The sequence below is a fragment of the Grus americana genome, chromosome 19 (genome assembly GCF_028858705.1).
Source record: "Grus americana isolate bGruAme1 chromosome 19, bGruAme1.mat, whole genome shotgun sequence".
NCBI lineage: Eukaryota > Metazoa > Chordata > Aves > Gruiformes > Gruidae > Grus > Grus americana.
The window spans coordinates 4,622,066-5,101,765 of record NC_072870.1 but is presented as its reverse complement, the minus strand read 5'-3'; the positions used below and the strand labels follow the sequence as shown (position 1 = coordinate 5,101,765).

At 50.4% G+C, this 479,700-nt stretch overlaps 17 protein-coding genes across 56 annotated transcripts; 5 read left to right on the top strand and 12 right to left on the bottom strand.

The window, feature by feature from the left end:
* Positions 1 to 4,487: 4,487 nt before the first annotated feature.
* Positions 4,488 to 42,066, bottom strand: FAM222B (family with sequence similarity 222 member B). Of its 4 annotated transcripts, XM_054847484.1 has the most exons (3): positions 41,928 to 42,053; positions 15,120 to 15,247; positions 4,488 to 9,545 (listed from the first exon to the last, which is right to left on the bottom strand). In XM_054847484.1, the coding sequence occupies exons 2-3, from the start codon at positions 15,199 to 15,201 to the stop codon at positions 7,960 to 7,962; spliced, it is 1,668 nt and encodes a 555-aa protein (XP_054703459.1). In that variant the 5' UTR covers positions 15,202 to 15,247; positions 41,928 to 42,053; the 3' UTR covers positions 4,488 to 7,959. The 4 variants fall into 4 exon arrangements, with proteins under 4 accessions (XP_054703459.1, XP_054703460.1, XP_054703461.1 ...); XM_054847485.1 differs by lacking the exon at positions 15,120 to 15,247 and having other exon boundaries at positions 41,928 to 42,066; XM_054847486.1 differs by lacking the exons at positions 15,120 to 15,247; positions 41,928 to 42,053 and adding an exon at positions 11,379 to 15,113.
* Positions 42,067 to 42,820: 754 nt separating this feature from the next.
* Positions 42,821 to 49,341, bottom strand: ERAL1 (Era like 12S mitochondrial rRNA chaperone 1). The gene is made up of 11 exons (XM_054847877.1): positions 49,147 to 49,341; positions 48,748 to 48,900; positions 48,518 to 48,645; positions 48,355 to 48,432; positions 48,141 to 48,187; positions 47,715 to 47,776; positions 47,146 to 47,258; positions 46,271 to 46,660; positions 45,598 to 45,747; positions 45,239 to 45,319; positions 42,821 to 44,900 (listed from the first exon to the last, which is right to left on the bottom strand). Exons 1-11 carry the CDS (start codon positions 49,232 to 49,234, stop codon positions 44,778 to 44,780), a joined length of 1,413 nt encoding a protein of 470 aa, XP_054703852.1. The 5' UTR covers positions 49,235 to 49,341; the 3' UTR covers positions 42,821 to 44,777.
* A 5,199-nt stretch (positions 49,342 to 54,540) lies between these two features.
* FLOT2 (flotillin 2) lies at positions 54,541 to 77,367 on the bottom strand. 5 transcript variants are annotated; one of them, XM_054847336.1, is made up of 12 exons: positions 77,255 to 77,332; positions 68,453 to 68,534; positions 65,557 to 65,625; positions 63,590 to 63,680; positions 59,033 to 59,156; positions 58,492 to 58,610; positions 57,933 to 58,046; positions 57,723 to 57,842; positions 57,080 to 57,294; positions 56,694 to 56,877; positions 56,380 to 56,529; positions 54,541 to 56,230 (listed from the first exon to the last, which is right to left on the bottom strand). In XM_054847336.1, the coding sequence occupies exons 1-12, from the start codon at positions 77,301 to 77,303 to the stop codon at positions 56,192 to 56,194; spliced, it is 1,356 nt and encodes a 451-aa protein (XP_054703311.1). In that variant the 5' UTR covers positions 77,304 to 77,332; the 3' UTR covers positions 54,541 to 56,191. The 5 variants fall into 5 exon arrangements, with proteins under 5 accessions (XP_054703311.1, XP_054703308.1, XP_054703307.1 ...); XM_054847333.1 differs by lacking the exon at positions 63,590 to 63,680 and having other exon boundaries at positions 65,535 to 65,625; positions 77,255 to 77,367; XM_054847332.1 differs by lacking the exon at positions 65,557 to 65,625 and having other exon boundaries at positions 77,255 to 77,367.
* Positions 77,368 to 78,115: 748 nt separating this feature from the next.
* DHRS13 (dehydrogenase/reductase 13) lies at positions 78,116 to 80,573 on the bottom strand. Its single transcript, XM_054847338.1, has 5 exons — positions 80,394 to 80,573; positions 80,178 to 80,296; positions 79,497 to 79,620; positions 79,106 to 79,417; positions 78,116 to 78,435 (listed from the first exon to the last, which is right to left on the bottom strand). The coding sequence occupies exons 1-5, from the start codon at positions 80,518 to 80,520 to the stop codon at positions 78,131 to 78,133; spliced, it is 987 nt and encodes a 328-aa protein (XP_054703313.1). The 5' UTR covers positions 80,521 to 80,573; the 3' UTR covers positions 78,116 to 78,130.
* Positions 80,574 to 81,207: 634 nt separating this feature from the next.
* PHF12 (PHD finger protein 12) lies at positions 81,208 to 114,000 on the bottom strand. Of its 4 annotated transcripts, XM_054847286.1 has the most exons (15): positions 113,519 to 113,996; positions 113,034 to 113,215; positions 98,481 to 98,553; positions 96,525 to 96,912; positions 95,833 to 95,953; positions 94,757 to 94,889; positions 93,894 to 94,058; positions 93,085 to 93,246; positions 91,182 to 91,998; positions 89,105 to 89,227; positions 87,612 to 87,755; positions 85,512 to 85,610; positions 84,853 to 84,935; positions 83,022 to 83,160; positions 81,208 to 82,368 (listed from the first exon to the last, which is right to left on the bottom strand). In XM_054847286.1, the coding sequence occupies exons 1-15, from the start codon at positions 113,582 to 113,584 to the stop codon at positions 82,034 to 82,036; spliced, it is 3,030 nt and encodes a 1,009-aa protein (XP_054703261.1). In that variant the 5' UTR covers positions 113,585 to 113,996; the 3' UTR covers positions 81,208 to 82,033. The 4 variants fall into 4 exon arrangements, with proteins under 4 accessions (XP_054703261.1, XP_054703262.1, XP_054703263.1 ...); XM_054847287.1 differs by lacking the exons at positions 113,034 to 113,215; positions 113,519 to 113,996 and adding an exon at positions 104,294 to 104,481; XM_054847288.1 differs by lacking the exons at positions 113,034 to 113,215; positions 113,519 to 113,996 and adding an exon at positions 104,289 to 104,457.
* Positions 114,001 to 114,699: 699 nt separating this feature from the next.
* Positions 114,700 to 129,850, bottom strand: SEZ6 (seizure related 6 homolog). Of its 2 annotated transcripts, none has more exons than XM_054847985.1 (17): positions 129,630 to 129,850; positions 121,017 to 121,592; positions 120,811 to 120,944; positions 119,702 to 119,894; positions 119,187 to 119,372; positions 118,940 to 119,108; positions 118,292 to 118,458; positions 118,015 to 118,209; positions 117,607 to 117,745; positions 117,333 to 117,529; positions 117,062 to 117,256; positions 116,788 to 116,979; positions 116,511 to 116,708; positions 116,388 to 116,426; positions 116,155 to 116,275; positions 115,974 to 116,076; positions 114,700 to 115,577 (listed from the first exon to the last, which is right to left on the bottom strand). In XM_054847985.1, the coding sequence occupies exons 1-17, from the start codon at positions 129,697 to 129,699 to the stop codon at positions 115,545 to 115,547; spliced, it is 2,907 nt and encodes a 968-aa protein (XP_054703960.1). In that variant the 5' UTR covers positions 129,700 to 129,850; the 3' UTR covers positions 114,700 to 115,544. The 2 variants fall into 2 exon arrangements, with proteins under 2 accessions (XP_054703960.1, XP_054703961.1); XM_054847986.1 differs by having other exon boundaries at positions 114,700 to 115,561.
* Positions 129,851 to 133,639: 3,789 nt separating this feature from the next.
* On the top strand, positions 133,640 to 136,779 carry PIPOX (pipecolic acid and sarcosine oxidase). 2 transcript variants are annotated; one of them, XM_054848019.1, is made up of 8 exons: positions 133,640 to 133,780; positions 134,198 to 134,346; positions 134,798 to 134,999; positions 135,078 to 135,260; positions 135,323 to 135,475; positions 135,542 to 135,700; positions 135,847 to 135,922; positions 136,013 to 136,779. In XM_054848019.1, exons 1-8 carry the CDS (start codon positions 133,655 to 133,657, stop codon positions 136,141 to 136,143), a joined length of 1,179 nt encoding a protein of 392 aa, XP_054703994.1. In that variant the 5' UTR covers positions 133,640 to 133,654; the 3' UTR covers positions 136,144 to 136,779. The 2 variants fall into 2 exon arrangements, with proteins under 2 accessions (XP_054703994.1, XP_054703993.1); XM_054848018.1 differs by having other exon boundaries at positions 135,847 to 136,779.
* A 555-nt stretch (positions 136,780 to 137,334) lies between these two features.
* Positions 137,335 to 170,263, bottom strand: MYO18A (myosin XVIIIA). 12 transcript variants are annotated; one of them, XM_054848004.1, is made up of 49 exons: positions 169,239 to 169,377; positions 164,361 to 164,426; positions 163,512 to 163,570; positions 162,189 to 162,854; positions 161,918 to 161,980; positions 161,578 to 161,655; positions 161,035 to 161,175; positions 160,446 to 160,502; positions 159,795 to 159,882; positions 159,544 to 159,653; positions 159,292 to 159,468; positions 158,960 to 159,170; positions 158,539 to 158,681; positions 157,878 to 157,978; positions 157,723 to 157,786; positions 157,460 to 157,604; positions 155,964 to 155,975; positions 155,250 to 155,426; positions 155,081 to 155,171; positions 154,799 to 154,991; positions 154,485 to 154,571; positions 153,658 to 153,799; positions 153,410 to 153,569; positions 153,138 to 153,324; positions 152,819 to 153,056; positions 151,807 to 151,916; positions 151,644 to 151,709; positions 151,234 to 151,362; positions 150,618 to 150,761; positions 149,616 to 149,705; positions 149,402 to 149,521; positions 149,214 to 149,325; positions 148,936 to 149,063; positions 148,613 to 148,767; positions 147,323 to 147,446; positions 147,044 to 147,244; positions 146,638 to 146,748; positions 146,210 to 146,314; positions 145,965 to 146,111; positions 145,761 to 145,874; positions 145,466 to 145,582; positions 145,280 to 145,363; positions 144,898 to 145,035; positions 144,016 to 144,201; positions 143,788 to 143,927; positions 143,096 to 143,140; positions 141,405 to 141,527; positions 139,252 to 140,421; positions 137,883 to 138,020 (listed from the first exon to the last, which is right to left on the bottom strand). In XM_054848004.1, exons 2-48 carry the CDS (start codon positions 164,395 to 164,397, stop codon positions 139,260 to 139,262), a joined length of 7,278 nt encoding a protein of 2,425 aa, XP_054703979.1. In that variant the 5' UTR covers positions 164,398 to 164,426; positions 169,239 to 169,377; the 3' UTR covers positions 137,883 to 138,020; positions 139,252 to 139,259. The 12 variants fall into 12 exon arrangements, with proteins under 12 accessions (XP_054703987.1, XP_054703979.1, XP_054703977.1 ...); XM_054848002.1 differs by lacking the exon at positions 169,239 to 169,377 and adding an exon at positions 165,329 to 165,554; XM_054848007.1 differs by lacking the exon at positions 169,239 to 169,377 and adding an exon at positions 165,329 to 165,554 and having other exon boundaries at positions 161,140 to 161,175.
* NUFIP2 (nuclear FMR1 interacting protein 2) lies at positions 170,227 to 228,988 on the bottom strand. 4 transcript variants are annotated; one of them, XM_054848016.1, is made up of 5 exons: positions 208,078 to 208,391; positions 203,311 to 205,020; positions 195,297 to 195,329; positions 194,681 to 194,735; positions 170,227 to 170,331 (listed from the first exon to the last, which is right to left on the bottom strand). In XM_054848016.1, exons 1-4 carry the CDS (start codon positions 208,259 to 208,261, stop codon positions 194,683 to 194,685), a joined length of 1,980 nt encoding a protein of 659 aa, XP_054703991.1. In that variant the 5' UTR covers positions 208,262 to 208,391; the 3' UTR covers positions 170,227 to 170,331; positions 194,681 to 194,682. The 4 variants fall into 4 exon arrangements, with proteins under 4 accessions (XP_054703991.1, XP_054703992.1, XP_054703990.1 ...); XM_054848017.1 differs by lacking the exons at positions 170,227 to 170,331; positions 208,078 to 208,391 and adding exons at positions 228,449 to 228,540; positions 228,854 to 228,988 and having other exon boundaries at positions 187,251 to 194,735; XM_054848015.1 differs by lacking the exon at positions 170,227 to 170,331 and adding an exon at positions 187,251 to 194,390.
* Positions 179,634 to 184,873, top strand: CRYBA1 (crystallin beta A1). Its single transcript, XM_054848020.1, has 7 exons — positions 179,634 to 179,649; positions 181,046 to 181,110; positions 181,702 to 181,821; positions 182,069 to 182,187; positions 183,769 to 183,910; positions 184,398 to 184,540; positions 184,679 to 184,873. Exons 2-7 carry the CDS (start codon positions 181,066 to 181,068, stop codon positions 184,824 to 184,826), a joined length of 717 nt encoding a protein of 238 aa, XP_054703995.1. The 5' UTR covers positions 179,634 to 179,649; positions 181,046 to 181,065; the 3' UTR covers positions 184,827 to 184,873.
* Positions 228,989 to 229,580: 592 nt separating the features above from the next.
* TAOK1 (TAO kinase 1) lies at positions 229,581 to 298,455 on the top strand. The gene is made up of 20 exons (XM_054847165.1): positions 229,581 to 230,061; positions 261,989 to 262,215; positions 266,324 to 266,395; positions 269,302 to 269,403; positions 270,720 to 270,765; positions 271,652 to 271,748; positions 272,522 to 272,635; positions 273,402 to 273,493; positions 276,015 to 276,108; positions 277,515 to 277,596; positions 279,559 to 279,726; positions 280,587 to 280,790; positions 282,016 to 282,150; positions 282,734 to 282,970; positions 283,735 to 283,863; positions 285,454 to 285,657; positions 286,126 to 286,365; positions 290,054 to 290,266; positions 291,376 to 291,558; positions 295,397 to 298,455. The coding sequence occupies exons 2-20, from the start codon at positions 262,084 to 262,086 to the stop codon at positions 295,856 to 295,858; spliced, it is 3,006 nt and encodes a 1,001-aa protein (XP_054703140.1). The 5' UTR covers positions 229,581 to 230,061; positions 261,989 to 262,083; the 3' UTR covers positions 295,859 to 298,455.
* Positions 298,456 to 301,021: 2,566 nt separating this feature from the next.
* Positions 301,022 to 307,199, bottom strand: ABHD15 (abhydrolase domain containing 15). Its single transcript, XM_054847166.1, has 2 exons — positions 306,349 to 307,199; positions 301,022 to 305,241 (listed from the first exon to the last, which is right to left on the bottom strand). The coding sequence occupies exons 1-2, from the start codon at positions 307,170 to 307,172 to the stop codon at positions 304,764 to 304,766; spliced, it is 1,302 nt and encodes a 433-aa protein (XP_054703141.1). The 5' UTR covers positions 307,173 to 307,199; the 3' UTR covers positions 301,022 to 304,763.
* A 245-nt stretch (positions 307,200 to 307,444) lies between these two features.
* Positions 307,445 to 316,517, bottom strand: GIT1 (GIT ArfGAP 1). 4 transcript variants are annotated; one of them, XM_054847940.1, is made up of 22 exons: positions 316,257 to 316,517; positions 312,920 to 313,053; positions 312,727 to 312,839; positions 312,544 to 312,649; positions 312,373 to 312,459; positions 312,130 to 312,260; positions 311,953 to 312,047; positions 311,828 to 311,870; positions 311,592 to 311,618; positions 311,248 to 311,296; positions 311,093 to 311,165; positions 310,363 to 310,460; positions 310,168 to 310,279; positions 309,961 to 310,088; positions 309,731 to 309,883; positions 309,425 to 309,652; positions 309,262 to 309,315; positions 308,896 to 308,982; positions 308,722 to 308,795; positions 308,459 to 308,641; positions 308,255 to 308,318; positions 307,445 to 308,152 (listed from the first exon to the last, which is right to left on the bottom strand). In XM_054847940.1, the coding sequence occupies exons 1-22, from the start codon at positions 316,306 to 316,308 to the stop codon at positions 307,940 to 307,942; spliced, it is 2,304 nt and encodes a 767-aa protein (XP_054703915.1). In that variant the 5' UTR covers positions 316,309 to 316,517; the 3' UTR covers positions 307,445 to 307,939. The 4 variants fall into 4 exon arrangements, with proteins under 4 accessions (XP_054703915.1, XP_054703917.1, XP_054703916.1 ...); XM_054847942.1 differs by lacking the exon at positions 309,262 to 309,315; XM_054847941.1 differs by lacking the exon at positions 311,592 to 311,618.
* A 1,775-nt stretch (positions 316,518 to 318,292) lies between these two features.
* ANKRD13B (ankyrin repeat domain 13B) lies at positions 318,293 to 325,428 on the top strand. 2 transcript variants are annotated; one of them, XM_054847920.1, is made up of 15 exons: positions 318,293 to 318,446; positions 321,913 to 322,048; positions 322,272 to 322,396; positions 322,481 to 322,526; positions 322,794 to 322,937; positions 323,066 to 323,255; positions 323,377 to 323,443; positions 323,535 to 323,616; positions 323,685 to 323,749; positions 323,827 to 323,957; positions 324,079 to 324,236; positions 324,326 to 324,478; positions 324,580 to 324,740; positions 324,933 to 325,009; positions 325,099 to 325,428. In XM_054847920.1, exons 1-15 carry the CDS (start codon positions 318,336 to 318,338, stop codon positions 325,310 to 325,312), a joined length of 1,860 nt encoding a protein of 619 aa, XP_054703895.1. In that variant the 5' UTR covers positions 318,293 to 318,335; the 3' UTR covers positions 325,313 to 325,428. The 2 variants fall into 2 exon arrangements, with proteins under 2 accessions (XP_054703895.1, XP_054703896.1); XM_054847921.1 differs by having other exon boundaries at positions 324,933 to 325,013; positions 325,099 to 325,329.
* A 1,378-nt stretch (positions 325,429 to 326,806) lies between these two features.
* Positions 326,807 to 332,939, bottom strand: CORO6 (coronin 6). Of its 4 annotated transcripts, XM_054847919.1 has the most exons (12): positions 332,657 to 332,939; positions 330,493 to 330,692; positions 329,757 to 329,879; positions 329,175 to 329,304; positions 328,924 to 329,105; positions 328,676 to 328,795; positions 328,329 to 328,448; positions 327,824 to 327,928; positions 327,590 to 327,735; positions 327,451 to 327,508; positions 327,131 to 327,361; positions 326,807 to 327,019 (listed from the first exon to the last, which is right to left on the bottom strand). In XM_054847919.1, exons 2-12 carry the CDS (start codon positions 330,688 to 330,690, stop codon positions 326,897 to 326,899), a joined length of 1,536 nt encoding a protein of 511 aa, XP_054703894.1. In that variant the 5' UTR covers positions 330,691 to 330,692; positions 332,657 to 332,939; the 3' UTR covers positions 326,807 to 326,896. The 4 variants fall into 4 exon arrangements, with proteins under 4 accessions (XP_054703894.1, XP_054703891.1, XP_054703893.1 ...); XM_054847916.1 differs by lacking the exon at positions 328,329 to 328,448 and having other exon boundaries at positions 332,657 to 332,938; XM_054847918.1 differs by lacking the exon at positions 328,676 to 328,795 and having other exon boundaries at positions 326,807 to 327,016; positions 332,657 to 332,938.
* Positions 332,940 to 334,670: 1,731 nt separating this feature from the next.
* Positions 334,671 to 437,701, bottom strand: SSH2 (slingshot protein phosphatase 2). Of its 2 annotated transcripts, XM_054847268.1 has the most exons (15): positions 437,456 to 437,701; positions 403,789 to 403,832; positions 371,267 to 371,370; positions 366,376 to 366,440; positions 361,470 to 361,591; positions 358,964 to 359,032; positions 358,120 to 358,185; positions 356,745 to 356,939; positions 354,837 to 354,930; positions 354,594 to 354,722; positions 351,705 to 351,751; positions 350,092 to 350,238; positions 347,523 to 347,723; positions 342,386 to 343,229; positions 334,671 to 341,081 (listed from the first exon to the last, which is right to left on the bottom strand). In XM_054847268.1, the coding sequence occupies exons 1-15, from the start codon at positions 437,516 to 437,518 to the stop codon at positions 339,093 to 339,095; spliced, it is 4,179 nt and encodes a 1,392-aa protein (XP_054703243.1). In that variant the 5' UTR covers positions 437,519 to 437,701; the 3' UTR covers positions 334,671 to 339,092. The 2 variants fall into 2 exon arrangements, with proteins under 2 accessions (XP_054703243.1, XP_054703242.1); XM_054847267.1 differs by lacking the exons at positions 403,789 to 403,832; positions 437,456 to 437,701 and adding an exon at positions 391,342 to 391,514.
* Positions 437,402 to 479,322, top strand: EFCAB5 (EF-hand calcium binding domain 5). Of its 6 annotated transcripts, XM_054847263.1 has the most exons (24): positions 437,402 to 437,474; positions 442,741 to 442,826; positions 442,927 to 443,095; positions 446,094 to 446,164; positions 446,597 to 446,669; positions 451,006 to 451,162; positions 451,854 to 451,917; positions 453,724 to 453,794; positions 457,420 to 457,575; positions 462,352 to 462,451; positions 463,199 to 464,083; positions 465,248 to 465,316; positions 465,440 to 465,532; positions 465,976 to 466,190; positions 467,422 to 467,578; positions 470,851 to 471,140; positions 472,001 to 472,173; positions 472,917 to 473,145; positions 473,861 to 474,013; positions 475,606 to 475,706; positions 476,404 to 476,657; positions 477,216 to 477,445; positions 477,648 to 477,744; positions 479,006 to 479,322. In XM_054847263.1, the coding sequence occupies exons 4-24, from the start codon at positions 446,104 to 446,106 to the stop codon at positions 479,155 to 479,157; spliced, it is 3,780 nt and encodes a 1,259-aa protein (XP_054703238.1). In that variant the 5' UTR covers positions 437,402 to 437,474; positions 442,741 to 442,826; positions 442,927 to 443,095; positions 446,094 to 446,103; the 3' UTR covers positions 479,158 to 479,322. The 6 variants fall into 6 exon arrangements, with proteins under 6 accessions (XP_054703238.1, XP_054703240.1, XP_054703236.1 ...); XM_054847265.1 differs by lacking the exon at positions 446,597 to 446,669; XM_054847261.1 differs by having other exon boundaries at positions 446,094 to 446,669.
* The last annotated feature ends 378 nt before the right edge of the window (positions 479,323 to 479,700 follow it).

The following is a 479,700-nucleotide window of genomic DNA, read 5'->3' as shown; positions in this document are numbered from 1 at the left end:
GAGACGGTTAATTCGGTAATCGCCAGCAGCGGGGATGTGCTGGGGGGGGGTGGAGGTGGCACCAGCCCTGGGGTGCTGTTCTCCTGCAGCCCCCCTGCCCTGCCGGCCCCTCGTTAGTGCTGGGGCAATTAAAGCCCCAGGGGGAGGCAGAGATTCAGGGCAGATGAGGGTGGGTGGGCAGGCAATGGCTGGGGGCAGGAGAGGCATTTTGGGGGGGGGGCTGGCTGGATCAGACCCCAGGTGTGTGTCCCCCCCAGATAACCCTGGCAGCGATGGGGGGGGGGGGGGTCGCCATCTCTGCAGACTAATCCCACAATTGCATTAGTGCTGCCTTGGCTTAACACAATTAGCCCCTAATTAGCTGCACCCCGTGGCCCCCGGCCAGGCTGGGGAGGGGATAGTGCTGCCGGGTGTCCCCATACCCTGTGCCCCCTGCTCTGGGAACGTCCCCCTGGGCAGGGTCCAGCCCAACTGGGGGGTGGCCTGGTGCTGGCGGGGGGGCGGCATGGCACACGCCTTGGGCCGGGGGTGGCACCATGGGGCCCTGCAGCACCAGCTGGCCCTGGGGAATGGGGTGAGCCTCCTGCCCATACTGGTGCCCAGTGCTAGCCTGTACTGGTGTCCATACTGGTGCCCAGCCCACCCCATACTGGTGCCCAGTGCCACCCTTATACTGGTGCCCAGTGCCAGCCCCTATTGATGCCCAGTTCTTGCCTATACTGGTGCCCAATATTATCCCATACTGCTGCCCAGTGTCAGCCCATACTGGTGCTTGATGCTGAGCCTATGCTGGGGCAAAACGCAAGGCCATACTGGTGCCCAGCACCAGCCCAAACTGGTGGCCAATGACAGCCAATTCTGTTGCCCAGTATCAGCCTGTTCTGGTGTCCAACGCCGGCCTGTATGGTGCCCAGTGCAAGCCCATACTGGTACCCAATGCCGTTCCTACGCTGGCGCCAAACGCAAACCCATACTGGTGCCCAGTGCCAGCCTGTACTGGTGCCCAGTGCCAGCCCTATACCGCTGCCCAGCGTCAGCCCACGCCGGTGCTGGACACCGGCCCCCAACTGCCGGTCCGTCCCGCTGCCCGGTGCAGCCCCCCCCCGCCCCCCCGCTGCCCGGATCCCGCCGGTCCCGGCGCTGCGCTCGGCTCGGGGGCGCCGCCGCGCGGTGTCTGCGGGGCCGCTGCGGGCCGGGCCGGGGCTGCCCAGGGGCGGAACCGCTGCCCACGCACGGAGCGGGCTCCTGCCCAGCCCCGCGGCTCTGCCCCACGGTTTGCCCCCTTTCTGACTTTTTTTTTTTTTTCCTTCCCTCCTCCCGCAGCGGCCGAACCCCCCGTCCCTGCCCGGTTAAGACCGATGTGGGCCGGGCTGATGAGGGTAAAAGCATCGGCCAGCACCTGCACTGCGTACAGTTTCTTTATAGCTATTTTATGGTTTTATATGCTATGTCTTTTATTTATATTTTAGCTACGTGTGTGCAGGACCTGTCCTGTTCCTATAGCCAGGCCATACAGCCGGCAGCTGGCAGCATCTTGTTGCACAGCGGTTACTCCAAAAAAAAAAAAAAAAAAAAAAAAAAAAGTCCATAGATTATTTATGAACAAAAAGCTTCAGCTAGTGTGGGGAAGCGATGCTGGTGAAAGCCTGCACAGCAGCTCCTGCTCGCTGAGCGCCCAGCATCGGGAAGCCATTCCAGGATGGGAAACAAACCCAGGGGTTCCCGTGACCCTGCGGTGCCTCGTCCCCAGCCCAGGGACCTACTTACAACCCTCTGCTTTCCCTGCTTGTGTGTTTTGGGGTTGGTTTTTTTGGTTTTTGTTTTTTGTTTTTTTTTTCTTTTTCTTTCCCTTCTCCAATTGTAACTGACATTTGCCGTCAGGTGCCGCTCTCCAGTAGTTCCCAGCACTGGCACTCCAGCACGGACGCACCCTGTGCCGCTCAGCACCGCACGCCAGCTCCATTTACCCCGGCACTTTGCAACCGGAGCCAGAGCGCACACGTCTGGGTGCAGTGCCGGGCTGGAAATGTCAGCCGGAGATTCAAGCACCTCTTAACCTTCACGTGTTTGCATAAAATGGGGGAGCAAATCCCCTGCAAGACCTGGGCTGCAAGGAGGAGATGCTCTTAATATTCATGGAGGGGAGGGAGAAAAAAATCGATTTGCTACTAAATTTAGCCACAAATATTAAGTTTAAAAATAAACTTCCTGGAAACTTGTAGGTTTGAAAATTTATTCTAAAGGCCCAGAACCTGCCAGCTTGCTCCTGGCTCTATCAGACCAGCGCGGCTTGGACACTGGCCGAGTAGTTCACAAGATGCTCAAGCTATAGGGGAAAGTGTTATTAAAGGCTCTATAAATCCAGGGAGCCCCCAGCCCAGACGGGACTTAAGACCCCAACCCCAGCAGAGATGCCCTTATCTAACCACACTCCATGACAAAACCTTTGGGATGCAGACAGGGAGAATTTTTGGCAAAACCACGTCGTCTACCCCTCCTGCGGTAAAGCCCTGACTTGTGCCGATTATCGTCGGGGGGGTGTTTTTGGGTTTTTTTTTTTTTTTTTTTAGCCAAGACGGCTAAACCAGGCGTTAATATTTCATCAGGAGAAAAAACACCAGACAAATTTGCTTTGCACATCCTTTATTAAAAACCTGGCCAGGCTCCCCTCCCTCCCCAGGACCAGGTGGTGCGGAGAGGGTTTTACAGTGGGACCATTTAAATCTTTCACCACTTCCATTTTAGTGCATCTCTTGGGCTAGCAGCCATCCCTGCTGAATTAATGGTTTGTACCCAATTGCCTTGAAATTAAACAACTAATTAGATCAAATACTCCAGTAATTTTATTGCAATTCGGCCTTGTTGAGCATTGGAAGAGCAGCGTGAAGGCAGCCGTGGCTAGAGGATGTCCGACATGAGCTCCCCAAGGAGGTGATCTCAACGCACCCCTTTCCTTTGGCTCCTCCACCCCACAGACCCCCCCCCCCCCGATCGAGCAGGATTTTTATTCAGCTCCGATTTTTTTGCAGCATCTGCAGCAGTTGCTCCTCTCCAACAACGTGCTGCTGGTTTTTCAGCAGAGAACATCTTGTTGCATTGCCTACCTTGGGTCAAACTCAACATTCCCAATCCTCCTACCATCTACCAGGTATGGCGAGCTCAGCGTAAGGGGGAAACCCCCCCCCAAACATGACAAGTAAATCTTTGGGAGAAAACCCTGTTTGGCCCTAAAGGAGAAGTTTTAAAAGGTTTGAGCTGGCTCTGCCAGAAGCCTTCGGCTTAGTTAGTTGTGGCTGCAGGTAACTCGGCAGCGGAGGCAGCAGCTGCTCACACCAAAGTCCCCACTGGCCAGTTATCACACCAGATCTTCGTTCCGGTAAACGGGTCTGACTAGCTGGAAAGAGGATGTAAAAGTCTCCTGGAGAAACTCTGCAGAAGGGATTCCCCCCGTTGGGGGGGGGGACGGATAAAGAAACCAGATACCGAAGGAGCTCCAGCGATGCCATCGCAGGGCGGATGGACGGAGCAGCCGCTCTCGGCACGGCGTTTCTGGATGCTGGAGCCGGGACGCAGCAGTGCCCGTGGGCAACGACAGCTCTTCCCGGCTAAGCTTAGCTGGGCTTAGCTGCCCAGTTTAGCCCAAATTCCCAGAAAAGCACGTGGGAACTAAATATGTTTCTTAGTATCTGGGGAACACTGGAAACAGCATGAAAGGTATTAGTTTCCCATCGGAGGGATTTGGGCGCTCAGATGTTTGCAGCGAGCGCAGAGATGCTCTCTCCTTGTGGCGTCTCTTCTGAGAGGAAAGCGCGCCGTCTGTCACCCGAATTAGGGGTATGGGCACCGGAAAGAAACCCCCTTGCGGCCCCTGTCTTCCAAAAGGGGTCTATAAATGTTACAAATCTTTAAAATTTTATATTTAGTATTATGCTAATAAGCAAAACTCTGCATTTATTATGCACGCTCTTAGGTCGGCACTTTGAAGGCCAGTAGCTCCTAGGCCCAGCTTTTGGGGCAGCCCCACGCCTCTCCACGTTTCCCTCCCGGGCAGGGAAAGCAAACCTTGGGACAGCCCCCACCCTCGCCGATGTTGTCAAAAATCCCTGGACAGGACTTAAACCACCCCCTTGGCTCCTCCTCCTTTTTAAAATAATTATTTCAGCATCTTTCTGGCTCTTGGATTTTGTATCTCTTCTGTTTTCTCAGAGCTTCTTGGTGCTCTGGTTGGAGAAGGGCAGCCAGGCTGTGCCCGACACAGTCGTACCCCAGAACCCCCTGGAGACACTTCCCCAAATTCCCTTTGGGACGAGCACCCACCCCGTGCCGCCGACCACGGCCACACAAGCCTCACGCACTCGCACGGCATCAAACCAGCAGAAGGGGCAGAGGGACCAGGTCTCTCTTTTTTTTTATTTTTCCTGCAGACAAAAAAAAAATAATTAAAAAAAAAAATTCTCGTTCATACCCGTAGCACATAAGCAGCAGCGTTTATAATCAGTCTGTGGTTTAATGAAATACAGCAGCAATTCCCAGTTCTCTCCACAGTGAGCCCCAGCAAACATTTCTGTTTGGTTTCTACAGGAGCAGCCGAGTCCCACGGAGACATCTCTCATATCATAAGCTTAAAGAAAATTCACAAGCATCTTTATAAAATGTTAACTTTGGGCTGTAACAAACTGGGCTTGCGATTTAACAGCTTCAAAGCTTCTGCTGGAAAGACAAGACAGGTCAGAGATGGAAGCTTCCTCGTGGAAGGGTTTACACCACTTCCATGTTTGTCCCTCCTGGGATCTATCCAATGTCCACCTCTGGCCAGCAAGGGATGTGCCAGAAACCGTTAGAATAACGATATTCTGCTGAAGGGGAGATTTCAGTGCTGACAAGGCAGCGTAAATTGCTCAGGAAAACATCTGAAAACACCCTGCTCTTTCCTCAAGGAGCAGAACCCTCATCGCAAGAGCCCGGGATCCCTCGGGAACAGAAACACCAGCTTCCAGGAGAGCACACCTCCTACGGCCTCTGGCTCCTGCCCCATCCGCCCCTTCGTCACCTTGGGAAGCGACAGGGCCACGTCCGGATCCCCACGCCGGGCGCCTACGCAGCGTATTTGGTGTTTGCTCTCAAAAGCTGTACCTGGGGATGAGGCAGGTCAGTGTTTGCATTTCTCTTTATGGGTGTAGTGGGGAAGGAGAAGGAAGGAGAGCCCATCAGCAACAGGCTGCTGCAGAAGTGAAAAGGGTTGGTTTAAAGAAAAATCTCACTCCTAGAACAACAGGAAATATTTCAGTATATTTTAATAGTAAAATGATTCCTATTTTTCAAGCAATGTCCCACCTGGATGAGTCTCAGGAGTATTTTTGCGCCTCGGAGGTGGTGGCTCTACCTGCGACTGCCCGTGCAGAACAATCCCCAACAACTCGCTGTCGCTAACGCAAACACCTCCCCGGCACTGAAACCACTTCCACGACCACCGCACTGCGGGACTCTACTCAAGTCTCTCTCTCTCGGGAGAAGAGCAGGAGGAAGAGAATCAGCTTTTAATAACAGTCTGGGTCGAGATTTGTAGCAGGCTACTGAACAGAGGAGATGCCAATATTTTATTTAGTAAAAAGGTATGTATTCAGGTAGCAGAACACCTTACAGTAACTAACTCGGCAGGAAAGGTTAAAGTCATAGCACAGCCCTAGATCGATTTGGGGGAGCGGGACGGGGAAGACGATGGGGAGACTGTAAGGGAAGCAGCTTCAGACTCAAACCTTGGCTTCCAATAGAACGGATTCAGAAAAATATTGCATGAAAAGCCTCAGGGTTTTAGTTCTTTCATAGATGTATATTTACCAGTTTTCACAAAGACTGCAGGAATACGATTATAAACAATAAATTAGGACTTCATGTTGCTATCATTTGGCATAACACAATCAGGCAATTTTTCCTTTTTAAATATAAGGCAACACAAGCCAACACATAATTTAATCCGTCTTTAGTCAAATTGCTTAACTTTGCTAAAGAGTTACCACTAAAGAATGGTTTATAGTACACTTAAAAGAATTTAAATAATGACATAAGTGTACTAACTTACGCAAGGAGTCAGAAAACGTACTCTGCTAAGCTTTGAAACCTAAATATTTGTTACAGCCCAGGACTACACGTCTAAATTAAAAAAATACAAATAGGTGTTTTCTAATTTTTCCATTTACGAAAAACTTTAAGAATCTCTAGCCAACTATGACGTCACTTCAAAACTTGTTATTTTTTTTCTTTTTTAAATTTTGTATGATGTCTTAAGATTTTTAAACCATGCTCGTTAAGGAAAGTTCAAGGAGCAAATACTTAAGGCTTTGTTTTTTCAAAGGGCTGTGAGGGAGGCCAGTGGATGGCAGAGGCCAGTGGGTTCACCCATACACAATGCTACTCAAACCCACACTACCAGGCGACATTCATACAGAAATATTACACTTAAAAGTTACAGTGTAGAGCAATATTTTTAGCCAGTGTACATATAAAGAATCAATGCATTTATTTTTTTTATTATTAATTTTTTTTTTTTAATTTCCAAACTTGACTGTGATCATTATGTTCAAGTATTAGTCTCGTTAACAGAGATGACAGATTTTTTACTTACAACAAATTCGGCTGTTAGAAAGGAAAGGTATGTTTCGGTACACTGAGGAGAACAAGATGCTGAGGTTACCCAATTGTTAGTGTCCTATGGCCACTGACTCGACTAGCTGCTGGAAGTGACGTGGGAAAGGAACAGAAGGAGTTAGGCACTGAGACCCTGGGAAAAAGGGATGTTATAAATAGCTTTGCTAATTCCCAGGGAGGAGAATTGTTCCATTAAATCTGCCGTGGAGTTTTGATGGAGAGGAATACGGGACCATTGGTCCCACAGTGGCTCGTGAGCGGAGCTTCGCTTCAGATCAACCGCCTCCCGTCGGTACTGTTGCCGGAACGGGACCGTGCCGTGCCACGCCGCCCCGCGCGCCCGCTCATTGCACCGGAGACGAGATTGAGTTACGTCTCCTCGCCCTGAAATTAATTCTAGCTACCCGAGAAACGGCTGAACCCTTTTTGGAGTTGTCAGTGGGTCTGGATTCCCTTCACATCAGGACGGCCAGACTCCTAGCAGCGAGGGGTTCAGACAAAGTTAGCTCTTATGCTGGCGAAAGGGGAGCGGGGAAGGGAAATATGATGCAGAAAAAAGGCAGTTACCTACGGTAGTTATGCTGCCTACATCCCAAAACTGCCATTCCCCCTCCTCCATACCCTGTCCGCCAAAAAAAAAAAAAAAAAAAAAAAAAAAATCAATCAGCCAGAGACTTTTGGCTTTGGACAAAGTCTAAACGACAAACGCGGGCGTCTCGGCAAGAGACAGCTGAAAAGCTTCTTCCTATATTAATGCCTAAATACATACCCCTAGCTAGCTCTTTTCAAATGTAGGCTTCTTTTTCAATTAAATAGGCCTCTAGACAGTGCAAATGGTCAATGTTTAATGCATTAATGAAATGGGCTTTCGAGTTGAAAATAAGCCCTGCTTCCTGACAAATTCTGTTGCTGTTAATCTTCAGAGGAAATTGAGATGGAAATTTAAGCAGCTACGCTACCTCGCTCTTGACGGAGCTGGCGAACAGATGCAACTGCGAAACCCTGCAGCAACTCAACATCAGTCCAGCAAGTAACTACTAAGCAGAAGGCAAAAGCTGCAAGAAGGGGATTCTGCGGTGAGGAAACAGCTGTGGCGTGAAGTAGTGTAATGAAATTCTTTGAAACAAAAGGCATGTTAAATATTTGATGCATAAAGGAGATAGATAACATGTAAGCAAAGCTTTTAAATATATGGTATGTCTTCTTCCAATGGTTACTATAATGATCACACAAGTTTGCAAGTTAAAAATGCCTTGCTTATTAATTAAAATTAAGACTAAACCTATAATTTTTGTCTGTGAAAGTGACTGCAGCCTATCTATACCCTGGGTGTTGAATATGAAGATTTCGACTATCGGTTGGTTCAGGTGCTCGGTTCATGGGAGGCCGATGGACTTTCCCCAGCACGGCCATGCTCTGATCTCTGAAGCAGGACTGCTGGAAGTCCCCGCTTAGGTAATCCATGGTCTGCATCACATTATTCTGGCTGGATGGGCCAGCTCCAGCTCTGTAATGAGTTCCTCCTGCACAATCTAGCGGTGCTCCTGCTGGCTGTCCCCCGTGGAAAGGCATGGCGAGGTCCTGGGACCCAGAGCTGTCACTGTTGGGCGTGGGCAGAATGTTATTCCAGATGGGCTGGAAATAGTGCCCATTGGTATATGGCAAGGGTCCCTGCAACCCATTCACAGGTGGAGAAGGCGTAGGCTTCTCAATGGGGGGCTTCAAGCTGAACGACTGGCCCATGCACAGTTCTTGAGGGTAGTTTGAAGTTTTGCCAGGAAAACTCTGCCCTGCGATCTCTCTCTGAGGGTGCTTCCCTGCGAGTCCAGCAGGCCCAGCAGCATCCCCACACATTTGCTGCAGATGCGCAAGCTGGTGCTGGTTCCACGCAACCGATTTGATTTCGTTCTGGTATGCGGGCGGCACCCTGTTAATATTCACCATGGGCACATTAACAGAGGCAGGAGGAATAGCAGCAGCAGCATGATCTACAGGGTTTACTACACAGGAAGGCATGGGTGTAGGGACATTGTGAGTAGATACCCTGGTACTTGCATTGATAAGCAGGTTGCGACTTATAGGGCTGGGGTTTGCAATCTGTCCCTCACAGACTGAGGTAGTGCTAATGCCAGCTCTGGCCTGGCAGAACTGGTTAATCTGGTGCACAATGCTGCTCAGGTCCGGTGGCTGGTTCTGCTGCAGGGTGGCAGCCATAGAGAGGGGAATGGTTGAGGTAGACACGGTCACATTCGGCGGCGCATCTGCATCCGGCATCTTTCTGCTTCCATGTAAACCCGGCTGCAGCAAAGGATTCGGGGGGTGCTGCAGAGTCTGGTGTGCCATGGTCTGAGGATGCTGCAAGCCCTGCGGCTGCTGCATATTCTGAGGGTGCGGCAGCGTCTGCGGCTGCGGTATCCCCTGAGGGTGCGGTAAGCTTTGTGGCTGTGGTATACCCTGAGGGTGCTGCAAAGTCTGTGGCTGCGGTATACTCTGGGGGTGCGGCAAAGTCTGTGCATGCTGGAGAGCCTGCTGGCGAGCAAGCGCCTGGGGGTGGGTTAAAGTGCTAGGTGCAACGTATGGTGTGGAAGGGGGATTCATCATTGCTTCCGGCAGCAGGCGCGTGCGTGTCCCGTCAAAGTCTTTGATAATTCCTTTTGCTGGAGATTTGACTATCGCCAGGAGGCCTGTTTTCGTGGTGGCCTGAGACGGGTAGGGACTGTACCTCTGGCCCGAAGTATCAAGTCCGTTCACAGTACGGCGTATGTGTTTCCTCTGGGGAACCTTGACACTGTTTGGAAAGATTTTTATAGTCAGTGGATTGTTGGCGACCTTCTTAGCATAAGCATCCAATTCTGCTGGGGTAGGATACTGTGCAGATCTCATTTTCTGTGTAGTGTCCCCTGCGGAGAAAGGAAATTCGTCAATACCGATTCTGGTAAGCAAGGGATCAACCCTAGGGCGAGAGAGTTGCACGACAAGGGTAGAAAATCTCCAAGGAATCAAGAGGCAAGAACTTCATCTTTCCAGACCAACGGATTGTGTACCAGGTACCTCATTCCCTTTATTACTTGGTGACCAACACAACCCCCAGTTCAGCTTAGGGCAAGGCCTGCCCAGGGGAGCAAAACAAAACCATGTTTACGGTTGGACAGAAACAGATAACATGCTATAAACATCAGACTGTCTCCAACTGAAATATTTCTTACAGCTTGCGGTGGTGGGCTAGTGTCTATTCTCTTAATTTAAGGCTGCCTCCCCATGGCTCTTCAAGCCATTCTCAGTATCTTTACCATGTAATTCAGAAATCAGAAAGTTATGAATTAAACATTAAACCTGTGTAATGCTGAGGTGGGAACCATATGAAGCACTTCAGCTCAAGCCTCCATTTACATCTGAGTTCTTTTCTAGATGCTGACATCTGAAAGCACTTTGAGTGTCTTTTTGTCCATTAGGAAGCCCTTGTCAGTCCAAGTTCAGCAAATGGAAGGAGGCTACACGTGCGTTGTTTTACGGCTTGCAATTATTTCTTCAGCTGAATTTTCAGTGTGGCACCTTGCTAAGGACAGCATCCTTGTATCACACAGCAAAATGACGTGATTACCCCACAAGATTAAAAACATGCTACTCCCCAGACACAGACAAAAGACTTCTGGAGACAGGGGTGTGGTCTCACTCCAATTTACCAGATACCTACCTTGCCCACAAGCTCGAAGTGCTTCTGGAAAGAACTTCAGAAATCTAGGGAAATGCTTGTGTCTCTCTCACTATGATCATATTCCAAGCAGAAAGTTGGGCCGTCCCCCTACCACAGCTCTGCTGCTTAACTCCTATGGGACTACTGCTTTAGAAGTGATTTTATAATCTTCAAATAATGGCTTGCAGCTTTGACAATCTGATTTTGCTTTTGCTTGATTCCCCCCCCGCCCTTGCAAACAGTTTACTGGAAAAAAAAATACCCATCCTTTTTTGCTAAAATTTTCAGTGTCCCCATGCCATCTGCTGCTTTGCTGAAAGAATGGGAAACACAGCAGCCAGCTCCTCCAGAGCCCAAGAGCTCCCCAGCCCCACATCTGGCCCTCTGACCCAAGGAAATCTAATGCTCCAGTAAAGAGCTCGATGCTCTGAGGCAAACAGCCCTTCCTCTCGAAAACCCCTCTGATTCTTTTAAGCAAATTGCCTCCAAAAGGCTCCTGACTACAGCTCAAGTCTGAGTACCAGCCATCTCTCTTTGCATCCTGCAGCTTCCAGTCTTCACAGATGAGGGAGAGCAGTACTGCTCTAAGAGCATTCACTTTTAGAAAGTAAGGGCCAGAATATGGAAAATAGGATGGATACCAAGAGAAAAACGATAATTACAGAAATATTAAAAATATCTTTTGTGAAATGAGAAGCTTTGCAAGTGGGTTGTCCTGTGTTTTTAGCACAGCACGTACCCTTACTCTCTGTGCTGTCCAAACACATACCACCCTTTTTCTTAATCAAAGGAAATGCTCATTTGGTATTAACCTGAACATCCTCTCTGTTCACATCCTGCTGCAGGCAGGTGGTTTCTGACTGTCCTTTTGAGGGAGCTGCTATGCTCCTAATGGAGAGGAGAGCCTCCGAATGGACTCTGCCAGTACTACTGTGCCCCAACAGCCAAGGCCTTCAGCAGCTTCCCAACCTTTATTTTTAGCATCGCCCATGCTCGTGAAGTCCTGTTTCTTCCCCAGGAGATAATCCTTGCAACTCACCGTGAATCAGAGAAGAACCATCAACAACGGACAAAGGAATCCACTCCTGTCTGTCTTACGGTTACTGCCATTGTCACATAAAGGTTTTATTTTCAGATGAAAAATTAAGTAGATACTTTAAGACACCTTTACCATCAAAACTTCCCAGCCTGGTTTACATTTCTGTAGGCATATCAGCAAATTAGGTGGTAAATATAAGCACTGAGCAGATACACTAAATATTCTTTTACACAAGCATTTTTTTTTCTGTTACATGGGAACTGTGATGGAAGCTTTTAGAAAGCAGCTAAAATATCAGTGTCTGAACAGGCTGCAGCTATCAGTTACAGCACATCTGTAATCCCGAATCTGTAAGAACTCTTTCCTCTGACAAGAGAAAACAACCCCTTAGTCAAACTTAAATGATGCACCATCATCAAGTTTGGCATCCTACCAAATGGCAAACCATCTTTTAAATCCCTCAGACAGGATCTTCTGAAACCAACCACCATTTCAAACAGAGCCCGTTTTGCATACAGCTAAGATTATGTTCCTTTTACTATGGACTAACTCCGCCATTCTCCTTAGGCCTGACCAAGGTGATTTATTTCCAAGTTTCCCAACATGCTGCTTAAAATGTGCTCTACTAGTAGTTCCATAGGCAAAATTTGATGACTAGAACAATTAAGGCAGAAAAAAATTAGGAGAAAGGCATTATGGGGTGAGCAAGAGTCTGAATATCCTGTAGAAATATCCTACAAACCAGTAAAGAACAATTAGGTCTGGCTACTAAGTGAATGGAAAAATAGCTAGGATAGACCAAAAGAAACTGCTGGTATTAGAATATACTCATAATTCATCTGCAAGTGCAAGAATTCTGAATTGGGCCATAAAATGACGAGGAAGACGGCAGATGAACAAACTACATTAAGAAAACAATGAGATGAGCTTCACAAAGTTACCTAATGGTAAATGCAAGGCAGAATACTTTTGTTGAAAAGTAATTATTTCATGTTTACTATAAGGTAAAGCTGTTCCTATGAGCAATTACCCCAATAAATTGGTGAGCTGCAAGTTCACATTCCCACTAATCCCGTGGCAACCAATTCATCTGGTCACATTCCTGTGTGCGTCTCACCGCTGGAGCTATTTTTACCATGAAATGAGATATATTTCTCTGCCTCACCTCAGCACTAATGTAACATACTTTAAGTGTATCTCACATTAAGGCTTTAAAACCCACCGCTTTTAAAACTGCCTACGGTTAAATTTTCATTAACGTTAAACAAAATACAAACTGGCCTTCAGGATTCCTACCCTAATGAGAGCATCCGTGTTGGGACAAGCGAAAAACAGCTGTGCCCATCTTCTGCATAAAAATCTCAACTGCAGCAGTATCTCTGCAGGCTTTACAGAAAGAGCCCTTGCCCCTAGAAAGGACTCAATTTTAGCTGACGACCCCACATTCAGTCTCAACTTGCCCTCTCTTGTTCGCCCCCAAAAGCTCTCCAAGAAGTATCTTTCACCGTGACTTTGCGCCTCTGTCATGAAAAATCACCCTTTTTCTCCCAGGCCCTGCCGCTATGTCCAACAGCGGCTGTGGATACTGCCCAAACAGCCTCGCCTCAAGTATCCTGGATTGACTGGTCAGGTTTATACTGGAGTCGCTGGGAGGAAGGAGAGAATATCAATACTGAGTCAGTGAGAAATCCCCTGAGTGGATAAGGATGAATTGCAGGGTTAGCCTGTGATGAAGGTTGGAATTCAAAGAAAAATACTGAAATTGGAAGTCCTGTAGTGATCAATTTCTAAGGGAAAAAATATGTGCATATTAATCTATAAAACTCCTACTGCACAGACCATCTTTAAGAAAAAAGCCTCTTATTTGAAAGTGAATAAGAAAATAAAAGATAATTAAGCTAATGTGGATTTTTAAGCATTAATAAAAAGTCTGATCCAGAAAACTACACTTAAAAAATTAATACAAACATCATAAATCTGAATAAAGGCTATCACGTGGAGTTCTGTGCCTTTTATAAAAGCAATAGCACTATTATTAAAGCCCGCTTCCAACCCCCCATCAAAAGTCACAAGTCACCGTTCATTAAAAATGCTCATTAACTCAGCTTTCCTTTGGCCAGGGGCTAGACTACTTGTGCATATACAGTATGGAGAGAAATGCACCAATTATTCTTACACACATCTGCAGCGGGGGTGAGCAAGGTCTGTACGAGCAGTTTCGTTTTCCATATAAATCAGAACAAACTGGAACAGCTGAGCATTACCACTGCCAGCCAGTGCCTGCCAGCTACTTTATGTCCTAAATTCTTTTAAATGCAGTACCCAAAGCTCTTCGCTAAGCAGGATACAGCAACGCTTTCAGCATGGGGATAAGCAGTTCTCAGAAACAGCATCAGGTACCATCAGGTTAAGAAACTGCCCACACGTTGCCTCGTAAATATGTAATTAGCAAATACCTGATTTATGCACAGCTACCCTCACATGAACCTCAACAATTTGCTTTCAGGACTAAGCTTTACGATCCACCAAAGAAACTTCACATAATGCAAGGACCTAGTCATGTTCTCACCGCAGCAGCCTACCTTTTAAACAAGCATGTTTTGCCCAGTTTCACGCCATCTAATAAAGTCCTTTTGTGAGTAAAGAGTTCTACTATTGCTGAAAGCGATGTTACAATTACGAAGCCTGTGGAGTCAGTGTAAATGCTCTGCAAGTGCTGTGGGGGAGCACACATGTGTACGTGAACAGTGTCATTCCCCTCTGGCAGGACGTAAAGCATGTCATCCTTAATTGCAAAATTATCTTACCTATTTTCAGTAGCATCACAAGTCTTAACATAATAATTTTAGCTATAACTGGAGTGTAAATTACTTGGTTTTAAAGAGCAACGAGTCCATCAGCAAATTGAGAGTACAGAGATCTCCCAATGCACATTTCAAATACAAGAGAGAGGTCACAGCCCTAAGAACCAAGTACACAGATCTTATGTAGAAACCCTGGTATTCCTGAAATTTCAGCTGAACAATCAATGTGTGCCTTCAGTGATAAAGAGGAGAGACAGAGTAAGATTTTTAAAAAAATCTCCAGCCAGTAAAACTTACATTCCCAAACTTAAGTTCTTCTTAAAAATACTAGTACGACTATCAAAAAAATGACTGAAGTTATCAAAAAAGAATTATCGGAGCACTCTGCAGACATATTTTCAGAGGCACCAAAGAGACATCAGAAAGAAGATGGAAACTCTAAACTTCAGTAATTTGGGCTAGATCACTAATATTTGCAGTATATGCCCCAGGTATGTAGAACAACAGAGCTGCTGACCTCAAAAGGTTTGCATTAGCCTGATCCACCTTTTGTCGGTGTCTATGAGTAATTAAACGAATGGAAGTGAAAAAGAGTCAGGAAAAAGTTGTGTTAAGAAGCAAGTCAGCTGGCACACTTTTAGCACATAATGTTTTCAGCAGAGAGGCATGAATCTCACAGAAACCTCACTTGCATTTCATCTTGCTGTGGTTAAAATTAACCTTTATAAAGCCAGGAAAGGGGGGAGAGCTTGCTGCGCACACGTGAACCTCCACAGCTATTTCTCAGAGCCATTATTGATGGATGCCTTGAAGGCATAACAAAAGAAAGACTCTAACATTAAATAGTTTTTCCACTGTATCCTGAATGTTTATGTCACAGCTGTACCAGAGCCAGATTTAACAGTTAACCACATCCTGCAGACAAAACGTCACTCACATTTCTGAAGTCCAGTGTTCATCTGCGTGTAAGAAAGAAGCTGAAAGGAGAGGTCACCTGGTCCTGGCAGACAGGCCAGCATGGCAGACAGGCACTAACACAACATGGGGCATTCACTCCTCTGCACACTGCAACAACAGAGAGACAATTCAAAGTTATAATACAAGGAGGAACAGAGAAAAGAAAGCGGCAAAGAGCCATCCCTGGGTGAAGGCCTGACCAAGCACAGATGCGCAACCACTGCTCCGGCCCTCACTGCATCTTGTAACGGCAACGGAAATACTTCAAGAAGTGGGTCATCTGCAGGGTTAAAACTAAAACAGCTGTCTTGCTCTCCTCTGCTGCTTGACACACAGAGGATAGCCCGTAACTCTGTCCTCAAATTTCAAAGGTGGTTGTTATGAATGGTAAAAAAACCCCACCATCAGTCATTTTACTATATATTGAAATGTGCTGGCTATCTACCAGGTATAGCCAAAGCAAGTCCTCTGGAGAAATCCTGTCAACTGCTCTTTTACATTTAATAAAAAGGCACGGCATGCATAAATTGAAGGCAAAGTATGCAGCACTCTGCCTTGTGGCAAGATTAAGCTGCATGCTACAGCTTGTAATTTCTGTGGTCCATTAGGCTGAAAGATGAATGGCTACAACTTCCTTCATTTCACAGGAGACTCGCTAACCTGCACGGCTCTGCGTTAGACAAACGGCAAGACGTGCCTTCTGCACAAAGGAGCTGCAGAGGTGCCACCATCCTCTACTGTGGAGGTTCAGCATTTAGGACATCAAACCTCGAAATGAATCCAGCACTAAAGCTCTTTAGATATAAACACTGCACAGCTACCCTCAAATCCCATCATTGGCATACAAAGGGGGGGTTCCCAGCAACAACGCTAACTCAGGCTCAAAGTCTCCCAGTGTTACTAGAATTCTGGAGAGAAATTTAAGTTGGAACCAGGTCTCTAGGGGCCCACTGGTCCAAGTCCCTGCTCAAATCCCCCCCTGCCACAGCTACTGGTCCAAGCTACAGCCAGCCACCAGCCCTTCAGAAAGCTCTGGGAAACGGGGTGGCTGAGCCAAGCTGGAGAAATCAGTTGACTTCTCCTCCTTGCCCACATCTCCACAAGCATCAGTGCCACTATACAGGGAGCGCTTTTGCCAAAACACCTAAGGAGCAGCTAGAAAGGACTCGGGGTGTTATATGGCCCCCAAAACTTGAAGAGCTGAAGGCTTCAAAATCTATTAATTTCAGTCATTGCTTCAAAACCTCAGTTAAAACAACTGGGGAGGCATTCAAAGATCAAGACAGGTGAAGCAGAAAGCTCGAGACCAGCATGAGAAGCCATGGCTGCAGAAACCCCACAGAGGCCACTTCTGAAAGAGTCGCACTGTTGAGGACTGCACAAATGATGTGAAGCCTTTGGATGACACCCGACGTGGCAACATCAACACCGCGTCCTGGATAGCACCACCACCTTCATGCTCCAGAAAGCTCCAAAAGCCAATTTCTCTGCAGGGACGTTTTAAAGACTTTAATTTGAAACCTAACCTCAGACCACCGTTGCAAGTCAGACCGCCCAAGGAATACCCGCAGCCATACAGCGAACAGCGTGGACTTAAAGCTTTCCTGTAGCACAGCAATTACTCACTGTGTAGAATTCATTAGCTCCGTGTTTATATGCATTTCCTCGGTTCAACACACAAAGGCTGATTAAACCAACAGCCAAGAAATCTCATGCAAATACTAATTTATGAAAACTTCTGCATCTTCACTGTGCAAGTGCTCTCAAAAGCTGAGCGAGACCGTTAGGTCTAACAATTAAAAATAGCTTTGGGCACTGAATGTCAGCTTGACAACTCCATACTACTGCCCATTCACCCTACCCACTCAGGGTAACAGCAACACAGTGTCGTGAGAAGCAAACTCGCGACCTCACCAAGCTGCAGGGCTGACAGTGCAACAAGTTTATGTCATTCTCCATTTCATTCCTAGGAGATAGTAACAATCTGCACTACCAGAAGTCCAAGATATGTAGTTGTAAAATCTTGTAAAATAAATCTAAACCCGGATTTTCTTCTCACCCTCTGTAGGAGGTGGAGTTCTTGGAGTCTCTCAGAAGGTATTCAGAAATTATGATGGAAGACCTGTCACATCCACAACTTAAAAGGAATTGCTTTAGGAACTGAAAAGTTGCTTGACCTTTATAGATGAGATTAATTCATGACTGTAAGTATGCAATGTTCAGTGAAACTTTGAGAACAGCCTGTGGGCAGCAGTTTCTTGCCCTAATTCATGCCCAGCAAGACCAGAAAGAGAAAACAAGAATCCAGCTCCTTTTAATCAGAAGACAAAACCACTGTGAGTTGCCAGAGCTTTACCTGAGTAAGCAACCGAAACACTCACAGTCAGCAAGAAAAAACAGTAATTGTGTTTTGCTTTTTTCCTCATTTCATCAACTTCAGAAGACTGGCAAAAACAAGACCTCAGTGAAAAGCAGACAAACAAAATTAAAGAGCCTTCACCATAGTCAGAAAACCATCAGATCCCACCAGTCCCATATTCACCTAAGCATTTACCTTTCACTCCAGTAATACCTGACACCAGCCCAGGATTACCTCCCATCCCTGCACGGCCAAAGGAGCTCAGTGTCTATAACATTACTTCACTGATGGCAAGTTTGTGTGCAGCCCTGAAAGAGAGAAAAGCGCTCTGCAGCGCAGCACTGCACTCAACGTGCTCTTTGACTGAACGAGCAGCATTTCTGACAGCGAGATATGCGGAGGGTTTGCTCACCTGCTCTGTCATTAATGCTCATTATAGCCTGAAAACTGCGACTCTTCCTGAAGTGCCATGGAGAGGCTCAGCCCCACGCACACAGTAATAAACAGGATAATGGCACATTAGGAGAGAGAACAAGTGATTAAGAGTGGTCACAGCATTCAACTCAGAATAGCCAGGCTTCTGCGATAAGATAGCAGTATTTACTTGAAGGTCAAAACATGTATTTACAGAAGCTTTAGCTCCAATATAGAGAGTAATGTTTTAGAGAGGGCTATAAAAGCAAGTTGTTCCCGCAGGCAAATAATCATTTTAGGTGATGCCAAAGGTTCATAAAAGACTGGGGTGGCAATAATAATTTTAAAGGAAATATTGGACTTACAAAAATCATTCTAAGTAGAAGCATAAAATCATTCTTTTAGCTTGATTTGCAATAACCAAATTGATGCCATCTAGGTCACTGCTGAGCATTAAAAAAAGAAATTCAGACTTATATAGAAGTGCTGACCATAACTCCATCACTGAATTCCATATTATAATTAAAATCCTGCTCCAATTTTTGTTCTCTGTGAAATTAATACAGTTTTTCAAAATCGAGATCTCAGTATTTGAAAACAAATGCATTTGAAATATCTTTACAAACAAGCTCACTCATTTTTTTTGTTAGAAATTAATTAACATTTATTCCCTTTGAGAGACTCAGCACCTGACTACTACTTTCTGACCCAACTCTTCTTCAGCACGAGCTAGCGCAGACAACTCCAACATAGCACCCAGCTAAAATGAACTAAAATCCCCCACAAGGATTGTATTTGGGATTGAGGTGAGCATTAATGGCTGCCTCAAACTGCTGTTACGCATGGTCTCAGGTCAGCAGTGCAGGGTCCTGACACAAAGGCAGCTGGGCCCATCATCCCCTCCTGCGCTCGGCTTTATTGCTTCTAATTAGTCCGGAGCGGGAGATAAGCTGAACTTGGCACATCAAGACTTCTCACTAGCAGACTTGGCTTCATGGTGGCAACTTGTGTGGGCACCAGCACCTGCAAAGCTCCCCCCAGGGCTACTGCCCCAGCCCCTCCGAGGATGGGCGGTGTGTTACTGGGGGAACTGGAACGGACACAGTGAATCAGGAACAGAGGGGTTTTTTGCACTATGCCAGACTCATTAACACTGTCATCTAAACTGGTCAGCTGCAAACCAGAGAGCAAGGTGACCCAGCAATGGAGGGCAGCTGTAAAACTACTACCTTTAAAGTTTTTAAATTGTATTTTAAACTGATTCCGTATACTGCCAAACACAGCACAACAAGCTCTGTCTTGAAAATATTTATAAAAAGATAAAGTATATTTCTAGAAGAAAGCAATCATTAGATTGGAATAAATAAATAAATACCCATCTTTGAAGTGATTTTAATCTAATCTGGCTGCAGGATATAATCTTAATGGCACATGTACTGCAGGACGCTCTATGAAATAGCAGGTTTAGACACATGAACAGATTTATTAATAATTAAATCAAAGTATGTTAAGCTTAAGAGGGATTTGCAGTGCTTGGGATTTGGGGGTAAATGGTCACATCCCCACAATGACTATTACATTTGGCCTTACCTGCACATCAGGGTGGTTTTTGGTCCAGGCAGCACAGTCCCCTGCACTGATTTTCAGAGTAAGTCCTGTCACCGCCAAGGCTCACTGGGTAGGACGGAAGAACTCACCTCCACCCACTGCCCAGGGACACCCTCCCTGCAGAGCTAAGAATCAGTTCCAGTAACTTACCCTGATATTGCTTTTCTGGACCAAAGAGAGCTGTTATTTCCTGCCTGACATTGAAAGTTTAGTGTCACCCCTGCCAGAACCAGTGCTCCTCAGGCCAGTGGGTACTTTTACAAGCTAGAGCAAAACCTAGGTGTAAAGCAACTCGGCACTACTAGGAAATTTCTAATACTCTAACACAGCTTTATCATTATATAAACAGACCACATATGCAGAGTTATTGCCAAGTTCTTAAATACACCAGTCTCTGAAGCTCCCAAGAGGCCTTACAGGGTAAGCACACAAAAGAAACACTCCCCACAAACCATCCCCAGCCAGTGAAATATGGGAAACTGAGCTGGTTTAGACGAAAGCAAGCTGGTGAAGTCTAAAGTTAGGTTCCTGAAAGTAAACACGCATGTTTGAAATTCCACGATTAACTGTGGGCTTGTTCACAAAGCTTGGGGCTGGGAGGAAGCAGGAGCATCTACCCACACACAAAAGAAAAGCCCCAAACTATTCCAAGTTTCCAGCACCCTGGGGTCCTGTAAGCCGTGCGAGGGTTGTTAAGAGCTTGTGGCTGGGCTGATACGCTTCGCTTCTCCTCGTTATTCACAAGGTAGCCCCGTGAAATTCCATAAACGCTGGCGGGATTTACGGCAACCCCCAAGCGCACGCGGCACATTCCAAGTTCAGCCTATATAAATGCTGCAAACAAAACCAAAAAACTAACTCTGGGTTGTAAAGTTTCTCTGGTACTAATGTCTGTAAGAGCTTGCCAGGAAATGTAATTGAATCTGGGCCAATTTTCATGCTCCAAGGGAAACTCAGTGTCTCATTTACCCCCCGGCAGGCTGCTCAAGACCAAATGAGACTCATTCCTTTTCCCTCTCCCAAAGTAACCTAAAATCTAGGGGTTTCAAAAATTTGTTCGTATCAACTGCTAACACTGACCCCCCCCCTCAACCTCTGTGTTCAATACGATTCCTTCCAGTCAGCCGTGCCTTGCTTGACAGTGTCTAGGCTGATCCTGCAGGCTTCCTGCCTTTCTCCAGCCCTAACCCCCCCTTTATTCTTGGGCACTTACCAGAATGGCCCTTTCCCAGGACTGCTGAAAAGCCAGAGATAAATCTTACCATTTCCTGGAACAAAATTACCAAACTAGCACTGTATTCACCACCGGCTGGTATCACATCCTCTTAATGTTTTATAAATGGAAAACTGCAAAATAATGCGCAGAGAGGCAGTCTTTTGAAATGGCAATAAATCACAATAGCATCAAGTATACTTGGGGGTAAATAAATAGGAAGACTGAACAATAGGAAGTCGCCTTTTGTAACAAGCGCAGTGCACCGTCAGCATCTGCCAGCACAGGACCTTTTGGCTTTCTGCATTCAGGTGGACCTTTTGTAGAGCCTTGCAACAGTTTCAATCAAAATCAATTTTTGCTTCTTGCCGTTTAATTAACTATGATTTTGCTTGTAAACCATTTCACCTTTTAGGCTGACCTCCATTTATAATGTTACTCAGGCAACAAAATTAAATAGTTTGGAGGGGAAGGCAGAGAGAATTTAAATGTATGTGTGGTGCTTCGGGAGAGGGGAGGCACCTGCTGCAGCTCTGCTCCTCTCCCCGAGCTGGGGTGGCAATGTGCAACAAGGAAGAAAATGAAGCAGCTTTGGGGTAACAGCACTTAAATGGAATATTGTTCATATCACACTCCTCATGCCCAAGGGCTACCACTAAAGGCTTCCAGGTTAGCAATTTTGAACAGGATGTAGCGCAGTAAAAAAAGCCAAGGCGGCAGCTCTCGGCTTCAGGCGAGCAGGTACTGCCGCGTGTGACATCAGCTCCATCAAATTCACTCTTCGGATAAAACAGAGCAAGCTCAAGGTTATGATCTTAGAGTTTAAAAAGCCTTTTTTTAGGTCGGCCCCAAGAGATTATTTTAAAACACAGTACTACGCATCTGCTGAAGAGTAGAACAGTTGGCTTTAATTGTAAAATGGATTTTTACATAGCTTCTGACCTTTCATCTAATTGAGGCCTAAAGAAGAAAAAAAGAGGAAAAACTATACGTCACTTCAGTTATTAAAATCCATCAAGCTCAGACTTTAGCCTTGGGATAACCACAGCCAAAAAATTGACTTGCAAGTAATTATCACTGCTATCTGCAATAAAAGTTAATTGGACATAATTGAACTAAAGCCCTAATCTGAATGAAGCTGTTGCTGGCAAGAAGCCTGCTCCTGCCTGCACTTTGCAAATGAAACTGCTAGCAGTAAAATGGACAAACACGAGGCTGCTCTTACAGTCTGCCCACTGCAAATCACAGGGCAATTCTGCAAAGAGCTCGTTAGCTGGGCCAAGATAAAGCCATTAAGAGGGCCCGTCCTCAGCAAACACACCCTTCGACAACACCCAAACACCACCAAGGTGTAGAGTTTGAAAAACAAGTTTCAGTTTTACTGACCTCTTAATTACACCGACTGAAACGTAAAGTTCGTGTCACAAGACGCTGGTTTCATCAGCCCCCGAACACTGTAAATACCGGTACAAATAATGTACTTTTTGAGCACATAAAGATACCAACTCAAAAGGTTTTCAGTGCTGATAATTTACCACCTTCATGCAGTTCAATAGCCTTTCCTGATGTAGGACCAGCTTCTTTCATCTCTGCAGCGGAGCAGACAATTAGCTGCTTTTTGTGCTCAGCCCATGCAGGTGGCTGGGGGAAGGGAGCGTTAAACTAAATTCCTGCTGATTCGTCCATTTATATTTTGCATTTTTGTTAACTAACAGACCAGAAAGCGGTCGTCATCCCCCATACTACTTTAGAACTTCCTTCCAATTTTAATTATTAACACTCTACCCTTCACCAAAGCATATCAAAGCACTTAACAAACATTACTGAAGCCACATAACCACTCTGAAATGGGCAAAAATTGCACACAACTCTTTTCACAGAGGCTTAAGATTTTTTGACCACATTTATGTTAGAAGACTGGTGTCCTGATAATGGGTTAGCCTGTGACAGAAGAGATCGAGGGAAGTATCTGGCTCACCACAGGTTCCTGACGTCATTTTGGATGAAGCATTTAATCACCCAATGCCGTGGTCGCTCCTTGTTAAAAGGACAGCAGTGGGTGACAGTTTTCTACCACTGAAGATGGCCATGAAGATAAATGAAACTGCAGAGCATTCAATACCACCTTGACTTCTCACATCAGGCTTACAAGGTCATGATCCAGGCAGTCTCATGGGGAGAACTGGAAGCAGACCACCCTTCCCTCTCCTCAGCACCATTTGCTCACCACCGCTCCTCTGCATTTTCATGGCTCAGAACAGAACTTCTTAGCTCAAGAAAGCTGCAACAGAGAACCAGTGACATCAATTCCCTTTCATGACCCAAATCAGTGGCTTATTTTACTTTGCTAAAAGCCCTCACCTCTTTTTAAGCCTATTTTTAGATTTAACTCCGTATTCTGCAACGTGGCAGGAGCTGACAGACAACACAGGCATAAGTAGGTCTTGCCAGGTGTTGCAGGCCGCTTCTAAGGCGAAGGAAAGATGTAGAAAAGACAAGTCAGGACGATTGTAAGGCCTGGCCAAAGCTTCAAAGGAGCATTTCTGGCTGTGCTTGAAACACATATGCTAGTGGTCAGTTATGAGACAGATGAGATACTACTTTTACCATGGGAACATATGGAAGAAATAGGAAAATCGACCTGCCTGAAGTCAAAAGCGATTTGAATAACTTTGTATCTGCCGCCTCTGAATTTTCACTACACTAAAGCACTCTGACCTTTAATTCATTTTCTTTCTCCTTTTATATGGTAACTTCCAACTCCAAGTTTTTAATGTGGTACTGGTGGGAAACAGAGACGAAGAATCAGTCTGGAATGTATCTTTGTTACGTTTCACAGTGCATGGTCATTTAGGAGAGGGAGCAAAGGATGCTACAGTTGAACTACAGCAGTCGAGCAGAGGCCAGGTAAATACAGCGTTATCATCAAAATCATAACTCGCACAGGATATTAGGCTTACATTTGTATTTTCAAAATGCAAAACAGACTCCCTACCCATCACTGTAACATTCACAGATGACACTATTTTCTTCAACAAGATACTGAGGCACAAACATTCCTTCCTCCAAAACATCCATTATCCTTAGGGCAAACTAAACCCACCTTCTTCCTACATGCTCGAGCAGCTTCTATAATATCACAGCAGCTACTATTAAAAAAGGAACAGACTTACAGATACAAGTGTGCATGTTTTCATGTGAACATGACAGTATTAAGGTTAGCTGAGATGACTTCCATCCAAAGCAAAACCAGAACAGCCCAGCAACTACCAAACTACAGGATGCTGCTAACACGTACCCCAACGGAGGCATCACGCATTCCCACCAACAGACATTCTCCATCCTCGTATGCAACTTCCTTCTGCATTCAAGTGATAAGAAACCAAAACGCACATCGACCCCTTTCCCATAGCGGAGAGTCTGCAGTTATAACCTCAACATCATCAGCAAGAACATGTACTGCATCAGTGTTATGTGCAGCTTTCCTACGTGCTCAAGGTCTGGGAGAAGCATGAGGTTGTAATTCTGAGCTTTACCAGAAAGGACAAGCAAAAGCTGTGAGCTTCCTCATGCCACTCTCGGCCAGAATTTCTCCCTCTCAACTTCCTTGCCTTCCTAGATGTGAAAAGGAAGCTTTTCTTAAGTACAGCAAACAGCTGCTTAGGTGAAGGGGAAAAGAAACATTAAATAGTTCCCTCTCCAGTGGCTGCTTCGCACAGATCACCATTATCATTATCTTCTCTCATTCCACACTTACTCTACAAAAGCCTAGAATTAAAGTCTTAATCATGACTTACAGAAATCCTTGTGGCTGCACACGACAGAAGGATGACAGTTTTTCCTTCTGAAATATCGTTAGAAGTTATAGATTATGACAGTTCCTTGAGTAGGAAAGTAGCTATCTTTCCCTGTTTATTACAAGCTGATTATTTCAAAAAAACATTTTTTCAGAGCTAACTTTGAACAAATTTTACCTCTATGCAACACACAAACAACAAACCAGGCATTTGTTAGATATTGAAAAATATGCTTTGAGTCCTGTTTTAAAAATAGATTCACTTGAAAATGAGAAATATTTGCAAATAAGATGAGGCAGAATGAATTAGACTTCATACAAAACAAAAAACTGAACTTGCATATTAAGGAAAAAAAAAAAAAAAAGTGACTCACTTGTGGCCCAGGTGTGCCGGTGGTGTGTGAACACAAGCAGGCAGGCTCACGGGAGGGGAGGAAGATGGATTCCAGTTTGCATTGGTTATGCACGTGTACCAGTTTGACCTGTACAATTACACTGTTTGGTTTAGTATTTAGCTCTTTGGATACTGAATTAAGGTCTCGCCTATGGCGAAATTTTAACAGCCTATTTACAAAGCAAGTGAGGAACTATACAGCAGATTTTTATTTAAGATACAAAATTGGAGATCTCTAACTGTGCACTGTGTCAGAGCTTCCTGCCGGACCACAAACACATCAGCTCTTAGATACACACTTTACCATTTGTAAGGACAAGGCAAGACCTTCTTCTGTAGCTGGAGATATTGTGCAGCCTACCGTAAAGATGAAAAGTATTCCAAGAACCTCAAACAGAAGATGCAACACAAGCACCAAACACTCAGCAGCAGCAAACATAAGCCATCAGGTGAATACCAAAGAGCTGGACCAGACACTGGGATGGCGTTTTCCCATCAACCTTCAGAATGAGGTGCTGGTGCCCCGCTGGCTTGTCCTGACACAGACCTAGTGTCCTTATCAATCTTCCAAGAAACTCAAAGGTCATTTCATAACAACCCAACAGAAGAAAGGACAAGAAATACATCAATTGTGAGATACTGTAAAAAGTCTTTGCTATTCTCAGTGCTTTCCTGAGAAGCATGAAAAGGGGCGAGTTGCACAGCTGGCAGTTCAAAACAGCAACATGAGTGTGCAGGATGTTTTCAAAACCTCTGCACATCACAAGCACCAGAAATTTTTGTCTGCAGACCTGATAAAATATTTCAGCGCAATCTCACCTGACTCCAACAGCCGCCAACACATCACCTTCATCCAAAGTTTACATTCACAAAAGATTTATTTTTTCATGGTAAGTTTTACTGACTACAGGTGAGCAGGAGATTTTTGCTTGCTTTTGTGCATCATTCTTCCTCTGCACTTGCCTTTTTCTTTTAAAAAAACCCAACGCATGCACATGGCAATAAGTAAATTGTACGGACAGGACACAGAGTCAGTTATAACTGTACTACAGTCAGTGAGACATCCCTTTGCATGGTAAACACAACCTGGCTGCGTGGGCAAGAAGAGAACAAATACTGCTACTGCAGCCCGTACGGCTGTACCTCAATGGCAAACACAGCACAAACCCGCCTGTGTGAACACTGAGCTCCTGACAACCTGGGCTGTAACTGTCACAGGCAGCCCTGACCTCCACGGTGCATCTCGTGCTAAAAGGCAGCACAGCCCCTCTGAACACTGTGTGAGAGTCTGGTCAAGTGTATACTAGAGATGGTTACTCAGGCAATCCCCAGAGTATCACTTTATTTTAATTTCCAGACAATTTGTCTTTCTAACCACGGAATTGCTACAGTCAACAAATTCAAAAGGTAAATTTTTCTACCTTCAATTAACTGCATTAGTACTGTTTATAACTATGTGATTGATAAATGCTCTACAGAAGCTGTAATTAATGTATTTTTTTCCTTGGAACACATACTGAACCCCGTGGCGCTCAGACACTTAATGAAAAGCAATTTATCAACTTGCTTTGAATAGCTGAATCTGACTCCTTAATGCAGAGAGAAACACACTTTGCTTTAAGCACTACTACGCTGAAAAAGTAATGTGTGCTGCAACATTACGGATGCCATCAGACAGAGTTTGGATTTTGATCGGGATGACAGCGACCAGAGTGCTCATCTCGCTGAGAAACTGGGTATGATTTAGTAGGGCTTAGCTGGGATCCTCTCCCTCGGGATGCTGCTGATTTGCAGATGTGCTTTTCCAGGATGGAGGTCAGGAGTGCCTTTTCAGGACACCGGACAAAGTTCCAAATTCTGCTGCGCCTGCGCGGCTGGTAGCCTCCTCATCACTCCTCATGCCGAGCGGCACTGGCACGCTCGCCAGGAAGCAGCAGCTCAGCGTATTTCAGCCTGGACATGTGTTCAGCTGCTCACAAAGCGGACAAAAATAAAGTGCTTACAGAGTGTTTGAATGCTAATTTCTCAAATTGAGCGCTGCTTTGTATAGTTGACATATGCAAAAAAAAAAAAAAAAAGGCATTTAGAAGGAAAGGCTTGACATCACAGACAATTTTATGTTGGTATTAACCACTGGGGGGATTAACCAACCTTCAAAGCCTAAAATCTAAACTCACATTTCTGGCAGTATAGGTTACAAATACCCAATATAGAAACTGGCCTGTACTCCATGTGGCAGACTGAACGTAAGGATTACATATTTCCATTGCACATGTTAAGTCTGTTTCCCATTCCTGTAGTGTCTTGGTCTCTTCCATTTGTCTTTTGATGCAGATAAAAGCCAATGCAGATTGCAACTGCTGATACAGAGAAAGGCGCAAGACACGGTGCGCCTTTGGACTAAGGAAAAAAAAGGACTCAGGTCCAGACTGCTAGAGCATGTCAAGAGATTGTCTTTGAAACTACAAAACTAGAAATGAAAGCGCTGCATTTTTATTTGATTTGATCAAAGCGACTGGAGGGGAGGGGGAGAAATCACATCCTACAGATGAAGGCTAAAATTTAACTACTTCACACATAATGCAGGACCAGCTGATCCCATATAGACATAAATAAAGAGAGAAAACAAAGAGGTAAAGTCACTCTTGCTCTGAATATGCTGCTTCCACAGATCGCTGCTTCAGGCTCTGCCAAAGAGCAACAGGAACCCATTTCAAAGCCAGAAAGACAGAGGAAGTGTGTACCCAGCACTGTTGCCACTGGCATACATTTTCAGTCTCCAGTGAAGAGTAGAGGAGTGAGCTCCTGTCAAATCAGAGAAAACATACTCCAAATGTAATGGCTATTTGAATAAATAACCGATTACTCCCTGTGTGACACTGTTCCAACGATCTGACTGCGGGATACCGGCAAACCATGGCAATCTTCCGGAGGAGGACGGCTTTGTACTGCAAGCTGCAAAGGGACAAGACTGTCATTCTCTTCGAATGGAGCATCCGCTCTGATACGTGCTCAGCACCAGGAGAACAAGGCTTTGCAGAAGTACAAATTGCACTACAGGTAGCAGCCTTGCAGATCCCAAATAGCAGCACAGAAAAAAACAGATACCTATCGCTGCCATGCTCCCTAAGAGAAAGGATTTTAAATATCTACTGGATAGGCTGTGTGCTCATGGAAATTTCTAACTGCAGAAGGTGAACGATTTAGATTGCCTCTGGGCTAAAATGATCTAGGTCTTTGCCTTTCACTAAAAATTAAGCAGAAGTCATTTTAACGAGTGAGGCAGACAACAATCTTGCACAGGAGATCAAAAAGTTCTCCAGATGTTTATTTTAAATGAAATTCAGAAGCCAGTATAAGCCAGATTTTAAACACTGAATAATCCTTACCATAATTTGCATGAGAAAAACAGGAAAAAAGGTTCCATCCTCCCGCTCTGAAAGTCTCCAGGAATGTGCACAGTTAGATTTTGTTCCTAGACTCTTCAGATGAGAATGTGAAATATGAACAGCCCCACGCTGCAATCTGATGGCTGTTAAGCATGTTTCTCCCCTGCGCTATATGCTTCGATAGAGGTTCAACACACACATACGGGGGCACCCCATGTGAAGGAAGCCTTTGACCTTTCTCACCAAGACTATTCAAAATTATGGATCAAAAAGTGTCTAAAAATGTCAGCCCTAAATCTTAAACTACTCCTCATCTTGCTACTTCACTGAATGACTCCTGATTGTGCAAAGGCAGAATATTCAGGGGTAAATCTAAGTAGCTTGGGTGCTATGCTGACAATATCTCTGGAGAGAGGAAGAGAAGAGAGGACAGATTTCCAATAGCTCAGATGCTTCTCTGTAAGGAAAGCTGCTACACAGCAAGAGAGATAAATAGAGAAGGAAAGGAACACGCCTGAGAACTTTTACCAAGGTCACATCAGGATGCTGAACACTACCCATCTGCAGGGGAAGATTTAGATGCCTATCCTACTACATATATCCATTCGCTTGCTGGCAGCAACAGTCCTCATTAAACCAAACAGTTCTAACCATGAAAGAAGGACATTAGGAAGACGACATTAGCTAACAAATACAAAAGGAAAACCAACAGAGCCAGTCCTGGATGGGTGCCCTTTGCAGGAAAACACAGTCCTGCGGTGTACGCAGAGCCCCGACACAACTCAGGAACAGGCAACACAGGCTATCCCAGCCAAAGGGATGGACAACTCTGCTCTAACCAATGCTAACGGCTTCTAGCTTGCAGCAGAGAGGAGATTCTGTACCCACTTGGGCAAGAGCAGAACCAGGACCCCATCAGAAACGTGAGGTTTTATGACTTCGCTGCTATGCAGGGTCACCTACACGTTGCAGTTCCTCATTGCTTTGAAATCAGGGCTGTGGACACGTGGCAGACCACTGCAGACAGCCACGAAGAAAAAGCCCTGCCCGCAAAATATTTTATCAGTTACTGCTGTGCCCTTAACAAGAGTGTTTCTTGCCCGTTTCAGCGATCTGAAAGACACGCTGGGCAAAATTTCAAGCTATGACAAAGTGATCTTATCACTTCTGTGCTGTTCTCGCTACACAAGCCCCTGATTCAGCAGCATGTAATAAAATCTTCATTTGCATGAAAAGCACTCTCTGATCACAAAGTCTTCTTTCTGCTCGACAGTCCTCTTCACATCTACACCATAAAGACGCAAGCACCACCATCATTTTGCTGGTGACTAAGGTGGAATATTTTACTGAGGCTTTACTTTGAGAGTCTCTCCATGTTTTAATACAATCTTTTCCTAAAATTGTAACAGTATTTTTGCGTAACACAAAAGCTGCACACGTACAAACTATGCAAGCACTGCAAAGTTCACATAGTACGTTTTCACCTGCACTGTTAATAACTGTGCCACGTGAAGGACATTTCGTATCAGCACACGGTGACCATAAACAGTTCTAACACGTCTTTAGCATTCAACAAGCCCAGTCTTTTCCAGTTTGCATTTACAATGTTCAGTGTCATGACATACAGCAATCACGGAGGGTATATTTCAAAAGACAGGAAGGTGTAGCCATGCAAAGAACAATGCTCTGCCTACAAGAAGATTCATTGCTGCCATGGGGTACCAATAAAAACAAGTATCTTGTTATCTTTCTTTACAAAGAGACTGTTAAAGCTTAACTATGTTAGGAAACTTTTTCCTTTGGACTAAATCATGAGCCTAATGTATGTGGGCAACACACACCCCAGCATGTGCAATTAATTGGCTCTCTCCTGATGGTGTGGGAGAAAGTCCACCCTTTCAGAGGCAGGCTGAACCAGCACATGCCCTCTCCTGATTAGAGATCTCTCACCAAGGCCAGCCCCAGCTCCCTGCCCTGTGCCAGGTAACACCACCTCCCATTTTCACCTGTTTGCCAATCATGTCCCACGTATACACCCCAACATCACTGAGCAAACTCAGACAAAACAGAAATACCTTTCATCACCTCAGCCGTGCAGTCCCCATTTAGAAACATTTTCTTTCACGTTAATCCAGTGCCAAAACATTATGATGTACGGTGTGCTGATCCAGAAACAGTGCTAATGATGCTGCTGCCTCCTGTCTATCACCAAACATCTAATCCAGCGCATGGAGATGCAATGATGGCCTTGCGACAACAGGCACTTCAAATTGGGCAGCTCAGCAACACATGTACGCTGAATTTTTGAACAAGCTATTCTAAGCTGCTTTGCTAGCAATTTCTGGCCTGTACAGTTTGAAAGCACACGGTTCTGGCCCTCACAAAGAGCAGACCTGTAAATGACATCTTGAGGATTAAGCTGATTGAGATGCAATTTGCCTAGCAACCATTCATTAAGCAGAGTTCAGAAACAGGCCAGCAATCTATTCCACCTCCTTATCTGAGCAGTAAACAGATAACAGTCTCTACTGTGTCCTCTATTCTCCGGTTCAGACACATTGTAAACAGATTTTTCAGAAGTTTAAACTCCTACAGTAAATCTCAGAGAACAATCCTGCTCTCCGAACACGAGGAATTCAGTTTCACCAAGTGCCTTACAAGCATAAAACAGCTCCAGAGCAAAGGTAATGCAAATCAAATTGTGAATGCATTTGCAGTTCCTGTGCCTCCAATATTTTCTCACGTCAAGCACTAAGAGCCCATCCCAGTCATTAAAAAATAATTAAAAAAAAAATCCAAATGCTTGTGTGATTGAGCATTGCTATTCTGATCACTGAAAAAAAACTCAATAAAAATCTTATTCCCTTCCTTCATCTTCTGGAAGGAATCGATTGGCACTTCCAAAGTCTTTGATAGAGGTTCCCCCCTTCAGAGAAGAAAACTAAAGTCATGTCCTCCCTCCCATTAAGCATTTTTTCCTCATAAAATAAGCAAGACAATGTAAACGTCATCAGTGAAAATCAAACCAGCTATTTCATCTTGAAGAATTTAGCTGAAAAGATTAAGCGAAATCACGATTTTGCATAATTGTTTCCCTGCAAGAAACATCTGATAATATCCCATTCTGCTCCAAAATTAAACAACAAAGATTAGCACGGACGTATTTAATACTATATACCTGAATGGTTTTCCTTTGGTGTACAGTTCTTCTGGGAAATCACTGTGTCATACAGCATGCTATTGCAATTAAATATGCAAGAAAGAAGAATTAAACTGACTATGAATAATTAATACCCTAAAATACTACTTCATAAGGAAAGTCTGGCTGAATATTCCCCCGGATGAGATATACCCAAATACAAGGCACATCAGAACTGGTAGCTTTACTTTTATGATGGAGTCTAAAACACCAAGTAACTGCGGCTGCTACTCATTCAAGAGAAGGTGCCAGCCACTCATGCCTCCTTTCTCCTGCTCACTGCTCCTCGAGCTCCAGAAAAGCTTCAAGAAATGGAATAGTCACTGCACTGCTCATCTACATCTCGGAGGTAAGAGGCTTCCCAAACACTTCCCATTAAAAAGTATAAAGCAATTATCTGACTTCCCAGTAGAGAGAATAAAGCAAATATGATGCAACAATTATTTACATGATAAGATCAGGCTAAGGTTGTGAGAAAAAACAATTTAAAAGGTTTGCAAGAGCTAAAGAATGCGGCTTACTTTCCTAGAATCTATCTTAACGAGAAAGATACCATCAACTCAGAAAGCAGACCTTCCTGTTTCAAGTTTACTGTTTTGGAGGCTACAGAACATCAACTGTAGCAAAGCCATAGTTGGGTGGCTGGGTACAAACTCTCCGTCCCCAGCACAACTCTCCTTTGTAAGTTCCTAGTGAAAAAGACAATTAAAAATAGGCTTTTTTTTCACCAACAGATACCCTAAATCACTTAAACTAATATTTACTGAAGTCCTCACAAAATTGGCATTCAACTCTTGGCATTTTGCACTAGACACTGGTCAGGTCAGCTCTCTGCTAATCGACAGACAATACACTTGTTGCACACATTTAGCTGGAAATCCCCAGTTCCCCTCAGTTTCTCCAAGCAGCACGGCATACAAACAACACCTCGCCGCAGAGCACTACTTTTAGAGATATACATTTGAAATCCAACCAACATTTGTGATCACTGAAGCAGAACAGGGCACTACTACTGTATTTGCTGAAGGTGACAGCCCTACAGTTACAAAGACATGTCTCCCAGCAAAAAGCCCCACGCTGCTCCGGCTGCCAGCTCCGCCACGAGGGTCTCACTCCTGCAGGCTCCAACACTTTTCTCCAAAGCAAACACAAATCGGGTGTCTTTCTGTGCAGAGGCAAAGTCACGTTAGAAGTATGCTAGCTTAATATTAATTTTCTATTAAAAATTAATAGGATTAAATGAAGAGCCAGCAGGCACCAAGACAGTTACTTCGCTGACGTACTCGTTGCCCGGAGGAGCGGGATGCGAAGGACGAGCTGCAACGTTTCTGCAGGATGGTGGCAGCAGGGTCCACGTCCTGGCCAGGACGGGTACAGGGGGGCTGTTCCCCACATCCCCAGCGGGGCCTCGTGCTACACGAGTGCCGTGCCACTCCACTGGTGAGCGGCTTGTCCCTCCAGCCAGAAACTGATGGGGAAAGGGGAGTCCAGAGATCATCCTGGTGAAAACCCCAGCGTCTTCTTGCTTGAGATCCAGTCTTCTGGGCACTGGCTCTAATCCTCGCCCATTTGCACGCGTGCCCCTTTCTCACTGCCAAAATTAATCCCCTTGGCCAATAGAGCATCCTGCAAATACCTAGAGTTTACATAAGCCAAGTTTAACCTTCAGTCCCTATTAATGTTAACAGAATAGAAAAAATTAACCACGGTGCAACAAAAAAGTCTGTATCTGCATTTCTAATTATACAACAAAACACATCACGTGGCAATATTTCCAAGCACCTTGCTGGGAATAAAACAGCCAACGGACTACAGCTTCCATTTTGAGCAGTGGATGCAAGAGCAACCAGCATTGAGGTTGTCAGCATTATGGGATGAGGAGGTGAGAATTAAGGAAAATAAAGTGATGTACATTATCAATGATAACAAAAATGTTAATAATTAGAAAAACAGGCACCTTAAAAATTTAAAATTTCATGATCTCTCCTACTTTTTAATGGTGTAGCCTACTTTTTCCAACCTAATTTGCATGATCAAAATAGACCTCCTGCCAGGAAGCATTAAAATGGCAGCCCCCCATCGAGACAAAACTCCCTTCACCATACAAGACTGAAGGACTAATGACTATTCCTAAAAACATTTAAAATCCATTAAGGTTGTTTAGTAAACATTTATTTAGAATTAGTGGAACTATCAGAATTTTCTTTATCATGCTCTACTAAAGCATTTTATAAAAGCCTTTGACGGAGAAGTAGGTATCCCCCCAAACACCTGTACCATCTCCAATCCTCTCCTAAAAGCTGAGCACCCTCACGCTCCTGCTCTGCACTGCTCTGAACGTTTTACATCCAAAACCCCAAAATACGTTCTCCAATATCAAGCAGATAATTCCCAACAGCTCTTTGGGGTACCAGGCTGGGGAGCTGGAAGCACCCCCCCAAAAATGCATGGCGCAGCTGGACCACAGTACACCAATCCTGCTGACCTCTACACGTGGGAATTAATTCTATCTGCTGAAAAAAAAAAACCAAAAAACCAGGCTAGTATGATAGTAGTATAAATCTCAATATTACTGATGTACTGAAGATTTGGATTCTGGTACAAATACACGGTGCCTTATACAAATTTGTCTGAGCTGTGTGTTATCCTTTCAGTGCCATCTGCGCAAACCCAGAGTTTTATCTAAGCGTTGGAAACTAAAATAAATCATTTTCTCCATATCTGTGATCTTGTTGGAGACAGACGCCACAAACCTGAGAACTGGCTAGTGCAGGCTTGTCTGGTTAGAAATAAAATTACATCCGCATCAATATGATTTATTTTTATTAAAAAATAAGGCAAACCAGACCCTTAATATCAAAATGGTGCCAGCAAGCACCCTCCCAGCACACAGAAGACAATGTACAGTGTTAAATTGCCAAAATAAAACTGGGATTGGCATTGTCATTTCCCCTAATAAGAAACACCACAATCAAGAGATAGATTTTAATTGCCACATGTAATGAAAAGTACCTGCTCATTCTCCACTTGCTGTATTTATTGCTAACCCAGTTCAGGACTGTAAGGCTTGGAAGGGTATTTTCTACTATCATTAGCATTTCAGCATGTCCATGCCCCACCAGATCATTACGATTGAACTTGGCTCCCCAACACCATGCAACAAATGACCCGTCTCTGTCCTGCACAAATCACTCGGGGCTCTTGGGCAGCATTTCTCAAAGCATCTTGGCCTGAGCATCCCCCGTGAGCAGAGGACCTTGCAGTAATTAGCACATTCTGATACTGGAAATTCAACTGATATAAATGCTGATCCCTCAAGACAGCACAGCCCACAACTTGAGGATGGCCCCGGAAGACCTCCTCATTTCTAGCTTTGAAAGTCACCAAAGACTAGTAAATAAATTACATTCTCCAAAAGTGTTGCAAGAGAAATTCATTTCTCCTCTTTGAAGACATTCTCCAACCAACAGCCGTGGCTAAAGGTTCATACAGGATCACTGAAAACACCAAAACTGTTTTATTTTCTTATACAGAGTAACTTCTTATGTCTGAACTCACTGCTGTGAGATTGCAATAGATTTCATTTGGCAAGTCAAGCCAATCTAAAGCACAGATTATAAAAAAATAAACACTAAACATTTTTAGATCTAACTTTCCTCCACAGACTGCGTTTTATGCACTTTCATTGGAAATGTTACATCAGAATAAAATGGGATTTAATTGGCTCTTAAATAACTGAACAGCCACTTTAATTTTATTTCAATAGCAATAATTCATAAATCAAGCAGCTGAAATTCTAGCACAGAATGACAAGTAAATAGAGCAGAACACTCTGAAGGAGAGTATGAACGCCACACGGTGAAAGGTGATTTTTCTTAAACTTCGTGCGTCGCCATTTTATGGACATCGCAAAGCTACTGCCACATAAATACTTAGAGCTAAAATCTGTCAGCCCTGGGATGCTACACAGTTTATCAGCAATAACTGCTTAACAAAGACCAACGCGTGAGATGATCCTTGCCCAACTGGAACTGCTAGGAGAATGGCTGGGATTTTAACCGTGGATGCAATTTCCCTCATGCACGCTAGATGGAAGTATGCAAAATCTTAATTCTTTCCTGCCTTGAATTAAATTTAAGTGGTTGAAATGTTATGTCATACTGTAACGTTTGGAGAAGCCTTTTTTTTGGTTCTTCATCGGTAACTTTAACTCATTGATAATCTGTAATTAAGAAGATGCCCTGAAATATTAAACTAAGCTGTGTTGGAAATAAATAGTAAATATGAGAGAATATACCTCAGAAATATTAAATATATTATTCAGGCTGATTTCTAAAGTACATGCATTCTATTTATAGAAAATAGAATAATAATCAGTAGTGAGATCCTTCAGAGAAATTGAAATTACATTTTTTAAACATTTGGGCTATTTTAACAAAATTACAATTCTGAAAATACCACCTTGTCAATGAATAGAAACAGCAAATAGAAAGGGTATAGAAGGTTTCATAAACGCTGTTACAGTTTTGACTGGAACCCCCCCCTCCCCAAATTTCTAGAAAATACTGGGAGAGGTATAGGGAGAAAAAGCCACCTGAAGTCTCGGAGAATGAGCTAAACACAGATCAGAGCAGCAAACCTGAATGGGATTAAATTACACACAAATCTTCTGGAAACAATCTTAAAAGTGCCTTGTTCCAAAACAAGCCATTTCTAAATTTAAACACTGAACAGTTCACAGACAGGAAAACTAAAAATCAGGCAATGGTGTCACCAGGAAAAAGGGGCTGGAAGAGCTGTTTTTCCTTGCCTGCTCTGGCCTTTTCACATATTGATTTTCCTCCATGCTCATTCACAAACGCTCAGCATAGTTGTGAACAATTTAAAGTCAAAGGATGCATGAATTGCCAGCTCTAGGAACACATTACCCATTCTAGGCAAAAGCTGAGGAGTTTTCTGCAGCTGAAGAAAAAAATAAAACAACTCAGAATCAGAGCAGACTGATGAGCTGGAAGAGAAGGGCAAGCAAATACCTAACTTTTCCTGTCCACGATGAAGCCAAAGCACGCAGCTTTCCTCTAGCTTAGAGGACCAAAAACTAATAAAACAGTGACAGAATAGAAGGATGAATGAAGATCAACACTGGATAGAAGAATAATAAAGTTGGCATGAAGGGCTCCCCTTCCAGATGTTAAAAATGTATGCTTTTTCCATTCCAAATTTAAAAAAAAAAAAAATTAGCAGAGGAGGAAGTTTACTTTGGAGAGTGGGAGCATCTGTGTTGGGTGTTTTTTTTTTTTTTAAAAAAGGCTCATATAATGCTATTTCCATCCAACAGAATTTAAACTATATATATATACATACACACGGTATTGGCTCAAGACAGTAATCCTATGACATTTTTCAAAGTGTTCTGCGTGCAGAAACTGCCTACAGAGAGGAACAAAATGAGTGGCAAGGCAACAGCCACAGGAAAGGGCAGGACTGCAATACGCAAGTCCTCTAAAACGCACACTCGAAGTTTAACAACATGAAGGCAAGAGGAGGGATACCAGGATACAGCAAAGGATATGCTGGGGTCAGGAAAAAAAAAGAGTCCACAGCACTGAACACTGAATTGTGCAATATTTTACCAAGTGAAAACACACACCTTTTTTTTTTTTTTTTCCTCTTCCACCGCCCTGTGCTCTTCCTATAGCAGCAAATATTTTTTCTTTGCCAGGAATCCCACACCCACCATGCAGGAAGAAGTCACCTGGGAAGGCTGCACATGGCTACCACCTTAGCTGCAAAGCACAGGGCAGGGAGATTGCCCAAGCAGAAGTGAAATTACAGAAAACAAGTGGATGCTAGATCCACTCCAAATAGCAAAGCATGTCGTATCACCTATTTCCAGTTGCTCTCACGTGGCTCCCAAATTAGAAACAATCAGAATCCTGCTGGAAACAATATACAGCACCTTAATTGGGTTGGCTGCACTACAGACGTCAGCAACGTATCACTCGGTAGATCGGTTTTTGACTGGGTTTTTTTTTTTAAATACCAAAAATAACTTCACTTTCATGGTTCACCTTTTCTGCATCACATTACTACGGACATCGTAAGAAACTAAAAAGCCTTCTCACTCATTGCACACCAAAGATGCTACAGAGCCCGCTCCCGTTGGAGGCAGGATCCGTCAACTAATTCAACAGAATTTTACTTAAAGGTCTGTCAGATGCGTTGCAATTACAGAAAATCTGTTTTCTAACACATTTCCCTATAGTATACCCATCAATGCATCTATTTAAAAGCCTGGAGCAGTTCAGTTATCTCTAAATACATCAATAACCCAGACATTCAGCTCAATTACTCCACGCATTCCAAGCAACCGTCCAGCAGACTCAACAACGCTGCACAGGGCTTGAAAACTTATATTAAAAATCTCTCCCAGTTTTCATTCCAGAACAGCCCAAGTAATACACCCCCACTATTCCGTACTACAGCCAGACTGGAGCCAAACTACGTTCTTGTGAAATTATTCCAATAACCAAATATCACCATTTTCTTCACAAACTCTGGAAACTTGGACTAATCTTCAAACACAGTATAAACAAGTTAAGCAATGGGAATACATAAACTATGTTTAATTCCTGAGCACAATGGGAGAATAATTATAGCAACGACATACCAAATACAAAATGAGCGGGGAGGCATGAAGGGACACCCAGACAGAAATAAGGAAGGAGGGTCTATAGGGCCTATAAAGCCAGATCAGCCATGGACCACAGTCGTCATGGGGTTTTTTCAGTGCCCATTTAAGTCAAATTACTAAAAACACGGAAAGCAGCAGCTGAGGAACATGCCAGTCTCTGTCAACTCCAGGTGTAAGCAAGACTGAGGCCAAGCTATGCCTATTTGGGATAGTCAGCTTTTGAGGAATACAACCCAATGGAAAAATATCTTTGGGCAAAGTTAAAAACAACTTTTCTGGATGCCAGTCAGCAAAATGCCTTTTCAGAAGCTCTGTTCCTCAGCAGCTGAATCAGTATTTGGAAAGCAGGTTTTTTTTTAGAAAGAAAAAAGATGAATACTGTGACAAACTCATTTTAGCATTCATATTCAAACTAACGATCTGCAATTAAAAGAAAAATTGCTCAAAGATCGTTACAGTTAAGATTTTAATACGAGTCACAAAATACAATGAGAAAATAGGAATATGGCATACCACTCAAGGATTACAAATTTAAATTATTCACTTAACTTCCCAGTTTGAAAACGTTTAAAATGTTGAAAATTGAAAGCAGTGGGGTGATACACTCCATTACAGATGCAGAAAACCGTGTAACCTTTACTCATCTTCAGGAGCATTTTACCCCATGAACAGTCTTAGAGGAGTCAGCAGGCCCCGCTTACAGTCTTACAACGTGACGTAGTGACCTGTTACTCAACTGTTGAGTGTAGTAGTTCAGTGAACTACACGTTCTTAAAGCAATTATTTAAAAGTTCTGATGATCTGTTAAATAAATCACACAAGTCAGGACGTGGCTATGTTCTCAGTGGTGTATTTAGTAATTCCATAAATCCCAGAATCCTAGAAGTTACCAAGCTTTAGAGAAAGACAGAGTGGACATTACTTCATCTCCCATCTTCATAAATCAGTAACTCCCCCTGCTATTACCTCGCTAAGTGAGCCAGCAATATATAGGATGCAGAATGTTTCAGCGATGAAGGCTCCGGGGTGGGGGCAGTCAGGGCAAAAATGAAGAAGAATAAAGATGAGTGGACAAACCAAGGTGAAAAAGAGAAGTATTGCATGGGGGAGGAAAACCTATAAAAGTTTCTATCCCACGTCCAGGCATTTCAGCAAATGCAGGTGAGGATACAAGCTAAGGCTCCCATACGCAGTACAGCAATCTGTGTTTCTGGGAAATACAGATAGTTCAGTCCTTGACAAAATCCTTACTTCGCCTCTTGATCTGGTAACAGTTCCCAGAAGCAAACGTGGATATAAAAGCTTATCTATCAGAGGACAACTTGAAACAAATACAAATTAAGACTTAAATGAAGGCAAATATCCAAGTTACAGAGAACATAAGGGTTCCTTAATTTTACATTTGGAGAAAAAAAACAATACTTTGTGGACATTCTCCAACATATTTTTTAATGTTATTAACAGAAATAGCACCCCAGGCTGTGCTCAAGCAGAAAAAGTGTGAATCTGTTTGCAATGTGAAGTGAAAGGGTGATCAAAAATACCATCTTATTAAATGGTATTTATTTGGTGCTATGTGCATTATTTATTCCACTGAGAAATTCACAAAATGACAGAGGGGTAACCAAAAGTAAGGTCACTATTTAATGTCAGTATCAAAGGTGATCCTCAACAGAATTTAAGCACCTGCCTTCTCTTTTATCTCAGCACAAAATGAGTTTTTCCTTTTTTTCCTCCTTTCTTTACACTTCAAAAGCCATGTAACACAACAAAATATACACCAAGCATGAAGGAACAGAGAGCATGCCAGCATCTTTCAGCAATCATCTTTCCCTTGTCATCCATTATGTCAGATTTATCTATTTTTGCTTAATTCTTGTTCCAGCGTTACACATCCTTCCTCTCTCTAGACTATCAGGCTGGTTGGGCTTGAACTCAATATGGCTTCTTAAAATAGTTGAGAAATATTGAAAACATTTGAAGCGATGCTTGTAAATTACAGCCTATTCATCAACCCGTCTTGTAGCTTCAGCTCAACCTGAGACTACCCAAGAGAAGGGTCAACCTCTGATTTCTTCACCTCAGAAATTCTACCCTACTGCACAGTGTAAATATAATTTAAAAAGTAAATAGCCTTTCTTTTACAGCATTTTTCCTCAAAAGCTGTAGATCCTGTATTTATTGCAAATCTTACCCTGTTTATTCTGATGCTTACTTGCTTTTGATCCAAACCTTCCTCTACTAAAAATTACCAATCAGTTAATTCACCGCTGTTCACAAGTTTCTGTTGTTGCTGTTTGGTTCCCCCCCCCCCTAGTTTTTGGATCCTCTGGACTGGCCTTCCAGGACACCAGATCCACCTGTGTGCTCTCCCTGCATCCTTCAGACACCAGGCTGCTGGCTGTGAGAGCCTGCTCTCTCCACCTCTCATACCTGTAAAATGCTTCAACAGTGTCTTTCCCCACTGCTTCATGTATTTACTTAAATGAACAGACTCTAACAAGTTCAATTTCTTTAGGTGAAAAAAGACCTGATCAGAAATACACACTCTGAAAGGAAAAAGCACCTATCATCACTATGTTCCCTTACTGCCTACGTAGCACCGATCGCAGAATTTTCTCAGGCGGCTGCTGAATCAGACGAAGTTTCTACAGCGCACACACAAAATCATGAAGCCTGACACGTCCAGTAGGATTTATTCAATCACAAAGTCATCACCGTTGCTCCAGCACAAATGACATCACTCGGGAACCCAACCTCATCTACTGAGAATGCGCTCTCCAGGACAACAAAGAACTGGGTTTGCACAATAAAAAGGTAAAAGTGTTGTTGTAAGAAGTTTCCCAAATAAACTTACGTTTTCTTGTGACGTCAGTAGTGATTAAAAAAAAGAAATAATTAGGACTACGATAAGAAGTGAGTGAAATGAATTATTACTGAACTAACTAACTAATCTGCAATTTATCCTAAAACTTGTACCGAGCAATTAGAGGCAATACCAAGGGGAGGATAAAACACGTCCGTATGCCCTCGCAGGTGCTGCTCTGGGAAGATCATACGCTGCGTAACCAAGAGCATTTAAGTACTTTGCTTGCACAAGTGGACTGAAAACAGCTAAGTCAAGCTCTGCAGTTTTCTTCATGCTTGCGTTAAGATGCTTGAAAAATGGTTGGTAGGAAATAAAAACGACGAATAATTTATTAACGATACCTCTTGCAAAAATACACTTTTCTTGGGGAAAGAATTACACAAAGGATTTGCACACATTGCAACCGCAATCCCCGCTTTTTTCCTGAAGGTACTTCTCTGTCGCGACGGCTGACGTATTATCGCCATTCCCGCTGTGCATTTGATACCAAGGGAAAGGTATTTCGAGCTCCAGGTGCCGGGGTTGCAGAGGGGCCTAGGCGGGCTGCCTGCTCCCCCCCGGCTCCTCACAAGGACGAGCCGGGGAGCTCCGGACTGAGGGGAGGAGGTCCCCGGGGAGGCGGGTGGGCCGGGGCCGCTCCCGGGAGGCGGCCCCGCAGCGCTGTCGCGACGGAGGGGTGGGAAGGGGGGGGGGGTCGCGACAGCGGGGCTACCTCACGCCGCCTCAGAGGATGGGGGGAGGGGACACCCGGGAAGGACAATGAGGCGGGGGGGTTGGGTGGCGGGGGGTGGGCCGCGCCGGTCCCGCCGCCCTGTGAGGCGACGGGCCGCTCAGCTCTCCCGCCCGTACTTACTCTCGGTGCCCCTGCCCGGGCCTCATGGCGCCGCCGCCGCTGTGCCCGTGCCGGCCCCGCCGCTCGCCGCCGCCGCTGCCGCCGCCCGCTCTCGCCGTGGTGGCTGCGCCAGCCGCTCCCGCGCACGCGCGCTGCCCGCCAACGGCCCCACCGCCCCGCCCCCGCGCATGCGCGGATGGCTCCTGAGGGAAGGGGGAGGGGCGGGCAGCGCCGCGCCACGCCGCCCCCTGGCGGCGCCTGGTAACACGTACAGCGCCGAGCACCGGGACCGGGGGGGGGGGGCTCGGCCACGGCCCCGCGGGGGAACCGGGGGGTCCCCTGATGCCTGGACCAAGGAGGCCTCGATGACCACCCCCCCGCCTTCCTGACGTCACTTAAAACACCTCCCCACAGCAGGAAAGCGGCAGTTTCCCACCGATGCGATTGGCTTGCCTGGGGCTAATTAACCTAATTATCAAACCTCATTAAAGAGCTGCAGGTCAGGAAGTCGAGAGACTTCACCCCTTCCCACACCTGGAGCATTTCCATCGCTCCCAGGACTGGCCATGGCTCTGGACACTTAGCTCCATCCCTCCTCCTGCCTGGGACGAGCCTCCGCAGGGGCAGAGTACGACCCGGACCTCCGTGTGCAGGAAGGGAATGGTCTCCCCCTTGCACCCCCGTCCAACAGGAACACCTCAACCCCTCTGAGCACGCTTACCCAGCTCTTTTCCCCGCAAGGTGTAACCTTCAGAAGCCACAGCTCGGGAAACGGGATCTAAGCTTGGCTGGGAAGAAAGGAGGAAAGACATGAAAGCGTCCTGGTTTTAGTCGGAATAAAACGGATGGAGGGTGGCGGCGGCTGCAAGGTCTGGCCGATGGGGAGGAAGAAAGGAGATGAGAACAATCGCTTCTGCTGGGACCTCGTTTTATTGCAAGGAAAATACAAAAAGTCAGATAGAAGCATTTGAGGGACTGCAGCGTGCCCTGCTCGGGGCAGACAAGGCAGGCCAGCGCGTACCTCTCCAGCGGCTCTTAACCCGGCTTCCAGACAATCTCACGTTCCTGATGGTAGAACCCTTTGGCAGCTCAGACGCAGGCTTTTGCCAGTGCTGGTAAAACATCTCCTTGATGTTGCACCGGAGAGGGAGGGTGGACAGAGGATTTGCTCCACAAGTTTGGGTTCCAGGCAGGCACAGAGTCCCCAGCAGACCTTACCAGATCTCATTCAACTGCCGGGGCAGCAGCCCGCGGCCGCCTCGCTCAGAGATGTTAATTTATAACAGCCCACGGGGATTTACCTGGATTTCTGGCAGGAACCTACCCAGTGCTCTAAACACCTGAGCACAGTGATGTACAGAGACAAAAAACTCAAGTGCCCAAACACCAGGACCGGCAGGGAGGGCAGGGGCCCGGGCACGCACACGTGGTGCCAGCATCCACCGCACTCCATGCCCAGGGCACGCGGTGCCCCAGCCCTGGCACGGCCTTGCTCCTCCAGCCTCCAAGCCTTGCTTGCACCCCGACCTGTGCCAGTTGCTCTCCATCCCCGACACCCCACTAAACCTGAGCTGCAGAACCTGCTGCTGTTCCCACGTTGGGCATTTCTTTAGCTGCGACAGCCTCTCTATTTGTATCTGCAACCCTGGTGTAAAGAGTAATGACTTTGAAGTAACTTTGATGCAATTAACTATTCAAATTCCTAAGAAAGGGAGTCCACTCTGGTTTTGCATGACAAACAAGCCATTCCAAAGAAGTAAGCATCCGTGAGATGCTGTTAGTGGCATCTTCAGACCAAACCACTCAACATTCGTTCACTCATTAGCCAAACACCCAGAGGGGTGGACAGACAGGACCCCACAGGGCACCAGAAACAAGATGTATAGGAGGCAGGAAGATGCCTATTCCCTGCTCCGTTTCCCTTTCTCATTAACAGGCTCCAGCAAACGCTTGCAAACCCAGCGAGCTGTTCCCTGACCTCCCTGCTCCTCTCACCGGCAGTCTGGGAAGCAGCTCATACACACACCGACAACGGATCACGGTTCCGTTTCTCGCTTCTCCAGGAATACACTCTTAGAAGAGTCTGTGACCAGACCCATCCCTCCGGAACGAGTACCACACACCAGGAGCAGTGAACTGCTTAGGAAGTTGGAGGAAAGGATGACAGGGGAAAGAGAAGGAACAAGCATTTGTACAAACTACCAAACAGAAGAGGTCAAACTGAAAGCAGCAGCTGACAGTCAGCTAAGATGGTGCACGCAAGCCTGTGGGAAGGGCTCCCACCCAGGATTTGGAAGCCACTGGCCTTTATGATCTACAGAGACTCCTACACAGTCACACACTCACACCTACGAACTTCAACGGCACAGAGAGCAAAGCCAACATGAGACCACCGTGTGGGCAGGGGCAGCCTCTTCCTCCTGCATGACCACCGCTGGAGTCATTCGGCCTTCAGAAGAGGTGATAAATGTGTGCTGACAGCCCTTCACTGCCACCCTTTGTCTGCTAAAAGACAGGAGATGCTCCTGAACTTCCAGGCACAAACACCTGACAGCAAGGACGTGGGACACAGCCCAAAAGAAGTGGATGACAGCTCTGTAAATGGAGGACTAGAACTGCATGTGCAGTTGGTTCTCTGATGTCCGTCCCCATCTTCCACGAGATAAGGTGCCATAAAAAGTCTGAAGATTTTATTTCAGTTTGGGCCATTCCCCCAAAGAATAATATATTCTACTTCAGCCCGCTACATTGGTTCCATCATCCTCTGTTTCTGGATTGAACAAAGGTGCCAAGATACCCGCAGGGGAAAACAGGACCAGTTTCTCCTCCTGACCAGAGAGCTCAAGTGCTGTTAAAACATACACAAAGAGCTCAACTCTTCATCTCCACCTTGAGCTTCAAGCGGACTTCACACAGGAAAGCGTTCATCAGGTCCTGGCCAGCCTCCTGAGCAATCCTGCTGATAACATTACCTCCTCTTCCAATCAACATCATCTGTATTAAAACCCAGAGAGAAGATCATCATACTCACCCTTACATCACTTAACTGCGGGGAGGAATCACCCAAGAAAAGAACAGTGCAGCCAGAAGCACTGAACAGTGCAACAGAAGCAATTAGAGGGGATATAGCAGGTAGAGAAATCCCAAGATCAAACCTTGGACATCCTTGGAAAGGTGTAAGGTGTTACTGAACAGCCTGAGACGGCGCTGGGCACCTGGCTCTTCCCAACAGAGATCCCACAGCCAAGGGAGACGGGATCGCAGCAAGGATGCACATGCACCGGACCCAGGGAACCTCCTTTCATGCTCCCCATCTCTCTTCTGTCACTCACCATATGAGACTTCCTTGGGACCAAGAGGTTCTGCACGATGAGGAGCTCCCCGCTCGGTCCTTCCTCCCACATCTCCGTCACCTGCAACAGCAAACGCACGCTCAGCAATTCTGCAAAGCGCCTCAGGAACCGCAACCGCCACTCCCTCAGAGACGCCAGCTCAGCTCCTGGACATGAGCGTACAAGGGTGGCCCCCCTTCAAACACACAAAGGGTCTCACAACACCCCACGTGCAAATTCTAAGCCACCCCACAGGGCCCATAAGGGGTTTCAAATTCAAACAAAGGGATTCTCATCACGTAGTCCGGTATTTCCAATAAAATAGCTCGAAGGCAAGTCTGTCTGCGCATGCTTCCCACCTGAATCACACCATAGGGTACTTCCAGTGGCAGGTACTCCAATATCTTCTCCCTGATGATATTATCACAGATCTCTTGAGGTGACTGGCTGGTCAAGACGCCACTGTGAAACTCCCAAGGGCCTGGCTTGGCTTGCATCAGGAGGTACCGCTGTCAGCACAAAACACATGTCACACCCATCGGCTGTCACGTACCGCTCACATGGTGCCACCAACCCCTGTGCTCACCTTGCAGTGAGTCGCTATGAGGACACTGCTGCCACTCAGGCATCAGGGCAGGAGTTTAGTATCTTTGGTAGGGAAAGGAGAAAGGGGAAGCTTCTGAAATTCAAACCCTGCCAAAGGGTCACACTTCCTTAGAGCCATTTGTATGAGGTACAAAAGCCACAGTATCCCACATAGCTAAAGATTGGATGGCTTCATCATTATGAACAAGCTGCTGTTCATAATTTGGGAGAGCCCCAAATAAGAGTTCTATGCAGAAAACTCTGGAGGTACAGTACAGACATACTCCATGTTGACAAACAACACTTCTCCCCCGCCCTGTCCCAGGCCAAGACCAGCAGCTCTGCTATCTCCTCACAGGAGATGAAGCTCCATATGAAGTACCGGGGTCCCACAAGTCTAAGAGCACACCAATCTCAAAGTGTAACAGAAGTTCAGCCTGCAGTTACCTTGAGCGTATCCACCTCCTCCCCACGGAGAGCTGCCAGCATGAAGATCTCCTGGAAGTACGGCCAGCCTTTCATATTTTTTAGATCTCCGGGTCCATAGTGCTTTGGCCCTTGTGCTGCTTCTGTGACAAGGCTGGACTCAGAAGCCCTTGTATCACTGCTGTTGTCCAAGCGAGAGCCTTCTGGGGCTTGAGCTGTTTCCTGCAGACAGTGAGACTCAGGGGCCCTACTCTCAGGTGGAGAAGCCTGAATGATTTGAAGAGACTTTGCTGAAGAACTGGAATTATGTTTAAATGCAGATTTCACTTCCAGCTTCTTTCCGTTTACAATTCCCTCTGTTAGCTCAGTCACTAGTTCCAGCAGGATGAACTTCTTCTTTACCAGATCCACCTAACATGAGAGAGAGGTGTCAACAATTTGTCCTAAATGAGGTTCGCAGGAGCCAGAAGAAACCCCCCAGGGGAGGCAGCTGCTGCAGGACAAGGCTTCTGCAACAGAACCGGATGGTTTTCTGACCAGAGGCCAAATCAGAGTGTGTCAGCAGTTCCAGCACAGTTTGTCCAAACGCTGTCAACTTGACAGCAACACCGTCTCTGTCAGCTCTGCCAGGATTCTCCCTGGCCAACCCCACTGCAGTGCCAGCTCTTGTTCCCAGGCTGATTTAAACCCCAGCATATAGCTTCAGGGATGTGTGAGCACATAACATGTATACATACATATACACTTAAATATTCTGGAGTAGAGGGGGAAACCGGCATCTTTTAACACATGCAGACTCATTGACCTGAAAATACATCGCTGCTGATGCCAGGTACCGTCTGAAGACACTGGCATAACGTGCTGTAGAAGGCAGAAAGAACAAGCTCCTCATTTACCTTGTTCAGAACCAGGACACTGGGGATCTGGGGGAACTGAGAAAGACACTTCAACACCTCCTCGCTCAGACAATTTCGTGTCCAGTGATCCGACACGTCCACCAAAACCAGAACTGCCAGAAAAGAGGGAGGGAAACATGATGGATCTGCATTTTCCAAAGCGTTTGTTTCCAGCTTCTCTACGGCTTATGACTGAATTGCTTCCCTCCTGCTACTTTGCTCTCCTCTACAGGGGAGCACGCAGATGGAATCAAAAAGGAGCATTTTAATTGATAAAACAATAAAATGCAGTTCATACCTGTCATCCTAATGACATCGAACATACTAAAACTCAATATGCAAGCCTAATTATTAACCCAAGCTGTCTCCCCTCAGCACCAGGCAATCCTTATCCCCTCCCCAGCTCAATATTTCAAGTCTTTTCACTGCCCTTTCCTCCTCCCTCCTAGTTCACACTCCCAGGGCTGCCTTTGCTGCCCAGTGAACATCCAGATACCAGAGGGTAGGTAGGGTTAAATTCTGTGGCAGACAAAGGGTTTGGCTTGATCCAAGGGGAGTCGAGCACCCACCTAAATCCGCACGTTTCATGCTGTCCCATGGGTCTGTCAGCATGGCTTCATCTAATTTATGTCTGAAAGACAAAGGCAAATGAGTAAGCCAGGCACACTTGATCACGATCGTCTTCCTTCCCCTCAAAGGGGGAGAAAACCAGCGTTTTCATCATCCCAGCTGACACAAAGCTGCCTTACGGGCTGTGACACCCCTTTTTACATGCACATATGCAGAATCATCACAACAGGGCTCAAGGGATGCCACAGGCTCTGTGTGCTACTGAAACTGCAACAATAAAAAAACCTCAGAGACTAAAATAAGGCTAAAAATATACATTCCTGTCACTCCTAATTTACAACCTTTGCACAGTGGAAATCACTCTCTGGTTTTATCAAACCTCGATGGATAGGACCCCCCCACTCTCTCCACAACAGCGGTGATACCTTTTGGCTTTAAACGGACTAGTGAGGCCTGGTGTGTCCAGAATGATCTGGAAAAAGGAAAGACAGATCTTGTAAGTTGGCCTGCAGTTAGTGGCCAAGCTAAAACATGTATTTGTGCAATCAGAAGTGACCCCATGGGATACAAGTGAGAAAATCCCACACTTTCTGGCTAACGCTCCCTGCTGCCCGGGCAGCAGTGGGTCTGGAAGCTTACCAGTTGCGTGTCCTCACATGTGACGACACCCTGGGCTTTGCATCGGGTTGTGTGCACTTTCTTAGAGACGGGGAAAACCTGTAAGAAATGAAACACGTTACAGTCAGAACACATCAAAAAAGCAACTTAGCAGCCTGAACTTGTTGCTCCACGCCAGCTTTACCTTTCTGCCCAAAAGCTGATTCGACAGCGTAGACTTTCCAGCATTCGGTGCTCCAATGATGGCAATTCTTAAAACTTTGGGGTTCTGGGGTTGGTCAGGCTGATCGCATAACAGACGGTCTTGCTCCTCTGCCAGGGGAAAGAAGGAGCTGGAACGTTGCTAAACCCCCACAGCGGGTCAGGACCGGCCGTCCCAGCGCTGGGACCGGGATGGCAGCCGCTACCATTCACCTTTGCTGGTGGCAACGGGGGGCGGGTGCTGGCCCAGGGCGCCGGCCGGCTTCTCGGCGGGGATGCCCAGGATGCTGCCCAGCGCGGAGCTGCTCCCGCTGCAGCGGGCGGGGAGCGGAACGGCCCGCGGGGCGCAGCTCTCCAGGAGACGGGCTGGAAGGACAGCAGAAGCAAACGCTGCGCATACCGAAAATCGGCATGTACCGAAAACACCCCAAAATCGCGCTGTCCCCTTCCTCCCCACCCTGCAGCGCCCGGGCACCGCTCCCCCCCTCACCCACAGGCTCCGGGCCGGCCCCGCTCGGCTCGGCTCGGCCCGCCCCGGCCTCACGCCTGCCGCCCCGCCGCCTCACGGCCCCGACCGCCCCCGGAGCAAGGCCTCGGCCCCAGCCGCCCCACCTGGGCCCAGCAGGAGCGGTCCCGCCGCGGCGACCCTCGCGACCCGGCTCACGGCCCGAGCCGCCGCCACAGCGACGGGCGCCGCCATGTTGGCACGGCGCGGGGCACGCTGGGAGCGAGAGCGGCGCCCGCCCTCATTGGCTCTAAGCGGGGGAGCACAGAGAGGGGGCGGGCGAGACCAGCGCGCCGTTCCCCGCCGCAAGGGGCTGTGGGGAGGAAGCGGGCGGTGCGGGCGGGAGTGGGCGGTGCAGGGGCGGGGAGTGGGCGGGGCGATAGGCGGGGCGCGAGAGCGCCCCCTGCCGGCCGCGCGGCACAGAGCCTGACACACGCGTAGCCCGGTGCCACCAGTGCCCCCAGTGCTCCCAGTGCTCCCAGTGCCCCCAGTGCTCCCAGTGCCCCCGGTGCCACCAGTGCACCCAGTGCCCACAGAGTTCCCAGTGCCCCTAGTTCTCCCAGTGCCCTCAGTGCTCCCAGTGGCCCCAGTATCCCAGTGCCCCCACCACACAGCCAAGTGCTCCCAGTGCCCCCAGTGCTCCCAGTGCTCCCAGTGCCCCCAGTGCCCCCAGTGCTCCCAGTGTTCCCAGTGCCCCCAGTGCTCCCAGTGCCCCCACTGTTCCCAGTGCCCGCAGTGCTCCCAGTGCACCCAGTGCCACCAGTACAGCCCAGTGCTCCCAGTGCTCCTAGTGCTCCCAGTGCCTCCAGTGCCCCCACCACACAGCCCAGTGCTCCCAGTGCCCCCAGTGCTCCCAGTGCTCCCAGTGCCCCCAGTGCCCCCAGTGCTCCCAGTGTTCCCAGTGCCCCCAGTGCTCCCAGTGCCCCCACTGTTCCCAGTGCCCGCAGTGCTCCCAGTGCACCCAGTGCCACCAGTACAGCCCAGTGCTCCCAGTGCTCCTAGTGCTCCCAGTGCCTCCAGTGCCCCCACCACACAGCCCAGTGCTCCCAGTGCCCCCAGTGCTCCCAGTGCTCCCAGTGCCCCCAGTGCCCCCAGTGCTCCCAGTGTTCCCAGTGCCCCCAGTGCTCCCAGTGCCCCCACTGTTCCCAGTGCCCGCAGTGCTCCCAGTGCACCCAGTGCCACCAGTACAGCCCAGTGCTCCCAGTGCTCCTAGTGCTCCCAGTGCCTCCAGTGCCCCCACCACACAGCCCAGTGCTCCCAGTGCCCCCAGTGCTCCCAGTGTTCCCAGTGCCCCCAGTGCTCCCAGTGCCCCCACTGTTCCCAGTGCCCGCAGTGCTCCCAGTGCACCCAGTGCCACCAGTACAGCCCAGTGCTCCCAGTGCTCCTAGTGCTCCCAGTGCTCCCAGTGCCCCCACCACACAGCCCAGTGCTCCCAGTGCCCCCAGTGCTCCCAGTGCCCCCAGTGCTCCCAGTGCCCCCAGTGCCCCCACCACACAGCCCAGTGCCCCCAGTGCTCCCAGTGCTCCCAGTGCCTCCAGTGCCCCCACTGCTCCCACCACACAGCCCAGTGCTCCCAGTGCCCTCAGTGTTCCCAGTGGCCCCAGTGCTCCCAGTGCCCCCAGTGCCCCCACCACACAGCCCAGTGCTCCCTGTGCCCACAGTGCCCGTAGTGCCCCCACCATGCAGCCCAGTGCTCCCAGTGCCCCCTAGAACAGTCCCCACCCATCCCAGTGCACCCCAGGCTGCCCAGTGGCCCCCACCACACACCCCATGCATTCGAGTACTCCTCTGTGTTCCCCAGTGAGCCCCAGTGCTCCCAGTTCCCCTCTTCATTGCAACCCTGTGCATCCCAGTGCTCCCCCTGCACACCAGTGCATCCCAGTGCACCCCCTGCAATACACCCCAACGGTCCCCAAGTCTCCCCAGTCCCCCCCACAACACACCGCAGTGCCTCCCAGTTTTCCCCAGTGCCCCCCGCAGTACACCCCAATGCACTCCAGCGCTCCCCCAGCACCCCATGCGCCGTCCACACCCCTGTGCCCCCCTGCACGGCACCCCTGCGCCCCCCCTGTGCACAAATGCACCCCAAGGTTCCCTGTCCTGCCCTGCATCCCAGTGCACCCCCTGAGCCCCCCCAGCACCCCAGTACACCCAGTGAGCCAGCCCCGCCGCTGGGCCTGGACACGATGGACAAGGAGAGCCGGAGCCGTGGTGCCACAACCCCCTGTATTGCCCCGTGCCCGGGCTCCCGGGCTCCATCGCTCCACGTCTGTTCCGTGCTGTGCCGTGCCGAGCCGTGCCGTGCCGAGCCGTGCCGTGCTGTGCCGTGTGCCCGACCGTCAGCAGAACCATTACCATTACTAAACTCAGTAATGGTAACGGTTTCCCCGCCGGCCGCGGGTCCCTGGCTGCACCCGGAGCTGCCCGCACCTCGGGGTGCCCCCGTCCCCCCACCCCGTACGTCTCCCAAGCCTGTCCCCCCGGTCCCACGTCCCACGTCCCAGCCCCGCGGGCCCCATCCCTCCGTGCCCCACGTTGTCGCGGTCCCACGTCGCAGCCCGGCTCTGGGCCCGTCGGTGGGTGCAGCCCGGGGGAGTACATCATCTATACTGTAGTGTCTGATAGCGAACTTACAGTATACGATGATATCCTGCCCCGGGGCGGCCGGAGAGCAGCGCCTGCACGGGAGGGGAGCACCGTTAGTTAGCACGGCACCGGGGCCACCGCCTCCCCGCCCCGGCATCCACCCCACCCCATCCCTGTCCCCCCGATCCTGCTGCCTCAGAGCAGGATGGAGGCTTCCAGTGCCCCCCCCACCCCGGTGTCCCCCCTACCCCCTCTTTATTTCCCCCAGTCCCAGTACCCCGAAGGAGGACAGAGGCTCCCAATAGCCCCCCGACACCAGCATCCTCCCTACCCCATCCCTGTCCCCCCAGTTCTGCTGCCCCAGAGCAGGATGAGGGCTCCTAACAGCCTCCCCACCCCAGCACCCCTCTAATCCCCCCAATCCCACCACCCCAGAACAGGACAGAGGGTCCCCATAGCTCCCCCTGGCCCCGACATCCCCCCTACCCTCTCCTTGTCCCCCCCAGTCCCACCACCCCAGAGCAGGACAGCAGCTCCCTGAGAGGTGGCACCTACCGATGGGGGTGGCACTAGGATTTTGTGGGGTGCTGGGTCTGCACCCGCCTTATAAAACCTGCTCTGCCTCATCTGCATATCTCACATCTGCACTGCACAGCTGGACAGGGCCCCTTAACCCCTTCATGCCTGGGGGGGGGTACACAGCCCCAGGCACCTCCCCCCAGCCTGGCGTAGCCCATGGGGGGCTTGGGGATGGGGAGGTTACGGGGGGTGGCTCCCCGCGAGCCCCCCATCCTCTTGCTCTGGCCCCTGTGGTCACTGGACAGGGGCTTTGGATGTGTCAGGGTGGCAGCCCCACGGGGACAGGGCCCAGGGCGGGGGGGGACACACGTGTGGATGCAGGGGTCCCAGATGAGGCACGTATGTGTGGGTGTAGGGAGCCTGTGTCCCCCTGGGGTGGGTGGTCTCCAAAGCACTGTGTCCCCTGGCCATATATGCTCCCCCAAGGGACATGTCCCCCAGCAGTGTGGCACCCCCCAAAAAAACATGTGTCCCCCAGCCTGCAAGGACTTGTCCCCTGGGACCACATGTCCCCTGCCTGTGTGTGCCCCTCTAGGGGCGTGTGTCCCCTGGAGGGCTGTATCTCCCAGCTGTGTGTCCCCAAAGGACATGCCCCCCCCCAGCCATGTGTGTCCCCAAGAGGGCTGTGTCACCTCATTGCACATGACCCTGCTCATACACGTCCCCTGGCCATGTGCGTCCCCACATGGCCGCAGCCCCTGGCCATGTGTGTCACCTGCGTGTGCATCACCCTGGTCATACGTGTCCCCCTGCCGCATGCGTCCCCAGCCCTGTCTGTCCCCACAGGGCCACATCCTGCGGCGAGCCGTGCCATCGCGCCTGGTTGTTTGCGCTGCGACACGCCGGCGTTCCTGGAAGCCGCCTGCAGAGAAGTGATAATCCCTGCCGGGACGGGCTGTGTGGGGGCCCCGATAAGCAGCAGTGCTCGACTATCGGGGACCCTGCCCCGGCACGCGAGGTGTCCCCACACCCGCTGTCACCTCTGGGTGATGGGAACAGGGGCAGCATCACCCACGGGCCCCCCAGCCTGGCCAGACCCTGGCAGGAGATGGCACAGGGTCAGGCCCGAGCACCAGCCTGTCCCTGGGGCGAGGGGATGTCAGGACTCGGGGGCTGCAAGGGACCGTCCCCTCCTGTCTTTGGCCCCCGCTGTGACCCAGAGGTGTCCTGGGGGGTCTGTAGCGCTCCCCAAACTGTGGCACAGGAACCCCAGCACCTAGAGCAGGGACACAGGCAAAGCGTCCCCTCGCCAGCCCCAGGTGAGCCCCACGGGACTGTCCCCACCCGGGTCAGCCCCTGTGCCTGCTCAGCACCCACAGCGCGAGGGGCACCCTGCTGCACCCATGGGGCCGAGGGGGCCTGAGCAGCCCCCAGACCAGCACCATGGAGCGGGTGCAGGGACCCCTGGGTGCCGCATCCCTCCCGCCAGCTGTGCTGCTGCAGGGCAGCATGTCTGGCTGCAGATAAGGAGCCGCTGGGGGCTGCCATGCTGTCCCCACCCGGCCTATCTGCAGGGCCACCCTGCTGCAGGGCGTGTGGGACGGGGCTCTTTGTCCTGCCCAGCCCGGGGGGGGGACGACATGGAGGGGCCCGAGGGCATGAGGGAACCGCCTTTGCCCTGGGGAGGGCAGCGCAGCAAAGCCCCCCATGTGAACCCCGTTGTTGGCTGTCGCTGCCCCCGCTCGCAGGCTGACCCCGAGGACAGGTACCCCCAGAGCCGCCCTGCTGTCCCCCAGTGCGGGGAAGGGTGTGCGGGGCTGGGACGGGGATTCCAGGCCCACGGGGTGCCATGGGAGCTGCCTGGCCCCCCCGGGGTGCGGGGGGCTCTGGCAGCAGGGCAAGGGCAGAGGGCTGCTCAGGGCCGGCAGCAGAGCAGGGGGACACGGTGACATGGCGGTACCACGAGCTGCTGGGACAGATAAAGCCTTCAGCCCACATCAGCTCTGCTCCAAACCCTGGGGTGCCACTGATTGGGGTGCCCCCGCAGCGATCAGCTCCTGGGTTAACAAGGGTGATGCAGCTGGAGCTCACCAGCCACCCTCAGCAGCTCCTCGCTCCATACGTGGGTGGGAGCGGGACGGGGCTTTACCCTGGCGAGGGCTGGCCGGAAACTGTCCTGGGGCTGGGACAAGGAGCCCACAGGGACACCGTGACCACGGGGAGGCCACAGGCTCCCAGGAGCTTTGCAGGAACTCACTTCCACGCACCCTTTGTTCCCCCATCCCAGCGGGAACACCTGACCGTCCTGGGGCAGCAGCTCTGGGGTCGAGCACTGGCTCTGGTGCTGCCTGGGGGGGGGGGCGATGGGCACGGGAGGGACAAGACAGAGCCAGGCAGGTGGTGACAAGGCTTTATTATCGTACAGCAGTGACGGTCGCAGGGACGCAGGCATGCACACGCACATGCAGATAGGGCGCCTCGCCCGGCACGCCTGCCAGCAAGCGCCAGATCTGTGCCGACGGCCCCGTGGCACAAGCACAAGCAGGGGCTGATAACACCGGTCCTCCGCACCCCGGCAGCAGGGAGGGGGACGGGGTGCTGCCGGTCCTGCAGCACCCATCCACCCCGCAGCACCCATCCACCCCACAGCGGGTCACCCCCAGCAAAGGGACTGGCCAGTACGGGGACACTGCGGGGAGGGCGGAGGGGATTGGGGTCCCTGCCCCCACCCTACTGCAATCGAGCTGTGGGTGAAGGAGCCAGCGCAGGGACCCTCAGCACCCTGGTGCACAGGTCACCACCCCACCTCACAGCAGCGCCAGGCTGACTTCACACGTGGGTTTGGGTGCTGCAGCCACACTGAGCACAGGCGACGAGACAGGCCGGGAAGGGGCGCAGGGCAGCGCAGGGCCCCGGTGGCACTGTGGGGAGGGTGGGACACACACAGGGGACAACTTCTTTCACATTGTCACTCAGGGCAGCAAAGCCACTGGCCGCAAGAGGCACGGGGGGGTGAGGCAGGGGCTTCTGCACTGCCTCCGGGGCATCCCCCAGCCAGCACGGCTGCTTGCCAGCCTCATGGCCACGGCATGGGGGCACCGGTCCCCGGCCAGCTGTACAGCCCACGGTGCCGGAGGAGCCCATCTGCACCGCAGCGCCCTGGCCCGTCCCCCGCGTTCCTCTGACCCGTGGCTTTGTCAGGGGGGAGATGTACCACGGCCCTGGGGACAGCAGCTGCGGCCGGTTCTCCTCCCTCTCAGAGCATGGGGGGTTTGGCACAAGGCTATTTTTTGGCATTCCTGGTGGAGGGACCTCACCAAGCCTGAGCTGGGCTCCCTCCGCTAATACTCCATCAGCCCCCGGAGCTCTCCCCCCTCCCGATCCTGGGAGGAAACTTCCCCAAGGGAAGGCACCACAGGAGGGAGCGGGCACCAACTGCAGCACCCACTGGCAGTGCCCGATTGTCACCCTCCCAGTGGGGTGACTGCGACCTCCGGGAAGCCCAGCCTAGGTAGGACTGCTAGCACTGGGGGGGGGCTCTGCAGGCAAGACACTCACGACGGGGAAAACCAGCCACAAAAACAGTTTGTGGGCAGAGGCAGGGGTCGGGCAGTGCCCAGGGGGGTCGCTGCAGGAGGGCAGGGAGCCCAGGGGAGGTGGGTCGTGGCTGTTCTCTTCCTACAGCTCCACACTCCGCGTTCCACCGAGCCTCTGCTCCGAGCTCTGGGCGGCCGCCCGAGGACAGAGAACAGCGAGGCACCGGGATCGCAACACCAGACAAGCTGCCAGATACAACTGGGGATCGGATCCAAACCCCGGCCTGATATAATATACAGCGAGTTACAAAATAAATCCCCTCCCACCCTTTGTAATAAAAAGAGCAGCTGATTGGACATGCATCTTTCTGGCCCTACAAAATAAGGCACCAGAGCTTAAAAATGAAACTCCAATTGTCTTTGATATAAAAGGAATTCCCATGTGTTGAAGGCAGTTGATGTCTGAGTGCATAACAGGGAGTGATCTTCACTAGCTTTGGGTTGGCCAGCCTCATGCCTGGGCCCCGGTGGCTTTCTGGATCAGGGGAATCTGCAGGAGGGGAAGAGAGAAGCTGTTAGGGCTGGAGGAGGGGAGGGCAGGGAGCTGCCTGGGGAAGGAGAGGCTCTCTAGGAGTCTGGAAGTTTTCAGGCAAGTCCTCGTGCCCTAAGAGCCACAGGAGCTGCTGGTGTCTGGCTCACCTTTGTGAGATCCACGCCAGTGATGGCACGCACGGAGGCAGGGATCTCGGCCAGCAGACGGTTCACCTCGGACGTTGTGCTGCTGCTCTCTCCGCTGAGAATAACGATCTCGTCCACTTTGGAGAGGGGAGCAGCCACTTTGGCAGCAATCTGGGGAGGCAGGGAAGGAGGCCGGGATGAGCAGAGTGCCAAGGAGCTGCTCACCAGCCTGCTGGCACAGCTTGTGGGGCCTCTCTGTGCCCCCAAGAGACCTGGCCCAGCCTGGGAACTCCCCACCACTTGCACAGAGTGGGGAAAAGCTGCTCCCTCCTCACCTCAGGCAGCGCATCCAGCACTAGAGCCAGCTGGGCAGCTTCTCCATACTGCTGGAGCGCTTCAGCCTTCAGCTTCATCCTCTCAGCCTCCGCCATCCCGATGGCCTCAATCACAAAGGCCTCTGCTTCCCCGAGCTTGCGGATCTTTTCTGCCTCCGCCTGAGCGATGAGGACTTGCTTCACCCTGGAAAGGGAAACGCAGCCCTCCAGCAACCCAGATCCCCACAGCGTACCCAGCGCTGCTTCCTTCCCTCTGTCAGCCACCTGCCTGTCCTGCAGAGAGCCCACAAGCTGGGGTCTCTGTGCAGCACCTCCACCTCGTTCCCGCCTCACTCCAGCCCAGCTCAGGGCTGGTCCCTCTCTGACCGGCTCATGGGCTCACTCACTTCTCGCCCTCGGCGATCTGCTGTATACGGTAGGCTTCAGCCTCAGCCGGCCGCTTCACGGTGGCTATCAGCTCCTTCTCCATCCGGATGATCTCCTTCTCTTCGACATCGATCTGCTTCTTGCGCTGTACCACCTCAATTTCAATTTCCTCCTGACGGATCTTCTGCTGCTCCCGGGCGCTCTGGAGCTCGTAGGCCAGCTGGGCCTCCGCAGTCTGCACACGGGAGAGATAAGATGGGTCTTGGTCATGATCTCCTGTGTGCAGACATAAGAACCCTTGGCAGCCCCTGAAACCAGACACGGCTCCTGCTCTGGACCAAACCTCCACCCAGAGGTGACGTCCCCATGCTCAGAGCTGCACTTGCTGTTCTCCCCTGTGCGCTCTTCCCACAGTACTCGAGCCCAATCAGCTCTGGGTTCAGCTTAGATGACCCTCCCCATCCTTCCACCTCCTCCTAGTCCCACCTAACTGTTGCAAACACGAATCTGCTGCAAGGAGCTCACACTGTGACGTAGAAACCTGGGTTGTCCATCTCCAGCTCTCCTAACACACGCAGGAGAAGGAAGCTGGCAAGTCTCAGAGCTACCAATACCATGAGGAACCAGCCAGGGAACAGCGGTGGGCTGTGGGATACCTCTCACCTTAATGTTGACCTCCTCACTGAAGGCAGCTTTCTGCAATTCAAAAGCTCGTCTGGAATCTGCTATTTTGGTATCTGCCATGAACTTGACATCCAGCATTTCTTTCTTGCACTCTGCCTCCTGCAGAGAGGAAACAGAGCCGAGCTCCAGGGTGTGCAGCTGGAGCAAAACAGGCTGCTCTGGGGAAGCTCAGCACGTCTCCGGACTCACCCGAATGCCAGCATCTCGCTCGGCTTCTGCCACGCCGATGTCTGCATCCCTTCGAACAGCTGCAGTCTGAGTTTTTCCCAGAGAGCTCAGGTAATCCACTTTATCGTAGACATCCTGGAGAGGGGAAGATAAGTCACAACCACTTCAAACGAGCGACTCCATCTTGCTCCCTCCCCGTTGAAGCTCAGAGCAACCACTTGTGCAGTTAGGCCAGGGTCAGAACGAGCCACATCAGCCTGCTGCCAAACAGAAACAGGCGTGACAGGGAGAGGAGGACTCTCCCGACATCTTCCCTCCAACTCCCTGGAGGCTCAGTTATCAGCGAGCTCTCTCCACGAGCCATGTTTACAGAGGCAGCTAACCAGGCGCTCTTCACCCAGCTGCCTGGATACAGGACATCCTGCGGCGGCTGTCGTGGAAACTCCCGGAGGGCTGGGGCAGGCTGTCAGCCAGAGCCTTTCAGCCAGCTGCAGCAGAGGAGCCAGCGCCAGGCTCTGCTGTGCTGCTCCTATAGCGCTGCTGGGTGCCCTGTAGCACAGCACCCTGCGTCTGGGCATACCTTGATGGTGAAGCTCAGGATCTCGATACCCATGCGACCCACGTCAGGAGCTGCCACCTCCCGCACCAGCTTGGCAAACTGATCCCTGTCCTGGTAGATCTGCTCCACTGTCAGGGTACCTGCGGAGGGAAGGAAGGTGAAGCACTTTATTTGGAACAGGTAACTCACAAGGGTGTGGGTCTAAGCTCGGCAACATGCTCGTTGCCCCTAATCTCTTCAGGTCTGGGCACAAGGGCGTAATCCTCTGCCCAGACCCCACAGTGCAGACCGACATCTCAGTCTCACAAGCACAACTGCATCACACACCTGTAACCCACGGGGACTCAGACATCTCTTGCTGCAGGCACTGAAAACTCACTTATCACAACACCCAGCAGCACAGCAGGAGCTGCTGTAGGGGAGGAACAATCTAAGATGCCACTTCTGCACTCAGCAGGAGAAGCACCCATTGTGGCTGCTGCGGTGCAGCAGTACTGCTGGGACCAGCAGAGAAGGGAGAAAGCTACTCAAGGTGCCTTCAAGAGCATGAGACCCTCCGCACCTAGGATGGAGCGCAGATGCCCCTCCAGCGTCTGAAGGACCACGTTCTTCACATCCTGCACGTTCTTGCCCAAGAACTGCTCGCAGGCCACAGCCAGGAGCTCCTTCTCGGTCATTATCTTCACCTAGAGACAGGAGACAAAACCAAAGGGACTGAAGGTGCCTGTCCAAAGAGGGACAGGCACCCAACAGCAGCAGCAGCAGCAGAAGCAGCAGAACCACCACCAGGCTGCCAGGCCCCCGTGCTACCAATGCTCCAAGGGACCTTGCTGAGCTGTCACCACGCTGAGCCGGGCCACCAGACCAGCCAGCGAGCCCCTGCTCACTGCCGCTGGGGAGAGACCTGCTGCGGGCACATGCAGCAGCGTCAGCGCCGGGGCAGACCCCTCTCCAAACCCTGACTGCAGCTCAGCATGGAGGGGTGCTCCCTGCAGCCATCTATCCCGCAGCAGCACCCACCGGGTGATGTGGGGACAGAGCCTGGCCCTACAAGTCCCACCTGATGAAAACTCTACCAAAGAGCCCTGAGCTACCAGTTCGGCCACTGCACCAATACCAGACCTAGTAGGAGAGGGCTTTCTATTACTACCCCTGGCCAAAAGCCATGCTGTTACCTTTCTCTTCCTCCTCCTTCACTAGAATTAATTTTTCTGACACGGGAAAGGCAGAGAACAAGGAAGAGTCTGACATGCCCAAGGAGCAGCTTGGGAACAGGGGCTCCATTCGGCGTTCCCTGCAAGGAGAGATGAGACGAGATGGCCATAGCACTCTGGTTTGTCCTGCTCGTGGCTGGGAGCTCCCAGCCACCCTTTGCGGTGACCCCGATGTGCTGTGGCCAGGACCTGCTTGTCTCACTCCATACAGTCAGTCTGGTAACGATCCCCAGAGGTGGGACACAGTTGCCCCAGCCCTGCTTTCACCTCCCACAGTCAGAGTCAGATGGAAAAGCATCCCCAGGTCCAGACAGACAAGTTTTAAGATGGTCCTGCTGCTCATGGGGCTGCTTTTTAAAGGCAAAGTGAGTTAAAAATCCCTACAGAGTATGTTAGGCAGTGGAGATGTGTCCTCATGGAGCTCTACAAGACCCAGCTATGAGCAGCTACAGCCCACTAAGGTGACAGTTCCTGGTGGCCAGGTCCAGTCTGAGGGCTCAGGCAAAGCCTGGACACAGGGATGTGTCTGTGTCTGGCCGCACCAGAGAAGGAAGTGGGGCCATACCAGTCACACAGCTCTGCTGGGACCTCTGGGCGCTGAGCGGGTCCCACAGCACCCTCTCATGGAGACATCTGGGCTGGGCAGTGCCTCCTGTCCCACCAGATGCTGGTGGCACCCTGTGTCCTGCCCCAAAGGTCCTGGCTGGACCTGCTGCTACCTGCAATACCAGCGTGGTCCTGGGTCAGAGACCTCAGAAGCTTCAGGCACTGCACAGCGGCCCTACAAGGGTCCCCACTGCATTCTTGATGGGTTCACAGCCTACAGACCTCATCCTGACACCTACAAGACCGTTTTTCAGGGTCGAACTGCTGGCAAAAGCAACACAACTATTTCTTGAGAAAGCCTGATCTGATATTCTGCAAGTCCAAAATGATCCTAGAGCCGAACAGCAGCACCCAGCCCTGGCACTGCCAGAGCGGGACAACTAGGACCAGCCACCACCTTCTAAGGGGACCGAAGGCAGACTGTGTTACACGCAGTGAGCTGACCAAGACTCAGCTGCCACAACCCTACTGCTAGTAACACAAAAAACACCAACCTGGGCTAAGCCTATTTCCTACCTTTGCTTCTCAGGCTGGGTCTCCCAGTCAAAATGCCAAACTGAATTTTGGGCAAGTGTGGCAATCATTTTCTGCTTTCTTTGGGCTCCTTACGGGCCCAGGGCCAGGCCACCATGGCTTCTTGTTCCTGCACCCCAGGCGAGCAGCGTGCACTTCTACACAAGGCGGGAGTTGGGAACGCGGGCCCTGCACAAGGTTCATCTTGAAGCAAACTTCGCCTGCTGCTCAGATAGGAGGTTTTTGCAAATACCAAACCCAATTAGACTCAGCAGCAACGTTTATGGGGTGCATCTGCCAGCAATTCCACCTCTCTAAACAATCCCCATCCTTCTGGAGCTACGGAGAGGACAGTCAGAGCACGGAGCGGGACGGTCGTTAAGAGTCCCTGCGGTACTTAACAGGAGCAAGGAACGATTCAGCCTCTGTGAATAAAGCCAGCCAGCAGCCTGCCCGTGCCAGTAAAACTCAAACAGCCTGAACGAGCCTGGCTATGTGCTGAATATGGATGTCAACAAAGCAAAGGTTGCACAAAACAAAATAGAGTAGAGCAATTTGCGCTCAGCTTGTTTCCAGTATTTCAGACAGGGCACTGCAACACTCGGTGCTTCTTCAAATGTCATTCACATCAGAGGGAGAGTTTAGCTGGCAGGAAATCAGAGAGCCTCTATAAAACAATCCCATCGGGAGGATCGATACTGCTGCACCCAGCTCCAGCCAGCTGCAATCACAGCAAGGGGTGAGCAGAGACAATCCAATTAGCTAGAGGCTCAGAAAAATGGTACGGAAGGATACAAAGCCCAGCGTGGCCTAAGGCAGCAGCATCCCAGCACACCCCAAGCACCCAGCCAACACAGGAAGAAGCTACTGGCAAGTACTCATTACATCTCTCTTCAAAAAAAGAAGAGCATCCTTATGCACATTAAGCACTTCTATTATTACGGCAAACATTTTAAAAGCTGCTTCTCTAGTAATAATTTGTTTGCTTTTTTCCTTTTTTGCACAAGCCCTTTAAAGAAAAACGTTTGCCTCAAAAGTACTTCTGCAAAATTAAGGTAACCTCTGCCATGCACGTCCCCAACTGCCTTGAGCCTGCTTTCTGCTTGGTAATTCCTTGCATCTGACAACCTTAAACCTTTAAAATAAATGGACAGTGGATAAAAATGAACAGTGAGAAGAGAGAATAGCACGAATGAGATGAATTGGGAGCTGCATTTTAAAATCAGGGTGCCTGGTGATCCAGCCTTCTGCTAGCACGTGCCACCCAGCCTAGACCTTTTTGCAGGCAATGGAAGGATGTCCCAAAACTAGGCCAAAAAGGGAACGCTGGCTTCACAGAAATACCTTTTCCAAACACAGAAGGAAAAACCTACGGGTTTATGAAATGTGTGCGAGGGGAGACATGGGTCCATGCATTTTGCCAACCACGCAAAGCCCACTGTGGTTGTGTGATACATTAGCAGCTAAATAGATATAAAGAACTGAAAAACTGAAAACAAGATGCTGGTTCACACCAATTAGAGCCAGGATGAGCCCAAGAAGCTGGCTCCTCTGCTGGTGCTCTTGCACGTAGCCACGTTCCCCAACAGCGACAAGGCAACGTATTATCTGCTGTTGAGTCACGGTTGTGCCCAGCCCTTCTGCCATGTGTGACAATCCAGAAACAGCTCCTGGCTGAATTCATATCCTCAGTTACACACAGACACAGCACGCAGCTCTTCTGCAACGTCAGTTCAGAGCAAACCAACGAACCCAGGGAGGAATCCGCTGCTCTGGAAAGCACTGGGTGAAATCCGTCAAGCGTTTGGTCTTAAAAAGGCTGCAGCAGCCACAGTGCTCTTCCCTGGGGGGGGAGTCTTTTAACGCACGTGGGATTTTGGTCACATCACTGCATCACTCAGCAGCTCCCCTCCCCACTGCAGGGAATGTGGCAGTCGCCTCTCCTGTAACAATAGATCTGGATATGCCTTGGGACACATGGTGACCACAGCCTTGTGTGCACTGGAACAACTATCTTGGTTTTATACACCCAGAACGAGCTGTCAGGAGCAATTTTCAATCAAAGCATGCAGCTGCCTATTCGGGAGGTCAAATTCTGTCGAAAGCTAACAACATTTTCCTCCCAGCATCCTCCCCAAGGCAGGACCTGGTCACAAGGACAACCTCTCTATCAGGGCAGCAGACCTCGGAGTCTAAGAAATGCAGGTGTTTCAGTGCGCTATCACAAGCGGCAAGAGCTGGGTTTCACGTATGAAAAAGGCTTGAGAAAAATCAAAATTCGATTAAACCCAGAAATTTTACACACAAATTTTAGTGCCTGGAGGGACTAAATTCTTTCTTTAAGCTTTAACTCACTGTGAAGAATTACAAGATCCACGTGCTAATAACAATAGTAATAACACAAAGTAACATAACGCTTGATATCATCTCAGGAGCAAATGGTTCAGTCCTGCAGGGTCACACACAGCTCCAAGGGCACCGCAGTACAGCAGCGTTTCACAAACAGACCACGTCACCCCCACACACACCTCATTTGCCACGTGGACAAATGAGACACCAGAAAAAGAGACATGATTCTGGGGAGAGGAGGAAAGGTCACAACCCCCTTCACAACATGGGACATGCTGTAGTGTGTTTGAACCAACAAGGACAGTGTGGTTTTGTACAAGAATTTGTTTCAGAGGAGTTGGCTTCTGTTCCTGGACAACAGTAACCTCTTAAGGGGGGAAAACCAGACGTAAGTTAGAGACATGCATTCCTGAAATGATGTTTTGGAGTTACTGTACCTGTGCCACACCTGTGACAGTTAAAGCTACCCCCTCCGCCGTCTCTACGTCCTCACACCTGGGCTGTAACGTCATTATCTCTAGGGAAATCCTGCCAAAAAACGTAAAATATTTGCACGTTTCCAGGTAACACACACTCAGCTCTTCCCGTTGCATCTCCTGCCCCGGGCTACCTGCCGCACTCATCACAGGTAATGTAAGACAGGCGCAGAATGCAGCCAAGGGACTACATCTGTCACTGGAGACAGACAAGTCACTTTGGCCAAGAACTAGGTTTTTCAGATAACGCTTAAGGGCAATTTATCAGCAGAGAAAGGCTGGGAGCCAGACTGGAAATGATACCGTGACCCTTTCCCTTCTGCCAGGCTAGCGAGGTGGCCAGAAGCTAGCGGCTTTGGGACCCAAAGGGCCCTCCATCAGAGGCTCACTGTGCCATGCTGCCCAAGGCTGGGGCAGTGCGTGCTCTTGCTGGCTGGTGTCACTGGTTTAAAAGCACAGCATGGACCCGGGATGCTCCCACCCGCCCTGCACTGCCATCCCCGCAGGAGTCCTGGTGCTTGGCAGAACCTGGTGCTGACGCTGCAAGAAGCAGCCCTGCCTTTGCCCTCACTGGGTGAGCACTAACACAGATCTAGCTCCTGATCTGCTTCACCTCTCCTATTTTTCCTGTGTCCCGTGACCCAAAAGCAGATAGAAATGAGTCTCCAGCTCTTTAGGGCCATGCCTGTATAGTATCAGCCAAGGAACAGATCCTGCAGCTCCAGAGCTGTCTCAGACACCCAAGGCAGGCTCGAGGTACCTCAGCCAGACCCGGCAATCTGCAGGTCATCATTTGGTAAAACAAGAGACATGCTTGGCCGTGGCAGGTTCTGCTTCAGGAAGCAAAGCCTGGCTCTCATGTCAGCCATAAGAAGCTGGGAAGGCGTTGCGAGTCAGGACAGGGAGCCACAGGGCAGAGAGCTCGTGTCGGTGAACATTAGGTCAAACATCTGAACCACGAAGGGGCTGCGCTGGGCTGCTGCATGCACGCCGAGTCGCTCCAGGATTGGCTGGAAGTGCTGAAATGTATCTCTGCAAGTTCATGCCTGCCTTGGCCACTGTCCTAATTAAACTGGCATGCAAACCGGGAGCTGATAAACCAGATCCCACTGTCCAGGAAGCACACAGGCATTTTTTGCCATATGCGTTCACAGCTTTAATCAGCTGGTGCAGGATTTTAGCCTTCTGAAGGCCTAACCTAATCTTTGAATTTAATTTCAATACCATGCTGCTTCTTAGCTGGCAAGTCACAGGGATGTCTGGTAATTACTGTTACACTGGTTCGGAACTGCTCAAGCGCAAACATCACTCCTGTATGCTGCAACTCATCCGAGGTCTCTGTGCTGTACTTTCAAACGTGACAACATCCAAAATGGGCACTGTCTCCATGTGGAGGAAGAAGGGCTGAGTGGAAACCCATATCCAAAACTGCAGAGCCAGGTACAGTTGCAGTTTCCCCACACACGTACAGGTTTCCCTTTGAAACAGCACAAAACCTGCCTTCCCACCTCCCCAAATCCTGCACAGAACCCAATCTGGCCTGGCTGCGGCTCCACGCAAAAGCAGATGCCCTTCTGCTCTCCACCAAGCACGCAATGGAAACAGTGCTGTCGAGGAAAGGGTTACAGCTGGAGCAAATGTCTGCAGCGTTATCAGAAGGAGCCAGTACAGCAACGCTGAATTTGGAATTTGCCAAGTATGCATCTGTCTGCATTACCTATAAACTGTGGAGTGCGCCCCAGGGCAAGTGCCAGAGAAGGGGAAGGAGAGGAGGGTATTGAGATTTCAACTGTCCCATTAGAAAACCATTAGTTTTTATGTTATCCTGCTGCTGCTGCTGCTGCTGCTGCTCAAAACAGAGGGACAAACAGTTAGACACAATGTTAGGAAGCTGGTGGATTATTACCTGTGCAACCCCTGTTACGTACAGTGGGACCCCCTCCGACGTCTCAATATTCTCACAGCGACAGAGGATGGTCATAACCTCCAAAGACAGTCTGAGCAGCGAGGAATAAGGGTAGGACAGCAAATATACAAAGCGGTTATCAGAGAGTAAGACACTCATTGCAAAGGACAGACGAGACTTTCAGGTTTTGGCTTTTCCCTGTTCAGTTTGCCTTTCTCCCACCACTTGCTTCCAGGGCTCGGGAAGGCTGGGACTGAGCAGCTTCCCTCGTCACAGCAGGGAGCATCCACCTGCTCCTTTTAACGAGGCTAAACAGAGCGGAGGCTCGTCTCCACCCTGCGTCCCCTAACTCACCGCAGATGAAACTGAACCGTGTATCCCACCTGGACTGCCATCCTGGATTCAGGTGGAATTCTCTGTTGGAGAAATCTTCCCACACAGAAAATTCATTTTTTTGTTGTAATTTAGATGCTTCTATGCCAACATTTAAGAGGGGTCAGAAAAAATGAAAATGCCAGGGACCTGGCTACCCACCCCTGGCTCAGGCATTGATGAGAGAAGGTGCTTCCAAGTGCTGTCCTGAGAAGCTGAATAATACCATTTGGTTCCCCCAGAGGCACATAAGACTGAGCTGCCTCTCCCTCTGCTTTTATTTCTGACCCTTAAACAGGGACAGGATTTTTTTTTTTTCTTCTTTTTTTCCCAGTCCTCAAGGTTGCAGCAGGATAAGAGCCCAGCACTCTGCCAGCTCTAACTGTTCCTTTTGTTCCCAGGTTAGTGCTACCTGGCGGGATGCCGCCGACAGCGACACAATCGCTGCTGTCTCTCTTGCTTTCAGCACTGGCAGTTCCAGAAAAGATGTCCTAATTTCAGAGGAGGAAATCTGCCTCACTCTTCATGTTAATGCAGCAGGCTCCATCTGTGGCACGGCTTATGGTATTTGGGAAAGGCTCTGTTCTCAAAAGGAGAATTAAGCCCCATATCCCATGGCATGAACTGGGGGTATAGACTTTAAAGAAAAAGATCTGTTTGGGTGATGGCATTGCTGTCAAGAGCTCTGTTTGCTAAATAATGCACAGACCTCTATCATATGACAGCTCGTTCCTGGCAAGCAGTTCTTGGCCCTGGACTCGGCCTTTGCTTAACTTACTAAGTCACCCTCTCGAATACATCTGTTATCTCCTGCACATGGCACATCAAGGTCCTGCGCTCTTCTCTCTCACACAACAAGAGGAGGAGCAGAAACCATTTGTTCAAATCAACAGTTCTCCCAGTGAGATGCCTCACAGAAATTTGGGAATGAAGCTTGTCTGGATCAAACACAGTTCTTAAACACTGAACCCACAAGCTGGATCTTTCCTTCTCCTCCCATCTCATACGAGCATCACTGGAGAGCCCAGGCTAAAGCAGCAGCTGTTAGCTGAGACCTCTTCATGCAGCTGGAGCACTATGGTAGGCTCTCGTAGCAATCCCGAGTACCAGCCACCTGGGAGACGACCCGAGAGCTGTTGTGAGGCAGTTGCCAGCAGCAGCCGGGACCCCTTCGAACAAGGCAAGCTGCCTGAGCCCCAGGTGAACAGCAGCTACGGCAGCACATGATCTGCAGAGCGGGGGCTGCAACATGCTCACTTCATCTGCTGGTGGCAACACATGAACAGGGAAAAGAGGTGGCAAGATCAGGCAGTAAGGGTTAACTACAACCTCTGGCTGGTACTTAGCACAAAACGCCAAAAGTCACGTCTTGATCCTTTTCCTCTGTTATTTTTTTACACAGATGGAGGAAACCTGCTTTGGTGAGCGCAAGGCAGGTGTTAGGAGAGAGTAACATTCCCACAGATCCTGAAGACGAAGAGCTATATTAGCAGGACAGCAGCACTATCACAGCATGTTAGTTCAGCGACCAGCAGAGTAAGGAACAGCAAGCAAAATCCATGATTAAGAAAAGGGAGAGAAATAAAATCCCATGGTTTTAAATAGGAACACAGTCTGCTCCCAAGGTGACAGCAGTCAGCACGTCTTTAGAAAAAGAGACTTGATGAGCAAGAGGTGGCACTGGCCCATTGCATGCCACAAACGTCTTTGTTACTGGATGAGGGTTTGGGCCACACTGGGCAAAAATCAGCTCCTCTTGTGAACTCATGGATGAGCCAGCCTGGCACCCCACTGCCCAGCACCTCTGCGAGAGCCTCATAGCTGCTGCTGCGGAGCACTGCGAAGGCAGCAGAGGAGAACAGGGCTCTTGCCTTGCCCTGCACAGTAAGAAACACTGATGTGCCAGGCTACGGCCCTCTCAGCTTGGTGGGGTTTAGGTAACTAAAAAAACAACCAAAAATGGAAAAAAAAAACCCCAAAACCCCAAACAATCTGACTGCCTCAGGTTTGAGAAATGCAGAGAGAGGCCATTGTAAAAGTGCTTCAGCTGAAAGCGTGGGATTTCTTTTCTGTCTTTTCAATGTGATACACAGGTGTCCCCATGCAACTAGTCAGCACAGAACTCCCCTACTCTGTGTCTACCCCAGGACCTAGAAGTCATCTGGGTTTTATTTTGCTGCCAGGTAAGCCTCAAATGACAGGGTTATCTCCTGCAGGGCCCCGAGCAACCTCAGCCCCCACCACTGAAAGCAGAGGACAGCCAGCAGCTGTGCAGTTGTGAGCGACCCTCCATTTCTCATGCCTCAAGGCATGACACAGGGCACGTGTTGCTCCTTCCATCTACTTACAGCGCTGCGTGCAAGGCAGCCTTCCTTCGAAGGACCAGGAGCTGGCCACAGCCAAAGGTAGCGGGCTGGGCTGATGCTCATCCATGATTTCACATGCAGTGCCGAGTCCCGTCTTCCTAAAGATACTGCTGACAGCCCCACTGGGATGGCTTTGCCTAACTCCTGCTCCAAAACCACAAATAACAGGGGTCTCCTTACCTTTGGGTGTCAGTAATGCACCACCAAGCCCAGGCCCAGCCTCCGTACACATACTGCTTTACGTCAGAGCCGCAACAGCCACCTGCAGCACAGCAGAAAGTAGAGAGATGTAGGGATTACACACACACACACGTTTTTCTCAGCCAAGGGAAAAAACTGCACCCAGACGGAGTCACGAGCAGAACAACTTCATAACAAGCTTGCCCAGCCTCTGGGTGCTGAGCAAAGGGCATCCTGGGGGGTCATCGCTTCCCAGCCCCTCGGAGCAGAGGAAGCACCTTGGCTCAGCTGCATTACAGCAACCAGGGCTACCAAGCCAAGTTCTGCAACATGATCCAAAAGAATGCAAACATGCTTGAAGTGTCTGATAAATAACAAACACAGAAAACTCTTTCCAAGATCCACAGCAGCCCTGAAACACCCTTCAGTCAGCCATAATGCAGCCGCCCGCTGGGGAACCCAACATTCTCCTTACCTCCATGGGCTTCACGTGGCAATTTTCCAAAGGCAACCTTTTTTTTTAATTTTCTTATAAAATCAGAAAATAGTATTTGTAGTAATTCAGTATGATGAACAGTAACACACAGAAAGTGACTGTATTTCAAACCAGGATTTTATTTAATTTTGTTAAGCACTTTTAGCAACCAGAATTGTTGTAAGTACACACTTCAGTATCTTTAACTGTGATGCACCAGCTGTGTCATGGAAAGCTATGTAAGAAATCCATCTCCTTTCCCACACCCATACTGCAAGCCACCCTTAAACCCACCAAAAACCTAGCTGGTCAGCGTTGGAGGAGGGGAGAACCCTTGAGCTCCCCAAAAACATCTCCTAGTTCTGGCTCATGCAAGTACTATGGCTCCTGAGGCTTTGAAGGTCCATCTCAGAGCTGGCTGCACCCAGAGTTCGGGCAGCCTCTAGAACTCCTCTGACACATTTAAGATTTGACCCCAGCGAAGCCAGAAGACGCTGTCTGGATTTTCACATCTTTGACTGAAGGAATAATGTTCCTGCTGCCCTCCAAGGGAGCACCCTGCCAGTGACCAGCTCGAGGTTTCATGCCTGGCAAGGGAGGAGCTCTGCAGCTCCCCAGCTCGGACCAGGGCTGCGAGCTGCCGTCTCTCAGGAGGATCAAGCCAGCAGTCCCTCCCTAGCCTGCTATCCGTTGTCACCCTTATTGCGGCAGCGCCCGAGGGCCTCGGCAAGGCAAGCGCTGTACCAACAGTTTCAGTCCTGCAGGCAAGACAGAGCCAGAGCAGAGGAAGAGCAAGCACGCAGGGAAAAGAGCGTGGCTGCTACGCTGGGGGAGCTTCGCATTGTGGGAGGGAAAAGGGACAACTATGAAGCCGGCAGAAAGCAGCCACAGAAGACAGCCCTTTCGAGAGAGATAACGACTAAGTGTGTTGCGATAGGTTAAAATGAAGAAGCAAAGGCAGCACGCGTCCAGGCCGGTGTGCCAACAGGGCCCTCTGGGCCACAGGAGGGGACTCCCTCCTCCCCATCCTCCTCCTTCGCCGATCCTCAAGTGTTTGGCTGTCTTCTGCTGTCAGTGAAAGATACCACTTGCTCCACCGGCTTCCATGCAATGGTTGATAAACCAGCAGATTGTCCCCATCTGCAACTCTTCACTCTCCAATTTCAGTAGGAAGTAAACACAAATGGGAGATGGATTTAGACACTTTTTCAGGTCTCTTGTGCTCCACAGCTTAGAGGAATATTCTCCCGTCACCTCCGAGACAGCCTCTGGACAGCTTCTTCCTGTAGCTGGAAGACTCTTTCAGCCAGGCAAGGAGTTACAGAAGCTGATGATATAATATCTTGCAGCACATTAACTGCAAGGCCTTTTAACATTTCTTGGAGGACGTGAGCCCAGTTAGCTCAGCCTTTTAGCCAGGCCCTTGTTCTCCAAGAACAGGAAGGGAGGTGTTCCTGGCAGTCGGGAAAAGCAGCTCCACATGGAAAGGTATTTTATTTCACAGGGTCTATGCGGTCTTTAACTTCTCTACCAAACCTCTAGTATTCACTTCATAATAACATACTGAGAAAACTCTGCACCCTAAACCCACCATTATTGCAAGACTGTGCCTCTCCACACAGATGTTTCTTTTCTTCTGCAGGCAATGCAAGAAAATACTTTATTTAATATCACACCCATGCTTGCTTCCCAGCACCGTACAACATTGCTGCACAGCACAGTTTACTAAGCTAGATTATACGTCAAAAAGTGTTCAAAGCGTAAGAAAAAAACCAGGGAAAACTAATACATTAAACAGGAGCGGGATGCCAGCTGGTTGCTTTCATGCGAGCCGGACGTCTGAGCGCAGCAGAGCTCCGTCCTGGTAACGCAAGTCAGATGAGCTGAACGCTCATTTTCCATTGCAGTCCTGCAGCCTCTTTCCCAAGTCTCAGAGAGCAAGTGAAAAAGGAACCAACAAAGCGAAATCTTTGCAAGTCTAAAGAATAAACCCTCTTGCACAATGAGATTTGGCAGAGAAATTGCCTTTTCCAGCTATAATACGCCCACTGTTCTAGCAGCCCGAGTCTCACAGCCGTTTGGCCATCGCTTCCACAAACATCCACCGTGCCTCTTCCGGGGCAGTGTGCGGCGGCCAGGCGCACTACAAATGGAGGATTCATCGCCGGGAAGCTGCCATCCAGCTTGGCCTCTTCCCAAACGAAGGGGTCCCATGTTCAAGCAAGAATTCCCAGAGCCAGGAGAAAGCACTTTGTCTGGTTTTCAGTGTTTTTTGGGGATTTTTTTTTTTTCCATATGAAATTAGATTAATCGCTTGGGAGTTTGTAGATAAATGGAGCTCTCAGCAGATGCAGGAAGCTGCTGCTCTGATGGATGGCATGCAAGAAAGAACAGGAGCCCCAACAGTTACAGGGACACAGGGCTCAAAATATCAAAACTGGGACAATTTGAGGTTGTGAACAAGCTCTGTGTTGTTTGCTCTCCCAAGGTAATTTGAGGCAACAAGCCTGCATTCTGGCAGGAAGCAGCGAGCGGTCAGAAATCAGATTGCGGTAAACAGGCTGATATGATAACTCGATAACTATGTTCCTTCCCAGAGACTGTTGCAGGCTGAACACAATACCAGAGCAGACACCACTGCCTTCACCTGCACAGAGAGATGCCATCTTCACACCTCGGTTCAGGGCAATCTGGTGCTGGAGTCTCCTCCTCCAGGGGGATCCACCACCCAAGCTGGGAATAAACAGCTCGGTCCAGTCGGATAGAAGCTGGGTTTGTTAGAGAAACAGCCCTGTGCTGGGAAATGGCATGGGGTGCTAACAAGTGAGCGCAGAAAGACAAGGAAAAAATTGGTAATTGAAAATAGTTACTGACAAAAGAACACAATAGAGAGAGGAGAGGAGAGAAGGTGGCAAAGGCATACATAAAGAAAATCACGTAATAAAGCACGGTCTAGACTAAAATCAGTGTCTGGTTCTTAGGCCCTGTTGCGCATATAAATTAGACTTCGTCCACATGCAGAAATGGCAGAAGGTTAACAAAAATTAATTTAAAGTGATGCAGGGTTACGAGTTGAATCCATAAAATCCTTTGATGGTCACTACAGCAGATGAAAGCAGATGATGCTGGCTAGCTTGTTCTGGATGTAATCTATATCGAAATGACTTGTTTTAAGCTATGAGCATGAACGTTACAGAGTGAGTTTAAAAACACACGTTTAGTTTAACTCATCTTGTAAACAGAAAGCCAGAGAAGACAAACCACAATGAAGTTACACAACAAAACTACAGAGATACTACCCCAGAATTCCTCTTGGAAAGCAAAAGGAAAGCCCGGAGGCTACTCTGTCCACCTCTTCTTCCTGCTATGCTTTCTGAAGAGTAATTTGCAAATCTTGGAGATTTAACAGGCACCTGACAAGGGAAATTTTGAGCCCCACCACCTGCAAAAAGCTGAAGAACTACCTCCTGAGAAGGAAACACCACAGAGGAGCTGCATAAATTGCCTTTTGTGCAAGTGGTGAATAGCTGTATTGAGCAGCGGCAATCTCATGCTACAGACGCTGCACTCTGGACAGCAACCACCAAGCATCATGAGCAGCATGAAAACGACTGTGGGGAAAGATTTTTGGCTAGCCAAAATGAAGAACCTAACTCTGTGAGAGCACTCGGTGCCATTAGAAGTTTTCTGTGTGGCTTGCCTGGTGCGAGGGGTAGAACATCTCAGTCTCAACCCTGGAGAACAGTTCTGAACTCCAGCTCCAAAGGCACGAACGTGGACAAGGGCAAAACCTCACATGAAGCTGCCTGCTCTTTCCCACAAACTCGTATTGCTCTTGAGGCCAAAGAATGGGATCACAACTAGCCAGCTCATGTAGGTCTGCAGCTGGAAGTGGAGGGTTGACCCCGATGCCATCAGCCCCACCACGAGCGTTAGGTCTCAGCTGGCTCTTGCTGCTCATCATGGCTTTTCTGCAGGATGACCTGGACCATCTCCTCCCATGCCATTTTCAGGCAATCAACTGTTCCTGTTTAAGTGTAGCTCTCTGCATTTCTCCTTATTGAACTGCATCGTATTTCTTTCAGACCATTTGGTCAATCTGTCAAGTTCGTTTTGATTCTAATCTGGCTCTTCAAAGCTCTCGAATCCATTCCCAGCTCAGTACCGCCAGCAAATTCAATAAGCACATTCTCAATTCCATTATCCAAGCCAAAACAAGGAACTGACTTGATAAATCCTTTCAGCTGAACAGTGAGCCACTGTCAAGTTCCCTGGCAATGGTTTTCCAGGCAGTTTCATATTAATTTTATAGCATCTGAGAAACCAGTTCCTCCTTGCACTGTGGACTGTAGGCCTCTTGCAGAAAGGGCTTGCAGAGCCTCAAGAAGCCTTTATTTCAGGCTTTCAAAACTTAGAGAAGTACCATAAAAACAGCACAGTCACACAGGCTCAGAATTATAACCAGTTCCTCTTGCAGGAATGAGAAGGATGGAGTAACAGGATGTGAAAGCTTAGAGCAGCTCCAGAAAGGTTAACTACCTCTGGCTGCTGGGGTGCAGCAGGAAATGTTTACACAAAACTGGAATTAACTGCTAGTTCTTCTTTTCCTTTAACGGAGATCGAGGAGCCCCAAAGGGCACTGCACTGAAGTAAAGTTTGAGAAACTGGGTTGGACCGTATTTCTCAAGCTGACTTCTGAGAAATCATAAGAGTATAACAAGCCTTAGTAGAGGCAAGGTGTACAATATCTGCTGCTTCTCCTCATCCCCTGGAGCGCTAACTCACTTGAAAGGGAAGTCAGAGTAGCTGGGCACGGCTGATACTCAGCAAATAACTGTAATTGTTTTCTTGTAGGCATTTATGAGCAATGTATTTGTTTCAGTATTCTCCTAGGAAATAAAGCGAGGTTGACTGAGCTGCAACTCCCCCTTTTTTTTTTTTCTTCCTTTTCACACCCTAAACTTTTGCTGAAACAGCAGTTTGTTCTGACCCAGAAACATGGTGGGCTGCGCCAACCTTCCCCTGTCACGTCTCTCCAGGTGCTCACCTTGAAGCTGCTGGACCATTGCTGCGTGGTGCCACCCTGCAGCCCTCAGCAGCCAGGAGGAAAACACCCCAGCTGCAGAGATTCGGGCAACTTATGGTCACTGTAAGATGAATGTGGCTATTATAAATTGTATCTCCTTATTATAAGACTCTGCAGAAATATTATAGTGTTGTATTTCACATTAAGCAGATCGATCCTTAGCCACGAAAGCTGCATTCAACCAGACTGTAACCCAAAACTGGCATTGCACACCCGAGACAACCTATTTAGCTGGTGGGAACATTTGGATATCAGGATGAACAGGTACTTTGTGTATTTCCCTGAAAACTCGACTGGCTCCAGCTGCGCTTGGAGAGAACTCAGTGCTGGGCCAGGTGTCTGCCAAAGCCTTCTTGGAGCTTGCACCACACCTCCCCAGGAGGCTCCCAGCACCGCTACCCTCCAGCAAAGTTAGACCCACATTCCAGGGAGACCATCATCACCTCTGTAGAGCTTTGCGGAGCGTTCTTACAAAGCCTGGGCTCCACATTTCACAGGTGGATTGGCTAACAGTGCAATTTCTTAGAAGGAGATCGGTGTTGCTCAACAGGGGAAGGACGCGAGTGCCAGTGGGAATGCTGACCTGTGCCTGGGAAGCAGCTTCCCAAATAAGGCTACGAAGCTCCTGCACACACAGACTTTCCCAAGGCACAGCCGGCTGCTCCTTGAGCAGTGGAGGAACTCAAGTGTCTCAGAGGAAAGAGAAAAGAAAGAACACCACTCCTCAGAAAAAAACCCACATGCCAGGGGAAGCACGTGACTAAACTTCCTCCAAGGGACACGGGCTAAATTTACAATAAAGAAAACTTTCCTATCAGCTTCATGATTTGGAGGTGCCTTCCCACAAAGTGAAGTCTTTTAAATAATAATTGTATGACAATTCAAGACTGCAAGCCAAAAGCCTGCTTTTAATATTATTTGCTGTTGGTTTATTCTTCCCTTCTTCCTCTCTCCCCAAATCCACCCTAATATCACTCAAACAAATGCTAGCCCCCAAGGTCCTCTCTGCTTTTCCCTGGAGACACACGGCTCAAGTTCCTGGAACTACAACTGCTTGTACTTACACGCCTCCCACTAATGCCCTGGCATTCGCTCTGCACATAACTGTGGAGGAACTGCAGGGCTTTGGGGCTCTGCAGAGCTCCCACAACCTCTCAGGCTGCCCCCAAAGCTCACAGCCAGTGCTCTCAGGACACAGCAAGCGTTTACACACCACGATGGGCAGCAGCAGAGTAAAACCACATCTGGTGGCAGCACCGAACCCACTTCCGACTCGCAGAGCCTGGCATGATTTACGCTCCCTTCCCAGGACATGACTGTACATCGAGGAGTGTCCTCGGCTTGCTGCTCCCAGTTGTGGGAAAGCGTAATGCTTGGAACTGCAAGCAGATGCCACAAATTTCTGCTGGCTCATCCTGCAAGCTATGTTTTGTAAACTTCAGGGCTGACCAGAAGCAAATCAAGCTTTTAAGACTGAAGGGCATCCCAGCACACCTGGAGCATGGCTTCCCGAGTCCTCCCACCAGATGTGGCATTTCACCAAGCTGATTTTGATAGGGGTCTCTTTGGAGGGAAGCGCACCATCAGCTCCAGATCCCAGCTGGGAACTGCAGAGACGTGCAGAAGACCAGGAAAACTGTAAGAAATACTGCTGCTCCAGGCGGCTGGTGGGTGCGGTCTGTAACTCCTTAGAAGCAGCTGCCACAGAGGGCATATTTGTTTCCAGAACTGCAGCCTGCTTCTGGCATCTCCTCAGTAATTCCCGTAACAGGGCTGTTATCTAAGAGAGATGAACTGATAACAGACCAGCCACAGCAAGTGCCACAGCCCGCTGGAGGCTTTGGCTCCAAAAACATAACAGCGTAGCTCCACATGCATGGCAGAGCTGTGATTGTGGCATATGCTTGATGTTCACACGTGTTTTCTCCTGGGTGAGTTTAGGTTTGAGCATCACAGCACCTGCCACAAAACTAGTCCAGCATTGACGGAAAGGATGTAACATGATTGAGGACACATGAAGTGACCAACATCTGGATCTAACCTGGTTATTACCTCACATTTGGCCCCAGCCTGTCCCACAAGAGCGCAGTATCCAGCCCTTACAGCAAGCCGTTACATCACCTAATGGTAATTAAGTTCTGTCCGCACGCCGCCTGGCCTATGCCAAAGTGCACTCTGGAGCTTCGGCGGAGTATTGAAGCAGCTACAGGTTGAATCAGACACAAGGGACTTCACTGCTGGTTTATTTAACCCTAACCTAGCAACCAGCTCACCTGCTGATAACATTACACATATCTGATGGGAATCAACAGCGTCCAGTGTCAGCACCACCGGGAGGGCAGGTAACGTGCTAGTAACGAAGCAGCAGTAGGATACGATGGATGAGAAGGGCGCCCCAGGGATAGGCTGTGGTGCTCTGCCCCGAGCTGCCCTCTCCGCCCCAGCGGGATGCTCATAGCGGGCTCCCCTTCCCCGGCAAAGCCAACCTGTCCCCCAGGAACAGGGCGGCTTCTTGGTAATCCAAGCTGAGGGCTGTTGGCAGCAGCCCAGGGCCTGGCAGCCTTGCCAGTGGCACTGCCTGACATCATCCCCGAGCAGCAGCAGCATCACCGGGGTGTGCCGCTGGCACCACCACCTCACCCACCACACTCTGCGCTGCAGGGACCCCACCCCGGAGCCCCAGGGTCAACGCAGGAGGAAGCTCCCCACCACCCCAGGGCACCCACTCAGCAGGGACACCCCCGGCACCCCAGTGCCCACCCACAGCAGGACACCCCCCGAACAATGCCGCAAGGTCCCCTCACGACAGGGACCCCCCAGTGCCCGCTCAAAGAAGCATCTCCCCCCACAACATCCCAGTGCTCCTTCAGGGGATTGTCCCCCCAAATCACAGCGCACCCCGTAGCAGCCACCCAAACACCCCCGCCAGATCCCACACTCCCACTCCCAGGCAGGGCCTCCCATTCCCCACCATCTCCCAGCCCATCCCCCCCAAGCAGGGTCCCCCCACCGAGCCCCTCCGTGACAGGGACACCCCCTCAGAGCCCCACCCAGCCCCCCCCATCACAGGGTCCCCCCTCAGTGCCCCAAAGCCCCCTCTGAGGCCCGAGACCCCCACCCCCAACACCAGATCCCCCTCACAGCCAGGACCCCCAATTCCCACCGAGGCCCCTCCTAGCAGACCCCAGTACAGAGACACCCGCCCCCCCATTCCCACAGACCCCTCTTCCCCCCGCCCTACCTGACACCACCAGCGCCTCGTTGGGCCCCACCGTGTGGCAGTTGCCCATGGTGCCCGCGGCGCCGCCCGCCACACGCCCGCCGCTGCCCCGCCGCCCGCTCCCACAACCCCCTGCGCCGCCCCGCCCCCGCGCGCCGCGCGTCGCTGACGCGACCCGCGGGCGCAGCCATGTTGGGAAGGTCGGTGCTCCCCTCCCTCCCCCCCCCCGCGCCACTCCCTGGGGGCGGGGGCTGAGCGTCCCTCGCCGCCGCCATGTTGGGTGCCGCGTGTCTGCGCGCGCGGTAACATGGGGCACGCGCGTGCGCTGTGGAGGGCGTGCGTGGGCGTGCAAGGGGAGGTGGGCGTGCAAGGCAGAGTGTGTGCACTGTAGCGTCTGCACGGCGGGGGCTGCGCGCGCTCGGCGCGGGTGTGCAGGTGCAAGGTGGGCGTGTGCACTGCAGCGTGCGGGGCACATGCGCGTGCAAGGCAGGGTCTGTTGCACTGCAAAGTGTGCATGTCTTTGCAAGACAGGGTGGCAGCTTTGCTGCAAGTACAAGGCGGGGTGCGCTGCATTGCCGCCCGTGTGTGTGTGTGTGTGTGCGCGCAAGGGACGGTGCAGTGCACTGTAGAGCACGCACGCACGCCCGTTGCACGGGGGACGCCGCACGGTGCCGCGGCCCGCGGGGCCCAGCCGTGCAGGAGTGGGAAGCCAAGTCTGCCACGTAAACGCGACCGCCGCCTCCCCGAAATCCAGGGCTGCGGCCGTGCAATAGGCGCTGCCCCCGCTCAGAGCCATGCCGGGCTCTGCCTCCTCCGACGGCTCCGTCTCGCACCGACCGAGGGCAGCGCCGGCGCAGGAGCTGACGGGCGGCTTCCTCCCTCTCGCCACCGTCGCTTTTATTGTACGACAGCAGCGGGGGCTGGCGAGGGGCTCCCCCCGGCCCCAGCCAGCCCCACCAGCCTCTCGCTGGCCTCCCAGAGCGCCAGGGCCAGCCGGTCGTCGCGGGCCAGCGGCCACGGTTCCTGCAGGCGACAGTCGGCGAAGTAGCGGCCGCTGAAGCGCTCGAGGCCGTCGTGCGTGGCGCAGTGCAGGGAGGTCTGGGCGCCCTCGGCTGCGTCGCAGAAGAAGAGCCAGACCAGCGGCAGGAAGAGCGGCTTCAGCCAGAGCGGCGCGTGGCGGAACAGCTCCGTGTTGACGAACCCTGGGGCGAGGGGAAGCGGCCGTGTGGCACCGCGGCTCCCGGCGGGGACGGGCCCACGCAGGAGCCAGTTGCTCTGCTGCAAGAAATGGAAGTGGCCGCGCCAGGGCGGCCTCTGCACGGGCAGCTCTGCTGGTGGCCTTCCCCGCGGCGCTGCCTGTGCCCTGTCTGGCCTCGCAGTGTGGCCGGTGGCGCGTGGCGTAACGGTGCACGGTGCTCCGTGCAAAAAGTATGCTTTGTGCAAGGACGCGCTGCGCAAAGGGATGCTTCGTGCAAAGGGACGCGCCGCGCACGGGGTTGTTTCATGCAAAGGTTGCACCGTGCAAAGGGACGTTGGGCAAAGGCTGCACCACGCAAACGGGTGCTCTGTGCAAAGGGGCGCGCTGTGCAAAAAGTGCATTGTGCAAAGGTTGCACCGTGCAAACAAGGGATGCTCTGTGCAAAGGGAGACGCCGTGCAAATGACGCCCTGTGCACGGGGATGCTCCGTGCGCGGGAATTGTCTGTGCAAAGGCTGCACCATGCAACAGCAACCCTGCGCGCAGAGCTGCTCCGTGCAAAGCACACCCCGCACAAAGGGACGTCCCATGCAAAGAACACCCCGCGCCAATGCTGACGGTGAGCCCACCCCGTCCCACCGCCCCCAGCTCTGGGCCGCAGAACCAGGTCCCTACCTGGGTGCACGGCGTAGCACGTCACCTCGGTGCCCTGCAGGCGCGTGGCCAGCTCCCGGGCGTGCAGCACGTTGGCCAGCTTGCTGTCGCAGTAGTCCTGGAAGGTCGACAGCAGCCCGGGAGGTGGGCGGCCCAGCGTGTCGAGACGCAGGCGGCCGGCACAGTGGGCGCGGGAGGCGACGATGACCACGCGGCTGGGCGCGCAGCTCTGCAGCCGCTCCAGCAGCAGCTGGGTGAGCAGGAAATGGCCCAGGTGGTTCACCTGGAAGGGGAGGCTGTAGCCGTCCTCCGTCGTGCCCCCGGCGCTCACCCCTGCAAAGGAGGCAATGGCAGCCCGTGGTGGGTGCCCTGGGAGTGGAGGGGGGGGGACTGGGGGGGTCCCGGCGCTCACCCGCGTTGTTGATGAGGAGGTGCAGGTGGGGCTCCTGGCGCAGGAAGGCGCTGGCGAAGGCTCGCACCGAGCGCAGGCTGGCCAGGTCCAGCTGCATGAACAGCACCTCCGCGTTCCCTGTCTCCTGCGGGCGCAGCACAGCTCGGGGCAGGGCCGGCATGGGGGCACCCTGCCCGGGATGGGGGCACCCTGCCCCGGGGTGGGGGTGGATCCGGCCGGGGACAGGGGGGATGCTCTGGGGGCTGGATCCGGCCCAGGGTGAGGGGGGGCTGCAGAGCGCCCTGGGGCTGCACTGTGTAGGGGTGGGGTGGGGGTGCCCCGTGCCCGGGCTGGGGGGGCCTGTGCAGCCCCCCGTGGTGCAGGGTGGCCATGGCCAGGGGTGCCCTGGGGTGCTTGGGGATGTCCCACGGGGGAGTCCTGGGGGTACCCCTGGGGTGCCCGGGGCTGCACCATGGGGGGGTCTCCCGGAGGTGCTCAGGGGGGTCCCCCGGGGATGCCCGTGTGATGCCCAGGGCCGTCCCATGGGGGTGTCTTGGGGTATCCCCGGGGGTCCCCTGAGGGTGGTCACGTGGGTGCCCCGGGGGTACCCATGCGACGTCCAGGGATCTCCCACGGGTGTTCCTGGGGTCCCACGGGGATGTCCCGGGGTGTCCCCGGGGGTGCCGGTACCGCGGCGCTCACCGTGCGGATGCGGCGGGCGGCGGCCTCCCCCCGCGGGACGCTGCGGGCCGCCAGGACGACGCGGGCCCCGCACCGGGCCAGCTCCAGCGCCGTGGCCGCCCCGATGCCGCCGCTTCCCCCTGCGGAGCGGAGCAGAGCGCGCAGCGGTGAGCGCGGGGCCGGGCCGTTCCCGGGGGCCGTACCGGGGCCCGTACCGGGGCCGTGCCCGGCGCTCACCGGTGACGATGGCGGTGCGGCCGCGGAGCGTGGGGCGGGCGCGGGGCGGCGGGACGCGGCGGAGCCCGTGGCGGAGCAGCGTGTAGATGGCCAGGAGCAGCCCGGCGCCCAGCAGCGCCCACCCCATCCCGCCGCCGTTACCGGCGCCGCCGCCTCCGCCTCCTCCGTGTCCCGCCCCGCCCCGGCCCCCGCCTCCCCCGGGGCGGGAAGAAGGACGGGGCCGTGGGGCAGAGCCGCTCCTTTCGCAACCGAAGCGTGCGTGGGGTCATCGGCACGGAGCGCAGCGCCGGGGGGATGCGGCTCGCCAAGGCCTCGGTGTGCGGGCACCGTGGGTTCTCGGCCACGGGTGGGAGCAGAGGGAGGACGGACCGGGAGAGGACGAGGCGTGGGTCGGGGCGGCCTCCTGCCGCCCCGAGCACCGGGAGCTGCTGCGGAGGAGAGGGCGAGGGGTGCCCTAGACCCACAGCCCATCTCTCCTGCCCAGAGAGGCAGCAGATGCTCCATCCCTGGAAACAGTCAAGGGCAGATTGAACCTGAAAAATGCCCCCACTCATTGCAGGGGGCTCGGACTAGATGACCTCCAGCAGTCCCTCCCAACCCACACCAGCCCCCATCTTCTGTCCTTCCTCCCTCCCGGACCACCAGCATCCTCCCGCATCCCCACACAGGACCACCAGCATCCTCCCGCATCCCCACACAGGACAGCGGGCTGCCTCCATCCCCGCACAGCCCCTTCCCTTTTCTGCAAGGTCAGACACTCTGGGGAAAGCTCTGGGTTTTGGTGACAAGAGTTAAGACAGACAGTCAGAAAACAGAATGTGAAGTATTTTTTTTTATATACAGAATACAGGAAAGTTTCTGTAAAGTCTAAAACGTTACAATTACTATGTACAGTGGAACTAGCTGTTCTGCTGCGGGGAGGTGGCATATAAACAAAAGAGACAGACAGGTTACGACAAACGATCTGCTACAATAGACAATTTGAGGAACGTCATACCACATGTAGCACTGTACACAGCTTTAAAACATTGAAAAATGCCATCACTGATGTATTTACACAGAATCCAACACTTTTCCTTATTTGAAATAAAAATAGGATGGACACCAGGAAAAGAACTCATTTCTCACTGCCCATAATACACAGTAGCTACTTGTAGTGCAACCATAGCAGGGAGGGATGGGAAAAAAATAACTGTGGGAAGAAGAGCGCTTCTTTACATTAAATAAAACAATGATATTGTATAGATTTGCTGTATGAAAACTGTATTTCTCTTTTAATATAAAACTATTGTCACTGGCACAAAATAGAACAAGTTTCTGATTATTTTACAACTGCATGGGAACTATCTGTCAGGGAGAGTCCTCGAGTCAGACAGCGGTCACCCCTCGCTCTGACACGTCCTGCTCTCACTGCAGTTTTCCTTTTAAAATGAAATGTATAGTACAAATATATGTGCAAATGCCCCTAAAACTTGAGCAAAAAAGAAAAATTAAAAAAAGTTAAACGTTCTTCATTTCATGCAAACGGCGTGTGAACAGTCTCTGGGCCGACATAGAAAATCCCACTTCGGTTTGTACATTTTTGCATTGCAAGAGTCTGAGGGTGTTTTCCTTACTCCAAAGCTCTCTTCCTAAAATTCCTAGGGAACTGAGTTGGACCGCAGCACGGGCACCTGGTGGGGTTTCAGAGAAAGCTTCTCCTCCAAGTCCATGTCTTGTACTAAGGCAGCGTCCCCCTTGGGCTGTTTGGTCGCAAATTCGGTAATGCTGAAAACAAACTGCAGGCAGCCCAGCTTGATGTAACTGCCGTGGTGGAGCAGGGCTGTCCCCTCCCAGCCAGCCCCGCTGCCCCCTATTAAGCTGGAGCTGCTGGCTTTGCAGTTACAGGGTTTCCGATGCTGCCCTTGCGCCTGTGAATTCATCACAGCGGCTTCTTCATGTGGCTCCTCTTCCTGTTTTCTGCTTTTATGTCGTTCTGGAAAAGAAAAGAAACCACGTTAAGATTCGGGCAGGTCAGCAGCAGCTTATTTTCATCAACAGGGGCTTACCCCCCCACCCTCAGGGGTAAGATCCTCCAGCCATGAGGCATTTCAGTCGTCTGCAGTGAGCGGCTGGTAAAAGGGAACTGGGAATCTCCCCACGGCCCCAGAGAGGTAGAGGCATTCACATATCTATTTCGGCAGCCAAAAAAAAAAAAAAAAAAAAAAAAAAAAGAGGAAGCCGATCAGGTGGAGAGCAGGAGTAAGCCATGCGGGGATGGGATGGATGCCTGTAGCACAGCCCAGATCGCTTACTCACAGCCTGGGAGGGGAGGACTTGCAATGAGGAAACCCCTCAGTCCAGCTCCGATGTCAGGCAGGGACCCGGAGCTCGGTTAACTCCAGCACTGGAGGCAGGAGCGGGGTGAACAGCGGAGCAATCGGCGGGCTGAGGCGCTCCCCAGGCCCACAGAGGAATGTCTTGTGTAACCCAGGCTGAGGCCCCTGGAGAGACTCCCCTTTCTGCAAGAGGTGCACCAACCGCTGCAGAACAAGGGGCACCAAGGAGGAATCGATTCGCACCCGCTCCTGTCCCCCTCTAATAGCTCCCTGTGGTGTTACATGGGGCCAGCGCCGTCTCGACACTCACTTATCACGCTCTGCACTTTGGCAACAATACTGCTGGGAGGAGTGGGCGTCATCTTCTCCGAGAAGTCACACGAATACAGAACGTTGTCCACGGTCGTCCCATGCTCACTGTAGTTCAACAGCTCGTAATGTTTCGTATTCTGAAAAAAAAAAAGGGGGGGGGGGGAAGGGGAGGGAATTGCGACATGAAGTCAGAAAGGCTTGTGCCCATATACCCCTTCAGAGCACTGAAACCCCTCTCTCCCTGCTGCTGATGGTGAAATGAGAGCAGTTAAATATCCTCCAGCTTCACAGACCACCAACCTGAACCTCGTGCGTGGCTCACGCTCACAGAACAGCCGGCTTTCCAGCAAGAGCCGCTTCCCGGCAGGGAAGGAGAGCCAAAGCAGCTTTGAAGAGAAGTGGGTTTTACCTACTGCACTTAAACCAGATCTTTTGGAAACAGGGATTTGAGTTGGTTCTCACAAAGCGAGCGCACCATTTTAACAGGCGCACTAGACACAAACTTAGCCCAAGACCCGTGCCTAGCAGGAAAGAGCGAGCTCTGGAAAGCAGACACGAGATGGCAAAAGGGATGCCCTGTGTGCTGCAGCAGCCGCAGGACAGAGACAGTGGAATTTACAGGCCTTTTGCAGATGCTGAGACGCCAGGAGACGTTACTGTGACACACAGCGTGACACAAGCAGCCTCACGCTCAACTGAGCTTTGCAGAGGACGTTGACAGAGTGGAGGACATTTCAGGTTAGCTCACAGGAATCATCTGAGGGCTAAAGAGCTTGTCCCCCAGAGCTTTAATCAAGTCACAAAAACTCCCCATGCACAGGGGAACAAGTTTTCAAGTAACCTGCAGACTGCAGAGATCAAGGCCAAGCATGACCGGCCAGAAGCAGGAACAGCAGAGCTGAGGAGGGGGAATTCTCCTTCTAGAGTGACCACAGCCACAGGAGGCCTGCTGGAGCATGGAAGAAGTTCAATGCCTGCAGCCTGATTTAGGATTGACCACCACGAGGAGATGCTTCAACACAGATTTTGGGTCTGCATCCCATTACCGAGTGCATTCTGTAGCTTGTAGTGCACTGAGGAATGGCTAAAGCTGGCTGCGGATTAATCCTTGATCCTGCCCAGTAGCTGTTTGAGAAATGGTGATATAAAAGACTTTATCTTGCTTCAAAGAGTGTTTCCATGCTAAGAGACATCTCCAGCGGCGCTTTTATTGGCAGACCCGCCAGTCTATTTACTTCAAGAGCAAACTAATCTCTGGATCGTAGTTAAGGAGCAACTGTAGGCCTCTGTTTATGCTGAGAGCTTAACTGAAATTTTAGTTAAATAATTTACACAGAGTACTGCAGATGGCGTGAACACTTTGCACCGACCGCCATCACACCTGACAGCAAGAGACTCGGAGCAGTTCCGTTTTGTTCCAGTGGAGGTTCAATGTCAACATGTAAAGTTTAGCTTTCATTAACAACGCAGCTGGATCAGAAAGTATCGAACCATTTCTATGACTTCTTCTTTCCCTAGACACCAGCAGTGACAGTGCTTACTCGTGGTCAGTCTTTGTCCACAAGCACTTAGCTCAGAGAAATCACGCTGGCAGAGCTCTGTGCTTCAGAAAAGGGTTTGACAGAAAATGCTGACGCAGCCTTCGCTGGAGTGAAACCATTCACAGCCCTGGCTCTTACTTTGTAGTCCACAAAGGAGCACCACACAAAGACAACCTGCTGCCTGCATCTCCCAGCTCCCACTGCCACGCATGCCAAATAATAAAAATTAAAAAAACCCCAACAACCAAACCCCCCCCCCCCCCCAAAAACCACCACTCAGGCACTCACCTCATCATAGAATATGCAGGCATGTTTGCCAGACACATAGTTACAGTGACCGTAGCTTGTAAGGCACACATCCATATCAGCTCCTGTCAATGGGGAGGACAAAACAGGCTCAGTTCATTTCAGGAAAAAAAAAAAAAAAACAACACAAAACTGTCAGGCAGCAGAGAACAACAGACAGAATTAAACTTCAATTAGCAAAACAACAGGGGAGCAACTGCCTTTGTCCGAGCTCCCAGGACTGCATGAATAATGCTGCGATAAGCCACTGAACAAAGTTTCAGTGGGGGAAGGGAAGGCTAGCAGCTCCATGAAGGGTGAAGAGCATTTCACAGTTCCTGGGTCCATCCAGAGCACCAGAAGAATCTAAGCAGAAAGAAATGAAACCTGCAAGCAAACCTGAACTCTTCTCCCCATCAGTCAGGCATTAAATCTCCAGGACAGCCACTCTGCTCATTTTGATACCAGCCAGGTTACAAAGGTGCAACCCCACAAAGATTCAAGCGGATGGGGAATTTCCACGTTTCCTGGTAGCAAAGAATCCCAGTACAAGCGGCCAGAATGGGTCTGTTTTCTTCGACACCCACTTGGCAAACACTTCGGGAGGGTCAGGGAGAACCACCCTGATTCTGAAAGGTCAGGGCAGGAAAAAAGCAACTCACCTGTCCCAATGTAGAGGGTTCGATAGCACATATTGACTGCACCCCCTAAGCCCATCAGAGGATAGAACACCGCCCGGGCTTGCACTTCCTTTCTTTGCGCTGCAAGATAAGAAGAAATTACTTGAACAATGTTATCAGCTTTGAAGGCTGCTTGACCGCAGCGTCCCCCACACTAGACTCTCCAGAAAGCACAAATCCTGAGGAGGATGCAGTCAGCTTTGGTCTAAACTCCAATTCCCAACCCTCCAGGAATGTTTGTGCATTAAACATCTTTTTTTTGCCAGTCATCAGAGAAAATTGCTCTTTCCAGTAACCCACACAAGCCGTGCAACTGGGGGAACATTAATACCGAATGCGCACAATGGAGCCACACTGAGGAAAACACGAACCTCCTACCACTAGCTTCTTTCTTAATCTCCTCCACTTTGGGTAATCAAAGAGCTGAGTCTTGCTGTAAACGTGCCACTTAAAAAAAAATGGTGCTGGTGAACAGCACCAACTTAACAGCTGCGATTTTACTTCTGGTGAAGCTACAGGAAAAACACACCAGGGCTTGGCCAGGGCGGGACTAAGCCAGCTCCCAGGACAGAGTGATTTACCAAGCAGACTCCTTTACCCTCAGGTTGGTCCCTATGGAACGCTCGACAATGGCTGGAGCAGCTCGCTGGCAGCCAAGTTCAAATCACACATTCTCACATGGCCACATGAACCGGACAGAAAAATCATCTCCTGTGGAACAGATATCAAACTCTGGACCACACAGGCCTAGCCAGGATTTCAGCAGCTGTCTTTTGGGGACAAGCCCCTTATAAGCAGAGTTTAGGTCCCTCCCGATACTACATCTGCACGAGAGCTTTACACCAAGAGAGTGAAATCAAAGAACAGAACATGAGGATTACGAGAGACTGTCTGCAGAGTCACCTATGTCAAGAACATCGGCCACACTGAGTGGTATCACTGGACGTGCTGAAATGCACAGGTTCCCACCTCTGCCCAGCACAAGTCCTTTCAGCTCTCTGGCTCACTAAAGGTTTTGGATCTAATACTTCATCGACAATGCTAAACAGTCAGCTGAATGCATCATTCCTGCCCAAGAAGGGTGACGGGTTAAGACAGCATCGATCTGCCTTCTGAAAGGCAGACTGCTGAAGAATTTCCAGAACTTGTCTGTTACGAGCAGCACAGGAAAGCAGCTTGTATCACAGCCTGGTGCTGTGTCCTACAGCAGCGCTCAAAAGAAGATTGACAAGGCATTTAGAGAATGCTGTGATGCCACAGCAGCAAGCGAGCAGGCAAGCACAGAGTTTCAGAAGAAGGTTACTGACAGCTAGCAGACTTCCAAAGATCTTATCTCAGCTATTTACCCCCCAGGCCTAGCAGATGGGGAGCAGACAACTGCTCCCACAACAAGGCTGTCCAGTTAGTGCTTGAAAGCAGATTAAATTGACTGGCTGCACGCAGAGGAACACGAAGCCGTGTTCCCCCTGCAGCTTTAGGTGTTAGCATGCCGATACCAGTGACCATAAACAAAGCCAATGCTGAACTCAGGAATCTGGAGATTTCCAACAGAAGCACAAGTTGTTTTCCATTATTTGCATCAGTTGCATTTAGTGTTTCAGCTCGACAGTGACATTGTCCTGAACGGGCAACGACAACATCACAAGTGTATTCTGTGCCCCAGTTCCTCCCGTTCATGCGCTTGTCTCACAAGCAACTTCTCCAGAAAGAGAGAGCAGGAATTCACATATTTCTCTTGCCCATCTCAAAGGTGAGGGGGGAAAAACAAAAGTGGCTGAACCATCCCATCTCTTGTTAATTCTAAGATGAATAAAACACAACTTCACTAAAGATTTCCAGCAGAAAAATCAGAAGTTACTGAAGGTGTTTTCATTGCCATAATTTGAAAATAATTAAGTAGAGGGACCTGAAGGAGTTTTCTGGCCAGTGGATATCCAGAGCAGGGGGATGAGAGGAAAGAAACGTGAAAGGCAGCATCAGACAGATACCAGAAGAAGAGGGAGATCTCCTTCAACGAATAGGCAAGGGAGTGCCAAAAAGCTACGGCTCAACATAAACCGACTATTCTAGGGCTGCTCTTACCTTCAATGTGGTTTCCCACAGGAGATTGCTGATGGGAACTGACACTGCTCGCTAGAGACTGAGCTTTGGAAGGAAAGAGCTGATGTATTCTCTGCAAGGCCAGAAACTTGATCAGCTGCTCATCCAGCATATTTATCTCAATCTCTGTTAATAAACAAAAAGCAATTAGTAACTTATTCATGGAAAGGGTGCAATCTGAGCTGCAGTGGATTTAACTGTCCCACTTTCAAACTTTGTCATTGCTTCAACAGCAAAGACTTGACAAATTCTGCAGTATCAAGAATCTTACATATAGGTGATACATGATACTTCATATCATCTCTCGTAAGCAGCGTGTGAGGAGAGTACCAGCAATGGCCGGAGAGCTACAATTCGGGCAGCAAGCAGAAGTTTAGGGGAATAAGGACTGATAAGTTGAAAATCGGCTGTTTTGGCTCAGAATTGACAGGTGGACATCGCACCCCTTTGGGCGGCAGGTTGGGTCCTTCTCAGGAATCTCCATTACCTGGTTAGAAATTCTAACCTTACATTACAGAGGAAAGCTGTAACCACCTTTGAAGCTGCTACAGGCTCATTCTTGAGTCATGTGCTTTTGTAACAGGGTCAATTAAACCAAACAGGGCAATTCAGACAATATTATTAACAAGCTTTAAAGCAGATCTGTTACCGACAGCTTTGAAGTATTTACATTTGTAAAGCCCTACAGAGGTCTGCTTTCTGGCAGCGAGCAGGCTGGCTAACCTCTTCTTCCAAGAGCTTTCTCCACATCAACAACAGTTAAAACGGGAAGCAGAAGCAGCAGAGCTACAACAGCCTTTCCAGATAGCAGAGAGGCAGTCTGGGCAGGCTGAGCTGTCGGGGTCCACCCAAGAAAAGAGGGTCACACTGGCAACGCCAGAAAGGCCGTTCTTCAGATGTTGAAGAAGTCTCTGGCAACAGCCTTGCTATGCTACTGCTGATTGCTGTTCAGCAATCTCCTCCTCCTGAAGTCACTCCACTCAGGTTTGGCGTTTCTTGCCAAGTGCAACAAAAGGAAAATAAAAAATGGGCCAGTCTCAGAGAAGACTGACAGAAGCAGAAATAAATCAGAAAGTTAACCACACCACTCAGGTGACTGCTCAACTACAAGATCTGTTGTCGCCGGACTTTACGCCCATCGGGAACAGCTCTGGATTGCAGCTACCACCACAACACAGCAGGGCTGCAGGTTTCTGCATGTGAATTCCACCTGGAAAGCAGCCTGTGCAATAGCTTTGTGATCCTGATTGTTCCCCAGAAATGCTTCGGGCAGAAACACTTCATTGGCCTTGCTGCCTTGGCAACACTAGAGTAGGGAAGCATGTGACATATTTAAGGTAATGTATACCCAGCCCTGCCCTCACCTCACTGCAACCCTTCTTTACCTCTGCAACTTTTCCTCAAGCAGGGACTGAATACTCCGGGGAAGCAAACAGATAGGGCTAATAGAGACTGATAACGAACTAAATACTCACCGCCGTCCATAAACGCTTTCAGGGAACTGGTGAGGTCCAACATAGCTGCAGAGTTTGAAGTGAGTGATGAGGGTAGAGTTAAAGCGCTTCCTATGGATAAGGTGCTGGGACTGACCTTACCATCTACAGAGAAAGATGGTGCAGAGAAGATATGTCACTGTGACGTTCGTGAGACATGCACCCAGCCCTCAGGCTGCACTTCGCTTCCAAGCTGCTCGGAATGACTAATTTTGCTCATAGTCATGCTTTGGAAAAGGCCTGAACTAGAGGCCATTCGCTTTCTTCTGCTCACAGAAGGACTAGTCTGTGTGTGTGTGCCTCCAACACAGAGCCAACTGCCGGCCTCTGCCTCTCACCTCTGGCTGTTGGAGGAATCCCAGACCTATATGTTTAAGCTCCTACTCCCTGTTTGAAGCAGCAGCAATGACAGACCAAGTGATGTCCTACAGAGACTGGAAAGATGAGCACCAAGTCCCCAGGAGCTTGAAGAGCTTACTAAATCTACAGACATTTGCCAAGTAGCTTGTCTAGGTCTGAACATGCATAAAAAGTACAATCGCCCCATTTTTATTTCTGCACAATTATCAACTCTGGGGTGTACTTCACTGTCCAGTAAGAATGTGACAGTCATAAGCAGATTTTATTATTTCCAAAATAAAATCCTACTGCTCTGGCAGTGACCACACAGCTGAAAGAGGCAATGGCAAATACCAGGAAACAAAATCCCTTTAATGCGTTGTTGATACCAAATCTTCTGAGTTGTTTTGCTTAGAACTACCATAAGCCTGAAATTTATGGCAAAAAAAAAAAAAAAAAAAGAGGTCATCAATGATTTGTATTTTTGTAGTCAGCAACAAATTTGCACACCATGATTTAAGATTTGTTATAAATATATATGCATCGTGTTAGATGGAAAATCTAAATATTTACATCTTTCCCAAGAGACGCTGTACCAAAATGATGTTTTAATCTGCATTTTGTAGAACACAAGCTTTGCACCAAAAGCAATTATTTAACATCTTAAGTAACTGCAAAATTATGTAGGGTTTTCAGTGCTCTTCAAACCACAAGCAAGAAGTTTTCTATAGTATGGTCTCATTTCCTCTACCAAAACTTCTCCCGGTCTTGCATTTCTAAGCAGGGCACGGTCACACTAGCAGCCTCAGAGTAACCAAGTTTCTTCAGCAATAAGCAAGGAGGCGGAGTACTCTGGGGACTAAACACGAAGTGAAGTTCAGAAGTTACTCATTAAGGAATTTTAAAAACAATAATAAAAAGATATTGCCTCTGTTGCTTGCAATCACCAGATCTGAGCCACTCCACATAAACCTAGCCCCTGAGCAGCTAGGAACTGCAAGAGAAGCGACAGACGGCCCTGCCGCACGCTTTTCAGCGACTGCTTCAACCCCAACCTGCACCAAGGGCTTAATAGTTTGAGTGTTGAGCTGGTGCGGGGAAAGGGAAGAAGGAGAACGCTTTAAGTGAAAGGTTATTCTAACAAAAATTGAGTTATGGGCAGTAACTGACTTTCAGCTATCAACATCTTTGACTTGATGGTTTTATACTGAAGAATGGGTACATGCACTTCAACACTTCCCAGGTCCACACTTCTCCAAGGCCGTGCTAGGGACCACAACCATGCCCACAACAGTGAGTGTGTACAGAGACCACAGGATCAGAGATGCCAGACAGCTGCTCCTCTGAGAAGGACGACCTTGCAATCAAACTAGCACTTCAAACCAAATTGGTAGTTTTAAAACAGCCAGTTGTTGGAACAGAGAGACAGCAGCCAACTGATTTAAAACTACTGTTGCCTTCCAGAATTAAATTGATCTATTATCCCGCTTCTCAGGACAGCGTTCCCCTCTCAGGTATACGCAGTCAGCAAAAACACATCCTGCGGCTCCCACGAAGGGACCTAAGACAGAGGAGACTTGAGAAACTTCTCCCAGCTCTCCACAGAAAACCCAGTTCCCAATTAAATGAGGGCATACTGCTAGAACCTCGAGGTTCAGAATAACATTTAGTCCGAACACTTTCTGAGCCCCGGGGCCAAGATCAGCTGTCCGGCACGTACCTGAAGGTGGTGCTGGTGAACAGAATCTGTTTGTGGACCCAACAGCAGAGATCCCATCTCCTGCAGCCTGCGGAGGGGTGAGAGCTCTCGTGGCGGTCAGAGGGGAGCCCATAGATCGCAGGTCTGCCGTCAGTGGCGGTCCTATCTGTGTCTGCACATTCTTTCTTTGCAAAGTGCTGGTGGTCTCCAGGCTGGCACAGGAGCTCGATATGGACGTAGGCATACTTGTGACCGGCACAGAACCCCTTTGTGCACAAGAAATGGGTCCTGCTACGTTCTCCGTTTTGACAGTGGTGCCAACGGTGTGATTCAGAAGTCCACAAGTCGCTGGGGGCGTGAGGGGCCGAGGCCACGTTTGCCGATGAGACAAAATAGGTACTGTGTTACCAGATCCGATTAGCCTCTGGGAGTCAGTCAACTGTGCTGAAGATTCAGACGAAACGCCACAGAAATGAGGACCGTTTACTTTAATGTCAGAGGCTGTCGGCCCATTCGAAGTCCCGCAAGAAGACACCTTCTTGGATTTATCTATACAAGAGCTGCAGTTGACATCTTCCTGTGACAAAGTCTGCTGGGATTGCGAGGAGCTCAAGGAATTCTGGGTGGTAATCCCTGAGGTGCAGGATGACATGGAATAGAGGGGAGGCGTGGGTGCCTTGTCAGCTGCCTGGTAAGGGTTGGTGAGTGAGCCGTCTGCCACAATAACAGGCTTAATATCAGCCTTCTCTGTTTGTTCAGAGTCCCAAAGCGAAGTCATCTGCTTAGCAGATAAATGTTTCAATATGCTGCACTGGAGCGCAACAACACTACAGAGCCACTGGGAGGAAGAAAAAAGCGCAGGTTAGCTCCACAGGCAGACAGTGCTCCAAACCTCAACAGTTTCTCCAGCGTTCACCCAGCTCGTAGAAATTCAGCTGCCTCACTGTGCTGCTGACCGCTCTGATGCAGCCTGGAACTACAGCATTTGCTCTGATGCTCATCTAGAATCAGGAGAAAACTTTGTCCAGAGGTACAAAAGTGCAACCAAAATTAAGTAGTGTTTATCTCCGTGCTGGGGACTGTACACAGAGGAGCTGAGATGAAAGGAGGAAGAAGGCAGCAGACGCACTTCCTCACCCCCAAACTCTTCCCCCTCTTCACCTGTTAAGTGTTGCAACTCCTCAGCTAGTTACAAACACATCTGTCACTAACGTGGGCTTCTATCCAAACATAATCCTCCAACTTACTCTGCTGGAGGAAAGAAATGCTGATATGTCACGCTATAGGGAGCCACTTCCCAAAGCTGGGGTGGAGAGCACCCTTCCTCTTACACAAGGTAGAGGAAGACCAAAAGATTTATTCCAGGTTTTAAGCTCCGTGGTGAACATGCACCTGCCAGATCGAAGAACCCTGCCTGAACTAACAGGACTTGACTACGCCACGGATTGCAAAGCAACACGCCTCTGCGTTGTGGAATCTGGCAAGAAGTTTCATACAAGACTTAAACACTCATTTGACCTTGATTTAAAGTCCAATTCTATCAGCAATAAAAAGCAGCCCAGAAATGTGATGTTAACATACAAATAAATGTGTCAGAGAGCAGCCTTACATAATCAAAGTGGAAAGTATTTCCCTTCAGCCAGGAAATAAAAATGACATCTAGACAGAAAACCCTCAACTCCACTCTTAAGGCCAGAAGACTATTTCACCACTTCCCTGAAGTGTCAAATGAGGAGTTTTACATTTCACCTGGAAAGCCAAAATGAAGTTTTAATGGGCAAGGGTGTCGGAGACAAGACAAGCCTTTAGACGTGATTTTGAGACTGGTTTCCTAGACAACTGCTCTGATCACAACTGAAATGGAAGAGGATCTTTATACCAAAGCAACTACAGACACAGAGTCCAAGCATTTGACTTCATTTACCTCCTGTTGTTCTGTCTGGCTGGCTAAGTGCTCAGTGTTCAAAAGGTGCTTCTGCAAGGGTTCCTCAGGGATCCCGTTACAGATCAGCTCGCCATCTCTAATTGCTGCAGGCGCAAGTAACGGGGGTGGAAGCCGGTACTGGGACTTTATAGCATCAGGAACCTACATCGTAGAGAAAGAAGATCACACATGAGAACAATTACTCAAGAATGACTAGTTAAACAACGCGTCTAACCAGCACTACGCTTCGTGTTTGCTGCTTTCTGACCCAAAGGAACCCTGCAGACAATACATTACAAGTTTCAAGGACTGAGTACTTTAAATTGATGCAGCCACGCTGACATTAATAGGTTTTATTCCCTTAGGTCAGGCATGACTTCAGCACAATGTGATGGCTACAGCATAAAACAAGTCAGGCAAAAAAGGCCAAGTAGGAAGGGAAACCTGTATGGCATTTTTCAGGCATTCTGGCAGCAAATACTCTTTGGGGTTTAACACAGAACATGCAGCAGCCTCAATTCTGACTGTAGGGCAACCTTCAGGAGGTTTTGTGTTGTACTTTCTATGCTTGTGCTAGATTTAAAGGCTTATTTGTAATAGCTGAGCCTTACAGTTGGCGGAAAAAGAGCTTCTTAAGTCTTACACGGAAAGTAACTGCCAACTCCCAGACCTCTCACCAACACATTCATTCAGACCCCACCCTCTTCCTCCTGCCCCAAGCGGCTATCCCCACGGGGCGTGCTCGTTTCCCTTCCAAACTAGAATACATACATGGGGATTTTCACCCACATCTACTTGTTTACACATACCTTCAAACCTTTTCTCTTTACTGATTGAAGAACTCTGCGATTCGGAGGATGTTTCTTATGGATTCGGTTTAAGAAATCCACTTTGACAACATGCTGAGATATGGTGTCCTGGAACCGGTCAAATACTCGGCACCGATTACTCAAGGTCAAGTTCTTCTGGTTCAGCTGGGTGATCAGATAATGCCACAGGAGTTAGGGATCTGCGGGTCACTCTAATGTACCCTAAGACTTTCATAACGCCTCGTAGCACTGGCAGTACAGCATCAGCTCAGCTTTAGACTACTTGTTTCCTGCAGCGCTAACCACTTCTGTTAAAGGGCACATTGCTGGAGATGAATACAAAAGCATTTAGAGGCCTACTAAGCAGCATCAATGCTCTCAGAAGCAGTTTGTCTGGGCACAAGCCCTTTGTTTCAGCCCCCTGTTTCCTGAGTATTTAGGTCTCAAGTACACTGCTTTTCCACAAATGAAAACTCCCTCTTGGAATGAAAGTTTTTGGGTTAAGCATGCAAAGAATTACTTCCCCTATTTGGAGCACTGTGCTGCTTTGTATCACAGTTCTGGAAGCTCATCTAGATCTTAAGGAGTCCAGTCTGAAAACTAGACAAGCTGTCAGTGAGCCACAATCTGAGCTGTCAGCTTCAGTTACAGGAAGGAGTTTCCCCATCTTTATATTTTATTGCAGATAGCAGCATCATAATCCTTTGGAGAGTGCGTTGCTTGCAGCAGGAGCTTTACAAGCGTTACAGGGAGAAATAAGAGCTCAGAAGCTGTTTTACATTTCTTGTACTTTGTCCTTTAATGGACCTGCCAGGTTCCACTCCAGCATCCGGTTACCATACTGCAATCATAGTCCTGCTTACCACCACATGTTCTATGTGATTTGGGCACATCCATCTACCCAGAGGCATGGCAGTAAGCGGTGGCTCCAGACAATCCATGTGGAACAGGAGTGGGCAATAATCACACTGAATTAGAGGTGCCACTCTGCAACTCCTGCAAAGAGAGCACCATATCTTATTTCCCATACAGAATATAAACCAAACACGTGGGCAAGCTCGGCCGACCACTTTAGCTTATCTTTCCCCACCAATTCCCCCTACTTGCTTCTAAAATTAGGCTTCTGATTTGTAACTGATCTATATGGACCTTCTGCAAGACCCACTCAAGGCAAAAGGACTTGCCCATGCATATGAGGGGGTTTTGGTGCAAAAGAGGTCCTCTGGCAGGAAGAGATGCCGTTGACGTAAAGCTGTAAGCATGTGTCAGATTCACATAAGCAACTTGCAGTAGAGAAGTCTTCACTGCACAACGAAGTCATCAGCTGTTCTCCACAAAAGCCCACCTGAGTCTCCAGCTTACTTCCGGAAACTCACTCTGACTGGGTTCCTGAAATCAAGTTTTTCGTTTTCACTGACATTTTGAATTGGGATTTATCTGTGCTTTTTTTATGCAGTTATAAAAAACAGCAGTATTTTGTACTAGTTTACAGACATACTATTTCAGTAGAATACTCCTATTTGCCTTGGGCTTCTATCTCTCTCAGTAGATTTTATTTCCTAACTTCACCTCCTCTCGTACTTCCTTCATGAAACACAAACAAGTATCTCTGTTTTCTAAACCATCATCACTTTTCGAAATTTTTTTTAGTAGAAAAATACTGAAGACAAGATTGCTCACTCTCTTCAGGCTACATTTTAAAACCCTTTACAGCCACGCAGGGCTGCAGAAGTCACACCTACACTTGCCATGGTTAAACATTTGTTATTTAGCAAATGATTTAGATGATTGTTCCCCCATTTGTTTAGAGGATTGGATTGTAAGCAAGTAATGAAGGAGAATAGGAAAGGGAACAGGTCATCTGCTTTTTTTCAGCAAGAACTTTGCTCCTGCAAAGGGTGCAGCTACACCAAACAGCTTCCCTGGAAGAGTCAAGTACCTGTTGCATGTGAAGCAGACTTTCACCGGCAAGGGAACCAAACCGTTGTGGTCTAACTCGTGTTGTGCTTTCTTGACATTCTTTCCTGTGGTTTCTTCCTTTCTCCTCCTCTTACTAGTACCTGAAAGTAAATTTTAAAGGCTTTGGGTTACCCACATAGCAGAGATTTGCTTTCCGGCAGATACACATAATCATTTCAGGCAGAGGCAAACAGAAAAGGCAAAGAGAACTGCTTAAGGAATCCTTATCAACCACTAAATCAAGCCTTAAGTGATAGGGACTGTCTTTAACAGCAGACATATTTTATACTTAATCATTTCAGTGACATCCTATACATTAAATCACTATTCTGTTACTAGATTATCGTATCATAAACCAAAATCAAGTACTTTGACAACTGGAATTTTTTTCTTCAGATTCACAATCTAGACTAAGGTGACAACAGCAAGCATCTTTCACAAGGGCTGATGGAGGCGTAGGTGTGTAGCAGCAGTGTCCCCACAGCTCACATCTGAAAAGCCACCTGCTGTTGGACAGCCAGAGGAGGACCAGGGCTCCTTCTGTACCCTCCGCTTTCACCTGTGAGCATCACTGGAGCCACAACTACCGAGGAGGGAAAAGAGGGAAAGGGGCAAGATGGCAGCAGGACGCAACCGCGGACATCTTCATCAACTAGACAAGCCATCGCTCACCTGGAAGTGCTGTGGTGCAGGTCAGTTCGTTCGGCAACTGGAACTGCGTTGGGTTCCTTTCCATGGCAGCAGCAATAAGAAGCTCAAAGGGTCGCTTCAGCTGGGGCTGCCCACAGTCCATTTCTGCAATGGCAGAGTCATCATCCACGTCAATTATGTCCTCATCGACATCGTTCTGCTCTGAGTTGGGGGTCTCGGTGCTGGCATTGGATGTGGGAGTGCCAGGCCGGCTTGCTCTCCTTTCCAAGATCCTGGCATGCGCATTAGCCCTGATGCTGCTGCTAGACCTGTCCAACAGGTCTGCGTCACTGGTGGGGGAGGTGGTCCTTTTCCCAGATTTGTCCACCAATCCATTTACCTGCCCCAGCTCTTTCTTCTGTTCTCGCTTCTGCACGACATGAATAGGCAAGCTTATCATGGAGGCCACAAACAAAGCACATCAAACCTTGAGAAATATGCAATCGAAGACATACAGCGTCTGAAAAGGCTCAAGCCACTTGCTACAACTTCCCCCGTGAACTCATTAAAGCCTCGACCTAGCAAAACCAATTTGATTGCAACTAACATACAGATGACAAAACAGCTGAAGGGAACCAAGCATGGGGAAGAAAATCAGCACGTCTCTCTGCTTTCAGGTTAGCCATATTTGAGTCCAGACCAGAACGTTTCACACCACCTCGTCCTAAATACCTGACAAATCAGACAATTCTGTTTACTTTGCTAACCAACACTGAGAAACTCCTCAGTACACCATTCATCGCTGATGCAGCCTGTTAACCCTGGCAGTGCATCCAAACCCGTTATGAAAGGAGAAGGTCAGCTTGAGAATACAAGCACAATATACAAACAACGCTCTGCTATCTCTTGACAACAGGAATCTTGAACAAAGTGGGCAGGGAGAACTGCAGCAGAGGAAAACAATATATTGCCATCACCGTGAGATGCATTTTGCAACAGGAGGGGACTCTGCATGACCTATTACGGGCAACTGTGCACTGCTCCAGTGCCTGAGAGCATCACCAGTATGGATGAACCAATCTACTCGATCACTAAAATGGGCTGTAAAAGGAGCAAAGTGTTATCAGGCAATTTTTAATACAGAAAAGTTCAGGATTTTTTTTTTCCTTTCTCTCTTTATTATTATTTTTAAAATTTGCGACCTTCATTTTTACTGTTGGCAGATGGCTGAAACATAACAAGGCAATCACTTCGGGAACAAAAGGCTGAGTACACAGTTTTCTTCCAATCTGTTTTGGGTGTCACTTCAAGGGAACAGTTGCTAGATAGTTTGGTGCAGTTTCTAAACCCTCTGCTACGCAGTCTTACGTACTCACAGCAATAAGATGTTTACATTGTGCAAGACTGCTTCCTGGAGAAAGAGCATCAAGGAAGAAAAAAAAAAAAGCAAGCCACAATCTTGCCCAATCATCTCCTCCCCATCCTGTTCAACAGCCCAGGAAATCATAACTCACTGTGATTTCACCCTCTGCTGATGTGCAACTGCTGTGAAGTCACACTTCTAAAAAAGCACACATTAACCAGAATCGCAGCCCTGATGTCAAAGCTGCATTGACATGACTCCTGTTTCACCTGTAGACAGCTCACTGCCTCAAGCATGGGAGCTGTTCCCCATCCCCTTTGTGCCTCAGCTCTCCCTCCTTTCCAGAAGCGGGGAAAGGAAAGCAGTTTAAATGGCACAGCTTGACAAGAACATATCAGGCACCTCAGTTTTGGTTCCTAGCAGTGAGGTTAAAAATACCAAGAGGGTCTCATCAAGACCCCTTAGTTTTCTTTAAGCCTGTTCTTAACAAAGCCCTTTGCAACTGCGAGCACAAAGAGCAACTCTGGTGGTATATATGTACACATTAAGGGGAGAGGAAGGTATAAAACACAGGATTCACGTATCAAACGGACAGTCAGAAGGGCAGGGATCATGTCTGTTACAAGAGGCTTTACCTTGCGGCGTACAGTGCAGCGGTGACACATCCACTCCCCCGGAGGCAGCATTTCCTCACTGAGTGGAGGGTTGCTATAAGAGAAACACAAAGCAGCGCTTTACTGTTAGGTCTGGAACGTCTCTTCTCATGTACACACAGCCTGAGTCGGGCCAGCTCTGCAGGTTCCGCTCCAAGGCACTTCCTTCTTTTCGTTACGGCGATGCTCCCCGGTTTCGCTCCCCCATACATCCACTTAGCAAGGCAGCTCTAAGAAGCCAGTCTTCCGCGACACCCATCTCATCTCCATGATGCAGCACGCTCCACAGTTTCAGAAAACAGTCTTAGAATTGAATAGCAAAGATAAACGGAAAATTTGCTTGTGTGCAACTCCTATACTTCCCCTCTAACACCAACACCTCCTTAAATAACTTGATTACTCCATGTAAGACTACACAGATTCCCGTGCAGCAAGCACAATCCCATATCTAGGTATTTCCATCCCTTGGACTCGCGCTGCAAATTCAACTGAACAAGCTGCCATGAAGCCTGCCCACTGCTTCTCATGTACTCCATCCCTGGGCACGCTTACTTAATGGTGGAAACCACTTTCTATCTTAAGACAACCCAAATACTCTTAAAAGTGTCACCATATACAGCTTGCCTTGGCTATGAAGCGCAAGATACATCCTACTCACATGGATCTGCACTTACTATAAAAGCTGTATCACATCGAAATGACATTCTCATTTTGATGCTAGAAATAAACCAAAGCAAATTAGAAGGAGTAAGGAGGACTATTTTGAGAAACACTTTTCCTCAGTTAAAGGCAGAGCAGCATATGTTAGATGCTACACTTTCCTTACAGATCCTACTACTAGCTCAAGTACTTTCCAACACCTCTTTATCATTAAGATTTGTTATTTCAGCAAACTGCTGACTGTTGCAAGAAAATTGTACATGCTGTCAGAAAAACAGCCAGTTACCACGCAGCGTGGCTTTAAGATATACTTTTAAAAGTTCTGCCTACTGATGCTAGATGCAGCTGCATAGCAAGTCTGCTCTCTTGTGCTGAACACTGAACAGATGGATGTACTATCACAGGACCTGGAAGTTTCATTTCCCACTGACTGGGAAATGGGTTACAAGGGATCCAGCTGGGACTGACTGGGTTACAAGGCGATCAAGCAGTAGCGCAGCCACACTAGCAAGGAGCTTACAGAACTGGCCCAGGAAGCCACACGTGCGTGGGCAGCCAGTCTGTGGCTCATTTCAAGAGTCTCTATACTGTTTATTGCACCTACAGACAAATATCAAACCAAATGCAAGTTAAGCTTTAAGAAGTCTCCAGCACTGACAAGCCAGAGAGGATAAGATGCATATTTGTTGGCCAGTAAGAGCTGTGCTTTGCAGCAGAGGGAGAGGCTGTCTTCCTCGAGAATCTTGCTCCTAGCACAGGGAAATGGCACAGGATCCCAGCCCAGGCTCCCAAGCTTGAGCTGTAAAAACAAACACGCTTCCTTTGTTTAAACAGAGTCCCGGCGAGCCTTGCCCCGAGCACGCCAGCGTGCCGACAGAAAGCCTCCGCAGGTACCGCAGCCATCCAGGGTCACTCTCGGTCTTGCAACACTGCGCCTGGAAGACTGAAGGAAGAACACAGCAAGAACCAAACTGGTAATAACCTCAGCATTTCTGGTGTCAGGCTCCGGGGAATTCAGTAGAGCCAACACATCTGGCAGCCATTTTGAGGAGGAGTGCAGGGTTTCAGAGGCCTCCGTGTTCCAGGCACTCCAGAAATGCAGCGCTCTGCATATATGCACAATCATACCTGCAGCTTATGTTTCTCATTTCCTGGAGGTCTTGGATGAACAAGAGATCAGGCTCTAGATGAGAGCACCGAAGCCTCAACTACTGACTGCTTTACATGAAGCTTCAAACATTCGGCTGAAGCAGTAACTCCCCCCTGCCCCAAACCCATCTTTTGCCAACAGAAGGGGGGAAGTGGGGTGGAAGGAGGAGAGTAACAAACGAACCCCGTGTGCTTGCTGCAGTGTAAATCCATTCCGAGTCCTGAGGTGGATCCTGCAATAGCTCAGGTTTTACTCCTGCTAGAAACTGAGCTCTTAGATCTGCAGCTACAGCATGTAGGGATTCATCTGGCCCATTCCCCCTCCCAGCACCCCAGGGGAAAAAAACCCACAGACTTTGATTTGTTGGTAGTGAATTTTAGCCCTCTGAAGCTACCGACGAGCGTGTCTGAACTGCTGGAAACACGTCTGCCCCATTCCAAAGCACATGCGGTGTGCCAGGGATCCACGCGCTTCCAGATGCCTCCGGTTATTTGTTTTAACTGTTACCTCAATCTTACGCATTTTACAATGAAACAATTAATGCCACGGTGAATCTTGAGAGATGCCTAGAAGAGTTAGAACAGGTTTCTTAAGTGTCTAGGTTATTGTCCCATTTGTTATGTTTGAATTATCTGCTCAACAACCATGAGATCCTACATATACAGTACCCTTAAATGGCAGCTTAGAGAAGCATTTTAATGAGTGCTGCAGCCCAAAGGCCTGTGGAAGGAGAGGGAAAGATTAGTTTCAGACCAGCAGCAAGGTTTTAGCTCTCAGACTAGCCTCCTGAGTTTTTTTTGCTTGCTGTCAGGGCCTAACCGCTATAGCAAGTGTATTAAAAGACTGATTCTGCTTCTCCTGGTTAATGAACTGTTCATCAAGGCAGCTCGCTGCACTAACAAAGACTGATGAATGCTGTTCCTGCACTGCTGGCCCCTCCGCTAGCAGCGAGCATTTCCTGGGTCTTAGCAGAAAGCCAGGGAAGCGCTAAAGAATGCTATTTTAATTGACTGGTTATGACCACATTCTTCAACCTTTTACTGTAAGCATAAGAGAAACTGATTTTTAAATCTGAACAAGATACTTGATCTTCATAACCAAAGTAAGAATTAGCGCTTTGGCAGGAGCACCACAGCTGCTTTCTCCCTATCTTTCATAGGTTCATTAGCATGCAGATCTCCAGCCAGTAGTGTTTGCTGCCAGCAGGACCTGGAATTGCACAGCACCAACTTTATCTTCAGTTACAACACATCTCCTTTCGACTACAAAACCAATCAGTCGTACTGTCCTGTACAATTTTGCCGAATCTTCGTTTCAGAAAGTTTCCCCTTTTGTCATCACAGGCAAGAGTGGTGGCCAGCGCTATTTTACCTGGAAGGTTTTGGTGTGAGCCGAATCAAATCTGCTCAGCAGAACACAGGCATTTCTGAATTTAAGACAAAGGCAGCTTTGAAATAGTGAGTCTGACTTTCCAGGTTAGGACCTATACAAACATCTGGAAGACCAACTCATACAAAGCCTCTGAAAATGAAAGGAGATGTTTATCACTGCCTATTCAAAAGACACTACACTGATATGGAGTTATTTGCCATAATACTAGTCTCGTGGTTTCTTCTAGAAGAGTTAAGTAGCGCCTCCTGGAATTCATACCAGATTTGCGTTGTCAAGACTTGCTCTTGTAAACTTTTGGACTAGCTCCCATGGTCAGAACATTATGCAAAGCCTCCCTTAAATAAAACTTAAATGACTATGATGAAATAAAAAAAAATAATCTTCAAGAGTCATCCGTATATTAGGAGTCTTTATCAAGTAAACAATAGCATGAAGCCACTTAGCTTTTCAATTTCACACTCTGGAGCTCTCATACATCAGATGCCTGTTGTTAGTCTAAATCCCGTAATTACTCTTCACTTTGCTGACCTCAATAAATAAGTAAACAAACGCTCAGAGGAATGGCACCTTCTTCAATACAAACTGGGCTGCAGCTCTCAAAGGAACCAGTTAGAAGCAAACCTGAAGTTATTTACACACGGCATTCCTGAGGGCCATCTTGCGTCAACGGCACGCTGACACTACGGAGAGCACGCTCGGGACCCACCAGGCTACACCAGCTGTCAGGCTGGGGTAACGGAGGCAAGAAAACAACCCGGGGTCTGGCAAAGCTTTCTCGGATAACTTGTCTTTGACGTCAGCTGTTTTCAACAATTGGACTTAGATATTTTTTTCTGTGCAGGGGAAAATAGTAACCCCATGAAAAAATGTAGGCAAGAACATTTTTCCTTCTCAGAAATCTTCTAATTAACTTACCAAGACTCAATGACAGGCTTATAATGAAGGATGCTGGTTATGTTTGCCAGTTAAAGGGAGAAGGCTTTCGGCTCTTCTGTTGGACTCCTGTTTACCCCAATGATGGATAGAGCTACAGCTGTTCCACCAGCTTCATAAAGAACAAGGCTCCCTGGCTTCCTACAGCAGGGCCTCAAGGACGGCCATAACCAAAACAAACCAGGAGACCAACCGCACCGTCAGTGCGTCACAAGCGCCCCATTGAGAAACAGAGAAAGTTGCATCATTTTACACATTCTGTCCTTTGAAACAGTTTTACTGTGCCTGAGTTACACACTTCTGTTCACAGCTGCTTCAAAACTCTGCAGGAGGAGGACACCTGGAACCAGCACTGGGAGCCTCGACCTTATACGTAATAAAAACCACACGAAACAAGCTAACAGCTGCAGCCTGTTTTAAGTTCCTCCCCCCTGCAACTCTCTTACCTTCCTATTGCAACTCTTAGATCAAAGCGGAGTTTACTCTTTTTCTGAAGACAGAAGTCAGACTCCATTACCTGAAAGATGGTTATTAGGAATAATGTCATCTCTCTATTCCAGCACCGTCAGGATTATTCCTCAGCACAAACTACTCTGTGAAGGTCTACAAGTTCTTCAAACTCCATCTGCTCCTTAATATGGATAAAGCTGTGACACTCAGGAGCAAAAGAAACAATCTTCCCGATGAAACCAAAGACTTCTCAAGCACCAAAGCAGAGACCACCCAACTTCAGATAAGCCAAGCACAACCTGATCACATTAAAACTAACAGACTAACTTTTTGGCCTCGATTAGGCTCACGCATTTTATATGTTATACTCACTCAAAGCCAGTAGCGCAATTCACATCAACTACAGAGCATCAGCCACTGTAGTTTGTGGTGCAACTCCTCCTGAAGGAACTAGTAAAAAAAAAAGCTTGATAGCAGCCAGCGTAGCTTTGTTTACATCGAAGTGAAAGTCTTGGGCATACATATAAAAAGTTCTAAATTAGTAACATCCAGCAAGGAGATCTGGACATCACTGGACAAGTCAGTACGTGATTATTTTGGCTGCCACTATGCAAGGAAGGGAACCAAAATGACCGTTTCACAGGTCACCAATTATCCCATCATCTGGAACACTGCATCTGCTTAGCATGCATCTTTCTGGCAACACAGCCAGAGCTGGAAATAAGGGTTCAGCAACAGACGGAGAACAGAAGCAGGATTAAAGCACCATTCTATGGCGAGACAGCGAGACACAAGATGCACACAAGGAAAAATATAGGTACGCTAGCATAATCCGTCCACATGCCAGTACAAAAGCAGAGGAAGACTCAAACTCTTTTAAGAGTGTAAGAAGTAATATCTCCAGGTATGCTATATTCCAAAGTTTCATTCACTGTGTGCTTCTTTCTACCTTCTAAACCAGCCAGCACTGACCAGTGCAAGGGCAGAGCACGTGCTGACCAGCAGTGCAAATCTCCGGCAGCCACACTACGTGCTCCTAAGAACAAGGTACAATCTCACAAACCAAAGCAATAGCGCATGGTGAATTTTGTGAAATGTGAAGCCAATGAAGTTATTTACTTGTACCCTCCCTCAAACCACTCCTGCTAGCCTCATCCTGGGAAGAAAGAGCCAAGTACAACCTCATGGACACGCACGTTACCCACCTTACCTGGCTTCCCTTCCTACCGGCACCAGGCGTCCAGCCTCCTCCCCGTGCTTTCCTGCGCAGGCAATCCCAAGACTTACAGGGAATCGGAAAAGTTCCCTCCAACGTGACGAAGTAGAACATTTTTGCCTCAGACCTGACAAGCAGGAGACTCCAATAAACTGGATAAGCAGCATGTAAACATGTGATCACCTGATGTAATTAGTTACGTCTATTTATAGAAAGAACCTGGCCCACAGAGACCATCCCCTAGACAACCTATTAGTTATTACCCTCATTAACAGCTGACAAAAAAAATTAAAGGAAGTATTGGTTTTTAAGATATTAAATTTCCACATATATGTAGAAAGTAAGTATACATCTATATTAATAAATATGCATTAAAAAGTGTGTAATACCACCTGTACCGCACTGAGGGTTGAGTTTTGGGGGTTTTTTGGGAGGTTTTTTTGGGTTTTTTTAATTAGTCTGGTTGGTTATGAACTCTGATATTTGGGACATATCTGTGAGGGAATCGTCCAGCTTTGTATCTATAAGCAGGAATCAGGGAAGTCAATAGGAAGACTTGTTGACTTTGGAAAATTTGGGTCAGACCCAGAAATTCAGGCATTGTGCACATCCTGACTCCTGTTTCTTTCCCATGCATCGCTCATGCCTGTACCGCAGACAATAGTAACAATAGCCTGAATTCAATGTCCAGATTCATTATTAAATGTTCAGATCTTTGTAGCACCATCTTCTTAACAGATTAGAAGTCATCTTCTCAAAGCAGGATGACACATAGGGCAGCATCAGGGAAAAGAAAGAGGGTTGAGGAACAACACAGCTCTAGCGAGAATCACTTCATCCAATTCTGTCTTTAAAGAACAATACATGAAGAGCCATCTCTGGTGGGGGAAAAAAAATAATCAAAACAGAGGTCCGAGAGGTTTCTGAGAAGTGAACACATTCAGCCCTAGCCATACTGAATGTGTTCAAAGTAGATGGGGCTGAAAGGACAGAAGCAGTAAGGTGGAAAAAAGGAAAGTAGCACATCAGAGGAGGATGAAGGACAGACCCATAAAAGCAAAAGTACGAATTTGTTCTCGCACAGGCACAAGTGAAGTATAATCCTGATATCTACATGTGGACTAGGCTTTCCCAAGAACACTGGGGAGAAGAGGGAAGAGAGCAGCAGTAGAAATATCCACCAAAAAATCCCCTTAAAGCAGGGTATAAATTCTTTTCTGCCTTTTCCAGATCACCTTCATATCCTGCTCCTGTTGCTATTCTAGACAGAGATCACTGGGAAGTTCACATGATGCCTTGCCCAAAGTCAGAGGCTGTGCAGGCAGGTGTTTCACACCAATCACTAGCGCTTGCCAGAAATTCAGCATGAGGTTTTCAGCCTGCTAAATTGCATCCTCAGGCCACTGCTTTCTGCAGGGTTCAAAGTCGGTAATCTCCAGCTCCATCTAGTTTACTTCAAGTGACTCGTGCAGAGCAGACGTCAGCAGAAATAGGTTAGAGTTGGGTTCGGGTGCTAGATTTCCCCCAGCTGGCCAAGACGCTCTTTGCCTTTTGTACTCAAGATCTGATACACCAACTGGAAGAATATGCATAGATTTTATTCTTCTTCATTTCTGGCTACAGGGAGCATTTACTCCATACCCTAAAAAGGTGTGTAATTGCATTACAACTGATATTTGTCAACCCTTTTATTAAAGAGAACGTACAACACTATTTTTACTCAGCTTACAGAGTTACTGGATACTGCAGCATTCCTTCGAGGAAGTTGGGCAGACATCTAGCAAGCGGTGGAGTTGGAGGCAGCGTAAATTGACTACTCTAAGAAAAACACCAGCCAGCTCTAACAATCTGACCATGTCACAAAATCACAAGTTTAGCCAGTAACCTGACGTGGCAAGATGCTTTTTGCTTACACTCACTTCTTTCAAATCCAGTGCTTCATGCCCCTATAACAAAGCCATATTATACTAGCAGATACATTAGCATTTTCACAAGTCCAAGCTTACTTCCTGACTGGTTTAAAAAAAAAAAAATATGGGTACATCCTTGTCACATGCAATTTATATTGCAATAGGCAGCACTCCCTAAATATTCACTTTGTTAACACTTGCTTTCAGTAAAATACACCTCTTCTACTCTGGAAGTAACTGCTTGTTTTCTTCACAGCAGATTCCCGCTATTTGCTACTGAGTCAAGGATTAGTAAGGGTTTCAGAGCACACGAAAAAACTCAAGAACCTGACACGTACCAGTGAGTCAGTCTAGCAACAAAAGCAGCTTAACATCCGCTTGTGTGGGTCAATAAACAGAAGAACTGATGTTAGTGCCTTTACTATGCAGAAAAACTGTTTCAGTATTGGCGCTACAACTGAAATCTCAAAGTGACTCAGTCTGTCCTACACCAGGAGACAGCCAGGAGCCCTGCTCTCTGTTCAGGTGTTCTTCACACCACAACAGCACCTACAACCCAACTCATAAAGGTCAGTTTCAGGGGGCAAAAAAGTGCATATTTGGTCCCGACTCTTACTATAAATACAGAATTCTGTCACTGAGAACAGTATGGGGGCACTCCCCGTCCGAGATGTCCTTCACACCCACTGTAAGAGTAGAGCAGGATGTTAGACATGCTAATCATTACTGCTTCCCATTTACTACCCCCACCTAAAGCAACACTGAGAAATGGAGAGAGGGGAGAATTATGAGAGCATTATACAATTTTGTGTAATAACACAGTAGTCCTCCCATTCCCAACTACAAGATCTGCAGGCAGCTGTACAATCTTAACAGTGCTGCGCTAGTGTGTGATAAAAAGACACAAGGCAAGCTAAATGGAGGTGAATATATTTACAAGATAGTGCTAAAATCTCCATAACAAACAGTCATTAGCAGATTAGTGTATGAATCTAATCCAATTAAGAATTTCCTTTGCAAATGCCTGGAGGAGCTGGAATTCCTCTGGGAAGACCTTTCCATGTTTTGAAAGGTTCCCATGAGTCACGCCTGCAGGTCTGACATACCAGGAAAGACCAGCTCTGGAGGAGCGGCATGAACAAAGCTGCCATGTACTCCACCTCGAAGGAGCCACTGCATCCCACTAAACTTCTTCAGGAGTAACTCAAACACATACTCCACAGCAGCACCAAAAAAAAAAAAAAAAAAAAAAAAAAAAGACTTCTCAGTTCCACAAGTCCCAGTCAACATAAAACTGGCACTTTCCCAAGCAAAGGGACAAAACAGCAGAGAACTTTTCTTATTAACAGCCTCGTACCATGCCCTTTTAAATAGCTTCACATCACTACGGATGTTTGACGTAATACTAGTCCATGCAGCGGCCATATCTGAAGACAAAGAGTAAGTTAAGCGGTTAAACGTTGACTTTGACAGAATCCTAATGCCTTGCTCCTACCACTTTACACCGATGTGGAGAACAGCAGCAGCAATCCACGGCTTGACTGGAATGCCCAGCTATTGCCCACACTGCAAAATCTGCTCACGCTCTGTTTAACACGAGCAACATATATACACGCACAGGTGAGAATCGTGGTTAACCAGTCCCAAAATTAGATTAGTTCATCAAATTCTCACTGTGAATGGTTTTCTGGTGCCCTCAGCTTAAGTTTGTAGATTTAGGTTGACCTTATCTGCCTTTGCATCGAGAGATTTAGGACAAAATAAGGAGAGCGAAAGATCTCACTGGTACAACTCTGCTGAACAGAACTGCCAAGACCGATCATGTTACCACATCTGCAGACACATGCGCAGTGACCCTCCGCGCCGAGAAACCAAGCCAGTGCAATTGCTTCCTTCTGGTTTAGGATCTAGACTATGCTGGCCCCAACGCTACTAAAATATCAGAACCAAAGATACATAAAAAATAAGAGGTTTTTTTAAAAATTATATTGTTTTAACAAGCTATCAGTTAAGATAGATTCACTTAATGTTTGGAACAGAACACCTTACTATCTGATCTTCAAAATGCAATTACATGAACATTAAAGTAGGTTTTTGCTAGTCACAATGTAAAAAAAAAAACCCAGAAAGTCTCAAAATAAAAACTTCTGCAGTTAAACTACAAGCTTTTTTGAAGCTGTCAGAAGTGCCACTGTGTAAGAGTCACACCAACACATGTAATTCAATATACTGAAACCCTGCTCCTCTGTAGTTTGTCCTTAGGCCTGAAGTTAGCCTCTCCAGCACCTTTCTGGACATCCTGCTACTCCTTGCAGCAGCAGATGCTTCAGACCATTCAAAGTTTCACCTGAAACCCCCCAGGCAGCCCGAGATGCCCATTCAGGGAAGGATTAGCTAAGACAATAGACAGGCTAATGTCTCCCTCCCCTCACACAGAACGGATATTTAGGTAAAAAAACCCCAAAGCCAGACCAAATGACAAGATAAGGCAGGACATTTCAGGCCTGAATAAGGTGGGGAAAAGTTATTGATGTCCTACCAGTCAAACACAACTTTTTTCCATTCTTTGTGCAAAGCACTTAACCCAGGTGACTCATAGAAAATATGCAAAACTCAAGACTAGCTTCTGTCTACTTCTCTTTGCAGCTCTGTTACTCCAGTTCTTCGACAACAGCACTTTGGCGAAGACTGCCAAATCAGAGAGGAAACGGAGCCAAAAGCTCCAAATACAAACACGAAAGCATTGCACAAAGTTTGATGGAGCTAGCAGGCCCCGGTATGGATGCAGCGTACCTCTCCCAGCACAGCCGTGGGGTGACCCAGCAGCTAAGGGACACGTTTTTTGCTGGGTAGTGCCACAGCATTGATATTGTTGGTTTTCCGTAACGGGCAGCTGGTCAGGCTTTAAGGCAGTCGGGTCGCTTTGCCATGCTAGCAGTGCTTCGCAGCCAGCAGCGTGCGATTTCTAAGCGGGACTTGAACAGCAGCATTCAGCGAGGTTAGTGATTTTGGGTTCCTCCAAGCAGAAACTCGGGCAGTGAGACTTTAAAAAAAAGAAAAAAACCAAAACAAACACAACACTGTTCTGTGTTAGTTCTCCCTCCTGTTGTCACTCCCCTCCCCCAGCTTGTTAACTAAACTTTTCCTCTCCCAGGGATCTTTCTAATCCTCAAGCAAAGCTGTAATGAATTTGCAACATCAGTCGCTTCGCAAACTGTATTCAGCGGGAATCAAGTTTACCCCGAGCTCAAGAAAACACAGGGAATTCTAACAATCACATAGCCAGAAGGAGCATATAAAAGGGGAAGAATAGTAGAAGTACTGGAAAATTGGTTTTCAGTCACGTAAAGGAGGAGCGTACACCATTCCCAGGGGCCCAGGTTAAGGCAGAACATCAGAATGAAAACGCACGCTGCACCGTTACCCAAAGAAGCGGGTTATGAGCAAATGGCTTAACCAAAACCAGACTTAAGAGTTAAAAATCCTGTTCTGTTTTCAAGAAATATTAGGGACAGAAAAAACCCCTCTCCGTAAATTCAAACCTGAAGACAGTCACCTGACTATGATATTAATCCAAGTATGTTGAAACTAAGTATCTGGAAGGGATTTTACACTTTCCTGTATCCCTCCCACCAAGCCAGTTCATCTGCAGCCAGGCCGGTAATCCTTGGTCCATGGACTCTTACAGTACCTGGAGGAGTTTTACGCTGAACTAGCAATTCTGGAGCAGAGCTGTGAGAAGAGCTGACACCGACAGATGAATTGGGAAGCCACTTCCACCCACATTAACTCAGGAGAGCAGTCGTTCCCACAGCCTATCAACAAAACTTGTTATTTACCATCAGAGACGTGTAATACTCTCAAGACTCGGAAAGTTTTGGGGGTTTTGGCTGAGCGCCTTCTGGTTTCTGCAGAAGACAACAGATTTAGGTACTAAATTGAAGTTAAGGCAAACTGCTGAAGTTTGAGAACCACATGCTTACCCAACAAAGCCAACTTGCTCGCTACAGGTTTAAACAATACGATACAAAAGAGTTTTCTCTACATTGGAAGAAACAAAACTAGTTTATGGGCCACTGAGCCGGGTTAACTCCTGGGTTTGTCTCCAGCCTACTGCGTGACTTGGGCTGATCACACCCTTGTCATTCATTTTCTTTTATAATACAGCCTCTCCTCTGCAGCTTTAATCAACTGATTACAAATCCTGCACAAATTAAGATGTGCTCTTCTCTTTTTTTTTTTTAATTCCTATATTGATAATAAATGCAACCTGGTACTAAAGCTTACAATAAATATTTAAAGAACAGGTAAACTGGCAACACAATTCAGCTCATATGCCCCAGCAATGTATTTAAACTGCTATTCGAATGACTTAAAACAAGCACTGCATTACAGCTGCTGTTCTTTAAATAAAAAAAGGAGGCAGAAAGGAAGTTGAAAGTGCCTAAGTTTATACCCAGAACAGAAGTTTACTTTAAGCAAGGTGTAGGACATAAAGGGAAGAAAACACGAAAACAAAACCTGAGCATCCCTTCGAAACAACCTGGTTCACTTGACGGCCCTGGCTGAGCGATGGACAGAGGTCCACGAGCAGGGAGGCAGAACTGGGCCTAAGCCAGAGGCCTTTAGGCGAAGCCTATCCAGCAGCTCGCAGCTTGTCCCGTGCCACTCCAGACTGTGCCACCTCCCATGGCAGGGTCTGGGCTACCGTCAAAACGATCGTCTGAGAGATACCCCAGGGAAGGCAACAAATGAAGTCAGAAGGTGTAACCAGAAGTGGCTCTTCCATTTCTGTTCTGAAGGGTGACTAGTTAGCCAAAGACTACTTTTTTAATAATTAAACTGCAACTAACTCGAGTACAGCCAAAGCTTTAAAGATATCTAATTTACATGAATGTTTCCCACTCACTAACTACAAGAAACTTTACAAATCACGCCATGAAATTTATCCAGATTTAGCCATGCACAAAGTGGTCTCATTTATGGTTAGGTTTAACTAGGATTCACAGTCAACCAGGAAACTCTACAGCGTTAGTCCAGTTCTTCCATCGCAAAATGTGAAGTTTTAGCCATCGCTCCAGCCTCATTAAGAGAAGGCTCGGGATGCGTTCGGCAGAATCTGACAGCAAATGCTGGCTTAAGCAAAACCCTTAAAGCCCATCAAGAATACCAGACAAAAAGAAAAATAAATTAGTGCCCTCCTAGTAAGTATTAGAGGATCTGCGCTACCAGTAGCACTTCCTCAGGGTAGGAGGGATGATGTCATGGCTGCACGCTACAGCATTGTCGGGTTCGTCCAGCTACATGCTGCTAACGGGACACTCCCTACAGAACCGTGACCGCACAGTCAGTTTTCCTGGTATCAGCAATCAGTTTAATAAGCATTCAGAGACCTGCAATTACCATATAAACGCGGTATAACCACCAAGCAAAAGAAGAAGAAGAAGAAAAAAAAAAAACAACAACAAAAAAAAGGCAAACAGGGGACAGCTGTAACAGGGTGGCAAACAAAGCTCCAAAGCATGAAAGAGAGAAAGGAATGTGGTTAAAAAATCTCCCCTAAGGAAGAATACTCTGTACGCCCGAGCTCCAGCTGTTTGACTTGCCCAGCTCCCTCCTCCACTCCATTATCCACTCTGGCCGCGCTAATTTAACACAAACCGCCTGCCTGTGTCAACTGTTGAAGGGGAGGTTCCGGTAAGGCAGCTTCGGATGCATCTGGGTTCCCGGTGAAGAAAGGAAAAAAAAACTTCGGGGCAGAAAGTTCAGATGCCTTTGGTGGGCTGCTTTGTGCCAAGAGCTTAGGAAGCTGCGAGGGAAGGAAGCGAGAGTCCCTTCCCCGCTGCAGCCTCTACCGACTAGAGCTTTGCCACCGCCTCCACACACATCTCGACTCCCACACGGCACCCAGATTTGCATGCAGAAAGATCTGCCTTTATCAACAAAGCCACGCAACTCTCGGCAAGAGGGCCCGACTGCCCCCAGTTCACTGGGAGTCACTGCCACGGATGAGACAAGCAGGCCCGAAGAGTCAGGAGGGAGGAAAAAAGGAGGGAAAGGAATAAACCCGGCCAATTTTAAAGTCTGGCGGCCTGAATTTCCACGGGGAAGTTATTTTCACATTTGAGATACTGGGGGAGCACTGCGAGGGTTTGGAAGTCATATATGCAGCCAAAATGGCGCTGAGAATAAAAATATAATTTAAAGGAAGGTCGCCATATTGTAAACAGTGAGGCAGGGAGACACAGAGACAGCAACCTCCATTATTCCCAGCAGCTGCAGTAGCACGGAAGCGCTGGGAACGTCAGGCCTGGCGCGGAGACGCCACCGCCGCTTCCCCCCTTCCCCGGCCGGGACCCTCCGGGGGCCCCCCCCCGCCGAGCACAGCACCCTTAAAGAGGGGTGAGGAGGGGAAGTTATCCGCTTGGGGGGGGGGGTGTGGAAGGCCGGGTAAGGGCAGCACCAAAGCAGCCAGGCCCTGCAGCCAGCGGCCTCGCTACTCCTTCTAGGCCTCTCGGTCGCTGCTCAGCACAAAAAGAAAGGATGGTGGTGGACCCCCCAGCTTCCCCCCCTCCGTGAGAAAGCAACGAGGAGGCTTTTCACCTCGGCTGCCGTGGATTAGTCTGGGGGGGGGGGGGGGGAGGATGGACCCGAGTGGGGTTTGCACCTCCTTTTTGTTCCCTTGCCTGCTACGCCTGATCCCGTGTCCGTCCCCCCCTTCCCCGCGCAGGGCAGGGACCTAACGGGAAGCGGGAGCCGCTGGAGGGAAGGTGCTGCCTGGGCCGGGACAGCCAGATCCGGAGGAAGATAGCGCCGAGCCTTACCAGCACTGGAGGTGGAAAGCGGCGGGGCAGTGGTCGCAGCACAGCAGATCCCCTCCTTCCTTGCAGCTATCGCAGCTATCGTGGTTAGTGGCCCTGCCACTTCGCCTGGGCTCCTTCTCGGGCCTCCTGCTCTTCTTCTCCCCATCTTCGCTCTTGGGGGGAGCCAGCAGGGCTTGGATTTGCTGCACATGCACAGACGGACACAGAAAGGGCTCTGAGGGGCTGGGCCGGACCCTGACCCCAAGCGCCCTTCTCCCTGCTGCCCGCCGGGGTCGGGACACACGCACACACGCAGGGCCTCGGTCAGGCCCGCCCCGCCCGCCGGCCCCGTGTCCGGGAGGGCCTCTCCCGGGGATTGGGCGAGCCGCCTCCGTCCCTCCGTACTTCCTTGTATGGCCACGGGGCTCCGGGGGGGGGTCCCTCGCCATTTTGCAGCCCCGCGGCCTCCCCGGTCGGGCCTCCCCCCTCCGCGGCCCGGGCCTCACCTCCATGAGCCCCCCGGAGGTGTCCAGGTCGTAGACGATCGTCTTGGTCTCCATCTTCTCCCACATTCATCCAGCCCGGGAGCGGCCCCGAGAGCCCCCCCCGGCGAGAGGGAGCGAAGCGGGGAGTAGGGGACGGGGAGGGGGGGGGGGGGGCGGAGAGGGCGGCGGCCCCTCAGCGGCGACGGCGGCGGCTCCGCGTCGAGGGGGCGGCGGTGGGGGCGGGCGGCGGGGCCTAGCCCACGGGCCGCTGCGGCTTGCCCGTCGTCCTCCTCCTCCTCCAGCCGGGCCCGGGGGCGGCTACGGGGGGCCCCGCGCCCGCTGCCATGCCGCGCAAGGGGGGAGGGAGGGGGCGGCGCGGCCCCGCGCCCGCCGCCGCCGCACACGCACCGCGCACGCACCACACACAGGCGGCGCCGACGCTCAGGACCCCGCCGCCGCGCCGCCCGCGCACGCGCAGACCGCGCCCCGCCGCCGGCCCCACCCCCACCCCGCGCGCAGGCGCGGCCCCGCGCCGCCGCCCCTCCCCCTCCCCCCGCCGCCTCCCGCTCTCGGCCCTGGCGCGGCGGGGGGGGGGGGGAAGGGGGGGGAAGACGGGGACGGGGACGGCGAACGCGCCGCCATTGCGCAGGCGCGGCGCAGGGACCGCCCCTCCTGCGCGCCCGTCTCGCCCCGCCCCCTTCCCGCGCAGGCGCGCCGAGGCGAGGCGCAGGCGCGGGAGAGGCGGGGCGAAGGAGGGCGGCGCGCAGGCGCGTGGCCGCCGTCACGTTCCGGCGCGAAGTCGGGGGGGGGGAGAGCGGGCGGAGGGAGACGGGTTAGCGGGGCCGTCGGTGACGTCATGACGCAGGGCGGGGCGGCGGGGCCCGCCGGCCGGCAGGGGGCGCGCGACGAGCGGTGCGCCGGGGCGGAGGGGGCGGTATCCTGCGCGTGACGTCATCGCAACGGAGGCCACGCGCCTTAAAGGGGCACTGTCCCCCGCGGCGCGTGGCGGGAGGGGGCAGCGGGGGCGGGGTGCCATGGGGACGGTGTCTGGGGGCGCAGGTGGGGGGCGGCCCCCCCCCCCCCCCGTTTCGGCTGCCCGGCCCCGCTGAGGAAGACGCCACCGCTTCTTCTAAAACACCAGTTTTTATTAATGAAACAACCAAAAGATGGGGGGGTGGGGGGGATCCTCTCCAGACCGGGGCGGGGGGGGCACGGCTGCGGGGGGGCCCAGGCCGCCAGCCCGGGCGGGACGCGGCGGGGGGGGGGGGGGGGGCACAGCCACGCCCGCTGCCCCCCTGCCCGCCCCCTCCCGCCGGGCTGCCGGCCCGGGTCCGGCCCTGCTGGGTTGCTGGGGGGGCCGCGCCGGTGGCGGAGGGGCCGCGCCGGGGAGGGCGAAGCAAGCGGGGGGCCGCGGGGCCGGGGCGGGGGGGGAGAGGACGACGACACACGCAGCATGCTCGGGGCACGGGGGGGGGGGCGGGGGGTGACACGTCCCTGCGTGGCGGCGGTGGGAGACACGGGGGTGCAGGGGGGCCAGGCCCCGTGCTGGGGGTGGGCGAGCGGTGAGGGGGCACCCCCATGGCCACCCAGGCCCCTCGTCGTGTCCCGTCCCCCCCCCGGGGCTGTGCAGGGCGTCCCGCTGCCCCCTCCCCACTGCAGCCGCGGGGAGCCCCGTCCTTACCGCGGGGATCCCCGCTCCCCCTGCCCGGGTCCCTCCTCCATCGCAGGATCCGGGGGGGGGGGAGGGGGCTGCTGTGCCCCCGGGGGGGCAGGATGGGGCCCGGGGACCCCCACTGGCTCAGCACCCCATGAGCCCGGGGCGGGGGGGTCGGGTGACAGCGGGGCTCGGGCAGACCCCCCAGGGGTGCGGGTGGGTTGGGGGTGGCAGGGGGTGGCCAGCGCATGGGTCACTCTCATCGAGCGCTCAGCTTGAGTCTCCCCGGGAGAGGCGTGCCCGGGCCGTGCCGGGGGGCTGGCGGGCGCAGGGGAGCCCGGGAGGGGTGGCTGTGGTGCCCAGCTCCGCGCTGCCCGCGCCTAGATGGACACCTCATATTCCCTCGTCTCCTGCAAAGAAAACAGACTGCGAGGGGTTGGACACTCAGCAGTGCGACGGGGCGCCCGGGACAGGGACGGGGCGTCTCCCACCCCACAGGGGACCTGGGGTCACATCCCAGACCACAGACGGCCCTGGAGATGGATGTCCCATCCCATGCGTGGTCCCTCAATGGATGTCTCATCCCCTGCATGGTCCCTGGATGGATGTCCCATCCCATGCATGGTCGCCTGGATGGATGTCCCATCCCATGTGTGGTCACCTGGATGGATGTCCCATCGCATGCATGGTCCCTGGAATGCGTGACCCCATCCCACGCCTGTCCCACCCCACGCACAGCCCCAGCACACACGGCCCACGTCATGCAGGGTCCCCGGGGTGCCCAGCCCCGGCCGGGAGAGGGACTCGGGGGCCAGTACTTACTCCTGTCTCGTAGGTGGGGTTGTCAAAAGCCGACTCCACGGTGATGTGGTCATAGGGGTGGGAGCTGGAGAGGGGCAGCTGCAGGGCCGGCTTCCCCTGGAGCCTGTGGGGAGAGGGCGGCTGGGGCAGCAGGGAGGCCATGGGGATCCCATGGGGTGATGGGGGCCACCCGCCCACTCACTTGGAGAAATAGAGGTAAATGCCCCCGATGAGCAGGGCCACCACCAACACGGGCAGGAAGACAGCGATGGCGACGTTGGTGCCCTCCAGCGCTGTCCCCGAGGGCACGGCCTTGGCCACGGCTGCTCGGGAGAGTTGGGGGCTCACCGAGGGGGCGCCTCACATCAGCTGCGTCCCAGGGTGCCCGTCCACACCCTGGCACCCCAGGGTGCCCTGGCAAACCCTCTCCCTTACCGTCCAGGTTGCGGTTGCTGTAAAACTCATCGTAGGAGGCTGGAGGAGGGGGAAGAAAGAAGGCGGCATCAGCGGCGAGAAGCGGGGTGCCGAGCGGTGCTGGTGGGGGGGGAGTCCGCTCACCCGCCTTGCAGATGGGAGGCGAGCCGCTCCAGCGCGAAGGGTGCCCGGGCAGGCAGTGCAGGCTGCCCTCGCCCAGCAGCACCCGGCCGGCAGCGCAGGAGAAGCGTAAGGTGGCTCCAGCCGGGTACAGCCGTCGCTCGGGGCTCTGCCGCCCGCCCGCTGGCACGCCAGGGTTGTGGCAAGGCTCGTACGTCTCCGCTGCGGGGCAGGGGCACGGTGGCATCAGCACCCACCGCGAGTCGGGGGAATGTGCCTGGGGAGGGGGTACCCGACTCACGGATGCACTTGGGGAGACGGTCGCTCCACTTGGGTCCCCCCGCGGCGCGGTCGTGGCAGGTGAGGGTCCCAGCGCCCGCCAGGACGTAGCCCTTGTCGCAGACGTACTGCACGGTGGCTCCCACCGGGAATTTAGGGCTGGAGACCACCCTGCGGCTGTGCTCGGCGTCCCCGGGGTCCCGGCAGGAGGTCACTGCAGGTGGGAGGGACCGGCGGTGACGGCGGCTGCCGGGGACGCGCCGCGGGGCAGGGGGATGCTGGCAGGCACCGCTCACCCCGCTCGCAGGAGGGGAGGTCACCGCTCCACGTCAGGTCCCAGTGGCACATGAGGAGGTCGGTGCCGGCCAGCTGGAAGCCGGGGTAGCAATGGTATGTGACCACGGTGCCATGGAGCAGCTCTGGCTGCGAAGATGTCTTCCAGCCGTTGGCGATGTCCGGGAGCTCAGGGCAGGTGTCGTTACGGGGGACCTCTGCGGGGACAGCGGGGTGAGTGGGGTGACAGGGACGCCGGGGACACCGGGGACGCCATCCCACCGTGGGGCTCACCGGAGAAGTGGATGACGAAGCCTTGTCGGTAGGTGAACGCGCCAGCACCGGGGTCGGACTGGAACTGGACGGTGACATCAGCGGTGGAGGCGTAGAGCTTGAAGCGGCCACGGGCGCCCGTGTACTGGCCCAGGATGCGCGCCGTCAGGTCGTCCCCATCGTAGAAGGTCAGCACGTCCCCCGTGCCCAGCCGCAGCCTGGGGTGGTGGGGCCGTGAGGGCGGGGGGTGCGCGGATTCCCCTGTGCCCCCGTCCCCAGTTGCCCCCGCACTCACACGCGGACGTCCAACATGACGCGCTTGTCCTCCTCCACGTGCAGCCCCCAGATGCAGTCCTGGCCCTTGCCGTACGCCTCTGGCCAGTTGGGTGACAGCACCACGCCGGCTGCATCCGTCAGCTCCCCACTGCACACCGCTGCGGGTGCACACCGGGCTCGGCACCGCCACGGGGGCACCTGCTGCAGCACCCACCAGCACCCACCACCCAGTGTCCAGCACCCACTGCAGCCCCCCCAGCTCCAGCACCCACCATCCCCGTTGGCTCTGGCTCCAGCACACACCACGGCATGGTGGCTCCAGCATCCATAGTGGCCAGTCCCCATCTCCAGCACCCACGGCACCCCCAATCTGACACCCACTGAACCTCCATCTCCAACCCCCCCGGCCCCCCATCTCTGGACCCACCGCGGCATGCTGGCTCTGTCTCGTTCCACTGCGGGTCATTGGGGTCAACGCACTCGATGATGGTGGAGCCCTGCTCCAGCGTGTAGCCGGGGTCGCAGCTGAACTCCACCGTGGTGCCCACGGGGTACCGGGGGTCACTGGCCGTGAAGTTCCCGTACTTGACGAAGGGCTCGTAGCAATGCCCCTGCTCGAAGGCTGCGGGCACAGGGGCAAAGGTCTGCGGGGGCCAGGTGGGCGCGGGGATGCCCGGGTGCCCCCCTACACCCCAGCCCCGTACCCTCGTAGCGCAGCGCCATGCCCGCAGCAGCCCCACTGCTGTCGGTGGTGAGCTCTATGAAGAAGTGGTGCCCGGTGCTGAGCAGCCCCTCGATGGGCAGGTATTCCACCTCGTAGGAGTCGTACACCGGTGGTGCATCCACGTTGTTGCCGTTGCGGATGATGAGCCTGCCGAGGCAGGGCAGGGGCAGGGTGCTGCGCCGGCCATGGCCAACAGCACCCATCCTTGGGCATGGACAGTAGCACCCAGCCATGGCCAACAGCACCCATCCTTGAACATGATGAGTGGCACCCATCCTTGGGCATGGCCAATGGTATCTTCCTTGAACACGGCCAACAGCACCTACCCTTGACCGTGGCTGATGGCCAACAGTGCCCACACTCGGGCATGGCCAATGACACCCATCCTTAAACATGGCCAACAGCACCCATCCTTGGATACGGCCAACAACACCCATCCTTGAATATGACCAACGGCATCTATCTATGGGCCTGGCCACCAGCACCCATCCTGGGATCTGGCCAATGACACCCCTCCTTGAACGTGGCCAACAGCCCCATCCCCATCCTTGAACAAGGCCCTGTGCCCGGTGTGGGGCTGCCCCAGGGTGCCCCCACATCCGCAATCCCCCCCACCCCGGGGCCAAACCTGTCGTCATCCTCTGCCAGCGAGACCTTCTCGAAGTGGAGGTGCAGGCGGTGGCCGGCGGGCGCCTCCAGCAGCCAGTGGCACGTCAGGTTGTTGCTGTAGTTCCCGGGGAAGCCGGGCGAGATGATACGTCCCACTGTGGCGTTCCGGACCACCCCGCCGCACGCCGCTGCGGGCAAGGGACCATCAGCGGATGGCTGTGCCAGGCCGGCCGTGCCACATCCCCCCCGCCGGTGCCGGTGCTTACCGAGGCAGAGGGGCTCGCGGGCACTCCAGAAGGGACGGGTGGCATTGCGGCAGGCGAGCCGGCGGGCGCCCTGCAGCTGGTAGCCGGCGGCGCAGCGAAAGCGGGCTTCCCCGCCGGGGTGCAGGCTGCTGACCAAGACCTCCCCGAACGCCGGCCGCGCCGGGAAGGGGCAGCTCAGCAGGTAGGCTGGGGGCGGGCAGCAGTGTTATGGGACGACAAACCCCTCCCCGGGACCCCAGCCCACCCAGCACCCACCTCCCCATCCCCCTGGGAGCGCCTGGGTGCTGCAGGGCTGGGTGACACGGTGCCTATGGCTGCCGGTAATAATACTAAATGAGCCCGTAATTGCTCACGCCAATTAGCTCTCCATTAGAGTTCTTCACCTGGTCAGTGCCCGCTTAACCCGACGGCGGCACAGATTAACTCCGGCACGCTCTGAAGTAGCGCCGAGCTGGCGGGGGAACCCCCGGGGGGTACCGGGGGGGTCTGTGCCAGAGGTGGGGGGTGCCCCGTACCTTGGTAGCAGAAGCGGTAGGAGCCAGGACTGGGGGAGCGGGGGCTCTGGAAGCGGAGGGTGAGGAGGTTGGCGGGGCTGCGGATGACCTGGCCCCGCAGCAGGAAGGACTCGTTGGCCAGGAGGGTGGGCTCCGGGCCCCCCGCGCTCTCCACCGTCAGCGTCTCCCCCTCGGCCAGGCTGATGTTGTGTACCTGCGGGGGACGGCCAGGCGTCACCACTCCGCCATCGCCCCTGGCGCCCGGCTCGGAGCTGGTCCTCGGGCGGCGTGCCCGCGGTCGATAGCACTCTGGAGCTCGTCTGCGCGGGGCAGCGCCTTTCAAACACGGTTAGTGGCGCCATAAATCATCCCGCGGCAGAAAGCGTGGCAGGGCCCAGCCGGCGGCTCCGCCGGAGCCCCGCGGCACAGCCGGGCCCACGCCGACAGCCCCGCCAACAGCCAGGCGTGCGTTCCAGCGCTCTGGAGCAATTTGCTATTAATGATGTTAATTAAGCGGTGCTGTGCAGCGATGAGCATCAGCACTGGCGAGCGGCCGCTGTGTGAGGAGGAGGAGGAGGAGAAGAAGGAGGAGGAGGCAGCGGAGCTGCTGCCTCCTGCTCGCCGCCAGCTTTCGGCACGCCGTGGTGCTGCCCCGTGGTGGCTGAGGCGGCGGGCCGGGCGGGGGGGGACGCACGGCCGCGTGCCGCTGGCAGGAGCAGCACGAGGCCTTGGCACCGCAGGAGCTGCCGCCAGCCTCCGCTCCTGGCAGGTGGGTGCCGGGTTTTCCTGGTTCTGTACCGCAGCGTCGCACCCGCCGGCGTTGCTTACACCTTCTCCATCAGTGCTTCGTTAATTAAATCCCGCATCGCTGCTTCTGTGATGGGTGCCAGCCGCAGCAGCCAGTGGTGGGCACGGGGCATCCCACCGGCCCGTGCATTCGCATCCCTGCCCCGGAGCCCGAGGGCGGGCAATGCCCTGAGCCAGCTCCTGGCTCGGGGACGCGGGGACAGGGACAAGACTGTGTGTTTGCTGCACCCGCATGGCCGCGCAGCCGTGGCGTGGGAGAGGGGATGTGCCACGCTTGCCCGTGGGCGCTTGGCACCCCGTCCCACCCGCAGTCCCCGGCTCACCTTGAGCTCCACGCCATAGCCGGGGTAGACGGAGACGGTGTAAGTGCAGTCCAGGCTGCCATCATAGGGGGCACTGGCCGGCTCTGGGGACACCAGCCAGCCCTCGGGGCCCGCCAGAGTCCGGTTGCAGGGGGCTGGTGACAGAGGAGACCCTGGCTCAGCCCCGCTTCGTCCTGGCTCCCCCCGGCTCCCTCCCCGGCGCTCACCTGGTCCCTGCAGCGTGGTGACGGTGGTGGTGGTGATGGTGGAGGTGGTGGTGGTCCCCTCCTCATCCCTGGGGACCGCGGCAGCCCCGGCGTGGGGTCCCAAGGATGCGCCAGGGGTGGCGGGTGCCCGGCTGGGGGACGTGGGACTCGACTCCGTCACCGCAGCGGGGGACCACGAGGGGTCACCACCCGGCACGGCCCCCCAAGCCTCCCCCCACGGCCCCGGTCGCCCCGCCGGCGTGGTCAGCGGGTCGGTGGGGAAGGCGGCCCTGGGCAGGGCAGGGGTGCGCGGCGGGGGCTCGGGGGCCGGGGGGCCAGGGGCCGGCTGGAGGGCGCCGGCGGGCAGGAGGGGGCCGGGGCCGGCGGGCAGGAATGGCGCCTGGCCCAGGTAGTCCTTCTTCAGGAAGGCTTCGTGCAGCAGGTCCTCCAGCAGCGGGTGGTGGTTGAGGAGCTTCAGCGTGGGTGCCGTGCTCACGAAGCGAGCCTCTGCCTCCCGCTCCGCCGGCGTGGGCAGCGCTGTTGGCTCCCCCTCGGCCTCAGCGCTCTCCCCGGCTTTCCTCGCCAGCCCGTTGAAGCCTGTGGGAAGGAGAGAGCATGGGGTGCTAGGGACCTGGGGACGATGCTGCGTCGTGGACTGATGCTGCACCGGGGACCGACGCTTCAGTCTGGACTGTGCACCATGGACTGATGCTGCATCGTGGACTGATGTGGTGCTGGGGACTGATGCGGTGCTGGGACCGATGCTTCATTGCGGACCAGTGCTGTACCAGGGACTGATGCTTCCTCACGGACCAGTGCTGCACCATGGACCGATGTGGCACCTGGGACCAAGGCTGCACCAGGGACCAACCCTTGGCCGTGGGCTGATGCTGCACCGGGGATGGATGCAGCAACGGTGACTGATGCTGCGCTGGGGAGCGATGCTGGTGCAGTGCCCCAGACCTGTGCTGCACTGGGGACTGATGCTGCGCTGGGGACTGATGCTGCACCATGGGACAATGCTTCACCACAGGCCCGTGCCACCCTGAGAACTAACGCTTCCCCGCAGACGGATGCTGCCCTGCGGTCAGGACAGCAAACAAGTGACCAACCCCGTGCAGTGAGGCCCTGCCACACCTCGTCCAGGCAATTAAGCCCTAGCTAATTAACACGCAGCTGCAGCTCGTGCCTCGTTAAGGGGTGCCCACCCCTCCAATGACCCAGCCCTGGTGGGGACAGCCCTGGGGCTGGTGACCCTGGTCACAGCTTGTCCCTCTCCATGGGGGTGGCCATCCCGTGCCGAGGGTCCCCCAGCACCCCACATCCCTGCGGCGCGGACATGCGGGTGATTGCCACGGCTGCCGCGACCGGCTGCACCGGGGATGCCGCCAGAGCCTGAATGCTGGGACCCAGCTCCAGGCCACCAGTGCGACGAGGCTGCGAGAGCTCAGCTCCTCTCCATCCACCTGCCAGCCAGGCTGTCCCTGGGCAATGTCGATCTGCCGGGGACCCCCTCACCTCTCACGTTCCCCACCTCCCACCCGCAGCCACGGTCCGCCCCCCCCGCCACAGCCCCCTGGCCCTCCCGTGCATCAGTCCCTGAGCAAATCCCCAGCGGCGTGCCCAGCCCAGCCGTTTACAGCCTTTAGACAAAAAAAAAAAAAAAAAAAAAAATTAATCAGCCCTAATGAGCCCGCCAGCGTCTTTCCCTGCCAGAACCGCACGGTTCCCTCCCCCAAGGGGCACAGCTCCCCAGCCCCACCGTGCCACGGCAGGGGGGATGCCACGGCGGCACCCAACATCCCGCTGTGGCCTGGTGTGGGACGCGAGGCCGTGATAGCGTGTGGGCACGTCTCGCCGCCGTGCGCAGGCACTGATGACACGATACTGCCAATTACTGGGTAATTATACCGATCCGTAGCAGGGCAGGGCCCCGCGAAGATTAATTACTCTGCGACTGCCACTTTTAAGGGACTATTAACAGACATTAACTTGGGTGAGCAGCGTGGGGGGAGCCGCTGGGTGCTGCCGGGCATCCCCACCGCCCTGCCACCCCCCCACTGTCCCCACCGCCCCGGGATGGTGACGATGCCCTGGGCACGGCAGCACGACGGGGAGGCGAGCAGCCGACCGCACTGACTCCGAAAGGTTCACTTGCCCCCCGGCAAGGCCAGAATTATTTTTTAATAGGATCCATTTATTAGAACATAAAAGTTAATGAGTTTATATTGAAAGGCGCCAAAATCTCTTTTAGGTTTTAACAGCAGATTAGTGCTTGGGGCCGGGCCCTGCGCCGCTTGCAAGCCACCACGGCCACCCCGTGCAGCGAAGGCTGGGGCAGAGATGCTCACCCCGGCCCCTCGCCCCCCTCCCCAGTCTCGGCTGCCCGGGGTGCTGGGGAGCACGGTGTTCCCCATCGGGGCTGCCGGGAGAGGCCGGACCCCACGGCAAGGCTCCTGCAGCAGGTCCCATCCTGCGCTGGGCTGTGCCCGGGCACCAGACGCTGTCCTGGGCTCTGTGTGGTGCTCGGGGTACCACAGGATGCTCCCGGCGCTGGGGGGTGCTCGGGGCTGGGGGTGCTGTTGGCCCTTGGGGGGTGCAGGACGCTCGGGGCACCGTGGGAAGGCGGCGGGTGCCCAGATGTTGCCACCTCTGCCCGGATATGGCCACCCGTGCCCCTCGAGCACCACGGGATTAGAGCCTCCACCTCCACAGATGTCTCTAAGCAGCTTATCTCCAGTGACCGTGCCACAGCCGCGTCCCTCCCGCGTCCCCAACGTGACCAGGAGCTGGTGACACAGGACCCTGCTACCCCGCACCCACCCCTCCAGACCCTGGCACCCAGCAGGGACCCTCCCAGGGCTCAGGGTGGGCACAGACCCTTTGCAAAGGTGCCACCAAGTCCCCACCGGCTGGGTGCCCGCCGGGGTCCTTTGACATGCGTGGCACGTGCCCGTGGCCGCAGCCGGGGTCCTAATCCCTCACGTCGGCTTTGCCGGGCGGGAGTCTATTAACGGCGGCCGGGAGACTAATCCGGCTGCGGCAGGCGGCTGCCCCCCCCGGCGGGAATCAATGCAGCCCGCTGCTGCAAATAAATAAATAAGGCGGCAAGTGGCCATCCAGGGAGCGCCGATCAATGCCGCCCACCAAGAAAGCATCACGGCCCCGTGGTGCTCCGTGCCTCAGTTTCCCCATCCGGAGGAGGGGGCCGGCAGCCTGGCCGGGCAGGGGATGCAGGCAGCAGGGTCCCTGGCGCAGGGGGAGGGCAGGGGTTGGGGCTCGCAGGACTCCAGGTTTATTTTCCAATTTAAAATCCAATCTGGCTTTGCCCCCACGGCCAGGGCCGGCAGCCGTGATGAATGAGCTGTCAGGCAGCCGGCACCACGCTCCCCCACCCGCAGCCCCCACGGCCCCCAGCCCCCCCCAACCACCCCCGGCGGGCCCAGGAGGGGGGACGTGCCCGGTTGATGCCAGGTCCCCATCTCTGTCCCCTGACCCTGCAGCCCTGGGGATGGGACCCCCGGCGGGGAGGGGGGGGGCACCCTCCTGCCTGCACACAGGGGGGACGGGCCCGTGGGCAGGAGCAGGCAGGGAACGAAGGCGGGTGCAGGCGGTGGGTGGGCAGGTGTAGGCAGCGTGAGAGTACAGGCAGCGTCAGGAGGCAGGCAGGCAGGCACGGGTGGGTGGGTGGTGTGAGAGTGCAGGCAGGGATTGGTGGGTGCAGGCAGCGGGTGGGCAGAGAGGTGTAAGCACGAGCGGGTGGGCGCGCACAGACAGGGTGAGGGCGTGGGCAGGCGCGGGCAGGCGCAGGCAGGGACGAGTGGGCGCAGGCAGGGACGGGTGGGCGCAGGCAGGGACGGGTGGGCGCAGGCAGGGCCGCACAGCCAGCTCCCCACTGCACAGCCCTGCTCCACGTGCCGCCCAGCCAACGCCGCTGCCACGCAGCCGACCCACCGGCACCCGGAGCGGCCAGCTGGGCACCCCACTGGCACCCGTGCCCCGGGGCCCCCTCCACCCCGGCACCACCAGCAAGCCCAGATGCCCACGGCCGAGCCGGGGCTGCTGGAGCAGCTGCGGGGGGGGGACACCCAAGGGGCTGCCCCGGTACGTGGGGACACCACCGGGGAGCACGGCCACCAGCCCTGGCGGCTGCCAGAGGAGCCCAGCTTTAATATTCATGGCGGCGCTGGCGGGGAAGCGTTTGACCTTGTATGTTTTGCGATTCTCCTTGAATTGAACAGTCATTTACCCGCTGACACATGTCACATGTCGCCGCAACCGGTTCCCTGGAGCATCTCGGCAGCGGTGGCTGAGCGCCGACTGACATACCAGGCGCCGAGCCCCGAGCATCGCCGACGCTGGGTGGGCACGAGGGCAGAGCCCGGTGGGCACCGGGGTGCCCATCCCAGGGGCTTTCCTCCCTCCGCAACCCGTGGGTGCTGTGGGATGACGGCGATGCCCCCGTCCCCTCCTCGCCGCCCCCGGCCCGTGTAATCCCACTTCCCCCGCTCTCCCTGCGGAGCTAATGCGTTTGTACAGCAATTTCCCTGAGCGGCGGCAGTGATAAATTGCATGTCTGCTGCTATTTCGGACCCGAGCGCTGGAGCCGTGCGGTGCCGTGTCCCCACCTCCCCATGCCCGCAGCACCTGAATCAGCCCCCCCAGCCGTACATTAGGATCCCCTGCGACGGAGCCCCCACCGCCGGGCAGCACCCACCCAGTGCCACCCCAGGGTGCCCACGGCACGGGTGCCAGCCCCTCGTGGGGCTCTGTGCCAGCTCTGGGCTCCCCCAGGACCCAGTATGGCTCATCCCCCCCAGCTCACCCAGGGTGGCAGAGGGGGCGCCCAGCCTGCAGGGCACCCCTGGGTACTGGGGGTGCCTGCCGAGCACCGGGCAGGAGAGAGCGGAGCCACACTGCCCTCTTGGCATCCCTTCCCTCCGCCTGCTGCCGGCGAATATTAATTGAAATCTGGTTGCGGGAGGCGAGCGAGACCTTGTCGGGCTCCATGTTGGGCTGCTCAGCCGTGTCATCTTCCCCGCAGACACCATTCCCTCCCAGCGGGTGGGAAGCACGGAGCGTCGCCGCCTGCTCACACCAGAGCCGACATCCCAGCTGCCCCCAGCGCCCGCCTTGCCCCCCCGGGAATCCAACGTGAGCATCCCGTTGCCAGCAAACCCCGCACCCTGCCCTGTCACCGCTCTTCACGTAGGACGAACCATCCTTCCTTCTGGAAAGTCACCAAAGGCTGATGCTACGGCCATGCCCCCCCCTGCTGCCACCCCCCAGGGCAGCCGGGTACCCCCGGAGCCCGACCTGCCCGGGCATCGCCCCTCCGCATCACCCAGCGCCAGCTGATCTGGCATTTCAAGCACCTCTCTCCATTTTCGCAGGGTCACAGCGGCGCTCTCGTGGCTGATTAATATTTGATCCCTTCAGCACAGCTCATTACTGCATTTAAATTATATATGTAATAACCCCCGCTGGCATGGCAAACGCGCGGACTGGCTGCTGCCACCTCTCTCGCAGGCGGGGGATCGAGCGCATCCCCAACCCTGGCCAACGGGACTCTCCAATGCCTCGGAAGATGCAACAAGCGGTGCCGGGTCTCAGCACAGGGCAGGATGCAGGGAGCCAGGTGGATGGAGACATCCCCGGCTGCTTCTGACAGGTCTAGGCAGCCCCTTCACCCACCCAAGGATGCCCGTGGCGGGAGAGACGCCGGTCCCCTGGCTCACCCCGTCTCCCCGACAGCTGGAGGAAGGGATGCTGCCGGAGGAAGGGATGCTGCCGGAGGAAGGGATGCCGCCTGCGACTGGAGGGAATCCATTACCTCCCTGGTTATAGGCAGCTTTCAAAGGCAATCTTTCAATTGTGCGCATTTAAAGAATTGATTGGAGGCGAAATTATCCTCTCCCGCTGGAGCTGCCGGAGACACAACTTCATCTGCCTCCCCCGGGGTCTGCCTGCGCTCGCAGGGGGCCTGGCAGCCCCGGGTCAGCCCTGGTCCCCACCCTGGCACGGAGCTACACGCCGGGAGACACGGCCCTGGTGAGCCCCGTGCTGGTCTGGGGGTCCCACCAGCGGCACAGGGGGGTCCCCCCACCGCTCCGCACCAGACCTGGGGCTGCCCTTGCCATGCCCTTGCCCAGGCTCCTTCGCACCCCGTTGTCCCTGTGACGCCACTGATCCGGCTCTGCCCGACAACTGCACGAAGCCCGGGGCCGGCAGCCCTGCCCGGTGCAGCACCGCGTGCCAATTCTGTCCCCGCCGGTGCTGACCCGCAGCGGGGCCTGCGGCAACCAGGCTCCCGGGGGGACGGTGGGGGCGGCTGGCCCAGCCCGTGCCCTGCGTCCCCGCGAGACAGCCCTGCCCTCCCGCCCTCTGGCTTAAGAGCATTATCCAGATAATCCTGGCCTGGCGGCACGGCAGCGTGGCGGTGATGAACTCCTCCGAGGCACGCAGGGGACGAGCACGCATGCTGTTAATTACTGTAGCAGACGCCTGCTTCCTTCCCAGGCCCCCTCCTCACACCGAGACCCCGACCAGCACCCACGTACCCAGGGATGTCGTCTTCCCCAGATGCATCGTCTGCATGCACACGGTGCACCCAGCTGGTGCTGGATGGTGTGGCACAGCTCATGGGGCACAGCCAGGGTCCCCCACCACGACCCACGCCGCTTCCCCTTACCCCAGGCTGCCAGGACCCCAAATTCTGAGGAGCTCCCTTCAGTGTGGCAAAGATGACAGCCCCCCCCCCAAAAGAAAAAAGCCAGGCCTGCCATGACTTTGGAAACCTGGGGAGAGGAGGCATGGTGGATGGAGCCATACCCAGCACCGTTCCCCCCAGCTGCAGCAGCACCGTGGGGCCCAGGCCCCACTTTCTGCTGGGGCAGAGCCCTGTGGGCACCGGGGATGGAGCTGCCCCACGGCAGGGACAGGCCTGCAGGTCACTGCACAGGCTGACAGAGACACAGGATCAGGTCCTGCTTTGCCACCACCCAGGGGGCAGCACCAATCCCCCCAGCCTGGGTGAGGGGTCCAAGACCCCCATCACCATGTCCCCCAGGCCCATGGCACATCCCTACCACACACCAGCCCAATCCGATGCCAAGTCAAGGCCACGGTGACACCAAATGTGGTGGCGCTGCACAGAAATCAGGGTGCTGGGCTGGGAGCTCTGCCTGATGGGGAGCAGGTGGGGGGGTCCCCATGGGCACCTCCCAGCACTGGCAGCACATGGTGAGGCACAGGGCGGATGGGACCCCATGGCTCCCAACCCTGAGAAGAGCTCAGCACCTTCCAGGGCATCCCTACCTCTAACACTCTGGGAAATACACATGCAGAGTTTAATTAACTTTATTGATATTCAGAAATTAGGGGACTGACTAGAGGTAATTGCTCATTAGAAATCATTAAACTGACACGGTAAGCACCAGCCTCCCTCGGGGGAAGCCTGCCCTGCCCAGGGCCCCGCTCCCAGGACAGAGCCAGGGACACGGATCCCCTCCAGCCTCACTGCTCCCCGGCAGGGCAGGAGACGGGGGTGCCGTGGCCTTACCCCAATGCTGCTCTGCAGAGGGTCCCCCATACGCCCCCTCAAAGCAAGAGGGCTGTTGCAGCAGCCCCGGGCGGCAGAGCAAGACGGGAATAGCAGCGGGCACAGGGCCACGACGCCCTTCCCCGGCTGGGCTCGGCTGCCAGATGGGGAGTTTATGTAACTCCCTGCACGGCTGCTGCCTGCAGCTCGGCTGAGCTGTGCGGGCAGCCTGCGCCCCGCTGCCTGCATCCTGCCGGGGCAGCAGGGCCAGACTCCCGCCCGCTCCTCGCCCCACACACACTGCCCGCCATCGGCATGACTGCACTGGACCGGGGCACCCCAAGCCCTGGTGGGTCCCCAATCCTGATTTTTGGGGCAGCGGAGCCACAAGGCATCGAGGCTGCAGGGCTGCCCGTGCCCCATGGGTGGCAGAGCCAACGAGCCAAGCTGGGTGTTGGCTTCTCTCCTTGGGAAGAGCCAACACCCACCATCCCTGTGTCTCCCCTGCGCCCTCCCCAGAGCCGAAGGGGTCACCCCAAGTGAGGCAGGGGGGTGCGTGGAAGAGCCCCGGTCCCCAATGCCCTCAAGGCCCATGGCATGGGCCACACAGAGGGACTGGTTCATAGCCTGCTGCTGAGCGTAGCCACCCAAGAGGCGGCTCGAAGGGCTCGACAGCCGGGGAAGCGGGTCCCGCCGGGCGGTGCCGTGCCTGCCCAGCCCTCGGTGCAGCGGTACCCCCCACCCCCGCCGGTAATACCGGCAGAGGGGCTGTCACCGGAACCCGCCGGGGGCGGCGTTGCACCAGCCCGGCTGCAAACCGCTCTGCGCGCCCCCGGCGGCTCCCGTTCCCCGCGCCACCGGGGCGGGGGGGGGAAGGAGGGGGGGCGGCCGGATAACGGGGTGGGGATTCTCGCTTCACCGGGGGGAGCGTCCCCGCCGCACCGGGGGCGAGCTGCAAGTTGGCAAAGTTTGGCGGCGACGGAGCGGGGGCCACCGACACCGGGGGTGGTTGGTGTATATGGGAGGGGGGGGGGGGGAAGCAGGGTGACCGGGGGGGGGGGTGGTGGTGGTGTCGGCGCGGGGCCGGCTCTTACCGTGGGCCGGTGCGCGGAGCAGCGCGGCGAGGAGCGGCAGGAGCAGGGCGGGCGGCGGCGGCGAGCCCATGGCCGGCGGCGGTCAGCACCGCGGACAGCTCCGCGCTGCGGGCACGGCCGCGCCGCGCCGTAACGCTCCGAGTGCGGCGCCCGCCAATCCCGGGGCCGGGGGCCTCCTCCTCCCCCCCCCGCCGTAACGCTCCGAGTGCGGCGCCCGCCAATCCTGCAGGCTGGGAAGGGGGGCTCCTCCCTGCCATCCCCCCCCCTCGCCGTAACTCTCCGAGTGCGGCGCCTGCAAATGCCGGGAGCTGAAGGCTGGGGGGAATCTCTTCCCCCCCCCGTCACCCCACCCCAAATATCAGTGACCGCACGGGCTGGGGAAGCTACCAAGGGCCACAGGAAAGGTCCTCAGTGCCCACCCCATCATCTCCTGCCTCTCCCCCCATTGCCAGCCCCCCTTCCCCCCACTGCACCCTCCAGGACCCTCACCCCAGCCACACATGGGACCAGGGACCACCCCCCCCAGTTGCCCTTCCCCATCCCTAAATAGCCCCCGCTGGGGCTGGGCTCATCATCCCCCGAGCAGGGAAACCTGGGCCCAGGGCAGCCCCCGCAGCTGGGCACGCAGCAAAGGGGGGGCCCTTATTCCATATGGTGAGGGGCCAACTCCCGCTCCCCAGCCCCCTGGCTTGGGGTGCTGTTCCCCCCCGGGAGGAGGGGGGGCGGCGGGCAGCCAGCCCTGCAGCAGGCAGATGGCGTTGGCACCAGCACCGAGCGGCTCCACGCTGGCTGCCGGACGGCTCTCGCGTGTGTTAAAAATAAAAAAAAAAACCAAACCAAAAACCCAGCTCTTTGTTTAATAACCCCCTCCCCATCTCCGCGAAAGCCCAGATGGCTTCGCCTCTCCACACTGACGCTTTGCACGGCACGGATCCCCCGCAGCCCGGCCAGTCCCGGCTGCAAACACAGCCCACGCGACCATCGCCGGGTGGGTTTTTATTTTTAATTCCAGGCCCTGCTTTTCCGACGCGTGCCGCTTCCGCCACGGAGAATGGCAAACCACGCGCTGCATAGCTCGGCACAGGGGGGACAGAGCAACAGCCAGCCCCACGGCATGGGCCACGTGCCGCCAGCCCCACGGCTGCGGTGGGAACGGGGCAGGCGGCGACGCCATGGTCCTTCTCATCGCGGGGGGGCCGTGGTGCAGGTGGGGGGGCAGCCGGCGCGCCTGCAAAGCACTTTCAGCACTAAATCCGAAACTTTGATCCGCCGGTAGCTCCATCAATGTTTAATGCACCAAAGCCCTAGTAGGGCTTGGAAGATGAGCGTTTTGAGGCCAAACTGGAGTTTCTAATATTATGATATTCAAATAATTTTAATCCGCCCGACGCTTCCCCAGGCACGTACCTGGACTGCTAATGAGGGGCTGCCTTCGGTGGCTGTTGGTTTTGACACAAAGCAAACAAGCCCTTTGCAGATGCCTTCAAAGCATCGGGGATGGCGAGGGCCGGGGAGGTAAACGGGGGTGAGCGCAGCCGGAGCCGGCACGGCACGGCCGGGCGGGGGGGGACGCCATGCTCCCCGCAGCAACGTGGCCTCAGCACCCCGGGGAGCGATGTTGGTCCCTAATTCTTCTTTAAGTGCTGGTTTGCACTTGCTGGAGGATGGGGCTGGCACAGCCCGGCAGGCAGCACTGGCATGGATGATGTTGGGCTCCCGGGGAACTTCAGCCGCCGTCCCAGTGTGCAGTGGGTGCAGTGGGTGCAGTGGGTGCAGTGGGGTCGATGGGTGCAGAAGGTGCAATGCGTGCAGCAGATGCAATGGGTGCAGCGGGTGCAGCGGGTGCAGCAGGTACAGAGTTGAGCAGGCAGCAAGCCACTGCTGAGCCCTGCCTGCGCTTGGCCAAAGCTCCTCATTCCCCATTTCTCCAGCCCCACATAGATCTGAGCCGAAGTGGCTCCCGCAGCCTGCGCCGAGCTGTTCCCCAAACCCCCATCACCCCCCCCGCCCCGTGTCGGTGCCAGCCCTGAGCTTTCCCATCCGTCCACCCAGCCCGCCCAGGGAATATTTCATTTTTACCGTGCTCTCAGCACAGCTCTCCTGACCTGCGCCGGCTGCTTTAGGAAAACGGATTGCTTCCTGCCACGAGCATTGCCTCCAGTTAATTTAAACCCAGGTCAAGAGGATGACGGCGAGGATGCAGGAGGCACAGAGCTGGGGTGGGGCGGGGGGGGAAGGATCCCAAAAACTCACCCCAATGTTAAGATAAGCCCGTGCAGCTGCTTTTTGGAGTCTGGGGGTGCAGACCTCCCCGATGCCTGGTCTTGGTTGAGGTCATCCATGCGATGAAAGCAACGGCTTGAGGGGTCCCACCAAGCCCTGGGGACATCGATGGTGCTGGAGGGCACGGCCGTCCCCTCCAGCGCCATCAAGCATCCCCACACCCCACCAACAGCCTCCCCGGCTTCGTAGCAGCACGAGCGAGGCTTTTCCAGCCCGATCTATTAACACGCCGTTAACAGGAAGAGGAGTTCATTTTTGCCATTTAACGTTTCACGGATAATTAATTATTCTTCATCTTCCCAGCAAAAAAAAAGGAAGAGCAGGTAGAGGGGCTGTTCAAAGCAAAAAAAAAAAAAAGCAAGCTGAAACCCGAGGAAATTGGTGAATTATTTGTAACATCAAAGGCGAGGGAGGATGTGCTGATTTAATGGGGCACCGCACGATGCAGAGCCCTGGGCATCTCGGTGACGCTGAGACCGGCATGCACTCGTTGCATTAGTGGTCCTGAGCAGCAGTGTGGATGAGGGGCCCGGGGGGGGGGGGGGAGCCCGGCTTTTGCCTGTGCTCCCCATCCACCTCCTCTCACCTCCCCATCGCTGTTAGCTGCTGGTTCTGCCTTTGCATGGTGCTGGGGTGTCCCTGTGACCCGGCTGGGCACCGCGGTTGGGGGGAGCTGGAAATCCCCCCCAGCCTGGCGTGGGCATCCCGCACTCCCCGATGCTTCATCCATCACCAGAGGCAAGCGGCAAAATAAATAATGATACTTAACATTTCGTAATAACGACAATTAACCGGTAAATAATGCCTTTTACACCACCAAAGCCAGAGTAAATTAATTCCCCTAATTAGCTGTCAGGCAGCACGGGGCAGTGGCAGCAGCGGGCAAAGCTGGCAGCCCCTGCCTGCATTATCCATCCCCCTCGATGCTTCGCTGTGTCCCCAAATCCCAAGCCACACCCCAAAATTTTGCAGGCTTGCAAAATCCATCGCAGCTGGCAGGACGCGGGGCTCCGCGCCGCTTCCCGGCTGCTCTGGTGAGCCCTAAATCACGCCTATCTCCTGGTGAAAAAAATAACAACAACAACAAAAGATGGCAACAAAATAGTTTATGGCCATAATAAATTGTGCCAGAGGAAATAAAACCTGTTTTCCTTGAAGCAAGAGGGGGGTTTCCCATCGGCACACAAATGGGAGCGTTACGGAGCCCTGCGTCCCACCGCAGCCGGAGCCGGCAGTGACCGGCGGGGAAGGAAGGGGGATTTATTGGAAACAATTTTCCAGCACATTTCTCCCACCCTCTCGCTCTGATCTTGCTGGGGGGGGTGGGGGGTGTCTGCACGGTGCCCTGTGGTCCCCTGGGGCGTGGGGTCGGGGGGCTGGTCCCCGTGGTCCCTGTGCCGTGTGCCGAGCCGGGATAAAAACACCAATTGGCAGCGGTGGGGGGGGGCTGGGGAAGGAGGGGGGCAGACCCCCCCACGCTGCCAGCTGCACCATCGCCGCCGGACAAGCCTCGTCCCCACCAGGACCGGGTGCTGGCATTAGCGGGAAATGGGGACCTCCTGCTTGGCCACCCCGAGGGGTGGGAAGGACGCGGCCCCCCACGTGCCCCCGCTGTCCCCGCGGGAGATGGAGGGCGGCCAAGGCTCCGTCACCCGCTCAGCTTGGCCGGACTCTGCCCCGTCCCTCCCCTTGGCCCAGCTCCCAGCTGCCTGTGGGGGACGGGGACGGGGACGGGGACGGACATGGCTGCCCCCAGCCAGCCCCAGCCGGTGGCCTACAACGCCATCGTCATCGGGGCTGGCATCCAGGGCTCCTTCGCCGCATACCACCTGGCCCAGCGCCACAGGGACGTCCTCCTGCTGGAGCAGGTACTGGTGTCCCCAGCCCTGTCCCGCTGTGTCCCTGTCCCGCCGTGTCCCCAGCCCCAGCGCGATGGGGTGGGCGCCTGCAGACCCGGCTGCCCACTGCCACAGCACGGAGCAGAGCTGCCTCTGGTGCCCCGGTCCCCGGTGCCAGCTCCCCGGTGTCCCCAGCGCCAGGATCCCCCATCCCCAGTGCCAGGATCCCCCATCCCCAGGACTCCCCATCCCCAGGACCCCCCATCCCCAGGACCCCCCATCCCCAGCGCCAGGACCCCCGTGTCCTGCCATTTCCCAGCGCCGTGGCTGGCAGGACAGGCTCTGTCCCCAGGTGCCCGCTGCGGCACGGCGCCGGTACACGCGGGGCCGGCGGGGTTGGGGGGTGACGGTGGCCACGGTCACCCCCACGTCCCCCCTGCCCCGCAGTTCATCCTGCCCCACTCGCGGGGCAGCTCACACGGGCAGAGCCGCATCACCCGCAGCGCCTACACCCGGGCGCTCTACGCCCGCATGATGCCCGACAGCTTCCGCCTCTGGCAGCGGCTGGAGGCCGAGGCCGGCACCAGCCTCTACAGGTGACGGGGACAGGGACGCAGCCCCCGCCGGGCACCGTTCCCTCCCCGCGGGGCTGGGCTGGGGGCTGCGGTCGCTGCCCCGTCAGGGCGCAGTGCTGGGCAGGATGAGGCCACCCCAGCCCCACGCAGCGGGGAGGCAGCCGCTGGCTCTGGGTAATTTATGGGGCTCCGTAAAGAAAGCGCCATTAAGGAAATGAGCATCTAAACGATCCCCCGCTGCCGGGGTCAGGGCTGATGGCGCTTGCTGTATTTGGGGGGGCGAGCGTGACACCGGCATCCAGATCTTCTCCGTGCATCACCCCACGCGCCCTTGCCCAGGATCCCACCGAGGTGCAGCACATCCCGAGCATCACCGGTGCCGCCGCGCCTCAGTTTCCCCCAGGGGCAAAGCAAGGCGGGGGGTGCGCAGGAAGGGGGCGGGGGGAGAGCTGACGTGGCTGGTGGGGTGCAGGCGGACGGGGCTGGTGGTGCTGGGGCCGGCGGGAGACACGGAGCTGGAGGGCTGCCGGCGCAGCCTGGGTGCCGGCGAGATCCTCGACGCCACGGTGCTGGCCCGGCGCTTCCCCGGCCTCCGGCTCCACGCCGGCGAGGTGGCCGTGTGGGACAGCACCGGCGGGGTGCTCTTCGCCGACCGGGCGCTGCGGGCGGTGCAGGTGGGTGCTGCCAAGGGAACGGGATGGGGGTCCCCAGGTCCGTCCTCGCAGCCACCTCCCGTCACCATCCCCACCCAGGACGTCTTTCGCCGGCACGGGGGCACCCTGAGGGACGGGGAGAAGGTGCTGTGCATTGAACCTGGGGCCGTGCTCACCATCACCACCACCGCCGGGGTGTACCGAGCCCCCCGGCTCATCATCGCGGCCGGAGCCTGGACGGGTGCCCTCGTGGCACCCCTGGGTCTCCGCCTGCCGCTGCAGGTAAGGGTTGGTGGCACCGCGGGGCGGCCCGGCCGTGGCCAGGGCTAATGCGGTGACCCCAGCCTCTGCGCATCGACGTCTGCTACTGGAGGGAGAAGGAGCCGGGCAGCCCCGGCGCGGGCAGAGCCGGTCCCTGCTTCATGGCGCTGGGGCTGAGCCAAGCCCCCCACGGCGTCTACGGGCTGCCCGCCCTCGAGTACCCAGGACTGGTCAAGGTGAGCAGGGCACAGCGGTGGTGGGGGGATCCCCTGGGCAGCCCCCCCTGACCAGCTGCTCCCCAGGTGTGCTACCACCACGGCAGCCCCGCTGACCCTGAGGAGCGGGACCGGGTCCCCCCAGGCACCCCCCACCCCGCCGTCGCCCTCCTGAGCAGCTTCATCAGCAGCTACCTGCCCGGGCTGGAGCCCCAGCCGGCCGTGGTGGAGACCTGCCTCTACACGGTGAGACCCCCCAGGAGCGGGACCCAGGCGTCCGGGGTCCCAACCCCTTCCCCACCCCAAGGTGGACCTCTCCATCCCTTCCGCCCCCAACTGTGGGTCCAGGAGAGGACCCAGGACCCCGCACCCTCACACCGTGGCTCCCCCAGAACACCCCGGATGAAGACTTCATCCTGGACCGGCACCCCAAGTTCAGCAACATCATCATCGGGGCTGGCTTCTCGGGTAGGCGAGGGCACCCAGTCCCCACCGGCACCCCAGAGCTGGCCGTGGGGGTGGCTGTGTCCCCCCCCCCACTCCCCCTCCTCCCCACAGGCCACGGGTTCAAGCTGGCGCCAGTGGTGGGGAAGCTGCTGTGCGAGCTGAGCCTGGGCGAGGAGCCGTCCCACAGCACAGCGCCCTTCGCCATCACCCGCTTCCCCGGCGTGCTCCGGGCTGCACTGTAGGCGTGGGGCCCAGGCTGTGCCCGCACGGCATCGCGCTGGCCCGCGGCGGTGTCCCGGTGTCCTTACGCCCCGGTGTGCCGGCATCCCCGCAGCCCCGGATCCCCACGTGTCTCCATCTTCCTGCATCCTGGTGTCCCAATATGCTGCACCCCAGCACCCCTCCACCCCCACATCCCAGTTACCCTGCATCCCCACGTCCCCATCCTCCACCATCCCAGCACCCAGCATCCTGGCACCCCTCCACCCCCGCATCCCCCCATCCCAGCACCCTGGCATTCCCATACCCCTGCATCCCTGCTCCCTGCATCCCAGCACCCCTCCATCCCCGCACCCCTGCATCCCTGGAGCCCCACACCCTGCATCCTGACAACGCAGCCTCCCCACATCCCAGCTTCCCCACATCCCAGCCTCCTGGTACCCTGCCTCCCCCCATCCCTGTATCCCGGCATCCCCTGTGCCACGCAATGCCAAGCTGTTTCTACCAAGCACCCGCTCCCCGGAAACAAATTAAGGAGCTTTGTCAGCCTCATGAAGATGGAGCTGGAACAGCGCGGAGAGACACACTCGCTTAGGAGTCAAGTTAAATGTTTTAATGTTAAATGTGCCATTTTATTATCATTAGATCGCTCCCACTTAATGAAAGCGCATTAGCGCAGCGTGGCTTTATGGCAGCGAGCGCCGAGCTCGGCCCATTTGTTTCCAAGAGACGGTGGGGAAAGGGACCAAACGACCTGGTTTGCCGGGGTCCCGGGGGTGGGGGCGGTCCCGGGGGTAGGGGGGGGGTCCCCGGGGGCTGGGGGGGGTCAGGGGGCAGCACCGGCACAGGCCGGCGGGTGCCGGAGCAGAGGCCGAGCCGCGTGCCGCGCAGGCGGCTGGCGATGCGCATCATCATCTCCTCCGTGTTAAATAATTAATGCTGGCAGGCAGAGGGCTCCCATCCCCGCTGCTCATCTGCATATTTATGAAGATTGATAAATGATTCAGTGCCGGCACCCACGAGGGCCGTCTCCCCCCTCCCCTCCCCATCACCCATGGGTGCAGCGGGCTCGGGGAAGGTGCCAGGCTCGGCCTCCCTGTGCAGCCCTGGATCCTCGCCCGGGCTGGATCTGTCCTACCAGCCCCCGCCACCATGCGAACAGCCCCCCAAAACGGGGTGACCCCCCCGGCACGCGGAGCAGGCAGCAGGCGGCGTTACCAGCCAGAAATGACATTTATTTTCATACTGAAAGGGGGGTGGGGGGGGGACGCACAGCTGGGCTAGTGCAAAACAACCAGGCAGGGGTGGGGGGCCGGCGGGGGGGCGACGACAACCCGGGGGGTGCGCGGGACCCTGTCCCCACGTCCCCTTCCTGGCTGCGGGGCGGCTGCTCCCCAGGGCCCGGCCAGCGAGAGACGTCTTTGGCTCAACTAAAAGGGGCTTAAGAGGACGGGGGGGGGTGCCCGGGGGGGGGGGTGTGTGTTTAAGTTATAAAATAAGGAGCCAGCAGGCACCGAGGAATAAACCCAGGGTGCCGGAGCTGCCGGCTCTGCCGCCGAGGACAGACGGGGGGGGTGGGAGGGTGGGGGGCAGCATGGGGGCCGCAGCCGGTGAGCCGGCCGGGCTGCTCCCCCCACAGCCAGGGCTGGGGGGCGGCTGCACGTCCCCCCGCCTCCGGTGCAGAAGAAATACCGGCTGCCCGGGGCGGCCCCGCGAAGGAGCTGAGTGTTTCTGGGGTGATGGGAAAGGTCGGTGGGGGGGCTAGGCGGGGGTCTCGGCGGCCCGGCTCTCCACCTCGCTGGCGCTGGGGGAGCTGCGGGAGGAGCGGCGTGTGCTTTCCCCGGCATCCTGCTCCTCGTCCCATCTGTCGTAGGCGAAGGTGTGCCGGGAACTCGGGGGGCTGCGTGGGAAAGAGCGGGGTTAGCGGGGGGACGGGGGGGACACGGGGCTCCTTGCCCCAGCACGCCGCAGTGCCGCAGCAGGGCTCGGCTGCCGGGGACACCTCCGCTCTGGCTGCACCGGGAGCTGCGGCGAGCCGGGCATCGGGATGGGGCCTCGATCGCCACCTTTTTTATTATTTCTGAGATATTTAGGGCATGCTCCACCGCGAGTGACTCCTCACCGGGCTGAGCTGAGCCTGCCCACCCGCCGGTGCAGCCCCCGCGGGCACCCGGCACCACACGCTCAGAAAAGGGCATGTGGCCATGGATGCAAACGCTGGTGGTGCTCACGGGTGTCACCACTCGAGGGTCCCGGTCGCACTGGAGCCCACGGCTGGGTGCTGGGGGTGTTCGTCCCCCGCTCCCCCAACCCTGTGATGCTTTCCCTGGCCCCGGGACAGGCAACCCGGCAGGCAGTGGGCAGCCCAACTCTTTTCCCTCCTCCAGCCCTTCTCCTACTCCAGCCATCGGAAAGAACCTGCTCTGAAATCGCTGCCGGCGAGCCCCGGTGCACCCTCCTCTGCCATCAAACAGGGTGCGGAGCCCCAAAGCCCGGCAGGGAGAGGCTGTTCCCACCCCGACCCCTTGTCACAGGCTGCCTACGCGGCGCAGGGCAGCAGGGTGCACCCACCCTGACAAACACCTCCGAGCCCCGACCACCCACCCCGGCTCCCCGGCCGTGGGTGCTGCCTCCCCCCGCGCTCACACGCTGCAGTGGGTGCGTGTTAGTACTCGCCCCGCTCCTCCCCGCCGCCTTCGGGACCCATCGCCGTCCCCCGGGCAGCGAATCCCCAGAGGTGAGCGGGGATGCTGTGCCGCCCGGCAAACTTAAATTTCCTGAAGGAATAAATTCAGCCGCGTCCTGGCTGGTGGCCGGGGAGCCAGGAAGGGATTAGCGCTTCCCGGTGTCCTGTGTGCCGCAGCCGCTAATCCCGAATACGCTGCGTCCTGGCACCACCGGCAACTGCCGGTCCCCGCTGCGGCCATGCTGGGGATGCTCCCCGTACCCGGAGATGCCCCGGGGATGCCCTGCGGCACCCCGAAAGCAGAGCTGGCTGCGGGCACAGTGGGGTGCCCCATCCCGGGGTGCCCGGCGGAGGTGGGCTCTGTGCCCGGAGCTGGGCGAGGGTTAGGGCGAGCGGTTAGTGGCACACGGGGAGGTTCATGCTGCACGGCACACACCGCTCCCACCTCCTGCCTCAGTCGCTCTCGGGCCGGTACAGGTACTTCATCATCAGGCTGTCGACCTGCTTCTTCCGCTGCTTCTCCTCCTTCTTGCCCCGGCCAGGGCGGCCCGGCTCCTCGCCCCCAGCCGCCCACGGGCCCTTCTTGACGCTGGAGGTGCTGCGGTAGGAGCTGGTGGAGCCGGAGGAGGAATCAGAAGAGGAATCGGAGGAGGAACCCGATTCGGATGATGACTGTTGCTTCTTCTTCTTCTTCTTGGACTTCTTCTTGGCCTTCTTGGCGTGCTTCTTGGCACTCTTCTTTTTCCGCTCCTCCTCTTCCTCAGAGGAGCCCGAGCTGCTGTGGCGCCGGCCGGTGCGCCGGGAGAAATCGAGGGCGGATGCGGAGCGACGGAGGCTGCCGGGGGGACGGTCGGCGGCGCCCAGGGGGGCCGCGCTCCGCACGCTGCGGCTGTCATCCCCCGAGTCGGCCTCGGGGCTGGAGCAGCCCCTGGCCCGCGGCGGGCGGTAGCTCAGCACCTCCTGGATGGCGGCTTCCAGGTCTGGGTCGAGGTAGGAGCGGTGCCTCACGGGGCAGGCGTCTCCGGGACTCCCCTCCTCGGAGGCGGCGCTGCGGGGCCGGGGGGGCACGGAGAAGCTGCGCCCCAGGGGGGGCTGCCCGCGGGACCCCTCGTCCGCCTCCTCCAGGCGGCTGCGGGCCAGGGAGAGCCGCGATTCGGGGCGACCCTCAGGCCCCCCGCGCCGGCTCCGCAAGCTCCCAGGGCTGGAGAGGGCGAAGCTCAGCACCGAGCACCTCTCGTCCCCCTCGTCCCCGTCCTCCAGCCCGCGCCAGGAGGCAGAGGAGGCCCGGCTCACCGGGGCGGAGGCAACGGAGGCTTTCTCGCCGTCGGCGGCCGAGAGCGACCAACGCTTGCCCAGCCCTTGCCGAGCCCGGCCGCTGGCGTCGGCGAAAGCGCGGGCGATGACGGCCGCCCGGTCCTCAGGCTCGCCGCTCCGGGCTGCCTTGCGGGCAGCGCGCTCGGGGGAAGGCGGTCGCTCGCTGAGCGCGCTGAAGAGCGTCTGCTCGTCCCCACGGCCGCCTATAGAATCCTTGAGGCCCGGCCGCTTCCTATAGCTGAGGCAGCTCAACGCTGACACCGGCCGCTCCTCGCCCTCGGGACCGTCCGGCGGGGCTGACCTGCGCCGACGGCACCGCAGCCCCGCGCACGCACCGGGGAGACAAGAGAGAGACGGAGATGAGCGGGCGAGGCGGGGGCAGCGCAGCGGCGAGGCAGCCTCGGTAATTTGCGTCAGCGGGAAACAGCATCGCGGAAAAATGTCAAGTAAATGGGGGAATTGTTCTAGCCCGGCACTTTGATTCCCCTTTAAAGTGTTGCGTTCAATTTATTTCATTGTTGGCTACCTGGAGCCGCTGTGTTTGATTCCCGACTTCAGAAAAGGTGGAATTATCTCCAATAACAAAATGTTTTACATCTGCACCACTGAATAAATTAAACCAATTAAGAAAAACCGGCTCAGATCTTTCCCCCCCTGCTTGGCAGAGGAGGGGGGGAGCCCCCCGGGACTCCCAGAGCCCTGCTAGGAAATTGGGTTTGGATAAAAGCAATCTGCGCTCAGCAGGCAAGTGCCTTCCCCGGGGAGCGGGGCTGCGCACCCCAGCCCCACGCCGGCCCCGTGCCGTGGGGGCACCCGGGCATGTCCCCCCGCTCTGCCGGGGGCTGTGTGGGCAGCCGGTGTTTGCCGAGAGAAGGTGCGGGGAGGGACGCGGTGGAGCTGCAAACACAGGGAGGATGGAGGGGGGGATCCAGCCCCAGGGCGGGGGGATGATGCGCAGGGCCGGACCCCACCACCGCGACCCCCAGGGAGGCAGATGGGGGGTGCAGGTGCCCACGCACCTCCGGGGTGGGTTCTCATGCCGCAGCGGCTGGCTGCGGTGCTGCAGGTGGAAGACTAGAGAAGGGGACCAGGGGTCCCCCTCTGCACGGGGACACGTGTCCCCACTGGAGACCAAACCACTCACCAGCGTTAACCCTTCCCTGGCCAGCCACGCAAACACTGGGGCGGCAGCGCAGCACCCAGAGCGCCACGTCCCATGGGTGCCCACCCTGCCCCCCGGCCGTCCCCCGACACAGCCAGCCCAGCACCCAGCCCTGCACCCACCTGCCGCCCTTCAGGCTGCCGTCATCCGAGAGCGCTTTGGAGGAGCCTTTGTTCTTGGAGAGCCAGGACTTCACCCCGTCCACGCGCTCCTCCAGCTCTGAGTCCACATCCGAGTCACCGTCGCTGCCGGAGGAGCAGGTCGGGGCAGAAAAAAGCAAGAGGTGAGCATGGGGTGGTGAGATTTTGGGTGCTAGGGAGGCGAAATCGCACTGGCAGGCGCTGAACCCCCCCAGCACCCCGTGCCCGTGCACCGTGGCGTGGGCTAAACCTGGTTCTGCTCCATCCCCCGGGGCACAACCTGCGTGCACACGGCTCAACCTGCATGCGAGGGGCTCCCCAAAGCACAGCCGTGCCACGCACCCCCCGAACCTCCAAACCACCCCCTTACCCAGCCAAGGGGCTCCTGCACCCTCTGCCCAACATCCCCCCCCACCACTGCACGGCGCCGGGGCTGGAAAGATAAGATAAGACAGCGGGGCCGGCGTCGGGGCAGTGAGGGGCAGGAGGCAGGGCACGGCTCCAGAAACACGGGAGGTTTCCAGCTTTGGGGCTGGGAAGGAAATAAGTGGGTTCATTTTATAGGCCACCATCGAGTGCAAAATTACAGCGAGGAAGAGCGATGTTGATAGCCCTGGGTAAACAGGAGTTTAGCAGGCAGAACAGAAACGACTCCGGCAAGGCAGGCGCAGGAGCGCGGCGGGCAGATTTACAGCCCTGCCGTGCCGGAGAGCCCCTGATTTACATCCCGGCGTAAAAAAAGCCCTATCTGGCTTAAACCATCTAATTTATAACGTCTGTTCATAACCATATTGATTGCCTTTAGAAGAAGGTGCCGTATGCATTGCAAAATCCATTCCTCCACGTTAAAAGCATCCCCGCATAAATCTCCCTTAATACCTAACTGCTTACTGCTTTCATTAGGGTTATGGCAGTACCGGCGGGATCTATAAGGAAATCGAAGCGGCACGGCCCCCTCTCTCCCCACCCCGCCGCTGGCCGGCGAGACACAAGGGCTCCCACCGAGCCGCTGCCGGGGAAGGGATATATCATATGATCTTAAACGGCCGTTTTATCCGCCCGGCTTTGGGTTTATTCCCTGCCTGGGGACAGCAGCAGACGGCACAGGGGACAGGCTGGGATGGACCCTGAATATGAATCCTCCTCGTTAAATTCAAAGCAACGAGCCGCAGTCCATCACGCGCATATCCCTCCCCTGCAATACATCCAGGCAACGCTCGGCTTGGAAAAAAAAAAACAACAAAAAACCACAGAATAACAACAAAAAAAACCCCAACGAGCCCCGTAAACAAACTCTGGGGGCAGCTGAGGTTTTATAACCAGCAAAATTAAACTCCGTATCAAATGCAATTTATGTCTGGGCGAGCGTGCCGTTAGTTAAGTGGGACCCGGGTCACGCGGGAGCGACCACGGCAGCGGATATTAATTGCGCGTGGCGGCGGGACTCCATCACCGCTCCGCGCCGATACGCTCATCATTAGCCATGCCAGAGCATCACCCCCCGCCCCGGCTCCGGGGGCTCGTCCCCTGTCCCCCGGCGTGGGATGCGGTTACGTGCCGTGCTGTGGGTGCTGTTAGGGCATGCGGAGGTGGGCCAGCGGCATGCGGGGCCCCGGCCCGCGGGGGTGAGCTGGGGGTTAGGGGAGGGGGGGAAGGAAAGAGGAGCTCCTCACAGTTTACTCTTTCTTTTCTGATACTTTGCCACCATGTCCTGCAAACTGGGAGGGGTTGGGGAGGGTCGGGGAGGGGGGGAGAAACAAAACAGAAAGGAAATCAACTGAAAGGGAAAAAAAAAAAGAGCAAGTGGGTGGGGAACAAATGGGGACAAATTAAATGGTGGGGAAGGGTCAGGGGAGGGAGGCGTGGGTGCCCTGCACCCCTGGCGTGGGGCTGCACCCCAGGGGGATCCCAGCATCTCGGGCTGGATCCCAGCAGCCCGGGTCAGGCTGGATCCCAGCATCTCGGGCTGGATCCCAGCAGCCCAGACCTGTGCTGCCCTGGCTCTTGGGGCTGCCCGGGCTGTTTCCAGGCAGCCGGCACGGCCCTGGCTGCGTTCCAGGCACCTCCACAAGCAGGTGAAGCTGCACGGGGGCTGCGCGGGGAGGGAGGGGTGGATGCACAGATGCACGGACTGATGCACGCGTGCACGGGTGCACAATACGTGGACGGACGGATGCACGGGTGCACGGACAGATGCACATGTGCATGATGCATGGATGGATGGATGGATGGATGGATAGACGGACGGCATCCTGCCAGGGCCAGGCAGAGCCGAGGGGTCCCCGTGGCGTTTCAGAAGTGGCAAGGAAAAGCGGTGAGTCCCGGTGCCGTGCCGTGCGTGGGAGCCAGGCCCGGCCGCTCTCACCTGTTGATGAGGTCCTCGTTGCTGTCGCTCTCCATCTCATCCTCGATGGCTGCCTGCAGGTCCCCGATGCGCTTGAAGGCCAGCTTCAGGTCCGATTGCAGGCTCTGGTTGGCGGCTTCCAGGCTCTCGAGGTCCATCTCCTGCAGGGAGGGAGTGGGGCGAGCGGGGGGGGTTACCCTGGGGACACCCCCTCCCGGCCCCCCACCCAGCCCCTCACGGGTGCCTCACCAGCTCGTGCTTCTTGCGGCTGGCCTCTGCCTCCTTCTTGGCCAGCTCGCCCATCTCCTCCTTGACGTCGCGGAGCTGCCGCTGCAGCCGCTTGTTCTGCTCCTTCTCCCGGTTCTCGGCGGCCGCACGCTGATCCCGCTCCTCCGTCAGCTTCTCCATGTTCTCCTTCAGCCGTGTGGCCAGGCTCTGCGGAGTGACAGGCACGGGGTCACCTCTGATCCCCCCCATCGACCCCTCACCCTGCAGCAACACCCGCCAAGGGCTCAGGCGAGGATGGATCCCATCCCCATGGATTTACAGAAGGAAGTGGAGGAGGACACACCCCACACACACCCCCCCCCCAGGGACAGCGAAGGGGCAGAACAACCTCAGGGGCTTTGCTGAATTGGAAAAATAGATTTAACTGTGTGTGAAGTAATTACAGCGTGTAACGTAGGGAAAAAATAGCTCCCATTCTCCCCCAGCCGCTGAGCCAGCCACTGCATATTTATGGCCCCGGCAGAGAGAGCGGGGAAGGGAAATAACAGCTAGGAAAATATTAAGAGGAGAGCTAAGCTGCTCCGCTCCCCCGGCAGAGCTGCAAAGGCAGAATATAAAGCAGGCTGCGTTTAGCGGGGCCGGGAGAGTCTATAATTTCCCTAAGTCAATGCAGGGAAATAGCAGCACTTTGCCGGGCTGGGTGGTGGATTACTGTTATCGGCGCTCGCAGGGAGCTTTCCCTGCGGGGACGAGGACGGGCTGCTGGCAGGGGAGGGCTGCAGCATGGGGGGTCCCGGGGAGGGGACAGTGGGGACGTGCTCGGCGGATCCCCTGGGCAGCTTCGCATCACGGTCCCATGGGATCCCGGTCCCAGCCGGAGCAGGGGGAGAGCCCAGCACCTACCTCCAGGCGCTTGACTTGCGTCCGCTCGAACTCCAGCCTGGTTTCCAGCTCGCGGATCTTGGCCTCTTGCCGGCTCACCAGCGACTTGTCCACCATGGATTGCTCCAGGAACTCCAGCTGGCTCTGCAGGCCTTGCAGCTGCGGGGGGGGGCACAGCCTCAGCCTCCACCACAACCTCCCTGGGCCCCCGCCACGCCACCCTGGAGCGGAGCTGCCGGCCACGCTGCTCCCGTCCCAGTGCAGAGCTCCCCATGGGACTGCTCTGCACCCCCCAGGGTGTAGGGCCCCCCCATAGCACGGGCGATGGATCTCTGGGGACCCCCCATTCCCCCCCCGGCTTGACTCGGGGTGCATGCCCATGCCTGATGTTGGTGCTCCCCACCTTCTCCTGCAGCTCTTGCTTCTCCTTGCTGACCTCCTCCAGCTGCGCCTGGAGGTCGTTCATCTGCGCCAGGTCCCGGGACGCCTGCGGGACACACCGGGGCCGTCAGCGGGGACCCCACTGCGCCGGCTCCGAGAGGGGCGTTACGGGGGGACGGGGGTGCCACAGCCGCTGTTCCCCCCTCACCTGGGCCACAGCCGCCTTGTGCTTCTTCATCAGCTCGTTCATGTCCTCCTGGTCCTCCTCCAGCCGACTCTGCACCTCATTCTTCTCCCGCTGCAACCGGCTCAGCTGCTCCTCCAGCTGGGGGGAGCCACCTGCGTCTCCCGCTGCACCCCAGGAGAGGTGCACCCACCCCCCAAAATCACCCCAAATGGCGTGGGGTCACCCTGCCGGCATGCGCTGCCCTGGTGGGGGTCTCTCCCCCAGTATAGGTGGGGCACGGCCCCACCACGGTGCATCGCACCCCAAAAACGCTTACCGCTGCCTTGGCCTTGGCAAGGTCGTCGATCTGCAGGTGGAGGTCTTCGATCTCCACCTCCATCGACTTGCGGGCCTTGACGGCGGCCGCGCAGGTGAACTGTGACTCCTCCAGCTGCAAGGACATGGCTCAGCGCCCAGCCAGGGGACAGGGACACCCCGTGTCCCTCAAGGGCTCCAGTTTTAGGGGTGTCTGGATGCACACCTGGTTCTTGAGCTGGGCAATCTCCCTCTTGCTGGGCGCGTTGTTCTTCAGGTGGTCCAACATGATCTGCGCATCGGCCAGCAGCGCCTTCGTCCTCTTCAGGTCCCGGCGTAGGCGCTTTTCCGTCTCGAAGTCCCGCTGGTTGGCCTGTGGCAGGGGGGACCGTGCCAGGGCACCATGCTGGCAGGGCACCCACCCCGCCACGGCCACCTCGGGGTCCCCGAAGCGAGGCACATGCACCCCACCTGCTCGCTGACGGCAGATAACTTGCTCTCCAGCTCCCGTTTCTCTCTCAGCACCTTCTGCTTGTCCTCATACTCCTCCTCCAGCTGCACCTCCATCTGCTTCAGCTGGGGGACAGCCCCGGCAAGCCGGTCAGGGCGGGAGGAAGGGGCCGGGACCCGCTCCTCATCTGTCCCCACATACCGGGGATGCCAGGTGACCCCATCGGCCGGGTGCTTGCACAACCAGAGGCACAAAGCCCGGCGTGCGCTGGCCCGGGCGGCAGAGGGACCAGTCGGACCTGCCAGGCCAGTGGAGCCGGGCTGTGGCTGGCCGCGTGGGAGCCGGGTGCTGCGTGACGGTGCCCAGCTGGCAGCTCCTGGCACCCGGCCGGGGCACGGGGACACATCCTGGCCCCACCTTGGGCAGAGGGGACGCAGCCGAGCCTTACCTTCTTCTGGCACGACTGCCGAATCTCCTCCACCTCCTCGTCGCGGCTCTCCACCTCCTTGGCGTGGGTCTGCCGCAGCCGCTCCATCTCCATCTCCAGCCGCAGCTTGGCCTGCAAATGGCGGGGACGTGGTCAGAACGAAGGGGACATGGGGACACCCCCACGCCGCTCCCCGGGTTCCACTCACCTGGAAAACCCCCCAATCTGAGGCCGGCCGGGCCGCCCGCCCCACAGTGACCTGCCGGGCCATGGCACAGAGGGCCAGGAGCCGCGTCGGCAGCCGTGACGCCTGGCCAAACGCCGGGCTGAGGGCCACCGCCTCCTCGTTCTGGGCAAGCCCGGCCCAGGTAATAACAGCCCTGCATGAAACCACCCCGCCCAGAAACCTCGCCCCTCCCTGCCGTACCTGCTCCAGCATCTGGATGGTCCCAGCTTGCTCGTCCAGTTCCTCCTCCTGGTCTTTGACCTTCGCCTCCAGGTCCCTCAGCTGCTTCTTCACCTTGGCCAGGGAGGCCTCGTCCTTCGACTCCTGGGAGGAGATGTCCTGCAGCTCAGCCTCCAGCGCCTCTGCCTTCTGCGTCAGCCCCGTGATGTCCGAGTCCTTGTCCTGCCGAGAGAGGGGGTCACCATGAGCCTGGGGCACCCGCCGGCCGGGGGACTGGGCGGAGGACCGGGCACCGCTCACCTCCAGCAGCTGCTTGAGGCCGAAGACCTCGGCCACCAGCACGTCCTTCTCGCGGCTCAGCTTCTCCCGCTGCAGCCTCTCCCGCTGCGCCTCCTCGTGCGCTTGCGAGAGCTCGCTGTCGAACCTGTGCGGGGACAGCGGGCTGGGCGCTCGGCACCCCACGACGGGCACCGGGGATGGGTCCCCAGCCCCGTGCCACCGGCACCGCACCGAGCAGCCCCATCCTGCGGCAGCAGGCACCGGGATGCTCGTTTGAAACACGCTGTCGATGAGCCTTTAATTGCCGGCACAGTGGCGTGGAGCCACTTGGAGAAATTCCTCCCGATGCCCCCGCTCAGCAGCTAACGGAGAGCGCAGCGCCTGCAGCGCAGACCCCGGCAGCCCCAGCAGCTGCCCTGCGGGGCCGGCACGTGCCAGCGGGAACCGTGGCCGCTAACGGCGGGGGCTTGGCTACGCGAAGGCAGCTGGGGACACCGCACCCTCCAAGCAGGATGCGGAGGGGCTGCAGGACGTGGAGGGGCTGCAACGCACGCAGCAGAGATGGGCTCTTGCAGCAGCTCGGCTCGCCCAGCCGCAGCCTGGTGCCGCGGTCCCACGCGGGATGGCACCGCTCCCATCCCTGGAGGGGACACGAGCCCCCGGCGGGGGAACGCTCAGCGCAGCCTGGAGCCGGGCGGCACCGGGGCAGCCTCTCCCGATGCCCCTGGGATGGGACCAGCCAGGTTTGCTCTGAAATCGCTGCCTTTGGGGCTTGGAAAACAACCCTGTGTTTGAGTTTGTGACCTGCATTAAACACCTCGGCGGCTAATCCCCATTTTTCCTCGTGCTGGGTAATAAACAGCTGCATTAGCACAGACTCCAATCCGCGGAAATTGAAATTAATTAGATTGGATTCTCTCGCTGTATTTGTGTGTGTGATCATTACCATAATGAGATGAAAGCGTCCCTGCTGCTTAATAACGTTAGCAAACTTTGGGGCTGGGAGAGGGGACGGGATGAGAACAAGCGCTGAGCAGAGCCACGGGGCACAAGCAGCCTCCACAATGGGGCACGGCCCCACACGGGGGGATCACTCGGCTCCGGGCTCCCCAAAAGGGCATCGGGGTCCCCCCTACGATGAACACATCTGATCCGGGCAGCCCCATCCCGCCAAAGACGCCTTGGCCAAGCGGGAGCTGGTGAAGTGCCCAAATCCCTGCTAAAATGGTAACGCCGCTTTGCAAGAGACTCGCCGTGCGGCGAGGATGCCACCTCCCCCGCGTCCTCCCACCGCCAGCGCGCGGTCCCCACCTCCGCTGCTTCTTCTCCAGGTCGTGGTTGCGTCCTTGCTGGCCCTCGAGGTGCAGCTTGGTGTCCTGCAGCTCCGCAGCCAGGCGCTGGCACTTCTTCTTCAGCTGCTGCAGCGCCCGCTGGCTCTCCTCGCTGTCTGCCTGCAGGTCCGTCAGCTGCGGGCAGGAGCGGGCAGGGAGGTCAGGGCTCCGGGAAGCCACCACGTCCCCGCTGCCCTGGCCATATGCGCCCTCAGCTCCGAGCAGGCAGCGACTGCCCACTCCCTGCCCATCCCCACGCCCGGGGGGGGGACGGGGGGGTCCCCGGGGCTGAGCCCCACTCACCCTCCGCTCCAGCTGCCTCTTGCCCTGCTGCTCCACCTCCAGCTTGTCCTCCAGCTCCTGCTGCAGCCGTTTCTTGGTGAAGTCGATCTCCCGCACCGCCCGCTCGTATTTCAGCCGCCATTCGCCACCTGCACGGGGAAACGGGGTCACCGAGGGGCTGTGCGGGGTGGTACAGGGTCCCACGGGTGGGCGATGCCGCCGTGGAGAGGGGGGCACGGTGCCGTGATCGCTGGGCACCCAGGGTGTGCCGGCGGCGAGCACCGGAGGCAGGATGGTACCTGAATCATCATCGTCGAGCTCCCCGTTGAGCTCGGCTGCCCGGATGAGCCGAGCCTCCATCACCTCCATCTCCATCGACTCCATCTGCTTCTTCAGAGCATCGTACTTGGCCTGGGAGGGGACACGGCTGCGGTGAGCACCGGGGGGGGCCGGGAGATGCTGCGAGGTCGGGGAGAGGCGCAGGTACCTGCAGGTCCTTCATCTCCTTCTCGGCCCGCAGCCTCTCGGCCGTCTCAGCATCCAGCAGCTGGGAGGCCGACTCGCCGGTGTTTCGCTCGTCTGTCAGCTCCGATGTCAGCTCTGTGATCTGGGCAGGGGGGGAGAGGGACCGTGGGCCAGGGCAGGCGCCGGGGCAGGCCAGCACGGCACCGCACCCCTTCCCGGTGCCGGCAAGGACCTACCCTGCTCTCCAGGCGGTCGCTGTTGAGCCGGAGCTCGTTCCGCTCCTTCTCCACCTTCTCGAGTTTGCTCTTCAGCTGCTGGATCTCTTCCTGCAACAGAGCGGGCGGTGAGGGAGGGGGCAGGCACAAGGGGAAGAGGTTGGCAGGCAGGAGCCTGGCAGGGATCCGCACCCCCCCCAGCTCCCCCCCCCCGCGCTGGGTGGGCAGGGTGGGGGCTCCCCGGGGCGGGGGCCGCTCTCCCCTGCCAAGGGCTGCGCAGGGACTTTCCCCAACCCGCTCCGCCGCCATGCCGACTCCAAACCCATAAATGGTGTCGAAACACCAGGCAAAGCCAGAGAGGGGACCCCCCATCCCCCGGGAGAGGGGGTGGGGGTAAAACCCACCCGCCAGCGGCTCGCCAAAGGGTTTGGGTGCACCCAGCCCAGGTTGGGGAGGGAGAGGGCCCACCGGGATGCCCGGGGACCGCCGGCCAGCACCGGGGCAGCGTGCCCGGCTGCCAGCCTCAAGCACATCTTTCTCTCCCCTCCCCTGGTCCCAGCACAGGCTGGGTGGGGGGGGCAGGAGAGGGCCCAGGTGTCCCCACCCCAGACGCCCGTCCTCGGTGGGTCAGAGTGAAAGCTGAGCCAGGCAGCGGCTCCGTGCCGGGCGGGCTCGGCAGGGGCACGAGTGTCTGGTTGCCAGCGCAGCTCAGAGCCCCCGCATACGCCTCCCAGCACACGGTTTCGTTTCCACTCTCCACGCCTTGTAATTGGGCTCGTGCAACAGCCGGCTCTCGGGGCGCTAATGACACGCTGATTTGCAATTAGGGAGCAATTCGAGCCTGGCGCTGGCGGGGCGCAGGGCAGCCGTGGTCCTGCATCCCACCCTGCCACGGAGCTCCTGCATCCCACCCTGCCACGGAGCTGCTGCATCCCAGCCTGCCACGGAGCTCCTGCCCAGGACCAACACGCCCCCAAGGCCACCCTGCCCCATCCAGCGTCCCCCCAGCACGGAGATACCCACGTCTTTGCCGCGGATCTGGTCCTCAGTGAGCTGCACCTCGATGAGAGGCCGCACGGTGGTGAAGAGCTTCCACCAGGGCCAGCCCTTCACCCCCTTGTTCTTCTTGATGTTCTTCTGCACGCACCGGATGGCCAAATCCTGGATCTGTGCGGGGCACGGTACCAGCACACGGTACGGTGTCAGAACCGGGTGCCGCCGGCGGGGCAAAGCAGGGTGGGCGGGCGTTCAGCACCTCTGCCAGCACCCCGGCGCGTTCCCCTTCGTTAGCATTTGTGCTAATTGCGCCTGGCTTATCTGCTGTTTGATTCCCTCCAGCCCCTCCAAACGCTAATCTGGCAAGGCGCTGCCGAGGTGCCTATTTTACGCCCGCTTTAATAATAAAAGCAGGAGCCGATACGCCGCTTCATCCTGCTGCGGCAATGCTCAGCACCCTTCCCGCCGGTTCCCCTTGGCCCCCCCGGTTCTCCCTGGCCCCCCACGGCTCCCCACGGCTGGGCGGGCGCGGGGGGAGGCGGGAGGAGGAGGTGCTGGCCCAGGCGGCGGCAGAAAGGCTGCGCTGCCCATTTTAGGCGAAATTGTGCGGCAGAGCGGGGAGGGGAGAGCCGCTGGGACGAACCTTTCTCTTCTTGAACTGCTGCCGTGCCAGGAAGCCCCTGCACGCCGCCTGGAAGAGGGTGATGTTCCTGCTGGTCTGCGTGTCCCGCTGCTCCTCCAGCCTGGCCAGCGATCCGGCACGGAAAAATACCTGCGGGAGGGACGCGGGGTGAGATGCCGACGGGTCCCGGCATCCCTCCGGCCACGTCGTGCCACCCTCCCTCCGCGCTGGCCGGCAGGGACGTGGCTTTCCCCTCTGCAGCCGCTGGTCCTGTCCCGACGCGGGGGTTTTATTCCCCAGGCACGAGGAATGCCGTAGGAGGGAGCGAACAGTGCTGCCCTTGTGCTGCCCCGCCGCGTCGTGCCGAGCTGTGCCGCCCACCCCTGCCCCGTGCCGCTGCCGGCACCCGCGGCCAGCATCCGGCGTCATACCCGGCTCAGTCCCATGTGGTAACTGCTCTTCTCCAGGTCCAGCGACTCCAGGAGCTCCTCCACCGCCTGCGGGGGGGGGGGAAGCATCAGGGCTGGGCTGGCAGCACCCCGGGGTGCAGGGGACCCCCAGACTGCGGCGCTGGCCCCAGCACGGGGCACGTACCCGCTTCTCGTCCACCACGATGTAGTTGCGCCCGTGCTTCTTGGTCAGGTGTGGGGCCAGGACATCAAAGCGCCGCCTGAACTCCGCAAACACCATGTGGTCTGGGTAACCTGGGGGGAGCAAGGGAGAGTGGGGCTGCGGGGGCAGCCGGGACGCCCGGGGGATGGCGGGCACATCCCTGCGTGCCCCGACTCCCTGGGGCCCATCTTTTGGCAGAGCTGATGGGGTCACCCCACGTGGCAAAAGCTCCCTCCGGGGTCGGGCACGACCGGAGAGCCCTGATGCTGCCTGGAAGGTTTTCCTTGGCCGTGTCCTCCAGCAGTTTTGGCTGGGATCTGGGGAGAAAGCGGCCAGATCCCGCCTCGGGGGGAGCGCGGGGACACGTGTGTCGCCTGTGCAAGCAAACAGGCCCCGCTCCGGCTCCGCTCTGAGCCGCGGCCAACTTCTGCGTCAGGCTCGTAGCGCTGAGCCTCCGCATCTTAATTAACGACATGGTATTGACGGGGACGCTGACCCTGGCAGAGCCGGCTGGCCGCGGCCATCGATCCAGGAGGTGTGCGGGCGGCATCGATTTCTGATCGCGGCAGGAAGGGTCCAGCCTCCAGGCAATAAAACCTCGGCTGTGCGGCCAGCCGCGCGTATTGATAAATGCTTTGCTGAGCACGACCCGGAGTCCCTCGTCCCGTCGGGACAGGGGCTGGCTGCCAGCGGGAGAGCTGCCAGGAGCCGGCGGCACCAGCGGAGACAGCCAATTAAGGCCATGACTGTCCCCGGCGCAGATAACGGCCCCACGGAGGGGGGACGGGGACGGGACTGCCCAGGGGGAGGACAGCTGGCAGCCGGGGGGCTCAGGGCAAGGGCGTGTGCCGAAGGGGTTCCCTGGGGGACGCTTTGGCTCCCCAGGGAGCTGATGCAGCCAGGAACCCCGCGGCATCCATCCCCGCAGCGGGAAGCGCACCGCAGCCCCGGCATCCCCCCGCTGAGTGCCGGGGGTGCCGGTGGCACGGCTCACCTTGGCGGTACATGCGGAGGGCATCGAGCAGGCGGGAGCCACGGAGCTGGGCGCGCAGGAGGGGCACGTCCAGCTGCATGAGCCCAGCCTCACAGTGCTCCGCCGGCAGCTCCAGCTCGCTGCCGCTCACGCGCCGGCACGGCAGAGCCCGAGGGTCGCCGCCGCCTCCGGCCGCCTTGGGCAGGAAGCAGTGCACGAAATGGAGCTTGGACTTCTTGATGCTGTCGATGAGAGCGTCCTGCAGGCATGGGAGAGCTGGGTGAGCAGTGACACACAGCGGTGCCCCAGCCAGACCCCCCCTTGGTACCCCCTCACTCACCACTTGCAGCTTGATCTGGATGCAGAGGGACTTCTTCTTGACGGCGGCCACGCCGGTGGTGAAGGTCTTGCGCATGCTGGTGGCCCGGCGCAGGGCCAGCTGGGAGCCCCCCTCCAGCCCCGCCACCGAGCCCGACAGCACCAGCGCCGACCCGCCGCGGCCGGCAAACAGGCTGCTGATGACCTTCCTGTGGGGCACAGAGGGGACGTCACCCCCCAAAATCACCTCTCCCCCACGCTGTGCTCCTCCCCCAGCCCTGGGACCCCACTCACTTCTGTGACTCCTGCAGCAGGACGGAGGCGTTTTGGGAAGCCGGGTTGTGCTTGACGTGGTTGAGCCAGCCCGTGGCATCGTACTCCACCCAGTTGGTCCCCGAGCTGTGGCCCAGGAGGAAGTGTCGGGGCTTGTCGCTGGGGAGCAGCGGGTTGTGCCCTGCGGGGAGACACGGCACCGCTGGGCACGGCCCCGAGGACCGGTGCTTTGCCGACGCACGGCCCCGTAGTGCCGGACCCCCCCTGACCTTTCTTGCCCCCTTCCTGGGGGCCGTAGTAGGAGAAGAGCCGCTCCAGCAAGGTGTCCTCGTTGCCACCCGGCTGCAAGGCCTCCTCCTCCAGCAGCCACAGCAGCCCCCGCGCCTCGTCTGTGCGGGCCAGCGACCGGACCTGCGGGCGACACTGTGCTTGCGCCCAGCACGGGATGCCGGCGTACCCCGGGGCAGGGGTGGGGGGGGACAGGGGACCTGGGCCACCCTGGGAGCATGCAACCTCAGCCACTGGCAGCAGCAAGGCAAAGTGGCACCACAGGAGAGGGCCCCTGCTTAACAGAGACCCAGCAGGAAAAAAGTCAATACATAACGCTCCAGGTAGCGAGATGCTCGCTGGGGTGGAAAACGCCGTGCTCAGGCACCCCTGGGATGAAACCCAGTGCAGGGCTGGTGCTAGCAGCCCCCCTCGGTCTCTGCAGCCTCCTCCAGCAGGGACTGGAGCACCCCAGGGACTGGAGCACCTTGGGGACCTGTGCGCCCTGGGGACCAGAGCACCCTGGGGACCAGAGTACATGGACTGGTGCACCCTGGGGACAGGAGCACCCTAGGGATCACCCAAGGTCTCCATGCCCTCCCGCTCACAGCATGGGCAGCTCCGGGGGCAAGGGGGGACACCGTGCCAGGGGATGCACCAGGGACGTGGGCTGACACACGCTCGCAGCTGCGCTCTCATGGCCGAGCATTCGGGTCAGCCCCTCTTCTTCCCCTGACTACTGCCCAAAGGGCCAGGAAAGCCGCCCGGCGGCTGCCTCCCGCTACGAACCGCCGTGACGCAGCCGCGGTGAAGCGCGGTGGGTGCTCACCAGTGCCTGGTGCGAGGGCTGGTCTATCGCCGCTACAGAGTCAGAGGAGCCGGGCTCGGCGTCAGCCAGGGCAAGCTCTATGTTCTCCTGGCGAGGGGGCAGAGAGGTGCGGTTAGTGCCCACGCAGTGGGCGAGCAGCGACAGGGATCCGGCAGCGGGTCAGCACGTTGGTCTCAACGGGGTTTAGGCAGGGGACAGGGCTTTCCCAGCGTCCCACCGCCCCGCTGCGCCGGCACGGAGGAGATGCTCGCGCAGAGAGGGGAGGGGAGGGCAGGAGGGGAGGAGGCGATGGCAGCCCCGGGCGTCCCCGGTACCTCCTTGTAGCGCTCCAGCTCGCGGGCGAAGGTGCGCTGGTGGAAGAGGAGCTGCAGGCGCTCCTGGGCATAGTTATGGCAGAGCTCCTCGAAGGTGGCCCCCCGGCTCTGCCCTGCCAGCTCGGGGTTTTGCGCCCCAGGGGTGTCCACCACCGTCACCGAGCACACCGAGTGCTGGCTCGACTTCAGCGCCCTGCGGGGGACAGGGGGACGCAGCGGGCTGAGCGGGTGCTGCTGGCCCCCTCCCCCCCGATTCCCCCCCCCGGCCCCCCCAGCACGTACCTGTTGAGGAGGGAGATGAGGAGGGTGAAGAGCTCGGAGTACAAGCCGGCCGCCATGCCCTCCAGGCACTCCAGCGCCGTCAGCTTGGGACCTGGCCGAAGCAACCCTGAGCGTCCCCAGCCCGGCATCCCCCGGGGCCACCCGCTGTCCCCACCGTCCCTCACCCTACCTGTGCTGCCGTCGCCCAGGGGGGGCTCGTCGGGGCCCTGCCGGAAGGAGGTGGATCGCTGCAGGGTGCCCTTGGGCTGGTGCTTGAAGATGGAGGAGGAGAGCTCCTCCAGGCTGCAGCCCAGCAGGTAGGCGGCTTTCTGAGCCCACTCGTGCCGTGCAAACTGCTTCCTCCCGGCTGGAGGGTGGAGAAGGGGGCTCAGTGCCGGCCGGGGCATCCCCCCAAATGGGGGGCATTTCCAGCCAGACCTGGGACAGTCTCAGGGGCCCCCAGACTAGGCTGGGGATGCTGTGCACAGTGGGAGCATGTGGCCCGTGCAGAAGGACTGGGGAGCGTGTTTTGGGGTCTGATTAGAGGAGACGGGGGGTGAATGGCTTCACGCCTCTGTGGGGCTGAGCCCAGAGCCACGCCGTGGGGCGGGGAGCGGGGGTCACCCCTCGCCATCGCTGCCTGGGGACCCCGGGGACCTGCGGCCGTGCGGGGCTCTGAGCCGCCCCAGCACGGGGACACGTCCCTGCTCGGCCACAGGCACCGAGCAGCCCCGTCGTGACGTGGCAGGACAGACCGCGGCTGCTGGATACGAGCACACGGATGCTGGGAGAGGGCAGGGGAGGTGGGAGCAGGTTAATGGTGACACGCAGGGACACGACAGCGGGAAGGCAGTGGCACGTGGGAGGGGGAAGCCAGAGACACGCGCGGAGAACAAGACTTTACCTTCGTCGGCGTCTGCATTGCAAAAGGGCAGCATGCACCATGCAAACAGAGACAGGGGTTAGAAACAACGGCACGAGACAGCGCAGACACGCGGCATGGGGATGCCCTCCTGCCGAAACACGCCACGCGCACGCACCGCCACGCCACGCACGTGCCAAGCCTGGTCTCCCCCCAGGCATCGCTGCAGTGAGATGCTGCGACCCAGCACGGAGGCCCTTCCCCTGTGAGCCCCAGTTACACGTGGGCACTGCTGGGGATCAGCTCAGCTCTGCCCCGGAGCACGGGGAGCCGCTGCTGGATCCAGCCCAGTACAAGCGTCAAGGGGCCAAGAAAGTGGGGGCTGATACGGCTGAGCTGGCTCTGAGCATCCCCAGAGTCCACGAGATGCAGGGGAAGCTCCAGGAGCTGCACAGAGCTGGGGCTGGGATGCTTGCCCCGAGCAGGATGTGGGGGTGCTCCCCTCAAGCAGGATCTGGGGTTCTCCCCCAGCAGGCCCCCATGAAGACGCTCCCAAGCTGCCCAAGCATCCCACTGCGGTGGCTGCAGCGGGGCCCTGCTGCCCTCTAGTGCCCTGAAGCACCCCACGGGCCAGCACCGCACCCCGCTGCGCCCCCGAGACCCCTCCGCTCTCTCCCTCCCGTTCCCCAACTCATTTTTTTCCCCGGGGCTGCAAAATCCCTCAGTGCAGCCGCCAGCTCCAGGTGCCCATTTCGGGTGTGCCGTGCCCCGGTCCTCCTGCCAGCGTGCCGCACCGCAGGGGCTTCCAGCACCGGCGGGGGGGGGGGGAAGGCGAAAGCCCCAGGGGGAGAAGAGCAGCCCCACGAAGCCAAATTCACCACCCCCAGGGATGGAGAGCAAAGCCGGTGCCCGTCAGAGCAAGACCTGCAGCCCATTCCGGGTGCCAGGGCAGCCCTTCAACACACCACCAATGGTGCCAAGAGGACCAGGGGGGTAGCAGGCAAATTTGGGGCTGCCAGCACCCAGCCGGGGGTCAGGGTCGATCCCGGCACACCAGCAGCATCCTAAGCCCCCATTTCAGCCCCAAAACCAGCACCGCGCGGCACCACCCGGAACAGAGCCCCCCATGGCTCCGATTACCGGCTCCGTCTGCCAGCGGCTCTGCAGGGAGGATGGGGGGAGAGGCGTTACACTGGGGACAGGGGACACACGCACCCCCCGACTCCCTCAGCCCCAGCCAGGGCCCCGGTCCCCCAAGTTGGCAGGGACCAGCCCAGGGTCTGGGGGTGTTCGATTCCCAGCGGCCACTGGGACCACCCCGACCGAGGGGGCAGAGCCGGGTGCCGCAGAGTGCCCAGGGTGGCAGGGCACCGTCCCTTAGCTGACACAGCCCCGAACACCCTCCCAGGGCTCGGCCACACCGGAGGCGGGTGCATTTCCAAGGTGCCGAGGTGCCGGCGATCGCTCCAGGACCCCATGCAGCCATCGGCCCCCACCCTCGGCTCATTAACGCCTCCCAGCCCTGAGCAGCTCGTTACCTTTTGTGGCCCCAGCGGCCCCCAGATGATAAATGGCCCCCAGGACGAGCCAGAAGGCTTTCTGCTCATCACCGGAGATGCCCATCACCTTCATGGCAGCCTGGAGCTTGTTGAACTGCTGGGTCGCCTTCTGCTTTTCCTCCGGCTGCAGAGACCAACGGGAGCCATGGGTGTGGGGGCCCAGCTCTGCCTCCCCCTGCACCCGAACGGGCCAGGGAACCCCGTCCTCCCCACAGCCCCCCACCCAGCCCCATAGCAGCGACCTTGGAGAGGGGCGCGATGCCAAAGACGTTGTTCTCTGCCAGGTGGTTGAAGTGAAGCTCAGTCCTGCGGGGATAAACACCGAGATTGACCCCATGTAGGAGACCCCAGAGACCCCCCCCGGCTGAGGGCTGTGCCCTCACCCCCCCCAGCTCACCGCAGGGCGCTGTCGGAGCAGGCCAGCAGGTAGTAGAAGACGTTGAAGGTGGCCTCGTTGGCCGGGCGCTTGGCAACACGCAGCTTCTCCAGCAGCAGCGTCTGGTGGAGATGGGAGGGTTGGGAACCATCCCTGAGGGACTCGCTCCCACCGAGACACCGCAGCCCACCCTGGCCTCATCCTTGCTGCCTGCCCAGGGTCCCCACAGAGACGTGAGGGTCTCCTGCCACCGCAGGGCATCGTATGAATGCCAACAGCATCCAAGCGACCTCTGAGCATCTCCTCTTCTGGGGTGTCTGCTACTAGAGGAGCACGAAGCGGCTCTCGTGCATTTTAGGGCCTCTGCTGTTATCACACCAGGGTGGTGTCTGGAAGAAAGACACCCCAATATTGTGGCTAACTCAGCAAGGACGAGGAGTCGATCTGATGTGCGCACGTCTGGGTGTGAACAAAGACGAGAGCAGGATGCCTGGCTGCTAGGTGCTGCGGGCACGGCCGGGCCACTGGTGGGGGCCCGTGGCAGAGCTCGTGGGCTAGTGCGTGGCCAGACTGCCGGGAGAAAACACCTCGGCGGGGTTGGACCGGCTCCCGTGCCAAGGGGAGCCGCCCCGGTGAGGATGGGGCAGCTCCCATGCCGAGGGGGGCCGCCCCGGCCCCTCACCTGTACGGAGGCAGATGCCACCTGCCCAGCCTGGTCGAAGTCCAGAGAGATGATCTGGGAGAAGCGGGTGGCGTTGCCGTTCATGCCAGTGCTGCTATTGCCAAAAGCCTCCAGGATGGTGTAGAGCGCCTGCCACTTCTCCGCTGCGGGAACAGAAGCGGGGTGGTGGGGTGCAGGGGCTGTGTGGCGGGCAGCCGGAGCCGGCACCGCCAGCCGGGCAAGCGCTGCTGCTCCTGCGCCGTGCTCTGCGCCACGGCAACCCTCGAGAGCGCGGTAAAGGGACCGGCGTGAGAAAGTGAAAGCGCGCCGTGTGGCATGCGTCTGGCCGCTGCCGGGTGCGGGAGGCTGCGGAGGGCTGTGGCCGCAAAGCAAGGGGCGTGCGCGAGCGGCACGGGAACCCCGCACCCCGCCAGGGACTCACCGGAGAAGACCTTGCCAGTGCTGCCGGCGATGGTGGCGAGGTACTGGACAAGGTGCTGGCAGTTGGTGGTTTTGCCGCTGCCGCTGGCGCCCAGCAGCACGATCGCCTGGTCCTGGCGGCTCATCAGCATGCTGCGGTAGGCGGCCTGGGCCACCGCGTAGATGTGCGGGGACGTGTCCTCCCTGCGGCACCCTTTGAACATGTGCATGACCTGGGGGGAGCAGGGGGGCACACATCAGCACCCTGCCACCTGCACCGGCTCCCTCTGCACGGTGGCACGGCTCCCAGCCACCCGTCCCCTCCGGTTCCCCCCCCCCCGGCAGCAGCGTCACCTTCTCAGAGTACATGGAGGGGGAGCTCAGCGGGTTGACGATGACCATGGTGGGGCCAGCGTAGGTGTGCAGGAGGTTGCCGCCGTAGCGCTGCCGCAGCGTGTGCAGCACGCTGGACTCGTTGAGGTAGAGGAGGCTGGCCAGGTCCTCCACGCGGTCGCAGGACGGGGGGTTCGCCTGGCAGGGAGGTGGGGGGGTGCGTCAGGCGGGGAACGGGGGTCTGCTCTGCCGTCCCCCGCCCCGCGGCCCTACCTTCTCCACATCATCCTCCTCCACCTCCAGAACAGCTCCGTCGTGGTCCAGCTTCACCTTCACCTTGCCCTCGGGCAGGGGGCTGCCCTCCTCCGGCCGCAGCTGGCTGCCTGCGAGGGGCACGGGGCGCTCAGCGGGGCTGTGCCGGCAGCCCCCTGGGGACACTGCGGCTGGGCCGGGGGGGGCTCACTGTGCCACGGGAAGGACGGGGCTCCCCGTGTCCCGGCAGCGCCAGGCTGACCCCGACTCACCCAAGGAGAAGCCATCCCTGTGCACCAGCCACACCTTCTCGGTCTCGTACCAGGCCTCCTCGGCCGCGATCTGCTCCTCCGTCTTGGCCTGTGGGACAGCGGGATGTGGGGCGGCCATGGTCATCTGCCCCCGCCCTCACCTCACCCCCTCCACACGTCCCTGGGGCTGGAGGGAGCAGGGCTGCGTGGCTACGCAGCCACGTGTCAGACAGCCATGGCCACCCTCCGCAAGCCCCAAGCCCTCCTGGCACGTGTCCCCCACTGCCCCCGGGGACCCCGGTGCACTCGGGGCTGCAGAGACCACCAGGGCCCTGCCACGGCTCCAGGTTGACATGAAGTCGCAGTGGCCCACGAGTGCATTCACCGTGGCCACCTCGGGCAAGCCTGCAGGGGCCAAGCTCCCAAACCGCAGCCCCGAGAGCGGGCGCCCGTGCCAGCCACGTGCTGGGATGCAGGGACACCGGGCATGCTCTGGGGACATGGAGCATGCTGCAGGGACACGGGGCAGGGACACGCTGTAAGGACACGACACAGGACACGCTGCAGGGACGTAATGGGGGGACGCAGGACATGGCACGGTGACGGCAGAGTACCGCGGCATGGGAAATGCCGGGCTGCCACCCGGGAGCAGGGTGAGCCCCAAAGCCAAACCTGAGCTGCAGCAGGGACGGGGCCAAAGGGGGCTGCCGGGGCATCGTCCGCTGGACCCTGGTGAGGCCGAGAGACGGGGGGGTGAGGGCAAGAAGGATTTACCTCTGCCCTGCAGACAGCACAGAAAGCGGCAGGGGGAAGCGAGCGGGGGCAAAGCACCGCCGTGCCAAACCCTGCGGGCTCTCCCGGTGCCACAGCCACCGCTGCAGCCAGCGGAGCGGCAGGACCAGCGTGGTGCTGGGGCACACGGAGCCAGGAAGGATGTTGGCCATGAGGCCGTGCTGCCAAAGCCCTGGGACCGGGGACCACTGTGCCAACCTGCTGCAAGCTCTGCCAGCACCACGCGCCACGGCTGCTTCGGCACGAGCCGTGTGTCCTGCCTGTGCCGGGTATCTGCCCCTTTACACCCTGCTCCGCACCCCTGCCCGCCCCAGCTGTGCCACCTCCACCGAGAGCACCCTCCTGGGACGCCCAGCTCCCCGCACGGCCCCGCTGGGGAGGGACAACCAGCCCCGGCCGCCCCGGCACCCTCCGGCCCCGTGGGCGACGCGGCAGCCCACGGAGCAGGGCGGGATGGGGAAAGCCTTACGCTCCAGCATGAGGCGCGGGCGCAGACGCCAGCCCAGCGGCAGACAGAGGATGGCGGGGGGTCGCCGGCAGAGGCCGAGGGCTCCTGAGGACGGGGGTACAGTACCTGGCTGGGTGCCAAGGCGGAGGCAGCGAGGTCCAGCTAACGGTAGCGAGGAAGGAGGAGAGAAAGAAGAAGAGAGGGGGTGAGAGGCAGAGAGCAGCAGCAGCAGCAGCACCGTGACGTGCCACAGGGCCCCGGCGTGGCCACAACCCCCACGGCACCACCTGGGCATCATCCCAGCCACCAGCAGCCATGCCAGCATGGCACAGCAGCTCCCCACAGCCCGGCACGCTGGTCCGAGCAGTGATCCCCAAACCCACCGGCACCCCCAGTCATCCATCCCCTGCTGCCGGTGCCACCCGGAGAGGGACCACGGGGCTGGTGGCCAGGCACAGGGGTACAATCACCCCGTGCGGAGCACACGGCACGGCCGGGGCAGCCTCACGCTGCCCATGCCTCCCCGGGCAGGCGGCACGCAAGCGCCAACGCCCCTGGAATTACAGAAGCGGTGAAGATCCTCTCCAGCCGGCGCTGCGCTTCCTCTGACGGGCTCAGCCGGGACGCGGGGCTGGGGGCAGCCTGGAGGCAGAGCACCGTTAGCACCAGGCCGGCCGCCCCGCAGCCCCTGCCAGCCCCGCAGCCCCCACCGGCCCCACGCTCGCGGCACGCAGGCGCCAGAGGGGCTATCGCAGAGGCTTTCCCAGCCCTGCAGCCCGCCGGCGCTCAGGGTGGGCACCGGGGCGAAGGCTGGCCCAGCCCCGCGGGTGCCAAGGTCGGCACAGCCAGGGTACCGCTGGATACCCCGCAATGCCCGAGGACCCGGGTCCCTGCTCCCACACACCTGCTGGGGGGGTGCCGGGGCGGTTTTCGCAGGGATCGACCGCTTCTCACAGGGCTGCAGCTTCTTCTCCGCACGAGCCGGAGGGGGAGACAAGGGGCAGTGTGATTGGGCGGCCGCAGTGCACACAACTGCCCCGAAAAGTGACCCCCCACCCAGCACCACACACCCCAAACCCACTGCAAACCATGCGGGTGAGCTCACACCATGCCGTACCGGGCGGCACAGCCCTGCCGCTGTGTTAGAGCATCCCCCGCGGTGCACACACGGGTACCTTGTGCCTCTCCAGGGCGGTGGGTTTTGGAGCGGGCGCCTTTGCAGGCTCCGCTTTCCCTCCCGAAGGCTGCACTGGCGGCTCTGGCTTGGCTTCGGTGCCCGGGGACGGGGACGGCTTTGCGTCCCCCCCAGCTGGCTTGGGGGACTTCTCCTCCCGCCTGTCCCCCGGCCGGGTCCGTGGCCGGTGCTCTTTGGTTTTGCCCTTCGCCATGAGGGTTTTGAGCCCCGCTGAGATCTCATCCTTGGGCTCCAGCTTGGCGGGGGCTGCCGGCACGGCAGGGGGAGGCGGCACAGGGGGGGGAGCTGGGACGGCGGGGGGAGCCGGGACGGCGGGACGGCCCGCGTCCTCCTTCCTGGGGGGCGGCACTGGCTCCGGAGACTTGGCATCTCGCCCCGGCTCCTTGGCACTGCCCGCGTCCTCCCCCGGCAGGACTTTGCGGACCACCTTGCGCACCACCCGGACCACCCTGCGGCGGGACAGCCCCTGGCCCTCGTCCCCCTGTGCCTCAGCGGCCGGGCCCTCCAGCCCGTTCACAGCCGCCCCGTTCAGCACCAGCTCCGGGCTCTTCCCTCGCCCGGGGGGTGGCTCAGGGCTCTTCGGGGGCTCAGAATTCGGGGTTTCAGGATTCAGAGGTGCAGACACAGCATCGTTCGGGCTCTCTGACTGCAGCCACAATAACACCGGTATAAGCGGAGGTCCAGCAGTGCAGCGTCTACCACCGCAAGCACCCTCTGCTCGGGACACGGTGGTGCCCGGGGCTTCGTGCCCTGCCGCAGGAGCACGGCTCCCAGCCAGACGCTGGCACTGAGGGATGCGGCACCCAGTCCCCTTCCCCAGCCAGGGCAGGGAGCAACGGTGACCTTCCCCGGCCCTGCACCCAGGGACCCGTCGATGCTCAGGCTGCTGGTACAGGGGTAAAACTCAGTGCTCAGGGCACCGGCAGCCTCACTGCAATGCGCAGGGCAAGCTGCAAGATTTCTTCCGCTGACAGCTTTGGCAAGCAGCACGGGAGCCAGCACCGTAACCGCAGTCCTGCCGTCCCGCTGGGGTGTGCAGGCCAGGGACAAGCCCCGGGGAAGCGGAGGGGAAGAGATCGCCGCGTGCCGACAGCCGGGCATCCCTGCCGAAAACACCCGCCACTTTCCACATGCTGCCCTGGAGCGGCCATGGGCGCTCCTCAGGGACTGAGACGGGGCGGGGGGGAGGCTGAGCCCACGACCCTCCGTGATGTCCCCAAGCCCCGGCATGGGGTCTGTCCCCACCAAGGACGAGCCCCATCCCCGACACAGCTCCACCCTGCCCGTGCCCTGCGACACTTACAGCCCCATCCTCCTTCCCAGGTCTTTTCACAGCTAAGGATTTGTCCTCGTCCTTGACCTGAGGGTCAGACAAACAAGAGGAGCGCGTTTCAGCCCGCCGCAGGACCTCGCTGCCGGAAAAGCCGCAGGGACCGTCACTCCATGCCAGGGGGGCAGGAGGCTGCTGCATAACCCAGCCCCAATCTGCAGCCCGCTGCAGCCCCAGGGATGAGGACACGTGTCCTTCCAGGCTTCCCAGCGGCTGAAAAAGTGGGGGGAAGCGCAGAGATGCGCCCCGGTTGTGGCAAACCCCAAAGGTGGGAAGCGCTCTGTCCGCCCGGCCCGGGCTCCCTCCTCGCGTGCTGGTACAGAGCCCCGTCGCTGCTCCCCACGGGGGTTCTGCCTTTTTGCACGTCCCCCCGCCAGGCGCCACAGCACATTTCAAGTGTCACCAGCTAATCTCTGCGGCAGCCACACGTGGGACGTGCCAGCACCCTGCCGAGCAGGGCGACCCAGGGTCTCTGTGGGGGTGGGCAGCCAAACCCTCCCTTGCCGCGCGCGGGGCTGGCCGGTGGCACTGAGGTGACGCACACCGTGTTAGGGGCTGCGCCAGCCGCTCGCAAAGCGGTCGTTAGCGATGGCGTTAGTAATCGCATGCGTGGCCGCGTCGGTGACCGCAGCCGTGCTGTGGTGGGGCGCAGGGCAGCTCCCTGTTTGCTCAGCGCGGCCCCCGGCATGACAGCGCGGTGAGAGGCTGGGAGCACTGCTCTGAACGCGGCGCTGGCACTGGGCAAACTGGGGGAGCCGGTCGGCAGCGTGCGGCAGTGTGACCCGAACGTGGGGTGTGGGCAAACGCGCGAGAGACTTCCCTTCTGCTCCCAGAATGCAAACCGGGATGAAAACGCCATGGCGATGTCTCATGGAGCCGCAGCCCTGGCTGGGGAGAGAGGGAGAGGTGAGACGGGCCGGGGTCAGCACGTGGGACGCTGAACCACAGCACGACGTACGAGCACGTGCCCTTCCCCGCCGGCCCTGGGAGCCCAGGACCCTCAGAAATGGGGGTCTGAGCCCATCTGACCCTGCTCAGCGTACCAACAGGCAGCGCCTATAGACAGGCAGGTGGCCGGGCTGAGACCCGACAAAACTCATTGTGCAAAAAAAGCCCCGTTAGTCAGGCCGCAGGACCGTGCCCCAGTTTTCCCCCTGGCAGGCCAGCCCACTGCGGTAACCAAATGCCAGGGTGAGGGAAGGGATATTTTCTGCCCCGGGCGCCCTGCTGACCCTGACAGCCGGGGTTTATTCTGAGCCTGACCCCATGCCAATGGCTGGGCAGCCCCGGCAGGACCCACCGCCCCGGCTGGCGCAGCGCTCCGAAACCCTGGGGCCGTCAGGGAGAACTCCCCCTCCCAGGGCTGGGCATGGTGCAGAGGAGCACCCGGCCACCGAACCAACCCGCCCGTCAGGGGGGGCACGTCGTCCCGTCCCGGAGGGGTCCCCTGTCCCCCCCTCGTCACCATAGTGTGAAATGCTCGTGCCCAGAGCACGGGCTGGGCGTGGGGGTCCGGAAACAAACTTGTCCGTGGGCCAGAGCCCCCAAACCCTCCACCATGGTGCTCCCACCTCCACGCAGCCTGGCAGCACCCCAAAGGCCCCCGGAGAGCACCGGCCTCAGGGCAGAGGGTCGGAGTCCCTGGGGATCCACAAGAAACAGCCCCCGGCCACCAAAGCACCCCAGGGGTGGGTGCAGCCTCGCAGCCCCCGACCCCAATGCCAGGACTGGCCCTCATGTGCCCCCCTCGTGCTCCCCCGTGCCATGCTGGTCACGCTGGGAGTACCCACCTTACCGCAGGGTCGGGGCGAGCTGGGAGCAGGGTTTCTGCTGGGGCGAGCACGGCGCAGCGCGGTGGGAGAGGCGCGTGGGGCGGCAGCCGGCGGCGCGGGGACAGCTGGGCTGATAGGGCTACCCTAAAAATAGCCGAGGAATGCGAGGGCCCCGCCGGCGCGCGCAGCAGCCGGAGGAAGCGCCGGGGGGGGACACGCGGGCAGCGAGGCCTCGCCGCCACTACCGCTGCCGCTGCTGCCGGAGGAAGTGATGTGGGCTCGCCGCAGCCCGACGCCGCGGGGGGAACTGCTTGGCCTCCGTCCCACCACCCGCCCCAGGGGAAGTGGGGGAAGACGCCCCCGGGCCGAGCGCAGCTGCAGGGCTGGGGGGAGCCAGGGAGGGCCCTGTGCCACGAGGGATGGGGCTGCACGCTCCTGCACCCCAGGGTCCCGTGGCGGGGTGCCCGGTGTCTGAGCGGGGCGTCCAGCAGCATAGCGAGCGTCCGGCATCGTGCCGGGTGGTGCAGCCCCAACACCGCTTGCTCCTCCCTTTGCTTTCCCATGAACACAACAGCCCCCCAAAACACTCCCAGGGACAAACAGCCCCCCGCCTCGAAGCAAGGGCCAGCGCCACAGAAGCGTGCCGGCCCAGCAGCCCCCCGGCACAGCGTGGCAGCCCACGGTAAAGCCGCTTTCACGGCAAAGCTGTCTCTGGAGGTCCAAGGTCTCCCTGGAAACAGCAGGAGCGGGGCGGCGGGTGAGCGGCCGGGGGCCTCCCTGCGCGGGGCCTGCCGGGAGGAGGCCGGTGGCAGGGAGCCAGCAGCGTGGAGAGGCGGCAGCTGCTCGGGCACGTTGGGGACTCTAGCCGGCACCTGAGCAGGTCCCTGCCCGACCCCGGGGACGCAGATATGCCCTGAGCCAAAAACTACTCCTGGAGGAAGCTGGGGATCCCGGCCCGACCGGGAGGGCTGTGCCGATGGCGGGCTGGAAACCCCCGTGCCGGGGACGCCAGCACCAGGCCATGTCCCTCCCAGCACACATTAACGCCGGGTTTGGCAGCACCGCCCCGGGGCTGGCACCGCACGGCATCGGGCACGCGCCGGGGAGAGGCCACGGCAAACACCCTTGGCAGGGCTGGCATGAGACGGTGGAGGGTGCCCACGGTGTCCCCAAGTAGTGCTGGTGGCAGCCACTGCGTTATTACCAAAAAGTCACAGCCACGTCCCCTGACAGCAGGAACAAGAGGCTTTGGCGAGGGCACCAGCCCAGCCCCGGCACGCAGAGCCGCCGCAGCCCCCTCCACGGCAAGCCGAACCCACACAGACCAGGCGACGTGGTCCTGCCTTCCTGGGAGGTCCCGAGCATCCCCGAGGCTGGGCATGGAGCCACCCGCAACGGAGGAGCCCAGCTCCCACTGACCATCTCCACCGGGACCCCCAGCCCAGCCGCGCAGCCATGGCAGTGTTTCTGCTCAGCCAGCAGATTCCTCTCGTTCCTCCACCGGGAACTTCGGCAGAGATGCGCTGACCCTGCAGACGAGCCTGCCAGCCACAAGCACCCCCACCGGGGATGTCCCGGCAGCACCAATCCTACGGTGAGGGCAGAGGAAGAGCCAACCCAAGAGGTTCCCAAAAGGAGAAAGCGCCTCTGGCACTATGGGAGTCCCGCAGCCCCCGCTCCACATCCCCTGCCTCCCCACGGAGTCCCCGGTGGGATACGGAGCATGGCAAAGAGCCGGCACCCAGCCACGCCGCGGGGACAGTGACCTCCGGGGACCAGGACGCCCATGGCAAGTGGGTGAGCACGGCACACAGGGTCTGCCGGCGCGGCTGCCAAATGCCTGTGGTCCGGTCAAAGTGCTGGAGCAGTCGGAGGCGTTTTTGGAATATTTCTGCCCGGCCGGTGCACGCCTGGGCCCTGCCAGAGGAATTTCGCCGGTAAATAAATAAATACAAGCGTGGAGCCGAGCCAGCCCGGCCGCCCTGTGCCGGGAGCAAGGCTGGGACACAGGGGAGGCTTTCACCTGGTCCCCGATGCCCGGCCCTGCTGTGTCACCGGCCAGCGCCCCGCACACCCCGCAGCACCCAGAGCCCCCCCTGACACGACGGGTGCTGCCGCTGCCCAGCTGCGGCGTGGGTCCGTGGGGATGAGGGCGGCTCGGCACGGCCCCTGCTGAGGGGGTTAAATCCCCCACGGTACACAGGGAGCCTGGCACCATCCCACTCCAGCCGGGGAGGGGCTTCCAGAGCAACAGCCCAAAATATGTCTATAATTTCCTGTTTCAAAAAGGATCATTTTTATTTAAATTAGGACCAGAAACATTCCAGGGAGCTTAGCGGGGCCTGGGGGAGAGCCGGGCCTCCCTGTGCACCAGCACCTTGCGCAGCTCCAACGGGTGAAGGACCCTCAACTGTACCCTGCACCGCAGCCTCGGCTCCCCAGCACCGGCAAAGCCACGGCACGTCCCCCTGGTGCACCCCTGCACCACACAGAGAGAGGACAGCATCCTGTGCCGAGAGGTGCCCGTGCTGCGGTGGCACCCAAAGATGCCACAAACACGGTCACTGCCAATCTTCTGGCTGGTTTCCTCCGGTTGACGCCATCTAACCGCGCCAGGACCCGGCCCGAGGCCGTACGCTGCAGCCTGTCCCCCGCAGCCCCACGGGCACCGGCATCTCCTCTTCCCCCTTCTCAGCCGCAGCACCACGCTCTTGGCGGGCACAAGTGCCTTGCTGATCCCTGCACGCTGGCATCGAACGTGCACCTGCTCCCACGCTGGCACATTCCACGTGCCCCCCAGCCCCACGGTGTTATCCGGCCAGGGGCTATCCCGGCAGCACAGCCAGCATTGCCCGGTGATGCCTGACGGGCTCTGGGGAGGAGCTGCCAGAAAGCCAGCGCTCCAGCTCGGCGCAGACTCCACCCCGCAGCGCCGGCACCTGCTCAGGGAGCACATGGAGCCCCACGGACATGCCACGGCATCCCTGCACCACGGCTACCCTCGCTTCCTTCATCCCGGCCACCACCGGGGACGGGGCCCCACCGCGCTCGGCACGGCTCTCTCTGGCACAGGCGACCTGCTCCGTGGGCGCAGGCACCCTCCTCTCCCTGAAAAATACACTAACCAAGGCTGGTTATAGGCTAAACCAACGCCGCACTGCTGCACCCCCCTGCCACCATGGAGGGGGTCCAGCCCTGCAGGCTGCTGGCATTTGGGGGCCTCTGCCAGGACACTGGGTAGCCAGGACGCTGGGTAGCCCACGGCAGGGTCAGCAGAGCCGGGCAGCTCACGCGGGAGATGTGGGTCACCCAGCCATTAAGTTTCTATTTATACAGCATCAGCCGCGCACACAGGGCTGCCACGCTGTCAGCAGGTCCCGTACCCTGGTACACCACGCTGCCCTCCCCGGTACCTGGGGAGGGATCCCAGCGTGGGGAGGCTGATGAGGGCAGCGGGGCAGGCAGCGGGGCAGGCAGAGCCCCTCCTGCAAAGCAGCGTTAGGGATTTCCCAGCAGTGAGGAGCGAAGCTCCTTTCCCTGCCAGACCATGCCGCCTCGGTGACCGGACAGGGACAGATTTCCCCAGGTGACACAGAGCTGAGCTCTTCCCGAGCCCCTCTGGCAGGAGGAAGGCCAAACCCAATAACACACTGAGCATTTTGGGGGGAAAAAACCCACCGGTGCCAGTTCTCAAGCCCTGATGCAAACTTGCTCTTGCAGCCGCTCTGCCACCCCAGGCATGGGCAAGCATCGTCACTGCATCCCAGCCACAGCCTCCCGCTCCTCCCCGCGCATCGCTCCCAGCCGGAGCAGCCCCGGCGCCTGCCGGTTCCCACGGCCCCTGCCAACCCAAACACCCGCCACGAGGATGCTGGCAGCCGGCAGAAACCCAGGGCACCAGCCCCGCAGCGGGGACGGCGTTACTCACATCCCAGGCAGCGTGGCGCATCCCCGGGCCGCCCCGCAGCCAGCAGCGGCTCAGCTCGCTCAGCTCCAGGATGGGCTGCACCTTCAGCTGCACCGTCTCCCCCGACTGCCGGATCATCTCCACAATCTCATCCCGGGATTTGTTCTCCACGTTTCGCCCGTTGATCTCCACCAACCGGTCACCCGGCACCAACCCCAATGCCAAATCTTTGGTGCCGGCTCCAGGTTCGGCAAAGTGAACGACGCGCCGGTACACCTGTCCGTCGGGCGCCCGGTCCAGCATGGTGGTGCGGCGGAGGGAGAAGCCGAAATCGCCGGTGTTGCGCCTCTGCAGCTCCAGCTGCCGTGGGGTGGGGGACTGGGGGGGCACCAAGGCGGGCAGCCGCAGCTCGGCAGGGAACCTCTTGCTGACGAGCTCCGGCACCCTGGCACGCAGGGAGGCGGCGGAAGGGGTGCAGGGGTGTCCCGGGGGGATCCCTTGCTTGGCTAGCTGGGTCTCCAGCGTGCGTGCCTCCACCTGCGGGGAAGGGGCCGCCGAGTGCTCGGAGGGGGTGGATGTCTCCGAGGTGCTCTCGTCCCGGCTTTTCTGGGAGAAGGAGAAGCGTTTGACGATCATCTGGGAGTTCTGCTTGGCCAACGAGCCGAACTTGGCCGCCCGCTGCAGCACCGAGCCCTTGAAGTTGGCATCGTCCACCTTGAGATCATCGCTGGAGCTGGCTGTGCTCAGGTGGCCTGAGTCCAAGATGACGCTACCCCTGTTGCTGTCAGAGTCGATGTCCGTGAGATGCAGGTCGGAGCCGCTGGCCACCTTGATGGGGATGGGGTTGGAGATCTCCAGGCGGGTCTTGGAGTCCCGCTTGGAGGCACGGTTGAGGTTGAAAAAGCCCCGGCGCATGCTCATCTCCTCCAGGCTCTTGAGCTCAGCCGCCGACATCCGCTCCTTCTTCTCCTTCTTTTCCTTCTTCTCCTTTCGGGCCCCATCCTTCTCTTTGTCCTTCTTCATCAGGTTGAACATGGTGGAGGGGGGCTCAGGGCACGGTCGCCCCCACGGCCGGGCGCTGGGTTGGAGTGCTGGTCACGGCGTGGCCACCTGCCTGCAGAAGGACAGATGGGCAAGAGTGCCATCAGACAGCGGTGCGGCCAACACCCACCCCACCGCCCCTCTCTCCATCCTATGGGTCATCCCCACCCTCCCTGGGGACAGCAGCACCCCAGGTTCTGAGACTGCCCTGCCTGGGCAGCAAGCCCCCGGGATGCAGGAAGGGTGGCCCCGCACCCCCAGGGATGCCCTGGAAGGAGCCTGGCAACCCCGTGCATCCCCGTGCCAGCACCGGGGCTGACTGTGGGCAAACCCCCCCAGCACCTCCTGCAGCTCCGAGCCGTTTCGGAGCAACACAGGCGGGCAGGGGAGGAAGGCATCCCGGTTGCATTTGCAGCGGTTACCGCCGGTGTGGACGCTCCCCAGGCAAAACCGCCCATCCCTGCCGGCTGCAGCACCACAGGCATCCCGTCCGCCAGTTCAAAAGCCCCTTGTCGAAGAAACAGAGGCCTCTCTGCCGCTCGTCCTGGCCCCGGCCACCGCAAAGCCGTGAGGGACAGCGGCGGGCAGTGTCTGCACCGGGGAGGGAGCTGGAAACATGGCCCTTAGTGAAGGCTGCTCTAATAAACAGGAACCTGTAAAATCACATCCCTCCCAAACACTGATAAGTGTCTAAATTTAGCCAGGGCGACACAGAAACTCGTGACGCTGCCGGTGACCTCCAGGAACAGTCGCTCTTTCATTCAGGCGTCCCATGCCGGGGGCGGGGGCACCCAGCCGGCCGCAAAACTGCGGCCCGGCAGAAATCCCAGCCGCCCCCCAGGAAACCCTGTGTGCACCCAGCACCCGGGGGCACCCACAGCCATGCCCCACACGGGGCTGCTATGGGACCCGTCTGCCCTCGGGACAACCAGTGCCCACCAGCCCCCCTCAACCTCCATCGAGCGCTCAGGCTGTGGATAAACAACTCCAAACTGGAGCAGCCGGCTGGCAGCGCCGCACAGGATGGGCTGACAGCTATATATAACGGGGCAGGAAGCCGCGCAGGAACTTAACCTCGGCACAGGGGACAGCAGGAAAACTCCCCGCATTCGACGCATCTGCTTTAGAGCCGTCCGACGGGCATGGGGATGAGGTTTGGGCAACCCGTGGGGACGGGCAGCGTTGCCAGCGCTGGCAGCGTGGGCTCTGCGCGCACCCTGGGGTGCATGGATGCCACGCCGTGCCATGTCTAGCTGCACCTTGGCTCCAGTGCAGCATCAGTGCTGCATCACCTCCACTGCCTGGGCCACCTCCCTGCGAGGGCACGAGGTCCCCGCCGCCCCTGAACACACTGCGTGGGACACGGGGAACCTGGCCTCCCCTTGGCAAAGCCACATGGGTTCCGGGGACGGCAGGGGACTGCCCAAACCCCACCGGCCCTCGGGGCTGAGGCAGGAGCGCGTGTGCCCGGGAGAGGCCCGGCTGCAGGGCAGGCGAGGGCAGGGCTCTGCAAGCTGCGGCACGGTGCCAGCCCTGGGTGCACGATACAGCTGAGGTGGCGAGGGGAAGGGGAAGGTCAGGCACGCAGCGTGGCCGGGCAGCTGCATGCGCCGGCTCCAAGCCTCCTGCCCACGGCCAGAGGGGCTGCCAAGGCTCCACACCGCTCAGCCTCGGGGCTCTGCCTGTTCTGCCTTCCCCTGAACCACCCGGGGCTTTGCTTACACCCACAGCCAGGACCTGGGCTGGACCGGGCCCCAGAACACGTGAAAACAAGCCAGCTCCTTCCTCCTCTCCCGGTAACGGCAGCTGCAGGGCGACCCACTGACCTGAGCCTGGGGCCGGTGCAGCTCCATCCCCTGACCCGCAGCAGGTGCTGCTGGCAAAGGGCCCCGTGGCCGCGCTGCCGCCGGGGCTGCTCTCCGCCGGCTCCTCCGTGGCGGTGCCGGGGCCTCAGCGCAGACAATGGCAGGGAGGGAACCACCTGCGCCCGTGCCCGTCCCCATCCCCCCGCCGTGCCGCGTGCCACCGGTACCCCCAGCAGCCTGGGCATCCCCGAAGCAGTGCTGCCGGGGGGATGCAGAGAGGGCTGCGCCCCCAGGACCACCCCACACTCACCCCATGGCAGGAAGGGGGCTGCCGGGACCCCTTCCCTGGTCCGGGGGAAGGAACCCGCTTGCAGGGCAGGTGCTGTTAGAGCCAAGGCGCTGGGAGGCAGGCGGCCGGCGCGCTCTTCACGCTCTTTGTCCTCGGTGGTTCCTCTCCCCCCGCCCCACACGCGCTCCCTCCCGGCCTTTGTACGCTCAACAAAAAGGGGGAACAAGCGTTACCATCTGCATCGCTAATCAGGCTGCACCGGCAGCCGGCAGCCCAGCCACATGTGTCCTACGCAAGGCCACCGCTGGCGAGAGCAGGGCAGGGGGGACGAGAGCTTCGTGGGCTGGGGCGAAGACCCCAGCACCCCCCCGCAACGGCGTTCCCAGCCCACGTGGGATGCCGCTGCGGTTTGCTCCGTTTTCCCCAAGGAGGCTCCCGCCAGCAGCACGCACGCACTGGGGATGCCGGATGGGTGCAGCCCGACGCCGCGAGCCGGAGGCGGCTGCTGAGCGACTCCTTGCTCCTGAATCAGACCCAACGCGCCTTGCCTGGCTCAGCCCAGGCTCGCTCCGGGATTACCCATCGCCAGGCGTGTTCGGGGCAGCAGCGTGCGTGAGCCATGACAGGGGAGGGAGAGGCGCCCGTGGGCGCCGGCTGTGCTGGGGGATCGCACGCAAGGACGCTGCTGTGACACCTGGGCTGGCAAGGGAGAGCGGATGTCACCGTGGAAGGGCCGGGTGGCAGAAAGGGGGACCCAGCTCAAGGGCCCCAAACCCAAAAACCCTCCCTGAGCCCCACAGGGAGTGTGCGGGATGCAACTTCCCCCTCTTCCCCCCACCATGGCCATGAACCCCCGTGTCCCTGCCAGGGCGCCAGGGAGTTTCAGGCAGGGAGGAAGGCGTTCACTGAAACTCCGGGCCACTCCTTCCCTCCCCGAGACGCAATCTCGTCCGACACGCTCCCCGCGCAGGGACCTGCAGTGCAAGTTTCCCGGTTGCTTGGCCTCCCCGCTCTGCTCCCCACCGCGATGCTGGCGGTAGAGCCGTGCTCGCCCACCGCTTCGGCACAGGAGCCGGCCGCTGTCACCTCCTTGGGCACACCGCATTGGGGCACCCCACGCCCCGGCTGTGCCCGGCTGGGCAGGGACGATGCCGTGCCAGGGACTGGGTGCTGGTGGCAGCGGTGCTGAGCAGCCAGCCTGGCTCCCACACAGGGCAAAGGGGGCTGACCTGTCCGATGGCTCCTTGGCTCCTCGCCTCCTTGCCGGACACAAGTTTTCCACAGAACAAGGAAATTTAGGGGGTTTCCAAATCGCTCTGCACTGCTTGCCCTTACGGACAACTTGGGACGCGTCAAGAGGAAAACAATCCCGGATTTGCCCGAGTCACAGCTGGGATGTGCCGCCAGGCTGTCTCCAAAGCAGGATTTCGGGTCCTCCTGCTGCGGGAACCCTGTTTCCAGCAGCGATGGGGACCCAGCCTGGCTTTGAAGCGTCATCCCGGGCTGGCAGCGGAAGTCAGGAGGGTGCACAGGGTGTGTGCGTGGGGTGCAGGCACCGGCCTCGCCCCAAAGCCGGGCAATAAAACAGCCCTAGAGTCCTTGCAAAACAGAGGTGGCAGGGTGGCGATTGCAGCCAGGCTCTGCTGGCGGGGAGGGAAAGCAGGAGACGATTTAGTGACCAGCTGGGGGGACGACAGGCGGGTCGCAGCCCCGCTGCCATCGAGCACGCACTTCCCCCACCGCCTGTTTCTGACCCAAATTCGCAGCCTCACCCCCCGCAAGGCCCAGCCCCAAGCAAAGGTGAAGGGCTGAGCCGCAACTTGTCAGCGGGCAAAGTTCAGGGCAGGCACTGTGGGAACGCTCGGCTCCCAACAGGGGACAGGGCGGTGGGAGCTGGAGGGGGTTCCCTGGTGCCGGGGTGCCAGGGCCAGCCCAGAGTGCGGGAACACCGGCTGCCGTGTGCCCTTGCACACCTGCTATGGGCCCACACTTTTCTATAATTGCCCTCAGTTTAGCTCCAGCGCTCGCTGACCAGACGATTTGCATCTCACAGGCCGGCTGGAAACCACACTATTTCTGGACGCGCGTCCCAGCCCTCACCCGCCGCTCTATATATTCCTCCCCGAGCAAATTAACGTGCAGGCAGGCGCCGTGGCAGCCACAGGCCCCGTGAGCCCCCGCCGCCCCCAGCACAGCAGCTTGCTGCAATGCCACCTGCCCCCCCTTGTGTCACCCCAAAAAGGGACCCAGGTGGCAGTGCCGCTGGCCCTGGCGGCGATGTGGTTAACGGTGAGCTGGGCTAATGGCTTCGGATGCAATTACCCAGCGGTGCGGGAAAGGCCCAGGCCAGCGGCTTCTCCCTGGAAGCAGGGCCAGCCCTGAGGAGCCCTGCTGCGGGTGCTGGGGCACCCAACACGGGGCACCCTGCAGGGACAGGCTGGCTGTCCCCTCGCAGAGGGTGCATGCCCACCCTGGGGGCACAGCTGCCCCCCCCCCCAGCACCCACACCTGCCCCCGGCTGGGTGCACACACCTCCAGCACCCCACGGCCGGTGTGGTAAACACACAGGTGCTGCTGCAACGGGGGGGGGGGGGTTGAGGAGGGGGGGGCACGCACAAACACACCCCGCAGCGCAACGGGGGGCATGCACAAGGTGCCACAATGGGGGCTGCAACACACACGCACACGCGCACGCATGCACACGCGCACGCTGCAAGAACACCGGGGGATGCACAAGCAGAGGCGCTGCAAGACAACAGCGGGCCATGCGCACACACACGCCCCCCAACAGCACCGGGGGGGGGGGCACGCGCGCGCGCACACACACGCGCATACACCCCGGTTGTGCAACGCCGCGGGGGCACGGGCACACGCACGGGCACGGGCACGGACACAGGCACGGCCCGGCCCGCCCGGGTTGGGGGGGGCCGATACAGCCGCAGCCCGCCCCGCCCCGCGCCAGGCGGTGCGTACCCCCGCCCCGGGGCCGGTACCGGTGGCGGTGGGGACGCGGCGGGTACTCACCCAGCGGCGACGGCAGAGCGGGGCCCGGTGCTGGCGGCGGCGGTGCCGGGCCCCGGCGGCGGCGCGGGGCGGGGCGGGGCGGCTCCGCACCGGGGCGGGCACTGCCGGCTCTGCGCGCGCCGCCCTTCGCGCCGGGCGCGGCCCCGCTCGGCACGGCACGGCCCGGCCCGGCACGGCACGGCACGGCGGCGTCATGCCCACCCGCGAACACTCAGGCGCTGCGATAAGCAGCCCCGGCGCGCACCGCATACCGGTACCTCCCGCGGTGCAGCCGCCCGCTGCCACAAGGCGCAGTCGGGGTGTGCCCGCAGCGCACCCCGAATATACACACTGCGGGTGCACACACCCCGGTGGACCGGTGCGCAGGCTGTGACACACCCCCCCGTGCCCACGCGGGACCGGTGCTCGGGCTGCGACACACCCCCAGTGCACACACAGCCGGGGTGCACCCTGCAACACACGTACCTGCTCATAAACTGGAGCGCACACACCCCCACAGCACACACTAAAACACGTGCACACACGCTTTTGCACAGCTGGTGTACGCCACTGCGCACACACCGTGTGCTCACACCCTCGAGGAGCACACGCAGTCCCCCTGGCACACCCCTGCAACACGCACACAGCACTCCTCACCCTGCAGCACAACATACACGCTACAAACCACACTCGCCTGCCGTATACTCACACTGGTGCACACACAGCCCCGTGCATCACACCAGTGCACACACACACTCCTGGGGTTCCTCTTGTTTAAGGATCCGATCAGGAGCAGCGCCTGATTCGGCACACGGAGGGCTTCAGGCTGCTGGAGCAGGGTGGCCGTCCCTGCCGGCAGCCGCACGGGCTGAGCCTGGGGAATACAAAGCAGGACATGGCAGAGCTGCCTGCAGAGCCATTTTGCGGCTGCTGCTTCTCCCCGCACCGCCTGTCCCCAGGGAGGGCTGTAAGGCTGCAGGAACCAGACTGTTCAGGACGGTGCCTGGCTGCCTTGGCCAGGAGACAGCACGTGATTAATGATGAGCATCTCTGAGCGAGCCCAGCAGCGAGCGCCGCAAAGCCTTTGTTACGCCCCTTCCACTCATGTCCAGCTTTGGAATGCCGCACCAGGGTCGGTCAGATACAGCCAAAACCCTGTGTCCCCCCCCAAAGCTGTGCACAGCGTGAAGGCCGGTGGCAGCTGCCCTAGGACAGACGATTTCAGGACGAGCCCCACAGTCCCTGTGCTGGGATATCCTCCCGTGCCATCAGACGTGGGAGCAGCTGGGTCGCCCTTTGTGGGGTGTGGGTGGCTCAGCAGCCCAGGGAAGCTGGAGTGGGGTTTGGGGAATAGGGACCCCATACACAGGCATCCACAAGTTCTCCAAAAGCTCTTTTCAGGGAGTGCATCATCTCTGAAGGCTCAGGGTGGACAGAGGGACCTACAGGGACAGACCTCTGCCCTCAGCACCATCCCTGCCACCTCCCATGGCTCCCTGCCCTGCCCCAGGGTGCCCCACGCACTCACCCCAAAACCCTGCCACCATCCTGAGGGTGAGCCGGGTTGAGGCACGTGGTCCTGGCTCTCGTGCGATTGGGCTGTGAGCGTGACAGGGCGAGGGGGACTCGGGTCTTCCCTGTGGTCGCAGCCTCACTGTCCTTCCTTGCTGCATAGCAGTGCCGGGCTGTGCGCTAGCCGGAGGCTGAGCGTTGGCACACGGGGGGAAAGGGCCCTGCATCCAGCCCTCAGCACGGAGCACCTCTGCAGCAGTGAGCACCGCCTCCACGAGCACTGGGAATCACTCCAGACACACTCAGGACACACTTGCCCAGGAGTCACAAGCCCCTGTTCCCTCGCAGCGTTAAGGCCGGGTGTGATTTTCAGCCCACAACATGTGCCCAGGACACAGCCTCACTGCAGCTGCAGGGCAGCACGCGTGTGCAGGAGCACGGTGAGAGCAAGCTGGCAGCTGTGCAAGGGGCCTCGCACTGCGCCCTGGGCCGAGGGACCTGGCAGCGGAGGAGATGCAGCCCTTGCAGCAGCAGAGGACGGCGGCAGTGAGCGCAGCCGCGGGCTTTTGTCACTCTTTCTTTGTCCCAGGCACGTGGTGCCCAGTGCAGGGAGCTGCAGTCGTCCAGAGAGCAGTGACGGGGACGGGTGAGCTGGAGGGGAGACAGAGCCCCAGCTCAGCTGCCAGGAGGGTTTTCTGGCTGCGGTGGCAAGGGACACACTGTGTGCCTGTACCCTGCCCCGCCTCCCCGGCACAGGCAGGTGAACAGCCGGTTACAGCCTGCGGCAGCTCCTGCTTCCTTATCGCGCCAGGCAGGCGGTGGCAGGGCTGATGCCGGTTGGAACCGTGGAGCCATGGGACAGCGTGGGGTCCCCAGAGGCTCGCACAGCCCTGCCACCAGCAGCCACCCGGCCGGACCAGCCTCCTGCCACCTCTCCAGGGCTAAACACCACCATGCTTCCCAGCGAGGTGGCCAGGTGCCCATGCTCACAAGATCCCAACCGACTTCACCAGCCCCTCTCCCAGGGCCAGGCTGCCCTGAGCAGCTGTGCCCGGCACAGAGCTGCACAGGGCTTTTGCAGGCACCAGCAAACCCCATGCCCGAGGAAAGTCTCCGCATTGCCCACAGCTTTCTAGGGAGAAACGGGACAGAACTCCGGTGTCAGCGGTGTTTCACGGTGCCCCTGGCAGATGCAGACGGCTGGCTGGAGCGGCGAAGGCCCTGAGCAGGGCTGGCAGGGGAAGCATCTGTTTCACAGTGCCGCGGGGTTTCCTAAATAGGTCACTGCTCCTTTATAGTCTCTGGGATCTAGAAAAACCAGTTGTTCCGGACAACCTGTGGACCCACCGGCATTGTCGCAGCAGTGGCTCCCCAGGAGCTCGCCACTGTCCCTCCAGGTCCTCGTGGTGGGGGACCTGCCTCACCAGCAGTACTCAGTGTGAGCTGGGAGAGCGGCTGGGGATCCTGCCGCACCCCAAGCCATACCCAGGGGTCCTGCTCTCTGCTGAGGGTGACCTGTCCCCAGCCGTGCCTGACACAGGGTGTGCAGGGCAGGGTTTCCTCCCACCCTGCTCCTGGCCTGGGGTGGCTGCCAGCTCCAGGCTCTGCCCTGGGACCACTGGCACCCAAAGCCAGCGTTTTCCCTTCACAAGGGGAGCTGGGTGCCCGTGTGGGGTGCAGAGGGGTGTGCGGTGCCGTACACCCTGTACACACGCCGTACACCCGCATGCGCCAGCTGTGGCGTGGCCTGCTCGGGGTGAGCTCTCCCTCTAGTGGCACCAGGCTCCTGGCAAAGCCTCCACACCACCGGGGCAGCCGAAGCCACGGCCAGGCCATGCCTGAGGCTCTGAGGGAGCCAGGGGACAAGCTTCAGCCTGGCCTCCCCCTCGCAGCCGGGGGATGGCTGGCCTGGGGAGGTGAGGGTGCACATGGCAGGGTGCACAGGGAGAGTGCCCACCGCCAGCCCACCTTTGGCATCCCTGCAGGGGGCAGGTAGCCCTGCTCCTCCCTTTCCCTGACCCCACGTTTGCCAGGACGTGGCAGTACGGTCAGCCAGCATAACCCAGGAGCTGGTGTCAGGCCTTAGGGGTGCAGCCCCACAGCTTTGATTCCCAGTGATACCCCCCACTTCGCCAACCCCATCCCCATCCCCGTCCCCCCGCAGTACCCGGGCCCCAGTGCAGCACATGGCAGCAGCCGGCAAGGGGAAAGATCCCCCCCTGAGCCCCAGCTTCGCCCCACCATGGTGGAGCCCTGGCAGCAGGATAGGTCCCCCAGGACCCTGCTGGGCCCCCTCAGCCTGGGCAGGTGCCATCCCTGCAGCTCGGCCCCACCAGGGTCCCCCCGGGCCGGGCGCCAGACTGTGCCGCAGGCAGCGCTGACGGGGCGCTTTGTTTTGTGCCGGCCACCCTGTGGGGAGACAAAAGGGGCAGTCAGACGTGGGCGGCGCATTGTGCCGGCAGCCATGCGCTGAGGCAGCAGCCTGCGCCGCCACACTCGCCCCGTGACCCCCGAGGACCCGGGCCTGTGCCCGCCATGGCACCCTGAGGCCTGCAGCACCCGCCCTGTCTGGGCCCTGCAGAGAAGGGGGAGCGAGACCTGGTTGCCATGGTTACCATGAGGCTTGAGGCCTGGGGTGCCTTGTTGCCATGGTTACCACAGGCCTGAGGCCTCCCAGGCACATGGTGGCTCCCCTGGACTTGGGGCCAGGGCGGTGGCAGCGCAGTGTGGAGCCAGTGGGCGAGCACTGGGCTCGGTGCGGCCGTGGGGACATGGCTACCAGGCCAGTGACTGGGAGGCCCCACGCCAGCTCCCACTGAGTGGGGAGGTGCAGCCTAACAGCCCCCCCTTGCCTGCCACAGAGCCGCAGTAGGAGGAGGGTGTTCACACCGACATGGAGACAGGGACCTGCCATGGCCGGTGGAGCAAGGTGACGGAGGTGTCCGGCAAGCACTCAGCCGAGCCCACCACCCGTAGGGTCTCACCGAGAGGGTGCCGTGCCATCCCTGCCGCGCCAACGGGCGCCAGGGCCGGGCCAGCCCCTGCGCTTGCCCCGTGATGGCGCGGTGCATTGCCCCTGGAAAATGCCAGAGTGGTCAAACTGTTGAGTCATTTGTGCCCAAGATTATCTGTGCAAACAGCTGCCCCGATTATTTTTCTTTTTTTATTATCTTTTTTTTTTTTTTTTTTCTTTTTCCCTAAGAATGTGGCTCAGACCATGGGGATGAGCAGCTGAAATCTCCGGGGATCAGCGGGACAATGCCAGAGCAAGCATTGTGCTGACGGCTCTGCAAACGCTGGCACCGGCTCCCGGCCAGCAGCACCCTATAAAAGCCGAGCCGCTGAAGTAGGCAAACATTACATGGGCAAAGCAGCAGTAACCGCCTGAGCTAGGTGAGTCCTGGGACCAATTCGTACCTCTCCCACCTCGCTCCCTGCTCGCCCCCGCTGCCGCCGGCCGCCTGGGCAGACACCCTTCCTCCTTCCTGCCTGGTGGCCAAAGACACCCAGAGGGACCATCGCCATTTCTCGTGGCAAAAGACAGGCTCACACGTCCCCGCTGGCAGCCGGGGTGGTTGAGAGTCCCTCTACTGTGGGGCACCCCACTCCTGGCACCCATCCAGCCCCGGCTCCTGGCACGGCACACTGGTTGGCATCTCCCACCGTCAGCCGAGGCCATCCGTGGCAGCCCACCGCACCTTGCAAGGAAGGCGTAGCCAGGGCACGAGGGCAGGGAGAGGGGAGCAGGCAGGTCTGTTGGACACCACCAAGCGTGGGGTGGCCTGTGACCTCCGCCGTAGCTCCACACACCACTTTGGGGGTGTTTTTCCTAGCAGTGGCCTGGCCTTGGGGAAATGGAAGGGGGAGCCAGGCACTGAGCCCCGGTGGGCGCACAGACTCTGTGCCATGGCCGGGAGCGGGGAAGGGGCACTGTGGCAGCGAGGAGGGAGCACCCTGCTTTGGATGTGTCCCGGAGCCCCCTGCCGTGCCCCCACCCCATCCTGTGGCTAGCAAGAGGGTCTCACCAACTGGCATGGCTTGTCCCCAGCAGCCCGGCAGCTGCCTTCGCACAGGCGCTGTGGGCAGCGGGCACAGAGCTGTCCCCTGGCCCCGCGAGCAGGCAGTGGGGATGCACAGGGGCATGCTGCAGTACAAATGGCTTTTCCTTCCTTCTCCAGACACCGTTCCAGCAGCAAAGATGGCTCAGACAAACCCTCTGCCTGTCCCCATGGGCCCGTGGAAGGTACGTCCTTGCACCCCTTGTCTCTCGCCTTTCCCGGTGTGCAGTTGGGGGACAGGGAGAGGGGCAGAGCCAGTCCTCCAGGGCCAGAAAAGCTGCACGGCGGGCAGTGAAGTGGGGGGAGCACAGGAAGCAAGGCACCCCTGTCCTCTGCCCACGGGAACTTGCCTCCTGCCTGCTCAAACACCTCCCGTCTGTTTTCCATAAGCCTCTTTGCAGCCCCCTGGCCCGCTGTGCCCTGCTCTTACCAGTCGTCCTGTGCCAGACAGTTACGGCAGTTCCCGAAAGCCACATGCTGTTATTTGCCCTCCCCTGTTGGTGCAGGCAGGCTGGCAGGGAAGGCAGAGGCAGGCATGGGGGCTGCAAAGGGAGCGGTGGGCACGGTGGAGCAAGGTGGGGAGCAGCCCTGAGGGGTCTGGCAACAGCTCTGGGGCCACAGTTCGAGGAGGGAGCTGAGAGGGCGAGGAGAAGCACATGCACAAGAGGGGTCGCACCCCCTGAAGCCTGGAGCTGTCGCGGGAGAGGAGAGCATCAGCCGCAGCCCCCCGGGGAGTTCCCCCTCGCCCTTTCCCCCGTTAATCCTCTTTGCCCTAGAGCGTTCGGAGCAGAGGCCGGGAGAACCGCCAGCCACAGCCCTGCCACCCGCCCGCGCCAGAACGGCTCCGCTCCTCTCTCCGGACGGCACCGCTGCCCCGGGAACTGATCTCCGCAGGGGTGAGCAGGAGAGCGGAGCGGGGGCTGGCATGCGTCTCCCTCGACACCAAGGCAGGGCGCCGCGGGGCCAGCAGTGCAGGGATGCGCAGAGGTGTGCGGGGCTGCGTCCCAGCCCAGAGCGGTGCCCGGTGCAGCCTCTGCCGGCTCTTCCCCAGACGGAGCGTGACCCTCCGTCTCGAAGAGGCACTGAATCGCCTGGGGCCACAGCCGGGCAGTTCCCAACTCGGCAGCTCGCTCTCCGTTCCAGATCACTGTGTACGACCAAGAAAACTTCCAGGGCAAGAGGATGGAGTTCACTTCAGCCTGTCCAAACATCATGGAGTGCGGCTTTGACAACATCCGCTCCCTGAAGGTGGAGTGTGGCGCGTGAGTACCCAGCGGCCAGCGGCGGGGATCTTTCCCGGGAGGGTTGGCAGGGCAAGGAGTGCCTGAGCACAGAGCAGGGCTGGCTGTCCTCGCTCCGCTTAGCTGGAGGCAGGGGAAGCCAGGCACAGGGGATCCCACCCTGCCAGAGTAGAGCAGCCAGCCCTGGGCAGCACCGACACAGACACAGGGCCAGAGAACGGCGACAACACTTTTGGCATCATCCAAAACTGCCTCCCGTAGTCTGGGAGCAGCCAGGTTTGGAGCTCCCTGGTGCCCTGCAGGGATGCTGCCCAAGGATGCAGCGAAGATCAGTGCTCAGCGAGTGGCTCTTGAGCTCAGCCTGGTCCCCATCCGCCTCTGTCACCCCACAAAACACTGTGCTTAAGAACCACTTTTCTTGCCCCAGGGCCCAGCCCTGCCCCGTGCTCTCCCAGGGCCAGAGCAGACCCTTCCCGCAGCCTGTGCTGGTCGCTGACAGGGGTAGGGAGCAGAGCCAGGCTTCTCCCCGCGCACGGGAATCTTCCCTGGCACAGGCAAGACATCTCCTGAGCTGCTCCGAGACGCTGTGTGTCAGGAGCGGTCCCCACGGCAAGCACCCTGCTGGGGCCAGGGAAGCAGACAAGATAGATTTGCGCTGCTATATTTAGGATTTGTAATGCTAATGGGATTACAGCGGCATGCGTGCTCACACCGTAATCAGCTCACTGCTCCAGTTGACGTGTTCCTAATCAGGCTGTTCACCTTGCATGGGGGGACGCTGACTGCGGGACACGGGTCAGGGCTCGGTTTTGGTCAGAGGCGAGAGGCCCTCGACCCCCCCAGCTCAGCGTGCGCCTCAGCACCCCGCGTACCCCATAAGCAGGGGGTCTGTAGGCTGCACAGCCGTTGCCATCCTCCCTCCAGTCCCCAGCCCAGCCTCGGCCTCCCTGCTCCGCTCCGCTGCGGCTGTCCCCTAAGGGGACGTGCCCGGGAGAGGTCCCCACCCTGGGGACAGGCAGGCTCTGGTGTGGGCAGCACCAGGGCTTGCAAAATGTGTCCTGCGGGGCGGAGGCATCCCTCTCATCTCTCCATGTTTTGTTTTCAGCGAAGAGGGGGACCCAAAAAGGGGGAAGGCAACAGCTCCCTGCCCTGCCCACAGCCAGAGGGGTTCTGCCTGGTTTAGGCATTAGGAATTCAGGTCTTTCCAGCTGTGCCAGGTTGTAATTGGGAAAAAAGTAAGAAATCAGGCCTTTGGGAGAGAAGGGCAGCCGGGGGGTCCTGTGGCCTCCTAACGCGATGCCGATCTGTGTAAATAACCACAAAGCTTTAGGGGAACGAGCTGCCCTCGCAGGCTGGGCCCCTTGAGGGAGGGACCCCATCACCCACCACAACCGGGGGATGCCGGCGCTGCCATGCAGGCAGCCCCCCAGGCACCAGACACGGTTACACACCCAGCACCGCTTCCTTTCCTCCTGGACTTGTGGGCAGAGGCCAGACCCCAACCTCCTCCTCACACCTACATCTGTGCCCCGGTGCCAGCCCTGAGCAGGAGGCCCAGAGCTGCCGCAGGAAGCCCTGGCAGCCCTTGCTCTGTTTTTGCAGCTGGGTCGGTTACGAGCACACCGGCTTCTGCGGGCAGCAGTTCATCCTGGAGAGGGGAGAGTACCCACGCTGGGACGCCTGGAGCGGCAGCAATGCCTACCACATCGAGCGCCTGATGTCCTTCCGCCCCGTCTGCTCCGCTGTGAGTGTCCCGGCTCCGACGGAGCTCCCACGTCTCTGATCCCATTAAAATGTGCCAGGCAATAGCACCAGGCCAAGGGAGTGAGGTTAGGAAGGGCAAACGCAGCCATGCCGGGGGGTCTGCAAGTGGCAGAGGCCCCTCGAGGTGGGCTCAGCTCTCCCCCTCCCATGCCCAGTGGGATTTGCTGTTGCTGTCCTGTTTTCTCAAACTTTTAAGGGAACTTCTGGGTCAGCTGTACAAGGCCAGAGCTCGCGGACGGCCAGCCTGAGACAGTAGCTGTGGCATATGGCTGTCACTGCCACCTCCCAGGCCAACCCCTGCCCCAATCCGGCCCTGGGGAGTTAAACACCTCCCTCGGGCTGCGCATGCCACCCCCAGGAAACCCTCTGAGCAATGCCACAGGGAGGGACAGACATCACCCCGCTGTCCCCATCCACGCCAGGGAGGGAGAACCACCCCTCCCTTACCCTGTGCTCTTCCCCCCCAGAATCACAAGGAATCCAAGATCACCGTCTTCGAGAAAGACAACTTCATCGGCCGCCAGTGGGAGATCAGTGACGACTACCCCTCTCTGCAGGCCATGGGCTGGGCCAACAACGAAGTGGGCTCCATGAAGATCCAGTGCGGCGCGTAAGTGAGGGGCCACGGGCAGCAGGGACAGCCCACTGCCATCACTGTGCTACCACAGCTGGAGGGGGGACACCCCATAACCCCCTTAGCTTACCTCTTATCCCCCTTACAGCCGACTGACAACTTCTTTTCTTCCAGCTGGGTTTGCTACCAGTATCCCGGCTACCGTGGCTACCAGTACGTCCTGGAGTCCGACCACCACGGAGGAGACTACAAGCACTGGAGAGAGTGGGGTTCGCACGCCCAGACCTCCCAGATCCAATCCATCAGGCGTGTCCAGCAGTAGCTCCTCACTTTCCAGTACATCTTTGCAAGGTTTCTAAAGCTCACCGGCTCCCTCTTGGTGCTAATACCCCCCTCCCAAAATAACAACCCCCTTCTTGTACTGCAACTGCTTATGGAACAACACTCCCAAACGGTACCAACCGCCACAATTGCCAATAAATGTGACTGAAAGAAAAAGATAAACCAGCTTGGTGGGTGTTTGCTGTCGTGTGTTTGGGATTGAAGTCACACATCCCCATCCCAGTAGCAGGGACCAGACCCTTCCACGCCCAGTTTAAGCAGGACTAAAGCCCGGTGGGGCTCACACCAAGGCAAGTTCATCCCCCGACTGCCTTGCACACACAAACACAGCGGCCAAATCCTTGGTCGCTGCAGCTCTGCAGCCACGTGGCTTCCTTTCCTCCCTGCCATCCCCTTCCCCACTCAAGGTAAAGGGCACCGTGCCCACGTACACAGAGCCACCCGCCCCGTGCTCCTCTAGGCTTTGTGGCCAGCGCTGCTCAAGGCTTGGTGGCCAGCTGAGGGACCGAAAGTGGAGTCGTCGGCCACGCAGCATGCCCAGGGCCAAGGGGTGCTCCCTGAGAGCGCAAAAAAGAAAGTCACGCTGACACCCACAAACTTTAAAATTTTTATTCAACAATTTACATCACTTATTGTCTGTCTTAACGTATTCGATCTACACAAATTTCTTTTTTTCCTGATAAAATAATAAAATTTGGATAAATTTTGAAGACCTGTTGGTGCAGAATAAACAAAATTTCAGGTAACTTTTTTTTAAACATTTAGTGTGAAGTATGACATCATTGGTAAAGATACATCATGCCATTACAGCTCATGGACATTACCTATCCTTACAGTCTGTGACATCACCCATACCAGCGCAAGGGGCTGCGCCAGACACAGCTACAGCAGGTATTACACTAACTCTTCTAGCCACCCTCTCACGACCGGGAAAACGCCTACACTTCCAGCTGGGCACACAGAGTGCATTAACCTAATCGGAAATACCGGGAAGGGAGGGGGGGAAGGAAACAAATTCTACCTTTACGGATCCGTGTGGTCGCACACTACAACATCAACAACAAAGAGGGGCCGCCCCTCTCCGCAGATCAGAGGTAATTCAGCTCCTGAGCAGGCAGAGCACAACCCCTCGCGGCGATTTTAATACACACCGGGAAACCGAAGGAAATGAGAACTTATCGACGAGGGTGGGCGGGAGAGGAGACGGCTCCGGCCCCAGCTCCGAGTCGAAGCGCGCGGTTGTGTTTCGCACCGCCCTTAACACTGAAATATTCAGGGGAGGGGGGAGAGAGGGGCATCCGTCCCCCCAGTAAACAAGTTGAGGACCCTCAGAGGCTGGCAAGCCGCTGAAGGTGTGTAAGTACACGTGTGATGGTAGATAGAAAAGCAGCCCTGTTCTGTATGAAAAAAAGCTGTCAAGTTAGTACAAATTTCTGCCATGGCGAAGGGAACACGAGGAGAAAGCTGTCAGGGTCCTTCTGTCATGAAATCCCGACTCTCCCGCACAAAGGCTCTGGGCTAAGCAACAAGGTTCCAAAGGTGGTACCTGCACCCCAACACACCCAACTCAGGGAAACAAAACCAAAATAAAGCGCTCGCCCCGGAGACCGGCGGGAGCCCACCCTCCGCTGCAGTGGGCCACCAACCACATCCCCGCCGTGGGGACAGCGAGGAAGCCTGTCCCTCCTGCCTCACCGGGGGAATACACAACGGTAGGGTTTCTCTTCGGTTAATTTTGTCGTTAGAAGCCTCGCGTTTGCCCGCGCCGCCAGCCTGCAGCGCAGCAGAGTGATCTCCATCCCCTCCCCATCGCCGCCTGCACGCCGGCGGGTACCACCAGAGAAAAAAGGGCACTCGTTAGTCCGACAGTACAAAGTGTATCTGAAACACAAGCCAGCACACCTCGCTCCCTCCAATTCAATTACTAAAGTAGGCTCTTTAAAATAAAAAAATAATATATATATTTATATAGCTATACAGAGAGATACAGAGAAAGCAAAGGAGAGAGATAGGCTACTAAAAAAATCAAGAAGCGCCAGTTTTCTGCTACAGCTGTCAGCAAAGAACTGTCACCTTACATCATACCCTCCGAGATGGTGAAGATAATGCAGGCAATGACAGCACAGGAATGCAAAAGAGGGCAGATAAGTCACTTCTGGTAATGAGACACAAATTAAACTTTCAAAACATGTGCATAGCTTTATTCATCTGCTTCAAACTAACCTTTTTCACGGAGCTTCAGCGAAACCCGAGTGTGCAAAATGCATTTCTAAAAAATAATGCAAGCAAGCTTTCACATTTACAGTGGCAGAAGTACAGAAAGACTCAGACAGAAATCACACATTGGGGCAAGTGAGTTGGGAGAGAGATGAAGAAACAAGAATTGCACAGCTTCGTATTCTGAGTCACTGACTGCAAACATAAGCGTTTCTATTTTGTTAACTTTAAGCAAGGCGTGTTTACTTCTCCTTTACAAAAAAAAAAAAAAAAAAAAAAGACTGAAAAAAACCCACAGTAACAAGAACCACAACCTGGAAGGGAATAAATCCCCCAGGGAATGGGGTCCCCGGCGCCGCAGAGAGCCCTAACTCCAGAGAAAAGCCGGTTCCAGCCCCTCACTCGTTTTTGCTTTGCAGGCAAAGCGCCGCAATGCTTATTTTTGTCCGCAGGAGAACAGCAAAGCAGCTTCTTTCTCTCCCCTCCTCACTCCCCTCTAAAGTCGCAGGAAACGGCTCATGTTCAGAAAGGAAAGGTGCCATCCCGCAGGACATCGTCCCCAAACTGTAAGACAGCCACTACGCAGGCTCGAGTCCAAGTCTTATTTCGATCCGATGGGTCACCGGGACAGTGACGAACCCTTGACTGTAGATGGGGCACGGTCATCATGCCGCCGGCCAGGAGCCCGGCTGTCCCGCGCCACGTCCCAGCAGCTCACACACCACTACAAACGCTCTTCAGAAAGACTAAGCACGCACGCAAGGCACATTTAGTCAGATGGACACACACGCACATGCGCGTGTGTGTAAAAAAGCAAACGCTGGCTAAAAAAAAATTGATGCTGAATAAACTAATTAAACAGGTAGAGAGTTCTGACCTATAGTATTTATATACTATTTTCCAGGCAGTTGTAATTCCCAAGCATTTTTCCTATACGACTTCAGACCTTCCTTACTCTTCCCTCACTTTACGGAGGTACTTTATTTTCCTAAACAGTCAAGTAAATTCCCTTTTTCCCCCTCCAGTAAATTCCTCGCCCATGAAGACGAGAGGGTCTGGACCTGCCCGTGCCCCGCAGCAGCACCTCGATGCAGCGAGACCTCCCTCCGCCACTCCCGAAGCCGTGGGCTTTTACGCCTCAGCCGTCAGGTTTCGGTGGGGTAGATGGTCTGGCTCGCTTTTTTTTTATTTTTTTTTTTCAGAAAACATCCCACTCCGGGCACTGAGCGCTCCCCAGCACCCAAGGGCGGCTGGAGAAGGAGCCTACGACTGCCCAGCGCTGGGGGCACGGCAGGAAGGAGGCCATGCAATCTTTAATACTGCTGGTTAACTTCACATTGAGATAAAGCATTAAAAAGATCTTTTTGCAGAGATGAGCAATTTCCTTCCATAGATTCAAATAGAAAACAAAATATTAAAACCAGAGACGAGACAATACTTGAGACTTTTCTACCTTACAAGTTACTCAGGCATCTTTCCTGCACCGCCAGCCATGGAGGAAGGAGAAGCTGAAAACCTCAGGGATTTGCACCACCCTTCCAATAGCAGCTTGAGAAAAGGAAGGAGAGAAAGAAAAAAAAACCCAAGAACCAAACAAAACCCAAAAAGCACAGTGTTCTCTCAAGTTGAGTTCTCCTTTGCTTGCGTTTGCATAGAAATTCCTGTAGGTCAGCACCAAAATCAGGTACACCCCTCTCCTACACCCCGGTTCCCACGCTACCCGCAGTTAGTGGCTGTGTTACAGGAGGGTTCAACTATCTGCGGAGGAACTACATGGTCACGTAAAAAAAAAGAAAAAAGAAAAAAGAAAAAAAAGAAAAAAGTGCATCACACATTCTTGATTTTCAGGGTTACTTATAGCAGCAGCAGCATTAATCCAAGACAATGAACAGTTGTAGATTCATTCTTAAATGCAGCAACACTTAATGAAATGTCTTCGAGGAAGGTCATAAGAGGGTCCTTCTCAAAAGGATAAAAGGAAAATTAGACTATTCAATATAGACAAAAAGGAGATAAAACAAAAATTAAAGACACAATCTTATTTACATTAAAAAAACATTCTTGTTAAAATATCTTTACAACACCTAAGCAAAAAAAATATGTATTTTAAGAATAAAGCAGAAACTCCTAAAGCAGTATCCATTTTTGGAACCCTTATTTAGCACCTGAGGAAAGACCGTATGGAAAGCAGACAGGTTTTTTTTTTGTTGGGTTTTTTGTTTGTTTTTTAAGAAAACTCTAAGTTCTGTTTTTGCTAAACGTTCATATGTTCGCAGTACACAAGTTTCATACCACAGAAAGAAATGAAGTTGATTTTTTTTTTTCTTCTTTTTAAAGATAGTCTACTCGTTAATAAGGCTGTAGAAAAGGGACACTGCTATCTTACAAAATGGCTTTAGAGCTCTGGACACGTTTTACGAAGCTTTCCGATTAACAGTCAAGATAAATACAGCTCAGCATCCCCTGGTGAAAGCACAGGGATGAGTTTTGCTGCCGTCCCAGGACGGAGCACAGCCCGACACCCCCAGCAGCGTGCCTCCGAGGGTCTCGTGCCCCAAGCACACAAGGCCACCGCGGAGCTCTCCTGTACCTCCCCAGATGTCCACCGCTTCGGTGTCGCGCTGCTGAGCGATGCCGCTTTTGAGGATCTCGAGCAGGATACGAGGAAGCCAGCCTTTTACCCTGTGGTGTAACACGTATTGTGCAAATGTCTAAAGCTCTGTAATCTCTGGAAGGCAGCGCGTCCGGCAGCACGGACCCAGATCTTCTGCTCCTTTGCACCAGCCCAGGTTCCTTCTTCTCATCTGTTTGCGCTAGGGTTTTTTCGCATGGAAAAAAAAGCTCTCGTGGCGGCCAAAGCTAGAAGTACTCTGGCTTCTTTAGCTACTCCACCACGCTAGCGCTCCTCTAGCCCTAGTCCTCCTCCTGCCTTACGCACGGGTGTGAAAATATGTAGCAGCTTTAAATTAGGTGTAGCCTTGTTCTCTCCCCTCCTGACCTCGACCATCTCCCTTGTAAACAGCCTCTGTAAGGAAAACAAATCACTACGGACGTATGTACAGAAAAATCTTCTAGGGACGAGACTCCTGAAAGCTTTGGACACCACAGCAATTTACTGAAAAATGCTGAATCAAGAGCAAAAACTGAACGCACAGGAAAACTACCAGCAGTTCTGAAAGACGCCTGTGAATGTGATCGCTCCCAGATGTCCCTGAGGTCACCCACTGGCCACTTCTGGAAAGGATGCTATCGCGCTATGGTAACGCTCTCTCAAAGGTGAAAAGTACTAATTATACATGCAACTGAGAGGACAACTTCCATCTCTTTTTTTCCTATTTTTTTCCTAGCAGGAAGCAATTTTCCTTTCGATTTAGCTAGCCGGTTCACCCGTCACCCACTCCCAGCTGCCGAATAGCTGGCATACTCGCAACCTAATGGGAATTGTTTTTTTTTTTTTTTTCCCCCACATTTCAAAGAAGTTCACAGCAGCTATGAAAGGCAAACAGCGGGATTTACGGTTCAGAAAGGGCAACGGTTTGAAGTGGATGCCCTGGAGCTATACCCACACCGTCACAGAGACAAGAGAGATGTTTCACAGACAACTGAGGTGGGTTTAAACCAAAACCAAACTCCAACCAAACCATGAAAGCCATCGCGTTGCCAAGCCACCGGACAGGCGGAATAGGAAGGAGCAGAGGGTGAAGGTCCCCGAACCACCATCACTGGGAACAGAGAGCGGTTTTTAAATCATCTCTTGGAGCAGACGAAACACTCCCCGATCCACCAAAGAGAAAGCAGACCCCGTGCCGGATCTGGCCGGCGGTACGTACTCCAGCCTGCGTTGCGGTACAAGAGACACCAGACAGGACCTGCTGGCAGAAGAGCGGTGGGAAAGGGCCCGAGGAGAAAGGAGACAGCCCCTGCCCACGCAGGAATCCTCGCTCCAATAAATAGACAACCTGGCAAGGGAACCGGATGAAAGGGACTCATCAGACCCACAACGGGAACAGAAACGGGAGAGAAGTCTTAACCTGAATTAGTATCTTCATAGCTAATAAAAAAATAGGTCACGATCTCACCCTTAGTGCCACTTTCCGATACTACACGTATTTAAGGGTTTTTGTTTTACAACTTACTTTACTCAGTGTAATGAAAACAATGGCACAAATAAATACATGCTCACGCTCCTTAGGTAAGATGCACACACACCGCCAGCTCCTCGCTCGCCCCCCCGCACGCGTGCACGCACAGACACCCTTGGGTGCAGACCCAGGAGGGGAGGCTGCTGCACCCCCTCCCGGGCTGTATTTGGTTTATGCTACAGTACTAATACTCTGAGTCAAACAAACAAACAAAAAAAAACCAAACCCCAAACATGAGACTTATCAGTAACACCTTAGCATTATTTAAATGTGCTAAATTAGTCACAGCTCAATTTGTTGTTTTTTTTTATCCTTTTTCTTTTTTTATAAGTTTACACAAAAATAATCAGAAAACAGGTTAAATCTTAAGATATTTTTAATAAGTGCTCAGTAAAGAATTGCGTGAGGACTTCGGGAGGACTGCAGACAGCGACAGGGCGAGTTACACAACGGCACGAGGAAGTTTCTCCCACGGTCCTGCCTGGCTCTAGGCAATAGTCTATCCCAAAAACACCGCCCGCGCTGGCTGCAGGAGCTCAGAGAGAGGATTTCCTAACTGCTTAGCGCTGAGCACACACCGTGGAGCTCACGGAGACAGACAGACAGACATTTGAAGAGAGGATGGTCAGAAATACAGCAGAGAAGCTGCAGAGGGTCTCTGGATGGGTACCACCGGCAAGGGGCCACGCGCAGCGAGGAAAAGCAGTAGGGACGAACATCAGGGGAAAAACCAACCCAAGCCATCGCTTGAACCGTGCTTCTTTCAGAATTTCTTTTGCTATTTAGAAGACGGACTGGACTAGGCCAAGATGAGCGTCCTCAAATATTCAGCAAGACTCGGATCTTTCTAAAGGCGCAGGGTCAGATTCAGCATGGGTTATTGCTGTTCAGCTTCTGCGGCGCGCCAGCCCCGAGGGCAGATCTGGGGCACCAGGACAGCGCAGACCCCAGGTAAGCAAAACAGGGTTTGTTTTTGTCTTTTTTTTTTTTCCTTTTTTTTTTTTTTTAATGGAACCCAGCCCTTAAGGCGACAAGTGACTACACAAGGCAAATAAATACACAGCAGAGCCTTAAAGCCAGTAAAACAAACTGGAAACTTTGCTATTAGCCTTCAACTTTTTGAAAATAATAATAAAATTAAAAAAAAAACAACCCAAAACATTTCTTCCACTTTAGTCTTCCCAGTCCCACCATCCAGTTTGTTCAACACTTTAAAGCTCAGGAACACCCCAGCTCTTCCGCAGCGGAGCCGGAGGCGATTCCGACTTTTGGCAAGCAGTTGGGAGACTCAACAGAATTAAAAATAGGAACATCGGAGGACTAGATGTCGGGCACATCTGTAAACATGTTATACATCTGCAAGTTACACACACCCGTAGAGGTGGTACAGTTTATAGGTGAAACAGAACTATTTGCGACTGGCCAACCACACATTTCTGAACCTGGACTGATACAATACATGATTACTATATAGTATTACACTACAGTATTATACTATATAGTATTTTATACATAAAATGGAGTAGGCAATCCATAGTCAAACTTTTAAAACTAAGCGTGGCAGAAAGCTAGCAATCTTACAAAAGGTACAGAATTAAGTTTCATTGTCCCACCATGAACCTAAGCGTCTCATTCAGGAACAATCTTATTAAAAGAATAAAAACAATTAAAACAATGCATGCTACATACTCCTAGTTAACAAAAAAAAGAAGTGGATAAATCTCAGCAACAAGGGGTAGGCAAAAGTTTTGGGCTTATCTGCTTCCTGTAATGCCCCATAGGGCCCAGTCTAACATTTGGAGACACCAACTGCTGCTGACCTCGATGCCCGGACATTTATCAGCCAGTATTCAGCCACAAACACCCACGATGAGCGCTGGGTACGCATGGAGCTCGGGCAGGTCAGAAAACCCATTTTGCTTCGTTCGTTGCTTGCTCTTACACTGGACCCTGTGAACTTTCCACCTTTAAAACAAAAAACCCACAACCAAAACCCCAGAAAAACTACCCAACCCCAAGATGATTTGGACGCACTACAAAAGCTGCAATGGGACAGGGCGGGTTACACAGCTGGAGCCTGCACTCTGCTCAGCCTTCTCTACCACTGCTAGGAAGCTTTCCTTTCCTTGGGAGATTTTTTTTTTTTTTAAATTTTTAAATTATTATTTTCATTCCTAAGTCCTCCATTTTTGTAATAAAATATATTTTTATTAAGAGATAATTAGAAGCAGAGCCCAGAAATACACAGACTGCATTAAAATATAAAAGAGGATTTCCAACAGGCAGGTGCGGGGAGCCCAGCCATTGGCATTCTACGGACAAATGGAAAAGGATTCAAATTCCCATTTTTTCTTTTTTTTTTTTTTTTTTTCATTTTTTCATTTTTTTTCTTTTGATTTTTTTTTTAAAAGAGAAAAAATAATTCAAGAAGGGTGAAAGTTAGCAGAACTCAATGCTTCAGTTTTCCAATGAAAATGGGAAAAAAATCCGGCACATTTAGTGTTAGGAGACAGACAGAGCAAATATGAAGCACCTACAGTTGAAAGCAGAAGATACTTTTTTTTTTTTTTTGCTCCCAGTAATACAATGGCATTAAACTGTGGGAACAGTGGGTTTTTGTTGGGGTTTTTTTTTTCCATATTAAATGCCTAAACAGATTGCTTAATTTTGCACGTTGTCTTTTAAAATGAAAGAACTCTTCAGTTGCAATAGTCCAACGTGTAACCGGAGCCAGGTCAACTGTGTGACTTCACCATGCATCCTAGAACTGCAGTATTACCATCTTTCCCCCAGAAGAATGATGCTTTAAGACAATATCCCCAGCATAGGATTGGCTGCTTTACTCCTGGCAAAACATGCGGATTATAATTCTCTGGAAAAAAAAAGAAACTCTGCAAACTTCAAGGCGTTTCTCCAGCATTCAATGGAAAACAAAACAGAAAAAACAACAAACCAAAAACAAAATAAAAATGGGGAGGTGGAAGGGAAAGGGGAGATGAAGGATGGTGAATCATCCTGATGTCCCTGTGATTAGTGTGTCACTACAGTCACAGAACAAGAAACAGAAACCTTGTCAAGTGGAAATGCCTCTCCAGTGGGTTGCTGTTGCCCGTGTAGACGACAGCAGAAACTTTAGAACCGGGCTTGTAAATTGAGTCTGTATTCGTTAATCACTTGCATTCACTCTTTAAACAAAAACAAAACAAAAAAACAAAAAAAATCTATTCAGTACCGGAGATTAAATAATCACGTGTGTAGTCTCGTTGAAATAAATTTTCAGATTCCTTAAGAAGTCTAATTACTTTCAGTTGCCATTTTTAAATAACTATATATATATTTGTATATATTATCCTGTGATTCTAGTTATGGTTCCTCTGCTGCACTGAAGATTTAGAAGGAGCATAAAAGCCTTTTGTCCCCCACGAACAGCACAAATGCTGCAGAAAGGTTATAACAGGCAGTCTCGTCTTGCTACCTTCATTGATCCGGGCGATCCATGGCTTCATCGTAAGTGATTATCCTTGTGGGATCTGGAAAGAAAGGAAAATCCTAAGTTTCTGGCGACTTTCAGGACCCGTGGCAGAAGACATTCAGAAGAGATCTGCAAAGTACTTGGCCGTTAACAATCTCTTCCTTTCTTACGGAGCAGCGCTTGCTCCCCACGTTACACCCCTGGGCAGCAGCACGCGAGTCTCCACTTACCGCTCCTCCCGCAAGCTAACACTGAACACCTTCACAGGCAAAATGTGGGGATACGCCAGAATTTAAAGCTTATTCTTGGGCACGACACCCAACACCAGAAAGTAATTATTGTATACGCACAGGGAAGATGCATTATATCTAATTTGACACTGGTTTTATTTCTCTTTTAGAGACTCTACTTCTCTCTGAACACCCCACTATTATGGTAAAGCTTACTGTCCTGACTTTTAGCGATCCGAAACACAGATAAAGTCAGACTACGACCAGCAAGCGCTGAAGAACGGAACTCGGGCATCTCCTGAGACCAATACAACCCGCTCTCAACACCCACCCCAACAGACAGAGCAGGACAGAGCAATTTGGGTATTTATTCCTCCCAATATCCTTACCTTGCTTCTGCAAATTCCAAACCGATTCCATTTCTGTGGAGACAAAACAAGACAACCATTGTTATTACGCAGCTTTACACAGCCGTTAGAGACAACTCCAAATACGCTTTAATTTTCCGAGCGTGGCACGACACCGCTTGCAGTTGTGCCGAGGCTTTCACACAAAGCCAACCCCGTCCAGCCCAGCAGCGCAGCCCCAACCCAGCCCACAGCGCTGCATGAATTTGACATGAATGATCCAGCGATAAAAGGCAGGGAGACGGCCGTAACAGGGTTTTACGGGTCAGACGGCCAAACCAAGCATCAGAAACGTCACTGCCATTCTCCGCTCCTACAAATCACAATCTAACTTCAGGCTTTACTACTCTGACTCCAACACTGCTTCACACATTACAGCCCCAACAAGTAGCCTGGAGAGATGATTTTTACAAGTTGACGCTTAGCGTGTGTGAAATCAGAACCGCTGGACAAAGCGAGTTTCTCATGGTTCACAGCACGCATCTGCTGAAGCGCACCACGCAAAGATTACTCTGCTAACATCGCTGTGAAACTGCTGCCAACGTATCATCCAAGAACAAGGTGCGATGCTCGAGAAACACGGCTGCCTTCTGGCCTGCAGCTCTTTCCCTACTTTGCCTCTACAACACTTGTGGGCTAAAGACAAACTCTCTCCAATTCTCCCTGAAAGAACACATGCTTTCATTTATCTAAGAAATAGCAGTAAAGTTAAACGTTCTTTGCGTTAACGTTAACAGAAGACTCTTCCCTTTAAAATAATCCCCCAAATTAAATCACACCTTTAGAGACCTATTCAAAATAACTACAGTTAGCCACTATTAAGTGGGAATTTTGTGTGCTAGAATATTTACAAAGACAATAAGCGTACCCTGTGCCCGAATTTAAGAGACAAAATTATAGAACAGGAGCACTTAGTACGAACACAACCTGCAAGAACAATCTTTAAAGTCTCCTTTCTGCCAGAAAGGAGGGTGCCAGGACCTCGGTAGGGGCTAGGAACGGAGAACAGCAATGGATTATTAAGCTACACAATATGTGCAGTAAAGCACAAAACAAGGCAGTAAGTAAACTAACCGGCATGGGAAAGGAAGAAGAAAAAAAACCCTACAAAACTCATGGCCTCAGCACGATGTGTGCCAAGTGTCACCTCGATCAATCGCTTGCATGTTCACGTCCCTTCTCCAACCCTTCATCTGTCCTTTGTCCGCTACAATCTCAAGCTCCCCGGGGCAGGAAATTGCATGCAAATAAATACTGCCGGCCCTCTCCGCACAATTAAGTCTTTTGTAAGGAAGGCCCTGACAAAATTTTATGAGGTCTGTTATTTTTGCGTCACGATAACAACAGCAATACTTTGCACTTTCATTGGGGGAACCCTAAATAGTAACCGGCCTCTAACACCCCCAGGGATGTAACAACTAGCAAGAGACTACCTCCCTCACCTGCCAGATGCAGATTCCCCAGAAGTAAAACGAACCAGCTACTAAAATTACCTCCAGCAGAGCTAGTTTTCCGTTCAGTGAGGTTAGATGCATCGTTTTCTAACGGCTAAAGAACATCACCTATTTTAACAGCTTTCCCTACAGGCAGGGGACGGAAAACTACTCTCAAGCTGTTGGTTCCTCCACATTAGAGCAACGTTTGAGCACCTAATACAAGGCAGAGGCTGAAGCGCTGCGCACTACTGTATCTCCATGCAAAAGACCATGCTTTCTTTTGCACCTCCGTTTGGTCCTAACTTCGTTGGACACCACAAAAACGTGAACTGCTTGTATTAAGATGTGCCTGACAATAGACAATGAGATACTATCAAAAACACACCAAAAAAGTTTTGTCAAAATACTGTTTTAAAGAAACCTAACAAACCAACACCCAAACTCCCCAACCTTTTCAGATTTCAATCTTCCTCCTTCTTCAGAAGGAGAGCCAGGAGGGAGAGTGGTGTAACATATCCTGTAAATCCCAAATGCTGGGACACGCTGGCTGGCGGATGCTCTGCCTGACAAAGCTACAAATCAAAGACCATCAGCAAACTGCCTGTGATATCGAGTGTTACTGAATATCATCTGCCATCAGAAGAGCACAGTCCTCCCTTCTACCTGGGCAGCAGGATACAGAATAACCACACTTACCAAGTGAAACAACTTCTCAGAGAAAAAATAAACCTTGGGCTAACTGCAACACAAAACTAGGGAAAAAGAAAGGTTTTACTTCAATGTTAAGATGGGATTTTACAATTTATTTTGCCTTACTTGGTACTACATTAGAGTGACTTTTCCTCCCGGTTCTGGATTGGTTACAGGCTGAGGTCACCTACAACCACCCCGGGTGCTGTGACAAGTGCCACGACCAGTGTAACAGCGGGTGGGCAGACCGCAGTGACCGACCTGGCACACTGGCAGCTCAGCAGAGCCACCGCTCGCTGCACAACGCCTGGCTCCAGCTAACCAGAGCAGCGAGCACAGGGATGCAGGGCGGAGGAAGAGGCAGCCCCCATGCCTGCTTTCAGCCCTCCTTCCTCAGGCTCAAGGAGCTCTTCCTGAGCTCGTTTTCCCTAGATAAAGCTTCCAGGGCGAGTTTGAGCAAGAGCTCTTACCATCACGCACCTCTGCACGGGAAAAGGGACATTCTCACCGTGAGTCTGACTCTGAGATACCAACCCAAAACCTAGCACTGCCGCTTTCCAAAGCGGAAGAAGGTCAAGACCTGACCAACAGACAGAGGCCACCATTCCCAAAACACAACGCGCGGCCAGGGAAATGGCATGCTTCCTCTCAGCGAACTCCAACCCAGCTGGAGAAAATGCCATCAACAAACTCTTGCACAATCCGCCATCAAAGCCAACCCCACTTCGAGCCAGGGGCAGAACTAGGTCACCTCCCAACCTCATGTTTTCCAGGATTTTTTTTTTTTTTTTTTTTTTTTTAACATTCATCCAGCCTCTCCACAGCCCTCCAGCTTGCTGAGGAATTGCCCGGGTTAGACAGCCCCAGCCACATCCACCTAACGAGCTCCAGGGAGAGGAACCACTTCTTCTGGGGACTATCACGGAAACAAAGGGTCAGTGGAAGAAGGCTTTGATGTCAGAACAGACCAAGGTGCGCTCTGGTGAATTGCGGTGAGATTCCTCATAGGTCAATAAAATTTATAGCAGGACTGGTACAGAACCTTGGAGAGGAAAGAAGTCTTTCTGTGATAAGTTGTTAAGATAGGTACTTTTATACACATTTTCCTTGCTAGAGAGGCTGCCCCTGTGAACAGAAGTGTCTGCACAATGCCACAGTACTAGTTCTTTGTTCTTATAAACCTAACATATAAACTGGCAATTGTCCCTAAAATGAAGAGCTAAAAAAAAAAAAAAAAACCAACAAAAATGGACCATCTTCATCTGATTTTTCTGTTTCTATCTGCAGGACACAACAATTCAGTTAGGGGACTGCCCCAGAAACAAAGCAAAGATTAGAAATTCAATGCTGTGGAGACTCATCACTGTACTGAATACACTGTACTCATCCTGACAACTGGAAAAAGCAGAGACTTGAAGGAGAATTAAATCAGCTTTTGCCTCACAGCGCAGGCCCCAGAAGACCATAAGCAACAGACTGAGATCTAACCCTTTCCCACCAAGGGGGATGGGAAACCAAGGCGGGTTTGTTTTCTTCCCCCCCACTCTCCTGATGTAAAGGATGAAAATTGCTGAATTCACAGCTCTGCTATTTCTTCTGACCCAGTTCACCATTCCGGCGAATGCCACTCCTGGCTGGCCCACGCTGTCTTGCTCTATTTTCCATGCTGCTCTTCTGCTTCTTCATGCGAGCAGAGATGCTGGTGCAACCGAGATGCAGAGAAGGAACAAAGCAGCAGCACAGGCAGAAACTGAGGGGCAAGACAGAAGAGGGAAATGCTGCAGTTTCCTCTCCTCCACCTATGTGGTCTTTGCTACTGTGCAGCTGAACTGGAGACCTCGATTATTTGCTTTTTAGCTAAGGACAAGCAAACTACTGAGCTTCCCACCACAAGGCCTGACATACGGAGCCCAGTGTTAGCGACAGACAGCCTGGCCTGGAAGACTGCAACTGCCCAAACACAACGAAATTCTGCAAAGCGTTGACAATTATTCTGATATGAAATGTTTCCCCCAGCTGTCTTTAAAAGGAGGACTAAAGCAGGAAGACGACACCGATTTCAATGGAAGTAAAGCTAAGATACACCCAGACTCCTCTTTTGAAGGACCAAGAAATCCACAAGAACCAGTTTTACCTCCAAAAGATGAGGATTTTGGCAATGCCACACCGAGGCAGAGGTTCAGTTCTAACCTAGATAGGGACAATGTCCCTAAGAGAGAGCATCACCCCTTCCTGGTCCTTCCATTCTCCCATACTAAGCTACTGCCCCTGTCTCCAACCACATAAACAGCAGCCCCACCAGCACTCAACTGCATCAGATCTACCTTCCTAAATCAGGTATGTCACCCGCGAGTGTTTCAAGGCACTGTCACAAACACTGAGCAGCACAGCCTGTCAAGGAAGGCAGCCACGCTGAAGGATCATGCTTTGCAGTCAAGCAGATCAGATGATCATGGGAGTCTTTCTGCCCTTTAAAAAGAAAAAAGCATGGCACGGAGCAGGGGCACAGAGGAAACCAGCACAAAAACATCTAAAAGAACAGGAGGGCGCATCATCAGCCTTGCCAGCACACTCCCAGTGCCCTGGCTTCTGGGGAAAAAGCAATGTGGGCATGTGCAAACGAGCACAGCTTCCTCCACCAGGACCTCGCTCTGCTCCGCAGCCACCCAGCCTTACACCCCAGCACAGCCCTGCCACCACGCAGGGTGCTGCGGTGGTTTAAACAGGATTTCTGTACCACAGCCAGCCCACCCTGGGCGTTACCTCCTCCATCCATCCTTTCCCAGGGAAGCTATGGAGCAATTACAATCTGTAATGCCCCTCGCAGTCACTGGGCAAACCGTGCACAGGAAAGCCTGGTTTGCTGGAACAAAGCTACCAAGTGAGCTGGAGGCTTTCCCATAGCCTATTTACAGTCCAAAATGAGGATCCACACAACCCCATCACAGCCACAGACACAAACAGTGCAAACAAGGGTGCAAGCTTGTGACAGGCAGGTCAAAGCACTGCAACCGCTCACGCTAGAGCCCGTTCCTCACTGCGACACGTAGAGCTTCATCTGTGTACCACAGGTAGTTTGCACATGAACTACACAGAGGAGCTCGGGGTAGGGAACGCACCAGGACCCCACCAGTGCTCCGCGCTCACCCCTGTCCTTGCCCCACAATCATTTCTCTTTGTGTCCATGACCCCAGAGGCAGGGCAGATTTGAAGATCAAACTATCGAGACTTTGCTCCAAAGCAAACAGATCAATCTGAAGAGGGAGAAGTTCACTCTCCTCTCGAAATCAAAACCAAACAATCTGAGAATTCAGCTGCCCAGGACACCCTAATGCTGGCCTAGGCAAACCCACACGCTCTCCTGAGCGGGCAGGAGGGAAAGGCAGCTTGTGAAAAATAAGTGAGTGAAATCGTTCCTTTCCTATTCCAGAGGAACGGGCTGGCTAGGAGTAGGACCTCAGGAAAACAGCCCAAGATAAACGCAGAGGATGGCGTGGGAATTAACCACGCCACTGCTGTCCTGCAAACACATCCTGGCAGCTCCGCTTTCTAGCCATTTTGCAGTACGCTGTGCCACAGGAGCTCACCTGTGGGGCTCTGGCTGTGGGGTCATGGCCATGAAGAGGTGATGGCATTTTCCACCTGCATGGGGCAGAGGAAGGCATCGTCTTCCCAATACTGCTTAACCCAACTCACCCGTTGGGTTGGACTTGAACACACACAGCAACACCCAACATCATCACAGAAGACTACTAAGACCCAAACTTATCTCCTGCTTTGTAAACTACCAATAACACCGGAAGACTAAGTAGGACAAAGACAAGCTCAAGCTGTTGGGAGCACTCCTATCACTGCCTTAACGACAACACTGATTAGAAACATCCATCATCTTTCACCCCTAAGTAACACCTTCAAGTTGGCACAAACACAGCTTGAAAAAGAAGTCAGCAAACGGAGGAGTGGTGGGGCAGGAACCCATCTCCCCAGGGCATCCCAAGGGCACTTGCTCTGGATGCTCAAGGTAAGAGCATTCACATGCAGAGGCAAAGAAAGAGCAGAAAACAGTATTTTAAAGAGTGCTTTAGGTGTCCATTCTTGCTATCGAAAGTAATTAACTCCTGTGTTCAGAAGAACTAAGAGCAGCCAGACTTTGAAGTTAACACCTCCTTAAGAGGACATGGGAAGGGAGTGTTCTTTATTTTCCTGTTGTTACTATTGTTTTACTGGGGTCTTTCACGCAGCTAGTGAGAAAGGAGACCTGATGAGCCTTGCTGCGGCTGTACAGAGCTGCCTTCCTACAAGAAGGTTCAGGCTGAGGAAAACAAAAAGAGACTGACTTAACAGTTTGCAAATTTTTCTAACATTTAAGAGGAGGATTGCCTAGGACTTCTCTTCAAAACCACGCTACACTTTCTAGTACCCCCATTTTCTGATGGGAAACTGGGATTTAGGCTGCAGACACAAGAAAAAAGAATGGAAACTTTGCTTTAATACTGGAATAGACTGAGCCAAGGATGAAGACCCAGATAAAGCTGAGGAACACTGTTCTCAAGAATACTGGAGCTTAAAATGTTAACGTCTTGAGAGTGTGATAACCTGGAAAAATATATGGAGTTGTTATTTTTAAATGACTGGGCTTACTATCACTAAAGGAAGGCATCTAAGTTTCCATATGCTATAGAGAGAATTTATGAATAGGTAATTTAAGAACTTTGCAGTGGGTCAGAACGCACCACATTTGCCAATGCCATCCAAACCTCTCCACAGAGAGGAGCAAGATGCTATCCATGTATGTATGTGGAAAAGTAAACAAAAACCAGATGATCACCTTTTTCCCTTTGGGTAGGGGGATGCAGGGAGAGGGAAGGGGGAGGCGAATAAAAAAGGAACTGCCCCTGTGTGTCAGGGGTAGGTAAGAAACACGGTGCCAAAAGGGAACACACAGCTGGGCTCCCACTACCACCAAGCCAGGACCAAAAGCCAAGAACTGCCACAAGACCTCAGAGCTTCCAGGGCCGAGGCTAAAGCAGAAAGCAAGGCGTCCCACAGGCTTCCTTCTCTTCTTCCCAGTTTAAAGCATCTATATCATGTTTGAGTCACTTTAGTCTCAAAAAATACAAACAAAAAAAACCCCAACAACCCAGGGAAAAAAAGAGTTGGACTACAAAGGACTCCATGAAACCAATAAAATCATCTGAAAGATTTGGCCTACAAAGACAATGACAGAATTCAATCTGCAGCTTACAGGAGAGTTGATAAGCAAAGCTTTGTCTTGCCACTGCCGTAATACTCAAGAAGAGCAGGAGAAAAGTGGGGGAGGGGGGCTTGCTTAAAAAAAAAAATAAAATAAACCACACCATGAAAAGCCATAGGAATAGTTTTTTTCTTCCTTCAAAGCCATGATTTCATGGCCTGATCTGCCCAGGGGAGAAGCTGCAACACTTTGGTGCTAGAGGTGTGAGAACAGCCTATGAAGCCTTTTCAGTGACAGAAAATCACCTGGTGAAGCTGGAACAGAGCAGGTGAACCTACAGGTTTAACTCCTTCCAGTGTTGATAAGCTTAGGAAGACCTGCTTGTTCCATAGGAATTAAAATGTAAAACACATTAGCTAAGTATCACCCCTATCAACATCACTTACGCTTGTCCACAGGAATAGGGAAACAAATACCTCTTAACATTAATTAAACAACCGTTTGAATAACTTTCCCAAACAGTTATTGCCATCAGAGATATGCAAGCAAAAAAGCTCATTTTTAAAACAATCAGAATTGCTGTAAGGAATGTATATCATGTTAGAATATTGCACTTATAAAATAAAATAAAAAAAAAGATAAGAGAATGCCCTTAGGCAGCAAGTTAAGCCATTACCTTTAGTGTGATACATAATAGCAGCCCTCAGGTCAAAAGAACCCCAGCTATCTTTCCTTTCTAGGCCTCTCTGGTACCTCTGTTCTTTGGCGGAGGCTAGCAAATTGTTCGTAGGAGAGGCCAGAGGATTCTCTATTTCATAGTCTTTTGAAAGAAACACTAAAGCACCTTGGCTACCGGTGTCTGCCTTTTGTAGGTCACCTGTGTGATGCGACTCCAAAGCTAAGACACCACCCTCAACAGCAGTCCCAGGCTTAAGAATAGCACTAAGAATTTGAGGGCTAGTCCGTTTATCCAGCTCATAAGCCTTAGGAAACACAGGTTGTTCAGTTCCTGAGGGAATGATTTCAGCACACTGTGAAACCAAAGTGGCAGGATATTCCCCCTGAAATGTCACTTCCATTAACTGATTATCCGCAGATTTCCCCACAACAGTTTCGGGGCCAGCGCTGGGCTCGTTTATGAAAGACAAGCCCCACTGATTCTGGAAAATATCTCCCAGGTTCTGCTGATTTGCCTGTGATGGGAAATCGACTTGCGCTGTACCCAGAAGCACAGTTTGCATATTTGAAGGGTAGATAAAAAGGCTAGATTTCTTTTGTTCGAGAGCTGTCGAAGTTGTACTCATGTCCTGGGGTGCTGACTCGGAGGAGGTGGATGATACAGTACTAGCAGCAGTTGAGAGCAGTGGCTGGGTCCCTGGAGAATACACATTTCCATCAGTCCCTGCTAGAATTGGCCCATTCGAGAAGCTAGCAGAAGTAACAGATTTCATAGCAGACATGGGGACTTGGGACAATCGACTTGATGTTTGGGCCTGAGTTTCCCCAGCAGATGACGAAGATGATGAAGACGATGTGGATGGGGCTTGAGCTGCTTTGTTGAGGTTTTCTTTAACTTTACTTGCATAACTTATTTTGGGAACAATTTTAGCACTGCTATTGTCCACTGGAAAAACTGGGGGTGGTTTAAATAAGGTCCATGAATCCTCTTTAGACGTAGCCGACGATGCATGCTTCCCTTTGGGCCGGTCATCAAACTTCTTGCTGCTAATCCCAGGTTTGGCATCAGAGTTTTTTCGCTGTACATCCCCAAGCCCAGGCTTTCCCCGGCCTGCTCCACCAGCCCCAGCCTCGTATTTCCAAACAGGCTTAGTATTTTCAATTCGGTTCCCCTTTTGTTCACTATAATCAGGCTTGAAACTCTCAAGTTCCTGTTTTAAGGTTGGTGCACTGACCTCCTGTTGCATTATTTTGTCCTGTACTAGATTCAAGTTCTCACAGCCCTTGGCACTGTTGCGCCTGCCTTTCCGTTTTTTAGGCGTAGTATATCCACTCTCAGAGCCGCTACCATCGTTATCAGCCCCTTTGCCTACGTAGCCATTCGTGATATAGCTAGAATTATTGGTTACCACACCGTTTGGAATAGACACTCCCTCCGGCTTGTCTGAGGACTGGCCTTCTCTAAGTTTATTTTCATAGGACTTCTCATTCTTTTTGTCCATGCTATTTTTCTGAATGAAGTTCTTGGTTTTGATTCCAGCTTTCCCCAAAGCGCTGGCCTTCACAGTCTGCTTTGGGGTCACGTTAGTGTCTACGAGCTGCTGGCTGCCATTGGGTACCCTGGATCCTGGGGTGGTGGTTTCATCAGAGCACAGGCCCTTTAATGACACTTCTCTTTCTCCTGCGTTACCATTTAGCTCTCCATAGCCTAGAAGAAAGCCAAAAACAACAAAAGGCAAGAATTAGAATGTGAAATCTTAAACTTCTGATTGTAGAAAGCTGTAATCAGCCCCAAACGTATCCAGTTTCCTCGAGCAGACATTTTAAAACAGGAAAACATCTAGCCTCTGATGTACAAAAGCATATGCTTATTTGCTGGAAACCACAGCAAGAAGAGTTAAGGAGAAAGTACCAGCAGCTACCAACTCTCACATACAACAGGGTGACATATAGGCAACAACACAAAGCAAAAGAACATACAGATACTACGTAAGGAAAATACACTGTACTAAAGATAACTGGCAAGCAGGAGAGCTATTTCATCAGCTACTATTTCCAGGTCACGCAGAAGAAAAAATTAATTCCCAGGATGCTTCAAGACAAAGATCCGCTGCCTTTGCTACAAGATTTGTTGAAGTTCAGAATCCATGCTGCAAACAAGGGCCAAGTCCTATCATCTCCATCAGCTCCCAGGCCAGCACCACCAGCAGCCCTCCTTCCCACCTTCCTCCCAAACATCACCTCTAGTGGGGGGGGGGGGGGGGGGGGGGAGAAAAAAGACATTTTCCAAAAGGATGTGTGCAAGTCCAGTTGAAAGTGGCATCTCCTTGCAAAATAGCATCCAACACCTCCCTACACACACTCTTTAGCTTTGGAAAGGTGATAAATCTGGGAAGAAAGGCATCCCTCAAGCACCCTTCCACCACCTCTGGCAACTGGCCTCCTGCCCACTGAGAAACTTCAGCATTTCAGAGAGACACTGGGAGACCCAGCACCCAGAGCAGCACAGTGCTTGCTGAGGGCTCCAACTCACCAAACCATGACATTATGCTCTACACTCAGCTTTCCTTTTTGCTTCCCAAGTTCGTTTCTAGGTCCTATGGTTCTGAAGTGAATTTTGAGCGTGCAATTGAAGCGCAGTCGAAATGCAGTGGAAGCTCAGGACAGCCTAGACTGAACCACCTCATCTTCATCAACTTTTTTTTTTTTTTTTTTTAAAATCTCTGGCCAGAGACCTATTGCTTTTGAGGACCCTGGCTACAACGCCCCAAGAGAAGCCTTGAAACCCCTCTGAGATGGGAAGAGCACACTGTACCCAGCTCAGCAAATACACTCCAGCTGTGGACCAAGGGGAGAGGGACTCCCTCCTACTGCACCCGCTCCTCCGGGAAGAACTCTGTCCTCACTCCTCTGACTCATCCGTCCTCCTTCCCGAGGGTGGAAAGCCTTACATCTCCTGCAACAACTGACCCACCTAAGGCTTCATCCGCAGCCACAGAGGCACGAAGTCAGCACAGCACATGGAGTCCCCCAAGAATGAGAGTGGGCACAAGTCCAGCTTGAAAAAGAATGTTTTTGTTGTTGCCTATGTTGTTGAAATTAACTGCTATACTAGAAATCATTGTTATCCTCACATCCTGGAGCCTCAGATGTCTGGCAGATGTAACTGCTCAAGTTCTGTGCAAGTCGGGAACACAAGAATCCTTGTAGGAATCTTTACAGAAATTCCACAACTGAGTTTGCTGAGAGGGATCAAAAAGGATTTTACTACACCCAAGTATCTGTAACCACCACAACTTCCACTGTAACTTTCAAATATGCTGTTAAGAATATTAACCATAAATACTTCATCCCAGAGAAAACGCATCACATTCTCAGCCGAGTCAAGGACTAAAAATTAAGTATTTTGGAATAACGTGCAGAGGAAGCCTTCTCAAAAGCAACGTGTTATAGCTGACCTTGTATGACTCAAGACTTCTGACACCACTTGTTAATGAAACAAAACAATAAGAGTGGTCATAAGACCATTGCAGATGAGGAGTGAAAGAATAAAATGAAGAACAAAATCCATTTCAGTAAGTCAGTGTGTCAGCAGTTTCTAGTTCCAATTTTCAAGTATTTACAACTCAGCTGTGTGAGTTTTCTCCAGATCAACATTTGGCACAGCTGGCTACGGCCTGGACACAGAGGTGCAGCAACCAAAATTGGGGGGGGGGGGAATTGTGTCAAAATGAACAGGTGAAGAGTACGTGGCACCCTCACAAATCGTTTCATAGCTGGAGAGGGAGGGGTGTAAGTGCATGTTAAAGCCCCGGGCACACTGCAAGCACTGAAATGACTACTCAACTTATTTTTGCTCAGTAACTTATTTTAGCATTTCCCTGGCCGAGTCGCTCCTTACCCCCGCTCCAGAGGCCGTACACGGGGCACCCTGCGCGGCTCTGGGCACCACCAGCCCTGCTCCTGATGGAAACCAGGTCCCTTCCCATCTCCCGCCCGATTATGTAAATGAAAATTTCCAGGCAAAAAAAAAAAAAAAAACCACCACAAAAAACCATCCATGGCATTCTGGCTGCACTTGCTTTGACCCCCCCCCCCAAGCCCCAAAATGGGATTTTTGTGAGACGCAGCAGCCGGGCGGCCCCCCAAGTGGGAGATGGGGTCTCCGATCCCCCCCCCCCCGGGGCTGCCCGGCCACCGCCTCTGCGGCGCTGCCGCCCGGCCAGCGTGCCGGTGGCACAGCACAGCCCCTACTCCCGGCCGGCCCGGAGAGCAGCCCCGGCCCCAGCCCCTGCGCCCCCGGGGCTACGGGCGGCGGCCGGGGAGGAGGCGGCCGAAGGCCCCCCCCCGGGCCGCGCACCGCCAGGCCGCGCCGCCTCCCCGCTCCCGCCGGCGGGGCCGGGCCGGGCCCCTCCGCCTTATCTGACTCATTGATTTTTACGTTCATCAATTTTTAACCAGCGCCTCGCTCCCCCCCGCCCCCCAACGCCCCCCCCCAAACCCCCCCACGGCTCGGCGCGGCCCGGGCAGGGGGGCAGCCGCCCCTCGGGGCGGCGCGGCCCGGCCCCACGTGCCCGGCGGGCGGCGGCAGTGCCGGCGGGCCCCGCGGCTCCCGCAGCCGCGCCGGCCCCAACATGGCGGACAGGAAGCGGCCCCAGCGCGGCGGAGAAGCTTCCAGCCGGGCCGGGGGAGGAGGAGGCGGAGGAGGAGGGCCCCGCCGCCGCCCCGCGAAGGTCACAGGCCCCGACCCGCCGCCCGCCCCGACCTGCTCTCCGCTTCGGCGCCTCCTGGTGCTGCGGGCCGCCGTGCTTGTGCTCGTGTCGGAGCGGCGGCTTGGGCTGGGCTCGGCCGTCGGGCGGCGGCAGGTAGGCGCTCTGCGGGTGGTGGTGGTGGTGGTGGCCGTAGTAGTAGTAATGGTGGTGATGGTGGTGGTGGGGCTGCTCCTCCATGGGGGGTGGCTGGCGGGGCCGGGCCGGGCTGGGCGCTCGCTGCTGGGCCGTGCGGCTCCGGCGCTGGGACGCGGCTGGCGCGGGGGAGGCGACGGACTGGCAGCGCCCGCCCTGCAATCAGCGAGCCGCGCCGCCGCGCCCGCCCCCCGCCCCGCCCCACCCCGGCCGCCCGGCGGAAAAGGAAGCGCCGGCCGAAAGGCGAGGCGATGCGGGAGGAACCGGCCCAGCCATCGCGGCACGGCCCGGGCGGGCCCTGCCTGGCCGGCCCCTCCCCGGGGGCAGCGGCAGGTGAGGCCGTGCTGCCGGAGACGGGGACGGCTTGGGGCGGGTGGGCTTTGCCTCCCTTCCCCCCCCCCCCCCCCCCCAAATGCAAACAGGGCTGAGCCGGAAAAAGGGGCCACGCCGAAGCCATCTCCTTCCCCTGCCCTCGCCGCTGAGTCAGGCCCCGGAGCCTAGCGCGCAGCCCCGCGCCTTCGCTTCGCCAGAAGCGGGGTGTTTCATAACCCTGCTCCGCAGCCCCGTCACCCGGGAGGAGGGCGGCTCGGGATGCGGCAAAGCCTCGGTTTTACCGTCAACGAGCGGATAAACCGCGCCCTGCTGCCAAGCGGTGCAAGGCGGGTGGCTGCAGCAGGCAGGGGTTATCGGAGTAGCGTCAAACTGGGCCACGCTGGAAGGGAATTTGGTCAGGGGCGTGAAACAGGAACACTGTAAACTGCCAGGTTTCCAGCCGCAGTCACGGCGAACTCGGCAGCGGCAGCAGCGCCCTCGGAAAGGCGCCGGATTGAGCTGCAGAGGCTCCCGCCGGAGCCCCGGTCTGCTCCTGGGCTCCACCCGCAGCCCGCCCGCCAGCAGCGCAGCCCGGGACAGACCCCGCCGCTCCCTTCCCGGGCCTGCCCGGCGCCGTGCGTGCTCGGTACCGACTCTGGTGAGGGAAAAGAAGGTTCCAATAAATACTCCTGCCCGCTTCCGAGAGAAGCACTGGAGATTTTGACTGATGCTTAAGAAAAATCATGGTCAGGTTGTTGGAAAGGCTGAGAGTGGATGGGGGAGGCAACTTGAAACTTGCCAAAACTTGTAACCTATTTCGTACCATTTCAAACCTCTGATAATCCCCACGGGAGCATGTTCAGCACCTAAGTGACCTGAACTCCTGCCTCTGCTCTGAGCGTGCTCCACTGCAGGGAGGAAAAGGCCAGCAAGACATTTCCCTCATTGCCTCTCTGGCCAGCGGCTCCCAATTCCTCCACAACACTGAGGCAGAGTGCGGACAGATCCAAGGATTCTCCACCGACACCCAGGCAGCACCGAGACAGACGGGTTTGATTTGAATGCAGAGCAGTGAGGAACCGAGGCAGGAGTTAATGATGGTAGGAGAAGGGCAGAGAGAGGGATGGGGACACCAGAGATCGACAGAGAGGCAGAGTCCTCCTCAGCCTTAATCACTACTCCAGTATGATTAATTACCTCCAAATACTCACAGTGTGCACCGCAGCAAACAGGGAGGAAGAGTGACAAAAAATGTGATTGTGTAATTAAAGACTGTTTATAATTAATGTGCTCAAGAAGAATAAACAGGCTGCATAGACGATCTTAAAAATAGCATTTCCTCGCTTCTCAGGGTTTGCACTTGCAGCTTTAATGCCCTGTTATATTTTTTTTAGTATTTTAATAAACAAAATTAATAAAGTTCCCACATCCAGAAAGCCCTCTCAGACTTTGGCTCTGTTCTGCTGGGCACTGTACAAAAGACAGAGAGCCCTTGCCCGGAGATTTTACAGTTCCCAAGTTTTATTTCAACAGAACATAGTTGAAAGTCTATGCCTCAAGCACAGCTTCCCACTCCACCCTCCTCTTTAATACATGGGAGGTAAAACTTTTCCTACCAGAAATACCAACTTCTACATTAATATAGAGGGGTTTTTTTTCAAGATTCAAAGTACCTGAAATATCACGAGTTCTGTGCCAAACAGGACCCACAGTTTACATTTCGTTCAGCACAATGCAAAGCAATTTAAATGGCAGTTGAAACCATTTAAGCAAGCAACTATGAACTTTGGGCTTTACCCATGCTCTCAGGAATAACGGTCCTTTCAAACACTGACTCATAGAGTGACCTCACATTGCTTAGGAGACAAGTCTTAAAATGAGGAGTCAGGCTTTAATCACAGTTGACATTTTATTGGTGGCTTGGAAGAATTTATTTTTAATATAAGGAACCGGATTGAAGACGTAAACTTCAAAGAACTCTGAAGAAAGCAAACAATTATGGACAAATCAGCTCTGCACACACGTATACCAGAAATCTAAATGCAGAGAGCAGTGGGTTGTCTCTTCGTGAAAGACAAAGCAACTCTTGCTGCTTAGAAGTGTCATGTTGTCAGTATTATATTATCTAAAGCTTGCAAAGACAGATAAAAAAAAATCCAAAATGATACAGCCTGGGGCCCGTTACATTCAGTAACGCACCTGGCAAATGAAGCACAGGCATCCCACTGCAGGCATCCCACACACGTGTGTGGCTAACGGCACGCGCGTGTCTACGAGGTGGGTCAGCGTCGCTGCATTTTGAAGGCACTACAAGTTCCAGCATGCAGTGCTGCGCTGAGGCCTGCTATCGCCTACCTGCCACGCTGGGACGTGTAGTCTTCAGGAGCTATATTAATCCCATGGTTAGCACAATGTTGCACCAGTTACACTGCGTATTAATATTCAGCAGTTGTTGGGGATGCGTTCTCTGGAGCTGTCGAAAAGGGAAACCAGAGACTTCCGTGCCTCCTTATTTGCAGCAGTTTTTCTTCTTGCTGCTCTTGGAGTTTGGTAAGCCAGCAGGGTCTCATGCAAAGGAAAGAGGTAATTTTCCTTGGAATTCCGCACCCACTGCCAAGTATTCCCACATCCAGGCACAAAGCTGTGTACAGCCAGCAAAATTTCTAACTCTGTAATTTATTCAAAGCTTCATTTTATAAAGCTTTGAAGTAGATGGCTTTTCAGAGAACCTGCCATTTAAAGCTGCAAAATGAAGGCAGCAAGGAATGAATCAACTGCTACAGAAATCATGAGAAAGTTTTCCTGAAGAGTCTGACCCAAGATGAGTTTTGAACTCATATGAAAATGCAGTTAAACTGAGAAGCTGTTCCAGTGATTTACTAAGAACAAATAATTTCCTTTGAAAGGCAATCCCCTTTAAGACACTACATTTAATTTCCATTAAATGCTTTCAGGTAAGTTAAAACCAAAACTATAAAATTAATCCGTGAAAAGAAAAAGGCTAGCTTTGTAATATTTCTTGTGTCTGTCTCCCACTTTAAGACTCAAAATTGGGAAACACCAAAATTACTGTATTTATAGATATTGGGAAGGGCTCTTCCACAAAGTATGTGTGGCATTTATTTACATTTTTCCCCTCACAATGTTTTCACTTACAGCAAGGGTTCAGACTTGCAAAATGCTCTATATTCCAACACATCCAACCTAACAAAGCACTCGAGCAGATGTTTAGTTCCAGGTATGTTTATAACCATACTACTCAAAACCTTGCCAGATTTGGCCCCTGAAATCTAATGTATTTCAGTACAATGCAATCATGATTTACCAGTTGATAATCAAATGTCGGAGGAAGACTCAGGTCTTGGAAGAAGTAGTTTAGCCAGGAAGGATGATGGGGTGACAGTGCTCCTTGCTGCCTTCTGCTTGACCAGGGTACAGCTATCCTCACAGAGCTCACAGTACTGGCCTTCACAATTACATTCAGGTAAGGTGGAGCCTCTCCCCAGCTCCATATTTCTACATTATTTATAGCTACAAAGCTGGTCTCTTTAAAGAACTCTCTCTCTCGAGACAGCTTGATAGTAGACTTTAGGTTAGAGGTCTTAAAATACGGCCAAAAAAAGAGGATTTAACCCCCAACTGAATTGTAGGAATGGATACCGTGGACACTTATCTTTCCCATTCCTAACAATTTAAGCATTTCCACCTAATAGTGCATGCTGAATTAGATTTTTTTTTTTCCCCCCCTAAAAACTTAACTTCCAAATGCCATAAGCATACTATGTTAATCCTTCATTCACTCTCCAGAAAATTCAGGCAGCCCAGCACCAAAAATAACCATAGGGCATAGTTTTGTGAGGCAGCAAACCTGACGTAATGGCTAGCTGCTCCCAAAAGGGAAGGGCATCTCTCCCTCTGCCTGCCTCTGCCCTGCCCTTGCAGCAGCACTGGTGCTTCTCTGAGCCTGCTTGAGAAATCAAACTACAAGACAATTCTTCAGATGAAAAAGTGCACATTTATATTCTGGTTAAGCTTCCTGAACTGTTTCATAGAGGAGCCAGACAAATATTAATGCCCTGAAGAATGGGCTGTAACTACAGCAACTCAGGAGTTGCATTCTACAGCCAACCCCACTGCAGGGATGACCTCTTCTGGGAATCGGGCGGTGGGGACACAGCTGGGGTTGCAGTCATTTAGGCCATCTAATTTTATTTTGTTCATATTTGTGACTCAATCCCCTCGAGTGCCCGAAGAGGGATGGCGTGACCACCCTTCAAAGTGTTTTGAGCAAGCTGTAACAGAATGGCTGTAACCAGTGGGACTGCCTTCTGGTGGCTCCATCCATTGTTTAATTGGACTAGATCTGAGGAACATCCCCTGTTGTAAACACATCGAAGTGTTCACACAGGCATGAGTAACATCTGCTGCCCATATCTGCATGAAAAATTGTTTACTAGAGTGCAATCATATAAACTGGAGGCAGCTTCTTGGACACAATATAAGAAGCGGCACAGGAGGCAGGCTAGCAGGTCAGCCTCAGCCAAGTCTCTCATCATTACTTGTTTGGGATTTCAAAGAATCCTGGCTTTGGGCTTTCAAGCAGTTCTGGATCTCCTCCTGCTTCCTAGGGTCATCACAGGGACCACAAAGAAATCTGCACAAACACCATCCAAGGTGCTCTTGCAAGAAGTGCCCTGCTGTTAGGACCTAACGCACAGGCAGTCCAGCCTGACTTACACGGGGGATTGTATCGGTCACTGCTTGTAGTAGACTTTGACCTCTGCAAGACAAATGAGAAAAAGCTCAATCCACAAATCCCAAGCGCTTTTTATCGTGTTATACAACACAACAGTCACAAGGTTGCTAGTCACTTACATTTCATTCTTATTCCATTTGGGTACCAAGCACATATTATTTTGAAACAGGGATTTTTTAAAATTGTTATTTTTTAAATATGCATTGGGTAAGTCTGCATCTGGCACGTGGGGACTTAAATACTTGTGTTTGGACTCAGGGTCTCCCACCTAACAATGCCCAGCACTGGCAGAACATTGAATCTAGAAGGGTTATTATTTAAGTTATTACTACGATTGCTGTTTCATTATGTGACACAGGGCAATGAACGGTTGACTACAAGATTAGGGATTGAGAAGAGCCCTTGTCTGAAGGAAAATTAAAAAGACTGGGACTATTCACCTCTGAGGGAGTGAATCAAAAAGTGCACAGTGAAGGTATTACAAAATGTATAGCCTAGAGATAGCGGTTTGAGAACTTTTGTTCCCTTATCTCAAAGCACAGGAACGCAAGAACATGAAGGGGGAAAAAAGTAAATTAAACGATAAGCAACCACCTTTTAATGTTTTGCATAAACTATATATGGAATTCACTGACATGCAACATTGTGAAGAGCAAGGTATTGTTAGTATTCTCAAAGGATGGGCATAATTCAGCTAAAAGTAAATATTTAACATTTAAAATAGAGGGTTTAGAAGGATTATTATCTATCATTCTTCAGGGCACAAGTGAGCTTCTACCTCTTAGGATTTAAGAGGAGATTTCTGCTAGGTATCCAGCACCTGGAGAGCTCAAACAGAAGTGGGGGACAGAATTTACTCATCATAAAACCATCTACTCTGAAGAATTCATGAACTGAATATAAACAAGACAGCTGATGGCTCTAGCCAGACAGGCAGGAAAACACAAGGCACCAGAGACCTTTAATGACTGGCGAGGCAAGCACTGGTCACTGTGCAGCAGATGCCTGTTAATATCTAGATTCCACAAAGGGGTTCTTGCATCCTCAACTTAGTGGATCTGTGCTCCAATTTATAAAATTCAGGTATTTCAGTTACTGACAACACTGCAGAAGACAGTCAAAAGCTAACTCTCACCTAGTGTTTAGCCTGACCTTATCTTGGAATCTGGTCCGCAGTGCCACTCTTGTTCTCCCAGTTTCCCTTACTTCACTGCATACCTACTCGTAAGGACTGAATTACAGGACAAAGGCTATTCTTCGCAGCAAAGGGTTTGTGGAACAGCTATTCTGGCACAGCTCCCCAGGTGGAGATACAGTTCATATAGGCAAAAGAACTCAGTAAACCATCTCCTTAAAAGGCAAACTACACCATCAGAATAAATCATCTCTACATCTTTGCTTTTTGCATGCCAACATTGCTGCAGGGTTAAGTCTGGGATTTTTACATTCCAACCTGCATAACTATTCTGGCAAGACTAGTAGTTCCTTTACCAGGAAGACAAGATGCACCAGGAAACAAAAAAACAAAAAAAGAAAAGGAAGAGCTTGCTTTGTTTTCTTAACTGCTTCTTTTTTATACATATTGAAAGAGAAGAATGAACGAAAGAGCCATGACCACTGGCTGTTAACAATGGGAACTGTGTCCAAAAGTCACCTCTGGGGTGGAGAATAGCAGCTGAATAGCAGTACACAGCAACCCTACAAAAAAAAGTTTATTTTCAACATGCATGAAACAAGAATATTGCGTCCTAATGAAGCGATAGTGAAAAACAAGTGAAATCTGAAGACAAGAACATAAATAACTCATCTAGAATTGAACCAGAATTCTAGATATAAGACCCCCACTCCACTGGAAAGTAGCTTAGGACTTCATACACCAAGTCCAATTAATAATATTCATTCTTCATTATCATCTTTACACTGCAATAGACCTCATGTTGGCCCCAGGAAAGGATATGAGTCAATCCTTGACTAACTGGCTCTGATTCACTAAGGAACCAACATACATAAAATCACTCAAGATAAAAAAATGCTAAGGTTTGCCTCACTGATAATTTATCTAATGGCTGCTAAGATTGGAGTAATAGGAGAGAAATAAGAGAAAACAGCACTACATTGCTATGGAAACTAGAATTTTCAAAATAAATACCTTTGCAGAACTGAGGTTGCAGATCTAAAATAATCCGTACTGCTTTCAATGTTACCTCGCTTTGCCACGAGATCCCGCGAGGCTGACCAGCCAGGCATAGGCAAAAAGCCTGCATGCGGTGATATAAGATATCCCATGGCTTATGTTCCTTATTCCAGTGCAGGTATGGGCTCTGAATAGAAACCTCAGCATTTGGTCTGTTACCTGTACAATTTTGGGAGCCTTCCTGCCATGCAGCCAGTCTGGCCAGGCCAGCGCAAAATAAATCCATAACCATTTGAGGCAGGAAGTGTTACCTTTATCCCACTACACTGATAATCCCAAATATTTGCAGAGTCCTTTTTTTTTTTTTATGATTTTAAGTGAGCTAAGACAACACAAAATATAAAGCTTTGTAAAGTTCTGATTTCCCTTACACTAGAAACCTCCTTACCCTGCAAATGGCTCCACTGCAGTTACCTTTGCTTCCTGTTAGTCCCATTTTGGAAAGACAGTGGATAACTTGTGTCTGGGCAAAGGGTTTCCATTTTAGACACATGTGTACCTCCACACCCCACCCTACCTACATGTGTACCTACCACCCCACCATCTCAGTGACTGCTGCTGTAAACAAGTCTAGGCTCCGGGAATGCTGACTCACAGTGCTAGGACTATAGAAAAGATTTAGAGTTGCTGAAGAAGCAAAGCCACGCAGGTTTCCTGCCCTTCCTCCTTATCTGTGAGCCCCTTGCCATGACAGGCTGTAATGAAGGACCTTGCTTCCTGAGAGGAGGCAAAGAGTAGGTACTTGCTTCCTAAAGATAACCCAAATTCCTTTGAATTCCCAGTTGCTAGCTAGTAATTGCAGGCAGGGAAAGAAAACCCCCAGTGCTTACAACCACAGGGCTACAGATGTTGAGAGATTAATAACTCCTGGGTTGGCTTTCTTGCCTAACACAGCATTGCTCACTTCAGCGCACTTCCTGGGACATAGTCAAGTTCCTTTAAAATGCCTCACTACGTGCTATGGAAGGCTATTCTTTACCTATAGACTTTACTGAACCGGATTTAGCTCCGATTCCTGCCTTCAGCAGAGCTGAGTCAGTGCAGACAGGCAAATCACTATTTGCTTTGGGAGGGTTTGCCACCAATCGAGACACAGGCAAGCAGCACTGGGTGCAAATTATGGTTTACTGTGGGCATGCCAGCGCAGGCAAGGAGAGGGACCAGTGCTCATGCTGAGCTGCAGGGCCGGCAGAGAGCAGCTTGGGGAGATCTGCGCTATCTAGACGGGAGCCAGTCTGGGTGCATTCTGCCTGTGTTAGCACACTGCTGTGCCCAAACTCATCAGCTCTGAGTTTTATACAAATGACAAGCTGACTGCCCACCACATCATCAGCCTGTTTTCCCCACTGGGAAGTGACCTCCTGTTGCAAAAGGTAGAGCATTTAGGGAAAAAACAAAGTTTTATACCCACACGATTCACATGACAACTCCAGAAAACCTAAGAAGCAGGGAGCCTTTACGACTGGCTGGGATGGGCAGGTTGCTGAGCTGCCTCCTCCTCCTCCCATTACCTACGCAGCTCATTTGCAAAGAAGCAGAGGCTGATGAGCTACATTTGCAAGCTGGGCAGGGCAGATCAGGGAGCAGCTCTCACTGAATGGAAGGAGGAGGCTGTGGTGAGAGCTGTATTGCAGTGCTCAGAAATGACTGTACTGAATAGTCATGGGAGGGGTATTGAGTTGATTTTACCTATACCCTATTCTAACTACAGTCTGCAATCGATAAGGCCTGTAGCTTCAAAATGCACTAGGAGCACACAAGTAGGGATGCAGAGCTTCCTTTTTTATTGGCAGATGACTTTCAGCTTAGCTGTGCATCAAATGAAATCCTCAGTGAGCTGATCGTGTGCATAATTCTCTCTATACTTGTCAAGTTGGAGATGCATTTGGCTGAAGTCTCCCTCTTTCAAGGCAACAGGAGCCATTTTGCATAGGTGGAGATTGGGGCTAGTCCTACAAGGCACTCACACTAGTTTAAAGGAACAGTAACTATAGCGCTTTTGCCCTATTTATAGTACTTACTCAAAGCAAACCCGAGGTCCTATCAGTCCTTCATCTCAGATAACTGCGTTACAACGAAGACGCTCAGTGTGAAGGTGGCTCTATATGAAGAATAGATCGGATCATAAATGCAGAACAGCTGCTTAAGCAGAATGCAAGGAAAAGAAGCAACGATGTTGCTGGGCAGAGAAAAGCATTGCGAGAGCTTACAGATAGCCTCCTTTCTCCACAGGCACATGCGCGCTGCTATCATTCAGTCACGTTTCTCTCAAGCTTCCTGGTAGCAGCATCAGCAAGTGCATTCTGTCACATCTGACTGGCTACAGGACTCTGTCCTCATCTGACAGTAATGACCTGGCCTCAATTTTCCCCACAATTTTGTCACCTCCTTCCTCTCTTTCAGCACCATAAAATCACTAGGCAAGAAACCTGCAGCACAAAGGAATTTCTCGCTAGCACAGCCTGCTGCAGTACGCTTCCCTCAGCAACACAGGCGACTGCAGGCATGGCAGACCTCTCATAACCTACATTAGATTCCCGTAACATTTCAAATCAGGCACTTAACTTCCAAACTTGGCCAAGACTTATCTCCATGGCCAGACTTAGTACACACAACAGAAACTAAAACTCTGAGGATCATGGTAGGCAGCTTTGCTCCTTTGGTAAAATGTAATGCTTTATAACAACAACTCCATAAAAACAGCTTTTTTTTTTTTTTGGCCCAAGAACAAATATTGAAATCCCCCTAGAACTAAAGGCCATCCAGATTTCTCCACATGCAAATTGCACTGTAAAAGATCAACTCTCTGGTTGAATGGCTACAGCAAAACAGACTTGACATCGCCATGGCCATAGCCTCCCATGTCCCACTGACCAGAGGTGATGTCATAGGCTGTGTTCACTGTCTGGAAATAAAGAGCAAGAAACACGCTGGTGTTGGCTGGCTGGCCAGTCCAGTGACACATCCTGACATGGGCCACGACGAGACAGAAATGGGCAGACTGATGCCTCTACGCATCATGGAAATAAAACCCCAGGGAGAAGTTATCTGTGTGCAGTAGCTTGGTCAGTGGCAGAGGGTCTGCTCAGGCCTTTGGTGGTTTTGTCCATCTCTCTTGCTGCACCTCCTTAGTCCTTTCCCACCCCTTATCACCTCTTTCCTCATGGCTGCATAGCTAATTAAATTGCTGCTGTTCCCCCTTTGTTTACCCAGTTCTACCTGCACTGAACAGCAGCAAGAGTGTTCTCCCACTGATGTCACCACTACCTTTAAGAAAACAGCTGACCTGCAAGCTATTTTTGGCCACATTGTAAAGTTGTGGAGCTATTTTGGTCCCATCTCTGTACGGTAAGCTGCAGGACGCTGACAGGCTCTGTGTTTGCCTAGGGCAACAGGGGCTTTAACTGTGAATGAGAACGGCTTGTGACTTTGCACTAAGGTTTCTCTGCCCTTCCCAAGTCATAGGACTCTTTACGCCAAGATTTGATTTCTCATCATTTCAGAAGAGAAACACATCTTCCTGAATTCTGCTGGGATAGCAGAGGCTCTGCAGGGCCTTTGCATTGTTGTCCTCTAGCCTTTGTTGTTTCTAGGTCCGCAGAAGGTGCTGTTTATTCCGTGGGCTCCCTCGCTCCCATTTGCCTCACTCGCGAGGAGGAGACAGGTGCAATTATGAGCCCACAGAGACACTGGACAAGATTTTATCAATCTTCCTTTGCATCAGACCTTTGCAAAAGATCAATAAACATTAGGCGAGTGCCTGCTGAGAAGTCGGGTGCACATAACTCTGCAGAGGTAGAAGGAAGAGCAGAAAGGAACCATTTGCAGAGCAACGTGTTGTTCTGAATACAGACTAATGCCTGGGAGCTCTGGGGTACGTCCAGGGCATCGGGCAGAAGGTGTCTAGCCTAGATGTTTTCCCTAGAGTGCCCAAGGGTTGGTTGCCAAGTTTGCCGGGGCTACGTAGCAGGTGCAAAGCACAGGCAGAATAGAAGCCAAAGCAACTGAATTTAATGGAATTAAACCCCTAGATACAAAAAGAAGCTTGAAGGATAGGAAATACAAGGTAAATGAGAGGCGAGAAAAGAAAATACTGAAACTGGTGTGTTTAGGACAGGGATGGATGAGTCAGATCTATAAAGGAGGAACAAGGGAGTAACTGTATGTGCAAGTTCTTGAACAGCTGTCAGCCATCCCTCCCCAGAAAACTCCTTTTAGGACTGAAAACTGCTTTTAGGACTACTGCTGTCTTCAGCTATAGTGCATGTTTTCCCAAGACACTTCAGATAGGTATGTGACTGTTAATACCACTATCCCATTTGGTGCAAGCCCTTCATACAGCAAGAGGGACCAGAATTTCATCAAGTCAGACTTCAAAGTCTGCCTCATGTATTTCCTCCCCTCACTTTTTTCTAGAGGTTCTTCTTTAAGAGTTCTCAGACTAAACCCTACATCCTGCTCCTAAGGTGAGCCACTCCTTACTCTACTGACGCAACTAGCACCTGTGTTCATGAGTCAGCAGAACCCACATCTCTTCTCCACAGCAGGATCACTGCCTGCTAACAGGATGGACAGTCCCAGGCAAACACTGGCAACCTGTTGCAAACAAAGATTTGATTTACAGAACAGCACTGTGTTTCACTGGGTATTTCAGCGGAAGGAGCTGCTTTACCTGATTTGGTCCCAGGCAAGCATTAGTCTGCATTACAGTCTTCATGACAGTGAAATCAGCTGGCCATTAACTAATATTTTCTGTAAATTAAATGTTAATATTTAATATGTACATTTCAATTGGTTTAGTAAGAATTTAACTTTTTAGTCAATAAATGGAAATGGCATGGACAGAATAATACTGTTTAATATGTAATTATTTTAGCAGGACAGAATGGACCTGCTGCAGTTCAGATCAGACACAGAGACGTGTCCAGCAGCAATGTGTCAAGACCTGTTGAGTCAAAAAGCACAACAAAATGTTTTAGGTTTCAGCTTCCCCCCGAGCTACGCACAAGACTAGCAGTAAGAGTTACGTAGTGAAAACATTTTTGTGAGATGAAATAACATAGCAACATGTTGCATTCTTTCCCTGCTGAGCTTCAGCAGCTTTGCTTTGGGACACTGCACAAGCAGGATAACACACACAGCATGACAAGAGGGTCTGACAGAACAGATGACCTGTCAGCTCCTGCATGGTGGGCCCATGCTCCTGCTAGCAGAGCTTTGCCAGTGTAGGGAGTTAACTAGTTTACCTTTCATCACCTGTCTAGATCCTTAGATTTCATCCATTTTCACACAATTTATCTTACTGTGAGATCATTACTGAAATCATGACTTGTCTCTGCCACTTATTTAATGGAGACATCCTATCGCCATCTCCACAATGCAGACATTTTACTAGTAAATATAAAGAAAATGCATTTTTAAATATTCCTGTTCTATTTTCTGGTATGGAAACACCAGGCATACAGTAACAAATCACAGGCAGCTCACCCCATAGACGTAGTCAGAGGTCGTCCACCAATTGTGTGGATCCAGACAAGTACACATAATACGCTTTAGCTGACAACTGCAATTGTTCCAAGTCTCCTCTAGGGAGTGCAGTCGTAAAGGAAGAAATGAAAACTGCAGCACACATGCCAGCTGGTAATCGGTGACTCAGGATATTCAGGCAGTCACAAATGGTGTCTGTCCATTTCCAGCCGAATGCAGAGAGCAGCAATGAGGTTTGAGCTTGATGTAAGCTCAAGGTTCTACTAGAACCCAAGGTATCCTTTAGTATGTGAAAGAAAAGTCTGCCCAGATACTAAAAATCAAGATGTAAATCAAGCAATAGGACTTCAAATACTGGATCAATCATTTAACCTGACACACCCACAGCTGAATGCAGCAGTGCTGTCCACACTATGGGGCTTCCATCTCTTGCCCACTAGTATATCATGCTACATTATCCATCAGATCATCCAGGGAAAACATGCTCAGTCTCAAAACATCATTTAGGCCTTGGCCTCCGTGCAAAGAACAGCAGAGACATTAATTTCTAGAACTAGCTGTATTTTGCATGTTTCTGCACATCTCTGTATTAGAAACTGGGCAGAGCCATCAACTTATTTCACCCTGGAATCACAGAACAGCTAAGCAGATAGTATCTGGCTCATCTTTATGGTAAGGAATCATGGATGAAAAGGCATGAGGTTGCCTATTTCTTCCTTACAAATCACATGTGTGCCTCGACTATGACCTTCTACTCCTTCCTTAAAGAAGCACCAGAATATAAAATGAATCCATTCAGAACAGGATCTTTGCCTCCCTCCCTCTCCCCCCCAAAAAATAAAATCCACACTCCCAGTCTCAAGAAAAAAAATAATAATTAAGGAATGCAGAAATCATACTACCATCCACCTGAGGCAAAGGGTTAGAGAACAAACTTGCCAGGTAAGAGTCTGGATAAGAAGAGCAGGTCTGCAGCAGGGACATAACTACCTTCAGAGAGGTGCCAGGGTCCATCCCACAATGCAGCAAAGGACACAGTGACTTCTGCAAAGTTGACTGCTTTGTGATGAAGCAGCTCTGTTGCATTTCCCAAGGATGATCCCTTAGTGTCACCAGGGCAGCACACCTTTTAGAAGCAGGGTGTCTTTCTATCCTGCCATACCAGCCACTCTTTACTTTTCTAAGAGCTACATCACAATAATTAGGGGAAGCTGCCATCACAATAATTAGGGGATTGCATAGTGATCCACTGAAGCAGAGATCTTTTGCAAGATCCTTGCTCTCTCAGGGGTGCCAGGCTCTGGATTCCTCATTGAGCCAGCGAGCAGCAGCAGCTCTGAGGACAGTGGGTTTGGGAAGCCAAGAGGCAGCAACCATCGCTGCTTATGGACAAAACTGCCAGGCTGGCACTGACAGCTTTGCCACGTACAGAAATCATCTATAGAAAAACAGGAACAGATATTCACATATCCTAAGGACAGCAACTGGACCAGCAGCCAGGATTTTCACTTTCAGCCAGGCGTTCAAGTAGCAGCAGATACCTGTGGGATAGTGCCAGCCTGTGCTTTTAGAGACTAAGAGTTCCCTCTGTAGCGGTGAGAGGACGATAGCGTCTGCTACTAGATGTGGGTTCTGCAATTAAAACGCCAGCAGCTGGCTCAGTTTAGACTGAACAGCATTGCTAGTATCTGTTGGTGTGTAACAGCCCATGGGAGGGAGGTAGAGGCACTGAGCACAAGCTTCATGTTTACTCAGCAAGCACCAGCTGAAGTGAACCATCTGATTTCTAAACTCCTCTTGCCTCCCACTTTCTGTCTCATCATCACACTACATATCTAAGCTACACATGTAAGGTACCACAAGCTAATTCATTCATCCCTTTATTACAGGCCTTCTTGCAGTTTTTTTTCACCTGTCTCCCTTAACCAGCATACCAGAAGCCCTTATGTACTGACATGGGGGGGGGGGGGGGAACAAAAAGAAAAAAAAAAAAAGAAAAAAGAGAAAAAGCCTCTAGAAACTGTGATAAATAAAAAGGAACCATCAGCTTTTTCTCGCCCTTGCAAATAACAGAGTATCTCCTCCCTGATCTGTCCCGTCTACTCTTAAGTTTTCCCACCAGCACTGATTTCTATTGCTGTCTCGAATAGTTACAAGTGCTTTTTAACAGAAGCATGGGAAAGTCAGACTTAGCATTAAGACATCCTCAGAAATCTGTAAGAATATTTCTGGTGAGGGCACATTTGATTTCTAGGGGGATGTTTATGATGTATACATTATCGCAGTCTCAGAACTTCATTCTCCACCTGTTTAGGATTCCCACACTGGATTACAACCTGCCTTCACATATGAGATGTTGAAGCTTTCAATGAGGTCACACCAGACACTGACAAGCACTGATGGGTGAGTCATGCTGCAGTAGCCAGAGATACTAGCAACAGATTTGTTAATCTGTATGCAGTCTAACTCTTTTTCTGGTCTAGAATCTTATTCAAGAGTGGAACACAATGTCTCAGATAGGTGACTGCAGAATTGCTGAAGAGCAAGGCCACATTTTCACAGCTGTTTTGCAGATTATAATAAGAATCAGTTCCTGGGACTATGTTTACAACAATGCAAAATGTGCTGGTTTACCTATAAAATGGAAGATCAAGATCCAGATGGGATCAACAGCGGAGCTGTTCATTGCAGATCACTGGAAAAGCCACCAAGCTAATAAGGAATCTAAGGGTTCTCAGAAGAGTTCCACCAACTCTGGCTCCAGCAGTTTAAATCGTCATCTCCAGCAAGCTGCTCTTCTTGAGGCTACTTCTGTACCAGGGTCAGCAGGTGTAAATACATGTCCGTACACCAGCCAGTCTAGCACAAAGGCCAGTGTGGTAACAGGATTGTTAGGTTTGGGTTTGAGCTAAGACATCCAACCATAACCCAGCAGGGTCAGGCACAGAACAAACTCTCTTCTGCTGCCTCTGCTACAGGGGGGGAAACCTGTGGAGAAGCACTAGACCAGGCAACAGCAAATTCCTGAACCACCACAGCAAAATTCAGTGGCGCTTGCTCATGAAAGCTTTGGAACTGCAGCAAGAGGGACACACAAAACCATGGAACAAGTGAGATATGGGGGCTGAGTATATGACAGTGGGAAAAGTTTCTTCATTTTGGCTAAACTACTGGACAGCCAGAAAAAGAATCAATCAGAACGGGAAGAGGGAAAGTAAATCTAAAAGAAATTCTGTAGAGACAGAACAAAGAAAAGAGGTGATGTTGTAGTCTCATTGCCAAATTAAACTTCCTAAGTCAAGCACAGAAATAATTGTTTAAGACGCCTATTCAGAAGACAGCATGAGCAGCAAATGCCAGTGGGACAACTAACAAAAGGTGTCTTTGCACAGAGAAAGCAAGCCACCTGGAGATTGCCTAACTATAATGAGTTTCCTCCCAGTTTCACATTATTAGTCACCTTTCACCCTTCTCTGCCAAAGGCCTCCTCTTATACATCCATCCAAGGACCAGAGCCAAAACACAAGCCCTTCCTGCGCTACTTCTTTCCATCAGTCACGCTTCAAGGTCAAGGCCTTCACAATACTGATCCCTGCTGTCCATTCCAGCCATTTGGAACCAACTCCAACCAAGCTCTTCAGCCCTGCTGTTGGGAAAAGATCCAAGATACTTGAACAGACCCTCCTTATACTTAGTTGTCATAGCCTGGAAAAACAGTTTTTGGACCAACACATTTTGATTTTGCTGTTAAAAGGGAGTCAAGAACATTGTTAGCTACAACTGTGTGAAGAGATACCCCAACACCCCACTTATCTTTAAGCATCCAATCTGATATATTAAAGTGCAATGCATCATCTGGTGCTACACTGTACTGATATTCTGGAAGTATTTCCTAGCATCAGCTCATTTGGCATGCATGTTATAAGCTATGTATAAAAAAAAAAGCAACTGAAAAATGACAGCTTAATCAGTTTATTGTTACTCCCTTGCAGAGAAGGGTAAAAAGAACTCCTGGGTGTCCCTGGGCAACATATATTACAAAAGGCCCTGGAAGTAATCAGAGCAAACGTACATATGGCAAACAGAGATTTTTTTTTTTCAAGTTCTGAAAATATTTCAAAGCAAAACCATTGCAAGGATCCATCGAGAAGCCCTCTCCAGCAGAAGACATGCCTACCTAGAGTCCCTTGGAAACCTGTTTGACACAGGTGGAAATGACCTACTGGCATTTATTTGTAATTGCCCAACACAGCAGTTGCTGAGGAAGGAAAAGCTGTTGAGTCACACTACAAGCCACTTTTCCACTTCTGTCTGGTTGCCCAGAGGGTAGAGTGGGACAGTCAGAAGGCTGAGATTCTGTTTATGCCTCTGACATCCATTTCCCATATGACCTTGGTAAGTACTACTACTTCTTGTGCCACTGTTTCCCCATTTCTTAATAGATAAAACCACTCCCTTGACTCATGGGATGATCATAAGCGCACTGTGAGGAACACATTTGTTTATCTAATAAAAGGTAAGAGAGAAGAGCCAACTATTATTATTGTTGTCATATAATACAAAAGTGGTTATGTAATAACATCAGTATTGCTTCATTTTCATCATTACAACATAACAAACTATCAGAGGGATACTGTCTGACATGGTATCTTCATCCCAGTGAATGTACTGAAGTGTTTACCTCATTGATACAAAACCAGATTACAACAATCTGGAAGATTCTACCTCGTTTATTTTGACCAGCCTTTCTCTAGAACATGTTTTTCCTGTATAACCTTGTAACCCATAATAATGGCCCAAACTACTCTGTAGGAATGACAGCAGGTTTCATGAGCTAGTAAAAGCAAAACAATTCCTCACTTGTGCATTTCACAACTAGTCACACAGTAAAACATACTTACCTTCTTTGCGAACACAGAATAAGCTGAAAGTTAGTTTCTACATTGGTACATAATACATACAAAGAACACATTCTAAAAATCTCAATGGCATGAAAGAATTAAAAAAACCTCTGTAATTTGGCTAAATTACATTCTGCCTATATGACGACAAATTTCCTAAAAGAAAAGCATTGACAACTGCAGTTTGTAACTGCTATCATAATTAATAACCAAATTTCATTGGTTCAAGTTCTACAATTTATTCTAAAATTTATGATTGTTCGCATATAAAAAGGTCAGATTACAGCAACATGTGGACTGAAGGCTAAAGAACGTATGACTGTGATTACAGCAGCTGAAACTACCCTAATCACACTTTTATCTTTCTTATCTACTGAAAGTATTTATGAAATAATGACTACTGTACTAGGCCCCATCACCTTTCTGAGTTAGTTCTGAACCAGCACCTTTGCGTCACTGTAAGAAGCCTGTACTGCTAGAAGTGTTGTCATTCAGCTGAAATAGAACGCCAAGCTTCTCATCGCTTAAAGTCATTAAAAAAAATAAACTATGACACTTCTAAAGAAGTAGGGGTGTTAACCCCAATGTCCTGGCCAAATTCCCAGCTTGAGTAATTACAATGTGCCTTGAATAAATTCTTGCCACAGCTTCCGTTGGACATAGTATTGTTCTCTACTTCCTCTCCTACAATATTATGGAGTGCCAATACATGCTCTTAAAGGTCCTGTCTACACTGGAACGTTGTATGGGTCTACCCCAGGACCAGCTCTGTGGCAGAACATTAGGAACAACGTGTTGAAACCAGTTCTGCTTGTCAGCTAAACCGCTAGGCAATTTGTAATTTTTATTTATTGATGTTCTGGCACCTCCTTCAGATGGAATTAACTTAGGGTATAGCTATGTGATAGATAGACTGGTGTAAATCCCAGATGCAGACATACATAAAACCTGTTTAATTCTTCTTTAAATGAACTAAATTTGCATCAGGAAATTAAGCAAACTAAGGTAAACTAACTTTCTAGATGCCTACTAGGATCGTCTGAGAAGGCAGCAAAAGCATGCCTAACAGCATAGGGCTAGAAGAGTATGCTAAATGTGTCTAGTTTAGCTGGTGACAATAAGCATCATATTTTTTATACTGACTGTTCCTTCAGAATTTCGGTGGCCTTTTTCCTAAACTGGTGGTCCACGAATGATACTGTTTATCTTTGAAGCAGTCACTGAATACTTATCAAATGCAGATCTAGTATTTTAAGTAAAATTCTTGATAGTTAATTTTAAAGCATTACTTACATTTTTCTGCAGCCACCATTAGAGACTCTAAGGATTTTTACCTAGAGCTATCATTATCTTTTTATATGTGTAACACAAAGAGATGAGGCCCAGACTATCTGCTGGTGTTTGCTGGGTTAGCTCCATGGACCTCACTAACTGAAGCTTTTACTCCCATAACTCACGTACTTTAAAGGCAATTTGTCTGCAGGAAGAAGTACAAGATCAAGATTCAGAAGAACCCGATCCTCAATTCCACTTTATGACCCCACAGGCAGATCACTCCCTCTTACTGCTCCATTTAGTTCTCCCATCTGCCAAAGCAAATGATACCCACTAATTTGACAAAACAAGAACAAATTTGTATTGATAGGCCATGGCAAATAGATTCACAATAAACACCATTGTTCTAACATTTGAAAATACAAATATTTACCTTTCAAGCATGTCCTTAATTTCCCCAAAAGCATCCCTCCAAACCCGTATTATTTTAGAAGACAGAAACTGTAGTTTCAGAAAGTGGATGGTTTTATTTTTGTGCCATTACAAAAATGCCTTTTAACTTGTCAAACGATACGCTACAAATATCTTTGGCAGATGAATGAAACCAAGTTTCCTGTCATAGCTGCCAACTTCAAGGTTGAGATAATCAGATAAACCTTTAGTTTGCCTCTCCCAATACTTACAACAACATATGTTTGGAGTGATCCACATTTGTCGTACTTTTCCTATTGGGATTTGAAAAGGCAAAGTATCAGACCACTACGTGACAAGTTTGTAAAACACTAGATGCGATCCACAATTATTACAGCCGACCTCTGTTCTCAACTTTCCTCAGGTTTCCCCCATCCCAGGTTATATAGTAGCCAGTAGCTCTATTTGTCTAAATGTAAATACAAAGTTTAGATCAATAGCATCCAGCATCATCCTCAATACGTGCTGGATACAGAGCCTTCTTATGGTATAAAATACCTCTTAGTTTATGGGAAAACAGGAAGGAATTTTTATTCACGTGTTTTATTTCAGCGGTATCAGTACAATTCTGTAAATCTAGTATTACTATTTCATACTGGAGACACCTCAGCCTGTTCATATTTGCAGGATACTTTATAACCGAGAACACTGTCTCTTCAGATATAATCAGGAATTTAAGAGTGAAAGCAATCCCTACACCTTTTACAAACTTTGTGTCTTATGTAACTGCTTCTATTAATTTATTATCAGGATGTCAGTACAAATTGTTATTTTGATGATTCCTTGCCCCCATACTTTTGAAAGGGAAAGCAACTATAAACACAAGGGAGACTGACCTCAGTGATTTCCTCTGCTCAGACAGGAGCACAATGCGCTTAAACACCATGACAAGGAGAGGTGGACTGTTTAGAATTCCTCCAGCTGTAATCTATAGTAAAAACAAATAAACAAATACGTGACTACAAGACACGATAATTAATCCCTGCATGAAGCCAACTGTTATCTCTAGCTCATAGATGGAGATACCAAAGCACACAAAGGCTCAGCAACCTACCAAGTTCAAAACCCACCACTGAGAGCCAAAACTACAGCTCAGGAGGCCACGTGCTCAGTCCATGACTTTCCCCCCCCTCCCCGCTTCTGTCCATAAACCGGATACAGTTCAGTCAAGGGCAGACAGTCTGAAGCGCACCCATTCGGTCAGGCCAGTTGCACAAGAGCTAGCACAAGCAGACACCTACCACCTCCTGGGATTACTGCCTGTAGCTGAGCTGCTCCTGCCCACTGAGGCAGCTCTGCTCAGCCCCAGCTGGCCTGCCCCAAACGCACCCTCCTCTGCCACACCTGCCCCCAACAAGCTCCCACCTGCCTCCAGCTCCCACCTGCTGCACCCCCAAGGCCCCTCCAGGCCGCCCCCTGCCCTCATCCCTCCTCTCCCCCACCACCCCCAAGCCCTCCTTCTCTCTGCTCCTCCCCAGAGCTCCCAGCTAACCTCCTCCATGCCCTTCCTCAGTTTCCCCATTCCCCTTCAAGCCTTCCTCCCCCAGAGCCCTGCTAAGCACTCACGGCCTCAGCAGCAGCACCCCACCACCACCACCACCACCACCACCACCATCTTCTCCCCCAGGCCCCCCTCACCCCTCCTGGTCCCCACACGGGGCTCCCACAAACCCTCTCCCCCACACTCCCCTCTCTACAACCCTCAGCCCCTCCAACACCCCTGGCGGCTCCCCCTGGTTTCCTCCTCTCCCTCAGCCTAACTGCCCCCCGTACTGCCCCGTCTCTCCTCACACAGCCCCTCACGACCCCACCGCACCACAACTGCCCCTCCACCGCCCCCTCACGGCCCCACCGCCCCCGGCCCCGCCCCTCCTCCTCCCCCAACCACCGCCCCTCGCCCCTCCCGCCGGCCGCGGCGGTGGAGGGGGGGGGGGGAGAGGGCGGCGAAGTCTCGCGAGAGGGGCGGGCGGGGGCCGCTGGCTGCGGGCAGCGCGGAGCGGCGGCGACGGAGCAGCCGGAGCCCGGGCGGCGCTGAGGGGAGGCGGCAGGCAGGCAGGCAGGCAGGCAGCCATCCCAGCGCGGCGCGGCCCGGCCGAGGGACCCGCTCCGCCGCGGCAGGCACGGCCGGCGCCGCCCGCCCTCCCGCACGCCGTGCCCCCGCGGCGCGGCGCGGCCTGGCCGCGGCTCGGCGAGCGGGGCCCAGGCGGCGGCGGCCGTGGTGGTGGTGGCGGCGGCGGCTGGGCGCTCCGCCGCGCCTGCCCTGCCATCTTAGGTGCCGTGCCCCGCCGCCTTTGTGCCCGCCGCGCCCGGGCACCCGCGGGGGCCGGGCCCGACGCCCCTCCGGGGGCGCCTCCCCCCGCGGGGCCGCCGCCCCTTGCCCCACTCCTTCTCCTCCTCCTCCTCCTCCGCGGGGGGCCGACCGGCGCTCCCAGCCCGGCTGCGGCGGAGGGTAAGGCGGGCATCGCGTCGGGGGGCTCGGCCGGGGCGGGTCGGCGGCGGGGCGCCCCCGGGAGGGGTGAGGGAAGAGGAGGAGGAGGGTGGGGGGGCGGCCCGGTGGGGCCGGCGCCTCCCCCGCCGCGCTCTGCGGCAGTGCCGCAGGACTCGGGGCTGCTGCTGCCTCGGCCCCGGCGGCTGGCGCTGAGCTCCGGCGGGGGAGCGGGAGGCGAAATGGCGCTTCCCTCAGAGGGGCGGCCGCTGCCGGCGGGGTGTTCCCCGCGGCCGCCGCTGTCAGGGGCCGCCAGAGGCCTAGGGCTGGGGCAGGGCTGCCGGCTCCCACCGGCCAGGCGTGCCCTGCGCCTCGGTCCTTTTTGTCTGCGCGGCTCCGGTGGGCTTCGTCGGCCGAGCCCGGAGCCCCCGGGAGGCTGGGGGTCCCTCGGGGACCGGCGCGGATGCCTGCCCTCTCCCCCCCCGCTCCCCTTTTTTTTTTCCCTTCCCCCGAGCTCTCTTCCCTACCCCTCGCTCCTCCCCAAGTGGTGAGTTTTCAGTGTAAATACCATTTTGTTCGGTGCTGGTATGGGATTTGGATGAAAGTGACCTATTTTAAAGACCTTTTATTGCTTCCCCTCAGCAATGCATGTGGCGGCCGATTCCGTTAGCCAAATAGCGTTTCCCAACCATTTTAATTTGTCAGATTAAAACATCTCATGGAGGCTAGATTTCTGTAACCCGCATGTGGGTATGTCTTTAGAAATATCGTTCAGCCTGCTTTGCTGCAAGCATCTTTGGAGCATTAGAGTTCACCTTTGTCACTGTGAAAGCAGAAATAAATATAAACGCGATACCTGGGCGCCCGTGACATGCAGTTGTACCATTGTGTTGGGCGCGGTACAAGAAATGGGGGGGGGTGGGAAACCGGGGATTAAAATGGTTGTTGTCAAATGTACATCTTTATGTGTCTTAGGAAAAATGACAGAATGGTTTTAGCCTTGAGGACTTTCATTAATTTTCTTAGAAAAGCGTTTCGTGTTTATCGTGCTTGTCTCTGCTGCTTATCATGGTATGGAGTATTTCATTAGGTGGCATTTTAGTGGCTGAGTTGGTTAAATAGCAGTTGCATTAACTAGTTGAACAAATTGTGTCCTTCACCTTTGACTATTGCATTTTGAGAGCTCTTACAGCAGTGTGTCCATGCATGCCAAGGACGGATTAATAAGATGTTACCTAAAGGTTTGGATGTTATTGATTCCTTACTATTAATGCTATTTATAGTGCATTTGACATGGCTTTTGTTTTATGTATTTGGATAAAGGTTATCAGCTTGGAATGCTTCAAATGAAATGTTCCCAAAATACCACCCCTTACGTTATTTTTTTTATAGATATATATATAGTTGAACAGTATAGTTCAGATCTTCAGTGTCTGAAAAATAGCTTTAGTAGATAGCACATCATAATAGTGAAAACATGGTGGAAAACTGTGATATATTTTGACACTAGTGAAGGTTTGTTTTCATATTTCAGGATTACAGAATAACAAGTTCTGTTGCAATAAATATGATTTTAGATACGTTTTTCTTGAAACTAGTTTGAGTCTACATTTTTCTTGCCTTTGTGCCTGTTCATAGTGAGTATGTCATAGTTTTTGATACCTGTGTCCAAGGGCAAACCTAATCAACGACTGGTTTGAGCCTTCATATTAGATTCTCCACAACATTGGCCTAGTTCTGACTGGTATGTTTGCCATTTTTAGGACTCCTCTTCCTTTTATCTGTAGACTCAAATACATTGATAAACTTGAACCTTAATTTGTCCTTTGAACTTCAGAGAGTATTTTTCTCCTCTGTTAAGAATGTCTCACTGAAGAGACAGTGATTCTGGTACAACAGCTTAAATTAAATTCAATCCTGTTGAAAAACAACTGCCTGAAGTAAAAACTCCTTGGATAGTTTGATATTTTTTTCTAACTAGACTGACATTAAGTGCTGCATGTAGAAGACCAGATGTTGGCGTTAAAATTATGTACAGATAAGGTGACTTAGGCCTCAAGTTAGACTACTGGAAAAAGTTATCTGTCATATGTCTTTCTGTTAAATTCTGGTGTAAGCTAAGCTGGAGAATCTTAAATGTTTACTTCCATCTAAGTAACACTTCCATTTGTGCAGCTTTCATCTTTGCCTATCCATTATAATTCATCATTTTTTTTTTTCACTAGAATAACATATTTTTAATGAGTTGTAAGACAGCCTAAGTTTTTATGCTTGGTGAGATACATTAGAAGAGAAGTGAATATTACACTAATAATTACATCTTCAGATGTATCCTAGTAGTGGATTTCCTGTAATGAGGATGTTTTGTGGAGAACAATAGATAGAGCAACTAATTCAGAGATTTGTTTTAAAGATGTTGTAGGTAGCTGACTCTGCAGTAGTGAGTTCCACTTTGACACGACCATTTCATACTCAACAGGAACATTAGGTGGTTTCCAGGTACTTCATTTTCAGGTGCTAATTCTCTTTCTAGCAAAGACAGGCTGGATGTACTACTGCTGTTGTCTCCTGTCTATCTCTTCTGCAAGGATATACTTCTCATCTAACTTGAGACTACAGTCATTTGCAAAATATGCCTCATGTAAGTTTATTTGACAGTATAGATGTTTTGTCAAATAAGAAAATGTTTGGGGTTGATCTGGCTTTCTTTGTAATCCAGAAGTGGTAAGGAAACTATGATAAATATCATTTTTCTTATTCCACTCTCAATGTATTTTGGAGAACACTTGCATAATCACTAAGATCCTGCCTTAAAAGAATTTTCTGTTGTGTTTCTGTTCATATTAAAGTCACATAAACAACACTTTGTTATGTTGAAGTGCATACTAGAAACTATAAAAATCCTTGGTATTACCAGTGGTGACCCTGGCTCTTGTCTTCTGAATTACAGTGGTTATGGGTGGCCATTACGTTTTCCCTGTTGAAGTATGCTGTGTAGTGTGAAGGGTTGTTGTTTTATTTCTTTACGTGAAGCTGGACAAAGGGAGGAGCTTAACTTCAACTCTGGACTGGAATCATGTCTGCATTAGAAAGTTATCCTGGGTCTGACAGCAGGGTTTCAGTTATGGGTAATGCAGATATGCTCCCTCGGTTGAGACAAGCTTGCCTATAGCAATATGGAGAAGGATGATTTAATACCTTCTGCAACTGATGGTTGTCCTTTCTTTTATAACTCTTGAACGTGTTTTACTCTTCTTTTCCACAAACTGCTCATCCTTGACCAACGTGATGCAGGATGAAGCCCTGGTCTGTGTGGTCTTGTGCTTGCTGGTGAGTTCCTCTTACGCTAGAAGTTTGTTTAGGCGTGTGGTCCTGTCCTCTACCTACTTTTCCACGTATGTCATTCCATTGGCTCTGGTCTTTGATCCTGCACTGAGCCACAGCAGCAGAAAGCTAACCTAAGGAAAAATGCAAAGAATTTTGTGCCAGCTTGGTGATCTGAAATGGCTCCGTGCGCAGTTAGGTGATGTTAGAGACAACCCAAGGGACTGGGCTGCACCATGACAGCCAGCAATTAGATCAGTTTATGCTGCCATGGAATCACAGCTTGCTCAAAGAGAAATGTTTGGACACAGAGGTGGTTGGTGGCACTTTTTCCGAAACTTGTAGTAGTTAGGTTTCAGGATTCTTTGTTTTCATTGTTCTTTAACACGCTGAGGAGTTGCTTATCATACATTGATTTCTGCATGGAGAAAAGACTGAAAAAAATCCAATGGATAAAGGGTCAGAAAACCACTAATCCCCTCATGTGAAGTTCCAGAGGGAGCTCAGCTGTGCAGAGCTGTGAAGCGGAGTCCTTCCTGTGAAAGCAGAACTTAAAATATAAAAACATGAGATCAGAGGTGATGTGCAAAGTGTCTGAGGGGAAAAAGTGTGCACTAAACGGGAAGAAAAGATGGAGAGCTGTTTAAAAGCACAGTTGGCTTTTAGACACTGTGTTCCCTCCTCCTTGTCTAAGTGCTCATTTACAGTACAAATATGGAGGAAGGACTACTTTCTGAAGGTCCTTAGAAACACAATGGACATTAGAGAGCACAATGGGTGCTCCAAACATGGTTTCTTAAAGCAGTTTTTAAACAAATATTTGGTAATCACTGGAATGACAGAATTTTTTTATTTTTTTAATTACCAAAGGGAAGCCATTGGGAACTTTTACTACTTTGTCAGATATTAGTGCATTGTTACTCCTGACAATTTTTGGTTGTGTTGGGTTTTTTTTTTTTTTTTTTTTTTTTTTTTAACGTCCTGCTAAATCTTGGTTTCTTTGCCAGAAGAAAAGGCAAGGTAGCCACTGTAAACATAGCATGAAATTGCCAAAGCAGCAGTAAGTTTTGTCTAAACAGAAAAGTTTCTCCAGTTTAATTGGAGCTTGCTGAGCCCAGATATGTGGTGTTAGTTACACACCTACATTGTAGCTTAGAGATGGGGTTTTCCTTCTCTTAGGTTACGGTGAGGACAGCCCAGCAGACGTTCTGAGTTAGGGTGATGATGGCTTCTTAATATGAGTGGACAGTAGCTAATAGTTTTGCCTGTTGTATTGCTTGGCTAGAAACAGTTTTGATTTTTCTCTAGGGGTCAGGATGGGGTGACAGCATGAGATTTACATATTGAATATTGTCCTTAGAATGGAAAAGGCTAGAAGTGTTTTGTTTTGGGGAAAACTTAGATCTTGAGGAAAGAAGTAAAAATCACAGAACTCTCAAGCTGGCAGGCCCTGCAGTTTTCTGTGCCTGTGATCTTCCACTGACTCTTATTACTACATGGCTACAGCCATGCAAATATTTTCTTTAGAGTGAGATGTAATTTTATAAAAACAGTTTTCTCCTACGCTCATCAAGTGTAGCGTGTTTACAGGGCAGCCTTCTATCAGAATGTGGGTGAGTGGTGCTTGTGAATTTAGTTGGAAGCTTTTGCCGCATGTCAGTGGTGTCAAGCCATATTTGAAAAGTAAATTTTGATGTTTAATGTTAATTTCAGAGATTCTTGCTTATACCTTTCAGACTGAAAGCCAGTGTGTATTATACCTGAATTCTTAAAATGTGAATAAAGTTGCTTTCAGCCTTTCACTTCAGCTAAAATTAAAAAGCCCTTTTTCTTCCCTTTAGTCTGCTGCCATTCACTGAGCATCAGTAGACATGGGTTTTGAGGGTTGAGGTCCTGTAGGATCAGTACCTCTCTGCATAGCTGGCTCAGCTTCAGTTCATTCTGGTCTGGCTGATTTCTAACCTGAGGGAAGCTTTGGGATCCAGGAGCATGGGAAAGTGGAATATGCGAATGCAAGTATGTTGAAAGCGTAGGGAACGTTTCTTGTAACAGTTTTTTGGCTTGTTCCCCATCCATGTGTTCAGTCTGTTTTCCAAGCATCCAGCAATCCTTCCTCGTCCCTGACACACCGCTGCTCAAAGGCAAATAACAGACCCATGAGCCTGTTCCCAGAGAACTGTTGTGTTGGGATTTCTTGGAAAGAATTGCATGTGGTATTGCACATGTTTGTTATTTTTGCCTCCATCCTCCTCCTTAATATGCAATTCTTATTTCCCGCCTCAGTCCCCTTTTAATTGGTGACTGTCACTCCCTCCCCCAGCTGAGGAGATGAGAGGTTATTTTTGCTAACACTGTTTCTCAAATAGCCACGGGTATACAGTAAGTAGTGCAGTAACTTTCTCCATGGGAAACCATCACTTACTAGGATTTCTCAAGCTGCGTCCTGGTGGCAGTGCAACATGTTTCTTCTTCAGTTCTGGCTTGCAGTTGTCACTAGCACTGGCTCCTCCCAATTCTCACTTCCTTGTAACCCAATCTGAATAAAGATCATGGGATTTGAATGTGCCTTGCTTTTCTGCTGCTGTTCTGAATGTTTGGGTCGTCTCTGTGTTCTTTATAAACTGTATGCTGTGATCTTCACTTTTTGGCTTTGCCTGTTCCTAAAAGCAGTTGGCAGTTGTTAAAATCAGTTCTGGGCCAGCCATGATTTGATGCGATTAAACTGTGTTAAATATGTTCCAGAACTGTTTCTTGGCCTAGATAGCAAACTAGTTAAACCCTAGTTTTGAAATCTATTTATGTATGATTTGGCCCTGTACCCCTAGGTAAGCTGTCTACCTCTTCAAGGGTCAAACAGAGCCCAGGATCTATGCACAGCATATGATTGTCTGCCTTTAAATCTACCACCCTCCCACATCTCCTTGGGCTTTTTTTATTACTTTTTGCATATCGAAGTCTTGTCTTGAGAATTATGCACCAGGTTAACTGCAGTAATGTTGTTTCACCACCCATAAAGACTAACTGTGTTGCAGTGATATGATTTTCCCTGGCATCAGCTGAACTGGTACAAACCCCACTTTATACTTGCTCAGTATATCCTAGTATGCAGGCAGGCTCTTAGATTGAAGTTTTTATGAAGGTTTGGAACCTTAATTTTTAAAAAAGGGTAACCTGGGCCTTGACAGAATTTCATGCTGGCTTCTAGAAGTGCGTATCAAAGTTGGGAAGGAAATAATGATACGTTTCAGAGGCAGTGCCTTACTGAGAATCCCAAGCTCCATTTTTATTATGGGTTAATTGCCATATAGGCAAACCCTGAACTCTTACCTGGGTTTTTGGCTTAATTTTCCTTCTTCCCTTTCTACACAAAACCCCCTCTAACCCATGCTTTGAAGTATTTAAAACTAGGTTAGTCTCTGGCTGGAGGTGTGTGGTAGAACCTCCTGTTAATTCTTGCTGGGACCTGCCCGTTTTGCAGCAAGAATGCAGGCAAACCCATCTGAATGCTGATCGTCTGTCCTTTGTGGAGGATGGAGTATTTTTTTCCTTCACTTGACACAATACATGGGCAAAAGAATCCTAGAGCATCTCCATTCCTCCATTCCAAAAGCCACGCCAAGTGCCCAGAGCCCTACCAGCAGAAGTGTGTGCCCATGGAAGTGAGGGAGGAGGGCTTTGTGATGATGCTTTGTCTGAGATTAGTTGATTGCATGACAATCACTGGAGATATTTCCTTCCCCCCACTATCAGAAGATGTTGCTGTGAGCTGCTAGCTCAGAAGTTGACCACATTCTTACAAGATCAACCTGCACAGCAGTCCTGAACTGACCAGAGCCTTCAAAATTTTACTCCGTTGCTGCCACGAAAGACAGAGCGCAGGGTCCCAAACGCTAAAATAACCTGTACTTAAAAAGAGGTAGATACGCATGCTTTGCATCCAAAATAAAATGTTATGGAAGAAGCAGGTTCTCATCCTCACCATTACTTTTGATTTCATTGCAATACTGCTGTTTTAAATTTGTTTGCAAAAACAAGACTGGGCAAAAGATTTGTTCCTGATTTGACAATAGCAAGCAGACCGCTTTGGATACTAGACTAACATGAAAATAGTTTACTTATAAAGAACATGATTTACCTTCACTAGCTCATAATTAGTCACAAAAACATAAAGAACATATAAAGAATTATTTGCTAGTTTATTGAAAAAGATTTTATATGCAGTTTTTGATGCCCAGTGTTTTTTAAAATATTTTGGAAAAGTCCCTACATTTTCCAAAATACTGTAATGGTAGGTGCTTTTTCTTAAATATCTCCTGAAAATATTAATTCACACATTATTTTAAGTATCTTATATTTTCCCCTGTTGCAGAAATTGGTAATTGTGGATGACTTTGCAGGCCGGAGTCTTTCCACAGTGGCTGGTCCAGCACCGGGATGTATGGTCCTCATTTGAATGGTCTTCCCATTGCACACTCTGGTATTGAAAATTAATTAATGTAGTGACTATAAATTCATGTAATCACTATACGTTTTGTAGGTATTACAGATATTTTTATGTTTAAGTAGAAGTAGCTATCAATATTAATATGATGAGAAATGAAATGTTAATATACAAATAGAAATTTAAGTAAGCTGTAACACAGAAAGATTCTTATGTATGTGGCGTTTTTATATTTTTCACTGAGTTGGCAGGATAATAATAGTAATTCCCGGTTCTGAATTTCATCCGTAAATCTCAAGGTATTTTAAATGGATGATGAATACATATTTATTTTTCACATTTATAAGGTGGGGATACTGAAGCACAGGTGGAGGAGTGATTTGCCCAGCATAGCTGGTGACAGAGGTGGAAGAATTTGTGTCCTGGGTCCCCAATTAACATCTGACCAGCAGGACTTCAGCACCTCCTCAGTTGTCAAGTAGAAGCAGAAGCATAGGAGATGCGCATTGTCTGTCGGGTGTGGTGGAACAGCACAGACCTCAAAGTTTGGCAGAACCATTGTCCCAGATCCCTTCCTGAAAGTCTGGCTGACCTACTAATAATGCAGGGCATTGAGTTTTTTTGTTTCATCATGTGAGGACTATGTAGATTTTTCTTATCATAATGGGAATTTGAAGCTGTTCGTGAATGAGCTGGCTAAATATTGAAATTTGTGATATTATGTGTTACTATGATGCGACATGTTGCTGCTTTTTATTTTTAAATAAATCTGAAAGGGGCCTTTAATGCATTGTAGATCAGTCCCTGAACTTGAAGAATAACAAAGTCTTTTCATTTTGGGAGTCAGTCACACACAGGGGTAACTGGGGACTGTTTACTTAAGTGGAAAATATTATTGTGAATATATAATTGCAAGACTTGGGGATTGTCTGGACATCTTTATGGAGCTCTGTGGAGGCAGAGTGTATCCTTTTATCCTGTTTGTGCAGTCCCTACTACAGCTGAATCTCACGTCTTCTTAACGGTCTGGTTATTATGTAATGCAAATACATGCTGCTGTTGTCTGTAAAGAGCTGAAAGCATTCTCACCTGATACACTGGGAAGGGGGAAGAGCTTTGAGCCCAGGTACCTGTCAGGAATCTGTAAGCGTTGCTGAGGGAGCCATTGCTCGGCTGATCGCAAGCAACTTTAATCTGTTCTAGATTCTACTTTAACTGTCTCTGCAGAGAGGTTTACAGTGTTAGTACTCATTTAAAGCATATCTGTGCAGTAAAATTGCTGGGGCTTATTTGGAAATAATAAAACTAAGGATTTTGTTGCTTCAGTCATGTTATTTTTAAACTAAAATAACCCAAAAAACATAGAAACCTTGAAATTTGAGTACCTGTGTGGTAGTGCTCAATATTTTGGGACCTTGGTTTTCTGAGGGATTTTTGTTCAATGTTGCCACGGCCATGGACTATGAAGTTTAGTAAGTTTTCTCCAAGATCTGCTTTCAGCTTTGGAACTAATGCTACCTATGCTAGTTTGAAATAGTTCGTACCTGTTTATCATGCGTGTTGCAAAATCTGCCTACCTATTTACATAGGTGTTGGGGAAACAAGGATGATACGGACTAGCATGAGTGGTACGGAGCAGCATGAGTGGAAGGAGAGTATGGTGTGAGTTGTGATTCTACTTGTCTGCTTATTTTCTGGTTTGGAGGCATCGAGCACCTGCTGATTTAGGGGTTTTCTATATGTGATTTCATGCCTGTGATTAGCATTTCTAAGGACATGACACATACGGTCTCACCACTAAAATACGTTCTATAAATATGTAAACAGAAAATTACAGAGATGGTCATTGTCCGTCTGTCCTGACTAGTCTCCGGAGTTAACCCAACAGGACTTGACACGCTTCGTTGGGCCCATCCGATATAACAGATCTAGGACTTCAAACTTAGGAGTAAAATTCCTTCTCTGAGTGGAGTTACCACCTCCTTTTGATGCTTCCTTAATGGCAGTTGCTCGTCTTGTTTTTCTTTTTAATCACTGGGGCAGGAGATTGAGCTATTTAGATAGCGTATTCCAGTGTCGTTACCATTTTACTGTTTAAAGTCTTAAAGTCAAACCCTATAGAAAACTTCATAAAGCTATAGAAATCTGTAATTGCATTTTATCTGAAATCAACCGCTTGTTATGCCAGAATTTCTCAAGCTAGATGATGAATAGTAGTAACAGGACTTGTAAGTCCTGGGGAGGTGTGAGAGATCCTGTACGATGGCGTCCCTTAAAAATGTTGTTTCTGGACAAAATCTGAGAGTGATACCTGGTTAGTTGATGTTATTGTTGGAGTGTTGTCCCTAAATTAATAGCAAGACTATGTTTGTTTTTCTGCTTTGAGAAATTATTAGTATTCTGTCTGAATTGAGCAGGCTGCCAGTACTGATTAGCTTGTGCATAAGGTGGAGATGGCAATCTCCTTAATTTCGTATTTAATTACCAAAAAATCACAGCAAAGAGCTATTGAATGATTTGTCACCATTGTGCTGTTCAGTAGCTATCAGTGGAACTGTGTGACCACTGGGTATTTAATATCTTCCCCTTCTATAATTCTCCTTTTTTTTCTTTGCTGGTTTTTTGTTGTTGCTGCTTAAAATTGTCATAAATTGTTAGAAGCAAGGAAAATGGTCATGTACCATCTAGTTTGGTGTCTTGAATCTCCAAGAAGCATCTTGGAGATTTGCTTCCAAGATTTTACTTACTTCCAAGATATTTCTTACTTAAAACCTGTGGTTTCTGAGCTTGCCAGTCATGTTGATCTGTCGAGTTCAGGTGTTACATGAAGGATAAATCTCCTTGTGACATGGAGCAGACAGTGCGCGTGTTCTAGCATGGGCCTCTCCTGAATTTTAATAAATACAGACAAGGTAGGAATACCTCTTCACTGAAGAGGCATGTTTTTTCTTTCTGCAGATGCTACCTTCTGCATGCATACACATCTAGCAATTCTTCTGTCTCTGGTGTAGCATTTGCACTTGCTCTGCAGGAAGGATGCTTCTTAGAATGCTTACCTCATATGGAAGAAATAAATTTATAAAGCCTTTAAGTAAGAGCAGTTTCCAATTTGCAGCAACTTAAACATGCTATGCTTTGCTTTGTTTCATCATAGTAAAAGCCACTTGCCTGTATAACTCAAAAACAATAATAAAACAGGCATAAACAAGCATAAAATAATGTAGTGTTCAAGTTATCTTTATAGGCGAACAGTAACTAAACACCTTTTAACTTTATTGTGCCTGGCCTGGAAAGCATCAGGCCTATCACCTTCCCCATTTTGATGGGCTGCTCTCATGGGCCAGGGGTGTGAAGGGAGTATTCTTTTTACCCCTGGACATGTTGAGTTTTGAGTTGTCCAAAAGGTAGCAGCCAGAAGCAGAGCTGTCTTTCGTTATGAGCTCTTGTTCGAGGGAGAGCTGCTTCCCTCCTGTTTGGGTTTTGCTTTTTTTTTTTGTAGGTGTGATGTCATCATTCTGCGAGGTCTGCGCCGCCGCGTCCTCCAGGAAAACAAAACAGGGGGACGAGACCTGAATGTCAAATGCAAAAAACAAGCAGATCTGATTCTTCCTCTCCTCCCTCCCCCCTTTTTTCTTTGAAAGGAGCTTTCAAGCTGACTTTATACAACAGGAATCAGCTTAATAGAAAAAAGAGAGCGAGAGAAGCATGGTTATTTCTTTGCAGTTCTTGCTATCAACTTCTCAAAAATAACTTCTTGCCTTGCTGGAGGATGCGGTGCGTATTATTTATTTTATAAATACCAAAGTCCTCCTTGCTTCAAGGATCTCTTTTCTTTTCATATAACCTTCCTCTGTTTTTTACCATTCTGGAGATATTTAAATAAGCACTGCACAGGGACTTCTTGTCATGCTTGTGTTGGTTTCTTCCAGACAACTGTCCATACGCTTCAGATGTTTGTATAAATATCATGGTAGTACTAACAGCAGCCTTCCACCAAGATTACTGTTGGGCCCTGGCCAGGATCAGGGGAGCAGCCAGAACCAACTGCAGGACTGATATAACCAGGCTGATTTTGTTCAAGCTGGTAAAATTTAATATAAGAGTGTATCCAAATTCTTCCTTCTTTCCAGGTGCCCTTTTGTGGCCTAGCAGCAACTGGCTTTCATGCAGCTTGGTAGCTATACTAAGCAATACAGTTCAAGTAAATATGGACAGGTTTATTCTGTTTGGTTTTTTTTTTTTTTAAGGCTAGACCTTTAGCTATTCCCTCACTGAAAGTGTCTTTGCAAAATAATCTGCAGAGAGGCTTTTTTAGATATTTGGAGGCTGTTAACTCTGAGTATTGGTTGTGAGAGGATAGGCTGGTGGTCTCTGAGAAGCTGTCCAGATGTAGTAAGAACTTCTGGGCAGTGAGCAACACTGGAGCTGATATTCTTTGCCCTGTTGTGTTCAGGAACCATAATTACTTCTTGGTTGCTCTTTGTAGCTTGCATCCAAAAAGTAAATACTGTTTTCTGGCATGGCATGTTGAGTTCTCAGTAGCTGCCTGTCCAGCTGGGCTGCATGGGTGATCTGCATGCATGATGAGTGAGCAGTTCTCATTTTTTGCTGGTCGGTTGTTAGGGCAGTATCTGCCCAAGGTATCAGGAGGTTGTCCTACTTTCCCAGCTCAAAAATCCAAGATCCTTAGAATTTGTAAAGTGGACACCTGACTTTCCCTTTGTTTATTAGCCAACAGGAGCAGTCGGCAAATAGATCTTCTTTTAATAAAGGAAATGTTACTTGAAACTTTCCTTTTTTTTTTTTTTTCTTCTTATTTGTCTGTTCCTACTGACAAACAAAAGGCATAATCCATTATTCCAAACTGCTGAAAAAGAGGCTTCAAATTGCCAGGTATGAAATTATGCTGCTTGTTCAGTTACCAGTAGGAAACGATGTGTGAGATGTTTCAAAACCTACAAAGGAGAAAGTTCTTTGTGTATGTGAATTTAGTATTCACAAAAGGTGTCAGATTGACGGCCTTGGAGATTGTGGAGATTGGAATTTTATTTATCCCTAGAGTAGGTGCAGTGCAGACTGCAGTACTGCAAAAATTTCCTCTATTATTCTGCTGTTACACCCTACTAGTGCCCTTCACAGGCAGCCTCTAGGGGCGAGGAGCTTTCTCTGTGCCCCTTCAAATAGTTGGCTGCTTTGACGAAACTGCCAAAAGGATGTGAGGGTGGGTTTTGTGTGTGTGTGTGTGTCTTGTCTCCTGAAATCTAAACAGATGTGAAAAGAATTTGATAACAGCCACTGGAGCAGAGGCAGCCTTCAACCCCCATGTTCTCCAGTTGTGTGCAGACTGGTACTCTGAGTCAAAAGATGCTAGTGGTCATAATTCTGTTATTCACTGACTTAGCTGGTCTTCTGCAAAGGTTGAACACTCTGTCATGTGATAAATGTAAATTATATTGAGATAGAAGATTATAAAATCAGATAAATAATACTGCTCCTTATATTAATAGGCTGGGCACTGGGTGAAACTTGAAAAAGAAACACAGATGCTATATATTTAATGGTTGGCATAAGAACCGGGATGTCAGACCTTTCTGTTCTTGCTGTGAACTTGTGTGGTCCTGGACAGGTCACCTCTTAGTCACGTAGTTTACATGTTTGTATGGTAAGAATGTTTACTGCAATTTTACTAAGTACTCAGCAAGTATCAGGTGGTGCTTAAGCCTTGGTAATGGCAGTATAGGTCAGATGTGATACTGTGAGTTTTGGCAGTTGAATAATATCCTCTTAGGAGAAAGTAGTGAAAATGGAGAGAGAAAAAAAAAGGGGGGGGCAGAGATGAAGCAACCTCTAGTCACCAGAGCTCTGGTCTTTCCACACTTTTCCAGACCGAGCATAAGACCTGAGAAACAGCAAGGAGCCTGTGAATGGAGACGTTACAGGTGTGGTCTTCTCCATCCTGCAGAGTTGGCACAGTCAGCCAATGTTAGTTGTGCAAAGCTGTCTGCCTCGCTCTGCAGGCTGTCAAACCATCAGCCTGAGCTTTCTTCAAGCTGTGTGGACAATACATTTGAATACCACAGACTGATAATATTTCAGCTTCAGAATGAATGGTCTTTATTTCAGAGAGATCTTATTTTACTTTTCACCAACAATTAAATACCATCAACCCCAGTGCAAACCATCGCTTCTGTCCCAAAAGGAAAAGCTCTTTGTGAAAGCTTCTACTGTTCACCAGGACAAAATTTCTAATACAGTTTCTCAGTATAAAATACCTGTGGCATGATAAAATCTAAACATGCATAGTTATTATTAATTAAGATGGATTTTAGGTAAAAACTAATTGTCTTCTCATGTGCTCTTTTACTTTTCTTAAAATTTAAGTGAAAAATGCTGCCATTTTTTTTTTAACCTTAGAATAAGGACTAGTTCACTGCAGCTGTGTATAAGGTAGATTCTTAAATACTGTAAGGAAGAGGACCCTTTCAAGGGAACCTGGAGAGATATGGTGACAGTATTAAAACTCTAATGTGGCCAACCTCTTGTTTTGTCTAAAAACATTTGATAAACTTTCCAGGGAATTTGGAGGGACTCTGGGAGATGTCATGTAAGAAAAATGTATTGTTTTGTGTGAATTGTCCATTTGCTAAAATGAAAATGGAGAAAGAATACCAAGCCCTGTTTTGGGGGGGGACGACGGACAGACGACAACAAACAAACAAAAAACCAAACAACACAAACCAATAACAACCAAATCAACACCAAAACAAACTGGTAGGTGACTTATTTTTGAAAGTTTCTAACACCCCTCCAGCAAGGTCTGTCCCACTGCTCTCTTGGGGCTGTTCTCGTGGCTGTCCTTGTCCCCTGCTGCTTTACTTCTTCCATATCCTGATAGAGCCAGACCCCTGTGTCACATACTTGCAGACAATCTTATGGAAGCCCTTCAGACTGTACAGCTTAATCCTACTCCAGCTGTGCCTTGTGGCTATAGTTCTGGGTAGTAGCTTTTATCATCTCTGGTTACCATCCTTCATTAGATGGCACGATGGCGTGCCTCTGAGTAGCATGGTTTAGCTTTGACCAAATCATTTATTGCTTTCGGATCAGACTCCTCACAACAGCCACCACTGCCGTCCAGCAAGGTGCAGGCTGAGACAAAGGCCTTCGAGCTCAATCCCTGCCAGCAGTGAATGCTTAAGGAGAAGTATAAAATTATTTTAATTGGCTTGCTCTTTGCAATGCTGTTCCTTTACTACGTCTCTCAAAGAAAAGTCACCTGTTGGCAGCTCCCTGCCTCACCTCATGCAAAAGCTGAGGCCAGAGTCCTTGAAACAGGCAGGGCAGCCTTGTTTTCAGAAAGCCCAAGTGTGAGAGCAGGTTCCGCCATATCCCAATTAACCTTTTGTTTAAAGGCACAGAAAATAGTTTTGTCCATCGACCGAAGCAATCAAATTATTGTTCACCTCATCTAAAGGGTAGGAGTGGAGATGGTTGCTGATTATTTCTTTTTCATTCATTTGCTTTTGTGAATGATTGCTGAGAACAGCTGGATTAAGCGGCTTTGTGTGTGAGCGCACAAAGAACCCATGAAATATAAAGGTGTTTGGATCTGCGCTATTGGAATAGGCCAATTTCTGATTACAGTTCTCTGTCAAATTTAGGATGGGTGTGTTCCTACATGAGCTGAAATTGCCTTTTCAGCCTTAAAATACTTTAATGCTTACTAGGTACATTCAAGCAACTTAAGTGCTTGCCTCCTCTCTTCAGGCCAGAAGAAAGTGCTGTATTTCTTGCTCGGGAGCTGGAGAGTTGGTGTACAGGAGAAAAAAAATAATAATAAAATACACACAGTACAAGTCAACCTGGGTAGGATGGACCTTGGGCATTAAAACCTGCTTTGTGGGCCTTGTTTCTGAATTGTTGTTCCAAATATTTGCTTCAGGTGGAGATGCTGACCTACCTTTTTCATCCCTTCTGTTCAGGACAATTAGTAAGACTGCCAAAACCAGAAAAGAGCCAGATAATTTTTTTAAAGCAGGTTTTTGGAGAAAAAAATGTAGTCATTTACCTTCCCTGTGTGCACTACGATGTATTACCTTAACCTGTCTTTCTAGTAGAGAGGCAGTCAAGCAACAGGATGTCTAAGTCTGTGATTTGATGGACTTTTTAGTAAAATGTTCTGTAAGGAGACATCTGCTGAATTTAGTGGGTATGTTCCACTGCAGTGGATTCCACTCTTCGCTTCTATAGTGTTTGCAGATAGCACTTGAACATTCCATGCATGTATCTTCCTCCTAGTGAGAGATTTATATATATAAAAAATAATGATATAGGCAGGTGAAGCATAAAGGTTAATTTGTTTTATACAAGTTCCATCAAGATGGAGACTCCCTTTCTATTTGCAAAACACCTTCTGGAACAGGGGCTTATTCCTTAGTGGGACGCACTGTTACAGTGCAATGTGCCGTGGTAATAAGAGGATAAACCAGCACGATGTGTTACTTGGGCATTTTGCAGTGCTGAGAAGGCAGTTACCCTCAGAGAGCAGCTGAAGATGCTCCAGCCCTGGGCTACAGGAGATCAGAAGGACTTTTCCCTGCAAGAGAGGCTCCTCTTGTTTCCAGTTCCTAGACTGTCGGGAATCTCTGTCCTGTGTTCAGTGAATCATTCCTGGAGAGCACCCAGGCAGTGTGGAGGAGGAAAATGCCTGGTGTGAATGCAGGAGGTATAAAAGTCAGATGAGAGATAAGAATATGTCAGGACAGAAGTATAGTGAAACTGGGTCTGCAGAGGGATTGGGGAGGAAGGAGCTACAGCTGGTGGAGGAATGGAGCTGGAGGTTTGCAGGAGAGGTGGCTTGGGAGCCCGTGAGATGGGGAGGGAGGCAGCAAGTGAAGATGGGTTGGCAAGGGAGATGGCAGTCTGAATTCTGACACTCTAGTTTTGGAGTGCTTGCCTTTGTAACCTTAATAATTTTGTTCTAATATACTAGATACAAAAACTACATTGTATGTTCTGAGGAATTTGGTTACTATGGTAATGGGTATATAAGTACATAAGAGATAAGATGTCAGCAAATGGAACAGCTGTAATGTAGCACACAAACTGGTGACTGCCTGGTTTTGGGAAGCAGGCCGTTAGAAACTTCTCCTGCTTCAATCTCAGATCTCACTGTCGGGACGTCTATTCCTGTGTGAAAGTGACATCAGAGCTTCTACGATAAATCTTTCGGGTTTATGGAATTTCGGCAGATGTGCCCAAAATTCCTGGGTAAATAGACCACATACCGCCCTTCCGTGTCAGGACGGAGAGGTCTCTGTGTTCCCACCTGGCCTCTGGAAGTGCAGGACCAGTGCTGACCACCCGGATAACTTGTGCTGACCAGCCGGACTACGAGTATGCGGGGTGGGAGCCGTGCTGCCGCCGCCTGCCCTCTGCCCTGGCACCCTCCTTCCCCTTGGTCGATGGCCGGGGCTGGCTTGAGCTGTGGGTAGGTGGCTTGTTCCCACATTGTGTGACCAGTTTTCTCCTCCTCATTGCTGGTGCCCTGTCTAGATGGATTTTCGGAAGTGCAGCTGATACCTAGATTTAAGTCTTTGCCAGAAGCCATTGCTTTCATTATGGCAGCTTGGTCACAGCGTGGTCTTGCTCAGCCGTGGCAGTCGGGGAAGGTGATGGAGAGTAAGAGCATCCCAGGGAGCGTCAGGAGGAAATGTGGGGCAGCTGTTGGCACAGGAATGGAAAGGACAATGGTTCTCACACACTTCTTGTCCCATCCCTCCCCTTCCCCCATCTGCAGCAAGGATATATTTTGTATGCCCACCCATACCTTCTGATGTAAAAACTACTCATGCGATGCTTCTCGTGCTTGGGGATGGAAGAGAGTGACTATCCTTGCCAAGACAGTTTAGTGGAGAGCTGACGGAGCAGGACAGTGGCTGGGATGAGGAGCACTGTGAGTACAGTTCATCTCACGTAGGTGAATGACAGTACTGCATAGGACACAGCACCACGTCGGAGGTTTCTTAAAGCAGAGTATGGTGTAAGGGCTTAGGGACTGGCTACAGGAAGTGGGTTAGTCCTGCTGGAGGAGGAAGCGTGGGCTAGAGGGAAGCTGCTAATGGTTTTCAAGGACCAATCTTCAGACAAATTTTAAATGGTGTTTGGGTCTTGATGTACACATGGAAGGACCGCGTTAATACAGTTGGCTGGGGCAAAGTTGGGGGGCATCGTCAATCCAGAGGACTGGAGTCTTGCTCAGCAGGGCTGAATGAGCTGGAGGATTTGCAATGATAGGGACATAAATGGGATAGCACAAAGCATATTGTCATGTAGTAACAACAAATATATTGTAACATATAATACAACAAATGTTTATAATAATATATGTGATGTATAAAAAATATAAAAATTGGGTTTGTCAGAAATGGAAAGATGTGAAAGATTTGAGTATATCCATTGATCACTTGGTGATTTTAAAACTTTAATGCTGTGTGGTCAGGGAATACACAGATGTGGAGAATTCTGGTCAAGGATGTTTAAAAAAAAACCAAACAAACCTTAGTGTGGGACAGATATGAGGAAGGGCTGTTACAATGGTCTGGGAAGTGAATTCTCTCCCCCGTGTTGTAAAGAGAGGCAAAATTGGCTCACTTTTTTCAGCTAACAGGCTAAGGGGACACGTATTGTATCTCTGTACTTGTGCTCACCCCTCAGTATTGAAAAGGGAAGAAAACTGCTTGAACTTTTAAGGACATGTGGGAAAAAAAGTCAGTATAAATACAAACTGTAAGTCAGCCTTAATCTGTTCTTAATCTTAAATTGGTTCCTAATCAAAATAGGAGTGGGGTTCTGGAGCAGCCTTCTAACCAGGGTAGTGGCTTTGAGAAGTTCTCAGGAGTTGGTTATTATTTGATGATTGGGTTCTGTTATATAGTTGCTTAAAATAGTAGGAACAGGACTTAATAGGACCTTTGGTCCTATGATCTTAACTATCCAATTGAGACTCATCCTGTGTCTGAACCACTGCAAACTAAATTGTTTTGTATGTTAGTTGAAACGAGCATTTTCCCCATGAAAGCAGATAGAACTCATCAAATTAAAAGGGTATCCTTGTTATCTTAATACATACTGAAAACTATTTTTTGTTTTAAGTGAAAGGCATAAAGAGAAGTAATCTAGACTTTGCAGAACCCACCGGAGAAGCATTTCTTCAAGTAGGTAAAATAGTGAAAAAGGTGGGGGTTTTATTTGTTGTTGTTTGACTCATTCCATTGCTGTGTGCTGTTTAAAAAATTGTTCTGCTCAGTCATGTGGAGACAGGAAAAAATAAATACTCAACCTGAGTTGGAGTAAAACTGGAGAAATTTCCATGACTTTGGGGAATTCTAGCAGGAAAGGAGGTGCTCGTGGGCTCTAGAAATGTGTGAAATAATTGCTTGGTAAAGATACTCCATTTATAGGTACAGGTAATCTGGTAGGACAGATTTAACAGTTGCAGGAGTTTTTAAACTCTCTTGATGCTGAAATATGTTTGAACCCCTTTTTGAACCTGCTATAAGTTACAAACTCATGTAAGCAGCTGTATAATCATGCCATACCTTTAATGCCTCTTCCCGTGTGCTGTTAGGTTGGTCCCTCCTTCCTAAAGAACTACTTAGTCTTTCACTGGTAATCTGTTCCTGAGCAGCTTTCCTGCGTTTCCCAGTGATGAAAGTCCATCGCATACGTGCACCATGCTAGAACCTAGTAAGGAACTTTCTCATTATTTCTGTGCAGTCTTTCAATAAAGCTTTTTTCTGTTTATGATAACAGTAGTATATTTTATAAACTCCTGTGTTAAACAGAATTGACCTTTTTCATAACAAAGTGTATTTGATGGTGTTTGTTTGACCCTAGAAGAATAGCAATATAAAAATTGTCATCCAGAATCTAATGCATTGCCTGTCTGGTCCTATCTGCTGTTTCTGGCAATAGTAACAACTGGATGCTACAGAAGAGCTGCCAGGAGCATTCACGAATACCTTACCTGACCTGTCCGTGGATGTTCTTACTCGTGTGAAAGTCTAGTTTAGAAAGCAATGTTTGTATCTCTTGGACTCAGTACCTTGCAGTAATTTCTGCAGGTTAATTTTGCTCTTTATAGCTTGATTAGTTGAATTCCTTCACTCTGTTATGAATATGCTGCCTTTACATTTTATGGACTTTCCCTTTGTTCTTGAAGTCTGAGCACTTTACATGGCCTTCTTATGCATGATTTTTAACTCTTAACACCTTTTCCCTTTGAGCTTAGTTTGTCATCTTGAGCATTTACAACTTCCTATTTAAGTCCTTTTTGTACTGTACTTTCATTTTATTGCTAGATGTGAGTGAAGAGTAATAGCCAGGAGCAAGACCACAGCAGAGACTTCCTTAATGTATTGTCAGAAATTCCATATTCTTTTCCTAATTGATACTTCATGTTGTTTTTTAAAAAAAGCCTGACATTGTCTTTGCATAATTGTGCAATTATTTTCATTGAGCTGTCTGCACAAGGCTCAGCTCCTGAGTTACGTTTAGTTGAAGAGTAGATGTGTGCTTGATGGTTCTTTACTTTTTGACCTTTCATCTCCTGCCTTGTTGCTCATTCGCTTTGTTTTTTAAGGTTCCTGTGTACTTTCTGGTACTGTCAACTGCCCTAAATAAAACTTGTTATGTCCCTCCCATTCCAGATCTTAAATGCAAATATTATGCAGGATCTGTACGGTGTCTGTGGTCACTCTAGTTGCAAGGACCTTTTCCCTTGTTCAAAATGTGTAATTATCTATCTGACCTCTTGCTTTTTTCAGAGTTTTATATTAGTTCAGAGGTGATGTTTCTCTTCTCCACCTATCGCTAATTAATACAATGATTTTATATGCAAGACTTTGCCTGTTTCTTTTTGAATATTCTTTTGAGTTGTTCTGTTATTTTATAGCCGTTGGAAGGAGACAGCAATTGTGACAAAAGTACACATCACTCTGGAGCTACGTCAGACTTTTAGGGCAGCTACTTACTCATCTCCATAAGTCAGTAATATTTAATTTACGAGCTTATTGAAGGACCAGCTTTCTCGATGTGTGGTCTGTGACAGCACCGTACCTGATTCCTGGTCATCATTTTTGTGCAGATAATTTACCTTCTTTCCTGTACCCTTGCTCTCCCGTGTGGCTTTTTTCCAGCCTGCTAGTGGAGCAGGCTAGGTGACCGCCTGAGGCTTCTTACTGCCACAGCTTGGGTCCCGCAGAATCTTCTAGTTTTATCTTGCATTTTTTTCATTTGTATTTTATTTTCTACCTGAGGTCCTTCCTACTGGCTTCAGTTTTGCCAGGTTCATACTTGCTCAAATAAGAGTCTGACCTGTGGCCTGGGAGGGGGGTGGACATGCGTCCTGGCATCCTTCTGCACTCTGGTGGATTCAATTGCAAGCTCAATTTAAACATCTTCCTTTTTTTTACTTGTGGGTCAGAAAGTCTTTAAATTACTTCCTTTCAGGCCTCCTTTCTAAAACTGTGTGCGATACTGCTACTTTTTAATTACTTCTTTTCTCAAGGGTAATTATCTATATTGTGAGCTGTAGTAGCTTATTTCTGAGTTATTTATGCTGAATCCAAAATAGCTAATTTGCTTACGTTTACTATATTTATTGTTCTGGAGCAAAATTGCTTAGGGGTCAAGAAAAGGGTTCTTTAAACTCAAGTCCCATTAGGGTATCTGACTAATTTACTTTTTTTTTTTTTTATGGGCAGCTGGAGTTTCCCAGTATTTTTGCCTCTAGACTTAATTGCCTCTCATCAGCTGGCCGCTTGCTAACCTCTTCCTGGCCAGTGTGCTGCCAGCACAGCATCTCCTGCACTGGAATCGTTAAAACGTATGCTTATTAGTCCGAGAGACGTGGCCACAGAGAGCTGTCTGTAGGTGATGCAGTCACAGAATGCGCGTTAATGCAATGCTTTACGTAGTAAAGGAAAAGAATTGGCAACGATGGTGAACTTAATGAATTGCAAAAGAAGGGGGACAGAAGATTTCATTTTTTCCAGTTGCCTTCCTCATAGCTTTGCTAGCCTAAGGAATTACTAAATTTAGACCTGACCTTCTTAATAAATGTACCAGAACTATCACAAGCAAAGACATTCAGGAGATGTTAGTGTTGAAGATGTCAGGGTATGGTTAGCACTTCTTGAACTTTTGTGACTTTGGTCTTCGAGAAATGAATGCTGGCTGTTCTTCAGCTATTCTGTAGGTCTAACTTTTGATCCCATGGGATGTTTTATTTTAAATAGGAGAAAAAATATAGGATGCATTTTAGTATTAATGTTTCTTTCAACTGCAGCAGTAATGTCTTTTATTTGTGTTAAGTGGTAGGGTCAGTGGTAAATTTGGTGTTTCTTGGGTGAGTGACGTTGCAAAAATTGCCAGTTAATAAAATTAGTATTTTCAGGAGTACCGGTAGTGTTAGGTGTATTTGTTTGTTTATAACTGGCATATGTAAATGTCAAAATAGATTTAGTTTGTTCAGAATATCTGTCTTTAACACAGGAACAGGCTTACCCAGTTAGAGTTATCTTTTCCACTACTTAGCAAACTTGAAAGATTGTAGAAATAATCAGAAATACAGCAAACTGTTTCCATTTTGTTTTAAATGGAAAGCATAATTATTGCATTGTTGACTTTACTGCTGGTGTAGATCATCCTAACAACTGAGAAACACAGATTCTGGGCTTGTCAACAGAGGTTTGGGAAACTTAGCTTTCCGACCCTTTTGCAAGTGACATTCCTGGAAAGTAAACATCCAAGCAGAACAGCTCAGCGGGATCAGAAAGTGTGCTGGGGTAAGTAATTCAGGGAGTTGATGATGGACATTTTAGTGTCAGAATCTTGAGAGCAAATCAAAGTAAGCCACACAGTCTGCAAGAGCATGTATGAGAGAAATGCAAGCAGTACTCTAACATAAAAGTGTCTTCCTGAGGCTATTCTGTGAAGAGGTATAATACAAGAAAAATACAGGTAGAGAAGCAGAGAAAGAAAGAAAAAAAAAATCTGCAAAGAGGTCTTTCCAGGATAGAACCATTCCTCAAAAATCTTTTTAAAAGAAATTGAAAAAGGAATCTTACTGGAATGATAGGCTTGCTCTTTGTCAGATAAAGAAAAATTTACAGTGGTTGGGAAGAAAAGCCTGTTTGAACATTGGTGCTCACACAGACAAAAAGCTGCCAGAATTCACCACAATATCCGGGTGCAGACTCATCCTTATAATCTGTTTCTTCTAGAAATACATAGGTGAGAGAATGGGAAAGATGCAAAGGGGACAGCATTTGATGGCCATTCTTTGCTGCTACAGAGGAGGACCTCTGTTCATGTGTAGTAAGCAGTACTGTTGTTACACAGGTATACGAGGGGTTGTAGACCACTTGAAGTGCTCCTTACTGTCATAACGCAGGTTAGGGAGGTGTCCAGTGCGGCTGTAAGATCTCACCTGCTTCAGGGTTTGGCAGCAGAAGGGGCTCCTGACGCAGAGACAGGGCACTCTTGTCTTTTCCCTTCCCCTGGGGACTGGCAGAAAGCAGAGAAGCATGTCGCGTACATGAGCTTGAGACTGAAAAGCAATGTAGAGAAGAGCAATGTTTCAGTGGGGTTTTCTGTGGTCCAGAGTTACCTTCCACAGTCCAGTTTTCTCAGCCCATTCCAGGTGTCCTTGTTCTGCTTGTAGTTGGCACTACTTCAGGATGGTTCCTTTTTCAATCAGTTTTGTGACAGCGTTTTGGATTTTTTTTTCTGAATATTAAACATTTTTCTAACAGTCTCTTGTAGAATGCCATTCATCTGCACCTCTCTTTTCCTTAATGACAGGTAGTCCTAGTGGATCCAGTGTGGAGAACAAGCGTACCAAAAAGAATTGATTTTAAGATAATTAAGAGAAAGGCAAGTTCATTACTTTGTCAGCATTTTTCACCTAAGTCGCAGCTCACTGCTAAGTAGTAAAAGTAAGTTAGCAGGATCCCAAGGGAGATGTTTCCAAGTGCCTCTTGCCCCTTTTTGCAGGGCATGGGAGAAGCTAAATGCCACTTGCTGCATCTCCAGGTTTTTCTTGTTTCATTTTTGGGATTTTTTTTTTTCCCTTAATTACTACTCTAGGAAGATTTCCAAATTGCAGAACTAGGAGGAGAAAAAGTAACATGTTGTTAACTTGGTGGGAGAGGCTTACCCAAGTACGCAAGTAGTCTGTGGTATGTGGTTTCACATGAATCAAGTGACTAAAATTGCCATCTGATTAGAGAGGCTTGGACATGCTGATAGACTTTCCATTGTGATAGTCACCTAGAATGCAACTGTCTTGGTATCATCTGCCATGGACGGGAAGCTGATTTTTAGCTGTTCGAGGAAACAGCCTTTTTCTGCTGTGAGCAGTGTCTCGCTCATCTTCCATGTGTGCCATGCATGTTAAGGCACTTCAGAGTTGCTCTGCTTTTGTCAGAACAAGAAAAGAGTCAACTGGATGGACCAGAGCCTGGTTAAGAGAGGTTTTAACCCGCAGCATTTGGTGGGGTGCCAGGACATTTTTTTTAAATTGGAAAGCAATAAAAACCTATGGTATATAGTTTTGACAGGCTTGCTGGAAGGAGAAATTGGACACAGTGATCAAGAATGTACTTTCCCAGTGATCGTGAAGAACCTGATGAACGTGTGTTGAACACACACTGGAGGGAAGGGATACCATCCAGAGGAACCTTGAGAGGTGGGCCCGTGTGAACCACATGAAGTTCAACAAGGCCAAGTGCAAGGTCCTGCACGCGGGTCAGGGCAACCCCAAACACAACTACAGGTTGGACACAGAATGGGTTGAGAGAAGCCCTGAGGAGAAGACCTTGGTGTTGGTGGACAAGAAGCTCAACATGAGCCAACAATGCACGCTTGCAGCCCAGAAAACCAACCATATCCTGGGCTGCATCAAAAGCAGCATGACCAGCAGGTCGAGGGAGGGGATTCTGCCCCTCTGCTCCGCTCTGGTGAGGCGTCATCTGGAGTACTGTGTGTGGAGTACAGCTCTGGGGGCCCCAGTACAAGACAGACATTAAGCTGTTGGAGCAAGTCCAGAGGAGGCCATGAAGGTGATCAGAGGGCTGGAGCACCTCTCCTGTGAAGACAGGTTGAGAGAGTTGGGGGTTGTTCAGCCTGGAGAACAAGGGAGACCTTATAGCACCTTCCAGTCCCTAAAGGGGCTACAGGAAAGCTGGAGAGGGACTGTTTACAAGGGCAGGGAGTGACAGGACAAGGGATAATGGCCTTGAGCTGAAGGAGGGGAGATTTAGTTTAAATATTGGGAAAAAATTCTTCCCTGTGAGAGTGGTGAGACACTGGCACAGGGTGCCCAGAGAAGCTGTGGATGCCCCATCCCTGGCAGTGTTCAAGGCCAGGTTGGATGGGGCTTTGGGCAACCTGGGCTAGTGGAGGGTGTCTCTGCCCATGGCAGGGGGTTGGAACTGGATGATCTTTAAGATCCCTTCCAACCTAAACCATTCAGTGATTCTATGAACATGTGTCCCTGCGTTTGCTGAGAACTGCAGAAGGATGGATAGAAGACAATCCTGAATTGAGCAGTATTGCACTGGCTGCAGATCCCCTGAATTTCAGATCAGCCAACAGAACTTCTGTCTGGGCCCTTAGAGAAAGGGCCCACTGATTCTGGTCCTGTTGTGCAGCCTCACCACAGCAGGCAGGCCTGTGCCTCGCTTTTGATGAACAGCAAATAAAGCGATGGGGCGTATGGTAGGTAATCTTTGTCTGCCCTTTACGTTTCCATTCCACTTGTAGAATTCATCAGGCTAAAATTTTAAAGGTTGATTTATATGTAGATGGCAAAATAAGTTGAGGATAGTAGCATCGTTCCTAAAGTCACTTATATCACCACTGCCTGGTGTGATGAGCGTTCATTTCTTCTGATGCTGGACCTTCATCATCTGGTACGTCCTCACCGAGTGTACAGCCCTTCTACTTCTGATCCCAGGTCAAATCCTCACACTCGCATCCCCTCAGGTTTGAGGGGTGGGTATTGCAACATACTGTTGTTGCCTGAAGAGAGTACGCGGGTGTTGCAAAATACCAGTTTTGCCTGAAGAGAGCATATTTCAGAGTAAAAGGAGTAATATTTTTCTTTCTTCTCAGACAATATGTATGCCGTTCATCACATCGTCTTCTCTTTCCGTACATTGTGGCCTCCTTTTGCAGTGCTGTAGATCAGGTGGTTTACTCTCAGTCACACAACAGCCAGAGCTCGGCAGCGCAGTCTTGATAACGTGGTGATGTGTCTGGGAACGGAGTTGCACGTTGTGCTGGGACAGCCTTTTTGGCGTCTCAAATATATGTCAGATAAGCTTCCTCTACCCGACAGGCAATATTATATGATGCTGACAGTCTAGCTGTGGTTTTCTCTGCATGGTTTATAACCAAACAGCTCATACATGCTGATATTTTTGGTTGGTATGCTAGAAAACTCATATTTAAGACTTTTTTTTTTTCTGAAAACGCATGGAATAGTGACTACTTCACATTTTGTGTACAAGCAGCAACTTGCATTCTATAATTTAGCTTGCTTTTTTGTCTTACGGGCTTTTATTCAGAGTCTATAAAAAATGGGGAGCGATTTGTCTTCTATTTCGAAAAAAATTGTGCTTTTGGGTCAAGCATTCAGTGCTGTACAGAAATGTTAAAAAGTCAGTATTTTAAGCGTTCTTACCATCTAATCATTCTTTAAGCATTCTTATCATCCAATTCTTATCATCTCACTTTAGGCATAATTGTAAGTAAAAGAAAAAAAAAAAAAGTCAGTTCTTTCAATAGTTCCAGTTTACTGTATTTATGATAGTGCTGGAGATTTTCAGTGTCGGCTGGAAGCCATTCAGGAAATTTTTAATAGTGTGTTGAGAGGATAATTTAATCTCAGCCTCATACACTCCCCAGATCTGACCCATATGCAAGTAAGAGAAAATCCCTTTTCCCCTTTTCGACAGTTGCATGATGACACTCATTCTCCATCTATTTGATGCTGTTGCATTAGATCCTGCCAGAGGAAATTACACTAGTATTTAGCAACTGTTTGCACTACATGCAATGCAGATGCTTTTAAAAAAAATAAAATCTAAATATCGATTTCCAAGTGAAGCTATGTTGTGGTGGGCTGTTGCGTTTTTTTGATGGTGGGGTTTTTTTGGTGGTTGTTTTATTCCCCCTCTGATTTCGCGTAAGAAGACCTGCGAAGGATGAGTAGCTTTCTGCGGTGAATATTCACTTTATAGTCTTTGCTGTTAGAGTGTGCAGTTCTGAAGATTATAGGTGCTATATAACTGGTGTCCTGGTTGGTTGGTTTGTTTTTAAAGTGTAATGTATATTCTGTCAGGGAAACGTGCATAATATACTTACATTTGATACTAAAGGGAAGGGTTTTTTAGATTTTACCATGTTAAGTGTATTGTATAGCAGATGATTATAGCATAAACCAAGATTTATTTCTCAAATTGCAAATAATTTTTTGTTTATAACTCACTAATGGAGGACAGCGTTCCTGTCAGCCTCATTAGCCATTGTAGGAGTCCAAGTAGTGTGCCTCTTGGTACCCGGTGAAATGGAGAGAGACGTAGGATGGTGGATGTGTAAATATGTTTGTTGTTTCCATTTTGTGCTCACAAGGTATTTGCTTAATTCCGGTTATACTATTCTTATGTATAGAGGCTGAAGGATGTTGGAGATGTTGATTCCTTGAAACTTCATTTATCCAGACAAAGTGTGCTGCTTTTTAATGCTAATAATCTACAAGCAAGCCTATGTGCTAATGGTCACATTTTGGTTTCTACAAACTTTTGAACCATCTTAAGGAACTACAGGTGCTTTGATGCACTCATGTTCAGTGTAACCAAATATCCTCTGGTCACCGTCACTCTCATGGAGTTGGTCTGAACATGAACTTGAGAAATAACATGATGAATAGGTGGAAATCTCAGTGAGTAGGTTCACTTCTCCCTTGCAGGGAAGACTCAGTACATTCTCTCGTTAGTATGTTGGTTTATTACATGAAAACAGTTATCTGTGACATTGACAGCTGTCAGATATTTTACTGTGGACAGATTTTAATTTCTCTGAGGTCTCTGTAGCGTAAGCCTTAAATATGTACTTTAAATATGGCAACTGACCGTTCAGAGCTTTGCTTGTTCTGCTCTGCAGGATCCCAGGGGATGTTAGTCACAGGGGTGGGTCTTACTGCAGCCTCAGATGACACGGCAGGGAGGCAGAAAACCCAGAAGAGAACTGGTCTTACCCCGTCCTCGTCTTCAGCTTCCTTATGTCAGTGGTTCAAGGTGTGTGTGTACATTTAATACAGCCATAATTACAGGGGATGTAACGCTTATTGATTCATAGACTTCTGTGGATGTATGCATGTTGTTTCTACTCACTGGTAGTTGTTCAGATGAAAGTAATTTGATAAAACATTTTGGCCTGTAGTTGGTGTCATTTGCACTAGTAATGGTAGCCACTAACTAAAGGTAGTTAGTTCAGCCTACTATATAGAAATAGAGTTGGTCCAGGCTTGTGCTTTGGTCATTCCCTGGTTTGTTTTGAATCTTTTTCATATTCCTGCATCACCTTGTTGGTTACGAGGGGAATTGATCTGTACCAGTAGTAGTGTTTATGCAATGCAATATTCTCTTTTTGTATGAATGGCAACTAGGAAAAATTATGGAATTTATTTTATCTAATTTTAGCAGCCAGCAAGGTGGCTTGTAGGTAGAACTGCCTCTTCAGCCAGCAGAGAGAGATGGACACAGTCGGAGGGTGTTGTATCCTGTTAGCAGTGCCTGCTTCTTGGCCACAACCGGGATCCGGCCACCTGATCTGAGCTGTCTAAGGCGAGATGGTCAGTCCCATCCACTGGGAACAGTTGTGTTTAACAGTAGAGCTGCAATGATCCAAAAAACCTGTAGCAACGAGACTGCATTGATGGAAGAATGTAAAATACGTAAGTGCAACTTGACCATAATTCAGAAAACCAGCTGCCTGCTGGTATATGATTTAATTTTCAGTGCAGTTTAATTGTAAGGTTTTGGGGTTTTTTAGTCTTAAGACTTGTCTGTATTTTTAATACATTTAAAATAATGCAATAAACATGTTGCATGCCACTTCTCCTAACTCCACTTCCATTTCCCCAAAGTGTTCAGGTGACATTATTGCAAGGCAGGAGGCAGAGCATCTCGGCTGCTGGCACTGTCGGGCTTTGGCAGGCAGCACGTGTTGTCTGGGTAAAAAGACAACTGAGGGAATTTAATATTGTAGCATCCATAAAAAATGGGAGCAGTTTATTAAGTGAGACTGTGTAAAGCTTTCTTATGGATGGAATTTACATTAATGCACTTTATTGTTCCATCTGAGCAGATCAAATGATAAGCATGGTGTCACGTACACTTTTGTGACTGTTCTGTTAAATGGGTTTTAATACTTAATGTTTTTATTCTCATGCATTTCAAAGCAGCAATTATTTCCAAGAATAAAGATAACTAAATTTGTCTCAATGCTCTCGAGGTTAAAGGGGAAAAAGCTGTATTTGAAGGTGTATCGCAACAGATGAGGAGTTCTGCTCTGATTTGCCATTCCAAGCCCAGTAGCCAGTCCCGTACCGATTCTGCTTGTGTTGTGAATGAGCCTGGTAAGAGTTTTAGCAGCGGCAAGAAGTGTTGCCTGTTGATGACATTTCAGAGGCACGCTCAGAAATGATGCCAAGAACGAGTCTGGTGGCTGGTTTGGCATCGGGGGGTAGGTGGGGGGAGAAAGCCGTAATCCGTCTCAGCTGTGTGTGCGCAGGGTTTTCTTCTCGCTCTGGCTCGCACACGCACGCTCGCTCGCGGGGACATGTGACTTTTGGCCGTATTAGCAGGTTTATCCAAGCCTAGCCCCTCTGACTAACAGATGTAGGGAAAAGGGCATTCTGGGATTGCAGCAGTTGCTTTTGAACAACAATGTCCTTTTTGTAAGAATCTGATGCTTCTTAAAAGATGGAACATGACATCATTACCGTCGATCCAAGAAACATTCCTTCAATAATACTGAGTGTGCTCTGGTTATCAGCTCCCTTCCCCCAGCTCCTTTCTCTTGCTTTTCTGACTGATGCTTTTTGTCTATTGTTTCGTCGGGGGCTGTAAATGCGAAACAGTTGTCTTTCAGTGTTATGTGCTTGTTAGAGCTGGAATCAAGTAGAATATTGTTGGCTTATTTGAAAGAAAGAAAGGAAAATAGCAAAAACCCCCCAACTTTTCTTCCAGTCTTCATAAATGTAGCATGCTTCAGGTATGAGTTGAATTGAAGCTAATTATTTCCCTTCCCACACGGTATTAGTTACTGCGTTATGCAACCGAAGGTGGAGATATCACAGTCCCGTTCCTGTGCATCTCACTCAGCTTCGTTGGCAGCTCGGCGTGTCGTGTGCTAATGCCGTCTGCTTCGAAGGCTCCTGTAATGATCCTGCACCGATACGAAATGCCTGTGTGCATGCTCACGAGTGCAGTATAGCAGAGTTGTGAGCAGCTGCGTATTTTCTCTGTGTGTGTGTGTGTATATACATATGTTTTTATACTTGGTCCACCACTGGGATTTGAATGTCGCTTTTTCCTTAGCCCCTGAGAGCGGGCTATCATGGAAACACATTTTGGGTTGCATTATAAATTTTTTTTGAATGCTGGCTGCTTGGAGGAAAGCTATGAAAACGTTGGATTTCACTTCCCTTCCCTGCATTCTCTGTCCCATGTGTCTTCATCAGAAAAACTGGAGACTCTTGCAGACTTTACAACTAGGTATGCCTTGGCTGTCTCTCGCACAATCGGGCTCTCCTTGTAGCGATGCTGGCAGTTATTTGAACTAACAAGGAGCAGGCAGTCTTTGGCACTTTCACATGCTGCAACTGTCTAGAGAAGAGTACCACTGAGCATAAACATGCAGGAGTATGTCTTTTTCCATCCTTGTAGGAATTGCTCCGCAGGGAGGGGAAAACAAATGGTTCATTGATGGTCTAGAGGCTTGGAGAAAGGTGGAGTTTATAGTGTCCAGAAAAGGAGGACAAATGGACGGGATAGAGCCTTCTGATACATTGGTTAAACTCAGGGTTATTATATTTTATTTTACTTTTACATTATGAAGAGGTAAAACTTTTTTAAAATACAAATTTGAGATACAAAATACGAATAAAGAAAGCACAAGTCTTGACCAGACAGGGATTTTTGGAAAGAAGTGTGCTGTGTGGTTAGCTGTTTGCCAGTGATGCGGAATTGTTTTTATTGGTGACAATTTACAGGGAATTGAGAGGAAATCCCAATACCCAGGCCCTTCCTTCAGGAGGGAAAAAAAAAAAGTACGTTTTACTTGTAATGGTTGTTTGGCTTCACCTGTTGTAAAGATACAGTAAGATTTTAGCACAACTTGAAAGTATGTTTTTATTCTGAATAGATTCTGAGACAGACACACTTGAATTTAGATAGGAGAAAAAACCCGAAAATGACCATGGCTTATTTAGTTGTGGAGGGAGAAGCTTTAGAGACGTCTCCATGTTTGTGCTCAAATGAGTAAAAATTGATCACTGATTGCTGCTTAACTGGAGTGTAATGGCAGAAGAAAAAAATGCTGAACTGAATTTAAAAATGTAAATACAGATTAGTAAATAGCAGTGATGGTTTGTACACGTCGTTCGTGTACCATATATCTTGTCTTGCAAAGACCATGAAAAAAAAAATATATGCAATTGTGTCATCTACTTCACAAAGTCCAAAGAGTACTTTAAGGCATAGTGTGTGTAACTCGTCAGAGGGAGGGTGTCAGGGCAGTACGCACTCATTAGTGACAAAGTAGTTATTGCTGTAGGTCAGAGAGGTTCTGTTGACCGCTCCACAGGTGACTGCGCAGATGCTGGAGCAAGGAATGTGGCTCATTTTGTGTTTTGATTTTGGTATGTGTTCTGTAGAAATGCTTGACTGCTGTCGCAGTGGGACTGTGACATTATCCCAGCAGATAGGTTGTGTTGCTTCACGCGATGGGGACGCTTGCTCTGGAAGAAGTGGAAGCTGCTCTGCTGTAGCTTTGTTTCTGGCTCTTTGAGAAGAGGATAATCAGTGAAGGATTGCAATCTTTTTCTTGCAGTAATCCATGCTGAAGAGGCTCCATTCATACAGATGAACCAAGGGTTGAGGCAGCACTTTAAACCCAGATAGTCGGTCGGCTAACTGCCCAGCAGGATGCCATCAACCAGCCGAGCGGGCAGCCTGAAGGACCCAGAAATTGCAGAGCTCTTCTTCAAAGAAGATCCAGAAAAGCTCTTCACAGATCTCCGAGAGATTGGCCATGGAAGCTTCGGAGCAGTTTATTTTGTAAGTAGATCCGTGACTCGTGAATTTTATCCATGTCTCTTATTACCTTTAAACTGTGGACTTTTTTGAACATACTGGGGAAAAGAAACCACTGTGAATCTTTTTATATGCTGTTCGGGGCAGAGATGTTTTCTTGTGTGTCTGTACAGCCTCAGTCCATTCACAGACTCGCAGTATCTGTAAGGTGTTTGTATACAAACTGAAAAGAAAAACTGGAAACGTGGCCCTTGCCTGGTCCTTTTAGTTGCATCGTTATGCTGCAAGCAGGGATTTATCTGCAAATTAAAACATGGACTTCTGCTCCATCAATTCTGACTGGCAATGCAGTTCTCTTGGTCTGATCGTCTCCTTATCATCTCTTGTCCCTTGAGAGAAATTGAGTTCTCTCTCCCTTTGTGCATACCCCCAGGCTCCCTTAAAGCCATTCTTTGTGTTTGACACCTGAATGTTGGTGCTTCTGTTGTCATTTGTCCTGTCACATCCTTCCCTACTGCAGGCAAGAATCCCAGTATTCATCTGCATAAAACTTATTTGACGTGAACGTCTGGACAGCAGAATTTTTCCCAGGCTGCTCGTATAGCTCAACTGGAGGTGGGATGTCTCACTGTAACCTCATTTGCAGGTTGCTGTATGTTAACCAAAGTGCATACTGTGAGACCTTCATTAAAAAACCATTTTCCTCAGAAAACCTTTTCACATTTATAATTATAGGAGGTGTGGCCAAACCTGCCAATTTTCCTTCAGAAAGCCATTTGTGTCAGTATTTTATGAGATGCCTATTCACTGTTAATAATTGCGGCAGACCATGTTGGGAACCTTCCAGCACAAATTTAATGCAGCACAGATGAACTAATTAGGAAAAGCTTCTTAATTTTGTTCCCTGCTTAAAACTGAGCCGCCACTGTCTGGGAACAGATCTGGGGGAGGAAGTGTTTTTTAACGAAACCGTGCTCACCTGCGGCCTTTACTTCATCTCATTTACTCACTTTGGTTGAAGAGTGGATATAAAAAGGAGGGAATTGAAAAGTCTGTCTTCCTGCTATGTGGAAATATTATTGAAGTTTTTCAGGAGTGCTGAAATGCTTCTAGAGGTATGCATGAACCACAGGGGTATGGAAAACCGGCATACAGCTAGAGGTAACCCACGAGCTGTGCGCTAACAGCGCTCCCAAACATCAGCGAGAAGCTGATGACTTTGTAGGTGTGGTAAGGGCTGATTGCCCATTACCAGCTCTTCCTGCAAGGAGATCAAAAGTAAGAAGTCATTAATTTCTAGGCCCTTCTTTCTCCCCCCCCCCCCTTTAGATTACCAGTTCATTATAGCTTGGTATTTATTCATTAAAGAGTGCGATTACTTGATAGTGTTTGGGTTGTGCTGCTTTGACAGCAAGTACATCTAATTTGGCACTTGCAAAAAGACAAGCGTAAGCAGTGCATCGTGCTACTCCAACCCATTTGGGGGCTTTATTTTTCTCAAGTAAGGGAGAGTTTCCAACAAAGAAGATACGCTGTTGCTATTTCTGTGTTACGAAGTTTTAGCCTGTAAGTTTTGTGTTGTATTATGGTATCTTTATACTAGTAGAAGGTCTAAGATCTTGAACCTGAAATTGTTTGATGTAACATACTCGATACCTCAAACAGAAGCCCAAAAGATGAGAAGGAACATGGAGGGACAAATGTAGCGTAAATTAAGCATAAAGAACTAAGGTAGAGGAGAGTATATTTTGGGTCCTTTATTCCTCTGTAAGGCTAGGGAAGAAACTTCTCCTTAAGTTTCTTTAACAAGATTTTGATTCTGCAAATGCAAACAATTAAATTTTGTCTAATTAGAGTAATATTGGATTGTAGTTAACAACTGCTTAAAAGCTCATTACCAAAGCTGATGAGATACTCCACCTTTTCTTTGCTCATGCTTTGCTTGTATCAGTGCTGAAGTTATACTCTGGTCACCAGATGTTGATCCTTTGTATGGAATTTTCAGAGGAAAGCAGGATATATGTGCTTAAATGTGTGCCATAAAACAAGCTTCATTCATTTAGATGGTTTAAGTTAGCTGGTCTTGTAACATCTTCATGGGTTTTGTCTAGGAACTGTCTTTTTTAAGTTATTCAAGATCACAAGGAAACTAAAAAAGCAAATGAAACTCTCTGATGTTAACATTCACGGGGTGTCAGCTGTGATGGTTCTCTGAGCTATGAAGGACAGTAGGTGTTATGCAAGCACAATCAGGGGTTGCTTCCTTGTGTTTTCTAATAGATAGCCCCCCCCCCCCCCCCCCCAGTATGCTTTCATTGCATACAGCCTGGACCAAAAATGTTGATGATGAGTAGATACGGGAGTAATTAACCAGTAGAAAAATCCATATAATCCTGAAATCTCCCCCTGCCTTTTTTTAAATGCAGTTTAGTCTTTCGTTGTTAGTTGTACCTTCTTTTCATTCCTTTTAGCGGTGATCCCGAGAAGGGATGATGTATTTTATTTATCTTATGTGATAACTGGCTAAGAATGTTCACTCTTGTCTCTTTGCTTCTGTTACATCCTGTGATGGGAAAGTTTGGTTTGGTTTGGTTTTTTTCTTTCATAATTGACATGAATTTTGCTGGTTCACCTCATGGTTTTAGTTTCTTAGAAACTGCAAGTCTGGCACCTCTGAATCATTTTGGTATTATCCTTACCCTACTCTGCAGTGTAATAATAGCTTTCACTTGACACAGGAAACCTACTACACTGCAGATGGAGCAGAAGAATAACCCACTCTCTTTTGTTAGAGTTGTGTTCCTTCTGCTCTACTCTAGTATTTTGCTTGCCTGTTTTATTGCAGTTTTTCACTGATTTGAATGTTTCAGAGATTGTCTCTAATGAGTAAAGATCTAGGAGGTAGAATTTTATTCTTCCTTTTTTGTCTCAAAACTAGTCATGTCCCCCCTCTACCTTGGAGGTAGTATAATGTCAGCGAGACAGTAGGAAGGATCTTCTCAAACAGAAAGAAAACTAAAAATAGTATTGGTTCAAGCTTGTCAGAACTGGTTGAAATATAGACTGGGAATTCTGGGAATCTCTTTTTAATGAACAGCAGAATTAAAACATGACTGAAAAACCTTTTTACAAAAGGCAGAGTCCTGGTACTTCATTAATCCATGTTCTGGTAGGCTGTGCTTGATAGTACAAATATATTAAAAAATCAGCATTTTCATCAGTCATCAGTGAATGCTGTGGTGCACATTATTTTGATTTATATCATTTGGCTTCATATCCAAGTTGATTCTTCTTATCAGAGAGATTCAGAGGTCTTTTCCTCCACCACCCTCCCGTGCCGCTGAAATCCTTAACAGAGGAGAGGCTGGGGTCTTGTCTGGAGCCATCCTGCCTGCAAGGTGAAGCAGCGCTGCCTGCTCTCCTGCCGGGTGAATGAGCCGTTGCTTTGGTGCTAAACGAAACATGTCTCCTCTTATCTTGGATTGCTGTCTGAAGTCAGGAAGTCTCCCTTTAAAGTGTGAAAAAACATGTATGTTTATTGTGCGGTGTAAAATAATAATATTATTGGACTGAGAAAGTGAAAGTCTGAATGGGAAGCTGAGGATGGGTCACTTAGATCGCTGCCATCTCTCTCTGTGTCATCTGCCTGCCTTTTGACACAATAGCTGATTTGTGGGAGCGCTGGGGAGAAAGCCGCCGGTGTCTGGAGCAGGTATCTGCCGTGCATCCTGTGACATCTTTGCTTGGGTTTGGAATGGAACAAGAGGGCTGAGCCTTGTTTCTGTTTGGTCTGGAATGAACCTGGGCAGGGAGAGAGGTTGATTTAGGGAAAATCCATTCTATTTCAATCATCAGAGCTGCTTCTATAAGCTATGATTTTTAGTTTAGAAGTGGCTGTGTGCGATGAGACTTGCTGGATGCCGAGCATGGAAAATTGTCGTACCTTGTCTCACCAACAGGAGAGCAATCTTTAACTTTGGATGCAGCAATCACACCCCTTAGAAGATATTTTAGTTTTAACTCTCTGCAAAAGTTAACTAATGGATAAGGATTTCTTATGAGTATGTTTGGTTTATATCGTATGGGAAATCATGATTTGAAGAAACTGATGCATCGTGTTTTCATGTTACAGGCACGTGATGTGCGCACCAATGAAGTGGTGGCCATCAAGAAAATGTCATATAGTGGGAAGCAGTCCAATGAGGTATGTAGCACATGTGGCATATTAAATCTTGTCCATTGCAAATACTTGTTATATGGGATTATTTTAATTAGCCTGGGTTACAGCAGAAGAAGTCTTGTAACTGCAAAGGTGAATGAGGGTACTGTGTAAACAAAACAAATTAGTTTACTATTCACAGTGTATTTCTGCCTAATCTGCTCCTGGAAAAGATGGGCAGGGCTCATTGCTTCCAGACACAAAGGACTCTTACAGCACCACGTAGATGTGTAGAAAGCAAAAAAGAACATTAAAAATGGTAGTTTTGTATGTTAGTATGTCTTGTTGCCCTTAAACATTCCATTTTAAATACCTTTTCAAATAACCATGATGTTTGCTGGACAAAGGAATAATAGCAATGGATGCAGTAGTGAACAATTCAGAGGGAATTTTGCTTGTACGAAGTAGTAAGGCAGAATGCATCCTTCCCTGGAATGACTGTGCTGATGAGGAGCTAAAACAAAAGCAAACCAGCAGTGAATGAATGAGTGTGAAAATCTGAACAGCAGCATAATTAGGGAAGAACTGCCAGAGCGAGGGATTAAGGCAGTCTTTGCAGAGAGGTCTGTGAAAGTAGGCCTCTGAGATTTAAACGTTAAGTGTTTTCATGGCCACCCCAGATGTGTGTTTTTTCGCTAGGACGCTTAACAGAGATAATTGATTTTATACTTGAAATGTTTAAGTGCTAATACAGATTCTTGAAAAGCCCAACATGACATGAAGAGCTCATTTGGTATTATTTCTGGTAAACGGCATCTATCAAATCATGCCATGATTTTTCAACAGAAGTATTTATTGTAACCATGTTGTTGAAGGCATTTCTGGTTCCCTCCCTCCATTCTTTATATTCCTGTCTTAGAAGCAGTCTTGCTCCAATGAGTTTGACTAACAACTCGTTCTTTCTGTGCCTGCCTTTTGTGTATTGATCATCTGCGCTGCAAGGAGCCGAACTATTCCTTCCTTTCTGTGTGTGTGTATCTGTGTAGGAGGTAGAGGTGGCAGTGTCTCTCCAGCAGTCCTGAATTCGAGCTTCATAGTTAAATTTGCTATGCGTGTTTCTATTTTGTCACTGCGGTGACTTGTTTAACTGTGTACTGATGAAAGAATAATTTGTACTTGCTACTTGTCCTACTGTTTTAATTACTGTGAGCTATAAATACTCTCTTCACATGAATGAAACAAACGGTGCGTGCTTCAGAAATAGCTTTTGTTTGTCTTCAATGCTTATGTTTCTTTATTTTGAAGAAAGTAATAAGACCAGGATTAAAACACTTTCCATTTTACTTCTATATTTATTTGTTTTGTTCAGAAGTTTGCTAGAGTTATGATCTAGCCTATGTAAATAAAATTGATTAAGGGCATTCTGGTATCATTTATATTTACTTCGGTTTCATAAAAAGATTTTATCATTGGTGGGAACAATTATTCTCTAAAGTAAGGACATTTTATTCTAAAAATAAGTTAAAAACCTTTGCAATATGTAGTACTGTGCCCTTAATGCGATCTCTGAGCTTTATTTTTTACACAGGAAATCACGAATACATCTTGACTAATATATCACCTCTCTCTTCCCAGTATAGAAGTTTAGTGTGGTGCTTTCTTGGTTTGGCTTTTATTGCTTAGTACCTCAAAGCCTTTGCGGCTAAAGGTAAAAAGCAACTAAGTCGTTCTTGTACTGGAATGAGGGTGTCAGTGAGAGAGTTCACGTTGGTATAGCTGCACTAATGTCATCTCGCAAAGTCTCTGATGTTAAGAAATGCTTAGTCAAGAAGCTGCCTCAGTTGTGGCTACCATGTTCCCTAGTTTCATTTGTTTCTCTAACCATAAATTTTTTTATTGAGGAGGATTTGGGTTTTGTACATGGTTTCCAAAGCATTTGGGTATGTGGGACCTCTGTCCATCTGTGAACCCTGGTAACAGGACCTGGAAAACAGCTTTTCAGCCTGTTGGTGTTGGGTGGTTTCTCTACATCTGATGAACTTCAGAACTGATACTCTTTCTCAAAAACACTTTCAGTGTCAACACTGCCATGTTGATGTCTGCATACTTAAATGGTTTCAGCCACTGCACCTGTTTTTGAAAAATCTTTTCCGGTGGTTGTAGTTTTGCTGTTGCAGTTACAAGTTTTTGCCTTTCTTGCCGGAGGAGGTGTGGATGTGCAGCAAAGGGGAGGACTTGGTGATTTCCTCCAAGGGAGTAATGGCAGTGTCTAGGCACACATTAGAAAATGACATTTTGGCCTACTTAAAAGTTGCACTGGCCGAGCCCCCCTTGTTATAAACCTGGGTTTTGTTTTATCTGTTTGTTCTTTTACTCCTGCAGAACCATTCCCTTATCTAGTAGGTAACTCATTTTATAATGGAGAAGTGTTACCAAGAATGTAGTCAGATATTTGTCGGCTGATAAATGGAGCCTCATCCAGTGTAGCGTAGTTACTGGTAGGGACAGGTCTTTATATCTATGAGAATTAAGCGAGAGACGGCTGATCCTGCTGAAGGACACTTATCATCCACATCTCTTTCAGGTTGGGATGTATGTTTGATTTGACAACAAAATGGTATCCCTTAAAAAAGGATTGCTGCTTTTTTGAGGTCTTGCTCAAATATTAAGTGTTTACCAGTATATCCTAAACATACATACAAAAAATTACATTGATGGGAGATCCTTTAGACCCATCCCATACAGCCTGAACAATCAGCTTCTTATGTTGTAGATCTGTTGAGGAGTTAAGTGGTGAATGTCATAATGCTGATGTAAATTTATTTTGATTTGCAACCTTAAGATGGTTTTGCCTCTTAAAATAATTAAATGACATACTAACTTAACAACAACAACAACAAAAAAAAGGTAACAGTTTTGTAAAGTCTTTCTATTCCTTTTATTTTCTACAGAAATGGCAGGATATTATTAAGGAAGTCAAGTTCCTCCAAAGAATAAAACACCCTAACAGTATAGAATACAAAGGCTGCTATTTGCGGGAACATACAGCATGGGTAAGTATCTGCTGCACTCTGCGTTTCTTGTGCCTTGGTTAAGGGCGCTTTAAATCTCCAGCTGGCTTTCAAGAGGTACCTGAACACTTGCATTACACAGACTCAGATGAGAATAGCCAAGGACCTTACAGATGCTCAGCAAACCCGAATGTAGTTTTTGGAAACAAGATTTAGGGAAATTTTCCCTTTCACTTGCAGAGTAAGGTGATTGTGCTGTTGTTCTAGTGTATTTAGCTTGATGGACTAAGTATTTGAAATAAATAATAATTGGTGGCAGGGAGCAACAACCAATTTATCCATCACTTTTCTTGCTGTAAGGAAAGGTGAGAATTTCACTTTACTGCCTGGGAAGCCAGTACCGCAACTTTATTAGATACTTGCAGGTCGCTTAACGATGGTTTGGTGTGTCACTGAGTATTAATGGCTCAGTACTTTACAGGCTGACCGAATGTGTTCCAGAAGTAAGTGCTCAGTTGTATTTAATGGAATTGGTTAGAAATTCTACTGATAACAGTACTTAAAATATATTTTGAGTTGTTAGTATTGCTATTATTTAACTAAATTCTTCTGTTGGGTATTGTTTACTTCTGTTGTCATTTTTGTGTGTATGTTCAGGTGACAAAACCAACTAGCTGATTTTTATCTCTAACTGTGAACTCCTAATTAATTGAATACATTTGATTTATTTGGGTTATTTGAGTTTGTGTGCCTAAAAAGGAATAGATGTGATTGGCTATGCAGAGGAAGCATTTTGTCAAACAAAAAGTGTGATGTAGCACCTGTCACTGACAAAATTTGTAGTATGATGTACTAAATAAATCATAGTGTTGAACAAATAGTTTAAATTGTAAGTACTGTTTATATGTTAGTGTCAACTTGTAGGACAAAACTTTAGGGTGGTTTTTTTTTTTTAAATCTGACTGGGACTACATCTTAAGTAAATCCCTAAATAGCCCTTTAATACTCTGATAAGCTTGTTAAGTGCAATTTAACATTCCTGTTAAGTATGTGCATATACAATATGTAATACAATACATAACTGGTTATGAATATATACTTTTGCCTTCCTGACAAGTTTTGTCGCTTGGCACCTTACGGAGGAGGGCTGTGCTAATTTCAGTTAGAGCTGTCCTTGCGGGGGGCTCAATGTGTCAGTACTGGGAAGAGGCTTATGTTACAAACACTATTTGTTTTGTTGTAGCAGTCTGTTCTGTGTGCACCAGTGGTTACTTCTGGATTGCTCCATAGAAATCTAGAAAACGTGCATTTACTATTAGAGATTTTTCTAACAACTATTTTGATTTCTTCCTGTACAGCTTGTTATGGAATATTGTTTAGGATCAGCATCAGACTTACTAGAAGGTATGTCATGCATGTTTATTTGGTTGAAAGTCAGAAGTATAGTACTGAAGTAGAAGGTTACAGCATCACAGAATTGTCCTTGAGTATATAGTTTTATTTGGGGGCAGAGTTGTGTGTGAAGAGTTGCAGTTTTTCGAATTCTTGCGTGGCTGTAATGGTTTTTCTGTAGAATATCGGCTTTCCTAGGTGCCTGGTTTCTCCTTGGTTCATAATATTTTAAAGTTGTCAGTTTTAGGTTCTCCTGTCATGACAGTTCAAGATTTATTTCTGGAAACCCTTGCTGTTGATCCTAATGCTTACTAACAACTGTAGGCCTGTTGACTAAAATAGCACTGCAGCAGTATTAGGGTTTTGCTTGATGAGGTCTTTTGTTAAATGGTCATTTTTCTATCAGGCTTCTTGAAGTGAACTTTCTTTGAAGATATATGTGTGGCCAGTAAGTTGTTCATCATCTTTCCTTGCCAGAAGCATTTCAGGACAAAAGGCTGAGCTGCTGGAGAGTCATCTGTATTGCTACAATTTATTTATTCATGTGTGAATTGTTGTAAAGTTCTAGGGTTTGGGATATAGCTTTGTTCATGGAAAATTGCATGTTGAGTCTCCAATAGGTATTTGGGAGATTGGTCACAGAACTGACAGGAATGTAGTTTATGGTTGCAAAGCAGTTTCTTTTTGATAGTAAATAGCTGCTGTTAGAAGATTACATCTGATTATAGAATGTACTTTACGCTGTGAACTATTTTAACATTTGCTTCTCATACGGAACCTAGTAAAAATGAAGTTTTAGGATTTTGTCTCTGGTTACATTGTTAACAGTACTCACTTGCATGCTGCAAACTGCAGTGTTTTCTTTAATACTGAATTTCAAATAAATTCTTTCCTTAAGTTCATAAAAAGCCATTGCAAGAAGTGGAAATAGCAGCAATTACCCATGGTGCTCTCCAGGGATTAGCATACTTGCATTCTCACAATATGATCCATAGGTAAGTGGTTATACTTTTGCTGTCTCACACACAGGTAATTTACTTTGTTGATTGTATCCCCTTCATCCCAAATTTAATATTTGTAAGCAGAGATTTTCTTTTCGCAGAGTCTGTGTGCTCCCAAACTAGTGATTTATAGTAGTCAGATACTAGAAAGCGATGTATCTCATGCACTGTCTCTTACAGCTGGTGTTCATAATTTCTGCAGAATTGCTTTGAATCTGCTAAACTTTTCAATATTTGATACGATGTTGATTGTTCCCTGAAGCAGTGAATAGCAAGGCAGGCTGAGTTCACCTAAACAGCTTGTAGCCAACTGCGAGGCAAAGATTGCTGGGGCAGGGGGGGAGCGCTAATACTTGAAAAAATTAGTTTTACATGAACACACATGTTGAGAAGCACACAGTAAGTATGGGATGCAAATGTTCTTTGTGTTTGAAGTATCTGCTGCATTTTAGTAAGATGAAGGGTTTGAATAGTTACAGGACTTTCTGAAAAACATTTATAAAGGACATAGTTCAGAAGGTTTTGCTGAACTGTGTGTGAAGCTTATCCAGGTGTGCCATTTTAAGTTGATTTTTAAGGCAAACTAGATTCTGAGATCAAGGGCCATGTTAAGCTATTAACCTAAAGGTTAAAGATTTTGTATTTGGAGGAAATGAGAGTATTCCGCAGCTTGAACACGTGAATACCAGTGTGTTTGGTAGGCTGTCCTATAGAAGGTTTTCTCCTTTTGGAGAGGAATAATACTGACATTTGTATTCTATAACCAGAGATATCAAGGCAGGAAACATCCTGCTGACAGAGCCAGGACAGGTGAAACTTGCTGACTTTGGGTCTGCTTCCATAGCATCTCCTGCCAACTCATTTGTGGGGACGCCATATTGGTAAGCCAAGAGTTTTACGCATTTCTCGCTTTGTGAAGTAAAAGGATCATTTATTGGGTATTTAATATACTTGGGCTTTATTGGAGCTAGCTTTGTAATTTTCTGGTTGTGGTAGTGATAAAATGTATTTTGCAAATAAAGATTAAATAGTAATTAGGCTCTGACTTGAAGAAATTGTGTATCCTTGTATTTGTAGTTCACAAAAAGTAATAAAAATATTTTGTTGTTCTACCTACCCTGACTTTAAGTGATAGAGGTGGGATTGAATCATCTGTAATATATTTTAATCACTCCCCCCAGTGGTTTTAACAGTTCGTATGTTCTTACTGCATCTGGTTGTTGAAATAACTGAAGTGTTTTTTCTTTCATAGGAAAGGCCAGGTTCATTGAACAAACCCCTTTGCAGATCCCTTGTATGCTTTTGATCTCTTACACCTAATCTGTGGTGTTTACACAACTGCATGCTATAATTATTTCACCAGAATTGGCCAGCCGGCTAAACTATTGGAAATGTGGGAGGGCGAGGAGGTGCTGATACTCGTAACTGGAGAGCTGGGCAAAGCACAGGAGAACATCGCGCAGCCTCTGTATAGGCTTGTACTAGTGTGGGTGCCTGGTCTTTGTTCCCATTATCATGCCCGAGACCTTGGGGAGTGATTTATTTATGGTAGCTGAAATCAGTGAAACAGCCTGTTTCATTGAAATACTGATGATGATAATGTGTTCTATTGCCCAGAATTTTATGAGCACTGATTTCCTATTTTAGGATGGCCCCAGAAGTGATTTTAGCCATGGATGAAGGGCAGTATGATGGCAAAGTAGATGTTTGGTCTCTTGGAATTACCTGTATTGAGTTAGGTAAGTTATTTTCTTTTGAAAAATTACAAAATGAAGTTATTTAATACCAAATTACAGTGTGGAAGACTGATGCTTCCTTCCTTGTCCTGGTTTCTCTGTTACTTGAATTTTAGGGAAAAGAGCTAAATGTACTCTCTAGAATTCAACACCAACTCTCCAATTTGATGTTTATTGAACTGGTGTTTTCATTACTCAAAGAAAGAGAATTATATAGACAAAGAAAATAGCCAAGCTGTATCGCTAAAGGTGTTCACGTTCTGTGGGAGAGGCCGTTAGCTTTTGAACTGAAAAACAGTCTGTTTGCTGAACAGCTTTAGAAATGAAACCATTGAAAGTGCCAATGTAAAAATATATTTAGTGGTATAAGTTGATATTGTTTGCATGAAAACTTACGGTATGTTAACAAGTCCTGCAGTAATGATGTTTGGGATAAATGGACAGCTTCAAACCTATATACAGTGTATGTTGTCACTTGTGAATAGATTTGGCTGGAAAATATAATTTAAAAAAAGAAAATATACGGAATAATCCAGTTTTGAAGTAGTATCCTTATAAATCAAACCTAAAAGAAATTATGGCACTGCCATTACAACAGACTCCTTAAAGCAGAATGTCAGTTTAAAAGGACTCTGTTCTTATGGCATTCTATTTAAATTTAATGTGTAGTATTTTCTTGGAATAAAAATACACTCGCTGAAGCACACCACCGTGCACAGCACTGCTCAGATTTTAGTCAGCATCCAGCCCTCTAGAAGCACTAGGCTGTAAGTTTTTCTCGGGATGGTTGTTGCACCTGAGGCTGTCCTACCATCCTTGTCAGATCTCGTTGCTCATACTCCAAACCGACCTCGGTGGAGGAGCAGCCCGGCCGGGCAGCAGGAGCTCTAAGGAACACACTAATCCGTGTGAACTGCACAGTTTAGCTAAAAATGCCGTCTGGCATTCCAAACTGTCAACTTCATTTTCTTCCGGGACGTGAAATAGATTCTTTCTTCAGCGCAGAGAATTTTTTTTTTGGTTGCCAATATAAAGCAAGTTGAAGGGGTGTGACTGTCATGACAGAATCCTGCTCCGAATGGAGTAAGGAGACTTGGCTGGCTGCAGCGCTCCAGGAATGCAGTGAGCTCATGGCCACCACGCCCCCGGGCGCCTTCCTGCACGCTGCGTTTTTGCAAGATGAAGCGTTGGGCTTCGTCTGTGGCTTCTAGCGTGGTGGGAGGTGAGACTAGGTCAGGATGGTAGAGCACTGGAGGCTGGGTCGGTGTGGTTATCTCATTTGCCTTGGTTTGAATAAGCATGGGAAGAAGGCAAAAAAATGAGGCGTCTAGTCGTCTTCTCAAACTGTTACTTAGTCTTAGAAATTGGCCCTCAGTGAGGGCTCAGTTTCAGTGTTTCCTGAAGATTTCTATTTTATTCAGGTGAGCAGAGAGGGGGGAAAAAAACTAGGGAGAACAGTCAGTTAAAATAGTTTAATGGATAATCAATCTGATCAATCCTTGATAGCAGCAACTAGTTACCTGACAGGTTAGAGAAGGTAAAGTACTACATTTGAGGAAAGGCTTAACTCCTCAGTTTACCTGTTCTGAGGAATTTGTAGGGCTTAGTCCATCTTCTGATAGCAATAAGTGAACCAGGATCTCTGATACATAGTTTACTGCTACTATTTAACTCAAAATTGAAAAGCAGAATTAAAAAACCAGGGGGTTTTTTTGGCCCTCCCCCTTTTTTTTTCTTTTTTTTTTTTTTCCCCTCAGAAAAAAGTTTTCTGTTGCATTTTCACTAGTGTAGAAACGTCCTCGTGGCCTGACCAGTGTCTCTGGAATGTTTATGGCAAGGCTGAGCTTTATAGGTTTACCCCATAAACATTCTGATGAAGCTTCAATTTTGTTGTTACAGTGAGATCATCTCCTTCCTCATTAAGCTTTCATGCTGTGTCAGTCTATAAGAGTAACACAAGCTTGAAAGAGAGAGAAGAGCCAAAGAGAATGCAACTCCCAAAATAGTATAAAGAGTTGGCCTGTTACTGACTTCCTGCCCATGTGCTTAGTCAGTTAAGTGTGATTTGATGGTTCTTGTAACCAGCTTTTTCTTCATCACTGCTGTCCTACTAGAATTAAATATTTGTTAGCTTTTTAGCAACTGTAGCTTAAAAAAAAAAGTGGGGGGTATGAAATCAAGAATGCTTAGTGGCTAAACACTGAGTGTAGAGCTTACTGTTAACTTACTCCTGTTTTAGTACATTAAAATGAGTCAGAGAACTCAACTATGATAAACCACGTAATTTAAAAGCTTGAGAGGACAAGGCATTTGATCTTCAAAGTGCTTTCATCTTCTGCAATGGTATAGGACGTGTGCCAACATATCTGTCTGATTGCAGGGTAGGGTTGGTTTGGGGTTCCATGTTCAGGCAATAGTGATTCTGCTGATGTGGTTTTCTTTTTAAAGGGATGTAAAATAAAAAAAAAAAGGCAAAAACATGAGACTATCTCCCTATATAAAAATTATTTTCTTTTGTGTGTAGCGGAAAGGAAGCCTCCTTTGTTTAATATGAACGCAATGAGTGCCTTATATCACATAGCGCAGAATGAATCCCCTACACTACAGTCTAATGAATGGTGAGTATTGCTGAGGGAGGAATGTTGTAGGGAATTGCTGTAAATGGAGTGCTTTGTCATGCTGAGTTCTTGAAATGGCTGGGTTCCTATTGGGAGGATGTGAGATGGAAGGTTCTTAGTAGGTTCACTATACATTTTATATCCAAAATTGACCAGTTACTAAATATGCATTTTAGACTCTAGAATGTAGTAGAAACAGGACATGCTGCTGGAAGAACGTCAGATCCTGTAAAATATTCAGTTCATGGGTCAGTAAACTTTTGAAGCTCCCAGGCTAGCCAAAAATGTGGGTTTTAGTGTTTTTTTTTAAATCACAGACCACACTGTCAATTCCTAAATCTTGTTTTGTTGAAGTATGGCTTTGCAAGATGAAGACGCTGCTTGTATGTGGCAAGTGTCTGTTACATAAACTTCAGAAGAATACAGCACAGTAGTAACACTTTGTGCTTCCCAGCCTCAACAACTGTCTTTTGAAACAGCAAACACAGTAAACTAATTTCAACAGTTAAAAACTTCCTAATTATGTTTTTTCTGAGCCATGGTCCTAGGCCTCCAACATAATATGTTGTACCTTATTTTTAGAAATTTTTTTCTACATCTGAGATTCTCTGGTTAGGCTATTTCACACCCTGGTGCCTGACAAAACATTCAACTCATTTTATGCATTTTTCTGACCAAAAAATGCAATAATTTAATTTACTGAAAAATTGCAGTAGCAAAATCCCCCATTACATGATGGGGGGGGGAAGCGGTGGGGGAGAAAAGAAATAAAACCTGTACAACTGATGTGTCGCTGTTTTCAGGGTATAATCCTACCCTTCTGAAAACCTGCGTTCAGAGAAAGAAAGGGCACAATACAGAATTTTGCCTTACAGAAGGAGAGAAGTTACTAAACAAATCATGACCTTTAAGTCTTACTTGTGACAGATTGCACAATAGCATAGAAGTTGTGTCTGAGGGGCCAAAGGCATTTCAGGAATTGTGCGTTAATACAGTTTGCGGATGAAACACTTGCGCACAGAGGTGGAGCAGGGCAGGGGCTCTGATCAGACCTTCAAGAGTTTATGCAATATAGAATTTGTCAGGATTGATGCTCACACTGAGATATGTGGGTGTCCACCTTTTTATGGAACTTTCCTTCCTCTTGAATTTTGCATTTTTAGGCTGAAACATTTTGTCTGGAAGCTGAGGTTGAAGGGATCTACCTACTAATAGCGGTGGGCTTTGGCTTGACTGGAGATGTCAGAGGCTGTAGTATGAAGTACTGGGTCTGTGTGGTTCCTCCCCACTCTTCTACTAGCAGTGCCCAAATGTGAATGTCTTGATTCATTAATGAGCTTTGAAAATTAAACTGGGTAGTTAACTCAGATGTATGTTTGGTTTTTTTCCCACTTTCCTTGCCACAGGTCTGATTATTTTCGAAACTTCGTAGATTCTTGCCTCCAGAAAATTCCTCAAGACAGGCCTACATCAGAGGAGCTTCTGAAGGTTGGCTTGCTTGTCCTTTTTGTTTTCTACATGATATTAAAAAGGAGCAGTGTCCTGGGACACTCTTTCCGTCTCGCCTACTGTACTAGGTTATGGTTAATGACGGGCTCTCTGCCCGTTATCCCTAACACCTTTGAGCTGAGGGTGCTGTGGAGTGTACGGAGCTGGCAGTCCTGGCTTTACTGCCCCTCTGCAGTGTCTCGGGCCGTTCTCGGTGACTCTCCAAGCCAGCCTTGTTCTCACCAAAAAAAGGACGCCCCAGCAAGTGACACTTGTCGAGAGTTTCAGTTTCTTAAGCTCAGTCTATTTTTCCAGTGATTATAATTAATCCTGACAGAGCTGCCATGCATTAGTTTACAAATACCTTTCGTTACTTCCCTCTTTATTCTATGCTATATATACCCCTAAAGACTTTTTATCCTCTCCATCACCTATGTGCTTTACACGTAGAACTGAAATTTGCTGTTCTAATAGTATCCCTGGGGAAAATGGGCAGAGGAAAGCACTTTTGCTTCCCCATACTTTTCTTCGACATGAATAAGCCTCAGCCATCTGCAGGTTTTCTCCGGCTTTATTTCTTAGCCTTTTTTTTTTCTCTTCATTTGTGCTCCTGTATGCTGCAGACACTTGATTTTCCTTGCTCTAGTCTGGAAACAAAGCCAATGTGGTAGATTGTTGCAAAAAGCTGACGTGTTTCTAAGTGAACGCAACTTTCATAGAAGTTAGGTGTTAGAGCTGCTTTATTGTAAGTGTGACTTTGATGGATTTCCTTTGTGGCATCAGGTGGCATTCAGAATTTTGCTAACTTGTCATTCTCTTTACGGTGCTCATTGACATTATTTTGGGGGATTTTTATCCTGGCCACGTTTGTGCTAAACAGCAGTTTTCCAAAATTTGGCATTACTGGGAAATGGATGCTATTTATGAAGGTTTTATCATCACCTTTTTGCATGTTTTTACTTAAATGGTTCTGAGGACTTTTGCCTCTTTAAAAACTGTGTACTCAGAAAGTAAATGCAATTATCCAGTAAAGGTTTCGGTGTGGGTGTGTAGTCCTGCCATTTCAGAATTCTGCAGATTGGTTTTATTTTGAGCAACGCACTGCAATTAAAGAGAACATTGATGGAAATAAAACGTTTGTGAATGTATTCCTTCCATATCTATAGTCTGAAACAGCTGCATGCCACTTCACGGGGACAGGTAGGGAATGTGACACGTTGGAAATGGCAATGCAGCTCTCCTAAGGAACAAAATGAAACTAGCGGTGGTGTTAATAATGACTCATGCTTGCACAGCACATTTCATCTGGAGGCTGCGAAAGCTGCTTCTGACATACATAGACAGGACTTGTTTCACCTATTGGCAAAATGTAGCCACCTTTGCAGTGAAATGCAGTGAATATTTCCAAAAAAAGAGCATAACAAGGTTAACTGTTCTAGGACCGGGCTTGAAGGTTCACAGCCTGTTTTATGACTCAGAGCTGCATGCTTGAATATTTGATCCTCAGGCTTTTCTAAACAAGGAAAAGGGTTTTATAGTGAGAGTTAGCTGATGAGTTAATTAGCATTTGGTTAGAGATATGTAACCAGACTGACACCTTTAGCATTTATATGTTATTTGTTGCTCTTCCCCCTCTAAACCACAAGTAGATAACGTCTCTAAATACCCCAGCATCCAAGGAAGTCTGGGTTTAAACCAAGCCCATTTTCATGGTATGTGACATACCATTTCTGGGGTTTTTTACATCTTTACTCTTTGGTGGATGTCTCCCATCAGAAAGCAGTCATTCTGAACTCTATCTGGATCACAAAGTCTAAAAATAGTCCCAGTGTAAGCTGTGAAGGTGTTCTCCTCCTGTGCAGGGAAGAGGGCTAACAAACCCAATTAGAGCTCATAATTTTATCCTCAAAGCATGTGCGCTGGAGGCATAAGAGGTCACTCACCTATTTGTGTGTTCTACAGCATATGTTTGTTCTTCGGGAGCGGCCTGAAACAGTGTTAATAGACTTGATTCAGAGAACAAAGGATGCAGTGAGAGAACTGGACAACCTGCAGTATCGTAAAATGAAGAAGCTCCTCTTCCAGGAGGCGCACAATGGCCCCGCAGTCGAAACACAGGAGGAGGAGGAGGTGAGAGAAACTTTGGATTTCATCACTGAAGCAGAGAACGATGCTGTGATTTAAATAAGCACATTGCTGAACCGAATGGAGGCTGTTTACACACCTGGCTGTAAACTCTGTCTTCCTCTCTGTGCTTGGAATAACACTACCTCAAGGCACAGGCAAGGACAAACACGGTAGATGCCTAGTGCTGGCAAAGAAGCTGTGCCATGTGTTCATGCTTGAGCAGCTAGCTTCCAGTTCTGTAAATCCTAGCTTTCTTTGCCTGTTCATAAGGCTTCACGAGGACTCTTTCAGCAGTTAACCTCTGTTTTGACCATACGTACAAGGCCCCTGACAGTCTTCTAGTTTTGTCTGAAGAATGTCATTCTGAGTCTAAGACGTAGAAATTTGTACTTGGTTTAAAAAAAAAAAAAAAAAAGTAGTCCTCAAGGAAATTAATTTGTCTATTTTCTGGGTTGCATGCTGCAATCACCGTGCAGGAATTGAGACTCTCTAGATTGCAGTTCTCTCATGTACAGAAAGGAACCATGTGAGGTGCAGGGTCCCAGCTGAGCACTTAGATGATGCTGGTGTCAGAAGAGATTCTGGTGACACGCTGTTGCTGATACATGATAGAGTGCAGCTTGTTAACAGGCTCGCTGTTGAAAAGAATCTGACATCAGCCAGTTAATCTTGACAAGGTTGATTCTTTCTCTCCCCAGCATCCCACAAGAGAAATGTTTCATGGCAATGCCTGGAGGGTGGGAACTGCCATGACGTGGCAGGTAGATGCCTTTAGAAAAGAATGGAATGAGCATTTCATTTGGTGATGTCCATAGATACAACTGTGATGGATTTGGGTTTTCTTAATAATTCCTTTCTCCTAGGAACAAGATCATGGTGTTGGCAGGACAGGAACAGTGAATAGTGTCGGAAGTAATCAGTCCATTCCTAGTATGTCTATCAGTGCCAGTAGCCAAAGCAGTAGTGTTAACAGTCTTCCAGATGCCTCGGATGATAAGAGCGAGCTGGATATGATGGAGGGGGACCACACCGTGATGTCAAATAGTTCTGTCATTCATTTAAAGCCGGTAAGCATTGGATTTTTACTGGATAACTTTGAGGGTGTAAAATGGGAGAGGATTTGGTTGGCATGATGACAAAAAGTCGTGTTCTTTCTATCCTAAATCATTATCTGTAGGTAATATTGTGTCCCAGTATATTAATGTGTGCTGGAAACTTCGGAAGGTTGTTGTAAAAAATCATTTATTTCTGTTGATTCATTAAAAATTATTTTATTAATTGTATTGTGTCAAACCCACTTTGCTTTACTGTCAGGAGTTGGAATGGCAGCTTGTGAATAGGTTTATTTAGTGGATGCCCTTAACTTGCAGAGCACTGCTTCATGGCACAAAGGGATGTGAGAGTTCTCCCTTTTTACCTCCTAGTTAGTGAATTCTTAAATAGAAGACACTCAGTAGTGATTGACATCTTTTCCTGAAGCACCAACTTCCCAGCACTTAATTCGAATATTTGGTTAACGAACAAAGACGCACAGAAGAAGAAATGCAGCGTTGTGGCCGTGGCAAGCTGCGAAACCACTTCCCCTGCTTTACCTTTGCAAGATGAAGGATAAATGGGGGAGCGTCCCTCTGACCCATGCTGCCCTTCCTGTGGAGGGGTTATCACGCCTTTTCTCAAACCAGTAACGTTTCCCTAGCTAATGATAGGTGTGGTTAGAATGTTTTGTTCTTTGCCCAGATATGCAACAGACGCAGGTATTTCCTCGGGGAATTAGTAGTTAGATATGATATACTAATTAACCGCTCTGTGATGAATGACAAACTCAAAATAAGAATGTGGAATACACCATGACAAATTTTAAAATTTGCTTTGAGGTATTTCTGTAGTGGGTGTAATGAAAATCTTCCTCTGTCAGGGTTACAAAGATGTTGTGGTTGGTTTTTTTTCTTTCAGACTTGACATAATCTACTTTATAGCTTTTATGTTTTGTAGAAGTAAACTGTTTAACTCCATTTTCAGTTTTCCATTTATTTTTCTCATTCTCAACTTTTATTAGTAATTTTCCTCCTAGTAATAAAAATGTGCAATGAAATTTCCAAAAGCAAAGATCCTAGATAGGAGCTCTTGTTGCAGTATATTCCTTCATCCACCTTATTGGCAGGAGGATCTTTCAGGGCTGCTGAACGTAGAATAGTTTCTTCTTCCTTTTAAATGTCTTTTGAACGACACAAAATAAAAATCTTTAGTGACACAGTTTCTCTTTATTCTCTCATGTTAATATTTGCTGATAAGGAGGAAGAAAATTACAGAGAGGAGTCAGATCCTCGAACAAGGGCATCGGAACCCCAGTCTCCTCCCCAAGTATCTCGCCACAAGTCTCATTATCGCAACCGAGAGCACTTTGCTACTATACGCACAGCGTCGCTGGTATGTTAAGGTTTTTATTTTGATGAAGTTGTATAGGGAGGGATGGCTTTGAACACAGGGCTATTAAACTACTTAGAGCTGTTAGGATTTCATCAGAATATGAGCTGTCCTCATTGACTCAGATATTATCACTGAAATAGTTTAATGTAAGTTAATAAAAGCTTAAATGTGACACCTGGGCAAATGTAATTTGTGTATATTAGATATTTTCAAAACCAATATGCCTAGCAGAATGCAGGAAACCGTTTATAATAATAATAATCCTTTATTTTCATATACCTATTATGTATATTTGTGTGTGGACATGTGTATATATGCACACTCAGTGCAGTGGGCTAAAAAAGACATTATTTAGTACCAGCTTTCTAACAATCGTACAGTTTTTCTGCTGGAGCCCACGTGAGCTTATCTGCTACAGCAGAATTCAGTTTTTAATCTGCTCTGCTGCCATTAGGATGTGTGCTTTTCTGTACGACAAAATCATATTTCTCTACTGAATAGTTCTCTTTTGTGGTTTGAAGACTGCCAGAAAGCAGATTAAGAAGCATTAACTTGCTTTGGCCCGATGTGGTTACCTTCCTAGGTGACAAGGCAAATGCAGGAACATGAACAAGACTCTGAACTGCGAGAGCAGATGTCTGGCTATAAACGTATGAGACGGCAACACCAGAAGCAACTGATGGCGTTAGAGAATAAACTGAAGGCAGAGATGGATGAGCATCGCCTTAGGTTGGACAAAGATCTTGAGACACAGCGTAACAATTTTGCTGCAGAAATGGAAAAGCTAATTAAAAAGCACCAAGCAGCCATGGAAAAAGAGGTAGGAGATTACAGCTTAGCAGACCAGTCTATATTTGTTAATTACATTGAATTGTCCGCTTCCCCTCACTGATGAAGAGATGACATTGTAGTCTCTTACATGTCTGTTTTCAGGAGCCAAGCAAATTGCTAATTAGAAAAAGACTAATACATCACCTCCTTACACTAAGGGGTTTATGTAACTAGAGGAAAGGTATGTCCTTCATCACAGTGCGTTATACTAAATGTTAGTATACTGACCCCAGAAAAAATACTCTAAGGGTTTTCCTTTCTTTTGCCATGTATGCGCTGTCAATAACTGACTGCCATCAAGTGTTATGGAGGCACATTAGCCTGCAGAGAAATGTGCCGGTTCTGCGTAAATGTTCACCATCTAGTTGCTTGTGGATATGGCGGGTTTTATGCTTTTAAATAATTGATGACGAAGTGGTGCTGCCTACAGCGATTATTATTGATTCTTTGTTCTTGGCTCTCTCAGTGGAGGGCTAAGGATAGAGTTTATCATAAGGAGTTGACTTGGTTAGGCAAGACTAGCTGAACAGTAGGGCTGAGGAAATGAGGCACTGGAAAGGACTCCTGCTGGGTGCGCCGATGGGGGGGTGGAATGAGAAGAGAGTGAGGGCAAGCTCCTGAGACTTGCACTTATTCAGAGTCATGGTGAGTATCGTCGTAACTGTTCCATGAGTTCTGGGTCTTGGGGCTGAAATGGAACGTGAGCTGTAATCCATTGGGATTCAAACTGATCTGCTGCTGGATTTGCTGTAGGCTAAAGTGATGGCCAATGAAGAAAAGAAGTTTCAACAGCATATTCAGGCCCAGCAGAAAAAAGAATTGAACAGTTTCCTGGAGTCCCAGAAGAGAGAATATAAACTCCGTAAAGAGCAGCTGAAAGAGGTAAGTCATCTGTAATGAGAAATGTGAATATCGTACAGTGTACGATACCGTGTGAGAGCAGTGAGCATTCAGAAATACGAGCAAGAGACCTTACGCTGGATTGCAGCAAGTTCTGTGTTTCATGAGCAGAGACCTGGATGTACTGTATTTGTTTCATATCTTTGACCTTAGAGTAAGAGGGATTATTTATATATTGGCACCTATATGTTTATCTTGTAAAAGTACAAACTTCTCCATTGTTTGATATTACTTTTTAGCCAGAAACATGCAAATTTGGCAATCCTAAGGAATGAATAGTGGTAGTTGAAGAAAGGTCATGAGCATTTTTCTCATACCTCATTGCTGCAGGTATTGACCATGAACTGCAGCAGTTAGTGAAGTTTCTTATCACTTAAATGATATTTCTGTAACAGCAGCAAGAAAACAGAGCAGTAAAGATGACCTGCAGATTTGTTTTTAAGGAAAATATCTGTAAAACACTACATAATTTTAATAGAGAAGGCTGTGTAATAGTTTAATAATCACTGTATTGTAGTGAAAATCATGACCTTTGTGAAATGCAGGGAAACTGTAGAATCAAACTTCCTGATTCTTTTTGTGGAGTGGCTGATACCGTAAGCACTATAAATAATTTTTTTTGAAAGAACCATTTAGTGCTTAACCATCAACTTGTGTGACGCAACTTTGGAACTTGCTCCAAAGGGGAATATTCCCAAACATAGACATTTCCCAGGAGAAAAAAAGGCTAAAGAGCAGTAGAGCCAAAAAAGATCTAACAAAAACTGTGGTAGCGTGGGCTCTTTACAATAACATAGAGTCTTTTTCTAAGTGGGCAGTAGATCACAGAGCACCAAGAAACACTGATGAAACACAGAGGAGTTCTGTCTCATACTGAAGTCAAAACGTATCACGACAAGTCTAGTTACTGTATGGGCATCTCTAGTACGCAATTCAAGCAAGCAGACTCTTTTGCCAAAGATGCTTCAAGCTATATATTGAATTTGATACAAATGTGGAAACTGCAGCCCTAAGTTTCACCTGTGAACTTCTTTATACTGTTGTTGTAAGTTGTGGCATCTCAGTGAGTGGCTCTGCCTTGATCAGTTACTTAGAAAATGTGTATGTGTTCTGATCAAGAAAGACACAAAAAATTTCTAGTGTGCTTCGTGTGGCTGGAGTTCCATTGAACAACAGGATGACAACGCTTTCCTTCTCCTCTCAGTCTTTTGGGAGCCTGTAAAAACGTTTGTCAGGCAGTGTCCGTGTGTCTTTGTTTTCAGTGGCAAACCATCTTTTTTACATTTTGAGCTAATACGTGTCCGGAAACTGGACATGAACCAGCATTTCAGCCAGTTAAAATGACCAACACAAAAAGAAGTTGTAGTTAAATTTGCTCCACTGTGAATTATGTCGTGGTGTTCCCTTAGATATGCAATATGATGCATTTTGCAGAGGCTAGGATGGTAGCAGCCATGAGAAGACAAGGTGGAATGGCTTTGAAACATAGTTTATTAGGGAGGTCCATCTAGTTGTTCAGGGCCAAGGAGCTTAATGTGACTATTCCACAATTAATTACCTTGCTGTTATCAGGAGCTGAATGAAAACCAGAGCACTCCAAAGAAGGAGAAGCAGGAGTGGCTTTCCAAGCAGAAGGAGAACATCCAGCATTTCCAGGCAGAGGAAGAAGCCAACTTACTGAGGCGTCAGAGGCAGTACTTGGAGCTGGAGTGTCGTCGCTTTAAGAGACGGATGCTCCTTGGCCGCCATAATCTGGAGCAGGACCTGGTTCGGGAGGTAAGAGAACAGGCAGAGATGAGACCTGGAACCTCCTGTGTGAAATGTATCTCATGGAGCACCTGCAATCCAACTCCAGTCTCACTGAAGTGTTAATTACCACATTTAAAGTTTTTTGGTAAAAAAAAAAAAAAAAAAAAAAAGTTCAGATTAGTGCCCTGTTGTGGGAGAATTGTTAGATCCAAAAAGTCAACAGACACAACAGTTACAGTCCTTTCCAGAAAATGCTTACTGTGAATCCTGTTGAGCATCTAGAACAGGAAGAAGAAAAGTGAAATGAGGAAGGAAAAATTACCCGTGGCACTGCTGTCTGCTTCTGATAAGACGTAGAAACTCTGTTCTCTGTCCTCAAATGCCTTGGAAAGAGAGAAATGCCCTTATGAACAAAGTGAAATGTCACATTGTGAACGGAAATCCAAATCCAAGTAAGTACAAAGAATCTAATAATTCCCTCTGTCCTCCTGTTAGGAGTTAAACAAAAGGCAGACACAGAAGGACCTGGAGCACGCCATGCTGCTGCGTCAGCACGAGTCCATGCAGGAGCTGGAGTTCCGCCATCTCAGTACCATCCAGAAGATGCGCTGTGAGCTGATCCGACTCCAGCACCAGACTGAGCTCACCAACCAGCTGGAATACAACAAGCGCCGGGAGCGGGAGCTGAGGCGTAAGCACGTCATGGAGGTCCGGCAGCAGCCCAAGAGCCTGAAGGTACTAAGTGATGTAGGAGCTCTGGGCACGAGGAGCTGGTGGTGGTGGAAAAGTGGTACATTACAGCTCTGTTCTCATTTGCAGTGTATGCAGGTCCGAGGTATTTTGAAGCTCGTTGATTTGAAGAGGTGTCTCGTTCCTGTAACGAATACCTTTTTTTATAAAGTGTCATATTTGTCAAGTTGTGTAACTGCCAGGGTGCAACTGCAGCCCGACAAGCACCATACATACGAACCACAGCAATGGGTGATCAGGGTTGCAGTGCATTGTATGCAAGCCATAGCAGTGCTATTCCCTCATTTTATTTGAAAAGCTATTGTTCTCAGCAACGTGCCTTCCTTTTAGTGGTAGTTTAAAATGCATTTCATCTTTGCAGTGCCCTTTTTACCTCTTCTTCCTCCTACACCGTTTTCTGATTCTCTTCTCCCCCCATATACAAGAATAAAACCTATTTTTCTGTAATGAGGCAGCGTCATTTAAAAACAAACAAAAAAGCTTTGCTTTGCTGTGTGCATCAAAATGAACTGCACTATGAGTCTCACCTTGTTATTGTTTTTATATTAAGGCTGGTATGCTAGCAAGTGTGGGGGAAAGAGAGAGATACCAGCCAAATGCAGTGTCCTTGGGAAGCTCCAGCGCTGACCTTTGCTGTGGTGTGCTCTCATGGGTTTCTCCTGCTGCCCTTGTAACTGCGGTGGCTGACCAGAACTATAGGGCCTCTGTAATTGAGGCTTTTAGTGTTTTCATTGTAAGCCTTCACTTCATCCAAAGAAGTCCAGTGGTTTATTCTGAAGTGCCTGAGAAGGGAGTATAAGGCCTTTCACAAAGCTGCCTGGTACATTTCCTTTGAGGAGGCAGACTTCTTCTCTCCACCCAGTGTTCAGCTGTGCCAGTAACAAAATGAGTGTATGGCATACTGAGCATGGGGTTTCTTTGTTGTTCTAGGTCTTTCCTCTTCGTGATATTTCCCATCTGACTTAGTTTTCACCACCTGCAAATTATCTTCTTACAGAGAAAATAACCAACTTGAAAATAGAACTTCAGCCAAAAAAAATAAAATACCTGATTTGTCAATATTAGAATAATATTAAATAGTGAAAACCTAGCTTGTGAGAACAAGGGACCATCTGATCGCTGTTGAGAATCTCCAAGGATATAGTGTATAAATAGCTGATGACTTCACAGGGAAGCTGCGCTGCACTCTGAGCTGAATAAAACTGAAGCAGCTGTATTAGGTTGATCCTTCTGAGATTAGCATGAATGAGTTCTGCCTCCCCAAGGTGATGTGGTGCAAACACGAGTGGGCAGCATGTCCGTTCTCGTTCCCTTGCTGGCAGTGGGGACAGCAGGATCGGCGCTCTCTGGGCTGCAGAGGCTTGGCTGCCCTCTCACCTCTGCAGACTCTTTGACCCCTTCCCTTTCCCAGTGAGGACAGGAGCGTTTTGCGGGGAGCACGGAAAGCTTGCGCTTTGCTTTGCGTGGCTGTTCTGTGATTAGTGAAGGATTTCAGGCTTGAGCTGTCAATCCAGCACCTTTGCGTACACGCAGTGCTAATAATGCAGCCTGCTGGACAACCGTTCGGTTTGTAGTACAATCCCCTATTTATCGAGGCTGTTCCCTAGTATTAACTCCTTCTCTTGCTCCTCACTAATGCAAGGAGTATTCTTAATTGAATAGATAATTTGACCATTTGTTCAGTTTCTCTCTCCAGCAACGTTTTCCCTCAAGGGCACGTGTTTCAGGCTTTCCCTTTGTTATTTAGTGAGGTCCTTTGTCCTGAAAGCAGTTTTTTAACGGTCAGTGTCTGTTGCCGCTATTACAGCACCAGAAGGACCGATAACTGGAATTCACCCTTCAGTGAAAACTGCTCTGTTATTATTTTGAGTGTGTTAATTGTGATGCAAATATCCTCTTGCTGGTATTTCACAATACTAGGTCAAAATGATCTTGTCAGAAGTCTGACTGGAAATCTTACCCCTCCCTTCTGTTTCCTGTTGTTAAAGCCTTTGGGTTGGAAGCCTGTAAACAGAGTCTGGCATCCAAGCAAAACTTCACAGAAAGTGAGGACAAAATAGATGGCTAGTGTTTTGCTGTGCCCTGACGGGAACGTGTAACTTGCTGTCGCTTCCCTTAGGGGCAGGGAGAAACAGCCTTAAGGGTTTCCTGGAGGGAAATAATTTCCTGTGAATTTAGAAAGGGTAAAAGCGATGTATTCCTCTCCATGATACATGTTTTGGTTTGAATGAAATCCATCTCTGTCCTGGTTTTTGCATCAGATTAGCAAAGTGGAATCGTTGGTTTATGCAGCAAAGCATGCTGATGTCTAAATTGGGCTGGATGTATTGTCTGATCCCACCGCATCTTTCTAGGTAGCTACAAGTGCCGCGCTTATCACCTACCCCGCTGAGCCTTGAGCTAGTGCCAGGAGCAGTCAGTGGAGGAGCTGACGGGAGATATGCACATATATCTGCCTTGCTGGTTCAGATCCTAGAGCTCTTCCAACTTATTCAAGGGACAGGAATCTGTTCCTGTGCTCTGTCGCCAGTGCTTCAGGATTTGACCGTGGTGGCTGACAGTGGGAATGACCAGGAGTGGATTCTGACTGCCCTGATGTGTGTGGGTTTAGGGGTCTGGGTTTTTGTTTGGTTTTTTCTTACCGTGGCAGGCAGTTAGTTTTTCTTGTCTGTCAGTTAACTACCACCGCTCATCACTTCTGGGTTTTGCTTAGTTAGAAGCATCCCTGCCAGCCCTCCTGTAGAAGGATACAGGGAACTCCAGAACACCTTCCTTTTCAGGGTCTTAAAACACTCAGTAGATGTTAACCCTCACAAGCTGCTCTGGAGGCAGGTAAGGCAGATGAAAGAAAAAAAAAATTCATTTCCTCAAGGTCATACAGCAAAATCGGATCCAGATACCTTTTCCAGGATTGATGTCTCCCAGCCCTGTGTGCAATCACGAAGTTATGTCTCTAAACAACACAGAGATGCTAGCAAAGTGCAAAGGGAAAACTCGATCTCCAGTAAGCCTCCATTGGCACTGGGGAATTGTTTTGTTTGCTAGACTAGCACAACGCTCATGTTGTTTGTGGTGTACGTCTTCAAGCATCTAATCCTTCCCAGCCACTTTTGAGTATCTTTATGAAAACCAGGCTCTTGATATCAAGGGTTAGAATACATCTTATCTTCATCAAACCCTTAATGGAAAAAGTGTTGCTCTTTTTTCCTGTCCCTTCCCATGCACCGATCTGCTGCTTTTCGTAACATCAAGTGCTGTTCGTATATATGTGCCATACAAGCAGAGTCATGTGTAAGTATGGCTTTTGGTGCTAATAAATATTAGTCCTGTCCCTCAAGAACTTTTCTTGAAAAGCAACACCAAGGACTGGATCCAGTCCAGTGACAAATGTGAGGGTCTTTGTGCAGAGACAGCTGTATTTAGGCTGGAGCTTTGTTATAGAAGTGTCTGTATTGTAATTGTTTCGCTCAGTAGCAGTGTCAAAGCAGCTGCAGCAATAGTCATTGCCTCTTGTGTATTTTGCTTCCCTCCTTGCACTGTAGATGTTAATATACATTTGTGGATTCTTGAACTCATATCCTTAATGTAATCCTAAATATCCATTTGAATGGATATTTCTCCCATTTGAAACGTGCTGTTTTTTTCTTTGTTTGTGTCCCCTCCATCTTTCCAGTCAAAAGAACTACAGATAAAGAAGCAGTTTCAGGATACATGCAAGATCCAAACCAGACAGTACAAAGCACTGAGAAACCATCTGCTGGAGACCACGCCAAAGAGTGAACATAAAGCTGTCCTCAAACGGCTCAAGGAGGAGCAGACCCGGAAGCTGGCTATCCTGGCTGAGCAGTATGATCACAGCATTAATGAAATGCTCTCTACACAAGCTGTGAGTCGCCTCCAAGGGACCCAGGGTTCCTCAGCCGAATAGGGATGTTTGCATTTTAACCCGTCTGTATCCTGACAGCAGGCTATCTGCTTCCTTGCTACACGCGCCATACCCAGCACAGTCGTTCCTCTGTATTTAAAAAGCAGCATTTAAATGCAGAGGAAAGAGGTATTACTCCCTTCAGGCAGGTCGAAGTTGAAGCTACCATTGCAGAGATGCAAAATGATGCATCTGTGTGGCCAGAGGACTGCTTTTGCATGAAGTCTGACAACATAAATGTTCCTATCAGAGCATCGTTAAATAATGTGCAGCTTGCTGTCTTAAGTCATTTAGGTTTTGATTTGCCATTTAGATTTTGATTTGTCAATGATACCAACCAAAGCATGTCCCACTGGTGGAAGATGCTCATTGAGTCATGGAGGAGTCCAGAGTTTTGACTGCAAATCTGAAATAATGTTAAAAGTGTTGTGAAAGTTCTGTGACTCCTTCTTTAAGAGATTCCTTCTCTAAGGAATGACAATATGAGCAATGCTTTGAGTCCTTGCTACAACCAAACGTGCAGTTTTCTTTGCACTTCTTGCATATTGCATCCTGCTCACATCACTGTACAAATTTGACGCTGTGAGGCAGGGTAGCTGGCTTAATTTGTGTATGGGAAGGTTCAAAGTTCAGTATCATACTGCTTTTAGGTTTATGTCATTATATTCATTTGCCTGAAGTCCTTCATTGGCAGGGATACAGACTTCAGTCTCCTGCGTACAGGTAATTGGTTAATCCAGTTGAGTAGAGCACGAGATCTTCTCTTTGCCTCTAGCAAAGGAGAGCTGTGGATGTTAGCACCTCCAGCAATCTGGTCTCTGCAGTATGGATCGCGGTTCCTGAGGTGCCACTGCTCATCAGCATCACTTGCATCGGTGCTGTGGGCTCACTGTCACCAGTCTTTGTCACTATAGGTCCTCTGTTCAGTGAAATGAAGTACAATAGAGACCAATTGTATTGCTAAGAAAACAAAGTCCCATCCCATTCTCTCCCCCTCCCTGCAGTCCTCCCCCAGAGTGTCATGAGTGGTTACCCCATAGTGAAACGCCTCTATTGTCTGTCTTTCCCAGCTGCGTTTGGATGAAGCACAGGAAGCAGAGTGCCAGGTTTTGAAGATGCAGCTGCAGCAAGAATTGGAGCTGCTGAATGCATATCAGAGTAAAATCAAGATGCAGGCAGAAGCCCAGCATGATCGGGAGCTGCGTGATCTTGAACAGAGGGTATCCCTCCGTCGGGCCCTCCTTGAGCAGAAGGTAAAATGGGCAGACAAGCATCATTAGCTCCATATTTCAGATCTTAAATTGCACTGTATTTATCAACAGAGAGAGAAAGTGCTTGTACCTTGCTGTATTTGGGTATTTGCCTCTCTGGGTGGTAGCTCAGTGACACATAGGCTAAACTTTCTGCCAGCTCAGCTGTCCTACGTGAGCAGCTTCTGGCTGGGTTAGAGCTGTTTGAAGCGTGCCAGAGGGACCCGTGCCTCTCTGGGCAGAAGGGAAAGTGGACTGTTCTTTCTGTCTCTGCGCTGCAGATGGGCTTCCCGGCTCATTAGAGGGCAGACACTAACAACCTAAAGCTAGGGGATTTTTTTGAAGTTTGCATGGTATCAGCAGTAGGTGTCTCTGGGGAGGGAGCGGGGGGTAAAATGTATTTGAGACCCTGTGTTTTGTGGTAGTATTATTTTACCGGAGCTCTAGTCTGTTTGTCAGTCTGCAGAGACCAAGCTGCAGTTTCCCCATGAAATGACGTTTGTTATGGAAATGCTGTCTGCAACATTTCCCTAAGCAAACCGAAGTAGCCAGACCCACAAGCATGGGTGACCTGCTGCTCCCTAGATCTCAACTCGTAATTGGCTATGTGTATTAAGCACACTTCAACAAGGAGCACCTTTTCTGTACAGTGCCAGACATGTGGCGTGTATAGAAATGTGTGCGAGTGGCCTACACAAACCAGGGGAAGGGTAATGCCCCAGTCAGTGAAAGGAAATAAGCAGTCAGCCTTCCTCCTGCAAATTTTTTCCCTTTTGATTTGCCTTGTGGGTGCCAGCCATCGCAATTCACACAACAGTTCCCAACTTTGCTGATCGGCGATTATTAAATTAGGGCAATTACTCTGTGGCCTAGAGGTTCTTCACACTTCGCTTCTCCCAGAGGCTAACAGATGCATGCTGGGCTGATAGAGGGCCTTCGTCGGAATAAAACTGCTCCACCTCATGGTCAGCCGAGGGAGCATCTCCGAGAACACAGCACAGTCCTGTTGTGCTTTGGTCTCCTGCAATTAGACGTGAATCTCTGCAGTTAACTGAATTTGTGAAAACAGAGTTCCCGTGAGGCACTCACATGTGTAATAGCTGTCTTTAGACCCCATCGCTAGTTATTTTGCTTCTGTCCAGAAGAGGAGGACAACTCCCGTCACAGCCCTGCATTTGGGTGTGTGTTTGTGCCGGGGGTGCATTGCCCTCTGGCGGCACGAGCTGCCAAGAGCTCTGGGAAGAAATATGTCCCTGCGAGCCTGCTGCTGGTCATTTCTCCTTCTCTGTGGGAGCAGCATGTGTTGCACTGCACATAGTGTTAGGTTAAAAGTTGAAGTGAGGCCAGTGACTTGAGGAAATGCACATCAACCAATAATAATAATGTGTAAGTCTTTCAGTGTGAACCGGATTGAAGTCTCTGTGCGTAGAAAGCCCCCGCAAAGCATTTGGCGTCAGTAATGGTGATAGGAAGCTTAGCAATGCTAGATCATTTTAAAAAATGATAAAATTAAGACCTAGCCTATTTTTTCTGTGTGTGTTTTGTGTGCTCTGTGTGTCCCTGTGTGACTACTGCATCAGAATAGCAAACGGTCCTTCAGTTTCCATAGGTGGGAGCCTTCATTTAGCAATACATGCAGTGCTGTGCATTGCAACTCAAAGTCATGGACCAGCGATGAGACCCTCTTTCTTCCTGGGGTTATATTCACTGAGGGAAAATGTGGGTGCAAAGGTAGATGCATCCTCCTCTTGCAAGGGTATTCTTTGAGGGGAGGGGAGAGTTCTGGTTTTGTAAGAATTAAGAGTTGCAAGTATTCTGGTGTGGGTTGCTCAGCGATGTCACCTGGTGTTTGCTTGCACGTGCTAACTGAACCTGGCAGCCAGAGAAAGGGCAGGTATGTGCGCAAGATGAATGTCTGAATTTATATTCACAAATATATACATAGCCTGTGGCAAAGTCAGTCCCTGATGTTCAATAATAAACCGGATTCCAGAAGTTAGGGTGTGCATAGGACTCTGCTTCCTTCTCAGCACAGTGCTCTTTATTTCTGACGGTGCCCATCACCATAGTAACTCACCAGAGCATACGTGTCTGACTTAGGCTAAGGAGGGAGTCGCCAGCCCCATCAATGCGCAGCCTTTAAGTGCCAGTGACAGAGGCACCGTACAATCTATACCCTGATGCTATGTTGTTTGTGTTGCACCAGTAATGAGCGTGTCTCAAGAGTGTCTTTAAAAGACTTCAGAATTTACTCATTTCCTTCCCACATGCCTCAGACACCTCATCTTCAGAGTCCTGCATCCTGAAGTCGTTTCTAAGTGATGTCATTTCAATGCGGTGTGTTAGGCATGCCTTTCTGTGAAGTTCAGTCGCACTAAGTCCTGTGTGTTACGCTGTCGCAAAGCCTGAAAACTGAGCAGCTGGATGTGCTGAAGACACTATAGTTTTGAAAAAGGAAGAGGAGGGTTCTGCTTAGATAGCAGGACTGGAAAAAACGAGTGGAGCATTTTAAAGAGCTAACGTCAGAGAAGGCATCTTCTTCCTCTTCTGCCTTTTCCAAGCCAGCTGACCACTGCTTGGCTTTCAGCAGGAGTGAGCAGGGCTGCTCTGCGGAGAGAGTCAGTGTCACTCACCTAGCGCTAAGAACCAGGCAAGTGGATAAGGCCGTTTCTGAAAGCCCCAAATGGCTCAGGAGATGACTCATGCTGGAGCAGATTGTTTCCTAAATTCCAGATGAAATCACTTTGCATATTCCCTGACTAAGGCAAGAGAGTGCTTACAAGTACAGCGCTCTGCCCAGTACCTTCAGCACAGACCAAGATAACGCCTCTTGGCTGCGTTGCTGCTGACAGCAGGGGAGGTGCCAGTAAGCTATGCTAAAAGTCTTGGCTGCTGCTTTTTACACATTTGGTCTTTTTCACCGAGGCCAAAAGTAGCTTTTTCAGTGCTGGCAAGAAGATAATGGAGTGATTCTTTGGTTCTCCACCTGACTGCAAAGATTTCAATAAGAAAAGGCTTTCATCGCTGTCTGATGGGTGTCAGGAGGCCATAGCCCCATGTTTTCTGTACTTAGAGAGCTGATCCCTGTGCCCCTACCAAAGTACCATTGGAAACTGATTTGGAACAGTGTTACAGGGAAGAAATTGGAGTTGCCAGCTTGCCTATCATCTAGCTAATAATCTGCCACACAATTCAAACATTGCAGCCTACTTTCTTCAGCCACACACCCTGGAGAAGGTATCAGGATAATGAAATATGAGAAACCAATTTAGGAAAGGGGTAGATAGGAGGTGATAAACATGAGCTAAGAAAATCTGGCCAGTCAATGTTGGAGAGGAAGCTTAATGTGGGCTCATATATTGAATCCTGGAGAAAATGGCAGTTGTCATCATCACATTCAGCTATAAACAGTGAAGGTCACGTTAAGCTGTGTTGGCAGGTATCTGACTGTATAGGCATTGTGCTTGGCTGTATCTGAAGGTGCTTTCTCAGTAGGCTTTTATGGAAGCTGTAGATTTTGCTGCATTTTAAAAGATTAACCAATATCAAGCCATTAGTATCACTGCAAACTTTGGCTTTGCACCCCTAAACCTGTAATCACCAGGGAACAGGGACCAAGACTCTCCAACTGGGGTTCACCATGCTTTGGCATGTGCAGGTCGATGGGACTCACCCTCTGCATTCAGAACAGATTGTGTGTCAGTGGACGTCTGATCTGGATCCAGTCTCATGGAGAAACATGGGGAGAAGGTTCCTCGTTAGCTTGCTGTTACAAGACTTGAGGCCACGCCTGTAAAGGAGTCCTGCTACTACAGACTGTCTCTTCTTTTTTCCTTCCTAGATTGAGGAGGAGATGCTGGCGTTGCAGAACGAGCGTACCGAACGGATACGAAGCCTGCTGGAGCGTCAAGCTCGCGAGATCGAAGCCTTTGACTCAGAAAGCATGAGGCTAGGTTTTAGTAATATGGTTCTTTCTAATCTCTCCCCCGAGGCGTTCAGCCACAGCTACCCGGGAGCTTCTGGCTGGTCCCACAATCCTACTGGGGGTGCAGGACCTCACTGGGGTCATCCCATGGGTGGCCCACCACAAGCTTGGGGCCATCCAATGCAAGGTGGACCCCAGCCATGGGGTCACCCCTCGGGGCCCATGCAGGGGGTACCTCGAAGTAGTGCGATAGGGGTCCGCAACAGCCCCCAGGCTCTGAGGCGGACAGCTTCTGGGGGACGGACGGAACAGGGCATGAGCAGGAGCACAAGTGTTACTTCACAAATATCCAATGGTTCACACATGTCTTATACATAACTTAAACAATAACTGAGGGTGGCAATTCCACTGGAGCTGTCTGCCAACAGAAACTGCCTACAGACACCAGCCCAGCAGCCTCCTCAGTGCGGTGCTGACGTGTGGGAGCTGGGTGCACATGGAATATTGTATTCATTTTGTAAAGCATTACGTTTTGTGTTTACTAACTGGGATGTCATAGTATTTGGCTGCAGGGGTTGGGGGGGTGGTTTTTTGGTTTTTTTTTTTGTTGTTGTTGTTGTTGTTTTTTACTCTTTGGAGGGGTCTTGGGAGGGCGTCTGAGAAATATATGCAATTAGTCAGAAGAGTTGGCTGGTGGTCGTCACACTGACAGGACAGAAGGGCCTCAGACTGCCCTCGTCACGCCATCCATAGGAAGTCTGAGGGAGAATGGAGACCTCCTCCCATGTCCATAAATTTCGAACTGCCACCCTGCAAAAACCAGGCGAGCTGCCTTTAAACCACCATCCGGGGGAGGAACAGCTGGATCTTCTGTTCCGTTTTTATTTGTCATTAAATTGGATACATTTCTAGGGTATTGCCTTTGCTAAGAGGCATTTTCAAAGACTTGTAGGTGAGGAAGAAGGGTGAGAAGAGAGGCTGGGAGACACCAGGGCTCAGCAGGGCCCTTCTACCCAAGTGCCCGCTCCGTGTCGTGTAAGAAGTGACATTCTCTAAGAAGGCACTGGTCAGCTTCCCGAGAACTGTGTAGGTAAACCTGTCTGGAGGGAACAGGCTAGAAATGTTTGAAATTGTATTCCTGCTTTGGCACTCCCTGACTGTGCTGCTGGTAGCTCAGATGAGGTTGGGCAGAGGAGCGTGAGTAATGCACTTGTACAGCTAATACTGTGACATCTCATTTTAGCTAAGCATCAGAATAATTCTTGGAGCCCAGCGTAGTCCTTTTTGCTCCATTCAGAAATGTTAGACTTTCAGCCAATCAGTCTCAAATGCCAGAGGTATTTTGAAGGATGCCATAGTCACAAAATGCCATTGATCGGGTTTTTCATTATTACACTACATCCACCAATTTATTACCTTTTTGGCTTGTTGCAATTTCCTGTTTACATGTAGAGTTGTAGCCAACTGTTTAAATGTTTAGTTGCCACAGTGTACCAGGAGGAGCTGAGCCAATGACTCTTTCCCAGCTGATGACTAACCCACATCACCACTGTAGATCTTGCTGCATGTGAGGCTCCTTTTTATTATTTTTCATTGCTGCAATACTTCACAACTTTTACAGTCCCTTGAGACGCTGTGATATTTTGGCAGCGTATCACACCACGCGAGAAGGCACTACTTCCAGAGGCTCGTTGGAGCTGCTGTACTACTGAAAGGAAGCAAAAGGAGGTTGTGAAATCCATACGGTGGTAAAGGGATCAGGGAGTCTCGTTAACCGAGTGACTTTGTGGCATCGTGTCATCCCTTAGTGCTGGGAACTGGAGATGCCCCCGTGCTCTCGTGCCGGTGCCAGGGCAGTCTGGGTCAGCCAGCACTGGGGGGTAGGGGAAGAGCAGGTAGATGAAGTTTGGCTTGAGGCAAAGATTTCTGTCTTGGGGACTGACCGGCCAGGGTTCTTTGTAAATGTTTTTCCTTGCACACTAATCATCTTGAAGAAAACACTAGCTGCTAACTCTAGGATTTGCCTTTAATATGTTTATAGGGCTCAAAAGCAAGGTTTTCCGAATGTGTTTGTCCATGTGACATATTTATATAGTAAATACTCTAGTGTCTCGCTGCTGTTCAGTACTCTCAACAGGGCGATGTTCTTTCGTTAGCTAAATTAACATCCACTCCCAATCCTTAACTCTCTGCCAGTGTCTGGTGAATCCAACTGGGATTTCTAGCATCTTGATGTAGCATATCACTCTAATCGAAGATGGAAGCTCTACCAAAATACGTTCGAGCAGCCCCTTAGTAAGGAGCTTTGTAGTACTAACAGTTGACAGAAGCCTGGGATGAGGCAGTGGTCCCACAGAGGTGATTCTGGTTGCCCCCTGGGGCAAGTGGTGACTGTGACCTTGTCCTGTCCTTTCCTCTGCTATGTTTTTTATGTGGAATTAGATGTTTTGGGGTCATTCTTTTGCATTGCAATGTTGTTGAAATGCAGCGAAACTGATTTAGGAAAGGTACCTGTATTTTCCTGGGGTTAGAAAGAAAGACAAAAATGAAATGAAAGGCCAAAATTGTACTGGGATTTACCATGTGAGTGTGGAGGGTGTGCCCAGAGCATGGTGCTAACACAGCGTTTTGAAGTTCAGCTCCTCTATCCCAAACAGCAGCAGCGACAGCGGGGACAGGCTATACCTGCAAGTTCAGTGGGTTCATTCTTTTGCTTCTGTTATGGTTTGAATTTGGTCAAAGTCTCTGGCTTAAATTGAGCTACTTCAACAGAATTCTCTCAACCCATCTCTTTGTGTAATGTCAAGCATGACTGAATGCTGAATCCAAATGATGGCTATCCCATATTGGCTTTTTTTGTATTCAAAAAGAATTGTGTAGTAACCATTTTTACATGTATATCATGTGCAGACCTGGACTATTCCAACAAGTTAATATTTTAATTAAAATAGTTTGCAAAAACTGATTCAGATCAACTGGTCTAAATGTGTGTGTCCCTGTGTGTACGTGGGGGAAGGAAGCTGTCCCAAACGAGCCTGATTTCGAGAGAAAACGCCCCGTTATGCAGCTGTAGCCAGAGGGACTCAGGGTCAGGCTGTGCCTTGGAGGTCTAGGAGGGAGGCCCTTGGTGTTGAGAATTTTAATGTATCTCGGGTATATATCTGAGATACATAAACAACTACAAAATACGCTAGAGAGACGCAAGCACTCTCTGAATCAGTTTGCAAACTCTATTTTTAAAAGTAAGACCAATTGCTCCATATTGTACTCGTTGCAGTCATGCCCTAACTTTGGTTTTAAAAATACTGTAATCTGTAAACTCCAGTACCTCAGCAAAGATGTTCTTTTAAATCTTTTATGTTCGTATTTAACACTGGGGAAACTCTTCTGTGTGGACTACTTTGCAAACTTTATTGCAGTATTTTCAAATCACCAGCTTGACCCCTGAAATCTCTTATTCTGTGGTTATTTTTCTCTCCCCTTTGCAAAGACCTAAAGTTCTGATGTAGTTTAGCCCACAGATGAAAACAACAGAGGAGCCGGCATTTTCACCTCTTTCCAATATGAATTTCTTTTGATTTTTATTTAATTAAAATCAGTGAAAAGGGACCACATTTTTCTCATTCTCTGTGGTCCCGGGGAGTCAGCAGCCACCTCTCCCTCCCATGTTGAACTCTGCATGCTTTCTTCCTCGGATGCAGTGTTGAAATGGAGCCCAGCTCTGTTTCACCTGCGTTTGCTCCAAGCCTGTGAGCTTCAAAGGGGTTGAAGAAATAAATGTGGTACGATACCGAGCTTTCCACAGAAAATTCCCTGCAGCTGTTCCTTGCCTGGCTTTGGGGCCAGGCTGGCATCGCTCTGTATCCCACCCAGCCCTCCCGCTCCGGAAGAAGGTGCGCTGCACGCTAGCTGTAACCGGCACAGGGTGCGCCCTGGCCCTCCGGGCTGATGCTGTTGTTTAACCCCCCAGGGACAGGGGCTCCTCGCCCTTCGGGCTGCTCTGCCCCCTTGGCCCTGCTTACGTGCCATTTCTTGAGAGGCAATAAATTGTATTGTACCACTGTCTACCATTACTCTGTTGAATACGCACATCTCTCTGGATATATATATATGGTATCTCATTTGTATATATTTATATACTCTGTATGTACGTGTGTGTGGGTATACGTGCACACACACCTCATGCTGTGCATTTCTGTCAGGGCACTTCAGTTTTGCTGTTCTTTAGCGCTCCTGTTTGTGAGCAAAAGCAACCCCTGCAGCCGGGCTCTCTAGGCCGAGTGCACGTACATCTGCACAAGCCGTGCTGGGGCTGAACGTGGTCAAAAATCCTCACTTAAATCCTGCCCTGCTAATTGTAGCTTTCTTTTTCTGGGGTGCGGGAGAGTAGGCTAGCTGCTATGGGTGTGCTGTGAAGGAGAGAGCTCCCAGAGGGTATCAGAAAGTCAGAAGACAGCAGAGAAGAAAACAAGATGGTACAGCGATAGGAAAGCGGTTGAGGCAACGTACCGATCTGCTGGGGAGGCGGTGAGTGGGCCGGTGAAGTGCTCAGCAGGCTGAGCTCAGAGTCCCCAGCTGCGTCTCGCCACGAAAGATCACAAGCCCGGCACGGTCTTGGCACGCTGCACCGGCACTAACCTTTGGCACTCCTGAGTTCAAGCCGCCGTTAGCTGAACACTGTCTACCTTTGTGCGTGTCTAATAGCTAGAGCAGGTTGTGTGGAGGATCAAAGGAGAAGCCGAATTAGAAGATGTAAAAGATGTGTGTGTGTGTACAGCACATACCTACAGATATATACACACACGCAGACGCTGTTGGTCCATTCTTTACTCTGCTGAGGGGTGTGTGTGCTGTTACTCGAGTCCAGTAAGCAGAGAACAGCCTTGTTCTTCTCCTGGGTGCTTGCTCTGCGTTTCTAGTAAATCTTGCCCTGGTCTTTCTCACAGCAGAGGGGTGAGTGCCATGCTGGACAGCACGAGCTCCTCAAGCTGTGAAGATCCGTCTAACCTCCTTTGTCCTCTGCAGACCCCACCTTAGTAAAACATCTGGCAGTTTTGGGGGACAAATGAGCCTTGCATGTGTCAAGTCACAACTGTTCATCCAGGTATGATATTTACCCTGCGGGGAAGCCCAGCCAGCCCAGCAGCATGCCAACCACAGGCTCTCCTCTTTGTGCTATCAGAGAATTTGGAGGCAATTTTCCCCCCTGTCCCTTTTGCAAGGTCTCTTGCGAGGTTTTTTTTTAGGAGAGGCTTGGGTTTGGTTGGGATATCCTTACCCTTTCAGAAGGAGTAGTGTCATCTTTAGGTGTGCTCCTGCCTGTAGGATGTTCCCACCCCGGTGCTGGCCGGCAGCGAGCCCAGAGCCGCGGGCCGAGGTTGGAGGAGCGGTGGATGCCCAGACGGGGATGCTGGTCGGTGTCCCTCCGCTGTGTTTGTCTCAGTTTGCGCTTTTACGAGTTGATTGAGCCAGACTCTGTTGAGAAATACGTGTGAGGTGCTTTGGAGGGTTGTGGGTAGCTGTTTACAGAAAAAAAAAAAAAAAAAAAGCTGATAGATCTAGTGGTTATAGTAAACATCACCCCACCGGGAACGGTGGCAGCCGATAACCCTGGTGCCTGTTGCACAGCGAGATTCAGCTCGCCGGGGCCGTGACGCTGCCTGCTGCATCCCGGCCCTGCCCCTCAGCCCGGGCTTTGCTGGGGACGAAAGGCCTTTGTCAGCTAGAGAGGGACTTGGTAAATCGGATTTGCTGGCAAACAAGCACCTTAACCACCGAGCTGTGGGTCTCGATACTTGCACTTCACCTGACGGCTCCTCTGTGGGGGAAGGGAAGGCAGTTTGGTACGTGACTGTTGGCTTTGCACCCGTCTGGCGTCCTCAAAACATCCTAAAGCCATGTTCTAGGGAAAAAAAAAATACCAACCCAACATCGGTTCCCTCTCTTCTTGCTTTCTCTGAGTGCACACACTGAGTCTGGGAACCAGTAACCGGGGGGGGCGAGCGTCGCCCCCACGGATGTGAACGAACCCGGGGGGATCTTCCCCGCCGCCTCGCCCCTCCGGTCCCCTGCCCCGCTCCCCACCCTTGAGTACGGGTACCTCAGAACATGCACAGTTTGAATTTTCACTGACAATTAGTTTAATTATTGTGAGTGAAAAGACTTGTAATTATCTGTAAATATGTAGTTAACAAATTGACCTAGTTTCTGTATTTTTTAAGTTTTTGTACTAAAATTTATAGATAACGGTATGTGCCAGCTAGCAAAAAGCTACTGTAATTGCAAGTCGTAGTTCAGCATGCATCTAATCCCCGGGAGTCGTCAAAGTGATGCTGTAAGGAATTGTGCTTAAATGTTGTGAGCTGGGGAGGGGCAGCAGCCGAGGGGGCAGGAGGGCTGGGGGGGCCAGCAGCCGCTCGCCCGGGGAGTTTGGCTTCCAGCCTTCAGCCGGGTTGTCCGCGTTCGCTGTCGTGTGCTGCGCGGTGGCAGTGCGAGGGACGGAGCGGTGGCTTCGGGCTTTCTCTGGGGCTAAACTCGACGGGAACCGAGTTCAGGTTCTTTGCTGCAGTTTAACACCGGCTTATTGCTATATTTTTCAACCTCTCTAGAAATGATGTTTTCCCCTTCTGATTGCTTTTGTCTTAAACCCAAGATCATCTAAACCTACTGGAGGAAAAACAAAAAAAAACCAAAAAAAAAAAAGACTTTCATTGAAGATCGTTGCCTGCTTTTAGTGCCAGGATCACACATTTCTATGGCAACTCTGAGCTCAGCAGAGTTTAGAAATCAGCACAGGGTTGTTAACGAGCTGAAGTACGTCGCCGCTGCTTTTGCACAGCTCCGGCAGAGCCTGACCGCAGCCGGTGGCGGCCGCGGAGGGCGAGTTTGTGGGTGCGATGCGGTGGCTTGTGGGGGTCTCGGTGTCCCTGCCCCGGCTGGCTTGCGCTGCAAGACCCACCGCTACGTGAGGGGTGGGCTCCCCTCTCCGCGCTTCCTCAGGATGAAGTAAGGACCTGTGCTCCTTGTCTTGCGGCAGAGGCAAGTCTGCAAGTCGAGAGTAGCTTTGCTGAGCGTCCCGGGAAGCTGCGAGCAGAGGAGTTTGAGCGCCGGTGAGGCCGTGCTCGCCAGGTCTGGTTGTCCCGGAGGTCCGAGGGGACGGGAGCCTGTAAGGATTCGAGGATCAGAGAAGGAGAGGCAAACGTGCGAGTACGGGTTTGGCTTCTGACAAGCAAACCACCCCCTCCCTTTCTTCAGCTTTTCTTCCCTCCTAACCCCCCGCAGCTCTTCCCCTGCTTGCTTGGAACAGGAACGGTTTTTTACCTGCCTAGAAACAGCTAAAAGATTGGGGGGGGTGGGGGGGGGAAAGCAGCCCTGATGTAAATAATTAACGTTACGAAGTGAAGTGTGTATAACATAAAAGGCTACAGCCCTTTGGTGACTTGTAAATGCTTGAGAAGGTTTGTGGTAAGACGTGGAGGGTCGAGCGACCTGCCTGGGGCTCTGCAGCCATCGCTGCCCCACCGACACCTCGGGACGGGGGGACCCACCCCGCGAACCTTCGCCGTGGGAACCCCCGTGGTTTAGTGGATGGGAGGGTAGCGTAACGTGTGTAATACGGATAGGAGAAGCTGTGTGAGGTGTGTATAGTGTATATTTTTTAAAAATAGCTTGCTTGTATTGTGAAGATTTTAAAGACAAACTTGAGAATTCTAGCCTAACTATTAACACAAGTTTAACATCAGTTACCCCGCTGGGTTCAGAGCCTCTTGAATGTATATTCCTTTTTGTAACCTAAATGACCTATTCTTCTACCAGTCAGCCAGACATCCTATTTATATTTTTAATTTTATATATTACTTTCCATTTGTTTTCATTATTTCCAGCATGTTTCTGGTTTTGGTTTTTATTTGTTTGGGGGTTTTTGTTTTGTTTCTTTTTGCACAAGCATTGTGTGAAGTCATGGAAATGTTAACGCAAACCTGGTATTTTCCAACCTGTTCCCCCCTCCCCTTCCTCTCCTCCACCCATGTTGTGTTTTTGGTTTTTTTTTTTTTTTCTTCCGCCAACAATTAGGGATTTTCTGGGCTGGGATGCAGCGGGTGGGAGGAGGGGATGGCTATTTTCCATTTGCAGCTTCTGTGCAAATGCCAGATCTTTTGCCACTCAACTAAAAACGCTTCACTTGCTGGTTGCTTTAAAAAAAAAAAAAATTAAAAAAAAAATAAAACAAAAATGTAACCTTATCAGTGCGACGTCGAGCACGGCGGGAGGAGGGGAAGTGCACACCTGTAGCCACACAACTCTAGCTTTGGCTGCAAAACAAAAGCAAACCTTTTCTGGCGAGCAGGTAGCTGCAAGGCGGCTCCCAGCCCCGCCGGCTGCCCGACCCCGCGGGGGTTTTGCGGGGCACGAGCCCCGCGTGCGGCCGGGGGCTGAGCCCCACGGTTGGGCCGAGCCGTGCCAGGGGAGCGCCGTGCCTTGGGCTTGCTTTTCCCCCCTCGGCGCCTGCACAAACCTGAGAGCTGCCTACTGATGACAGCAAAGCTGTTGCTGCTTTTCCTTTCTTTCCTCCTCCTCCTCTCCTCCGCTGTACGGAGGTCCAGCTCCCCAACAAGAGCTCACCCAGCACCTGGCCCCAGCGCCCTGGCCGTCTGCTCTGGGGCATCATCCAGGTCTAGCAAAGCCTGGCTGCCGCGGTGCCGGGGGAAGGCGTCTGGCCGCGCGGTTTTGTGCCGCAGAGCGTTAGTTAGAAAAAACAAACCCCACACACATATCTGCTGTTTTACTACGAACACTGGTCTGAGCTTTCCAGGCCCAGCACCACGGTGATGGGCCATGAAGGATTTAACTAGGGGAATTAAACTCCTTCCTGCTTCTGTGTCTGGTAGCACCAGCTGGTATGAGTGAATCTACAGGTGTGCGTTTTCCTTCTTGTAGAAAATGCCACGAGCACTAACTGGTAAGGCTTAATGTACAGTATATTGTCAGTATTCTGGTATTCTTCTGGTTCAACATACATTATAGCTCATATATAACCTGTATTAATTGTATAGATTGTGCATTTAAAGCTGTTACCAAGTTGTCAGAAAATAAGAGAAGAGAAAAAAAAAATAAGGTCATATGTAATATTTTGTTTGTAAGTATCCTTTGTATCATAGCAAAGGAAATGTTAAAAAAAAAAAAATCAACTGTAATAAAGTAATTTTAGTACACGGAGTGTCTGCCTGCCTTTCTGAGCCCTCCCCCCCACGCCCCCCCCGGCGTGCGGGACCCTGCCCAGGGGCTACCGGGTGTAGGACCTCTGCCAGGTGAAGACGGGGGGCTCGACGGCAGGACCCCCCCACCTGCGGGGCCGCGGCAGCCCCTTCCTCCGCTCCTCCGCCCGCAGGAACTCGGCCATGGCCCTGAAGTACTCCAGCACGGCCTCGTGGCCCCAGCAGCGCCCCGGTCCCCACCGGGGGAAGCCGCAGTGCCCCCCGCGCGGGGTCAGCAGCAGGAAGAAGTAGGGGCTGCTGCGGAAGAGCTCCAGGGGCAGGCTGCGGGCCGGGGGGCCGCGGACGGGGTCGTCGGCGCTGCAGAGGCACAGCACCGGCACGGCCGCCTCGTCGGCGTCGCGCAGAGGCTCGTTGCGCTCCCAGTAGGCCTCCCAGCTGGTGGGGTGGCTCTTGGTCCGGCAGAAGAGGGCTTCCTCCAGCTCCCGCAGCGAGCGGCTGCCCAGCAGCCTGTCCACGTCCACCGCCTCGGCCAGGGACCCCGCGTACCTGCGGGGACGGGGCGGCCGCTGTGAGCTACGGGGACGCTGCCGGCTCGCGTCCCTGCCCTGCGCAGCCAAGGCGGGCAGGCTGCACGCTGGCCACGGTCCCACACGTGGGTACCAGGGGTGGCATCGAGTCTCCCCCCCCCCACCCCCGCAGCCGGTTGGGGGGGGGGGGGGGTCCCGTCCCAGCCAATTGCCAGGGATGCTGGGGGGGGGGGGGGGGCCCCCCATAGCGCAGCCTGCGCCAACCCGGGTACCATGGCAACGTGAGGCAGCCAGCACTCCGCTCCATTGCCGTGACAGCAGCATTTGCAATGAGTATTGGGAAATGGGGGGGAGACACACTGCCCCCCCGCCCCGGCCAACAGAAAGGCACCCGCCCCAGCACTGCGCCTGGCTGCACCCACCTGGGCTCTGCTGGGGCTAAACCTGGCACCTGGTTGCCCCAAACTTTCAGGGTTTAGCTGCAATTTTTTTGGCCCTCATTTGCCCACCAGCAGGAGCCCTTTGTGCCCCCCCCCCCCCCCCCCCCCAAAGTCTCAGCACTGCCCAGGGAGGTGCCGCTTGCTCAAGGCCTTGGCACCGGGCAGTTTGTCTCCCGTCCCAGCCTCTGCCGGCACTTGGCCTTCTCCAGCGCGGCCGTGTTGGGCAATGGGCACCCAGCCTGCTGAGCCGGGGGGGGGGAACGGACGGGGGGACACTTAGGCAGACACTTGGGATGGGGTGAGTGTTGGGTGCAAGCAGCGGTGCGGGGGGGGGGAGCGGGGCTGGCCCTGCTCAGCCCCCCCCCCCCCCGGGTTCAGCGCAGTGCGGGGGCTTTGCCATCCCACCCAGCACTGCTGCACAGAGGTGACAAATCTCCCTGCCCGGGGACCCCGAGATGCCGGGCCAGGGAGCACATGGTGGCCACGCTGGCCCCGCGGCAGCCACAGCCGGCTCCAGGCTGGTGTTCATTAACCAGCGCGTTTTGCTGCTCTCAGCACCTCTGCCCCCGCACTGGTGCTCCCGGTGCCAGCAGCAGCACCCATTGCATGCACACACCCCCCACCCAGGGAGGGTCAAGGGGCTCCCAGGACACCCCCCCTCCCCAGCCCCAAGGGACCCCACTGACCTGCTGAGTCCCCTCTTGAGGTGCAGGAGCAGCGGCCACTCGTAGAGCCAGGGCATCCCGGCCTCGAACCAGTCCCGGCCGCGGAAGACGGGGGAGAGGCAGGCGGCGGCGGCCAGGCGGCTGGAGGAGCCACTCTCCCCCAGGTAGGCGAGCAGCAGCCCCGAGCCCGAGCCCTCGCTGACAGCCAGCAGCGGGGCGGCAGGGTACCGGCAGCACAGGTAGGTCACTGCCTCCCGCAGGTCCCCGGGGTCCCCGAAGGGCTGGAGCCGGGGGGTGGTGAGGGGACAGCCGTTGTGGCCCCGGCGGTTGAAGATGACGGGGACAAAGCCCCGCTCCAGCGCCCGCAGCCCCAGCTGCAGCAGCCCCCCCGTCACCTTCCCGGCAGCGTTGGGGATGAGCAGCAGCACGGGGCTGGGGCTCCCCCCACCGCCCCTGGCCCCCCGTGGCCCCACCAGCCAGTCCAGGGCCACCAGCCCGCTGTCAGGCAGCTGCAGGAGCTCCCGGGCCACCGCCGGCTCCGGCTCGGGCAGCTGCAGGAGCTGCCGCAGCATCTGGAGCTGGGGCCAGCATGGCCACGGCCAGCGGCCCCCCTGCAGCGCTGCCGACCGCCCCAAGCTCCCCACGAGGTGCTGGGCCAGTGCCGAGGGTTTGCACAGCAGCCGGCAGCGCCCCGAGCCAGCCCCAGCGGCGAAAGGGATCCCCTCCTCTTCCTCCTCATCCCCGTCTCCAGGCACCTCCGGCCTCCCTGCCCAAAAGTGCCAGGCCAGGAGGGCCAGGCTGGCGAGCACCACGGCCGCAGCCACCAACCCCTCGGGGGACACCATGGAGGCGGCGGGAGCCCCGGCCGGCAGCCCCGGTGCTCTGCGGGTTCACAGAGCGATGGTGGGGCCGTGCTGGGAAAGCCCTGCCCCGGGGCTGGGCGAGCAGCGGGGCTGTGCCGGGGACGGACGGCGTAAGCGGCCGCCAGCCGGGGCCAAGGGGACTGGGTGAAACGGGAGGGACACGTGGCCGAGTCCTGCCTGGCGCCCGGGGGGGTGAATCCCCTGCAGCGACACCCCGGGGAGACAGACCCCCCCCTCGCCCCCAGAGCCCGTGCAATGCTCACACCTTTATTGATACAAATGTACAAGGACACATCTTACAGTAGGGAGCGCGGCCCCGGGGGGAGGGGGGGGCAGGACGCCCAGGGAAGGGGGCCCGCGGGCACCCCGGTCCAGTGTAATGCTGTGGGCAGCCCCGGGGGTACCAGCCGCCCGGCAAGGGGCTTTTTGGGGGTGGGGGGTACATTGCCGCTGCCGCCACGGACAGCTACACAGGCTATGTACAGGATAAGTTAGGTGCGTGCCGCGGGGCGGGCTGCGGGGGGGCGGGCAGGGGTCTGTACAGGGGGACGCAGGCACCTACCCCGCGGGCTGAGCACCAGCTCCTTGGTGGCGCGGGGGGCGAGGGGGGGCTCGCCCCAGGCCCCGGCTCCCCATGGGCTAAAGGCCACTTGCAGCTGCGCTTGCCCCAGGTGCCGGCTGCTGCCGGAGGGGAGGGAGAGACAGAGAGCGCAGGGGCCGGGGGAGCGCGGGGGGACACGGGCCGGCGCTCACTGCTTCTTCTCGCGGGTGGTGATGGTGACCAGCTGCTTGGCGGCCTTGGCGATGTCGTAGGCACACTGGATGACCTGCTGGGTCAGGAGCTGGTAGTCCACGGCGGTGCCCGGCTCTGGCGGCACGGTCTTGCGGCACTCGCTCTGCAGCCGGTAGGCGCTGGCGTTGAGCAGCCGCAGGGAGCTCCGCACTGTCTCCAGCGCCGGCTTCTGCAGCAGGGCAGAGGAGCGGCGTCAGGACCTGCCCTGGGGGGAGCTGATGGTGCCTGGTGGGGACCCCCCCTACCCCGGGGACCCCCCCACCCCTCCTACCTTGGGGAAGAGCGATGCCATCTCTGTCACAGCCGAGTGGATCTTCTCTGAGCAGGGCACAAAGCTGGGGGCGAGCAGAAGGGGTGAGTGCTGGGGGGGGATGACGGCTCCCAACCACAGGGGTGGCAGGGATGGCCCCGTGTGAACATAGCCCCTGGGATCAGGGGGAGCCGGAGGGACCCTGTGGCCGTGCCCCAGCCCTACCTGTCATGCTTGGACTCCTGTGCCGCCCGCAGCAGCTCCTGGATGTTCTTGGTGACCTGCTCGGTTTTGAGGATGACATCCTCCGTGCTGGGCAGCCCGGGGTCCAGCTCCCCATCCAGCAGGTCCAGCTCGTGGGGGAAATCCTCATCCTTGCTCAGCTCCACGAACCGCTTCCCCTCCATGCTGCAGGGACCGACCGACCGACCCCCCGGGGTCAGTGCCAGCCCCGTTTTCCCGGCGGAGTCCCCAGCCCCGGCACTCACCTGATCAGGACCTCACCCGCCTGCGTGTTGTCGTAGTCGCTGTCGGTGCCGCTGCCGTGCCGGTCCAGCTTGCTCTGGAGGGGAGAGGAGTGGCGTCAGGCCCTGCCCAGCCCCATCCCCGTGCAGGGCCGGGGTCCCCCCCTTGGAGCTGCCCCCCCCCCCCCAGTACGTCACCATGTGCCGGGCACCATCGGGCGGGCAGGAGAGCAGCGGGGAGGATGGGGGAAAGGGCACCGAGGAGGCAGACGGACCTTTCCGGATCTAAAGGGGGAAGAGAGGGGAAGCTGGTGCTGAACGGGGTGCAGAAGGGTCCGGAGCTGATCCCAGTGACGTGCAGGGGAGGACAAGCACAGGGGACACCGCCGCCCTGCATGCAGGAACGTCCCGCAGCCATCGTCCCCCGGGGAGGTCCCTGGCCTGACCCAGGGGGTGCAGGGTGGCGGGGGGCGGGACGTCCCAGGATGGCACGGAGGCCACGTCCCAGGAGAGTGATGGCCACATTGTCCCATGCAGGAGCCGCCCCCGCTGCGGCCCCCTTACCCGGTACACGCTGGCCGGGATGTGCATGGAGTACAGAGCCTCGTCCTCCACCTCCTGGCGACACATGAAAGGTTATGGCCCCATGGGGACGGGACCCAGCACCCTGGAGAGCTGGGGGCACCACTGCACCCCAAAACCCACCCTCCCGTCCCAGCACACTCACGCCAGCGCCGAAGGGCTGCAGCCGCGTCACCAGATCCTCCACTGGCTGCCCGAAGGGTTTCAGCGCTGAGCCCGGCTCGTACATGGAGAAGGCCTGGCGGTCCCGGCGGTGCGGGGGGGCTGTGCCCGGGGGGTGCCCGTGCTCCGGCCGCTCGCTGGGGGCCGGGGTTGGGTGCGTGGGACCCATCTGCTGCCGGATCTGCGTGTTCTCTGCCTGCAGCTTGTGGATCTGCAGCGGGGGAAAGAACCATCAGCGAGGAGGGGGGGTATGCCAAGGGAGGGGGGGTCCCACCGGCCCCGCACCCACCTCGCGCTGCAGCCGGCGCAGCTCGTCGCTCAGGCTGTTGTTCACCTTCATCAGCTGCTGCACCTTGGCTTCTGAGGCGGCCAGAGCCTTCTTCACCTCCAGGTACTCCTGCAGCGTGATGGGGCCGTCCGAGAGGTCAGAGGAGTCCATGCTCTGCGGGGAGAGGGGCTCAGTGCGGGGATCCCAGAGCCGGGGGAGGGGGGCGTCCAGGGCAGGGGTCCGGGGCTCACCCTGGCACGGTTGTTGCGGGAGGCGTTGCGCAGCAGCTCCTGGTCCGTGTCCTCGTCGGAGGCCACGCTGTCGTAGTCGTGCTGGTCGTCTAGGTCGCTCTGGCTCCGCAGCGAGTAGTCGAGGGCGTCTGGGGGAGGGCAGGGGGGTGCTGAGCACAGGGCAGGGGGAGATGCTCAGCCCCACCTCGCTGCCCCCCCGTCCCTCACCTGTGGGGCTCAGCAGACTCTTGCCTTGCTGCCGGCGCTTGGCTTCCCCAAGGATGTCGATGAGCAAGGTGGCAAACTCCCTGGCATTGAACCTGGCCAGCTTTTGCCGGCCCTGAGGGATGGAGGGGGAAAAAAGGGGTGAGCAGGGGTCTGGGTGCAAGCGGGGGGGGTTGCGGGGCCAGCGGGGGGGCTCACCTGGTTGCGCGTGGCCGAGTACTCAGGGTTGACAGGGAGGAAGGGGACGGCGCTGCGCTCTGTCACCAGCGTGCTGTGGTTCTGTGTCGTCAGCCAGACTGCGGGCAGACGCCTGGTGTCAGACCCCCGGGGGGGCTGCGGGGGCCGGACCCCCCAGAGAGAGCAGGATGCAGGGCCCGGGGCCGGTGGCGGAGCCGGCAGGACGCAGGCGCGGGCACGGGGCCAGCTTGCCGGGGTTGGGAGCGGAGCCCGGCCGGGCTGACGGGAATCGCCTTACCCGGCCGCCCCGCGGCGCTGGGGTCCCCCCCGCGCCCCGCAACAGGGACCCCCCGCTCCTCACCCTTTGGGGCACCAGCTCTACACCCCCCCCAGCCAGCGGGGAGAAGGTTCGGCTTGCCCGTCGGTGCCCACCCCGCCACGGAAACGTGGTGGCCCCTGCCCCGCTATCCCCCAGCTAAGGGGTCCCATCCAGGCTGCGCCCCCATCCCTGGGGGGTCCCGGCACCCACCTCCGGCAGCACCCCAGCCCCGGCGCCCAGCGGCGGCCCCTCGCACCGAGAAAACCTCCCCGGCCGGAGGAATGAGGAAGGAGGGGCCTGCGGTCCCGGCGGACGGATCCAGATCGGGGGGAGCGCTGGGCTCGGCCACGGCCCCGCTGGCTGCTCCTCCCCGCACCAGGACGCCCGCCCCAGCGCTGGGGGGGGGGGCTGCACCCCACCCTCCCCGCTCACCCGCGTCGTTCTCCCGGCGGTCCACCTCGTCGTAGACATCCATGGCCAGCTCCTCGAAGAGGCGGTTGCTGAGCTGCAGCGGGACAGGGGAAGGCGTCAGGTGGGATGGGGGGAGCGGCCAGGACCCCCCCAGCCCTGACCTGGCCCCTACTCACCGCTTGTAGCTTCTTCTTGGCTGCCTTGGCCAGCTCAGAGAGGTCCAGGCTGCGGGGCGCAGGGAGGGGGGACACACAAAGGGGGGGTTATTCCTGGCCCATCCCCGTTAAAACGGTCCCCAGCTGCACCCCACCATGACAGGGCCCCCCCCGGGTACGGGGGGGCTTCAACAAATGGGGCTGACAGGCAGGCACGGGGGGGACAAGGTGGCAGGAGGCGAGCGGGACCCCCCTCCCCGGGTGTCCCCCAGGTGCCGGGCTGGGCTGAGCGGCCAGGGCTGCAGGGGGGGCCCATGCCAGCAGCACAGGGGGCTCCCCGGAGCCGAGCGCCGAGCAGACAATACCTCTGTGCCATGCACTTTGGGCGCACCCTGCGCTCCGGAGAAGGCAGCGGAGGGAAGAACAGGATAAAGGCGGATGTTAAATGCGCGGGCACGTGGACCCCCCCCCCCCCCCGCCCTTCCCAGGGATGTTCCAACGCTGCTCACAGGGAGGTGACTGGGGTCCCCCCCTCGGCCCAGCGGGGACGCCGGGGGGGACACGGGACAAGGTAGCGGGGTGCCGGGCACCAGGCACTCACCTGTCGGCCATCTGCGGGATGATGTAGTGCCCGTTCTTGTGGTCTGCGCAAAGAGAGGGGTGGTGAGCGGGGCCCCGTGCCCCCCTGGGGCTGAGCCCCCCCACCCCCGGGACCCCCGTGCTCACCCGGTTTCCTGCCGCAGAGGTAAAAGGCCAGCCGGTCGGTCAGCTCGTACTGGCACTCCACCAGCCGCTCCGCCAGCTCGTGTTGGGCTGCCTGCCTGTGAGAGGACGGGCGGGGGTGATGCCCACCCTAAACGGGAGGTGCAGACGGGGGTGACACCCCCGCTTCCCCACCCTCACCTGGCGTAGTCGATGGGGGTCCGGCCATTCACGTCGGGTGCCCCGGGGTCGGCACCGTAGACCACCAGCAGCTCTGCCTGCAGGATCTGGCCGGCCTTGGCGGCCACGTGCAGCGGCGTGGTGCCCTTCTCCTGTGGGCATGGGCAGCCTCAGCCCCACGGCCCGCCCGTGGGACGGGACCCCGGGGCCCCCCCTGTCAAGCCCGGCACCATCCCAGGGACCCCAAGCCCCACCAGCGCTCACCGGGTGGAAGAAGTTGGCCTGGGCACCCAGCGAGAGCAGGCGCAGGCAGGTCTCCAGGTTGCCCGTCCGCACGCTCGAGTGCAATTGCTGCGGAGGAGAGAGGCGGGTAAGGGGGAAATCCATCCCCACTGCCGAGGATGGGGGTCCCCGCGTCCCCAGCCCACGCCCCACCTTGCTGAGGTCCTTGGCAGTGACGCCATCGTCGTCCCGGCACGGCAGCTTGTGGACGAAGGCCAACATCTGGTACTTGGCGCGGATGAACTCCGACTTGGTGGGGCTGAGGGGGGGTGGCAGGTTGCGGGGTGAGTGCCTGGCCGGCGCAGACCCCCTCCCCACAGCACGGGGGGCACTTACTGCACTTTGTCCTGGGGGTTTGCCTTCCGGCGCCCGCTCTGCACCTGGGCCGGATCCAGCAGCGAGTGCTCCCAGATGGAGTTGGCCCCGTTGCTCGCCAAGGTGTGCACCATCTGCGGGGGAGAGGCAGGGCCCGGTGGGCATGGGGGTCCCCGTGTGCGTGTCCCCACGTCCCCACGGGGTCAGCACGCACCTGGAGCAGGGTGGTGGGCCAGGGGCTGTGGCGCAGGTGCTTGACGATGGAGATGTGGCGGCCCAGGCTGCGGTGCACGCTGCAGCACTCGTCACAGATGAGCACCCCGCGGTTGATGGAGGCCCAGCCGGGGTCTGCGGGGTGGCACGGGGGTGTCACCGGGTGTCCCCGCCACCAAGGTCCCCTCCCCACACGGTCCCCTCCCCATCCACCCGCTGCTGCCAGGAGGAGGTGCGTTGCCACAGCGACCGTTTCCCCAGCAACGGTGAGGGGCTCAGCCCATCGCCAGGGGAAACCCACAGGTTTCCCGTAGCAACCAGGCACCAGCCAAAAGCGGGGGGGGGGGGGGGGCGGGGGGGCAGGATTTGGCCTCCCCCGTCCGGAGGGCAGCCAGTGGCAGGGACGATGCCAGCCCTGCGACAGCGCACCCAAGCAGGGGCACCCTGACCCACCGCAGAACCCGTCGGGGCCGTGTACCCCCTGAGCTCCCGGCTGGGCATTTGGGGGGGGGGGGGGTCCTGGACAGAGGCAGCGTGCCCCCCGATGGGTGCGCACCCCCAGCCCACAGGCTCCCACACACAGTGGTCACTGGCTCCGCAGCCTCGGCACCCCACCCCAGGCCAGCCCCGCAGGGCACCCAGGCTCTCAGGGCAGGTGCCGCAGCCCCCCCATGCTGCCATAGCCCCCCCCCAGCCCCGGCTGCTGGCCCCGGCCGGACTGGAGCCCTTTGTGTCCCTGCTGGGAACAAAGGGCCGTTTGAGCAGCCGCGCCGGCCCTGCGCTGGCACCAGCCCCGCACCCGTGGGGGCACCGCTCCCGGCCAGGCGGTAGCTCCCCACGCCTGCACCCCAAAAATGGGGCCTGGGGCTGGCCAGGAGTGGGGGCTGGCCCCACGGGGCAGCTGTGGGGCCACAGCTGATCTCAGCAGCACCGAGGGTAGGATTTGGGGACCCCCCCACTGGGTCACAGCCCCCTCCTGTGACATGCGGCCAGGCACAGGGTGACGATGCCGAACCGTCCCTGGGCGGCCCCTCTGCCGGGCACTGCGGGGGAGCCCCTGCCAGCCTCTGCCCAGCTCCACCACCCCTTGTTTCTGTAGGGCCTACACAAACACCACACTGCCCCACGGGAGGGGGGTGGCAACACTGCCCGGCCGCGATGGCCCTGAGGAGGTGAGGATGGCCCCACGACCCAGCAGAGCAAGGCAGGCGGGCGGGCGGCTGGGTCTACCCCTCTTCCTTCCTGCCCGCAGGGTCCCGGCCCCTCCCCAAGCCCCCCCGGGAGCCCTGGGGACACTGTTTTGGGGGGTACCCAGCCCTACAGTGCTGCAGTGCCCAGGGGCCGAGGTGGGGTGGCCGGGGGGGGGAAGCAGCAGCCCCCCCAGCCTGGCAGCCCCGCGCACACAGATGGCAGCGCCTTGGCAGCCGGCACGGCGGCATCTGTGCCTTCGCGCCCGCTGCCCACGGGGTGCTGCCGGGAACAGGATGCTCTGCGCGGGGGGAGCGGGCTGACGAGGCCGCCTGTGGCCCCGCAGCCAGGCGGATGTGGGGTACCCCCCGGGGCAGCACCCCCTCCTGCTGCAGGGGCGGCCGGGATGCGCCGGGATGCGGGTGGGCATTGCAGGAGCTCGGGGAGTGCTGGCTCAAGGGAGTTCCCGGCACCTCTGTCCCCGCACCGGGACTCGGGCTGATGCCAGGACCCCCGGCACTGGGAGGGGAGGGCCGGGGCCAGCCAGCATCCCTGCACGGGGCCAGCGGAGAGGGATTTGGCCCAGTGAGCCTAGGCAGAGGGGCCAGAGCACCCCATGGGCACCCCACCACACAGGGCCAGCCAGCGCATCCCTGGCGGTGGCGGCGAATGCTCCCAGCGTGGTAGGAAGCGGCCTCTGGACTTTATAACTCATTTCCTCACATGGCTGCCGGGCGATAAGAGATTGAAAAAAACTGGTTTCCATTTCCCCCCTCCCCGGCAGGGAGCCTCAGCACCACCCCGGGCACCCCTGCGCCCCCCGCTTGTCCACCGGCACAGGGGACGTACCCAGAGGCAGGGCAGCCCCGCGCCCACGCATGCCGCTGGCTCTCCTGGCAGGATCCGGCCCTTGGCACGTGGCCGGAATAATTTCGGCACAGCCTTGGCCCGCGGGCAGCTTTCTGGGGCCGGCTCGGAGCGAGCCTCGAAGCCCAGCCCCATTCATTCATCGCCATGGGGCTGCCCGAGCTGGCCACGGGCAGGGTTTGGGGGTCTGGCCACACCGCGGGCAGGGTTTGGGGGTCCAGCCCCACCATGACATCCACGGGCTCGTGCCCGGCACGGGGGCTGTGGGCACCGGCACCGCTGGGGATGGGAATAGTCTTGCCCAGGCTCAGGCTCCGGCTTGCAGCGCAGCCGCCGCCGGCCCGGCTCAGCCTGCCTGCACCGCCGAGCCCAGATCCGGCCAGCGTGGGTGCTGGCAGCGGGGTGCTGGGCGTGCAGGAGGGTGTCACCCCATCCCACCATTTGCGGGGTCCTCGGTGCTGCTGGCACCAACTGGCACGTCCCCAGCCTGTGCCAGCAGCCCCCGCGCTGAAGGGTGCAAAGGCTGTGGGTGGTGCACGGGGGGGCGGTGGGGGTACACCAGGGCGGCACTGAGGAGGGCACGGAGGGTTATTGGGGTCACATTTGGGGTGTACTGGGAGATTCCTCGTGAGGAAAGGGGGTGCGCCAAGGGGGCCCAGGGGCCTCACCAGGGTGCTGCACTGGGGGCGTATCAGAGGGTGGCTGGGGGCAGAGCAGGGGACTCAGCGGGGGTCCCTAGGGTGTGCACCGCGGGGTGCAGAGGGGACTCACCAGAGGGGTCCTGGTGGCACCCAGGGGGTGCAAAGAGGCCTCACTGTGGGGTGTAGAAGGAGATGCAAAAGGGCTCCCTGGGAGCATACTGAGGGGGTGCACATCGGGGTGCAGAGGGGACACGCGGGGGTGCTGGAGATATACCAGGGGGCACAACAGGGTGCACAGGGGGCTCACGGAGGACACATGGGTGTACCGGGGAGCACAGAGGGGGCTCACGGGGGTGCTGGGGATGTACCGGGGGAACCACGGGGTGCAGAGGGGGCTCACGGGGGTGCTGGGGATGTACCAGGGGGCACCACGGGGTGCAGAGGGAGCTCACGGTGGCTGGGGCCGTACCGGGGAGCGCAAGGCAGGCTCCCGGCCAGGCTCGGGGGGGGGCTCCGGGGGGGCAGCACGAGGTGCGAAGGGCCCGGCCGGGGGGGCGCAGGAGGCTGGCGGGGGGATGGGGCGTAGCGGGGGGTCCGGATCCGGGGCCGGGGGGGGGGGGGGGGCGGGGAGGCGGCCCTTACCTGGGGCGCTGCAGTCGGCGCACACCTCCGCCCGCGGCGCCTTCCGGGACATCCTCAGCGGCGAGGCGGGCCCGGGCCCGGGCCTCTGCGCCAGCGTGGGGCGGCGGCGGCGGCGCCCCCGGGCCCGCCGGGGGGCGAGGGGCCGGGCGGCGGGGGCGGGGGCGGCGGGGGCCCGGGGCCGCGGCGCGCCGGGGGCTGCCGGCTGCTCCCAGCGCCCGGCGGCTCCGCAGGAAGCGGCGCAGGCCCGGCCCCGGCGGAGGAGGGGCCGCGCCGCCCCCGCCCCGCCACCGGCAGCGCCGCCGCGACCGCCCCGCACCGGCACCGCCCCGCAACCCGCACCGCACCGGCACCGCACCGCGCCCAGCGACCCGCACCCCCCCCCCCCGCGCCCGTACCCGCACCGACACCTGCGTCCGCGCCAGCACCGGCCCCGGCACAGCCTGCTCCCGGTCCCGGTCCCGGGCATCCCCTCCGGTTGTGGTTCCAGCCCTGAGCACCCCGCGCCTGGTCCTGTGCAACCCATCCTGCTCCTGGGCATCCCCCGGCCCTGACCCCGGCCCCAGTCCTGGGTGCCCCCCTGGTCCCGGTCCCGGTCCCAGTCCGGGACACCGTCCCGGTCCTGTTTCCAGCCCGGGTCCTGTTCATCCCCCCACTCCGGGTCCTGGGCACCCCTGTGGTTCTCGTCCTGGCCCCAGCCCGGGTCCTGCATACCCCGGGCCCAGCCCTGGGCACCTCCCCCTTGTCCCAGTCCTGCTCTGGGCACCCTGGCACCGGCTCTGGGCGCTCATCCTGCATCCAGCCCTGGGCACCCCCCCAGTCCTGTTCCCAGTGCCAGCTCTGCCACTGTGCACCCCACTCCTGTGCACCCCCATTCCCCACCCTGTCCCAGGTGCACCACGGGGTGCAGTGCGGGCAGCCTGGGTCTGGCCGGGGGTCCCAGGACACTGGGGTTCCCTGCCTGCCCCAACAAGTGCAGGCAGGACACTGCACTGGGGATCTGCGGGGTGGGCTACAGCCTCCCTTGGGTGTTCAGCAGGGGATTTGGGGGGGGAAGACTGGGGTCTATTTGGGGTCTATTCCCCCCTCTGGGATTCTATAAGCACTTGGAGCAGGGGGTGACACCCCAATATCACCATGGGGGCCCCACAGGCAGCTGCGGGGGCTGGACCCCTACCGCATAGCCACCCCAGGCAGGAGCCACCAGAGCGGGACCGGATCCTGCCCCCTGCCACCATGGGCCAGGCTGTGCGGCCTGCACCGCGGATGACCTCACCGCTGGTTGCTGGGGAGATGGCTCATGACGTCATGGGGCAGCAGGGCTGGTGGGGAGATGGGGGATGCTGTGCGGGGACCGGGGCAGGGGGATGTGACCACCGCTGCCTTCGTCTTGGCTGAGCGGAGAATAATAACGAGGGAGATTCACCCCTCGGTGGCGGCCCCATGGCAGGGTGGGGGGCAGCGGGGCGGGGGGCTGGGAGCGTGGCGCCGGCGGGAGGCCGAGGCGGCCGGCGGAGGCCCAGCCTCGCATTGTTCTCGGGCGGCAGCCGGAAAATGCGACGCCTGCCCCGGAGAAATGCAGGCGGAAAAGGAAACGGGGCCGGGGGCCCGCGCCTGCCGCTGCCCGGGGGTGGGGGGGCTTGGGGCCCCCCGCACGGTCCCCCGCGCCGCCCCTGCCCACCGCCTTCGCCCCTGCCCCACCATGTGCCCGGGCCCACTGGCCCATGGGGGGAGCGGGGGTCAGCCGGGAGGAGGGAAATCAGCCTGGGGGAGGATTTGGGGGGGTGCCTGAGCGCCAGCGGGGTGACCCTTTGCAGCCACCCCCGCGGGGTCGGGGGCCGCGGTGATGGGCCGAGTGGTGCGGAGGGGTGGCGAGGAGGAGGAGGAGGAGGAAGGGGGCGATGCCGGGCAGGGCGACTACAAGTCCCATGAGGCCGGGCGGTGCGGGGGGGGGGGGGGGGCGCGGGGGAAGCACCGGGCGGGAGGTGCCGTGCCCGCCCCGCCCCGGGCCCCCCCCCGCGCCCCGCTCCGCCCCGCGCCGCGCCCGCCGCGCCCGCCGCGCCGCTCCAGCATGCACGGAGGATGCTCGCGTCTTGCTCAGGCAGGAAGGGGCCGGAGGGCAGGTACCCGCTGCACTACCTCGTCTGGCACAACCGCGCCCGCGACTTGGACCGGGAGCTCAGCGCCAAGCAGGTGGGGAGGCGGGGGAGAGGGGCACCCCCGGGCACGGCCCGGCCCGGCCCGGTTCGGCTCGGCTCGGGCTGATGCAATGCTGCCGGGCTGCAGGCGGGCTCCGGCTCGGGGCTGGGATGAGGATGGAGATGAGGATGAGAGTGGGGATGGGGGTACCTCCCGGGGTCGGCAGGGCTCGGCGGGTGTCGTGTGTCCCCCCTGCACCCCGGGACTGTGTCGGCTGCCGCCGGGGCTGGCAGGGAGCAGTGGGTACCACCCGCGGGTCCTCTGCATCCCCTGGTGCGTGCAGCCCCGAGCATCCCTCCCCACGTGTCCCCGGCTCCTTGCTAGGCCTCTGCAGGCCCCTGGCACCCCGACCTGCAACCTGCTTCTCGGGGTGCTGCCAGCCTGCACCCCCAGCTCCCCACCCTCAGCCTGAGCTCCTCTCCGGGAGGACACAGGGCCCTGATTCTGCCGGGGCACAGCCCCCCCAGCAGGCCAGGCAGGTTCTCCGTGGTATGAGGGGACCCACCGTGCCCCCCAGCCCGGGAACCCCCCCCCCCCGGCCGGCCTTTGACGGAGCAGGGCCGCGGGCAAGTCCCCAGGCGGGTTCCCAGCCTCCCTCTCCCCCGTGGCGTTGCAATTCAGGTAATTAAAACCCAACCCCGAAGACGCAGGAAACCGCAAGGCACTGGAGGGAGGCTGGCAGCGAGGCCGTGCTGAGCATCCCCACTCCCCCGGCCCAGCTCCTGGCACCCCGGGGTGCTGAGGGCCGTGCCGGATGGACCCCGGCAATGCATGAAAGGGGGGGCTGCCGTGCTGCGATGCTCCCACCGGGATGCAGGCGATGGCTCCCGCCACACCCGCCTCCATTGTGGGGGCCAGCTGGGGGGCTGCACTGGCATCGCCCTGACCCCCCAAGCCATCACCAGCGGTTTTATTTCCGTGGTAATTTGGGGTCATTTTTCCCAGGAGCCCGGCATGGCAGACATCAAAGCTGGGTGCAGGCGGCGGCGGCTCGGCAGGCGCGGGGAGGTGCAGGGGCTGCGAGCGTGGCTCTGGCCCTGCTCGCCTGCAGAGAGGCTTTCTAACCCACCCCCCAGGCCTGGCCAGTGGAGGGGCTTTGCCGTGGCCCCTGCTGCCATTTGCAGGGCGAGGGCAAAGCCGGCCTTGTGTGCACCCCAGGGATGCACAGGGGGGCCCATGGGTGCTGCAGGCAGGTCGGGATTTGGGTAAAGGAGGTGGGGGCCAGCCCAGGTTGAGCCCCCCACCTCTGTCCAGGGCATCTGGGGACACAGCTCAGCCCTTCTCCCCGCCAGAGCATCCCCCGGGTAAGCGGGTCGGGGCTGGTGCTGAGTGCGATGCTGGGGCTGGGTGTCCCCCTGCCTGGGGGCTCTGCCCTCCCGCCACCATGGGGACCCGTGCAGGGCAGTGGCACCCCATGCTCCCCCCCGCCATGCAGGTGGTTGGGGTTGGGAAGCGCTGGGGCAGATGGCAGCATTGCTCCTCTCCATGTCCCCGTAAGGGCCCTGTGTGGGTCACCCCTGAATTGTCACCATGAGCTCTCATCCACGCTTGCCCCTACCTGGGGAGCGAGGGCCAGCAGGTCCCCATGGCAGGGACAGCACGAGGACGTGGCAGGCAGTGACACGGAGCCCGTTGTGCCAGGACACCACACACCGCAGCCTGCCCCATCACGCATGGCAGGGACCTGGGGCTGCACAGGGACAGCAGTGCCCAGCACCACTTCCCCACACTGGCCTGTGTCCCCCCTGCCACCCAGGAGCAGGCACTGGGGTCCTCCACTCTGGGGACAACCCCAGCAGAGGGGACGTGCTGTGCCACGTGCCCAGCGGGCACAGGAGGAGCAGCAGAGCTGCAGTCCTGCGCTGCACCGCTGCCACCCCAAAGCCATCCCTGTCCCTGTCCCCACCCCTGGTGGGTGTCACGGCCCCAGGACAGGCAGCACTCGGAGGTCTGTGCCGCAGCCCCCGAGCCAGAGCCGTCCCAGTGCCGGAGCAAAAACTGGGTCACGCTGTGTCCCCCGGGGTTGGCTCTGGCACTGCGTCCCCGGAGCAGGGACCCTCGTCCCGCCCGGCACTGGGGCAGGGCTGTGGCTGGGGAGCCCCGCTGAGCCTGCAGCACCCGTCCCCCGGCTGGGGGGCGATTGCTTTAATTAGAGTCGTTTCATTAGCGCAATTAAGAAGCAGCAGTCGCTTGGAGAGCATTGGAGCAGCACATTGGCTCCCAGGGAACCGGGGGCTGTTTTGGTCCAGTGGTGTGGGCAGCCTGGGGGGTCCCCCTGCCTGGTGAGCCCCTGGGGATGAGGGGCATGAGGATGCCCACAGCCAGGGCAGGGATGGGGACATCCCCAGGGCAGAGGGACAGCAGGACATGCCCAAGAGCAAGACAGGGACTTGCTGCGGGGCAAGAGCCTGGGCACCAGAGACCCCACCCCCCACCCCTGCCCAGCCCCAAATGCCTCCAGGGTGCTCGGTCCCAGACAGGACTTTTGGGTGCTGCACCCCAGGTTTGTGCTCCCAGGAGTGGCCTCCCCAAAGCCCATGCCCTGATTCGGGGTTCGTCCCCGCTGCCTCCTGCCTGGCAGCATCTGACTGCCCCTCTCCGGGCACAAGGCTTCTGCCCTGGCCGGGTGCTGGGGGGGCAGAGGCTGACCACCCCCCCCCGCCACTCCATCAAGCCCCAAGCTGTGCCCCCAGCCCTGGGCACGGCTGCGGTGCTGCACCTTGCACAGGTAGCGGGGCCCACGGGTGCTCGGGGTGCCCACCACCGCCACTGGTGGGAGAAGAATTCCTCGGGGCTGGCTGGGCGCCAGGCTCCGGGTTTGGCACAAACAATCGCAGCCCCAGCGCGCGGTTCCCCAGGGCCCGGGGATCCTCCGAGCAGCCGCTCCGCTCACGCAGCCGCCCGCCCCCGGCTCAGGCAGGGGAACACGTGCGCCCGCCGCAGCCCACATCACCCGCCGCGCTCCCGGGCCCGGCAGAGGGGGGCTGCCGGCAGCTGCTGCCTGGCAACTGGGCAGCAAACCCCCCCCCCCGCCCCAAATCCCAGAGGTGGGGGCTTTTCCTGAGCTTGCATCAGCATCAAGCTGTGCGGAGCTCCGTGCACTGCACCCAGGGGCATCTGTGCCCCCCTCTGCCACGCCATGCTCCTGCTCCGTGCCCATGTGGTGGGTGCAGCCCAGCCTGACCGCGCCGAGCCACGCTGGGTGCTGGCAGCCACCGCCGCACTCTCCCCACCCTCCCCATGGGGCCGGCACTGGCAGTGGGGAGCAGGGAAAGCCTTTTGGGGTGCAGCGCACGTGCATCCCTTGGGGGAGCTCAGGGATGGGGATTCTCTCTGAGATACCGGCACATGTCGGCTGCTTTCCCTGGCTGCTCCAGCCAGGAACCTCACATCTGCAAAAGGGCACTGGGGGCGAGGTCTGGCCACCCCAGTGCCCCCTGAGCCCACAACCTCCCGGCAGGCTGACATTGAGCAGCTGGACCCCCGAGGACGCACCCCGCTGCACCTGGCCACCACGCTGGGCCACCTCGAGTGCGCCAGGGTGCTGCTGAAGCATGGCGCCGATGTGGGCAAGGAGAACCGCAGCGGCTGGACAGGTGAGCGGGGGGCTCGCTGCCTCGGTCCCCTGCCAAGCTGCCCTGGCGTGGGCATGGACACGGATGCGGGCACAAGCGTGGGCATTGCTCAACCTCATGCTGCAGCTCCCCACGGGACAGCTCACGCCGTGCTACATGCATGTGGCTCCTGTGCAGTGGCCGGCTGTGCCGTGCCGTGCCGTGCCGTGCCACCCCCTGGGCACTGCCCCTCTCTGCCCTGCAGTCCTGCAGGAGGCTGTGAGCACCCGCGACCTGGAGCTGGTGCAGCTGGTCCTGCGCTACCGCGACTACCAGAGAGCCATCAAGCGCCTGGCTGGGATCCCCATCCTGCTGGAGAAGCTGCGCAAGGTACCTCCCTCCGGCAGGGCCACCGGGGCCAGGGACGCACACACCGGTCACAGGCTCCTCCTGACCCTGCTGTGCTCTCCACAGGCCCAGGACTTCTACGTGGAGATGAAGTGGGAGTTCACCAGCTGGGGTAAGCTTGGGGCAGAGCTGAGCAGGGGGGAGCGGGGGTTTCCCCGCAGAGCCTCCCCCGTCTCTGGCACTGCCCCCAGCCCCAGCATCCATCCCCAGGATGGGGGGCACCTGTCCTCTCGCCCCCCTACGCCCCAAGCTTGCAGACCCCCATCCCGCCGAGGTGCTGGGTTCCCGGGCACATCTCCCACCCAGCTCAGCGCTGGCAGCCCACCCGGGGGTGCAGGGTGGCCCCATCCCTGGCTGGGCTATCGCCGTCTCTCCCCAGTGCCGCTGGTGTCCAAGATCTGCCCCAGCGACACCTACAAGGTGTGGAAGAGCGGCCAGAACCTGCGGGTGGACACGACGCTGCTGGGCTTCGACCATATGACCTGGCAGCGGGGCAACCGCAGCTTCGTCTTTCGGGGACAAGGTGAGCTGGCACCGAGGTGTCCCCCTTCACCGGGGAGCACAGGCAGAGCCCCTTGGTGCTGCGGTGCGGTTGGGTGCTGTGGCGGGGACCATGGCTGTGCCCGTGTACCCTGACCCCCCGCCTCCTAGACACCAGCGCGGTGGTGATGGAGATCGACCACGACCGGCGAGTGGTCTACTCGGAGACGCTGGCCCTGGCCGGCCACGACCAGGAGGTGCTGCTGGCTGCTGTGCAGCCCACCGAGGAGCAGGTGATGGGGCGGCTGACGGCCCCCGTTGTCACCACCCAGCTCGACACCAAGAACATCGCCTTTGAGAGGTGGGCTGGGGGCAGCACCGGCCCCTCCCCCGGCATGCACAGCCCCCTGAGGTGCTCGCACCCTGGGCTGTCTGAGCGAGACTATCCCTCACTCATGGATGAGTGCCTTGTGTCACCCCAGGAACAAGTCCGGGATCCTGGGCTGGAGGAGCGAGAAGACGGAAATGGTGAATGGGTACGAGGCCAAGGTGAGGGGCAGGGAGATTTGAGCCTCCTGGGCGGGGGGGGTCGGCTGGTTTGGAGGGGTATCGATCACTGGTGTTTCCCCTCCTCGGCCAGGTCTATGGCGCGTCCAACGTGGAGCTGATCACGCGGACGCGGACCGAGCACCTCTCGGACCAGCACAAGGGCAAGAGCAAAGGTGGAGCCGGTGCGGGCTGGGCGGGCAGGGCGCTGCGCCGGCTCCAGCCCTCACCGCCTCTCCCGCAGGCAGTAAGACCCCCCTGCAGTCCTTCCTGGGCATCGCCGAGCAGCACGTGGGGCCCAACAATGGGGTGAGTCTGTCAGGGGTCCTGCTGGGTGGGTGGCCCCGTGGCCAGACCCCCCGTTATCCCGCTGGGCTGTCCCACAGACACTGATCACGCAGACGCTGAGCCACGCCAACCCCACCGCCATCACCCCCGAGGAGTACTTCAACCCCAACTTCGAGCTGGGCAACCGGGACATGGGGCGGCCCATGGAGCTCACCACCAAGACACAGAAGTGAGGGGAGAAGGAGCAAATTGGGGACCCCCTCTGGTCCCATTCCCCCCCGCAGTCGCAGCAGAGCCCCTCTGGGGGGGGGGCAGGCAGGGGTCCCCAGCCCGGCGCCTGTCCCCGGCAGGTTCAAGGCAAAACTGTGGCTGTGCGAGGACCACCCGCTGTCCCTCTGTGAGCAGGTTGCCCCCATCATTGACCTCATGGCAATAAGCAACGCACTCTTCGCCAAACTGCGGGACTTCATCACCCTGCGCCTCCCGCCCGGCTTCCCCGTCAAGATTGGTACGGCGGGGGGGGGGTGTCTTTGCTGCCGGCACAGGTGGTGCAGCCCACTTCCCTCCCTGCTTTTTTTCCCCCTTTCTTTCCCACAGAAATCCCCATCTTCCACATCCTCAATGCCCGCATCACCTTCGGGAACCTCAACGGGTGCGACGAGCCCGTCAGCTCCCTGCGGCACAGCCCCAGCAGCGAGGCACCCTCGCCCAGCAGCGACTCCTCCAGCGTCAGCAGCTCCAGCTCCCTGAGTACGTGGGGTGGGGGGGAACACTGCTGGGGGCGGGGGGCGGGGGGGGGAATGACCCACACGGCAGGGTGCCCAGCCATGCCGGCGCCTGTCTCCCCGCAGCCTCGTGTCGGGCGTGTGAGATGGACCCGGCGCTGTTTGAGGTGCCACGGGGGTACAGCGTGGTGGGCACCCACCAAGACACCCTGCGGGAGGATGAGGATGACCTGCTGCAGTTCGCCATCCAGCAGAGCCTGCTGGAAGCAGGCAGCGAGTATGACCAGGTGGGCACCCCCCTGCCTCCTCCTGCTCCCCCCCTTCATCGGGGGGACCCCACTGCCCACCCTGTCCTGATGCTGCCCTAGGATGCTCACCCCACCTTGCCCCATCCCTGCATCCTTCATGCTGGGGGGGCTGGGTTTTGGGGTGCTGGGGAGGGTGCCACCCTCCGAGCATCACTCTGCTGCTGGCCGCAGGTGACCATTTGGGAAGCGCTGACCAACAGCAAGCCGGGCACCCACCCCATGTCGCACGAGGGCCGCCGAGGAGACAGGTTGGTAAGGTCTGGCCAGCCCCCCCGGGGGGAGCGGGAGCAGATGCCGGCCCCGCGGGGACCCCCGCTGAGACCCTGCCACCCCCCAGGACTCCCCAGCACACAGCAGCTCCCCGTCCCCCTGTCACCCCGGCCCCAGGGGGGGGCGGCGGGGGGCCCAGCGCCCTGTTCCCCAGCTACGCGGAGCAGCTGCGGCTGGCCATGGCGCTGTCAGCGCGGGAGCAGGAGGAAGCCGAGCGCCGGACACGCCAGGAGGAAGAGGAGCTGCAGCGGATCCTGCAGCTCTCACTGACGGAGAAGTGACCCTGAGCCCCCGCTGAGCCCCCCACCCCACCCCACCAGGCACGGGGACGCAGCCGGAGCCGTGTATGGGGGCACGGAGGGGGAGCTGGGTGGGGGGAGCCAGCCCAAGCACTGCAGAGGGCAAAGGGGGAGGGGGGGTTCAGAATTTGGCCCTGGCAGGGGGGGGATTGTCCTCAGAGCCAGGGCGGTACTGGGGGGGGTGAGGGGGGCGCCAGCCCACAGCAGGACAGGGTGGGGTGGGTGGCAGCCCTGCAGCTGGGGTGGCAGGGACCAGGGGGGGCAACCCCATGGACTTGTACCCCACCCCTGGGACTGCCCTAGCCCCCTCCGATCACCCTATGGGGTGCTGCTCGGCCCCTCGCCCCGGGAAGGTGGCGGGGGGCACATCCTGCCCCAGACGGGGGACTGTCAGCCACGTGGGGTCCTGGGGTGCCCTCGGAGCTGGGGGGGGCTCTACCCAGCCCCCTTAGCCCCCCTGCCCAGGCGCTACCAAGTGCACTTACCCAGGAGCTGCTCTGCCTGCCAACAAGGCGGGGGGGGGGGGTTTAGCCCCATTGCACCCCTCAACCAGCGCGGGGCCACACAGCCCCCCACCCCCCCCACCCTCGTGTGGGGGTCCGCTGGGGCAGCAGAGGGGGTGCCCGTAAAAGGCCACCCAGTGTCACTACCACCACCCCCCCATCCCCTGCTCGCACCCCTCTGCCCTGCTCGGATGCCCCCCCCCCCCCCCCGGCAGAGCTGCACCCCCTTGTCCCGGGCACTGACCCCCAAGAGAAACCTTACGTCAAATGGTGCTAACCCCCGGCCCCCCGCCCCGGGCTGCTCCTCCTTTGCACACGGGGGGCCGTGGGCCGTGAGGGGGGCCGGGCTCGTTCCCCTGGGACTTTTCGTAGCCGGCGCCCCCCCTCCACCCCCCCATGCACCCCACAAGCGACGTCTGGGCCAGGGCCGGGGGAGCCCGAGCAGCTCCGACCGCGGCCAACACCAATAAATGCTCTTTAATGTTTGTCTCTCTCGGCCTCTCTCTGCCTGCGCCGAGGCCGTGCAGGCAGCGGGGTGCAGGCAGCAGGGTGCAGGCAGGCCCCCCCCCCCCACCGTGGCGGTCCCACGTCCCGGTACGCGCCCCACGGCCAGGGGTGACCGAGCCCTTTAGTAAAGGGGGGCCCAGGAGCGAAGAGCCGGTTGGGAGCAACCGCCGAGGGGCAAGGGGGGGGTCGGGAGGGGCGCGGGGGGGCTGGGGGGGGGGGGGGGCTGGCAGCCCCCCGTCCTGGGAGGATGCTGGCGCCCGGCTTGCAGGTCCCCGCGGAGGGATGCTCAGCAGCCCCAGCCTGCGGGCACTGAAGCGGGACTCCCCCCGCCCCCCCGGCGCTGCAGCGCGGTGCCGATGTGCCGGGACGCCCCGGGGGCGGGGGGGGGTGGTGGGGGGGGAGAGGTGTCAGGGTCCGACCCCCTCCCTGCAGCCTCGGCGCCTGGGGAAAGAACACGGCTCTGGGCTCCTGCCCTCTGCGGGGACTCGGCTTTAATCCCCGGGGGGGGGCCGGGGCAGTCCTCGCCCTGCCCGTGGCCGTGGCCGTGGCCGCCGCGCTAGTCCGTGCCGTTGGCGAACTGGCAGAGTTTGTTCTCCAGGTCGGAGATGCGCTTCTCCTGCGCTTGGACCGTCTCCTTCAGGGCACGGATCTCCTCCAGCACCTCCTCCAAGGCTGGCTGCTGCAGGGGGGGGTACGCGGGGTCACCGGGGAGCCCCCTCCGGCCCCCCCCAACCCCACCCCCGGCAGGGGGACAGCCACGTGGCGACGTCCCCGTCCCCAGGACACTCACGGAGAAGTCGGAGTCGCAGGTGGACTGTCTGCGGCGGGAGCCCGGAGGGGGCTTGTTGTCCAGGATGTTCTTCTTGACCACCTTCAGCTCCCGGTTCTTGACGGGGACGTAGCCGTCCCGCAGCGAGATGAGGATGGGCTCCGCGTCCTTCCCCGACAGCCACTCGTCCGCCTCCAGGGCCGGCTCAGGACCCGGCGTGTCGGGGTACAGGTCATCCTGGAAGAGGTCTGACTGCGGGGGTGAGGGAGACGGCAGTGAGATGGGGTGTCCTGCCCTAGGAACCCCCCCGCCCACCTCCCCTGGGACCCCCGTGGGCTCACCTTGCGCGGCACCGTCATGACGATGGGCTCGCACTTGCGCTCGTGCAGCTTGAAGAACCTGCGTGCGGCAGAGGTGGTCAGGGTCCAGCTGCCCCCCCCGACCCCTCCGCCTCCCCCCAGCTTTTCCCCTGGCTCTCACCTGGCGATCTCGCACTTGCTGACGTCCAGCCCACGCTTGGGCATGAAGCCCATGCCCCGCTGCGGCTCCTTGCTGCTGTAGGTGTTCAGGTAGTGCACGTAGGGCGCCTCGTCCGTGATCTCGAAGTACCGGATGCTGCTGTCCCCCTGCAGGGGTGGGGATGGGTGTCAGCCGGCCCCGGCACCCCCAGGGATGGGGTGGCACGGAGGGGTGTGCCCCGGAGTGGGGGGTTACCTTCCCGCAGAGGTAGACAATGCTGGAGTCGGGGTCGTAGAAGGGCAACAGGACGCCGTTGCTCGTGTCCATCTCCTGCAGGGCGATGGGGTCCTCAAAGTTCTTCTGTGGGGCCGGAGCGGTGGTGGTGGGGTGAGCGGTGGCCCCGAAACCCCCCATCCCGGTTAGTCACACACATTAGCCACGGCACACTGTGGGGACGGGGCTTGTCCCTCCCCCGGGGTACACAACCCCCCGGGCAGGCAGCTTGGCATGCCCCCCCCAGCCCCCCTTGCCCCGCTCCCACTTACCTGCACGATTGGGCACACCCCAGTCTGGCTTACCCCCCCCCCCCAGCACTCCCTGCGCCCCCCCAGGCCCCTCCCCATGCCCGGCACAGCACGGCACACTTGGGAACTTGGCATCTTTTTTGGGGGGGATGCAGCGGGCACCCCAACTGGGGCGGGGGGGGGCGGGGGGTGGTGGAGCCAAGTTCCCGGGGCAGCACTCCATGCGGCCTCGTTACCGGGTCCCACAAGCCCAGCTCCCGCTGGCTCATTCTGGTAAAGCCCGTGGTAAAGATGTGTCCTTCCCGCGTGAAGATGGCCCGCACGGGCCTCAGCCCTTCGTGGGGGGCAAACCTCTCCTGGGGGGAGGGGGAGAGAGTCAGCACGCGGCAGGGGCAAGGGGGGGAAAATGGAGGGGTCCGGATCTGTCCCCCAAAACAGCCGCTGAGTCCTGCTCCTGGGAAGTGCATGAGGCTGATGGGTCGCGTGCACGCGCTGCCAGAGAGCGTCCCCGGCACCCAGCGCGTCCCCGGCTCCACAGGGTCCCCGGGGCGGCGCTGGCCGGGCGGCAGCCTCCGTCTCGTACCAAGTCCCAGAGGCCCAGCTGCCGCTCGCTCATCTTGCTGAAGCCGGTGGTGAAGATCTTGCCATCGGCCATGAAGATGGCGCGGATGGGGCGGGCGCCGTCGTGCGGTTTGGCTTTCTCCTGCGCCGGTCGTTAGCGGGTTAAAACCAAAGACAGAGACGCGCGGGTGCGGACGGTTAGTAGGGTCAGGCAGGCACGGGGGGGACCCCGCGGCGGGATGGTGGGGGGGACACGGCGGGGGCACTCACCGCCACGATCTGCTGCTTGCGGGGGTCGATGACGCGGACTTTCTTGTCCTTGCAGGTAGTGACGAGGAGGCTGCCGTTGCGGTTCCAGCCCACGTTGTAGATGAGGTCCGTGTGCATGTCCTCCAGCGCCAGCAGCATCTCCCCCGTGCCCACGTTCCAGAGGATCACCAGGTTGTCACAGCCTGTGGAGGACATCGTCAGCTGTCCTCGATCTCACCTGTCCCCGAGGAGGGCGACCCGGGACCCCTTACCTGCGCTGAGCAGGACGTTGCGGGCGGTGGGGTGCCACGAGATGATGCCCACTCGCTTGGAGTGTCCCTCCAGCGTCACCACGGGCTCCGTGATGTTGCGCACAGGGACATAGTCGGGGACCTGCCACACCTGGGGGGGGACAGAGAGCGGAGCACGGGGCAGCGGGGATCACCCTGCGGCTGAGCGCTAAGCAGCTGAGCACCCTGGAGCCAATTAACCCCATCGTTAATCCTGGCTCGGGCTGCAGGGAGGGTGGTGCAGAGATGGCAGCAGCGCCTGCATCCCGGGGTGCACCTCTGGCACTTGGGGTGCTGGTGGGCACAGGGAGGGGGGGCACAGCTGGGGTGCAGCCCCCAGCCCTCCCTCCCCCCAGCTATTCCTGGGTGCTGAGTCGCCGGGGCGGGTATATTTAGCACAAACTGCTGCATCATGGAGAGAGCAGCCGCCGCCAGCGCGAACGCATGGCACTGGGGCTAAAAATAGGCCAGTGACACTTCGCAGGCGGTGAAGGGGGGGGGGATGCTCCGTGCCGCTCCCCCAGCGCCTGCCACCCCCCTCCCGCCCGAGGTCCGGCCCCTCACCATGACGGTGGTGTCCTCTGAGGCGCTGGCGATGACGTTGTCATTGTGGGGACACCAGTCGATGTCCAGCACAGGCGCCGTGTGTCCCGTCACCAGCGGGTGGTTCTTGTCCACCCGTCCCGTCTGCAACACCGAGGTGCCGGGATGAGTCCCCAGTGGCCGGGGGGGACCCTGTTGGGAGCCCCCCAAGCCCCAGCCTGGCCACCACGTGGGGCCGTGGCACAAGCGGGGACACGGAGGGGCCCTGGCGGTGGCCAGAGCTTTGCACTTGCTTCGAAGGGGGAAACTGAGGCAGTGGGAATGGGGCTCACCTCGCACAGGGCCCTGGAGGGACACAGAGGGGAATGATGTGCCCCGGGAGAGGTTGTTTTGTGTCCCCTCTGATGGCAAGGGGGGGCCGGGGACCCCCTCCCAGCCTCTCTGCTGGGTTGGGCAGGGCAGGCCCCCACCCCACTGGGATGCTCCCTGGGCAGCGTGTGCCCCCAAGGAATTTGGGCTGGGGAGAAAGCAGCCGGAGGTTTCCCACATCGCCTCGGTTGTCCCTGGGATGTCACCCTTCGCAGGTGCCAATGACCACCCCAGGCTGCCTCTGCCCCGAGCCCCCACGTGAGGATGGGGATGTTGGGGCAAAGCTGGGGGGCTCTGGGGCCACAGCAGCCCCCCAAAAGCAGAGCCCATCAGCATGTCTCCCCCACTACAACCCCGGGTGGCAGACCCCCACAGCTTCCCTGCTCACCTTGGCTAGGGGCAGGACGATGAAGGCCCCCCCACCGCCAGACTCCACGATGATGGCCAGAAACTTGGGGTTGACGGCACAGAAGGAGCTGTCCCACGTCACCTTGGAGACACGGATGTCCTCATACATCTGGTCAGCCTTCACTGGCTGCCCAAAGACGTGCCGGAACTTGCTCTGGCGCACCACGCGACGGCTCATGGCTGGGGGGGGCGCAGGGTCAGGCTACAACCATGACCCCCCACCCCAGCACGGCACAGAGTTTCAGCCACCTCAGGCCTCGCACTTCGAGAGATCCCCCCCAACTCTGGGCACAGGGGGAAGCCTGGGGACACGGGGATGGCAGGGGCTGAGGGTGCAGGATGGTGCCCAACGTGACCCCGATCCCACGGCAGGGACCGGGGGCAGCCCTGGTGTGGGGGGTGTGGGTGCTAAAAGTGCTGGGGACAGGCACCCCACAGCTGGAGCCGCTTGACAGCTGGGCAGGGACATGGCCACGATGCGCAGCTGTGCCGTGCGCCGCGGCTGTGCCGTGCCCCGCGGCCGGCACTGGAGTTGGCACATGAGCAGCTGCAGTAGAGAAGCGGGGCTGAGGGTTGTTCGGGGTGAACACGGAGGTGCCACACACCAGGCTGTAGCTTGTCCCCTTGCGTCCCATCCTGCACTGGTGGCCTGAGGTTGCCTGGCTTGACCCAGCACCCAGGAGGGAGGCTGTGCCTCTGGTGTCGGCCACCCCACGCCTCCCCCCACGGCTTGGTGTGTGCCACCCGTTCTGCACCCCCCAACCCACCTGCCTGATGGTCATCCCAGCAAGGGCCAGACCAGGCACAGCCCCACGGCCCCACGGGCACACTGGGGTGCGGAGGAGCCCCCTGTGCTCAGCACGGCCCCAGCGGGGTCTCCAGCCCTCGGCCACAGCCGGGCACACTGCCCGCAACCACCCATCTCTGTCCCGAGCCTGCGCTGCTCCTGGGACCCGCCCGGGGGGAACTGAGCCCCTGGGGCCGTATCCAGCCACCAAACCACAGCCCAGAGGGCCGAGCACCACTGCCCCCAGCCTGCGGGGTCGGTGGCTTTTGGCCAGGGCACGTGCAGCATGGAGCCGAGCCACATCTGCCCAGTCCCTGGGCATCCCCAGGGGTCCCTGCAGCCCCTCAGCATTGCCCCTGGCCTGGCAGAGTGGGTGCGGGTCGGAGCCAGGCGCTGAGGGGGCCTGGAGCCCTGCTACCGAGGGGGGGCTGGACACTGTCACCGCTGGCATCACCCCCGTGGCCCCAGACACAGTCCCCAGCCCTGGGCGGGAGTGAGGGGGCTCTGCAGGGGACACCTCAACACCGCATCCATCATCAGTGGGAGCAAAGCTCGGGGTGCCCAGGGAGGGGGTGACAGCCTGGCCAGCTGGGCAGAGTGCATGCAGGGTACAGGCAAGGTGCAGGCAGGGTGTGGGGTGCAGGAACAGTGCAGGTGAGGTGCAGATGTGGTACAGGCAGAGTTGAGCGGGGTGCAGGCAGCGTGTAGGGTGCAGGCTGGGTTGGGTAGTGTGCGGGTGGGGTGCAGAGTTGGGCAGGGTACGGGCAGAGCTGAATGGGGTGCAGGCAGAGTTCAGGTGGGGTGCTAGTGGGGTGCAGGCAGGGCCGAATAGGGTGCAGGCAGGGTGCAGGCGGGGTGCAGGCAGGATGGAAGCAGGGTGCTAGTGGTCTGCAGGCAGGGTGCTAGCGAGCTGCAGGCGTGACAGTTGGATGGGGTGCAGGCAGTGTGTTAGCAGGGTGCAGGCAGGGTGCAGGCATGATACGGGCAGGGTCGGACGGGGTGCTAGCAGGGAGCAGGCGGGGTGCAGGCGGGGCGCTAGCAGCGTGCAGGCAGGGTCAGGCGGGGTGCAGGCGGGGTACGGGCGCGACACAGGCAGGGTGCAGGCAAGGTGCGGGCAGGATACAGGCAGGACAGCCCCGCTCCCCGGCCGTGCCATTACGTTGCCACAATTGAATCCGCAGCGGCTGCTCGGGAACGACCAGAGGTCACTTTCCAAATATAGCCATCTCCTGCCGGGCGGCGGGCGGGCGAGGGGCCGGGGGGCCGCAGCCCAGCGCCCCGCCGCCCCCTCCCTCTCTCTCTCCCTCCCTCCCGGTGCCCGCCGCCGGCCCCGGCCCGCCCGCGCCCCGGCTCCCACCTGCGCTCCGCGGCTCCTGCGCGCTGCGGGCGCGCCCGGCGCTGCGCCCCGCTCGGCTCCGCCCGGCTCGGCCCGGCCCCGCTGCGCTCCCCACGGCCTGGCCCGGCCCGGCCCGGCCCGGCTCGGCACGGCTCGGCACGGCACGGCACGGCACGGCACGGCCCCGCTCCGCTCCGCTCCGCTCCGCCCGGCGCGGCTGGGCTCGGCACCGCGCAGTGCCGCTGCCGCAGAGAACAGCTGAGCCGAGCCGGGCGCCGGGGCCGGCACAGCCCCCCCGCGGCGGGCACCGGGAGAGGGGGGGGCCCCGGCCCGGCCCCGCCTGCCCCCGCACCCTGCCCGGCCCCCGGCCCCCTGCCTGCCCACCCCCCCTCCCCCCGGCTCTGCCCGCAGGGATGGGGTCAGTCCTGGCACAGCCGGCACTCGCTCCCTCCCCTAAAGCGGGGGGCCCAAGGGTGCCCGTAGCCCCCCCCGCCCCGGCACGGTGCATGGGACCCCCTCGGCCCAACGCTGCAGAGAGGTGTGGGGGGGGGGGCAGGAGAAGCCCCTCTGCCCCCTCCTGCCAGGCAGCGTCTTCCTAAAGCATTGGGGGAAACCAAGGGGAGGGTCAGCCCTCGACACCCCCAGGCTGCCATCACCCCGGGGGTCACCCCTGCCCAGGGCTCAAGCGGGACACGGGGCTGCTGGACATCCCGCAGGGCTGCGACCTGCGACGGGTCCCCCCACACCCAGGGGCCAGCCCAGCCCCACAGAGACCATGGCCACGGGGCTCTCAGCACCCCCAGCACCCCGTGGGCTTGCCACCTCCCCCCGGGAGCAAGGGGACTGCAAACCCATGGGGGTTAGCCCACGTCAGGCCCGGGCCTGCATAGCAGGATGGTTACAGGCACATTCAGAAGCCAGATTTGGGATTTAGCAGAGCACAGCCCTGCAGGGATGCCCTGGCCCAAGGGGATTAAGGGATTGTAGGGCACGGGGACCCGTGGGAGGGGAGCTGTGGTTCCTGGAAAGGCAGCAAAGCCCTGGACCCTACAAGGGCACCGTGCGGAGCCGGGCGAGCATTGGCTGAGCCCGGCAGGAGGGGGCAGCTGGCAAAAAGGCAGGAAAAGGTGACATCCTTGCTCGCTGGGCCAAAGGGGTGGCAGGGAGGGAGGGGGCTGCAGATGCACCCCCCATCTGCTCTGTCCCACCATGGCCCTGGCTTGCTCTGCCCTTGGAGCTTGGGGACGGAGCGAGCCTCGTGTCCCATGTCCTCATCTCCAAGCCACATCTCCAGCAAGCGGAGAAAAGGCCCCGGGAAGCCTTTCCCCAGGCGATGCTTGGGGGGAGTGGGGAGGGACAGGCACCCCGGGGCCACTGCCAGCCCCAGCCACGCACCCCTGGTGCCCACTCAGCCCTGGCCGAGCAGAAGCTTCATGCAAGAATGGTGAGGCTGAGCTCTGGGGGATTTGGCTCCGTACCCCCTTGCCACAACCCTGCTGCTCCCCCCAGCCAGGCAGGCCAGGTGGCAGAGACCTTTGCACCATGCTTGCTTGCCATGACAGGGGACATGATGGAGCAAAACCAACTCACCCGAGACGGGCCGTTTCCAACAGAGATCCACTTGCGCTGCGGTTATTCAGTGCATGGATTTGGCTCAGCTCCTGGGTGGGCCATGGCGGGTCTGGCCCAGGGCCCAGCTAAAACCTTGCATCCCCCTTGGAGCTTAAACCCCAGGCTCCTCCCCGCAGCTCCTCTGCCTGCAGCAGTGCGGTGAGGGCACCCAAAGCATCCCGACACTTTTCCATACGCATCTCCCAGCATCTTCCCTGCAACCGCAGCACGAGCTGGGAGAGCATCTGCTTGGGCACACGGCTCCTCGGCCCCTGCACAGGAGGTCGCTTGGGACCGGATGGTCCATCTACGCTTCTGGCAGGGCACACGAGTGAACAGCCCCGCTCTGGCTCCCCAGACCCCCCTGCTGCCCCGTGCCCCGACAGCAGCCCCGATCCCAAACAGGAGGCAGCACGCCCATGTCATCTTCAAAATAAAACTTTATTCATTCAGTAACAAGAACATTGAATCTGCACATCAGTGCACAAGTTCACATTTAAAAACAGCTGAGCACATCGGTCATAAAGTCTTTAGGGGGAAGGGGACGATCCCAGCCACCAAGGAAGATCCAGGAGGGGCAGACAGAAGCGCTCCCCTCCCCAGTTGGCAACTCCACCACCAGCCGTCCCCGAGGGCTTGTGCTCCAGCACACGGTGTGGCCGGACTGCCCGGTCCCGGGGCAATCCCTACAGACCAGCGCATGGATGTCACATCTTCATAAAGGAAAATAAAAGGCACTGGCACCTTCTTTTGTGCCAACAGAGATGTCTGCAGCGCAAGTGGGCTGTTAGCACCTCTGGGGGCACTGCCGGAGGGTGACCGAGAGCCCTCTGCCCAGCCTGGTCCCTCCTGTGCCAGCACCTGCCTCTGGCCCACGCCAGCAAGGGCTCGGGGGGGTCCCTCCCTTAGGGAGAAGCGTGGGGGTCTGCACGGAGCTAGAACCAGATTAAGGCAGGACGCACCATGACAGGAGCAGGGGACCTGCGGCGGGTATGGCTTCCTCCTGCCACCAGGCTGGGAGAGCTCTCCGAGGCCCCAGGCAGGTGCAGCGCCTCGGTGCCCATGCCAATTCCCAGCGCCTCGCTCCTCCCAGGAGGTCCCCAGAGCAGCCAGAGCTGGGGTGGGACATCTTCCACCAGGCCTTCGCTGGCAGAGGGACATGGAGCTAATCCCTGCCCCATTTACCATCCAAGTGAGACAGAAGTGGCATCGTCTCCTGACCCTCCTGTCACCCGCTGGGATCACGCCCCCAGGAAAGGGCCAAAAGTGGAGAGATTTGTACAGGTCACAACTTCTCAAGCAGACCGGACACACGCACACACGCACACACACCATCGAGTGCAACAGAACGCAGTGTAAAAACCAGTTTCACGCACACGCTATCCGTTTGTGCAAGGCTCACACGTTACAGTACAGCCGGAGATGGGGCGGGCAAGGAGGGAGGCGATGGCTGAGATATTGTACAGGAGTCAATGTAAACAATAAAGCGTCCTCCAAGAGGGCTTTGCAAGAGACCAAAAGAACAGTTGCTTTGTACAAAAATGCCCTTAAAACAACACGTTTCTGCTAAACCCCCTCTATCAGCGAGGCCGGTCAGCTGCCGAGCGCTCTGGAGGTGCTGCCCCTTCCCATCCGGGGAAGGTGCTGCTCCCCGCAGAGCTCAGCAGGTCGCTAGAAGCTCTTGTGGGGCAGCCACAGGAACCAGGAGCGAACCACCACCCACCCATGAGCCACAGCATGGAGAAAGGACAACTCTTCCCAGGCAGAGAGTTCTAACACCAGGGGCTTGGTGGCTTCATTGCCCAGACGCTGGCCAAGGAGGACCCAGGGCTCCCAGAGCACTGCATGCCACACGTCTCTCCAGCCCGTTCCCCTCGCTGCCGTCCAGGTCAGAGCCTCCAGACCTCCAAGGCCTTCATAACTCTGCAAGACAACCACCTTCCCCAACTCCCTCCACCTGTCCACAGGCTTCCCAGAGAAAAACCACAGTTGTGCTGGGCTGGAGCAGAGGACAAGGGGACAGCAAAGCACCTCCCTGTGAGCACCTTTGCCTCTTTGCTGCTCCCCCCAGCTGAAGCACCCTGACAGCAGCAGAGCCTTGAAGGAAGCAGCATTTCTGCTCTGCATGGAAGAGCCTTCCTACAGGGCATTTCTCCTGAGATCAAGCTGGGCAAAGAAATCCAATCCCGTTCCTCCTCCTCCCTTCTCAAGGGAACAAACCATGCACAGGGCTTTCCCCTCCCAAGCAGATCCTTGTCACCAGGACACGTTGCCAGCCAAGCACGTTCCCTCCAACCCAGGGCAGGCTCGGTGGCACCCTGTCCCTTCTGCCCACGGAGGGGCAGGCAGACACGTTCTTGGGGTGAGGAATGGTGGGCAGCGGGATCTGGTGAGGTTTGTGGGGGAGGCAAGGACTGAAATTGTCCTTCACAAGATGACATGAGCCACTTGGCCTTTCCACACTGCCTGCCCAGCTCCGAAGCCAGCTGGAGCTGGCTAGCAGAGGCCACATGTCTTTCAGCGTCCCAAAGAAGTATCTGGCCTCCCAGGCCAGGTCTAGTGACTGAAACAGCCCAGGATGATGTGCTATTTGACCCAAGACAGGGCCCTGCTGGGCTGCTTCGGGCTGTGCTCCAGCCTGCAGCTAGCACAGGTGACACCCCCAGCAGAGCTCGGGCTCCTGGGAAGGGGACAAAGCGCACGTTGGTGCTGGAGGACAGACACGCTGACAGCCCCGTGCCCAGGCTGCGGGCTCTGCAAGGCAGCGCAGCAGGATCCCTGGGAGCTAGAGGAGGGCGGCGAGGTGGGATTACCCTCTGCTGCGGGCAAGCTGGGGGGTTACGGACACCCCTTCCCCAGGGCAGATGCGTGCTGCTTCCCAATACTCTGCAGTGCTTTGGTGCCGCACGCTCCTCTCCAGCTCAGGATGAGCTTGTCCCATCAGAGCCTGCAAGGCTCTGCAGCATCAACGCTGCTTTCTAGGCACGGCCTTGTCTGCTGCTCCTCCCACACCACGTCCTCTCCGTGTTGGGCTTTCGGCAGCTGGAGCCATTCTGCATCTTCTCTCCGCTTCGCTCCTCCCTGCAGGGCAGGACTGGGCCAGAGCCAAGCACCAGCTCAGACACGCTCTTCTGCCACAGACCTGCCACGGGACAGCAGACAGGACCCAGAGCTCTCCCACCACGGCCAAGTGCCTTTCTCTCTGCTCCTACAGCACACATACAATTTGCTGATATGCACGGCTGGAAATGAGGAGCTTTGATTTAACCAAACTGCTCAGGAACCGTAAAATAATTTGCTGAAAGTCGGAGCAGACCCTTCAAATGCAGGTCCTCCAGGGAAGCAAGAACCTGCAGAATGGCTCGGAGTGGCCGATGGCTTTCCGTGTCTGACTGGCACTTCAGAAACCCAGCTTCAAGCAGAGGGGAGACGGGCAGATACACAGTCCCCCTACTGCAGTGGGTAACGGGGGTTCACGAAGGACTGGAGGAGAAGGGACACATTTGGCAAAGGCTGGCATCGAGGCTCGCTTTCGGAAAGGGAAGACAGCTTACAATGTCAAATCCACTCCCATTTCTGTGCAGATTACAATGAACAGCACTGAGTTTGAGTAAGGTGGTTTTGTGTTTGTTCCAGTTTACAGAATGCAGTCTTGCCCTTTTTTTTTTTAAAAAAAAACCCCCAAACATAGAAACAACAAAAAAAATTCTATATAAATACCATATATACAATTTAGGCAAAAAAACCCCAAAACCACCAACTGGAAAAAAAGAAAAAAACTTCCAGAAAAGATATTCCCTCCAGGTTGAGTGTTAGGAGTGACAGCAGAGAGGACAAAGCTTTGCATTCAGTAGGGGCAACATGTTGTGTAACAATTCTAACAGCCTCTAGGTTTGGGAGTGACCAGAAATGCCTCTGAGCATGGCAGAGGAGAGGAAAACTCAGGCAGCATGAGACAAAAATGGCTTTCAGGTGGAGGGGAGGCAGCAGGAGGGCAAAGGACAGATGATATGGCCATGAACTTGGAAGGCCCACAGCCGTATTCAAGTAATGGGAGGGTTAAAACCCTAACGAGGCATTTGTTTTAAAAGAACACTGTGGCTTTGCAGGCTTCTCCTCCTCTCACCCGCTGGTCTGGGACAGCCGAGGAAAGGCGAGCGCGGCAGCTCATGGAGGGGGCTCTGCTCCACCTCACCACGAAACAGAGGGCTCCGCAGGACCCACACCAGGAGGTGAACACTGATCTCCGTGCCAGGCTGCTCGGGGTTTTCAGAGCCCGTCCGTCAGGAGGATTTACCCCCGTGTAATCCTTTTGGGGATGCACCAGCAGAACCGAGCCGGGGGTTCGTCCTGAAGCAGCTTTGTGAGTGATCTGCCAGCATCGTGGAGTTCCAGTTTGCAGAAATATAAGAAAGGTCAAACAAAGGGACCTTGGCACAACCTTCACATTTATGGGGGCTCTCACCCCAACAACTGCCCAGCACCATTTCAAGGCATGGGGAAAATTCAAGTTAGGAACTAGGATCTGGTTCTAAGCAAAACTCCACCTTGCCAAAGCAAGCCAACATCAATTTTTGCATGATAAACGTGTTCTTTTAAAACAAACAAAAAAAAAAGAACATTTGAGGTTATCTGAGTTAAAAAACTTAAAAAAAACCCAAACAGTCCTGCAGTCAGAGTCACACACAGAAGAACCAACCCACACCTACATGCGCCAGGAACAGTAAAATGACAATATATATATAAAATTAACCAATAAAGTGCATGTTCCTTATATTACACCTGCCCCTTGTGTGAACGCAACACCATGGGTTCTCAATAAGAAATCACAGCCGAGGGCTCAGGATCACATAGTATTGTAGAGGGGATTGGTTGTCCGCTTTTTATCATTGGTCTTTTTGAGCCTCCTCAGAGGGTGAGTTCTCCCGTGCTGCTGCCGGGGTGCAACAGCCAGACCTTGAGCTGGAGACAAGGAGTCCAGGACCTGCACCTGGAGCAGCGGAGGACCCTCCTCGGAGCTAGTCCACGTCGGATCCGCGCTGGAAAACAAACTCTGCTGGCTGGAGCCGCACTCTTTGGCGTACTGAGCTAGCGGCCTCTCCACTGGCTTGCTCTGGGCAATGCACTCGGCTGTTCTGAGCTGTTCCACAAAATGCTTAGCGGGCTCTGGGGAGGAAAGGCGATGCTTTCCGCACGTGCTTTCCGAGCCCCTCTCCAACCTCCCCCCGCGAAAGCCTCGACCGAGGGCAACGCAGGTGAGAAGCACCGGGTTGGCGTTGGAAGAGGCCAACTCCCTCTCGGATAAGTCGTCCTTGGAGAGGTCCAGGCAGTCCAGTTTGGCCAAGGATGCCGAGCGTTTCATGTGGGAGGGTGTGGTGAGTCCTGCGTGCCGGATCCGAGCCTCTATTTCCTTCGCTCGCTGCTTGACCAGCCCGGGGCTGTTGCTACGCTCCTCCATGCTGTGGCTGCTGGAGCTGTGGGGGAGGCCGTAGCACAGGAAAGAAATGTCCAGAAGGTCCATGTTTTCAGCACGTTGGCTGGTGAAGTCCTTGTCGCTCAGCTGCCTCAAGGTGCCGGCACCCTCTCTGCAGAGAGGCTCAAGTCTGTCCCTGAATGGGAGAGTCGCATCTCCCTCAACGCCACATGGCGTGACCAGCTCATCGTCTGTACCCGTGCTCTGCTCAGTGACGCCTTCCAGGTGAATTACATAGGGGCAGGAAGAGCGATCTAGACTGGCCGAAGGCGTAGAGGTCACCTGGGCAGAGGGGGAAGCAGCACCGAGGTGAACAGATAACCCATCACCTTCCTCGCTGGGGCTGCCCACAGTGAAGGTGGCCTGCTTCTGTACCGCGTGCTCCGGCAGTGAGAGATTTACCAGCGTCAGAGCTCTGAGACAGGTTGGCGCCTTCTCCGAGCACAATGAAGGGTTCAAGTTTTCATCTAAAGACGGGACGGCTGTGGCCAGCCCGCCCTGCTCACAGCTTGCATTGGGGTGCTCTGCAGACTTGACCGTGGGAGTGTATTCAATGATTTCAATTCTCTTCGGGAGGAGGGAGGGCAGAGATGGCTCCTCCGTCCCATCAAATGAGACCACTGTCCTGCACTCTTGTGTCGTTTCCTCCTGCCCCGGGCTGGGCTCTGCAGGCAGGGACTCCTGTGCGGAGGAGGCGAGGGGCGCAGGCAGGTGTCTGCCTGCAGGCAGCTCTGTCCCAGGACGCAGCAGTAGCTCCTCAGCGCCTGGACCCTGCACCTTGTCGGCCTCCAGAGCCAGCTCCGGGGGCGGCTCCTCGCTCTTCCCTCGCGGAAGGAGCTCGGCAGCAGGAGAATCATTCCTGGAGTTCTTGCGGGTTGGTAAGATGCAGACCGGGGACGTGTGCTGGTGCTCTTGCTCCTGTCTCAAGCGCTCCTCGAACTCCAGGGTGGCTCGCCGGACGGAGCCGGGGCACCACTTGGGCTCAGGGTTGATGGAGCCGCGAGGGTCTTGCTGCTCTCCCCCAGGGCTGCTTTCCTCCAGGTCTGATTTACCAGAAGACAGCTGCAGGGAGGGGGCAGCTTCTTGCTCAGCTTGCAGAGGGTCTTTCTCCTTCTCCTGCTGTCCAGCACAGGCTCCTTCGCTCTGTTCCACCCTTTCCGATGCCCAAATTGCCTCCACAGGCAGGTCATGCACCGTGTTCCTCTTTGGTGTCTGGGAGAGGTTGGCTGAGCCCTCCTTCTGCTGGGCAGGTCCTGCTCCCTGGTTGATTGACTCGATCTCTGTGACAATTTCCTTCACAGAAATGGCATTTTCCGAGTGGGATCTCTTGAGATGGCCTGCACTAGGCAGCTCAGGGACCTCCTGCAACACAGAAACCGAAGAATTACAAAATGGATCAGCTGTGCTGACATAGAGCAAATGGAAGGAAATGGGCTTGAAGGAAATGGGGGGTGCACGTCCCCAAAGGAACAAAAAGCGCACACGCCAGCGTGTAGGGACAGATTGCAAGTGCTGTGATCACTAACGTAGAAGCAATATTGTCTCTGGGACTACATTTAACATATTTCAGGCTGGATTTTCACCTAGAGTGACATTTAAGAACTTTATTTAATTGCCACGAATTCCAAAGGAAATTTAGGTTTTTTTTTTTTTTTTTTTTTAAATAAAGTCCAGTTAACAAAAAAATCCTAATGCTAGTGAAAGTGCAGTTTTGAAATGAAAACATGAAAGATTCTGCTCATGTACAGGAGCAAACAGAAGTACAGCATAAAGAATGACTGAGTGCTGAAATGCTCTGGTTTCCTGGAGGAAAATGGCCAGAGAGACTCCCCCATCCGCACAGATGCTCTTTCTGCCAAATCACTGGAGACAGCGTTGGCCTATTATATTTGGAAGAGTCTTATTGCCTCACATGGAGATGGAAAAGATTCAAGCAATGCAGCGTGGAATTTAAATAACAGAGGTTCCCAGAAAATGATGGCCCCGGACATCATCAATCCCTGAGAGCGCCCTGGAGGGTGGAAAGCAATTATAAGAGAAAGGTACCTCAATTCAGAGGTTACTAAATTTTGTCAGGAACATCTCTCTACCCAGGAGAGAGAAGTGAGCCATGACGTGCCTGATCCCATCACCCCAAGCCCAGACAGGCTCATTCTCTTCCTCCAGCAGTGGAAGCCCTACATCTGCCTTGATTTACTATCCCAATGCTGGTGCTTCCCAAACAGGGAAAGGTGTCAGTTTTGTCCCTATCTTTGGTGGATTTCTCAAGTCAGATAAATTATCGGTGCAGGTTTGGGATGCTGGCTGGCCTCGGCTGTTCAGGGTTCAGCTGCGTTAGTGAGTCAAGTCCCACCTATCTGCCCTCCTGATGCAAAATTCAAAAATAAGTTTCTCATGAGAACAGCACAGCAAGTCAGGTCAAGGTCGACTCAGCCAGTACCCTGCCACTGCCAGCAAAGAGATGTTTAAGGAAAAAGCGCAAAAAAGGGTAAGTATCTAAAAGTGAAGAAAAGGGGAAGCATCTAGCAATCCCTCCCCAAACAGCTACCCTGTTCAGTGAAAGCCAGGACTAGAAAATCCCCTGTCCACGGCAACCTCACAACAAGAGAACTACCCACAGATAGTTTGAGCAGCAGTTCCTACAAAAACGAGCAAGTTATTTTAACCTTTTGCTGTTCTTCATCTGTGGAAGAGTCATCCGATGCTTGAGGAGAGTTTCCAGAGCTGTTTCTTCGAGCATCTGCTCCCCCATCTGCAACAGGCAGCACTTCCAGCACGGGCACCCTGGACACCCCGTTCCTTCCACTCCCTTGCTCCTCTGTCCTGGAATGGGAGCAGGTGCGTGACCGGCTCTCCTGGGATAGCTCCACGAATTTCTCCAAAGCGCTAAAGAAATCTATCCTGTCTGTACTGAGGTCTGTCACTTCAGGCTGGGGATTCTGTTGGAGACTCGGTGAATTTTGGTTTGGGGATTGGGGAAAGTCTTTTAAGCACGAAGTGAATTCTTCCATGGGAACCAAGTGCACGTTCATATCAGGCTTAAGGGCATCTTTTTCTAGATCATCCACTGTCAAATCAGGAAACTCTGTTATTTCCAAGGGGTGCTGGAGTTGCATTAAGGCCTCAGAAGCGTGGCAGTTATCAGGGGGGACAGAGTCTACACAACATCCTGCCGTACAGCCATTGATATTGTTCAGGTTCAGCTTGTCCTCCATCTGCTCAGCATGGAAGTCTCGACATGTAAACTCTAGGTGGATCCTTCTCTCCTTCCCACACATCTCCTCGAGCATGTTTGCATCCTCTGGGAGCTGCTGCTCCCTGTCCAGCTCAGCTGAGTAGATGGGAGACATTGGCTGCTGGTTGTCATTGGTCTTGGCCTCTGAGATCTGGTCGGCTGAGGTGGTGATCTCCTTCTTGTTCAGCTCCAGCCCAGACTTGCAGATGGGCTCGTGATGGTCTGAGAGGTCACTGTCCGAGTGCGAGCGCCACAGTTTATTATGCCGCTGTTTGCTATGAGGGAGAAAAGCAAATGAAAACATTGAGTAGTGTTTTCACATACCAGGGCCAGACTCACCTTGTTGTAAGACGATGCAACCTACATGAAAAATTGTGCCAAATACTAAAGTCATTGACCAAAACTGCAGCTTCACCTAAACAGTTCAGGGCCAAACCTGCTGCTGGAGAAGTTGATCCAATAACAAGCCACTTTCCAGTAGCTAAATCCTACAGCACCATTCTGCTCCACACACACATATTCTCCAGCAGTATTTTATCAGTCTCCTCAACAAATGCAATGTTTAACTGACTGCAGAATTTGGTCCTTTCTCAGCCAGCAAGTACTCTTCCATTTGCTAGCAAGTGAGCAATGGCCAGAAGAGAGAGGGTCCCTAGTCCTGGATGTGAGTGGATGGCGGACGCTGAATCAAGTCCAATTTCCCTTGTAGCTCCTTGTTTGAACAGCTTCAGTGATCAATACTGGGTTCTGGTAACCAAGAGGGTAGGGTAGGATGGGGTGAGTGGATGTGGGTGTGGGTGTGTGTAAAACACAGAAGATATCCTCAGCAGTCAACAAGCAGTCCAAAACACCACCTGCCTTTCACAGGAAGGAAGCTCAAGAGTTCTCCAGCTCTTGGAAAGCCCCTTTAGGAACGTCTGAGCAGTCACAAAGCCAAGCAACTGCCAGCAGCATTGCACCACCTTCCTTATCTCCACCTGCCAAAAACCCCAGCCCGTGCCCCCGGGGTTACAGAGAGCAAAGCAGGCAACTTCTCGCAGCGAAACCACACCAGGTAGCCATGCCTGCAAGGGCTTTGCTGAGTGACCACGGCCACAGGGCTGTGCTTCCACCGTTTGCCCCTAGGAGGAGAGCAGATACCACAGAAAGGTCCTTGGATCTGCCAGAGACCTTGCAGAACCTCTCCAGTCCCTTGCTAGTGTGAGCAGGCACTCCCAGACACATCCATTGGGTGCAGTAAGGTAGTTAACAGATCCTGTTGAACTAATTACAGTGTACCACTTTAGTTGTGGGTAGGCCAACAGCTAAGGAAAATAATCCATCACAGATTTAGCTTTCTAACCCCATAATTAGCTACAACCTTAATGTATGGCACAGGGCAGAATCAGGTCCTTTCAAAGGAGAGGAGGGTCAAGGCTAGAGGCCAAAGGACATTGCTCTTGGATGCACGTGCTCTGTCTCTAATGAATTTTGGAGCAAAGTTTGGCTCTGGCAGCAGAATCAGGTTTGTCCGTAAGGCAGGTTGTTGCTGAGGCTCTGTGTGGGATGCCAAAGATTTCCTGTGTGTCTGCTCGTGTAACCTCGGGAGAAGTTGTTGATGATATCTGAGGGCACTTCCCACCCTGGTGCTTCAGTGGTCAAATCTCATACTCTGCTGCACATCTGATTTTGAAAGTCAAAATTACCCTTGTCCATGAACAAACTGAACTTGCCTAGCACAACCTCGATCTGAGAACCAAAACGGATGTCAACAACCACTGGGAGAAGTGTATTTATTAACTTTTAATCTCACACTTCCTCCAGTCTTACGACCTGCAAGAGGTGCTAAAAGCAGGGTCAGAGAACAGGAGCCCACGTCCCTTCCGAGAGCCCACAGCCACCTCCTCACCCTCCCGGGCAGCATTCCCAGCACTGGTGAGAACAGCCCACAGCAGCAAGCATGGGCATGGCACAAGGTCTGGGGGCAGCACCAGGGCTGACCAGCTTGTGTCCACACCAGCCTTGGACCAGGAGCCCCCCCCACCTCCCACCACACTGCAGCCAGCTCTCCAGGCTCCGGTATAAAACTATTGCTGTTGATTCACAAGTTGCAGAAGGCATAGGGGATCCCAAATTTTCCTGTTAATTTACCTATAACTAATAAAAGAAACAGGGCTGGCTCAGCCTTTCTGTGTCTATCACCAGAGGGAGGGGACAGTTTAACCCCAGGAAGTATGACAGTCCCAAAGAGCAAAACACACTTGTTGTGACTAAAAGCAGGCAGGGGATTTTCATTTTACAGCTGGAAAACATATCCCAGTTGCTATAACCCCAACACAAAACCGTAACTAGATAGTGTGAGCGAGCACATGGCTGCCCTCACATACCTTCCCTCTGAAATCGGAGCAGTCACATGAATCTGTTGTTTTTTTGTTTTTGTTTTTTTTACCTGTCCTAGAATACCACAGCAATAAACAAGGCAGCCAGAGGGCAAAGCTAAATAACACAAAGAAGAAAGAGGAGGAAAAGCAGTTTGGAGCTGAGAAAGGGACCGCATAAAGAGAGACCATTTCTGCAGTGCAGAGAGGCCATTCCTTGCTTCAGTGAAGCTTCGCTTACTGCAGGCTTTTTAGTCCTGCACACACAGATGTAATGCACTGCTCTTGCATTTTTAAAGCCTCACGAATAATCCTGTTCGTGCCATTGTATGGGGACTTGCAGTGTAGGTCAGGAGCAGTGGCGTGCTTAAGTGGGAGGGGAGCCACACACCGTATAAATGATGGCAGCAAGAAAGATTTACCTCCTGAAAAACAGATTACTGGAAGACAGGGAAAAAATATCCTTAACCAAAATGCTTATACAGGGTGGCTTTGCAGGTGTGCCACTAACTACCAGACTGACAGATTACCTAAACCAACTGCAGGGCTGAGGACTTGAAGATGTGATATACCAGATGCTACCAGCCCAGGGCTCCTGGGCCCAGGTGTTCACCAACCTGTTGCAAAGGACATTGGTGTGATTTTTCCCATCTGAAAAGCTTTTCCTCCATCCAGTCTACCCCAGTGAGATCTAATTTCCCAGTCTGCCCAATGGTACATATCACACCACACTGGTCAGGTCACCTCTAGCTCAGAGTTAAGCTAGAGTTAACTCTAGTTAGAGTTAAGCTAAGTTAACTGGTGCCAGCAGCACGTTTGGTGTTACATGAGGCACCAAAGGCAGGTGTGGTGTCTGTCTCAAAGGATTTCAGTCCAGAAGAGCGCAATTTCTTAAAATATCTATTCCACTGTGATCTATCCTGAGACTTGATACCACTTGGCTGCTTTTTCAGAGACAAAGAGGGTCATTATGACAGTCAACATTTGGGGAGCAGGGGGAGAACAAAGCAGGCATGGGAAGAGGTGGAAGACAAAGATCCCGTGGGTGCACCTGATCAGGGAATGAGCTGGGAGGAGCCCTCAGGTTGCCTATCTGTGCAGAGAGGGAAAGAGGAAGCACACTTCAGTGACAAAAGGAGCTTACATCAGGGATTTGGTGTAAAAATCAGGAATCCAGACCTGGCCCAGCAGCGGAGATAGCCAGACTGCTGGGAGCAGGTGGAGAGCAAAGGAGGAACAGTAAGTCATCAGCACAGAAAAAGGGAAGTGGATAGGACAGACCCAAAGGGACAAAACCAAGCAGGAGACAGAGGTGAGAAGCATTGCTCTAAGGAGAGCACAAGTACCTGAGCCGCTGTAAAGAACCACAGAAGGCAGGCTCCTTTCAACAGCACTAAGAAGCTATGAAATAATTACTTTGGTCAAAACACACTAAGAGCCACCTCCTGTGGCAGGAGGCTCAGCTTGGGTAATTCTGCTTGCTTCAGACCTGCTCCCTGGCAAAGCACAGCAGGATCCTAAGCAAAATACCGTAATCTGGTGAAATGCAGAGTATCACTACCTCCTTCCAGCTGATCACGTGAAGACATTGCTTAACACAGCTTACAAGTGAATTTCTCAGCAACATGCAATATTTATGTCTTTTTGCTAATCAGGTGATAGGCTTGGGATTACAACACACTTGCCCATACCCAGGCCCAGCTCCAGACCAGCCTCAGGACTCCATGCAGGAATAAACACCTCTGTTGCAACGCACAGAACATCCTGTCCCCTCCCCTAACACCAACACTTACTGAAGGGATCTAAATAAAACCAGACCAGCTGCTGAAGAGGGGCATGTTCAACAGGAACTGTAAGGCTGAGATGGAGACAAAGCGAGTTCCCTGCCAAGTGATGTTACAAGCAATAGGGACATCACTTATCTCTGCTGGAGTCTGCACAGCTCTGAATGCTGCATTTGGATGGCAGTTCACGGGATGCTACTCTCCAAAAAACAGCCATCTTAGAAGCCAAACAGCCTCCTAAAAGCTCTTTATTACACCCATTTTCCCAGGCTCAGCCGAGATAACCCATGAAAAGAGAGCGCTATCTTCCCCAAGACAATCACAAGCTTACATCATGCAGTGATGGAAGTTCTAATTAAAATAATGGAGTCAATCATTTAAGTGTTGTGCCTTAACATGGGTAATCAGGGTCATTCCTTCCACTCACCTGGCCAGCAGGATCCCTTGGTACTCCTCCAGCTGCCGCATAAAGCTGGGGTTGGGCTTCGTGACAGTGCGGCGTTCCTTCACGTAGTCGTAAGCCCTGTCCAGGTTCCAGCCGTACTCCTTCATGGCGTAGGCAATCACCGTGGATGCCGAGCGGCTCACTCCCATCTTGCAGTGCACCAGGCACTTCGAACCATTTTTCCTGAAGCAGGAGAAAGACAAAAGAGGATCATTAAATAGAAAACATAGCTTCTGAGAAGCTTATGAAAATAGCAAGTTCTTTACCAGAGCATTATCAAACACATTTTCAACACTGTGACCACAGTTGAAGTCTGGGATGTGATCTGATAATCCAATTTACAAACTGGAGCAAGACACACAAAGAAAGTGAAGAACAAGGTCTTAATATTCTTAACAGATTTTGTTACAACAGCTCTTCTGAAGCTGAAACCAGGACAGAAGCTTTTATCGCAAAGCGAACAAACATCATTTGTTTGCAGAGATTTATGAAGACTGCTAAAGACTAACATGGCATCCTTCAACTCAGCCCAGATGGCCCACTGGTATCAAGCAGTATGGCAAACAAAAAGGGCATCTATCACACAAACGTGGCGTCACAGTCTACAAACACACCCCTGAAGATACTGAGCGGTTCTGGACAGCCTCTACCACAGGATCTTCTTCTATTGCAAACTTTTGATGGCATATTATTGGGTTTGGTAATTGGCTGGACAAGACCAACATTGCTTTAGTCAGGTGTTTGAAATCCTTCCTATCCCTCATCTCTTGAGACACTAGTACCTGTAAATCCAGCCAAAAGCCCTATGGACCAACCTGGCAGATTTTTTTTCTTTTTTTTTTTTTGATACCACCAGTTCTTAGGACTATCCCTGCTCTGTTTATAACAGTCCTTCACCTCAGTACCTGTCCAAATGGAAGCGAGTGGAAAAGATGACCTCCTCATGGCTGGAGGCAGAGACCTCAAATGATGGCTGCAGTGCAGTGCCCTGCTGCAATCAGACGGAAGATCCCTCGGCTTTAATCTATTTTTTCATATTGAAGGCAAAGCAAACAGTGCCTTTGAATGCAATAAGCAGCTACTCTGCTTGGTGAGGCTGGTACAGAGCCTGAAAGGGCAGCCAGCACTCTGCTCCAAGGAATTAAAAAACATTTGTCTGCCATGAAATACGAGGAGGAAGGCTACAGCCCTTCTCTGCGAACTCTGTGCGCTGGGCAGCATTGGCACGGAGCAGGCTGAGAGCGCTTGGGTTTGGCACTTTTAATTTTCTCCTTTAAGCAGTAGGTTTTCTGGATTGCCAGCCACGTGAAGTTCCCACAGGACAAACCAGGAGGCCACAGAGCATGTGCCTCGACAAGCTCCGATCTCAGCTGCTCACAGCTGTCTGTGCCTGTACCTGCACCCACACTCCCCAGACACTCAGAGATGTCTGCACTGTTTGGGGCTACAGTAGCCTTTAGACTGCTCTAGGACTTTCTCAACTTTGCATCAAATCAAATTAAGTCAAAACATTGCAATGCTCTTGGTGATTAAAAGAAACCCCAAACACAACAAGCAGACAGGGCAAAGAAGGGGGTAATCACCCCAATTTGGAAGATTATTAACTTACATCACCTCATATACGGTACTGAGGCCCAATTATTTAAACACCAACGGGAAATATTCTGGGCAGGAGAATACTTCTGAGGATGACGACAATTCAAAATCAATACTTAAGGGAATATGGTGATGCCTTTTAAAGAAACCATCTTAAATAAAGTAAGTCTTGAGCCATACTCAAATCAGTCAGCTTTTAAAGGCTATGAGAAATTGCAAGCACCAGCTATGGTTAAGAGATGACAGACTTCTATAATGGAAATAATACTTTAAAGGCAACATATGCCAATCTGCTTTCTGACCAGTTTTCCCTTAAGAAGGCTGCTGAATTAACTGGAGACAGCTCATGTAACTGGGATGCAGTTCTTTGCAGTAAAAAGGCCCTACTTTCAGCACCCGCTATCAGATTACTCACTGTAACTGACAGCTCAGAGACCTACGTAGGCATTTACTCCTGTTAAAGGGAAGAGTTTGCTCTGGAGCATTACACTACAAGAAATGATTTCCAGACTGCGGGCCTCATCTTACAACCTCACAATGCAGGGAACAGCTTATGTTTGTGTTTGGCTTATAAGGTTTTGCTTCTTACTTTTGTTAAGCCCTGCTCGATTTGTTACTGCCCTTTCCTCCCAGAAGCACCTCTGCAGATCCATTGCATTTCCTGAGCAGCAGGCAAACTGTTAGCTCTCTAGTACAGGAACGGTCTCCTCGACTGTTTGCCTGGACTGCAACCGGGCAGAAACCCCTTGCTAGTCCTACCTGCTCCTTGTACAAGTACCCGCAAGAATGAAAATTTGTGGAAGGCAACTCTAATGCTTAGACAAAAACTACAAAATGAAAATGCTTTGATCCTAGGCAGGCAAGGAGGAAAAATAGTTAAGAAAATCAGTAGGAAAATATAAAATGCTTAGTATACATCTTCTAAATGTGTGTGTTCTGTTCTGAAAAGACTTACTTTGCCTTGGAGATGAATTTGTAGGTGTCATTCCAATAAGCCAGAAGATCTGTTGCTTCTTCATCATATACCCGAATGTTATGGTATTCGAAGAGCCCAGGGAAGAAGTTATCTATTTCTCTAGTCACATTCAAAATATACCGCACCCTGCATGGAAACAGGCAGCAGATAAAAATGCAGAGTGTGCAGGACACAGCAAGTTCAGAGAGATATCACAGCTGCTACACAACAGCCTTGCTTTGTGAGTAGTAAAACTCAAAGCATTTGAAGTTGTGGTCTTGAACATACCTCCTTGGAAACCAGGACTTAATGCAAGGAAGCAGCGGCTAACGCAGACAAAAGGTTTTGCTGAGCAATTTAGAGCCTAGCCTCTGATAAAAGGGCTTCCCTCCATACTGGATAGAAACTTCCTGTACAGTATGTCAGGTCACGCTGTTTGCCCACCATCTCTCTATTCTAAGTGTTACCACACTTGTGTCACAGGAGCTCCTGTTCAATTAGTGTTTGGACACTTTCCCAAAGCCCCTTTTGTGAATCTCTCCTCCTGCTGCACCACCAACACAGGAAAATTGGAGGCATAAGCTTATGAGCAACACTATAGTTAAACAAATGCATAAAATAACTACAGAGAGATGTAACAGACAATGAGCCACTGAGGAGGATTTATTTCTTATCCCTAAATTTTCTGGAAAAGAAACTGCTAGAGAAAGCATATGGTATTTATGTACACCACATCCAGTATTTTTAGCCCTGAGGGTTACTTGTAAGATGCTCATGAACTGCACTCATGCTGGGATATCAGACAGAACAAGAGCACTATAAGGGAGCGACATCCCCTTTCCCTAGCAGGTATGAGATCGCTGGCAGTCAAATAGGACCTGTCTGACCCAGGAAACTGCAGCAGACCCTGAGCTGAATCAGGAGAGTCAATTTTGTCAGGCTGATTCTCCAAGGTACAGAAGTATGCTATCAACTCAATTCAGCTGAGTGATTAGTTTTTTTCCACTGGATTGGCACAAACAAGCCAAACCTGCAAATAATGGTTTAATGGCAAAATCTTGGTCCTTAGATCCACCTGGCTTAGAGAAAGGACACACTAAGCTTAAGCCTGAAATGTAGAAAGGGCAGGAGACAGAAGAACCCATCAGTGCTAAGCCTAAGAGCTACAGGACTTGACTTCCTACTGGGCCCCACTCAAAGCAACAAATGCTCTTTTATATCTTTTCCTTCCTGCCGCAGTCCGGAGGTCCAGACTCCAAAGCGTGTCTGTAATCGTGAGACCTCAGTCTAGAACGACGGGCTGGAGCAGAGGGCGCAGAGCCAACTACGCAGCATCCATTTAAGTAATTGTAGCTTTTTGCTGCTTACAGCTATGACATTGCTGGCTTCCTTTGTTTGCCAAGGGGATGTCAGTCAAGGTCAGGGAAAGAGATTCTTTAACTTTAGGTGCCTGTTTGTGGGACATGGAGTTTGGAGGAAGCAAGATCTTGTTCAGATCTGCAAACCCTTTAGTAAGACTCAGGTTACACAGCAGGTATGGAATAGAGTTTGTTGCATAGACAAGTGTTGAGGCCAGGCTCTTGCTTTTAAGCTGATGGCCTGAAGCTACTTACCCTCTGTTCTGCAAGTCTTCCAAATTGGAGGCATTCCATTCCGAGCCCTGCAGGAAAAACATGCAAAGGGACACATCAGCCAGAAGGAAAGCACGGCCAGAGAACTGATGGAGGAAGGAGGGACTGTCACCAGTGATTTGGAGAGGGAAGCTGGCCAGCCAAGTGTTGGAGATCGGGGGTCTTTAGAGTAAACGGCTACACAGAAAAGTGGTAACAGGGCTCATGTTCAGCACCTTATCTCGCCCCATTAACCAGATCTATTCTGAAGCAACAAGTAGCTCTGCAAAGCAGGAGCCCAGCACCATACACTGGCACTTCCTGCAAACCGCTGACAAATCAACCTCAGCAAAGAAGAGACCACTCCACCCTTTCCCTGGAGGCTACTACCAGCTCTACCCCACAGAAGAGAGACTGCCTGCACTTAAACATCCAGGTGCTCTTTATACATGAAACACCCATCTCACACATCAAAGGCAGCAACCCTGTCAGCTCACTTGGGTTACACCTCTTCTCCCCACATTCAAAGCCTGTTTGAGCAGAGAAATAAACACATTTAACCCTGGGTAGCTAATCCTCTTCTCTGCTGCACACACAGGGCCTCCAAGCTGCTTGCTTCCTGCTCAAACACACAAACCCTGACCGAGGACAAAGCCACTCAAAAGCTTCCTTCAAAATTTAAGGTGCACAAGCTATCTGCTTCCCTGCCCTAAGATAACTCCTAAATAGAAAGACAGTTCAGATGAAGGAGTAGGCAAGAGGGAGCCAGGCAGCACTACCACCACCAGAACAGCACTGCTCATGGCTGCTCTCACAGCACAGGCTTCCACATCGCCCCAGGGCCAGGAGAGGCATAGCCAGGGCAAGCCAGCCCGTGGAGCATACCCACTGCCTGCCTGCAAACCCTGTCAGCCTGAAAGCGAGAACCTGCCAGTCTTGCAGAAGAAGCAGTGTCCACCCAGAGGATGGGTTGCTGCTTGCCCCAGAAAGCGTGCATAAGCACCCCGCGTCTGAAATGGGGGAGCTCCAAGAGCTCTGACTCACAGGCAGGCATTTGTGCCCATGACAGCACTTGCAGAAAAGTCCTGAGCGCTCACAGCCTGCATCTAGGTGTACACGCACAGGAAAGGGCTGCGTTACTATTCTGGTAGCTACTGGGGACAAGTCTGCTGCCTTGTCTTGACACTTCAGGAATACAATAAACAAAAAGCAGCTGGTTCTTCCCAAACTGAACTACTTCCTAAGAGAAATCATCATAACGAGGACACCGTTCAAGGGCTCAGCACAAATGGGACTCTGAATTTCAAGCAGAATAAAGGGGCAAACATTACGTGCCATGGTAGCCCAGATTTCAACAGAATCCACTGCCCTGGGTCAGGTCAATCCCAGCAAAGTCCAGAGCTGTGCACAATCTGAAGGAGGGCTATGGGGGCTCTTGCTATTCAGTGTCTGCCAACAAACATAGTTTGACCCCTGATGTATTTAGTCTAGCCCCCCAGACTTAAGGTAGCTTCATGTTCTCTTTCTGGCCAAGGAAGAATAAATTAATTCAGGCCTGGGAACCACCAGTTTCCACAGGTATGGAGAACAATGCTGCAGTGGTGAAAGCCTTTTCTCCTGTTGTTTCATCCACAATCACCAACATCATCAGGTCTCTTATTTCCTGCTTAGTTATTTTCACACTAAGTGGGATCCCACAGGGCTCTTGCCTCCACCTGGAAGGAAACAGCTCCATGCCTTCCAGAGACCTCACTGCATGACTTCACCTTGCAGTATACACGCTCCTGAGTGAAGCTGCTGCCCAGCCCCAGCAGCACTGCTCCTCACCGCAGAGAGCTGCTTTGCAAATACTTCTATTCCACACATTAGCCACAGCTCCTCTTCTTGGTGCTGCCTGCAAGCCTTATTTTAAAGGTCTTGCTCCATTAAATGCACTCAGAGCCAAGACTCCAAGCCCTGCAGCGGACTGAACTGCCTGTACTGCTTCTCAGTAGCACTCTAAGCCTGTAACAGGTCTCCCTCTCCGGACAATACATAGCCTGCAGAAAAAATAAATCCATTATATCGTAGGTACTTTAAGTTTCCTGGCTCTACACCACAATTTCTTGGGAGCGCTCACATGAACATACGCCATCCCTTCTGAGCCATGGCACTAAGCTTCAGGAGACTGCGAGAGGCCCTCTTCATTTGGAAAGACGAGCTGGTCCAAGAGGAATGGCTTTGTTTAAAGTCATAGACTAGACAGCCCAACCAAACCTGTGTCCGTTGCTTTAGGGCTGGGAAATCCAGTGGAGCGCTGACTCACCAGAAGGACGTGCAGTAATTAGACAGGCCCCAGCAGCAATGAAAGGCAACTTAGCAAGCAAAACATTAAAAGGTGAAGTGTTTATGTTTCCTTAAGTGACTTATCTCCAGGATTCTTTGTTAAGCTCCTCTGTTCCTCCTAGATCACACGAACTCAGAGCTTTCCATGTTACAAGAGTGTCATTCCACCTGAATGTTACACAGCTCTCCCCAACAGCTCCTCTCCCTCTTTGCTGTAGTTATGCCCTTCCCAAACACACATGTACTCCAAGAACTTGACCTGTGGGTACCCTGGACAGTTAAAGCTACAAAACTGGTCTTACATCAATGGAAAAGCCCTGAAAAGTAGTTAGAATTAAAACTTTTTCCCTTCCATCCTCTACTGGCAGGGTCTAAAGTTTAGTACAGCCAAGAAGCCAGGCTGCTCTTGTTCAATAGCACTAGTGACTTGCTTAAGAGTATGTGACCCAAGGATCAGCCAATCTGTCCTTCAGAGTTCCTTTAAGTTCCTCCAAAGGCCCTTGCATCAACCAAGACATAGTGAGAAGTGTTAGGCATGTTTACTCTTGAATTCACTGTTAGACTTACCAAAAAGACATGATCAAATATCTGTGTGGGGCTGTCCATCTGCCCAAGGATCACTATCATTTCATTGTCAATGAACTCTTTGAACTCCCGCAAGTTACACACCATCTGCATCTCCAGCTCAGTGCGTATCTGGGTAGGGAGGAGGAACACAAGGAAGCCATGTGAAGTTTTTGTTCTGGCCTTTCTCATGGCATAGAGAGCTCTCTAGTTTGCACAACAGCACTTCCAGTGCTCGCCACTCACCTCTTTTGATGTGATGTTCTCCAAATCTTTCTGCATCATGATCTCTCTTAACTTGGTCTTAATTAGCCGTTCTGTGCGTTCCCGCTCAGTTGGGCTATCAGAAGAAAGCAACAGTCACCAGGAGAGGAAACAAACTGGACTCATGGCACTTTTTAAACAGGTACTGCATAGACTGGATACTCTGCAGAGTCTCAGATACTCGCACTACTTCCCCCAGCACGTCCTCAGCTGGAGGGAATTCAGGTGACTGTAAAGCCCAGTTTAGATTCCCAGTTGTATATGAAAGAGACCAACTGAATGCTCCTAATCCATTGTAGTCATCCAGAGAACCTCTGGTATTTGGTAAAATTTAAATTGGGAAGGCTGCATTATACTCTCTGGAGCAATATCTAAGCCTCCCCCTACCTTTCTTGGAAAGGTAAGAGCTCCAAAGTTCCTTACATGGAGAGACGAGGGCAGCTAAGCCTCTGTGCATTCCTCCAGCCTCTGCTGCCAGGGGCCTTATCACCAGCTGCAAAAATAGCCTAACACCAGGGGAAGTTGCAACAGGGCAGGAGCACAGAACTGTCTCGCCCATCATCTTTAGAAGGGACCCAGCAGTAACATCTCGCACCACCTTCCTGTTTCTCTGGAAGGCTGCCAGGATGGTGACTGCACAGGCACTTCTCTGCTTTACGAGTGCCCAACTGGTGGTTCACAAATAAAAATCATGAAAGTTCCTGGTCCTTTTGGCCTCATGCGTTATTTCAGAGAATGCTAAGTGTCCTCAGGGAATCATTCAGCTGCTGCCACCAGGGAAAGGGTGGGTTACATAAAATTTATATATGAAAAGCTACAAGAGAATATTAATCTGACAGCCTGCCAAAACTTTTCAGCCACCCTCCTTGTACGTTAAAAAACAGTCAAGTGTGAAGACTTGTTCACAGCTGAACAACTGCTTAGCATTATTATTCACTCACTGAACTCCAACAACAGGAAATATCCGAGAGCATAAATTAACCAATGGCACAGTTACACTGGGAAAGCAGCTGGGGCTAATGAAGTCATTTCTTCCACTACAAACCAGGCAACGAAGCCCTCTTCCTTGGCATCACATCTGGACACAGACTACCTTTGAGGTTATATGGTATCAGTACCATCAGCAATTACCAATTACAGGGTTTGTAAACCTTGAATGTTGATAGAGACTATAAATTTTGCCTTTCCAAACTGTCTCCTTATCTACCACAGCCACTGTTTTGGACCATGTATCATGAGCATTTAGCTGAAGACAGCCTGGGACCTATACACTGTCCTGTTCCACACTTGCAGAGCTCCTCAGAACCCTGAAAAACCACATTGCTCTTTGTCCCCATTCTTAGGTGTGTCAGATGGATGCCTACGAGGATGCTTCTGAGCTCACAGTCTCAGAAGTCCATACATAAACACCTCACTTTACAGCAAAATGAAGTAAGTAAAAAAAGACCATGTTACTCTCAACATGTGCTCAGACACGCGCTGGCATAAGAGCAAAGTCTAGAGAAACCTATTCCTTCCAGGAGACACCAGGCCTGGAAACCAGATGACAAAACTAGCCAAGAGGAAGGCCTAGGTACGAGACTATACCACACGCTCTCTCACTAGTAACGCGGGACTGACCTTGCAGAAGCAAAGATCTGCGAGCCTAAAGGCCAAGGTAAACAACTAGAGTGAAAACAGAGGCTGGAGGAGATGCAAGTGAGCCCCAGGAGGGCTAAACTTCCAGTGCTGGTGTTTACCTAACCAGGGGTCCGCTTATTATCTGAACAGGACACCTCTCCTCATTAATACCTAATTAAGAATAATCTCTGGTGGAAACTGTCTGCGCATTTGGAGACTGCAGTGCTTGACAGCCAAACACTTTGGCTCAGCAGAGCTAGACCAACTTACACATCTGTGAAGAGAGCAGGCGAGTCCGGCCGGTGGGACTGGACATCTTGCATGGCGTTCCACTCATTGACTGACGACTGGTCGGAGTTGATATGGCTCTCATAGTAACTGACCCACGTGAGGAAAAGGCTCCCTGGGTAGTAATTGTTGCTCCGTGCCACCTCACAAGCTTTATGTAAACTCTGCAGAGCAGACCTAGAAAGGAAAAAATACTTGCAGGATTATAATTTCTTCCTCAGGCTGGTATTGAGCACAAAACAGCAGCCAGATCCAGGATGCTGCTCATGTCCCATCAGTTGGTACAAGCCCCAGTGCTAACTACAAGAGCCCTTGGCACCAAGCAGGAGGTTGTCCTGCAAGGGTGTGGATAACCACACGCTGCAAGAGCTTGCACGTCTTAACTGAAGTATGCCAAGACAAGCCCGGATAGCAGCAAAGATGCCCACAACTCAGAGGGCAGAGGCACCTGTGTCTCTGGCTCCAAGAACTGCTACAACTACTTAAGCCCTAAGTAAGATGCACAGTTTGTGACCATGACAGGGTGCTCTGACAGTTCCTACTGTGCCATCAGCTCCCCTCCGTGCAGGGCAGGGACACCCAGGAACGAGACATGGAGAGCTGCACAACCAAGGGCTTAGGACTTGACTTTACTGAGGTGTTTAGGTGTCTGCTCTCTCTCACTGCACAAGGGATGTCAGAATTTTCTTCAGCTGCTGCTGGGAAACAAATCCCTCTCTCCTATTTTTAGCTTGTTTTAAATCTTTGACTGGGATCAGAAGGATCCAGGTCAAAATCACTGGGGTGACATAGTAGCATGACACCCTGACAGGCAATGTATTTCTGCAATGCAAAGAAGCTTGAGCCAGAAATACTTTCATGGCCACTACATTCTTACATGAGCCACCCTAAAAGGAAAGAAAAATGCAGGCAGCTTCTCTCTCCTTCTTACTATCACAATGAACGTGTCTCACTGGAGACAGAGCCTCTTAAAATATGCACAGAGTGTATTTCCTTATTTATGACTAATAATAATAAAGTATTTCAAACACATGCTCAAAGAAATTCTGCTTTGGAGAGATTCAAAGCAGAAGCCCTTTGCAAGGAAAATTACCCTACTTCCTAGGACTACTTCCTGCCCCCAGCCGAGGCAGAGGTGTGGCTGCAGCACTATTATAAACTCACTGCTATATACCAACACTCGCATGTTTTTTTCTTTGGTATCAAACTTCATTCCCTATCTCTGAAGGAAACTTCTGGCTGCTCAAGTAGGTCTCAAGATACCAATAATGCAAAGCAGCACCTGCTTTTTAAAAGCTCAAGCAGCTAAAACACCTTGGAAAAAGGATCACTGGGACAGATTATAGTAAGTACTTACCACATTGCCTGTACAGACACTGGCTTGAATATATGAACCCTGTTATCTGTTGATACGCTGAACCCTCTGGAGAGAGGAAAAGAGGCACAGTAAAAATGTGTCCCAAAAGCAACTTTTCAGTTAATAACTGATAGTTTGTAGCACATTAGAAAGCAAAGGAGTAGCCCTATGCATACACTGCTGAGTTCAGCTAGCAAACAGATCAAAATAGCACACTAAAAGCTCTAAGAACTTTTTAAAGCAGCTGCTGTTCGGGAATGAAACTAAGACAGTGGGACAGTGCTGGGCTGTGCTGTTTACCTTGGCAACACAAATTCAGTGCCACAGCTGGGAGCAACAGAGTCCAGCTAAAGTGATCCCGGGGCAGCTACCAAGGAAAGAAAAGTCATTCCACGCACTGCACCAGACAGCTTTTGTAACTGGCACAAACAGGAGTCTGCAAGTCAGGTGTCTGCTTGGCAGAGAAACATCATTCTTATTTTATGTTCAGCCGAACGCTGTCTGCTGCAAGCGTGATGGAGGAACACATAATAGGATCCCTTTAAGGAGCTTTCACTACACACCCACTCACCAGTAAAAGCTCCTTTACTCCAGCTTAAATACACACACGAGCCACTGTCTCAGTGCGTGTTTATTCACAGGTAAGTCAATTATTGGTGTTCCCTGCCACAACCACTGTGATTTAGGGCCTTTGAGCCTACTAACCCGATACAGATCAACAGCAGGAGGTCTGCCGGACCTGTGAGGGCTCTGCAGTCATTTGAATCCTTCTCCACATACCGTGCTGTAAGCTAACACACGGAGACCCTCTGCTATAGACCTAGAACGTACAAAAGACACTCACCCATCCCCGTCCAGGTGGATCAAGGTGTCACTCCACAGCGGCAGCACCAAGCCCATTGTACATGTGCTACTGTAGTAAGAAAGAGAAGGTCAGCCCATCTACTACAGCACCATGCTGTTATTCTAATTTCACAGCAATGGTTGCAGATGTTTGCACTCATTAGAAAAAAAAAAAATAAATCCCAACGTTGCTTCAGGGACAAACAGAGCCAGTGTTGCTCTACAAGTGTCTGACAAGGATCATTAACCAGATATGGGGTACAGCAGTACTCTTTCAAGCAAGCTTAAAGGGTTAACATACGCCCAGGAGAAGAGCAAATACAATTCAGAAGCAGCAAGCTTTGTGTGGAAGGTCAGAGGGGGCTCATGGTCTCCAGGAAGCTCAAGGCTTTCTTTACAGATTAGTCCCTCTCAGACTCAAGTGGCTTGGTTCTAGCTCTGATTTTGCAATCCATAGCTTTGTTTTCTTGTTTGTCCCTCAGCCACAGCTGCTGGGAACTGGGATCAGTCTAGTGTAATAGCCGGGTGACTGGCAGCACAGTCGATTAGCAATCACAGCCTATCACCTGCTGTTGACTCCTGCCCCTTCTTCTCCCTCCCACACCTCAAGGATGAGCATAACAGCCAGCCAAGACAGACACCTCTTGGCAAACCCACTCCTCTCTCAGCTGCTTTGACCTCTTTGCCCTCATGATCACCTGCTTTCTGTAAGGCTGAGCAAAATGTCAAGTTAAAAACAGAAGTCAAGCAATGGAAAAAAGGTGAGGGCAGGGGAACTCCAACACAACCTGCTCCAGGTTGTCAAACAGAAAAGCTGAATCTCATACAGCTGTAAAATTGGTCCATAATCAAAGCAGCATCTTGAAGAATCAGATTCAACTGTCTCCTGTTCTTATGCTTTGCATCAGCTGCTCTCAAATTTCCACAAGCCCTAACAGCCCCACAGTCTCTGCAGCTCAGAAGAAGTGGGGGAAGAGGGTGAGACTCAAGGCTTCAGAGGGTCAGCATACATGAAGCCCTGTACACGCACATGCCTCGGAGCGACTGGTGCCCAGCACAAGGAGACGCTGCGGCACGCAGCTATTTCTGTTGACAACATGAGATGAGCTCATGGAAAGATACGTTTTTAAAAGGCTTCCCAAGGTGGCCAGGGTATTTTTAGTGATACTGTTCAGCAAGTGCTTATCAGAGACCATAGCAACAAGTCTACATTGAGTTATAAATACCAAGTGGGCTAGGGGAGGGCATATCAGACTGACCATCCAGAACCTAAGTAACTCTAGCAGAAAGCCAAAATGACCTTGCTATGTTGTTAGAGACTGAATACCAGTAAGCTCTCAGTTATCAAAGGTGGCTGTGCTGGTATATAGCCAATAGCAAGCTCCAAGCTCACAGCAACCTGTGCAAGGACAAGTTATTCTGGCCCTACTGCAGGAGCATCTCTGAGCTACAGCTGTGCACACGTGCACAGGAAGGGAGCCAGGAGCCAGCGGCAGCATCAAGCTGGTCCCCTTTTTAGCAGGCATCACTTGAGCTAAGCATCCAAATCAAGCCACTTGAAATTAAGCACGGTGGCTGTTGTGATCAGCGGCCTGTCTGGAAGGCCATTTCTTAGCCAAACAGTTCAAAAAGCTTTTTGAGTGACCCTGCTAACTACCTGAACGTAATTTCTACTGACTAGGGTCAATAAGACTCATTCCTGCAGCAGTTGTGCTAGAACTAAGCATGTGTATGAAACCTTCCAAAATGGTTTGAATGCCCAGGTTTTTCTTCCCTTGCATAGGCCAAGAGTTACTTACAACCCTTTGAAAGAGCCATGTGCCTCCATGCCCTCGCCAAAGTGCCCAGTGTCCCTTTCTAAACTTAAAGCTTCTACCCGTGAAGCTGCTGGGGGTGCTGCCTCCTGGCTAACAGACACTCCAGCAGCAAAAGCTGTTTCCCAGCCACATTCTGCAGCCTTTTGGAGAGGTCAGCAGCAATTTAAATGAATGAAGCAAAAGCACTAAACCCTGATGACATACTGATGTCTGGGGAGAGCACATGCTGTGTAAGATCTGCCATCAGCAACCCTGACATTCCCATCAGGCCCTTTGTGCACTGACCTTGGCAAGGGGCTGCCTGACAGTCACTTTCTTATTAGCTGCTCTCCTGAACCCTGATGTCCAGCTTCTCTAATTGCAGCTTCTTCTTTCTTTGCATGCCAGTTGTCCCTGTCTCTGGTGTGCAGATGTGGGGCTTAGGGACCTCACCGTTCAGAGACACTTAAGGGTACTTAACGTCCTCACACAAGCCGGAGGCTCAGTGGAACGGAGGAAATGCTGACCTGCGCTGTTGCCTTCCCATTTGTCACCTCCTTTCAAGAAATCACAGGGGAATTCTGGATCTCAAGAAAGGTGTTAGGCTGGAAAATCTGCAGCAGTCTGTCCCCAAAAAGCATGGACACCAGATGGTCATTTCTACACTTGACATGTGGGCGAACACAAGGTGCACCTGGACAGTCTGAGTACCTGTCATTGGAAGAGAAATCCATTCCTAGGACAATGCTCTCTTCGGTGTCTTGTCTGCCGTTGGTGGACACTACCACCATGTATCTAGTGCGGTTCTGGTAGGTACTTTCCAGTCTTACAGCCTAAGGAAAGGAAAGGGAGAGATCAGCAGTGCAGCCACCAAAATACAGACTATTACCTTTACAAGCCACCTTTTCATGCTGAGTGACAGGCGCAGAAGCAGTGATGCAGTTTGCACTCGTACGGATGGCCCGTACTTCTCAGCTGGGTAACCAGCAGAAGAGGGAGAAGCGACTTAGTCTCTCACGCACAATGCTTTCCTCAAGAGCTGGCACATTCCTAGCACCTTTCGCACACGCTGCCGCAGGCCTGCTGTGTCCCACCGAGGCTGCGTTTAAACAGCAGCCTACAAGGCAGGCTGCCGCAGTCCTCTGACTAGTCCCAGCCTAGTGAGCTTCATGGAGCATTACAGGTTCTGAGAGACAGACGGGTGTTGAATGTGCTTTTCACCTCTCAGAGGGCTTTGTCCAAAGAGCTAGGGCTTTCCTTTAAGCTACTGTGTGCTACAACAGCTCCAACGAGACTCTTACCACCACCTTCCCAGGCAGCTGGACAAACAACTGGGATCTAATTCATATGTGGTTTCCTGCTTTTCCTGGCGGGAAAAGATTTCCCTATTACTAAGCTGCACCCATGGCTGGATTCAGATTGCCCAGAAAAGGTGAAAGTCATCGTGCCTCGCTGCTCCTACCGCAACCACATGTACCCCAGTGCCAAAAGAGAGACCTAGCAGGACTGGAGGATGCCTGAACTTCACCCCAAACAGCCCCAAATCAAATTCAACTGACAGCATTCAGAAAGCATCCGTGCAGCTAAGTTATGAATGTCAGACCAAGACTGAAGTTACTGAAAGGCTACACTGATGTGTAATGCTCCTCTGGAGAGCCACGGGGAAGTGAGAACTGAAGTGACTCCAACAAGTCTTCTTACAGACAGACTGCTGGTCAGTGAGGAGCCTGGGGAAGGGAGCCCAGCGCTGCAAGTTGTGACTATAAACATCTGTAGTAGGCAGCCTTTACTTGCAACACTTTTTGGACTCTGTTCCAAGCCTTTTGCAGTTATTTTAGTCACAGGATCCCAACTAGAGAAACTAGGACATTCCTAGAAAGGAAGTGTCTTAATTATGTAAACTGAACCCTAACTTTGGACAGCCTAATCCAACCCCGAGACGCTGTCTGGCCTCAATGTTTACCATATTGTTAAATTGCTTCTTGCACTTTGAGCAGGGCCTGCAGAGAGCAAACATGGGTGAGAAGGAGCCGTCACAGCCCAGCCTTGCCCCGTGCTGCAGACAGACACCTGCCTGCTGCAACGGGGCCCAGTTGCCCGCTTCCTTGCAACCCAATGGTTGAAGCTTGAAGTGGTGTTTGGCATCCTTCACAAACTTAACCTGAATTCCTCAAACACCAGCAGCCCTCCTGAGACCTGACTTGGGTAGACACTTACTGGTGGCCCACAGGAGTTCATGGCTCAAAGACCTCAGTTTAAACAGTCATTTTATCCTTAAAAAAAAAAAAGCTCACAAAATAACTATTGTGTGGCATCTCTCAGGAGTAGGCTGCTTTTCCCAATATGCTCCTGTAGTTCTTTCTAACTTGGTCTTAATGTCAGAATGGCACCTCCTTGCTTAGAGGAGCCCTCTCTGACCTCCTCACACCTCGCCTGTCCACTAGCCAGTAAGTCTTGGCCACAAGATGTGGCAGAGCCTACAACAAAGGTTAAAAGAGCACATGGCAGTCAAAACAGAGCTCACTATTTCACCGGAGCGCTCTACCGCAGGAGACTAAGCTGAGAGTGGCAGGGAAAGCTTCTCAGTGGCGTTGCAGGGAGCAGCAGCTCTAGTGACAGGGGCAGAATAGCAAGTGCAGGCAGGAGACGGTGTTGACCACGTCTTCCAGACTTGTCCAATGGGACCGAAGACTAACAGAAACTACCCAAATGCTGATGCCAGCAGACAGACGTGCTCTGTACAGCGAGAGACTGTGCCCCACCCCATCTCTTTAGGATAAGTCATGCTAAAACCAGCCTTATTTTCCTTCTTGCTCCTTGAGTCACTGGGATTCCTTTGGAAACATGGAGGATCAAAGTGGTCAGGCCTTCAAGGTGTGAATTCTGCCAAAGACAGCTGTTTCTACAACTAACCGCTTGTAGCAAAACAGAAAGGGTGCTCTTCGACCTAGAAGAGCAAGCAATCACCAAGGTCTTGGTGGTTAAAGTCATTATCTACATTAGGAACCAAACTTCAAACAGAAACAAAGACTTGCCTAAAACGGGAGCCGGTGGACAACAGCTGCCCTGTGTCTGGGGCATCCAGACATGAGTTCTGTTCCGCTTCTCTTGAGGACAGCCCAGCAGCAAGAGGATTAGCATAATCTAACTAACTTAGCTAACCCAATTTGGCTAGCAGTAATGGGAAGTGTGGTCTTAATGCAAGACCCTTTAGAACACAGCTAGACCTAGACAAACAGCGGCCAAAGGTCATGTAGCTTCAAGTCACTGGGGTGGGATTTTTGGAGGACCAATTAAGAGAAACAGGGCATGGCTTATTGTGGCTCTCTAGATTCAACACTTACACCCTGACCACAAAGCAAAGAACCATGATTGAGGTAGATAATGTGTTTTGCTAAGTTTTCTAGAATAACAAAACAGGAAACTTGACATTCTAAACCAGCCAAGCTTGAAAGTTACTATTAGCGCTCCAACATGCCCATCAAATCACAAACTGGTCTCTAACCTTTTCATTGAGGTCTAGTTCATATGCTCACCCAACAGCAGGAGCATACCAAGTGAGTGGTCTGATGCCTTTTAAATGAAGATATTTGAAATCCCACTCAATCTAGGGAGGATGGCCTAGCTTCAGGGACTGTGATGAGATGGAAGGTTCTTTCTCAACAGCTCATCTACATATAGCTAGCTTTCTCCTCAATTTGGGGAGGTTAGTTATAGTCTGTTCATGAACATGTTCTGTAGTCCTTTCAAGGCCAGCAACACATTTCTTAGTTTTAGGCTCACCTAAACACAAGTCAACTTTATTTTCTGCTGCATTCTTGTTTCGTCCAAAGTGTGATGTGGTATTTTACCAGCCCTTATGAACAGCACATTCCAAAAGGTAAGTTCATGCTGACCTTTCATCTTTTTCATGCTACACAATAGGTATTTCATACAAGAACACATTTCTCATAGGGATATTTGATTTTAAGACCAAAAAACCGCCTAACTTTCTAAAGCTTTTGTTATTGAACACATGTAAGTGAACAAGTTCCCAATCTGCTAAGCCAGAGGAATACGTTCAATCCGTTTGTACACTTTTAACTCATTTTCCTCTCCTTCCTACTGATCTTACAGTTGTACCATTGCTCTAATCCTGCTCTCATGGAAGGCTAAAAAACTCTGCCAATAGCTCCAACAGAAACAAGAGTTGTTCCAAATTTTAAGTGTAGGTTTATAGAGGATTAGATTCCTCTGCTGCCCTCTGAGCTGTGAAGTCTGCCCTCCAAATGACAGCAGCCAACACAAGAAGAGAATGCATTTCTCTCAGTACTGTTTATATTTCAAATCTCGTTTGTATCTACTATTTTATGAGAGAGTCCATTGCAGCTCTGCACACACCCTTCGTTCGTCAAGAATCAATTAAATTCAAGTAGACTATCGAACTTAACCTCATGCAAGATTTCAGCATTCCAAATGTAGCTCTGAACAAAAGGGTTTATGTCTCAGCCCACAAAGTCCTTATTCAGCTGTTAAGGCTAATTTGTCCCAAATCACACAATGTAGCCAGTGATATTGCTGAACAATGCCTTGTTCAATAGCTTCCAATGTTCTAATGCTGGCTTGGATTCTGAAAAGCACTGAGAACCCCCATTCCCATCACTTTCACTGAAATTTTAGTGACAGCAAGGTATGCCTGACAAAGTTTAGGAGTAGGTCCTTTAGTTTCCTTACAAAGATTGCTTATGGCAAATGATTTTTGGTGGCCCTTTTTAAAGTTAAAGCATTCCATAGTAATCTTGGCTGTTTCCTAGCTATACTCATACGGTCAGCCCAGCTCCAGCACAGCTCAGGAGGATTCAGCAAAGCAGAGGTGTCAGAACAACACTTCTGATGCTGGCAGTCCTACTTTGGGCATACGTTGCTAAGATGCACCAAGACAACACAGGAAAGAAACTTCAGGCTACTGAGTGATGAGAGATGCGGATACCCTTCAGTCATGCTTGACCTTGTAGAGCACTTCCAATACGTCCTAGACAAATTCCTTACTGCTCTTCCTTGGCTTCTGGATAGCGTATCAATGCTATAAACAGCAATGCCTAATTTTCATGACATCATTATAGGAGGCAACAACCCAGAAAAGCAGAAAGACAAGGTTCAATATAGGTGTGTACCTACATGGGGATCCTACATGCTCCTTGCTGATGAGCCATGGCCTTTGGGATGCAACCAGTTAGGGGGCAGAGTGAGGAACACAAATGAACTAACGTGGAAGGGCAGGTGTTCACACTGGTCAGACGTAAGTCACATGCTCTTGATTTAAATAGGACACCAAGCTAATTTACCCAGCTTCTCTGGCAATTGTTACAGTACTTTTGGGGAACATAAGTACTCAGTATTTGGTTCAGACAAAGGCAGTCTTCTAGCCATACAGTTTGTCTCACTGAACAACCAACTAAGCAGGCCTTTCATAATTAGCTGCTTTTCTACCTCTGTGGTTGCAAAGAAGACTCCTCAAACCCACTGATGAAACCACTCAAACATACACGCACCACTGCTTTCATTACACAGGTGTATTTGTCAAGTGGAACTTAACCTTTATATTCATTAACAGCAGATAAGCAAAAAGCCAGCCTACCAGTCGGATGTTGTCTTCTGGGCGGAGCAGTATGAACATGGCCTGCAGGTGTTGCTGGAGATCCCCTGCAGGCAAGAGGGAAACGTGAATGCACAAAAATAGTTTAAAATCACATGCAAGTTCCTGGCTGTCCAGCTGGAGCAAACTTCCACCAAGAAACCCGACACGTCACCATAAGTGTTGTGTTGTCACTTCCACCCACTCAGAGATGACAAAACTCCATCTCTTAGTCAAATGCTCTTTGTTCTGTGTGTTCACCTGTTCCTGTCTTATCATGATCTCTCCTGCTAAATCCTGTTATCTTTTTACAGAAATAAAAAGCGTTTCACTACTCTTTGTTCCTTTAAAAGACAAAGGCCAACCAGGTAGAAAGGGACCCCACCCCATGGTTCAACATCTTGTTCTATCATGTGCTTCAGATCAGGAATCTGCCTTTTTTTTTTTTTTTTTTTTTTTTACACTAACTTATTACTTAGTGCAGAACTACTACCTAGACAAAAGTGTATCCTCTTTGAAGTGAGATTTAGTCCCATCTTCGAGCAGCACGTGCCCACATAAGCTTATGTACCAGCCCCACCCAAAAGCAGCTAAGAATTGCCGTCTGAAAAATCAAGCACCTACAATTTTTCCTAGAAAATGCTTGCTACACTTTTATTGATGAGGCTAAGGAAAAACTGAAAGAAAAAAAAAAAATCACAGTCACGCAGTAACTTTGAAGTCTTCTTAAAAAGAGCTGAGTGTCCCAGGTTCCTAAAACATCAAGCATTTGAAAGACAAGTGAACTACCTTTGTGTTGTACTGCTGCACTGACTTTTCAGCACTAGTCCCTGGCCCGCAGAGAGCCAAGAGTTTCTCTGCTAAGCCAGCACATTACCTTCTGAGTGTCAGTAAGCAGTAACACCTCCAGCAATGGGCTGTTTTTTCAATCATTACCTGGAAAATTAATCTGCGTTCCCAGAAAGGAGAGTGCAAGACTGCCAGGTGGGTGGCACAGATCGACAAGAAGAGGAGCCTTTAGTCTCCCACCTTCTCCAACTCCCACAAAGGCAGGAAGACAAGTTTAGGCAACAGCATGAATACTGGAGCAAGTATCCAGCACAAGTGGCTACGAGAGCATTTTCTAGGAAGGTTGACTAACCTTCCTGACCTCCCTTTCTAATTCATCAGAGGTGCTAGAATCCATGCCATGTCACAGACTTTCAGAAATAAGGAAGCCTTGGGCATGGAGCAGCATCCAGAAGTACCGCATAAGGGAAGGGGAAGAAAGGAAATGCTGCCCAGCCAGAGCATGGTACCTAGTTTCCAAATTATTTTTATAGCTGGTGGAACAGCAGGGCTGAAGGGCTGCTGCAGCCTCTTTCCTGATGGGACAGAGGCAAGCTTGTGTGGAGTGGGCTACGCAGGACACGGCATTCCCTGCTCTCCTCTTCCTTCCTCCTCAAACACGTTTCAGCATATGGAGAATGAGTCAATGCCCTGGGACTGCATTTTTAACTGGGGGTGGGAAAAATTGAGGCACTCTGCAGCGCTAGGGAAGTCACATACATATACCAGTGGTGACAAGCACCTGAAACTACTTCCTGCCCGTGGACATTGTTCCCCAGGCTGGAGTGGCTGGCATGTACCTTCCTAAACAGCAATTATTTAGGGAGATAGGTAACATAGGAAAGGCCAGCTCATCCATCGGATGCTTGTCCTCCCAGGGGTGCAGCAAGAGACAGGATTTCCCTACGTCAACACTGGTGCGCAGTCTTGGCAATGCTACTCAGTTCCAGCAAGTTTCAGCTGCTAGTGTGGTGGGAATTGGTGAGAACTGGACACAACAGGCAAAGGTCCCTCTGCTTCAGGTGGCACCTCCTGCCTGCAGCCTGGAAGAGCCCAGCAAGTATTTGACTCATGAGGCATTCACATGTCTTAGGCAGCTTGAAATGAAAGATGCTTCACCTCAGTTTTTTCCCTCCCCTAAGTGTAACAGTTCCCATCTACTGATGCCAGTAATTCAACATCAGGAACCAGTTTAAGAGCTGAAGTTTCCAGAGTTTTTTTTAAGAAAACCAAACCACCAGGAATACTGGGTTATCTCAATACTTAAACAAAGAAGAATTTTCTAAGACAACCCTTTCTGCAAGGCTCAGTCAAGGAGCTCCACTATCTCTCATCCTCAGGAAGTTACTGCACTCCTCCCTGTTCCCCAGCCTGCCCTGCCAGCCTTGGGAGCTCCAGAGCTAGAAAGTAAAGTGTTGCTTCCTTGGCCAGCTTTAATTGACTTGCAGCATTTTCGGCCCCAAACACACAAGGCATTTTGTAAGCTTCCTGGATTAAGAAAAAGCAAAGGAAAGGTTTTAGCATGCCAGAATCAGCACAAAGATACCACATCCTGTCCTATGAAGAGCTGTCGGCTTCACTGGCATTCATGGCACAACTGCTGCTTCCTATCACATTGTTCAGCAACGAGCAGATGCTTTTGTTTCCTTCAAGTTGGCAGGCTAGGTATAAAACATCAGCTAGAGTGCGATCTTAAAAGTGATTTACAGTATCCTAGAGATGGCAAAAGCCCCAGGGAAGTTGCATCCTTTTCTGGCCTCTTCCAGCATTGCTGGAGTGCAACAGCGAGCCCACGAGCCGCCAGAACACAGAGGCGTGCGGACAGCTGGTACCATATCTGGTCAATCTGCCAACTAGTGATTGCCATTTCTGAAGATGATATGATTAAAGAAATGGACACGAGCATTAATTATTTCCTGTTACGCATTTACTCTTTCTGCTGGATTCTAGCACCTCTGATGAACTAGAAAGGGAGGTCAGGAAGGTTAGTCAACCTTCCTAGAAAATGCTCTCATAGCCACTTGAAACATTATTGCATCCATAGGCAGCAATTTCATATTGGAAAGTTATGTCCGTTCTCCACCCCCTTCTAATTTTGTGTGCCAGAGATAAGTCATGACACACACATGGGAGTGAAAGTTGAGCACAGATTATCAGAGTCCAAGAAAGGAGACAGTTTTCTTTGCCACACGCTTTGCCAGCTTGCTGCCAATGGCCAGTTCACCTCTCCAAGCCACGCTCTCTACATCACTGTTTTAATTTTGGTGGCACAGATGTTTTGCTCAGGAAGGTGACACATTGATCCGTCAGTGTCTTGGTCCGCTGGCAGATACTGTACGTCAGGAAAGTCCACAGAAAAGAAAGACAGTGTACACTCATACAAAGGTCTCTCTTTCAGTGAGCTCTCCAAGCACCTTACAGAAATACTATACCATTCACATCACTTGACAAGCAGGGAAACTGAGGAAAGGACAAGGACTGATGCCTCATGAAATCTCACCCTGTAAGCCGAGGAGACAGGAATAAAGAGAGTCTTCTAAGAAGGAAAATCCCATCCCTTAGGCAAGCCAGCCTCTTAAACACAAACCATCTTGCTGTAAGCAATTACAACACACCGGATTTGCTTTCTTGGCAACCTGGCTTCTAAAAGCTCTGGGCTGATCAGAGAGTGACTATTTTCCACCAAGGTCTCCAGACCTCATGCAAGTCAGCTGTAGCAAGTAGATGAGGCAACAAGAGAGACTCAAAAGCTGTTTGTGCTGCCTTGCACAGGTTCACAAGGAAAGCCATCCAGCGGGTCTCCTCTGCGAGGTAAAGCCAAGACAGCAACTGACCTGGGCTTCTATTATGCAGAAGACTTTGGAGAGATTAAAAACCAAGACAGGTCAAGATAAACTTTTAAAAGAAGACTGCTAACTCTCTTTGCACGCTGAACACCTTTTCACTTCAGTCCCAACCAGAAAGGCCAGCTTTAAATTAAGTTTCAGAACAATTTATTTTCTTTTGATAACTGGTAATTAATACATCTCACTCAAAGCAATCTGGGTACTGTTTGTACTATGTCTGAGTGGAAGTATGTAATTAACTGCCTTTTGACTTAAACTCTTTATAGAAAGATGTTTGTAAACAGATTTTGAGGTGGACCAGTCATCAGGTAGATTACTATGCCAGATGTAGAGCTGGATGACAGTCTGATGGTATCAAAGTACAAAGAAATCTACACCTGGAACCGAACCAAATCACCTTTCGGTGGTCACTTTTTGGCAAAGAAAGAAAGTTGACTCAAGCCTCTCTGTTTCTGTCTCTGCTTCACATGCAAAAGCCTGAAAGTTTCAATGTTGTTTTTGTCCTGTGGATTGTTTAATGGAAGGGAAAACCCACACACTATCTGATCCCCATAAAATGCCGTCTGTGAATAAGCACCATATACACAACGAAAAACAACCTACCCTGAAATGTTTGAGTTTCATTATTCAGACTGACTTTTCAAACAAAGAGCCAAAGCAAAAACACAAATCAAACTTTCAGCAGATAAAGGAGGTGGAATTATGACTGACTCCATATTATTCATTCTGCTCACGCGTCTGAGAAGTCATACCACTTTGCTCAGAGGTTTCTTCACCACCACCATGTAGAGGTAAGTCTCCTCCCTTTCTTCCATCATAACCAGTTACTTTCAGATCAGGAAGGACAATTACTCATCACATCATAGCCTCAAGTTTCCCAGTGCAATGCATGAAGGTTTTGATGGCAACCCTCCAACCCCTCTCTCATACAAAAATTACAGGACGATATTCTGGGGAGCGGTTGTTCTCAACTCTCCGTGTTGTCATGATTGTTGCTCTGATGTCACTCATCTGTTTGATTTTGCAGGATAAACAAGAGAGTACTGAAACCTTGTTTTCTATCAGCATTAAATATTGCAGTTTTGACTGGCAGGTCTAGCTTTAATACATGCCTGGTGTAAACAGAAATGTGTGTCATCTGGTGAGAATGAACTCAAGAAAGGTAGACTTGGAAACAAGAGTGAGCAGATAAGCCTCAGCCGTCGGATGCAACAGATTACCTGCATGCTTGTTGCGCCTGTGACTGATCCTGGGAGCAGACGACCCATTTCCTCGCGGCAGGAAGAGAGCTGCGCCTTTCACAGTGAGGAAGCTTTCGCTGATGCTGCAAGGGAAGAGAGAAACAGTGAGTAAGGAAAACTGTATTGTCTTTAAAAGGAGAAAAGCAATGGAACAAGAGAGGTTCAAGGCACTGAATGTATGCTCTGTCCTTTTGCAAGGAAGCGATTTAGACAGAACTACTTTGTTGGTAAAGAACTTTCCCCCTCCCATAAGTACTGCAAACATTCAAAGCATAACTGAGAACATGAACTGAGAAACACTGAAGAGCAGGACATACGCCCAGTGCCATTCTGCCTGCAGAGGTAGAACCTGAGCAGGGAGAAGGGATTAACCTATGGCTATATTTTCGATTTGAAAGTCAAGATGAGAGATCCACATTTCTAAATGGTGATTAATACAGCAAGCCCACGCATCTCTATAATTACGGATTCTGTTAACCCTGTGCTTTGTGGTTCAGGCACAGCTGATGCCCTGCAGAAACAAATGTCTCCCTTCAGCAGTTAGCCAAAAGAAAATTAGTGTACATAACAGATTAAGAAATCATGAAATTACTGTCTATGAGTTGCATGATAATTAACTCTCAAAGACTTATAAATTAAGCAAAACTGTAATGCTGCTGAATTCAGACATCACTTACTGCCTTGATTTTGCCCTTTCTGAAGTAACATGAGGAACGAGGTTTGTGGAAAGAGGCAGTAAAGAGTTCTCAAGTTCTGTGGAACAGCTAACATTTTAAGCACATCTTCCCGTAGTTTGCTTAGAGATGCTGCAGCTCATGGAAAAAGTGAGAGGCACGACAGATTTTGCAATTAAGCCATCCTGTTGCATAGTTAAGGGTTTCTGCTTTTCTCAGAATTGATAAGATAGTCATACAGGCTTTGAAGAAAGCCAGAAACAATTCTACAGTCAACAGGATGGCAGATGAATATGATAAGACAGGATGGGAGAGTCCCTGGCATCGTGCACCCCAGCAGTGCTGTGCCTTGAAAATGATGTTGGCTTGCTCTCTTCAACTGAACAAGAGACTAGGAACTTCTTAGTTCCTTTCTCTGCTTAAACAAATACCAAAACTAATTATTTATTCCCTTCCTTTAAGAGACAAGGACCAGGAAATAATAATAGAGTAAAATCCCCGTCATATATTTGAAGAAATTCCATGTTGCAAAATGCAGGTGAATGCTAGAACATGCCAAGTCACCACCCTTCACGGCTACTTCTGCTCCACACACTAAGCACAGGCTAACTGCGGCCCGCAGCCCCTCCTCCAGGGACACGTTTCAGTAGCTACTCAAGGCAGGCGCACGCCTAAGCAAGACCAAAGACAACAGCTTCACGGAGAAATCAAACGTGACCAAGAACCAGGACACAGCATGGCACGAGCCTGTGATCTTTTGGTTTCATGATTTGAGGTTGACCACTTTGACAATAGGCTTTGCTGACTACATTTTTATAGCTATAAGAATTATAAAAGCTTGTGTTAAGGCTGGATTTCCCCCTAACCTCAAGCACATTTTTGGGCACCTCTCCATTTTCCTGGAGGGATATCAAAAAAATCAAATTTTCTGAGATCCAGCAAAGCAGATGCACACACTCAGAAGGACCTTTTTCAAGCCTGTAGCACATTCCCATGTTATGCACTGTCTGTCATAACCTCAGCACTCCTCCTTACTGACAAAGTTTCTCCCAGGACTATTTTCTAAAATTAAACCAGATGTCAAACATGCACTGGATAAAACCAGAATTTTAAAAAGGAAAAAAAATAAATCACTCACCCCAATTAAAATGGATCAGAGATCTTTACCTATGCTACAGTTTAAAACAAACAAACAGATTTTAATTTATCGGGCACACTGAGCACAGATGTTTCCTCAGACCCTTCTCATATAAAAAAATTTTAACTGAGGCTTTCTAGGTTTTGGTGACAAATAGATCCCCTGAAAGCCCTCAAGTGACATAATTTCTTAAAGCCTGAACTGGAAAAACACTGATTTATCCTGAAGCCACTAACTTTAAAAAATAATAATAATAAAAAAAATATTTCCCCTTCACTTAGCTTGAACCCATTTTGATTCAGCATCGCCCTGATGTCCCGAGGAAGTACACTTCTGCTTTCAGACTAGCACCCACAAGCGGGACAAAAGAGCATGGCGTGCTTTACTGAGCCTCTTCAGGAGACAAGACATTCTCTCCTCCTCTTCTTCCCTCCCTTTGCAATCTTAGCACAGAGGCAAATAAATTTCAAGCTGCACAGGAGGAGAAATAATTCAGCAGTCACAGCCAGTTTTCACATAGCTAATTTTATCAGCAAAGCCAACAACTAATATTAGTGATCCTTTAGCCTGTGCCTGAGGTTTCCCCAGAAGGTTGAATTAGCAACTATTTTTAGTGGATAAAGCAGCATGTAGCTAGAGGGCTGGGAGGTTAAAAACCTTCTCACTTCCATCACTTTCCCTTATCGCCAGTGCTCTGTTGTCAGCCACCTGCCTGGAAAGGAAACATGGGCAGAACTAAAGAGATTCCCATCAGGTACAACCTTCCAGGAGGCCACCTTCTCTCCTAAAGCCACGGAGAGCCTTGCTTTGGGCCATTAACCACAAGCAACAAGTTTGACTTGGTAAGGCTAGGGAAAGGGTATGTAATTTCCCATAAGAAGGGTCGGAACAGGAGAAGCACGTGGCAAAGCGATCATTCTTGTAGAGCAGGGAGGTGAAGCAGACAGGGCAGCAGAGATGGCCGTCAGCACTGGTGGGCAGAGAGCAGGCTGGTGGAGACGAGAGCCTCGTCCTTCTGCTGGTTACAGTTCTGGGGACACTCACTGTGCAGACGAGGGCATGGTACGCTATCGGCACTCTCTGCATCACCTGTCACAAACTCCTAACACCAGACAGACAAGACATCAGTATCCAGCACGGCACTCAAGCAAAAAAAACCCCATAATACACAACCACGCAACCAAGTCCTTGCTCTGAGATTCCAGCAGTAAAGAAAATGTAGGGAGGAAAGGCAAGAAGCTTATAGGAAAGTCCAAACAGCTGTAATACTAACTACCAGTGAAGTTTAACACCATTCTTTTGAGAGATGCTGATTTTGGGGCCTGTGATGCACTACAGGGACAAAAAAGGCAATTACTGGCCTGACATTCCCTGTGCCACCCATGGCTGGCTGCTCCATTTGGGTCCATCCCACCTGGAAAGCCCTAACCATGATCTTTCCTAAAAGCATCATATTTCAGAGCAGGATCATCTTTGGATACCGCCCCTGATATGTAAGGAGGACAGAGGATTCCTCCTGTAGGACACTGACAGAGGGCTCCACTCTTGAGATGTTTCAGAAACACAGAAGGTAGAAAAGATGTGTATGAAAAGGGCAATTAGAGGCTCAAAACAACTGTGCTTACCATAATAGCAGAGCTGTGCTATCATCCACTACTGACTTTATCCTGCCGACGGCTCAACGGCTCCCAAACATAACCTGCGCCTTGAAATACTTATAAAACCTGGTTTGCCAGAGTCTACTGGAGCTTCAATGCTCTTTGAAACAACCTCTTGGAAACAGACTGGGTATTAAAAGATACTAAATCTGGTTAAGGGAGAAGTAGAGCTCAGGAGAGCAGAAGACAGGGAGCCAACTTGGCAGAGGTCATAAAGCCGAGTTGTATTTTATCAGCACACCAGGCTTGTCATCAGTCCTCTGTACTACACAGTGGCTTTCTTCTGGAGCAGACTGACTTGGGACATATCTGTGAAAGAGTTATTAAGCTATAAGCAACCCTCAGCACTACAGCTGTGACAAAAAAAAAGCTACTGTTCCATGTTTAGCCTGTTCACCTCTTAAGTGAAGTAGCAACCATAAGGCCACTAGTGATGTGCTACTTGTAATTCACTGCTCACTGGGAAGAGAACCAACATAAGCAGAAGCCTTGAGCAACTCCTACAGAAATTACTAGTCGTCCCAATTTTTCTCTCAGGCAGAAAATATTCTGTAGAAATTGTACAAGGCACATCACCAGAACTATTTAAAGCCTGTTGCACAAAACCCACAGACATTCCCCTCAGAAGACCCAGTTTCTAAACAGCAGCAACAGCACGAAACGGAAGCAATTCCTGTGCTCCCTGACTCGCTGCCCAGCAGCTGAGCTCCTTGTGCATGAGGAAAACACCGCATGGCTCATACCAAATTCTCATTATGCTACAAAATTGGGGAACCGCATAAAACTTACAGATGGCAAACAAATAGTGAACGCCTTCCCAGCTGTTACCCTGCACAGCTCCATTCATAAATTGCAAGCACAAACACCAAATAAACTGTTTTGAAGACACAAAAATGTTACGGGTTTATGGACTATGCCAAAGTGATGTGATAACACGAATCATCCGACACTTTGCCATGACCCCTCTGTACGATGCCTTCCACCTAAGAGGCTGCTCAGCCGGGGAGCTGCTCGTCCCGAGTGCTGCACCACCAGCCAGGAGTACGTGAATCTGCACCACCTACCAGTTTTCAATGAAAAATTCTCAGTCCTCAATGTAAAATTATTCAGAAAGGATCCTTTTAGTCTTCTTTAGAAACTATTTCATAAAGAAAGAAGATAAAACCTTTTTAGAAGTACAGGAAAGCAAAGAGGCACCTGAACAGCTTCTGGCAATGTTTTATCCTAATAAGCACTTAATTAAGTTATTGCGAGCCTGAGGATGATTTTCCAGTAGGCTCTACTTACTCATTGGAGCAGGTCCTTTACAGCAGGCTCTATCCTGTCCAGCCCAGCCCTTACTCGGCCAGTTGCCAAGTAGCACAACTGACGGAGCTGGCACCATCCCGAGAGGTTCAGCAGAAGTCCTCCCACCATGTCCCCCCTGCACAACGCACAGGAACGGGTCAGCGTGGTCAGGACCAAACCTCCTCACCGGCCGTGCCCGTGGCAGCAACGCAGGCACTGCGGGGAGGTCGCATCCTCCTGTCACGTTACCCCTCACCCTTAGAAGAAAGGGGGAGACTAAAAAGTGATGGGATGGGGAAACGAAGATTTCAAGACACCCAACATTTGAATAAAAGTCTACTACCTGTATTATTTACAGAAATACAAGCATAATTTCTGTCCGCCTCAGGTATTTACTAACCAGAACCCTGCAGAAAAGCGCTCTGAAGCAGTATCCTAATACTTAGCGAGCTACGGCTCAGCACCGGGAGGCTGTGCTGGGATTTCAATGCCAAGCCCAGCTCCAGCTGTAGCTCCCCAGGAGAACAGCGTTGTGCAGTAACCATGGAGGCTCCCAATTCCTGAGCAAAAGGAGGTTTTCCTAAAGGGCATCTCTTGGGACACAACCACCACCCAGCACAAGCTTCGCAAACACAAGAAGCTGCCCGGCAGGACTGTGCACCACTAGGAAGGGCGTTGAGTTTCCAACCCACCTGCAGGATGTACCCTTCCCCTCCAGCGGCCAGTTACACTAAAGGCAAACAAACAAACAAAAAAAAGCAGAAACGCTGACTGGAAGTAGGCAGGCAAGTCTGACAGTAAGGAATGACACAAGTTAACCCTGGTGTTGACTAACTGGGAGCATTCAGCAGCCCAAGCCCTGAAAATGGGAAGTGCCAATGCAGACATTCGTACTAAAGCACTGGGGATTTCAGCTGGGAGCCCGCTCTACCAAACGCTGCTCGCGTGTGCAGCGAAAGGCAGCCCCTGTCTGAAGAGCCGGCAGCTCAACAAGCATAGGATGGGGAACAGACGTTCTACAGAAGGGTGTCTACCAGGAAGTGAAAAAAAAAAAAAATCTTGTGTGCCCAGCTCCTTTCCCTTGGTTTTAAGCCAGGTTGCTCCTTCAAGAGCACCCCAACATTTTGCTCTAACATGAGCAGCCAGAGCGTGCTGCAGGGGGGAGTGCACATCGCTGCATTGCACATCTCATCTGCTGCCAGCTCGGCTCTATCATCCTCCTTTAATCCATAGCCTACAAAACACAAAACCAAGGAAAAGACCAAAATTCAGACGCTGGCAGGAGTGGCGCAGCAGGCGTCAATGCTTAGCTCACTCCTGAGGCCGTGGAGCCAGGCGTGGAGGGAGGGCAGCTGGGGACACAAGAGCGAGCTCTTGTAGCACGCCAGGACTCACCCTGCAAGAGCAACAATTCCAACTGCAGCTTGCTGTGCCTGGTGTGGAAAAAGTTACAGGAGGGCAGGCCAGGCAGCCTGCTGCTCTTCTCAGCACCTCAAGCCATTTCCCTCCTTCCTCCTGCTCCCCTTCCCAAACTGGCTGTTTCCCTTCCTCCGCAGGCAGGCCTGGGGCACGGCATCACACCTGCTCTGAGACTGGCTCTCACCGCCAGCCTCCTCCAGCCCACTCACTCACTTTACCTGGTCACAAGAAAAATCCTGGCTAATAAAGCATCAGTCCTCCAGCCAAGGGTGCAACGGTGGCTGGGTACGCAGCTGGAAGTTTGCACAGCCTGGCAGCCAAGGGCATTTCTCCATCAAACCACCAGACAAGAGCATCGCGCATCTCCAGCATCCCTCCCTAGAGAAGTGCCTAACTCTTTCACTTTGATTGTAGTTTGTTTTTCAATATACAACATCCCTATTTCCCTTGTGTACTTTTTAAAGCACCTGGTTTAATAACTGCCAACAGTATTAATGAATTATATAGACAAGAGCAATGTCTGGCTTCCAGTTTAAGGCTTTGCTCCTAGGCAAGTGATGAAGGCACATGGTTCTCTTCACACAGAGGCTAGATCTCAGGGCTGCGTAAAGCAAAGTAGCACCAGTCACTACTAAAAAAGCCCCAAAACCTAGTAAACAAAAAGCCACCACAACAACAGGGAAATGGAAAAGGCAAGGATAACTCAGGATTGCTCTGCATTGACATTTGTATTAACAGGGTCAGCTGGCAGCACACAGAGACAAGTCTAGGCTTCTTTGATATCTAAAATAGAAACAAACCCAGCGCAGAGCAAAACAAGGGCCATGACTTACCGAAAAGGGTTCTGTAACACTGTCAACAGAGGTGACAACATTGAGGGCAGAGAGAGAAAGGGGAAGTGGTTCTCCGACAAAGGCTGCCTCTTGCCACTCAGCACTTTTGCAACTTAAGAAACAGCACAAGGAGAAAAACAAACAAAGCGTGGGAACCCACTCCATCTCAGACATTTGACGCAAGCTGCATTTTTAGCAACATCTGCATTTGTGCCTTTTTTCTCTTTTTTTTTTTCCCAAGGAACTGTCTACAGGCACTTCCCGTGCTCCAAGGTGGGGCTCCCTGGAGAGAGAATGCAGCTGCAATGACACAGGCACAATCACAGAAAGGTCTGCAATGCCACTGGTAACTCATTTGTACTAAGTCATCTACTGATCCTTTCTCACCATAGCCAAGTCATCTTTTCCTTTGCTTTGGTCTCTGATATGGACATCTGCTGAAGCTGAGCTAAGACAACATGAAAACCTTACAGTTTGCTAGAAGATACCCAAAGCTGAGGATGATGGGCGTGAATCTGAACTCTAAAGGCATCGCAACTCTCAAGGCATTCCTTTCGCTTGCTCCAAGTGAGGAAAGAATTTATGGTAAATTCAGAGAGGGTACAACTTGGACAAGGGAGCACTGGTGAGCATTGTTGTGCCTGCAAGTGAAGAGCAACCACTTCAGGTGCACAAAACAACTGACACCCACAGACATAGTTTCAAAGATGGGATCTAACCAGCCTGAGGTCATGCAACAAGGCTGTAGGGAGTGCTGACGCCCACTCAAAACCCTACTGAGTTAACGGTCTACAACTCAAGCCCATTACTGGAAAAAAACATCACTTACACTGCCTTCAGTGCTCCTTTGCCACCAGGATCATTTGACCTGAGCTCCAGAAGCCATTTTGCAAACCAGAGTCAAAGCAGCTTGGGCAGCCTGGGTGTGCTGATGAGAGCGGTGGCATCCTTTGGAGACGGCACAGAAGACGACAGCTCTGGGCTGAGAAACTCATCCCTGCCAGAGATGCTTTGCTGCCAGCAAGGGGAGCAACGACAGCTGCTGTTTGCAGCCAAAGTTTTCAGCCCACGCAGCTGCAATGGGTCTGCACCGTGCCGAACACAACCACAACCACCTGCAGCATTCCTCCGCCTCCAGGTGCCCTGAGCCTCGCTCTGCAGTGGTGAGCCGACCTTTGGACTCCTATCAAATGTATTCCCTCACAGGCAGGGCTGGGATTTATTTGTTACAGGCACAGGAAGGCAGATTAGGTTTTGTTTCAAGCTGGACTGCAGAAAAAGACATTTTATCATTTCCGATAAAAGTCAAAGTCCTCATGGGATTCCCATTCCCCTCAGGTACCCTTGTCCTATGAATGAACCAGCTCAACAACATACAAACTCCTAAATCAAAGGCAATGCAGGCAGACCCCTCGCACAGGCATCGCCTGCCGCCTCACCAGCCTGCCCGGCAGAGCAAACGCTGCGAGCTCAGCGCTGCCGTCCCACCCATCTGCGCGCCCATGCCTGCCGCTGACAGCTCCGTATTACGTTTCACAGGGCTGCTGCTGAACGCGTGCTCATACAGTAACGCGCACACAACCCTCCCTGTCTCACCTCACCACCGAGCCAGTCTGCATCGCTTCCTGCCAGCGCTCGGCAGCCTCGGAGCAGCGGCTGAGAAAGTGAACAAACGCCCTCATGTCGAGGTTGGGCAGCGCACGAGATGTGTCAGAGTCACAATGCTGCTGCAGCCACCGAAACACAGCATGGGCTGGGACATCCCGCTGCAGCACAGATCATCAGGTAATAATGTATTTCAAGGAACATGAACTTGGGCACAGACTGTGATTCACCACCGCAGCGAAGAACAGAGATACGCAAGGATGGATTACATTACTATTACACACAGAAATGCACTCATTCCCACGCAGCACAAACAGCAAAAAAAAAAAAACTTTACTGTCTACCTTGCTATATAACGCTAAAGGAGCCCCAACAAGCCACATGTTGGATGGCCCATAGTCAACCTTCAAGCCGGCTTCAGAGAACCCAGACAGAGAGAAAGTAAAATATTCCAAAAAGGAACAACAAAACAAGTTGTGCAAACAAAGCTCTGACGTGCTCCGGAATTCATGACTGAAGATATGCACAAAATCATTTTTTCTGCAGTCCAAGCACGGCAGTTCACATACGCGAAAGGGAGCAGCTAACACAATTAGGATGCTTATTAAGAAATCTGGGCACTTTGTGTTTACAGAAGAAATTTGATTCTATGCACTTTTTTAAGCAACAGACCCAGACCAGAAGCAAGACCGTGAAAGGAATTTGTTTTACATGATAGTCCCCAAAGGCTTCCAGGTCTCCAAGTCAAGACATTCCCAGATTAAAGCCCTACATGACATTCTTCTTGCGCTATACACTGTTTAAACATCCATGGGCTTTAATGCATACCACCAAGTTCACGGAGCAGGACGGTTACACCCAAGGGAGCGCTCCACAGTGTTTTACCACCACGTGCCGCACTCCTACCAGCTCAGTCTGTCCAAAATCAGCCAGCTGCTGCGGTATCAACAAAATGCTTTCAGAAATATATTCTTAAAAACACTTTAATCAACATGAGAAAACTTTGTAAGAAGAATCTATCGCATCAAGGATCAAAGAAAAAAACCCAGCTTTTTGATTAGTTATCTTCAGAAAGAGCACCCCTCTGACTGACACATACTTATCTTTTTCCTCTCAGAATTAACACAGTGCACGTTGATAATCTTTAAACCACGCAATAATCTCTGCCACCAGAGTTTGAAAGCATTGCCTTCATACACAGCACATTTCTTTTTAAACCTTAAACAACAGCTGACGCATCCTCGAGCACAGCTGGTTAACAACCAGCAAGCCTGAAAGGTCTCCCCACTACTTAAACATTTTTAAGAGAGGATATTTTACAAGTCCTTTTTACTCTGATCTCCCTGCACGTGCAGGTGCATGATTCATCGCTGTCACAGACCTGACCATGTTTGGCCTGACCGGCAGCATCCCACAAGAAGGACCCCACGGCTTTAAATACGACTGTAACACAAGTCAAACGAGACACATTAAGGTCAACATACTGTCCTTCCCCTCCCCAGCCAAGTTCAGGGGCACCTATATTTAGACAAAGTATGCCCAGCACTTTAAAGATGGAAGGAGACCACTGACTTGCCTGAATCACTGCCAGCACTGGCTGTCTCCCCGGGACGGGTACAGTCTGACCAGGAGCTGGCAAGCGCCCTGGCACCCAACTCAAAGCAGGGCACCCTGCGCCCCCAGCACAGCCCCACACCCTCCCCGGCAGCCGTGGCTCCCCCCAGGCACGAGCCCAGCCTCGGAGACTTGGAAAGAGCAGAGCAGCCGCAGCCCGGGTGCAGGCAGGTCAAGGAGGACATTGCTCCATCGCTTCTTTCGCCGGTTATGGTGGAGGTGGCCGGCATCGAGCAAGGTCCTGCCGCCTTGTGATGAGGCCCCGTGCCAGGACTTGGCTCTGCAACTGCCCCAGCGCCTAGAGCGGGGCATGGGATGGAGGAGTTAAGCCTGGCTCTGATCGCGGCTTTGTCACTTTGCCCTCAGTAAATACATTAATGGACCCCTGTAAATAGAGCACCAAAACAAGGACCACTCTGTCTCCACACAAAGAAATCAGTGCTGAATAATAAGCCTTTTCCTCTGTGCTAAAAAGAAACAGATGCTTGTTTACCAAAAGCATCAAAAATCATCAAGAGGCTGTTGGGTTTGACTCGTAAAAAATAGAAGGAAGTTATTTGTTCAGGACTTTAACTTCTCCAGCACTCAGCACTTTCAATTTTTTCTCATTCTTCTTGCATCCTCCCCATGCACGAGGGCTATTTGATCCCCAAATGACAGCTTCCAGCACAAACAGTAAAATCGGTTTAGGACTGACTGTCCCTTTAGATTAGCAAAAAGGACAGTCAGCGGTAACCAGCAATGTGAGATGGTTTGTGAACCGTTTCAGAGAGAACAGCCATGTGCCAGATTTCTTTCAATAGGTTTTGATTTGAAATTGGACGTCACAGGGAGCTTTACCTGTTGTGCTGATACGGCTCGTAACCCGGCTATTGATCTGCTCACACTTGCAAATATGCCAGTGACTTCATTTTATGGAATTGCAAAGCCACAATTAAGGGAATACAAACTTTAATGTGGCTGTAAATAGTAAGTTGAAATTAGTGAGAAAACATCAAAGACAAAGGATCAGAAACATTCTATAGCTGGGATAGTTTAATGGATTCTCTGTCTTTTCTTCAATCCAAGGCAACTTAGAAGGACAGTCCTTAGCATAAGCAAGGTTAATACAAACTTCAGATTCAATTTAAAACTGCAAAACCAAAGAAGAAATACAGCAGCATTTCGGGTTAACCGACCTAACCCTGCGGGGAATGGGGCACCTCAGCCTTTAAAGATCGTCCGCTCCCCAGCAGACAGGCCACACGCTGCCTTGTCTGCTGGTGCTCAGAGCACACAGCCCCCCCGCACAGCACACCTAACCCAGCAGAAGCCAAGAAGAGCACTCCAGCGTTTTGCTGGTCTAAGTGACAATCAGTCTCCGGAGCCATCAGGAAAAGCTCTCCAAATCAGACCGTGAGATATAATTATGATGCATTTCAAAATGCAGACTCAGCATCGCTTTCCAATCCAGCTCTTCCCCCCTGCGGATGTAGCAAGTTCTTCCTGGAGACAACATCCCTTGTGACTCTGCTTTTCTTTTGGCTCTCTGAATAGGGATCAGCTTACCAGGAGTCCTTTATTCCCGAAATAATTTCCATTAATCACTCACCATACGCCACTTTAAACAGAAGCTGACAGACTGTGGGATGAGTAACACCACCACAGCATCTCCCAACTTAAATAAAGGCTGAAATGAAGGGCAGTCCAAGGGGTGAAAGGAACTGAGAGATTTCTAAGTAGCAGACAAGTAAACTTCTTCAAACTGTTCGTAAGGATCACAATGTTTTTATGCAGATACTTGAAATAAAAGCTGGGAAGCAGTATCATTTGAACCATATGTTCTTTATGATATCTGCTCGCAAAAAAAAAAAGAGTAAATAAAAGGAAACACAGCAACGTGCATCATTTTGAAGCATCACCCTGCAGTTTTGCATTTGTGATTCCTCAGTATAGCTGCAAATTAACCTACTCTTTTAGCACCTTAATGTCACTTCCAGCTAAAGGAGATGTCAGTGCTTAACTTTCCAATGCATTTTGAGGAGTTTCTAACTCAACATAAAAACCCTGCAAAGTCTTGCTGACTAAGACTCGGACTGGAAACACATTAAATAAAGTTTTATTACAAGAGTTTGAACTCTGAAGAGTAGAGATTCCAGATGTGTTTATCCCTGCAAGTCAGGTGCTAAATTTCATCAGAATTAGCACTTTAGGCAGTTTGGCAGCCAATTTTCAGTGGTTAACTCAGGTCTTCATATTTCCTAAAAGCATGCAAACCCCTTGAAAAACCACACATTAAAGTAGAAGGACCAACGGAATACTAAACACTGCTGTGTATCACAGACCCAGAGAAGCCTCTAACAAGAACAGAGTGTACTTTAGGGAGCAGGCTCTTAAATGGCTTTTTAAAAGGCTCTAGAATAGATATTTGCTTAGTTTCAAGCTAGAGAGCCTCTCATAAAATATTTCACGATGTACTTGAAGGAACTAAGGACAAAAAGGTCAGTAACATTATGACGGTGTCAAGGTTTTGCTGTGGTGACTGTGCTGGGAAACTCTGTGATGTCCTGCCCCATCTCCCTTACATCCTGCCCAGCAGATGCAGCTCTTGGACACACGGGCTCCTCGGCTCGCTTGCTCACCCTGGCATTTAGAGGGACGGCTTAGCAATACACACCGGCGCTGCTCCCATGCACACGCTGAACGTTATTAGCACAAAACTCTGGGAGGGATGTTTATTCTGGGCTTGTCACCTGCTTGTTAATGAGGTACATGAATATTCCTCCGTTTGCTTTCTTCCAACTTTCTCATCATGGCAAACCAAGAGAAGGGCCAGAAACGGTGCTGACAAATTATTTGTTTTTCTTTAGACTAACTGGCTTTCAGTCTTTGCAACACACAGAGGAATGCAGCTGTTCCACTTTGCATTTGTTTTTTGATTTCTCCATCTCTTTTTCAAAGCAAATAAAGGAAAAGAAAACCCAACCCTAACAATAACAACAACAACAAAAGCCAATGACAAGCTCTTCACACACCACCAAACAATGAGCCTTGAAAAAAAAAAAGAAAAGAAAAGAAAATAACAATTCTGGGTTCACTTTAATCCAACATCGAATTCCAAAAAGCAAGCAGAAGACTAACAGAGGAAGTTTTAGAAGACAAAAGTATGACTAATGATAGCTTTTCCCATCTGTATCTTTGTGCAAATGAGGCTTCCCCATAAATTACGACCTGACAGAGGTAAATTTATCATTTGCTAATCAAAATGACCCTCCTGCAGTCCCACCTGCTGTTTGGAGTCTCTCATGAAGCATCAGCAATACAGCCAGAATACGGCTGCCCGTGTCCATCCATCGGCCACCATCTCCATGCGCTAGAGGTGGTCGAGCCAAGACACAGGTAACAGCCCACTCCAAAGCAGCCCGTTAGGACACTGTAAGAATGGAGGCTGCAGGGTGACAAAAGGTTCAGACAAGTAAATTCATTCTCTTCATGCTGGCAAACAAAGCACAGGGAGAGAGGAAATACAGCACAGTTCATTATACACAGTAACACGGTGATTTCTAAATCAGGGGTGAGGCAAACGTGGAGCAGATGATGGCTGCACACCAGGGTACGGACTATTAATTCTAGGGTCAACTCATCTTAACAGTCCTCTGCAGGGACCAAGGTCCTTACCCACCTGGGGTGCTTCAACACAGCGCTGGACCGAGGGATGAACTTCAATTCACCTCTGTACCTCCACGAGAGCTGCACCGCAAAATTCAGATGTAACAAATGTGCGCTTTTCTGGTGAAAAGCTGGAAGTTTAACAGAGTGTGAACCAAACACAGAACTGTGGAGATCACAGGCAGGAGAAAGCCCAGGCTGGTGGGACAATATAGACCTCATTAAGCCATTGTGAGAAGTGTGTGAACAAACTAAGGACTTGACTACTAAGTGACAAAGATCATTTGTTTAAAAGAAAGGACTAAATCATTTATGCTTCAGCAATCTGTGGATTTAGCCTACTTGTAACAAAGGTGTTTTGAGAAAAAGCATACTTCTTAAATGGCTTATTGCAAATAAACCCAGAGACCCCAACAGGCTGAATATAATGCTGATGAGGGCCAGATAAATACGGGATAAACAGGAAAATGCACTGAACGAGGAGCCTGTGGCCTTAATATACCTAGAAATGCCCAAATTTGAGAAGCTGCCAATGCCAAGAACTGCTGACCCTACCTGGAGATCTCACGGGCTGGATTCCTGTACTACCCCCAAGCCTTCGCGAATGCTGGGGTACAGCTTAATTTTATCATTCATCTCTACAAGTTTCTCTTTTCCTCACCCTCTCTCATGTGTGGGCTGATGTCCTTGCACCAGAAGGCTTCTCCCCATCACAAACCACTCAGTTAATCCTACACACTGCAGCAATAGGTGGCTGCAGAACAACTATTGACAGTCTCCAGTTACTTCCCAAGCTGCTGAATTCAAGCCCTGGCCCAGGCACACAGGTAAAGCAAAGGGGTGTCTTCCAAATACTCCAGCAAAAGCACAAGCATTCAGAATTAACGACAGGAGTGAATCGTACTCCATGTGTTTGTGGAAATAGAGTCTTCAGCCAGCTGTTACGAAACACCACGGCTGGAAACTCAAGTTGCAGATTTGCTCTGTACACATTACAACCATTACACTGGAGAAAAAATATTTGCTTGAACTAGTTTTGAGCCCATATGGGCTGATAATTTAAATGCTGCTTGCCAGACTGATGCAGAGGAGACAGCAACTCTTCAGAGCCTATCGCAGAACGGGACACAGAATTTTAAACTTTCTCTGACCCCACAAACACTAGTTAGAAGCAACATTTCAAGAAAGTTAGCCTGAAGTTGTTTAAAAAATAATGAAGTAACATTTTAGCCAGGGGCTCCGTGATAAAGGTACAAGGAAGTACAGCCCTGCAAAAAAATCCCAGCCAGCCTATCCACTGGCCCCAAAAAGGTCCTTTTCTGCTGATAATCTCACTCGGGTCCTTCTGCTTTGTAGTCTTTAGAAAAATCCCAAGCATTTCCAGAGACATGAACATCTGCAGAAGTTTCAAGAAAACATAGAATCTCAGAGGCAACTCTACCATTCGCAGCCTTTTAAAACATGAACTTGGCAGCCCAGCAGCGTGGGCTTCCTAACGAAAACACACTGCTTAAATACGGGTGGTGGTGTGGGGGGTTTGTCCTTGAAACACTAGTCTGCTGCTCAAGTTTTGATTTTACGTCCGATAACCATCTCTGTCTCTCTTCCAACCCCCTACCAGGAAGGATCGGTGAGACAAATGCCCATAGCTTCCAAGGGAATAAAAGGAAAAGCCAAACAGGAAAAGTAGTTATGAACAATACAGCCCTGGCTTAGTTAATGATCAACTTCGGAGCACACAGCATACTACTTTTGCCCAATTACCACAACTTATTTGCATAGAGTTTTTAATAATCAGTGGGTGGTAAGAGGCCTTTTATACACTGCATTTGTGTTATCACAATCAGCAAAGAAATAAAAAAGATGAGAAATCCCCGACGGCTCCGCTCAGTCAACAGGAAGCTCATCCACTGTGCTGGGGGAGCCGAGCTGCGGGGAGGGGTGGGCAGGAAGGGTAAGGGGTCAGGTTCCCCTGCCTGCACATTCCCACTGCGTCCTTGGTGGAGTAGGAGGCTGGCTGCTGCAGTCATACAAACCCTGAGCACATAATACACACTTAAATGGAAAACAGAACTGCTATAGTCTGTGCTGATCCTACCAGCCTCTACAAGAGATGAAAAGCTGATCAACTTGTTTTCATATTTCAAGTACCTCCAACCAGAGCGACCCTCAGCTCATAAAGCGGCTTCAACTAGAGCTGATGGTGTAAGCGGAATCACTCTGTTGATCTCCCAGTCTTTCGAGCAGCTGTTTCCAAGCATCTCCTCGTCAACTCTTAAATATCATCGACTCTCAGCACAATAGTAACATACTCACAAAGCTACAATGCTTACAATGGCACAGAGGCAATTAAAGATTTCCAATAACACGCCGTTTGGAGGATTGCAGTCTAATTGCTGAACGCTCAAGGTTTTTGGCAGCAGTAACATTGTGAGCAGATAAAAAGGTTGTAAGGTTTCCAGTACGATAAATAAATAAATAAGCAGGTCTCCAAACAATGGCAACAGCAGCCACACACCTACCTAAGTTCCTGACTTGGCCCTTGGCATAATTTAAAATTAGATGGTCATGAAATTTCCTAGCAGAAAGGCCACTGCCGCATGACAAAGGTAAATGAAAGGGGTGGGGGAGGACAAGGGCCAAGGCAGGCTGGGCACAAAGACAGGTTACAGCAAGGAGGCGGCAGTACAATGAGCCCGAATTACTCGGTGTTGTAATTTAGCGTACAGTTTATAATTACCTGCACAGCCTGTAACTTCCTCTTGCATTGTAAAGTGTTGTTTCTTCACCTGATGCAGAAGGGTTGTCACTTAAAAGAAAACTGATTATGTGAGAGAGCAATAGGCTGCTAAGCCAAGACTGCAAGAGCATTTTGTGGTTACCTTTAACCTTTCGCTGAAAATAATTGTTTAACTTGTGGGTTTTACTTCTTTTTTAAGAGCTCCAAGATATACCCACAACACTGCGAAGAAACTATCTATTCTAGCTCCTCCTTTTTTGTTTCCCAAAGTTTTAAAAAAACTAGTTTATAAAAGTTTATAAAAACTATCAGTTAACATCTTATAATAGAAAACTGGTATGAAGCAAGGACGAGAACCACAGAAAGTAGCAAGCATATTCATGGTTTTAGATCCATCTGGCTTCCAAAGTGTTGGGGGATGAAGTAGTAAACAGTATCGGAGTGCTTTAACACGTGCTGAACAGGAGCCCAGGGAGGGCTCTCGCTGCTGCTTTGCAGAAAGGAAGCTGAGGCAGAGACCAAAGTATTTAAATGCTTCAAAAATGGACAAAAATGCCAGGGGGATGTGGGCACCAAAGCTAGGAGGTTAATTCTCAGGTTCGAAAGAAAAGCTAAGCATCCACCTGCACCTTCAGGCCCTGCTCCCTTGACTGAACAGTGGCCCGGTGGGACTTGGCCACGGTCGCACAGGAAGGATGTGGCGCAGCAGGGAGTAAGAGCTGGGTTTTCCCAAATCCCGAGCGAGCACCCTGATCGCTGGATAATCCTGCTTTGCTAGTGAGATAAAGAGGAAAACTGAGTGACAGAGGAATCTGGCATTATCACAGGGACATGGAAAAAACACTTCAGGGGCACCAACAACAAATGAGATACCTAAAACTTGGCCAAAGGCAGAGGAAACGGCTACAGGCAGGCAGAACTGACCTATGGCAATTTATCCAGGTTTTTCCTGTTAAAAATTCTTTGATATTTGCAGACTATCTGAAGTTTTGCTTTTTTCTTTCTATCTTTCCATCAGCTGCCTTGGTTTTAGTAGACCAAAGTAAATTTTGAATCCTACACACAAATAAACTAGTAAATCAGCAGAATTCCCACTGGGTTCAATGAGAGTAGCAAGACTTTCTGGAATGAGTTACAACTGTAAATTCTGAGCATTTTGATAAACACAAGTCTCTCGGACACTGATTTGAATCCTTGTGAACCTGAAATGAATCAGACCCAGAGCAGCTGACTACATTACTGACTAAAAGCGTCAACACAAGAGTAATTTCTGCTGATCTCTGAAAGTCAGAGCTGATTAGCCAAATACATCTACTAAAGAATACACTGAAACAGAAGTTTCTGATAACATTTGGGTCACTACTGCCCTTCTCATTCCACAGAGAACACATTTTTAGCACAGCAAAACAACAAAATCTGGATTTTTAGGTCTTGCCCACAATGAAATAAGGACACCTGATATTAATCAGCTTTTGTGAACTTGTAGTTAAGAGTATAAATTTTAAAACACTTCTTTATTATGCCAGCCCAAAAGACAGCACTGTCCTGATTGAGAATGCTATCAAAATATTAATCCAGCGCTCAGACTTGTGCGAACATCTATGCGTGGGCCAAGAGCTCTGTCATTCTCATGCTTATTAATCTTTCCTTCCAGGAGGCAAAGGACAGCATAAGCTCCTCTGATAGCTCAGTTATCTCTCTCCCCAGAAAAGGAAAGGGTGGTCCTTCCAACCAAGTAGCAATTTAAACTACAACCAGATACAAGACCGCAGGGCTACCAGTGACGCAGGGAGTAGAGACGAGCAGTATTTCCCCTTTCTTTTGATCCCTTTCCGTATAGTCTCAAACCGTGGGTCAAGTGTTTGAGCAGCATATAAAACAAACATCTTAAAAGCACTTAAATTGTTACCTAGCTACCTAATAGAGCTTGGTAAATTATCTTGAGCTGTAAGGAAATGTTTCAGCCTGTAGAAGGTTGAGGTTTTTTCCAAAATTACTGCTACTTCCCAAAGCCCACGGCATACCCAATTTGCATCCTTGCTTTCACAGAACAGTTCAGGTAGATCACTGTTAAACCTACGTTATCAGCAAGCACAGGGAAAGCCACCATGCTTACAGGCAACACTGCAAGTGGGGGGGAAAAAAGGGACTAATTACAAGTATTTTGGGTAGAGTTTGAAAGGCTCAGAGAGACTTAACTAAACTGATTACCAAATACAGCAGTGATTGCTTATGCTCAGAAAAGAGGCCACAGAGTCCGGGGACTTATTTCCATATCAAGCATAAGGAGAGATATCTGCTAAAGACCTCGTAAGTGCAAGGCAGCTCAATTTCTAGCAGGAGCTTCTTGTGACAAGAACACAGTTCCAGGTGGGACCCAGCATTTTATCCTACTATTTTTAAGCCTTTCATGATGTTTCCAAGAGATAAAAATGCCGTTAGCTTCTTTAAAGAAATATCACGCGTGACAAGACCACAGTGACTATCTCTAAAAGCCTTATCTACCACTCCATAGCAGCCATTTCCCTCCCTAATCCTTCCAGCCAAACCTCACTACTCGGGCAGTCACTGTTAATTGTCTACAAATTAAATGATTATTCGTATCTGCATTTCAAAGGGGGGTGTGCAGCCGGAGAGACTGATTTTTTTCAAGCGGCTTAGTATGGGGCACAGAGACACTCTGCACTTTATAGCTGCCCAGGACTGACAGTAATTAAAAACTGGCATCAGTTCACGTCTCTCCCTCATGACCTGCAGGTCCCGAGTGTAAGGTCTCGGTCCTGCTCCTATTGCACCATAAGAAAAAACCAACAACCCAGCCCCAAATCCGCAGCCCCTATCTGCCACCTTGTGATAAACCAAAACAAGAGATCAAGTACAGTGGCTAATCTCGACTTTAAGTCTAAGAGGGGGCCATGGTACACGGTCACGGGAAGCTTGCCCCGCACTACCAACGCACAGGGCTGGCTGCGGGTCTGCCGGGGCGGCGAGGGGAGCGTGCTGCAGTCCGGCCCCGCACACGGGACGGGCAACCGGCGGCTCCGGCGAGAGGAGGCGTAAACCGGAGCTCCTCTGGGCAGCTGGCTGTCTAACTCGTATCGAACCGTTCGGTTGGGACCCAGAGTTTTTGTAAGGAAAAAAAGGCAAATCAGCGGTAACGGAGAAGCGGGCAGCCCTGCGGTGCCGGTGCCTCCCGCAGCCCTGCTCCCGCCAGCCGCCTCCCGGTGCGGTGCCGGCTCCCGGGGCCAGGGGAAAGTTTGCCCGAAGGAAACCTGCGGCGGAACCAACTACCGAGAGCGGGGAAAGCGCAGCCCGGGCGGCCGCCTGGCACACCGGGAAAGGGGGACCCGTTCGGAGCCAAGGCGGGCTGAGCGGCACCCGGGGCGCAGGCAAGAGGGAAGATTGTGCCGGTCGGTGCCGGTCTCTCCCGGTACTCACAGCTGGGCGATGGCGCCCTGGGAGATCACGGCGTTGTCGGAGAAGTAGGGGATCATCGCGGCTCCCCGCCGAGGCGGCCGCCCTGCCCCGCGGCATGGGGAAGCCGCCGCCGCTCTGCCCCGCGGCCGCCGCGCTCCGGCCGCCCCCCGCGCTGCCCGCCCAGTGCGCAGGAGCGGCCCCGGCAGCGGGGCGGGACCGGCGCCGGCTCCGCCCCCGGCCCGCACGTGGCGGTGCGGGGCCGCGGGGCCGATAGCGGGCAGCGGCGGGGCCGATAGCGGGCAGCGGCGGGGCCGATAGCGGGCAGCGGCGGGGCCGATAGCGGGCAGCGGCGGGGCCGATAGCGGGCGCTTCCCTTCGCTCAGGGGCCAGGAGTTGACCGCTGGTTCCCCCAGGAAGGCAAGAGAGAAGGACCGGGGGTGTGTGAGCACTGATGGGGGCGGGCGCGCTATTTCCTTCTTTCCCCCCCTGTAGATCTAGGCCAGAAGAGCCGGGGAAGGCTGCAAACTTTGAAACTAGGTTTGAAGCAGCACATCAAAAGATTTTTTGCAAAAGACAGGCAGCGACAACTCGGGTACTTAGGAAACGACCTTAATTTCTCTCCTGCAGGAGACAGGGGAAATAGTTCTTGGCAATAACTTTCATATGCAGACACTTGACAACTCGGTTTCTGCCAAAGGAGAGGAGAAGCAGCTGCCTTTCAATGCTATTTAATCTTTAGCTCCATCGCCCCTCAGGAGAAAAGGAAGAAAGGAAGTTCGTTAGAACAAAAATCTTGTCCTTTGGCTGCTGGGAATTCAGATGTTACAGCGCAAGGGAAACTTCATACGGTTTGCCACTGGGGAGAATTGGAGGGGCAGCTTGCTTCATCCCGTCCTGCTCACAGGCCAGCCCCAGAGCAGAAATTCTTCCAGATCTGCATTCTCCAAGCAGTTTAACCAGGAGTGTGGGAAAACAACTGACAAACCTTGGAAGCTAGCTCAGTTTTGTGTTTCCCATAGGAATGCAGGATATCCCAGCAGAGAGGGACACAAATAGGATACTGTTCTGAAGTTGTCTGGTGCGGATGGCACATGCTCAGATCTGATAACAAGGCACAAGTGAGCCGGCAGTGGAAGATGCAAGTTTAAACACGTGTACTTATTAATGACACCTACTCAATAGCAAAAAAAAATAATACTGCCCCTCTGATCAGACAGCAGAGCTAGAAGCCAAAAAGAAAGCTTCGTCTAGGGTTTATTTCCAACTATTAGCTAAAACTTTCAGAGAAGCAGAGAGGGGTTTAAAAAAATAACACTGTGTGATGGCAACTGCTTCAGGTCTGAGACTTACCTGAAAGGTCTCAACCATCCCCACTTCAGGGATTCACGGAGAAAAGGACAAAGCAGCAGAATTTGTGATTCTGCAAGTTTGCTAGAATATGGTTTGGTTGCATTAATTTAAGCAACGTCATCTTATATAGCCAAGAGCACATCTCTGGTTATGGCTCCTCACAGCTGTAAAGAAAATGCAGTGCCAGCTTGCTGCAGTGCCAAAAAAAATCATTTTGTTAGGCAGAAATGAAGTCTGTTGCAAGAAGCAATGGAAAAAGCAGCACATTAGAGAAATAGAGGGTAACTCAATCCTTCCAGAGGTCAAGAGACTGGCAAGAACCTCATATTCCTTAGTAACACATACCACACATTCATAGACTGAAAAAAAAACCTACCCCAGAACTTCTGTTCTATTCTAATTAATAACTTAAGGACTTTACTCAAGCATTGTAGAAGACTAAATGCACTTAGATACTGTCCAGACAGATGTCAGATTTTCTTACATGCAACGAACATTACAAAGGCAAACCCTTAAAAACTGCCAAAAACAAGTGCAGTGATTAACTACAAGCAATACTCTTAAAGCAGCTACTCATAACATATGGATAATAGATTTGTAAATTAATTAGTCCTGGATTAATTAAATCATGCACTGCATCTCCATATGCTAGGAGACCAAACAATGATAGAAACATCCCAGCTTTTTTTCTTTTTGAACCTTTAGAAAACAGGAGTAGGAAATCCTCTAGTAAGTTCATATATTGAAATCTGCACTAATAAAAGGTATTTGAGCCTGGTTTTGTTGCTTTAAGGATTGAAATACCAGCCTGAGACTGACACTGTCTTCAGGCTACATGCTAGGGAGATCAGCATTTTGGTTCTGTCCATTTGTATAGCACGTGTTATTTTCACATTCTGCTTTTTAAAAGCAGACTTAAGGAACAAGCGTATTTCTTTGTCAAAGTTGCATCCTACATTTAGACGTGAACAGAAGTATTGACCCAATAACCTGATCTCTCAGCATGCAGGAGCAAGGAGGAGGCAGAAAGAAGAGGCTTTGAGGGGATGCACAAGATGGAGTTGAAGGCAGCAGGTCACAAGACAGCCAAGAAACTGCTCCTTGCTGGAAGCAGGTGCACTCTGCTGGGACAAATACATAAAGAATTTAAAGTGCACAAAATTACAGTGATGACAGGTAGCAGTTTAAATCACTACCATGCTGCAATAGAGCATGTGAGCACAGCCATTAATCACTGCATGACAAGATGTAAATACGTCTGTCTGGGGTCTCAGGCACTTCCCAGCCCAGTGCACGAAATTACACCATGCTGCGGGCGAAAAGGGCAGTGCCTGTCCGAGTTTTCGGTCGGCATTTTGTGCTCCCCAGGAGGTCACAGGATTAGCCGGGCCACACTGCCTGCTGCATAGGCAAGCAGTAAACAACACCGCATCTGCACTCAGTCCAACGTGACCCTTGTTGGGCAGCAGGATTTCATTTAACCTTTGAACACCACGCAGACTAATAAACTACAGCGGTATGATGTATGTAAGACACACCGTAAAAAAAAAAAAAAACAAACCAAACAACAATCCCAGAACCTTTGCAAAGCTAACTAAGCCAGATACTCTGCCAGCTAGAGCCAGTTATGGACACATCATGGGAAAAAAAAACCTACAATGAGGAGTGCTACGGATGTCTGGCCATGCACTTCAGGAGGGAACAGAAGGAACACCCACCAGAGCTGCCTCTGGAGAGAAGTTTAAGGGGGTGGAGGGAGAACACGCATGCACAAATCTCTTATATTGACTTGTATTGTTCTGTCTGGCAGACAAGAAGGATGAAAATATATGATTTATTCATACAATCGCCATCTCCCCCCGTGTCTGTATCTCAAAGCTACACAATCACAGTAGCTTGCACCAGTAACTTCAGCTGCCTTACTTTCCTTGTGCATTTTAACATGTTTTGATCTTGCAGTGATGTAATAGAGTAATTCTGTGTCCAGCTTGCAGAATGGGATTCTCGTTGCATAGCTGAGGCCTCGGTACGTAGGTCACTGGTAAAAATGCATGAAGCGCTCTAGTCAGGTTTTGCATTAGCATGCACAGATTTGACAGTTGCAGAAAGCATGCTTACAGCTGGACACGGAGTCCTGTCAGTGCGCAGAGTCCACATGCAAAGAGGGCATTAATCAAACTAATGTTTCTATCCAAGATCAACAGCTTAAGGCTGAATTGCTGCTTCTTGTCAGACCACACAAAGGTGTGGGTGTCACCATATTCCACCCACTCCTATCCCACAGGAGTTTGCTGAGTGTCTGCTCACATGCTAAGATGATTAAATCTGGAGCGTGGATTGTCTTATTAGGCATGTTCAGTCCTTAGCCTACTCTAGGGCCTGGTGACCTCTTTTCTTTTCAGAATATGTCTGCCAGCAAGACTTTCTCTGGTCCTCTCAGTTCTCTCCTTTTGAAGAGCCCTCATGAAGATGATGTATTACCATAGTCTCTCTAGAAACTCACTCCAGTGGGTATGAAGGGTTGGGTATTATTTTAAGTCCATTTGGACTGAAGTCTAGGTATTCTTTGCAGAAGCAAGGAACGCTCTTCTTCCAACACAGCAGGGTAAACCTGTGGAAGGTACTACAGCCAGAACATTAGTCATGTTCAAGGGAAAGGGAACAGTGGGATGTTGTCAGGTGTAGGTGTAACAGATAAGGCAATGCAGGACCTGGACCCATGTTTTCAGGGCATTATGAAAACACTTGTGAAGCTGCTGCATAAGGCAAACAAACCTCCCCCTCACCACCATCACATCCTCTCCCCACAGAGCGATGAGCTACAGCAGCGCCTGCGCAGCCACCTTTACCGCGCATATGGAAAATTTGTTCTTTACTGCTGGGCAGCTGTTTCCGGTGTCATTTATGCAAAGTGACAGAATTTTGAAAACAACACGTCGCTGCCCACAGCCGAGCACTGGAGTCTTGCACAGGCACTGCCGCAGAGAGCAGAGGTAGCAAGTTCATTTCCGTGTGCATAGGTGGGGCCGAGTCCTTTGTTTTCCTCACCAGCAGCTATACTCAAATCTTTCCCTACAAAGACAGCTGTCTCAGCACCAGGTCTGATGGGGAAAAAGGGTCCTAAGAGGTACCTTTGAAGAATATGGTGCCACACTCCAGCAGTTTAAGAGGGCCAAAGGATCTGATGCCCCTGCTTTTCTGGTGGGAGGTCCGTTAATTCATCCTATTGCTGTGAGGACATGTGGCTTTCAGCAATGAACAGAGTCTACAGATGAGTCTGAGTCGATTAAGAATCCAAACAGATGACTTATCTGGGGAGAGCCTTAAATTAGTGCAGCAAACCTGTAAACAGAGACCGATCTGTCGAGAGCAGCACTTCCCATGCTTGTCTCCTGCTGCCTCCCCACCTTGGAGGGAGAAGTTCATCTGTCAAAAGTCTTCTGGCCATTTTTAGCATGGGAGACAAAGCCAACTGCGTTACGTAGTCCAATTTATCATGAAAACATGAAGCCATTTCAGTAGCAGTGATCAGAAACAAGCCAATGCACGCAGGGCAGAATGAGATAGAGTACAGTAAAGAAACAAAAGTTTTCCCAGTGAGTAAGAGGCATACCACCCACCAAGGCAGCGCTTACATACACCAGCTTTATTGCACACAGTAAGGGAAATTTAAGAAAGTAATTATAAAGGAGCCCATATCCAGTTAAAAAGGAAAAAAAAAAAGAAAAAAAAAAGAGGGGGGAGGCAGGAACAGGGAAAGCACGCAAAACTGTACTTGAATCCTGAAGAACCAGTCAGAACAGGAAGCCACATTCTAAATTTGGTTATTTAAGCTGTCAAAGAGTATTTCTGTTTCCAGTTCTTGAGCAAAGAAATCAGACAGACGCAGGAGTAGGGTGATAAGCATCACAGAAAGAACAAAACCCTGCTTTTAAAGCTTGTTTGGTCAGTTGCCCATCATGATCAATGATTGGGCTTCTTAGCTGAGAATTCAACGCCTATTTTGCAATATTACCACTTCATTAAACCCTTCCCTCACAAACCCCACGCCCAATCATTGTCTAGTTTACTTATCATTAAATCTTAGAGGGTCTGACACAAAGAGGTCAATGCTCAATTACACCTGTTTTACAGAGGCAGAAGCAAGGAACACTGAAGGGACCCGAGCAGTGCCACCAGGCAGCGGGGGCAGGAAAAGGGACACAAGCAGCATCGTCTATCACTCTGCTCTCTCAACAAGCAATGCTAACATTGGACAGGGGTAACGTGCTGAGACAGAACTTCTGCTGAACATCTTCTCCCACAGCCACCTTCTCCTCCTGCTTTCGGGAGAGCTGCCTTCCGCGTGCATTCAAGCAATTCAAGAGGAGCTTTGAAGAAACCAGCTCTTTGGATGCAAAAACTACAATGCATCCTATTTGCACAGCAAACTGCTCTCCATGCAAACATCTACGTTGCTACCAAAAAGTTAATCCAGAGCCTTGCAAACTGTTACTGCACTGCTCTAAGTCCAGCAAGGAAGAAACAGGCCTGAATGACATGTCTGAGATCATAAAATAGGTAACGTGTTATTTCAGTGACCTACGGAAAAGAAATACCTAAATCCTCTGAACTGTCAAAAACACACCCCTGTCTTATAAAGGAATGTTTTTGATGCAGATACCAAAGAGCTGATGGCAACAAGTCCAGAAACCCTGGCCCAGATTCTCAAAATACATGTAAGTGCCTGAAATCCACACAGAGCTGAAAACTCTGGGGATTCACGTTTAACTTTGAAGCCTTGCCAAGGTGCCCTACCAGGAAAGGTAGGAAAGGCTGTTTCAGAGTTTCCCTTTCTATTTACAACAGGAATCTTAACTTAGATTCTTCTAGCTTAGAGCACCTGGTTCATGCCCAGCAGGAGATATACACACGTATGGAATCCTTACGGCACCTCCTGGTCAGCCGCTCCTTCGCTAACCTCTGAAGAAGGAGCACAAATGCACGGGGGCAGCTGTTCTGGGCTTGCTCAGTGCTGAGCAGACCCTTTTAGTAGCTGAAGGATCTGACCTACCTTCATTCCTTTTACTTCCCAGTTTGTCTTTGCCTTGTTCCTCTGTCTCCTCTGTTCACACACTTAGAATTAACAAACTTTTCATAAGCATTCACATTTTCAGCAAGCTCCCTGCTATAATATTATATGTTTGCCTGGTAATTTGGTAAAGCAACAATATTAGTCTGCTCAATCCTTCAGCCTGAGGATCAGGTCTCAAGTCATCTTATGTATTATCATCATCCATGGGTATGTAATCGGACTGGACTGAACATGTTGTAACCACAGACATAGATCTTGCAGTGAACTAGCCCTGCAGATACCTGTTACTAATCTAATAAACTCAAATTTTACTGCAAGTGCTATACCTTTGCTCACAGTTTGGTGATAAAACACCTGGTATTCAAAAATTAAGATCACAAACCCACTTTCATGAATCGTGATGTGCAGCCCACAGAACTTTTTCTGGTGGTCAGCAGAGCTGTCAGATTAACAGAACTGTTCTTTATCTCGGTATTACATTCTCCACAAGCAGCTGTAGTAAATGCCACAGAGAGGCTAAAGCTGTCACTGAAAGGAAAGACAGAACGATGGATTCAGGAAACACATTCTAAAGATAAGGTTCATACTATAAGAGCTTAGTAATCTCCAGCATGGATAAACACAAGCCTTCCTGTACACCGCACACAGAGTCCCCTCTTACTCAAGATCTGGAGTTAACAAACTGTCTTGCACACCCATTAGAAGATCCAGCTACTGTTCAAGTACCAACTCAGTAAATGTTTGGCAGCTGCAGCAGCAAGCAAAGGAAGCACAAGGAAGGTTTAATTGCTATAACTCACAGCGCATGGTTTTTTCAAGTCGCTCTTCTAACACCAGATAGTCTTTAAGGATAACCAGAAGCGTCAGGACCACCAAATGGTGATGATACACATCTCCAGAAGTCACAACAGACACGGGATGCTGCAGATTCACACATCTCAAGGTGGATTGTAAATGAGCCTTCTGAAGTGCAATCAATTCGGTATCAGGGAATCACTCTCCTAAGGACTAGCACGCATCTGCCATAACCCTCAGGTAGAGAGAAGCTTACAATGGGTCTCAGTTTAAAAATCAAACAAGTTGGCTTACAATTTATTGAGCTGTTGCCCTATACAAGGAAATACACGCACCAATTCCACTTACTATTTGAAACACAACTTTTATACTGTTACAAACCATAAGCTCCTGCATCAGACTATGGTCTTCTGCTCCTAAAACGAAGGTATTTACTCACAGCTTGAAACCTTGAGGCATCTTGGCATATCCAACTGTTATCATGGCAATAATCTGATTTGCTTTCCTTCCCAGTTCACTCCTGGAAGGAACTATTTTGACTAAAAAAAACAAACCAGAAGGTAAGCATACTTAGGTTGCCAAAGGTGTTGGCTTTTTGCTTTTTTTTTTTTTAACACCACCCTCCAGGCCCTGTCTGAAGAGGGGAGGACAAGCACTTTTTGAGAACATTTTCAAGTAACAAACCCCAGATTTCGAACAGGACTTAGTAACTTTCTATGGCACTTGAAGGGAATGGACAGGCTCCTCAGCTTTACCTAAGCAAACGGATTTTAGTCTGACCAAGCGCCAGGCCATAAAAGTTCAAATAATTGCTCTGAAGTCCCCAGCATCCTTGCTAAGCAATACAGCTTACTCAATTTTATGTGCAGCCTCAAATGCTGCATTTCAGCAACCAGAGCTGTTTCGAAGTACACAGAACTGGTAAATTCACAGATAGTGTGGAAATGGAGGCACGATTTCAACATAAACCCAAAAAGCAAGGAGCAGATCCTGACAGCAAATCCAACACAGACTGCAGCACCACTGCTGCCCCAGGCCCTGGAGATGTCGTTTGTCAGCAAAACAAAGATGCTGAATCCTTGCAACCTTGGCACAGAGCGCACAAAACCTGAATGTCAATACGTCAGCTGGTGTAAACACAACTCAGAGCTCAATACGCATGCATTTTAGGTAAGTTTTAACAACATCAGGATGATGCAAAGACACTGTTAACACAGATGCTCCATTAAGAGTGTATTCAGCGTGGCAGCAGCACGTCTGGGTACAGAAGGAGAGATGTGCAGGCCAGCTAGCTGTACAGCCTCCAGATAGCATAATAAAAAAGTCTAGAAGATAGCTATGAAGGTAATAAGTGTAATTAAAAGATCGTTCAGGACATCTGCTTATGCAGTACTCTGTCTTAGTCCCATTAGCGAAGAGTCAGACAGGTGACGTGGACCAGTTCGATCAGGGGTTCCAGAGCAAGAACTTGGACCCATGTCAGGGGTTTGGGGATCTCATCCATGAACTGCAAGAACAGTCACAGCTACGGCAGGGTACAGAGACCCTCCTGGGCTTCCCCCAAAGCAGGGCTTGGGTGTGAGAGGAAAAAATCCCAATGATTTCATGAGTGGGGAGGCAAAGCTGGTTTCCACCTATTTGCTCAGCTTCAGGTATTTGCAGTATTAATTTGCTGTGTTTTTTAGTAATGGATATAAGTCTTTATAAAAATTAGATGTGTGTTCATTATACCCAAGTACTTTCCTCAAGCAGGAAAACAAACCATTCCTCTTTGCATCAGTACAAAAGAGTTTGCCAGAAAATACCGTTTCAAGCATCTTTCAAGGATAATTCCAGATCAGACATGAACTCTCTTTCTGCACATGTTATATAGCTCTTTCCATCTTTTGGAGAAAACCTTTAAGTGGATTCTGCTAATTCACAAAGCAAAAAAACCTCCTCATTCTGTGACAGTGCTGGCAGAAACAGTCTTAAGAGCATTAGTCTTAGATTCATAAAGTGTTATAGGAAGGACCAGACCTCCCAAGAGCAGAAGCCAAGGGGCAGGCAATGCTAGGGAGAAGACTGACTGAGCTTGTGCTGATGCTCTCTCTTCATGCAGGCAAACCCCAAAGAGGTGAGTGCCGACCTGTCACGTCATTTGACTGCTCTGTAGAGCAGGTTCAAGTTTAAACAACATTTTTACACGCTTCCTCTCCCCTGTCTGCGAGACTTGAGTCCATGCAATCACATTCCTCTGTGGTATGAGATCTTAGAGCACAAACAGGTCAGCACTGACATAGATTATTCTTTTCAGGTATGAGAATCTTGATGTACCTACCTACAAGTTTAAGCTCCTGTTTGAAACTAATTTCTCTGCCTCTTTGGAGGCCATTTTAGACCAGTTGCTCTTCATAGCCTCTGCTCAACAAGCAGTAGTCACTCCTGCTGTCATACCACCAGTCTTTTCTGCATGTTCCCCTTCACCTCCATATATAAACTATATCTCATCAGAGAGAAAAGGTAAACAGCAGAAACCTAACACAAGAAGCTATCTAGAAATTGCTAGCCACAGGACTAGCAATGCCGTCGAGCTGGATCTAAGTGGAACTTTGTCTCATTTGAGATAGCAATCCCTAGACTGCAGAGACACGGGGACTCAGGAGGATGGAAATAAAGGCTGTACTCGATCTTCAAGAGCAATCAAGTCCTCTGACGCCAAACACATCTACGGTGCTTATGCTTAGGTCTTAAGCTAATTCCTTTGTAAGCATTATAACATCTTTATGCACTAACATCCTATTTTATAAATATTGAAAAGTTATTTTATTAACCCAAATATGCCTTTAGCCACAATAGTGCTCTTGCATTCAATGTCCAGTTGATGTTATGAGTTTGGGCATGCTTGATGCCAACCATACTACCCTGAGGTAGCGTTTAAACAAATTTTACATGAGTGCAGGAGGCAAAAGGACTCCTCGTTAGAAGAATTTTACAAATAGCAAAAATCCCACCCCAAACACTGACCATAGCTACAGCCAGGTCACCTGATGCCTCAGGAGAGCTTCACCAGCCTGGCCTTGCCCAGGCAGGCAGCTAGGAATGTCAGGCTGCTGCAGAACTCTACTTCAGTGACATTGCAGCTGATAACGTACCTTGGCTTTTAAAGCCAAACTCAGTCCTTTTTACCGTCTGCATTTTTAATAGCTACTACTTGCTATGTTCCCTTGAAAACTGAGGATTAGATACACAAAAGCTGTTTATAGACATCTGCTGCTCCTCCACAGCAGGACTCCAGGTTGATGACTTATCCACATTTGACTATTATTTTTATCCTACTGTAATCAAACACATTTAACACCCACCCCCTTGTTTTCCCTAAGAAGGATCTTGGTTTCAGTTAGCTTTCTGACCTCAGCAACAAGAGTCACCGAGTTCAGATCACCACATCAACAGCAGGTTGTCATTTCCTACCCCAGGAAGTTATTTAAAACATATTTAAAAACACTCGTTTCTAACCTAACCTACAATTGTTGCTAAGTGCCCACAACAATTAAATACCTCCCATCCCCTCCAATACATTATGTATACTGAGATCAAGTCATAAGTTGATCTTGTGACTGCTGGAAGGCTAAGAGTGAAATTAAAAATCAGAGTTTAGCTGAGTTCAATTTGAGCCTTTGGGAATTGTATTTTCCAGCTTTCCTCTCAGTCATGGAAGTTGTGAAATGAAGAAACAGCAATTCTTAAGTCATCACTTAGGGTCAGAAGACTGAAGGAAACAGACCAGTCACCTTTCACGGGCCACACAATCGCAGGGCTACGTTGAAATCATGGGAATGTGCTACCATGACAGCCTTTTCTTCTGCAGATTCATCCAAGTTGGCCCCAAACCCAAAGCGCAAATCATGTTCGAGCCTTTTAAATACTAGAAATTATGGCTTCTGTTGCTACCTACTCACACAAACAACATTAAGCAAAGAACTGTAACAGCCAAAAGCTCATAAAGTGAGAACTATTTCACCTTCACTTCCCCTTTACTCCCTCTGGAGAGAATCTTACGCCTTTCATAAAATTTGACTGCAACATTTTAAGCCAAGAAAGTGCTCCTGCAGCTGGAGAAGTTACCCAGTACTTACACAGGTTTTGGGTTTATTAATTTTAGCTGAAATTATTCTTTTGATGACTTAGAGGATAGGAGACAAAGCATCTTCAAGAAATCTACCCTTAAGACTACGACTACGTGATAAAATAGCCATTAATACTTGTCACTGTTCAATCAGCTGAGTTTCAATGTTTGTTTGGTTTTTAGGATATACATTTGTCCAAAAAGGTTCTTCCTGAAGCAGCTGAAACCAACATTTACAAACATGAACATCTCCATGGAAAACAATCCCAACTAAAAAAAAAAAAAATCCTGTAAATTTTCAGTGTTCTCCTAGCTTTGGAGTAGATGTTTGACTACCTGCATCAGTAGCAAATATCTACACATCCATTGAACAAGCTATTATAAGAAGCAGGTGCCCTTATGGCGTAGGGTTATCCTGTGCTTCAGCTTCTAGAAATTTAACTTTCCACAAATCCCAAAGATGTACACCAGTGCATAACCAGGAGGTGAAGAAACACAGTGAGAGGATGACTATCACTGCTGAAGTCTCTCCTCTGATACTCCTGCTAACTAGAATAATCCAATTCAGCTCTTGATGGCAACAGAAACTTTTTAACCAGCGAACAAGAGTTTATTAGTGTGGTTATTCCTCTCAGAATATTCCGATGATGGATCGAATCCTGAGAAACAACATACGATTTTGGAGGGAGCTAAGGAACGCCACAACCAGGATTTGTTCCTAAGATATAAGCAAACTCTCCACATGCACAGAGAAGTGGAGTATCAGCATCTTATTGAGAACATGTCTGCAGGCAAGACACCACTTCCTGGATGCAAACAGCAGTTTGGAGAATATACTCACTGACATCTTTGTGATCTGTTCCCCATTTATATATGTATTTAGTGTAATCTGACTTTTCCTGTTTCCTGCTGCAGCAACCCCTTTACTGGGAGCATCATTTAGGCCATAGTTAAATATATTTTCCAGTAAGGTTCACATAAGACATTTGTGCGACATTAACAATAGGCAGAAAATGATGCATGTTTGCAGAACATGCCAGAACAACAGCAACACCCCCCCCCCCCCCCCCCCCCCCCCCGCAACATTTCACACAGAAAGGTAACCTCGAGGACTCTTGCAAGCCTCAAGTGACAATCCTACCTTCTGGGCTGGGACCGGCATTCTTCTTCCCCACTGTCTGCTTCCTGCATACATAGGAAAGGAGAAAAAAGTTAATATGCTTTAATATATGCAGAATCCAAAGACTTGCATTTCTCTGGTTTGATTGTAGAAGGCAAAGGAAATTCTCACTGCTGCTTCACGTAGCTGTCACTACAGCGGAACTCACTTTCTGCTCAGCTGTCACTTCATGTTCTCTCAAAACCCTTTTAAAAAGCTCAACATTACAAGAATTTTTGCCACTGCAGGATTTAACATGCTTTTGCATGGACTTCCAATGACCCCTGCCAAACAAGGCAGGCCAAGACCCAAACACACAGTTTACATCTGGGTAAAACACTAAGGGTTTTTTTATTACCTTTATGTAGATCATATTAATTCATAGTCCAGTGTCAGCAATCAAGCGTAACAATCCACAAAACCAGCAAGTAATAAACCTGCCAAATAGGACTGGGGGAGTGCAGATAGACTAGAAAGTGGAAGTTTGACATACTATACTGCTTCAGATGCAAAATTAATATGCATAATCTCTAATGTGCTGTGGAATTTTACTAGGCCTACCTACTAAAGCCCAAAGCAATACCTCAGTAGAGAGATCTCAGTAATTAATTCCGCTTCACGGTACATTTATGTATGCATTGCCAGGCACTAGCTGGAGATGGGGTATAAGATCTGTTTTATCAGTGAAAACTTCCTACGTTCATATAGGTCTGCAGGAGCAACACATTTTAAAACATACCAGGCGTTTGGTCAGTGCAGAGACATCCCAAGAAAACCAGAGTTCAGCACAGGGTGACAAAAGAAGCAAAAAGATAATTTTGTTCCTAGCTTGCTTTGGGCTCCCCTCCTGCAGAAGATCCCCTCTCCAGTGAGCACCCACCATTTGCTGGCAGCGTACGGTCCGACAGAACTGACCCACAGTAAAGAGCAAGACCTCCGCGTGGCACCTCAGTGTGGCACCACGTTTTTTGGATCATTTTTCAACACACAAACCGGCAAGTAGGTAGTTGCAAGAGACCTCTGCCACTATGACAACAGGGCTGCTAATGTTTTGCTAATGAAGTTGTGTGGTGGTCACTTAATTCTCTGAAGTGTTGTTTTTTGTTGTTGTTTCGTTTTTTTTTTTAAACTGGTTACAGAGTTCTTTTCTAGCTAACTTGTACTGAGCTCCAGCACAGTTACTGCATTTCTGTCATTCTTCTACTACTCATCCCACCATCCTTTAAGTTGAACACATTATCTCACGAGCAGAGATGCTCGCATGGATTATATTGTGGCAATAGTAGAGTGAACTGTCATGTTCTGTAGCTTGCGTTACTCCTGAACTCAAGGAGTCACTTTATAAAAACAAATGATGCACTTCTACCGTGCTTCTGAAACAGGACAGCAGGGACAAAAAGTATGGAGTTGCTTTTCTGCAAATACCTGCAGAAGAGCTGAAACTCTGAAGCCAAAATGTCAGCAGAGAGCAAAACTATCAGCTTGCTTCAGGAGAGCAATTTGGTAGATGCTCTATCATGCATACACTGCTTTCTGTTTTACATACCATGGCACACAGATGGAAACTAAGAAAAGGTGTGCAAGAGATTTCATGGGCTGGGGGAAGGCTGGGGAATGAGATAAATGTCAATTCCAAAGGAGTCAGTGGAAAAACAGAAAAAGAGGAACTGCGCGTCCCGGGGCCTCTGGTTCAGCCCCACCAAAAAGGACATGTACCTGCCTGCCACCCAGCGCAGGAGAGGAAGGGAAGCAACAGGAGAGGGAGAGATTCTGGAATAGACACATTTACAAAACCTACAGAAACTATCATGTTTAAGCATCAAGCTCAGAAAAGGGGAGGAATGGAAAAGTTAAGTTTCCATAAGATAAACAGATGTTTTTTCCTGAGAATCTTTTGAACTACGTTATTTGTGCTTATTGCATGGAAAGGTCATGCTCAGTTGATTTTTAATACAGAGTTAAATGCAGATACTCCTGCTGGGTATTCTGTTTCTCTCTCTCTCTCTCATTTAAATTAGCTGAATCTGTGGGACATGAGAATAACTAGAAAATGCAAGCTTCCTATTGGTCTTGTATTTCTAAGAACAGAGCTAGAACAAGACCATGAAGTAGTTCACTTGGAGCCACCTGCAACCACAAATTCAAGCTAAAACCTGCACACCATCTACAACAAGTAAGAGCTGGCAGGAATACCTTCTGCTCATTGTACCTTAGAATTAGTTCAGCAACTTGTTAAGGAAGCTGGCATTCCCATCCCCTTCAAAATGAAAACACCACTGAACTCTACAGTCAACAGAAGACAAGCTGTAGCATCACTCAGAAGGGTGCAAATACACAGATGAAGAGCAGCCATCAGAGGAGCAGCAGCAGAGCTCTTTCAGACCAGGGAGCCAAGTCCTTGTTCCTGAGACGAAGTGTCAGCTGCATTCACTGCCTGGCAGGACACTCTGGGATGCTCTCTGGGATACAGACCCAAGACTGGCCTTGCTAAAGAAGAATCCAATGGCACAGAGTCGCTTTCCATTATCCAAGCTTTTGCAATAACCACACTGGCTCAAGGATCTATCGGAGCCAGACCGTTTGCAGTCCACAGCTCCAGACACTGGACAGCTGTCCTGGCGATCCACGCTCCCCACGCAGCCAAAGTCTCCGCACATTTCAGTTGCGTTGCTTAAGACCTCAGGGGCAGTAGCTGTTTGAAGGACCCCATTTTGGCCTATTTTGGCTTGACAGGTGGTAATAGCAGCATTTTAAGCACTAGCTTCTAGAGATCCGCCTGCAGAAACAGAGGGATGTGGCATGTCCTTTACACTGCTAGTTGCTGAGTGCAATGGACAAATCTTGTAAGAATCTACGAAGCTCAATGGGTTCTCCTCAACGGAGCTGCGTATTAGAAGTTCTTGTAGCAGATGTTAAAAAAGAAACACAAATAAAACACGCACACAAGATTTGCAGATGAGTATTCGGATTTCTGAAGGGTCAGTGCCTCAACAACATCAGCAACAGAGAACAGAGTGCCATTAAACTGAGAAAGACACTAGCACTACAGTTATCACCACTGGCTTTGCCCAATCTCCAACCGCATCCCATTACTTTGGGTTGCATGACCTGACCTAACAGCTTCACAGCTTTAGGATGGTGATGTTAGATGGGGATGACAAACTCGAGCATAAGAAAGATACTAGAACCACAGTACCTTTCATTCAGAATGCTGCATCACCTTAAGGACTTGGTGTGCTAAATGTCCTAAACAAGATCAGCAAGACAAGAAACTGGAAGCCAGCATCAGGTGTGCAGTTAGATTCCTTTGAACAAATTGTTATTTATCTCAAGTCCTTCTGAAAACACCATTAGCTGGTATGGTGTGTTTGTTATCGCTAGAACTTCTCAGATCCTGCCAGAGCATAAGCTCTGATGAACTCCCTGTGGGTTGACAAAAAAGTTGATTTGCGGGGGCAAGAGGAAGAGGTGAGAGGGGAAAGGAAGAGGTTTCATTACATGCAGGATAGCTAAAGACACGATGGGGTTTTTGAATAAGCCAAAACAGCTCAAAAGCATATATTTGGCTAGAGAACAAGTTCTTCAAACCCACAGTAAGGTAAAACAACTGAAAGAGCACTTGAAATCTCTACAGTGCTGTTCAGGAACCCAAGCTATGCAACCATTTTTAGTATTACAATGAATGGCCATTTCCACATGCCAAAAAAAATCCTTGTCACAGCGACAGGCAAGCCTGGTATGCCACAGCCAAAAGTCCCACAAATGACAGGAGAAGATCCTGAAATACACAGATCATTATCTTAGCTCCACTCAAAATTCAACCCTCAAGAGCACAGCGTGGAGGAGGCTAGATATGGCCCAATCAATTACCATCTGTCTCTGCTGAAGCTCTTACAAGATCTCTTTAATATTAGACCTAAATGTAGCAGATTTGTGTGAGAAGCACATCTATTCAGAATACAGCTGACTGTCTACAGAAACAGAACTGTAGACAAGTGCAATTTGAGCAAGAGGTCCATCGCCAGTACCTGGGATGCTATCTGGAACAAAACTAACCTTCCCTAACCTCCTCCTCAGCAGCAGCTCTGACCAGCCTGCAGCCTACTCCTTCCCCGTATCTCATGTTTTGTCCTGGCATTTACAGAGTGGTCAGATTCAGATATCTGAATCATCTTCCCCCCCTTCAATTATCTCCTTTGCTAATGCACCCATACATTCTCATGGACAGAGAGCATTCAATATGGAAGAAGATACAGCCAATGCTCCCATATTTCACATATGCAACCACTATTTCTCCTCTTCCACAAGTTCGTGCTACCACCCAGTGTATACCATACTCATCCTACAGTTCTCTGCACTGTGTTATGGTCACTATGTAATTCTGCAACTGCAAAACATGACAAAAACCTCCTTACTAACCGTCAGCCAAAACTAAGCTGCAATGACGAGTCACCCCACTAGAGGGGAGGGCAGGACAGAGAAGACGTGCCCGATGCACGGTCAAGTGCAAGCTTCAGTGAAGGAAATGACTCCAATATTGACACGACTACTAAAACAAGTACTTCAAATTTTCTTGCCATTTTTAGTTTATTTCCAAAGAGGAGGAAGTGCTGCTGTCAGTGCTACAATTCATCAGCCAAAAAGTGGATCAAAATCTGTAAACATTCCTTTCTGGGGACATCTTTGAGAAGGCAGTTTGCACTTTGAGAAGGAACATGCTTGGACGGCATCTTTGGACGCTGAAACCAGCCATTTCAAGGTGTGACCTGCGACAGTGACCCACTTTCAAAGCTGCCTTCACAGAGGCAGTAGCGAGAACCTTGGATCTTGCCCCAGCTTCCGGTTCCCTGTGCCCTGCAACACCCAGGCTATAAAAACAGCAATAGGTGAAAGAGACAGCAGCTTCCACAAACACTACTTGGAGATTCCTGATGCAGGATTGCTCCAGCCTCAAACCAGCCTCCTCCACCAGCCTGCAACGAGGAGGAAGCTGAGCAGCACTGATGAGCTCCAGAGGGAGTCATGCCCTGCTTTCCTTGACCAGAAACAGAGGCCTCGGGGGAAATGGAAGGAATGAGTCGCATAGCTCTAAACTAGGCCACGATATTAAATGCAGTTTAAAGTGAAAGATGAAAAATTCCATCTCTGCTCCTTTCAGGCCATGTAGGACAGAATATGCAAAACATTAATCCTGTTTGTGCTTTGATCCCCTGCCAACTATCTGTCATTGAAAGGGCAAGGGAGAGGAGAGAAATTTTTGAGTGCTATTCTGTTCTATACAATGGGAGTCATTCCATGTCATGCAAACAATTCTGCTCTTATAAATCTCCTTTTTGCAGACTGATGTAACGATAAACAAGATTCACTCTGCATTCTTACATACAGGGACTGGAGCTGTCTGTCTGTATTTAACATTAGGAACATCACAGCAAGTTGTTTTACTGTAAGAGATATGATTAATAGCATAAGTCATGCATCTACTGTCACTACCTTTCTATTGGCCAAGGAACATTTCACACATACTACACTTCACACAGGCTATACCCTAAAAATCATCTTTGAAACCTTAAAAGAGATTCTGATTTAATAACTGCTTGCTACATATGATTTTATGCCAGCATACCTGACTCTGTAGACAATGCCTGGGAAGTGTTTTTATCAGGAGCGTGACTGGTCACAGCCATCAATATCAAGAGAGCACTGACAATTTAGACAGGACAAGGATGCCAGCTTTCATCCCACAAGTCAACATTTTGCTCATAGTTTTAATGTGCACACTTCAGACCTTACAGAACTTCTCTCCCCTTCTCCATTTTCTAAATCTTGGCTAGGTACTACTTTCTGGGTGGGCAACCTCATTATCTTCATTCCTTGGTACGCTTTCCCCTTTTACAGGAATCCTCTGCACAGCAACAAACACCGGCAGTGAGTGATCCCGAATTCCTCGTAGGAAGGCAGAACCAAGAGGTGGATCTGAAACTAATGTCATTTCTTGAAGCTAATTTTCAAAGTCAATATCATTCTTCTAAAAAAGATCCTTATTAACAGGGGCAGAGAGGCCTTGTGTAAGAGTAGGAATGCAGAAACTATTTTGTGAGAATAAACACGACACAAAGAACTTGAAGCCTTTTTCACCTCACCTCACCTGCCACTGGCAGCTTCTTATTTATACAACAGAAACTTAGTTAATATAGATCCCCCAAAACCCGCAGCAAGATTCAGATGCAGCCATGCTATCAGAGAGGCTTTTCACTTAACATTGTCAAGCAACCATCATGTGAACAACTCTGGTCCCAGTCTCAGAGGAGGTACTACAAAGAAAAGGCTTGTAATTAAATGAGCAATCTTCCAGTTCTCTGCCTACCCTTTCCTTGGCTAGATCCCATCCAGTTGTTCAAACACACACTAAGTGCCTCTGAGCCAAACATGACCTTTGCTGGCAAGAAGGCAGCTGCTTTAGTCAAATCAGAGGCTGCGCATCCAGGCACCGATCCAGCTGTTAAACCATGCAAATACGCTTCATAGCATCCACCAGTTTCCCAGTGTATCTTTGTTTGGGCTACAGCCATACAGCACACTGCAAGCTCCTCCATACAGGAGCTCTCCTTGCGTGTCAGCAAGTATTAAGCAAGTCAGTACAAAAACCACCTTCCCCCAACTATTACCCAATGCATGGATAACCCAGTCTGGTCAAGTCTTGCAGAAGGTGCCATTACTGCAGCCACAGCCTTTCCTCTAATGCAATACAAGTCACCTAGAGATAAGGGCTTCCACTGCACGTTCATATTCCTTAGGGCTCAACTCAACTCAGGCAGATGGTGACATTAGAGGTGCCCTGGGGTATCCAACATCTGCATGGGACTGGCATTAGATGCCCAAAGAAGCAACTGAATAGAGGCCCTGGAAGTCCAAAGGACCAGGATCTGTGCATGGACATCACATAGAACCAACACCTTCCAAGATGAAACAGTTGACAGATGCCTATTGAACAGCAGGCCCTGTACAAGGCCTATCAATAATCTCAAGTCATCTGCTGGAACAAAGTAAGACAAATGTCTGAGTCAGATTGCCAAATATCTATTACACATTTCTGTAGCAGAGACACTTTTATACAGTAGTCTGAGTTGTATCAATCTCTTAAATAAACTGTGTTAGCAAAAAGCCCACACATACTGCATTTGCAGTAAGGCTGAAGTGCCAGCAACAACACTCTGGGTGGTAAAAAGAAACAAAGGCTGACTCGAAAACCTGGGTTGATAAAAGGTTCCCTTTTTTCTTGCAAGAGCCCAAGACTACACACAAATTCACCAGCTAGAGCTTCTGGGGCTGGAAGGGGGATGCTGAACTGTAACAGGTACCATTTCCAGCCTGTGTCTAGTAGCAGTTTGGTACTAAAAAGGGTGGTTTGACCACCAAAAACTTGGGCAGCCAGAGTTTGCAAGTTCCACAGCTGCAACATGGAGAACAAAGACAACCAGAAATCTGCAGCAGTTTGTACGAATCGATTTATTTGGTATATTATGGAAACCATCAACATGGTAGCAATATGCAAGTACTTGCCTATATAGAATAGGTCTCAAAGCTGAATTGAAAGCCCGTTCACTTCAGAATCTCTTGGTCTCTGGAGATGGTTAACCTTTATTACTAAAAATTATGAAACTAATTAATAAAGTCCCTTAGTATGGTGTAGAGGACTACTCAAAAGGTGTCTGTGAGCTCTAGAAATACTTACATTTGCCATCAAACACTTTTTAAAAATAGAAGCTGCTACCAGGAAGCCTTTAAGTTTGACATAAAAGTTCTTCAAAAAGCTAAGCTGAGCAAACTTGGCCATAAATGGGAAGGGGGAGAACTGCACTGTGTTTTGCACAGTGCTTTTACTTCTCCAGAGCTACAGGGACAAGGCGTAAACAAGCAGCTTTCTCCAGCCGTTTGTCCCTCACCCATCACTATTTGCGTGAAGTGTTTTGAATGAACACTGTTTTCCTCCTCACATTTCTTCTGTGTTTGAGGTTCCACACAAGCAATAGCTTTCTGTAGCCAAGTGTTCATTCAGAAGTTGGCATTCCTTTTGGATTGTTTTCTGTATCACTTTGCTGTGTCAGTAATTGGTATATTTAGGTCAAAGACATTGTGCTCCTGCTCTGGAGAGAGAAAAAAACAAGTTCCTTATCAGAGCTTTCATCTTCCTGCTGGAGCTAAGATTTATACAAACCGTGTTTAGATTAGGCCTCACTAAAACCTGCAGAAATAGAACTCAAACACTTGAAGACAGAAATTAGAAGCCTCCAACTGGTACAACAAGCATCAGGATGAAAAATACAATGTGACACAGCCTGCTACACTACACCACAAGAACAGATTAAAAAGGAGATTACTGTCAATTGAATTTCTGCAGTGAAATAAGCTTGCCTGATGAGGAGTACAACAGCTTTTGTCTTAATCACAGGGACGCACCCAAGGGGAAAAAAAAAAAAAAGAGAGAGAATACAAACATTGTAGATACATATTCACATTAAATATCCCTACTCGAAGGAGTATTATACATAACTTCTCTCTAAAACTGTGTAGTAGCATATCATCTCTAGACACAGACACTAGAAAAATTTTTTAAAATAATAAAATTATTGTCTCCCTGAATAGACCTTTCCTCTAACTTTTAGAAGGCCTTTCAACACTGCACAAGTACGACAGAAAAGGCAGATATTTAACATAATTATGATGCCTTGCTAGATTTAATGCCTCCCAGAATCTTGAAGATACTTGCTTAATCTCCTTTTAGGCAAAGCTAATGAAGTTGTCCACTGGAAATCTTAAAATCTAGAAGCATTTGTTTCCCTACAACAACAACAAATGCTTACGGTGATGGGACAGGTGTGAGAAAACTCACTTGCTCTATAAACGCTGGCACTATAACTCCAGTTTTCATACTGGGAACTGTTGCTGATGTCAAGGGTATAGTTTGACTAAGACCAAGTCAAAGATATGTATGTGTACACTGGTGAATCTCAGGGCAGGGCTTCTACACAGCAAACAGTCTGTGATTAAAATGAAATCCCAGCTCCACAGGTTACCGCAGTGAGCAGCCGTTCATTATCCATTCACAGAGGGCGACACATTTACACGCATGAAATTGTCCCTGTGCAATTACGAAGGATGGACATTCACACCTCAGACCCTCTCCAGTCGCTACCTGTTAATACGCAGACCTTGCTCAACCTTCCAAAGCACTCAAGAGCTTTCAGAAGCAGCATGGCCACGTGCACCTCCTCACCCAGAGGCCTGACATCTTCACCTTAGTAGCTGGGCCCGTTTCCAGCTGGGAGAGAGAGTCTCCTGAACTGCTGCATTAAAAAAGGACAGCTAGAACTAAACAAGGTTAAAAGCAAACTGGCTAATGAGCCATATGCAGAGAAGTTGGAGACCTGGAACTGCAGCCGATAATCTTTTATCATTCATGAGCAGTACTATACCTGTACTAGGAATAAGGATGTAGAGCAGACCACACCACCAGGTTCTGGTTTAAGTCAGTTTCCCATTGAAACGAACGAACACTACATGTGTTTTTAAAAGAGGGAAATAGTTGGGTTTCACTCCTCATGCTGAAGGGCTATTTTAGGAGGAGGAGGGTGGAAGGAAGGGAGGTACACTGCAAGGGAAGGGTCTTTGTCTTGCAATCAGCTATCTTCCTGTTAGCATCCAGTTTACCTTGGTGCGCTCACAGCGGCCTCATTTGTATCCCTGCTACAGTTATCTCCATTAAAATCCAGGGAGTTATTCTAGGGCTCTGTGCAGGCACAATTCAAGTTACAACTCCAGAGCTTTGACTTTTCCCAGAATGTGTAGCAGGGTCACTAAAGCAATGCAGATTCACCTGCATCATATATGAAATATATTATTCCCATAAGGAGACAAGAGCTATCTGGATACCATTCCTATCTATGTCATAACTGTGTCCACAGAATGAAGCTGCACCGGCACAGCTCTCTTGATAACAGTCTAATTCCCAGTCAGCAGCGGCATAACCAGGCACGGGCATTCCACTTAGACACCTTGCCTTAAGCTACACAGAGGAAAGCACATGCAGCCATCTATGAGACACATTTAAGTAGCATCTTCACCCCATACCAGCTCAGCAGTACACTGAGTGGCTGGCTGTAACATGAAAGCATCTTTCTCCCTGCCAGAATGTTAGAAGAGACTCTCACCCACTCAGCTCCTCAGAGATCCAATCCCTGCAAGTTCCCGAAAATCTCCCCTTGACGTAATGAACGTATGACACAGGGGATGAATTAGGAGCAGCGCAGAAATCTTCATGACCTGCCTGAACTATAAGCACCAACAGTCAGGCCACTTAGGGCCCTTGACCTACTGCATCAATAATTAAAGGATAATCTTCTGGATGAAAAAGATTCTCAAAGTGGGAAATTATTTAACACTTAAGAAAGTGAAATAAAGGCTCTGAAATTGAAGCAGAGCAACAGTCAATCTTTTCAAATTCCATAATACTCAACCTCTAAAAAAGCAATATGGAGGGGAAGTCATTAATATTTCAAATTCTTAACATTGCTTAACCTGAGTCTGTGCTCAAGGGTACAATTCTAAGTTGCAAAATGTTACCTACCATATGTGAGAAAAACAAAAAAACCAAACAAACAAAAAAAAGAGGTATCCAAGCAACTACATTGTAAAGCGTGTCTGGATGCAGCAGCATCTGCGTTGGCTCTCGCAGGCTGCTATTGCGTAACCCTGGATTCAAGCAAGAGCACAGCCGGGGAGTCTCTGCTCTACTGCAGTGACATATCTAGACCAGAAGCGGCTGGTAGAGGTTTAACAGCAGGAGTTTACACTATATCAGAAGAGGAATTGGCAGGAAAGTCTCTTCACCTCTAGCCTCCGTTTGGGTAGGGAAAAAACCCCAAGTGTTTTAGGCAAGACTTCAAAAGGAATTGCTGGGACAGCTTTCTGTACATGCAGGACACAAAGCCGAGTCTTTGGAGAGCAGAGGGAAAGGAAGGCCTGAAGATATTCCCTGGCAAGACACTGCAGAGAGAATTACAAGGTACAAAACGTACTCCTTGTTCACATCCTTTGTCCCCAGGGTGCAGAACAGCCTCCCAGCTGCCCCACTTCTGGCAGGGGACCACCGCTACTAGAACTGGAACACAACGGTTATAAACGACCCAGAATCAATTACTTCTTAAAAAATACACCCAGGTATTAGTGTCATGCTGTTGGAACTTCAGCCAACATGCTGAGCTATTTTATTGCCTGGTACAAACTGGTTTATAGGCTCTTGTACACTGTTTCTCCACAGTACAGTTCTGGATACACTCTTTCAGCGCTGCATGTCTACAGCCAACTGGAGATACAAGGGTCTGAGCAGTTTCTGAGGGACCAAAACCAAGGCAGCAAATATAATGACACCTCCTCCAACAGGAATTGAAGAAAAGAAGAAAAAGAAAGTGAAGCTGAGGAGTAGAACAGAGTTTTCTGGATGAGTCAAATATGAGCAGTACAGAGTTGCATAACGAGTGCCCCTTGACTTTTTTTATTTCTCCCAGCCAGCTCCTCTAAAAATCTATCTGTTATTGTTTATTTGGGTATCAGTCCAAATTGCTGTGGGAGGAGAAAAAAGGAAAAAAGGAAATGCTGTCAAGCTATTAATTCTAGTACTGTAGTCATCTAGCGTTCTCCATCTATTAACGAATCAGTGTCCTGTGTTCTGCAACACTCTCTAGAGCCTGAAAGTTAAATACAAGAAAAACAGATCTTAGTTGGACTTTCACAAAAGCAACTCCAGCTCTGTTTCTCCCCAGACAGGATGAATTCTGCCCTTGCTTATTTACCCATTGCTCAGTCCACAATGGCAGCATCATTTCACGTCTCTCTCCAGAGCGAGCAGGCAGCAGCAGGGGAAGCCCGCGCCCAGCGAGCAGCATGCAGCTAGGAGCATCACTCCTGAAATTTAAGCCTCAGCGAAACATTATATTGCAATAAAGGCCAGGCTGTGTCAAAAGCCGGGAGTGACTGTGGCCACCATCCGTCCTCCCATTCTCCCAGGATAGAAAAGAAGTTATGTTCCTACTGTGTACATTGGTAACAGGAGAAAAGCTGTACTAAACCAGAATGAAGTGTTATGTCTGGTTACTTCCCCCTCTCAGGATCCAAGTGGCACTGGCAGTGGGTACAGCTTGACCTGTCAAAGGGACACGCTTCCATATAGCCACTTGCCCTCACTCAATGCCAAACCTAGCTGTTCCCAGGAGCAGGAACAGCTGATGCAGAAGCCCACTATCCAGAACAGCCTTCAATGACAGAAGGACAGAAATATTGTGCCAAAGGCAAAGGAACCACATCAGTCGTGGCACAAGACTGGATTTGCCTGACCCCTGGATGTTCAATAGATGTATCAGATTTGTGGCCCAGCAGTACTTGTCTATATAATCCCAGCCTCCTTTGTACCATCTGTTTCCCCTTCGGCAGACTGGCCATTAGAGGCACAATGCTAAAACTCCTGTCTCCTTAGTAACAGGTTTTTGTTGATCTCTCCCGCGCCTCCCCATCTTTCTATCAATCCTGTAATCTACTAGGATTTTCCCTGCAGGGGATGTATAACAGCATCAGTGGAAAAATATATGGGACAATAGAAACACTTTAGGGCAAGGGTAGAAGGTGTAAAAGGGGAGTGCATGAAGTTAGAACAGCTACAAGTCTATCAAAACCAGATGTTCTCATTATATCGGAGCAAGCCACCAACACACCTTGTGAGTGCCAGGTTTAAGATCTCATCTGAGCACTCAGCGCTTCAACAGTTTTTCCGAAAGAGGCGCCGATTATGAACAGTTTCCAATCAATACACAAGTCTGAAGAGAAAACCTACGCATACCCTGCATCCCTAAGACCATCTTCTCTAACACCTCACAGGTAAAAATGCTGCCGATCTCAACGCTGCGCAGGTAAGGAAGGACTGTATTTCCCGTCTGTAGAGACTGGCTCCCTTATAGCTGGTTTTAAGTCAGTGATTGCTGGCTGCCTTTGGGTCCTTAATCCCTAAATCTCCAAACTCTCTTCTTGAGGTTAATCCAGTTAAAGCTCTCCCTTCCCTTTGGCTGGTAGCTTGCATAAATAACCACCTGAAGAGCAGAGCTGCAGAAGCCAATGCTCAAAGTACGGCACTTCCCAGAACTTTGTCCTGCTGCAAGAAACAGCACAGAGTAAGTACTTACTGCCTATGCCAGAAAAGGAAATTAAGATTAGCTAGGTAAGGGCAAAAGGCACTCCTTATGGATTGTCTAAGTCAGCAGGAATCAATCATCCAGCCCAATCCAAATCCCCCAGTTGCCTTCTGCCTTAAGATAACTAGAAACAGGTTTATACTATACTAAGATAAAGCAGCCTTAAACCAGTGTAAGCCCTTATGTGAAAATCCCCCTTTTGGGAGGAGAGGAGAACTTGCCTTTGAGGTCAGCTCTAAATGAGATGGCTATACGATTATAGTCATAGGGCCATGCAGTATTTGGAAAAGCAACACTGGTCAGCAAAAGAAAATCAGTTCTTCAGACTTTGCCTGGCTGATCTGGCTCAGCCAGCTCCTTTAGCGCTGAAGCCCCGTGGGCAGGAGCGTGAAGGCAGCATTAGAAGCAGGCAGCCAGTCCTCAGTGCTTGGCCTGCCAGGAGAGGCCAGTGCAATATACAGTCTGGCACATGCAGACCATGAGGACGGTCTCATTATGAACAAGGCATCAACAGTCTCATCCAGTGAAGATGTACATTTGCCCCACAGAAAAACCAAAACGCACCCAGGGAAGATGCAGAGTAATCCCGAGAAGAGTCTTCCCCATTCCCTCCTAAAGCACAGAGAAAGCAAGGACAAGTGGCTGTAAGAAAGCATGTCCCTTTCTGACAGGTGAGACTGTACCCACTTCCAATGGCACTTGTCCCCTGGGAGGGAGCCCTGTGCAACCTGGCACCATCCCCCTGGGCAGGCAGTGAGCAGTTCCAAGAGAAATCCTTAAGCTGGGACAGGTTTTAGGTCAGTGACCTGACAGAGCACACAGATCCTGTCCCCACAGCCCCACTGTGTATCTGCACGTCTTACTCTCATTGTGAAGCTGGGCCAGAGGCTCTGGAGCAGTGCACATTGCTGTGGAGCAGTCTGTCAGAGAAAAAACACTGCACATGGGCTCCCTGGTGCTTGCCAAGCTCTTCAAGCTATGCACTAGAGCCAGGACTCGGACCATAAGCTCTTTGTGTTCCTGGTCATTCACAACCAAGAGAAGCAGAAATCTGATTTTGAGGACTGTTTATCAGCCTAGTCCTTCCAAGATCCTCATTCTTGGGGGCAGTGAGAATGAGCAATCCCATCAGCTTGCTTGCCTAACCAAAGAGACAGCAAGCACAATATGTATCCGGCTTCCCAGGCTAGAAGTTACCCCACACCTGCTTATCTCAGTATAAAAAAGACCAAAAGAAAGGAGCAAGATGCCTGCACAGCTCTGAGCTGCAATATGTTTCTAACTCCATTCACACAGATATGGAAAGCCGCCGCTCAGTCTCTGGTGCATATTTAAATGAATGGCCGATTAGTCAGAAGTGGAATGTTTCTGCATTCACGGAGTAGCTATTTTAAGATTACATTATGCACTCTGCTTCCATTAATAGGTACACATATAAAAAAAAAAAAAGAAAAAGGAAAGGCGTTACACCCAGCGATGCATTTGCCTCAGCAGACTTGAGTGCTGCATGTACAAATACCCAGCACAAGCAGAGGAAAACTAATGAATTCTGTCATCGACAAGCCACATTTTTCTTCACAGCTCCAGAGATCACCTAGTCATTAGGCTTGCCAAATCTTGATGGAACAAGTCAAATCACTCTGTTCCCTGGCCACCTCCGCTATAGGCCTGTCAAGGTGCATCTTCACAGAGATTTAACACAGCCATAGAAGTCACCAAGCTGAAAGAAGTTAAGCCAGACTACTGCAGCTCACGTGTCCTCCAGCTCTGGAGGAGACCGACCCAGATACTCTCATTCCAGACACCAGTTTCCGCCCATATTCTCCAGTGCTGCCTTCACTCAATAACTAGTGCACTTCTATACCCCTTCGGTACCTCTGGATCCCCTTCGAAGCCTTGGAGTCCCACAGTTACCTGACAAGCTGAAAGTTCACAGGAACTTGTTTTGGAGCAAGTCAAGAACTTCCCAGATTTCTTAAGCTAACAAAGCTCAAATTATTAAATGCTGTCAAACTTTTATAAGAGCCAAAGGTAATTTTAGGGAAAATACACACTTTCATTTGGCTGAGACCACCCCCCCCCCAATCTCTCCAGCATGTATTAGGATTGCAGCTGTATCCATAAAATTCACACAAATACAAGCATCTTGCCAAACACCACAGAAAAGTTACGTGCCAATGGCACAAAGGATATTATTATAATTGCAAAAATCAATAATCTTAACACAGGGCAGATTCAGTATAAAGAGTCAGCTTTCTGTCAACAGTTTTGCTTTACTAACAGGTTTATACAGATTGTTTTAAAGATCAAAGCTGTGGAATCCAAAAGGTACATGTATAATAAATCTCATTAAAACTAGAGCAGGTCAGCCTTCTGATGAACTTAAGCTGTAGATCCTTCTAATGCTCTTGAAGAAAGCTTGGGTGACCAGCCAAATGAGGATTCCCTCTGCTCACAAATCCACATCTTCTGAGCCAAATGGAAATACTGTATGAGCTAAGCAAAACAGAGTTTTGTGCGTGGGTTGTGGGGGGTTTTTTTGTTTTTTGTTTTGTTTTAAACAATGTGAAGAGCAAGCAAAAAGCCCCAAATTATGAAGCAAAATACTAGACTCAGAGCTGAAAATGAAACCCAACTTGGAGGAAAAAAAGGTGATGCAAAACCCAGTGTATTAAACCAATGTTACTTTGATGTTGGATTCAAATCTAAAGAAATGCATTTAGCCCACACAGACATAAAAAGTACAAAAACAGTCTAATAGTATGTGAACTCTAGAGCACAGCCCATCTACTGAAAAATGAAAACTACTCAAGATGGACAGTTTTACTGTCAGGGCATCCACATGCAGAAACTTCAGGGCGGTGAACAACTTCAGCTGACAGTCACCTCTCCTGTAAAGCCTTGATCTCAGAGTTCAGAACACTGATTTATACCCAACAGCAGTTGCTGTATCAAAGGCGGGGAGCGGGGGAACACAGAGGACTGGAGACCAGTAGGAGCACATATATATATACAAAAACCAGTATTACATAGTGTCAAGGAAGGAAATTAAAGCTAAATAGAAGGATGCCCAAAATACTTGAAAGCACTGCTTAAAAGAAACCTAACATGAAGCCTGACCTTGTCAGTCTTCAGCCCTCAGAGGGCCCAGCTTCCATTGTGCTGAGGCGGAACGGACACAGACATCACACCCTGGCAGTGGGACCAGGAGCTGTACACAGGTTCACTAACGGCACTTTTAGTGCTCAGAAACTTTGGCCGTCGTGGAGAAACAGTAAACTCTTGGCACAGATATGGTCATTTCAACTTTGTTCATTTTACTGCAGTAATAAAGGTATTGCTTTACAGATGTCATGGTTTATATATGCAAAAGTGTGGAACAGAGTAGATAACTTCCAACTTTCCTGGTTAAAGCACAGACCCCTCACCAAGGTTTAAAAAAACCTAAAAAAACCCCAAACCACCCCCCCAAAACCACCAAACAACAACAACCCTTCCCCCAAGATTTCAAGATATTCCTTTTATCAAAGCATGTTTTTTCCCCCGTGTTTTTTGAAGAGAATACTAAGGAGGAAACCCAGCTTCTAATGCAGAAAACATTTCTGTGAAAATATGGAAGAGGTAGAAAAACCTGGATTGTATTTAACTAGTGAACAAGGTCACAAATTAAGTAGTCTGAGAATTTCTGGTAGCTTAGCCCTGTAATATCCCCCCTTTTTTCTGCCCCTCACCCCCTTCACTACTTAGCTCAAAATGCAAGACCAACAAGAACACATGATGCAGTCTGCATTGGTACGGGCAAATACATGGCTGAAGTCACAGGAGCACATTCTTCAGGGCTCATGAACCATCACATGACAAACATCACAAGAAGCCAATTTACTAAACACAATTTAAACTTGAAGAAGTTAAGAATAATAATAAAAACCATTATGGAAACATCTTAAAAGATGAAGGAAGGGAGGAGCTACACTTGAAAAGACAGCAGCAAACAACAAAGCAAAGATCCGTTCTCATGTTATTTGAAACTTTTGATTTCTAGTGCTACACATATAAGCTAGTATTGCTTACAAGTTCCTAATATATACTTTTGGTTACATACCTTACAGCCAATAACAAAGTTGACCAGCAGTCATTGAAGAACTTATTGATAAGCCTCTCAAACATACAAATATTTGAATTTAATTGCACAGACTTGAGCTAAAACTTTTCTGATTCTGTATGTTTGAAAACCACTAGACTGTTCATTTGCTACAAAGCGTATACATAAGAGTGACTTTTTTTTCAAAAAGCAAGAGGACATGCAACCCACAATCCTTCTCCTTAGCTGTCAAAGTAGTACTGACAGCTATTCAGAAGAAAGCATATACAAGGTCTGCTTCCAACTCCAACTAGATAAATAAAAGCAGAACTGCCTCTTAGTAAGATGGCACTGTACAAACTGATTTTCACACTTCTACTGTCTGTATTGATTTCTGTACCAGGACAAAGAACTTGTATTTTATTTCATAAGAGCCACTTTCTTTGGAAAAGTCTCAAAGCCATGCTAACATTTTATCCTGACAATTTAATTAGGAATTTGTCCAGTCCTAGAGCAGTGCTCAACATTCTGGGATCCCAAAGGTTCTTAACTGTTTAAAAAGGTTACAATGATCTGCAGAGGCACTATCAAACAGATCACTGCAGACTCATCCTTGGGATTAAGTCATCTCTATTTGTGAGCCCTTATGTGATGATCTATTACAGAGCATAAGTAGTGCATGAAAGCCTCTTCAAGGCCTTCACCACCATCTGTGAATTACATTATTAACAATGGTATGAACTTCCTAAGAGCATCTGGTTTTCTCCCCACCCCCTTCTCAAATCACTGGAAAGAGCTCTTCAGTATCAAAACAGGCACGGGTGAAGCTGTTTTCCTCCTCTCCCTCTCTCCCCACCTCCTCCTGCCCTCCAGCAGCAGAGGATAGATGGGGCTCAGTTCTTCATTTCCAGGCCCTACATGTATTCCGCACAACTCTTGCAATTGTTAAAGAAAGATGAACGAAAACAACTGAGTGATGTGTGTACCACAGGCATTTTACCGGGAAAAGCGGAAGTGTATTTCATCATTTTGCAGAGGCAGCATCTGAAGCATGCTACTTGAACCGCTGCTGCAGCCTGCATGAGCTGAGGCGCAGCGGGGACTGCACCCCGAGTCCTCACTCGTCACCAGTGCAATTCCTAAAGTTAACAAAAACCAGGCAGCAGCCGTTAAGCCAACTCGAATAGTTACTGTTGTAGCTAACTTTCCAGATGAAATAAGTATTTTGTCATCCAAAGTCTCCTCCTCACCAAGGATATTTCAGAAGCTTATTCTGAAAACATGCCAGCTTCTTGTAAACAAGAAGTAGGAAGAGACAGTATCACCCAGGACATCAGAGCACACTCTCCACTGAACTTTGCACAGAGTTCACATCAACCAGCCTCCTTGCCTATTCTAAGGCATCATTTACTCTTGCAGGAACAGAGTTCTTCCCATCTAATTTTCTGCTGCTTGCTCTTCAAACCTGGCTTATTTTCTTGCTCTATACGTAGGGCTTTTAAGAGCTCATCATCTCAGCTTTCTGTATACATCATCAGCAGTTTTTCTGTTCTGTTTTTCACAGTATAATTCTTCAGTTGCATTACAGATCAGAATTCAGGCAATATTGCTACAGCCCTGTAAGATCCAGCATCTGCCTCTGTCTTAAGTCAGCAGTAGTATTTCTTGAAAGAAAAGAGCAACATTATGGCCAGCTCAATAAAGACTTCTATTCAGCAGGAAATGGCATCCAAAACAAACAATCCTGTAATGTGCAATAACAGGCAGAAAATACTGGGTGGGGGGAGGGAGACAATAATGTTTCTGCACAAATTCACATGAACCCTTCTTCTATCATACTGTTTCTCTTATGCCCATGTTTCAAATAAATAATCAGGGATATGTTGAGATGCTCAGACACTAGCATCTAGAACATACTCCTACTGTAGTTACAAGTAAATACAGAATTTTTTCAAGTCTACAAAATAATGGGCAAGTATGTTTATTGGGGTTACCATCACTCTGATGTGCTGCCTGAATGCACGCTCTTTGTGCGGGTCATAAGAGGAAGTATGCAGTTACTGTCCACCTCAAGCTACGGGAGGGAAGGAAGCTAGAGGCACACAGCAGCTAGCCTCCAGGATGGTTCTGCCAGGGTTTAATTTTATTTCGGTCATGACTAGTCACTCTGCTTTGGATGGCAGGTCAGGCTGAAGATGAACCACTACCCAGACTCCTGGGAAAGGATATAACTAGTTTTTTAATGTGGCCATTTAAACAAGTCAAGAGAGCCATAAGAACATGAAGCAATTTTTATTAGAGGGCCTGCTTAATAAGAGTCCTAAACTCTCACTCCCTATAACTTAATGGGAGAGGTGCAGGGAGAAGAAAAGCAAAGAAACTGGAAGGTCTTGGAGAAAATTAGTGGCAATTAGAATTAGTGGCTCCCAACATATAGCAGGAGCACAGCATCCTATCAAAAGGATCTTAGGATTATAACATTGAGATCTGGAATGTCAGCAGCTAAAATTGGAATGAATTCCCATCTTTCAAACAGTATGTACAGGTGATCATGTAATCGAATTACCTAATATTTTGCTAAATCGGTGCATTGAACATCACCCAATGAGCTCATTTTTGGAGGCAGTTCAATGCCTCACTTCTAGGACTGATGTCAGTGTCACATGCTTGGAGAGGATCAGTCTGCAGCTGGATATTTTAAAGCCCTCTATTAGGAGTACAGAAAAGTCAGTGGATTTCAACAGCATCGGCTAATGAATTTATGTTTTATCATAACAGTTAGTCACCAGACCCAGCTGTCAATATCTCCGAGAATATCGGGTCATTTCAGACAGTTCTCCTTCCCTCTGCTTTAAGCCACTAGACGGAAACTGAAGAGTGCAGCAACTAAGTTGTCTGAACAGCGAAAGTTGTGTTTCAACAGAAAAGGAAATCAACAGAAAGACAAAGAAACAGGAAACTCTCACTGATTCTGACTGGCTCATGATAAAATGATTAACCATTGAGAGACTAAACTCAGAAGTTGTAAAAATAAACAATATCAGGGCAAAAGTTGTCGAGCATCAGTAGCACAAATGCTTCAGGTAGTAACATTCAACCATACGTTCAAATCCCATTCAATCACAGACCAACTGTGAAGTCACATTTTAGTTTGATGTAATACAGGGATGTCACTGAAGTTCAGTGGCAAGTGTTCATGCAGTATCTGTGAAGCCTCTCACGCTTTGATGTTCACTGTTTGCACTGTGTACCAACAAGTAGGAACAGATTTTTGCATTACACAAATAAGCAGTGTCTTCATTGTGCAACTGCATGCGACTTTTTCAGAGAAAAAACAATGCTCAAATACAAGGAGTGTTGTGCATCAGGCTACAGAGTGGATGGTAGTGATGTTGTCAGAAAGCACTCAGCGCTGCTTACCTCCACGCCCATTGACTTCAGTAGAAGGCTACATACGAAAAGTCTCTGAAGATGAAGTTGAAGTGTTCCCTAACCCATGGCGCTGTCCACATGCTATACTTAAGAAAGAGACAAAACAAAAAAACCACAGAAGTGAAGCAGCATGAAATTGTAGCTTTTTTTTTTTTTTGAAGACTCTTGCGGTCCCCACTCCAGTTAAGAAATCAGACTGTACACCCTTCAGCTCTGAGCAAGGCCTTCACCACGCTGCCTGAACCTTTTACATCTCTAGGGCGTAGGATGAGAACAACACTAATGATTTACTGCATGCTTACACTGTTCCCAGAAGACCTCGGATGAAGATGCCTTAAAGCTTCATGTTCCACTCAACTGTTCAATTGTTCAGTGCGACTAGCTGGTTTAGTCAGGGGCTGGATGAAAACACGCAGCTCTCACGTGCAGCACAGCGCAGGGCCCATTTTAAAGATCACTGGGAGCTTCTCTCAAAGAAGTTCTCAACCAGTTTCAAAGGCAATTCAGTTCACCCTCATCCAGGCTACAAGTTTCATTTGTAAATAGTTTCAAGAACAGGAAAGTCAAAGGCGAAAAGCACTAAACTGCCGTGAAGTTGAAGCCCCATACGCGGGATTGCCAGTGCAATGGGCAGCTCGGGTACCTCCAGGAAAGCTGGCAGAAAAAGACCTGGCACTTGAACTTTGGTGTGTGTGACAGACAACCTGCTTGCCCTGTGTGAACCTACAGGTGGATAAATACGTTTGGTGTACAGACTGCAGCTGGGGTCAGGGAAGGTCGTTATAACCAAGACAAACTACCTCACAGTATTACTGGTAGTTAACCCCTAGAGGCTTACAACTTATTTTCAGACTGTAGTTTTTATCCTGGACATTCAGTCAAAGAAAGAAGAGACTAAAGGAAATAACAAGATCCTTACATGTACAAGTTCTTATTTAGCTGCCTGTGGTTCAGTAAGACGTTCCCTCTCATTTTAAGATGAGGTTGATAAATTCAGTGTACCTCAAAGGTTTTAAAGTGAGCAGAATGTGCACCCTTAATTCCAAAGTATCCCATTTTCAGCCAGAAATCCTCTATACAGAGCTCCATTTTTTCAAGGGTTTGAAGCTATTTGGCAGTTGTATGCAACCCAGATCAGCCTGAACATTTTTCTCTTTTTTTTTTTTTTTTTTTAATTTTAGACTTAATGTAGCATGTACTCTCAGAAAGGTTTACAATGCAGCCTTTTGTAGTTAACTTGCTCCAAGCTGGGCCACTGCCAGGTTGTTATCAATGACATTTTAAAGCAGATGAATGAAGTTCTTATTATGGTGACAAGCAGAATTGTGATATGGCACATGCATACACTGAAAGAAGAGAGCTTGCTATTAGTTTGTCAGGTTAATAAATAAATAGTGATTTCATGAATAAAAGCCTTTTATTAGGAAACAAAAGAACAGAATTAATATTTATAAAGCTTTAGTAGTTTAGAGCACCCTTTAACATAAGATTACTCCATTTCAGTCAGAGCCACCATCATGGATTAGAGATTCTCGAACATAGCTTCCCCTCCTAATTCTCTTATCATAGTAGTGCAATGCAAAAAACAAAGCTCTGCCTTCTGAACCGGTTCAGGCCAGGTTCAGGCCTCTTCCACTACTGCTTCACGAATAAGCTACTCTGTTTGAGATCGACAATATTGAAGGCCCATGACAGCAAACATTTCTGTTGCATCTTCAGGACCGCAGCTAAAGGCTGCACCTGTTGGATGAGCTGTTGGTTCCTTATCACAGCAAGAAGTTCTCACGTTTTACACAGCATGCTTCCACACCACACTGAGGCACTGAAACCGAGCCAAGCCAAGAAGAGTGACGCTATGCGTTAGCAAAACTGACTGCTATCAGAAGTCAGCTGGCAAATCACTTCCTATTCTCTGCCCCAAGAAAAGATTCTTCACTAATACCCTGTTGATATCTCTCAACCGCTTCAGGGTTTTTCAGTATTTCTCATGGCACGTGCAAGGAAGCGTTCACCATCAAAGTGAAGTTTAAAAAGAGCGAAGTATGTCCAGGATGTCTTCATAGTGAGCAAATTAAATACTGACAAATACTGGTTGCTTCTCACCTCAAGCTATCTTTGCACATACCCCCCTTTGGCTTGTGACATTCTGTGCTCATCTGTCCTTAAACCAAACTTGCAAGTTTAAACTTTAAACAAGCTAAGTAGTTTTGGTTTGGGTTTTGGTTTGGGGTTGTTTTTGGGGAGAGTGTTTGTAGGAGGGGGTGTGTGTTTGGTTTTGAGTTTGTTGTTTTGGAGGTTTGTTGGGGGTTTTAATTTTTTTTTTTTTTAAACAAGGCACATCTCAAGTTTAGAATGAAGATGTGAGCAATTACTCAAGCTTAAAAATTTATTTTGGCTCATGCCATCTTCTCCTTAAATAGTAAAAAGATGTAAAACTTTTCCCTTCTCCTCAAGGGAAAGTCAAGTTTGAACTTCCTCACTCAGAACCAGATAGAAACTGCCCCAAAATAACTGTCTCAGCCATCTACAGTCAACATGAACAGATCTAAGTTAAATAGAGCTTCCTCCAGACAAGAACAATTTCTGGTATATGTGTAAAAGAGAAAAAATTCCACTTCAAAGACCAGAAGTGTGGGTTGCAGAAGCCTGTGGCACAGTTGTTATCTTTGCAGCATCAAGCACAAGTTGAGATCAGGGATCTGTAAAGTATATGTGAAAAATATTCATTTCACCCACTGAGACTATGCAAACTCTATTCCAGTCATACTATAAACATTAACTGATAATGCCTCCCTTGCCTTAAAGTTTATATAACTATGCCCAACTTTTGGGAAGGCATCTGAAAATATGCTATGTTCATATCATTTTGCCCTGATAATCTCTTTTATTTAAGACTGGGAAGCAGAGCAGAGCTGCACAGAAGGACAGTTCACTCCCAGCCACCACACAGCAAAGTGCTGAGGGACACAGCAGCAGGCTGACACAAAAAGCAAGAGATAAAATATTAATATTTGATTTCCATGTGCAACCATACTGATGAGTTTATGCAATATTAGACGTGACCCACACTGCAGGGGTAGCAGCTGTCTGGAGATTCATTTAAGTGCTGAAATTCAGGCTTCCATGTTCTACTAACTGCTGCACAATCAAAATACCAGCAGGAATGAAGAAATGTCAAAAAGAACAAAAAAAGCCTAAGGTGTCCTGTTTCACTTCACTTTTTGAAGTCACAAGCTTGCTACCCCACATAAGCACAACTCAGCTGGAAACAAAAACAGAGGAAACTCCCAGTAACGAAACTCACTAGATGTTATATAAGAAAAAACACTTGTTCAGAAAGTGAATTAAGTCTTTGTCAACCATTCTCCAATTTTAAAAGGCAAAGGCAGCTGTCTTTTCAAGGTTTACACTTCACCGAGGAAGACAATATAATATGGCAGCTAGTTAACTGTTTAATACCACATTTTGAAGCACTGTATTTAAATACAGTGGTTACAGCATCATCCAAAGAACATGCCCAGAGCTGTTTGTCCTTAATCTATTTTAAACTATTGAGGAGGACTGTGGAAAGGAACATAAAACGGCAACAACAAAACACAAAGACCAACAAAAAAAGAATAAATTCTTAGTCCAGAAACACCTTTATCTCGTCACCTAGCATTTCCTCTTGCAACTAGGTTTAGCTCCTGTCTGTAGGTGAGAAAGCTGAGTCACTTTCCTGCTTGCCCCACAGCTACTTGTGAGCTAAATTTTCATTGTGACACCCTGTTTCCTACAGAAGATGCTCCAGAACTCAGGACTACTGCAAAGAAACGCTAGACTCAAAAGGATACCTGCTCTCGTACAAGAAACAGGCTATCTCAGACAACTGCTGACTCGCTGCTCCTAAGCAGTGACATCTGCATATAGAAACTGTTCTGTTTGTTCTGTTTGTTCTGTTTGTTCACTTTGCTAAGGACTGGCCCTTTCCTGGCTGAGCAAGACCTTGCAAATTTTATTTATTTATTTATTTTCTCTCAGACAGAGGGACAGCAGCCCACAGGTTTTCCACATGCAAGTGAAGGTTAGGGGCTTTGGTTTTTAAATGTCTGCAGGGTGGCACTCAGGGCTCTTAAGCATTCAGTAACTTCAGAGATTCGTGGGAAACTCCAACTTCAGATGGATGAAGCCAAAGGGTTGGTCCTGCATCACACAGACAACTCAGACTACCTCTAACTACCAACAAAGCTCTCCTTTGGAAAGCAAAACATTTTACACATACAAGGCATATGCCCTATCCCTCCCTCTCATCACCATGCTAAAAGGTATAGAGATGAAAAGCTTAAAGTGTTTTGGTTTGGGTTTTTTTCTTAAGAATCCTAATATACACATTTCTCAGATGTTAACCGTTGAAGCTAAACCAAGCCAGTTGAACAAGTCTTAAAAGTTCTTGCTGCAATTTTAAATGTGATAATTCTGTACATCAAAACAGAAGGGACATGGTAGCAGCCAGCAAGAGTAATAGGACAACCACAGTCCCCTGTGACAGGACTAGCTTTCCACATTAAAATCCACTCCTCAGGTATTTAATCCAGTTAAAAGTTGAAGACAAATGTGCCTAGCTGAGCAGATTTTGCCCTTTGCTAAGGAGGCCTTAAGACCTAACAAATAAATGCAGTATCCCTCAACAAAACCCTTACAATGCCATTCTTGCCCAAATACTTCCTATCACTTCTCATCTGTTCTAGGAGGGAGAACAAACTCCTGGGTTTGCAACCTGCTCCAAATTCCCTTTGGGGCATCCCCACTCATACAACAGCAAAGCCTGTTATGGGCAAACTGACAGAAGAGCCTGCAGATTATCTCTTAAGGAGTGAGTATCGTATACCAGCTGCTACAGCAAGTAACCTACTAAATAGAGAAAAATACGTGGCACAATGAACCCACAGTACACAGGAGTCAGGTTATGGTCTTCTGCCTTTGGGATCCTGCTTTATCTCACTTCAGAGTTGTTCATGGCTCACCTCACTGGGGCACGGGCAGGGGGTAAGCTGTGCACAAGGAGCATCCCAGACACGCACAACTTCTGAGATGACATCTCTGGAATTTAATTCCCAGAGATCTCCTGCGCTGCTCTACTTGCAGAGCCAGGAAAGCTCAAGCATCCAAGCCACCTCCTGAGCTCTGGTATGAGCTTAGCACAGGGACAGTATGATCTGTGATAAACAGTTCTTTCAAAATAGGTCAGATGAAATATTCTAATGTCTTTGATTACTTCAATACAAGAAGTTTACACTGTGGCCTTAAGTTCCCCACTAATTTCACCTTGAAACAGCCCATGTTGATGCAGTAACTTCATTATTTTGGTGAAGCCTCAGTTGAGGAGCTCCTCAGGAGAAGGAGGACTAGTATACCCAAAAGAAGCGAACAGCCACAATGCATTTCAGCGAGTGCCACAAGCGTTTCATTTAGCAAGGCCATAAGAAGTTCACGTCACAGGGTATTTGCCAGGAGTTTCATGATTGCTGGCATACACAGTAAGGGTGCGTCTCACCATGGAAGCAACAAGCTGTTTAACCGTGTGACTCATCTTATAGCAACGTTTTATGTCTTCTGAGAGATCAGCCTGCAATGAGCAACACTGATAAGATGCATATTCAGGGCAATTGTATTTGGGCAAAAAGCTATTGACATATTCAAAACTGCATATACGGAAGCCTGCCCGACTGCTAACTAACAAACACACACACTGCAATATTATACTACTGCAATAAGACATTTTGCAGATGGCTGACAGTGATTTAATCAATTTATACAGCCCAAATCAGAAATGCAAAAATGGCTTTTAGCCTCCATAATTTTTGTATCCCTTTAAACAGAGTGCTCTGGAGGAACAGCTTCTACCCAAAGGTAAGAAACCCTGTCTGCCTTGTTTAAATCACTACTTCCAAAAGGTATCACCTGTTTATTCTCTTTTTCCAAGATTCCCCTTCTACCTTTATACAAAATATACGAGATTCATTGCCACTACCTAATAAAAAGATTAATGGATGCTCAGGCAATCAATGGAACAGAGAGGAGATTCTTCTTAAATTCACAGGCTGAACTAAACAACTCTAAGTCTCAGAGCAGGCAGCTGACAGGCCTAGTGCTCATGTTGCAAGGCCAGTTTATATAAAGGAAGTATCAGCCACAGAAAACCAGCAGCTTAGAACATGCTTCTTGCTAATGGCATCAGCAAGAGTCAGGTATGAAAACAGTAAAAGCTTCATGCCAGTTGAACAAAAAGTACAAGAGCATTTCTGAAGTCTTCCCATCCGGTACACTCTTGCAAGGACAACAAGAGCTTCCAGCACACAGATGTTCCCAAGAGCCAGTCTGCAAAACAGCCTTTGCGCTTCAGCAGAGTGAAGCAGAACTGTGGTACTGGGAGGATGTGGTTTGTTGTGACTGAAGAATGAAACCTTGAGCTGCAGGCTGTGATCAGGGAGCAGCTACATTGAACTAAGCTGCCCAAAGGCTATTTTTGGGGGTTTTTTTTGTTTTGGTTTGGTTTTTAATTTCCCCAAGACAGAATAGCTATAGATCTGTCAGGATTTTTTTTCCAGCAACTGGAAATCCTCAGGCACTACCCCTGCATGAAGGCAGCCCTCTTTTACACTAAAATACTTCCATCAGACTGCTTTTTGAATGGCAGTCTCCACTCAAAATAGCATTCTCCACTTGAGAAAGTGTGTCATTGACTCTCAGAATAACTGTGGATATTATAGAATCCTGCCCTTTCCAACCTTCTTTCATTGCTTAAACAGCAAGAATCAATATTGGCTAGATAATGACTCATTATGGAATCACAGGCTATTTGTATTTTCAAATTATAGGCTCCTTTTCAAAACACAAGAATTTATGTATTGCTGGAACTCAAGAGGTGACAACGTCAGCGTATATTTCACTCAGTCTGTTTCAATGTAACTTCATATTTTGAAAGATGCAACTGAGCTGTATAGTTGTTTTATCTGAAATGCCACAAATAGCACCATACTCAGTGGAATAAAAAAAAAAAAGAAGTTGAAATAAGTACAAAGACAAAGTTTCCCTCTTAAACTAAAAATGGCCATTTTAGGTCAACACTGACAAAGTACTACAAGAAACTTGACCTTCCCCAAGAAAAGCAGGCTTCAGCTTCTAGGCCAGCTACCATAGCGTCTTTTGGCTGGACTTCACTGCTCAAGACATAAGTACTTCAAAACTGACAAGTTGTAAAGCAATGCCCCAGTAAACAAAACAAAAAGAAGGGGAAGAATGTGGGAGAAGTAGCTGCCAACTTTGCAAAGAAACCTTAGACTAAGTGATCTAATGTAAAGCACAATATGAAAGAGGTATTTTATATTCAGTACATCCTTTAGCTCAATAAGCACACTAACAAATAGGACAGCATATTAGACTTGATAGTCAAAGTAAGTCGTAGCCAGGTCCAAATTTACACTACTCTTCTCACAAATCAGTTTAAAAAAAAAGAGTCTGCAAAAACTAATCCACTCCACTACACAAAAAAAACCTAATCATCATCAGTGTGGCTGTAAGGTATGAATGCTCAGAAAGAGTAGAAACGTATCTGGGATATGCAAATAAAGGTTTGGCTGTTTCAGGAAGAAATTAAAAAAATAAAAATCAAGCTATCATTGAGATATCCTAAAAAAAGCAGAGTTAGATCCCTTAAAGAAAAAAAAAAAGCAAAGAGATACAGACTCTTTCTTGTACTCTGCAAGTTTTAAGAATGTTTCTATGTGATCCTCAGTGAGGTCCAATTCAACTGTCAACCTCCTTCTCAGCTCCAAATACTGTTCTCAGCCTAAAAAAGGACCTTGCATTTCATACAGATCTCTAGAAGAGCCTGGTATGTGTGTACACAATAGACAACAAATCTTCAAGAGAAGGACTGGTGTTTTGTCATCAAGCTGCTTTAAGAAGAGGAGAGTCTCACCACATACAAATGCATTTACACTAACAAAAATTTTCTGCAACCCCAGAGCCTGGTCTTGCCCAGCTGTATGGAAATCTTCATCTTTTAACAGTACAACATCACATCCAACAAGAGGTAGATGCCTCCCAGTTTCCTTGCAGAGCTTTCAACAGAAGAAGTTTGAAAGATAGGAAGTTACAAATCACCTCACTAATACAGTTTTATCTCCCAAATGGTGGCAGTTGGCAACACAGGAAATTGAGGTATCTGTAAGGCACTATGAGAAGTTTGCCTAAAGCAGGAATCAGCACATTCTTCTGGTCCACTGCCTTTAAAAACGTCTGTTTTCAGAATGAGCTATGCCTATACTTGAAAAACATCCATTGAGGAAAACCAACAAGTAAGAGATGATAGCATCTTTAAATATTATGTATTTCTAAGTCTACTAAATATTTCATAAGAAACTTCTGTTTTCCTAGCTACATTGTAGTCCCCTCCAGAAATCAACTCTCCACAACCCTATACAAGCAGCAGCCATGAAGATCTTAATATAAAAATAAAAAAATAAAAAAAAGAGAAAAGTTCTATGTGAGATAGACTAGACGTATCAATGATTAAATAAACTCACAATTACCATATTGTTTAATAGCTACTGCAGGACCAACGGTAAAGAAATGTTATATTTAGCTTCCCCATAAATAAGTGGGAAAGTATTTCCTGCATGTTCCACCAGCAAGGAGCTCTCAAGCAAAACATGACAGAGACTCCCAAACACATTTGCAGGACTCTGCTTCCTGCTTAAGCTGTTCTCCTGGGATTAAGGAAGGGAAGTCAAATGGCTTAGGTTTTCATTTACTTTAAACTTTTTTTTTTTTTAAACTATGCATTTTAGAACAATATATGCAGCATATCCTCTCTTTCTGGGTCAGTCGCTCCCTTCCAATAAAAGCATATTGTCTCCCTGAGGGTAGGGAAGACAAGTGAACTGCGAGAGCAGTCAGGGCCAGATTGCCTGCCCAGCTTCTTCACTTCTCAAGAAAGAGATGTAATAGACAAAAGAAAAACAGCACTAAAAACAAATTACAGATTTTTTTTTTTTTAAGAACTGTGCATAAAAATAATTTAAAAGGGCAAGTTTCAATAGATTATTTCCCAATACAGAGAATTAACAAAAGTCTTTTGGAAAGCTACAAACAGTATTAGAGCAGTTTTCCACTGCTCCCATCATCATGATGGCACGGATTCGATGCTAGCCTGGTGACTGAAGTTACCCAACAGCTTCCAGTGCCTTAGATAACAAGGCTCACAAAGGATTTTGAGGCAGGCACCTTTTACTAGCTCTCCTCTGCTTTAGCCAAAATTCTTTCTTGCAGCTTGTCCCTAGACCTGACAACGTGGCTGCTGTGCCCACACTTTGCTACGAAGCAAGCAATAGAGATATTTCATCTTTGTCAGATAGAGACAGACACCTGCAGCTTAATACCAACAGTAGATTCAGAGAGGCAGTTCACTGCTTAGAGATCCAAGCAGCAAAAGTAACTTAAAAATTGTACGTAAACAAGGACAGTATTAACAACAATGCATGCACGCTAACAACCCAAGCAAAACAGCTTATTCCCTTTTAAAAAGTTATATTTTGGTTAACAACAGTGACCAACCTTTTTAAACTCCAAGTAAAGGATATAGCAAGTTAAATTCATTCAGATTTCTTTCTGTCCGCTATCTTAAAATTGTCAAGAAAGCACCCAAAGAAAATATGCTTTCATTTTTTTCCAGTGAAATGAAGATGCTAGCAGGGAAGGATAGGAAAGCCCTAACACTTGACAAGACACTGGCCTGCAAGACAGGAAATATGGCAGAGATATTTGGAAGTAGGGTTGAAGAATCTGGGATGTAGAGAAAAAAAAGCAACAGGCTAGATTTTTACATGTTACTGTAGTACAGTCCTGCCTTCTACCCTTTTCTGCTAACATGGCACGTCAGAAGACAGCTAACTCTTCTGCTGTATAGAAGTGAAGACTGCAAAAAGTGGCTCTCAAAAGTGGCTGCATAACTAAAGGCCAAAACAAACAGCAGAACTCTGGACAGACAATTAAGGGAATTTTACAAGTCATCAAGCGATCAGAGGGCTGTAAATCTATAATCAACACTTTGCATGAACTACCCTGAAATGAATGCTCATGAGATGCTCTATGGCAATGAGAACAAGATAAAAACCTATAAATAAAAGCCATCCAATTTCAGAGTGATTCAGATCAGCTATTCCCCTGAATCCATAAGAGCCAATTATAACTGTTTATAGGGCATACTTAATGCAAAAATTCAGTTTGAGGACATCAATTCCCTTCTCCTTGTTGGAGAAGTCTATCTCTAAAGCAAAGAGACATCAAGCCATTTAAAAGAGAATACATTTCTGTCCTCAAAATTCTTAGTGACCTGGAAACAGAATTAGACATAGCCATATGCTTGAACACCGACAGGCTTCTTCCTTGCCCACAAGCTCTAACAGCAAAGTTCCAGCAGTTACCATATAATCTGTGTTCAGAAACAGCAGGGTTAGACCCTTACGCTAGTCATAAAAAGTATTTAGCAAGATGAGCTTTCTTTTAAAGAGATAACTTGGAGATAGAATTATCAGTCTGTACAGAAGGAAGCTACCATCAGTTTACAACAGATTGTTTCAACCAATTTCACCTAACACTGAAAGAAACAAGTCTCCCTGCTAAAGTCAACAAGGATCCATAATGGCAAGCATGGCAGGCTCGCAGGACATAAGCCTTCCTGAGGACTAAAAAAGCAACTGCCCTGTTCACAAGCCCTTAGCAGCCTAGGAAGGATCATAATCTGAAATTATACCAAAAGTTTTGATTAAGAAACAACAACTTTGTGACAGAGGAGGAACACACACAAGTGCAACAAAATTCTGTCAACAAGATGGAGAAACAACCAACCCCAGCTATCTAACAAGAGGCTAAAAGGGCAGTCAAAACCCTCAAGTGTGGTTAGGAAGTTATAACAGGAAATGCAGAAGTACTCAAACAATAGTAGTTAAGGGCAAATATGTTGAATATCATTTCCACTTTAGACTGCAAGAAAAGGTTGAGAAAGTAGAAGTTATTATGAGAAGCAAAACCAAGCCAGGAAGAGTCACACACTTACTGTTGCATAGGGCACCAAGGATTTACAGAGACCTGTGGTACAGATTCTGCCTCAGTACTATGAGATTGAAAAAAAAGAGAATATAGATAAATAGACCAAAAGCTGCATTCTCTGGATTTATCAGGCTCTGGAGGGAGTTGTTTATGTATTTAAAAACTAAGTAGTACTAAAAAATCAGTACAGTTTCAATTTAATTTAATTGGTTGGGAAACGGCCTGGCTGTTCCAGATGGGAGAGCCTTACAGAATACAACTAATTGTTCATCTATCTCAAATATTTAACAAAGGAAGGGGTTCTGCATCCAAGTGGGAGAGAGAAGGATGATGCCAAGAGAGACCTACCTATTCTCACAAGATGTCTTAAATGCAAGAAATGTATGAGAAAAGGAATAGTGGAAAGGGTGCAGCAGAAGTCAAAAGAGGGAAGCAACCTCTGAAGTAATGGACCATATTAACATTTATAGCAGAGAAATATAGGAGAAATTAATCTGTGTTGCTAAATACCTTAGGAGAAACATGGGAATGAAAGAAAAAAAAAAAAAAAAAGTGTTCTGACAGCTAAAATGCTGTTGGGGCAGGCAGGACCTGTCAAGTAGTTGATCTAGTTTCAGAAGAGGTTACCTAATACAAGAAGAAATATTTTCAGAGTAGTTGGCTTTTTCATCCACACACCCCCCATGACGGAAGCAACTGGGATTTCAACTCTTCTCCCCCCCAAACATTTACAAACCAGACATAATGCCAGTGTGATAATGCAGGAGGTTTTTTTAAAGGAAAAAAAGCCAACTGAGAAGTTAGAAGTTAGCATACAGAAACTGAAAGCAAGCTCACTATTTTCATTGTCATCCTTAGTTATAATAGAAACAAGCCACATAGTCGGTAGGTAGCAGTTAAAGGGGTTAACACGCAATATTTTACAACATAGAAGTACTACAACAGTCCCAAGTTTAAAGAGCATGGAAAAGCAAGAAGTCTTTATAGCCTCCTGTCTCACTTCCTCATTCAGGGCAGCGATGAGAACATCTGCTCATTCTGCACATCTCACCCAGAGATTTGAAATCTGGCCTTTCTGTATCCGTCTTGGGCTTGACACAGCCTCTTGAAGATTTTATGCAACATTCAAAAAAAAACCCCAAAACCCAAACTTAGCTCTTCGCAAAGGAAGGGCCACATACTGCATATACCCAGAGGGTACTGTCAGATTAAATCGTCTTAAAACAACCGTAGCACGAACAATGTCAGTTTGCTTCCACACACACTTCCCGCCTCTCCCCCACCACATACAATGAAAACAAAATTAAACCAGGCTGCTTTATTTAGACAGTTCCGCGCTGCAGATGGGGCAGCAGGGGCTGAAGACCGGGTTGCGGTGCCCGAGAGCCCTTCCACAGCCCGAGGGCTGGGATCACGGAGCCCCACTGACTCCCCCCACCTCAGACCAGGCCTGCTAAGGGGCTTCCCGGGACCCCCGCCTCTCTCTTCGCCTTGTCACCAGGCCACAGCGACGCAACCTCGACGAGAGGGCCCCGCAGGGGTGTCTGACCCCCGTTTCCAAGGATCGAGGGCAGCCGGCGGTCGCCCGCCCGCCTCAGCGCCCCCGGTCCCGGGGGCGCTGAGGCGGGCGGGCGATCGCCGCTGCCCTCACGGAGCTGTCAGGGCCCGGCCACCGGCGGGAAGAAGAAGGGGGGGGGAGGGGGGGGGGTCTGGCGCACGCATGCGCACCGCCGCGCGCCAGACCCTAACGGCCACTAACCGCCACACTCCCCTCAGCGCCGGGCGGGCGGCTGACGGTCGGACTCACCGAGGCGCAAGGGCTGGAGGTAGCGCTGGGAGTAGGCGAGCGCTGCACCGTGACCAGAGCCATCGAGGCGTGGCGGGGACCCCCCCCGCCCCGTCCGGCCGGTGGAGGGGGGGAAGCCTTACTCCATGGCGAGTGCCGGCGGCGACGGGAGGACGGGGAGGGAAGCGGAGGTGGCGCGGTACCGGCCGCAGGGGGCAGCAGCTCCACGCGCGCCAACGGCCTCTCACCGACTGAGGCGCGTTGGGGCTGGGCCGGCCGGGCACAATAAAGCACCAGTGCGCATGCGCCACCTGTCAGCGCGGCACCACCCACCCCTGGGCCGCGGCGGCGGGTTAACCCTTACGGTGCCGGTGGGTTCCCGGTCCCTTGGGCCTGGCGTGTGAGGCGGGGTGGGGTGGGGTGGGGTGTGTGTGTCTTGTCATTCCTTCTCCGGCCTCTCAGCCTGACGGATGTGTTTTAGTAATGTGTGCCAGCTTGGCTGTGGTCACCCAGAATGTGCTTCCCGGCAGGGCGTTGTGGTATGTAAAAGTGATGGTTTTTTGGAATCCCACCCTGCTGGGAGCTGTAACTGTGTATGGCACCTTGAAAGTTGGCCTTAATGTAGCTTTTCCTTCGATTAGGGAGCAATAGTAACTCTTTCTGTAATAAAAGCAGCATATGACACCAATTTATACATAATGCACAAGCCCAAACACCGAAAACCTAGTCTAATAAGTACATACGACATTTTAAGCGTTCAAACATCCCCAGAACGCAATACTGATTGACAGTTTGGGTTCTGAGACAAAGGGCCAAATCCTAGCAAGCTTCATATGTTTTGGAGTTTCCGCCTGGTGCTACTGAATTTGTGGGAACATTGACATGGAGGTAATTGGGATCAAGGACTGTCTTGGGCACCTAATGACAACACTGCATATGAGAAACAGAAGCCATTGTAAATATTAAACAGAGCAAACTCTTTGTCAAGAGTGTGTATTAACCCATTGATTCCTTTTAAGCCCTTGGTCCATATTCCTTTCATCTGCTCCTTAGACTGACAGGACCATACAAGACCCTTTTGCCCCTGTAAATCTAAGCACCAGAGAAGACACATGGTAGCTCTTTAGGTTATTTTCCAGTGCCCTGCAGTCAAAATAATCAGCAGGGCAGCTCTGGTAGCTGGGCTTCACTGCAATGAAGAAGTAAGGCTGGCTAATGAGGCATTTTGCCTCCTAGTGGAGAAGATGAAGGACAGGCTCCCTAAACTGGACCAAATCTGAGTTTACAGAGCACACTGCACAGCAAGCCAGGAGCTGGAATGTGAAAGGGTCTGAAAGAGCCATCAGTGAGATCCGAGCACGTGAGGAGAATAAGCAAAACTCATAGATAAAAAAAGAGTCATTGTCCTGCCTTTTACAGTCATCATGTTGTTATTTTGAAATACAATATTTATGGAAAGTGTGCTAGCAGCGCACTCGGATTTATGGCATAGAGGTCGAGAAAATGCCTTCCAGACCCCTTTTAAATTAGTATCCCCCATGTTCTGAATATTCCACAGCTTCCCAATAAGACAATATCTTTTTCTGAGCAGCCTCTTGTCCGGTCCCTCCCTCTCCTTTATTTATTAAATGCCTTATCTTTTTGTGGGCAAATCTGCAATACAGATGTGGTTTTAGTAGATCTGTACAGTAGATATAGATCAGCAAAGACTATTTCAAATAAGGACATCCTTTTGCTATTATAGATAAAGCAAGCTGCAAGTTTGGGGAGAAGAAGGACTTTTCTGTGCTTGTGAGCTGCACGTACCAGATTTTTTTCAGGCTTTCAGATGACACAGCTAGACCGGTATGGCTGTTAGGTGTGGCTACTGAAAAACGCTCTATCTGTAGTTTCAAAAGAACGTCTTTCCTATTAATATTTGCTATGTGTTCCAGCTATATAACTAAACTGCATAAAGTATATTTTTCAGACCATATTAGTCACCGTTTTATTTAGTTCATACCCAGTTCAGGAAAGAACAGAAGAAAAACGTTAACTAAAAATGTCATGCATCAACAGTATAATGGAACACATGGGAACCTTTTTGTTTCCAATAATTTTAAAGATGATTTATGTTTGCTGCCATATTCATTGTAGATGCTTTTCATAATATTTTACTCAAATATCATGTTTGTTCTTCTAACTACATTTTTGTCTCTTATCTTCTGTGAAACTGAGAAAGTGCTTTGTCTCCTGGCAAAGCATTTCTTTCTTTCAAGTAAAACTGATCCTGCATCACTCAGTAGTTCCTTGGAGAAGGTTTTGAGAACATAAGCATGGACTCAAGTGCTTGGCTACATATTGGTTATACAAAGCATCATGAGGCTTAGCAGAAAGAGAGATTCTTTGTGGTTCCCAACCACCGGTTGAGGCCATGCTGCTGTAAAGTTCTTGCCATGATTTTCAGTGGAGGCAGGATTCACATTTGAGGATGGGAAAGTTTTTTTTCCTCTGGCATATGACAGGAATCTTAATGCTCTTCACCTTTCTCTAAAGCATAATATCTAGATTATTGTTTTGTTTTTCTCAAACGGATTCCTGCAAATACAGGGCTGCTTCAAGGATTGCAGCTTCTGTTCCGATATATCTGCGTTGATGCAGAGGATAGGTGGAAGACTACAAGTTTCCAGAGTATTCTAGCAGTTTCCTCACCTGGGACTGGTGTTTCATTCTGGATTTTGAGCAACAATGCAGGGATTACTATCAAAAAATGATTATTTAAACTAGCTTCCAAAATAGACTTTTGTGTATTTTTTCATATATCCGATAGCTCTTCCAGGTATTTAAACAGCAAACACTTAAAAAACATTTACCACAAGTAAATAATGGAGGTGCTATCTACAGTTAGCCAAAGGTCCAACATATCAGTTATCAACTACAATAATCACAGACTGCAATGGTTCTCTGAGCCATTAGAAAGGTATCATTTGCATGTGCAGTGTTTTTTAGCAGCAGAATTTAAATGTGGAGGAGGAAGCTGTAAGGCAGATGATGTATTCTGATTGAAAAGAGCAATTAAAGGGCAGCCTGTGGTCACAGCATCATGGTTGGTACAAAAAAGAAAACGGGGAGTCTGTGGACTTATTCTTCCCCATGCTGAAAGCACTGTGGTCAGCACCTGCAGCTTTAGCCCAATATATCATTTAAAGGATGTGAAGCTATCCATGAGCTGGTTTTGTATGCATTTCCAAACCTGACTATTTTCTTTCTTTAATGGATTGCAAACATTTCTCTGGCTAACACAACTTATTATTACTACATGTCGGGGCTTTTATTGCATAATCTTGGCATCAGCTGCAAAAGGCAAGAGAGTGCTCCCAAAATGTATCTTACACAGAAAAACAAAAAAAGATAGAAGAGGCAATTCCAGCAAAACATCTGTGATGACATATTCAGCCCATTATTTTGTCAACAGTGCAAGTATTTGATGGCATAATAAAAGGATACACTTTGCTTAGCAAAAACATTGAGGGATAACAGCCAAGTTAAATAGGGTGCGATTAAAGGTTTGCTTAACTCGTGGGATTTCATTTCCAGAAAAATAAAAATAGAGCCCTTTTAATCCCTCCTTCCAAGTTCTATTTGTATGCTTTTATTTGGGAGTTAAAAAAATCACTTTAAGAAAAGGGAGAGTATTTTTTAATTTATGTTTCATACCAAAAAAAGTTTTGTAAGTTAATCATAATGGCAACAGAATTCTGAATTGCAAAGGGGAAAAATCAAGCCCACCTGGGAGAAAAGATAATGAGAATTCATCATGTGCAAACTGCTTTGAGGGAAAAAGAGCACAATCCAATTTAAAGCCTCATTTTATATTAGTCCTGTGCACTAATTTTCTGCTTCATTTTATTGACACAATTGATGCTCTATTTCAACACATCTTGGAAATACATCGCAATGAGCATATTTCCTTCTGATACATATTTTTTCCAATAAATACCAAAGAAATGATCATTTATTACAGCATATTTTTCACATGAAAATTGTCTTATATGGTTTTTTTTTCCTGTGGGGTTTTTTTTGCTATATTTCCTCTCTGCAAGCAAATACTGAATTCTAAAATCAAGCCAGTATCGTAGTGTCTATGGCATATTACTACACTGGTAAGCTTGGCATTCCAGTGGTATTTGAGAGTGTCCAGAAGAAACATTTTTTTCTGAGAGGCACATAGCACAGGAAAATAAATGTTGCTGGGGACACACACCAGGAATTTCTATAGCGTCCTGATTTCCAGAAAAGACAGTATAAAAATAAAATAAAAATGGAGGCTTTTGACTGTCCACTAAAGTACAATTGTCACTGTATGCTTTGTAATTTCTGAGCAAATTTCCTCCTTGTAAAGAGCCTGTACACAGCATGCTTGCTTTCTAACTTCTATAGCTGGTCTTAGGAACAAAACTAAACCTTTTTTTAAGGGCGGCATAAAATATTGTACTGGGTTGCTGTTGGGACTCTGGGTCTGTGGAGCTATTTCCAATTCCACAGTTTTACAAATTAATTATTATTTACCTTGGTGTTGTAGATGCTGTAATAAATAACAAGTGACTTGATGAAGATGACAGAGAATGACATTTTTGAGACCACAGTTAAAACTCCAGGGTTCCTAAACTGTACAACAAATGTGATTCTGACAGTAGCTGTATCAGATTTTGGAAAAACTGTTATTTATATTAAACCTCCTCTATTTCAAGTTTTAGAACAGGCTCAGCTGTCCCCTAAAATGGAGAGTAATGCTCTGCTAGAGCGTAGGGTACTGTGCAGCTGTTCCAATGACAAATACCGTAGATAAAGTCACCGTTCAGTTTTCCTGCAGGCAGACAATCCAAAGATCATGCCTCTTCCGGTGCAAAATACAAAGAGAAAAATAGCATTAGATAAACCTTGTTTCCTGGCAGAAATGGCCATAAATTTCTTAGTTGGAAGCCCTGCATAACACCAAGGAAATCCCTAAACAGACACCTGATTTACATTAGTATAAATGAGCACAGAAAGGCTGTCATAGATGTTTTTGTCTTTTCCCTTTTCCTTTCCCTGTGTTGCATATTATGCTTCAAGAATATAGGAGAAATTATTAAAGGTGATTCATCAGATTCCTTTAGATTCAGGTTTAAAGGCAGTCTAACAAAAAGGCACTACAAACTCCCCCCTTATTAGTGCTGGACGTGCCTTTCCTGCAAGGCTGCTTCAAAGCGACACAGTTCTTTACAAAAATGAGAGCTTGGAAATGTTTAAATTTACTTTGTAATTAATTTCTTTTTATGTCTCAGATTCTTACATCTGGTTAATACAGTCCTCAGTTCACGTTTTTATGGACTCACGACAGTTCTGGCCTTCATGAACCTTGAACCTGAAGGTAAACCTCCTGTCATCGGGCACCTGTGGATTCTCTCTCTATTTGCCCTTAATGTTATCTGTTGCTATTCATAGTCTTTTTTCTTTTATTTTATTTTCAGTCATGTGATGCAGTGGTCTAAGTTCAGTACAGAAGAGTCTGTTGGGCTGCCAAAGCCAAAAGACAACCTACAGCAATTCTGAGTGGTGGAAGAGACATAGCAACCTTTGGGATTATTGCTTAGCAACTGCAAACACACAGAGGAGTAAACCAGCCCGGCTCCACAGCAGGTCTGAGAAATCCCTAATTCACTTTAAGATTTTTAATGGTTGAGAACAGATGGGCGTATATTAAATTCCTGTTCACTTGCAAAGCCACTTTGAAAGCGGGAGGAATAAGATCTATTTTGATACCTGCTCCAAAGGTAAGGAAAACAGTTCTTCAAAGCTTCAGAAAGCAAAAGAGAGTCTTTTTAAATTTCAATTGTATTGAAAAGAAGATAATGTATGAAAAGGGTACTGGGCTTTTTGTGATTGGTGAGATAAACGTGCCGTATGAAGCATGTTAGGGAAAGGCAAAACTACTTCTGAGCAGTAGAGCGTCAGAGAGATCGGACTCTGTTTTTGAAAAGACTTTTGTAACTCAAACACTTCCAAAATATTTACCTTGACAAACTTTAGTCTTTCCTAGCCCTGTCCCACCCACCAAAATCCCCTAACAGAATACCAATGAAACCATAAAAATCTTATTTATGAGCAGATTTGGGTTTTGAACAGAAAATGGAGAGATAATCTTTCTGTACCTGCAGGGATTCCAGCAAGAGCATTTCTCTCTCAGAAAAGGAGGCAGGAAAGTGGCATCCTACTAAATAATGAAAAGCTTATCTTGCCTTCAGCTTGAACAAAGGCTTACAGGAAACTTTATATCACATTTCAAATTTCCTGGGTGTTTCTAAAGCTTGTCTCTGTGCACCATGCTTGCTATTATTTGGACAATCAAGCCTCCACTTGGGAATGCCATAGGCCTTGAGAGTTCCGTGTATTATGGGCCAAATTCTCAACTAATGTAAATCAGCACTGAAGTTCACAAGCCAATGGTGTCTTACACAAACTGGAGGTGCATCCCTGTAATCCTCAACAAATTCCAAGTTTCAGGGCCTGATTCTAGCACTCCTTTGTTGTTTAAGTTATGTGCTTTTTGTATGTTCTTCCGTACCCTCTTAGGCTGCTTTATCTGTCCTGCCTTAAAGCAGCGGCCATAGTTCTCTGTGCCCTGCTTCCATTCTTAGAGTTATGCGAATGCCATGGGATTGAGATAGAACAGTCGCACTCAGTTGTTTTTTGTTTTGTTTTGTTCAGAGACATAGAGATACTTATAAACATTTACTAATCCTCAAAATCATCCTAACAAATGGTTGAGAGCAGTGTAGAAAATATATTCATCGTCATTCAGAATCAGCCACCTCATAAAGCAGAGTGCAGTTGTCACTTTAACATTGCACAGAAACTGCAGAGCGGTCTCATAAAGGATGTTAAAAAATAGCATAAGTATTTGAAACTCCAAGAACAGTTTATTTTGGCACAACAAAACCAGTTGATTTGGAATGTGACCAGAACATTTGGTTAACACCCTGCTTTGAACCAGAAAGAGTCTGGTTTTACAGCTTATTGAAAGAAACTCACCTAACAAAGGAAGAATTTGACAGGGTTGACAGGTTTCCCTTTCTACCATTATAAATCTGGACTCCTTTACAGCTCATGTCCTTTGGTGGCAAAACCAGCTACCATCTTAAAACTTGCTGTGTGGGTCAGGCAGGCAGCTTGAGCCATAAATCCATCTCACTCCTGAGCAGATAATCATCTTTGAAAACAAATTACTAGAGGATGCCAACAAGCCCATCGAGAAAACAGACATAGAAATTTAGTGCTGTGAAGTATCCTACCTATCCAAGCAATATTTGGACTCAAACAATGGTTATGAACCAGAAGGTCAACATATTAGTAATTACATTTGTGTGCCAGGAGGGCTGTAGATCACATTTATGAGTTTCCTGGAAGGCTGGACTCTCTTCAGAACAGCTACAAATGCTTAAACACGAAGAGCAAACCATATCAAAAGCAACGGTATCGCTATGGATACTGAAGGGCCTTAGCGCAAAGCACTTTTAAATAAGAGCTTGAGAAGGATAGTGTGGCAGCAAGTTCAGAGTGGAGTTTCACCTTTAATTTGGAAAGGCGTTAGACTCCCTCTATTAATATCACCCTTCCCTTGCTGTCATTTAACACTGAGCTGGTTTTTTTGCAGCATGCAGGTGATTTGGATCAAGTAGTTGGGCAACATTGTGCTCTGTTCTGTATGTATAAGTCCCATTACAGATGCAGTTATGCGTGGAGACATACAGCAATAGTTTTCAAATTGTGCCTTGTGAGCAATTCAGTTTCTTCCTGATATTTCACAGAATGAACATTTTGAGAAAAAAACAGTGATGTTTGGGAAATTGTGAAAGGAGATACTTGCAACTCTCTGTAGGTCTGTCTTTTACAGAATAATCTACAAGATCAAGTGCTTGTGAACAGCTTAATTACAAAGTTCATGGCATAGAGTTTCCGTTTCTGTAGGAGCTCTGCTGACCCATACACCTGTGTCCTCAATACCTTAACAAAATGTCCAGAGGAAAAAATAGCTGCCAATAGCTGTTGAAATTAAGTAGTCTGTGGAACAAGCTTCCTCACTGTTTTTCACAGATACAGAAAAGATGAAGCAGAAGGTGACATGTAGAGAAATCTTGCTCCTAGGCATCTGGTATTTTCCATTACTTGCTTCCTTTCTCTTATATCCACTGGATTTCCTGGAGGCATGCAAAGGGAGCTAAACAGAAATAATGATACCAGGGGTAAGAGGAATCCACTGGTTAGAACTGAGGGGACAAGACTTCCAAGCACTGTTCACCGCTTGGTTTCTGAGTCTTGAAGTGACTGGGAATTAATCACTTCTCTTCTGTGTCTCAGTTTCTTCTCCCATAAGAAAGGAACACACTTATTTAGTTGCTCTGTCTCCAAGGGCTGTTGTGATACATAATTAATCTTTATAAATCATTTACTGATCTTTGAAGTAAAGGGGTTGTATTTATTTAAGAGTGCAGAGCAGCAGTAACAGAATAAGAGAGGAACATAGAAAAAAGAATATTAGATAATTCCTAACTATAGACTTACTTCCTGTGTCATCTGCTAGGACACTGCTGCATCTTTTGGCATTATGTAACATGCTGCTTTTTTTCCTGTGTCACAGTGATTGAGGTATGGCTGCTCAGCCAGAAGCAACAGCCCAAACTGCAGATCTAAACCATCCCAAACTTGGAGGTAAGAATATGACTGCCACAGAAATGAAGAGAAATCAAGGGACCGATGAGCTGCCGTGTCTTAGTAATTATGCTCCGTGGAAAAAGTGTTTTTATGAAAAGGTACAGCAGAGGTGTCTGGGTCTGCAGGAGTCAAAGGTGAAGATGACTCGTGCCCAAAAGGCAAGAGAAGAAAAGGTAAGAAAGAGAGAACCCTGTGACTGGCTGTCCAAAGAGTGGTTCAGTGAAGAGAAAGAGTCACTAGATACTTGCATCTATTTGCTTGACAAACTCCTGCCTACATTAATCCCAGGAGTGGAAAAACTGTTAATGGAAGTGGAAAGAAAGAATGTGCTTGCACCAGGCAAAGAACCAACCAAATTTAACCCCATTAATTTTCTTGGAGAATATCTGATGAGACATAACCCTCAGTATGGTATTTCTACAAAACCAGGCCCGTACCTGAGAGGAATGAAGATGGTTACAGAGGAGCTAAAAACTGAGATGCCAGGCACAGCATCAGAGAGGTGAGAGAGTTGTAAGTGTGACTGGTCACAAGACCAGAGCTGGTGTCTTGGTCTCTGTTTTACAAAAGGAATGGTGTGACAGCAGCGTGGCTGGCAAAGGGTCGAGCACAATGAACCTTGTGGAGTACAGTGCCAGAGATGGCAGTTGTCTCTCATAAAAACTTGAGAAGTGGGACAAATGCCAGAACATGTCACACAGAATGAAACACTAGTTATTCCTGTTTAAGGCAATATTCTGCCCTTTACAAGTACATAATTTCTCTTTAGACTCTATCTTAATTACATATGTGGAATGCAAACTGCTTTCAAACCGGTCTAGGTTAGTGGTAGCAGTTCTTTAGGACAAGTGTTAGTATCAAAAGTCTGTGGACTCTTCAGATCATTTCTGCTATATTCTTTCAAACTTAATAAAGAGATAACCTTCTTTTCCTCCTTCAGGATGATTTGTCTTGACCAAACCAACAACGATACTGTCCTGGCGCATCATAGAAACTCCTTCTCCTGGGATTTTTACTTTAGCCTTTCCTTTCAGATCCTTCTTTCCTTTTAAAGTAGAAACTGTTTTTTATTTTATGTTGCTTATTTGCGGGGTGTGTTCTGGGATGCTTGCTTTAGTGTAATATTTAATGACTATTGGAAGGGGGTTCCATGGCATCTTACAATATGCTAAGGTCAGAATGTGAGCGCATTAGGTGAACAATAATGCTGTCATTTTAATTGCTTTATTCAGAAAAATATAGAGGTGAACATTTGTGGTTATAGATGACCCAGAGGTGACTGTGAATGATGTCAAAATTACTCATTCACTACTAGATCACTTTATTCTATATCTGTGTTTGTAGAATAATGACTTCTATTTGAATGGCTGTCTCTTCTATTTGCATAAATAGTACATACAGCTTGAAAATTGGTTTCAGGATTTCAGTGTCAGGAATTAGGGAAGTAAAATGTTGACATGTCTTATGCATAAACTCCAAATTAAGATAATTGAAATTCCCAGTATTATAATGAATAAAAGAATATGTTAAATCTCTCTCTACCACTCTGAGTTTCTGTCTCTACATTTCCAGTCCACATGCTGTTACAGTGCATAGGAACATGCCTTGTGTGAATACAACTAAAGCAGTGTGATAAGTGAGTTTCATGCGGTCACTTGTCTCCTTTTTCCCCACAGATAAAAATAATTATAACTGACTGATCATGGTCAGTGTGTAAGAGCTCAGATTCTTGGCTTTTCTTCATAAGCAGACACACAGTAGTACAACCAGAGTTGGTAAAAGACTTTATTCTAGTTTTTATTTTTTAAATGCTGGTCCACTGAAACAAATGATTTGGTGAAACATCATCTTTTTCAGTGAGCTTTCACTCAAGCACAGACTGTTGTGGGGGGTGTTTAGGATTCCAGCCGTGCCACACCTTTGCTTTGAGAACTGTTTCACCATTCATATTGCTTCACAGCGGGAAACCTGGATGCAGGAAGTTCAGGACCATATCTCATTTTTATTTTGCAAAAGAAATTGAATTAAAATACATCAAATTTCCTGGGGTTTGGGGGTTTTTTGTTTGTTTTATTTTATATCCCCCCCCCCCCCCCCCCGCTAAAATACTCTTAGCTTTCATTGTGAAACAGAGCTTATTTCTGAAGAGGTCAGATTGTCCTGTGGAATGCAAAATATTGGCTACCAGTGAAGTTTTATCTTGGTCTTGTCTGTTAAGTCCATGTTTACATTTGGAGACAGGTTCTCAATTTGTAGCTATCAGAGCTGATGCAAAGGAAGTGACTATCAAGACTTGCAGAAATCAATCTCTCCGGAGACAGCACTGCCACAGGGGTTTACATAGCCATATCTGTAGCGTGTTTTGCATATCCACTGGTAGTAGTATCATGGGATTTGCATTCTCAGCAGCTCAGGATTTACATATTTGTGATGGCTGTATTGTGGGATTTGCATAGGATTCTTAAACCTCAGCAGCACAGAGGATTTTACTGACACCATGGAGCGCTGAGACTCCTAATGTGAGTCACTGGCTTTCTAAGCAGGAAAAAAATGTTACAAGAGAAATGCCAGTCTGTGCTCAAAATCTCTCACATAAGTGCCAGAAAGATGAGGAGTGAAATTCTGGCCCCAATGAAGCTCCCAGGAGGCTCGACATTCCCTTCAGGAAAGGCAGGATTTCACCACGGATTCTTCTCTAAAGCTTACCAGTCCCCAGTGAGCTCACTCAGGCTTCCTCCGGTCTCTCCTTAAGTGCCACCTGGCTGGGAGTCAAGGCATGCAGGAGAACAGATGGGAGAAATTCCTTATCCAAACAGATTGATACCTGAAACAGAGACTTTTATTTGTCCAGGGATGTAGTCCTTCAGTCTGAGTCACCCATCCTTGTGTGGGAGTTAGGCGGCTGTCTTCCTGAAGAAACATGTTTCATTCTGCAGGAAGAAGTCACCCTTCCTGCCATCTCATCTTTTCTGGAAATGTCTAATACTGAAATGAGCCCACTTTGAAATGAGTGCGCAGCACTGTTACAGCCTGTTTTGCCGTTATTGTCTAGAGGGGGAACGTTGTGTCCCACAGCAGGGACACCAGGCAGAGGATGCAGCTGCCTGGTGGATTAGGACCCTAGAAATAAATGCAAAACTGCAGCAGAGTGCAGGTGCAGCACGCAATGTAACTTGTGCAGAGCACTGCCCGAATTAATCACCAGAGCACCTTGGCAACTCATACATGGCCCTAGCTCTGCTTTCAGCTTGCAGACCGCTCCTGAGGAGGAGCTGCAGCTAGAAATGGTCTGGATTTCTCTTTCTGTCTGTAGCATATATTGGAGAAAAATCTGTTAGTCCATTTAGCTTGGTATGTGCTCCATATCTCCTCTTTGCTGTGTCTGTGAAGGAGTCAGAAGAGAAGAAATTATTTTACCCTTCCCTTGCTACCAAAGTGCCTGAGGCTGAACTGCCTCAGCAGGCACTTGTGCAATGCCCACGACTGATTAAGGAACCCAGTTATTCATTAAGAAACCTCTGTGATAAGTGGTCATGAAGAACAAGTACCTACTGATAAAACTGTGACTGTGATCCAAGTGTATCGCTGTAAGATGTTAAATGGGCCTTTCTATTCATTAAAGAAAATATTGTTTTATAATTTCTAGGATAACCCCATAGGAACGGAAGAGAGCAGGGACAGGATCAGCCCATCTTCACAATATGTGAAACGCGGGGGAAAGAAGGGAGCAGAAATTTTTAGTTAAAATGTAGTTTCTGGACTAGTGTGTTCTCAGGTATGGAAGAGGGGTGGTTCCCCTTCCTCTGAGTAGCTATAGAGGGTTAAGTGAGAGCCGCAGAGGTGAGCAGGGCAGCTGTCCCAACGCAGAGAGATTCCAGCAGCCTCCGGGAGCGGGAACTGTTCTCCCCATGTGAACTGAGCCTTTGGCTTTAAGCGTTTTGAACTTCCGAAAGGCTTTTTTTTTTTTCCCCCATTTCATAAATGAACAAAGTCAAAACCAAAGCAGATGAGTTCTACAGGATCAATTTTATTTAGTTCTTTTGTTGTGCAAAATGGAGGATTGGGAAAAACATGGCTGGCTGATTGGAGAAGCAAAGAAAACGGAAGGAAAAGGAAAGGGAGATACTTTTAGTTCAAGCTTGTAAACTCTGTGTGTTCAAAATGACGGAGAGGTTGGCATATTATCCCTGTCCTAAGGCAGTAAGGACTTTATTGTGTGAGACCGCTTAAGAAATTTCACTGAACATTGTTCTTTGCCAATGAAGTGCTCCTGTGAAATGGTACTTAGGCTTTGAGATAAATGCATACTGAGGCAATTTTGTTGGTAAATAAGGTGTAGCAAAATTAGTCACCTGTGTTCCTGCTAAAATTGAAAGAAAATTGAAGGACATTTACACAATAAATTATTAATGCCATTATAAATGTGAAGGTAAAATTTATCACTGCTGAAACTACTCAAAGTAGGAGAGCTGTACAGATGATTTTCCCTTAAATGTCCTCTGTATACTCTACAGGAGGCTCTCTCCACATGCACGTATCTGCCACTCAGAGGTTATTTCTTCAGATTCATAGTTATACTAGATTTCGGGAGATGATAAATGTCAGCATATAAATACTCTCACCTCCATGGAGCTGCCCTCTGAAAACACAGATTATTAATATCTAGTCCAATAGTCACACTGGTAATTTTGTGCCCCAAGCATCACATATTTCTTTGGAAAAAAATCTGCTTGTACTAGGACAAGGATTCCTTTCCTTTTGTTTTTCAGGGTAGGCTTAATCTATCTTAAATATGTTTACAATAGTATCTTTCTAAACCATATTCCCATGTCCTACAGGCTGGCGAGGATGAGGTCTGAGGCAAAGAACAAGCGTGAGGAGAGGGAGCAGGTGGACAATATGAAGTCTCGGGTGAAAGAGATGAGAAAGGAGGCGCTGGCAATTCAGTTCAAAGAGTGGACAGTGGATGTCAGTGGCAGAATACCGGTTGCACTGGTAACTAAGGATGATCCTTGCTAACACACTGCTATGATTGTTCCAGACAGGAGGAAAAGGAATTTTGTGACAGTGCCGTCTGCCCTGGCACAGCAGCATGTGGCACAAGGATGGGTAATGGCTCTGACATCCTTCGGGGCCAGGGTGCAGGTCGCTGTCTACCACGTAGCCTCACCCTGATTCCCCACGAGCACACGGAAGGATTGCGATGCATTCTCCATAGAGGTCCTGGGAAGCTAAGTGCCCCGTAAGGTGCTCAGACACTCCTGACGTTGTTGGATACATACCTCATCACTGGATGTCCTTCTCTGCAGCTGGTTATCCCTCAGAATCCCCTTAAAAAGGTCCGGGGCAGCCACTCTTGCTCTCCTGTGGCCTCCGTTAACTCTTCTTTCTGCCCCTGTGTCTCACACAAATTGATACTGCAGCTCATAAAAGATGAGATTTGCAGTAATTGTAATACATCTCATGGTACAAGCATCTTTCTTACAAGTCACACAAGGCCCCTAGGAAATTGTCCTGTGGTTACACACAGCACAACATAGACAAGGTCTACATTTAACAGGGCCCACCTATGTGTGGTAAGAAGCATTGCTGGCCTGTAAGACTAATTATTCCAGATGATTTATTTTCGTAATTGCCTACTGTTGTCTGCATGAAACAGGCCTTTGACCATTACCTTGATTTGTAGGTTCAGAGTGCCTTGAGGTCTTTTCCAGATGTCATTGCTTCTTCACCCACAGAGGTGAGAAAAGGTAAATTTGTGATGTGTCTCCTTTAGTTTTATATGTGGTCTGAATTCTGATGCAAACTGTGAGCAAACAGTGAATGGATTTGATAATAGAGAAAGAATCTCTAAGGGTAGTTACATCAGCTAGGATACTAACCACAAATCTTCAGACAGATTGGAAAGAGACTGAACCACCATGTGGTTCATTAATATGATCCTGAAAAGTATGGAAAGAAGCTTAAAAAAATCTTTCCGAGATGTAGAAAGATGAGATGCAGGCTCTTTCCACTTACATCCTGCATTAGCCAGACATTGCCATGTGCTTGTCATGATTTTTAAGAATCACTGTAACAACCTCCCTCATCTACTCTATCCCACCATGTTCCTTTTCTCATGGGAGGTCCTGGAAGTCCCATGGACAGCTTGGCACACTGGGAGGTGTGGAGGAAAGGTAGGATTGAAAAAAATGAAAGCCTGACAGTGTTGTTACCTTTTATGGTTTCAGGGAAAATGCTGCGGCTTACCTAACGCTCCACCAAAGCACACATCTTTGTGTTCCCTTTGCCAGTCCCAGGCATGCCAGTGACACACTGCGCAGTGGCACTCGGCACAGAAAGGATTTCCGTAATTCCCGTCCGCTCTACATAGCTTACACTTGACCTCCCCGAATAATGATTGAATAGATAGACCCAGGAACATTGAAGTGGCAACATACAGCCTGCTGCCAGCCCTTTACATCGATAGCCTGTAATGATCATCGATAATAACAAATCTGCCTTTGCTGGAAGATGGGATGATAAGCAGGGACCCTCCGGAGTGCATTCCTGCTTGCTGCTGGAGTCACCTCTGTCTAGAGCTTGCCCTTGCTCAGCCCTTTCTATATTACAGAATTGTTCCTCTGAGTAACCATCCTATATTGGTAGTACGTTGTGCAAATGCCAAACGCAGCCCTCGTGCTCCTGCTGTGGTGGCTGTGGTTCTCCAGTGTGGGCGCATACTGGGATGGGAGATTGAGAAGGGAGTGTCTGTCCAGATGCTCGCTCTGCAGATGCTGGAAGTGCTTTATGTCAAATTTCACTAACAGTGCACCTCCATTTCTTAATCTATTTCATTTAATAGCATCCAATAAGCATTAATGGAACATTAAGCTTTGTTTTATAGTTTAATAATGTACAGTTTAGGAATGTCTTAAGCAACAAGAGATAAATGCATTCTGCGATTAATTTTCTCTTTATTCCTGATATATTGTAGAAGAAGAGAAAAATAATCCCAACAGAAATAGTATGTCTGTGCTCAAAGACTGCATTCAGAAATCTGTGTGGCCATTTGACAAACCTTCTCAGTTCCATTATAGCAGCCCAGAAGCTGACCAAAAGATAGTTTTGAATATCATAATCAGTAAAAATATTCCCACAGAGCTTCTTGGGAAAATTGCTGACTTTCAGATTCCACTCTTGCAAAGCAGAACCCATGTCCCCAGAATTTTAAGGCTGTTTCATCTGTTAAATAAAAAATAATTTCTTCCCTCAATAATTAGTTGTAAGTACTGTTAAGATCATTGCAATTTGCACCATATGTCAAGAATAAATATGACCATACAGTTCTGAATAAATAAGTGCAGATTCTCAACAAGAGAAATATGTAAGAATGAAATTTAGATAGCCTCTATACGGTCAGATGCTTCAGCTATTGTGTAGGATAACCTCAAATAAATGTAATCCAACATGAGAAGAAAGTTAATGTAATGTAACAGTGTGCAAAAAAAATGTGTACAATACGCAAAACTGCAACTGTTTGCTTTCTAAACCAATATCCCTTCATTTTTTACTAGGCATCTATGACAGGAAGCTGGAAATCGTAGACACATTGGAAAAAAAAGTAAACATAGATGAATTCACAGAGGTGAGAAATGAAATAAGAGCACCTGATTCAGAATATGATGTTTATCACAAAGTGGTAGCATCTCCCTGGGGACAGCTAGATGAGTAAGTGAAGGGCTTCACTTCTCCAGCATCCCAGGTAACTGGTTGTATCAGGACATTTCGTGTTCCATCTCTGCACCCATCCTGTGCTGTCACAACGCTTTCATTCTGGCCAGCAAGAGGGAAGTATTTTGCTTTTCTCAGAGCTGCAGCCTGTGCCCTTTTCTAAGTTGCTCTTCGAAGCAGAGGGTGTCAGGCCATCCCTCTCAGTCCCATTCCAGAATGCCAAAGCCCTGAATCACTTGTGAATTCAGATTTTGTATTGGTTGCTCAAGGGAGGTTCAGTGTCCCAATATAACCTGAGGTAATTAGTACTGTCCCCAAAGTGTTGTTATTTCTGATTGAGTTCTATTAAACTAACAAGTGATGAACTGGGATGAGAAGCTCTTCCCATTTTTGTCCTGACCTATTACTGCCCTGAACCATAATGAAACTGCAATGAGTGTCATAAATGCGTGAGAAGCATAACCAGGCTGAAAAATACACAGTTTTAAAATCAAAAGCTGTCATTGAGAAACATCAGAAGTGGGTTTTTAACTCACCAAAACCAATAAATGTAGTTGGAAGTTTCACCCCATTACTCTACTCTTCATCAATTTGAAAACAACCAAATCAATTCAAACTATATTTACTGAAAAACTCTCCGGGCCAAGATTTGCCAGCCATTTCTACCTATGACAGAGCTAAATGTTATGGGATTTGCCAGCCATTTCTACCTATGACAGAGCTAAATGTTATGGCTGGGTAATTAAACCTGTGAAAAGGGATGTTTAGAATAGAAATAATGACAGACCCTCAATTGCAGCAGTGCTAGTGGGTGCTGTTACAATAATGAAAACCAGAGTATAAAGCAGCTGTGCAGAGACTAATTTCAAGCAACCATGTGTGATTTTTGTGCCTTCTTGGCTCTCAGGAGACTCACATGTTCGGTATTTTGCAAAGAGATGCATTTTTATGATAACTTGTTGAAGGCTTTTTTAAGCATGAAATGAGGTATTTTTAAATTTAACCTCAGAATAACTGCATTTAATTAAGAAGACTATTGCAGATAATGGGAGCCCAGAGAATTGCTTTTGTCACTGAAATGAAGCATGAATCCATAACCCCTATGGTACATGTATAAGCACTGAATGAATTCATGCTCCATTAGCATTAGAAAAATGTTTTAAAATATATTTTGTGTACTCTTTATTTTAATTCAATTAAAGATATGACAACAGAGATCAGAAATACAAAAGATACAGACTGTCAAGCTGTCTGATTTCCCAGCCAGCACAACATTGTTGTCATATTTTCTGATGCTTTTTCCAGTCCGGTTTTAATTGAATCAAATGATGAGGCTTTCATCACTTCCCTTGGGAACTGTTCCATAATCACAGGCCTTGCTTTCAGGACAGGGCTGTTTCTAATCCTCAGCTACAATTTACCTTTGTTCATCAGTTTGCATCATCCACCAAAACCAGAAGGAGAGATGATCTTTCTCCACGCTGGTCTAGGCCCCTTCACATGTGGAAAGCATTGCTTTTTAATGGACCTTAAAATTAAATGGTGCTTTTTCTTTTTTTTTTTCCCTCCTTGAATTCAGTGCAGCTTTGGGTTACTTAAAGGCTGTTAAAAAATCAGTAGAGAGACCTCACACATTGTTGTTGTTGGGTTTGGGGGTTTTTTTTCGGACATGCAAAACAGTGGATGTTGAATTTTTACATCCTTCGTGACAAGCTCACGGGGTCGTTTATATTAAAAGCATTTAAATCCCAGAGACCAGTCCTTAATAGTTTATTTCACAGGCTTTGTACTCTAACATGCAGAACCCCCAGCAGTCTGACACAAAGCTATTGACATCAAGGGAAATACTCACATTGCCTTTATAGGGTCAGAATCAGGCTTTAAAGGTTTATTTTTCATGATTGCATGTTGCTTACTCGATTTCTGTTGAGATCAGCAGGAATAAAAAGCAAAGATCCATCGTTATTGATGATAATGTGTTCACAAACCACAGCGAGGTCTCACACTGGATAGCAAGACGGAGGTGTGCCAGCTTTCTTCTGATGGGTGTCAAAATCTCTTGGTTAATAATAAATAAATGTATGCTTATTATGTGTACAGTACTTTACACAGTAGACTGCTTTACACACATCAGCTAAGAAAAGCTTATGACTCTACGATAGTTCCTCCTGCCCACATAGCTGAACATACGCTTCTAAAAATTTTTCTGTGGAGCTGTTAGACAGCAGTATTAATACACAAGTCTTTGGATGTGTCATCAAGATGACATACAAAATAACAAGCTGCTTGTCCAACCTGCCTCCTCCCAACTGCTGCCATCTTTAAGGTTCATCTGTCACAGGACTCCGGGTTGTAATAGCTCTGAAAAGCTAGTAGATACACATAGCCCTAGATCTGCCACCATCACTCCAACCCACCTACGTCCTCTCTTTTTATGCTGAAATGCAGAAAAGCCACACACAGCGTTTGGAGTTCTTCTTTCCCACCAGCCACCCCTCAGGCCATTGACTGCTGCTTTTCTGCTCCTCCTCTCTTCTCCACTTGTCCTGTATGCTTGGAAATTATGCAATATAGACATGAATAATAATAGCCTAATATTTCAGTTCCTTAATGTCTGTGCGGCATTTCAACAAGTCCAAGATGTTCTAGCACTTAATGTCAGGTATCCATACTCTAAAAATGGGATAACGGGAAACACTGTGTTTTGCAAATTCCTCCTTTTACCTGTATGGGCTGTATGTTACTGTGGCTGGCTCCAGAAACCTGCTGTAGTAATTCAGCACAGGCTTTGGGATTGTGGTTTGTTCTGATGGCCATTATTATTTATGTCATGCACACCACATTTTTAGAACCATATTGCTTTTGCTCATAAAAACCACATGGCTATAAATCCAAAGTGTTAAAGTGTCTCCAAGGCTAGAACTTAAAATAAATCTTGAGTCAGTAGTATTCCCAGTGTCAGAGGACTTAGGTGACAGCAGGCTCATTTTCAAAAGGTTCTTTCCTTTTTTTATTGCATCCAGACTGGTTCTCTAAACATTGAAATTGTGGGCAATGGTCATTTTGTGGCATTAGAGAGTTGAGTGACTGTCAGCTCTGCAAAAACTAATGGCTCCAAATGCCTCCTTGGGAGTAAAGTCAGGAATACTAAATGCTGCAGAAAACCATGGAGAACTTATATCCTCCCTGAGATAACCTAGCTTAAGCAAGGCCATTTCATAGGAGGGGTTCTGATCCTGCATCCTTGAACCACTGAGCATGACAAGTGACCTCTGGGCCAAGAAAGGAACTGTTCAATAGGCGTTTGTGCAGTGCCCAGCGCAGCAGGGTCCCAGGTCTGCTTGGAGAATATCGCTGCTTCTGAAAGAAAGAACAAAGTAGGCAGTGTAGCATCCATGCACCAAGTTTGCATTATGTTAGCAGATGAAACTACAAGTTCACATGTATTTCACTGCATGCAATAGATTTTTTAAAGTTCACATAAAGGTGAAAATACTTGAAGAAAGCTAACCATTTACACTGCTGCTTTCTCTCCATAGTATGTCCATTCCTACACAGAACATTTTTCAAATGACATGTTCCAAAAAGTCCTGAAGCATCTCTGTCAGTGCGCTGATGACTTCCAGGAAGCAGTAAGACATGATATGTGGAGGCAGATGTTTACTGATCTCTTCCTAGATTGTGATTATGCAAAGGTAAGCAAAGCAGCTCTCAACCTAATTTCAATATGGTGATGCTTCCAGTTTGGTATTTCTCTGGGTCACTGCCTTCTTTTTAGTCTTCATGACTCCAGATACTCTCTTTGTGCTTACTCAGCATTATTTTAGAGGACAATAGCTGCTGCAATGTCTTCAAATTCATAGTTCTTAGACACAGAAATAGCCAATACCCTATAAGCCGATGGCTAATTAGAAACTCAATGACCTAATGTGATGACTCGGGGCTGAAGTTTGATGATTCGGGAGAAGAAATTAACCATGAACTTTACTACTTCTGGTCATTACCTGTTCCCACAGCACGTTCAGAATGTTTAGGTGCTAATTCGTCTATTCAGCCGTACTTCAGAAAAGATAACCTGATATAGACTGACCTTAACAAATGTGCACATTACTACAATAGTAACATATATTGCGTTAATTATGTTGCATTAATTTATACGCCTTTAGGGCTTCTATCAATAAATCTCATAATAGATTAAATTTAAAATGCAAAATAATCTATCTTTACAACCTCACTGAGAAAAGTACTGTGAACTTCAGCCACAGTTTATAGACAGGAAATTAAAATACAATGAGTCAGTTACAGAGCTGGAAATGGAACTCAAAAGCCGTAATTTGGTTTTCAGCAGCTCTAAACTCTATCTATCATCCTCTGGATACACCTGCATCCCCATTTAAAGAAAAAAAAAGCTAGACTTATTAGAAAACCTGTAAATAGTAGGAGCTGAATAATCAATGGCATAAAATGTTGCTGAAAACTTGGGCTTCATTCAAAAAGTATGGTGCTTGTTATGAGTAGCCTCAGTTAGCCACTTGCTGGCTACTACACAGCAAATGGTTGCCATAATCTTACAGTTTTCTCCCCTACATAAATTACATATTCCACCCAGCACTCCTCTAGCGATGTTTACAGCATGCCTACCCAGAATGAACTGTGCTCTACAATGTCATGCTAATAATGTCATTACCTCTAAGAGAATGGAATTACAGAGCACGTTTCAACACCAATGGTGTGTTTTAGAGAATAGCAGGCAAGCTGCTGTTTCAGGCATGAAGAAAGAAATGTGTCTACTTCTCAGTTAGAAGACATTTCATTTTCCTATTGCTCTGTCAAGAAGCACTATGATGGATCCTCCTGGGTAGAGCAATATATAAAGCCAAGTCCTATCTTTGCCATGCATTTTGAAAGGATCCCTTCTTTCCCCTTCATGTTTTAATGTGACTTTCTTCCTATTATTTCTGTGGCAGTAATCACCATCTCCATGCTACTAATCCCAGTGGAATCTCAGAGGCAAAGAGCCAAAAATGCTAGCACAACATAACAAGAGTGAGCAGCTATCAGCACAGACACCATCACTGCCCAGAAAAAAATGATCAGAGCACAAACATGGTTGCTGTTTCGAGCCACTGAGGTAGCCTTGCTCTGCAAATGGAATTCTCTAAACTGCAGCGTGGACCATGCAGTTCTTTTAAACCTGACCTGGTTTCTTTTGTATAGCTCTAATAAGTCCTGCCGTGCTGTACCCACAGAGGAGATAAAAGATGCAAACTAACCCAAGGACTTCTGCCACTTGAATGTGATCCATTACCTGTAGTACTCAGTCTGCAAAACACAGCAAAGCAGTTGTTTCAGTTCCTAATTTACATTCGTTTGGTAGCAGGCAGTAATTCCAGTCTGCATGGTGAGTGTGGCTGGCTGCCTCAGTGAGTTGCAATTAGGGCTGGGGAGCTGAGAAAGCAGTGTTTAAATTACAGTCAAATTAGAAGGTATCCACATGATCATTATTATCATTTCAAATGCATGCATCCAGAAGGATGGCAGCTCAGCCAGAACAGCCTGGACTATACAGGGAAGCAGAAACTTTCCAAGACGCTACCAGAACGCTGTTGAATTGCTGCTCTATTGCCCCAAAAGGCAATAGCTCTGTGAATTTTACACTTATTGTCTCTCTGTGCTCACATGTATCAACTATAGTTTCTTTTATACATTATAACAGAATCTGCATTAATTTTCAGGGACGTTTTAAGCCTAGGATCTTTAAAGGTAACTGAATTTAGTCAGAAATCAGTTTTCAAACTAATGACATTTGAGACACTTCTGATTACCTTTCTTGCGGTAGAGCAACAACAAAGTCTGCTTTCTCATGACCTTTTCTGAGTGTCTGTTCTTCCCATCTTGCTCACTGACAAGCATATTGCGGTGTTTGAGATACACACATCACATTTCCAGAAAAACAATCAAGCGGTTAAACACTGACCTATCACTGATTGAGTGGCAAGTCTGGTTTAGTCTGTGTTGCTCAAGGAATTACTCACAGATCACAGAACGTTGCTGAAAACAACTGAGAATCGTCACCTGCCAATATCTAGGTGACAAGAAAATAGGGTCAACATGTTTCAACTCTTCAGTCACTAAAGCTGGCACTAGTTAAAAGCAGAGACAAGTTTTGGGCAGTTGTACAAACACAGATGGCCTGCTGTTATTTATAGAGGATGCTGTACCTGTCCTGCCAACAAGACTTAGTACGAAGGGCTGATGGGCAGGAATCTTCCACCAGCCTCCCCAGTCACACATGAAGTACAAAGAAACGTGACTTTTCTAGGAAATTTAGGAACCCAGAAAGATAACGTAACTGGGTATAGGACCTTGGAAATGGTTTTCCTGGTGCAACGCTTCTCTCTTATGTAGATAGCTTTACTGTGACATGTTCCTCCCAAGGTAAGTTGTAAGGAAAAGTGTCCTGAAATAACAGAGACCTCTGGTAGAATGGCAAATCTGAATAAATTGTAAAAGTTAAAAAGGTGGAAAATATACCCCTAATTCATATTCAGTAATTTCTTAAAAGGAACTTACTATTTTTAACAATATAAAAAAAAAATTACTTAATCTAAACCACAAAAAACTTCTTCTAGAATCTGAGTTATCTAAATCCTCCAAGTATATTATTTTAACATGACAAAAAAGTATCTAAATCCCAAACCAACATTTTTATTTTCTTTTTAATAATACTTCATCCATTGATTTACCTTTTTAATACAACAAAGCTTTGCATTAGAGCTGCCAACTTCAAGGCAACCAGCAGATGATTGTGACAAGTAACAGCTGAGGCAATTTAAAGGGAAAATTAAGTGCATGTAATGGAAATACTGAACAGAGAATCCAAATATTATGCAGTGACCTGGTAACATCTTCAGAAACATGTTCTATGTTTGTATATCTACTAAATGGATGCAGAATCTGACTTGATACATTCAACTGAAAAACAAACAGCATAAAGAAATCTTTGCACGTGAGTGTGCAAGATATTTGTATATCGATGTCAGGAAGATGAAGATACTGGGAACCAGGGCCTATATCTTGTAAGTTTAGGGACAGAATGATGGGATGACATTTGTTGTTCCAAACCCACATATGGCTGAAATTCAGCTGTAGTTTCCAGCATTTTTTTACCAGCAGGAATTAAGTTACAGGGGTCTGAAACACTAAAACCAGATTGGACAGCTGCTTGTATTTCAGTTCTGAACCGTTCCTCTGAATTTGCAAAAAGCTTTCAATCCCCTGTAGAGGAAAGGTGTTGCAGTAACAGAAAATGTGATGTAATCACTTAGTTTTCAGTATTAGCTTCCTTGGTAGGTGATGGGTTTCTCTCAGTTGTTGTCAAATCCTCTGTTCCTCACATTGATGCTATTAATTATGGTTTTAGATTACAAACAACACAGTCATCTTGAGCTCATTTCCAGAAAAGAGGAGCAAACCTCTTCCTTTATTTCTTCAGCCTAAGGGCAGAAAAAGTTCACAAGGAATTAAAAGCTTGGTGGATTTTACGTTTTGCAGTTTTTAATCTAAGAGCAAAATGTGAAAAGGAAACCAATAATTCAGTTGGAAAGCTACTTGCTACAAATAATGAACTTAAATAAATCTGTTCTCTAATTAACTACTGTATTTCACTAATGGGAGGGAGATTACAAGGGTGGCAGGACTGAAATAATGACAACAGGAATTCATCATAACACGGAGAACTTGCAATTGTTTAGATTTGCTTTACTTTTTAAACTCACCATTTCCTCATTGGAAATGACCCATTTTGTTGTCTTTTCCTGGTTTTATTGTCTGCATATACTCACCCTGAGTAACAAGGACTTAATACATTCTGCATGTTCCTCTGCACTGGAACTACTGATACCTCTCTCACCTCTGCGGTCAAATGTGTTTGAATTTTTAAAGGAAATCAGGGGGGTTGTCATAATAGCTCAGATTTTCAGACTAATTATTTTCCCAGGCAGTTGCTAATACATAATGCTTCAAAGAAAATGATGGGGCACAAAACCAAGCAACAATGTGCAGTCACTAACATAATACAGCACAGCCCATAATATGTGAAAATTCTTCCATAGTACTGTCAGGCAATCAATATCTGTCTCGAAAGTGTGAAATGTTGAAGCTTTGATCTTTACATGAAGAACTCCTTTGGCAGAAGTGGTTACGATCATCCAGCTGTAATTTGTCGAGAATATGCAAGAGAATGTGCCTGCAAAGGAATATGTATGAGGAGTTCCAGCTAAGCCCAGAGAAGAAATTTTTGTCCATGTGAAATAAATCCACTTCTTGGAAATTTGTACTGATCTTCTGGTAATGGATATTTTTCAGTCACAGGTCATTCTTAGCTAATGGTGCCTTTGTAATGCTGCAAGTCTTGATGGAAGTCCCAAGGACCACAGGAAAAATCCAATAATTGTAATCTTTTTGTCTAGATTGGTCTCCTAGACAGACAAAAAATACTTGCCCTGCTGGTACACTTCTATGACAGCACCCCGGTGATTGCGAAGAGGGGATTCTGTAACCCAAGACAGTGTAAGTACATGGGATGTTTCAATTCTGGTTAAAGCATTAGGAGGTCACATGAGGTTACATAGCTAATATAGATTATTAAAGAGTTTAGATATAGATTTTATAAGTGTTAATATAGATTTTATAAGTGTTACCAGACATGAACAGAGCCTGTTGAATGAATGAATGAATGCTGTGACCTATACACCATAATTTGCAAACATGCTTTGCAAACTGTGATGCAATGTTCAGAAATACTTCGGCATCCAAACCTTTTCCTTCCTACAAAATTCTGAAGGACTTTTTGGAAGTAGGATTAAAGGTAGACTACTTTTCCTGAAATGATTGTTCTTTCTTACTGGGCAATATTAGAAGTTTATTTCATGTTTACACTAAAATTTCTCCAGGAACTTGGAAGGATGAAGAAAAAACACAGAGAATCATCTACATGAAAGTAAAGTATTTTTAAGACATTGGACATTAATTAATTGCTAAGATCCAATGCAAGGCAAATTACAGCATTCCTTCTTAGTATGGAGAATTGTGAAACATATTTATTTCAAAAGAAATGTGGTGTAATCTACACTGACAAGTGCAGTTTTCTGCAGGCAAAGACATTATTCTGAAATGCATGTTTGCAGAAGGTACTTTCTGAGAGTTTGTATTTGCTAAGGAAAAGCTTTTTTCTTTTTTAAACAATTTTCTTATGCAATACTAGAGAACATAAAACCAATGCAAACTATCAACTTACCAATAATTTTTCTATTTTAGGGCCAATAATTGAGCTGCAAGAGATTGAGCTTGCGGATTTATGGGGAGGCCCTGTTGACCAGGAAGTTTGTGAGGAACTCAATGAAAAGTTAGTCTTGTCTCAAACAGACATTCCTGAGGGAGAGATTTCAGCATATGAACCTGTAGGTGATAATAGACAATGCACATATAGAATGAGAACTAGTGTCAGAGAAGGTCTTTTTGAACAAATGGGCATGAGTGAAGCTGAGACTGGAGGAATTTCTGAAGAAGAAAATCAAGCAGCAGAATCAAGTGATGCAGCAGTGAGAAAGGAAGGAGAGGATGCTGCGTCAGTGGTGAAAAGCGCTGGTTTTGAAGACAGTGATTTGGATGGAGATACAATACATAGTGAGAAATCCAGTTTCCAGGAAGACATCAAAACTGAGAGGCAAACTGAGTCTGCAAGTGCAGACGGACAGGAGGAAGCTTTCCCAGGATCAGCCTCCATTGGGTACGGTCTCAGTAGAGATGGAGAACCCGGATCTGAAAAGCAGGTGGAGGAAAAGGCATTTAGACTGGGTAGAGAGCACGATACAGACACAAACAGGGAAGAAGATTATTGTATCTCAGACAGAGAACCTGGCTCAGAAGGGCAAGTTAGTCAGAAGGACAATTGCATTGCAGAGACAACCAACACAATTTCAGGACCAACACCTGAAGCTACAACCATGACCTCAGAAGACAAAGCTGTGGCAGACATGGATGTCATTGCTTCAAAACAGGATGCTCCAGTTGCAGAGGTTGTGAAAGAAACTCCTGCAAGAAAAGAGAGTTTTTCTAGGCAGCATGGCAGCCGGTTTGGCCAACAGACAAGCTCAGAGACAAGACTGCAGGATGAGGACCTTCTGCAAGAGCAGGGTGAAGGTAAAGCATTCTGTTTTATTCTGGCAGACTTTAATTTTTTTCAGCACATACATTTGGACTGGTTTAACTGTAGGCATGTTTTTAATCCATTTCAAAATTATTGAAGGCATTTCTGAATGTGATTTCTGAATACACAAGACGATAAGCTTTGATGTCTTCTCAGCATGGTGTTTTCCACCAAGGTTTCAGTGTGTTCCCCTCACAGGATGGCAGGTAAATCTCTTTGCTAGTGATCTGTATTCAAGGCACTGAGCAGACACTTTAATTCAAGTAGGGACTTTCTGAAGCAGCAGCATTTTTATAATAAGGAGAAACTTTATGTTCTGTTTTATATTAGTATAGCAAGTCAGGAGCCTGAGCACATTAAATATAGAAATGACTTTTAATAATTTTTAGACTGTGATTGCCCATAGGGTGATATATAATTGGAGCATATACCAGGAACCTTTTATTTTAATCTCTCATTGTGTTTCCAAAGGAATATCATACTTCTTAAATGTATACAAAGGTCTTGTGATCAAGCAACTGTGTGTTTCATTGGAAGTACTTTCCTAAACATAGTAGAAGGACCATCTTCCTTGCTAGCACTCTGTGAATACACTCTTGTGTCTCACAGCGTAAAACACTGCAAGAACTGGGTCTACATTGCCAGAGCACTCTAGTGACAGATTTATTACATAAAGGCTGTAAAGCTGATGGTACAGCCCACTGGTACTTACAGCTTTCTGTGGTTAATGTCCAGCACACAGCACTAACCGGTCATTCAGCCAGTCTCCGGATGCACATCCCGCATTGTTTGGGGCACGCAGTGCTTCCATCTTCAGAGCAGATTCCCACCCTGTTCTCGCAGAAACGATGGTGTGATGGTACAACACTCCTTGAGAGAAAGGTGGATGGAACCAAGAAGTCTGAATATCATTTTGAGCCTATCTTGGAAAAAAATTATCTTCTTGCTTTTGCTAAAATGGATAGTTGTAGCTGGGCTTAAGAAATGTGACATTCACCAGTGAATATCAGGAAGCAGTATTTCCAGACACCAAAAATAAATAGCTACTCATAACAAGGGTAGCTCCAGAAACCCAGAGGTAGATTTTACACATTAATCAGCACGGTGCTCAGACTAGTAAGCTCTGGTTCATGGAAGATTTCGTTTTAAAATTGCAGGTCCAGCATGCTCAGACAGACAGGCTTCTCCAGCTGAAGCTAGCCAGGAGTTTGAAGTGCCATGGTCAGGTGACTGCTTTTTTCATCTGCTTTAGAAACTATAGCTTGGATATATGTATTTAAAGGCTTTTAGAAAAGTTGTGTCTTTTTTAAAGGTTGTATCATTACAAGGTATATTTTATCTTTCATCAGGTGACTTTCTGACTTCTGACCTAAGTTGCAGGTATAGCGACTATGGAGCGAGAATTCCAGAGGACTGGCAGTGTGATAACACGAGATTTCCAGGTATTTGGTCACAAAGCTGTGTGTTCACTTGGGCACACAGCAGCTGGCAGCGCCTGCAGACATGCTGGTACTGCTGTGAGCTGAAAGTTTTGGGCAAGAATACAAACGCTAATTCCCAAAGCTGACTTCAAGGTAAGAGCAGTGTAGTCTTTGTCTCAGAAGGCCACTTGCCGTGTAACAGTAATTTCAGCTCACCTGTATTCACTGATTTGACCTGGCTGTATGATAGCATCTGTCCCAGACTGGAGCCTAAATCTGAAGAGATACTATTAGAAAAGTATAAGCAGATTAAGGCCTTTAGTGGGCACGGAGTCAGTCTGTATTCAGCCACACTTTCACTGGATAGGAAGTGCAGGATTCAGGACTGCGTTGATATCTGCCACGTGGCCGGCTTTAGGGCAGCATTTGGCTTCCTGCGACACGCTGTGCTTTCTGTCTTTCAGACTTACATCCCATCATGGCAGAGATTCAGAACCGTTGGGCTTCTGGTACTAGGAGTGCCTTTGATGAAAGCTGCCTCAACCTGCCACAGTTTGTACAGCTCTTGGAGACTTTTGTTGGTGAAGACATTTCTCTGCCTACTGTGAAGAGGCTTATTGCATTTATCAAAGAAGAATACAAACAGACAGAAGAGGAAAAAATGGAACAACTAGAAAAAGTAAATATTGATAAGTTTTGCTGATCCCATGTCCAAACAAAAAACAAGCAAATGCCTACAGACACAGACAAAGTCAACTTGTAAGCTCATGCTGCCAGAGCTATTCACTTGCAGCTTTGCGTTCTCTGTTTCTTCAAGAGACCTTTTACCCCTTTGTTTTCATCCAGATCCTCCCTCCCTAGCCCTTAGCTCTAGAAGTGATGACAGACTCATCCTGTTAGAGGTTGTCTGTCTGTTCTAGAGCTGGACACAGTGAGACAGCTGGTTGATAGTTAATTGTGAAAGAGCTCAAAACATTCCATTCTGCTTATTCACCTTTATAATAGCCAAGAACCTGATCTCTGACCTACTGCACTGGCATGTACCTATGAGGTTGTGGATGTTTTGGGGAGAATTTTAAAACAAGTGTGTTTGGTTTTACTGTGTGCACAGCTGTATGTGAATGTGTGCATGCTTCTTTGTGTTTAAGTTACAAGGTGCCCTTGCCATGTGTTGAAAAAAATATATTCCCCTTCAGCAATATCCTCATGCACAGCATCAGGGTGCCCCATATCACTTCAGAGAACAGATATATTTCATGGTGGGTCGGTCCACAGTAGTGTCTCTAGCTGCATTTTGCTCAGACCTCTTTCTAGTTTCCCTCTGTGCTGCTGACCTAATTTGGATGAGATATTGGATCTGACGGCTCTACTGTCCTCACGCTGAACACAGCACACACTGCCGGTATTTTGGCCTTTGAGAGAATTCCACTCCAGCCATTTATCACTGTGTGCTGTGCAAAGACAGGGTTTAAAGGACAAATTGTACATGCATTTGCTTGGAGCCCACGCGCTTCAGGGCAGCACCAGCAAAACAACAATGTAAGGAAATACAAACTGTCACGTCTTTGGGTGTTACTAACAAGGCTGTGCTTAGTTCTTGCTGGGAAGACATTTGTATACTGGGAAACTCGCACTTACCTGAGCTGATCTCACCTTAGACCCAGCATGGGCTTTGTTTGTTCACTCGGAAATAACCTTCTGCAGTGCTGATTCTGCCTGGTAAAACCGAACTGTCGGCTGTGTTTAGTGTTTCCAAATATCTCCCAGGTTTAACGATTTATCTCCAGGTCTGAGCTGTGTATTTACAGACTCAGCCTGACCCATAGGAAATACTGTATTTTCCATATTTGTGTAGACACTGAGTGTCAGTGTCCAGGAATTATCAAAGACAAGCTGTTTCTCTGCTGTAGGTTCACCGCATCTCTCGCTTGGCCCAACGGAAACTGCTTCTGGAGGCACTTTTCGAAAAGTGGGACAAGAATGCGTCTGGGTTTCTGGATCTGGAAGAGGTGGATGCTGTTCTAAGCACATTCAAAGAAGGGATGGAAAAAGAGGCCTTGAGGAAGGGTAAGGAGACAGCTCTGCTCTGAGAAAACAATGGCAACACAGTAGGCTTTAAACCATTCAACGACAGTGCTAATGAAGTTGTTGGCAAGCTCGAGTCATTTTTTGTTTTTGCAAGCAGTCATAAGCATAAAAGGTAGGGTGTCTAAAAAGAAAAGGAACAGTTATCCCAACCTACCTGTTAATGCATAGCTCCATCCCCTCCTCCTGTGCAAGACTCCTCTGTGACAGATTCCTGGTCACAGAGGTAGCCCGATGCTTTTATGACATTGTGATGTGTTGAAAAAATACTTCAGCTGTAACATGCAATATATAGTTGTGATATGGTCGTGAAAAACACACGTAAAGCCTGAGGACACGTTTCGCACTTTTAGTCTAGCCTGTCTGTGTTATCCTGGTATTTTTAATAGATACATTTTACTGTGCTATCTGCAGGAATGTATCTCACAGGAGAGAACACCAGCTTGCCTTATGGGTCTCAAATAGCCTGTAGTAATCCACACGGTTGCACAGCTCTCAGATAGCAACTTTGAGTCTCTGTTGGTTCATTTCCCCGAATAAACTTAGCAAATTTGGTCCTTGACAGAGCAGACTTGGGTCAGACAGAAGTGCTGCAGGTTCACCTGGACCTGTCTGGCAGCCTCATACATATTAACGTGGGCATTAGGTGCTCTGAAATACTGTATTAGCAATTAAGAACATGTCTGCATGTGCGCTTGGGTGGAGAGGACTGGTTTATTCATCTCCACGCATATCTTCTTGTTGCTTGTTCTGCCACAAAATGGCTCATTTTGGCAACTACCAAAATCTCTTTATTCTTGAGCTCACTTGAGGCAGCTGGTGGGGTGGGGAGGCCACCGGCATGCTGCAGTTAATTGTCTCCATGGAAGAAACCGGCAGTTTACAGCGCTCTCGTATTCAGAGCATGCCAGAGCACACTACAGAAATATGGAAGGACATAGTGCCTTCCATGAAGGGCTCATAAACTGAAGGACAAATAAACAGAAAGATAGCATAGCAAAATCGATACCACCTACAAGCAACATAAAACTGTTTTTAGCAGCTTCAACTAGACATTGTGGATCAAGCAGGTTTGGGGCAAGGGTTCACAGACATTGCACTCCTGCATGAAAACGTGGAGTGAAAATGGGGAGAATTATTTGATTTTCCTTGTAAATGAAAAGCATAATGTTAAAGATGTAATGGGGAAAATAATTCATTATGCTGTGGCTCAGTAATGAAGGCATCGATCATGCCATGTTCAACTTCATGTGTATTTCTTTCTTCTCTTTCTTCAAAGAGAGGAAAAAGCGGAGGTGAAAATCCAAACATTTTTATACCATCAAAAATTTCTCCATCCTACTTCTGTTGGAAAATCAGAATTAAATTAAAAAATACTGGATGTTCTTTAGATGATAGACAGGATAAGACAGCATTAACAGTTGGCTCCACCATGACTGGGACCAGTTAGTATTTGCCACTTCTATAGCTAAAATCAGTGATAAAATGCCCCCTGAGTTCTGTGGGGGAAGGAGGAAGCTCTCAGCTCCCATAAACATCCGTGTCTCGGGTGCACTGGGAGGCAATCAGGGCAGCTCCCTGCCTGTTCCTGTGCATCATTAATCAAAGCATTTTCTATTACACTGTTCCTTATAGCCCACTGTATATATTGATCACAAAATACTCCCTGCTTAACAGCAAAGTCACACTTCTACCTATATATCTTTGCTTGCTTAGTTTCCTAGTAGGAAGCAGCTTGACGTATAGCTCTCCTTTCCTTTACTTCTTCGGGTCCAACAGGCTTTGAAATCAGGATGCAGGAAAAAAATGATGAAAGTGTGAATCATGGCAGAGCTCAGGAGAGGCAGTGCCAGGAGCATGATCAGGCAAGCCCAGCTCGGGCAGAGCATCCGGTGAATCCCGGGTTTCCAAAGCCAAGCAGCTGCCTGCAACTTCGAAAGCCTGTGCAAGAGCACCCCCGTGAGCCCAGAGCTGCGGTGTGGGGAGCAGCGGGTCTGCAAGAACAGGGACGGGGGTGGAACCACTCTGATAGACTGGCTGCTGAATAGAAACCCATGGGGTGAATTTACATTTTCGTGCTCAGTCGGGATTACGAGTCTAAGATGAGTCCCAGTGGTCTTCAGGACCTCTGGGCAAATTGGAAGTTTGTGAACTAGAGTGAGTAGATATAGGAAAGCGATTCTTGAGAATCACAATTTGACCCCTGGGGCATTCCTCCTTCCTGCAAGCAAAAGGAAACTCTGCCAGACCTTTCTACTGCAGCTTATTTGCCCGTATTTGGGCCAGCTCAGCTGCAATCTCTGGGACATGAAAAAGGGGACCAAGGCACAGCTCCACTCCTCGGCCTTGTGGAAGATGGGAAGGAGCAGCCTCCGTGCAGTCATCTTTACTCTTTCTCTCCCCTGGCAGCTAACAGGCAGCAATTCATTGTTTTAGATGCTTTTCATACTAATTTATTCTTCTAAATCTTGTATTTCTTATAAAAGCTCTCTTGCTCCTTTTGCTCTACATCTTTTGGTGCAGTACAGGTGATTGCAGAGCACTGTTGTCCTGTCCTCTGTATGACTTCAACAGAGCTTTCATCTTCTTTGCTCTTCGTTTATGAAACTTAGCACAATACAAATGTTATTTCAATAATTCATCAAAGGCACCTAAATAAGGGTAATTAAGAATGGTAGTTACTTTGGAAGGCTTCAGAAGATAATGTCTGCAAGTATGTTATATAATGGGAAATCCAGGAATATGAGTGATCTGTGAAATCATCTGTAGACTCTGGCTTTCGCTCTTTTGACGGGTTTGATGAGTAGTTCTTCTGCAGGGTCTCAACTACTATTACTGCATGTAGAATGCCTACCTGCAGCCCAGTCCCACCAGCCCATAAAATTCGGTTCTGATGTGAAGATACCTCTGATTTTTGATAACTCCAAGCAGCTTTCCTATTTTCCATTGACTTTTATTGTTTATGTACATTGCAGAGGTACAAAAGGGGCACAGGAGCAATGCCTGGCAGGTTTCTTTCTCAGTGGGTAAGAAAGTAGGCATCTACAGGAAAAGGTGCATCCAGTCTTGAGGCTGGAGATTACCTGTCAGGATGACAGCTTACATTTAGGAGATAGCTGGAAGAAACCCGGAATGATGGATTGGAGCACTCCACCCAAAGCCAGTTTAGGGCTTGATTCATATTTTGCACAAGAAAAGCAGAATATTTTATTCAAACAGACTGTCCCTGTCTTATTTCCTGTTCCTTCTACTAGCAAAGAAACACTTTTGCTCCTGTTACCCACAGCTCAGCAGAGTGGGGAAGCTATCTCCAAAGGCATTCCAGACTTTCCTTGAGTTAGTTGCTTCTGAGTTCAGTGGGGATGAGGATGAAGCTATTGATAACTTGGTGGAATTTCTGACCAGAAGTGTGGAACGAAGTCACATGGAGTGCCTGCAAAACTTCACCAGGAAGAAATGGCTGCACAATATCCAGCAAGCAGCTGAGACCAGTGGAGCAAGCATGGAACCAGTTTACAAAGCAGTGTTTAAGGCCCTCTCCCAGGTACACATCCAGGGAGCACAAGAACCGTTTGTGTTGGGATTGTGACACTGACTTCAAACCCTGATGCCTTTGAGTTGAACTCACAGGTAGCATGGGAAGCTGATCTGAGCCTGGTTTCCTTGTGCTTTTCTGTGCTTAGCTGATGTTCAGCAGAGCCGATGGTTATGCACAGGTCAGATCTGCAATACAAGGATTCTCGTCCATGCTCTGCCAATACAGAATGCATTTCACAGATATTTATGTCTTCCTTTTTGAAGGGCTGACTCAGATCCAATCTGGAAATCCATAGTTCTAGTTTTGGAGCTGCTGAAATGAAAGAGCAGACTCAGTTTGGGACAAAAGTGCTTAATTTGTAGTGGAGATAGTTTCACTTTTAACTTGCAGCTGCAACTTTAGATGTTTGTCCTCACCATTAAAGCCCCCTCAAAGCAAAACTTCTCTCATGGTAGCTGAAGTGTTCTTACAATATTGTCTAGATTTGTAATAGCAACTTTGGCACTTGTTTGCCTGATTGTTCCAAAGGAATCTCCTATTGGAGAAGAAATCCATGGGAGTTTTGCTTAGGCACAAGTTATATTTAGGGATTATTTTTATATGAACTGCTCCCCTTTGGCAGCAGAAAAAAAAATCCATTTTCCTTGCCAATCAAAATACCAAGTGTTTTTGCTTGTAGCAGAGCGTATCGGTCAGACACGATCACAGCATAGACACATACATGTCATGCAGTTGGTGCACGACATACAAAATCAGTGACCCAGAACAGCATCTCAGCAAAAATGAGACAAGTGCTAAGTACAAGAAATAAATGTAATGGCCAATGGCTAATGTACATAATGTAATGGGAAACATTTGGTTGCTAGGATGCAGAAGCCCATGGGGATAACAAGAAGATCAGTGCATATATTGCCCTTTTGGAAGAGAACCAGCTCTCACCAGAGCGGGGACAGATTCTCCTACACTATGTGGCATGTACTGCAGACGATGCTCCGTATGTTCTAAACCAGATACTTTACAGAGACATGAAAGGAGTAAGGTAAGAAAAGCTGCAAATAACTGTTCCTTTTTCTCAAAAATATTTGGAATGTTGAGGGACCAGGCAGTGTTTGGGGTGCACTGGAAACAGAGGTTGACAGAGTACTCCAGAGAGGAAACACCTTCAGGGACCGTTGTGGAATGATTCATTATTGTATACATGCCCTTATACTTTGCGTGGTCTACTTAGAACTGCTCTGTTTGGGATTTCACTCCTTTCCTTGGGGAGATTAGCTCACAGTCTAATAAATCTCATCCTTCAGCAAAAGTCTATTACATTGGGCCTACATTTTCTTCTTTAAAAATTAATTCGCTTACGCCAGTTTACATCCACAGGATATTTTTGAGAACAATGCCTTTCCTTCCCTAGTGTTTACGCTATAAACAGCTTTCATGCCTCTTTACTTCTTGTTTCCAAAACCTAGACATATTTGTCTCTTTCTTTAAATATTGCCACTTCTAACCTATTAAATGTAACTGCTGCTTGCTTCTGTATTCCTTTTCACTACATTCATTAGTTGATGTTTTTAAAATGTCCTAAGGATGAAAAGTGCCTTATTTATTACCGCTGTCTTTGGGATGCAGGTGGTAAATGTGGTATTTCTGGGTGTGGTCAGAGCAAGGAGATAACACCTTCCTTCTCTGATGCAAAAAAGATGGGAGAGATCAAAGCTGCAGTATTTATTGCTTTGCTAAAGGTTTTCTGCTACTCTGAACAAACCTCCTCATAAGTTTATTGTTCAGCTTTGCAGCTGTTGAAGAGGGAAAGCCAATCCATGTTCCGAGAGTTCAGCTCCACGGAAATATCCACTTCTGGAACTATGACCGTCCAGTGGAGGAGAGAAAAGGTTCACTCCTCGTACTGCCATTGCACGATGCTCACTGGAGAGTCTTTGGCATTCTAGGACTTGACAATCTTCGGGACCAGTGTGGGAAAACCATCTTTCTGACCCATGAGATCAGTTTCTATCAGGTGGGCACGATCAGAAAGCAGTTGGTTAGACCACGCTTCAAAAAGCTGTGTAGCTTCTGAGTAAACGTAAGATGTATGACTAAGAAAATAACTGTGGGCCCCTTTTTATTGTATATGGTGAAAGTGGTGTGAGCAGAACACCTTATCAATATCTTACTGATTAGCATCTTATCTGTAATTAATTATCAGGTATCACTTCAATAATTTATTTAAGCTTCTCCTGGCGAATAAATTAATTGCACTTTTGTGCAAAGCCCAAAGATAGTAGTTTTTATTTCCTGAAGCACTGGACCTCATATTTGTCCATTTTTGTTTCCATAAAGTGGCATGAAACCTTACTTTTTTACATGGTGGAATAATTATAAGCCACAGCAGTTCGGATTCCTACGGGATGCTCTTTAGAATCAGCCCCGCTGTGGATGCATCATCTGGGCAGCAGGGAGCGCAGCAAGCCAACGTTACCAGGCAGTTTGGCTACCTCCACCAAAAACCAACTTTGTCTAGTCCAGGACTTGGCTGTGACCCGGGTACTCTGGAGCTTTAGAGCATTATTTGATAAGGGACATTTTACAGTCACTTGTCAGCTTTCCAAGTTCTGATTAAAGTAACTTGTTACAACCATTTTGCTTCATTTTGCTGCACGAACGTTTCCCCAGCTTTTTTCCCCAAATCATATGGAACTGTGTGGCTCATTTGGAAGATTCTGTTTTCACAGGGAGTTTCTCATGCATTCAGCAAAGCCTACCACCATATCTGCACACTGGAAAACATTCTACAAATGACTGTTACTGCTCTGGAGTGGTTGTATCCCAGGGCACCCAGCATCCACGCTGTTATTATGTACCTGGTGGAGCCTGGCAAAGACAAGGTACGCAGATCACTCCAGTGAAAAGGCCTGTAAGTGGCAGGGGCTGACAAGGCTACTCCAGCAAGGACCTGCCATTTCCAGCTGCCCGTGATTTCCCAGTGGTTTTATCATAAAAACTGAAGCCTGCCTGAGATTCTTGTGCCTGCCTGCGCAACAAAAGGGCTACAAAGGTAGAGGGGGAAGTTTCCCTCTGTAAAGGAGGGCGTTCTTCATTCTTTTTCATCCTCCCATGTAAAACAATTCAACAGCACTTCTAGTGTAGCCCCTTCTGCATGGGAAAAGGGAATATTCTCCTACTTCAGTGCTCACAGCTGCATAGCAACCAATAGAGCAAAACCCCACACCCACCCACCCATCCATCCATCCATCCCACCGGTTAGCCAACACTGCAAATCCCCACTAAAGCTTTGCTGTTTGGGATCTCCACAGAGGGAGCTCGGAGATTCTGTGCATGTCAAAATTATGGTATTTTATAGGAAAAAAGACTGTCCTAGCTAATGTATTAGCTCTTCATTCTGAACTGATGTCAGCAGCCAAGATGTAAATACAAGTCAGGAAGGGGCTGCTCCCCATTAGCTAGGTTGTAAAGGCAGCCCCCCTCCCTGCAGATAATATTCCCGTTGTTGAGCAGGCACTCTGGCCCTGGGAAGCTTGTTACTTCACATACAAGTGAGTTAAGAAGACAAAAAGTGTATGCAATATTTAGGACTGATCATGTGTCATCACAAAGTCTGGATGACATCTGCTGTAGCCACAATTCAGCTGCTTCCTCTGATAAGCACGGTTTATGTTGGCAGCTTTCTGTTGTCATTCCAGGCTCTGCACTGTTCCCTTGTTAGCTGCCTGATAGCCATTTGCTCCCCTTTGTGCTTTTCACGTGTCAAGGCACACTGACACAAACATGACATGAGAAAGAGGATGGGAAAAAGAAGGGAAACCTCTTCTTGGCCTGTGGGTGTTCCTCGGTGTGGAGCCTGGGGATGGATTAAATAGTCTGGCTGAGGGAGGTCCAGGGCACATTCTTCATGAATCATAGGATCATAGAATGATTTGGGTTGGAAGGGACCTTAAAGATCATCTAGTTCCAACCCCCCTGCTGTGGGCAGGGACACCCTCCACTAGACCACATTGCCCAAAGCCTCATCCAACCTGGTCTTAAACACTTCCAGGGATGGGGCCTCCACAACCTCTCTGGGCAACCTGTTCCAGTGCCTCACCACTCTAACAGTGAATAATTTCTTTCTAACATCTCATCTAAATCGACCCTCCTTCAGCTTGAACCCATTACCCCTTGTCCTGTCACTACACTCCCTGACAAACAGTCCCTCCCCATCTTTCCTGTAGGCCCCTTCAGAAACTGGTAAGCCGCAATTAGATCTCCCCAGAGCCGCCTTTTCTCCAGGCTGAAATCTTGGGCAATATACTCTGGGAATAAAACCAAGCATTGTTGGGAGATGTCTTTAAACCATCCCATTGCACTTGAACGTACACAGGAGTTTCCTTTAAAAAATAAACTATTTCCTCCCTCTCCAAGCTTCAAAATGGCTGTTCCGTTCTTGGATGAAGCTAAACCTCCCTTTTCTCTCTGGCAGACGTGTGACTATGCTCTGCGCAAGGTGATTACTACAGATAACACAGGACAAAAAGAAATTCATAGCTCTCCTGTTCTCCTCAGAAAAGAAAACCTCTTAAGGTAGGCTCCAGCACCTGCAAGTGTCTGCCTGTAGCTCTCCCACTATCAAGGCTTCTGGTGCATATGCACACAATAGTGAATTATGAAGGGGAAAAGAGTATTTTCTCTTTGAGTTTAGGCCTGCAAAAACTTCACTTCCAGCTTAATGCTTACCAGCTGAGCTGCCAAACAAGCTCTACATCTGCTCTGAAAGGTTTGCAGGATTAGAGCCTACACTGAAGCATTTTGCTCTTTAGAATAATCTGTCCTTTTTCCTGGCCATATTAGTCTCACTTCCTTCAACTATCTGTTTCCTTCCACTGCCAAGATCCTCACAGACTTGTCTGTTAAGCCTATCATCCTTGTTGTCAAAGTTGGATGAACAGCCATTTGCTGTTCCAGCAGATGTTCTTACTTTTTATAAAACTCTATAGAACAAATGTCAATGAGGTTATAAACAGGAAACCGTTTTTAAAGCAAAGTTGGTTAAATTCTTATGATTTACAGCAATTGCCTTGGCTAAGCAATATTGTGCTCCACAATGCTATTTTCTCCCTTTTGTATATGGCTTGAATGATACTTAAAGCCACGCATATTTCAATTAAAGGAAATACACAATGAGATGAATGGCATCTTACTAAAATATGCTAAATAAATTACCAAAAGAAACCAGAATGGTAAAGTCTAGTACATTTTCCTCTCTTTACTCTCATTTCAGAGATTACCTATTTAAGTGTGTAGACAGTTCAGAGGTCATCCGCACTTCTGTCTGTGGAGAATACCACATTGCAGTACCTCTCCGTGACCTGTCAGGAAAAGCTCTTGGGATATTTGATATCAGCATTGGACACCACCAGAAATTACCACCTCATGAACACAAAGACCTGCAGAAAATGCTAAAGATTGCCCAAGCTGCCTGCTGCGAGATACTGAAGATATCTTCAGAGGACAGAGAACCAACCTATATACTGGGTATTGTGCATACAGAGCCAAGATAGATTTTTTTTAGGGGTGAAATTAGGAATGTCAGTAAAACCACATCTAAAGTATCATTCCTACACATACAGAAAGACAAATACAAACCTTTGGTATGCATAAAATACTCCTGAGCAAATGTAAGTTAAACGAAATGTTTAGATTTTGGCTCTAGTTCACAGAATGTTTTGTGCTCAAGTCTCACTAAAATCAAAGGTGTGAAGCAAGGTGCTTTGTTGTTTCAGGGATCTAGCATGTCCTCCTCAGAACCACCCCAGCTCAGATCAAAAGAATTTGAATGTCACAGTTCCAGAATTACCTGCATGCTTGAACGCTTCATGGACCTCTGCTTGCCCAGGAGGCAAGTTTTGTCTCCTTCTCAAGCACGCACCCATTTTTAATAGTTTCATAGGATACTTGGGCTGTATACAAATCAATCGGTCAAGGAGACAAAGAGTTCATCATAAAGAGGGCAGAGCCTTTCAGTCAATGACAGAAGTCTTGAGTGGCAAATGTTTCTGAGCAACTTCTTGAAAGGTTTGCTTTTGATTCCAGAGGCAGAACACTTGCCAAATTTGAGGCACGCAGGGATTCTGTTCTACCGGTTCATGCTGCAGGACCTGCGTGAGTGTGTCCAGAAACTCGATGCTGAGAGCTTTGCTGAACTGAAGAGCTATGTAGAACCACCAGCTCTGGTGCATAACATAGTTAAGGCTGTGCTGTTGCTTTTCCATCCAAACTGGAAGGGCTCAGAGAAGATTGAGAACTGGAGTCAGTGTATACTGGTGAGGCTTCCAAATGTTGAGACTTTTTTTTCTGTTTTGCTTCCCCCAAGAAGACATAGTGGAATTTGCCACGGGTAATTTGGCAGTGAAATAATTTATTACTTACAGATTTCCTATATGCTTGGCTTAGCCATCTTTAATTCTGTAACCCTCTCTCAAGTCCTTCACTGCCCCCTGACTCTCTTTGTTCTCTGCATTGCAGAAACTTGATGACAATTTGATTCAGGAGATTTACTGCTTTGATCCAACTGCTGCATCTGTGCAAGTTCAAGCAGAGCTGCTGCTGGACTGCATCACTGGTAAATATCATAAACTAATTGTGAGATTACCAGACATGGCTCAGCAATGAAACAGTGTCACCAGCAACCTTCGGCTGAGTGCTTTTAAGGTCCTTACTTCAGAAATTAACTTTGATTTCACAATAGATTAAACAACAGATAAGGGGTCCTAAATATCTGCAGTCTTTTTTGGTCAGTAAAGTCAATCTGTTACATTTAGAATCAAAATTCAGTGCCTTAAGGAAAAGGGAGCGGAGCAGCTTTGAAACCTATCAGAACAAACACAAAATCTCATTGTAAACCCCCAGATAAACATATTAAGAATAATGGTTCTTTTGGCACGTAATATGTAAAGACATATTAAGAATGATGGTTCTTTTGGCAAGTAAACCTACCTCAGACCACCCTGTCCTGCCTGAGGGACTGACCCAGCTCCAAACGGCAACACAACTGCGGGAGGACAGTGTGAGCCCTCCTCTTTGTAAACACCATCTGCCACGTACTTAATATACTCACTGCCCGTATACAGGATCTAGGTTTCAGGCTGTCTTTCTCTCCTTTAATGAACGTGGGCTCTTTTGGTGCCAGAGCAGTCAAGAGGTTATTATTATTTGTAATATCTCTGCTAGAGAAATGACTGTTGTTCTTGTCGAGATCTCTCCCCTGATGATCTAATGCCAGATTGAGAGGCCTGTTAAAAATCAAAAGTGGACAAGATTTGCTGATTTAGCTGGGGATATTTATCAACGGTACCCTGCCTACTGATAAACAGTGAACACTTAACGCACTCATAGTTCCTTTTCATGTGTTCTCCTCATATATATTAAACTAATTCACTGGAAAGAATGAAGCAGGTCTAGAGCATCCAGTCTTCCTCCAGTTAGGGACGTAGAGGTAACTAAAATAACGCAGCTTTGGCAAACTGCTGGTATGCTACAAAAGGTTAATTTCCCAGGATGGAACTTACTCTCAGAGAGCAGCGACAGATCAGTGGTGTGAATACAGGTATAACTCACAGTTATAGGAATTCCTTGAAAATGAACATGGGTGTTTACACAAGGTGTGCATTGGATAACGCCCATATATTCTACATACATGTGCTGCAATACAGAACAGACCACGAAACAACCTACGCTCTATTGACACAGCAACTCTTAATGGTACGTTTCTGTGGTTAGCATTTGGTAAAAGAGATTTGAAGGACAATTTACTCTTAAATCTAAACTTGGGGAAAAAAATAATTAAAAAGCACCAAGAGAGTTTCCTCTCTTCTTTGTTTCAGAGGTACCTGGAGCGGCGGTGCGGCAGCACGGCTCAGTTCCAGCCGAGTACCTGTACGGCTGGGTACACACCTGCCTCGCGCTAGCAGAGACCACAAGGAGCCTGCGCAGTAAAAAAGCTCCATTTTTAGGCCCTTCGGGCATCCAGTTCTAGCGTGCCTCCAATTGCATCTCTAATTCCTCATCCAACCCTAGTGATTCTGGTATTTGACATCTTTTATTAAATTCGCTGTCGCTTTTTTGTTTGTTTTTATGCATTGCTGCTAAGTATTTGTTGTTAAGATGGTAAAAGTCTGTTATGGAGTATTAAGAAAAAGCAATAAAAACATTAAAGGAAACAATTTTGCTAGTGTATCTACTAAACTTCAAAAGCTTGATTGAAGTTTTTTTTTAAAGTTATTTCTGATGAGAAAAAGAGAGGCACGGAAGAGTTTATGACTACCAAGCTACAACGCTCATGGTACAGCAAAAATTTCCAAGATTCAGTCTCCTTAAATTACTTTATAGGAATAATTTGAACTAAAGGTTGTTAATCAGCATTTTGTCAAGTTCTTCTAAATGTACTGCGGAAAAGCCTTACGCTTTTAATATAGCAAAAAAAAGCTTTCTTATTGGGATGAAGCTTGAGATTACAACCAACTGCACTGTCTGCAGCAAGATTTCATCTTTCCAATAACGTTTCTTTTGGCAGAATCAC

Bases quoted from the DNA above. Each gene is read 5' to 3' on its own strand.
- FAM222B (XM_054847483.1), bottom strand. From the start codon at position 10,063: ATGTCAGCATCTAGAAAAGAACTCAGATGTAAATGGAGGCTTGAGCTG. The intron at 9,546-9,978 runs GTTTAATGTTTA...CTTTCTCCGCAG, and splicing joins CCCACCTCAGCATTACACAG to GGGACACTACACAGAAAATG.
- ERAL1 (XM_054847877.1), bottom strand. From the start codon at position 49,234: ATGGCGGCGCCCGTCGCTGTGGCGGCGGCTCGGGCCGTGAGCCGGGTC. The intron at 48,433-48,517 runs GTAAAGCTGGCG...CATTTCTTACAG, and splicing joins ATCAGCTTTTGGGCAGAAAG to GTTTTCCCCGTCTCTAAGAA. The intron at 45,320-45,597 runs GTGGGAAGCATG...TTGCTGTTGCAG, and splicing joins TACCCTATGGTGTGATTCAG to GTGACGGAGATGTGGGAGGA.
- FLOT2 (XM_054847336.1), bottom strand. From the start codon at position 77,303: ATGGGCAACTGCCACACGGTGGGGCCCAACGAGGCGCTGGTGGTGTCA. The intron at 59,157-63,589 runs GTACAGTAACTC...TCCTGTCTCTAG, and splicing joins CTGTCACAGGTGTGGCACAG to GTGAAGATAATGACCGAGAA. The intron at 56,530-56,693 runs GTGAGGAGGGAG...CTGCCTCCCCAG, and splicing joins TGCTGGATGCGCTGCCTGAG to ATTGCTGCCAAAGTGGCTGC.
- DHRS13 (XM_054847338.1), bottom strand. From the start codon at position 80,520: ATGGGGTGGGCGCTGCTGGGCGCCGGGCTGCTCCTGGCCATCTACACG. The intron at 79,621-80,177 runs GTGAGCGCCGCG...CTGCGCCCGCAG, and splicing joins CCGCCCGCCGCATCCGCACG to GAGACAGGGAACGCGGAGGT. The intron at 78,436-79,105 runs GTAGGGACCTGG...CCCTCGCCCCAG, and splicing joins GTGCTACGCCGTGCACCCAG to GGTTCGTCAACACGGAGCTG.
- PHF12 (XM_054847286.1), bottom strand. From the start codon at position 113,584: ATGTGGGAGAAGATGGAGACCAAGACGATCGTCTACGACCTGGACACC. The intron at 95,954-96,524 runs GTGAGCGATGGC...ATTTACTTTCAG, and splicing joins CTGCACCACAGCACTTCCAG to GTACTAGTAAGAGGAGGAGA. The intron at 87,756-89,104 runs GTGAGTATTTAG...GTTTATTAACAG, and splicing joins GAAAGCGTTTATGGACGGCG to AGATTGAGATAAATATGCTG.
- SEZ6 (XM_054847985.1), bottom strand. From the start codon at position 129,699: ATGGGCTCGCCGCCGCCGCCCGCCCTGCTCCTGCCGCTCCTCGCCGCG. The intron at 117,530-117,606 runs GTGAGTGCGGGG...CCACCACCCCAG, and splicing joins GTCATGTTGGACGTCCGCGT to GCTGCGGCTGGGCACGGGGG. The intron at 116,276-116,387 runs GTAAGGGAGAGG...TCTCCCGAGCAG, and splicing joins CAGCAACCGCAACCTGGACG to CCGTGGCCAAGGCCGTGCCC.
- PIPOX (XM_054848018.1), top strand. From the start codon at position 133,655: ATGGCTGCCCCCAGCCAGCCCCAGCCGGTGGCCTACAACGCCATCGTC. The intron at 135,261-135,322 runs GTAAGGGTTGGT...CGGTGACCCCAG, and splicing joins GTCTCCGCCTGCCGCTGCAG to CCTCTGCGCATCGACGTCTG. The intron at 135,701-135,846 runs GTGAGACCCCCC...TGGCTCCCCCAG, and splicing joins TGGAGACCTGCCTCTACACG to AACACCCCGGATGAAGACTT.
- MYO18A (XM_054848001.1), bottom strand. From the start codon at position 170,252: ATGTTCAACCTGATGAAGAAGGACAAAGAGAAGGATGGGGCCCGAAAG. The intron at 153,057-153,137 runs GTGAGTGAGGGG...CCATGCCTGCAG, and splicing joins TCCAGATCAAGCTGCAAGTG to GACGCTCTCATCGACAGCAT. The intron at 144,202-144,897 runs GTAGGTGCTGGG...GTCACTCCGCAG, and splicing joins CGCAAGTCAAGCGCCTGGAG to AGCCTGGCCACACGGCTGAA.
- CRYBA1 (XM_054848020.1), top strand. From the start codon at position 181,066: ATGGCTCAGACAAACCCTCTGCCTGTCCCCATGGGCCCGTGGAAG. The intron at 182,188-183,768 runs GTGAGTACCCAG...CTGTTTTTGCAG, and splicing joins CTGAAGGTGGAGTGTGGCGC to CTGGGTCGGTTACGAGCACA. The intron at 183,911-184,397 runs GTGAGTGTCCCG...CTTCCCCCCCAG, and splicing joins TCCGCCCCGTCTGCTCCGCT to AATCACAAGGAATCCAAGAT.
- NUFIP2 (XM_054848016.1), bottom strand. From the start codon at position 208,261: ATGGAGGAGCAGCCCCACCACCACCATCACCACCATTACTACTACTAC. The intron at 205,021-208,077 runs GTCGGGGCGGGC...GCTTTCTTCTAG, and splicing joins GGCGCCGAAGCGGAGAGCAG to GCTATGGAGAGCTAAATGGT. The intron at 195,330-203,310 runs GTAATGGCTTAA...TTGTCTCCACAG, and splicing joins TATTATGTATCACACTAAAG to AAATGGAATCGGTTTGGAAT.
- TAOK1 (XM_054847165.1), top strand. From the start codon at position 262,084: ATGCCATCAACCAGCCGAGCGGGCAGCCTGAAGGACCCAGAAATTGCA. The intron at 273,494-276,014 runs GTAAGTTATTTT...TTTTGTGTGTAG, and splicing joins AATTACCTGTATTGAGTTAG to CGGAAAGGAAGCCTCCTTTG. The intron at 283,864-285,453 runs GTAAGTCATCTG...TGCTGTTATCAG, and splicing joins GTAAAGAGCAGCTGAAAGAG to GAGCTGAATGAAAACCAGAG.
- ABHD15 (XM_054847166.1), bottom strand. From the start codon at position 307,172: ATGGTGTCCCCCGAGGGGTTGGTGGCTGCGGCCGTGGTGCTCGCCAGC. The intron at 305,242-306,348 runs GTCAGTGGGGTC...CCGTCCCCGCAG, and splicing joins CTCAAGAGGGGACTCAGCAG to GTACGCGGGGTCCCTGGCCG.
- GIT1 (XM_054847940.1), bottom strand. From the start codon at position 316,308: ATGTCCCGGAAGGCGCCGCGGGCGGAGGTGTGCGCCGACTGCAGCGCC. The intron at 312,650-312,726 runs GTAAGTGCCCCC...ACCCCCCCTCAG, and splicing joins AACCCCCAGGACAAAGTGCA to CCCCACCAAGTCGGAGTTCA. The intron at 310,280-310,362 runs GTGAGCCCCCCC...TCCATCCCTCAG, and splicing joins ACTCGGCCACGCGCAACCAG to GGCCGGCAAAAGCTGGCCAG.
- ANKRD13B (XM_054847921.1), top strand. From the start codon at position 318,336: ATGCTCGCGTCTTGCTCAGGCAGGAAGGGGCCGGAGGGCAGGTACCCG. The intron at 323,958-324,078 runs GTGAGGGGAGAA...TGTCCCCGGCAG, and splicing joins CTCACCACCAAGACACAGAA to GTTCAAGGCAAAACTGTGGC. The intron at 324,479-324,579 runs GTACGTGGGGTG...GTCTCCCCGCAG, and splicing joins CAGCAGCTCCAGCTCCCTGA to CCTCGTGTCGGGCGTGTGAG.
- CORO6 (XM_054847919.1), bottom strand. From the start codon at position 330,690: ATGAGCCGTCGCGTGGTGCGCCAGAGCAAGTTCCGGCACGTCTTTGGG. The intron at 329,880-330,492 runs GTGAGCAGGGAA...TCGGTGTTGCAG, and splicing joins TCGTCCTGCCCCTAGCCAAG to ACGGGACGGGTGGACAAGAA. The intron at 327,509-327,589 runs GTGAGAGCCAGG...TGCCGCACGCAG, and splicing joins AGCAAGTGCGAGATCGCCAG to GTTCTTCAAGCTGCACGAGC.
- SSH2 (XM_054847268.1), bottom strand. From the start codon at position 437,518: ATGGCTCTGGTCACGGTGCAGCGCTCGCCTACTCCCAGCGCTACCTCC. The intron at 361,592-366,375 runs GTAGGCTGGCTT...TCCTTTCCTTAG, and splicing joins CAGAAGACAACATCCGACTG to GCTGTAAGACTGGAAAGTAC. The intron at 341,082-342,385 runs GTTAAAATAACT...TCTGTGTTGCAG, and splicing joins CAGATGAAGAACAGCAAAAG to GAGGTCCCTGAGCTGCCTAG.
- EFCAB5 (XM_054847261.1), top strand. From the start codon at position 446,104: ATGGCTGCTCAGCCAGAAGCAACAGCCCAAACTGCAGATCTAAACCAT. The intron at 466,191-467,421 runs GTAAATATTGAT...TCTCTGCTGTAG, and splicing joins AAATGGAACAACTAGAAAAA to GTTCACCGCATCTCTCGCTT. The intron at 472,174-472,916 runs GTAAGAAAAGCT...TTTATTGTTCAG, and splicing joins AGAGACATGAAAGGAGTAAG to CTTTGCAGCTGTTGAAGAGG.